We start from the raw sequence: 487,587 nt of genomic DNA on the forward strand, positions 1-487,587 counted from the left end.
GGGACAACCTTCTCCTTGAAGGATGAGGTGGTGGGATGGCATCATTAAAACAATGGACGTGAGTTTGAGCAAGCTCCAGGAGATGGTGAAGGACAGGGAAGCCTGATGTGCTGCAGTTCACTGGGTCACAAAGAGTTGGACGTGACTTAGCTACTGAATAACAACAACAACAGTTATGAAAGACGCAAATTAAAGCCTGATATCAATACTAAAAGAAAAAAAAAAACAAAACAAAACAAAAACTACAAAACTTATGAACAAATTTTTCTTTGCAATTCTGATGACACGTTATTACTTCCTGAATAGCGGAGAAATGTGGCCTGGGAAAATGTTACTATCTCAGTCAAGTCTTTCTTCTATTTTTGAAGAGGGTGGCTTCTATTACTCGTATTCATATTGGCTTGAAAAAGCATTCGTATTTGTTGCTTTCCTTCTATTTTCCATAAGATACTGATCTTTCCAGGAATATTGCCAATATCTATGTTTTTCAGGAATGTAAACTCCGAACTGTTAGGAATTAAACTGATCACATATCTGTCTCAATCACTAGATCATGTTTCTCCAAGGCAGGATCTTTTTTTTTTTTTTTTTTTCATATCCTATTCATCCTTAAATCCACACTGTATTAGAATGCCTGCTGCAAAAATTGCTTAGAAATGTTTTATGAAAAAATGTCAAGCTTTTGAGTGGTTTTACTTTGGTAAAATAATATGGAAACTTTTTCATGTGTTTTGTGTGTGTGTTCATGCAGGTGTGTAAAATGCACAAATGTGAATGAGTTTAAGAGAACTGAACCTGCTGCTTTCAGTTTGACAGTTCTCACTAGAAAGAAGTTAGTTTTATACTCATATTTTTCTGGTGTATAAAAATGAAAGTAAAACTCTTTCCAAATTACTCAGAGCTGAGTTTGAGCCGGGTTGCCTTTATGAGGAGTCAAAAGAAAGCCGTCTTACCAATATCCTGTTTAAAAATTTCAACATCTATCTTAGTACTACTTATGGTTTTTAACTCCTTCTAATGGTGTACTTAAAATCTCATTTTGACTCAATATTTTCAACAGATTATTTGGTTCACAGTCACGACTTTTCTATTCTTTAAAACAAATTTCAAATGAACGTGCATGTGGTTACATCGAACGCTTAGGGAAAACCATTTATCTACACAGATATCTCTCTACAGGCATCCCTGAACACCTCAAGTTATATTCATGATGGTTGTTCAAAGTGGCACATGGCTGCACTTCTTTGAAGGATAGAATTATGTGCAGCTGCCTTCATGCAGTGCAGTCCAAAATAATTACTGTCAACGTCCAACTTCTACCTTTTAAGGCCCAGAGGGTAGCAGAAAATTCATGGAGAAAGTAAATTGTGTAACCTTGTTCAAAGCTCCTCTTACTCTCTTCTTTCTTAAGAACTCATGTAAAACTTCACTAAACAACTAGTGAAGTTGTTTTTTAAAAAAAGCTACAGCATTTTTATCTCAAAATTGCTTCTATAAAATATTTTAAGATTGAAATGTGTTTGAAGACAACATCTATAATTTTCTCAGTAATTCAGAATTATTCGACATTATTTTCTGCCTCTCATACACATATTTGGGATATGTTTTTGTATAATATTTGACAAAAAAAAAAAAACTCTGAACCTTCAAAATACATGATCCAACTCTAATCATATATTTGCCTTCACTGTATGAATATGTAAAGTAGATGATTTGGTGCTGAGGATTTCTACATTGATTGCTCATTTGCAGTTATTTGGCATATGAGAAAAAGCTATGATGATACCATCTGCTAATAGTATTTGAAACTTATCATGTCTTTTTAAAGTGGAAAAGGGAAAAAGTTTTGGAAAGAATTCAAGTTAATCTTGATACTATGATGGCATTATATATCTTTAAAGGACATAAATATAGAAAAACCTTAACTCTGACTGCAAATTTGCCAGTTATTTCTAAATAGCAATCTTGAAAACACACTATTTAAATTAAATTTATTTTGAATAGGGAGAAACTTGATATTACTTCTCTAAAAGAAAGTTTTAAGGATTATTAACGATATATTAAACTCATTATTAGATAATTAGCTTTGATTTTATCAGTTTAGATTTATGATTACAACTAAATCTAGTCTGAAGTTTACTTTTTTATTATGAGGTAAGCAAGATGGGGAGGGAAATAAACTGCTTACCATAAGTAAAACTGCAAAGGAAATCTTTATCTTTTGGGGGGAAAATGTGAACTCCTTTAACTATTTTAGAAATGCTGACTTATGAACAACATAATTGTATGTAAACATGGATAGACTGCACTTTGAAAAGCTGATTGAAATTATTTTTTCATCTTTAATATTACTCATAGGAGACTACATTAGCTTAATTTTGAATGTATTTGGAATACAGAGAAAAGTATTTTGGAAAAGTAATTGTAATCCTATTGAGAAACCTTGTTACAATAAAGACATATTACCTTTTGAGTTTGTGTGTGTGTGTGTGTTTACATTTATTATATATATATACAGAGATAAACATATTTTGCATATTACAAAATTGAATTCATATTGTAACTGAAAGTTGGGTCTGGTTACTCACTGCTTAAAAGCTAATAAAGGGGCCAGATTGGTGGAAAGGAAAGCTTGCTATATGTTGGATGCTGGCAACTGAGGAGGAGGATGAACTCATGTCCAAAGGCTGACTCCTCCTCCCTCTGGACAATCAGTGGACAAGAGCTTTTATAGACAGAGACAGAGGATTACCTGCAGAAATAGACAGTCAGCTCTGACAGTCATCTTGAATTGGTCATGTGGTGGTCTGACCAGCACCATCTTGACTGTTTTAAGTACAATTAATCCTCAGTTCCAGGGTTGGTTTGTTCCCATTTGCTTGAGGCCAATTCTCAGAATTGTGGCAGCTTATGTCAAGGCAACAGTCTGGGCATCATGCTTCAGCTTCTACAAGATCGTTCATAGGATGTGGCTCAGAATATTATCCATAGCCCTAGAGAAGGAACTAAAGGTACTTGACTTTGCTTAATGACAAAACTATTATTATTAGGTTTTGTTTGACTGTTTTTCTTTGTTTTTGCATCTTCTTACTTCTCTGATTAAACTTATTCTTTGGTTAAAGTTTTTCCACAACCAGAAGACAGATTGAAGACATCATGGGCAAGGATCATAGGGTTGTGCTCCATTTTGACACTATTTAATGTAGTTTTTAATGTAAACATCAATGAGTGATTTTAAAAATTATTTTTATTGGTTGCATAATATTCCATGGTATAAATAGTTCATAATATCTATTTTGCAATGTTTAATATTTAATATATGACAGACATTTGCTGTTTTAAAACTATGCTGATATGAATGACTTCATAAATCAATCTTCATCTGCATCTCAGATTATTTTATAAGGAGAGATTCCTAGAAATGGGTATACTGTTTACAGTGTCAATATTTTAAAGCTAATACTATATTATAAACTTCCAGATGCATAAGCTGGATTTAGAAAAGGTAGAGGAACTAAGAATCAAATTTCCAACATCCATTGGATTATAGAAAAAGTAAGAGAATTCCAGAAAAACATCTATTTCTGCTTCATCAACTATGCTAAAGCCTTTGACTGCATGGATCACAACAAACTGTGGAAAATTTTTAAAGAGATGGGACTACTAGACCACTTTACCTTACTCCTGAGAAATCTGTATGTAGGTCAAAGAGCAACAGTTAGAAGTGAACATGAAAAAATGGACTGGTTCAAAACTGGGGAAAGAGTGTGTCAAGGATGTATATTGTCATCCTGCTTATTGAACTTCTATGCTGAGTACATCATGTGAATCCCAGGTTGGATGAAGCTCAAGCTGGAATCAATATTGCCAGGAGAAATATCAATAACTTCAGTTATGCAGATGACACCATCCTAATGGCAGAAAGCAAAGAGGAACTAAAGAGTCTCTTGATAAAGGTAAAAGAGGAGAATGAAAAAGCTGGCTTAAAACTCAACATTAAAAACTCTAAGATCATGACATCTGCTCCCATCACTTCATGGCAAATAGATGGGGAATAAATGGAAATAGTGACAGACTTTATTTTCTTGGGCTCCAAAATGACTGTGGATGATGACTGCAGCCAAAGCAAACTGGGTTTTCACCAACATCCAGACTTAAACAGCTCTGGGAAGTCCTGTGTCACAACTGGGAAAATGTTCCAGGCAGCGAGTCTGCTCCATGGGTGAGATTGCAGTTCAGGGTTCCCACTTATAATCCCAGGATGTAAACAGAAATCATCAGCAATCTGTGACCAAATTGCAGCTCTGGTTTCATGTTAATGGTGCTTGTTTTGTTGTATAAAACTTGGAATGTAGTTAGCCCTGGGGCTTGGCTGGCCAGGCCTCCTCCAGGGACTCAACAATGTCAAGATTTCTCCCCCATCTTATCTATGATGTTGCAAGTCTTGCACTTGCAACAGGCAGTAACTCAAAGTCACTCCCAATCAGGGCAGTGTCCAGATAGGTTAGAAGCAAGGTCAGAGAGCTCTGCTTTGTCTCTGAAGCCTAAAAAAGACTATTTAATTTCCCCAACACCAGGAAATTTAAAGATATTTGCTACTTGAAAGGGAAGCTGTAACAAACCTGTGTGCTCAGTGATGTCCAACTCTTTGCAACCCCATGGACTGTAGCCAGCCAGGCACTTCTGTCCATGGGGATTCTCCAGGCAAGAATACTGGAGTAGGTTTCCAAGCCCCCCTTCAGGGTATCTTCCCAACTCAGGGATCAAACCCAGGTCTCCTGCATTGCAAGCAGATTCTTTACATCTGAGCCACGAGGGAAGCCATAACAAACCTAGACAGCATATTAAAAAGCAGAAACACTACTTTGCCACAAAGATCCGTATAGTCAGAGGTGTGGTTTATCCAGTAGTCATGTACAGATATGAAAGTTAGACCATAAAGAATGCTGAACGCCAAAGAATTGATGCTTTTGAGCTACGGTATTGGAGAAGACACTTGATAGTCCCTTGGATGGGCTTGCCTCATAGCTCAGTCAGTAAAGAATCTGCCTGCAATGCAGGAGACCTGGGTTCGATTCCTGGCTCGGGAAGATCCCCTGCAGAAGGAAATGGCAGCACACTCCATTATGCTTGCCTGGAAAATTCCATGGACAGAAGAGCCTGGCAGGCTACCGCCCATGGGGTCGCAAGAGTCGGACACGACTTAGGAACTAAACCATCACCACCACCACCACCAGTCCCTTGGATAGCAAGCAGATGGAACCAGTCAATCCTAAAGGAAATCAACCTTGAATGCTCATTGGAAGGATTGATGCTGAAGTTCAATCTCCAATACTTTGGCCACCTGATGTAAACAGCCAATTCACTGGAAAAGACCCTGATACTGGGAAAGATTGAAGGCAAAATGAGAAGGCAGTGGCAGAGGATGAGATGGTTAGACAGCATCACCAACTCAATGGACGTGAATTTGAGTAAACTCAGGGAGATAGTGAAGGACAGGGCAGCCTGGCATGCTGCAGTCCATGGGGTTGCAAAGAGCCAGACACAGCTTAGTGACTAAACAACAATAATAAGCAAACACTTTTATTACTGAGCATATGTGTCATATGACAGAAAGATAAGTAAACTGGCAGCCGAAAGAGTGAAACTCTAAGATCAAATCTGTCACCAATGAGTGAGTGGTCTGAGTCAAAGCATTCATTTACCCTGAGTTCACTTTTCTCATGTAAGATGGAACAATGAGCAAGGGATGTCTAAGGGCACATTCTAGTTCTAAACCCTAATATACTGTAAAAGACAGTTGCTTTACTAAACCCTGTGGAATACATAAACATATATAATCAGACATTGGGTGAACTTCATCAAAGTCCTTCAAAGACACTTGTAGTGTTTAGTCACTCAGTTGTTGTCCAACTGTTTGCAACCCCATGGCCCTTCTGTCCATGGGGTTCTCCAGGCAGGAATACTGGAGTCGGTATCCTATCCCTTCTCCAAGGGATCCTCCTGACCCAGGAACCTTGTAAGATAAGGACGAACATAGAAACAATTAAAAACATAAAGGATGCCTTGATCTTGGTTTCTAAACACTTTTCCACACCAAAGAGAGCACAATTTTTTTTGCAGGGGGGCGGAGGCTGATTCCAGGGATTTGGCAAGGAAGATCAAGATGAATCTGGATTGTTATGGTAAGCTACTAAGGAAGTTTAAAAAAAAAAAAAAAAAAACTTATGGAGAAACGTCAAAAGGACATAGTAGTCAGTTTGAAATTGACTAGACAAGGAGTGAGACAAGGAGTGAAGTCACTCAGTCGTGTCCAACTCTTTGCAATCCCGTGGACTGTAGTCTACCAGACTTCTCTGCCCAGGCAAGGGTACTGGAATGGGTTGCCATTTCCTTCTCCAGGGGATCGTCCTGACCCAGGGATCAAACCCAGGTCTCCTGCATTGTGGGTAGATGCTTTACCCTCTGAGCCACCCCACTAGACAAATCTGGTGAAATTTGGACATCAAAATGAACATTTATGGATTACAAGAATCTTTTAATTCATACTAACAGCATGCTTGGGGCTGGTGCATGGGGATGACCCGCAGAGATGTTATGGGGAGGGAGGTGGGAGGGGGGTTCATGTTTGGGAACACATGTAAGAATTAAACATTTTAAAATTAAAAAAAAAATAAAAAACTAAAAAAATAATAATAAAAAAAATAAAGAAATAGAACTCTTCCTTACAGTCGAATGTCAAATATTAATAGTAAGTATAGAATGAATGATAGAATAAGAAAATCTCTGTAGTGGAGAAAACTGCTAATTTTGATTAATTAATCAAAGTTATTATAACTAATTATTGAACAAATTGGCATTATGTGTCTCCTGTAAATGATGCACAAAGAAGTACACAACTCATGTAAGTAATGTTTCTGCCCAAAAACCATACCCAGAATTTTATCCTGAAGAAATAACAGGCAAACTCATATTAAGAAACATTCCACATTCTGACAAGTGCAAAGTGGTACCTCATTGTCATTTTGATTTTCACTTCTCTAATAATTAGTGATGTTGAACATCATCTCATGTGCCTACTAGCCATCTGGGGCTCCTACAATTAGAATTAATTACATCCAGGAATGCCACCAGGTTCTCAGAGTGAAGATCACAGAGAAATCTCCTATGCTTCTGACAGGGAGCAGGGAAAGTAGCCAACATGGAATGAACTCAAAGCATTCTGTTCTGCTTAACAATAGCCCTCCCCAAGGAAAATTATTTTGCAAGAGCCAAATCCACTTGGGTTTTTACCAGAGCCTAACTAACTTGAGGGAAAGAAAATATTCATCTCCAGCCCCCTATAGCCTTCCTATCTTACTTAAGGGGGAAAAATTCTGAGAAGCACTTGTGAAGGTCCCATCCCAAGGGCACAGACTTACTAAAAGATCAAGGCCTAGATACAGGACATCAACAAGATGGCAGAAGGAAGCTCTGGACACTCCTTTCCTCCAGGAACACACCAATTCAACAATTCGCAGACAAATTCCCTTCATGGAAAATCCAGAAACTAGATGAAAGGCTCATGCACACCAGGCAAGCATGAAATCAAATACACTGAAACATTAGGCAAATATAAGACATCTTCTCAATGTAATCCCTATCTCCAGCTCAGCACCATACAGTTGAGAGGAAACCTCCAAGCTCCCAGCATCTCCCTGGGAAGGAAAAGAATTGGTCTACTTATCAAATACCCAAAATTTTCTGGGGACTTCACAAAGGACCTGCTTCTGTCTTGCCTATCTCAGGGTGATGACAAGACTCGGGAAAGTCTAGCCACCTAGGAAGCTAGTAAGAACAGAGACAGATGTTTGGGCTTACAGTTACCATAGTACTTCACCTAAACTCAACACAGGGCAAGCGGTTGAAATATGCCATATTCCATCCTCCCTACAGAGGGAAAGAGTTGGACAGGAAATCCAACGATTCAGCTTTTCAGGGAAGAGCCCAAGGAAATAACTTTATTGTCATTTGTCTCAGAGTACTGGTGAGACCTAGCATACGCAAGACAACTGGGGACTGCTAGTAACAAGGAGTTTGGATTAGCATGAAGGTTTGAGAACAGCCCAGAATCTCTGGCTGGGTGATCGTAGAGGGCCTTCTTTTCTACGAAGTCAGTCTGTGGAGACTGGGAGAGGTAGATGTTTTATTGAACGTGTACACACCAAACAGAGAGCCAAAGAAAATAAAGAAGCAGGAAAATATGCTACATACTCTTATCCTTCTAAAATATAAACTTCCAGAAACTGACTTTAATGGAGTTATATAATTTACCTCACAGAGAATTCAAAATAACCATCATAAAGGCACTCACCAAGGTCAAGAGACCAATGTTTATACAAAGTGAGAATTTAAACAAAAAGATAGAAAATATTTTACAAATACCAAACAAACCATAGAATGATTTAAATAATAAAGTATCTGAACAACAACAACAACAAAAATTCACTAGAGGAGTTCAGCAAGAAGTTAGAGCCAGCATTTTGTTGTTATTGTTCAGTCGTTAAGGTGTGTCCAACTTTTTGTGCCCCCATGGACTGAAACAAGTGAGGCTTCCCTGTCCTCCATTATCTCCCAGCGTTTCCTCAGATTCGTGTGCATTGAGTCGGTGATGCTGTCTAACCTTCATATCCTCTGCTGCTGTAAATAATAAAGGCTTAATGAATGCAAAGACGAATCATTAGAAGCTACTCAGTTAGAAAAGCAAAGGAAAAAAAGAATGAAAAAAAGTAAGGAAAGCTTAAGCAACTTATGAGATGTCATTCAATAGACAGAGATTTACAAGACATCATTCAATGGACATTATGAGAATCCCAGAAGAGAGACGAAAAAAGAGAGAGAGAAACAGAAAGCTTAATCGAAGAAATAATGGCTGAAAACTTCCCAACCCTATTGAAGAAAATGAACAACCAAATCCAGAAAGCCTGAAAAATAACAAAAAAGACAAACCCAAAGACATAAACACTGAGACATATTATAATCAAATTGTCAAAGATCAAAGACAAAGAATGAATCTTGAAAGCAGCAAGAGAAAAAGGATCTGTCACATACTTGTGGCCCTGTAAGAAAATGAGCAGTGTATTCAGTAGAAACCATGAATGGAGGCCATAAGGAAGTAGGATGTTAAATTTAAAAGGGCTAAAAAAAAAAAAAAAATTTAAAAGGGCTAAGAGAAGGATAAGGAAACTTAAAAACAAGAATATGTGACCCTCGTATCACAATACTAAATCTATAACTCAAACATTGACAGACATGATGTGAAAAATATAGAACAATACAGTGATAGTAAAGAACTTGAATGTTTCACTTTTAATAATAGATAGAACAATCAGACAGAAAATCAATGAAGAAATGGAAGACTTGAACAGCTCTATAGTTGAAATGCACCTAGTTGATTTATACAGACAATTCTATGCAACAGAAGTAGAATACACATTCTTCTTAAACACAGAAAAAACTCTCCAGGATAGATCATATGATGGCTAATGGCCCCAAAGCAAGATTTAGCAAGCCTTAAAAGATCAAAATTATATCAAGTATCTTTTAGGACTAAAATGTAATGAAAACTATATATTAAAGGCAGAAAGAAAGCTAGAGTATTTACAAATATGTAGAAATTAAACAATACACTTCTGATCAACCAATGGATCAAAGAAGAAACCAAAGCAGAAGCTGGAAAATATCTTGAGACAAGTGAAAATATAATATATCAAAACATATAGGAATTAGCAGAAGCAGTACTAGCAATAAATGCCCACATTAATAATGAAAAAAAAATCTCAAATAAATAACCTAAACCTTATTTTAGGCTACATAACTAGAACTAGGTTCTAGTCACATAACTAGAACAAGAAGAAAAGATCAAAGTTGAAAGAAGGAAGAAAAGCTTATAGAAGAATAATGAACTAGAGAATGGAAAACAAAAGAAATAAATCAGTAAAATTGGTGGATTTTCTGGGGGAAAAAAATTTACGAATGTTTAACTAGACTAAAAAAAAATGAAGACTCAAATAAATAAAATTATAAATAAAAAGAAGAAACTGATACCACACAAAATATCATGAGAAACTACTTTGACCAATTATACACCAACATATGAACAACTTAGAAGCAATGGATAAGCTCCTAGAACCATAAAACATACCAAGTCTGAGTCCTGAAAAAACACAAAGTCCAAACAAAACTGTTACTGGTAAGAAAATTGAATCAGTAATCAAAACCTCCCAGTTAAAAACAACAATAACAACCTCCCAGTGTATCTCATTCATCTATCAGCAAAAAATTATAAGACATTAGAAATTCAGAAAGAATCTTAAGGCACAAACTAAGCATTGGAACAAGACTCAGATATGACAGAGATTTTGGAATTAACAGACAGGGAATTTTAAATAATTTTGATTAATATTCTAAAGTTTCTAATGGGAAAAGTGGACAACATGCAAGAACAAATGGGCCAAGAGAAAAAAATTCTAAGAAAGTATCCAAAAAAAGTGCAAGAAATCAAAACCACTGTTACAGAAAGAACAATTCCATACAAAAGTTAAAATTTCCAAGTATGTTAATTGAATTGTGATGACATAAGTGTATAGCTTTTTCTTAGAAAATAATTACTAAACATCTAGGAGTAGAGCAGCTACTGTTTGCAACTTAATCTCAAATGGTTCAGAAAGTACAATTGACCCTTGAACAATGCAGGGCTTACCAGCGCCAACCCCTGCACAGTAGAAAAGCTGTGTATAACTTTACAATTGTCCCTATGTATCTGTGATTCCATATGCCCAAATTCAACCAACTATGGATTGTGTATTATGTATTTATTGGAAAAAATGTATATATAAGTGGACTCACACAGTTCAATCCCTTGGTGTTCAACTATAATTATATTAATGCATGTGTATGTAATTGGGGTGGTGGTTCAGTCACTCAGTAGTGTCCAACTCTGCCAACCCATGGACTGTAGCCCACCAGGCTTCTCTGTCCACAGGATTTTCCAGGCAAGAATACTGGAGTGGGTTGCCGTTTCCTTCTCCAGGAGATCTCTTCCACCCAGGGACTAAACCTGGGTCTCCTGCATTGTAGGTGCATTCTTTACCAACTGAGCCACCAGGGAAGCCCATTTACGTGGAGGGAAGGAAACAAATATGGTAGAGTACTCACATTTGGTGATCCTAAGTGAAGAATATATGAGTTCATAGTATTATTATTTTTCTGATGCTTAAAGTCATTTCTAAATTAAAAAGATGTGGATATAGAAAGCAGCATAATGTATATACCAAGTCAGTGGAATAGAGATTCCTTTTGAACTGAGGAGAGTAGGGTGGGCATTATATAGAATACAGAATATAAGAGGAACTGTGAGTTTTGGAAATTTTTCAGGAAATCAATGGAAAACAGAGAACTTAAATATGAGGAAAGTGGCTTTAATGAAAGCAACAGTCAAGAATGTTTATAGTATGTGCAAAAGATGATGTGTACAGTAGTGTGACGAAGGAGATAAATATAGAAAATGAACAAACCTACGTGGCTATGTATGAAAAATAATAATTGAAAAATCACTCTATAGAGTGTCTATCAGAAAAAAATAGTGCCTGGAAATATTCACATTCCCCACATATATGTGTTTACTGACTTCCTTTCAACCAAATGCTAGGGCAATGGTCTTTTTTGCTGCACTGCTTTCTGCTCTGACTTGAACTTGTAAGGCTGGAATTCAGGGTTTCTCTTGCAGAGTTGAGGCTTCCCTGGTGGCTCAGCAGTAAAGAATCTGCCTGGAAAGCAGGAGATGCAGAAGACTCAGGTTCAATCCTTGGGTTGGGAAGATCCCCTGCAGGAGCACATGACAATCCACTCCAGTATTCTTGCCTGGAGAACCCCTTGGACAGAGGAGCCTGGTGGGCTACAGTCCATAGGGTTGCAAAGAGTTGGACACGACAGAAGCAAATTAGCATGCATGCTGAGAAAGTTAAAGTGATATATTCCAGCCAAATTTTACTGAATTTTGATTGCCATGATAAACAATTTGGTCTTTTATGGACATTAAGATGCTATGGTCAAAACTGTGATCAAAGTAATAAACTAAGAAATTTAAATGCAATAACAATAAAACCTGAGTGTAAATCTTAATAAAGGTGCTCATGAGGTCTGTGACCTCTGGCAATTTGCAACATTCCTAGCTTCAACTTTTCTCTTAAAGTGATTAAAATAATGTAGCCTCCCTTCAATATGTATATTTGAAAGTGGACTGGGAAAGAGGTCTGGCATCTAGGAGAAAACTCAGTATCACTATTTGATAGAACCTCTGTAATTCAAAAATTATTCAACAAATCTTTCTCTAAGCCAGGAATAAGTACATTATGATAGTTACATTTGACCTACATCGCCATGACCATAGATATCGAAGAAGAATGAGGAAGAGGAGAAACATTAAAATGCCTGCATACCTAATTTGCTCAATCATTTTCAGGAAAGCTGTGGAATTTTGGATAAAAATTCATTCTGAAACAAAGTGGGGAAATTGCCTGCCTACCTTTAGCCTGCCTTAGCTATCTTCAGAGTCAATATGAATAAGAAAGAAATACCATGACTGTATAATTTTAGGTAAGAAGTCTCAAATTTACCCTTCTCGTGGAAGACATTATCAACCATTACTCCCACTCTGCACATCCTCTCTGCAAATATTCCTAACACTAGGATTCCAAAGGAGAGAAGTGATTAAATATTTCTTCAGGCAAGATCTCTCTGCGTTAAATGAGGTGGAAAGGGAAAAGATGCAGGTATGGGTTTTAATCTATGAGTTAAGAAGCAGTTCTGAAACACATTTTTAGCTCAGAATTGAGATTCTGTCCCAGAAACTTAATTTTTTTCTGGAGAGATCTTCTATAGCTGAATTATCATAAGGTAGGAAAAAAGGTTGAAAAGTTTCCAAATAGAAATTGCTTACAAATACTTGAAATACTGCATGAAATCCCTGTTTAATCTTCCAAACAGATTTTAAGAATCACAGTCTTAGCCATTTTCCACAGCTGTTCAAAAGCGCCACAGCTTACAGTGCTCTGCCAGGCAGAATTGAATTAGCTGTCACTTCCTAAGAGGAGTAGAGGGTTTGGGTGATGTAGGTCAGAAAACAGCTCATGTATCACTTAGTGCTTATTTGCCAGATTCTATGGTTGTTCTTGGGTTACACTTGGTAGATTTGTTTGTTTAATTGATTAGTGAAGGTTTATTTTGAAGAAAAAAAGTGTTGAATTAGTGAACACCTTTATACGAATAGCCTTAGGGCATATTGCTCATTATTTTCAACAAGATGATGATTTCCACACCAAGAGACCTATGAATATTGGAATGCATCTCAAGTAGAGATCAATCATCACTACTCTCACAGTACAGAAGAAACTAATCTTCTGGGGAGTACATTATCATTGAAATGATTCTTATCCTCACCAAAGCTCCTTTCTAAGAACCATCAAGGTCCATTGTTTCCCACTTCTTTCAATTCATTCTCCTACTAAACTAATTTTTAAACTTTTTTTCCCAACATTTTTTAATTCATTCTCCAACTCAACTATTTTTTAAAATTTCCCTGTATATTTTCCTTTCATCTATCAACTTTCTTTATGGGCCCTTCTTATTACAAATCTCCCCTTTTTTGTCAAAAGGAAAGGCTGCTAGTAGCTTCTATATTTGTAAATCATAAATTACTCAACTATTGAACATACTATTTTTAATTGAAGTATAGTTGATGTACAATGTTATATTAGTTTCAGGAATACAACATAGTGATTTAATATTTAAATACATTATGAAATGATCACCATGGTAAGTCTAGTAACCATCTGACCCTATACAAATTTATTACAATATTATTAACCATATCCTTTATGCTGTGTATTACATTCCTGTGATTTATTTTATAAAGAGAAGCTTGTGTATCTTCAAGTGCTTCACCTATTTTACCCCAACTCAGCCATCAGGCAACCACCAGTTTGTTCTCTGTAGCTGAGTCTACCTTCTTTTTCTTTTGTTTGTTCATTTGTTGGTTTGTTTTTTAGATTTCACATATAAGTGAGATCATTGATTGTTTGTCTCATGCTCTCTGACATTTCACTTAACATAATACCTCTGGATCACTCCATTTGTTGTTGCAAATGGCAAGATTTCATTCTTTTTTATGGCTGAGTAATATTCCATTGTGGGTTTCCCAAGTGCCACTAGTGGTAAAGATCCCACCTGCCAATACAGGAGACATGAGACATGGGTTTGATACCTGGATCAGGAAGATCCCCTGGAGGAGGGCATGACAACCCACTCCAGTATTCTTGCCTGGAGAATACCATGGACAGAGGAGTCTGGTGGGCTAAGTCCATAGGGTCACACAGAGTTGGACACAACTGAAGCAACTTAGCACACACACATACATGCAATATTCCATTGTATATATGTACCACGTCTAATTTATCTATTCATCTACCAATGAACACACATTGTTTCTATATCTTGAACTATCATAAATAATACTACAATGAACATAGAGCTCCACATATCTTTTTTAGTTAGTGTTTTTATTTTCTTTGGGTAAATACCCAAAAAAGTAAAATAGCTAGAATATGGTAATTCTATTTTTAACTTTTTGAGGAAACTTCATGCTGTTTTTCATAGTGGAAGTATCAGTTTACATTCCCACTAACAGCACATGAGGGCTCCCTTTTCTCCACATCCTTGCCAACACTTGTTCATGCTGTCATTTTGAAAACAGCTATCCTGACATGTGTGAGGTAATGTCTCATCATGGTTTTACTTTACATTTCCCTGATGAATGGCAATGTTGATCATCTTTTCATGTGTCTATTAGCTGTTTGTATGTCTTTGAAAAAATGTCTATTCAGATCCTCTGCCCATTTTTAAATGGATTGTTTTGGATTTCTTTTTTATATTGTGTGAGTTCTTTTTATATTTTGGATATCAATCTCTTATTAGACATATTATTTGCAAACATCTTCTCCCATTCAATATGTTGCTTTTCATTTTGTTCATGGTTTCCTTTGATGTACTAAAGTTTTTTCATCTGGTATAGCCTCATTTGTTTACTTTTGCATTTGTTTCCCTTGCCTCAGAAGACAGATCTGAAAAAATAATTCTTAAGATCAGTGTCCAAGAGTGTATTGCCTATGTTTTCTTCTAGGAGTTTTATGGTTGCAAATCCGACATTTATGTCTTTAATCCATTTTGAGTTTGTTTTTGTATATGGTGTGAGAAAGTAATCCAGGTTGATTTTTTTTTTTTTTTTTTTTTGGCTACACGAGGTCTTAGTTGAAGAACATAGGATATTTGATCTTCACTGTGGCTTGCAGGATCATTAGTTGCGGCAACTGAACTCTTAGTTGTGACATGTAGGATCTAGTTCCATGATTAGAGATGGAACCCAGGCCCCTGCATTGGGAGTGCAGAGTCTTAGCCACTAGACCACAAGGGAAGAGTCCATTCTGATTCTTTTGCATGGAGCTTTCCAGTTTTGCCAATACCATTTATTGAAGAGGAAGCTTTTTTTGTCCATTGTATATTCTTACCTCTTTTGCTGTAGATTAATTGCCCATGTAAATGTAGGTTCATTTCTGGACTATATTCTGTTCCATTGATCTATGTGTCTGTTTTTATTCTGGCACCATACTGTTCTGATTTCTGTTGTTTTGTGGTGTAGTTTGAGATCAAGAAGCCTGATACTGTAAAGAGGAAAAACAGAACACACACCACACTGAAACTGCCTACCTCATTCTTTGGCCATATTCCATTACTTTCATCTTGCCCATCAAGAGTTAAACATTAGAGAAATGTTGCTGATGCCCAAATAGCTCATTAAGTTTCCTTATGAAAGTCCCCATCCCACAGTCTTGGGTTATAGCTATTACTTGTTGTAGATAAGGTTACTTTCAGCCTAGAAGCCTTGCAAATAAGCAGATATGAGTCTGGTAAAATAAAAGTAAAGCTAACAACTTTCACGCTTTGCAGGAACCTTGTGATCAAGCTTACATGAAAAAGCAGAAGAACAAAGAAATGTTATGCTCTCTTTGAAGGCCAAGTGGCTCTAAGAAGTCTAAAATTTGCCTTTACCATTTAATAATAAACCTTCTGGCTTCACCTTTTTCCTAAACATAAAAGAAGCCAGAATTCTACCCTCAGTAGAGATGGCTCTCTTGGACATTAGTCTGCCATCTCCCTGGTCTGCTGGTTTTCCTGTTTAAGTCACTATTCCTCGCCCCAACACCTTGTCTCCTGACTTACTGGCCTTTCATGTGGCAGGCAGAATCAGCTTGAACTCAGTAATAACACCTCCAGCTTTGTTGTTCTTTCTCAAAACTGTTTTGGTTACTTGAGGTCTTTTGTGGTTCCATACAAATTTTGGTTATTTGTTCTAGTTCTGTGAAAAATGCCATTGGTATTTTGATAGGGACTGTATTGAATCTATAGATTTCCTTAGGTGGTATAAACATCTTAACAATAGTAATCCTTCCAAGCCCTGAGCATGGTGTTTCTTTCCATTTATTTGTGTTATCTTCAATTTCTTTCATCAATGTCTTATCATTTTCAGAGTATAGTTTTGTTTTGTTTTTTTAATTCCTTGGTTACATTTATTTCTCACAGTCTTGTAAAGTAATGCTCAAAATTCTCCAAATTAGGCATCAACGGTACGTGAACAGTATGTGAACTGAGAACTTCCAGATGTTCATTCTGGACTTAGAAAAGGCAGAGGAGAGCGGTGAAGGCCGAAGTAGGTCCTGGGTTAGCCGCAAGATACAAAGCCTGAGAGCCTTTGACTCCCGAGCTGAAGAGACAAAGGCGAGGTAGACCCTCAAGTGTAGTTTACCCTAGAGAATTCCGTGGTGAAATGCAAAAGGAGGGGGATGAGGCATGCTATTCCGGAAATCTTGGAGAACTATTTTGGAAGTGAGGGGAGGTTTCTTTGTATTGTAGCGGTCAAAGTAGCATTTTACCCAAAGGACTCCGGTGAGACTCCAGTTGGGGGGTGGCTCAACTTTTGATATTTACTGAAATTTCAGTTTTTAAATTAAGTTTGAGTATTAACTAATTTTCCAAATTTAATTTAGATATTTGAGTTTTTTTAATTTAAGTTTTGAGAATGTAATTTACCTTTGCAAATAAAAGTTTTAGAAATTTAGTTAGACTTAATTTTTGAAAATTTCACTTGTGACATTTTCACTTAGTTAAAATCTTTTTTACTTTATTAATTTAAAATTTGATTTTGTGAATAAATCATCTAAAATGTTAAAAAAAAAAGAAAGAAAGAAAGAAAAGGCAGAGGAACCAGAGATCAAATTGCCAACATCCATTGGATAATAGAAAAAGCATGAGAACTCCAAAACACATCTACTTCTGCTTCATTGATTATGCTAAAGCCTTTGACTGTTTGGGTCACAACAAACTGTGGAAAATTCTTAAAGAGGTGGGAATACCAGACAATCTTACCTGCCTTCCAAGAAATCTATGCAGGTCAAGAAGCAACAATTAGAACCAGACATGGAACAACAAACTTGTTCCAAATTGGGAAAGAAATGCATAAGGGCTATACATTGTCACCTTGCTTATTAAACTTTATGCAGAGTACATCACGCAAAATGCTGGGCTGGATGAAGCACAAGCTGGAATCAAGATTGCTGGGAGAAATATCAATAACCTCAGATATGCAGATGACACCACCCTTATGGTAGAAATCAAAGAGGAACTAATGAGCCTCTCAATGAAAATGAAAGATGAGAGTGAAAAAGCTAGCTTAAAGCTCAACATTCAAACCATGGAGATCTTGGCATCCAGTCCTATCACTTCATAGATCAGGAAACAACAGAAACAGGCTATTTTTCAGGGCCCCAAAGTCACTACAGATGATTACTCCAGCTATGAAATTAAAAGATGCTTGCTCCTTTGAAGAAAAGCTATGACCAACCTAGGCAGCATATTAAAAAGCAGAGACATTAGTTTACTGGCAAAGGTCTATCTAGTCAAAGCTATGATTTTTCCAGTAGTCATGTATGGATGTGAGAGTTGGACCATAAAGAAGGTAGATCACTGAAGAACTGATGCTTTAAAGTTTTGATCCTGGAGAAGACTCTTGAGAGTCCCTTGGACAGCAATGAGATCAAACCAGTCAATCCTAAAGGAAATCAGTCCTAAATTTTCATTGGAAGGATGGATGCTGAAGCTCCAATACTTTGGCTATCTGATGTGAAGAACTGACTCATATGAAAAGACCCTGATGCTGGGAAGGATTGAAAGCAGGAGGAGAAGGGGACAATAGAGAATGAGATGGTTGGATGGCATCACCAACTCTATGGACATGAGTGTGAGCAAGCTCAGGAGATGGTGATGAACAGGGAAGCCTGGCGTGCTGCAGTCCAGGGGGTCGCAAAGAGTTCAATACACCCGAACGACTGAAATGAACTTAACTGTACTGAGGTGATTTATTATTTTAGATGCTATTAAACATATTTATTAAAATTATTTATGCCTCATTCTATGCAAGATGTTCTTGGGAAACAAAGAGAGGAATAAGACAGTGGTTCTGTGCAAAGAAAATAACTTGGTGGAAGGCACAATATGGTAAGTACTGTTCAGCAGCATGAACATAATTATACCAAAATAACTGCATGATGTCAGAAAAGATTCCTTTTTTCTCCTTTACTCTTTTCTAAATTTCTTTATCATGATATGAAAGACTTTCTAAACATCAGTCAGGGAAAGAAAACTCTTCCAAAATGTGAAAAGATAAAAACAACATTTCAGTATCATGCCATAACTGATACGCATGAATTTACTCCAGAGGGAAAAAAGGAAGTGAAGGGGGAGAGGGAATGAGGAAGAGAAGCACTTTTAAACAATACATGCCCAGGGACCTGCCAAGGGTCACAGTTGTTTCATATTCTGTAAGGACTAGAGTAGCCCTTTACTAAAGGCTGAAACTTCAATTCAGTTCAGTTCAGTCGCTCAGTCGTGTCCGACTCTTTGCGACCCCATGAATCGCAGCACACCAGGCCTCCCTGTCCATCACCAACTCCTGGAGTTCACTCAGACTCACGTCCATTGAGTCAGTGATGCCATCCAGCCATCTCATCCTCTGTCGTCCCCTTTTCCTCCTGCCCCCAATCCCTCCCAACATCAGAGTCTTTTCCAATGAGTCGACTCTTCGCATGAGGTGGCCAAAGTACTGGAGTTTCAGCTTTAGCATCATTCCTTCCAATGAACACCCAGGACTGATCTCCTTTAGAATGGACTGGTTGGATCTCCTTGCAATCCAAAGGACTCTCAAGAGTCTTCTCCAACACCACAGTTCAAAAGCATCAATTCTTCGACGCTCAGCCTTCTTCACAGTCCAACTCTCGTATCCATACATGACCACAGGAAAAACCGTAGCCTTGACTAGATGGACCTCAGTCGGCAAAGTAATGTCTCTGCTTTTGAATATGCTATCTAGGTTGGTCATAACTTTCCTTCCAAGGAGTAAGTGTCTTTTAATTTCATGGCTGCAATCACCATCTGCAGTGATTTTGGAGCCCCCAAAAATAAAGTCTGGCACTGTTTCCACTGTTTCCCCATCTATTTCCCATGAAGTGATAGGACCAGATGCCATGACCTTCGTTTTCTGAATGTTGAGCTTTAAGCCAACTTTTTCACTCTGCTCTTTCACAACTTGCCTGTTGTCAAATGATATCTTCTGCAGAGACTTGTGGAGCATTTTTATATCCTCCCTTTACTCATCTGATGGCCAGAATTATTCAAATACTTTTTCTAATGAACAGAGTTTTCCTGAACATGAGCATGTGGTGAATGCCTGGCACAGAGTCTTTACGTGCTGGAGACAGGCACAAGAGCTTTTTCATCCACTTACTGCTTTCATTTTCTCTATGCACTATCTTTTCACAAATTGGAGACAAGAGTATAAATTTGTGATTCATATTCCACTTTCAAAACTGAGAGGCTGATATTATGGTGGGTGAAAATATCTCCCTCAGGAGTTCAAGCCACAGAGCCATGGCACTTTCCCAGATAATGAGATCTCAAGATAAATACAGCCTCAGACAAAATAAATGCATTGTATGTAGCCTGTCTAGAAGGAATAACTGAGCCCTCAAGTTTTCCTGAAGTCTTTTAGTAAAGTCTTTGAAAGTTAACCTACTGAGATAACTTCTTACGTCTCCTAAAATGTTAAAAAATAGATCACAATACCTTTAATGGAAGCCAGACTAATGAATTGATATGAAATCATGGATCAGTTCAGTTCAGTCACTCAGTCATATGTGGAATAAATATTTATTGAGAAATTCAGTCATTGTATCAAAAAAGTTTACAAGCCTGATATTTTTTCCAGTGGTCTGGAAAATAGAAAATATTTTCTCATGGAAATAACCTGTAGGCTGCTGTATGAAGAGGAAAGTCTGTACAGATGGACTAATAGATCACATTATTTTGCAAAATGTTTGTCTCTCATGTTCACACTGTTGACTTCTGATACAGATGTAGCACAGCTTACAAGGACACATCAAATTTAACAAAGAATTAAAAGTTTTTTTTTAAAAAAAATTAGCCTAGTGTTGGCAAAAGTGTGGGGAAATGGGACATCTCATGCATTTTGAAAAGAAATATAAAATATTCAACATTTCTAGAGGGCTATTTCTACCAATATTAAAAATGTGCATACCATTTGATACTAAAATTCCCTTTTTTATTATTTGAGAAATAAATGTATGAGTATAAAAATATGTTATACAGAGATGTTCATTGAATGCTCTGTAGCAAATGGATAAAATAATCAAAATGTCCAATGATAAGAGATTGAGTGAATAAATAAGGATATATCCAGTATAATAGAATACTACTTAACATTTTTTTTTCAAGATAGACTTTTATATTGACATGGAAAGACATCCACAATATTTTGTTGAGGTTAAAAAAAAACAGGTTAGGTATTAGACTGTGTAGTGTAACTACATTTAAATAAAATATATACATTATACAGTATATAGCATTATAAAGTATACAGTTTATACTTGCATCTTAAGATATAAAGTAAAATTTTTAACAGCAATTACTTTACAGGAGTGTGATGACAGATTGTTTATCATATATTACTTTAAAATAAAGATGTCTTTATTTTCAGAAAATATACAAGACAACTCATTTTAAATTTTATTTAAATCATATTGAAGGAATGTTTCATTACATTGGGAAATGCCCATGATCAGTTTTCAACTGAATCTGTTTCTTAACAAGTATAGGCAGCAAAATTGTGGTCTTCTAAATTTATTCATACATAGAAGCTAAACATGAAATTTTTAAACAAAAATGTTCATAGTGCCATGTTCATGGGGAAAGTTGATCTAAGCTGCAAACTGTGAGACCAGGCTAGAAACACACCTCTTTGCATGGAGCCCTGACAATGAGCACAGGGTTTTTCTTCTCTCTCTTGGACTCCAAGCAGCAGGGACATTACCACCACTGCAAGAGCAGTCAAGAAGAGTAAAGAGTCCCACACACCCTTAGTAGTTTCTAGAAAGGGGGAAACCCTAGGGGACCACATCCAGGTGTTCACAGTAGTGAGGTGAGCCCAAGGTCACACTGACCACAAAAGACACATATATAGAGAGCTTGCTATATACTAGGCAATCTGCTTTACATGTAAATTACTTATTTTATCCTCAAAATAACCTTAAGAATAAAATACTATTATCTCCATTTTTGAGATGAAAATACCAACACTCAAGAAGTTAATGCCAGTAAGTACCTGCTGCTGCTGCTGCTAAGTCGCTTCAGTCGTGTCCGACTCTGTGCGACCCCATAGATGGCAGCCCACTGGGATTCTCCAGGCAAGAACACTGGAGTGGGTTGCCATTTCCTTCTCCAATGCATGAAAGTGAAAAGTGAAAGTGAAGTCGCTCAGTCGTGTCTGACTCTTAGCGACCCCTTGGACTGTAGCCCACCAGGCTTCTCCGTCCATGGGATTTTCCAGGCAAGAGTACTGGAGTGGGGTGCCATTGCCTTCTCCGAGTAAGTACCTAGACCAGAACTCATACCTGCGTGATCCCCAAAACCATATATTTTAGCCATTTTATATGTCAGAGTAAATAATGTGGGCAGTGCCTTTGTACCTTTTTTACTTATTTTCCAGGTCTTAGTCAAATCAGCACAGCCTGCTTCTTTGTCTTGGCTCAGATCAATTTCACCTGGTTGCCATATGGATATCCAAGGCAGGGTGCCAGGCAAAAGAATAAGGTACTACATAAAACTCAAGGCATCTCCCTAAAGCATGCAGTACACTTTTCAACCCAGAAATCGGAGAGAGAAAATGACTGTTCCCAAGATGGCTATTCCGAAAGAGATAATTGCTGTTCGTCTCACTCTGTTCACAGAGTGCTTCGCTGAGCTGACACTTACATCCTTGGAGGTCAGCCCACACCTCACTGACAACCACCAGTTCAGCTGTGTCAATTCCACCTGAATCTACTCGCTTGAAGCATTTCCAGAGCACACAGCTTACCAAGCCATTATTATTTTGTACCTGTGCCCAGAGAGCTCTACCAAGAGTGCATTTTAAAGAGCCTGGAATAGGTAAATAAATAAACAGCTCATAGGTAATATGTAATTTACTAGCAAAAAAGCAACATGACTCGCTGCCCTATGCCTCCAGTGATTACTTGCAGAATACTATGGTACAGAAAAGCTGGATTTCAATTTTTAGCTTATTCTTTAAAATTGCTAGTTGATGGATCTTTCCTAAGCTTTCCTTAAATGTCCTTACTCATCTCCATTCTAAAATTAAATATATTTCACTAAAAAACTTCATCTATGCATAAATAACAATACATTCAGCAACCCTTCTATATAGGGGACATAATCAAGTGTTTAAAGATATCAAAACATCTTTTCCCTTCTTTATGCTCAAAAAATGGAGGAATTTCGAGATCTACTAATTATTCTCCAGCCACACAGTCAACCCATTTTGTAACTTTCAGTTGGGTTTATGTTTTTCTAATTTTGATAAGGTTCCTGGCAAAGTTAGTTGAAATATTTCAGGAGGAAAGAGATATTAAAGCCTAGTTGCTGCTTAATAGCAAAACACTCTGAGCATTTGCCAGCTGGTTTCCATGGATCTTCCTGCTTCAGAATATCTACAAACTCCTTAGATCAAATGTAAAATTTTGTGTTAATGTTCATTTCCTACCACTTATTAGATTTTCAAAGTTTATGCAAACCAAATCAGATTAAGCATCCTTGAGTCTTTCGGTCATACAAGGAAAAGAAACTAAAACGAATGCTTCTTACACCGCTGTTTATCTCAGGAAAAGTCATCCATACTTATTTTAGTATTGTTCATCCACTCTCATCAGGCCAACCTTTGTCCTGTAACACACCTTGCCCATTTCCACTTCTGACTAATTTCGTTGGCCTGGCTCCTTATTGTACGGGTTGCCCTTCTCTCAAAGTAGTTATAAAGTACCTCCTTGGTAAAACTTTAGGGACAGATTTTTCACCCAGATTGATTTCACCTTATTTCTTCTTAGCATACTTAGAGTCTGAAGAAGTCACGTACAGAATTTATGTGTGTGCAAGTATATTTTTCACAGGTGTTTCACATGTAAAAATCTCTCCAGATGTATTATGACATGCACTGTCTTAACCTCATATCTTCATTATTATCTAGAATCCAATAGTTCATAAAAGCGAGGGATGAGTCTTGCTTTCTGTGCGGCTCCCTCTACAACCTAAAACTATGCTTCCTTGCTTAATTGCTACCCTAAGCTATTAGTAACACACAGATATGCTTTTAGTTTTAGCCTTTCTCTCTGTAAGTGAATTTGTCTTCCCTAAAGTTAGAAACTATGGTACAACTTTAGAGGAAATGGGAATTGGGGATGAATATTTAAAAGTATGAAATGTTCCTACCAGTCAAGTTATAAACTCTGTATCTAATTCATACAATGTATCAGTAAATCCTATTACCATTTTCCCCACAATTTGACTTGTTTTCACTCATCCAACACTATCCCCCTCATCTTATTGCCATAACTGCAACAACCTTCTAACCAGCTTCTGTCCCTAGAGCGCCTCTTCACAAAGCATTAAAAGTGACTCTTTTAAAATATGAGTCAGATCATGACACTCTTTTTCAAATTTTTCCTGTGACCTCCCATCTTAGAGTAAAAAAACAAGTCCTTAAAATGGCCCCTAAAATCCTGTATATTCAGCAGCCCAGCTTTCCTCCTGGTCTGTTCCACTGAAGCCAGTTCCAGCTCTAACACCAGATTCCTGTGTGTTCCCTGACCCCATCCAACATACTCCTGTCTCTCAAGGCATCTGTGCTCATTATAGCCTTTGTCTGGTACATTTCTTTTAGACCCCTTCTCACCCAAATCCAGGAGTTCACTCTGATCATACTTCCAAAGACACACACACAGAAGCATACACACACATATGCACAAAATCCCGCCCACCCCCACTCAGATCTATCTTCTCTCCATCGAACATAGTATATATTAGTCCATTATCTTTGAATCCATACTAGAGGACAAGTATTTTTGCCAGTTTTGTTTGTTTTAGTCACATCAGTGGCTAGAACATTCAGTTCAGTTCAGTTCAGTTCAGTCACTCAGTCATGTCCGACTCTTTGCAACCCCATGAATCGCAGCACACCAGGCCTCCCTGTCCATCACCAACTCCCGGAGTTCACTCAGACTCACGTCCATCTAGTCAGTGATGCCATCCAGCCATCTCATCCTCTGTTGTCCCCTTCTCCTCCTGCCCCCAATCCCTCCCAGCATCAGAGCCTTTTCCAATGAGTCAACTCTTCGCATGAGGCGGCCAAAGTACTGGACATTATCATGCATATATAAAGTACTCAATACATTTCTATCGAATGATTGCTTCATATTAGTTGTTTCTTTTGAACAAAGACAACCATTTAAAAATAGTTTAAATAATAAAATTATTAAAAGTTATGTTCATAAAAAAGATTAAACACTAAAAATATGCACAAATGGTCAATAATTCATCATTGCATAGATTTTTTTAATGGGTACAGTAAAGAACAAAAACTGAAAAGGAGGTAAAGAGAAGGAGTGAGTTAAGCAACAGAGTTCAACAGTGAGAGACTATCTGGAAATTTGGAGGCTAAAAATCTACTCTGGAGAATAATGTCCAAAGGCAATGGAAAGTAGTATTATTTATGCTGAACAATATTATCAATAAATATCACTCCCTCTGACAATTAATTATCTGTTTGTCTATTGTCTGAAAAATAGCCTCAGTGATTCCCCCAAATCCTCTTAGTATTCTTTACATTTTTGTGCATATTAGAATGTCCAGCAATGCAGTTTCACTCCCAACAGCCAGGAACCATATCTCTTTGGGTGGACTTCAAAGTCCAGAGTCCAAAGTCCAAAGAAGGATGGACTTCAGAAGACCAGAACCCTTTTCTTGGTCCCACTTGCCTGGAAATTGATTTTCCAGTAGTGACAACCTCGTTCACCATTGGTCCAGAGTTGCAGAGGCACAAACGCTTTAGTTCCGCTGCCTCTCAGTCATGACTGCCCTGAGGCATCTCTGGACCTTCCCTGCAGAAAGGAGTCTAACTTTCTCCTAGCGGTTCTCTGGAACCTCACCATTGACTGTGATACTCTGTCTGGCACCTCACCTTTCCTGGTCTCACCTTCCCACTTTTCTGCCAATCTTCCCTGAGACACTTCTTCATAAGTCAATTTCACAAAAATCCTTATCTCAGGATTTGCTCCTGGAAATGCCAACCTGAGACAGCTGGTATCAAAAATGATCTGACTGAAACTCAAGGTAAGGTTCTGGAGTTGGTTGACCCACTGGCTAGATGGCAATAGGAACCCCACTGTTAGTGACAGATAAAGTGACAAAACAGGGGCTACTGCTAAAACTTCTGGATGTGGCAAATTAGAATGAGATATGAGAGGAAGTGGTTCCCTGGACTGTACAATATCTCTAGCATTTGGGACATATGGTAGGGAGGGTAATTACAAGAACTGTAGGGTTCCTAGTTATTATGAAGTCCCATTAATGGGCCGTAGAAAGAAAATTACACATTTAGATCAGCCAATTACTAGTTCAGAACATAGTGTGAAAGCCACAAGTTCTCCATGATGGCCTTTGAGGAGAACATCATTGTCTGTAGCTGCAGGGAAAACATGCTGAGGACCACAACTAAGACTGGAGAGAGAGCAGCAAAGCTGCAGAGAGGCTGGAGTGCAGCTTGGCAAGCTATTCACACTGAAGGCAGGTTCTGATGGAGAAGCGATAGGATCCTGGGACTTGGGACAGAGATACGTGGATGCACCCAGAATCACTGAACCCCACAACTCCCTTAAAACCCTGAGCCTGAAAAAGTGTTTCCATTCTTCTAACTGGAGAACAGCTGCTTCCTCTGGCTGCAGATGGCAGAAGCCTCGACTGAAACCAATGCTTTGCAAAATTATACTTGCCTGTCAATTGCAGACTGCAGAAGCCTCAACTGAAACCAGTGCTTAGCAAAATTATACTTGCCTGTCAAGATGGGCTCCCTTCCTGACTATCGGACCAGCATGAGCTTATTGGCAAAGTATGCCTCTGCTAAGGGATGAAAGGATTTATTTACTCCAAGAAATACAGAGCCTGACTTAGAGGAGGAACTGAAAGGTGTGCCTGGCAGTGGTCACTGAAGTGTGGTAGACCAGAAGAGTGCATGGGGAGAGTTTGCGCTTGGGAGTATGCTCTTGACCTTAATACCCAAGTAACAGCCAGTCCTGATGTATTTTGCTTGCTTTGTTCCCAGGAACTTTGAAAAAAAAAAAAAAAAAAAACAGCAAATCCCATTAACTGAGGTAGAAATACCAGAATTCCTTTGGTGGAACTTGAGAAAGTAATCACCAGGCTCAAAACAGGGGGCCAAGGTAGTTATGCAACATCTAAGACTCCACCAGGAGGCTATCTACCCTGGGAAGTTCTGGAGGACACCCCTCCACTATGAGTCAAGGAGTGCACATATAAAGTGTCCTCCAGTGAGGAGGCATCCTTGAGAAGCTTATTGGTGATTGTTCTCAGTAGGTTGGGAGTGAAGGTAGGATGCTGTTATAGAACTGATGGCCTTGTTTTAGTAGGAAAGGTAGAAGATGGCAGCACTTAATCACCAGGCAAGGAGAACAGTTACCACAGTAGGCCTCAAAGCTGCAAGTCCCTGTGGTGGTCTCTAATAAGCCATGGTATTTCTAGGACAAGATAGATGAGCAAACAACAAGGGCATTGCCTGATAATATACAATAAAAGATGTTTTAATTTAAAAGTGTTCTTCAAGAAGATGAAGAGCAGATGAACAGATGGCTGGTGTCATCTGTGCTAATGAACAAATTACTGCCCCCTCCCTAATGTACAGACTTGAGTCAGTCCTCAGACATACAGTCCATTGTTTAGAGGGAAAAGCAAGTCCCCCTGAAGGAGGATCCTGCAATCCACAGCAAGGAAATACAATACTGATTCTCTCATTCTTCCCCAAAGAGAACTATGAACATTTACACAAATAACAGCACACTAGGAAACAGGGGGTACCTACATGTGCCTTGGACTTTAAATCCTGTGTCTACACTAAAATTTGGTACCAGGAATTTCCAAACATCACCACAGAACACTTATAAGAGCAGGGGTAGATGGGGGCCAGATGATAATGTGGTGTTTACCCAAGTTATTCTCACACTGTGTCCCTGGCCCCACAGTGGCATTTCAGTGATCCTGAACACAGTCACAGGATAATGTATTTAGCAGCCAGCAATGATTACATTGATTCTTTGACCTATGGAATAAAGGCCATCATATTAGAAAAATCCAAGTATAAGCCCCTGAACTTGTGCCCAAAGACAACAAATCAGAAACAATACCACAGCCACGTGGAATGTAAGAAACTAGTGATTCACTCAAAGATTTAAAATATACAGAGGGGTAATTTCCATCACGTTCCTTTTATTGGACTCATCTGGCCCTTGGGAAAAGCCAGTTCATTGTGACAGATGACTACAACTAAGTTGTAGTTCCTGTTGTGTTAGCTGTACCACTGATAGTACCTTTCTCTAAAGCAAATGCATTATTTTCAACAACTATCAATAAGAAGGATCAGAAAATTTCATTCAAATGAATGGGTAGAATTCTTCCTTTTAACAATGACTCAGAAGGGCTTTTATCAGCTAGATATTCTGCAGAACATCGCACTGGCTCACTGAATCAGTGACCTCATGATAATTGTACCCAATGCACAGTACTAATTTAGCAGTATTCTGGGTTCCTGATAAGCAAAGGTGCTACGTGGGATGGGAGATTAAAACCCACTAAGGTTCAGGGACTTGCCACATCAGTGCTCTTCTTAAGCAGTAGGTGATTTGGAACTAGTGACAGATCCTCTGGAAAATAAAGAACAAGCTATTACACCTTATACCTCTTCCAGCTACCACTAGGATAAAGAACAGAAGGTGGTAGCCCTCTTCAGGTTTTGCACTTAGGAAAATTGTTTCATCTCTTTTACTATCTGATGCTGTCTGCTCAAGAGAGGGGTTTGCATCAGGCTTAGGCTACAGTGTAAGTGACCCTGATGCTTGGGCAGTTCTGTGCAAATGTACACAAAATCTGTGAACTTTTGCTCTGCATGTCGATGTCCACAGGATAGCATCCACTGCAGAGCATGAGATAAATAACCTGTGGGTGGAATGTCTCATGTGAATGTCAGGTAGCCTCTGTCCTTGGCTTTCCCGATACCAGCATGGCAGACCCGGTCACAGCAGATATGAGGCTACCCATGGACCCAATCGCCTGTGCTGCCACTCACTCAAAGCTGGTCTAGTGATGGAGGCTGTTGAAGACCCAACAAGTCAGCCCCAGAGACAGATACTGAACCTTCAGTATGGTGCCCTTCCTCATGAAGACCAAGCAGCCAGTTGGTGGCAAGCTTATTCAGTTAGACCCACTCCACAGTTCTAAGCACCAGTCTGCCTCTCTGGCCCAAAGTGCGTCTGTGTGTGGAATCAGTTCAACATGTGGCGCAATGGGTAGTCTGAAGAGGGCGCTGTTGGAACTCTACTAACTGCCCTCTGATCCCTTCACCTCTTTCAGGCCAACGGGTATTTAGGTGAGCTTTTATTCCTAACATTAAACTCCTGCACCTTTTTGAGCTTTCTGGAACTCACTTGGCCTGCTTGAATGAGAGAACAGGGAGTATCTTGGAATTTACCTTCTTGGAGCATCTTCCTTGCTCCAAGTTCAGGACAATGCTAAACTGACCAATGTCTCCAGGGGCTACTTATGGAATTGACCCAAAGTTAACCCCTAAATGACTTTGGCTAATACTGTAGGGGGCCAGCCCTTTGGAGAAAGCTAAATTTTCCCAGGGCCCCAGTATCTCTCAAGGCTTGCAACATTGCTAACCCTCTCTGGTCTTGTTCTTAGCCTGATTCTTTAAGTTTTCCTTTTTGTGCACTTCAGCTGATCATGTGAATTTGAGTCTAATAGTTGGATGAGCTGTACTAGCTGTATAGATTGTCTCCTTCAAGCAAAACCAAAAGAAAAGGGACTTCCCTGGCGGTCCAGTGGTTAAGACTCTGCACTCCCAGGGCAGGGGCACTTGTTTGGTATCTGGCCAGATAAGTAGGACCCCACATGCCATACAGGAAAATGGCTTCATTGGTCCTCAAAGAGTTGGGGGTTTTTTATCTTATTTTAAAGATTTTAAACAAGATTTAAGAAATTTTCTTTGAAGATTTGGCTAGACCTCCTTTCTCACCATAGAAGTGACCTTTTCACTCCCTTAGAAGTGTTTTTCCAGGAATACTCCCTAACAAATCATGATACGTGAATCCTTGTCTTGAGTGTCTCACTATAACTGTGACCCCAGACTGAGCACCAGGCCTGAAACAAGGGCAGCTCTCAGTAGACGTTTGTTGATAAAGAAATGGCCCTTTGGATTTAGCGTCTGTGCTCAGCAGAACTGTGCATCTCACTTGCAATAAATGATTGCAAAAAATATATATGATTTATGGGCACACGGCAGAGGTATCTGCCGCCCACCCAAAATAAAAATTACTGTGTTACCATCAGTCACAAAGCTTCACTTCTGGAAATTTTCTGCAGGTCAAATAAGATTTTGATGTCTGATGTTTGATGTCTGTTAGAGTAAATAATGAGTAAATATTTTAGCCAGGAATTGCAGCTAGGTAGAGCTAAGATAAATGTGAATGTGATAGAACACATACTTGAAAAAGATACCTACAGACAGAAAGAAACCCCTGAAAGTGAAGTCGGATCAAAGGTAGCTCTGACTGCCTTTAAAATTTATTTAAGAATCCCTCTTGACTTTCAAATGACTTTGTCTTCAACTGGAAATCTCCTCCAGCTTAAAGGATCCTTATATTAGTCAGAGTTCTCCAGGGAAATAGAACCAATAGCATATTGCTTCCCGAGAAGGCAATGGCAACCCACTCCAGTACTCTTGCCTGGAAAATCCCATAGACAGAGGAGCCTGGTAGGCTGCAGTCCATAGGGTCACTAGGAGTCGGACATGACTGAGTGACTTCATTTTCACTTTTCACTTTCGTGCATTGGAGAAGGAAACGGCAACCCACTGTGGTGTTCTTGCCTGGAGGATCCCAGGGACGGGGAAGCCTGGTGGGCTGCCTTCTATGGGGTTGCACAGAGTCAGACACGACTGAAACAACTTAGCAGCAGCAGCAGCAGCATATTGCTTCTCAGGGAGAGAGAGAGATTTATTTTGAGGACTTGGAGCACATAGCTATGGAAGCCGTGAAGCCCCTTAATCTGCCATCTGCAAGCTGGAGATCCAGGAAAGTCCAAGGTATAACTCTAGTCTGAGTCTCAAGGTCTGAGGACCAGGAACCAGTGGAATAAACCTCAGGCCAAGGCAGGGGAATTCTGATGTCCCAGCTCAAGAAGATAGGCAGGAAGGGACCAAGCCCTCCCTCCTACCACTCTGTGTTCTATGCAGGCCCTCCAGAGATTGGATGATGCCCACCCACACTGAGGAGGGCAATTTACTTTACTGAGCCACCAATTTAAATGCTAATCTTTCCAGAAACATCTTCACAGTCACCCCGGAAATAATGTTTCATCTGGCCACCCCATGGCCCAGCCAAGTTGACTGATGAAATTAACCACTATAACTCCCAAAAGATTAGAGAAGACTTTGAATTCTTAAACTGTATTGGAACTAAAGGAAAATGTAGCATGCACAATATCCAACATGGATGCTTTAACCCTACCTGGATCTTGCTTTTGTTAACAAGGGGCTCTTCAGAACAGCTCATGGCTCCTAAATATACCCTGTCAGAGTGGACTCCCCAGAATAGACTGCAGTCATGGAGGAGGGAATTTCAGTTTCTGGATATTTTACACACAGCTCCAGGACCACATTACTGTAAGCGTTGAGTTTAGATTCCTAATTTCTGGCTAAAGGAAGCCCAGGGATATTCTCTCTGCTCAGAGCCCACCCCACACATCTTCATCTTCAAAGGAAAAAAAGTACTGACATGTAATGTCCAAAGTAAAGAACAGCAAATCCTGCCAATCCTACCTTCAAACAAAAATCCCAAAGCTGACCCCTAATCACTTCCTCCAACAAGCCTACTCGGATCAAAGCTGCAATCATTCCTCTCTTAGATTTTTGTAATACTTTCCATCTTCCTGCTTCTGTCCTTGAACATAATCTAGTCTAATCTCAACACAGCAGCCAGTGTATTCTTTTAAAATATGTCCAGTGCTGTCATTCACCAGCTGAACATCCTCCAATCAATGACCAGCTCAGTTGTGTTCAGGTCAGTCACTCAGTCGTGTTCGACTTTCTGTGACCCCATGGACTGCAGCACGCCAGGTTTCCCTGTCCATCCCCAACTCCCAGAGCCTACTCAAACTCTTGTCCATCACATCGGTGATGCCATCCAACCACCTCATTCTCTGTCATCTCCTTCTCATCCCACCTTCAATGTTTCCCAGCATCAGGGTCTTTTCCAGTGAGTCAGTTCTTCACATCAGGTGGCCAAAGTATTGGAGTTTCAACTTCAGCATCAGTCCTTCCAATGAATATTCAGAACTTATTTCCTTTAGGATGTACTGGTTGGATCTCCTTGCAGTCCAAGGGACTCTCAAGAGTCTTCTCCAACCCCACAGTTCAAAGGCATCAATTCTTTGGCGCTCAATTTTCTTTATAGTTCAACTTTCACATCCACACAAGACTACTGGAAAAAACCATAGCTTTGACTAGATGGACCTTTGTTGGCAAAGTAATGTCTCTGCTTTTAAATATGCTGTCTAACTTGGTCATAGCTTTTCTTCCAAGGAGCAAGCTTCTTTTAATTTCACGGCTGCAGTCACCATCTGCCGTGATTTTGGAGCCCCAAAAATAAAGTCTGTCACTGTTTCCACTGTTTGCCCATCTATTTGCCATGAAGTGATGGGACTGGATGCCATGATCTTAGTTTTCAGAATGTTGAGCTTTAAGCCAACTTTTTCAGTCTCCTCTTTCACTTTCATTACAAGGCTCTTTAGTTCTTCACTTTCTGCCATAAGGGTGGTGTCATCTGAGTGTCTGAGGTTACTGATATTTCTCCCAGAAATCTTGATTCCAGCTTGTGTTTCATCCAGCCCAGCATTTCTCATGATGTACTCTGCATATAGGGGGCTTCCCAGGTGGCACAGGTGGTAAAGAACCCACCTGCCAAGGCAGGAGATGTAAGAGACCCGAGTTCAATCCCTAGGTTGGGAAGATCCCCTGGAGGAGGGCATGCAATCACTTTAGTGTACTGGCCTGGAGAATCCCATGGACAGAGAAGTCTGTCAGGCTGTAGTCCACAGGGACCCAAAGAGTTAGACACGACTGAAGTGACTTAGCATGCACACGCACTTGCTCTGCATATAAGTTAAATAAGCAGAGTGACAATATACAGCCTTGATGTACTCCTTTCCCGATTTGGAACCAGTCTGTTTTTCCATGTCTAGTTCTAATGTTGCTTCTTGACAGCTTATTCAGAGTAGAATCCCAAGTCTATACTAGGTATCCAGGCTCTCTGTATGTGCCCTCCACCTCCTTCCTCTCTAACTCCCTCTCCTAAATTCTCCTCCTAGCTCCCCACAACTGGCCTCCTTCCTCTTCCTTGGACACACCAAGTGTTTTCTTGCCACTGATCACTGAACTTGTGGTTCCGATTCTGAATGCTCCATCTGCTCCCTCCCACAGCTGCAAGCTTGGTCCCTTACTTCCATCCAGCCTGACTTGCCCTCCTTAAAGAGTATAGCAACCACCACCTCGCCCGGCACTCACAGCCTGTCACCTACCACTGCCCATCTTCCCACCTCACAGTCTTTTTCTCTGTTCCTTTTATCTGCCCTTACTCATTTACCTGTTCTTATGTTTACAGATTGTCCACAAGCCTCAAAGTTCTGATAACTATGTGCTGAATGAACAGAAAGACTACACAAATGCCATCACAGAGCACCAGGCCAGGATGGCATTTTTCTAGAATCTTTCTATCCATTCAACAAATAGTTATCGGAACTTTTAGGCTTGTGGACAGTCTGTAAATGTATGAACATGTGTAAGTAAATGTACTATATCCTACATACTTTATGCCTTCTGAACTCTAATACAAAATTAAAATCCTGAAAAAAAGGAAAAGAAAAATGCCATTGCCTCCATTTCAGTATTATTTACAATCACCCTCTACTCCCCACTCATACACACTGCTCTATGAGTGAGCCCCACTGCAGCAATCTGTCAAGGTATCTCTGGGCCTTGGGGCATCCTGCTTCATATTTTTTTTTCCTTTGTGACCATCGAATATTAACAACTCACCATGCCCTCGGGGAGCCACCTCTCTCCGCATTTGACTACACAGCCTTGCGCAGAAAAGGAACTCAGTGAGTAGATGTAAAATGACTGAAGCTGGCAGCTTGCCAGTCTATGGTAATGAAACAGGCTTCCTGTTCCTCCCAGGCAGTGTGCACATTTCACTGGGGCCTCCAGGAGTAGCCTTAACACAAAATTGCTGTTGAAGAGGCTGAGATACAGTGGCATGGGTTTAGAACCAGGGCAGGTAGATTGGAGGCAGAACCTAGCAATACTCTGAGATCGTTTATTAATGAAACTGTCTGAATCACTTATCCAACTAAGAATATACCATTAGGCTTTGTATTTGTCATGCTAATGAGATGCTATTTGTAAGAAACAGGAATGAATAAATTCTGCAAATTAGTGTACACCAGAAAACACTGGCCCCCTTGTCCTCACAATGCTTACCCTGACACAAAGAAGTAAGTCCTAGAACAGAGGTATACAATCATTTGCATGGAAAGGAAGCACACAATGTTTGGCTAACTTTCTCAAAAGTGCCTACTTCTGCTTATCATCTGGATGTTGCAAAGGCTATTGAAAAATATAGCTTTTTTATATGCTACAAAAAGGAGGCTCCTGGAGAATTCAGAAATACTCTGAAATACAAACACACTCTATTTACAGACTTGCTGTTCAAGATTATGCCCATAGGTAACACACTATAAAGCTAAGCACTGAAGAATTGATGTTTTTGAACTGCGGTGTTGGAAAAGACTCTTGAGAGTCCTTTGGACTGCAAGGAGATCCAACCAGTCCATCCTAAAGGAAATCAGTCCTGAAAATTCATTGGAAGGATTGATGCTGAATCTGAAGTTCCAATACTTTGGCCACCTGAGGCAAAGAACTGACTTATTTGAAAAGACCCTGATGCTGGGAAAGATCGAAGGTGGGGAGGAGAAGGGGATGACAGAGGATGAGGTGGTTGGATGGCATCACCGACTCAATGGACATGAGTTTGAGTAAACTCTTAGAGTTGGTGATGGACAGGGAGGCCTGGCATGTTGTAGTCCATGGGATCACAAAGAGTCGGACATGAATGAATGACTGAATGACTGAACTGAAATGAACACACTTGTATTGTGGGAGAGGGCGAGGGTGGGATGATTTGGGAGAATGGCATTGAACCATGTATAATATCATATATGAAATGAATCGCCAGCCCAGATTCGATGCATGATATTGGATGCTTGGGGCTGGTGCACTGAGACGACCCAGAGGGATGGTATGGGGAGGGAGGAGGGAGAGGGGTTCAGGATGGGGAACACGTGTATACTTGTGATGGACTCATGTTGATGTATGGCAAAACCAATACAATATTGTAAAGTAATTAACCTCCAATTAAAATAAATAGATTTATATTTTTTAAAAATCTGTAACCAGTTTGAGTACTGATGGGAATGTAAATGGGTACAGCTACTGTGAAGAATAGTATAGAGGTTCCTCAAAAAATTAAAAGCAGAGCTACCGTATAATCCAACAGTCCCACTCCTGGGCATATGTCTGGTGAGAGGGAAAGTCACTCAGTTGTGTCCTACTCTTTGTGACCCCATGGACTATACAATCATGGAATTCTCCAGGCCAGAATACTGGAGTGGGTAACCATCCCTTCTCCAGGGGATCTTCCCAACCCAAGGATCAAACCCAGGTCTCCTGCATTGCAGGTGGATTGTTTACCAGCTGAGCCACAAGGGAAGCCCAAGAATACTGGAGTGGGTATACTATCCCTTCTCCAGCAGATCTTCCCAACCCAGGAGTTAAACTGGGGCCTCCTGCATTTCAGGCAGATTCTATACCAGCAGAGCTATCGAGGAAGCCCCGATATATCTGGAGAAAACTGTAATTTGAAAAGATACATGCACTTCAGTGTTTACTGCACCACTGTTTACAATAGCCAGGACATGGAAGCATCTAGAATGTCCATCAATAGAAGAATGGTTAAAGAAGGCGTGGCACATATAAGCAATGGAATATTACTCAGTCCTTGAAAAGAATGAAGTAATGCCATTTGCAGCAACCTGGAGGGCCTGGAGACTATTATGCTAAGTGAAGTAAGACCGAGAAAGGCAAACATCATAGGATGTTGCTTATGTCCAGAATCTAAAACAAATAAATAATAGGGAATTCCCTGGTGGTCCAGTGGCTTGGAGTTGGCACGAAAACTGAGGGAACTCAGCTTTGATCCCTGGTCAAGGGACTAAGATCCCAAAATGCCTGCTGAGTGGAAAAAAAAAAAAAAGATATACATGAATTTATATACAAATCAGAAATAGACCCACAGACAAAGAAAACAAATTTGTGGTTACCAAAGGGGAACAGGAAGGGGATAAATTAAGAGTTTAGGATTAACATATACACACATATGTATAAAATAGATAACCAACAAGGACCTGCTATATAGCACAGGGAACTAGCCACAGTATTCTGTAATAATCTATAAAAGAAAAGAATCTGAAAAAGAATACATTTATATATGTGTAACTGGATCTCTTTGCTGTATACCTGAAATCAACACAACATTGCAAATCAGCTACACACCAATATAAAATTTTAAAAGCCTCATTAGTTAAAATTTAAAAAATAAAAATCTGTAAAGAGGGTATGTCTAACATTAAATGTTTTTAAAGAATTTCTTTTTAAAGAAACACTATTGTGGGTCCACAGAGATATGTGATTTTGTCAATTACAGCAATTTTGTTGATTAAAAATTCTGTAAAAAATAGTTAAGTGCTTTCATTGTCACCAAAAACAACTTTACCAGGGAAGGAAAAATGGATTCTCAACAAAGTCTTTGTATTGCACTGGGAACTATAAATTCCAGACTGAAAAAGTATCTAATACACAGAAAATAGGAAGAATAGAGCAAGAATGGCAAGTAACTGCTGAAGAGGGATCTTAAAGCTGCTATGACCTGAAAAACATTTCAAAAGGGAAACAAGTGATTTATAAACTGAAGCACAAATGTAAAAATATATTTGGGTCATCTATTTGCTTAGGTCTTTCTGACAACAGTGCCATCTGGAGACCCGGTTTGATCAAGGACATGAGATCTTAAGGAAAGTTTGACACAGATACTAAAAAGTATGCTGATGAAGTCTTTCTGTTTCTCTCAGGGTTCTTTTGCTGCTTGTCACTGCAGCAAAGAGGCAACTGAAAATTCAAAAACTGAAATTTTCCTTGAAAACCTAGATGTGCAAAGCTATAAAAGACAAGATAAATAAACTCTGTAAGATTCCAGTGTGAGGTACAGAGCATGTAACATGTGATTTATTCATTCAGAGGATATTATTTTAGGAGAATTAAGAAAATAATAATAATATATTGCAATCATTCATGATAATGCTAGTATTCATAGCAGTGTTCTTTTTTCATTATGGTAGTTGATTTACAATGTTGTGTTAGTTTCTGCTGTACAGCAAAGTGATTCAGTTGTACATATACATATATTTTTTAAATATTTGTTTCTATTATGATTTATCATAGAATATTGAATATAATTCCTTGTGCTACTCAGTAAGACCTTGTTATTTATCCATTCTGTGTAAAATAATTTGCATCTGCTCATCCCAGACTCACAATCCTTCTATCCCCCAATCCCTTCCATCTTGACAACCACAAATCTGTTCCATGGAAATGTTCTTTAATTTATAACTTTGAAATCGCAAGTAAATAGATGTTTCTAATCTCAGAGCAAGTAGGATCAGAAGACCTGAGAAGTAGAGAGCAAACATAACTCAAGTTTCCATCCTCCCTTTACCCACTCACAGAGACTCTTAGCAGCTTCTGAGCTTTTCTTCCCAAGAGTCCCATGAAATGTGTCCCAACTTTTTGCAGAGACTCTAATGAGCATCCTCAGGTACTAAGACCACATCTTCTTAAGGGCATCTCCTCTGGGCAAGATGCTACCTACCTCAACTGTGAATAGGTCCCAAAGACACCTCTTGCTTAGCCAGTCTGCCCTGCAATTCCCATGCCGTCCACCAGGCACGACTATTATTTTCCAGTAAGCAAGGCTGGGCATCCCCACCACTGACAGCATTACTATTCTCTGTGCTGTGCTCAGTCATGTTTGCCTCTAGGCTTCTCTGTCCATGCCATTTTCCAGGCAAGAATACTGGAGGGGGTTGCCATGCCCTCTTCCAGGGGATCATCCCAACACAGGGACAGAACTTGAGTCTCCTGAATTGCCTGCATTGCAGCATATTCTTTACTGCTGAGCCACCGGGGAAGCCCCCTTTGGCAGCATGGGGCCCTTCCCAATGCAAAACTTGAGTGGCAGTGGGTGGCAAAGAGAAGAGATTTCTCCTCCTTCCTTTTGTGGCTCATTGTCTAAGAGAGACATCAAAGCACAATTGTTTTTGCCCAGCTCTTCCAGAAAAGTCCCTCTTCCAAAAGTTGTCCAGCCTCTCACCCAAACAATGCCCATGTTCTTCAAGCCATCTGTCATCTTTCTCACACAAGAGCTTTGTTAAGTGTTTGGGGTCTGTTCCAGGGGAAAAGTAAGGAACAGATACCACTGACATCAGAGCTGTGAGTTACCAAAAGGCCACCAGAGATTTGAACAAGGCAGAATTCTGCATGGAAGCTAAAAGACTGAATTTCTTGTGCTTTTCTGTGCATTCCTATCTTAACATACATTCCAAAAAGATGCTGATTTATACACCAAAATGTCTTACAGAGATTTCAGTTAAAATAGCTTTTTCTGATGTAATTTCTTTTTCACTTTTATTCAACCCCCTCTCCTTTGGATTACTTCTTGTGGCATGGCCAGAGGATGACTATTACTAAGGGAACCCTAGCTGTTCTCAGCATGGCTTACCCGTATTTTAATCCCCATTCATTCCTCAGTGAGACTGTCTATCAAGACAGCTTCTATACTTTACCCCTCTTCATTCAGTAGCAGAGATTCGTTTCATTTCCAAAATGCTCCTTAATCTCTTACTTGAATATCCTCCTGGCAGTTCCACCCACCAGACCTAACACCCTCAACCCCACAGTGTGCAGCACAAGGGTCAGATTCAAGGAGGAGCCCTCAGTGAAATATGATGCAGAAATCACATAAGCCACAGAATCTGCTAAAACAGAAGAATGCAATTTATCAAATTCAAAGAAATATTTGAAGATTGCTGCCAATGGATACTTTGGGGCTTTCTGAGGATTTTAGCCTTGTTGCTTTAAAATGACCCAGCCAATCTATCAGGAGTTTATCATACCAAATCTGTCTGAATTTTTATAGCCTATCAAAGAGAAAAGAATAGGAAAAGCAAAGGCAAAGGTAGTGGGAAGTTAAAGTTGGACACATATTCTGTTCCCACTGATGCCACCAAGAAGTTCTGAACTTGGACAAGGCTCTTACCTTCCCTGGTCCTCATTTATCACATAATAAGCCTGGACTGGGTGATTGTCAAGGGCCTTTTTAGATCTAACAATTTATTTTGGTAATAATATATGGTTCCCTTTGAAAACCGAGGAAAGGAACCGGTCGTAAATAAAAGACAAAAACAAAGCTGTTCCTCAGTTAGTAAGATGACTGTACCCAGCAGGGGATTTGGGGAAAAGGCAAAGTGGTTTTTTAGAGCTGACAGTAAGAGTAGGGGAGGCTGCCAACCAACAGGAAGGCCAAGGAATGCCATTTCAGTGCAAAATTTATCTTGATAATGTGAAAACTGGCACACTGTCCAAACAATGGTGTTTCGCTCTGTATAATCAATTTAAATCAGATAAAGACACTTTCTCAGAACTCTAAAATACCATGCATATATTAAAATTAGCTTTAGAGATAACCTTACAAGTATATTCTTTGAGATTAAAGTGCAGTTTACAGGGATTCCAGTTAATTTTAAGAGAGAATAAATCTGATTTCATATAGTTTCCTATTTGGTTTCATTTCAGTTGCTCAGTCGTGTCCGACCCCATGAATCGCAGCACGCCAGGCCTCCCTTTCCATCACTAACTCCTGGAGTTCACTCATTCACGTCCATCATGTCCGTGATGCCATCCAACCATCTCATCCCCTGGCGTCCCCTTCTCTTCTTGCCCCCAATCCCTCTCAGCATCAGAGTCTTTTCTAATGAGTCGACTCTTCGCATGAGGTGGCCAAAGTACTGGAGTTTCAGCTTCAGCATCACTCCCTTCAAAGAAATCCCAGGGCTGATCTCCTTCAGAATGGACTTGTTGGATCTCCTTGCAGTCCAAGGGACTCTCAAGTATCTTCTCCAACACCACAGTTCAAAAGCATCAATTCTATTTGGTTTAGAACATCCTTTTTTTAAAATGTCATCTTTTAGGCAATGGATTTTTCACTTAATCCCAGTGAATGCCAACCATATTGACAACTGCCAAAAACAACTCTGCCTAGGCTTATATGTGTGGGAAACCAGCAATTAAAGTGCAGAGAATCAACACTTAGAAAGTGGTAATACTTTGGCTGTTTTAAGGAGGAAAAAGTAAATTCCTTGGGTTTTGTGGACGGAAAAGATACACATATAAGCATGCACACAGCACATTCTCATTCTTCCTGAAAGATATTTTTCTATTCTTCAAGAAATCCAGAGATTTCTAGGACCTAAGCCAGGATGTTTGAAACAGAAGAAAGCAAAGTTAGTCAAAGAGCTAGCACAGCTGATAATTAGCTGCATATAGGCTTGTAAACCTTTAAAATGTACTGTAAGAGATGTGTTTGGATTTATAATAACACATATATAGCCATCAAAATTGAGGAGTCCAGACACAACAGTAATTTATGTGGTTACATTTGTCTTTACTATTCAGAGTTCTTTATAGTCTAGGAATGAAAATTGGGATTCAAATGTGAATTTCATGTTTTGTGGCACCTTATTAAAATTATAATGAAAAATTCTATTCTTCTGCTTGGAACTTCAGCATATAATGAATTGCCTAAAAGGACAGAAAAGTACGGGGGAGAAAAAGTGTTGTTCAGCATGATAAAGTAGAAAGAACATCAGGCTAGGAATCAGGAGACCTGGATTCTATGCCTAGCTCTACTGCTAACTGGCTGACTGATTTGGGGCAAATAATTTCATCTGAGTCTCAGTTTCCCACTGCAAAACGTGAGGACTGGTTTAGATGAATATAAGTCTATGATCACCACTGTCAGATCCTGTAGCATTTTCTCTGCCAAGAGAGCCCCTAAGAAAATTACCAAGTACTCTACATAATAGAAAACAGCATTTCATTCAACGTATCACCCTCATGGGGTCCGAGGTAGACAGAGGAGCCCAAACACTTGCTGTATTATGCATCCAGTCGATCACAATTTATCTGCAGAATATCCCTTTTCTGACATTTAAGAAAGGTCAGAATTCTCAAGAGCTTAATAGGAATGCTAATGTCTTTTACAACTGTACGGCCACTTGGTTATGCTGAATCATTTAAAGTTCTCTGGGACTATGGAAAATGAATGGCAGTGACCTTGAATGTCTGTCTGACTCTTGTCCAGAGAACAGGGGTAAGAGAAAGTCAACAAGACTGTGAATCTTTCAAGGAATTATAGAGTCACTGTTAGTAAAATACATATAGTGCTCTGCTTGCAGCTTCTCTACCTTTAGATGTATGTCCTGATACACAAATTTATTACACTGAAAGATTTATATGCAACATTCCAGCAGTTTTCTACTCAGGTGGTAAGATGTGGTATAATTATGACAAACATTGGCCAACATGACAGCTCCCTGGAACATTAAAAGTGGAAAGACTGAGAGAGACAATTAGATATTTGCCTGCACAAAGTGGGCAGGATTAATGCACATTTTTGCCTTCCGGATTTTTTTTTTAATTTTTATTTTGATAAAAACCATTGTTTAGCCTCTTTACCCAGATCCTCTCCTTTTTGCTCAGCTCTATAATAATCCTCCTTCACTTCAGAAACACAGAGTCTCAGACACCTCACATTCTATGAACTCATAAATAGCAAAATATATTAGGCAAATTTGTTTCAGTTAACGTGTACATCTAGGCTTTGCTTTAACTATTGTTGAATGTTTTATTTGATAACAAAAGAGATTACCATGTCGTTTTAGACTTTCCATATTCTAATTGTGACAGAAGGCCACTGATATTTAGAGAAAATTAAATCCTGCTTTCTCACTCATCCCTTCCATGCCCATTCTCACTTCATAAAACAGGTAACCAACAAGGACCCACTGTATAGCACAGAAACTCTATTGAACACTCTGTAATAACTTATATGGGTAAACAATCTGAAAAAGAATAGATACACCTATATGTATAACTGAATTTCTGTGCTGTACACCTGAAACTAACATAATATTGTAAGTCAACTATACTCTAACAAACTTTCTTTAAAAAAGAATAGGGCTTCCTAGTGGCTCAATGATCAAGAATTTGCCTGCTAGTGCAGGAGACACAGGTTCAATCCCTGGTCCAGGAATATGCCTCAGCGCAACTAAGCTTAGACATGACAACTACTGAGCCTGTGCTCCAAAGCCCGTGATTCACAATGACTGAAAGGACGCACTGCAACCACTGAGACCCCCGCACCCTAGAGCCCACGGTCCACAAGGGAAGCCACCACACTGAGAAGCTCATGCCCTTCAACTACAGAGTAGCCCCTGCTCACCACAACTATATGAAATCCCAAGCAGAAATGAAGCACAGCCAAAAGTCAATAAATCAATAATTATTCAAAAGTATTTCAAAATCAATTGATAGTATATTCCTATCTGGTCTCTGAGAAGAAACCATTGAAGCAGCAAATTAATTACCTGATGTGGATAGATATAATTGAATTTCAACTTTGTTATTATTTAAATGCTAGGAGTTACAGAATTTTAATATTGACTTCTACAAACCTCCGACCAAACATCAAAGAAAGATATTCAACCTATCAAAACATTTTTACAGGGAATAACCTTGAATGAGGTGGGGTACAGTAGACTAAAATAGCAGATTTTCATTTTTCCAAGTTTATTGAGAATTGATAAATATAGCTGCATATAAAATGTACAAGGTGATGACTTGATGTACATAGACATCATGGAACAATGACCAAGATCAAGTTACTTGACCTTAATGGATCAACACATCCATCACCCCCACATAGTTAACTCTTTGTTGTGTGTGATGAGCTTGCAAAACCTACTCTCAGTTACACTCAAACATACAGCACCGTATTATTAGCTATATCACCATGCTGTGCATAAGACCCTCAGAACTTAATTCTTTTTATAACTGAAAGTTTCTGTCCTTTGACCTACATCTCCCCATTTCACCTTAACCCCCAGTCCCTGGCAACCACTTCCATTCTCTGTGAAACAGATGTTTATTCCTATAGATTAAAGTTTTATTACATTCCTGCAGCCTGCGGCCAATTTCTATGGCTCTGAGAATGTCAGGAAAGGTGTATGCATGACCTGCAGGATAACTTGTGACTCAACTGACTGGTGAATCTTCCTGCTGCTATGATATTGAGCTAGGCTTTAGAACTCTGGGAAGGGTAGCCCGAGTTTGCCACTGGCCAAGTCTGTACAATATGAACACCTGGATTAAAAGTGTTAAAAAATGTTTACACCATCAATCTTAAAACCTCCAAGTATATTTTTTAAATGAAAAGTATCAATTATTTTTTCAATTCATCCCAATGTTTACTGCCATGTGATTTTGAGACCACACAACTCAAGTTGGGACTTGAACTCATTATCTCATAATTGAGATCACACACCTGGTCTCAGGACTTCATGAAGCTCAAGTTCTTGATGTCTCAGCACAGAAAGAATTAATGCAAGACAAAGTGATGGCTAAGAAATGCATTTATTTAGAGAGAAACACTCTCCCCAGACAGAGTGTGGGCCTTCCCAGAAGGCGAGGGGCCCTGAAATGTGGCATGGCTAGTTTTTATGGACTGAGTAATTTCATAGGCTAATAAGTAGGAAGATTACTCCAATTATTTTGGAAAAGGAGCCAAGATTTCCAGGAATTGGGCCATCAGTCACTTTTTGGGTTGGCCTGGGAATTGTCATGGTGATTGTGGGTGTGTCATATAGATACTAATGAATTAAAAAGAGCATATAATGAGGCTCGAGGTTTACTGGAAGTTTAATCTTCCGCCATCTTGGACCTAGTCGGTTCTAACCAGTTTTTGTCATGGCTCTGTCATTCTTTTAAAAAACAATTATTCTTTTTTTGTTCGTTTTGTTTTGTTTCCTCTTTGGCTGAATGAGGAACTTCCCCAACCAGGAACTAAACCCATGCCCTCTGTAGCGGAAGGACAGAATCATAACTACTGGACCACCAGGAAGTCCAGCTATATCATTCTCTTAAAGGTTGTGCCCTGCTCCCTTCCTCCTGTTTCAGTTTTATAGTATCAATATCCATATTTATTAAGTGAATGGAAAGCTATACTGATGCATCTCACGGAACATCCTAAGCTCCTAAATGCAAACTACTTAGGCAAGGCATGGATCAGAAAGAATTATTGGCCAAAAGACATATTTCCTTATTATCTGGTGCTCATCTTGATATTCAGCTCAGTTCAGTTCAGTCGCTCAGTTGTGTCCGATTCTTTGTGACCCCTTGGACTGCAGCACACCAGGCCTCCCTGTCCAACATCAACTCCCGGAGCTTGCTCAAAGTCATGTCCATCGAGTCGGTGATGCCATCCAGCCATCTCATCCTCTGTCATCCCCTTCTCCTCCTGCCTTCAGTCTTTCCTAGCATCAGGGTCTTTGCCAAGGAGTCAGTTCTTCACATCAGGTGGCCAAAGTATTGGAGTTTCAACTTCAGCATCAGTCCTTCCAATAAATATTCAGGACTGATTTCCCTTAAGATTGATTGGTTGGATCTCCTCGCAGTCCAAGGGACTCTCAAGAGTCTTCTCCAACACACAGTTCAAAAACATCAATTCTATGATTCTCAGCTTTCTTTATAGTTGAACTCTCACATCCATACATGACTACTGGAAAAACCATAGCTTTGACTAGACAGGTCTTTGTTGGCAAAGGAATATCTCTGCTTTAATATGCTGTCTAGGTTGGTCATAGCTTTTCTTCCAAGGAGCAAGCATCTTTTAATTTCATGGCTGCAGTCACCATTTGCAGTGATTTTGGAGCCCCCCAAAATAAAAGTCTGTCACTGTTTCCCTTGTTTCCCCATCTATTTGCCATGAAGTGGTGGGACTGGATGCCATGGTCTTTGTTTTTTGAATGGTGAATTTTAAGCCAGTTTTTTCACTCTTTCACTTTCATCAAGAGACCCTTTAGCTCTTCTTCGCTATCTGCCATAAGGGTAGTGTCATCTGCACATCTGAGGTTACTGGTATTTCTCCTGGAAATCTTGATTCCAGTTTGTGCTTCATCCAGCACCACATTTTGCATGATGTACTCTGCATATAAGCTAAATAGCTTCTTGATATTAAAAACATTTAACTTTTACATTAAACTCTGAAATTATTTGGCAATAGCCAATCATCTGGTTAGACTATAGATCTGTCCTCAAAAACCATGAATCCTGGACAGAAAGAAGGTATTTCAAGGAAACTGATCCACAATGATGGCATTTGTAATGAAGAAAAAAAAAAAGATTTGAATCAGATACATTTATTTTTTAATATGTGTATATAGATAGATAGATTTGTTTTTCTGTATTTTTACTTTTTCTCCAAACAGGATATTAAACTCAGTTAAAAGGCACAGGGTAATGATTCCCATGTCTCCTGCAAACCTTACTATTACCCAGTTTTATTAAACCACATTCTTTGCTTAAGCCTTTGGGGAAAAGTGATTCAAAAGAGTTCATGAATGACGTTCTGAGTTCAGAACTATTGTGAGAAAACAAGTCCTGCCCCTTATCTCAGAGAGTCTGACCTCTCAATTTTCCAACACAATGCATGCCCCCAGAGGGAGCACTGATGATCCCAGAGTCCCTTCCCATCCCACCAACCAGTGTCAACAGGAAACGTTGACCTTTTCAGCACAGCGTTGTTCAACTTTTTGCACAGCTGTCGACAACCCTGTACTGCAATTCTGACAGCTTTTAAGTAACCTATTTTTCTCACCTTGCCAAATCAAATCATGAGTGAAATTGTATTGAAGTTTGATGTTCTCGTTACTCACATGTCATTTAAACTCTATGTAACTCATATATTGTTCATGAAACTTTAGTGAAAACATCTGGAAGAAGAAACTATTTTCCAATTTTAAGACTTTGGAACTATTTTATTTTTAATGAAACCATGAATTTTAGAAGTGTTTTTCCTCTTTCACAAATTCTTCTAACCTCTCAGAAATAAGAGATAAACAGATAGAAGAAAGTAGTTGCTTGCTTCTGTGAGTCTCCTATCTAAACAAAAATATCTCAGTGGATAAGGCATTCTGATGTTGGTCGAATTTATAAGAAAAATTCTTATAAATCTTCAAGTGTATCTTCAAGTGCAGTTTGCAGCACAGAGTTCTAATGATCTGAAAAAGTTAGTGCAGATGCCTAAAAACTTGTGTTCATACTCTACAAGCTCTAAAGTTACAACATCAACAAGGAGATGCTAACCAACAAAGAGACTACTCAGCAGGGGTGATGATCCTATAAGTAAGTTATATCGTGATGCAGTAAAAGCTCCAAATAAGGTAAATTTAAATATAGCTAGTATTAATTTAACTTAATATCTAGAAGTGCTCTAAGATAAGTGTTTTACATGTATTAACTCATTTAATTTTCAAAACCTAACAAGAAGGTACTATTATAAGCATCATTTTACAGATAAGAACCTGAGATGAAAGATTACATAACTCTCCAAAAATCAGTCAGCAAGGATCAGAGATAGAATTTGAGTTAAGCAATTGGATGCCCGTCTTAACCTTCACTACCATGATAGCTGGTGCTCACTGGTGCTACTGAACAAGTATTGAACTTGCAGAGGTGTGGCTATGGGCTTGTTTTGGCCAATGATAAATGAGCAGTGATGAGTCATTTTCATCATCGACTGTGGGGAACAGGTGATCATCGGTGTATTTACCAAGTAAAGCTTCCATTGCCAGGGTGCCTGAGCAGTTACAATGAGCAGAAAACTCCTGTGAACCAGCACTGTGTGTGTCAAACAGATGAGAATTAAAGACTTATTATGTTAAGCCTATTGAGATTTTGGAACTATTTATTACTATCACCCTGACACAGACATACTGCCTATACAATTATGAGGTTCATTCAGAATCAATTAATCCAGCTTGCAGAAGGGACTTATAATGCATCATTTACCCAGTGAAGGCAGGACATAGGGAGAAAAAAGAGGATAAAACATCCAAAAGCAAAAAAGCATGAAGCTATTAAGAACTTCAAGTAGTTGAGAGGACTAAAGATATTCACATTAAGATAAGGCCATAAAGTGCACAGTCATTCTTATAAATTTTGACTTGTTTAAGGATTGACTTTTTTCTACAATCCATTTTTTAAAGTCATGGTAAATGAAGAATTCTAAATTACTTATTAGTTTCTATACTTAAGGATGTCAAACCATCCTTAATTTCATTAAGTCTAGTGTTGGGGATTTAATTCAGTTTCAGTGTTGTTACAAAATAACAGCAAAATTTTTGAATGACATCTATTCTAAGCAGTCACACAAGCCTATAGTAGCAGAAGGTAAACTTGCAATACTGATTCCCAGTATTTTTGCTTCATTCTCATTCCACTTTTCATTTACTTCAAATTTGTAGATAAGTGGGAATAATTTGGTAGCATATTGTTTTAAGGATAGAGTCGCAAACTGTTAAGCTATTCTCTGATGGTATAAATATTCAATACAAATGAGCTCAATACTCCAACACCTCCACACCAAGAAACTTAGAATTCCAAGCTGTAGAACAGTTCCCATTATTCTACAGGCTTTGACAATTATTTGTCACTTTATGTGACAGGTAATAGCATTATGAAAATTGCACTAATTATTTCTAAGTTTTAGGTACATATTATTCCCTTTGATGAAGGCACTCTGTCTAATTAAAGATGAACATTCACTATTTATTTTTTCATATATGGAGATCAATATTTCTTTCTCAGTTGCTAGAAATCATCTATGAGCTATTTAGAAAACTTTGCCAGGGAAAACTATTTTTTCTAAACAAACATTGCTTTGAAATGGGATCAACCACAGCAAACTGCATTGGGAAGAAGTGATAGACACACGTGTTTACATCAATAGGGCAAATGTCATTTAAGGACAATGAAATTCAGCAAGATCTACTTTTTAGCACTGAACTTAGAGGCAGAAAGTTTTGTTGAAATCTCAACTTGAGTCAGAATCTGAATCTCTCTCTATCTCTCTTGTGTGCAAATCCAGCCTGTAATTGCCTATTCCCTGCTATTGCCTTCCTGGAAAATTGGACAATTGATAGGATATTGACAGTCATTCTACAAGATGGAAAAAAAAGAAAAAAAGAGTCAAAAATATCATGAAAGTTTCTATGAATATAGAAGTTCTTTCGCTGTGGGTTTCCTGTGAGTACCACCCTCCTAGCTAATGAAAATTTAGGTATTGTTACACTTTCTCTGTATGTTGCCTTCAGTATTATTAATCTTCCTTCCCCTTACACACCTCTCCAGAAACATGAACATACATCACTTTTTGCATTTTGCACATCACAGAATTTTTCATTCAATCACATTTTCTTTTTAGAAGCTTCTTCAAACAATCTCTAATTTTACCCATCTGGCCATGCAGTGTGCCTAAAAGCCCATACAATTCATTTTTCATCACTTTGACAGAATCGCTTCAATTTCAGCTTTTTTCTCCTCAGTCAGCATTTCTCCTCACCCATGCATGAGCTGCCCAGAAACAGAAGCTGTGACTACAGCCTGTACAGAGCAGCCTTCAGTTCTTTGTTGGGAGTGGGTTTGATATAAATAAATTTTAAAATGTTCAGGTCTTCTAGCATGTAATGCTAAATGATCCATTTTTGGTCATTTTACTTTCTAATCCAGGTCCTAACATTGCTGTGAGAAAAAGAAAAAACAAAGACAGTTTATAAATAATATGCTTCATTTTCTTGCATCTTAGTGGAGATAAGAAATGATTGAATGAAACTTCTTCAATTCTAAGAAAAGAGTAAGTCATGAATCCATGTCTTTAAATTCTAACATCTGAAATTGTTGAATGAAGAGTTCTCCCTCTTCTGAAATATTTTCTCATAACTCTTTGCCCTTCTCTGCCCTGCTTCTTCCTCAGGAGACTGGCTTATGTGAGCTCACATCACCTGGACAGTTAGTTCTTATCTCTTTATCTATTTTTCCTTACAATGAAGTATAGTTGATCTACAATGTTGTGTTAATTCTAGTGTACAACAAAATGACTCAGAGAGATATACATATAATTGTAGAAATATTATATACATATACACATCTATTCTTTTTCATAATAGAACATGAAAACATAGAACAGACTGGTTCCAAATAAGAAAAGGGGTACGTCAAGGCTGTATATTGTCACCCTGCTTATTTAACTTATATGCAGAGTACCTCATGAGAAATGCTGGGCTGGATGAAGCACAAACTGGCATCAAGATTGCTGGGAGAAATATCAATAACCTCAGATATGCAGATGACACCACCCTTATGGCAGAAAGCAAAGAAGAACTAAAGAGCCTCTTGATGAAAGTAAAAGAGGAGAGTGAAAAAATTGGCTTAAAACTCAACATTCAGAAAACTAATCTGGTCCCATCACTTCATGGCAAATAGATGCGGAAACAGTGGCAGACTTTATTTTTGAAGGGCTCCAAAATCACTGCAGATGGTGACTGCAGCCAGGAAATTAAAAGATGCTTATCCCTTGGAAGAAAATTTATGACCAACCTAGGCACCATATTAAAATGGAGAGACATTGCTTTGCCAACAAAGGTCCATCTAGTCAAAGCTATGGTTTTTTCAGTAGTCATGTATGGATGTGAGAGTTGGACTATAAAGAAAGCTGAGCGCTGAAGAATTAATGCTTTTGAACTGTGGTTCAAAAGACTCTTGAGAGTCCCTTGGACTCCAAGGAGATCCAACCAGTCCATCTTAAAGAAAATCAGTCCTGAATATTTATTGGAAGGATTGATGCTGAAACTGAAACTCCAATACTTTGGCCACCTGATGGGAAGAATTGACTCACTTGAAAAAACCCTGATGCTGGGAAAGACTGAAAGCAAGAGGAGAAGGGGATGAGAGAGGATGAGATGGTTGGATAGCATTACCAACTCAATGGACATGAGTTTGAGTAAGCTCCAGGAGTTGGTGATGGACAGGGAAGCCTGGTGTGCTGCAGTCCATGGGGTCACAAAGAGTCAGACACAACTGAGCAACTAACTGAACTGAACTGATTCTTTTTTCAGACTTTCTTCCTTCATAGGTTATTACAAAGTATCGAGTATAGACCCCTGTGCTATATACAGTAGGTCCTTGTTGTTTACATATTTTAGTATATATATGTTAATCCCAATCTCCGAATTTATCCCTTTCCACTCCATTTCCCTTTGGTAACCACAAGTTTGTTTTCTATGTCTGTAGGCCTCTTTCTGTTTGGTATACAAGTTCATTTGTATCACTTTTTCTGGCTTCATATATAAGTGGCATCATAATATTTGTCTTTCCCGGTCTGACTTACTTCAGTTAGTATGATAATCTCTAGGTTCATCCATGTTGCTGCAATAACATTATTTTATGGCTGAGTAATATTCCGTTCCATGCATACACCACATCTTCTTTATCCATTCATCTGTTAATGGACACTTAGGTTGCTTCCATATCTTGGCCATTGTAAATAATGCTGTTATGAATATAGGAGTGCATGTATATTTTTGAATTATGGTTTTCTCCAGGTATGTGCTGAGGAGTGGGTTTGCAGGATCATATCTATTTTTAGTCTTTCAAGGAAACTCCATATTGCTCTCCATAGAGGCTACCTGACTTCTGATTGGGCTTAACCAATGGGCTTTATTAGCAGGAGGAAAAAGAGGCTGAGGTATTTTGTCCCCCATGTCTACCCACTCTGGGCCACTCTTATTGTGATGGCTACATTCTTTCATGGGCTCAGCTGCTAACTGTGATTCATTTTCTTTAGTCTCATCTCTCATTGAGCTCTGTTGATATTTCCTCTCCTTGCCTGTTCAGGACTAAAAATGCTAACAGCTTCCTGCTATCTAATGTCTTGATATCTCAACACTCCTTATTAATAAATTTTCTTAAGCCCGTACGTCCAAACACACACATCTCTGTAAGTACCCTCTTCATCAAAATATTTTGCATCACTTGAGTTAAATTTTGTTTTCCACTGGGTGCTAGCTGATATAATCAGCATACTTGGTTGCTGCGTAAATTATGTGTCAGTTCAGTGGAAGCCACTGCCAGACAATCATCCTAAAGAGTAAAGCAAAGTGACCCATCTCTCTAAGAGATGCTTGTACGCTGTGTTCACACTAGTGTTATTCACAATAGGTAGAATGTGGAAACAACCCAAGTGTCCATCAACAGATGAATGAATAAGCAAACTGTGGTATATATACACAATGGAATATAATCCAATCTTAAAAAGGGAGGAAGCTCAGGCTGCAACATGGATGAACCTTAAGAACACTATTTCATTATAAACCAATATAATATAAACATTTGATAACCAATCAAAAGAGATAAATACATCATAAGTCCACCAGGGAAGTCAAAATCACAGAAACAGGAAGTACAATGGTGATTTCTAAGGGCTTGTGGGAAGGGGGGATAGGGAGTTATTGTGTAATGTGTGATGAGCTTCAGTTTTGCAAGATGGAAAGAGTTCTGAAGATGGATGGTGGTGAAGGTTGCATAAAAATATGAATGTACTTAACACTGCTGAACTGTACATTTTAAAATGGTTAACATGTACATTTAAAAGTGGTTATTGTAACATAAACATTGCTAGCTGTATTTTACCACAATAAAGAAATAATAATTTTAAAAAAAGATAGCAAAACTTGGTGAAGTACTGCAAGAATCAATCCATGTAAGGCTCTTAGCCCAGTGCCTATGAAATAACACACATTCCTGGTCATGATAGTTCTGCTATTCTTGCTGTATTTCTTTTTTTAGCTTTAACATCCTTGTGATAACAAATGACAGTTTTAATGATGGTGTTATTTCATTTTCATGCAGAGAACACTGTGTGTGGAGCATTTCACTCTTCAGAGATACTGGATCCTTCAAAGATACTATGTCATGTGCCCACTGTTTCAGAGGATGCTGAAGAAAGTGTGGAGGAAGGTGTCTCTGAATAAGGATGCACACAGAGGTTTCCACGAAGGAGGCAATGTTTCAGCTGAATTCTGGTAGACCAGCAGAAGCTGTGGGGCTTTGTTCTGAATTCCATCACTACAGATTTAAAATAAACTAAAAACAACAGTTGTGAAGTATCATTGTAAAGATCAGTACACCTCAAAGGTAAATATGTAAGCAAATGCATTTCTTAAAGCACAAAAGACATTGGTAAGGAACATTTGCCAATCTTGTGATTGACTAGCCCTTCCCCTGTGTGGGAGAATTCTCAGGAGACTCGGCATTCCATTCCAAAAATTTAAGATTTTTAAGTTTTTTACCTCCCTTGGAAATAGGTTAATATAATCTATGATTTGCCAGAGAGACTCAATGTCTTAGACTTTGAACAGGGAACTGATGACACAAGGAATTACGAGATAAAGCAAGAAGCTATGACACTGAAAGCAGTTGGAACAAGGTCAAAATCCTGGACAGAAAAAAGAAGACTATTTAAACACATGATACTTTCCATGAAGAAAGGATGACCATGAGGTGGAATTAAAACCCAGGGAGCACAGGCAAAAGCCATAAAGAATTATTCCATACCTCAAGAATGAATTAATCTTCAAACATTTGCCTAGCTGGATTCCAGAATTTCCATCAAGCAATGACTAATGCATTCTATTTCCCCACTCCCTTTATTAACAGAAATTTTTATAATAAACAGACTGTGTCTATCCCACCTCTGTTCATTGGCTGTGGAGATCAGAAGGGCGGGAAAGGGAGGAGCAGATAATCTGTCTCTTTAGTTGGCTCAGAGGGTAAAGTGTCTGCCTGCAATGCAGGAGACCTGGGTTTGATCTCTGGGTCAGGAAGATCCCCTAGAGAAGGAAATGGCACCCCACTCCAGTACTCTTGCCTGGAAAATCCCATGGACAGAGAAGCCTGGTAGACTACAGTCCATGGGATCACAAAGAGTTGGACACGACTGAGCGACTTCACTTTCTTTCTTTCTTTAGTTTCACGGGTCTACAGATTGAATGGATATATACTTAAGGAGCTATATTTGAGAAACTGTCCTTGATGATGAATCCAATCCACACTTGGATCTAATTTGGTGAGGTTCTGGATTTTAAGCTAATGCTACAGAATGAGATAAAATTTGGGGACTTATTGGGTGGAGTGAATGTATGTGCATGTGAAAAGAACATGAATTATTGGGCTCTAGAGGATGATATAGAAAGGAGTTTCTAAGATGCCTCCCAATAGTTCTTCTGGTATTCAAGCCCTAGTTCCATATGCTCCAGTTGAGTGCTGGCTCCTATAGTACTGACTCCTATAGTAAAAACACAGAGAACTGGGGCTCCCAACTTTTATGTTGTCTTTTGCCTTCTCTTTTGCTCATTCTGAAGTAAATTGGCTACTGTGTTGTGAACTGCCTTGTGGGGATATTCATATGCTAAAGAACAGAGAGAGGTCTCCAGCCAACATCCAGCAATGAAATGACTCCTCAGTCCAACAGTCTGCAAAACTGGATTTTCCCAAGAACCACCTGGATAAATTTAGAATTTTTTCCTCTCTCAGCTGAGCCTTCTGATGATACCACAACCTTAGCCAGTGGCTTGATGGGAACTTCATAAGAGAATTTGACCTAGCACTACCCAGCTAAGTTGCACATGCAGTCCTAACTCAGAGAAACTGTGAGAAAATAAATGATTGTTGCTTCTAAATTTGGAGGTTATTTGCTACACACTACAGTGTAATAAATATGCCACCTTTAAAAGTCTAATCTAATTCATCTAATTATTTCATTACAGAATGTTAAAAATTGAAAATAATCAAGAAATAACATATTTTCTTATTATTTAAAAACATAAGGGGTTCCCAAGTAGCATAGTGGTAAAGAATCCAGCTACCAATGCAGGAGATGCAAGATGCTTGGGTTTGATCCCTGAGTCAGGAAGATGCCTTGGAGAAGGAAATGGCAACCCACTCCAGTATTCTTGCCTGGAAAATTCCATGAACAGAGGAGCCTGGCAGGCTACAGATCCTGGGTTGTGAAGAGTTGGACACAACTGAGAGCCTGAGCACACAGCACAGGTAAAAATGTTGAAAGTGGTTGCCTTTGTATCTCAGGACTAGGGAATAGGAAGGGGTGGGGCGATAACCTCTATTTTTTCATTAAAATCTTTGACTTTCAAAATTTTGCCTCACATTTCTAAAAACCTCTTCCAGGGGCTTCCCTGGTGGCTCAGTGGTGACGGGTCCGCCTGCCAATGTAGGAGACACAGGTTCAATCCCTGGTCCGGGAAGATCCCACATGCTGCGGGGCAACGAAATCCACGCGCCACAACTACTGAGCCTGTGCTCTACAGCAAGAGAAAGCCACCGCAATGAGAAGCCCTCATACCCCAACTAGAGAATAGCCCCTGCTCCCTGAAACTAGAGAAAAGACCCAGCACAGCCAGTAAATAAATAAAATTTTAAAAAAAATAAAAATAAAAAATAAAAACCTCTTCCATAAAAAATCCCTTCTCCAGGGTTTCTTAAGAGCCAAGCCTTCATTTTAAGGTCTCAGAATTGCATAGCATTGTATAGTATCAGCAGCATTTCAAATGCATTACTTCTGTAATTCTCTCATTCTCTTCAATAGAAGGTGAGAATAGAGCCAATTTTTACATTGTCCTGAAAGCAGAAGAAAAGCACCTGCCAAGAGAAACACTCTGCAACTCTTTGGTGGGCAGTAAATTCACAAAAAGTCAAATATTAATTACTGAAACTATTTGAGTGGTCTGACACAATGAATCTGCAAAGACAAAAAAATAGACATGTGAGAAAAACTCAAGAAAAGCACTCATAAACTAAAACAAAAAAATCAATGTCACTTAATGGGTCTTGCTTGATTTAACTTCTTTCATTAATGTCATATGGCTTTCTTTGCTTTTACCTTTTCCTTTTGAACAATAGCTTACATGTATAACCATGTCAAAAATGCAGAAATCAAGAGAAATGGCAAGGCCCAAAGGACCAGGTGAAATGCTAGGATTTGAAGGAATTGGATTTAAGCATCATCCCTGACCTTCTTGAGGTTGCACAAACTCAAGCTAATTAAAAAACCTTCTATGTAGTAAAAATGAAAATAATTATGCACCTCATAAGGCTGTGTTGGAACTAACAAATAAAATGGATCATAAAGCACTTAAGAAAATAGAACCGAAAGGCTTGGAACTACACTATAATAGCAATATTTTGGTGTCATTTAATCCTTCGTAGTGGAAAAACATTGACTACAGACCTAAGAGCATAGAGATGGAAAAAAAATGGCTGACAATTTCCAAAGCAAATCTCTCTCCTCGAAAGAAGTGGCAAAGGTTTACCACCCAAATATAATTAAAATGGAAAGAAAAAAAAAAAGTCTCCCAGATGGAAGCACAGCAAGTAATGAAAACAAAAACTACAATAACCCACCACCTTTGTGATTTATTGAGGGCTTACTGTATGCCAGGCATCGTGCCCAGCACTGTACTTCCATCATTTACTCATCAAAACACACCCACTAGCTAGGTATATTTATACCTATCTTATAAAAAAAGGAACTTAATAATTAAAGATCACACAGTAAGTAGTTGAGCTGATATCCAAATAAGGATCCATCTGAATGTAAAATCCGGTAAGTTTATATGTGGAATCTAAAAACAGTGATGCAAATGAACGTATTTACAAAATAGAAACAGACTCACAGACATGGAAAACACATCTATGGTTACCAAAAGGGGAAGGGCATGGAGGGAAAAATTAGGAGTTTGGGATTAACAGATACACTACTATACATAAAATAGATAAACAGCAAGGCCCCACTGTATAGCATGGGGAATTATAGTCAATATCTTTTAATAACCTATCGTGGAGAAGAATCTGAAAAAGAAGAATGTGTGTATGTATAAATGAATCACTTTGCTCTATACCTTAGACGCTACAAATCAACTATACTTCAATCAAAAAAAATAAAGCACACACACACAAAAAAACCTGGTAGGCAAGAAGCAGAACACTGGGAATATAAATGTCCTGAAGAAAAAAATGTTTGTTGTTTTAATGAAGAGAAAGATTTCAAGTTCCTTGTGAAGAAACACACAAAACACCCTTGACAGTGGCTCCCATCCTAGGCTCCACTGGGGAAACTTAGGCAAACATTTCATGTCTAAAGCTGCCATGCCACCCAAGCCACACAGTAGAACCAAGACCAGCCAAGCATCTTGAAACCAACCATCCACTAGCTGGCATTGTCCAATGGGGAAAGTGAAAGGACCAGTATAAACAGAAAGGGTGGTTATTAGCTGCGTTAATCAGATTCTCTTTCCTTTCAATTGCCAATTGAATTGAAATTCTCTCAAGTCTTTTCATTTTTTAATTGTCAAGTAGATTCAAACCTACAGAAAAGTTGTAAGAATAGTACTTGCAAGCCCTTCATGCAGATTCCCTAATTGTTAAACTTGACCGCATTTGGCCCATCTCTGTCTTCCTTTAGAGAGAGAAAGAAAGGTGCGTTGACTCATTACCCTTAAATACTGCAGTGTATGCTTCTTTTCTCCAAAACAAGGGGTTATATTACTATTACCATACACTCCTCCCAGTCAGGAAATAAGCACTGATACAATGAAGTGAAATGAAGTGAAGTAAAAGTCACTCAGTTGTGTCCCGCTCTTTGTGACCCCATGAACTATACAGGCCATGGAATTCTCCAGCCCACAAGTTGCCCCTCTATCCACGGGGATTCTCCAGGCAAGAATCCTGGAGTAGGTAGCCATTCCCTTCTCCAGGGTATCTTCCCAACCCAGGGATTGAATCCTGGTCTCCTACATTGCAGGCAGATTCTTTGCCAGCTGAGCCACCAGGGAAGTCCAGTTGACACAATCCTACCATCCAATTCAATTCACAGATTTACACTGAAGAAATCTGGCAAATACCAGCTGGTAATTGCAATGAAGGTGCACCTCACCTTGGGACAGGTCAACACTCAGATCATTGTCACTTGCTGGCATCCCTGCTGTGGCTGTGTGGCTTTGTCCTGGTTGAGAAACAGTGGATGAAGTCAGCTTGTAGAAAGGAAGACCTGTGCTCTTAGGCTGTCAAGGAGCAGAGACAGGAAGAATCTAAAGAACCATTCCAGAAAAAAAAGGACACTCAAAAGACATGACAAGTCAAAGCAATACGTGTTTGCAGATGGAATCCTAAACTAGAAAAGTGAAAGAGCCACTGTTTAGACAGATGACTAATTTGATGCCCATAGATGGCCCCATTTGAATGGTGTCTGTGAGATGGAATTTCACCTGCAAACACATATTGCTTCTGCTCATAATGTCTTTTGAGTGTCCTTTGTTCTGGAATGATCTCTTTAGTGTTGACCTGTCCCAAGGTGAGGTGCATGTTGATTGCATGATCCAGCTAGTATGTGCCAGATTACTCCCGCGCAAATCTGTGATTTCCCCCTTTCTATGTGATTACTATTTGGGGGAGAGACACAGATTCTCTCTTCATACCATTTGACCCAGGAGTATGCAAAGAATTTGAGTGGTGGAACCAAACAGAGACAGAGAAGAGCAGATTCAAATAGCAATATAAATTCAAATTTGTGGCAAATCCCTGAAATGAAGATCAAAACCTCTACTTCTGGAACTATGACTCCACATGGTCCAGCTCTACTGTGATTCCTCTGGTTCCTGAATCTGGGGAGTTCAGCTTTGCCTGAGTTTGGGTTTTGTGCACCCTTGAGATCCCCTTGGGCCTGGGTCAGGTTCCTAGGAAACACACCATGCACCAGAAATTAGCATGTACAGTTGCCAATCCTACAAAGAGGTCTGGCGGTGGAATAGCCCTTCAGAGTTGGCCTGACTTGAAGCAAAGAGGCCTGAGTCTTCCTATCCTCTACATGGACCAGTCATTAGGGGAAGGCCTCCCCAGAAATAGGAAGTGCCTGGGATAGACAATTCCCACTGGCAAGGACAATTCCGAGACAGCTCAGCTGGGAACCATCACAGCCAGTACTCCAACCAGGTAGAGAAGGAGCGTCTCCAACTTGGAGGGGACAGCTGCCAGACCCACCACCTTGACGATTAAAGTCCATCCTTTGTACCACTTAGATCTGTTTGTATCATATGGTAATCACACTCTCCTGGGAAGAACTCCTTCAGAGTTTTAACTGGCATTTTTCCAAGGAAACTTGCAAAAGAACACATCATAGCAACCACTGAAGCCAGTCTTAGGACCGTAACTGAATCCATCTTCTTCCTCATCCACTATCTCATGACTCTGTGAGATAGTGGTCTAAATAACGTATCTCAATGCAACCCAAACCTCATCCCTGAGGGATCTGGTCCCCTATACATTAGGCCCTTTTAAGTTTACAATTGCTACACTTGTCTATTTGTCATTAAAACTGTATATCCGGGGGCTTCCCTGGTGGCTCAGTGGAAAAGACTCTGCCTGGCACTGCAGGGGACACAGGTTCCATCTCTGATTTGGGAAGATTCCACATTCTGTGGAGCAACTAAGCCTGTGCACCGCAACTACTGATCCTGTGCTCTAGAGCCTGGGAGCCACAACCACTGAGCCCATGCACCTCCAGCCTGTATTACACAACAAGAGAAGCGCCCACAATAAGAAGGGCATACACTGCCCTTCTACCAACTACCAACTAGGTGGTCGCCCTCACTCTCCACAACCAGAGAAAAGCCTGAGCAACAACAAAGCCCCAGCAGAGCCAAAAATAAATAAATAAAATCAAAATTGAGTATCCAGAGATTCCCCAGCAGATCATCTAAGTGGTATGTGGGTTCTTCCTGCTACCATCTTGTAACAGCCTCTCTCCTGGCTCTCAATGACCAAGGTCAACTTCCCTGCCAATATGATGGCTCCATTCCTTGCCTATTAGTCTCTTAACACAAGACATCCAAAGTGCCCATGTGACCGTCACAGCTGAACATTTAAAGGAGCTCTTCCTATGTCCTCTGATGGAAACGGTCAATACCTAAAATTACAGGAAAAAGAAGCATGGATTTTCCAAGTGAATCACTAAGTCTTGTAGTGATCAGGGTCATTTCTGCCTCTGAGATTAGTGATTGATTTGCTGTACATAACACAGACTGGAGAAAAGGGGCTTACTCTCAGTTTTAGCTGCAAACGAGCACCTGAGTTGAGCCTTCTAAGTTTCATTTCATCACCTCCACTGTGCCAGGATATTCTGAATGGTGTGGTATCTTCATGGTCAATGCAATCCTAGGGTCATGAGCCCATTGTCCATCTCCTTCCTAGATGTGTGGCCTTTGGTCTGAGGTGATGTGATTTGGGTTACCATGTTGGTGGGTTAAGCCTTCAGACAGTGAAGCCCTGCAAGTAAGGAAAGCAAATCCACCCTTAGAATATGTATCATCTCCAGTTGAAACAAATAGCTGTCCCTTTCACAGCAGAAAGAATTCAGTCCCAATCAACCCACCACCAACTGGCTTATTGACCTCCTCAGAGAATCATGCTCTGTTGTGAGGCTCAATGCTGATCTCCGTGGCTGGCACATTGGACATTCAGTAGCAATAGTCACTAGATCAGCTTTTGTGAGTGACAAGTCATGCGTTGGGGGCCATGCATGACCTTTACCCCACCACAATGACCCCTACATCCTTCCAGCAATAGCAATAGATAATGGGGCCTGGCTGACACTGAGGGTCTCTTTGGTGGGTAGCATCCCCTCTGTAGTAGATATTCTCCAGTGGGAAGTAAGAGCTACAAGAGCTAAAGAGTTACAAGAATCTTTATACTGTATGCCCACTTCTACATGGTCAGATCTCCTTGTCCTTGATTTTCAAATCCTTCTTCTTCAGTCTCTGCTTTAATAGTAAGCCATTTGCCACTAGGGCTTCCCTGGTAACTCAGCTGGTAAAGAATCCACCTGCAGTGCAGGAGACCCTGGTTCGATTCCTGGGTCAGGAAGATGCCCTGGAGAAGAAATAGGCTACCCACTCCAGTACTTTGGGTCTTCTCTGGGGGCTCAGATGGTAGAGAAAGAATCTGCCTGCAATGTGGGAGATCTGGGTTAGATCCCTGGATTGTGAGGATCCCTAGGAGGAGTGTGTGGCAACCCACTCCAGTATTCTTGCTTGGAGAATCCCCATGGATAGAGGGGCGCTTGTGGTCTACAGTCCATGGAGTCGCAAAGAGTTGGACACGACTGAGCAACTAAGCACAAGCGCAGCACATTTGCCACTAATCAGCAGTCTGTTGTTATACACAGAGCTCATCTCTCCTGTTACTAAACACTCACAGTGGTGGTAATTCCCACCATTGCTGTCTTTCAGTGGCCCCATCTGTCATGAAGCAACAGTCTGTTTTCAACTTGCATCCATGTACTAAGTTGATTTACCCATAAACCAAGCTATAACTTTTCTGCCTTAATTAGCTGAGTATAAGCAACAGTAAGAACTGGAAATGGAACAACAGACTGGTTCCAAATAGGCAAAGGAGTATGTCAAGGCTGTATATTGTCACCTTGTTTATTTAACTTGTATGCAGAGTACATCATGAGAAACACTGGGCTGGAAGAAGCACAAGCTGGAATCAAGATTGCCAGGAGAAATATCAATAACCTCAGATACGCAGATGACACCACCCTTATGGCAGAAAGTGAAGAGGAACTAAAGAGCCTCTTGATGAGAGTGAAAAAATTGGCTTAATACTCAACATTTAGAAAATGAAGATCATGGCATCTTTTCTCATCACTTCATGGCAAATAGATGGGGAAACAGTAACAGACTTTATTTGGGGGGGGCTCCAAAATTACTGCAGATGGTGATTGCAGCCATGAAATTAAAAGACGCTTACTCCTTGGAAGAAAAGTTATGACCAACCTAGACACCATATTAAAACTCAGAGACATTACTTTGCCAACAAAGGTCCATTTGTCAAAGCTATGTTTTTCCCAGTAGTCATGTATGGATGTGAGAGTTGGATGATAAAGAAAGCTGAGCACCAAAGAATTGATGCTTTTGAACTGTAGTGTTGGAGAAGACTCTTGAGAGTCCCTTGGACTGCAAGGAGATCCAACCAGTACATCCTAAAGGAAATCAGTTCTGAATATTCATTGGAAGGACTGATGCTGAAGCTGAAACTCCAATACTTTGGCCACCTGATGCAAAGAACCAACTCATTTGAAAAGACCCTGATGCTGGGAAAGGCAGGAGGAGAAGGGGATGACAGAGGATGAGATGCTTGGATGGCATCACCAACTCAATGGACATAAGCTTGAGTAAACTCCGGGAGACAGTGATGGACAGGGAGGCCTGGCGTGCTGCAGTCAATGGGGTCACAAAGAGTCAGACACAGCTGAGCAACTGAACTGACTGATAGCTGGTTATAAAACATCCTCCATGAGGCCATGGGAGTGAGCAAAGGGATTTATGCCAAGGCAGGTTTGGTAGTCCGCAGGGGTTTCTACACTTCCTGTGCCTTCTGGCCCTGCTCATGACTGATCATAAATGTATCATTTCCATCTGTTGGTAAATTGTTGCTGATCCTGGGCATCAAGGACTTGGTGGGTCGGACCAAACCTATCTCACAGTGGACAACTAACTCTAACACCAGGCTCAGACACACCATCTCTAGCAAGGCATGATATTTTGTTCCCCATTACAGGTAGCCCTTCAGAATTGTCCCAAATTGAAGCAAAGTAGATAAGCATTCTGACTTCCACATCAATCAGTTAATAAATATAGGCAAGAATGTATTTTATTGGGTTTTTTTAATTTTTAATTGGAAGATAATTGCTTAACAATGTCGTGGTGGTATCTGCCGTACAACATTGAGAATCAGCCATAAGAATACATATATCCCCTCCCTCTTGAGCCTCCCTCCTACTCCGCCATCCCACCCCTCTGGGTTATCACAGAGCACCCCAGGCTGGGATTTCTGTGTTATATAGCAACTTCCCATTAGCTATCAATTTTACGTATGATAATGCATATATTTAAACACTACTCTCAATTCATCCCATCCTCTCCTTCCCCTGCTGTGCCCACAAGTCTGTTCTCTGAGTCTGTGTCTATATCCCTGCCCTGCAAATAGGTTCATCAGTACCATTTTTCTAGATGAGGGGTGCATTCTGAATGATGTAACTCCCTTCTCCTGGGAGTAGTTCCTGGGGAGGGACTCAGCTGTGAGTCATGGGTATCTGGAGCAGCAGGACCCTTGTCTTACAGGAGGCAGCTTTGCAACATACCACAGTATGCACTACAAATAGCTTAAGACTATTTTCTTGCTCTAAAATAGCCTAGCTAAAACCACAAATGTAACATATGAGATCTGAATCGAAAAACAACAGTACTGATTATTCTCGAATAAGAGTTCACAGTTTTGGAAAGAAAATGGGTAAACTATTTTTCCTCTTTTTCTACTTGTTTTTTATCATGGTGAAGTATATGTAACAAAATTTACCATCTTAACCATTTTTTAAAGTGCAGTTCAATGGTATTAAATACATTCATATTGTGAAACCATCACCAGAATCAATATCCATAAATCTTTTTATCTTGCAAAACTAGAATTCTATACACATAACTGCCCATAATACGTAACAGTAACTTCCCATTTCCCCTCACCCACCCAGTCCCTGGGAATCAGTATTTGACTTTCTGTCTCTGTGATTTTGACTAATGTAGACACCTCATAATAGTGGAATCATATAGTATTAGTCTTTTCATGACTAGCTTATTACACTTGGCAAAATGTCCTCAAGGTTCATCTATATTATAGCATGTGTCGGAATTCCCTTCTTCTTTAAGGCTGAATGTTATTCCACTGTATGTTTAGACCACATTTTGTTTACCCATTTATCCATCAATAGACTCTTGTGTTGCTTCCATGTTTCAGCTATTACGAATAATGCTACTATGAACATGAGAGTAAAAATCTCTTTAAAACCCTGCTTTCAACTATTTTGGGTATATTCCCGGATGTGGAATTGCTGGATCATATTGTAATCCTATTTTTAATTTTTTGAGGCACTGCCATATTGTTTTCTATAGTGGTTGCACTATTTACTGCCTCACCAACAGTATACAATGGTATGAATTTCTCTATATAATTGGCAATGATTGTCATTTTCTGTTTTTACAATGTTAGCCATTCTAATGGGTGTTAAGTGTTATCTTGTGCTTTTGATGTGCATTTCCATAATGATTAGTGATGCTGAGCATCTTTTCATGTGCTTCTTGGCCAATTGGATATGTTCTTTGGAAAGTGTCTGTTCAAGTCCCTTGCCCACGCTGAACCAGGCTGTCTGATTTTTGTTGTTGAAAATGGATAGACTTTTAAAATCAGTATTCATCATTGAATTCAAAAAGTTTAATTTCGCCAGCCTAAATAATATACAGAGAATTAAAGTAATGGTAATACGGTAATCCAAATGTGGTACTGCAGGCTTTTGGGGTCAGGGTAGAAACAATTTTTTTTATTAACTCAATGACATTTCTATGTGAAATGCTGGGCTTGATGAATCACAAGTTGGAATCAAGATTTTCAGGAGAAATATCAACAACCTCAGATATGCAGATGATACTACTCTAATGGCAAAAAGTGAAGAGAAACCAAAGAGCCTCTTGATGAGGTTGAAAGAGGAGAATGAAAAATTTGGCTTAAAACTCAACATTCAAAAAACTAAGATCATGGCATCTGGTTCCATCACTTCATAGCAAATAGAAGGGGGGAAAGTGGAGGCAGTGACAAATTTTATTTTCTTGGCCTCCAAAATCACTTCGAACAGTTACTGGAGTCAAGCAGAGGCATCACTTTGCTGACAAAGGTCCCTATAGTCAAAGTTATGGTTTTTCTAGTAGTCATCTACAGATATGAGTTGGACAATAAAGACCATAAAGAAGGCTGAGCACCAAAAATTTCATGCTTTCAAACTGTGGTGCCAGAGAAGATTCTTGAGAATCACTTGGACAGCAAGGAGATCAAACCAGTTCATCCTAAAGAAAATCAACCCTGAATATTCACTGGAAGGACTGTTGCTGAAGCTGAAGCTCCAACACTTTGACCACCTGATGCAAACAGCAGATTCATTAGAAAAGACCCTGATGCTTGGAAAGATTAAAGGCAAAATGAAAAGGAGACAGCAGAGGATGAGATGGTTAGATAGCATCACTGACTCAATAGACATGAATCTGAGCAAACTCTGGGAGATAGTGAAGGACAGGGGGAGCCTGGTGTGCTGCAATCTATGGAGTCACAGAGTCTAACAGAACTTAGCAACTGAACAACAACCACAAAATGACTATGAATTAATATTTAAAATGTTATCACCACTAAAGACAGTTCCAACTTAAATTCTATTTCAAGAAAAGGTTCGTTTTGTAACCAAAAGTGGGGTCCAACTGCTTGCTGCTCAAAAAGCTAATAAAGAGGCCAGGTTAGTAGAAAGGAAAGTTTGCTTTATTTTGGATGCCAGAAACACTGGCAGGGGGAGGAGGGGTGGAGGAGGGAGAACTTTGGTCCAAAAGCCCATTGCCCCCCTCCCCACACTTACCACCAGCGGACAAGAGCTTTTGAGGGCTGAGAAAGAGGGCTACATGCAGAAACAGCTCAGTCAGCTCAGACAGTCATCTTAAAATTGGTCATCAGTGGTCTGACCAGCATCGCCTTGATTGTTTTAAATACAGTTAATCTTCAGTTCCAGGGTTGGTTTGTTTCCATTTCTTTGAGGCCCATTCTCTGAATTGTGGCAATTTATGTCATGGCTACAGCCTGGTCATCATGTAGTTAACTTCTTCCACCCGATGGAGGTTTCAGTATCTGCAAAATAGCTCACAGGATATGGCTCAGAATCTTATCTGTAGCCCTTGAAAAGGAACTGGAGATGCTTGACTTTGCTTAATGACTAAACTTTTTTGTTTGGTCTCCTCTGACTATCTTCCTTTGTTTCTGCATTTTCTCACTTCTCTGATTAAACTTATTCTTTGGCTAAAATTTTTCCACAGACAAAAAGCAGGTGGAGAGCACAGGGAATAAGGACCATATTTGAAACCCAAAAACCAGCCTTCTATTGAAGCAGTGCTATGCCTGGTGGTCACAGCCCTAAGGCTGGTCCACAAAAGCCTAATACAGAAAAAAAAAAAAAGTACAAAAAATAAACTATCATATAAAATGAGATTTCTATAACAAAAGCAGTGTCTTAAAAGAAGTGACATAGTGGCCAAGAAGCAGTTAAAAAAAAAAAAGAAGAAGAAGAAAGGATACCCTTTCTGATAAGTGGTAAGAAAAAAAGGTAGCATGAAGCATCCATAATATTCTCTCTTCTCCATCTTATCCTATTCTGATCATTACAAGCCAGACTATTTTATTTGACTGCATTCAGCATTTCCTTTAGCATTTTCTGTGGCCTTCTATTGTCACTTATATCATTATTTTAATACCTTATTTGTCTGCCATTTTATGCATTCTATACCCAGCATCTTTCTAAAGCACCATATGCATTAAATACATGCTTGATAAAGGACTGACTGAATAAATGAAGATGTCAGTAGCAGGAACTCATTACCCTGGTGGAACTATCCTGGTTTTCTTGTCACCTTTAAAAATGACACCTAGAAACTCAGTGTCATCCAGAGAATGAGAAATTGGAAACTGATGAAGCAAAACATCTTTTCAGAACAACTTACTAACCTAAATTTTCTACAAACCTATTTTACTTCTCCTCTCTGAATTTACATCCAACACAAGTATGGCAGGCTGAGGACTTGTGGGAATCACACGTCTGTTTCTCCTGCAAAGACAGTAACAGTGTTAGGAAAAAAAAAAAAAGGCAGCCCTATAACAAAAATGCACTTATCTATGAAACAAAAACAGACTCACAGTCATAGAGAACAAACACGTGGTTTCCCAGGGGGAGGTGGGGGACGAGTTAGGGTGGATTGAGAGTTTGGGATTAGCAGATGCAAACTATTATACATAGGATGGATAAACAAGGTCCTATTATATAGCCCAGGGAATTATATTCAATAGTGTTAGTCACTCAGTCCATATCCGACTCTTTGTGACCCCGTGGAGTGTGATCTACTAGTCTCCTCTGTCCATGGAATTCTCCAGGCAAGTGTACTGGAGTGGGTGGCTATTCCTTTCCCCAGGGGATCTTCCCCACCCAGGGATTGAACCTCGGTCTCCGCATTGCAGGCAGATTCCTTACCGTCTGAGCCACCAAGGAAGCCTATGATAAACCATAATGGAAAAGAAAATTTTAAAAAGATTCATATATATGTATAACTGAGTTACTTTGTTGTACAGCAGAAATTGGCACAATATTGTAAATCAACTATACTTCAGTAAAAATAATCTCTTTTTTTAATGTATGTAAGGCATTCATACCACAAATCCCCTTCAACTACGGCCACCAACCATAAAAACTACCTGTAAGTTCTTAGCTTCCTCATCACAGATGGACTGTCCTTCTCTTGTCCAGTCCCTAAAAACCTTCAAATTCCTTTTGTTGGTAAAGGCACTTTAGTTCTTTTTCTCATTTTTATGTTTTCCAAGCCATTCCCAGAAGCTTATCTTTTTTTCACAGCTAAACAGCTCATCTACTCCAAAGAGAAATTCTGCCACTTCTATAGGATTAGAAGAGGATACAGTCTGCTAGGAGTTTAAATAACAAATTGTTTTTCATTCACACAAAGACTGGTCCGGTATGCTAGACAATTCTTAAGGGGTTTTCCATCTCAAGAGGCTCCGATCCTCTGTTGCTGCTGCTGCTGCTGCTGCTAAGTCGCTTCAGTTGTGCCCGACTCTGTGCAACCCCATAGATGGCAGCCCACCAGGCTCCCCCATCCCTGGGTTTGTCTAGGCAAGAATACTGGAGTGGGTTGCCATTTCCTTCTCCAATGCATGAAAGTGAAAAGTGAAAGGGAAGTCAAGCAGTCATATCTGACTCTTCGAGACCCCATGGACTGCAGCCTACCAGGCTCCTCCATCCATGGGATTTTCCAGGCAAGAGTACTGGAGTGGGGCGCCATTGCCGATCCTCTGTTAAGGACCCCCATATATGTGGGAATGGTGGATGGGGCCACATCTGTTCTCTATAACTCTTCCCCACTCTCAGCCATGTCTGCAGAGCCTCAGGGGGACCCCTGATGGAAACTGGAGGGCTTGGGACCAGGAATCAAACACGGGGCCTTAAGTCAGAGAGAGCCTTGTGAAAGCCTATGGTGAGGCTGGTCTATTCTTTTGTTTTTTTATATACAATGTAATCTAATAATTGAAAATATACACAGAGAGATTAAAAGTCACACAAGAATCAGGTTTTTAAAAATGCCCCCAAAAAAGGAATTGATATGTAACATCACACTACAGAACTAAACTTAGCTAAAGACATATTATTGATTTTCTTAAACTATAGGTATTTTTAAAAGTATTGATAAATTAACAGTTTATAAAAATAAGGTAAAAATTTCAGGTGGGAGCAGAAAGTTAAAACCATGTTGTACTTTGGCAAAATCTTTTTAAATGTCTTGCCCTTAAAATAATGTCTTATGAGATTGTTCTTAGGCCGAATTATACACAAGATAACTCTCAAGCCATTTCACTTTGTTTTCGTCCTCATACTGACTTCAAAGTTGTCCCTGGGGGACAAAATTAATCTCAGTTAAGAACCATTGTTGGGGCTTCCCAGGTGGTGCTACTGGTTAAGAATCCGCCTATCAAATCAGGAGACATAAGAGATGGGGCTTTGATCCCTGTGTCAGGAAGATATCCTGAAGGGAGGCGTGGCAACCCACTCCAGTATTCTTGCCCGGAGAATCCCATGGACAGAGGAGCTTGGCAGGCTACCATCCAAAGGGTCACAGAGTCAGACACGACTGCAGCATCTTAGCACACATGCACAAGAACCATTGTCACCTACGTGTATGCGTGCTCAGTGGCTAAGTTGTGTCTGACTCTTTGCATCCCTATGGACTGTAGCCCACCAGGCTCCTCTGTTCATAGGATTTTCCAGGCAAGAATGCTGGAGTGGATTGCCTTTTCTTTCTCCAAGGTGGTCTGCTCTTTTTGGATCCAGTGGATACCCCAAAGTTTGCTACTTAAACCAGGTAGTGTTACTTTTTCCTAAAAAAACCTTTGATGAACAAAGCCTTCAGATAACCCCCACACACACACACACACACACACACACACACACACACACACACACACAAATTCTCAGGATAGAAAAATCAGCACTTTTTTTTTTTTTTTTAAGAAACTTCAGGTCAGCCTGTGTCCTCTGGTCAAGGAGGGAGTCAGCCGCTATTGCCAGAAAACGAAATGACCGTGAATTCTCTCATATCCAGTAGAGATGCATTCGTTTTATGGAGCAATTCAAAACATCTTGTTACACATGATATCGAAATTACTGATATGAGAGGCTTCCAGTTACTTCTAGGGATGTCAGTAATTCATCCCAGGTGAAGTGCAGAATTGAAATCGTGATTCTAGGATGGCCAAGCAAAATCTTCTAGGAACAACTACCCGCATCATAACATTACTTAAATGATTTGGGGAGGGTGGGGGTTTCCAAAAGTTGCTATCTTTTTCTAAATTTCCTTGGCTCCCCAGCATCTGTCATTTCCAAGAAGACACTAAGAAAGGCTGCTGTTCAGACTCTGACCTATTACAGAGATGAAACCAGCTGTGCGCACAAGGCTGCTTCCTCTGTTAATCAAGTCACTGGTCCTTCTATGCCCTTGAATTTCAGAGTGAAGCTTACAAATAATCAGATATTAACATTTAAAATATGTACTCTCCTTCTGTCCGCCAGAAGGTAATGAGCAGTCTTAAGTCACTCAGACTGAGTTTCCATTTCCTAATTGCCCCCAAATTAAATAAAAAGCTCCCTACATCCCTTCTGCTGCTCAGTGAAAACAGGATAAAATATGGCCCATCCTAATAAGCCAGCACGCGTGAGCTTTCCTCCCCTCTCCTTTCCTCCTCAACCCCAGATTTCCATTCTGTTCCAAACAGTGCTAACTTTCTCTGCCTCTTTATCTCCATAGAAATCAAATCGCCATAGCTCAAATTCATGTCGCAGAGAGAATTTTCTGCTATTAGAAAAAAAGATTGTCTTCCCTTTTGCTGTGACGAGTTTTTTGTTTTATTTCTTTAATGCAAGATTGTGCGGGTGTGGAGGTGGGAGAGAGATGGGGTGGTTTGAATTGCAGGACTATTTAAGCCATAATATTTAATTTCAGACTTTGTCCTTTACAGCCTATTACCTCAGCTGCCGTCTCTCTCTCCCCTTTCCTCATTTTCTCTTGGAAATTGATCTCATTGTTCTTGTCTGAATAAAAAGGCCCAGGCTCGGGGCATTTCAATTGGCTTTGGTTCAAGAATAAAAGATCCCTTTTAAAGTGAAAATCATGGTTTTTGCCAATTCAAATCGCATTACTCATTCCCCTCCCAGGCCGAGCAGCAAAGCCAGAGGCTGCACCTATTGGGATGCTTGCACACCGCTAAGAGGTCTGGCAAGCCACCGCTTCCCTGACAGTCTCTGCTGAGTGACCTGTGGGTCCATGGGGAGACCCCAGAATGCTCCTCAGAGGGGTCTTCAATGGACAGCAGCAAGCAAAATCCTATGTATCTCTGTGACTTTTGCACTTGACTTTGTTTTCTGCATCACTCTTAACTCCCTAAAGAGAAATGTGTGCTAAGTCTTTTCAGTCGTGTCTGACTCTTTGTGATCCCATGGACCGTAGCCCTCCAGGCTCCCCATCCACAGGATTCTCCAGGCAAGAATACTGGAGTGGGTTTCCATTTCCTTCTCCAGGGGATCTTCCTGACTCAAGGATTAACCCAGCATCTCTTATATGTCTCCTACATTGGCAGGCAGGTTCTTTTACCATTAGCGCCACAGTTGTTACCAATTTATATGGGAAAACGGATACTCAAGCTTATTTAGAAAATAAGGCATCCTGAGTAGGTAAGAAGAAACAGTGTCCCTGGTGCCCTGTTTCTGGAATGCCTGTTGGAGGACTGTGCACACCGGGAACAGAGCTCCTGCTCTGCTGCTGTTTCTTCTCATAATGATCCACCTTTCATCATCTCCCCCAATACTACTACTCTCAACCCCCTAATCCTCCTTTTATTAGCATCCAGAGACCCTTCACATTTAGACTTCTATGCTCTACAGGTAGTGAACTAGCTAGAATTCAGAGAATTACAACATGATCATTTCAGACAGGATTGTGGAAAGCAAGTGTGCTAAAAATCAGCAAGTGGGGAATCTAGTGATAAGTACACAGAAGTTTGTTCTTCTATTCTTACAACTTTTCTCTACATGTGAAATTATTTCAAATTAAAATGTTACCCCCAAATAGCATCATCTTCCGAGCCTATGACAAATTTTGGACTCATCATAATCTGAAGCGATGTTTGCAGAGGTCATTAGAAGTGCCTAGGGACTTCCCTGGTGGCTCAGACAGTAAAGAATCTGCCTGCAATGCAGAAGACTTGGGTTTGATCCCTGGGTCGGAGAGATCCCCTGGAGAAGGGAATGGCTACCCATTCCAGTATTGTTGCCTGGTGAATTCCATGGACAGAGGAGCCTGATGGGCTACAGTCTGTGGTGTTGCAAAGAGTCAGACATGACTGAGCGATTTTCATTACTACTTAGAACCACAGACAGCCCCAGAGAAAGAAAAGTGTTCAAGATTAAGGTTTAAAAAAAAAATCACCCCTGAGTTAAAGATGGACACAGATTAAAGATTTTATTACAGGAATGTATTCCCTGCTTGATTTTATGAGTGTAGTTTCACAGCAGCAGGCATAGGGATAAGTTTTGTTTATGAAACTCCAAGCTTTCCCTCCAAGACCATGAAATATCTCCAAACAAACCACCGAGATGGTCCTTGATCTTTATATCAGCACTGGGCCAACCAATCTAGTGACAAATTAAAATACAGTCTAGAGATAGAGGAAAATGAGCAGAGGACTCACCCACACCCAACAGAGACGGCAAAACTTAATCAATGATGATCTGCTGCCCAGACGCTTCAGTTGTGTCCAACTCTTTACAACCCTCTGGACAGTAGCCCTCCAGGCTCCTCTGTCTATGGGATTCTCCAGGCAAGAATACCTGAGCGGGTTGCCACACCCTGCTCCAGGGGATCTTCCCAACCCAGGGACAGAGCCTTTGTCTCTTGTGTCTCCTGCAATGGCAGGCAGGTTCTTTAACACAAGCACCACCTGGGAAGCCCAATCAATAATGATAATAGTCCCTTATTAACAAAGAATTTTTCATAAGGATAGAGTGGCTGGCAAGGCAGGCAGGGATTGAAAGGAAGTGAAATTCTGTTTCTGGGTGCCATGACATTACAGATGATGAGCCAGGTGAACTAGCAGTATGTTGCCTTTGGGACATAAAGAGATTAGGATGAAAATAGTTAAATTAAATAGCAAACAGGTGCACAGTTTCTATATATCCCACAGTGTGGAGCTGGCATGGATGAAACTTCCTTCAATATCCAAAATCCTTTCAGTTTATCAAGGCTCAGTTCAAATCACCAATCCTTTTTAAACTTTTTCCTGGCTAAATAAATCTACTAAGAACACAGCACAGGTGCAAGAGAGAGAGCCCAACTATTTTTCAAACCGGGATGTAATAGAATTTGCTGTTTCATGGAGCAGCTTTCAGGGCAGAGCCTTTGGGGAAAATGTTACCAAATAGAAAAATATTTGAAGCAGTTTGGGAGTTCATTTGGAGCCTGCCCCTGGGGTAGATATCACCTAAAGCTCAAAAATATGGGCCCAAGATTACATGAACATAGAAAAAAATCAGAAAGTTCCTACAGTTCTTCTCTCAGCTGCATCTGAAAAACAAAATTGGTAAAACAGAGGATAGATTTTGTTATTACAGTCAATTCATCTCACCAATAAAGTAACCAATGTCCACAAAGAAAAATAAATGCTCCCAAAGAGACTAATGACTCATGCTGGATCAAATTCACGGCTTCAATTGAGGGTTGGTGTAACCAGCCAGTAAGGCACAACTCTGGAGCCAGGTGGCTGGGGCCTGAATTTTCCTTCTGCTGCTTAAGGGCTGTGTAAACTTGGACAAGTCACTTAACAGCTCTGAGCCTCAGTTTCCTCATACTAAATAGCAGTAAAATAGTACATGGGCTGTTTGACTATTTTAATATTAATGAGTCTAAATTATGTAAAGCTCTTGGAACTCTGCTGAGTACACACTAAGTGCCATAAGATTATTAGCCATTATTAGTAAAACCTTAAAAGTAAACTTTATAATTTAAATGATTAGGTGATGAGATAAAAACTATTCAAAGGTTTACTTTTTTAGGACTGTGGAGAACTGGATTCAAGTCCTTATTCTAATTATGTCTGTGTGGCTTGAAGTCTCCTCCGTAGACATAAATAATAGACATGAATGATAAGGCCCACCTGTGCTATATGGAGGATGATCTAAGAGATAAGACTGGTAGAGGGGTGTATGATTTAGGAGCCTATCTGAAGAAGGCCCAAAGGAGAGATGGGCATAATTTGAACCAAATTGGCAGTTTAGATGGTGGGAAGTGTTGGAATTCAGATTTGGAGGTGGGTTGAACAGGAACAGAAGGAAAAGAGAGCAAGGTAGTCCTCCAGTGTCTGGCCTAAGCAACCCAATGGATGGTGTTACTTTTAAGAAAGACAGGAGAGAAGCAGCTTTGGGGAAAGAGAAATCAAAAGTTCAGTTCTGGACATGCTCATTTGAAAGTTCCAATTTACAGGGACATAGAGAATAGACTCCCCAAGGGGGAGCGGGTTCGGGGCGGGATGGAGTGGGCGGTTAGGGTTAACAGATGCAAACTATTATATATAGGATGGATAAACAAGAAGGTCTTACGGTATAGGAAATTCAATATCCTATGATAAGCCAGAATGGAAAAGAATATTTTTAAAAAGAATGTTTATATACGCATGACTGAATCAGTTTGCTACGCAGCAGAAATTAATGCAACATTGTACATCAATTGTACTTCAGTTAAAAAATCTTTTTTTTTTTTTTTTTTTTTTTTATACAAAATATACCTTTATTTATTTTGTGGCAACAAGTTCTAATTCAATATCCTAGTAGAGATTCAGGCAGAGAGTTGGATGCATGAAAACAACAATCAAGGCAGAAGTTGAGGGTCACGATATAAATTTAAGAGTTATTAATATCTAATGCCCTCCCAATATTGAATTAAAGAGTGTCCAAAAAGAGAAGAGGGTCAAAGGCCAAGCACTGACTGGATCAACCCAACCTCTAGAGATCCAGTAGGAGCCAATGAAAAGAAACTGATGACTAATAACCAGGAGAGTGTGACGCCGCAGAACCCAGGAAAGACAGTTTCCAGAAGCAGCAACTCTCCAGCTTTGGACCTCAGACCAAAGAGCCCCATTTGAAGACAAGAATACCTGTCTCCATCTTAATTTTATGATATTTTTTAAACATTTATTTATTTAATTAATTGACTGCTCTGGGTCTTTGTTGCAGCACGTGAGATCTAGTTCCCTGACCAGGGAGGGAACCCTGGCCCTTTGCATTGGGAGTGCAGAGTTTTAGCCACTGAACCACCAGGAAAGTCTCCCTCATCCTAATTTTAAAACAGTTACTTATACATCAGACACTTAAGAGAAAACAGTAAACTACATCTTAAAAGTTAACTAAGTGTGTGTGCGCATGTTAGTCATTCAGTCATGCCCGACTCTTTGCCACCCCAGGGCCTATATAGCCTGCCAGCCTCTTCTGTCCATGTATAGTTAAGTTAAAGGTTAACTATACATGTTGCAAATTGAAGCAATAACCATTTGGTTGAAACAGGCTCACCACGTGTGTGTTGAAGATTGATGGATGTACCAGAATCCCACTGGAAGGAGGCATTTTTCACCATCAGCACAGAGCCCCTGTGAGGGTGACGTGAAGAAGAGCCAGCATCTCGGAGCCCAGATTCCCTTGCAGCCGGCATGGCTGTCTCCCTTCCGCTGTGCATTCCTCTGGTTTCCAGCAGCTTCAAAACCACTTAGAATCCCAGGGTAGCCAGCAGCTTCCAATATCACTGCCAGCAGCTGAGCACACAGGAAGATCGGGCAGTCTGAACTGAGCTCAGTCTGAACTGAGCACACAGGAAGATCAGGCAGACATGTCCCCGCCTTTATTCTGCACATCAGTGCAATTTTTCTTATAGAAATGTGCAACTCAACTTGAGAATATAAGCTTTGTTTAGAATGATGAAAGCGAGTAAAGATCTGCACTCTGAGGAAGTGACTTCATAAACAGAAAGGCGCTGAAGCACGGGGAAAGGTGTGAGACAGACTCTGGAGCCTGGACACGACCCTAGTGATGTTTCTACAGCCGCATCTCCTTCCGCTCATCTCCTTGCTTAGAGCCAGACCCCCAACATGACTGCCTTGTGGATTTAGCTGTGTGTCTCCAAGAACGTGCTCTCCTGCGCCCCTGTGTTCATGGCACTCCAGAGAGACTGAGCAGACTGGCTGGGCACACCACCACCACCAGAGGACAGATGCCATACTTGGCATTTTTGTAACACTGATATTCGTGTTTATTGTCCCTTCCTTGCTGGAGCCCTGGGAGTCAGCAAGCACCCCTGATAAGCTCATTGCTGTTCACAGTGTCCTGTGAGATGAACCAACATCCTTGGGATTGTTGAACTGGGGCTCCAGCAATTCATCAGCAGAGGCCAGGGGTCCAGACTCCAAAAGAACTGAAAATCATACCATCTCCCCTCAACATATCTCCTAAAGAGATCCTTCCCACATTGGAAGCTGGAGAAGGAATCCACGTGGTGGTGTCCTCCGAGCCACAGCAGGTGTCTGGGTGGTCATGCTCCTCCTCACCACCTGTCTTTACCCTCATCCCCACTGTGCACACAACAGAGACAAAGCCCCAGACCTGCGCACCTCCCCTCAACACACAAGGGCACGTGCTCACTGTGGCCAATACCCCAGCATATCTCCCGTTTAGAAATTGTTTCTATCACCACATCTTGGGAAACCCTCAACCGTTGGTTTCTTCCCACTTTTACCCCTTCTCCTCTCCACATACGGCATAATGTGCTGTTTGAAGCATGCTTCTCCCTAGGACACTTTCCTTCCCTTAACTCTTGCATAGCATCAATAGACTTTATTACCAGTCAAGTGCATCTTGGATCCATTCAAGTAGGTTTAGAACCAATACGATTTAATAAGAAGACAACCTCAGAAGGCAGCCCAATTTCAATAATGAGAATGTGTGCTCAAGAACTGGAGAGATATGAGTTCAAATCCCTGCATCGGTACTTACTGGCTGTGTGACCAGGATGAATCACTGACCCACTCTGAGCCTCAGGCTTCACTCACGGATGTGAACAATAATAATAACTTGCAGGGTGACCACGAGGAAATAGTAAAATATGGTGGGTAGAAAATTTGACACATATTAGGCACTCAATAAGTGAAAATAATTGCTATTTTAAGCTTTCTTGGGTTCTATAAATTTCATTCTCTTAATAAAACCAAATTCAAGTAAATGGTGAGGACCTAACCCTTATGATTAAACAGTGGAAGTGAGAAATAGATTTAAGGGACTAGATCTGATAGACAGAGTGCCTGAGGAACTATGGAATGAGGTTCGTGACATTGTACAGGAGACAGGGATCAAGACCATCCCCATGGAAAAGAAATGCAAAAAGCAAAATGGCTGTCTGAGGAAGCCTTACAAATAGCTGTGAAAAGAAGAGAAGCAAAAAGCAAAGGAGAAAAGGAAAGATATAAGCTTCTGAATGCAGAGTTCAAAAAATAGCAAGGAGAGATAAGAAAGACTTCCTCAGTGGTCAATGCAAAGAAATAGAGGAAAAGAACAGAATGGGAAAGACTAGAGATCTCTTCAAGAAAATTAGAGATACCAAGGGAACATTTCATGCAAAGATGGGCTCGATAAAGGACAGAAATGGTCTGAACCTAACAGAAGCAGAAGATATTAAGAAGAGGTGGCAAGAATACACAGAAGAACTGTACAAAAAAGATCTTAATGACCAAGATACTCACGATGGTTTGATCACTCACCTACAGCCAGACATTCTGGAATGTGAAGTCAAGTGGGCCTTATAAAGCATCACTACGAACAAAGCTAGTGGAGGTGATGGAATTACAGTGAAGCTGTTTCAAATCCTGAAAGATGATGCTGTGAAAGTTTGGAAAATTCAGCAGTGGCCACAGGACTGGAAAAGGTCAGCTTTCATTCCAATCCCAAAGAAAGGCAATATCAAAGAATGCTCAAACTACCACACAATTGCACTCATCTCACATGCTAGTAAAGTAATGCTCAAAATTCTCCAAGCCAGCCTTCAGCAATATGTGAACCATTAAATTCCAAATGTTCAAGCTGGTTTTCAAAAAGGCAGAGGAGACAGAGATCAAATTGCCAACATCCGCTGGATCATGGAAAAGGAAGAGAGTTCCAGAAAAACATCTATTACTGCTTTATTGACAATGCCGAAGCCTTTGACTGTGTGGATCACAATCAACTGTGGAAAATTCTGAAAGAGATAGGAATAACAGACCACCTGACCTGCCTCTTGAGAAACCTATATGTAGGTCAGGAAGCAACAATTAGAACTGGACATGGAACAACAGACTGGTTCCAAATAGGAAAAGGAGTACGTCAAGGCTGTATATTATCACCCTGCTTATTTAAGTTCTATGCAGAGTACATCATGAGAAATGCTGGGCTGGAAGAAGGACAAGTTGGAATCAAGATTGCCAGGAGAAATATCAATAACCTCAGCTATGCAGATGACACCACCCTTATGGCAGAAAGTAAAGAGAAGCTAAAGAACCTCTTGATGAAGGTGAAAGAGGACAGTGAAAAGGCTGACTTAAAGCTCAACATTCAGAAAACTAAGATCATGGCATCCGGTCCCATCACTTCATGGGAAATAGATGGGGAAACAGTGTCAGACTTTATTTTGGGGGGCTCCAAAATCACTACAGATGGTGATTGCAGCCATGAAATTAAAAGATGCTTACTCCTTGGAAGGAAAGTTATGACCAACCTACATAACATATTAAAAAGCAGAGACATTACTTTACCAACAAAGGTCTGTCTAGTCAGAGCTATGGTTTTTCCAGTGGTCATGTATGGATGTGAGAGTTGGACTGTGAAGAAACCTGAGCACCGAAGAATTGATGCTTTTGAACTGTGGTGTTGGAGAAGACTCTTGAGAGTCCCTTGGACTGCAAGGAGATCCAACCAGTCCATTCTGAAGGAGATCAGCCCTGGGTGTTCATTGGAAGGACTGATGCTGAAGCTGAAACTCCAATACTTTGGCCACCTCTTGCGAAGAGTTGACTCATTGGAAAAGACTCTGATGCTGGGAGGGATTGGGGGCAGGAGGAGAAGGGGACGACCGAGGATGAGATGGCTGGATGGCATCACCAACTTGATGGACATGAGTCTGAGTGAACTCCAGGAGTTGGTGATGGGCAGAGAGGCCTGGTGTGCTGCAATTCATGGGGTCGCAAAGAGTCAAACACAACTGAGAGACTTAACTGAACTGAACTGAAATGAAGTAATATATATCAAGCATACCACGTGATCATAATACATAGTAGATAGGTGGGCAATTATGGTTTTTTGTTTTTGTTTTTGTTTTGTTTTGTTTTTGCCAATGAGGGGTGGATGAGCTCCTCTGTGCCTTCGTAATTTTATTTTACAGCTAGGGAAGCTAAGGCTTATCCTTGATTATCTCAGGTCCAGAGCTGCTGTATCACTTCTGAAGTCAATTTCCTCTCTGGTCCAACTGGCAGTTCATGGCACTTTATGTTTCTTAAAGACGTTGCCTTCCATTGGAAAAGCACAGTAAGGCCCAAGGCTCAGATGTTAAATAGAAAATAAATAATAATAATGGTGCCAGACTCAGGTCCAGCTGCTCATTGGTGGAAAGTCAATGCGTGAGAGGCAAGTGTTGGTAGAAAGGAAAGTTGCTTTTAATCAGAAAAGTCAGCAATCTGGGGAGAAGGTGGATTCAGTGTACCCCCAAAACCATCTTCAACAGCTGGGCCATGAAAGTTTTTAAAGGGAAATAAAGAAGTAATCTCAGCTAATCACTGATATGGGAGGGATCAGATTCATCACCATGCCCCACTGTGTGTAGGATTGTCAACTCCTCATGATCTTTCTTCAGGTATTGTCTTATTCACACAGTTTGTTCAAGAGATAGCTGAAGGGGAAGCTAGGGAAGAGATCCGGTCAGCTGTTAATTACTTATTCTTCATTCCTACCTCTTTGATCTACAGAGAGAACCAACAGGTTAGGCAAAGTATTGTGTGATCAAAAGATGTGAAAGCTGTGCTAGGGCCAGACATGAGCACAGCACGGTGCCTGGCTTAAAAGTTAGTTACAGGGACTTCCTCATGGTTGATAGGCTAAGAATCCTCTGTTGCAATCAGGGAGCATGGGTTCGATCCCTGGTCAGGGAATAAGATCCCACATGCTGCAAAGCAACTAAGCCCAGGCACTGCAATCGCTGAACCTGTGTGCTCTGGAGCTCACATCGATCCACAAGGAAAGATTCCACATGACGCAAGCGAGAGCCCACCTGCCACAACTAAGACCTGGCACGGTCAAATAAACAAATTGGAAATAAAGTAAAAGTTAGTTGCAATGTAGCTTTGCTAAAGTGACAAGAAAAGGAACTTTCCCCTAAGGGTAGATTCCTGCAAAGAGCTACTTACAATAATAATAATAATAGCCAAAATGTAATCAGTGTATATTATATAACAGGCAGTGTTCTAAGGATTCACTTGTATTAACTACTGGAGTTAAAATAAAAGATCCTCTTATGGTTCCAAAACCCAAGGAGAGATGGAGTTGGTCCTGAGCCCTATCCTCACTCTTGCCCACAGTGTTGTTTGGGAGGGGGTGGGGGGAGTCTGGTGCCAGCAAGTCAGAGTCCACTGACGAGGCGACCGTGGCCATCGCTCCAGCAGATGGCTTAGCGTGTGTTCTCCGCTAGCCATGGGGTTTGGGGCCAATGCCCCCATGCAAGTCAGCAGCATGATTCCCCCCAACTCCCCACTCAGCTTAATCACCTCAAGCACCTTTTCCAAACAGCACCACACACTCCCAGGAAACATGGTTTATTTTAGAAGCCAAAGGAAAGTGAGTTTTCCATGTGGGTGCAACTGAGACAGAGTAGGCCTGCCGGAGGCCAGACCAGAGCAGGAAAAGGCTCTGTGTTTGGTTGTGATTTCTTTTCTCTGCTTAAGCGCATTCATCTCAGCCTGCTGCACTTTTGTTCCAACAACCCTCAGGCCCTTTTCAGCCAAAAATCAACCATGCATGCACACTAGTTCCTCTCTCTCTCACACACACACACACACATACACAGAGAGAGATGAAACACAGCTCTGGCTCCTCTTGGCATAGATTTTGGTTCAGCTTCATTAGGCCAGCCATCTGGGTCATTTCAATTCTGTTTCCAGTCCTGAAATAATTGCAGCATCTGAACCAGCCATTCCCCCAATCCTGCCCCAACCCCTTCCTCCCACCAGCTGCCTAAGCATGAAACCTCACAAAGGAAAGATAATGAGTGTTTTGGGAAGATTGGAGAATGTTTTTTTTAAACCACACAGGATCAGACAGTCAGAGTTCCAGAGCTCATGTCCGTGTTGGTCAGAGCAGAGGAAAGCCCGTTTTATCACGGAATAATTACTGGGAGCTGTGTACCTCCCCCAGCCCTGTCTCTGAGCCCTCTGAACTCCGGGATTTGACCAAGCTCATAACTGGGACCGCATCCAGCAAGTAAAATGTGACTCTGTAATTTCATCTGCATCCATCCAAATTGTGTTAAGATGGCTACTCGGGCCTTTGGCCTCTTCTTAACTGCTGGACTTTTTATGCCAAAGGAAATGATTAGAGTTTAGATTAATATAATCCCTTGCAGGCCCTAAGAATCCCCAAGCTTGCAAAGGGTAAGTGCCTAATGTATATAAAAATATAGTTGTTGGAAGACACAGTCTGTGAAGTCCTCCTCTTGCTGAGTTTTTAAAGTGTGTACTTTTTAAAAGTTGTGGAATATAAAGGCAGGAAATCCAAAGGAATTAGCCTGGTTATAACAAATTTACCAGCTGACTACTTTATCTGACCATAGCCAAGTAAAAGTTATCTTTAAAGGTGTAAGAATATCTAAGGTAAAGAATATCAGAAGTAAAAGGGTTTCTTTTGTTGTTTTCCTTTGCTTGACTGATGTCTTAAATATCTCTGCTTCTTCTTGCCTAAATGCTTCATTTATCCAGCCAATACTTAGAAATTACCACCTGCTAAAAGCTAAGGATAAACTGTGACCTGCCAGACACAATCTCTGCCCTGACAGAGCCTAAGGTCAAGAAGAAGGTAAAGAACAGTAAAACATATATAGATAGATATAGCTATAGATACAGATATATAGTGAAGCAACCATGTGAAAGTGAATGCAAGGTGTTATGGAGGCTGTTAGGAAGAGTAACCAACCCAGAGTCAGGAAGTCACATAAACATCTCAAGGAAACAACCTATCAGATAAAACCTGAGGGGTGGAGAGAAGTGGAGCAGACAGGCCTGGTGTCTGTCTGTCTGGCTATCACAGAGTGCCATCGAATGGATGACTTAGATAAGAAGCATTTCCCAAAGCTCTGGAGGCCAGAAGTCCAAGGTCAGCGAACCAGCCTGGTCCAGCAAGGTCCCCCTCCTGCCCATGTCTTCCCTCAGCCAAGGAGGAGAGGGGAGGGAGAGAAAGGAGTAGGAGTTTGGGATTAGAAGATACAAACTGTTATATATAGGATGAATAAGCAACAAAGTCCTACAGTATAGCACAGGGGACTACATTCAATATCCTGTGATAAACTATAATAGAAAAGAATATAATATACATATATCATATGTATATATATGTATAACTGAGTCTCTTTGCTGTACAGCAGAAATTAACACAACATTGTAAATCAACTATGCTTCAATAAAAGTTAAAAAAGACTTGTCTGTCAGTGGGATTAGCTTGAATTTCACAGTCTCTTTTGTGTTTTTTAGAGACTTTCCTGAATTCCAAAGCCTATGAATGTCATGAGTAGCACAATGTTTATCCAATGAAGATGATAAGCTCAACATGGCAGGTGGGGAGCAACCAATGGAACAGAGATTTGTTTTCTTCACTCTCCAGGTCTTTTAGCTCCTGCTCTGCCTTCTGGGGACCCCCACCACCTAACCCAAAGGTCTGACACTGACACTGGGGCCCCCAAGCTGCTTTCCAGCCTGTCCTTCTTGGACAATCCCAGACTCTTCCCTTCTGCTCACACCCATTCAAAGTCAACACTCCCCTCAGCCAGATGCCAGGTGGGAGGGAGAGCTAATGCCACCTCCACAACTTACAGAGCTTTACCTTTCCAACATCAGTCCCTCACTGGCTGATGTTGAAGCTACTTGTATCTGAACCTATGTTTGCTTATCTGAAAAGTAAACTCACTGGAGTAGATCGGAGGTCATATGTTCACATACCTAGGAAGGCTGAGGCTGTGGGCGAGTGATGCATACCGGGTGTCGGGTAGCAGAGGCAGGATGGTTTCCTTGGTGACCTAGCTAGCTTCCCACCTATATCCAGCTTCAATAAACTGTTGTCCTGCAGGCTCAGCGTTGCCAGATCATCCACATTTTTTCAAGAGAATTTGGAAATGCAGATTTTGTACATAATTATCCAATTTCCAAAAATTTGGCAATGCAACTGATTCAAATTTTTTTTATATTTGTGAGCCAGCACTGTGTAGGCCAAACAAAACACATCTGCCAGGCAGATTTAGCCTGTGAAGGATTGGTTGGTGCTCTCTGGACTCAACAATCTCCGAGGCTTTTCTCTGGCTCTTAAACTGTGAGGGAAATCTAAGATGCCTTCATCTTCAGGACATAATTGCTAAATTTATGGAGTTCTAGACCAAAGGGCTGATTAGAGGTAAGCGTTAGTTTGTACCATCAGGTTGCTTTGAGTGCCTTTCAAATTTCAGCAAATAAATACTACATCAATGTATATGATTAACCTCATCTTTGTAAGACTTGAAGCTCTCTGATGTGGTGAAACCTGAAAGTGGTCATTTCTAAGGGCAAATTGTTGCTTTTATCATGACCCAAATTTAAATAGAGTTTAGCTATGTTAAAATTAATATCATTGTACAGATATAGATACATATATATGTATAAGTGAATCACTTTGTTGTACACCTGAGGCTAACACAACATTGTATTAATTATTCAACTATATTTCAATAAAATATGTATAAATAAATAAAATCAATATCATCAGGGTAATGTTATATTACCTTCCCTGGTGGCTCAGAGGTTAAAGCATCTGCCCGCAATATGGGAGACCTGGGTTCGATCCCTGGGTCAGGAAGATCCCCTGGAGAAGGAAATGGCAACCCACTCCAGTATCCTTGCCTGGAAAATCTCTTGGACAGAGGAGCCTGGTGGACTGCAGTCCATGGGGTCGCAAAGAGTCGGGCACGACTGAGCGACTAACACTAATGTTATATTAAAAACTGTGCAAACAAATCTTTTCTGATTACGAAACTTGAGGATAATAACAAAAGGTCTTCTTAAAATTATCAAGCATTTGTCATTCTTCACGTTATGTGTTATTTGTTGTTTTGTTTTAGCAAAGTTTGGTAACATATCTTATCACAGTGAATTTTAAAAGCATCTGATCTTAAAGATCATCTATAAAATGTGGGGCTTCCCTTGTGGCTCAGCTGGTTAAAAATCCACCTGCAATGCAGGATACCTGGGTTCAATCCCTGGATTGGGAAGATCCCCTGGAGAAGGGAAAGGCTACTCACTCCAGTATTCTGGCCTGGAGAATTCCGTGGACTGCATAGTCCATGGGGTCGCAAAGAGTTGGACACGACTGAGCAAATTTCATTTAGAAATGCTAAATATTCTTTATTTGATGCTATACATAAACCATACTAACATGCCTCTCATTGAGTAAAAGGCAATAACTTACATGAATTTTAATTAAGTTGGCCCAATTCAGACCAAAAAAGATAAAGTGGACATTGTCAATGCATGGGCTTCCCTGATAGCTCAGTTGGTAAAGATTCTGCCTGCAATTCAGGAGGAAACCCCGGTTTGATTCCTAGGTCAGAAAGATCCACTGGAGAAGGGATAGGCTACCCACTCCTGTATTCTTGGGCTTCCATTGTGCCTCAGCTGGTAAAGAACCCACCTGCAATGCGGGAGACCTAGGTTTGATCCTGGGTTGGCAAGAACCCCTGGAGAAGGGAAAAGCTACCCACCCCAGTATTCTGGCCTGGAGAATTCCATGGACAGTCCATGGGGTCGCAAAGAGTCAGACACGACTGAGCGACTTTCACTTTCACTTTGTCAGTGTATCTTCAGCCCTTGCCTTCAGAGGTTACCGAACACAGGTGAATCTGGGTCTGTTCTTTGAAACAGTGATCTTGTCAGTACTTAAATATACTTGTTGTCATTTGTTATTTCTCTCCTCTGGAGGAGCTGAGCAGTTCCTCTAATCTGGGCAGTTGAGCTACTCTCTGTGGTCAGCTGGCAGCTGAGGCGGGATGGTCCCAGATGGCCTCACTCTCACACCTCATGTGGACACACACTGTTGGTCTAAGGGGCCTCGGCTGGAGGGCAGCCTCTGCTCCATACACTCTGTTATCCTCCAGGAGGCTGACCCAGGCTCCTTCACAGAGTGGACTCAGGGCTGCAGAAGGAGGAACAGAGGGTCAAGCCAACTGGCTCACCCAGGTTACATATCAGCCCTTGTTAGTATCTGCATTTGTAGCTTTCTGAGCCACCCCATGTTCTTTCTTGGTCTCTGATTATGCCATGTCTGATAATGTCCCATCAGACCTGTCCCCTCTCTACCCCACATACCTGCCCTTCCTCCCTGAGTGCTAACAGCATGGATGGATTCTCTGCACCACCTCAAGAACTGTGCAATTTAATGAGATCATCACCACTTCAGAACACACCTCTTCTTTCCTTCTAAAGCTGCCCATGTGGTATGAGGCACTTGGCAAGGGTGTCTCTTCTCTGGATTTCAGGTGGACACAGATCTCTGAAGCCCCTCTACTTAACTTAGGTTTTAAGCATCTCATTGTTGTTTGAGACCCTAAGAGCTACACACTGGATTCTTTTTGAGATATTCAGGTTCCATCCCTTATATCTTTCTCTTTTGATCTTGTCATGTCAAGAAGGTCCTTTTCCTTACCAGCAGGAAAATGTTCTTAAATCATATTCTTTATCTTCTTCTGCTCTGCAACTTAAGCCCTATAATCACTCCTCCAAGCACTGGCTCAGTATCTTTCAAGTCCTGAAGAAGGTCTAACTCACCTCGGGTCAACATGATGTCTAAAGGTCAGGCTCAGAACTTTGATTTTATGACCATTCAAGAGGTCATACAAGTTGTCAAGAAAGCTCTCTCTCCACCAGAGATTATCTGATAATGGGAAAGAATGAAGTGGTCATTTGCAAAATAAGCTAATCATGGCTTCCATCTTGGTATACATTCAAATGGAGTTTAACCGCATTAAAAATTAATGTCATCTGGGCACAACCAAGTGCAAATAGATTTTGTCCACTTATGAAATTTGAGAATGAAAAGACAACATTAGGCGTTTTTTTGATGCCCATAAAATGGCTCTAATAATTTTGAATTGACATCTTAGGCAACCTTAGTTCAGATTGTTTGCATATAACACTCTAAGAGTCCCTTAGAAAGAAAAAAGAAACATTTACTCAGTCACCACTTTGCATGACATGCTGTTTAATTCTATTTTCCAACTTGTTCAAAATACTCTCTTGGGAAATCTGAGTAGTTTTTCTAAATTATACTTGCGAATTGTGCCTAAGAAGGGAATGGCTTTAGCCTATTATCTTTATAATCTATACAACTAAGGTTGTTTAAATATGAATTTTTATAAAAGCAGAGAGATAACTGGCCAAGAATTTAGTGTTAATTTCCTAAACTTTATTACTTCAAACAAGCCTAGAATGTTCACCATAATTTGTAAAGTACAGTTAGCGCAGATGCTATAAAAGTCAAGGAATGTTTCTGAGGTTGAATCCTGCCATTGAACAGCACTGAGCCTGATATTATGAAGCCATTTTTGCCTTTTGTTATATGCCATTGCTAAGTTATCTTTCATCGTTTTGTTGTGTGGGCTTTTTTATCTGATTATAAGGGCTCAACAACAACAACAAAAAAAAAACATTTCTTGAAAGTAAAGCGAAAATACACAAGAAGCAGGAGAAAACGAGGGTTTCTTAGAAAAGGGGCATCAATAGAAGCATGTATCTAAAAACAGAGATGAAAGAACTGCCATGTGCTGACCTCAGCTCCACTCTGAGGACCACATGTAGGAAGAACGCGGAGCATTAGGGTCATTCAGATGGAGGAAGAATTGAAAATGGTGTGCAGTCAGTCATGTCCAGTTCTTTGCGATCCCATGGACTGTAGCCCACCATGTTCCTCTGACCATGATGTTTTCCAGGCAAGAGTCCTGGAATAGGTTGCCATTTCCTTTTCCAGGGGATCTTCCCAACCCAGGGATAGAACCCACACCTCTTGCATCTCTTGCATTGGCAGGCAGATTCTTTCAACACTGTGCCACGTGGGGGCTTCTGATATCATGTTTTTAAAAAGACCTCTGAGAGATCATAACATTTTTGACAGAGAAGACTCAGGGTGTAATGGTTAGTTTTTCTGGGCTGAGAGATACCCAAATAATTAGTAAAATACTGTTTCTGGTATGTCTGTGACTGTGTCTCCAAAAGAAGCTGGCATTGGAATCGATACCAAGCAGGACCCTGTGGGGCTGCTGGGCACAAAATCCTTTCTGTATCCCCCATATCTTGATTATAGGAAATAGGTCCCATTCAGCCTCCATGACCTTCCCTGAGTTTCAACAGGAAGATTCAAACAGTTGCTAATCAGAGAAGAGCGGGGATGAGGAGACCAGGAAGAAGCAGCCAAGAAACAATAACCCTTTGGGGCAGGGTCCTGGTTCCTCCTCTAGCTCAGTTCAGTTCAGTCGTTCAGTCGTGTCTGACTCTCTGCAACCCTGTGGGCTGCAGCATGCCAGGCTTCCCTGTCCTTCATTATCTCTAGGACTTTGCTCAAATTCATGTCCATTGAGTCAGTGATGCCATCCAGGGATACACATAAAAATGTCTTTGAGCTGTTTTGCAGATTCAGAAATCCCCACCAGGCGGGAGAAGTTAACCGACTGCTGCCCGCAAGCATGTAGACTCTAGACTGGTTGGAACCAGAACTTGATGATGCTGACTCCCGATTACCTCACCATCAGCCAATCAGAAAAATGTCCATGAGCTCATCAAGCTCTCCTCTTTGAACCATTCCTATAAAACTCCTTACTAACCTCTCCAGGTGGAGACACACAGTTTTGAGGGCATGAGGGGCCTGCTGTGGCCCCCTTTGCCTGAGAAAGCAGTCAGGCTATTTTCTCCTTCACTCAAAATCCTGTCTGTCTCCAAGGTTCAGTTCAGTGTCAGGGTACAGAGGTGGATTCAGCTTTGGAATCAGTAGACTGAGGAAAGAATTACATCCTCACCAAGGCGGGTAGACAGCATCTCATGTCTGAATGGAAAACAAAGCTTATAAGAATTGGCTCATGGACAGGGGAGGCTGAGAAGGTCTATGATCTGCCGTCTGCAAGCTTAGAACCAGGAAAGCTGGTGGTGTGGTTCAGCCTGAGTGAAGTCCTGGGATCCTGGGGAGCTGGGGGGTGCTGTGAGTTCCAGGACACATCCAAAGACCCAAGAATCAGGGGCTGACGGTGTAAGTCCTGGAGTCTGAAGGCTGATGTCCAAGGGCAGAGGATGGACAACTCAGAGAGAATGAATCGCCCTTCCTGCCCACTTCTCCACACACATGTATGTGTCTTCTATTGGTTCTGTTTCTCTGCAGAATGCTAACACATGGGAAATTCAGAATAACACCCTTCAAATGTGTGTCAGCGGAAGAGAAACCAATCATCTTTTATTGACCTCCTGGGTGCCAAGGTAGTTTCCAGCCAGCTATAAGGCATCTCTTACAGCCAGAGACGTGCCTGTGGGTCCCCATCACAGTAATTGTAACCACAGCCAGGCCCCCAGCTGACAGAGGTGCCACAAGAGGGAAAGTGATCATCAGACAGGTGGTTGGAACAGTTGAATTTTAAGTTCTGTTATCTCCTCTGGCCTGAGATTTAGCATCAAACAGCATGAGAGCTGAGAACATTCATCCCGCAAACTGGGCCCTGCTTCAGCTCTCGGTGGAGCTGTTCTTCCCATCATCCTTGAAGCCATGTCACATCACAGGGTCCACTGGAGGTAATCAGCTGCACACGGTGAGCACTTAGGGCAGAGCCAAACACAGCACATTCTCAGGAACATTACTGCTCCCTTCACAACTCATCTATCCTCTTGAAGATCCTTTCAGACAATGATTCAGAAATCCAAACACAAAGCATCAGTAAGCACACGCCTTTTTTTACGGCAGACATTGAAGAGAAAGAGAGTACAGAGCAGCTGCAAGAAGAATAAAAGAGTCATTGTTTAAAAAAGAAAAAAAAATAGCCATCTGAACTTTGGAAAAATGTTTTAAAAATGCGTTTTACAAAAACCTTTGAAACACACGGGGTCAGGAGCCGTTTTTAATCCTTTGCACTAGAACATGGCAAAGGCAGCCTGCCTGGAGGCTGGGCTCTCTGTTCTGCGTCTCTGAAGTCGGATCAATAGCATGCAACCCAGCAGAGAACTTCTCCCCTCGGGTCTTTTCCACCCTCTTGGACTCCAGCCCCACCAACTCCACACAGAGCCCCAGAGTTGGCCCCGAGGTTTCTCCCTTTTACATAGCGGAAAACGTCGTTTCTGAGAAGCGCATTTCTGGTTTTCAGTTTTGAGTTAGGATATTGAGTGGGTTTTGTGTGTCCGGGAGGGCATCCTGCTGTATCGCATCCGAACATCTTCGGTTCACCGATTCAGTTGCCCGAATGCACGCGCTTCCTGTTCGTTTGCTGGTTGTCGGGCGACCCCTGCTGGTCACTGGGAGATGTTGCCGCCTTTGCTCATTTTGTTCCGGGTTTAATTCCGTTATTAAACTGTAACCGCCGCTTTCTGAGAGATTCAATTCTCCTTTACTTAAGTTGTGATAGCTTCTATGAATACCTGCCGTGCGTTAAATGTCATTTTCATCGCATTAAACTCAGGGTTTTGAAAACTGCTCCCTGTAGAAAGGAGTTCCTTTGCCGAAATCCACAGCGGAGGAAAATATCTCTGTGCTGTGGAGTCTTAATGATTCAGTGATCTCGTGCTGACAGAGGAGATGACAATTTTTATATTTTCTTAAAAAATACGAGTCGGCAACCAACACGGGGACTGAAACGTTTTGAAGCCCAGCTGGCGGCACAAAACAACATTTGCTTAAGCCTCGGCCGGATGCTCCCACTGATGGAACATCCATAGCTACCCAACCATAACGCAAGGTAATCTATGACTTACACAGCAGAAAGGATTGTAAATAAGGCTGAAACATCCCAGCGCTTCAGAAATCAACTGCGTAGCCTCTCTAAACCTCTCCATCTGTAAAACCATTGGCATTTGTCTATTGAATTTTTTTTTTTCGTTTAATGCACCTACTATGTAAAAGGCTTGAAATAGGGCAGGAGAGAGAATGACTAACAGAAAATAGAACATAGTGGTAGTGTATCTGCAACAGCATCAGGCCTGTATGTTTCGAGCCTCTTACCTGTTCATATATGTTCAATAATTTATTTTAGGATCTCAGTGTCCTCTATTGAGATTCTGTTTTACTCTCTATTGTGAGAGTGAAAAATAACATCTACTTAATTCCCTTCATTAAAGCAACTTCCTTTAATAATTCACAGTAAACAAAGCTAGACCTTTTAAAAATTTGCATTGTATAATCTCAGGGTAAACAATAGCAGCTCACTTTGGGCAGACCTGAGCCTGGTAACCTTCAGGTCAGCCAAGGATGTGGATTTCTTAAATCCCTTTAGAGGAAATGTAAAAAGCATCGTTTTCATTAGTCTTAGAGGTCAACTCAAGAATAAAAGGCAGGAAAAAGGAAAAGAAAAATGGGTATATGGATGTGTGTGTGTACAAATGTTCCACATACACAAACACTGATAAATGTCTGAATCCTAACATGAATGGGAGAATCACACTGATAACTAAGTTTATGGGACTTGAATGAGACCCTGTCTGTTACCCTGCCATTTTCATCTGTTAAGTTTTACGCACATACAACATATCACCTCCCTCTCTTTAGACTTTGCAAACTGAGCTGCTATTTATTCTATGTATTCATGCTTTCTCTTGAAAAGTCTGTCCTCCATAGACCTTCAAATACTTCTGCCGTGTGCTTTTTTTCCTCTGAATTCTCATCTCTGTTTGCCGTCATCCTCCTGGCAGTGAAATGCCTCAAACTGAATACAACATCCCAGGCTTTTTGAAAAGTCTTCATGACTTTCTAGTAGTAAAGCCTGCACCTAGGTTTTGAAAATCAGCCTGTTTAGAAAACAGTAAATTCACTCACAGCCTGACCCATTTAAAGTCTTATCACAACAGTGCTTTTTTATTTACTGGTTTGTCTTTTCCTCTCTCAAAGATCTCTCCACTTTTTGCGGTTCCTAGAACATCTTGCCCCTTCAGGAGATGTTAATTTAACTATTTCTGTTTCTCTGTGTATTTCCTCTGGAAGTTTTCATCTTTTGTTGATGTTCTTTCTTGCAACTCTTCCTTTGTTCCATTTTCCCTTACTTCAGTGACCCTTAGACTTTTGAGGAAATATTTGCAAATATACACTGACTTCTTATTTGTTTATGGCTCTTTCAGCAATGTTCTTTTCTTTGCAAGGAGCTCAAATTCACCAGCAAGAGCTAAGGTCACACTCAAAACACACCTCTGATTTCAACCAAAGAAGAAAGGAGAAATAAAAAATGGAAAAACATTTGGAGACTCCTAAAGATACTCTGACTTTATAAGGTGAACATTATGAAATACACCGTTCTTTTTTGAAGTGAAATGGTGTGGTCTCTGGCTGTCTCTCTTTTTCTACCCAACTTGAGGATTTAAACTTTGTTCAGTTTCACAAGATATGAACTCTCTAAATAGTGTGGAATTTATTGTCATAAAAAGCAACTGTCTCAGTTGCTTCATTTCACAGTTTCCTCCTTGAGGGCATCACCTGAAGCATCACCTGAGCATCAGCGGAAGTCTGCTGGACAATCTGTGTGACTCAGCCTGGATGGTGGCTAAGCATTCCTGCTGTTTTAAATCTTTGGATTTTTTTCCTTCTAAGATGTAGATATTTCCTCATCTTAACTTTAGGCAGACTTTACACAGCCTGGATCATCAAGTTTTCACTCTTGATGGGAAAGAATCTCGTGGTTAATGCCACTTGTCTGTTCCTTTTATCTGGCAGCTGCTTATGTAGATCAGCTCCTAAATCTGAGATCACCTACAGACCACTCCGTGCTTTCAGATACCAGGAGAATGGAGAGGCATTTGAATCATCTCCACTTATTTCCACAGATGATTATTTATTTCCATCGTGTTCTTCATGCCTTAACTACCAGTTCCAAACACTAAGAGAGGGTCACAGGCTTGCATAGCTAGGATGGAGCTTAGATCATCCCCCTTTACTGAAATACCTGCCTCCCAGGTGATGAGCATTAAGTTCAAATACCTTTGTTTACCTCAGAGGAAACATCCTGACCAGGCCCACCTGTGAATGACTGCAGGAAGCAATGGCTAGGAGAAGGCATGGCACCCCACTCCAGTCCTCTTGCCTGGAAAATCCCATGGATGGAGGAGCCTGGTAGGCTGCAGTCCACGGGGTCGCCAAGAGTTGTGCACGACTGAGCAATTTCACTTTCACTTTTCACTTTCATGCTTTGGAGAAGGAAATGGTAACCCACTCCAGTGTTCTTGCCTGGAGAATCCCAGGGGCAGAGGAGCCTGGTGGGCTGCAGTCCATGGGGTCACACAGAGTCGGACACAACTGAAGTGACTTAGCAGTAGCAGCAGCAGCAGCTCCAGTCTGGCTGGAACCAGGAAATGTCTGACTTTGCTCCCTCCCATTTTAGTATAAGAGAAGCCTGAATTCTAACTCAGGCAAGGTGGTTCTTCGGTGCCTGAGTCCACCATTTACTCTGTCAACTAGCTTTCTGTATAAAGTCACTATTCCTTTTTCCAACAAGTCATCTCTCAACTTACTGGCCTGTCGGATGGCGAACAGTATGAGTTTGGGCTCTGGAACAGTCATGTATCCGGCAAGTGGTAGAGGAAGGGTTGAAACCCAGGCAGTCTGGCTCCCAAGCCTGGCCTCTTAATCACTCTCTTTTGCAATTGTCCAAGTCAGTTACATGTTGTCATGTTGTCAGCCTGTTCCAGCTGATGCAAAACTTACCTCAATACCACTAAGCTCTGTGTCATCAATCAACATACCTTGGTTTCCAAAATTACCCTCACCCTGGAAACATAAATAATCTCTTCAATTATTCACCCAAGGAACCAAGGTATGCTTTATCTAGATGTGAACTCCTACAAAGACAAAAATACAAAATCTCACCACCTCGCCCTCGGGAAGACAAACACTGAACCAGAAGGTTACGGCAGACTTTTGAAAATCACTCCCCTCTGTCTGCTCCGCTCACGATATGTTTCTATAAGCTCCCTTCTGTCCTAGTGGGATCGGAGCACTTCTAAGGCTGAGATGCAGAGTAAACACCTTTACACTGAACAGATTTATCCTGTTTCCCCTGTCTGCCTGGAGCTGCCTTTTGCTTTTCAAGATCCTTTGGGATTGAGACATCACTCCAACCACCTGAGGCAAGGCACACAGCAGATGTGAACTGTGGTCCTGTCAACCAGTGCCAGCCCTCCTCCGGGTCTTCTGGAGCCTGCCACACATTGGCTTTGCACAAACCGTGCTCCACGCCCACTGGGATTCCAAGAAGGACCTTATTATCAGCTGGTGTAAACACAAAAGAACTCTAAAACTCAGTGAGTTCATGGTGCCTGGAGAGGGCTAGTAAAAAGTCCTTAGCACCTGGAATTTCAAGACCATCCTCACTCAGGTTTTTATTATGCCAGCAATTACAGCATCAGGAACATTTACTTCCCACAGTGTAACAATAAAAGCTCACGAGAGAAATATGTTTCTGTGACTTACCTGTTGCCTTAATGAATTTTTGCTTGTAAGGTATGAGGGAAAAGGCATTCATATTCTTTCCCTAAGACACAGTCGAACAATTTGACAGCAACAACTATTTATGCTGTGGGAGTGTTTACTGGTCCCGAACAGTCTGCTGTGGTTCGGAGTGATTTTGAAAGGGTTTCGAGAAATAGCAGAGACCCTGAAGGGTAGTAAAGGAAGCAGATGTCAGGTGTGGAGTTATTTGTCTCTGCACGCCCACCCACAGACTCAGAAGAGCTTGCTTGTTTCATCTCCACAGAGCTGCAGATACTTCCATTGTTTTCAACGTGAAGAGGGCATCCCTGAAAAGTTGAAAAACCATCCAGCGCACACGGTGCAGGGCTTAGAGTGCTGGAGAAAACCTGAAACAAGTTAAAAGGAGTTTATGAAATAGTATAAGGGAGTCAGGGAGAAGTAACAGGAGTAACTGTCTTTTTCAGACACGTTTGGTTCTTTGTGTTGTGCTGTGGGTCTCCTGTAAACATGATTCAGGGTTTTATTTTCTTTTCCTTTCAGATAATCACTTATAGTGAAATTGGACATTTTCATCACAGTGCCACCTCCCCCTGGCCCCTGCATGGAAACGACACTCACTCAAGGAAGCTACCCAGGCTCTTAGAAGCAGGACAGGTACAGAATGGACGACTCATTTGTCCCAGCCCACGGGCTCTCTGCCCAGCAGAGGGTGGTAATCAGCAAAGCCTGCAGAGCTGCCTCCCTTCAGGTTGAGGACTAGAAAACCTGTGTGTCTGGCCAGGGGGTCAGAGAGAAGGAAAAGCAAGCCAAGGAAGAGGGCACAGATGTTTGGAATGGCCTTGCTCCCTGGCTTTCCTAATCTTTGCTCCAGTACACGCAGATCCTTAAAATGCTGCTGCTGCTGCTGCTGCTGCTGCTAAGTCATTTCAATCGTGTCCAACTCTGTGCAACCCCGTAGATGGCAGCCCACCAGGCTCCTCTGTCCCTGGGATTCTCCAGGCAAGAATACTGGAGTGGGTTGCCATTTCCTTCTCCATCCTTAAAATGAGCGTTATTATTTTAAATCTAGTTCCATGTCAGCTCCCTGAAAGCAAAGCATCCAGCTGAGCACACTATGAAATTAATCAGTGATGTAGCCATTCACTGGAGCAGCCTCGAGTTTCTGTCCTGACTGCTCTGCCAACATCCCTACTCTATCCTTCCTGTACACATTTCATCTTTCACCACATTCCACTCAAAGACATCACTTTTCTTCCATTTAGCTCCTGTTTATCTATAATATGTTCTCTCTATCTCTCTCTCTCTCACACACATACCTACATACACACACACCCCATCACCGGACCCCTCCACCCCACACGCAATCTCCCTCAGAGAGATACAGAGAGAATCTCTGCCCTCATTTGAAGAAACTGGCCTCTAAACCTAAAAAGAGACAGTAAAAAATCTAGTTAAGCATAACATAATGTAAGGTAAGCTCTCAGGTCATTTCTAAGCATAAATGGAAATTCATGGAAAACTAGACTTTTGTGACCTCCTGTTACTACATAACAAATTACTTCAAAATCCAGTCATTTAAACAACGATAAACATTTGTCTCACAGTCTCCATGGGTCAGCATCTCAAGAGTAACTTATCTGTGTTGTTATGGCTCAGGGTTTCTCCTGGGGTTTTATTCACGTTGTCCCCTGGAGCTGCAGCCATCTGAAGTTCTCTAAGAGCTCGTCTGAAATTGGATCTGAGCCTCACTTATACGGCCAGGAAGTCTGCTAGCTGTTGGCAGGAGGCTCCAGTTCATCACACAAGGACTTCTCAGTAGAGTCTCTCGGGTGTCCTAATTTCACTGTGGCTGGATTCCCCTTACGTGAGTGACTCCAGTGTAAGCAAGGCAGAAATGTTTTTGATGACTTAGCCTTGAAAGCCATTCACCGCAATTCCTGCTATATTTTCTTGTTGAGAAGAAGGTCACTGTCATTCACATTAAAAATAGAAGGGTGGAGGCTTAGATTCTACTGATAGTAAAGAGGACTAAACCTGTCTATTTAGTAATATGCTCTCTTGAGCAAAGATTAAGTAAAGACTTTTAAAACACTAAGTTCCTAGATTTTAAATATCCCCATAAACAATATATGGTTTTCAAATCTTGGCTAATAATTCCTTTCCCCAATTTTCCATAAACTTTCTCCACTCCAAGTTACATAGTGTTGTTGAAAAATAAATCTTCTGAGTAATCTGGGGTTCAGTTATAAAGTATAGCAACTCCTGAACTGACATCCATAAAAATCAATTTTAATTCATTCATATGTGGCTAAGTAAAGCATTTTATGAGGTACTGGATCAAACATCTGTTCCATTTCTTTGACTATTACTTCAGCAATTGAATTCCTTTTGGAAAAGCAATCAAATTAGTTTCTCATAGACTGCTGATTTGTTCATATTTCATGTCCCTTATGACACTTAAGTGAGCAGGTTGTTTTTTATACAAATCACTTGTTCTATTGTTTTAGCAGTGGCAGCTGTGCAGTGCTAGAGCAGCAGTCACCTGGTGCTGGAGTGACTGAGAAAATAACCCAAGTCCAAGGGCAGAGAAGCCCCAGCAAGACAGTAGGCACTGGAGGGGCAGCTGTGCAGTGCTGGGGCAGCTGTGAGGAGATATCCCATGTTCAAGGGCAAAGGAGAAGCCCCAGCAAGATAGTAAGAAGGGCAAAATCACGTTTAGAATCAAACCTCATACCTGCCAGAGACACTCAGAGGGCTCAACCAAAACTTGTGTGCACCAGGACCCAGCAGAAAGGAACAGTGATCCCACAAGAGACTGACCCAGATTTGCCTGTAGTGTCCAGGAGCCTTCGGTGGAGACGTCAGTTGGTGATGGCCTGCTGCAGGGTTGGGGACACTGAGTGTAGCAGTTCATTCATCAGACCTTTAGAAGGAGGTCACCATTATCTTTATTACCTCAACCATAGTTTGGCCTCAGGTAAATAACAGGATGACCATTATATAACTCAGATGACCATTATATCTACTACTGTGGGCAGGAATCCCTAAGAAGAAATGGAGTAGCCATCATGGTCAACAAAAGAGTCCAAAATGCAGTACTTGGATGCAATCTCAAAAATGACAGAATGATCTCTGTTCATTTCCAAGGCAAACCATTCAATATCACAGTAATCCAAGCCTATGCCCCAACCCGTAACGCTGAAGAAGCTGAAGTTGAACGGTTCTATGAAGACCTACAAGACCTGCTAGAGCTAACACCTGAAAAAGATGTCCTTTTCATGATAGGGGACTGGAATGCAAAAGTAGAAAGTCAAGAAACACCTGGAGTAACAGGCAAGTTTGGCCTTGGAGTACAGAATGAAGCACAGCAAAGGCTAATAGAGTTTTGCCAAGAGAACGCACTGGTCATAGTAAACACCCTCTTCCAACAACACAAGAGAAGACTCTACACATGGACATCACCAGATGGTCAACACCAAAATCAGACTGATTATATTCTTTGCAGCCAAAGATGGAGAAGCTCTATACAGTCAGCAAAAACAAGACCGGGAGCTGACTGTGGCTCAGATCATGAACTCCTATTGCCAAATTCAGACTTAAATTGAAGAAAGCAGGGAAAACCACTAGACCATTCAGGTATGACCTAAATCAAATCCCTTATGATTATACAGTGGAAGTGAGAAATAGATTTAAGAGCCTAGATCTGATAGAGTGCCTGAGGAACTATGGATGGAGGTTCATGACATTGTACAGGAGACAGGGATCAAGACCATTCCCAGGAAAATGAAATGCAAAAAGGCAAAATGGCTGTCTGGGAAGACCTTACAAATAGCTGTGAAAAGAAGAGAAGTGAAAATCAAAGGAGAAAAGGAAAGATATAAACAACTGAATGCAGAGTTCCAAAGAATAGCAAGGAGAGATAAGAAAGCTTTCCTCAGCGATCAATGCAAAGAAATGGAGGAAAACAACAGAATGCGAAAGACTAAAGATCTCTTTAAGAAAATTAGAGATACCAAGGGAATGTTTCATGCAAAGATGGGCTCGATAAAGGACAGAAATGGTATGGACCTAACATAAACAGAAGATATTAAGAAGAGGTGGCAAGGATACACAGAAGAAAAGAGATCTTCACAACCCAGATAATCACAATTGTGTGATCACTCACCTAGAGCCAGACATCCTGGAATGCAAAGTCAAGTGGGACATAGGAAGCATCACTACAAACAAAGCTAGTGGAGGTGATGGAATTCCAGTTGAGCTATTTCAAATCCTAAAAAAAAAAAAAAGATACTGTGAAAATACTGCACTCAATATGCCAGCAAATTTGGAAGACTCAGCTGTGACTACAGGACTGGAAAAGTCCATTTTTATTCCAATCCCAAAGAAAGGCAATGCCAAAGAAATTCAAACCACCACACAATTGCCCTCATCTCACACGCTAGCAAAGTAATGCTCATAATTCTCCAAGCCAGGCTTCAATAGTATGTAAACCATGAACTTCCAGATATTGAAGCTGGATTTAGAAAAGGCAGAGGAACCAGAGATCAAATTGCCAACATCCATTGGGTCATCAAAAAAGCAAGAGAGTTCCAGAAAAATATCTACTTCTGCTTTATTGACTATGCCAAAGCCTTTGACTATGTGGATCACCACAAGCTGTGGAAAATCTTAAAGAGATGGGAATGCCAAATCATCTGACCAGCCTCTTAGGAAATCTGTATGCAGGTCAGGAAGCAACAGTTAGAACCAAACATGGAACAATAGATTGGTTCCAAATCAGGAAAGGAGTATGTCAAGGCCGTATATTGTCACCCTGTTTATTTAACTTACATGCAGAGTACATCATGAGAAATGCTGGGCTGGATAAAGCACAAGTTGGAATCAAGATTACCAGGAGAAATATCAGTAACCTCAGATATGCAGATGACACCACCCTTATGGCAGAAAGTGAAGAAGAACTAAAGAGCCTCTTGATGAAAGTGAAAGGGAAGAGTGAAAAAGTTGGCTTAAAACTCAACATTCAGAAAACGAAGATCATGGCACCTGGTCCCATCACTTCATGGCAGATAGATGGGGAAACAGTGGAAATAGTGGCTGACTTTATTTTGGGGGGCTCCAAAATCACCACAGATGATGACTGCAGCCATGAAATTAAAAGACGCTTGCTCCTTGGAAGAAAAGTTATGACCCAACTAGACAGCATCTTAAAAAGCAGAGACATTACTTTACCAACAAAGGTCTGTCTAGTCAAAGATATGGTTTTTCCAGTAGTCATGTATGGATGTGAGAGTTGGACTATAAAGAAGGTTGAGTGCCAAAGAATTGATGCTTTCAAAGTGTGGTGTTGGAGAAGACTCTTGAGAGTCCCTTGGACTGCAAGGAGATCCAACCAGTACATCCTAAAGGAAATCAGTCCTCAATATTCACTGGAAGGACTGATGCTGAAGCTGAAACTCTAATATTTTGGCCATCTGATACAAAGAACTGACTTATTTGAAAAGACCCTGATGCTGGGAAAGACTGAAGGCAGGAGGAGAAGGGTCGACAGAGGATGAGATGGTTGCATGGCATCACCAACTCAATGGACATCAGTTGGAGTAAGCTCTGGGTGTTGGTGATGGATGTGGAGGCCTGGCATGTTGCAGTCCATGGTGTTACAAACAATCAGACACGAATGAGCGACTGAACTGAACTGAAAGCAATTTTACTTACCCAAGTGACTTGCTTCTTAATTGAAATCTTGTTTCTTAAGAACACTGACAAAGAAAGTGTATCTGTTCCAAAACTAAAGATATTCTTCCCTTCTGGCTGATTGATTTTCACTGCTGAGAAACAATGGTAGGTATTCTCAGAAATGTTAATTTAAGTAAGAATCCACCAAACAAACAGCATGGTGATAAACAGAAATCACTACTTCCCTCTCTCCAAGTCCATAATTGGGTTAACAGAATAACAAAAGTCGAAGAGTCGGTGTATCTAATTAAATCAGACAGCCTTCTATTTCAGTGAAAAAGTAATCAGGCCAGATGTTTAGCTCATTTACTCACTCAGCAAACATTTGTTGGGTATTTGCAGTGCACGTATAGCTGGACTGGCTGCAAATACCCTAAATTCTGGAAGGGTTATGATTACGATACTTCTTTCAAAATAAAACTAGTACCCATTTCCAGTACAGCTAAGTCCGTCCTTAATGGACCTAATCTTTCTTCAGATATTAGCTATGAACTGTGAATAAAATAAAATACAATAATGATGTGAAGGCACTGAAGAGTTTAAAAAAAAATAAAAGCAGGGAAATTTTGGAGGAAAGACAACAATTGGAAGAAGATTTGGTCATGCTTACATTTTTTATGGATTTTTAACTAGCAAGCAGGATGAAGATGGCAACAAATTACTGAAACTTTTATATAAAAACTCACGTGTTTCTGGCTGAAAGAAAAAGAAAACAGTTCACTACAGCCTTAGATCCTAGAAAATAAAGGGAATACACCATGTTATGTACATAATTTCTGCCAAAGTCTCTGGCTGCCCCACATTAAAATAGTGTAGCTAAATTAAAAGAATGGAAAACTGATTTGAATCTCCATCAAAAAAAGAGTTTTAAGTTTGAGTCCAAGAAAATAAATCAGATACTTCTCTGGTGGTCCAGCAGATAAGACATCATACTCCCTGTGTAGGAGACCTGGGCTTAATCCCTGGTGGCAGATCCCATAAACCACAACTAAACATGTGAGCTGCAACTACTGACCCCAAGCACTCTAGAGCCTGAGTGTCACAACTAGAGAAGACTCCGCAACTGCAATGAAGACCCAGTGCAGCCACAATTAATAACTGCATAAATACATAAATATTTTTTCCATTTTTAAAAAAGCAAATTGATAAATCTCTCATAGCAGGAAGATAGCAGAATTGACAGTCTCCATAAAGTAATTTTCATGAAGCCTGAGATAAAATCCAAAATTACTCAACATACAAACAGGAACAGATGACACATCTTAAAAGGAACCATTGGTCTAGTATTTTATTGGTTGACTATGTAAGAGAAGCATTGTAAAATATGTAAGATAATTATATATTATAAGATATTTTGGTAAGATATATAATGCATACATGCATCTGTGTGCATGCTCAGTCATGTTCGACTCTTCTGTAACCCCATGGATTGTAGCCCACTAGGCTCCTCTGTCTATGGGACTTCCCAGGCAAGAATACTGCAGTGGGCATTTCCTCCTGCAGAGGCTCTTCCCGACCCAAGGATCAGCCCATGTCTGCTGCACTGGCAGGCAGATTCTTTACCACTGAGCCACCTGGGAAGCATACATGCATCTACCAAGCCACAAAAGATATAAACAATTTGCAGAAATAAAGATCTATTTCTTTAAAAACAAACAAAAAAAGGTAGAAAAAAAGACAACGTCCCAAAATTTCTCAAATTTGATAAAAGACAAATTTTCATATTGAAAAAGCTCAGGAAAACCCAAGCAAGAAGTAAACAAACAAAACTGAAAAAACAAACAAATACATCCGGGCATATCATAAGCAAACTGCTGATACTGGACTTAAAGTCTTCAAAACAGCCTCAGGACAAAGACCTATTACATTCAGGTAAGCAAAGATTCAAAATTTATCACCAGAAACTATGGCAAACAGAGGTTGTGCTTCATTGTCTTTTAATTGCTGGAATAAAAACACTCACAACTAAGAGTTTTATATGCAGTGAAAAAATTCTTTAAATGTAAAGATGAAGGGACATTTTCATATTTTTTTTAATATTAAGAAAATTCATTGCCAGTAAAGCTCCTCTACAAAAAAAGCCTTAAAGTTTTATTCAGGCTGAGAGAAATGATATAGACTAAAATTTTGATCTTCAGAAGGGGCATTAGATCATTAGAGATAATGACTATCTGAGTAGACATAAAAATGTCTGGGTGAGTATACTTGTATATACCTATATAACCCTATCAAGATATCAAGTAATATCATTATCCAAAAAGTTCCATCCTTCCCTTTCTGAGTCGAGTATCAATCCAAGGAGGAAACCAACATCCTGGGATTTTCCCACCTTTCTCTATCTAGAATCCCAATAAATTCAGGGTAAGGTTTTGAAATCCATTTACTACAAAATAGTTGGAAAAAAACCTTTTGATTTGTAAGGCCAAAGCACATCCAGCCTAATTGTATGGTGGCTTCCTTCTTCAGCTATCCCAGTTCAGTTCAGTTCAACTCAGTCCCTCAGTCATATCCGACGCTTTGCGTCCCGATGGACTGCAGCACGCCAGGCTTCCCTGTCCATCAACAACTCCTAGAGCTTGCTCAAACTCATATCCATTAAGTTGGTGATGAGATCCAACCATCTCATCCTCTGTCACCCCCTTCTCCTCCCGCCTTCAATCTTTCCCAGCATCAGGGTCTTTTCCAGTGAGTCAATTCTTCACATCAGGTGGTCAAAGTATTGGAGTTTCAGCTTTAGAATCAGTCCTTCCAATGAATATTCAGGACTGATTTTCTTTAATGAACTGGTTGGATCTCCTTGCAGTCCAAGGGACTCTCAAGAGTCTTCTCCAACACCACAGTTCAAAAGCATCAATTCTTCGGCATTCAACCTTCTTTATAGTCCAACTCTCATATCCATACATGACTACTGGAAAAACCATAGCTTTCAATCTCAACCCCTAAACAGTTCCCCTTGGTGCCCTGAAGAGGCTTTGGCTGTTAGGAAAAGAAATCCACCCTACCTCTGGATTCAAGTCAAAGTGTAAAGAATAAACTCCAGATTTCTGGCAGATAAAGTAGTAAAACACACCTCCATTACTAAGTTTACAGTCTTGAAAGGAAAGAGTCATTCGAGGGGATAAAGCTGAAGCTATAGACAAAAGACAGAATGCTTAGTGTAGCAGGTTCCTGGAGGAGAGAATGGTGTCAAAGGACAGACTGATCTTAAATGTAGAAATGGCATCTTATCTCCTGAGACTGAAAGAAAGAGGGTAAAATTGAAAAGGAAATTAAAATCCTTTAGAGTAGTGGATTCAGGGAACTAAGAAGTACCTAACTTTATTAAATGACAATTAATGCAATCAAAACAGCTGAACCAGGAGATCCAGGGGACCCAGGCATTAATTACACACGGTTTGAAGGTCAAAACAATTAAATCCTGTAAACCAAATAAAGCAAAGTGATGCAAACGCGACAAAGCAAAGGCTGTAAAATAATGCTGGATCCCCATTTCATTATTTTTTACGTTTATTTATTTACTTTTGGCTGCAGTGTGTCTCTGTTGCTGCATACGGGCTTTCTCTAGTTGCAGTACACAGGCTTCTCTTTCCAGTGGCTTCTCTTGTTGCAGAGCATGAGCTCTAGGGCATGCCAGCTCAGTAGCTGTGGCAGACAGGCTTTGTTGCCCTGAGGCATGTGAGATCTTCCCAAACTGAAAGTGAAGTCTCTCAGTTGTGTCCAACTCTTTGCAAACCCATGGACTGTAGCCTATCAGGCTCCTCTGTCTATGGGATTTCCCAGACAAGAGTGCTGGAGTGTATTGCCATTTCCTTCTCCAAATCCAGGGATCAAAGCCGTGTCTCCTGCATTGGTAGGCAAATTCTTAACCTCTGGACCACCAGGGAAGTCCTCCATTTCATTCTTTAAAGCAAAAGTTCAGTTAGATCTAGATTCAAAGAACTATAGAAGTATTAGAATAAAATAATTACTATAATATAGTACAGTCCATTGCCATATTTTTAAGACTAAAACATGTCATGAGAATGCCACACAACATTTTTAAGAAAAACTCCAACACTTTACAGACCCCTTCTTCCTATACACTCACTCTGCCATCTCGGCTGTTTTTACGGGTTACAGTGGACTTCACTGAGTTGGTGGGGACAGTTGCTAAGCTTCAGAGATGAACACCTGACCTGTGAATTGAAACAGCAGATAAATTGCCAAGGTTAACCACATAGCTGCTTATGGAGTGCTCCTCACTGCCCTCACCTCAGTGCACTGTAACTCACTTAAGTACTCCAAAGTTCATTCACCCAGTGGCACTGAGATGCTACTGAGAAAAGAAGCAAAAGAGATAGAAACAAGAGTGGAGGCATTTTTTGCTCTGAAGATGCTCAGTTTCTATGAGCTGCCTTGATCGCCAAGAACCTTCCATCCTGAGACTTTCCACCTATCTTCTCCAGGATGTCTTGGGTCTTCCTCTCCACATTCCTCATCCTGGAAATAATTTAGTGGGGTCAGAATAATATTCAGATGGCCCCTGACCTTTTGTGACCAAACTAAATACTCCTCCAGCCTTTCATTTCTTCCTTCCAATTTATGCCATTATAAACACAGTGAAATCAAAGTTCTGATGGTCAGTGTCTCACGAAACAGTGGGTGCAGCTCTAAACATCTTGTTTTCTTTCTGGAAATCTGTTTTAGAAGCTATTTTTAAATTAAAGGATTAGAAACATCCATACCTCACGTGGACTGCTTCTTACTTCAGAAAAAAATGTAAGTTACGACAAACATGAATGGTGGGTAGGACAACAGGATCAAGATATATGATCTCAGGTGCCCTATGGAATTAACTTTATCACCTTATAAAACCCTATAAGAGATGACTTCTCACCTGTACCTCCTGAAATTTCTAGAGCTCTGCATCTGCCTCACTTAATCACTGAGTCAGCCTTGTACCAGCAGGTTTTGTATTTGCTTTTTCTTTGCTGAACTTCAGGAACCTGTCTGAGAAAGTCCAGGGTCCAGCCTTTCTCTTGAACACTGCCTTTTAAAAATTATCTAAGGAAGAAAATTTTATGTTATTCTGAAAGCTTTATTTTCTTTGGATTAAATAGAGTTGGCTGTATTAGTATACTGTGCATTCAATGCTGTAACTTTTTGAGACAAGAATTCTCCTGAGTCTTTGCTGACTCACAGAGCACGTGGTTTGCTGCCCCTGGACCACAGCTCAAAGGCACATCCAGGTCATGATCAATTCTTCAATCCTGGTCATCCATCCTAGTGAACTCAGTTCAAAAGTGAACTTCAAAACCCCCTTCCAGACTTTAAGCAGATAAGAGTCTGAGTAGATCTTTGTCTTAAATCATTATCTCATCCTGGCTAAGCCTAGAGCCTGTCATACAGAGTGAAATAAGTCAGAAAGAGAAAAACAATTGTCATATAATATCACTTATATGTGGCATCTAGAAAAATGGTACAGATGAACTTATATTCAAAGCAGAAACGCAGACACAGGTGTAGAGAACAAATTAATAGATACCAAGAGGGAAAGAGGGGGTGGGATGAATTGGAAGACTGTGATTGGCACATATACACTATTGATACTATGCATAAAATAAGCAACCAACGAGCCTACTCTGCAGCACAGGGACCTCTACCCGGTGCTCCGTGGTGACCTAAATGGGGAGGAAATCTAAAAACAACAGGAGATATATGTATACATACAGCTGAGTCACTGCTGTAGAGCAGAAACTAACACATTATAAAGCAATTATCTCCAATAAATATTTCTTTTAAAGATTATAGTCTCTTAACTGTCGCTTCCTGAGGAACAGTTTCCAGCTGATGGTGTTAAGTGTGGTCAATAGTTATGATATTATAGATGAATCGTTGTTGTTCAGTTGCTAAGTTGTGTACAACTCCCGGGGTTCTCACAGCTAGAATGCTGGCGTGGTTTTCCATTCCCTCCTCCAGTGGACTGCGTTTTGTGAGAACTCTCCACTATGACCCGCTGGTCTCGGGTGGTCCTGCACAGCATGGCACACAGCGTCACTGAGTTATGCAAGCCCCTTCCCCCATGACAAGGCTGTGATCCATGAAGGGGTGTAGATGAAGATTCTGCCCTGAAGGCCCCTTAAGCTGCACTTTAAGGACAGTGGTTAAAGAAGCTCCTAATGCCCTTCGTTGACCAAGCCAGGAAAGTGAGGTGGAGCAGCAGGAATTTCTGGCTGGAAGTCATGAGCAGATTAGGAAAGGCAAATATACCTGAAGTCTTTGACCCAAGAGCCTGTGTCACACATGGCCACAGGCTTTGATTGTCACCAAGGCTGCCTTACGGGCATACAACCTGCTCAGCCACACAAGGTCCCATCAGAAGTGTCTGGAGCTGGGTCACGCTCTGCTGTCACCACCTGAAAGCCTTAAATATTTTTGAATAAGGGCTCTGCGTTTTCATTTTGCACGGGACCCTGGAAATTATTTAGCCAGATCTTTTGTCAGTTCTTCTTCTATGTCGTGAGGCCAGAATAGAAAAGCAATAATCAGGCAAAGTTAAAGCAGGCAATGATCCATTAGGGCTGTGGGGACCCTAAGATTCTTCTCTCCCTCCCCCGCCCCCTTTACCCAGCCCAAGCCATTCAGTGCATCTTAAAATTATGCCCATTGACTCCTCAATTGCAATCTGCTCTGATTTCAAATAAGAAACTGAGCAATAGTAAAATATAAATTCATGTCTTTTTTTCACGCTCACTAGAAAGATCCAGTTTATGTAAGAGAACTGCAGAGTGGGAATGGGTTGTAGCATGAGGTCCTTGGAAGGAGGCCAGGAAGGAGAGACTCTAAAAGAAAAGGTGGCTTTCCAGAAAGAAATGAAAAGAGATCTTCAACACTTAGGAAGGTGTAAATGCGCAAAGAGGATGACGTTCCTAGAAAGTGACCCAGTTCCCCTCCTGCTGGCAGAATCAGCTCTGTTCCATGATGCAGAATCATGATCAAGGGGTATAAGATGGTCAGGCCCTCATACCAGCTTTCTGAGAAAAGAGGCCATATTGCAGCCTGAACAAATAAGAGTTTTGTCCTGGGTCAGAGGGAGAGGAGATAGCAATTTAGCAAACGTAACTCTGACTTTTCCCAAGGCTCACATGTGCCACATGCAAGCGGAAGAAAAGAAGCTGAAGGGGAGAGCAATTGGTTGGCAGGAGGATTATTCAGGGTGGGTGTTGGATATGTGATGGGGGAAGGCAGGAAAGATGGAAGTCATGTCAGCCAGGAGGATCGAGAAAGTTGGGAGGAAAAGTGCAGAAGCAAGGGGGTGTCACCATTAAAAAGAATGAAATAGTGCCATCTGCAGCCACATGGATGGACCTAGAGAGTGTCATACTGAGTGATGCAAGTCAGACAGAGAAGGAGAAACATCATATTACATCCCTTGCATGTGGAATCTACCATGATACAAATGCGCTTATTTACAAAACGGAAACAGACATAGAGAATGAACTTATGATTGCTCAAAATGAAGGATGTGGGGAAGGGAGAGTTAGGGAGTTTGGAATGGACATGACACACAGATATATTTCAAATGGATAACCAACAAGGACCTACAGTATAGCACAGGGAACTCTGCTCTATGTTATGTGGCAGCCTGGGTGGAAGGGGAGTTTGGAGGAGAATGGATAAATGTGTCTGTGTGGCTGAGTCCCTTCACGGCTCACCTGAAACTATCACAGCATTGTTAATGGGTTAGACCCCAGTACAAAGTGAAAAGTTAGAAAGGAAGAGGAAAAGCAAGCAGGCTTCAATGTCTCAGACAATAGTCTGGGAAAGAATGGCACTGAGGTAACTGCAGGTGTGAACAAGCTCCACGGTCTCAGGTGACCCGGGAACCCTCATGACTCCCATCTGCAGAGTACATGAAAGTTTGATATACGCTACTTAGTTTCTCTTAATTAAACTTTACAGTAGAACTGCTTGATTTTACTCCAGATGACCTCAGGAGTGCTGGAAAAGACAAATGTACCACCAGGAATTATTTCATAAAAGCAATTAGCTGCAGGAATTCATGAAACAGATGTACTGATTCCAATGTTACACATGATATTAGTCACATTCAAAAAATCTTAATACAAACACTTTCATCCTCCAGAGCAGACAGTATCAGCTTTGAAGAAGAAGTCATTTCAATGCTGACATGATAACTATAGATGCTACAAAGAGTGGGAAGACCAGCAGACTGGGAATATTGATTCTGGAAGTAATCCCAAGTTTGCCTCAACCAAACTACAAGACATTGGCCAATCATAACCAGCAATCTCCTCTGAGAAAGAAACATTTAGACCAGTAGTCCTCAAGGTGCGATAATAAACCTAACCACATCAGCATCACTTGGGAACTAATCAGAAATGCAAATTCATCCAAGACCTACTGAGTCAGAAACCCTGGAGGCTAAACCTGAGTTTTCACAAGACTTCCAAGTGATTCTGATACATGCAGAGCACTGCAAACTACTGAATTTGATGAATTTCAACTTTCCTGTCAGTTCAAAAATTCTAAACCTTGTCATCAGTATCATCATCCTCAAGTAGTGTACATCACAAGCTTACCCTGTGACCCTACCCCTGTACAAAGCACTTTATGTAGAATAATTCATTTAATTAGCAAAATATCCTGGCTTGTAATTTTATTAACATCACTACTTGGCAAATGCACTCTGAGAGGTTCAGGTAGCTGCAGTGAAATGTACCACCAAGATCCTTCTTGTTCCTCCAGCAGCAGAAGCCATCCTTCCCAAAAAGACATCCTCTGCAAGGAATCCCATATCAAGTAATGAATCACGGAAAGGTTTAAAGGCCTGACCCCACCATGGGACACCTGTGACAGGGATGTGTATTCCACCCAGAGCTCCCCATGGGGTCGGCCGAGCCTTTCTCAAGCCCGCATCACAGTCTGGCTTCTCTCTCTACCAGTCTTGCACACTTGCAATTCCTTTCACCCGGGTCCATCCCTAAACACTCTGCACCCCAAACTTCTCAGCATCTGCTCCTGGAAAACCTTTCCCAACAGTAACTGAGTAAACATTGGAAGCCAGTGGTTGGTAGAGCCAGAATTCTAATCCAGCCAGAGAGACTCTCAGCCTTGGGCTCTTAACTACCTATTATGCTGCTCTGTAATTTGTCACTCAACTGGCTTATAAATTAGTGGCTCAAGCATTTGAACATGAAACCTTATAAACAATTTAAGGCTACATTGGATTGCCCCAGGTGGCCCCAGATGACCCCTGGCTTGTACTGAGTGAGCCCTCACTTGATCTGAGAATTTCTGACGACCAGTGTTCCATTGTGTCATGTTACCTCCCAACTTAAGGAAATATTCACATATTATAATACCAAAGAGATAAGATCTTTAGGTAAATTACACAGGAAACATTTGGCACAAAGTCTAGAACATTTTACAGTTGATACTATAGAAATACAAAGAGACTGGAGTTATACACCAAAAAAGTGGATAACTTAGGAGAAATGCATAAATTATTAGAAACATACAACCTGGCAACCTTCCTGAGACATGAAGGAACAGAAAACCTGAACAGACCAATAACAAATGAAGAGATTGACTCAGGAATCAAAACCTCCCAACAAAGAAAAGCCAAGGAACGGATGGCAGCACTGGCAACTTCTACTTCACATTTGAAGAGTGACTTTAATCCTTCTCTCAGACTCTTCCAAAACATGGAAGAGGAGGGAACACCGCCAGACTCGTTATATGAGGCCAGTATCACCCTGATATCAAAGCCAGATAAAGACACTACAGGAACAAGAGAACCACAGGCCAATATCCCTGATGGATGCAGACACAAAAACCCCCAACAAAATGCTACAAACCAAACGCAGACGCACACTAACAGGATCACATGCCACAACCAAGTGGGATTCGTCTCTGGGGTGGAAGGATGGTTCAACACATAATTAATGTGATTCACCATATTAACACAATGAAGGGTAAAGAGCACATAATCATCTCAAACAATACCGGGAGAGTAGGTGACGAAATGCAACACCCTTTCATTTAAAAATTCTCAAACTAAGAACAGAAGGAATTTATGTCAACATTAGAAGGCTGTATAAATAACGAATGCACAGAGCTAACAGCACATCACACTCAGTGGTGAAAAACTAAAAACTTTCTGTCTTGGTGACAAAATGAAAAGACACCCTACAGAATGAGAGAACATATTTGCAAACCATAGATCTGATAAGGAGTTAATCTCCAATATACATGGACTCCTACAAAAAGGTAAATAATTGGACTAAAAAAAATGGTAGGATTTGGACATGCAAAGGACACATAAAAGGCCAGATGGAGTAGGGGGGACTAAAAATTCCTGACATAGAGAATTCATGAGGAAGGGAATCATATTTTAGAATAACATGACATGGAATGTGCATGACTAACACAGAATCATTTTCACTTGGCTAGGCTAAGAGCAGAATGTTTAAAGGGGAATAAGAGGAAACTAAAAGAGATAAGTTGTAAGACCAGATGGTGAGGCCAAAGAGTCCGGACATTAGACAATGTCCACATTTTCCAGCAGGAGAAGCACATGCCAGCCTCTGCTTCTAGAAGGTATCATGGGAACAAGGAAAGGCTGACAAGGGAGCCCAAACAGGAGGTCACCACAGAAATAACAAAGACCTAACCCAGGCTCAGGACCTGCGCAAGGGAGCAATTATTTCAGGCAAAGAATAGCTAACCCAGGGCATGGGGGCGGGGGGTGGGGAGTACGGGTGTCGGCAAAGAATATCAGACAGAAGAGAAGAATTAGAACAGGGGCAGCCTGAGAAGGCAAACAGATAAGCATGGCTTCCTTCACCCTTGTCCAGCTCTGGCGTTACTTAAAGATTTTTTTCCAACATGGACTATTTTTAAAGTCTTTATTGAATTTGTTACAATATTGCTTCTGCTTTATGTTTCTGGTTTTTGGCCCTGAGATATGTGGCATCTTAACCCCCCAACCAGGGATCCAACCCACATCCCCTGCGTTGGAAGGCAAAGTGTTAACCACTGGACCACCAGGAAAGTCCCTCCAGCTCTGGCTTTAGATACACCACAGACCTCCCCAGATCTAGAGCCCCTCATTTATTAAAAAACAGAAGTGAGGCAACTGAGAAGCTCAACTGGTCACCTACTTTGCAATCTTCTGATTTAATATAATTGCCCAAGAGAAGCCATTGTATGTTCTTGAGCAGGTAAACAATAAGGTGAGAGGGACGGTTTGAAATGATGAGCCCATCAGCAAATATCTATTGTAGGAATGATTGTATTGCTAACACTCTCAGCACAATGCCTTCACATCATATTTTTGGTCCTTAGAGGAGCCTTTGATATACGCCAACCATGAAGCATTTTTTGCCAACAAAGGTCCATCTAGTCAAAGCTATGGTTTTTCCAGTAGTCATGTACGAATGTGAGAGTTGGAACATAAGGAAGGCTGAGTGCCAAAGAATTGATGCTTTCAAACTGTGGTGTTGGAGAAGACTTTTGAGAGTCCCTTGGACTGCAAGGAGATCAAACCAGTCAATCCTAAAGGAAATCAACTTTGAATATTGGGTTGGAAGGACTGATGCTGAAGTTCCAATACTTTGGCCACCTGATGGGAAGAGCGGACTCATTGGAAAAGACCCTGATGCTGGGAAAGATTGAAGGTAGGAGGGGAAGGGGACAACAGAGGATGAGATGGTTGGATGGCATCACTGATTCAATGGATATGAGTTTGAGCAAGCTCCAGGAGATGGTGAAGACCAAGGAAGCTTGGGGTGTTTCAGTCCATGGGGTCACAAAGAGTCGGATATGACTGAACGACTAAACAGCCACAACAATGAAACATCTATCCATGCTGAAGACAGGCGGAATGTTTCTCTTGTAGAAAGGGTAATGATTTAACTGCAAAATAGATTCACATGAGAATTTCAAAAGTGTCACTTCAGGCAGTGAATTGTAACTAGATTCATGAACCATTCAACAGTCTCACAGATTCGGCCGCTCTTCATTTATTTAATCTATTACTGAGCACAGCTGTAGGTCAGACATAGTGATGTGTGAAGAATCCAGTGTTAAATCTGATGGATGGGGGCTCTTCCATTGTGGAGTTTACAATCTGGGAGAGACAAACAGACATATACAAACTGCCAGTCGCACCATGAAAAAACACCACAATCACAGCAGTGCAGGTATCTGATTTAGGTGGGGAGGTAGAAACTGACAAGTCTTCCATGAGAAAGAGGTGTTTAGGCTGAGACCTGAAGGATGAGGAGTCGGCTGGACCAAATTAGGGAGAAGAGCTGGGAGGGGAGGCGCGTCTCCCCGCTCTTGCTGTCAATCAGCTGAGGGCAGATGCGAGGTGCGTCCTGCAGGAGTTTGCTTCCAGCCAGGATGCATGAGGAAGTGATGTACAGTCCAGCCACCCCTGAAACCCCCCTTGACCCCTGCAGGAGGGCCAGCAGAGGGAATGCCACCCCTAACCCACCAACATGTGGGGTTGCACCCTCGACTCTATCTAGATCTGATGATCGCCACAAAACTCCTTTCCTTTTCCCTCCAAGACTAACCTGAAAGTTACCTGGACCTTGGAATATTGTTTTCATTCATTCCTTTTCTTAAATATCATTTACCTTGAAAATAATTAAAAAGTAAAAAACACCAAAAGTAATAAGAACTACCCTAAGTATTTGTAGACTGTTTAAATGTTATACAAAGTTTAATATTTAATAATTAACATTAAAGTTAAATATTACACAGTGTAAGGCTCCCATTTCCACCCCTTTCCCTGGCATTCAATCTCTTTCCTGTTGACACATTGGGCATTTCCTTCTCAATATTATTCTGTTTACTCAGACTTGATTTTATTTTGCAAGTGATATTTCACATCGCATTTCAAATGTAAAAACTTGTCACTGTACATATTCCCAAGATGTAAATATAATATTACTTATTTTCAGAAAGGGAGACCAGCTACCACAATTCAAGGGGGAAAACAGTTCTGGTATCAGTCCAGTGTTTTCCTCATAAGGGTTTGTGAAATAAAATTCATATTCTATGGCAAAACAAGAAAAATATAAACCTAAAAAATTCCTCTCTCCCTTTTGGATCCTTTCTCCCTGCTGGTGGCTCAGTGGGTAAAGAATCTGCCTGCAATGCAGGAGATGCAGGAGACCCAGGTTCAAACCCTGGGTCAGGAAGATCCCCTGGAGAAGGGCATGGCAACCCACTCCAGTATTCTTGCCTGGAGAATCCCATGGACAGAGGAGCCTGGTGGGCTATGGCTCACAGGGTCAGAGAGTCGGACATGACTGAAGTGACTGAGCACGCTCCTCTCACTCTGCATTTTGCATCTACATTTATGCAACAACCAGACTTCACCCACTGGCAGAAATACATGCTCAACCAAGAAGGGCAATATTCTCACAGCGTCAACAATGCAATTCGTTAAGAGTCATTTCTTCTTGATCTTGTAAGGGGTCACATGACTCACCATGATGACGCTGAGATCTGGATTTTGTAAATTGTCAATAATACATTCAGAGTGAAGTAAGTCGGAAAGAACAAAGTATCAAATATTAAAAGCACGTGTATGGAATCAAGGAAAAGGGTACTGATGAACCTATTTGCATGGCAGAAATAGAGATGCCGATGTAGAAAACAGATCTGTGGACACCGCAGGGGAAGGAGAGGGTGGGATGAATTGAGAAAGTAGCACTGAGACATATACGTTACCAAATATAAAGCACACAGCTAGAGGGAAGTTGCTGTATGACACAGGGAGCTCCGCCTGGGGCTCTGTGACAACCCAGCGGAGTGGGATGGGGGATGGGAGAGGGGTTCAAGAGGGAGGAGACGTAGGGACACTTACGCTGATTCATGCTGTTGCATGAAAGAAACCAACACAACATTGTAAAGCAATTATCGTACAATTAAAAATACATTTTAGAAAATAGTAATAATATGTCATTTAATGTATAGCACTCTGTCTTAGAAAACTTATTTAATTGTGCACTGAATTCTAATGGGAGGAACAGTTATCAGGGCTTTCTGAGATGCTCTTCCTGGCCTTGACCCTCAAATTTGGCTCAAATAGAATTTTCCATTTCATTCTTAGATCAACTAATTTTTTGACAAGTTTTAGAATGAAAAACCTCTCAACAGATTCTGAACTGATGGAAGAAGATCTACTTAGAAACTGACGGCGAGATTACCAGCAAGCAGCAAGGGAGACCAACAACCAGACGTCTGGAGCCAATCAATTTCTTCTGCCATAATCTGTCCTTAACATAGACATCGGAGGAGGCAATGGCACCCCACTCCAGTACTCTCGCCTGAAAAATTCCATGGACGGAGGAGCCTGGTAGGCTGCAGTCCATGGGGTCGCTAAGAGTCGGACACGACTGAGCGACTTCCCTTTCACTTTTCACCTTCATACATTGGAGAAGGAAATGGCAATCCACTCCAGTGTTCTTGCCTGGAGAATTCCAGGGACGGGGGAGCCTAGTGGGCTGCCATCTATGGGGTTGCACAGAGTTGGACACGACTGAAGCGACTTAGCAGCAGCAACAGCAGCAGCAACTTAGACATATAACTCAGACAGTAAAGAATCTGCCTGCATGCAAGAGACACAGGTTCGATCCCTGGGTCAGGAAAATCGTCTGGAGAAGGGAATGGCTACCCACTCCAGTATTCTTGCCTGGAGAATCCCATGGACAGGGGAGCCTGGCGGGCTATGGTCCGTGGGGTCCCAAAGAAACAGACCAGACTTAATGACTAACACTTTCACTTTCATAATATTAATACCACAAATTGTATTCAGAAGAGTCGAGTTTAAGATTTGAAATGCAAGAAGTTATTGTAACAATTTGCTTGGAAAAGAAAGGGAAATTAAATATATTTTAGTATAGTAAATGGTTGAGTTTATAGCCTTTGCTTCATAAAAGAATGTGAACAGACATGGAAAGAATTAAGGCAAGTACAGTGAATGAATGAAATAAGAGCACTGGAAACCGATCCTATGCCCAATATACTCAGTAAGAACTGTTTAGTTCCAAGATGTAAGAAGCAAGAAAAATTTAATAAGAAATATCAGTTTGTGAATGAACAATATACATATAATGGTGGACTTTTGTTATCTGTTATGAGGAAAGAAAAATGAGAAAGAAACATGGGCTCAGTTGTCATTAGGAAAAAATTAGGTTAACAAGCAAAGTAAACTGTCAAGCAAGCTTCAGTGCAGATAAGCACGCAAGTGCACAGTGTTCTACCTGCTCTTTCAAATATTTCTCCAGGTTCCTCTCCTTTTTAATCCTCAGTGTCCAAAATCAAACTAAACTACACCACACCCCAAATCCACATCCCCATTTATAACCAAGCAAAGCCACTTTAATTGTGCAGTTCTCAGGAAGATGGAACTTCTTAAATTTTGAGGGGAGTTATTTATCGTTTTACTTTGAGCATAGCACGTCTTGGAGTTTACACCAGAGCTTTGAGTCTGTTTTCCTCTGCATCAGGAGGAATTAATCTGCCATTGCAGAAAGCTACCACCAGAGGGAGAATGTGAGCCGTAAAAAACGGGCAGAGCCGGCGAAACGCCTCAGTTAAAAGAGCAGGTAGAGACATAACCGGTAGTCTGGAACAAAGCCCCTGGATATTCTTTTCTGTTGTTTTGTATTGTATTGATTTGATTATTATCTTTATTAACTCTCCTATCTCTTTTTTGGAGCTCATGTCAGTGATGAATCTTTATACTTTTAATACCAACGTATGAATCTCTACAAAATATGTTAGTTTTACATGTTTTTAAGCTTGATTTGGTATCATACTAAATATATTTTCAGCATAATGTTTAATATATTTGTTTATTTAACATATTACATACTTAATATATATTTAATATATTTATTCATCTTTGGAGATGTAATGCTAGTTAATTCCTTTAAAATGCATTTATTACCTTCCTTTGTGTTGATACACTACAATCTCTACATCCTTTGCCTGTATCCAAGATGGACTGTTTTTAAAATTTTAAATTTATTTATTTTTAATTGGAGGATAATTGCTTTACAATGTTGTGTGGGTTTCTGACATATATCAACATGATTCTGCCACAGTTAAATATACCTATGTTCCCTCCCTCTTGATTTTCCCTCCCACCTCCCACCACATCCCACCCCTCTCGGTTGTTCCAGAGCACTGGATCTGAGCTCCCTGCATCATACAGCAAGTGTCCACTGACTATCTAATTTTGCATGTGGTAACATAGAAGTTTTAATGCCACTCTTTCAATTCGTCCCACCCTCTCCTTCCTTCACTGTGTCCACAAGTCTGGTCTCTGTGTCTGCATCTCCACTGCTGCCCTGCAGACAGGTTCATCAGTACCATCTTTCTAGACTCCACATACATGTGTTAATATATAATATGCATTTTTCTCTTTCTGACTTACTTCATTCTGTATAATGGCCTCTGATTTCATCCACCTTATTAGAACTGAGTCAAATGTATTCCTTTTTCTGGCTGAGTAATATTCCATTGTATATATGTACCTTTTCATTTTGTTCATGGGTTCTCAATATGCCAGGAAATTGGAAAAATCAGCAGTGGCCACAGGACTAGAAAAGGTCAGTGTTCATTTCACACAAATGGAATACACACACACCAAAGGACAGATCTGTCGTAAACTGTCTCTGAGGGTGACCAGTACAGTGTCCCAAACAAAGGTTTTTTAATAGTAGTCAGATGTCAGAATCAATTGGCAAAAATGCCCAAATATCAATCACTGTTCACAAACAGTCCTCAACATCAGACACACATCAGAACCAATTGGCATAAGGCCGAAATAGCACTTCAAGTCCACTAACAGTTCTCAACATCAAACACATCCCAGAACCAGTTGCAAGAATGCCCAAATAGCACTAGCACTCACAAATGGGAATATTGCCTGTATGCATGCACATCGGCAGACTTACCTGGTCTTGGAGCTCATCAGCTCATCCCAAACACAAGTTTCCATTCCACCAAGGAGAAATATTGGTTGGCAGCCAGTGTTAAGTAGGGGAGAAAAAGGGAGGATCCTCAAAACAAATAGTTTCAGCAGCTGCTAGGAATGTCCCCCAGATCCCCAGCTTGGGGCTAGCTAGCCACAAGCTGCAGGCTGATACACCATCATGGCCACAGGTCTCCCCTGGAAAACCCAGGATAGTCAGGTGCCATGAAAGCATAGCACCCAGCTGTCGCCAGCGGTAGCCAGCAGTAGCCAGCCCCACGTTGGGCTCCAAAATCTGTTACCAAAAGAGTGTGTCGGGGGGGACCAGCTGCTCATCTCTCAAAGTCAATAAACAGGCCAGGTTGGTGGACAGAAAAGTTTGCTTTATTTTAGATGCCAGCAACTGGGGGGTCGGGTTGTGGATGTGTGTCCAAAGGCCAACTCTCCCCAACCAAAAACAACCAGTGGGGTAAGAGCTTTCATAGGCAGAAGGAGGGGTCGCCATGTCAGAGCTCCATGTGAGAGCACAGTCATCTCTGACAGTCATCTTCAGATTGGTCACTGGTGGTCTGACCAGCGTCATCTTGGTTGTTTCAGGTACAGGAAATCTTCAGCTCCAGGGTCGGTTTGTTCCCATTTCTTTGAGGCCAGTTCTTGGAACTGTGGAGTCCCACGTCATGGGTAGAGTCTGGTCATCACGTAGTTAACTTCACTCTGGTGTCTTAGTATCTATAAGACAGCTCGTAGGATGTGGCTCAGAATATTATCTGTTACCCTTGAGAGAGAACTAAATTCTTGACTATTCTTAATGACTACATTACTATTATTTGGTCTCCTTGACTGTTTTCCTTTGTCTCTGCAGTTCTCATTTCTCTGATTTAACTTATTCTTTGACTAACGCTTTCCACAGACAAAAGGCAAGCAGAGGACATGGGGTGGTGCTTGGGGGGGTGGGTATGGACCGTAGGGTCCTGCTCCACTTCAGAAGCTAGTAGCCTCTCTTCCCTCAGTCCTGATGTCCAAGTAGTCCAGGAAGCAGCATCAAAAATAGACTGGATTTTCAGGTTTCTGGTATATGAATTTGATAGACTATCAGAACCATTAAAGTCAGGTACTTAGATACAGGTCTTAGTAGTTTATGATTGTTTTAGTTTATTTTGGCTGTGCTGAGTCTTAGCTGCATCATGCAGGATTTAACTTGCATCACGTGGGATCTCTTGTTATGACGCACAGACTCTAGCTGTGGCACACCGGCTCCAGAGCACGCATGTTCACTAGTTGCGGCTCATGGGCTTTCTTGCTCCAAGGGCTGTTGGATGTTCCCCAACCAAGGGTTGAACCCATGTCCCCTGCATTGCTAGGCAGATTCTTATCCACTGGAACACGAGGGATGTCCTGGGATTTTAATTTTTTGATAAGAACTCGCCTTACATCTTGTGCGTGGTTGTTCTTGCTTATAAGCTGTCTTACTTCAAAAAGTATAATGTTATTTCCTTGTTCCTCTGTCTCTGGATTCCTTAGCTGAATTATGTATATAGTTGTTACTTCAGCTCTGACTACTCCTCTGAGCATCATACTTATTAACCCAATTGCTTGTTAAGCATTCTAATATCAATTTCCCACTAGCAAACCAACATCTTCAAAACCTAGCCTAAATATTGAATGAGAATTATTTTTCAGTTCAGTCAGTTCAGTTCAGTCGCTCAGTCATGTCCGACTCTGCGACCCCATGAATTGCAGCATGCCAGGCCTCCCTGTCCATCACCAACTCCCGGAGTTCACTCAGACTCACGTCCATCGAGTCAGTGATGCCATCCAGCCATCTCATCCTATGTCGTCTCCTTCTCCTCCTGCCCCCAATCCCTCCCAGCATCAGAGTCTTTTCCAATGAGTCAATTCTTCGCATGAGGTGGCCAAAGTACTAGAGTTTCAGCTTTCGCATCATTTCTTCCAAAGATATCCCAGGGCTGATGTCCTTCAGAATGGACTGGTTGGATCTCCTTGCAGTCCAAGGGACTCTCAAGAGTCTTCTCCAACACCACAGTTCAAAAGCATCAATTCTTCGGCGCTCAGCCTTCTTCACAGTCCAACTCTTACATCCATACATGACTACTGGAAAAACCATAGCCTTGACAAGACGGACCTTAGTCAGCAAAATAATATCTCTGCTTTTGAATATGCTGTCTAGGTTGGTCATAACTTTTCTTCCAAGGAGTAAGCATCTTTTAATTTCATGGCTGCAGTCACCATCTGCAGTGATTTTGGAGCCCAAAAAGATAAAGTCTGACACTGTTTCCACTGTTTCCCCATCTATTTCCCATGAATTATTTTTATCATATGCCAAATGGCTTTCTAATATAAACAAGCAAAAAATGCACAAAAACCTATAGATTTTAATTAAAAATCTATAAGTAATTATTTTAATGACTTATTTCCCAGCGTGTTTAAATGTGTGCCTTAGAGTAAAACTCATATAATAGAGGTGAAGACTCTCTATACTTGGGCTGAGTGTTTATCGAACATCTCATTTCAGCAATTGTCACAAGATAAACTTTCAAAAATAGAGGGTGTTATCATAGTAATTCTCACTATCATGCTGTAGGCATTTCTACCATGAAAAGTTTCATTTCTACATTTTTGTAAAATTCACGTTACATCTTCTTTTAATATATCACATTTAACTTTTAAATATGGGCCGTCTAAAATATAGTGGGAATTACCATATTACTGTTAGGAAATGCATTCATGAGCTATTAATAAGAAATGTAGGAGATAACTTTAGTAAAACGTCGCTCATGCTGAATGTATTTACGTTTTGTTTTATGTATTAATACTATTTTGTTATTTTCTGCTCAAAGAAGGGTTGAAAATTTAAAAAAAAAAAAATAGCCCCAACTAGTACTCTAATATCTTCAAAATTTAGCCCGTTATTTTTCTATACCACCAACCTACCCTTCTTGTATGACCTATATCAACTCCCAACCCCAGCTAGCCAAAAAGTACTAGAGTACCAGAGTACTATGCCCTTCCCCTCCCAATCTCCCCGTAACTAACCAGGTTTTGTCAGTCTTCAGTTCAGTTTAGTTCAGTGGCTCAGTCGTGTCTGACTCTTTGCGACCCCATGAATCGCAGCACGCCAGGCCTCCTGTTCATCACCAACTCCCGGAGTTCACTCAGACTCACGTCCATCGAGTCCGTGATGCCATCCAGCCATCTCATCCTCGGTCGTCCCCCTCTCCTCCTGCCCCCAATCCCTCCCAGCATCAGAGTCTTTTCCAGTGAGTCGACTCTTCACATGAGGTGGCCTAAGTATTGGAGTTTCAGCCTCAGCATCATTCCCTCCAAAGAAATCCCAGGGCTGATCTCATTCAGAATGGACTGGTTGGATCTCCTTGCAGTCCAAGGGACTCTCAAGAGTCTTCTCCAACACCACAGTTCAAAAGCATCAATTCTTCGGCGCTCAGCCTTCTTCACAGTCCAACTCTCACATCCATACATGACCACTGGAAAAACCATAGTCTTGACTAGATGGACCTTAGTCGGCAAAGTAATGTCTCTGCTTTTGAATATGCTATCTAGGTTGGTCATAACTTTTCTTCCAAGGAGTAAGCGTCTTTTAATTTCATGGCTGCAATCACCATCTGCAGTGATTTTGGAGCCCCCCAAAATAGTCTGACACTGTTTCCACTGTTTCCTCATCTATTTCCCATGGAGTGATGGGACCAGATACCATGATCTGAGTTTTCTGAATGTTGAGCTTTAAGCCAACTTTTTCGCTCTCCTCTTTCACTTTCATCAAGAGGCTTTTTAGCTCCTCTTCACTTTCTGCCATAAGGGTGGTGTCATCTGCATATCTGAGGTTATCGATATTTCTCCCAGCAATCTTGATTCCAGCTTGTGTTTCTTCCAGTCCAGCGTTTCTCATGATGTACTCTGCATATAAGTTAAATAAGCAGGGTGACAATATACAGCCTTGACACACTCCTTTTCCTATTTGGAACCAGTCTGTTGCTCCATGTCCAGTTCTAACTGTTGCTTCCTGACCTGCATACAGATTTCTCAAGAGGCAGGTTAGGTGGTCTGGTATTCCCATCTCTTTCAGAATTTTCCACAGTTTATTGTGATCCACACAGTCAAAGGCTTTGGCATAGTCGATAAAGCAGACATAGATGTGTTTCTGGAACTCTCTTGCTTTTTCCATGATCCAGCAGATGTTGGCAATTTGATCTCTGGTTCCTCTGCCTTTTCTAAAACCAGCTTGAACATCAGGGAGTTCACGGTTCACGTATTGCTGAAGCCTGGCTTGGAGAATTTTGAGCATTACTTTACTGGCATGTGAGATGAGTGCAATTGTGTGGTAGTTTGAGCATTCTTTTGCATTTCCTTTCTTTGGAATTGGAATGAAAACTGACCTTTTCCAGTCCCGTGGCCACTGCTGAGTTTTCCAAATTTGCTGGCATATTGAGTGCAGCACTTTCACAGCATCAGCTTTCAGGATTTGAAACAGCTCAACTGGAATTCCATCACCTCCACTAGCTTTGTTCATAGTGATGCTTTCTCAGGCCCACTTGATTTCACTTTCCAAGATGTCTGGCTCTAGATTAGTGATCACATCATCATGATTATCCGGGTCGTGAAGATCTTTTTTTGTACAGTTCTTCCGTGTATTCTTGCCACCTCTTCTTAATATCTTCTGCTTCTGTTAGGTCCATACCATTTCTGTCCTTTATCTAGCCCATCTTTGCATGAAATGTTCCCTTGGTATCTCTAATTTTCTTGAAGAGATCTCTAGTCTTTCCCATTCTGTTGTTTTCCTCGATTTCTTTGTCAGTCTTATGTGCTGAAAACTTCTCAGATGTGTTTCTCATATGGTAATTCGGGCCATCGTGTCTCCCCTAAACTGTGCAGGCCAGCCTCCATCCCTCCAGCATTTCCCCTCATCCATTCTTTCCTCTCATGAGTCTCAGAGCATTCTACCTAGAACATAAATGTCCGTGACATTCCCCCAGGTCTTCAGTGACTCTATTGCCTACTAAGGAAAGTCCGTGCTTCTTAATACAGCACTGTTTCATTTGTTTAGCTGCTAAGTTGTGTCCGACTCTTTTGCGACCCCATGGGCTGTCCCGCCAGGCTCCTTTGTCCATGGCATTTTCCAGGCAAGAATACTGGGGTGGGCTTCCATTTCCTTCTGCAGGGGATCTCCCCACGCCAGGGATCGAACCCGAGTCCTGCCAGGTCTCCTGTATTGCAGGCAGATTCTCTGCCACCAGAGCCACTGGGGAAGCCCTGACTGAGTATCAGAGCCTTCGGCGGGGCATCCTCCCCGCTTCTACGACTCCTGCACCCTGCTCTGCGCTTTTGCTCTAGTAATAGAGAAAGGCTTTGGTGATGGACAGGGAGGCCTGGCGTGCTGCGATTCATGGGGTCGCAAAGAGTCGGATACGACTGAGCGACTGAACTGAACTGAACTGAACTGAGAGAAAGGCTTGTGGCTCCCCATGAACCCTTCGCGTTGTTCAGCACTTGCATGTCTGTGTGTATGGTGATATATCTGCCTGGAATTCCCTTCGCACTTTTCTTCACCTGGGTAATACTTCTCCCTTTTTTTATATATATATTTTTTACCGAGGAACCATTGGTTTATAACATTAGGTAAGCTTCATGTGTACAACATTCTATTTCTGTGTTTACCCTACAGCATCAGATTCAGTTTCCACCCATCATCATGCAGTGGGTCCCCTTTAAGCATTTCACCCTCCTCCCCTTCTTCCCTTCCGGCAACCACTACTCTGTATCTACATACCTGTTTTCGTTTGATTTGGTTTTTTCATTGATTTGCTTTGTGTGTGGGTTTTGTTTGTTTGTTTTTGTATTCTATATATGAGTGTAATCACATGATATTTCTCTTTCTCTGACTTGTTTCACTTAGCATCCAATCCACATTGTCACAAATGGCACAATTTCATCTTTTTATGGAGGAGTACTATTCCGTTGTATAATATGTGTGTGTGTTACATCTTCACCCATTCATATGTTGATGGCCACTTAGGCTGTCTCTGTATCGTGGCTGTTTTGAACGGTGTTGCATGAACGTAGAGGTGCATATAATTTTTTATAATGTTATTTATTTTTATTTTTGGCTGTGCTGGTCTTCATTGCTGTGCAGGCTTTTCCCTACTTGCAATGAGTGGGGCTACTCTCTGATTGTGCACACAGGTGTCCCCTGGCTGTGGCTTCTCTTGTTGTAGAGCGCAGGCTCTGGGGTGTGCAGGCTTCAGTAGCTGCTGCACAAGGGCTCAACAGTTGCAGCTCCTCTAGGCTCTAGAGCACAGGCTCAGTAGTCATGGTGCATGGGCTCCGTTGCTCTGCAGCCAGTGGGATCTTCCCAGACCAAGTATTGAATAAGTGTCTCACGCACTGTCAGGTGGATTCTTCACCACCGAGCCCCCACGGAAGCCCATGTACAACTTTTTGAATTAATGTTTTTATATATTTTTCGGATAAATATTCAGAAGTGGGATAGCTGGATCATATAATAGTTCTATTAGGTAATATGGACATTTTAACAATACTAATTCTTCTCATTCATGAGTGTGGAGTACCTTTCCATTTGTTCTTGTCTTCTTCAATTTCTTTCAGCAGTATGTCTAATGGTTTTCAGGTTAACCTTTTCAGTTAAATTTATTCTTATGTATTTTATTCTCTGGGTTGTGATTATAAATGGGGTTGTTTTATTAATTTTTTTTCAGCTGGCTCACTGTTAACATATAGAAGTGCAATAGATTTTTCTATGTTGATTTTTTACACTATAAGCTTACTGTATTTGTATATTATTTCTAACAGTTTTTTGGGGGAGTCTTTAGGGCTTTCTGTATATAAGACCAAGTCATGCACAAACAGCAACAGTTTTGCTTCTTCCTTCCTAATTTGAACATCTTCTATTTCTTTTCCTTGCCTCATTGCTTTGGCTATGTCTTCCAATACTGTGTTGAATAAGAGTAGCCAAAGTGGACATTCTTGTCTTTTTTGTAATTTTACAGGAACAACTTAATTTTTCACCATTGAGTATTTATTGTGTTGAACCATAAACTGGTTTGTCATATATGACTTTTATCATCTGGAAGTACATTTTTTATCCCTATTTTATTGACAGATCTTTATCATAAATGGACATTGAATCTTGTTAAATGCTTTGTCTTCATCTATTGAGATTATCATATGGCCTTTTCCTCTATTTTTGTAAAGTGGTATAACATATTGATTGACCTGAAATCATTAAACCATCCTTGCATTCTTACAATAAATTCCACTTGATGATGGTGTATAATCCTATTGCTATATTTGGTTTGCTAATATTTTGTTGAAGACTTTTTCCATCTATTTTTTTATCAGTGATACTAGCCTATATTTTCTCTTTATGTGTGGTTTTCTTGTCTGGTTTTGTTATCAGAGGGATATTGCCTCTTAAAATGAGTTAAGAAGTCTTCCTTCCTTTTTAATTTTTTGGAATAGTTTGAGAGAATGGATTTTTTTGTCATCAAAGTACCTATAATTATTTTTTATTTTTATACAAGTTTTAAAGTTTACTCCACTTATAATTATTGCAAAATATCAGCTATATTCTCCAAGTTGCACAATGAATCCTTGCAGCCTACCTTACACCTGAGTGTGTAGCTTCTACTGGTAACCACTAGGCTGTTTTCTGTATCTGTGAGTCTGCTTCTTTTTTGGTGTATTCATTAGTTTGCTTTCTTTGTCTTAGATTCCACATGTAAGTGATATAATACAATATTTGTTTTTGTCTTTGACTTACTTCACTTAGCATAGTCCCCTCCAAGTCCATCCACCTTGCTGCAAATAGCAAAACTTTGTTCTTTATTATGGCTGAGTAATATTCTATTGTAGAGAATTATGGTTATTAACTCTCATCTGAATGTTTATAGAATTCACCCATGAAGCCATCTGGTCCTGGACTTTTATTTTCGGGGAAACTTTTCATTACTTTTTCAATCTCTGTAGTAGTGATCAATCTCTGTTTATTTGTGATCCAATCTTAGAAGGCTATATGATTCTAAGAATTTGCTCCTTTCTTCCAGGTTGCCCAATTTGTTGGTAGATAGAAGTGCATAATGTTCTCATATAATCCTTTGTGTTTCTGTGGTATCTGAGTTATTTCTCCTCTTTTGTTTCTGATTTTATTTACCAAAGCTTTTTTCTTAGTGATTCTAGCTAAAAGTTTGCCAATTTTGTGTATCTTTTTAAAGAACTGGCTCTTAGTTTCATTGCTTGTTCCTATTATTTTAGTCTCAATTTCATTTATTTCTACTCTTTATTATTTTCTTTATTCTCCTGACATTGAGCTTCATTTGTTCTTCTTCTTCTAGTTCCTTTAGATGTAAGGTTAGATCATTTACTTGAAATTTTTCTTATTTCTTGAGATAATCCTGTATTTCTATAAACTTTTCTCTCAGTACCACCTTTATTGCATTCTATAGATTTGGGGATATCATATTTTCATTTATCTTCAAGTATTTTTATTTCTCCTTTGATTTCCTTGTTTACCCAGTAGGTATTCATCAGTATATTGTCCAGTCTTCACATATTTATGATTTTCCAGCGTTTTGCTTGTAGTTGATTTCTAGTATCATACTATTTTGTTTAGAAAAGATACTTGATATGATTTCAATCTTCTTAAAGTTATTGACTTGACAGACCTAGACAGCTTATTAAAAAGCAGAGACACCACTTTGCCAACAAAGGTCCATACAGTCAAAGCTATGGTTTTTCCAGTAGTCATGTATGGATGTGAGAGTTGGACCATAAAAAAGGCTGAGCACTGAAGAACTGATGCTTTCAAACTATGGTGCTAGAGAATACTCTTGAGCATCTCTTGGACAGCAAGGAGATCAAACCTGAATTTCAATCCTGAAGGAAATCAACCCTGAATTTCATTGGAAGGACTGATGCTGAAGCTCCAATTCTTTGGCCACCTGATGCAAAGAGCTGACTCATTAGAAAAGACTCTGCTTTGGGGAAAGATTAAAGGCGAGAGGAGAAAGGGCCAACAGAGGATGAGATGTACATGAGTTTGAGCAAACTCTGGGAGATAATGAAGGATAGGGAAGCCTGGAGTGCTGCAGTTCATGGGGTTGCAAAGAACCAGATATGACTTAGTGACTGAACAACAACAACAAAACTTATTGACTTGATTTGTGTTCCAATATATGGGCTACTCTTGAGAGAGTTTCATGCTTACTTGAAAAGAATGTATTGAGTTGGGCAAAAAGTTCACTCAGGCATTTCTGTAAGATGTTCTGAGAGAATGTTTTGGCCAACCCAACATGTTCTGCTACATCTGGGTGGAATGTTCATACAAATCTATCAAATTCACGTGTTCTAATGTTTCATTTAAAGCCACTATTTCCTTGTTGAACTTCTTTCTGGAAGATCTATTAATTGACGTAAGTAGGATATTAAAGTCCCTTACTACTATTAATATTATGTTGTTGTCAATTTCTCCTTCTAGATCTGTTAATAATTGCTTTATATATGTTAGTGCTCCTGTCTTCATATATATTAATAACTGCTATTTCTTCTTAATGAATTGTCCCCTTTAACATTATATACCGTCCATTTTTTCTAGAGGTCTGTTTTGTCTGTTCTAAGTATGGCTACATCTGCTTTCTTTTCACTGGCTTTGTGGACTTGTACGTCTGGTTCCTTCCCCATGCTTGAGAAGTTCTCAGCTATAATTTTATATTCCCTATTTATTTATTTATGTCTTACATTGACTGCTCCCTTCTCCCTGTCTTTTTTTTTCTGGGATATCTGTTACCTTAATGTTGTCCTTCCTAAAAGAGTCATATAGTTCTTGTAGAATTTCCTTACATTTTATGTCTTATTTCTCTTTCCTCCTCTCCACGTATTATTTCTAGGTTTCTTATTTTATGTGGTCTGCTCTATTTCCAGGGCTTTCTAACATATTCTTTGTATCATGTATTGAGTTATTCACTACAAAATTAGTTGGATTCTTTTTTAGAGTCTCAGTCTCTTTGGTAAAGCCTTCTGTTCACTCATTTTATTCCTAAACTCACTGGACTGCCTTTCTGAGTTTTCTGGTAGTTTGTTGAGTTTCATCATGATAGCTATTTCACCAAGAACCAATTCATTCCTCATCGGTTAGAAGGCAATATCCCACACCTTTAAGTTTGGTTTATGGAGGACGGTCATTTTATTTTTGTGGTGCAGTTTTACTGTAGCTCTTCATTATGTCTGATGATTAATCTGCTATGTGAAGTTGGGAGCATCCTTCTGCTTCATGCTAAAGATTCAACCTCCTTCCCTGGTGGCTCAGTGGTAAAAACAATCTGCCTGCAATGCAGGAGACAAAACAGGAGCCACAGGTTTGACCCGGGGTTCGGATAGATTCCCTGGAGAAGGAAATGGCAACCCCCTCCAGTACTCTTGCCTGGGAAATCCCATGGACAGAGGAGCCTGGCATGCTATTGTCCGTGGTGTCACAGAAGAGTCAGACACGACTTAGCGACTAAACAAGGATTCAAGTTTAGAAATTGGAGTCTTTTCTTCTGGTTTCCATTAGGTGGCGCTTTAGCACAAGTTTTGGGATCGTCTTACCTGCGCTGCCTCTGGGTTTGTTTTTGTTGTTGTTTTTTGTTTGTTTGTTTGTTTTTTGACAGCTGGCACTTTCCCCCCTTCGCTGCCTCTGTCTGTGGTGTTGGCCCTGCGCCTGTGTTATTGCTTTTTGTGCCTCTAGATTTGGTGGTGCCTTGCTGTTCCCAGCGTCCCTAGCATCACAATGGTCGCCCGCTGCACAGGGACGGTGGGCTTTTCCTTTATCTCAGAGGTCCGCTGAGTCAGTGGGCCCCACCGCTTTGGAGGGAAGGGGATTGTGGGGGACAGCCAGGATCACACAAGTGCCTCTGCCGTGCCCCATTCACCTGGGTCATTCTTAATTGTCCAGACCTCGCTCAGTCATCATCCCCCTTAGGAAACCTACCTTGAAATTTCTGGTTGGGATAAATGCCTCTTTCTTTCATCTTAAACACCCTTTTCAAATACTTTAAACATACTTGCTTTATATACTTGCTTAACAGTTTCACTGTCTAGTCTCTGCATGTGTCTTAGGCACTCCTGTTCTTCCTTTTGAGCCTCGCTCCTGCTGGCTTGTTTTGCATACATCCTAAGACTCACTAGATTTTATGCTGAGCTCAAATTTGGTTGAACTTTAAATGAAGGAATCCTGAATTACCTGAATTGCTTTGGTTTCTGCCAACTGCTAGAGGGTATTACCAACTAAGATTGCCATTTCAGCTGAATGTCTTGCCTTGGGCTTTCCCAGCCTGGGAATGTGCTAAAATTCTGATCCCAGCTTTATATGAGAGTAACACTGTGTTGCAAAACATTAGGAATTACTATTGAATTTTTTAAAACCCAGTATCAGTGAAGACAGACCAACTTTCTTATTGGTTTACATCGCCAGCAGGCAGATTTTCCTAAATTTCTCTTTTTACCTGAAGACCTGGTTTCATGTGAGGGCTCTCAGGTTCACCTACTTTGTCAGGCTGAAATTCTGCTTGTGGAGAAGGGGAAGTTTTAACCAACAGTGCCCTAGTCTTGACTAGAGACCTGGCTCAGATTAACCTAGGCTAGTCTTCTGACAGTCGCACTGGTTTCAGCTGTTATGTTTCACTCTACTTTTGAACCACCTTGATTTTTGTTGTTAAACGTCTGATTCTTTGTTCATTGAAGACTCCCTTTAACTCGTAAGTTCAGCAATGTCTTTAAAAATATGTTTGCTCTCATTTATCTAATATCTGTGTTTTGACATGGATGTGCATTTCAGAATGTCCATTCTCAACAAAGTGCTGGACATAGAAATGTCAAGAGTTTATTTTTAATTTATGTTCTATATCAGGGGTACTTGCAAATTTTACAAAGAATCCTCTGCCAAACACTTGTGGGTTTTTTCTTGGCTGATTTTTACATTAGTTTTTTTAGCCAAGTGTGTGCACGCAGTACCAAAAGTCATATAGGAAAAACGGACTTGTCTGCTTTCCATGACCTAAACTCCTGTGTCCCAGAGCAACCATTTTAAAATCCTAAAAAAAAAAAAAAGTTAAACTACTGCTTGTATTATTTTAGTTCTTTTTTATAAATATTGTTTTTATCAATATCCCTTGACTCATTCATTTTGCACCTTACGTGTTGACTCCTTACAATAGTAGCTAAGGCTTTTATTCTGCATCTACCCATACAGCTATATGATAATTTTTTATTGAATCAATGTTTATCCACCTTACTGTAACTTTAAATACACTCACTCTTGAATGAAGTAGTATGCTCCAGTTATGTTTACTTTGTGTACAACATTTTTTTTTCTGGAGTCAATTATTTCCTCACTTTTTTTCATTTACTTCATTTTCTAAAAACATTTTCTCTCAGACCTATTTATTCCATGGTCTAAACCATCAGAGTATTATGTGTGTGCTTTTGCCCTGAATACCTCCTCCTAAAATTTTCAGTGTTTTTATTTTTGTATGGATTGGTGTTTCCAGACCTCCTGTCCAGATGTCAGCCACAATTTTTCATTTGTTGCTTTCCTGTAGCGAAACCCCATTTCCTGGGTGTTGTGTGGTCCTTTTTCTTATTTTTTTCCCACAGTTTTGATGGGAACACATTCTCCAGTGGTTTCCTGAGAAAGCGTATACAGGAAGTAAAGTGTTTGCATGTCTGAAAACGCCTGTGCTCCACCCTCACATTCAATGAATAGTTTGCTAGTACGAGGGCTCCTAGGTCCAAAATCATTTTCCAGTTGTCCCAGCATCGTTTGTTGGCAAGACTGTATAGACTTTGCACCCTTGCTAAAAATTTAAGATTTTTTTTAAGGCACCAATACCTTCCTTACACTTGTCTTACTTCAAATTGTTAGCAAGCACCCTGCCACCTGCTTTCGTGTCTTCTGCAAAACGGAGGCAGGAGGCCATGAAATGCCCTGTGATTATTATGAATAGAGTTTTGAGTTTAGACTGCGTGAATTAATTCAAAAGCTGACTTTACTACCTCTCAACTGTGTGACCTTGGACAGGTTATTTAGCTTTACTAGGCCTCAGTTTCTCATTTTTTTAATGGAACCAGTAATAGTATCCACCGCATAAAGTTGTTTGGAGAATCAAAGGAGATAGTGTGTAAATGATTTAGTTCAGTGCCTAGCACGGAGTACACCTCCCACAAACAGCTCCTGGGTAGTGGGGTTGCTGGTAGCTCCACCATTTCCTATACAGAGTCACATGGGAAGATAGCATATTCTGCATATTCCCAGGGGCAGAAACCCTCGCATGTCGATGCCAGAAGGAAGGTTCTTTCCACCATCATCAACTGCCAACTGACTCACCAAACAGAAATGTGATGTAACAGCCTCCACTCACCACCCCACCCACTCCCTGGTGATCCTGTTCCCACCTCCAGGGGGTGTATATTTCACCTCCCACTATTAAGAACTTCCTGTGGGTTGGAGCCTGCACAATGCTCTCTCATGCTTGGGTTCCCAACTCCAGAAGGCACACTACTCCTCTACCGCTCAAGGACAGTCGTGGAAACTTGGTCATGTGGACGTGAGGACCAAGCCACAAACCAGCTTTATTGTAGGCAGTCCAAGTCCTGCTGTGATGTAGTGGGCAAGGCACTTTCTTCTGGTAAGCACTGGAGGGCGGTGTGTGTGTTGGGGATGGGCGTGTACTGTGTATACACCCATACACACACTCCACACACAAGTATAGCAGGACAGCTGGTCGACCTGATGACAAAGTTAGGTGTATTCATCTGAAATCATTCAGGTAGAGAACGTGCAGGCAAAGACAAATCCACGCACAATCGTTGCCAAACACCACATGCACCATCACATACACAGCACACACACCCGCAACATAGATAGATATACCCACCAGCAATGTGCACACAAATTTGGTCATGAACACAGTCACGTGTTCCTAGAAACTCACACGGATGCACCAGCTAACTATTTACAGACGTGAAAGATCCATCCAGATACACACATATAGACCCACGTGGATCCATCTACACACAGTCGCAGATTTGGACAGACACGCTTACAGCCAAGAACTTTCTGGCAGACAGTCTGCCAAAGACACTCCTACACCCACGACCTCACCCAGGGTCAGGATCATCGCTGACATGTTGTAGACAGGAACAGTTGAGAGTGTCCAAGTGCTTTCCCCAGTCACATCGTGACAGAGAGTAGAGTTGAGAGTATGCTCTAAGGAAGTCCTCCAGCAAGGAGAAGCATCATTTCCAAAAGAAGAATCTCTGCTCATGCTGACTTTTGCAGTTACGCCAGTCTTAGTAGGGCCAGTTCAGGTGTTGCTCCTTGAAAGCTGTTGTTTTGAAAGTTCTACCTTCAGATTCACTGGTTATTCAGCCAGTGAATATCATCTTTTACCAACTGAAAATAGCAGCCTGTTCATTTTGTTCTGACCAGGGGTATGGAGAGCAAGCCTGCAGACCATCCTGTCATTGTGGCTGCCTCTCAACACCCAGGATAATGAAGCATCATCACAGGAAAGTCATCACAGGCTTGCTCACCAGGAGAAGCCAAGAAGGAGGAAAATAGTCTCCAATTCAGTTCTGCCTTTCAAGTCTCACACATCTGACTCACATCCAGAATGCTGGCTGCATCGCTATGGAGAAGATGCACATTTCAGGGACTCCCCTGGAAGTCCAGTGATTGAGACTCCATGCTTCCAATGTAGGGGGCTCAGATTCAATCCCTGAATGGGAACCTAAGAAACTGCATGCCTCACATAAAAGTTTTAAATAAATAAAATAACAATAAGTATAATAAAATCATTTTTAAAAACAACAACAAAAAGAAGATGCACATTTCAGTGCCCCACTAGAAGGAGTGTAGAATGACGTTTGGACAGACTGATCCACAGTATCTACCACAGTAACTTGCTTAAGGTTGCACAGCCAGTAAGTGATGGGACCAGTATTCAAATCCACTGTGGATTCTGACCCTTTTCTTTCTAAAGAAACTTCTTTGGCCTCAAACACACAATGGTCTCAAAATACGATGATTAAATTAGTGGTGAGTGTTTTGTTGGGTGGAAATAAGGATGTCTTAGTTGGGTTCTCCAGAAATCAGAGCCTGAGGCAGGAAAGCCCTCATGCACTGTTACTGCTGTATTGGAGAGCGGAAGTGAGGGCAGGGGGCAGGACAAGGATGTGGCTGAGCTGACCACAGCTGAATGCAGCCCACAGCTGCATCTGGGGGGACAAAATGCATCTGAGGTCGGAATCTTGTCTTGTGTGAAAGTGGAAAAGGGATTCTAATCAAAGGTTCACCCCCAGGATGTGAATTCCACTTGCCAGTTGCACAAACCTCTCCAGGAGACGCCAGTGGCTGACAAGCATGGTTAGAGTTTGGTTTCAGCAGCCTCATGGATTTGGGACTTGACTCTGTAAGCACTAGAGAACCCCAGGGATATTTTGAAAAGGAAAGTAGCATAGTCAGAGGGGGCCCATCCTTAGTTGGATGCTTTCCTTATAAAATCTCATTATCTGCCAAACCGAGATATCTGTGGAAATTTCCAGTTCAGCCCTTGACTGTAGTAGCTGTGCAGACCCACATCTCATGAGCGCTGTGCTTTCCTATCCATGACTTCATCTGCCTCTCTGGAGCCTGTGAGACATGGGCGTTTCCATTTTCAGAAGAAGCAGCATCAAGGGGGACCCATGGAAGACAGTGGGGTTGGAGTGTGGAAGCTAACCGTGCCCGATGCATGAGACTGGACTGGAAAAGGTTTTGTTCAAATTGAGATCACTCTCATTTCTCTGGATTGGAGGCAGGCGTAGGCTTTTGCTTCTAGGAAAATACAGGAAGATAACATTTTGGTCTCCCTTGGGGACTTGGGGATTCTATGTTTGGAGGTTCTGCTTTCCCTCCCACCGTCTTACCTGCACAGGTCCCTGGGCCAGGGGTGAGCCTGGCGTTGCTGAGTCAGGCGGCTGAGGCATCTGCTGCCAGCCTCTCCCAGGGGATGAGCAGACCTGCTGGTCTCTTGACAACCTTCAGTGTAGAACAAATTAGCACATTATAAATCAACTATTCTTCAATAAAATATACTGATAGAAGAGTTCTGATATTAAATTAGTGTTGGAATAGAATCTGCTTCTCACAGCCCACTCCGCATTAAGATCTTGATGGGGAGTAACAGGAGTCAATGAGTGCATCCTCAGTTAGAAGAGGGATTCAGAGACGGAGGACTGGTCTATTTGACACAACACTGGTCCTCCAAAGTGGATTCTCAGAGAAAGGTATCTCTTCACCCCCTTGCGTTTCTCTGAAGGACAACCAAAGCTTGTCCACTGGATTCTCCCCTGTACTTGTCCTGTACTCATTTCTGCAGTCTTGCTATTTTCAGAATATGTGAAAAAATAGACAAGGGATAGCAAAAGAAAGCTTACAAAATGGAACTACAAATGGCCTTTAAACTTAAGGGGGACTTCCCTGGTGGTCCAGTGGCTAAGAGCTCCCAGTGCAGGGGGCTTGGGTTTGATCCCTGGTCAGGGAACTAGATCCCACACGATGCAAGAGACAAACAATAAAAATAAATAAATATTCTAAAATAATAATAATAATCAATAAAAATAAACTTAAGCTAAAATTCTTGTGATAGCCGGAATTCTAAAATGACCCTGATCTCCTGCCCTGTGGTGTGCACCGCCTCAGTAATCCCACCCCCTGGGGTGTGCATGGAACTGGGAATTTAACGGGACAGTCACTCCCTTACATAAGTTACTTTACAAGGCAAAGATGGTGGATGGTCACTCATTTGGTGGCAACATGTCCTATAGGACTCTATCCAAGCAGACCAAGGCGAGCCTTTCTCCTGCCAACTTTGAGTCAGTAAGCTGCTGTGCTTTGGGACACACGGCACTGAATGATGGCAATTTCTATGGCCTGAGAGGATCTCCCTGCTGAAAGGCAACAGGAGAATGGTGACCTCAGCCCTACATCTGCAAGGAACTGAATTTTCAACCTATGAGAGCTGGGAGGTCAGCCCTTCCCAGCTGAAACTCCAGATGATAATACAGACAGTAATCACTTCAATTCAGCCTGGTGAGACCCTGAGCAGAGAACCCAGCTAACCTGTGCCCAGTCTCCTGATCCACGGAAACTGAGATCATAGACTTTTGTGTTGTTAGAACCACTAAATCTGTGGTAATTTGTTATACAGCAGCAGTGGAGCCTGATAAATGTTCAGCTTCACTCATAAGAAGTGTGTGTTAGAACTATCAAGATGTCGGTTATTCAGTTGTCAGCTTGGCAAAGAGAAAAAATTTAAAATATGCTATGTGAGCAAGAGGATAGGAAATAGGTATTCCCATAAATTGCTATAGGCAGTTAAATTTGTAAATATAATTTCTGTGGACAGTGACTTAAAAATATCTAGCAAGATTTAAAAACACATCCCTCTTATCCATCAAGTCTGTTTGTAATTTATCACAGAATATATCCATAAATTTGGGTAAAGTTTGAGACACAATCTTCTTTTCTGAAGCACTGCTTGTAACAATGAGAGATTAGATTACCTGTGTATTCCTCAACAGACACTTGGTTAGGTAATTTGGGGTACATCCATGAAATGGGTACTCTGAAACTATTAGAAAGAATGAGAAATTTAAGCGTGGTTCTTGAAGATATTCAAGATGTATTTTGAAAGAGAAAAAAAGTCATGTTTAGTACAGGGTATATAATAATAAGCTACCCTTTTCATGGGAAGAAAAAGGAGAGAATATATTTGCTTGCATATACATAAATATGTTTGGAAGGCTTGCAAGAAACTGATTATCATTGGTTGTCTCCAAGGAAGCAGAGGGGGAAATGATGTCATGGCGGCAGGACAGGAAATAGACTTTTACTCTATACTTTTTTATACACCCTAGATTCTGAACTGTAAGGATGTATTACCCATGAAAATATAAACAAATTTGGAAAGCAATATGCTTTTGTTGACTGGTCCCCTGAAGAAGAAAAACCACACACCCGGAGAGGCCAGACTCAAGAGAACACAGTCCATAAAAAAGTTAACCACACAAAGCCTCTGTTAATGAATCCAATGCATTTTTCTTCTAAACATTAAATACTGAAAAACTGTAAGCAAAGTATGCGTTGAAACGGACAAAGACATAGGCAGCTTTTCGAACATCCGTCACAGTAAATCAAGCTCTCTTTCGGCTTCCCAGGTGGCGCTAGTGGTAAAGAACCCACCTGCCAGGTCAGGAGACGAAAGAGATGCGGATTTGACCCCTGGGTTGGGAAGATCCCCTGGAGGAGGGCATGGCAACCCACTCCAGTATTCTCACCTGGAGAATCCCATAGACAGGAGCCTGACGGGCCACCATCCATAGGGTCTCAAAGAGTAGGACACAACTGAAGTGACTTAGCACACAGGCATGGGGCTTCCCTGGTGGCCCAGCAGTAAAGAATCTTCCTATACAGAAGACATGGGTTCATCTCTGATCCAGGAGGATCCCACATGCTGAGGAGCAACTCAGCCCATGTGCCACAACTACTGAGCCAGCCCCGTAGAGCCCATGAGCGTAACTACTGAGCCCAAGTGTTGCACCTACTGAAGCCCATGTGCCCTGGAACCTATGCTCTGCAACAAGAGAAGCCACTGCGATGAGAAGGCCCAAGCTCTGCAACTGGAGAGTAGCCCCTATTTGCCACACCTAGAGAAACGCCCTGGTGAAGCAATGAAGGCCCAGCACAGCCAAAAATAAATAAATATGATAAAAATAAATAAATAAAGTTTTCTTGGATCTGTTAAAGCAGGTGCGCTCATCCCAGGGCTGATTGGTGCATCATTGGAGGCACAAGTCTCCCCAGCATTTCCCTGACGAACCACATGAACCACAGTCCTGGTAGAGCTTGTTCCTAATCATACAGAGCCAGGGAATTCACAAAGCCTCACTGAATCGGTATTCAGGGAAAGGACAATCCACAGGGCAGCCAAGAGGAAGAGAAACTTATTAGAAATTTAGAAAGAAGTCAAAAGATGCTTCTCAGAAACACCGCCTGAGGCACCAAGGTGTAGGTCAAGATTTCAAAGCAGCATTTTCTGTGGCAGTACCCACCCAAATCAAGGGCATGATTGACAGACTTGGGGGGCTTGCTGTGCGTGTGTGTGCATGGCGGTAAGAGAGATATTTTTAGAAAGACAGATGTTGGCAAACTATAATTCTATACCAACAGAAAGGGGTTAGGATGATCAACTCTTTAAGACTGGAATCATGACACAGCCATATAAGACCCAAAATCCCACATAGCAATATAGCAGTTAATAAGTATTTATATACAAAAGTTATTACTTTAACATAAAAATATGAAAACAGATGACTTTGAAACACTTTTGATTCCATAGTGTTTACTTTGCTGTTACATAAATGTTAGATATAAATCATTGAAAGAAAACAATAGGAAATATCACCAGATACACAGATGATACCACTCTAATGACAGAAAGTGAAGAGGAACTAAAGAACCTCTTGATGAGGGTGGAAGAGCAGAGTGAAAAAGCTGGACTAAAACTCAACATTCGAAAAGCTAATATCATGGTATCAGATCCCATCATTTCAAGGCAAATAGAAAGGAAAAAAGCTGCAATAGATTCTATTTTCTTGGGCTCCAAAATCACGGTGGATGATGAGCACTGCCAGGAAATTAAAGGACACTTGTTCCTTGGAAAAAAAGCTAGGACAAACCTTCACAGTGCATTAAAAATCATAGACATCACTTTGCTGACAAAGGTTTATAAAGTCAAAGCTATGGTTTTTCCAGTAGTCATGTTAGAGATGTGAGAATTGGACCATAAAAAGGCCTGAGCACCGAAAAATTGATGGTTTTGAATTGCAGTGTTGGAGAAGACTCTTGAAAGTCCCTTGGACAACAAGGAAATCAAACCAGTCAATCCTAAAGGAAATCAGTGCTGAAATTTCTCTGGAAAGACTGATGCCAGAGCTGAAGCTCCAATACTCTTGCCACCTGATGTGAAGAGCTGACTCACTGGAAAAGACCCTGATGCTGGGAAAAGTTGAAGGCAGGAGGAGAAGAGCGTGGCAGAGGATAAGATGATTAAATAGCATCGCAGACTCAATGAACATGAATTTGAGCAAACTCTAGGAGACAGTGAAGGACAGAGGAGTCTGGCAGGCTGCAGTCCATGGAGTCTCAAAGAGTCAGACAGGACTTAGTGGTTGAACAAAAACAACAATGACAGTGTGGGATCCTAGTTCCTGACCAGGATCGAACCCATATCCCCTGCACTGGAAGGCGGATTCTTTACCAATGGACCACCGGGGAACTCCCAAGAAATCCCCGTTTAACTTGATTGTCTTCTCCTGGTGACTTCACTTTGATTTTTGAAGCAATATTATTTCCAAAGAAATCAGCTGTTTTTAATTTGTTGTTGTTGTTGTTGTTTTTTCCTGTATGAATTTTGGTTGCAGCCCACACAGCACTGAACAGCCGGGTACAATCAATTCATGTTTATTAAAGACTCTTGTGTCCCTTCAAAGATCATCAAGCAGTTTTAGAAGAACAGCAAATACATTTTAGTTTGTAACCCTCTTTGGTTTTTATCCTCAATGTATTTCCAAATTCGAGGAAGACACGCTTTTGACCCATATTCTAAAAAGTAAAGTGGAAAATCTGCTGATTTGATAGCAGACCAATATTTTTACATCTTTCCTTTGGTTGACAATACTGACACCTGCTTGTGGGCACATGTCTAAGGGACTAGTTTTCCATTTTTTCACAGTCCAAAATCTCATGAATTGCCTCTGTGCATTTTGGGAAATTGAAGAGTGACCAACACTGTCATTATAAAGCTTCAATGTCATAGGAAAGCAAAGCACACCCATCTTATCAGTGTTATATACAAGGTATGTTAGACATTGAACAGGTGAGGTTTTTTCACTTTATTTTGTCAGAAATTTATAGATAAAACAGAATTTGCCAACATTTACATTTGCACAGTGGAATATGCAGATAGATGAGGAAAGTCGATTAATAGTTTGCATAAATCAAATATCAATAAATTTTGTTTGTCTCAATATTATTTGTTGTTGTTGTTCAGTTGCTAAGTCATGTCCGACTCTTTGCAACATGAACTGCAACACACCAGACTTCCCTGTCTTTCATCATCTCCCAGATGTTTGCTCAAATTTATCTCCATTGTATCGGTGATGCCATCCAGCCATCTCATCCTCTGTCACCTCTTCTTCTCCTGCCCTCAATCTTTCTTAGCATCAGGGTCTTTTCCAACGAGTTGGATTGGCTGGTTTGATCTCCTTGCTGTCCAAGGAACTCTCAAGAGTCTTCTCCAGCCCTACAATTTGAAAGCATCAATTCTTCAGCACTCTGCCTTCATTATGGTCCAAGTCTCACATCCATACATGACTACTAGAAAAACCATAGCTTTGATTATATGGACTTTTGTTGGTAAGCTGATGTCTATGCTTTTTAATATGCTGTCTAGGTTTATCATAGCTTTTCTTCCAAGGAGCAAGCATCTTTTAATTCCTGGCTGCAGTCACCATCCATATGGATTTTGGAGCCCAAGAAAATAAAAGCTTTCACTGTTTCCACTTTTTTCCCATCTATTTGCAAAGAAGTGATGGGAACTGATGCCATCATTTTAGTTTTCTGAATGTTGAGTTTTAAACCAGTTTTTTCACTGTCCTCTTCCACTGTCATCAAGAGGCTCTTTAGTTCCTCTTCACTTCCTGCCATTAGAGTGGTATCATCTGCATATCTGAGGTTATTGGTATTTCTCCCGGCAATCTGGATTCTAGCTTGTTCTTCATCCAGCCCAGCATTTCGCATGATGTACTCTGCATATAAGTTAAATAAGCCGAGTTACAATATACAGCCTTGTTGTACCGCTTTCCCAATTTTGAACCAGTTCGTTGTTCTGTATCCCTTTCTGTTGCTTCTTGTCCTAAATACAGGCTCCTCAGGAGCCAGGTGAGGTGGTCTGGGATTCCCATCTCTTTAAGAATTTTCCACAGTTTGTTGTGATCCACACAGTCAAAGGGTTTAGAGTAGTCAATGAAGCAGAAGTAGATGTGTTTTGGAATTCACTTGATTTTTCTATGATCCAACAGATCTTGACAATTTAATCTCTAGTTCCTCTGCCTTTTCTAAATCCAGCTTGTACATCTGAATGATCTCAGTTCAGGTACTGTTGAAGCCTAGCTTGAGGGATTTTGAGCATTGCCTTGCTAGCATGTGAAATAGGGGCAATTTTATGGTGGTTTGAACATTCTTTGGCATTGCCTTTCTTAGGGATTGGAATGAAAACTGACCTTTTTTTAGGGATTGGAATGAAAACTGAGTTTTCCAAAGTTGCTGGCATATTGAGTGCAGCACTTTAACAGCATCATCTTTTAGTATTTTAAATAACTCAGCTGGATTCCATCACCTCCACTAGCTCTGTTCGTACTAAGGCCTCAGAAGGTCTTACTTGACTTCACACTCCAGGATGTCTGGCTCGAGGTGAGTGACCACACTCTGTTGGTTATCTCCATCATTAAGACCTTCTTTGTGCAGTTCTTCTTTGTATTCCTTGCCACCTCTTCTTAAGCTCTTCTGCTTCTGTTAGGTCTTTGCCATTTCTGTCCTTTATTGCTCCCATCTTATCATGACATGTTCCCTTGACATCTTCAATTCTCTTGAAGAGATCTCTAGTCTTTCCCATTCTATTGCTTTCCTCTATTTCTTTTTATTGTTCACCTAAGAAGGCTGTCTTATTTCTCCTCGCTGTTCTCTGGAACTCTGCATTCAGTTGAGTCTATCTGTCCCTTTCTTCTTTGCTTTCACTTCTCTTCTTCTCTCAGCTATGTGTAAGGCCTCCTCAGACAACCACTTTGTCTTCTTGCATTTCTTTTTCTTGGGGATGGTTTTGGTCACTACCTGCTATACAAGGTTAGAAACTTCCATCCATAGTTCTTCAGTCACTCTGTCTACCAGATCTAATCCCTTGAGTCTGCTCATCACCTCCACTGTATAATAAAGGATTTGATTTATGTCAGACCTGAATGGTCTAGTGGGTTCCCCTACTTTCTTCAATTTAAGCCTGAATAAGGAGCTCATTATCTGAGTCACAATCAGCTCCAGGTCTTGGTTCCACCTTCAACTGAGTATAATCAATCTGATTTTGGTATTGACCATCTGGTGATGTCCATGTGTAGAGTCTTCTCTTGTCTTGTTGGAAAAAGGTGTTTGCTATGACAAGTGCATTCTCTTGGCAAAACTATGTTAGCCTTTGCCCTGCTTCATTCTGTACTCCAAGGCCAAATTTGCCTGTTACTCCAGGTATCTCTTGACTTCCTAGTTTTGCATTCCAGTCCCCTATGATGAAAAGGACATCTTTTGGGGCTGTTAGTTCTAGAAGGTCTTGTAGGTCTTCATAGAACTGTTCGGCTTCAGCTTCTTCGGCATTAGTGGTTGGGGCATAGACTTGAATTACTGTGATGTTGAATGGTTTGCCTTGAAAATGAACCAAATCATTCTCTCATTTTAGGGATTCAATATTATAGACATTTTAACATATTTATTTATTTATCTGGCTGTGTCAGGTCTTGTGGCATGCAGGATCTTTGCTGTGTCATGCGGGGTCTTTAAGTGAGGCCATGAACTCTCTCTAGTTGTGGTACGTGGGCTCCAGAGCACTGGGGCTTCAGTACTTGTGGCATTCAGGCTTAGTTGCTCCATGGCACGTGGGCTCTTGGCTCACCAACCAGGGATCAAACCTGCGTCCCCTGCATTGCAAGGCAAGTTCTTAACCACTGGAGCACCAGGGAAGTACTGCTTTTATTCCATATTTTCTGTGGCTTCATTGGCATCTTAAAAGAGATTAAGAAGATTTGAAACTCTTCTTCTTGAATCAAAGTATCTAAGAGCTAGCAAGAACATTGTTTGTTGTCTTGATTCAACACATCACTTGATACACTGTAGAAACCATGATTTCTACAGCGAAACTTGACAGAATCAGGTATACACTGTGAAGGGCCAAAACATCTGAGATCAAAATTTCCCTTTTGTTCATCCACTGGACATTTCAGTTGCAACCTCCACTCGGGAAATGTGGCTCCACTAGGTTTCATAGAACAATCAAGGACCGCTGTAACTGTTCATCCCTGTAGAACGCCAAAGTTCGTTCAATGGCAACTATGTTATTGGCATCTTTGGTGGAATTAATAAAACTTTTTATTGATTTCAAAGTATGCTCATAGTGTATCCCAGACTTGTGAGAATTGAGGTCCATATGTGGTTTGATGAAATAGAATTTATATTTTAAGGCAGGAAAATAAATAATTAAACATAAAATTCTCTCTGTGTGTTTGTTTGGGTTTCTTCCCTCTTTTCCTAATGTGTAGGATGTCTCTGAATTGTGCATTACCCAGAGCTCCTCAAAGATGAGAGTGCCTCCTCCATCTTAAAGATAATTTTTCCCCTTTCTCTGATGATAGCAATGTAACTTATTAAAAGAATAACCTTCTTTCCCAGCTGTGTAAGGGGTCATGGACCTTGTTGCTCACTTTGCAGCTACTTACCTGTGCTACATATCCTTGGTGAACTTTATGTAAAATATCAGTATGTCATTTTGATGTAAGATTCTTAGTCTCAAAAATGTGTATGACTGTGCCTTCAGCTTCTAAAAGTTCTCAGAGCTTCTGAGAATCTGTCTCCAGGGTTATAGTCCTCATTTGATTCAAATAAAGTTTTTTCTTCTTAACCTGATAGTTTATTGAATTGTCATTGACAGTTTTCACATCTCCTTCCTCACCATGCCCAGACCCAAATTCTTTTCCAAATACTGTGTAGTATGCTCAACTCCTTCGTTTGCTTTTACATATCTTTCTGTCGTCAAAATGACATAGCTACTCTTTTTTTAATTTATTAATTTTTAATTGAAGGATAATTGCTTTACAGTACTGTGCTGGTTTCTACCAAACATCAGCATGAATCAGCCATAGGTTTTCCTATGTCCCCTCCCACTTGAACATCTCTCCCACAACCCTCCTCATCCCACCCCTCTAGGTTGTTTGAGCTCCCTGAGTCATACACCAAATTCCCATTGGCTATCTATTTTACATATGGTGATGTACGTTTCCATGTTACTCTCTCCATACATCCCACTCTTTCCCTCCTCCCCCCACCAGCGATGTCTGGGTATGCTGGCATTGGTCTTTGCCATAGCTCCTGTTTTTGTGAACTGAATCCCTGGTAAACACAGACACAATATTCCAATTTAAAACATTAAACTGGCTCCATCTCAGTGCAAAGCACAGTCGATCCAAAATCAAAGATGGACTATTGACACAACTATAACACACTTAAGTTACACACTGTCAAAGAGAAACAGATGCTAGTTAAAAGTCAAGGAGATTTTGTTCAGTAATCCTACAATAGTGTGTGCTAAGTCGCTTGTCATGCCAACTCTGTGCAACGCCATGGACTGCAGCCCTCCAGGATCATCTGTCAATGGGATTCTCCAGGAGACAATACGGAGTGGATTGCCATTCACTCCTCCAGGGGATCTTCCTGAGCCAGGGATCAAATCGGTATCTCTTATGTCTAACCTCCATTGGCAGGCGGGTCCTTTACCACTAGCGCCACCTGGGAATCACTGGCTGTAAAGTTACTGTGGATTTTAAACTCATGGAGGGTAGGCACCCCTAAAGCCCTCAACAGTCAAGGGGCAACTGTATTTGCATATAATCTAAGACTAAGTCATCTCAAGATTATTTTGATAACGTATACAAGATAAATGCTATGCAAATAGTCATCACCACTATGAGAACTCAAGTTTTGCTTTTAGAACTTTTCTGCAATGTTTTTTCTGAATGTTTTCTATCCTCATTTGTGGAACCCACAGATATGGAAGGCCAGTTGTATTGTATAACTGAAATGTTAAGAGTAAAACTTAAATATTCTAAAAACCAATAGAAAAATAAATCTATTAGATGACGGATGTGACAGTTAACTTCACGGGGGGACTCCTTTCACAATGTGTATGTGTTCAGTAATCAGTGAACAGGATCACCACAGTGTTCACTAAATAACTTACAATTTTATATGTGAATTATGACTCAATAAAGCTGAAAAATTTTTTAAGATAAAATATGAATTGTGAAAAAACAGTCTTGCCAAAACAAAAGGCAGCACGCTTTGAAATGCTGCTGCTGCTGCTGCTAAATCGCTTCAGTCGTGTCCGACTCTGTGCGACCCCAGAGATGGCAGCCCACCAGGCTCTTCTGTCCCTGGGACTCTCCAGGCAAGAACACTGGAGTGGGTTGCCATTTCCTTCTCCAATGCGTAAGAGTGAAAAGTGAAAGTGAAGTTGCTCAGTCGTGTCTGACTCTTCGTGATCCATGGGATTTTCCAAGCACGAGTACTGGAGTGGGGTGCCACTGATGAGCTAAAGGAAAAACTCTGAAGGTTTGAAAGGAGAAAGTCTACGTGATTAGCTTATCAAGCTTAGGCTCCTACCCCCAACAAACACTGGGTGGCAGGGGCCCCATCTTGATGATTACATTTCAAAAGGATGACACCTCCCCTCCAGGTTCTTCAGAAAGACCCTTGAGTTTGTAAAAGACACATTGCAAATGTATATTGAAAGGATTTATAATTGCAAGTTTTTTGTATTTTTCTTTTTTTAAGGAAACATCTCTAAGAAAAGGAAGGTCAAGCTCCTATAGGGAAATATTGGCTGGAGCAGACAGTAAATCCTTCTGGTAGGGTTGGGCTTTCACAGGAAGGTTCTTAAGGCAGCTGGAGTCATCTTAGGGATGTGACCTCGAGCTATTAGAAACTAGACTCTTGTTTGTTCAAATCTCTTAATGTGGGGAGCAGATGAAGTCACTGGTGCTGAGACCCTGCAGTTCTCGTGGGCCAAAGTTGAGCACTAGTCAAGAAGAGGGCTCAGAGGAGGCTGATTAAAACTTGATCAAGGAGAGAGTCTTTGTTAGCACCTGGAGTGATGCTATAATGAATGATGTATTGTTTTGCCCCACAAGTCATGTGACAACAATTATAAGAGATGGATCATCTGCTCCCATATCTGCTCAACACTGAAATTACGTTGTTTTCAGTCCTTATTTGGGGATAGAGGGGAGTTGTGCCCCAAAACTCACATCGATTTTGTGTTTTTCTCCCAACATGCCATGCCCTCTGCAGAAAACCAGGACCTTTGCTCCCCAGGGAGGGGATCTAGGGATTGGGAGACAATCCCAAGCAAACTCCTCCTTTCATCACATGCCAAGAGGGATGTAGAAGAAGATTGATGTCATGTAGGATCCTTGGTGATACAGTACACGCCCTGGAAAATACAGAGTAAGGATTAATCAAATAAGGAGTGGCTGCTTTGCATGCCCTACAGAAAGACACTTGGGCAGAGAATTTATTTACCATGAAGCACCTAGTGGGAGCAAAGAGGCATTAGCCAGGAGCCTTGGGAGCTGCTGGTGAGAAATCCTGAGATGAAGCTGAGTAAGGAACAAAGACAAGCTTTGAACTCAGGCCAAAACCAGCACCGGATCAGAATCCAGACCCTTCCTCTCTCCTTGTCTCCTGCCACTTCCCTTCTAGTGGAAATAGAATTTAAGTTTAACTATTAATGCAACTGGGCATTTTAATTACTGACCAACTTTATTCCCTGAGTGTGATGAGAGACATTAAGGGACATGCCTTAAATTTCATTCAGTGGATAAATTACTTCCAGAGTAAATTCTCACTGACAATGAGAAGCAAAAATTAATTTGCTTTCTGACTTGATCTGCTTCTTGAGAGGGATTGCAAAAATTACAGAGAAAAAGTGATTTGCAAAGGTGCAAGAGACGAGTAAGGGGCTATTCCTTTTTAACACTCTTCCAATGTCACATGCATAATTCATTTAACAATTGCATAATAAGCACTGATAATCACTTAACATTCTAACAAGAGCTAGGAGTGTAAAAAGGAAAAAAAAAAAAAAAACATAGCTCTCAAGGGCCTTAAGAGTGGAAAGGGTGACATGTCAAGATCCTATAAATCTTTTCAGCAGTGGTTTTGGGATAGTTAGTTTTTTGTTGTTATTCCACGGGTTTGAAGTTCCTCTTGGCACATGCTTATCCCCGCCCCCAATCCTTGCTTCTCAAGAGGCCAAGGCTGAGTAGAAGTGCAGAAAGATCTCTACTTAACTCTTCAGATAAATGGCCAGAAGATCAAGCCTGGAAAGCATGCCCTTGGGTACCACAATAATTTGTGAGGAGCTAAATGCCAAGACTTGCAAGAACAAGAATGCAAGAGCATACGACCTCACCTTTCAAACCAGCAAAGACAAGCCTGGAAAATTTTCAGTGAAGCATATTTCATACGAAACAAGACCTATGGCTTCAGCAGATCATCCCAAGAGCAATATTTCCTGATCAATTAAAGAGGATGATTCTGGAGCAGACTGTTATATCAATGAAATGGATTCCTTTTGTATTTATTTTTTTTACCTTTTGTATTTTTTATTAATCGTGTTTTTCTTTAAAATAATTTTATTGTGAAGTAATTGACATTAAAGAAAAACTTAAAATGCTATTTTAGTTGTTTTCCCCTAATCTTTTGTTTTCTAATGGAATTTAATCTTGTCAGAGAAAAAATGACCAATTACTCTATTTCTTAGAAACCTAACCTCCAGACCAGCTAAGAGAAGGTATTTACCATATATTTCCAACCACAAAATTCCTTGAATTTTATTGGCAATTATATTTTCATTCTCTTTGGAAAGAGCCCAGACCAAAAATTCTTAAAGCCAGAACTACCTCATTAATTCAAGATAGTAGCTTGAGTGTTTAACTATTGTTTTGTTTTGCCTTTTTTTACAAAATATAAATCATCAGAAACTACTTAACTATATAATGATTTTTTTTTCATTTTAATTTGAGTCAAAATACAGTGAGTCAAATGATGCCCCTAAATTCATGGTACTGTGTAGTTATTGAAATGACAAGTCTGATTAAGGAGATTCTTTATACTCTGACACTGCCCTATATTGCGGCTAAAAATAGTTCAACCATGGACCAAGATAATCCCTCTTGCTACTGACACTTAATACTCCAGACATGGTACTGTACTTTCAAACATCCTCAAACCTCTTTGACTTCAAGACTCTTAAAACTAATTTAACACTTTATTGTGCAAAGAAAAAGATTCTGAAATAATGAAATATCAATGCCCAAGGTATACAGTGTCAAAACCAGCTCAGAGAGGTACATTATATAGGTGTCATGTAAATTATTTACATTGTCATATTATTTGCTCTCAACACGTTTATTGACAGTCTGTTAGACAGAGGATTACATGCAACAGGTTCTAAGAAGAGTGAAATTATGAGAGTGAAATTATGAAGCAGACACAGTCCAAGTTCTTACAATTCAGGGAGACATGCACAGATAACTAGAATATGAAACACCCAGAGTTTGCAACACAGTGGAAAAGCAATGAGATTGGAATCATCTTAGCTATAGCAGTAACCAGTTGTGTAACTGTGAACCTAATTCAGAGATTCTGTGTAACAGAATTCTGTGTAACACTGTTCCCTCTAATACCTACATAAAATGAGGTATTATATAGGTGATCCCAGTGGGCTCCAAATATTTTGGATTGCATGTATGCTGTTTGCTCAGTCATGTCCAACGCTTTGTGACCCCATGGATGCACAGATCCTTTGTCCATGGAATTTTCCAAGCAAGAATACTGGAGTGGGTTGCCATTTCCTACTCCAGGGGATCGTCCCAACCCAGAGATCGAACCCAAGTCTTGCATCTCCTGAATTGGCAGGCAGATTCTTTACCACTGCACCACCTGGAAAGCCCCTTGAATTGCATACATCAGTCACTAAAAATTGTTTATATCATACCTCCAGTATTTACAATGCTGTGCATGTGACACATTAATTAACTTGGGAGGTTTTTTTTTTTTTTTTTAAGGCCAGGATTCCCCACCAAACTAATTATACCATGATATCTGGGAGTGGAGTACACACACACGTATTTTTTAAAGTACCCCAAGGCGAGAAGAAGACAGAGATGAGCAAAAAAGAAAAATAAGTGTAGAGTTTCAAATTTGTCATGAGTGCTATGAAAAAAATTGGTGGAAAAAGCAAAAATAAAATGGTAGTACTTAACATAAGCAATTACTATCTTAAGAAGCTTCCCCAAAAAAGTGACATTTGCAGAACAAGAAGGGGCTACCTACTAGGAGCTGAGCTGTCTGGGCTGTGAGCATGCCAGGCAGGGGATTGGACAAAAAGAATACTCAAAAGAGAGGGAAAAGCATCCAGACAAATATGTAAGTGGGAGAAAAAGACTGAGTGCAGAGAACAAATTAGACACGGGGTCCTATAGTCAGGCACTGCATAGCTGAGTGTGCTGGATGTAAAACCTGTGTAAGATGTATGGCGTGGGACTTCTCTGGCAGTCCAGTGGTTAAGAATCCACCTGCCAATGCAGGGGACATGGGTTGGATCCCCAGTCGGGAAACTACGATTCCACCTGCTAAGGGGCAGCTAAGCTGTGAGCCACAGCTACTGAAGCCCATGCACCTGGAACCTGTGCTCTGAAACAAGAGAAGCCACCAAAATAAGAAGCCGGAGCACTGCAAGGAGGAGGAGTCCCTGCTCACCACAGCTAGAGAAGACCCGTGGGCAGAAAGGAGGACCCAGCCCAGTCAAAAACTAATTAATTAACTAACGTTTTAAAAAAGGATGTATAGAGCCCAATTTGATCATTTTTCTCTTTGAAGAAAATAATTCTGATAATTCAAAAAACTACCTTGTAGCAATGATAGTAAAGATGACCTAAAAGTAGACTTCAATATTATGAAAATAGTGTGTTTTTTAAACAGAGATTGGAATAAAGCCTACTCGAACAATGAAACTAATACATATTCATTTTTAAAGAAAATATTTATCATAAATTATATCCACATTTATTAATAAAATGCAAAATTATTGTTAATGATTGGTGTTCTTCAAATGAGCTTAAAAATGATCTAAGATCTCTAAGAATGGCTATATTAATAGATTGTTGGTTTTTAAAGATCTGAAACATCGGTAGAATGTATTCATCTGCTTAACATGCAGTTTAGGTATTCAGAAGCATGCATGTAGAATTTAAGACTGTGATAAAAATTAAGTATTGATTTTAATGCTAGGTTTGGAAAACCATGTTATTTGTTTTTACTTAAAAAAAAAAACTATAAAAGCAAGCCAGTGAGGGTTTCAAAAGTGAGTCACGTGGTCTGGTGTTAATTTTAAAATATATTCTATATACACTTAGGCAGAATATAGGCAAATCTTACAATCCATCTGTTTCACTCTTAGGTAAATACCTAAGAGAAATATGTGCATATGATCTCAAAAAGGCATGGACTAGAACATCCATAGCATTCAAAATGGACAAAAGCTGGAAACTACCCAAATGTCCACCAATAGTAGAGCAGATACATCGAGTATTCGTATAATGAAACCCTGTACACTTGCAAGATTTGACAACCTACAACCACAAGCAACAACACTGATGTTCTTGCAAAAGAAACCAGGCAAGAAAGAGCAATGCCATATAGTGTCATATAATGTACAAAAATTGGAGAAGGAAATGGCAACCCACTTCCATATTCTTGCCTGGAGAATCCCATAGACGGAGGAGCTTGGTGGCTATAGTCCATACGGTCACCAAAGAGTCAGACACAACTGAGCAACTAAATGACAATGTACAAAAATAACTCTTCACCTGAAAAAAGGATTGGAGGGGTTTGGTGGAGAGATCATTTGAAGCCAAGGTTGAAAATCAGTAGTGTAATATAATGAATACCATAAAGAAACAGAGAATCTCTCAAGGTTGTAATCCTGAGTGTAAAGTATGTTAGTCACTCAGTTGTGTCTGACTCTTTGTGACCCCATGGACTGTAGCCCACCAGACTCCTCTGTTTGTGAGATTCTCCAGGCAAAAGTACTGGAGTAGGTTATCATGCCCTCCTTCAGGGGATCTTCCCAACCAGGGATCAAACCTGGGTCTCCTGCATTGCAGGCAGATTCTTTACCATCTGAGCCACCAGAGAAGCCTCAATACTGAGTATAGCTAAGGCAAAATATTTTTCTGTATGGATATATATAGAGAGGGGAGATCATATATGAATATAAGTCCTATATTGCTTTTTAAGAGAGTGTGATTTAAAAAAAAAAAAAAGATCATGTGCTTTCAAATGATTAACACCTAAGGGTAGAATATTTCTATCCAGAGATTTTAAAACTCCTTTTTAAAAAAGGTTTTGTTCTTGTTTGTTGTTGTTGTTGTCTCATCTCAGAAAGAATTCAGTGAGAGACAAAGTGATGGGTAAGAAGTGGGGATTTATTTAGAGAGAAACACACATCACAGACAGAGTGTGGACCTTCTCAGGAGGTGATATAGGCCTTAAAATACGGCATGCTTAGTTTTTATGGGCTGGGTAATTTCATAGGCCAATAAGTGGGAGGATTATTCCAACTATTTGGGAGAAGGGGTGGAGATTTTCAGAAATTGGGCCACTGCCTAATTCTCAGTCTTGATGGTCAATCTGGGAACTATCACGGTGCTAGTAGGTGTGTCACCTAGTTTATGGTATTACAGTGAGCATATGATGAGGCTTCAGATCCCCTGGAAGCCGAATATTCTGCCATCATGGACCTAGTTGGTTCTAACCAGTTTTCATCATGTCCGATCACCATGTGTGTGCATGTGTGTTAAGTAGCTTCAATCATTCTGACTCTTTGCAAACATATCGGCTGTAGCCGGTAAGGCTCCTCTGTCCATGAGATTCTCCAGGCAAGAATACTGGAGTGGGTAGCCATGCGCTCCTCCAGGGGGTCTTCCCAACACAGGGATCCAACCTGTGTCTCTTGTGTCTCCCCCATTGGGAGCTGGGTTCTTTACCACCAGCACCACCTGGGAAGCCCTATCCTGTCCACTATATCATTCCTTAAAATGCTGTGCCCTGCCCCCTTGCCTCTTGTTTCAGAAGTGCCTGCAACTCAGGACTCAGAGAGAAAAATTATAGAGGCCTATGAGTATTACAGGTCTGTTGGCAAGGCTCTCTGTCCTGTGGAGACGGACTTTTCAGGCTACCTAGAGACCAAACCAGCTGTCTTCTGATGAAAGGGAGGCATCCGTGCACCAGCCCGGCTGTTGTTGTTCAGTTGCTCAGTCATGTCCGACTCTTTGCAACTCCATGCACTACAGCACGCCAGGCTTCCCTGTCCATCACCAACTCCCAGAGATTGCTCAGACTCATGTCCATTGAGTCAGTGATGCCATCCAACCACCTCATCCCCTGTCGTCTCCTTCTCCTCCTGCCTTCAGTCTTTCCTAGCATCACGGTCTTTTCTAATGAGTTGTCTCCTCACAAAGTATTGAAGCTTCAGCATCAGTCCTTCCAATGAATATTCAGGACTGATTTACTTTAGGATTGGCTGGTTTGATCTCCTTGCAGTCCAAGGCACTATCAAGAGTCTTCTCCAACACTACAATTCAAAAAGCATCAGTTCTTCCATGCTCAGTCTTCTTTATGGTTCAACTCTTACATCTACACATTACTACTGGAAAAACCATAGCTTTGATTAGATGGGCCTTTGTCAGCAAAATAATGTCTCTGCTTTTTAATACACTGTTTAGTTTTGTCGTAACTTTTCTTCCAAGGAGAAAGTGTCTTTTAATTTCATGGCTGCAGTCACCATCTACAGTGATTTGTGAGCCCCCCAAAATAAATTCTGCCACTGTTTCCACTGTTTCCCCATCTATTTGCCATGAAATGATGAGACTGGATGCCATGATCTTAGTTTTTTGAAGGTTGAGTATTAAGCCAGCTTTTTCACTTTCTTCTTTCACCCTCACCAAGAGGCTCTCTAGTTCCTCTTTGCTCTCTGCAATAAGGGTGATATCATCTGCATATCTGAGGTTATTGATATTTCTCCTGGCACTCTGGATTCCAGCTTGTCCTTCATCCAGCCCGGCATTTCCCATGATGTATTTGGCATATAAGTTAAATAAGCAGGGTGATAATACACAGCCTTGACACACTCCTTTCCCAATTTGGAGCCAGTCCATTGTTCCATGTTCGGTTCTAACTGTTGCTTCTTGACCTGCATACAGGCTTCACAGGAAGAAGGTAAGGTGGTATAGTATTACCCTCTCTTAAGATTTTTCCGCAGTTTATTGTGATCCACACAATCAAAGGCTTTAACATAGTCAGTGAAGCAGAAGTAGATGTTTTCCTGAAAGTGTCTTGCTTTTTCTATGATCCAGCAGATGTTGGCAATTTGATCTCTGGTTCCTCTGCCTTTTCTAAATCCAGTTTGAACATCTGGAAGTTCTCGGTTCACGTACTACTGAAGCATGGCTTGGAGAATTTTGAGCATTATTTTGCTAGCATGTGAAATAAGCGCAATTATGCAGTAGTCTGAACATTCTTTGGCAATGCCCTTCTTTAGGACTGGAATAAAAACTTACATTTTCCAGTCCTGTGACCACTACTGAGTTTTCCAAATTTGCTAGCTTGTTGAATGCAGCACTTTCACAACATTATCTTTTAGGATTTTAATTAGCTAAGGTGGAATTCCATCACCTCCACTTGCTTTGTTTGTAGTGATGTTTCCTAAGGCCCACTTGACTTTGCACACTAGGATATCTGGCTCCCAGCTGTAGGAGGGAAAACTGGTTGGTCTGACATGAGCACTCCTCCACCCCTCCCAGTGTGTCTGTTATGTTTGTTCAATGGACAATCTAAATTTATACTTTGGCCTTTGTAAACCAAAGAAATAGTAGGATTTTTTTTGCTTAGAAAATGCCATTTTGTGTGCTTACAAATTAAGATTCTTTGTTCACACGGCTAGAGGTAAACCCTGGACAGTGTTGAATTTACCTTGGTGAAGTTATTGTTTCTTCAAATCTGGACACCAAACATTGCAAGAGGCATGCCTTCTCTTTAATAATGCTTTTATTTTGGGAGTGTAGTGAGTCTAGAAGGGTAGCAGGGAAGATAAGAAGCACTACCATGATATGAAGCTTGCCTAGCAAGCATAAGCTATGTTTCAACATCTGAAATACAGAAATATGAAAAAAATGTCCATCTGAGAATCAAGACCATGGATTCCTCACAAGTGCCTTCCTGTTTCTTTGTCTGGTGATGCCCCCCCGCCCCCCACCCCATTGTTTGGGTTTCCTTTCACATGGTGTTGCCCTGCTCTCTCTAACAAGGTCTCTCAACATTTTACAATGATTAAAAGGGACTGCTTCGCTCGGCAGGGACCTTCTGCCACTTGAATGTTTCCTCTGGTGCCCACTCCCTCTGAGAGTCCCTGGCATGGCGCCGTTGCTGCCACTACATCCACTCTAAAGCACTATTTAGGAAAGCTGCCCACAGCCTTACGGAGGAAGGGCGGGGTGGGCTGTCTGTAGTTGGAGGGGGAAAGAAATATAAAGGCTTGCTAACAAATCCTTACTGAGGATATGGCCTCCTGGGAGGAAGGGAAGCAGGCAGACTAACCTGGGTGGAGTCACAAGAAAATGGAGCAGCTATTTTTAGCACAAGTGCCTGGCATTATAAAGGAGCTGCAAACAAAGACTTGAGGGTGGAAAAAAGAAAGGATGGTGGCTAGAACTGTCAGCGTGTAACACAGGGATACAGGAGAAAGTAACTGCTTCCCGCATATGTCACACAGACTTAGCAGGATTGTCAGCCATTGCCCTAGTGAGTCAACAATTTTTAACCGCTGCATTGAGATCATTATCCAACTGTTTAGTGATTAGCCAGAATTGCAACTGGAAGAAATGTCCAATTCCATTTGTCAGTCAGACTGACAAAAAAATTTGGCAGCCCTTGTGAAATCGAGCAGGATCTGTGGGTCCAAATCCTTTCCATGTCCCCTGTTTCTTATTTGTAGGAAATAGGCTTTGTTCAGCCTCGTTGACCTTCCCTGGGTTCCAAAGTGAAGTGACGGTATTAGTTACTCAGTCATGTCTCTTTTCTGCCCCATTGACTGTAACCCACCAGGGTCCTCGTCGTGGAATTCTCCAGACAAACCAGAGTGGGTTGTCATTCTCTTCTCCAGGGGCTCTTCCTGACTAAACCCTGGTCTCCTGCATTGCAGGCAGACTCTTTTCTGTCTGAGCCACCATGTTAACTGGGTTTCAAAAGGCGGGTTTCGACGGTTGCTAATCAAGGAATGCAGAAACGAGGAAGGCGATCCGACTGGTCCATCCTAAAGGAAATGGTCAGGGGAAGCACACTGATTGGAACCGCCCACCCTGGCCAGGCACCACAGTAACAATTTGCATGAGCAGTTTTACAACAGGAGGTCCTGGTAAGGAACACGGAACTAATAAGCCTCCACCAACCGGAAGAACTTGGAAAAGGTCAAAAGGAGACACCGCATGTCCAACCACCTCCCAGAATCCTTCTCTCTGACATCCATATTGGCTGAACAAGGCGTGCACCGCCAGGAAGGACTCTGAGCCAGAATGATGGGCTAAAGACAACCCGGAAACTAATCCCATCACCATAAAACCTGAGACTGCAAGCCATGTGACAAAGCTGTTCTCTTGGGTTCCCTTACCCTTCTGCTCTCCACCTGGGTGCCCGTTCCCAATAAAATCTCTTGCTTTGTCAGCACATGTGTCTCCTCGGACATTTCATTTCTGAGTGTTAGACAAGAGCCCAGTTTCGGGCCCTGGAAGGGGTCCCCTTTCCTGCAACAAAATCAGTCCTGAACATTCATTGGAAGGACTGATGCTGCTGCTGCTGCTGCTACTAACTCGCTTCAGTCAGTCCAACTCTACGACCCCATAGACGGCAGCCCACCAGGCTCCTCTGTCCCTGGGATTCTCCAGGCAAGACTACTGGAGTGGGTTGCCATTTCCTTCTCCAATGCATGCATGCCTGCTAAGCTGCTTCAGCCGTGTCCAACCCTGTGCAACCCTATGGACAGCAGCCCACCAGGCTCCTCTGTCCACAGGATTCTCTAGGCAAGAATACTGGAGTGGGTTGCCATTTCCTTCTCCCAGAGGATTGATGCTAAAGCTGAAACTCCAATCTTTTGGCCACCTGATGCGAAGAACTGACCCATTTGAAAAGACCCTAACGCTGGGAAAGATTGAAGGTGGGAGGAGAAGGGGATAACAGAGATGGTTGGATGGCATCACTGACTTGATGCGCATGAGTCTGAGCAAGCTCCAGGAGTTGGTGATGAACAGGGAAGACTGGGGTGCTGCATTCCATGGGGTCGCAAAGAGTCGGGCATGACTGAATAACTGAACTGAACTGAGAAACAAGGAAGCGGACAAGAAATGAAACAAAAGTACAGGCTTGGGTCTGGTTCCTGGTCCCTCCTCAGGGAATAAACATATCCATACCTTTGAGTTCTTCTGCAGGGACTAAGATCCCTACCCAGGTGGAGGATGTAAATTCAGGCCGAGCACCAGATTCCTGGAGCACCACCCTGTTACCTTACCACCCCAATCAGAAGAGAATCACACACTTTGCAGCCCTCACTTCAAATTTTGCCTATAAAATAACTTCTTCCCTCAGACCGTTAGGGAGATTAGGGTTTTTGAGCATGAGCCACCCATTCTCCCTGTTTGGCCCTGCTTTCTCTGCTCTGAAATTTAGCGTTTTGGTTTGTTTGGCCTCACTGTGTGTCAGGCACATGACTTTTTGTTCAGCAACACTTGCTGGTAGAGCAAGTTTCCAACTACCCTGCCAAGCATGGTGAGCAGATCTCAGGGAACGAGATGTTCAGGCTGTCTTCCAGATAGTACAACCCTATCATAAAACTAAGAGAAAACAAAACAACACCTACCAACACAGTCACTGGAAAATTCATTTATCTCCATGATAGACACCAATCTTACCTTGATGACATCAAATATATTGCCTTTAACATTTTCAAAATATGAAACGTCTTTGACTCTTGACATATATAAAAGAGTTCCCCTAAATACAAGCAAAAATCCCAATTATAGGATTACTAATTTGAATTACAAATTTTACATACCCCAATGATTTGTTGTTATTGTTGTTTGTGATTATCAGGCCCCAAATGGCTAGGTACAAGTATATATCTCATTTGGTGGCACCTGCTGGACACACAGGAGGAAAAGAATAGTACAGAGGAAGTCTCTTGTTAACAATACTTCTAAGAGAAAATAGAGACAAACTACAAAAACATCTAAAGAGCATCCATGTGCCAAGCACTCTGCCCATCACCACAGAGGATATCAAAGAAAACAGTCTCTGACTTTAAGGGCTGAAGAGTGTAATAGGTTTAAAAACATAGATACAAGTGCCAATAAATCAGTTAATGCTTAAATAATTGTTGGTCACTGCATGTCCAAAAGATGCGATTCAGTAGGTTTGGGAGTGTCCCCCTGAAATCTGCATTTTTAAAATGATTTGTGGCAGATTATACTGCACAGACAAACTTGGAGACAACTGGCCAGGTACTTAAAAACACAAACCAAGTGCTTGGCAAGCACCAACAAGGAATGAAATCAGTTAAAACTTCACAGAAGTGATGACATTTGAACTGAGACTTGAAAGCTTTTTAACAGACATGTGGGGAGAAGGCAATTCTAGAATGAAAGGAAATTGTATGTCCTATATTTGTTTGTACTTTTGTCCCTTACAGCCAAGTGTCAATGCCATACAACAAAAACTAAAATGAGATAAAATGAAAAGAGAGGAATGGAGTTAAAAGAAGAAAAGCAAGTATGCCAGCCTAAGTATTCAATATGATTTCTGTGAATGAGCATGTAAGTCTGACTTTACGCAACTTGCCATTATATAAACAGTATCACAAAAGCAGCCACCTAGAAGGGCATATAAGTTAAGTAATACCAAGTAGTTCGAGAGAATGTTGGAAAATAGATATGTAAGGCTATGAAGAACCAGGTTCTTCAGAATCCTTCTGCACTTCTACACGGTACACAATCTTGTAGTTTCTAAAAATACCTATTCCAAACCTTTCTTTTGCATTTTTAAGTCCCTCACCACCCCAATTATCTGATATTTCTTCCAAGGAAAGATGAGATCTGTGCTTCTCTTCCTTGAATATGAACTCACTGATCAATAGAAAATGAGTGAAACAGGATGGAAGGGGGAAGGACACAGCATTTGGAGGAATAGCAGCATGAACTCTCATAAACCAGATCAGAGACTAATCCCATGAGGACACAGCATAAACTGACTAGAACCAAACAGGTCCAAGATGGAAGACAAATCAACTTCCATTAAACCATGAGCCTCAGTATATACTCATTATCACACATCAGCAAGCTAAATGACACACCCACAGGGAAACAGTTACAAGACTGGTCATAAAGTTCAAAAAGTGGTCAGTGACCCAATTTCTGGAAAACCTCACCTCTTCCCCAAATTCACTGGAATATTTTTTCCACTCATTAGGCTATGAAATTGTTAGGTGAAGCACACTCACTGAAACCACCCACCCTGGCCACATACTATAGTAACTATTTGCATGAGCTGTTTAACAACAAGAGGTCCTGGTAAGGATCATGAAACTAATAAGCCACCACCAACTGAAAGAGTTCAGGAAAGGTCAAAAGGAGACACCATGTGTCTGACCACTTCCCAGAATCCTTCTCTTTGGCATCCATCTTGGCTGAGCAATGCGTGCACCACCAGGAAAGACTCTGAGTCACAGTGATTGGTCAGAGACATCCCGAAAGCTAATCCCATCACCATAAAACCCAAGACTGTGAGCCACATGGCAAAGCAGTTCTCCTGGGTTCCTCTACCCTAGTGCTCTCTTCCCTGGCACCCCTTCGCAATAAAATTTCTTGCTTTGTCAGCACATGTGTCTCCTCAGATAATTCATTTCTGAGTTAGACAAGACACCATTTTGCAACAAAATTCAGTTCAGTTCAGTTCAGTCGCTCAGTTGTGTCCGACTCTTTGCGACCCCATGAATCGCAGCACGCCAGGCCTCCCTGTCCATCACCAGCTCCTGGAGTTCACTCAGACTCGCATCCATCGAGTCTGTGATGCCATCCAGCCATCTCATCCTCTGTCGTCTCCTTCTCCTCCTGCCCCCAATCCCTCCCAGCATCAGAGTCTTTTCCAATGAGTCAACTCTTCGCATGAGGTGGCCAAAGTACTGGAGTTTCAGCTTTAGCATCATTCCTTCCAAAGAAATCCCAGGGTTGATCTCCTTCAGAATGGACTGGTTGGATCTCCTTGCAGTCCAGGGGACTCTCAAGAGTCTTCTCCAACATCACACTTCAAAAGCATCAATTCTTCGGCACTCAGCCTTCTTCACAGTCCAACTCTCACATCCATACATGACTACTGGAAAAACCACAGCCTTGATGAGACGGACCTTAGTCAGCAAACTAATGTTTCTGCTTTTGAATATGCTATCTAGGTTGGTCATAACTTTTCTTCCAAGGAGTAAGTGTCTTTTAATTTCATGGCTGCAATCACCATCTGCAGTGATTTTGGAGCCCCCCAAAATAAAGTCTGACACTGTTTCCACTGTTTCTCCATCTATTTCCCATGAAGTGATGGGACCGGATGCCATGATCCTCGTTTTCTGAATGTTGAGCTTTAAACCAACTTTTTCACTCTCCTCTTTTACTTTCATCAAGAGGCTTTTTAGTTCCTCTTCACTTTCTGCCATAAGGGTGGTGTCATCTGCACATCTGAGGTTATTGATATTTCTCCCGGCAATCTTGATTCCAGCTTGTGTTTCTTCCAGTCCAGCATTTCTCATGATGAACTCTGCATATAAGTTAAATAAACAGGGTGACAATATACAGCCTTGACATACTCCTTTTCCTGTCTGGAACCAGTCTGTTGTTCCATGTCCAGGTCCAACTGTTGCTTCCTGACCTGCATACAGATTTCTCAAGAGGCAGGTTAGGTGGTCTGGTATTCCCATCTCTTTCAGAATTTTCCACAGTTTATTGTGATCCACACAGTCAAAGGCTTTGGCATAGTCAATAAAGCAGAAATAGATGTTTTTCTGGAACTCTCTTGCTTTTTCGATGATCCAGCAGATGTTGGCAATTTGATCTCTGGTTCCTCTACCTTTTCTAAAACCAGCGTGAACATCAGGGAGTTCATGGTTCACGTATTGCTGAAGCCTGTCTTGGAGAATTTTGAGCATTACTTTACTAGCATGTGAGATGAGTGCAATTGTGCGGTAGTTTGAGCGTTCTTTGGCATTGCCTTTGTTTGGGATTGGAATGAAAACTGACCTTTTCCAGTCCTGTGGCCAGAGTTTTCCAAATTTGCTGGCATATTGAGTGCAACATTTTCACATCATCATCTTTCAGGATTTGAAATAGCTCTACTGGAATTCCATCACCAAAATTATCCACCCCAATAAAAACTGACAACCCCATACCCTAGTGCCACTCTCATTTATTAAGATGGCCCACACTCTGTGGAGTGTGTTTCTCTCTAAATAAATCAACCATTTACCTATCACTTTGTCTCTCATTAAATTTTTCTGAACTGAGACATGAAGAACCTGAGCTTCATTAAGTCCTAAGACCAGATGTGATCCCACTTAAAAAACCATGGGTTCAAGTCCCCAGGCTGGGTTTCGGCTGGGTTTGAGTCCTCGACTTTGGGTTCAAGTCCCAGTCAGAGATATGCGGTTTCAGGAGGAGGGATGTTTCTGGGGCCAAGCCTTAGAAACTGGCAGCTTCCACTCCCAATCTCTTGGGGCATTCACTGTTAGAACCCAGTCACCATACTGTGAGGAAGGCCAGACCCATGGTGTGGGCACACATGTGTGTCCAGTTTGCAGGCCCAGCTGCGATCTCAGCAAAGCGGCAGGATCAACTACCAGAAGTACAAAGGAAGAATCTTCTAGATGATAACAGCCCCCCAGCCATCAGGTTACCCTCAGTTTTCACATCTTTCTGATGGAAGCCCAGACCTCAGGGAGTAGAGACAAACTATCCCTATGTGTTCTATACAGATTCCTGATCATGGAGTCCATGAACACAAATTATTAAACCACTGCATTAAGAGGTGCTTTGTTATAGGTGGTGGAAAACTGGAAAACTCTGTATTTCTCTAGTCCATTGAATCCTCCCAGTAACACCCACTTCCTTTACACACAGAAGTCATAGAACTGCTTTTCTCACTCTCAGGAAATTGCCTTATTTCCTACTTTCCATAAAAATAAAAGCATCAGATTAGAACCCTCTGTCTGCTTCCACCAAACATACCACATCACCTACAGCTGTAATTCTCCTTCTATCACAGCAAGAAAGCACTTTTCTAAGGTAATTTGAGTTGCCAATGGGTGTAGAGTGGAGGATGAGAATTCAAACTTACTTTATCTTGAATTCAGATATGAATTCTTGAATTATCTTGGATTCAGATATGAATCCTTCCCATTCATATTTAATCAGGTCCAGCTAGTTCTCATTAAAACTAATAAGCAGACTTCCCCAGACCCCACATCTCTCTTCTAGCCTCTCCCCTGCCTCTTCTTCTTCCTAGACCTCAATAACCTAAACAGATGAACCATCTCCCTTTTATCCTCTCACTCACTTTCCCAGCATCTCTAATCTGACTTCACTCCATTAATCTTTTTGAAGGATCTCACTAATGTCACAGGAGACCTCCACTCCACTAAATCCAGTGGATATTCTGAACCTCCTACATGTGACAATGTTGAGCTGCACGTGACAATGTTGACCAGTCTCTCTTAGTCCACTCAGGCTGCTACAACAAAGTCCTGTAGAAAGGGTGGATTAAACCACAAACATCTATTTCTCACAGTTCTGGGGTCTGGAAGTACAAGGTCAAGACACCTACAGAGCCATTGACTGGTGTCGGCCAGCTTCCTGGTTTGAAGGCCAAGAGAGCTCCCTGGAGTATCTCTTATAAGGACACTAATCTTATTCACAAGGGTTCCACCCTCATGACTTCATCACCTCTAAAAGTCCCCACCTCCTGGGCCTATCACGTTGGGGGTTAGGGTCTTAATATATGAATTGGGGGAGGGGGAAACATGCAGAGTCCATATATTCTGTTTATTTCTATTCTATTTGTTTATTTTTGCCTGTGCTGGGTCTTCATTGCTGCACTTGGGCTTTCTCTAGTTGCGTAGAACAAGGGCCACTCTCTAGTTGGGGTGTACAGGCTTCTCGTTGTGGTGGCTTCTCTTCTTGTGAAGCACAGGTTCTAGGACCTGTGGGTTTCAGTAGTTGCAGCTTCCCAGCTGTAGAGCTCAGGCTCAGTAGTTGTGGCACATGGGCTTAGTTGCCCCTTGGCATGTGGATCTTCCCGAGCCAGGGATTGAACCAGTGTCCCCCACACCAGCAGACAGACTCTCAACCCTTGGACCACCAGGGAAGTCTCATAACACCCTGTTTCTTAAAACATTGTTTTCCACTCCTGATTTCACACCTGCTGGTCTGGTCGCCCCTTCTCAGCCATATTTCCAGCTCAGTCTCCTCCCCTGAGCTATAAGTTTTGAAGTCCTCCTCTTTCTTAAAATATACTCTTTTCCTCATAAATTTTATCCACATCCTCCATCTAATTACCATATAAAATCACAAATTCATATTTCCAGTCCAGATCTCTACTGTAAGGCATAAACTCATGTATCAAACTGCCTATTTAACACCTATCTTCCCTCTTCAGCTTGGTCCTCTTCCATTCATGTGTATGTGAATGTACCACTATCTGTTCAATTATCCAAGTCCAGAAACCTAGCAATTATCTATAATACCTCCTTTTCTCCCTATACCACATACTCAGTTTCTTATCAAAACCTAACTATCTTACCCACTAAAGATCCCTTGTAGCCTTAATTTTTTAACCTACCACTGTTTCTCTTCAAACACCTGATCCATTCCCCAGAGCCAGAACAATCCTTTCAGTGAAAACATGATCAAGTCTGTATAAAACATCTCAAACAGCTTTTAATATGTCTCAATATAAAAAGCAAACTTTGACATGGTTTGCAAGTTCTGCATGGTCCTTCCTATGTGTCTGGAACTTAAATTACCCCCTCCTTTCTGCCAGAACCACCCTTTATCTTTCCCTTATATTACAGAGCTTGTACTCAGATTTATCTCTACTTTCTGCCCAGAATCTGCTCCAAATCCAGACCACTCAGTTCACCCCTACTCAATAGAATGTAAGCTTCAATAGACAAGAACCTTATCCATTTTACTTGACATTGTACTCCCAATGCCTAGCACAGTATTTAATAGATGCCTAAAGTATATCTGTCAAATCTATAAACACGTGTGTTTGATTTGGTAAAAAACACCTTTATGCCATAATACTGAACAGTCCAAAATGCAAGATGGGGCCCAAGAGAAAAGTCAGAGCCAGAGAAGTAGGTCTGGGGATCATCCTCATGAAACTGAGATCTGAGGAAGGGAAGATGACCATGACTCCCCAGGGGCAGTGTGGAATGAAAAGAGAATCAAGAACTCACTCTTGAGAAACATTTTCATTCAAGAGTTGAGGAAAGGCCAGCAAGCAGACTGCCAAGTACTCTTGTCACTAGCACGTAACAGAAGTGAAAAATTCCGGGAAGCCAAGGGTATCTAGGAGGGTCAGGTACTGTGAGGAAGCACCGAATATGAGTGCTAAGGTCTTGGCCTATAAAAGAAAAGATTTTGTGTTCACCTGCCCCATTTCCCTACTCCACTCATTCACAAACCCAACATGTAAAGACAGCGCAGAAACAAGATAACCATGAGAAAACTCCCATGTGAGAAAAGGAAAAATAGGAAACACACAAAGGCCACAGTGCATAGGAATGATAGAACCTCAAGTACAAAACCGTAGAACTTCACCAGCCAGGGAAAGAAGTTGTCTGGTCAGCCCAACCTGCCCTCTGGAAATAACTCTCATGTCTTCCATGGACTCAGTTTTACATTACAGGAGGTTCTTTCCTGTCCTTTACCACCAGAGCCAAATCTAAAGTGGGTGTTGGAATTTATGTCCTATGTCAGAACTGGTTTTGAGTTGAATGATAGCAAGCTTTCACAAGCAAAGCTTGTCCTTTCTTTGGCAGTACAATTTCTTCAAAATCTTTATAGGCTTCTGGGTATATTTTTTTATAAATTTTTCCATATGCCATACCCACACCCAACATTCCTTTCCAGCTGTATTTCTAGAAAATGCTTTATGTCTTATCCTCTGAGATCAATCTTGGCTCCTCCTTTTTGTCTTAATGAAGGTTACCTGGAGGCCATGTGAAGTCATTGGCTGGGTAGGAAAGCCACACCCCAACCAAATTTTGCCACAGGCCTGTCTTCCTTTGTTTACAGAAAGATATGAATGGGTCTTTGAGAAAAACTTTGAGGAGTTCAATTGTAGGTAACCCTTCTAACCTCATGAGGCTTCAAATATAAGGACTATTTCCCTTAACCTCTATCATTTCAAACTGGCCAATTCTTTTTTTAAAAAAAATATATTTATTTATTTGGCTGCATTTATTTGAGCAGGATAGTTGCAGCATGCAGGATCTTTCATTGTGGTCTGAGGGCTCAGTAGCTGTGGCACTCAGACGTAGTTGTCCTGTGGCATGTGGGATATTAGATCCCTGATCAGGGATCAACCCTGTGTCCCCTGTATCGGAAGGTGGATTTTTAACTACTGGTATCACCAGGGAAATTCCCCAAACTGGCTAATTCTTGCCTTAGCTCTTTGCTGAAATCCTTGCTAAAAGTTGCCAAGAGAACCCAAAGCATATTCATATTCTGTTCTTTCCAATCATTTCCCTTAGAAAAAGGTAATGTGCTTTCAAGTAGAAGTTATAGCAAGTATTTTGCCATGATGTCAACAAATATACTTTTCCAGCCTGCACTGTGTGGTGTCTGTTGTTTAGTTGCTCAGTTGTGTCCAACTCTTTGCGACCGTACTGACTGTAGCCCACCAGGCTCCTCTCTCCATGGGATTCTCCAGGCAAGAGTACTGGAGTGGGTGCCATTTCCTTCTCCTGTGTGGCATCTCACTGTTGTCAAGCATTTTATAATTAATTAAAGCCTTACCCTTAAACTTAGCCTTAGCCTTAGCCTTAATGAAGGCTAAGTTGCTCTGGCAGAGACCCAAAACTACAGTAGGTTGAAAAATGATGAATTTTGTTTTCCTATCAGGTAATAGCTCCAATTAAGCAGGGGCCCTTCTCTAAATGGCTATTCATGGGGCCAGGACTTTGTCATCACATGCTTGATCAAAGCTGTGTCATAGCCATAATCTGGTTCCATAACCTGATGTGAATGGGAAAAAACAACCCAGTGCCTAAGCCCTATCCTAGCAAGGGTCAAATACCACTTCCCCTCATAAACTACTGACAAACCCTTAGTCTTATTCCAAGAACTTTCTGTCATATGTGGATGGAACAAGAGGTATTGAACAAATGGGAAATTCTCATAAATGGCACATTGCTTTTCCCATTGCTTTCACAGACCAAAACTTTTATCCTCCTAACATAAGGTTTTTCAAACATCTCTGCAGCTGGCTTCTCAGAGAGGAAGCTGGCTGTGTACAAAATTCCATGGACTCCAGCCATGGCCTTGTGTGGAAATCAGTTCACATCAATGACACTCTGGGACCCCTACTGCTCAACCATGGGAGCAGAGAGCAGGGGTCTCTTCAATCGCAGAAGCCAGAATGTAATGCTTTCTGTAATTTAGTTCAGTTAGTTCAATTCAGCTGTAATTCAGTTCAGTTCAGTTCAGTCACTCAGTCAGGTCCAAATCTGTGCAACCCCATGGAATGCAGCACCCCAGTCTTCCCTGTCCATCACCAACTCCCAGAGCTTATTCAAACTCATGTCCATCAAGTCGGTGATGACATCCAACCATCTCATCCTCTGTCATCCCCTTCTCCTCCCACCTTCAATCTTTCCCAGCATCAGAGTCTTTTCCAATCAGTCAGTTCTTTGCATCAGGTGGGCAAAGGATTGGAGTTTCAGCTTCAGCATCAGTCCTTCCAATGAATACTCAGGATTGACTTCCTTTAGGACTGACTGGTTTGATCTCATTGCAGTTCAAGGGACTCTCAAGAGTCTTCTCCAACACCACAGATCAAAAGCATCAATTATTTGCCATTCAGCTTTCTTTATAGTCCAACTCTTATACTCATACATGACTACTGGAAAAACCATAGCTTTGGCTAGATGGACCTTTGTCAGCAAAATAATGTCTCTGCTTTTTAATATGCTGTCTAGGTTAGTCATAGCTTTTCTTCCTAGGAGCAAGCATCTTTTAATTTCATGGCTGCAGTCACCATCTGCAGTGATTTTGGAGCCCAAGAAAATAAAGTCTGTCACTGTTTCCATTGTTTTTCCACCTATTTGCCAAGGAGTGATGGGACCAAATACCATGATCTTCATTTTCTGAATGTTAAGGCAGCTTTTTCACTCTCCTCTTTCACTTTCATCAAGAGGGTCTTTATTTCCTCTTCACTTTCTGCCATAATGGTGTTATCTGCTTATCTGAGATTTTGACATTTCTCCCAACGATCTGGATTCCAGCTTGTTCATCCAGCCTGGCATTTTGCATGATGTACTCTGCATATAAATTGAATAAGCAGGGTGACAATATACAGCCTTGACATACTCCTTTCCAAATTTGGAACCAGTCTGTTGACCATGTCCTTTTCTAACTGGTGCTTCTTGACCTGCATACAGACTTCCCAGGAGGCAGGTCAGATGGTCTGATATTCCCATCTCTTGAAGAATTTTCCATAGTTTGTTGTGATCCACACAGTCAAAGGCTTTGGCATAGTTAACAAAGCGGAAGTAGATATTTTTCTGGAACTCTCTTGCTTCTACTGTGATCCAACAGATGTTGGCAATTTAATCTCTGATTCCTCTGCCTTTTCTAAATGCAGCTTGAACATCTGGAAGTTCTCAGTTGACATACTGTTGAAGCCTGGCTTGAGAATTTTAAGCATTATTTTGCTAGCGTGTGAGATGAGTGCCATTGTGTGGTAGTTTGAAAATTCTTTGGCATTGCCCTTCTTTGGGATTGTAATAAAAGTTGACATTTTGTAGTCCTTGGCCATTGCTGAGTTTTCCAAATTTGCTGGCATATTGAGTGCAACATTTTCACAGCATCATCTTTCAGGATTTGAAATAGCTCAACTGAAATTCCATCACCTCCTCTAGCTTTGTTCACAGTGATGCTTCCTAAGGCCCACTTGACGTCGCATTCCAGGATGTCTGGCTCTAGGTGAGTGATCACACCATCATGGTTATCTGGGTCATGAATATCTTTTTTGTATAGTTCTCCTGTATATTTTCACCACCTCTTTTTAATATTCTGCTTCGGTTAAATCCATATCATTTCTGTCCTTTATTGTGCCCATCTTCTCATAAAACACTCCCTTGGTATCGCTAATTTTCTTAAAGAGATCTCTGTCTTTCCCATTCTATTTTTTTTCCTTCATTCCTTTGCATTGTTCACTTAGGAAGGTTTTCTTATCTCTCCTTGCTATTCTTTGGAACTCTGAATTCAAATGGATATATCTTTCTTTTTCTTCTTTGCCTTTCACTTCTCTTCTTTTCTCAGCTATTTGTAAGGCCTTCTTAGACAAACATTTTGCCTTTTTGCATTTCTTTATCTTGGGGATGGTCTTGATCCCTGCCTCCTGTACAATGTCACAAACCTCCATCCATAGTTCTGCAGACACTCTGTCCATCAGATCTAATCCCTTGAATCTATTTTTCACTTTAACTGTATAATTGCAAGGGATTTTATTTAGGTCATACCTGAATGGTCTAATGGTTTTCCCTACCCTCTTCAATTTAAGCCTGAATTTGCCAATAAAGAGTTCATGATCTGAGCTGCAGTCAACTCCCAATCTTGTTTTTGCTGACTGTATAGAGCTTCTCCATCTTTGGCTGCAAAGAATATAATCAATCTGATTTCGGTGTTGACCATCTGGTGATGTCCATGTGTAGGGTCCTCTCTTGTGTTGCTGGAAGAGGGTGTTTGCTATGACCAGTGTGTTCTCTTAGACAAACTCTGTTAGCCCTTGCCCTGCTTCATGTTGTACTCCATGGCCAAATTTGCCTGTTTCTCCAGGTATCTCTTGACTTCCTACTTTTGCATTCCAGTCCCCTATAATGAAAAGGACATCTTTTTTTTTTGTTAGTTCTAGAAGGTCTTGTAGGTCTTCACAGAACCATTCAATTTCAGCTTCTTCAGCATTACAGGTTGGGGCATAGACTTGGATTACTGGGATATTGAATGGTTTGCCTTGGAAATGAACAGAGATCATTCTGTCCTTTTTGAGATTGCACCCAAGCACTGCATTTTGGACTCTTTTGTTGACTATGAGGGCTACTCCATTTCTTTTAAGGGATTCTTGCCCACAGTAGTAGACGCAATGGTCATCTGAATTAAATTCACCCATTCCAGCCCATGTTAGTTCACTGATTCCGAATATGTCAATGCTCAGCTGTAATTACACATCCTGAACACCTGGCCCTGACCATACCAGGGCAAAGGCCAGTATTTTCCCAGTCCTCAATGCTGAACTCTCAGGATAGGGCTGACCTGGGATTCTCAGTGTCCTGGTCACACGAAGGACAGGCTGGTACTTCCCTGGTCATGCATTTTAACAAGGCTGAGTCCCGATGTTGAGATCTGTCTCTCGTCCCGTGGTGCTGGAACTCTTTGCACTGGGCTAGGATGAGATGGCTAGATGTCATCACTGACTCAATGGACTCGAGTCTGAGTAAATTCCAGCAGTTGGTGATGGACAGGGAGGCTTGGCATGCTGTGATTCATGGGGTCTCAAAGAGTCGGACACGACTGAGTGACTGAACTGAACTGAGTATGCAACAGGCAATGATGGGAATGCATCCCAACTACTGCCTCGAGTCCCCAAGTCTGGCCATGCTGTTCTGCTGGCTGGAGTGGGTATGCTTCCTGGCTGTTTGTCCTCTAACAAACTCAAATGTGGCCTTGTTTTTAAAGGAAACTCAAAATCTTTCTCTTGAAATACTACAGGGAAAGATCATTCACAGAGGCTTGGAGGATGGGAAACATATGGGTAACTGATATTAGGGTTCTAACAAATATCAAGCACCATTGGATGATTTTTTTTCCCCCAGAAGTCTTACGATAAAGAAAAGAAGGCCTTCATAACAAGACACTACATGGAGCAGTTAGAGAAAGTTGAAATCTAAACAAGGTGGTATATCATTACAGTCTTACTATTAAAAGACTAAAAGCAGCAATCTCCTTCAAATAAGCATTATCAATACCCTTCACAAATAGGCTTTTTAAAAAAAATATATGGCTCCACAGCTTTCAGGATTTTAATTTCCTGACCAGGGATTGAATCCAGCATTGGAAACACGTAGTCCTAACTACTGGACTGCCAGATAATTCCTGAAATAGGCCTTTTGAAATCTGCTTAGCAGGCTTATAGTCCACTTTCCCTTGCTGCGTAAGTATCACAAGTTTCTTTTCTAGTCTATCTGGAAATGACAAGGCCCTTTTCCTTCTGTTGGCAATAAGGCGATTCTTAGAATGGGTCTTAGTCCATTCTGAAGGAGATCAGCCCTAGGATTTCTTTGGAAGGAATGATGCTGAAGCTGAAACTCCAGTACTTTGGCCATCTCATGCGAAGAGTTGACTCACTGGAAAAGACTCTGATGCTGGGAGGGAGTGGGGGCGGGAGGAGAAGGGGACGACAGAGGATGAGATGGCTGGATAGCATCACTGACTCGATGGACGTGAATCTGAGTGAACTCTGGGAGTTGGTGATGGAAAGGGAGGCCTGGCGCGCTGCAATTCATGGGGTCACAAAGAGTTGGACACGACTGAGCGACTGAACTGAACTGAACTAGATTGTATCTGTTCCTAAAGGAAAGTCTCTCATTTCTAAACTGACATATAGCTGATTTATAGAATACTATATCAGTTTCAGGTGTTGGTGTTGTTGTTCAGTCACCCAGTTGTGTCTGATCCATGGACTGCAGCACGCCAGGCCTCTCTGGCCTCACCATCTCCTCAAGTTTGCCCAAGTTCACGCCCATTGCATCAGTGATGCCATCCAGCCGTCTCATCCTTTGACAGTTCGTTCTCCTTCTGCCCTCAATCTTTTCCAGCATCAGGGACTTTTCCAATGAGTCAGCTGCTCACATTAGATGACCAAAATACTAGAGTTTCAGGTGTACAGCATAGTGATTTGATATTTTTATAGATTATACTCCATATAAAGTTATAAAATATCGGCTCTATTCCCTATGCTTCACAGTACATCCTTAAATCTTTTTATTTTATACCTAGTTGTTTGTACTTCTTAACCCCCATCCCTATATTGTCCCGCCTTCCCTCTCCCCATTGGTAACCACTAGTTTGTTCTCTCTAACTGTGAGTCTGTTTTTTCTTATATTCGCAGTTTGTTGTATTTTTTAAATTCCACATGTGAGTGATACTAGATCGCATTTATATTTGTTGTCTTTTTGACGGTGGCCACTCTGACAGGTGTAAGGAGATGTCTCATTGTGTTTTTGACTTGCATTTCCCTGATGATTAGCGATGTTGAACATCTTCTTGCCTGTTGGCCACACATATGTCTTCTTTGGGAAAATGCCTATTCTGATCCTCTGCCCATGCGTTAATCAGGTTGTTTGGGTTTTTGATACTCAGTTGTATAAGTTCTTTGTCTCTGTTGGTGACATAGGCCTTGGAAACTTTTTCTTTTTTTCCTTTTGGCTCTATCTCCTTTGGAAAGCCTCTCATTTTGATGTGTGAAGGAACTGGGATGTGATATTTGCCCAGTTACTGACTATTGAGTCATTCTTTCTTTCTTCCCTGCAACGCAGTGCTTAGTAAATGACAAAGTCTTATTTTAAATTCTGAATCCATGTTCTTCATTTCTGCTAAACTAGTGATTGCTAATTATACCCCTTTGAAAGTCTTTCTGGCCATGGAGACATTAGACCCCACAATCTCCTTAAGCATCAAATTCTGTGAACCACCTGGACTACTTTCTCCCAACCATCTGCACAAACCCAGCTCTGAAGACTGAGTAAATGAAAGAAGACTAACGTAGCTTAGAGGATGGGATATGAATATATAGTTGGTACCGCAATTACAAAATTTTGTTGTAAAGAATGAATGAAAAAAAAGTCACCTTAGAAATCCAGAGAATCAGCAGACCAGAAAGTTGGACAAATGGAACAGATGGGGCAAATATATTCATGCTATTTTTGGTTACTAATTTGTACCCTGTGTCATTTTATTTTATTTTTTTATTAAAAAAAATTTCATTGAAGTGTCTTTGATTTACAATGTTGTGTTAGGTTTGGGTGTACAGCAAAGTGACTCAGTTTTATATATTTATATATGTATGTATATATATATATTCTTTTTTCAGATTCTTTTCTGTTATACGTTATTATAAGATATTGAGTATAGTTCCCTGTGCTATACCATAGGTCCTTCTCACCTATATAACTTTTTAAAGATTTTAAATCTTAAGTGAATTTTCTGCAAAAAAAAATTAAACATTATAAGCTTCAGTTTACCTAAGGATAGTAAATGTATGTGTGTGCCCAGTTGTGTCTGACTCTTTGCAACTCTATGGATTGTAGCCCACCAGCCTCCTCTGTCCATGGAATTTTCCAGGCAAGAATACTGGAGTGGGTTGCCATTTCCTCCTCCTGGGAATCTTTTTGACCCAGGGATGGAACTCATGTTCTTGTGTCTTCTGCCTTAGCAGGCAGATTTTTTACCGCTCTGACACCTGGGAAACTCCAAGTTAACATCTTTGTAGGTAAATCATTCTAGAATTAATAAAAACTATTTGTCATATCTATTTGTACATAAATCATTCTACAATCTATACAAATAGTCATATCTATTAAAATGGATCAAGGCTAACCTCTCTACTTAGTAACAGCTAATCAGCAATTAGTTTTAAATACTAGAATTGAATTTTATAATTTAGTTCTGTCATTAAACTACTGTCCTTCAGTTCAGTTCAGTTCAGTCACTCAGTCGTGTCCAACTTTTTGCAGCCCCATGAATCGCAGCATGCCAGGCCTCCCTGTCCATCACCAACTCCCAGAGTTCACTCAGACTCATGTCCATCAAGTCAGTGATGCCAGCCAGCCATCTCATCCTCGGTCGTCCCCTTCTCCTCCTGCCCCCAATTCCTCCCAGCATCAGAGTCTTTTCCAATGAGTCAATTCTTCGCATGAGGTGGCCAAAGTACTGGAGTTTCAGCTTTAGCATCATTCCTTCCAAAGAAATCCCAGGGCTGATCTCCTTCAGAATGGACTGGTTGGATCTCCTTGCAGTCCAAGGGACTCTCAAGAGTCTTCTCCAGCACCACACTTCAAAAGCATCAATTCTTCAGCGCTCAGCCTTCTTCACAGTCCAACTGTCACATCCATACATGACCACAGGAAAAACCATAGCCTTGACTAGATGGACCTTAGTTGGCAAAGTAACGTCTCTGCTTTTGAATATGCTATCTAGGTTGGTCATAACTTCTTCCAAGGAGTAAGCATCTTTTAATTTCATGGCTGCAGTCACCATCTGCAGTGATTTTGGAGCCCCCAAAAATTAAGTCTGACACTGTTTCCACTGTTTCCCCATCTATTTCCCATGAAGTGATGGGACCAGATGCCATGATCTTTGTTTTAAAATCTCAAAGTAATATTTTAAAAATAGATATTTCATAGTAGAAACAAAGTTGTCGTAGGAGCTCAGAGGAAAAATTTGCATACTCTGTTAAATAATAATGAAATATCATGTAAATGACAGTTCAACATACCAGCACCAAGGTGATTAACTTATGGGGAGGTAACTGCCTGATACTTAAGAAAAATATCTTTGTTCCACAAAGTTATACATTTTTATAAATTATATTAATAGCTATACTCCCTGAAACAATGATTCACTAAAGTTATGCTTTTAAAAAATCACCAACAACCATAGACTTCCACTCCATGAAAAATTTCAAGAAGTGGTTAGCAGCTGCTTTCAAATAAGCATTTTATATCCAAGTTTAATAACCAGCTAGATGTCAAGATGGAAAAATATAACTAACATAAAGTCCCTCCTCATGATCTCCAAATGTGTACTATGCTTGGAAAGCTAGTAACAGTGAGAACAAGAACATCTGTCACCTTGGTATCTCTGATTTGGAGTAATATTCTGTAAGCTGCTTGAGAGCGGGAAACTCAGCTTGTCCTCTGAGCCTAGGACCCTGGCACTAGACAGACACGCAGTGAGTATCTGTGGATTTGATGAATAAACCTGCCTTAAGACATCAGCTCTTGAATGTTCAGAGCTTCTACCATCACTTCAAAGCAAGACCAGATCTTTCTAATCAAGCAGCAGAAAACCCAAGTTCTTTTCCTCTGTGGTTTATCAACACAACTTCTCTGTTTGCTCAGTACTCAGATCTGTCATGATCAAAGGGTCCAGATGACTCCCTTCGTTTGTAAACTTGCCTCCCAAGGAGAACAGCAGGACAGTGTGGGCCTGGCAGCATTTGGTAGGAGTCTTTCATAATTCTGCAGTGAACGTTTTCCATTCAGTTGATATTTTTCAGAGCATGCACACTCTAAATATGACTCAGAAGATGAACATTTGTATAATGGAGGCTTTTGAAGCAGAGAAAATCCCCCAAGCTTCCCAGTGGATATTCCCAGAAAGCTTCAGAGCTGATACATAGTTAAAGATCCATCTCTAGGGGCCTGCCTCATGGCTCAGTGCTAAAGAATCCACCTGCCAATGCAGGACACACATGTCGATCCCTGATCCAGGAAGATCACACGTGACACTGAGCACCTAAGCTTGTGTGCCACGACTACTGAATCTGTGCTCTAGGGCCCACAAGCCGCAGCTACTGAAGCCTGCACACACCCTAGAGGTCTGCGCCACAGGAGAAGCCACCACACGGAGAAGTCTTTGCACTGCAGTGAACTGATCACTGGTTTGCACCCCCAGATGGGCCCCGTCTGGCCTTTGGGTGTTGCTGGTGCCGAGGCTGTGTAGACCCCACAGGTGTTCAGGTGGTACGTGTCTCTCATCCACCTTCAGCTCCTAGTTTTCTTCTCAGTGATGCTGGAGAGGGTTGTGTCTCACAGGTAAAATTTAAAAGCTGTTCTACATCTGCTTCAGAGTGAGTCGCAAAGGACGACAACTTAGTGATTTGGGGTCCCAACTGCTTTAAACCAAATATGTATTTGAGGTGGTTTGGGGGAAGTGTGTGTGTGTTTAAGGAAGTTCAAGGGGAAGAAACTGATATTTGTCAAAATAACTTGAATGAATGTTTAGGAAATGATGGCTGAGGTTCTCTGTCACAGTCACAGACAGCAGCAAGCTTACAGAACAACAAGTCAAAGGAGAAAAAGCTGTAAAACAATGAGGGTGGAGGAGAAACAGAGGGAGTACAGGATCTCTACCAGTGGAAGCAAGTTGAGGGAATTCCCTGGTGGTCCAATGGTTAGGACTCAGCACTGTACTGCCAGGGCCCCGGCTTCAATCCTTGGTCAGAGAACTAAAATCCTACAAGCCAGCAGCATGGCCAAGAAAAAAGAAAACAAAACAACAAGTTGAACACAATGATGAAGTTCATTTCTCTAGCCCTTGAAGTGAAATTGAAATTCCAGTACAAAAACATTAGGAACTGTCCATTTCTGATCAACTTAACTTTTTGTTCTTTTTTCTACTTTGTTTTTCAATTACTGTCTCCATTAAACTATCTACAGCTTAAAGTAATGATAGATAGATTTAATGAATTTATATTTTAAATCAATGAAAACAGATTAAAAATTGAGTAATATGCAAACAAGTGTATATGTATATGTGTGTATCTATATACACATATAATATAACACACATAATATACACAAAATCTCACTTTGTTCTTTCTTTGTTAACTAGATAATTTACAGGTCTTCTGAAAAGTCAGTATTTTCCCTCACCTCAGATTTAGCTCTGGGAAATTTAAAAATCTCGCTAGAGGATTGCACAGCAGTGGAAGACAGACAGGATAAAAGCTCTTCAATAAAATATTACAGTATCTGTCTCTGGTTCATCCCCCCTTAAATTAGCACAGCCATAGCCTCTATGTCTTCAAGGAGAACAAAACCAATATGACTCCAGTCATTCATCATTCAGAAAATACCCTGAGCACCCCCTGTGTCCCAGACACATTAGTAACAACAAACTTTCTTCTCAACCTTCCCTACATATGGGGTTCCTCTTAACATCCTTGTGAGGTACAGAGTATTGATATTGTTTCATTTTTAGAATTAGGGTTAGGGTTAGGACATAGGCTCTCAGAGAAGTTAAGTACCTGCCCAAGGTCACATGGCATTTGAAGGGCAGCAGGGCATAGACACTAACAGCAAGCCCATGGCTTTTCCATGATAGGAAGTGGATAATCCAAGGCTCAAAGTGAAAATAAATGAAGAAATTGTCAGAAGGAAAACACTAAGAAGTCTTCTTTGAGCAGTTATGTTCCAGCCACACAACCCTCTCTTACATACTTTTTTGGCAGTTGGCCTGGTAATTATAAGGAATTTGCTTTCAGGGAATCAATTAAATTGTATATTAGAGAAGTTGTTCAAAACTGACTATAGTCTGTTTAGTAAATTAAAAGGGAGATAGGGTGGGGGGTGGCAATTATGAAACTAGGTAACTAGGAAATTATGAAACATCTAACAACGTTTAATTAGCTTTTTAAAAATGTGTTGCTAGGAGGCAAGGGTTGTCTTTAAAATGCTTGAATTAGCTTTACTGTAAAAGTTATTTGAAATAAGGAAAAGTGACTAATTCCTTCTGAAACTTTCATAGATAGCATCTGTTACTAAGAAATTAGTTGTAGGAGAAAAGCTCAGAGCTCCCCTGAATGGGATCATTCTGGTCAAGGAAAAGACGCTAGGTTTTTCCTCAGTGGGAATTATATACTAACAGGAAATAAACAAAGAAGCAAACATTGTTTAAAAATATCATGTAAGGGAGTGATAAGTGCTAAGAAGAAGGAAAAAAGCAGCAGGAGGGGGCAGAGTCATGCAGGGCCCTCTTGTGGATGGGGTGGTAAGGGGCTACCTCTACAGGAGGGGCTGTGCAATAAATACCACAAGAAAAGAAAACAGAGATGAGCATGTCCAGAGAACCTGAAGTGAAGAGAAATAAGAAGGCCAGAGTGGCAGTAGCAGAGTGAGGAAATATGCAGATGCCGTCATGAGAGCCACACAGCCCGCAGGGTGGAGTTTCATTTCATACCAAGCGTGCTTGGAGAAGGAAATGGCAACCCACTCCAGTATTCTTGCCTGGAAAATCCCATGGACAGAGGGGACTGGCAGACTACAGTCCTTGGGAACACAGAGAGAGTCAGATATGACTTAGTGACTAAACAACAAGTGTTCTAGCCATGGTTCTCCAGAGAAACAGAAGCAGTAGGAGATTATATACATAAATTCATGTATCTACATATACATAGAGAGAGAATATAAGGAAAAGGTGCGTGTGATTATGGGGCCAACAAGTCCCCAAATATGCAGTTGTTGAGCTGCAGCCCCAGAAGAGCTGCTGCTACTGTATCCGTACAAATCTGAGGACAACAGAGCTGGTGGTACGGCTCCAGTCTGAAGACCTGAGAGCGTGAGATCCAGAAAGAGCTGATGTTTCAGATCCAGTCCGAAGGAAGGATTAAACCCCACATCCTAGCTTGGAGTCAGGCAGGCAGGAGGAATGTTCTCTTACTTGGAAGAAGTTCAGCTTTTATGTTCTCTTCAGACCTTCATCTGATTAGATGTGGCCCACCAAATCAGGGGAGGGCAATCTGCTGTGATCAGTCTACTGATTCAAATGCTAATCTCTTGCAGAAACACCCTCACACGTGCACCAGAATGCTTGAATAGATATTTGGGTACCCTGTGGCAAATTTATGGTTAATCCATAAAATGAACTTTGTACAAGTCCAACCCTTGTCATGCGGCACCCATACTTATCTCCTTGAACCACACTTAATCTCAAAATAAAGGCACTAACAAGACCTTGTTTCTTCCCCACATGATAAAAGTGTCCTGTGTAAAAACAAAAATGCAGAAGAGGAGGTAAGGTCATTGGGTGATGTTTTCTCTTCTCCTTGAGCTCCTGTAACTTAAATATCATGATGTAAAGTCAATACTTCTTATGTTACATGGTAAGAGAATAAGAGAGCCGGAAGAAAAAAAGATATTTGAGATTATAGACACACACACTTACTTTATAATAAAATAAGAAGGAAATCTTCATGATGATTACAGTCCTCATTTCTATAACTGGCCACATGGCTGTAGCTGGTATTTATAACCACCTTCTTCCACAAACCATTCTGTGTCCCCTCTGGTTCAGCAAGCACATCAGCTGGTTCCTTATCTGGTGGGGGTGACCTGAACCTTCATTCCTGGAGAGTCTTGGGCCATTAATAGTCCCACCTGGATTGCACAGTTGTAGTTTTCCACTGGCCTTAATCACAGAACACGGTAATTAATACTGATAGATGCCTTAAGGGAACTCCTGTATCCCAGACATAGCCTGCCTTGCATACTCTATCATGGGGTAGTTGTCCAATTTCCCCGTGGTGATTAATCACCCCAGCTAGCACAGCAACTCTCTTTTGCCCATTGATTCAGAGGCATGAGGAGCCCAAACTGGCTGGGCTGTAGTTCTAACATCCAGTTCAATGGAATCATTGTTGAATCTCCTGGTGGAAGCATTCTTCCCTTTGGAATTAAGACCTCTAGGCCAGAAGAATATAAGGTCATGGGAACAAGAAGCAAAAATTTGCTAATGAGTCACCAGGGATAAAAAGAGTGGGCTGTGCTGCTCTCCTTTTCACCCTTTGATCCCTAGACCCATGAATCCTAGCCATGGGAGAAATAACACCATATCGTGAACACTGATTCAGAGCATATTTTAGAGCATTGTCCCAGCTATGCAGGTGCTGCCGCCCATCTGGCACTGTCCCTGAGGCTTCAAAAGGCCACCCCACCACTACACCAAGCCAGCTGCTTCAAGACCATGGGGAGCATGGCAAGCATGAGCAAAGACCCAGTGCTGGGCTGCATTTGCTGCATAGCGAGTTCTTTGATCAGAAGCAGTGTTGTGTGAAGCACGGCTTGCCCAAATGTCTGGGCATCTCGTGGCCTAGTCAACTTGATGAGAGGATAAAATTAAACACCATAAGCTAGGCGATCACAGAGTTGTCAGAAGATCATTACACGATCTGATTACATTTCAGAAGGATCCATCTGACAGCTGTGCAGAGAACAGACTAGTGGGGGAGTAAGAATATGACCAAGGAGGTTATTGAAGGAAAGTACTGGGCTTTGGACTACATCGTGGTGGGGAGATGAAGAGGATGTATTTTGAGTCCATCAGATGTGATGATGGGGTGTATGTGAGTCCTGAGAAAAAGAAGGGAATCCATTCCAAGTTTGGGGAATAGTGTAATTAACTGGGGAATGCGGATGCATTTACTAATGTATGGACCACTGCTGGGAGAGGGCGGGGAGATTTGGGAAGGAAAATAAAGAGTTTGGATTTAGATGTGTAATAATCAAGATTCCCACTAGAAATCAAGTATAGATGCAGAATGGGCAGTTTGATTTAGGAGTTTAGAGATTCAGAAAGATTCCCAGGCTGAGAAGCTACCCTTGGATGTCCTGAGCATATGTAGAGGTCTTTTAAACCACAGAACTGTATGCGGTTGACCTGGAGAAAATAAGTGTGGGAAAGAAGGAAGGGTCCAAGGACGGAGTCTGTGGATGCTCCGATATTCAAAGGAGAGGAAAAAGGAGCAGGGGTCAGTAAAGGAGGCTGAGAGGAACACAGGGAGGGAAACAGAAAAGCAGGAAACACAGCCCCAGAGGGAACGAGCCACCAGATCAAAGGTGCTAAACATCCCGGCAGGATGCCAGAGACACAGAAGACGCCACGCGATATTGCTGCTGATGGTGATGCCAGCTCTGCCCCATGTGCCTGGATGTCTGCTGACAGTGGCTCAGGAGAGACTGCACGGCAGAGGAGAGGCCAAGAGTGTGGGCATCTCTTCCCAGGAGATTGGTTTTCACCAGCACAGAAAGTTCAAGAAGCAATTAGAAGGCAACGCGGTAAAGTCAAGAAAGGTTTTTTGTAAATAAGCTTCTTTCTTTCAAAGGAGCGGGACTGCTCCCCAGCCCCCTCAGCCCTTTCCCTCTAAATCACTGTCTACATGATGACCCGCCTGCCTCCTCCATTCACTTCCAAGGCTCCACACAATCACGACGACATCTCCAAAGTTCTCATTTCATTCGAAACTACTTTTCAATATTTAGACGTGGGAAGGTATCCATGAGCTATTCTCAAAGGGAAGGTGAAACCAGGGTCCAGCATCCCTTCTGAGAGGGAGAGGCTAAGAGGGTGAGCAGAGGGAGGGCTGGTCTCACAGGAAACCCCCCTCACCCAGGACACACATCCCCCAGGCAAATCTCCACACGGTGCGAGAGACATCAAAATCCTCAGGGGATATTTCACTGTGATTAAAAAGGACTACCTCATCCAGCAGCATCTTTGCCTGAAGCTGGATCTAGATTTTGTTAAAAGAAAAAAGAAAAAAAAAAAAAGCCTGGGAAAGGGTTTCACCAGTGAGTCTAATTTTAGAAGAGCATTTGACAGTTCAGAGGGAAACAATTAACACTAGCTAAGTTGATTCAAGTTGGTTTGATTGCAAAGAGAATCACATTCTCCAGAAGTCAGACGAGCCCACCTCAGGCAGAGAGGGCTGTTAGGGTCTGTTCTGAGCGTCAGTGCCACTTCCACGCCGCCCTCCACCCCCAGTACTCCAGCTAGCAGGACACCCTCCTCAAGCAATCGGGAGGGGGCTGAGTCACTCGGCGCCTCCACCCTCCAATCAAGGGAGCGCATGCCCATGGATGTGAATGGTCTCAGCCACAGATTCCCTTTGGCTTGGAAGCATCGTTATCTATTCTTTCTTTTTCTTTCTTTCTTTCTTTTTGGCTGTGCTGGGTCTCCACTGTGGCACTCGGGCTCTTCCTCCTGGCACGCAGGCTGCTCTAGTTATAGTCTGTGGGCTTAGTGGCAACTAAAATGTGGGACCTTAGTTAACCCACCAGAGATTGCACCCTGCATTGGAAGGCAGAGTCTCAACCACTGGACCACTAGGGAAGTTCCCTCAGGATCTATTCTTGATTGACCCCGTGAACCCCCTTTTGGTTTTCCTACTGTGACTCTAGACCTAGTTGGCCTGGGTGCCTCCAGCATTCCATCTGTTAAGTGGGAAAATGACAGGACTTTCAACACAGAGATGCCAGGTGGGTTAAAGCTTGTAAAAGACTGCCTCCCCTTGAGAGCAAGCACCCAGGAAAGATCAGCTGTGTTGATGGGGAAATCTTTACATGCCAACTGGAAGCCTCTGTCTACTCCTGGTCTCATCTTTGCAGCTGCTTGTCTTGAATCTAAGTGCATCTTTCAGTTTAATGAGCACATAGAACTTCAAGAGTTTTGCTTCACACACACACTCCTCACACCTACACCTACCACCACCACCAACCCTGGAAGACTCTAAGTCAGAAAGGAGAAGGGAATAAAAGAAAAGAATCCTCCAGTGGCACCAGAAAGTTAAACATCTGAAACCATTATCCATCCCCTCTGATCTTGAATCCATGGACAAGGCTTGTTTACTTGGATTCCCCACTAAGTAATGGCTTGGCCAAAAATTTCACTCAAAAAATGAGTGAACATTTTGGCCAGCCCAATATCTGCTACTGCTTGTCCACAGTGTAGGAGGGTTTAGGAGAGACTTTTACCCCTAGATTTGCCCAAGAGTTACTGTGTTGAGGCCAATCTACGGATCAATTCCAGGCCTTGTCTCCAGAAGAACTTACAGCAGAGAGGAACTGGCACAGAGGTGCTGACGGGCTTCTGTGCTCTGGGGTGGGTTCCTCCTGGATCTCAGATGTCTATGCTCAGGATGGTTCTTTTAAACAAAACAGCATTTCCCCAAGCTAGGACAAAGCATCTGTTACAGTTGAGTGGGAAAGGGAAGTTTTCAGCTGAGGCCTGCTCCTACTGTGCAAAGGTCAGCAGGAATATGGCCTGCATTTGTGGGGACAGGCCTGCATTTGTGGGGACAGGCCTGCCCATGGGCAGCGATGGGCAATACCAGCCTGTGCAGAGCCACATCTGTGACTGTCCTCAGGCCTGATTTCCCCAGAGGCCAGTGTCTACTCACATCCAAGGACATTTCCAGAAGCCAAAGTCAATAAACAAGAGAAACCTTTCTCCATGGCCTCACAAGCAGATTTTTCCAAGTTTTCTCCAGCTATAAAAAGATATGTCAATGGACAGGAAATAGTTTCCTGACTGACACACTGTCTCCTGAGGGGAAGTTTAAAACTTCTTGTCTCTCCTTGTTTCAAGTTAGCTGGAGAATCATCCCCGTGTCCTTGGAAGGCCTCCTAACATGTTTGTCTTGGGTAATTAGGTGTTCAGATCACGAAAAACGTGACATAATCTGAACCTGATAATTCTTTTAAGTCATCCAACCTCTGGGAAATCCCCATCTTTCCCCCTAATTAGAAATATTGTTTTAATTAGCTCAGAGAATAAGGCCCAGGTATATCTGGAGATCGTTGTCCTGCTAATAAGTGCTAGTAGTTCAAGTGGCAAAATACTTGGCCCATTTCAAAAAGATCCACTTACCTTAATGTGTATTAGCTTCCTAGCGCTGCTGTAACAAATTGTCACAAATGCAGTGGCTTGAACAACATGAGTTTATTCTATTATGATTCTAGAGATCAGAAGTCTGAAATTCATCTTACAAGGAAAGCTGATTCCTTCTGGAGGACCCAGGGGAGAATTTGTTCCTTGCCTTTGCCAGAAGCTGCACTGGAATCCTTTGGCTCAGAGTCATATCACCCCGAACTCTGCATCTGTCTTCTCTTCATCTTTATTCCCCCTTGCCTTCTTGTGTCATTCTGATCAGTGCCTTCTGGTTACATTTAGGGCTCATCCAGGTGATATAGTATAATTCCCCCACTTCCAGATCCTTACCTTGTTTACTCTGTAAAGTCCCTTTTGCCAAGTAAAGGAACAGTTTCAGGTCCTGGGAATTAAGAAGCAGATATCATTGGGAGGCTATTATTCAGCCTTCCACGTATGACTTTTATTCTTTTTGAACAATGTGGACCAGCCTGCAATATTTTTTTAAACAATGTCTTGTTTCACACATTACAATATGGATCAATTGATAAAACCAAGTTTTTGCTGTCTGGCAGGCAGCCTCACTATTATAATAGCTAATTTGAAATTCTGTCCTTTACTCTGATTTTCCTCCATTATTTTTCTCTAGGACCGTAAAAACCTCCTAAAAATATTCATTCCTTGCCATGACCAATTATTCCAATTCACAGAAAAGAAGTTGTGTTGATTGAAACTCTTTTGGTGGCCAATGTAACTCAGTTTAAACTGGCTTAAATTAAAATCATAAAACTAAGTATTGGCTCACAAAGCAGTGCAAGGATATGGATGGGATTGGGCCCAGAGCGAAGCAAGTATTTAATCTCATTTTCAGGAATTTCTTACTTGCCCAGTCTTTTTGATTTGCATCCTTCTAGGTTGTTTTTTTCTCAGCAAAGGCTAATGCTTACAAGTATTTGCAAAAAAAAAAAAAAAAAAAAGGCTACCAGAAGTGCCAGGTATCAGGTTGGGCACTCTAACTGAAGAAGAAGACACTGCCTCATTCCTAAAAGTTCCAGTAAGAATTCTAAACTCAGCTGAGGTCAGGAGCACATCCCTGACCCAGTTCATCGTTAATGGGACAGAGTACTCTGATTGGCCAGGCTGAGTCATGTGCTCTCCTTGAAGCCTGGAGTGACCATACACGTGGTCCAGGCCACATAATAGAGAAGAGTTCACTCACTTAAATAAAGGTGCAGTTAATAGAAGAAGGATTCATGGATAATGACCAAACAAAATTAACACGTCCACTACACCTCTGTCAGATTCAAATGGCACCCTTTATGCAGAACATCTAATGATAAATCTAGACTGTCTCTGAAGGTAAAAATAGCCATTGTTTCTGAAATCCAGACCCTTACCTCTGTCCTTGAGCTACAGCGCCAATCAGTCGTTTGTGGAGTCTCAGATAACACTGGAGTCAGGGGAGATGTGGTCTTTTCCCAGGCTGAATCATGAAAGGACTATTTTTTTTTTTTTACTAAAATGACCAAATACTTTAGGATTGCAAAACCACATCACAAAAATCTGAGCCCATAGTCAGATCTATAAAGCCTGGGGAAATTTAAGCAAAAATGAGTCATTCAGTTGTCCAACAGATTAACAACGATGAAAACATTATGTATAGAGCACAATACTCTCATCTTCAGTAAGACAGAGAATGGTAAAAGTAATTGAATCGAAGTTTCTTGATTTGCAAAACTCTCCTGACTAAATGAAGGAAAAAAGAGACCAATAAAGCTTTCCATGTCATGGTCTTCATAAACTTTTAGATTTTCATAAACTAGTCCTTAGATTCTTGAAGTCAAAAATCTATTTCTAGATAGGGTATTCTCTCTTTATCCAAGTGTAGGTATATATTTGTAGTTTGATTTAAACTTTTCTTTTATTTGGAAGAGATGACGTAGAGAAATAGGAAAAATTATTACTTGGATAAAGGAATCTGCAAGATCACAGTTAAAGCATTTTTCATATTGATAAATTTGCTATTTCTATTATGAAATTATAGCCTTGGTTTCTCAGTTTCTTTGTTAAATGATTGTAATGTAGTATAATCAGACACGCGTCTGCTGAATTATAGAATCAGCCTGAAGGGGGAGTTGCTTCCATGATTTTTCTATTTTGAATGACAGAATTTTACTGCACTTTACCCAGTGGGATTAACTATGAAAATAACAAAGTGGGAGTTGTAATGAGGATGTCACATAAACAACTGAAAAGTTAAAAACAGTAAATCTGAATCACGAATTCTCATAAATATATATTGTACTTAACTAGTGCACAAAGGATGCACAATAAGTAATAAATCTTGAGATTTTGACATTCCAGTTCTCAGAAGCTACTTCAACCCATGTACAGTTAAAAATATTTTACTCTTTTCTGATTAACTATCTTTTTCTTGATTTGGGATTCTTCTGTTTCTAATTTTAAGTGAAGTCTACAAAATTTTAACTTACAGTTGCATCAACTTGCAATCTTAAATACAAGGTATCTATTCTGTCTCTGGTGGCTCAGTGGTAAAGAATTGCTTGCCAATGCAAGAGACGCTGGTTTGATCCCTGGATCAGGAAGATCCCCTGGAGAAGGAAATGGCAACCTACTCCAGTATTCTTGCCTGGGAAATCCCATGGACAGAGGAGCCTGGTGGGCTACAGTCCATGGGATTGCAAAAGAGTCAGACACTACTTAGTGACTGAACAATAACAACATAGTTGGTTTTAAATGTTATGTTAGTTTTAGGTGTATAGGACAGTGATTCAGACATATATATATGTACATATTATATATATCAGTTCAGTCCAGTTCAGTCGCTCAGTCGTGCCTGACTCTTTGCGACCCCATGAATTGCAGCACGCCAGGCCTCCCTGTCCATCACCAATTCTCGGAATTCACTCAGACTCACGTATATCGAGTCCATGATGCCATCCAGCCATCTCATCCTCTGTCGTCCCCTTCTTCTCCTGCCCCCAATCCCTCCCAGCATCAGAGTCTTTTCCAATGAGTCAACTCTTTGCATGAGGTGGCCAAAGTACTGGAGCTTCAGCTTCAGCATCAGTCCTTCCAAAGAAATCCCAGGGCTGATCTCCTTCAGAATGGACTGGTTGGCTCTCCTTGCAGTCCAAGGGACTCTCAAGAGTCTTCTCCAACACCACAGTTCAAAAGCATCAATTCTTCGGTGCTCAGCCTTCTTCACAGTCCAACTCTCACATCCATACATGACCACAGGAAAAACCATAGCCTTGACTAGACGGACCTTAGTCGGCAAAGTAATGTCTCTGCTTTTGAATATACTGTCTAGATTGGTCATAACTTTTCTTCCAAGGAGTAAGCGTCTCTTAATTTCATGACTGCAGTCACCATCTGCAGTGATTTTGGAGCCCCAAAAAATAAAGTCTGACACTGTTTCCACTGTTTCCCCATCTATTTCCCATGAAGTGATGGGACCAGATGCCATGATCTTCGTTTTCTGAATGTTGAGCTTTAAGCCAACTTTTTTGCTCTCCTCTTTCACTTTCATCAAGAGGCTTTTTAGCTCCTCCTCACTTTCTGCCATAAGGGTGGTGTCAACTGCATATCTGAGGTTATTGATATTTCTCCCAGCAATCTTGATTCCAGCTTGTGTTTCTTCCAGTCCAGTGTTTCTCATGATGTACTCTGCATAGAAGTTAAATAAGCAGGGTGACAATATACAGCCTTGATGTACTCCTTTTCCTATTTGGAACCAGTCTGTTGTTCCATGTCCAGTTCTAACTGTGGCTTGCTGACCTGCATACAGATTTCTCAAGAGGCAGGTTAGGTGGTCTGTATTCCCATCTCTTTCAGAATTTTCCACAGTTTATTGTGATATATATATATATTCTTTTTCAGGTTCTTTTACCTTACAAGTTACTATAGAGTACTGAGTAGAGTTCCTGTGCTATACAGAAAGTCATTGTTGATTTTCTATTTTATACATTATAATGCATGTATGTTAAGTTTTATCCCTTCAAAACATTCTGTAAAATCCCTGCAATAACCTATCTGCCGCTGGAGTTGTCTTTCTCTATCAAACTATGGGAAACCGTAGTAAAACAAGGGGCTCCTTGTTGCAGCAGGTTTCTGCTCACAGCTGCATTCATAAACACCCAACCACAAAGCAAAAATATTTTGAAAGGGAATCCAATATTTTCTTGCACATATTGAATAACCTTGAAAGAGACTAACACTGGGAAACCCAGAAGCCAAGTTAAAAAAATCCCCAAAAGGCAAGGAATAATAGATTCTTTACACAGAAAATGAAATTTCCTGAAACCAGAGAGAGGTAAATGGGAGAAGTGAACAAGGAATATTACACAGCACTGAGGCTTGTCCATCAAGTTTCCATAGCTTTCAACACTGATGTTTCAGCATTTTCTGCTGCTGCTTCTTGTTCAAGCCTGTGAGACATCAACCAAGAACAGGGTTAGAAGGGATTCCACAGCCATCTGCTTTTTGTAAAGAAAAACTCCAATCTGAATCTGAACTGAAAAGTCTTCCCTATTGCCCAAAAATCATGGGTGCCAAGGAAATTTCAAGGAAAACAATTTGTGTAATATTTTTGGATGTAGCAATTCAAATGTCTACTGTCTAACCATTCACAGAGCAATAATTCAGAACATAGAATCTGGAGTTAAGCTGGCTGTGTTCACATTCTGCTTCTAAGCATCCTAACTGCAGCTTCAATAAGATGCTTACCTTTCTGTGCCTCACCCTCTTCATCTGATAAGTGGTTAGAATAAGACCTTCTGTCTTTCAAGGTTGTGACAGATCAACCTGTCCTTAAATGTGACCTGATTATGCCAGTGCCAAGCACACAGGAAAGGCTCAGGGAACCTTGGCTATTACCATTCACATCCACTCTCATGGAGGCTATGTAGAAACAGTGCTGTAGGACATTAACATATTGTCTAGTTCACGGTGTAAAAAGATTTCTATAGGCTCTAAAACACATATGCTGTGCACTTCTGGGTTCATATAAAGTATTTACCTAGACTAGAAAATCATAGTAATACTCAGAGTTTCCTACAAGGAAGATTACCTCTCCTAAGAGAAAAGCTAATGTACATAGATGTCCATTATACATTAAAGGACAGAAATGGTAAGAACCTAACAAAAGCAGAAGAGTTTAAGAAGTAGTAAGAAAACACAAATGAACTGTACAAAAAAAGTCTTAATGACCCAGATAACCACAATAATGTGGTCATTTACCTAGAGCCAGACAACCTAGTGTGTGAAGTCAAGTAGGCCTTAGGAAGCATTACCAAAAACAAAACTAGTCTTTGGAACAAAGCTAGGTGATGGAATTTCAGCTGAGCTATTTCAAATCCTAAAAGATGATACTGTTAAACTGCTGAACTCAATATGCCAGCAAATTTGGAAAACTCAGCACTGGTCACAGTACTGGAAGAGATCAGTCTTCATTCCAATCCCAAAGAAGGGCAATGCCAAAGAATATTCAAACTACTATACAATTGCACTCATTTTACATGCTAACAAGGTTATACTCAAAATCCCTCAACCAGGCTTTAGCAGTACATGAATCAAGAACTTCTAGATGTGCGTTCTGGGTTTAGAAGAGGCAGAGGAACCAGAGATCAAATTTTCAACATTCATTGGATCATAAAGAAAGTAAGGGAATTTCAGAAAAATTTCTGCCTCATTGACTACACTAAAACCTTTAATGCTATGGATCAAAACAAACTGGAAAATTCTTAAAGAGATGGAAATATCAGACTATCTTACCCTTCTCCTGAGAGACCTGTATGTGGGTCAAGAAGCAACAGTTAGAAATGGACATGGAACAACTAACTGGTTCAAAATTGGGAAAAGAATATGACAAACTGCATAGTGTCACTCTGTGTATTTAACCTATATGCAAAGTACATCATGTGAAATATAGGGCTGGTGAATCACAAGCCCGAATCAAGATTTCCAGGAGAAATATCAACCACCTCAGATATGCAGATGATACTACTCTAACGGCAGAAAGTGAGGAACTAAATAGCCTCTTGATGAGGGTAAAAGAGAAGAGTGAGAATTTCAAGCTGGCTTGAAATTCAACAATAAAACACTAGGACCATCGCATCAGTTCCCATCACTTCATGGCAAATAGAAGGGGAAAAAATGGAAGCAGTGACAGATTTTCTTTCCTTGGGCTCCAAAATCATTGTGAACAGTGACTACAGCCATGATATTAAAAGACACTTGCTCCTTGGAAGAAAGCTATGACAAACCAAGACAGCATATTAAAAAGTAGAGACATCACTTCACCAACAAAGGTCTGTATAGTCAAAGCTATGGTTTTTCCAGTAGTCATGTATGGATATAAGAGTTGGACCATGAAGATGACTGAGCGCCAAAGGTGTTTTCTAAACATGGTGTTGGAGAAGACTCTTTAGAGTCCCTTGGACAGCAAGGAGATCAAACCAGTCAATCCTAAAGGAAATCAACCCTGAATATTGATTAGAAAGACCAATGCTGAATCTAAAACTCCAATACTTTGGCCACCTGATGGGAAGAGCCAACTCATTGGGAAAAAAACCCTGATGCGGGGAAAGATTGAAGGCAAAAGGAAAAGGGAACAGCAGAGGATAAGATGGTTAGATAGCATCACCAACTCAATGGACATGAATTTGAGCAAATTTTGGGCTACAGTGGAGGACAGAGGAGCCTGGCATGCTATAGTCCATGGGATCACAAATAGCTGGACATGACTTAGCAACTGAATAACAAGAGAAAAGCTGATATACATGGATGTTGCTTCCATAAATAAGTCAGAGTGAAACTTTGGTGGAATTTACCATTTGACATACATATAGTTGGCAGGTGTCCTGCTCTTTCCAAATCTGAAGCTGTTGCAGTTCCAGGTTCTGGGAACATGGATTTGGTGCTTACATTCCAATCTGAAATTTCAGTCTTGACCCCAGAGCTGCTTTGGGGTCAAGATTAGGCTCCGTGATCACCTTGTTATAGTCCTGTTGGCCCCGATTTCCTCCTTAGACTACTTGATATTACCTGGCATAGAGCCTCATTTAATGTTGCCACAGACTCAGATTCATTTGGTTAACTCCAATTTGCTCATTCTGAAGGTGGCTGTGTTTTTGGACTTTAATGCTTTTATGGCTCTTGGAAGTATCTTTAATTTCTTCTCTTGTTTTCTGCTCCAAATTTGGACTTACTTTTTATCCTCTGCTCCAAAATCACCATCCCAGATTATATTTATCTCTTCTCTCCAGTAGAAAGCAACAGATAATATGATACTTTGGCATTTTTAATTTCAATGAGAAATGGTTAATGTGAGAGTTCTGTATGAGTTCCACTCCATCACCAATTATGGGTAGGTCAGGCCACATTTTGAAATCTTAGTGTTCTTATCTAAGGTTTTATCCAGAACTGAAAACATGCCTTTAGCCAGGTGAGGGTGTGCCTGTTGGTTTCTCTTTTTCTGAGAGTTTTTATCATGAAAATGTGTTGAATTTTGTCACATGTTTTTCTGCATTAATTGATATCATCATGTGACTTTTGGTTTTGTCTGTTATTATGGCAAAGTTTGCTTATAACTAAAGATATGGTCACTATGGTATATGTTCCATGGATACTTGAGGCTAATGTGCATTTGTTGTTGAATGGACTGCTCTATTAATGCCAGTTAGATTCTGCTGGTTGAGGGTGTTCTTTTATATCCTTGCTAAATCTCAGCTTATTTGTTCTATCAGCTATTTAAACAAGGAGGTTGGTAGTTCCCTAGTGGCCTAGTGGATAGGATTCTGGATTTTCATTGCTGTGACCCAGCTTCAATCCCTTGTTGGGTACTAAGATCCCTCAGAGCCATTCAGTGTGGTCAAAACAAACAAAAAACAAGGATGTGGAAGTTGATATATAGATCAACTATAATTGTAGATATATCTATTTTTCCTTTCAGTTTTATCAGTTTTTGCTTCACGTGTTTTGAAAGTTTGTTGTTTGGCAAATACCCATTAAGGGCTGCTATATCATCTTGGTAGATTGATTCCTTTACCATTATATTATATCTTCTCTGTCTCTGGCAATTGTCTTTGTTCTGAAGTCTGATTATCTATTACTAATATAGCTATTCCTTTTTCCTTTTGATTAATATTTGCATAATATATCTCCTCCTATCCTTTTTCTTTAAACCTGCCTATATTGATATGTTTCAAGTGAATTTTTTTGTGGACAGCTTACAAGTGGTTCAGGTTTTTTAATGCACTCAGCTAATCTTTATTTTTTATGTGATGTATTTAGGCCATTTACATTTAATGTAATTATTGAGGTGTTAGACCTTGCCATTTGTTTTCTGCTTGTTCTGTTTTTCATTTCTTGGTTTTCTCTCCCCTGCCTGCTTGTGTGTCACTTGAATGTATTTTAGTATTGCAGTTTGGTTCATCTAGTGTTTTGGCTTGTTTGTTTTAAATACTGATTTATTTGGCTCCATCTGGTTTTAGTTGCAGCACAGAGGATCTTCTTTGTGCCATGTGGAATCTTTTCTTGTGGTGCATGGATTTCTCGTGGACTTAATTGCTTCAGGGCTTGTGGGATCATAGTTCCCCAACTCAGGACTGAACCCAAGTCCCCTGCATTGCCAAGTAGATTCTCAACCCCTGGACCACCAAGGAAGTCCCCATCTAGTGTTTTTTAATGCACCTTTCTGAGTAGTATTTTAGTGATTGCTAGATATTACATTATATTTTCATAGCTTCATCCCCTGGTGTCATTATTTTACTAGTTTAAGGAGAATATAGAAATATTATCTTTATGTCATTTTACTCTCCCTTGTTAATAGTATAATTCACTTAATTTTTTTCTACACTCATTAAGGACAATATCTAGCAGTGTTATGACTTTTGTTTCAATTCTCAAACATAATTTGGGAAATCTAAAAGGAGGGAAAAATGTTTTATATTTATGACATATTTATACTTTCCGATACTTTTTCTTCCGTTCAAACGTTGGAAATTCCCTTCTATCATTTCTTCTCTGTTTTAAGAACATCTTTTATTCATTCTTTTAGAATTGGTCTATTGGTGAGAAATCATCCTTTTTTCTTCATCTGAGAATGTCTTGATTTCATCTCCTTTCATGAAGGATATCTAGCTGAGTATAGCATTATGGGTTTACAGTTCTCATTTATCACTTCAAAAATGCTGCATCACTTCCTTCTGGCTTCCATGGTTTCTCATGATAAATCTGTTATTCAAATTGTTTTTCCTGCAGAGTTAGGATGTCTTTTCTCTCTCACTTTTCAGCCATTATTTTTCAACCTTAATTTTTTAAGTGCTTGTTCACTTCTGTCTTCTTTCTTTGCTTCTTCTAAGGACTCTGATGACAAAAATGTTAAATGCTTCATTATGGTCCTACAGGTTCCTGAAAGCTTGTCTACATTTTTAAATCTATTTTTCTCTGTTGTTTTAATTGGGTAATTTCTCTTGCCCTGTCTTCAAGCTCATTGATTCTTTCCTCTATGCCCTCTATTCTGTTGTTGAGCTCATTCACTGAGTTTTTAATTTTGGTTACTGTATTTTTCAGTTCTAAATGTGCCATTTCTCTTTTGATAGCTTCTATTTCTTTGGTGATATTTTCTACATTTGCTTGGTTCAATCACATTTGCAATACTTGTTGAAGTATTTTTATAATGAATTCTCTAAGATGCTTATTGGATAGTTTGAACATTTTTGTCATTTTAATGTTGGCATCTATTCATTGCCTTATTTAATTTAGTTTGAGACCTTCCTGGTTTGTAGTATAAGTGATTTTTTTTAAATTGAAATCTGGGCATTATGTAGTGGGATTTGGATTTTATTTAAATCTTCTATTTTAGGTAATTTCTTCCAGAAGGACAAACTGAAGTGGAGGGTGCACTGCCTCATTCTTCCAAATGGGGTGGAATTCTTCCAGATAGGGTGGTCAAGGTTCTCACTTGACCTTTGCTGACACCTAAGGGGAAGGGCTGCTCATTACTGTTGGAGCCTTTTTCCCACACTCAGCCGCCACTGCTTCGTCCCTGTGAGCGAGGTCAAGGGGCCTTGCTACTGCTCCCCTGCGGCCTCCACTGACATCACAGGGGAAGACTGGCCTCATTACTACTGAGTGGAGCTAAAAGTCCCAACTCTCCAGTCAGCCTCCTCTGAAACCACCCCAGCAAAGAGGGACAGGGCATATCATTACTGCTCATACTGCTGGACAGATGTGGAAATCTATGTTGTCCCCAATGACACTTCCTGGGAGGGAGGAAAGCCCCAGCTCCTCCTCGCCTCTCTCTAACACTAGACCAGTAAGGGTTTTAGGGAGGTTGATGGCACTGCCATTACAGCCTGAGGACAGTGGAAGCTAAGCTCCCAACTCTGCCTTTGCCGGATTGGGTAAAGTGGGGCTCCAGTTTTTTCTGCAGTGTTTCGCTGGAGCAGTGCTCTTGTAGCCATGCGTCTGGGAAACAAACTCTCTCAGAAGGACAATGCAGATAGTGGAGTGCAGTTTATTACACTGACGGGCCCAAGGCAGAGTCTCCTCTTAGCCAAGGACCCCGACCAGTTTTTGTGAAAACCTTATATACCCTAAGTGTACTTGCTCAAACCCACCTCCCCAAATTCCTTGAAACTAGTCTGGACAAGGTAAAAGAGAGATACAATCAAAGTTAACCCATGATTCATGTGTCAAAAGACTATATAAACAGTGGACAATGATCAATAGGGCTGTGGTCATATCCCAATAAACATAATGGAATTTACCACTTTGTTCTGTTACAGAGATAATTAGCATATTCTTTTAGGCATCGAAGAGTCCAAGTACAAGTCCTGAGGCGCTTTTATCCAGGGGGTCTGGTTTCCCACTGGTAGGCCGCTTCTATAGACACTGGGCACAAAGTTCAGAGTCCATTGGGAGGGTGACCATGCGTGTAGCCTAATGTTCGCAGCCTGGCCTGAGATGGGGTCCAGCTCTGTGTGTTTCCTCCTTCAATGCAATTACTGCCTAACAGTTTTCTGTCTTGCTAGCTGCCCATTCCTTGGTTCTTTGGCTACAGAGAAGGCTTGTTTTGTTTGATCTGAATTCACTGGCAATTCTGGGTTGCCGGCTCCTTTAGCTCCAAGTCAGGGATATATGAAGCAAAAAGAAAACACAGAGAGCACATTACCTCTGACCCTGAGATCTCAAGCCAGCTTGCCTTCTTCTCGCTACCTCCCAGAGTCATCTTATGTTGGCTTTATATATAATGTGAGAGCTTTTAGTTCTACTTAATCGGGAAAAGTATGCACACATGCTAAATCATTTCAGTCATGTCCGACTCTTTGGGACCCTATGGACTGTAGCCCGCCAGGCTTCTCTGTCCACCGGATTCTCCAGGCAAGAATACTGGAATGGGTTGCCATTCCCTTCTCCAGGGGATCTTCCTGAACCAGGGGTTGAATCCGCGTCTCCGAGGCTCCTGAATTGCAGGCAGATCCTTTACCACTGAGCTACCAGGGAAGCCTGGGAAGAGTAGGAAAAATACATCTATTCCATCCTCCCAGAGGAAGACTTTATTAAAAATGAAACTGCAGTAAGCTACTATAAACACCAGAGGTCTCTTCTAACATAAATTGAAAAAAAGCTAATTTTCAGCATTTTCAGACATAATTCTGAAGGACTAAATCAGTGTATTATTTTTCAATTTTTAAATATCCAACTTTTCTTAAATTTCATCTTTGAAAAAAACAGCTTTATCTAATTATTTTCTCAAGATAACATTATTCAGTGGGAAAGATTATAGGCCCAAGAAAATTGTGGTATTATATTTATTCCCAGATGGCACTAGTGGTAAAGAACCCACTTGGCAATGCAGGACACATGAGAGACACAGGTTCAATTCTTGGATCAGGAAGATCCCCTAGAGGAAGGCATGGCGACCCGCTCTAGTATTCTTGCCTGGAGAATCCCATGAACAGAGAAGCCTGATAGGCTATTTTCCATAGGACCACAAAAAGTCGGACATGACTGAAGTGACTTAGCACACATGCATTATTATTCATCCACAGTAATCAGTTTATTTTTGAAATGTTATAATCATTAAAGTTTTTGAGGGGCATCCCCCATGGCTCAGTGGTAAAATATCCACCTGCAGTGCAGCAGCCACAGGAGACGTGGATTCAATCCCTGGATCTGGAAGATTCCCTGGAGGAGGGCATGGCAATGTACTCAGTTACCAAGTCCAAGCTCACTCTACTCACTGCATGACAAGCCAATGAATCTGAGAGATAAGGAATTGAGGCAGGGCAGAGACTTTACACTGGGAGCCAGCAGACCGAGAAGATGGCAGGCTAATGCCTCAAAATAACCATCTTATTGGGGTCTGGGTTTCAGGTTCTTTTATAGATCAGAAAGAGAAGCAATGTGAAACTAAAGTCAAAATGCAGAATAGAGAGGGAGAGGCAGTGGGGAAGTAAAGTGAAAGGGTCTTCAGTCTTGTAAAGGCATCTCCAAGGAAATGGCCAGCTTTTGGAAGGGGTGTGTTAATCTCTTCCATTCACAGATGGCCAAGGACAAACTATCTCTCCATAAGCTGAACAAAGGCACTTTAGTTTACAGTCAAGAAGAGGGGCAGAGTCCCCAGGCGAGCCATTGAGTATGATTATAATAACAAAAGCAACAAAAAGCAAATCAAAGAAACAGTTTACAACATGGAGTCAGAATTGGCTTCCTCCCTAAAGGAAAGGGAATAGACCTCATAGTCAACAAAAGAGTTCAAAATGTATTACTTGGGTGCAATCTCAAAAATGACAGAATAATCTTTGTTCTCTTCCAAGGCAAACTATTCAATATCACAGTAATCCAAGTTTATGCCCCAACCACAAATGCCAAAGAAGCTGAAGTTGAACGTCTCTTGGAAGACTTACAACACCTTCAAGAACTAACAGCAAAAAAAGATGTCCTTTTCATCATAGGGAACTGGAATGCAAAAGTAGGCAGTCAAGAGATACCCGAATTGACAGGCAAGTTTCACCTTGGAGTACAAAATGAGTAGGGCAAAGGCTAACAGAGTTTTGTCAAGAGAACACACTGGGCATAGCAAACACCCTCTTCCAACAACACAAGAGAAGACTCTACACATGGACATCACCAGATGGCCAATAACAAAGTTAGATTGATTATACTCTTTGTAGCCAAAGATGGAGAAGCTCTATACAGTCAGCAAAACACAAGACCAGCAGCTGACTGTAGTTTAGATCATGAACTCCTTATTGCCAAATTCAGACTTAAATTGAAAAAAGTAGGCAAAACCAATAGGGCATTCAGATATGACCTAAATCAAATCCCTTATGATTATACAGTGGAAGTGAAAATAGAATCAAGGGATTAGATCTGATAGACAGTGCCTGAAGAACTATGGATAGAGGTTCGTGACATTGTACGGGAGGCAGTGATCAAGACCATCCCCAAGGAAAAGAAATGCAAAAAGGCAAAATGGTTGTCTGAGGAAGCCTTACAAATAGCTGAGAAAAGAAGAGAAGCGAGAAAAGAAGAGTAAAGGAGAAAAGGAGTAAAGGAGTAAAGGAGAAAAAGGAAGATATACCCATTTGAGTGCACAGTTCCAAAAGGATAGCAAGGAGAGATAAGAAAGCCTTCCTAAGTGAACAATGCAAAGAAATAGAGGAAAACAAAAGAATGGGAAAGACTAGAGATCTCTTCAAGAAAATTAAGAGATAGCAAGGAAACATTTCATGCAAAGATGGGCACGATAAAGAACAGAAACAATATGGACCTAACAGAAGCAGAAGATACTAAGAAGAGGTGGCAAAAATACACAGAAGAGTTATACAAAAAAGATCTTCGTGACCCAGATAACCACAATGGTGTAATCTCTCACCTACAGCCAGATATCCTAGAATGCGAAGTCAAGTGGGCCTTAGGAAGCATCACTATGAACAAAGCTAGTGGAGGTGGTAGAATTCCAGCTGAGCTATTTCAAATCCTAAAAGATGTTGCTCTGAAAGTGTTGCACCCAATATGCCAACAAATTTGGAAAACTCAGCAGTGGCCACAGAACTGGAAAAGGCCAGTTTCCATTCCAATCCCAAATAAGTGCAATGCCAAAGAACATTCAAACTACCACACAATTGTACTCACTTCACATGCTAGCAAAGTAACGCTCAAAATTCTCCAAGTTAGGCTTTAGCAGTACGTGAACTGAGAAATTCCATATGTTCAAACTGGATTTAGAAAAGGCAGAGGAACCAGAGATCAAATTGCCAACATTATTTGGATCATAGAAAAAGCAAAGAAATTCCAGAAAAACATCTACATCTGCTTCATTGACTACGCTAAAGCCTTTGACTTATGGATCACAACACTGTGGAAAATTCTTAAAGAGATGGGAATACCAGACCACCTTATCTGCCTCTTGAGAAACCTGTATACAGGTCAAGAAGCAACAGTTAGAACAGAACATGGAACAATGGACTGGTTCCAAATTGGGAAAGGAGTATGTCAAGGCTGTATATTATCACCCTGCTTTTTTAACATATATGCAGAGTAAATCATGTGAAATGCTGGGCCAGATGAAGCACAAACTGGAATCAAGATTGCCCGGGAAAAATATCAATAACCTCAGATAGGCAATTGACACCACCCTTATGGTAGAAAACGAAGAGGAACTAAAGAGCCCCTTAATGAAAATGAAAGAGGAGAGAGAAAAAGTTGGCTTAAAAGTCAATATTCAAAAAACTAAGATCATGGCATCCAGTCCCATCACTTCATGGCAAATAGATGGTGAAACGATGGAAACAGTGACAGACTTTATTTTCTTGGACACAAAAATCACTGCAGATAGTGACTTCAGCCATGAAATTAAAACATGTTTGCTTCTGGAAGAAAAGCTATGACAACCCTAAACAGCATATTAAAAAGCAGAGACATTACTTTGCTGACAAAGGTCTGTCTAGTCAAAGCTATGGTCTTTACAGTAGTCATGCATGGATGTGAGATTTGGGCCATAAAGAAAGATGAGTGCTGAAGAATCGATGCTTTTGAACTGTGGTGTTGGAGAAGACTCTTGAGAGTCCCTTGGATTGCAAGGAGATCCAACCAGTCAGTCCTAAAGGAGGTCAATCCTGAATATTCATTGGAGGGAACTGATGCTGAGACTGAAGCTCCAGTACTTTGACCACCTGATGTAAAGACGGAATAATTGGAAAAAGACCTTGATGCTGGGAAAGAGTGACGGCAGGAGGAGAAGGGGATGATGAGAAGTTGGATGGCATCACCAACTCAATGGACATGAGTTTGAATAAGCTCTGGGAGATAGGAAGGATGGGGAAGCCTGGCATGCTGCAGTCCATGGGGTCCCAAAGAGTCAGACATGACTGAGCCACTGAACAGCAACTGCAACAACTCCAGTATTCTTGCCTGGAGAATCCCATGGACAGAGGAGCCTGGCAGGTTATATACAGTCCATAAGGTTGCAAAGAATGGGACATGACTGAAGCAACTTGAAACAAATGCATGCAAAGTCTTTGAAGGAAACATATCACTGCCTGTAGAAACTTTACAATCTGAAACTGTTAGGGGAAGCACACTGACTGAAACTGCCCACCCTGGCCAGGGCCTTCAGTAACCATTCACATGAGTTGTTTTATGACAGGAGATCCTGGTAAGGAATACGGAACTAATAAGCTGCCACCAACTGGAAGAGCCCGGGAAAGGTCAAAAGGAGATACCGCGTGTCTGTCCACTTCCCAGAATCCCTCTTGCTAGCATCCATCTTGGCTGGGCGATCCCTGCGCCACCAGGAAAGACTCTGAATTAGAATGATTGGCCAAAGACAACCCGGAAACTAATCCCATCACCATAAAAGCCGAGACTGTGAACCACGTGGCAGACCAGTTCTCCTGGGTTCCCTTACCCTACTGCTCTCCACCCGGGTGCCCTTTCCCAATAAAATCTCTCGCTTTGTCAGCACGTGTGTCTCCTCAGACAATTCATTTCCGAGCGTTAGACAAGAGCCCAGTTTCCAGCCCTGGAAAGGGGTCCCCCTTCCTGCCACAAAACTACAAAGTCAAACTTAATGTTTCAGGATTTTGAGATTGACTTTATTATTTTATGTATCTTTCATTTAAAATTTCATTAAAAACCTAAATTATTCCCACAACCTGAAGAAAGGCAATTCACACACACACAAACCTTTTCCATTTTAGCAAATCTTGCCAGCTGGAATGAGGCAAAAAATGTCACAATACTTGAATTTCTAAATTTTTGTTTACCCAATGCAGACCAGAACATGAGCTAAATATTGCATCTAGAAAACCTGAGAATTCTTGGGGTTATTCCAGTTGATTGTCAGCCCCCACTGGCAGTGTTGCTGTTGTAACCTCTCATCCACATTCTTTCATTTCCTTTCAGAATACAGTGATCAGTCTTTTCAAGTGTCACCACAGAAATTCCAATGGGAACTCTTAGTGCCTTTGGAAACATAGATTATCATTTGAGTTCAAGTGTAGGTAAAGGTCATAAACTTCTCTAACCCTGCTCTCATCAGCCTTTCAGCCATCCCAAAATTTTAAACCAATTCTTTCCCTTCAAACAGAGCCATTCCCATAACCTCTAACTGGACCAGCAAGATTTTACTGTTAAATCTCTTTTGTATTTAGAAATCAACCATTACCATAACAAAACCAGGATGCCATTTTAAACAAAGCTTCCCTAAACTTTTGACCTGTGTGCTTTTGTGAGTGAAGACAGTGAGGGAAAAACTGACTTTCTTCCAATAGAAAACTTTTCAATTGCCTGTTACTCAGAATTAGTGGTCGGTCTTGACAGCTTGCGGGGGAAACAAAAAGTCTGCATATTGAAAGACATCCCTGCAGTGAGTTGAAAGTGATCCGTGAAAGGAAGGCAGATTTGCTTGGTATTCAGGATGCACTAGAGGGTACCTGCTGGGGTTTTCCAGTACCTTCTTCTAAAACCACCTGCCTACTGCTGCTTCTTACTCATCCACAGAAACCAATGCCTCCCTTACCTGCTTCATGGAGGGTGTGGAGGAACAAATGAGGTAAGGAATGAAAGCACGATATCAAAAAGTCCAAAATAATATTTACGTTTTTTCTGTGAACAAACTTTAGACATTTTACCCTATAAGATAACTATTTTCCAAAGCTGGAAGAGCCATTGCTGGAACTTACAGTTGGCTAGCAGTGTAGGGGAAGGAATCTGGTAAAAATAGAACATATAGGAAAGCACAGTCTTCTTACTTAAAACACTGAAGGAAACACAGGTGGTGTTTGTACAGACAGAGGAAGAGGGGAGATTGAAGAAAGAAACAAAATCCAAATCTCAAGAAGCCTAGCTTATTTCAAAAGGAGTGTTTTCCTTATGCTTCAATGACTAGAAGCCACGAAGTGCTTCTAAACAGAACAGGCAAATGAGTTAATTTACATTTAAGGAAGATCTTGATGTTCTTGGAGGAGCAGCTGACGGGTGAGACTGGAGGTCCCAAGATGCGTTGGAGGCCTGTTGCCAGAGTCCAGGAAGGAAATGGTGGAGTCCTGAGCTAAGGCAATGAAGATGGGAACAGAGATACTGGATCCAGATGTTGAGTAGAGAGAACTTTAGATGCTGCTTCTGTTGGGGGAGAGAAGAGGGAAATGAGAACGCCTCCCAGATTTTCTGACTTAGAAACTGGATGGATGGTTTTAAATGTTGTTGTTTAGTTTTGTCCTCTCATAAATCTCTAAGAATAGATTTCTCCCTAATTTTGATCTCACAATTTTCCTACAACATACAAAACTAAGGCTCTGCTATGCACCTGTACTTTTCCCTGATGTTATCTATAAGATAAATAAAACAGTATTCAAAAATAATTGAAAAATGAGAGCATTTTATGTTGAAATGACATGATGTCTTAACATTTTTTCAAAATATTCTGTCCAGAGACCAGGAGTATAATAGGCCTACATATGAAATAATGTTGGCCATCTGTGAATAACTGATGGAAATGAGCACATGGAGGAGCAGCAGGATACTATCCTCTCTACTTCTGTATATGTTTTAAAATTTACATAATGAATTGTGTTCTGCGTCTCTCAGTCATGTCCGACTCTTTGCAGCCCCGTGAGTCCTAGCCCGCCAGGCTCCTCTGTCCACAGGGTTTCTCCAGGGAAGAATACTGGAGTGGGTTGTCATGCCCTCCTTCAAGGGATCTTCCCAAAATAAAAGACTACTTATTTTTAAACTAATTAAAAACAAATTAGATAGTTACACAAATTTCTTAAAATTTTCTAAGGAAATTTTGTTGCCCAAAAAAAAAAAGGAAGATGTCAACTTTTAAAAAAATGCTCAACTTGAGAGTTGTGAGTTAAGTGTCATTTGGGGGAAAATGATGACTGCAGCCTGGGAGATATCACCTCAGGTAGCTTGGGAAACTGCTCCAAAGAGGCGGGGGAGGGGAAAGGTTAATATAGATGCGATTTTGGTGAAGGGAGAATACATGCAATCAAGCACATATTTTTCCAGATTTCTGCCAGTCTCATGAAGCTTTCTGCTAGCCCTGAAAAACAGTCATCACTATGAATAATTTTAGTGTTTTTCTAGATATGAGGAGATACAAAAATTGGACTCAAAATCAGCTCCTCCTGAAAATATGTATCTGAAGACCTGACCTACCAATTTTCTCCCAAGCACAGAGTACCTCATTTCTGCTCTCCATGCTGAACTCCTTCCAGGGGTATTGAAGGTCAGTAGCTGCAGCAGCACATGATTTAATACTTGTGGAGGTAGATGGCAAGTGCCAATTTGTAGTTGACAAAGAAAATGCCATTCTGAGAATTAGGTAGTAATGGCAGTTCAGCTTTTTAATCTCTCTGAATTTCCCTATAAAACAGAGCAACCAAGAAAGCAAAACCAATGACAGACCTACTAAATTACTGTCACTGATTCCGTGAAAATCATGGTAGACTATTCTGAGAACTGTGGCAGAAATGGGAGGGTGCTTTGCAGGCCTCAAGGTGGGGAAGGTTCCAGCAGGGCTGCAGGAAGATTGCGGATGCTGGATCCATCCAGGAGCTGCTGCCTGTGAATTGCTGATGGTAACAAACCAGACATACTCTCCCTGGCAAAGCCCTGTGCTGAGGAGAAGGTGCTGAGAGCAGAGTTCTCGATAAGTAGGATAGGAACAGTAGTGGTGAAGCAAGGGAAGGTCCAGATACGATCAGAGGAGAGGAGCAGAAGAGAAAAAAAAAAAAATCCCAGGAAGTTCACTTTCTGAAAACAACCAAACAGAAAAGCCTAGAGTCGAAGTTAGAAACACTGTCCTGCCTCATCCATCCCTCTTAAAAAGACAGAAATACTCATCTCACTTAAAAATGAGAAAGACAGTTCAGTTCAGTTCAGTCGCTCAGTCGTGTCCGACTCTTTGTGACCCCATGAATCGCAGCACGCCAGGCCTCCCTGTCCATCACCAACTCCCGGAGTTCACGCAGACTCACGTCCATTGAGTCCATGATGCCATCCAGCCATCTCATCCTCAGTCGTCCCCTTCTCCTCCTGCCCCCACTCCCTCCCACCATCAGAGTCTTTTCCAATGAGTCAAATCTTTGCATGAGGTGGCCAAAGTACTGGAGCTTCAGCTTTAGCATCATACCTTCCAAAGAAATCCCAGGGCTGATCTCCTTCAGAATGGACTGGTTGGATCTCCTTGCAGTCCAAGGGACGCTCAAGAGTCTTCTCCATCAGCACAGTTCAAACGCATCAATTCTTTGGCACTCAGCCTTCTTCACAGTCCAACTCTCACATCCATACGTGACCACAGGAAAAACCATAGCCTTGACTAGATGGACCTTAGTCGGCAAAGTAATGTCTCTGCTTTTGAATATACTATCTAGGTTGGTCATAACTTTTCTTCCAAGGAGTAAGCGTCTTTTAATTTCATGGCTGCAGTCACCATCTGCAGTCATTTTGGAGCCCCCCAAAATAAAGTCTGACACTGTTTCCACTGTTTCCCCATCTATTTGCCATGAAGTGATGGGACCAGATGCCATGATCTTAGTTTTCTGAATGTTGAGCTTTAAGCCAACTTTTTCACTCTCTACTTTCACTTTCATCAAGAGGGTTTTGAGTTCCTCTTCACTTTCTGGCATAAGGATGGTGTCATCTGCATATCTGAGGTTATTGATATTTCTCCCGGCAATCTTGATTCCAGCTTGTGTTTCTTCCAGTCCAGCGTTTCTCATGATGTACTCTGCATATAAGTTAAATAAGCAGGGTGACAATATACAGCCTTGACGTACCCCTTTTCCTATTTGGAACCAGTTTGAAAATGAGAAAGAAAAGGACTTGCTAAATCTCAAACCCAAGTTCTCTGGTGGTACAGCAGATAGGAATCTGCCTGCCAGTGCAGGGGTCATGGATATGATCCCTGGTCTGAGGAGATTCCACACACCGAGGAGCAACTAAAGCCGGTGCACCAGGACTACCTGAGCCTAAGACTGAAGCCCGTGTGCCTGGAGCCCGTGGTCAACAGCAAGAGAAGCCACGATAATGAGAAGCTCACACACAGCAATGAAGAGAGGCCCCATCCAGAGCAACTAGAAGAAAGCTGGAGCGCAGCACCAAAGACCCAGCACACCAGAAATGAGTAAACTGTAAAAATAAATAACTAAACTTAAAATTTTTAAAAACTGAAACCAAGGTGCTATTATTAGGAAAAAAGAGAACTAAGAGTTTACTAAATCAGTACATGCTATGAAATAATGCCAGAAATTCACGCTCACAGAGTAAATGAGAACTGTAAACTTAATATTTCCAAAGACATTAAATAATATAAGGGAAACTACTGTATATTCCAACTAATATAAATGGGTAAAACATAAGAAATCAGAATTTTAAAATTGTATAAATAAGAGTAGAAAAAAACAAATATGCCAAACAAAAAGTGAAAGAACTCAGAAATTACTTAGAAAAAAAATCATTTGAGAAACAAAGATAAACCAAATGAAACACAGTAAGAAACATAACACAAAATGCTTTAAGGAACATAGAAGACAGCAAAGAAGGAAATTTTTAAATATCAAAAGAAAATGAAGAAAGAGATAAAAAGATGGATCGAAAGTGATAGCTATATATATGTATATAAAATAGCAAAATAAGATCTAACCTGTATTATAGGGGACTCTGGGCTCCACTGGTAGCTCAGCTGGTAAAGAATCTGCCTGCAATGCAGGAGACTTGTGTACAATCCCTGGGTCAGGAAGATCCCCTGGAGAAAGGCATAGCTACCCACTCTAGTATTCTTGCCTGGAGGATCACCATGGACAGAGGAGCCTGGCAGGCTACAGTCTGCGAGGTGCAAAAAGTTGGACATGGCTGAGCGACTAACACTTTCACTTTTCACCGCAGAGGAAAACCAAATAACTTGAATAAACAAATGCTGAAATCTAAAATTCAATAGAATTTTCTTTAGGAAGGATATGACACTATTTACTGAATGTGCCCCCTGCCTGTATGAAATAGTAGCCAACCAATCACAGAACAAAACTATAAATTTTCAGGGAGAAAATGTCCTTTAGGCATCAATGCAAGAAGACCACAGTGTAGTCAGCCCTCCATATCGAAGGGTTTCATATTTGCAGATTCAACTAACTTTGGTCCAAAGATATTGGGAAAAAATTCAAGAAAGTTCCAAAGAGCAAAACTTTAATTTGCCATAAACTGGCAAGTATTTACATAGTATTTATATTGTATTTAAAACGATTTACAAATCATTTACATTGTATTGTAAAGTAATTAGCCTCCAATTAAAATAAATACATTTATATTTAAAAAGTAATCTAGAATTATTTTAAAGTATACAGGAAGATGTGTTTATGTTATAAGCAAATACTACACCATTTAATATTAGGAAATTAAACATCTGTGGATTTTGGTACCAATGGATGTGCATGAGTGCATTTGTGTTCAGTTGCTTAGGCCATTTCCGACTCTTTGTGACCCTATGGACTGCAGCCCGCCAGGCTCCTCTGTCCAAGGGATTCTTCAGGCCAAAATGCTGGAGTAGGTTGCTGTGCCCTCCTCCAAGGGATCTTCCCAACACAGGGATCAAACCCAAGTCTCTTATGCACTGCATTGGCAGGTGAGTTCTTTACCACTAGCACCACCTGCGAAGCCCACCAAGGGATAACTGTACTTAAAAGGAAGAGAAATGCAATTTGTCACCAGATTTTGAGTTAGCACTACATTATGCAAGAAAACAATGGCATACTCTTTTTAAGATGCTAAAGACAAGAAAAAAATGTGAGCTACGGAATTTAGATTCAGCCAAACTGAATTTCACATGCCAGGTCTTCCTCTATGAATCTTTCCTAATGAAACTTCTAAACAACTAACTTCAGATAACCAAAATGACCAGAGAAATAGTATCATAGGGATGGTGAAATATACCTAAGATTGTGAGCCTGGCCCGTATCTTTCAGGAAAACCTCTATAATTTTGCACCAGACCATAAACGTCTGGTTTCAAGCAAAGAATTGTTTGCTTTAGTGGATTTGACATTATTAGTTTAGATTCAGACAGCTAGGTCAACTTTTACCAGCTTTCTAAGGAAAAACATTTCTGGGAGATTCAGGGTATGTTTCAAATAATGAAAGTAACCTGTTAGCAAACTGTAGATAATTAATACATATTGCTGCCCAATAAATTACTCCTAAAACATAGTAACTTAAAACAACAAATAATTTCTGTGGTTAAGAAACTGGGAGCAGCCTAGCTGTTTTGTTGCCTCTCAGGCTTTCACGATGTTGCAAGCAAGCTGCCCACCAGGGCACCAAGCGCCTCAAGACTTCAGTGGAGCTGAAACATTCTTCCAAGCTCACTCGCTTGGTTGTTGGCTGTTTTTCACCACATGGCCCTCTGCCTGGGCTGCCTAAGTGGCATCAGGGCATGGCACCTGCTCTCCCCAAGAGCTGTGCTCCAAAAGAAAAGCAAGAACTCAAGACAAACGTCATCTTTTATAACCTAATCTTGGAAGTTATAGTAAGTTCCCAACATACAAATGTTCTGTTCTGAAAGTACATTCATAAGTCCAATTTATTTGTAAGTACAACAAATTTAGTCTGGTACCCAACTAACACAATGATCTATAGAGTACCATATTGTAGTAGGTTATACTTTTCAAACAAATAATACATAAAAACAAACAAAGAAAACATTTTTAATCTTACAGTACTGTACCTTCAAAAGTTCAGTAATACCAGGTACAATGGGGCTTCCAGGTGGCACTAGTGATATATTATCCTTGTCACTAAGTCATATCTGACTCTTTCCTTCTCCAGGGGATCTTCCCAGCCTAGGGATCGAACCCCTGTCTCCTATGTCTCCTGCATTGCAGGCAGATCCTCTACCCACTGAGCCATCAGGGAAGCCCCAGTGATAAAGAACCCACCTGCAAATAAAGGAGGCATAAGATACTCGTTTGGATTCCTGAGTCAGGAAGATCTCCTGGAGGAAGACATGGTAATGCACTCCAGTATTCTTGCCTGGAAAATTTCGTGGACAGAGGAGCCTGGTGGGCTACAGTTCATAGCGTCACAGAGCTGGGCACGACTGAAGCAACTCAGCACAGCACACACCAGCTACAGCACCGCTGCTTTTACTGGACATCCTGGGTGGGCTTGGAATAAAGACATTGTACTATTGTACTGTGCAATAAAGCATGCAAAAGCACCACCACTTGTAGAGTCTGCACACAGGCGACAATGTACACCAGACAAGTGAACTAACTTATTTGATTGGACATGTGAACATACGCTCATATCTTTGAAAATTCACAACATGAAGGTTTGTATGTAGGGGACTTACTGTGCATAACTTCACTTCTGCCATACTCTGTCAGTCAGATGAACCAACATCCATTATGAAAGGGACACAAGGGTATAAAAACCAGGAAACAGATTATAGAGGGCTCTTTTGAAGGGTCAGAGATGTAAATTTCAAATAATTGAAAGTAGGAAGATTCAGGTTTTAAGCCAAGATCTATGTGACTCCAGAAATTATTCCAGTATAATCAAACCAAGATAAAGTGTGGATTGTTAAGGTTATAGGTCTTTCTCTTACAATGAAATGACAAGAAAAATGGGCTAACTTTTATAAGACTATAATGACTAACTTTTATAAGAGTTCCATATCTATATTTTCTACACATAAACAGGTTTTATCTTGTTCTCACATGACCCTAGATATCTACACTCCTTCAAATTTCACCCTCACAGCTCAGCTGCTCATTGCTCTCAAGTAAAAACTCATAATTTTCATGTGTGTAGCTTATGTCTAGTTGGTTTTAGTAAGGAAGGATCAAAATGCTCTGGATAATAGGATCCCAACCTAATTTATGGAAGTGGTTTTCAATCTTTTTTATGTTGACACATTTCAGTATGTCTTAGTTTGGGCTTCTATAACAAATTACAATAGATTGAGTGCTCATAACAACAGGAAGTTATTCTTCAGGGTTCTGGAGCCTGGAAGTCTGAGATCAGGTTGACAGCGTGGATGAATTCTGGAGAGAGCTCTCTACCTGGATGCAGACTGATGAGTTCTCCTAATGTCCTGGTAGGTGGAAGGCAGAAAGAGGCAGCAAGCTCCCTTTTGGTTCTTAGAAGGGCACTAACCCCTTTCAGGAGGGCTCCACCCTCATGACCTCACTTAACCCCGATTATGTCTCATAGGGTCCTCCTCTTAATAACATCACATGGTGGAATAGGGTTTCATCATATGCATTTTTGGTGACACAATGTTCAGTTCATAATATCAAATATCCAAGTCTGAATAATCCAAGCCATCATTCTTTTGAGGGAAAAATAAAACAACTTTATTCCTGAAGTTCCATGAAAAGAAGCAGCCAATTAAGCTTATGTTAAATCAAAAAGTTGCACTTGATTTTTTTAAAGAAAGCCCCACTTTATTGAAATATGACTGACACATAAACAAAAAAAGTGCTTTTTCAATCATTTAAATTTGGTATGTAGCAGAAGTGATTCCATCTCTTCATCCCGAATGTTAAAAAGACAAGTACTCAAGAGACAGAATTTCATGAAAATTTAAACATTTTATGGCCTCATCAAACATTGATGTGTTTTTATTTGTTAGCTTGTTTGTTTTACTGAAAATACATGATTGTGAAAATTCAGTTTGGTGCTGCTACTTTCATTCTTGTTAAGGTACCACCTTTGCTTTTGAATATAAGTAATATCAGTGCAAATGCCAACAAAGATAAAAGAGCAAAAGATGTATTAGTGTTATTTCCATAACAACAAAACTTGTGAATTTTTGACCATGCAGAATTTGAGTGTCTTGAGAATAACTGCTTTCAAATTGGGACAATCGTTAGACTCTGATCATTTAAAACATCTGCTTGACTTTGTAAGGGCTTCTGAGACATTTTCCTAATCCTGCTGCCTGAGCTCTTGCTCTGGGCTCACACTCCCACACCTGCCATGATGGTAGCCCAACCACATCCCATGCCAGGCAGACCATGCCAGCTGGCCCCATGCTCACTCCAAGCATTAGGGAACTGGCAGAAGCGGCTACTATTCTTGTCCACCCTGGACCTTCACAAGAGGTCTGCTCTGTATTGGCCTCAGGTCCTATAGCAGAAGCTGTGGATTCCAGTTGCGCATCTGGCTTTGGGCCATGAGGTGATCTATTGCCTGATAATGAAAACCCATTGTCCTTAGGCATCACTTGTTTATTCACACTGTTGCGTGTATTTGTGTACTTGTAAACCTCCCTCCACATTTCAAGAAAATAGTCTGCAAACAGTAAATGCTGGAGAGGGTATGAAGTAAAGGGAACCCTCTTACTCTATCAGTGGGAACATAAATTGGAATGGCCACTATGGAGAAGAGTATGGAAGCTCCTTATAAAACCAAAATACAGTGGCCATATGATCTAGCAACCCCATGCCTAGGCATATATTCAGTGAAAACTCTAATCTGAAAAAATACATGAACCCCAGTGTTCACTGCAGCACTACTCACAATGGCCAAGACATGGAAGCAATCGAATGTCCATCAACAGAGGAATGGATAAAGATGCGGTACCTACATACAATAGACTACTACTCAGCCGTAAAAAAGGATGAAATAATGCCACTTGCAGCAGCATGGATGGACCTAGAGATGATCATACTAAGTGAATTAAGTCTCATCTGCGGAATCTAAAACATGATACAAATGAACTTATTTACAAAACAGAAACAAACTCACAGACATAGAAAACAAACCTAGGTGATAACATAGGTGAAAGGATGTGAGGGAAGGATAGTTAGGGAGTTTGGGTTTGACATGTACATACTACCATATTTTGAATGGATAACCAATAAGGACCAACTGTATAGCACAGGAAACTCTGCTCATTATTCTGTAACAGCCAATATGGGAAAAGAATTTGGAAAGAATAGATACATGTATATATTTTAAAAGAATTATATATACAAAAAGTATAATAATAAGGACCTACTGTATAGCACAGGGAACTATATTCAGTATCTTGTAATACCCTATAATGGAAAAGAATCTGAAAAAGAATATATATATATATATAACTGCATGACTATGCTATATACTTGAAACTAACACAATATTGTAAATCAACAGTGTTGTTGTTCAATCATCAAGTCATGTCCATTACTTTGCAACCCCATGGACTGAAGCATGCCAGGCCTCCCTGTCCATCTCCTGGAGTTTGCCCAAGTTCAAGTCCATTTAATAGGTGATGCCATCCAACTGTCTCATCCTTTGTTACCCTCTCCTCCTTCTGCCTTCACTCTTTCCCAGCATCAGGGTCTTTTCTAATGAGTTGGCTCTTCACATCAAATAGCCAAAGTAATGGAGCTTCAACATCAGTCTTTCCAATGAATATTCAGGATTGATTTCCTTTAGGATTGACTGGTTTGATCTCCTTGCTGTCTAAGTGACTCTCAGGAGTCTTCTCCAGCACCACAGTTCAAAAGCATCAATCCTTTGGCACTCTGCCTTCTTTATGGTCTAACTGTCACATCTGTACATGACTACTTGAAAGGCCATAGCCTTGACTATATGGACTTTGTCAGCAAAGTGATATCTTTGCTTTTTAATACATTGTCTTTGTTATAAGTTTCCTGCCAAGAAACAATCAGCTTCTGATTTCATGACTGCAATCACCATCCACATTGATTTTAGAGCCCAAAAAGAGGAAATCTGTCACTGCTTTCAAATATTCCCTTATTTGCCATGAAGTGATGGGACCAGATGCCTTGATCTTGGTTTTTTTTAAACTCAGGTTTAAGCCGGCTTTTTCACTCTGCTCTTCATCATATCAAGAGGCTCTTTAGTTTCTCTTCACTTTCGGCCATTAAGGCGGTATCTGCATATCTGAAGTTGCTGATATTTCTCTCAGCAATCTTTGTTCCAGCTTGTTTCTCATCCAGCCTGGCATTTCACATGATGACAATAAACAGTCTTACTCCTTTCTCAGTTTTGAACCAGTCGGTTGTTCTATAAGGTTCTAACTGTTCCTTCTTGACACACATAGAGGTTTCTCAGGAGACAGACAAGAGGATCAGGCATTCCCACCTCTTTAAGGTTTGTTGCATGGTACACAGTTTGTTACAATCCACATAGTCAAAATTTTTAGCACAGTCAATGAAACGGAGGTAGATATTTTTCTGGAATTCTCTTGCTTTCTCTATGATCCAGCGAATGCTGATGATTTGATCTCTGGTCTCTCTGCCTTTTCTAAACTGAACTTGTACATCTGGAAGTTCTCAGTTCACATATTGCTGAAGCCTTGCTTGAAGGATTTTGAGCATAACCTTAGTAGCATGGGAGATGAGTGTGATTGTCCAATAGTTTGAACATTCTTTGGTACTGCCTTTCCTGGGAATTGGGATGAAGACTGACTTTTTCCATTCCTGTGGCTAATGCTGGGTTTTCCAAATTTGCTGACATATTGAGCACAACACTTTAATGCCATCATCTTTTAGGATTTTAAATAGCTCAGCTGGAATTAAATCATTTCCACTAGCTTTATTGATATAGTGCTTCCTAAAGCCCACTTGACTTCACACTCCAGAATGCCTGGCTCTGGGTGAGTGACCCCGCCATCACAGTTATCTGGGTCATTAAGATCTTTTTTGTACTTCTGTGTATTCTTGCCATCTCTTCTTCATCTCTTCTGCTTTTACTTCAATCTTTTTAAAATGCCTCAAAAAGTATGCTGAAATTTGTTTTCCAGGAAGGGCTGTGTGATACTAAAAACCAACTACAAAACTGAGACCCCAACCTCAGCAGAGCATTTCCTAGAAAGACACAAGTACTGGGGGCCATTATAAGGGACCCAAAGGACCGACCACAGGTCAATTTTTAAGGATCTCACCAACCATGAGCAGAGGGAAAGTGTGCCTGGAGCATCATCACTGATGAAGAATGTTTCATGAATGTTCCTTTGAGCTACATAGGGGCTCCTGCCATCACGAACCTGAGAGCTCCCTCTTTACCACCTGGTGGTTCAGTGGCCTCTGCTATGGATTGAATGGTACTCCTAAAATCCTTACATTGAAGCCCCAATCAGTGTGACTATATTTGGAGATGGGGCCTTTAAAGGGGTTGTTAGGGTTACAATGAGGGCATAACAGTAGAGCCCCAACAATAGGAATTGAGGTCTTTAAAAGGAGAACAGAAGAGACACCAGGGATGTGCTCACAGTGAGAAGGCAGCCGCCTGCAGCTCGGGAGGAGGCCTCAGAGAACCACACTTGCCAGCACCTTGACCTTGGACTTTCAACCTCCAGAACTATAAGAAAATACTTTCCGAGGGTATTTTGTTATGGCAGCCCTAGTACACTAATTCAGGGAGCATAAAGGAAAGAGAGCAACCCAGGATAAACCCAGGGGCCTTTGTATTCTAACCCCAGCCCTCTCCCTCTGCCAGCCCCCAAGCCATTATATAAATATAAATATATATATATATACACACACACATAATTATAATGTATGTTATATATAATATACATTAATACAATAATATTATAATATATTATATGTACATATTAATGTGAAAAGAAGTCCCCTGGTGAAGACAAAGCTTGTTCTCAGCTATCAGTTGGGTGCTTTGTGTATCCTCTTGTCCTTTCTCTCTCTAATATATATAAATATGTATTATGTTAATGTATATTATATTGGTGTTTTTCTTTCTGGCTTACTTCACTCTGTATAATCGGCTCCAGTTTCATCCATCTCATCAGAACTGATTCAAATGAATTCTTTTTAACGGCTGAGTAATACTCCATTGTGTATATGTACCACAGCTTTCTTATCCATTCATCTTCTGATGGACATCTAGGTTGTTTCCATGTCCTGGCTATTATAAACAGTGCTGCAATGAACATTGGGGTACATGTGTCTCTTTCCATTCTGGTTTCCTCGGTGTGTATGCCCAGCAGTGGGATTGCTGGGTCATAAGGTAGTTCTATTTGCAATTTTTTAAGGAATCTCCACACTGTTCTCCATAGTGGCTGTACTAGTTTGCATTCCCACCAACAGTGTAGGAGGGTTCCCTTTTCTCCACACCCTCTCCAACAGTATACTAACACATATATATGGAATTTAGGAAGATGGCAATGACGACCCTGTATGCAAGACAGGGAAAGAGACACAGATGTGTATAACGGACTTTTGGACTCAGAGGGAGAGGAGAGGTGGGATGATTTGGGAGAATGACATTCTAACATGTATACTATCATGTGAATTGAATCGCCAGTCTATGTCTGACACAGGATGCAGCATGCTTGGGGCTGGTGCATGGGGATGACCCAGAAAGATGTTATGGGGAGGGAGGTGGGAGGGGGGTTCATGTTTGGGAATGCATGTAAGAATTAAAGATTTAAAAAAAAAAATAAAATAAAATTTTAAAAAAAATGTATATTATATTATATACATATTAAAGTATATTAATAATATGTATATTAATGCATAGTAATATATAGACAGAGAGCAAGCATAAAATCAGTCCACTCTCTTGGAGGAGAGATTGTCTGGAAGCTCATTTATGAGACAGGCTGAGACCTGGGACCTGGAACCCTTTGCTGTAATGGTTGCACCTGGACAGATGTCTCCTCCAGCAACAAAATACAAAGAAACTATTTAGGACTAAAAATAACTGCCTGCATGAGCAGCTGGGGCAAATCATGGATTTCTTGTTGTTTACTCACTAAGCTGTCTGACTCTTTGCGACACCATGTACTGTAGCATGCCAAGCTTTTCTGTCCTCCGCTATCTCTTGGAGTTTGCTCAAATTCGTGCCAATTGAATTGGTGATGCTATCTAACCATCTGCACACAATACCACCAAAGACATGGGCAGACCACCTAAGTCATGCTTCTGGCCTGACCCATGGACACACCTCTACCCTCACCCCATTTAAGGAACCTGCCTCCACCTCAGATAATGAGCAAGGAAACTTGTTACTTGGTTTGGCTTCCTCCTGCTACAGCCAGACCCCAATAAAGCCTTACCTAAATGTCTGTCTGTTATCTGAGCAACTTCTATTGATTAAGTAGGCTAAGCACCTTGGTTGATAACACTGATACACAATTTTATGTACACACACACTACGGGAAGAGTAGATAAAACTGAAAATTTTGAGTCACTCATTATGTTGTATCTGAAACAGTCATCAACAGAGAAATAGTCCCTTTACAGAATGCCCACAAACAACGTACTTAATTTTCCAAGATAAAAGTTTATCATCATTTAGAAAGAAGCCGGGGGAAAAAAAAAAGTCTTAAGGGCTTTAGAATGTTTTCCAAATGCATTGTGGTACCTTGACAAAAAAACATTTTTTGAAGCTATAAAACATGTAAGTGTCTATTGTTTCCTTTTTTTTCCCCTCTTAACCTATGTTTTTACACCCCTCCCCACTATATTTACACCTGTCCTTCCTCACCTGCACTCACATGTAAAAACACACCTCATCTTCTCTCTCACACTTACATTTCATCGAACACACTTCCAGCTCTTCCACACTGCCAGGAGCCTCTCAGAAGACAAATACCAGCCTGATTTAACAAAGTGATAAATATTTAGTGAAATGCTGATGCTCATTTGCTGTGAGTAATATCTTAAAAGGGGGAGGGACAAATGCTTATTTTGTTGTTGGGATGGAAAGAACTTTCTCCAGGCTTCTGTGTGGGGTGATGAGAGGAGGTCTTGAGAAAGAATGGGCAGCCAAGAGCTTCACCTGGGTTGGAAACACTGGTTTCAAAGATCCTTTTGATTTGTCAATAGAGGATTCACACTGAACCTGAGGAATTCATGTGTTTACAGACTTCTGTGATGAGAACCACCTTCAGTAACGTATTGATCAGAGCAGAAGAATCCTTGAAAAGATCTGGGGCAGGATGGGAAGTGGTGAAGGAGGTGGAGAACACAGAGAGAAAGGTGGAGTGGAGAGAAGGGAGAAAGATTTGTTTTATGGTAGAAATAATAGACTATTCAAAAGAGAAATAAGTACCACAATGGTTAATAAGTATTATGCACTTCTATCTCACTTGATTCCAAAAACACATTTAAAATGCTGGCTTGAAAGTCACTTCAGTTCAGTTCAATTCAGTTCAGTTCAGTCGCTCAGTCATATCCGACTCTTTGCAACCCCATGTATCACAGCACACCAGGCCTCCCTGCCCATCACCAACTCCCGGAGTTCACTCAGACTCACGTCCATTGAGTCAGTGATGCCATCCAGCCATCTCATCCTCTGTCGTCCCCTTCTCCTCCTGCCCCCAATCCCTCCTAGCATCAGAGTCTTTTCCAATGAGTCAACTCTTCGCATGAGGTGGCCAAAGTACTGGAGTTTCAGCTTTAGCATCATTCCTTCCAAAGAAATCCCAGGGCTGATCTCCTTCAGAATGGACTGGTTGGATCTCCTTGCAGTCCAAGGGACTCTCAAGAGTCTTCTCCAACACCACAGTTCAAAAGCATCAATTCTTCGGCACTCAGCTTTCTTCACAGTCCAACTCTCACATCCATACATGACCACAGGAAAAACGATAGCCTTGACTAGATGGACCTTAGTTGGCCAAGTAATGTCTCTGCTTTTGAATATGCTATCTAGGTTGGTCATAACTTTCCTTCCAAGGAGTAAGCTTCTTTTAATTTCATGGCTGCAATCACCATCTGCAATGATTTTGGACCCCCCAAAAATAAAGTCTGACACTGTTTCTACTGTTTCCCCATCTATTTCCCATGAAGTGATGGGACCAGATGCCATGATCTTCGTTTTCTGAATGTTGAGCTTTAAGCCAGTTTTTTCACTCTCCACTTTTACTTTCATCAAGTGGCTTTTTAGTTCCTCTTCTCCTTCTGGCATAAGGGTGGTGTCATCTGCATATCTGAGGTTATTGATATTTCTCCCGTCAATCTTGATTCCAGCTTGTGCTTCTTCCAGTCCAGCTTTCTCATAATGTACTCTGCATATAAATTAAATAAGCAGGTGACAATTAGAGCTCACCAAATCCTTCAATGCTTGGTCACCATGGGCTGAGCCCTCCTGTCTGGGTGGATAAAGCGTGATTTAGGGGCACAGCAATGCCTCCCTGGCATTAAAAGCAGGAATTGGTGTCATTCTGTACCACTGTCATGAGAATAATTCCTCCAAGAATCTGCTACTATAACGTGATCTCCAGTGGGGAGTTCTTGATCAATGTGAAGAGGGTAAAGGGGCAGCTTCCAGGAGAGCTGAGCCAGGAGGGAAAATCTCCCTTAGTTAGAGTCATTGGTCAGAGATTAAATCACAAGTTGAAGGCTTTTGGTGTGTGAAGCTGATCAATGCTGGGTCTAGAGAAAACAATTGAAAACATTCATAAACATTTTGTCTCTCAAAGCCACAGATAAATCTCATGCTTCCACCTGAGCTGAGCAGGTCAAGTGAAATGTCAAGTGAAATGGGCCTCTGTAGCCTATTGCACCCTCCCTGTAAAGACCCCATCATTTAGGGGAAACACTGAGGATCTTGAGATCCATGGGAGTAAGAGGAAATGTGGCTATTCAAATCTCTTAGGTACAGTCATACTTGACTGACCTTCAAAGGTAACTTGAAATCAAAGAGGAAGCCACTCTCAATGGAAACTCTGGATTCTGCTGCCATGTGCAAAATTAGGTACTCCAACCCTCAACTAATTCAATACACTGAGAACTGAAAGACACCATTTTTTGCTGTTATCAGATGTATCCAATAGGTAAGCCACATTAACTATTATTAAAGGGTAAATCTCAGTGTCATTACTACAACTTCAAATGAGGAGAGTGCCCTGCTCTCTACCGTGTATGTCAGCATTTTAATTTTGAAAAGGTTTGCCATAAACTCATATCTGAATGGCCATGGTTATTCTTTCAGTGAAGAAAGTGAGTGTAACAGAGTCCCTTACATTTTTTCTATTAAATGCCACAAAATACAACCAAAAGAAAATTCTGTTTCTTTTATTGATTTTTTTCTCTTTATTGTGGTAATAATCATATTATCAATCAAGTGGTAAGATTTTCATGCATTATGATTAATATATGATATTGAATTAATTGGATGAATATGAACCCTTGTGATGTTTTCTTCTGTTTTGAAGATGTTATTAATGTATTTCTACCATATGGTCTTTCATATGGTTGCTTTTTCTTCCCACTCTCCCCTTACCTCCTTCTTTCCCTGGTCCTCCTACTTGCTTTCACCACTATTTATTATTTTTCCTGTTTTTGTCCATGTCTTGTAATATTTGGTTATATTCTTGACATCATGTAACCAATGATAGCACTGTAGAAAGTCTGGATGATGTTGTTTTCCTCTGAAGAGCATTGGATTTTTTTCTTCAAACAGATTACAGACAGATGCTGAGCTATGGGCTTTGTTGTTCAGAGGACATAGCCCTCAGTTTGGGGACATGGTTTTCACTCCTGCTAATGGACCTTTACGTGAAGGCTGTATATTGCCACCCTGCTTATTTAACTTCTATGCAGAGTACATCATGAGAAACGCTGGGCTGGAAGAAGCACAAGCTGGAATCAAGATTGCCAGAAGAAATATCAATAACCTCAGATATGCAGATGACACCACCTTTATGGCAGAAAGTGAAGAGGAACTAAAAAGCCTCCTGATGAAAGCAAAAGAGGAGAGTGAAAAAGTTGGCTTAAAGCTCAACATTCAGAAAACGAAGATCATGGCATCTGGTCCCATCACTTTATGGGAAATAGATGGAGAAACAGTGGAAACAGTGTCAGACTTTATTTTTGGGGGGTCCAAAATCACTGCAGATAGTGATTGCAGCCATGAAATTAAAAGACGCTTACTCCTTGGAAGAAAAGTTATGACCAACCTAGATAGCATATTCAAAAGCAGAGACATTACTTTGCCAACAAAGGTCCGTCTAGTCAAGACTATGGTTTTTCCTGTGGTCATGTATGGATGTAAGAGTTGGACTGTGAAGAAAGCTGAGCGCCAAAGAATTGATGCTTTTGAAGTGTGGTGTTGGAGAAGACTCTTGAGAGTCCCTTGGACTGCAAGGAAATCCAACCAGTCCATTCTGAAGGAGATCAGCCCTGGGATTTCTTTGGAAGGAATGATGCTGAGGTTGAAACTCCAATATTTTGGCCACCTCATGCAAAGAGTTGACTCATTGGAAAAGACTCTGATGGTGGGAGGGAGTGGGGGCAGGAGGAGAAGGGGACGACAGAAGATGAGATGGCTGGATGGCATCATGGACTCGATGGACGTGAGTCTGAGTGAACTCTGGGAGTTGGTGATGGACATGGAGGCCTGGTGTGCTGCGATTCATGGGGTCGCAAAGAGTCAGACACAACTGAGCAACTGAACTGAACTGAACTAAATGGATCTTTGCAGTTTTCACTGGAAGCCCCAGGTGCTCATGAAGTCCCTTTAACTTGATGAAATCCTATCCCCAGCCTTCCATCTTCCTAGGCCCAGACAGCAGCTGGGTGTCTGCTCAACTCCTCAGCCTCCCAGCAGCTGCTTTCTGCTAGATTTCTTAGGCCCTCACTTTGGATGTTCATGGTTCTAGAGTCTGCCAGTGACTGGAAGGGCATTGTTATGCAGACTCAGCACTCTCTCCTCTGTGAGTCTCTCCTCTCATCTTCTGGAGAAGGAAGTCTGACCTTCTTGAGCACAGTGGGACTGACCCCGAGCTTGAACTGTGTCCCAAGTAGGACACAGTGACTGGGAGAGGCCCACAAGGGAAATGCCAGTTCAACGTAGAGGTGATCTCATTTGCTTCCCTTCCTTCAAGGATCGTTGCCTGATCAATCCTGCTTTGAGTTGCTCTCCAGTGTATTCAAACTGTTTTTGTTGTTGTTGTTTTCATATTTTGTCCTGCATTTATAATTGTTATCAGCAAGAGGGATAATCCAATACAAGCTATTCTTCCACTACCAGAATTGGAACGCCTACTTCTAATATTATTAAAGAACAGAATTTGAATTCAATCCTAATTAATGCTATACCCTCAGCTTGATTGGCTAGCTAGTAGATTTTCTGTTTAATTCCTTGCATCACATATATGTAGTATCTTTCTGCTTTGTTAAAGTATCAGTACAATGTATTGGACACAGGATGTAAATAAGCAAAGTGTTTTTGTTATTTTTTTAGATTCAAATGTTCTGATTCACAGTGTCTTTTTCATTAAAATGGGTGCAAAAGCAAACCAAAAAAAAAAAAAAAGATTCACTTTTTATTTAATTTTTTGGCTGCACTGTACAGCATGTGGGATCTTAGTTCCCCCGACCAGGGATGGAACTCATGCCCCTTGCTATGGAAGTGCATCATCTTAACCACTGGACCAGCTGATTTGCTTTCTTAGAGGGAAACATTTCTGGTTTCATATTTTCACTCTCAGAGAAGGAGTCTGTACAACTTTGTTTCTATATCTGAAAGATGGGTGTGAGGGACAAGATGGTTAGAATTATATATATTAACAGATGTCACATTACTGAACACTAATGATACACTAAAAAAAAATTATGGTTGTAACATACACATAGCAGAAAATTTGTCATAAAATTGGACCACTTTTAAGTGCTGTTCAGTGGTTGTGAGTACATTCACTTGTGTTGCCAGCATCCACACCATCCGCAGACATGTTCTCACCTTGCACAACTGAAATTCCAGACTTATTATACCGTCACTCCCCCTCCCCAGCCCCTGGCAATTGCCATTCTACTTTCTGTCTATGAGGGTCATGATTCCATGCACCTCACATGTCCTTTTGTGACTGCCTTATTTCACTTAGCACAATGTCCCCAATGCCATCCATTTTAGTGTGTATCAGGATTTTCTTCCTTTTTAAAGCTGAGCAATATTCCATTGCATAAAAACAGATTTTGTTCATCCATTCATCTGTCAATAGACACTGTTCACTCCCACCTTTTGGTTAATATGAATAATAGTGCTGCAAACATGTGTGTACAAATATCCCTTTGGGTTCCTGTTTTTAGCTCTTTAGGGTATAAATTCAAACATGAAATTGCTCAACCATGTGGTAATTCAGTTTTTAAATTTTTGAGGAACCGCTATATCGCTGTTTTACATAGTGTCTGTACCATTTCATATTCCCACCAACAGTGCACGAGGATTACAGTTTCTCCACATCTTATCACAAACACAAGCTTCTTCCTGTCCTACTGCTCCTTACAGTAACCATCCTTTTTTTTCTTAAATTTTATTGAAGTGTAGTTTCTTTACAATGTTGTAGTAATTTCTTCTGTACAGCAAAGAGACTCAGTTACATTACATATATATCTATGCATTCTTTTTCATATTCTTTTCCATTATGGTTTATTATAGGATACTGAATATAGTTCCCAGTGCTATACAGTAGGACTCCGCTCTTTATCCATTCTGTATATAATAGTGTGTGGCTGCTAATCCCAAACTCCCAATCCTTCCCTCTTCCAATCTTTCCCCTTTGCAACCACAGTCTACTCTCTATATCTGTGAGTCTGTTTTTGCTTTGTAAATATGCTGACTTGTATCATACTTTAGATTTCACATAGAAGTGATATCTTGACAGTAGCCATCCTAATGGGTATGAGGTGATATCTCATTGTGGTTTTAATTTGCATTCCTAAAATGGCAGACATCTTGCTGAATTGCATAAAATTTTATGCTTAACAACACACTTTAATTTCAAATCAATATCTAGGTTATTAATGTGCACATACTATTTAGGAGAATACTTTGTATTATATAAAACCTAACGGCAGCTAACATTTTTCAATGACCTGTGCCACACGCTGCGTGGCGTTTAGCGTGTGATATCTGACTTTCTGTTTGCTTTACCATGGAGACAGATTCTATCATTTCATTCAGTTTACACGTGAGGCAACTGAGGTGTAGAAATTCAGGTTCTTTCCCAGGATCTCATGGGCTAAAAAATCAAAACCAAGCAGTTCAACTTCAGGATTCAAATGCTTGAGCCTAAAAAGAATGGCAACAGGACTGTGAGAGAAAACTTGGCATCTATTCATTGCAAAGCTAATTTTGGGGGGCGGAATTTTTTTTTTTTGGTTTGTTTTCAGGAAGCTGCATCCTGAGACTTGGTCAGGTCCCAGAACTCTTGGGTGAGGGGTAAGGATTTTAGCAAAGGACACCTGCCGTGTTTCCTGGGTGGTAGAGGGCATGGCAGTGGCACGTGAAAGGCCAGATCACCAGTCTCTCCTCCCTGCCCTATACCCACCCCCCTGCTGCCTCCTCGTCAGGAGAGTTCAAGGATGAAGGACCCTCAGAGATTCCGGACTCTCCACTTTCATCCTCCTGGCCCTCTGGGTATGCCCTTTTGAGGTGAATCTTAGAAATTCCACATGGTAAATGTTCCTTTCTGGGCCTCATTTTGCATGCCAGGAAAGAGTTACACTTTAAAAAAAAAAATTATTTTAATTGTGTGGGTCTGTGGCCTAACCCACCCGCACACCTTCCCTGTCTGACTCTTTCTATTCTGTGTATTCACATTCGATTTGGCTATTTTGTCTGGTCTTTTAAAGTGCTATAAAAAAGCCTCCCAGCTCATCCAAGATCACACCAATTCTATCATTGAAGAGTAACCCTGGGGTCCGCAGGGCTGGAAATAGCTTGGTTGGATGTAGAGATTCGAAATGTAGACAGTGACATAAAAGGATGGATTGAACATGTGTTGGCAAAAGCAGTGAATAAGCCATGTAGCCTCACTAGGCTCTGTACCTCTGGAGGGGGATGGGGGTGTGGAGTGGGTTGCCACCGCCCCCCAGGAGATCTCCCTCTTCCGTCTCCTGCATTGGTAGGCAGATCCTTTCATCACTGTGTCACCTGGCACAGCCAAGTTTTATATATAAGTGTATCTGTTCTTTTTCAAATTCTTTTCCCATTTAGGTTATTCGGGAATATTGAATTTTTCCTGTGCTATACAGTGGGTTTTGTTGGTTATATCTATTTTATACGTGTGTGCTAGTTGCTCAGTCATTTATGACTCTTTGTGACCCCATGGACCGTGCCCGCCAGGCTCCTCTGTCCATGGGATTCTCCAGGCAAGACTACTGGAGTGGGTTGCCATTTCCTTCTCCAGGGGATCTTCCCAACCCAGGGATCGAACCCAGGTGTTCTGCATTGCAAGTGGATTCTTTACTGTCTGAGCCCACTTTATACATAATGGTGTGTATATGTGAATCAGAAACTCCTAATTTTCCCCTCCCCCTTCCCCCGTTGGTAACTATAAGTTTGTTTTCTATGTCTGTTTCGTAAATCAGTTCATTTGTATCTTTTTTTTTTTTTAAAGATTCCACATGTAAGTGATATCATATATTTGTCTTTCTCTGTCTGACTTACTTCACTTAGTATGGCAGTCTATTCATGTTCCTGCGAATGGCATTATTTCATTCTTTTTAGCTGAGTGATAAGCCATGGTCCAAAAGGATACACGCACCCCAACATTCACTGCACTGCTGTCTACAATAGCCAACATGCAGAAGCAACCGAAATGTCCACTGACAGATTAATAGATAAAAATCAGTATCATTTTCAGCAATGTTCCCACCTTTGTCAATGTTGCTTCTTTCATCTTAAGCACTCCAAACAGGAATTTTAAGTTTCTTAAAAGTGTTTTCCTGTGTGTGGCAGTGGGAGAGGTGGCTTGATTTTTTTTTTTTCTTTCATTCCTCATATCCTGTTGAACATCAAGTACTACTGATTTTTTTTTCCCTTGAATTGTTTTTGTTCTTCCCTCCTGTCTTGGCCCCAAGCCTCTCAGCCTGGGTGACCCCCACTTCTCCTTTCTCACCCTTGAATCCTGTTCTCCTTCCAAAACAGATCTTCGTTCCAGATGGTTGTCTCATCACAGATCTTTCTTCTGCTCATTTCCTTCCTTCCTTCTTTCTTTTTATGAGCATTGAGCCCCTCAAATAACAAATACAGTATCTAAAACATTTTTGTCCTACATAATCGCACACTCCCTTGCTTGTTCCAAATGATTTCTCAGGGTCTCCTAGTCCTGAAGCCTCAGCTAGTTAGGCGTGTTTCCTCCATGTCCAGGCATCACCCCAGTCCATCCCGTCCTCCTCGATACTGAGGAGGAGCCGAAGACTCTTCTCTGGATGCCTCAGCCTCTGTCCATTTTTCATTCATCTGAACATCTGTAGCCACACAGAACTTAGCTCCTAAACAGCCTCTTAGTCTTTGCTCCCCTTGTTAATCTTAAATCCTTGCTAACCTTGTCAGGAGTCACTTATTTGCCAAATATACTTCCATAAAGAAATTTTTGCTATTTATTTTACTCTAAATATTCACCAGTACTGGCACAGTTATAGACGCCCTTCAATAAATGCATGTTGTAGAATGTACATCACCAAGAGTGACCCTAATGTAAACTGTGGATTTGGGTGATGATGACCTGTCAGGGTTGGGTTATCCTTCGAGACAAATGCACCACTCTGGCGCAGGATGTCAAGAGCAGGGGAGGCTTTGCACATGGGGGACGAGGGGTGTGTGGGACCTCTATACATTCCACTCGAGTTTGCTGTGAACCTAAATGTTTTCAAAAATTTAAGTTTTTAAGGTAATGAATACATAAATGCATGTTGGCTGATTTTGATGGCCCAGTTTATCTATAATTTGGGCATCTGGTCCCATCACTTCATGGGAAATAGATGGGAAACAGTAGAAACAGTGTCAGACTTTATTTTGGGGGGCTCCAAAATCACTGCAGATGGTGATTGCAGCCATGAAATTAAAAGACGCTTACTCCTTGGAAGAAAAGCTATCACCAATCTAGATAGTATATTGAAAAGCAGAGACATTACTTTCCCAACAAAGGTCCGTCTAGTCAAGGCTATGGTTTTTCCTGTGGTCATGTATGGATGTGGGAGTTGGACTGTGAAGAAAGCTGAGTGCCGAAGAATTGATGCTTTTGAACTGTGGTGTTGGAGGACTCTTGAGAGTCCCTTGGACTGCAAGGAGATCCAACCAGTCCATTCTGAAGGAGATCAGCCCTGGATGTTCTTTGGAAGGACTGATGCTGAAGCTGAAACTCCAGTACTTTGGGCACCTCATGCGAAGAATTGACTCATTGGAAAAGACTCTGATGCTGGGAGGGATTGGGGGCAGGAGGAGAAGGGGACGACAGAGGATGAGATGGCTGGATGGCATCACTGACTCGATGGACGTGAGTCTGAGTGAACTCTGGGAGATGGTGATGGACAGGGAGGCCTGGCGTGCCGCGATTCATGGGGCCGCAGAGTCAGACACGACTGAGCGACTGAACTGAACTGAAGATGTTCATTACTAAAACTTCTACACTATCCCAGGCACTGTTCTAGGTGCTGAAGAGATAGGTAACCAAGAGAGAATGCACAAAGAGCAGGAATGACTCTCCATCTGTGTCTCAGGAAGAACAGCTCACAGAGCCCAGCTGCAGGGAATGGTTCGGGGGCCGGACACTCACCAACCAAAGGCAATGACACCCCGGCATTTGGTTGCTCCCCAAGAGACAAGTGTCTGCTGTACTTGGCTTTGAACACCCCTGCCATCAATGCCTCACTTTCCTGACCTTGTAACCCTCTTCTTATTCACGGTTTTTGCACTCTTATCACTTCTCTCGTCTCACAGCTTCTGCATCTTGACCAGATAAAGCATTTGCTTTTTTGCCTTCACACAGAAATTCCCCAAAGAGAAAGTGATGAGTTCAAGTCAGTTTACTTTCCTTACCAGTCACAGTGTCCTTCTAGGAACTTCTTCTAGATGGTTGGCAAGCCAGGCAATTTTGGGGTCAGGCATCTCACATCTTCGATCCAGATGTGATCAAGGCTGATTGATAAGATACTCACTTATGATCCTGAGGTCATGACATTTTCCCCTCTCAGGTCTGAGAGATGGGAGACATTCAGCCAAAAGAAGACTATAATTGGAGGGCACTTTGGTTCACTTTGGTGATATCTGTAAATATCTGGCATCGAGAAAAGTGCCTGAACCATAGGAAATGCACACAAGTAAAATTAGCTCTTTAAACTACTTCTGATAAGTTTGTACATATTTCACCTTCATGTTACATATGACACTGACTTGATCAATTTTTAAATATTTATTATTTTTTTATTATTCATTTGGGCTGTGATGGGTCTTTGTTGCAGCTTGAGGGCTTCTCTAGTGGCAAGTGCCAACTCTAGAGCTCATGGGCTTAGTTGCAGCAGGAGAATCTTAGTTCCCCAACCAGGGATCGAACTGGGGCTCCCTACACTTGGGAGCAAGGAATCTTATCCACTGGACCACCAGGTAAGTCCACCTAAATTAATTTTATAATTTTACTTGAAAAAAAAGGTTTCCAATCTATATAAATTAAGGAAAACTTCAAATACTGGGATATGCCTTTACTGCATTGGTTCCCATCAGACCATACCACATGTCAACTATGGTCAGAGTTAAAACTAAAAGTTCCTACACTGTATTAAGCTAGCTACAGAAAAAGAAAATGAAACTAGCTTTGACTTTTGCAGTGTTGAATACCCCACATGGAAATTACTTCACTAGTTTCTCTCCTCTGTAAAAATTGGTCATTTGATTCTAAATTTACTTCAGATTTTTAAAAAAATTTACTTCAGATTTTTAAAAAAATTTACTTCAGATATTATATTCTATCCTTATTTTTTCCCATAATGAAAATTATTATGATCTTATTGAGTGCCTGTAAAACAAAGCCTTTTCTAAGATTTTTTAGCCTTTCAGGCAATGTTCTGATAGCTTCTATAACTGTTCCTGTTATGTAGCCATGGCATTGTAAAGTCTATGGGCAGAAAACATCATTTCAAAAACAGGCAGGAATTTTACTGCGCTTGCTTTGTCCTTGGCTAAAATGTGAATGTTGAAAAAAGTGCAATTCACAAATTGTTATTTTGTTCCCATCAGTGTTTTTTCTGTCAGCTGGGCAAACCCTTATTGGCTGTAAGATCTTTCTGAAGGGCCCTGCCCCCTTGGCTGCAGTATGCCCTACTCATTTCCATTCCATTACTGCCCACTTCAACCTCCGCTGCCTGACATTCTTTGCGAATATTTGCATGATCATTCGCCTCTCCAATCAACAACTTGACCCTTCCAAGTGCACTTGCTTTATTCTCTGAGTAAGCTATTTTTCAAAGAGAACAGCATCAGGGAATCAAGGACAGAGCTCCTCTTTTTCTTTGCAAGAATAGAAGTGTGGTAATTCCTTGAAAATCCATAAGCACACAGACCTACCAGATGCGCTGATACATGCTTGTTTAGCAGCTTGCATCTTTCAAGACCAGTTTGAGACATTATCAGTGATTTGGAGATCAAATATATTATAGATGAGCATAAACTCTACACCTCCCAGGAGGAGGAAAGGGTTAAAGCTGAGGGAACTATTTGGAGGGCTTTGACCTGCAGGTATGAAAACAGAACAGGTATGTTGAGTCTTTTTGATTAGGGAGGAGAGCTTTCGGCAATATCCCTAGAACATGGCAAAGTTCTGTTATTAATATGACACCAAGGAAGCTAGGTCACTGCCACTGATCACATACTTCTTACAACCCTGGAGTGGAGTGAGTGGAGTCTTTGCTACTTAAAGGTAACCTAAAACATAAACACGTAAGAACAGGCATCGTGGCTGTCATTTTATTTTCAGCAGAATACAAAAAGTGATTAAGAGGTTATTCTTCAAAACATCAGTTCCTTAATATTTTTCTGAACACATTAGAGAAAAGCAAGCTTTTTGAACGACAGAAATTGACAGCATGGGTTGCTGTTGTGATAGGGTATCCCTGAGCAAAGGGCTTTTACAGTGAACAGCTGATGGTGGCAGGCACACGAGAACACAGGTGTCCACACAGGGCACCTGCATTCTGAACAGGTACAGCTGAAGCTACAGAAATGGTCTTAATTCTCCAAATTGTTGTAGTGGCCAGATTTTCAAACTTTACTCACCAAGACTGCACAAATGCCTCAGTCAGACTTTTAAGTTTTGGCCATTTTCCCTTTAGCATCAGGACTGAAGTCCTGCCATCTTTCTAGACGCCCTCACATTTCCTCACGTTTTGCTTAACTGACTCTCACCTTTTTAAATATAAATGCCCTTCTCATAGACTTGAAGTATTATTCAGACCTACCTTACATGAGGACTCACAGAAAGAACACAGATATTAGATATACTCTTTGTGGTTATTGTTTAGTTTCCAAGTTGCGTCCGACTCTCTAGTGATCCCACTGACTGTAGCTCTCCAGGCTCCTCGGCCCATGGGATTTCCCAAGCAAGAATACTAGAGTGGTTGCCATTTCCTTCTCCAGGGGTTCTCCCTGACCCAGGGATCAAACCACATCTCCTGCATTGGCAGGCAGATTCTTTACCACCAAGCCACCAGGGAAGCCCTGATGTACTTGTCAGAACTTCCAAATTACTCGCTAGTTTGTACTAACTTACTGGCCATAATCTTGAATGCCAGTTTAAATTCTCTGAGGTCCTATTTCTTAGTACATATATTGGGAATCCAAATATTGTGTCCTGCAAAGATTTTTCCTGGAAAAGAAATGGGAGGAGATAAATGCTATGTAGATATACAATGATACCATTTTTCACTGAATTTCATTAAACACTATGAATTCTGGACACATGAATGATCTTATTTTCTACTAACATGAATGATATTAATTTCTTCTCTCTTAGGCGATGTCATCTGTACCTCCTCAGTGCCCTGAGGACTTGCTCCTGCAGAGACCCAAGGGCTTTCTCACGCTTCAGTTAGAAAAAGCATGCACAAGTCATTAAGAATATAGACATGGTGTTATGTTATATTTATTTATTTTCCAGCTTGTACAAACTGGATGTAGAAGCATAAACATAGTACATTTCTACCATTTTCAACAAAAATATAACCAATATGTACAATTATTGTATTAAAAATACAAAAGGGATACAGACTCCACCAATGTCTTTCTAAAAGACATACAGGTACAAGTAGTATCAAAAGTATGAGGAAATCACCAGTTAATTGTACATTCTGCACTTGACATCACAGAGCGAACTGAGGTTACAGTCCTATGTTCTACGGTGACTTAATGCTTAGATAACATTTGTGCAACTTGTGTAGAGCGAGAGTTCTGTCTTTCTATATGCACATGAGGTCCATAGCCTAGAGAAGAAAACTGGCAAATAATGCATCTTACATGTAAAATTACAAATGCATCATTGACAATGTAATATATAAGCAAGTAGACAAATGCCATGATACAGGAGAGAATCATTAAATAAAGCACTGACATTGCTTTGATACAGTGAAAAAACACTGCAATTCGACTTTTAAAATTGGAAGCTATTTACGTTTATCTACTGATCAATATGATCAGCTGAATTTAATGGAAAAAAAATCCAAGACCAGCAGTTCCTCACATCTGAGTACTACTCGGATTGGCAGCCTTCACTTTTCCGGAGTCTGTGCAAAAACAACACAAAAATAGAGTGGCGGGTTCAGTCCTTCTGGGGTTAATAGCAGCTGTGAGCAGGTGGTTGCTACACTCAGGCCTTCTCCATCTCAGCGTCCATAAAGCCACTTACGGGCCAGTCTTTGGCCGCCAACCTGCGTTGCAAAGGCTGGCGGATCGCACCAGGTTTTGGACCTTTTTGATCTTTTTCATGTTAAAGGCTCGTGTGTTCCCTCGTGCCGATTGATCGATACAGGGAGGCTGTCTTGAAAGAGCAGTATGAATGGCTGGCGTTAGTGCCAACACCCCAAGCTGCTTTCACTGCAATGCTATCCAGTTATAAACGTTTCTCTTTAAAAACAAACAAGAGAAGCCCTAAAGCTAAATGAACAGAAATCAAAGAAACATAATTTAAAAAACAGGGGGTCTGCCGTCTGTCTCGATGGAGCAGGGCACGCCCAAGGGTGACGCTGCCCTGTGCTCCATAAGGCTCAGACACAGGACGCTAGAGTCCCAGTCCCTCCCCGACCATGTGCAAACAGTTTGTACAGTAGAGCCCCAGCCCCTGAGGAAGGAGGGGCGGGAGCCCTGGGATCTAGGTAATTGGCTAACATCTCATGCTTCCAGGATAGGGCACTTCTGGGGGCGGCCAGGACGCAGGAAGAGGGGCTGTGCCCCGCCTCCTCTCTTCCTGGTGTGGCCACACCCTGTCCGGCATATTTGGTTTTTGAGAAACCCAGGCTGGCAACCCTACTTAAAGGTTCAAAATAATACTGTAATCATTAAATGGATATAACATTTACTCTCTGAACACAATCTTTAAACTCATTAAAAAGGAAAAAAAAAAAAAAGACATTGTAAACAAGCGGATGAGCACTGTACTCAAAGGATTTCGTTTTTGTTTTCCTTGGTGGGTTAAAGGCCCCAAGTAGTTCCGTGGCTGACTTTTCTCACGATTCCAATGAAACCAAGTGCTAGGACTGGATTGAAATCTAAAAGGGAGATTTTTTAAAAATCCTTCCCGGCGTGGATAAGTGCAGCCAGGGTGAATCATCGGTGGCGATGACCTTGGAATCTGGAATGATGCTGTGTTACGTGGCAGGCAGCGACGGGGAGCTCGGAGACGGCTGCGCTGTGCATTCAAGCAACGAAGTCGGAAAAGTGCCAGGGCGGTTTCTTCACAGTATTTCACATGCAAAGGGGACAGGAAGAGGGGTCAGGAGCCCCATGCTGCTTTTAAGGCAGGAAAGGAGGCAAACTGGTCCACCATCCTCAGAGTGTGAGTTCCAAGGCTCCGACGCTAGGGGGCGTCTTCTTGTGCTCTCCTTTGGGCGGTTGACTAGGGTCCAGAGAAGCCCGCACCTCAAACAGCAGATACTTGTTCATCTTCTGCTAAAACAACCATGAAAGAAAGAAATCAATGAGTAAGCAAGTAATTTTCTTGTGCTTAGAATACATTAACCGATATAAAATAAAAACACCATAGCTATTTTGTAAGTCTAGGTCACTATACTGTAGCTATTTTGTAAGTCTAGTCACTTACAATACTCATCTTTTTTTCTCCCTAATGATTCACAATGAAAAGTTTAAAATAAAGTATATTGTATATTTACTGACTGGAAATTCACTGACGGTAAATTCACTGAAGTGAAGTAGCTCAGTTGCGTCCGTCTCTTTGCTACCCAGTGGACTGTAGCCCACCAGGCTCCCCCGTCCATGGGATTCTCCAGGCAAGAGTACTGGAGTAGGTTGCCATTTCCTTCTCCAGGGGATCTTCCCGACCCAGGGATCGAACCCAGGTCTCCCGCATTGCAGGCAGACACTATAAAGCAGCATGTGACCTTTCATAGTATACACTCACACATAAAGTCTAGAAGGATGTATAACAAAATGCTAACGGTGGTTGTCTGTAAATGGCAGGATTGTAAGTAATTTTCATTCATTGTTTTCTTTCTTCTGTAACAATTTTTTGCAGAATAACGTAAAAGCAGAAGAGGGAAGGGGTGGCACAGTCTGCCCCTCTGCATTCTCACCCCGAACGGCCAGCTGGGTTCATACAGAGAAGGCAAACAAAGCTCTAGAGAAGTGGATTTTTCTTCACTAGACTTTCATTTGGAACTTGTTACAAGTTCAAACACTTTCCCAGAAAACTGAGGATTAGGGAAGGAAAAGGAGCCATGCACACGTTATTACAGGGGACCCCGCTGCAATCTTTAGTTATTTCTCAAGTCGCTTAGGAAGAAGCAAAACGCAGCCAGCTGCACACACTAAGTTAGGGGCATGGGGTGTGGAGCCCTAAGTGGGCAGCGTCTGTAGGGAGAGCAGACCAGCCAGGATCGGGGATGCTGGAGATGGGGCGCAGAGGCAGGGCTGGAGGGTTGGGGGTTGGGGGGGAGGCGCATGTACCGTCCTCCTCGGCGGTGAGGCCCGGGGGTGCACAGGGGCCGGCGCGTGGGTCACCATCACCAGGCCGGTGCCACTGCGGCCTGGGGGCAGGCCTGGCGCTGCCTGGGGAGGGTTCGGCCGGCCGGGCCAGCATCCTGGACCGCTGCAGCGCCACAGTGTAGTCCGGCGGTTTCCGGGCCGGGTGCGGGTGGGCCTCGGGGAAGTCGGTGATGGGGATGCCCACGTAGCCTGGTGGAGTAGGCGGCGGCTCCCGGTAGCGGCCCTCCTTTCTGGCTGCTGGGAGAGAAAAGGCGCTGCAGTCAGCATCTAGGGAAGCGCATCCTGGGCCATGAGCACTCATCCGAAAGGATGAGGACCACGATCAACAGTGCGCATGTGGTGCAGCAGCACGTAGGCCTGTGGAGCGGGATGCGGGGGTGGTGCAGTGGGAGGCAGGACGTGTACCAAACTGGCTATCCACCAGTCATCTCTGGTGGCACAAGTGACTAAGCAATCTAAGTACCTGTAACTCTAACCGGGTGACTGCATAGCGTCTCTGCTGGTCACAAAGTAACCAACGCCAGTAGGTTTCCTTTTACTGGAAACACCAGGCAAAGGAACCAGCAAGGCACCCAGGCCCAGGCCAGCAACCCGGGAGAGGGGCCGGCCAGGCGGGCTGTCACCCTGTGCTGGGCACCACCCTCACCAGGCAGAGGATCCATTCCATGTTACTTTCAAGCCTTGGGTCTCACTTCGGAAAACAGGGAGTCAAAATAAAGTTGGAAAAGTGTACCCAAAATGATGCAAATTTCAAAACTTAAAACTGTATGTATGTAAGGTATGTATTTTTTCTTAAAATCCTTTTATAGTAACTTCTTGACGTAAAACATGAATCTGTAAAGGCAGGTGAAGAACAAGTTTTCTTATCTTGAACTTTCTACACTCAACTGTTAGGAACTTAGATCATTCTTTCTTTTGCAGTAAAAATTTTGTGTATGTTTGTTAAAACAAAGTGCTTTTTTATTTGTAATTGTCATGATATGGAAGCATTCCAAGTGTCTATCAACAGATGAATGGATAAAGAAGATGTTATACACACACATACACACACACATAGACACACACTGGGATATTAGTCAATAAAAAGAATGAAATAATGTCATTTGCAGCTACATGGATAGACCCAGAGGTTATTATACTAAGTGAAGTAAGCCAGATAAAGACAAATATGATATCATTTATATGTGGAATCTAAAAAATAATACAAGTGAATCTATATACAAAATAGAAATAGACTCACAGACATAGAAAACAAATTCATGGTTATCCAAGGGGGAAATGGAGAGGAGGAATAAATTAGGAGTTTGGGATTAACATATACATGTGTATAGCACAGGGAACTATATTCAATGTCTTTTAATAGCCTATAACGGAAAATAATATATATATGAATCACTTTGCTGTATACTTGAAACTAACACAGTATTATAAATCAACTATACTTCAGTTTTTTAAAAGTGCTTTAAAAATTGCAACCTAAGACTAGGTATTGTTTTTTCCTTATACATCTTGAAAAGACAAATTATATTCCAGATTTCTCACTCTGTATCCTATAATGCATCCCTACACTTTAATCATACAGATGTTGAGCGTGCCATAAAGAATATATTCTGATAGGGTTAAGGGAAAATAAGAGACCTTACAACAAAAACAGCAGCAGCAAACTGATAGTGACCTTCATGTACTTAGAAATTATTATCTAGGCACTAGTGTTCAAAGTGATTTGCAGATATTTCCTTTAAAACTCACACCAACTGCATGGATAGAAATTATTAAACTCATTTTACAGATGAGGAAACAGGCACCATTCAGTGACTCACCCAGTGTCACAAAACTAGGACAGTGGCAAAGCACCGATTCAGCACGACCCAGCCAGCCTGACTCCCAGGCTCTTATTGATGACATTACCTCTTAGCACCCTCCCCACCATTTTCTATCCTATGCAGAGGAAATTTGTGTAGCACAGAAAACAGCTTACCTACATAAAAAAACATCAATAGGAGATTTTTAAATATGCAATGTGTAAAGTTCTAAATACAATTCAAGGGAACAAAACAGAATCATAAACCATTTAAAACCGGTTCCAATTAAACAAAAGAAACTTCCTCCTCTAGAGAGAATGGCCACCCTTTCTGGTAACTTTTAGCCTAGATCAATACTAGAGCAGAGAATACCCATAATGACAACCTACTGATCCTGACAGCTACAACACATGGAAGGTGTCCTGTGCTGCAGAGTATTTATAAGCACTAGAGTGCAGAACCTGGGCTCTTGTAACCATCACTCACTTCAAAATGCTGAGTGCACTGCTAACTCGGAAGCCCTAAGGGGCAATGGGTGGGAGAGAACGAGGAGAAGACCCACAAACATGTACTTTTACTTGTGAAATAAGTCGGGGTGCAGCCATGACCCACACACGACAGAGCCGGCGGTCAGCTTACCAATGAGCCCCTTGGCGGCACTGGGTGTCACGGCTATGTGGGCAGCCATGGCGGCAGGTTTGGCTTCCTCTGCAGTCACGGCCGTCATGCTGCTGCTGTCAGCATCAAGGGAAACGTCCTTACCCCCCCTTCTCTTGATCGTGCCCGTGTCCCCTTCCGAGTCCTCTCCCCAGTACCCCGTGGACGAGGCCCAGCTGGCCCGGGACTGGGCCTGATCGAGACTCTCTCGGCTCTGACTCTGCCTGCTGTACTTTGCACTGTGGTCAGGAAACATGATTTGGTCCATATGGCTGCTCGAGGCCCACAGCCCTGCAGCGTCCCCTGGGTAATCAAAGTGAGTGTGCCCAAAGGGGAGTGTCTCCCAGCTCCTCTGGTGCTGGATGGTCTGGATGTTATCATGGGAGCCGCTCGAGCACGATGTCCAGCTCCCCCGGCCACTGTCGGCAGCGTCCAGGGAGGCTCGGTCCCCCTGGTCCTGGGAAAGCTCCTCTGTGCTGGGGGAAGAAATCACGGTGGCTGCAGCATACAGGCCCCTGCTCTCGGACAGTGGTGCACAGGACCTAGGCGGCCAACAGGAAAGAAAAAGGAAGAAAGAAGACGAGAAGGGGAGGGGAAGAAAAGAGCAAGATTAACTAATCAATCTACAATAAAACCCCTTTTTCCCTCAAAAGGTGGCTTCCTTTCCCCCCAGAAAGAGGATGAAGGCTCCAACGACAGCAGCCACTCTGTCCTGTTCAGTTTCCTCCCCCTGGCCCTTGGAATGTCAGTACAACATCGACACGGGGGAAAAGAGCAACCAGTTGCTTACAATAAAGGAAGCTTCCCCTTACAGGGCTCACCACAGTCTGATTATTTTGGGAGGGCAGCTCATACAAAAGGACTAAGACACATGCCAGAGTTGCCCCCTGCCCTCAGCACAGAGAAATGGGTCCCGGTGAAGACCAGCCCTAACTCAAAAGCATTCTGCCTGGCAGAGACAGCACAGTGCTTTCAGGAAATGCTGAGCATCAGAACTGGGATGGGAGAGCACCCATCGCCTGGGCATCACGCACAGTAAACAGCAATGCACACGTGGAGGAGAGGAGCCCCTACCCCAGGCTGTACTGGTCAGGCTCCACCGCCGGCCGCCTCTCTAGCCGGCCCGAGGCCAGGCTGGTCTCCACGATGCTGACCGACGGCCTCTGGCGCCGCTCGTCAGGCAGCGAGACGGGCAATGAATCAAAGGAGGAGTTGCTGACGATGCTGGATCTCGAGGAGATTTCGCTGTGGCCAGAGTCTGAGAAGTTATCCACGGTGCCACTCGGAGCCAAAGTGTAGCCTGCGTAGGGACACACCAGTCCTTAAACGCTGTGGGTTCATAGCGTCCACAATGCAGGCTACAGAAGCCGCCACAGAAGTGGGAACTAAACACTCTACTTGTGGACTGAGATATCTCAAGTTTTTACTCAAATGAACTTCACTGTGTTTCATGAAAGTTTAGGGAGGAAAAAAGAAAACGCCATTATATGAGCCAGGAACTAATGCAGAGATTATGGCATGACCCGACTCATCTTAGCTTTCTTAAATATAAATTATACTGCACCCGTCTATACAAATGAAACTATGAAAAATGACTAGGATCATATTTAAAAGTATGTTTTCTTTTCTCAATCTGAAAAGTGAGCAATTTTGCCTTCAATGGCGTTACTATTTTTTAGAACTTTATGGCAGAGAATAACTCCATTAGGAAGATCCACATTGTAAGTGGACATATAGGAATAATAAATAAGACCTGAAGAAGGTATCTTTGGGTTTTTGCCATTTGATTTTTCAACATTAATAATACATTGGATAAATCACATAAAAGCCAATTGTTTTGAAGGATACAATGTACAAAACCTCCACTTTCTCCCTGGACCATCACTATGTCCAAACAAATGTCCATTTTCTGGTATGAAGGACCTTTAACTATCCTTTGTTGCTAAAAATAATTCTGAAAGTCACAAAGGAAGAGAGGCTTGTCTTGACATTTTTAACAACAACAAAAAATCCAAATCTTCCTTCTCAGTACGTTTCTTTTTTTAACATTACTAAGAATCTAATGCTACTTAAAATACTGATTTTACATGATTATACGTGTACAGTGCAAAATTTTCAATGCCACCTACCAAATTTAAAAAAAAATGAAATCCAGAACACCTAAATGTTGCTCATTACTCTCTAAAAGAGTATTTTCTCCTCGTTTCAGTAAATTATGAATTCCTGATTTATTTTTTAAAGGTTGCACAGGTCTTGATATGATTTAATGTGTCCATCTATGAAATGTCTTTTATAAACCACACTATGAGTTCTGACAGACAAGATTTCCTGAACAGTCTGCCCAAAAAACACCCGAGAAAACCATCACTCAGGTGGTGCCTTGGACACGTGGAGGGAGGGACTGTTCATTTTCCTCAGCTAATGAGCTGACTCCAGTCCTTCCCCCTGGCTCTGGGCTCTGTAAACCCCACCCATCCCAAAGGTCCATGGTGCATTGTTATTCTTGTTCCTGTTCTCCCTTCCAAGGGAAGAGGAGGAGCTGGTTAAATCCAACTGCCCAGAGCCAAAAGATCTCAGCTGACTGCTGAGAACGGAGAAGAGTTCAGACACACCCGCTGAACACAGACTACAGACTGATACCACAAAAAATGCACAGGTGTCCAAAAAAGCTAGAAAGTCAAGCAGGAATGGAATTTGTTGTACCAGTGAAATCTCACAATGGATTAATCTCTTTGGCCTTGTCTAGTGAGAATGGTCTGGACTTATTACGGACTTATGCCCATTCAGTGAAAGGGTAGGGGGTGGAAATAATTCTGAGGTTAGGCAGCAGAGAATTACCTAGTATTTTAAGATAAGAAAGCATTAATATTGGAAGGCGAGCCTGAGTGCCTAAAATGTAATCTCCTTAAAAATAAGACAAGATAGTAACAGAAAAGATAATCAAGACCCATGTTAATACAATGAAAAATAAATCAGAAAGATAATAGTTTTTCTTATGTTTATATAGTCCTTTACTCCATAATTAATGCCATATAATCATACTTAGTTAGAACTGTTAGTATAAAAAGAATTATTCCCACACTTTTAATCAGGAAAAAATGAATTATAAAAACTATAACATTACTAAAAATGAATTTTATAGTTATATAAGCTTAACACTATTTATAGTTATAAATATTAAAGAATACCAAAATTCTTCAAAATTTATAAACTGAGGAGAAAAAATCCATTGGGTGTTACACATCAGGTCGCTTTTGTTTTTCTGGTTGCACCTTGTGGGCTTGGAGGAACCTTAGTTCCCTGAACAGGGATGGAACTTGCCTCAGCAGCAAAAGTTTGGCATTCTGACCACTGGATGGTCAGAGAATTTCCAAGGTCATTTAAAATGACTATATTGTCAGCAATGATGGAATCTCTAACCGGAATTTATCATGGCTGAAAGAACAGGTCACCAGGAAGGAGAACATAAGTCACCCAGTCACCTTTCCGTGGGGAGCTCTGTGGGGAGGTGGGCGGAGAGGAGAGTTGGGAAGACGTGTTGGATATTGTGTCTTCTGCTGGCCTCCTATGGCGCTCCAGACCTCCTTCTTCAGACAAAGAAAGAATTTTCTTTAAAGCTTGTGGAGAGTTGATGCCTGTAAGAGAAAGAATTTCAATGTGCAGAATAACCAGAAGAACCCAAACACCTTTCTGTGCTAAGACTTAATATTCTATTCTGTTGCAGGCTGTCTGCAGTCTCAGAGGTCTGTGTGCTCTCCCCAGGTAAACAGAGGTAACCTCACAGGAGGCACCCGGGACTGCAGTGCAGCTTCTGATGCCCACGGGGATGAGAGAGGCTGCTTCCAGTATTCCATGCTAGGTTCTGAATCTTGGCCACGACATTCATTATTCAACAATATGTTGGGCAGCAATGAAGAAAAAAAAGAGACAATTTGGAAATACTTTAAGTTAGGATGAAAGCGGTGCAGCTCAGAATTATCAGAACTCAAGTTTGGGTTGGAAAGAGGTATTTTACTGTTGGAAAAGCTAGTGTGTGGGAAGTGGAAGTGATGGCAGGAAAGGATTGAGCCAAGAGGCAAAAGGAAGTAGCAGGAAAGAGACTGAAGGAGCATTAAGGAATTCCACACTAATATCTGATCAATAAGCAGATGGAACAGCAGCAGGAGGGGACCTTGAGAGTGCCGGGAACCAGAAGTTGAGGGAGAAGGTGTCTGGGGGGAGCCATTGAGCACCGAGTACAGGATCAAGCAGGAGGAAGTCAGGCAGAAGAAAAAGGATCCCATGTGCTACTATCAGGTGGCTTTCCCCTAAAAACTACTATAGATGTGAGGAAGTCACGTGAAGAGATTTTTACTAATGCTGCTAAGTCTGTAGCATTTTTATGAGGCACTCTCAATTACCATATTTTGAACAACAAAGAGACCTAAGGGGAGGCATTTAGAGGCTGAAACTACCTCAATTAATACTAGTTTTGTGGGGGTTTTGGCTGTGCTGGGTCTTCACTGCTGTGCACGGGCTTTCTCGAGCTGAGGTGAGCAGGAACTACTCTCTAGTCACTGCGTGCAAGCTTCTCATTGTGGTAGCTTCTCTTACTGTAGAGCATGAGCTCTAGGACCTGTGGGCTTTAGGTGTTGCAGCACGTGGGCTCAGTAGTTGCAGCTCCCAGGTTCTAGAGCGAAGGCTCAACAGCTGTGGCATCCAGGCTTAACTGCTCCAAGGCATATGGAATCTTCCCAGGTAAGGGATCAAACTTGTGTCCCCTGCATTGGCAGGAGGATTCTTAACCACTGGACCGCCAGGGAAGTCCTTAAATATTTATTTTTGTCAGCTTGGGTCTCAGTTGTGGCACGCAGGCTTAGCTGCCCTGCAGTATACGGGATCTTAGTTCCTTGACCAGGAATCAAATCCTCAGGCCCTGCACTGGAAGGCAGATTCTTTACCACTGGACCACCAGGAAGTCCTTATGTTAGTTTTGATGTTCTCAGACTTACCAAAATCCACTAAAAAAGGAGGAATGAAATTTAACCAAGATTTAATCCTTCATTTCACCTCACGGAAGTGTCTGATACTACTTTTTAATACAATCTTTTAAAAATCATTTTTAAAGCAATCTTTTAATTATGCATACAAATAATAATATACACAGGATACATGAAAAACACCAGTTACACTAAAGCTACATGAATGAATAGCTTTAATTTGGAAAAAAAAATTCCCAGACAGCATCACACACAGAATGAAAACGTACTGCCTTTGAACAATGTAGATGGATGTGAAGATGCTATGCCTTAGAAAACTCTGTTCCACTTTGAAAGTACTTTGATGAGAAAGACATTAAAATAAAAAATGCAGGAAGGGGGACTTCCCTGGCAGTCCAGTGGTTAAGACACAGCCTCCCAATGCAGGGGTTGCAAGTTTGGCCTCTGGTCATGGAGCTAAGATCCTAACTGCCTCATGGCCAGAAGACCAAACATAAAACAAAAGCAATATTGCAACAGATTCACCAAAGACTTTAAAAAACGGTCCACATCAAAAAAAAAATTTCAAAAAAATTGTACGAAGTATTCAGAATAAAACTTGGTTCATGAATGAGGGTGGTGGGTGAACTCAGCAACTCTAAGTTAATATTTTATATTATGTGACTTTAAATGTTTGTTAAACTCTTTTAAGAAGACACATAATTATTTCATCCATATTCCTGAAGTTCATAAATTCAAACAGGCCTAAAAATATTGAAGAGAGAGTCTCCTTGAGAAAGGGGAGGATGACTTTCTATTAGGTGTGCCTCCATGTAGAGTAACAGGCTGTGTCCATAAAAGAAGCAGAAAAGAGGCAATAGAGGTTGACTTGCAGGGGACTTAGAAGCACAAGGATATTCATAACAGGGAAGTGGAGGGACTTCCCTGGAGGTCCAGGGGTTAAGATGCTGCACTTTCACTGCAGGGCGCTTGGGTTCCATCCCTGGTGGGGGAACTAGATCCCATATGCCACATGGGGCAGCCAAAAATTAAATAAAACTATATTTAAAAAAATAACACAGTGGACAAAGGAACATTAATTCAGTTTGTTTGTGATAGAGGCAGCAAAACAAGTATTTCGAAGAAGAAAATGTCCCATAAAGGGGAGATATTTCACTTTTCCCCAGTTCAACACATGGGACACCTACTGATCAGGAGGGAGGAGCCAGTGGCAGAGCACGCGTGAGTGGGAGCACAGAGCATCAGGGCTCCTGCCTGATGCATGGACAGCCTGCAGCCGGCCGGGAGCTATCCCAGTTACCAGCACCCCATTCTATCAAGAGTCAACTCTTTGCTGCCAGTTGTTTTTTAAAATTTCTTTCCTTTTATTAATATTGTTTCCTGTCACACAGACACACACACACACACAGATAGAAAAAAGAACTAGGACATTTTATGAAAAATAATTTTTCTCCATTTACATAAAAGGACTAAACTAGTCCATACTTTACTTTTAATAGGAAAGATGAAGCTCCTTTAACTGGAGCTGACTATTTTCCTCCCAAGTTACAGAGTCGATGATTCAACAAATCAGAGTTACGCCTCCAGACAAATCATTTCACTTAGAAATATTCTGCCTAAATTCCAGCAACTCATTGATCAAAAGGTTAAACTAGATTAAATAAGGTATATGGGCAAAGCAGCTTCTGTACTTGCTAAAAGTTAAATGAGTAAAAGCCCCATGGCCTGCCTCTGCTCCCATCACTATGACAAAGGAGCATGACTGAATGAGATGCTCTATAAAAACAGTTCTTCCCACTTGCAAAAGTAAAGTTTAACTTCATGAACATTAATGTCTTATTAAGAGGGGACAATCAGGGAAAACTCAGGTATATCAGACGAAGTTATCCAAAATAAGCAATGTTCCCTAATCTGAGAAGCAGCTGGTGAATGAACAGCGCCATAAGGGCGTGTGGGTTGTTTGCGTTTTTGTGGTCGAGTTGGATGAGTCGTTTGAATAGTTTGGAAACTAATCTCTTGTCAGTCACATTGTTTGCAATTCTCCCATGCTGTCAGTTGTCTTTTCATTTTGTTTATGGTTTCCTTTGCCACGTGAAAGCTTGTAAGTTTGATTAGGTCCCATTTGTTTATTTTTGGTTTTGTTTCTATTGCCGTGGGACACTGACCTCAGAAAATATTGCTACGATTTATGTCAGAGAGTATTTTTGCTTATGTTCTCTTCTAGGAGTTTTACGATGATAGGTCTTCTGTTGAAGTTTTCAAGCCATTTTGAGTTTATTTTTATTTGTATGATGAGAGGGCATGTTCTAACCTCACTGATTTACATGGGGCTGTCCAGCTTTCCTAGCACCACTTGAACAGACTGTCTTTTTCTTAATGCATATTCTTGACTCTGTTGAAGATTAATTGACCGCAATAATTAACCCAACTTTGTAATTCAACTATACTTCAATAAAAAAATAAATGGGGGAAAAAAAAAAGAGGGTGTGAATGGAGTCACCTACCGAAAGGTGGGAGGTCCTTTACGGGAACTTTCTTCCGTGAAGGGTAAAGGGACACGGCGGGAACCTGCAGTCCCTGGTTGAGTTTGTGTGGCAGCTGCGGTGGCTGCGACTGCGGCTGCGCTTTCGGCTGCAACCCCGCTCTCGGGGCCACTGGGGAGGTCTCCGATTTGACAGGCTTTTTGTCACTGGGATTCTTAGGCACTGGTAATTGTTTGGTTTGAAAATAGAACAAGAAGTTGAAGAGGTTAGTGGCCACATATAAGATAATTATAGAACTGCATGAGCGTTTTCTGCAGTTAGAATACAGAAATGTGTATCTTTTTTCCTATTCCTCATAAAAAGGATAGAAACAAGGGCAGGAGGAGAACTTTTGCTACAGAAAAAAGGCACAACAGGACAAGATTTACTTTATGAAGTTAGCCATCTCAAAGGATGATTACACTATTAAGCACCACATTAAAAAAAAAGTGTGGATAGTTTAATATAAGTATGTCTATAAAAAACCCAAATATATTATAAAATTGTAAGAGGAAAATTGTTAGAAATTATTTTCCTAAAATGGTACCCCAAATTCCATGATATGTTTTAAGTTAATGGATAATATTAGCTACAGTCTTTTTTACTACCAAATTCTCTCTCCTCTGGGTTAGAATTATCTATGTTGCTAACAGCACTTGGTACTGCTTGAGTATTATACTGAGTATATAATTCCATGACAGATAGAAGGCAATCAAATGGTGTATTTAAAGTGTATTAATATTCAAGACAACTCAATGACATATTTGACTTCCTCCATTTTACACATTAAAGGAGCTTAAATAACCTGCCTAAGGTGGCACTGTTAGGACAAGGAACAAACATGATTTTAATTCAGACCAATCTGACTGCAGAGGACAAGCTCTACACCATGCTACATGGTGCTTTTATAGTACTTGGTAAATCTAACATAATAACCGGAATCCTCTCAATTATCCAACATTTAAACTCTGTAGAAGGTATCTTCAAACTTGCCCATTGTTATTTAGTTGCTAAGTTGTGTCTGACTCTTTGTGACCTCAGGGACTGTAGTGCACCAGGATCCTCTGTCCATTGGACTCTCCAGGCAAGATTACTGGAGTGGGTAACCATTTCCTCCACCAGGGGATCTTCCCAACCTAGGGATCGAACCTGTGTCTCCTGCATTGACAGGTGGATTCTTTATCACTGAGCTACCAGGACAGCCCTAAAAGATCCCGAAGTGTCCTAAATGGAAAATGCCTCTGTCTTACAAATACAAATGCCAAGAGAAAGCAAGCAGCCCCCATTTCTCACCAGGCCAGATCTATGCATTAGGCTGAGCTACGGTTCCCTGTGGAGCAGAATTCCTGCCTTACGTGGCAGCTGAATCGACTACTGGGTGCCTTCTGGGCTAAGGGCTAAGGGGCAGCTAGTACACCTCGGTCTGTGCCCCTCCCAGGCTGCCCATCACTTTGCAGGTATCTTTGTAAGAAAACAGGGATGGGAATGGGTGCTGTATCCGCCCATGTGTCCCTTGCCTGCACCCTGGTGGCACTGGGATGAAACCAAATAAGCCAGTCACCCTGAAGTAGTCTATGGTGTCATGGTCTCCACACTAACCCTACTAGACACAAGCCCAGGCCCAGGACTGCGCTGTGTGCTGTAATGACAGGGAAGGCTGGCGTGTCTCAGGATGCCACATGCCCCTGCACGCTGCCCTGCTGTGCTGGCACAGGAAACCTATCTGCATTCCAACTGGACCTGCAGCCACTTTAAGGAGAAACTCACGTGTGTTGGTGGCCGGCTCACACTGCAGGGATAGCGTCTGAAGACTCTCCTCATCCATCTCGAGCTCCAGATTGGACAGGTACTGCTTCACTTTGCGAGCCATCTGGGCATCTTCATATAGCTTTTTGGCATTGAGAAAGGAGCTACGACGCACCCGCTTTTTATGCCCACCTGTCTGAGCAACATCTAGCACGGTTGCGTTTGTACTACCCTGGCTGAGCGACCTGGAAGATGAAAAGGCAGAGATGCAGCTCGCTCCAGCACAGGGTCACCGTACCCACAGGAAACGTGCCAAGACTTCTCTAACAGTCTAGGTCAAGAGGCCACATGCCCCATTCTGGTAAATAAACTGTCACAAAGGAATATAGAATCATATCATATTCATATAGATTAACATATAATATATAGATTTAAATGATTTTTTTCCAAATTAAAAAGAATTCCATATACACTATATGTATACATATATGTTTGGTACTTGCTTTGTTCAAACTAAAAATTCTACTTTTTTGCCTCTAGAAAACATCCAAGGCAGTTCTCTTGTAGAAGCCAGCAATTAATAATTATTATATATAAAAGCTCATGCAAGAATATACAGTTACAATAATTAAGAGTGACATTAAATTTATTTCTCCTAAAGGGGATGTCTTACATAGATTTAAAGAAATTTACCCACAATGTTCACAATTGTTTTCTTATTGCTTGGGTTAAGTGTAGTGAGTTTTTTCAGTAATATGGTCAATTTGTTAATAAAATGGTCATGCAAATGTAAAAACACATGTACAGGAACTAGCATATGAGTTGTTAATTATTTTTGAAAAGGACTGGTTTATAGAATGAAAACAGTAGTTAGTTGAGCTGTAAAAAATTTAGTTTTAACATGTAGGGGCACCTCCTGTATAGATTCACTTCACAAAAATCTGTGCAACAGTATTTAAATTGCACAATTTTCCCTTCTAACATCCTTTCTCCCCTCACCCCAGGTTAGACTTTTCTCATTTCAAAACACACAAATTGTATTAAAATTAAATCTTTTTGTAAGCTCAGGAGTAAGGCCTGGCCTATGGTTCCCCAGAACAGTCATCAATCATTTCACAGCTCTCATGGGTCATGACCTCAAAAGCAAAAGCCCCAGTAGATTAAACTTGAAGTCAGTTTGCCAACTGAAATTCTGCTAGAGCAAGAGGGTTAAGAAAAAAAATGCAAAAATGCAAAGCGTCAGGAAACACAGCGGGTAAGAAAAACACAATGCCACGAGCAGGATGAGAACTGTGTGGGTGTGCAGTGCCCCCACCACTTACCCCAGACTCCTCCACTTCTTCTTCCTGTAAGTGAGAGCCGTGGAGGTTGAAGCATGGGTGTAGAGAGAGACAGAGAGATCACAAGCTCAGAAAGAAAGGACCAGACTTCTGGATAAGCAGTACTAGAAGCCCACAAACCATAAACTGCATAATCGCCTCACACACACACACAACTGGACCAGCAATATCTTTCTGGCTCAAAAGTAAATATTCTGTTGTAACGACTTTTTGTTCTCTCTTTCACTGGATTCATCATTTTTGGCTATACTGACAGCTCAATCCATTGTGTGGATAGTGAGACAATACCACTTGGATCATTTATGTATTTTAGTTCATACTATCAAATTATGCCTTTTAACTCTGCAAATCAGCATTCTGAAAAATAAGAATAGTTGTGTCTCATGGTCAATGAAAAGTGTCTGAGGGACAAACTGTTTTCATTGACAGCCCAAAGTACACCAGATGTGGAATCAGACAGTCATTCTGAATTACAGCTCAACAGAGATTCTGTACACACCCTGATAAATCTTGCCACAGATGGATGTATTCGAAACCTTCTCTCATTGATTAGGAAGCTCTAAGCTCAACCTTCTCTAACCCCAGGAACACTGCTGAGGGAGACACTCACCGAGTCCTGAACATGAGGGCAGGGTCCATGTTCACAGAGGCCATTCGGCCAACGTGACGTATTTCTTTTGCAATCATTCTTAGCTTCTCAAAATTGACCAACCCGTCAACCTTGGAGTCATTCCCTATAATTGGTAAAGAAGGAAAAGGGAATCACATGGCATTCATCCTATATGTCCATCAGTGGAGACAGAAACCTTCCAACTTATATATTTACCTTCGTGAAGGAACGTAAGATCCTTCTTGATCACTGGGAATAGGGGGATGATAGGAGGCTGCAGGTTCTGACTGTTGAGGACATTGCGGTATTTTGCCATGTTTCTGGAAGGATCAAACAGGTCTTGGAGATCTTGAAACAGCTTTTCGTATTTATTGGGAAGTTTCTCCCAGGTAGTTCGCAGTCTTGCCACTGGTGCCAGGTTTAGGCCACTGAGAGGGAACAAAGAAAAGTGGTATAAAATTAAATGACTCGTCCTGTTGAAGGACGGTAGGAATGTATTGCTTATTTATTAACAGAGAACACTTCTGCGTGCGTGCTGTGTATACACAGGAATGTACAGGATTCGAAGGACTATTAATAATTCTGGGTAATGAGAACTGAAGATGGAAGCAGGGACAGGGCCTTGGGATTTTCCTCTTTTTCCATTTATAGCCTCTGGTCTGTTTACTGCAGGCAGAACTACTACAATGTCTGGTGTCATGAGAGCAGGGCTGTGTTTCATTGCTTGTTCTCTGTACATAAAGTACTTGGCACCAAGCAGGCATTTGATAAAGCAGACTAACAAATATCCTGTGACACTGGGTCATTTGTAGAGACATGGATGGACCTAGAGTCTGTCGTACAGAGTGAAGTAAGTCAGAAAGAGAAAAACAAATATCATATAGTATTGCTTATATGTGGAATCTAGAAAAATGGTACAGGTGAACCCAGTTCTAGGGCAGGAATAGAGATGCAGATGTAGAGAACGAATGTATGGATATGAGAAGGAGGGGGATGCATTGGGAGATTGAGATTGATATATATAAATAAACACTATCATGTGTAAAATAGAGAGCTAGTGGGAAGCTGCTGTACAACACAGGAAGCTCACCTCTGTGCTCTGTGATGACCTAGAGGGGTGGGATGGGGAAAGAGGGGAGGGAGGTCCAAGAGGGAGAGGATATATGTATACTTATGACCGACTCACTTTGTTGTACAAAAGTAACTAACACAATGTTTTAAAGCAATTGTACCACAATAAAAATATGTATATATATATCCTATGATAATAATTTTAAAGCTATAAGAACAATAATAGCATGATCAAATTCTTAGAAAAATGACTAATTTAATCATCAGCATCAATTTTGTTCATTGTTTCAATCTGTATTTTCTTCCAGCCTCTAAGAGGTTAGAGGCTGGAAGAAAATTAACATTTAGCAGGCATCCATCTGCCCTGTGCAACTGATGGAACTCTATACACATTATACTATTTAGGTTACTTGGTAACTCTTTGGGTCATTGTTATTTTATACAGAAATAAATTGACATTCAGAGAAATTCAAATAATTTGCCCCAAGTCACAGAGTTAAAAAAAAAAAAAAAAGGCAAATACAGATTTTCTGGGCTTTAAATCAGCATACAAAGTTTTTTTTAAAAAAATTGAAGCACAGCTGATTTACAATGATGTGTTAGTTTCAGGTGTACAGCAGAGTGATTTGTCATATATATCAATACACTCACACACACATACATATATATCTGTTCTTTTTCAGATTCTTTTCTGTTACGGGCTATTACAAAATACTGAGTATAGTTTCCTGTGCTATACAGTAGGCTTGTTGTTTATCTACTTTAAATATGTTAGTTGCTCGGTCGAGTCCAACTCTTTGTGACCCCATGGACTGTACCCTGCCAGGCTCCTCTGTCCATAGGATTCTCCAGGCAAGAATAGTGGAATGGCTTGCCATTTCCTACTCCAGAGGCTCTTCCTGACCCAGGGATCAAATCCAGGTCTCCTGCATTGCAGGCAGATTCTTTATCATTTGAGCCACCAGGGAAGCCCATTTTATATATAATAGTGTATATATCTTAAAGCAAACTCCTAAATCATCCTTCCCACACCTCTCTCCCATCTGCTAACCATTAGTTTATTTCGTATGTTTATCTGTCTACTTCTGTTTTATAAATAAGTTCATTTACATATAGATATATATATTTAGGTTCCACATATAAATGATACCATATGGTATTTGTCTTACTCTGTCTGACTTTACTTAGTATGATAATCTCTAGGTCCATCCATTATAAGAGACTTTAAGTAAAGGGTTACAATTAGGATTCAGAGAAAAAGAATTATTCCATATGACGCAATTAAAAAACTACTACACTCCTACAAATTGTATAGCTCTCCTGGATTGACATATATTTTTTAACCTGCAAACTGAATCGACTCTTACGATGAACATGCTCTCACCTGATGATTGCAAACATGGAGTTAAAATTCTTGCACTCCCTACAGTGCAGAGCTATCTTGATGAAATGCTTAATGATCTTCATCCTCTTCAGCTGGTTTGTCTCCCGCAGAATCTCGGATGCTACCCAAAATGTCTCCTGGTTAATGACTTCCTCGAATGTCTTCAGGTTGGCACAGCTGGTTTTTGATTTGAGCTTGAATAAGTCATCGATGTACTCAGTGGGTTCGATGTTGCGGAAAAGCTCGAAGTTGCGCATGGAGAGCTGCGTGGCCACCTCCACGGTGCTGAGCTGCAGCAGCGAGATCTGGCTCTCTCGCAGCAGCTCCTGTGCATCCTCGTCCGAGCAAAGGGTTTCCGTCTCCATGTTGTTTTTCAAGTAATACCTGTGAGAGACACAGAATCCAAAGCCTGAGCAGCAATCTCAAGACATTCCTGGAAGAATGGCACTGTCTACAGAACAGCAATGAGAACGTGCTGCTGAATGATGCGGGGACTCTGCTTGCACACAGAGGAGGCAGTGGCTCTTCAGACTCCAGATCACAGAACCCCATCCAGAAGCCACTGATAGAAGCAAACACATCACACGGAACTGCATTTGTATCGCCTGCAATCCATTTTCTACTACTCTTCCTTCCTTCTAGATTATTTTATCTTTTTTTTTTTTTTTTTGCTAATAAGGACAGAAAATAGCTGAACTTAGATAATCGGTATAAATAAGGAAATGGGATCCCAGGAAAGAAGTGGGAGTCCAACACAGAGTGACCACTCTGTTCCCGGAGATCCTCTCTGGCTACTGGTCCACCAAGCTCACCTGTTTATTCAAATACCAAAGAAACCTGTGAGCCATTTCCCTCTATTTGATGCTATGAAGAGAACGATCCTAAGACGGGCTTTGACTTTCGAATATCTGATTTTCACAAAAACCCTCCACATAAGTGGGGTGTGTGTTTTCCCTGCTTGTCGGATGAAGAAACAGAGGCTCAGAAAGATGAACACCAGCTGTAGAGAGCACTCAGGGTCAGTGTACCTTTCTCTTTGTCAGCAACTTGTCCAAAGAGAATGCAGACGTTTACTCTGTTAATTTTTTTGTTATGTATTTTATAGAAAGATGCTTTCTTAGGCCAGACTCCATAAAGGAAGAAACAGAATGAGAACTGTGGTCCTGTCAAACTGGCCTTCTGCATATTTCGCCAAAGCTGACGTGACAGAAGACACAGCCCTCGGGGATTGACAGCCATAGATGTTCTCAGCTTTGATTACTCACGAAGCCCATGATGTGAATCCATTTATAATTTTGTTGAGCAATGACTGTGAACCAGGACTCTGCACCTCAGTGGTGATTTGGAGAACTCCCATCATGATCACAGACAGATCAATAATATTTAAATGATAACAAGAAAAATGGACACTACCTACCAAGAGTTGGGGCTGGCAATAAAGTGAAAGTGAAGAAGAGCAAGAAAGTTATAGTTGACAGCAAGCTAACAGAAGTTCTGAATGAATTAAATTAGGTTTAGATGTTTAACACAAAAGGCAAGAATACAATGAAACACTTCATATGACGAGAAAAAAAGAAAAAAAATGTGATTTATGAAAACACTCAATTTTCAGAAAGTGTAAAATCTAGTCATTATACAAAAGGCAAGACATAACTACTTTTCCAACTTTCCCTAATTTGTGATTTGAGAATATCAATGGAAACACCATTTAAGAGACTGACAAAACCATTTGAGAGGCTGACAAAATCCCATACAATGTTTTCCTGCAAATACAAGGCAGCAGAAGACCAAACCCTGAAGCAACTAAGCTTTGGTTCCAGTGTTAAGAAGGATATTTCATTAGTGTCATGAACAATAATAGGCAGCTTTAGCCAACCACACTGTCATAGATATCTCCACCTAAACAAATGAAGCGCCTAGAGAAGTCAGGTAGGCAGAAGCAAATGACACAGGAAGGTGGAAGGTGTGTTGTGAATGTGCATCTCCCAGGAGGTGGCTGTGGCTTTCTGCCAGCCCTGTGTCCTGACGGGAGCACTGGTGAGCAGCAAGGAGTGGTCAGGTCACAGCACCCCTGTTTTGTACAAGTTCCTAAGAGATCCTTGTGAGGGTCAACCGTCTACTGTGTGCATTCCCTTTGATATGGTAATGGTCAGTGAATGAGGATAATCTTTTTAATCTTCAGGGATACTTATTTTAAAAAAAACCCTTCGAAAGTGTTCACCGGCCTCTGGTGTGGGTTTGAGGAGGGGGGTAGAGAAATCCAACAGGATGAATAATGTCTACCTTCCGCTCAGCTGTATTCTGTCAGCAAGTTTGGAAAGCTGATCTGGAAGCCTTCTTTGCTTGATCACTCCCTCTGGTGTGACAGAGACTTCACAGAGCGAGTACTGATCCGGGGTGGCGGTCACGGCAAACTCCCGGATGGCCTGAACGACCACCTCCTTCGCCGTGGTGTCCTTACTGATCATGATGTATCGGCTTTGCTGGTCAGCCTTGAAAACCCTTAGCACTTGATCTGGCAAATCTGGTGGAAAGCAGAGCCATGTGTCAGTAGGAAGGATTTCAGTACATGGTGATAAAATTAAACAGCCATGTGAAAAAAGTTCTCAGAAAAGATGATGCTGAACTTCCACCTCTCCCTTACATCAACAATTCTTCTTCAAAGATCGATTCAGTCAACATACAGGCACACTGAATGAACACATTTGCCCCAGGATAAACAAGTGATCCACAGACAAACAGATCAGATCACAACAGCAGCAGTTAAAGTTGTCAGGTTGGCAGCAAAAAGGAAAAAACTTAAATCTAAAGTTCATCTTTATTATAATGAAAAATCCAGGAAGCTGATCTAAAATATGCCTCTTACTTTTTATTTAATATGACCTGGTAATATCTGCATGGTACTATGTGAACTTCATTTTATGAAAGGGAACATCTGAGAGATCCATTTGCTTGTGGGCATACTAAAATAGTCTGAGTAATAATAATAATAAAAAAAAACAGTTCCAACTGTTTGAAATTTACATTTATCATGACTTTTAGCATTTGACAGAGCCCATGCCAAAGCAAGAGAGATACATATACCATTCCCATTACATTAGGGGGAAAAAAAGATAAAAAAACAAAACTATATGAGAGGTGCTCACCAGGAGTGGCACTGAAGTCTAAAATGCGATGGTGTGACTGCAGTAAGTCAGGATTACTGGACGACAAGGTTCCGCTGACAGGCAGCGCAGTTGGGATGTGCTTAGTCTGCCTTAATCCTACTATGCTGTCATCTTGAGACTGACCAATCCCGATATCACTGAACCAAGAAAAAAAGGTACAAAATAAATGATCAGCAAGTTAAAAAGTTATGACTCACCAATAGATAGTGCACACAGATAGGAAATAAACCGTATTTCAGAACACTAGCAGTTAATGTACAAATATCATTAATAAATTTGACTGTAAATTACAGAAGCAACTACTGCCTGTGTATCCAACTCAAGCGCATGTTTCTCTAAAACCTGTCTTTTTAACTAGATGAATCATAACGAGTATTAGTAGTTTCTGAGTTACAGACATATATTTAAGAAAAGATAAGCCCGAGTTAGTCATGGAAATAGAGTTAAGAAAAAGCACATTTTAAGAAAGGCATTTAGTCACTCAAATGATGACTTCTGCCTCAGAATGATAAGTTGTTTTATAATCTTATCTTTAAAGAACTGAAGAAATTGAGTAAAATGAATGGAGGAAAAAAAGTCCAAACTGTCCCAATTTCATCCTCCAGTGTTTCAGAGAGATAAATGAGATCACAATAGAGTCAAATGTAAAGAAAGCCTGCCACAGACATTATTTCTTAATTATATGGAGCATAAAAAAGTAGTGGTGCAGGGTGACATTTCTTGGCACCAAAGAAGAGGCAGTGGAAATCCAATGACTCACTTTTACTTTTAACTCTCTACTTAAAATTTCTAGTTCTAGATTTAAGCTCCAAGAGTACTGCTTACTATTGATAGCTACAAACTCACTTCCATTTATAAAAGCCTGGGCATAACTTTTGAAACATGATTTAATAATACATAAAAACTATTTCTAGATTTGAAGGGCCAACTATTTCCAAAACAAAATATCAGAATAAAGCAGTAAGCACAAACACAAAATTAACTAGAACACAAGCAAATGGTTATAGTTCTGACCAATTTCTATAAGTATCCTGAAATGAAGAGAAAGAAGATCATACTAAGGTTGAGACATAAATCAAGGTGTCATAAAATTAAGACGCAGCATCATTAAGTTTTTAGACATGACAGCTTCATCATAATACCTACTACCTACCGTTTTTAATGGCTGTGGGAAAAAAAAAAAAAAACAACCTAGCAGCATTCTTCCTTTTTATTTGGGAGAGAAATGGAAATTACAAAGGCAAATAAGTAAGGACAAGACTTGGGATGATGTTAGTATAAATTCTTCAAAACTCATATGTAAACTTGGTCCAGAGATCCCACTCCTGGGCATATATCTGGAGAAAACACCAATCTGAAAAGACATATGCACTCCGTTTACATTTACACTGCAGCACTATTTACAATGGCCAGGACATGGTAGCAACGTATGTGCCCATGAACAGAAGAACGGATAAAGAAGATGAGGTATATACACACAATGGCATATTTCTTAGCTATAAAAAAGGATGAAATAATGCCATTTGTAGCAATATAGGTGGACCTAGAGATGGACATACTAAGGGAAGGAAGTCTGACAGAGAATGACAAATCTATTATATTGCTTCTGTGTGGAATATATTTTAAAAAATGATACAAGTGAACTTATTTACAAATCAGAAATAGGCTCATAGATAGAGAAAACATATGGTTACCAAAGCAGAAGGGAGGGGGAGGGATAAATTAGGAGTTTGGAATTAACATATGCATACTACTATATATAAGACATAACAAGGACCCTCTGTTTATAGCACAAGAAACTATACTCAATCTCTTATAGTAATAATGGAAAAGAACCTAAAAAAGAATGACTACACAAACATATACGTATAAAACTGAATCACTTTGCAGTACACCTGAAACTAAGAAATATTATAAATCAACTATATTTCAATAAAAGTTTTAAAAATTCTTAGCTATATTCATAACAAAACTATATTTCTATTTAAGTGCATAGAGGCGTGTATATATAGACAGAAAGGATTAATGTCCTGTGAAACATTAAAACATTCACATTATAGTGGAATTTTATCTTTCAACCTTATAAAGCAGCCTTTACTGCCCAAAATATGAGATGTTATACAGGACTCGAGACATGTGCTGTGCACTCAGGCCAAAGACAGCGTCAACTGGGCTCCTGCTGGCACAGATGCTGTCAGTACTGGTCAGACACTCTGGGCATCCCCCAAAGGTGGACGTCTTCAGACCCGTTTCCCAGCAACAAGTCACACCCAACATGGTGATCTAACACTCTACTCTCACCTGTGTGTCTGCCATCCACAGACACAAGAGTACTCCTGGATTGAAATTGTGTTAAAGTAAAGATCAGGCTCAGAAAGGGCCACCTCTGAGCACAGCCTCTTCCTGCTGGACCTCTCGAACGCTCATTGTTACTAAGATTTTTTTGACCTTGGTTAACTTTGTATGTAGTCTGTTGGCTTATTCTCTCTTTCCTCTGGGTTCAGCAGTGTTTCTCCACTTACTCAACAACTGGACCTGAGCTCTACTGTCCTACCCACTCTACTCACATCCCTCTACCAGGCCTGTCCTTGCCAGGTGGCCACCGTCTGGCACCTTAGCTTCTGTGATACTGATAATGTTTGAGAGAAAGAGAGAGAGGAAAAAAAACAACCAGTATATCTAGAATATTTATCTGCTTGACTACTTTGATAAGCTTTGTTAGGAAAAAAAAATCTTTGCAAACATATGCTGATTATTAGGAAGGATTTGCAATTTTCAGGCAAGAATACTGGAGTGGGGTGCCATTTTCTACTCCAGGGGATCTTCCCGACCCAGGGATGGAACCTGTGTATCTTGAATCTCCTGTACTGGCAGTCAGAGTCTTTACAACTAGCACTACCTAGGAAGCCCCAAGTAATGACTATATTAAATCAAGTCTATATACCAACATAAAAGATCCTACAGTCTACTGAGCTTCTTTTAAATATAATTATTCTTCTCAATTATATTACATATACAGATGATTTCAAATATTTTTCATAATAAAATGTTCATTTTTACTGAGTTACAACTGCTTTACAATGTTGTGCTGGTTTCTGTTGTACAACAAAGTGAATCAGCCATATGTATACAGATATCCCCTCCCTCAAGGACTTCCCTCCCACCACCCGCCACCCCGCCCTCCCCCATCCCACCCATCTAGTTCATCAAAGAGCAGAGAGACCCAAATTTAAACTACAATGAGGTATCGTAAACTCACACTAGTCAGAATGGCCATTAGCAAAAAACCTACAAACAATAAATGTTGGGGAGGATGTGGAGATAAGGGATCCTCCTGCACTACTGGTAGGAATGTAAACTGATAAAGCCACTATGGAGGTTCCTTATAAAACTAAAAGCAGAGCTACCATATGACCCAGCAATCCCACTACTGAGCATATACCCTGAGAAAACCATGATTCAAAAAGACACATGTGCAGCCTCAACGTTCACTGTAGCAGTATTTACAAGAGCCAGGACATGTCCACTGACAGATGAATGGATAAAGATGTGGTCCATAACGAAATGTTTAAATGAGTCATATATGTTCTTCAGTGCAAATTATTTAAGATGTCTCCTCAGTGCTTCCAAATCAACAATCTATTTATCATCCTTTTTTCTTTTCCCTTTTCCAGATTTTGAGTATCTTTCCAAATACACATAATAATGTTATGCACAGTAGTCTCATCCTGTGTCCTTTGCCAACACCCTGTACTAGGGATGGATTTCATCTCAGCTCTTACATGTCACATTTCTATTAATACTCTCCAGGGTCATGCTGACTTGTGTTAGATTGTTTTAAAGGCTCATATTTAACTCATGGTCAGCTGTAACTCTAAGGTTTTTTTTAGTTATTGCGCTGCTAATAATTCTACATTTAAGTAATTTTCTTATCCACTTAAAAATGTGTTTTTCATTATGAAGGGTGACTTAAAAAATCAATTCCTATTTTCTGTAATGCCAGCAGGCCTAATCCACTGTTTCTTAGAAACTTACAAACACACTCTCAAGTCTATAAATACTGCTGTTGTACACACTGCTTATCCTTAGGATTCTGCGGTAGCAGTCATTTCTAGCTAATATGAAAGAATCAATCATTATAGTTTAATAGGGACACAAGTTTGACATTCAATCAACTAACAGCATATTCTAGAACATAGCTCTCTAATCTTTGTATGAAATGTTTATCAGAAGTGGAATTAGAAAAAAGACTTGATAAAGTCTGAATGGTTATATGTATTGCTCCTTTGTAAGACCTATTAGATCATGAAAGAAGGAAGAAAAATAACCCTTATGTTTTCAAGTTATCTCATATTACTGTAGTTAGAGGAATATATAATAAATAAATTTTGGGCGCCCATGTAATTTAATATTTAAAAAATTTTGACTAATGGTAATTGGGATTTATGGGGCTTTCCAGGTGGCTCAGTGGTAAAGAATCCACCTGCCAAGCAGGAGATGTGGGTTGGATTCCTGGGTTAGGAAGATTCCTCTGAAAGAAATGGCAACCCATTCCAGTCTTCTTGCCTGGGATATCTCATGGACAGAGGAGCCTGGTGGGCTCAAAGAACTGGACACAATTTAGTAATTAAACCACCACCACCAACTGAGGTTTATAAAACATCCACAGACCTAGAAGAAGCTAAAGTGAAGAAAAAAGTGAGCAAACAGGCAAAGTTTTAAAAGTGTGATGCTTGCAACTCTGTCTGGTATGAGCTGTTGGCATAAACGAACAGCCAAGAAGAGATTCAAAAATACACCTGACATGCTGACTGCAGAGCCCAACAGGAGGAAAAAAAGGAGTTCTGTGCTTGGTTGGTGATGTCTTGTCAACAGTTAAGTAACTGAAATCAGGAGACAGAAGCAAAAAGAGAAAGGCAAGGGTAGATAGTAGCAGCTGTGAGCCACAAAGACTCAGTTGGCAAAAGCAGATGCTGATGGTGGAAAAGACACCTAGAAACAAAGAAACATGAGCAGAAACAACCCCATCATGCCACTGGGGAGATAGGAGTAAAGTCACATTCTTGCTTTTTAAAAGTCCAAATAAGAAATAAAATAATTCAAACAAAGAAATGCTAACTATCTATAAGAAGACTGGAGTAGGCAAGCAAGTGGCAAAAATGGGATAAAAACAATTGTCCAGTTGCTTCTAAGATAGCTGTGCCATAAAAGCTAAAACAATTTTTACACTCCTGAGTAAACATTACATCATTACCTTTGCTTATTATTTTAATACAATAACAGAATGCAGAGAAAATTTATATAGACGCTTACTTATATGGTTTCTGTGGCAAGATACTGATCCGAGTCTTGTCAAGTATCTTTTTGAGTTTGTTCCTTCCCCCAACAGTGTTGGCTTTGCTTTTCTTATTTACTTTTTCAAGTCCTATCACTTGTTCTACATCTACAGCGAGATCTGGAATGGAGTAGCGACTGGCCTTTTTGATGTCTCCAATTTTAGGGAGGTGAGGGGCACCATTTCTCTTCTCTTCTGATAATCTTGTTAGAAGTTCTTTAAATACTGAAAAGGAAACAAACACCAAAAAACATCCATTATTGGAAATCTGAATAATTCAAAGACAACTGGAGAACTTGAAAACAGATACTAAATATAGACTGCAGTCGGAGAAGGCAATGGCACCCCACTCCAGTACTTCTGCCTGGAAAATCCCATGGGTGGAGGAGCCTGGTAGGCTGCAGTCCATGGGGTCGCTAAGACTCAAACATGACTGAGCAACTTCACTTTGACTTTTCACTTTCATGCATTGGAGAAGGAAATGGCAACCCACTGTAGTATTCTTGCCTGGAGAATCCCAGGGACGGGGGAGCCTGGTGGACTGCCGTCTATGGGGTCGCACAGAGTCAGACACGACTGAAGCGACTTAGCAACAGCAGCATAGACTGCAGTGATCAAAACTGTAATCCTGTAGAAAAACACTCCTACAAGGAATGAATGACACCAAGAATCTGTTTTGTATGTTTTCTGCTACTTCTACTCAGAATAAGTTATAGGTATTTATTGACAGATTTTTATTCCTAACAGATATTTAATATTTATCAATAAAAACATCAATAAAATTAAATGTTACGGTCCTCAAGTAAGTAGGCTTTTATTTAGATCTAATCATATGCTTACATAATTAATTCTGTATCTATGCATTTTACTATAAATTTTCAATTCTTATGATGCTTGAGTTATAAGCAATGACATTTCATGATTAAGACATAAATGTTTAAATAAAAAACCAAAAGGAGAAAAATGAGACTATGCAAAAAATGCAAAATACTTACCAAATAAATTGGTTTTCACAGTGATAGATAAATGTGTGTTATTTCTAAGAATTTCCATGGCTTTTGACAGCTGAATATTTTCAAAGTTTTGACCATTTACTTCTAGTATCTAAAAATGAAGTTATAAAATTAATTTCAGTTTCCCAAATGACTGAAGGAAAAGAAGACACCAGTGTTTACCATTATGTTTTCAATTAGAAATACCATACCTGATCCCCTCGTTTCAAGCCCGCTTCTGTTGCTTTGCTAGCTGAATCTACACTGTCAACAAAGATTCCAAATCCTTTCTCTGAGCCTCCAAGTAAGATAAAAGGCAAAGGAGCTTCTCGGGATGGTTTTGTTAGCGTCATCAATCTTCTTTTTGCTTTAGCTGCACATGCAATATTTAACAGCCTTAGATGTCCACCCATTTTCTACAAGAGTTCAAAAAAAGTGGTTTCAAGGATGGGCTGAATAAAATGAACTTAAAGCTGTGATTGAAAGAAAAAAATCACAAATATTACCTCTCTTTCCAGATTATTTTCAAATTCTTCTAGAAATCGAGTCATTGCAGGATCTCCTTCAAAGTCATTGAAGTGATTATTCACCCACAATAATACTACCCGTGTAACCTGAAAAATCAATTAATTTTTAATAGGTTTTTTTCTTTCTAGTGCTAAAGACTTGTGGTTAAGGTCATTGCAAAAAAAGATATCCGACAAACAATTTACCTAACAACAATGAACAAGAAAAACAATAACAAAACCTTTAGATTTTATTGATGAGGATAACTTTCTGAAAATATATATTAATACTTTAAATGTGGACTTTATATTGAAGGATGGCAATTAACATATATCTTGCTTACTCTCAAAATATATTTGAAACAAGTCACAACAAAAACTAAAGGAAAAAAAGAATCAAAATAATACACAAGAAGACAGAAACTTTAACATCTATAATTGTGCAGGAAAAATGAGTTGCCTTTTCTTACTCTGCTCACATGTTTTCACTGAGCCCTACATCTTTATACACCACAATACACATACTCAGCTATGGAATATTTGCTTTACACCAGCAAGAACTGTGCAACCTTCATTAGACTGTAAGTTCCATGAAGACAACCTTATCTGTTATGTTCTAAGGGCATCCTTAATACTTATAACAACACCTGGCTCAGAGTGAACTCTCAATAAAATTTTACCAAATGAAAGGAGTATAGCTGCAACTTTAAATTAAAAAGCACTTGTTTTATTTTATATGAGTTTAACTTTCTCAATCTTAAATAATATGATCAAAGAAATTTTCCGTAGCACTGTTTTCAAGCATTAACCTCTTAAAGCGGGAAAATGGAGCATGCTATTTTAGCAGGAAAGAAACAGATGTGACAGTATGCACTTAATCTTTAAACTACAGTTAAAATACTTTTTACAGTTAAATACAGTGGGACAAATTATAGTATATAATCTGAGTAAACACTCAGGAGTCAAGTTGATATTTATATTAATTTTTTGTCATTTATTATCACTACTGACCATTTTTCAAGTTGAAGAAACCAAGATTATTGTCTCCTCTGAAACTATATCCTTAACACCGGACCTTTCCATAAAATTAAAATTTTGTAGCTGAGCAGCCACCTTAAAAGTCTACTAGCCGTATTCCAGGTTAGAAAAACGAGACTTGTAAATCATGAATTGAATATTCCAACTACCGCCACCAATACCTTTAAGATGCAGTAAGAGATCACTGTGAGCCAGACAGTACCAAGTTATTCATCTTCACAACAACCCCCAAAGGACAGAGATTACTATTTTACAAATAGAGATGGGTGGCAGGAGAAAAATGGCAGAGGAAATACTCAAAGCAAGTTTTACAGCAGAAGACCTTAGCTGAGGTCTTCCACGCCTGTGACTCTCAGATGATGACATGAAGAGCATCACTGTCCAACGACTGCTCTCAGGCCAAGGGGTAGTCAGCAGCAGGACCAGCACTGGAGCTGGAAGCCTTTTGCTGTTTGTCCCCAGTTCTGGGTTTCCCACCCTGCCTCTCCCATGTGGGGCCTCATAGAAACAAGGCCGCCATATGGAAGGAGAAATGAGTACAGGCTAGTTAATTCTCAAACCTCACAAGACTAGGAACTTCATCACCCTCTCTGGCCTTGAAAAAGAGCCTGACTCAAGAGCTGGTGAAGAGGATCAGTTTGGAATTATAAGACAGGGCCCTACCCACCCACAGTGGTTGAGAGAAGATGCTGTTCTGGGGCAACTGAAAACCTATAACTTCTATGTGGTGTACACTGGCCAGCTACTGAACCAGAGGATGCACATTCCCAAGGAACCCAGGTGTTTGGGGATTGTGTTTTAATTGAATTTTCAACAGAATTAAACAAATGTTTAGACATTTGTTGAGGGGAAAGGAATTGAGATGGCAGAGGAGAAGGACATGGAGCTCACCTCCTCCCCAGAATACATCTACATATGAAATGATTTGCACAGAAAATCTACTGAAACATTTGTTGCCCAATGTATTGGCCTTTGTGTTAAAAAGGAAAATTCTAGAGCTGAACTTAGAATCTATAACAAGAACTAGTATTTATAGCATCCCTTTTCTTTTGCTCAAAAAGTACATTCTCTTAACCCACCAACATAATTTGAACATAACTGGTATAACAATTATATATATTAAAGTTCTTTAACTTTATATCTGAATGTTTCACATTTGAAAGGAAACTAGAACGTATCTTCCAACCTTATCCCTGAGGCTCGGGTCATTAAACCACTCCAACAACTTTTTGCCCACTTCCATCGGGCTACAGAGAAAAGTCCTATAGGTCAACAGGAAGTCTTCTATGAACGTTGGATCCACCACTGAATGTTCTTCCACCAAATGCATCGTTAACCTTTCTGAGGTGCCCTGTAACAAATCAAATGTGTCATAAGCATCCGGCATGTGTGGCATATACACGTACCTTGATTTCAACTCTTCAACGTAAGATGAACTGGGTAGTAAGACATACAGTAATGAATAAGACTGCTATTCATCACAGAAATTCCAAGATTCTTTACAACTGACACATTTAAGAGAAGTTACACTGAAAAATGAGGAGGGGGCATCCTAAATCATCACAAGCGGTACTACCAAGACCCTCCTCCCTCGGGATGTGGCGTGTTTGTCTCACCTTGATGACAATGTGCCCCTTTCTTGTTCCAGTCCGATCGAGCTCTCGGTGTTCCTTCACCATGACGATCTCTCCTTCCTCTTCAACTTTTTGCATGTTCTTTTCTACTTGGTTGAGGATACGGCAGTAATCTTGCTGGGCTATGCAGACAAACTAAAATAAAATGTAAGTCACATGTTAATGATAAAGTGCTTGCAAGAGACCTAGCAGCGCTAATGATTCAGTGTTTTAAATATTTAAGACTGACATTTTTCCATGTCTTTCCCATACTTTCTAAATGAGCTCGGTAATGAACCTTCACCAGACTTCTCTGCTTTTTAATGTGTTTCTTCCTTGGTCAAGAAAAGTTTCATTTTTAGAATAATTATATGTAATTTATATTAAAAATCCTAACAATTAAAAAAATCAGAAGATAAAATTAGAATATTCCTTCCTCGTGTCCCTTTTTTGATGATTGGAAATCACTGGGGGAGGAGAGTGGACTCTTAGGATAGATACCTAAAAAAAAAAAAAATGATAGGATATATATGTGTGTGTGTATACATATATATCTAGATATATTATACGATGTACTTTGCTGTACACCTGAAACTAACACAACATTGTAAATTAACTATACACCAATAAAAATTAGAAAAAAAAAGGGCACATCCTTACAACTGTGGTCAGTCAGTTCAGTCGCTCAGTCGTGTCTGACTCTGCGACCCCATGGAATGCAGCATGCCTGGCCTCCCTGTCGATGACCAACTACCAGAGTTTACTCAAACTCACGTCCATTGAGTCAGTGATGCCATCCAATCATCTCATCTTCTGTCGTCCCCTTTTCCTCCTGCCCTCAATCTTTCCCAGCATCAGGGTCTTTTTTAATGAGTCAGCTCTTCATATCAGGTGGCCAAATTATTGGAGTTTCAGCTTCAGCATCAGTCCTTCCAGTGAATATTCAGGACTGATTTCCTTTAGGATGGAATGGTTGGATCTCCTTGCGGTCCAAGGGACTCTCAAGAGTCTTCTCCAACACCACAGTTCAAAAGCATCAATTCTTCGGCACTCAGCTTTCTTTTTAGTCCAACTCTCATGCCCACACATGACTACTGGAAAAACCATAGCCTTGACTAGATGGACCTTTGTTGGCAAAGTAATGTCTCTGCTTTTTAATATGTGGTCTAGGTTGGTGGGCAGAGCAGCAAAAAACCTTTGGAGAGAGTCTACAGGTGGTTGTTTAATTATCTGTTAGGCTCATGGTCCTAACAGAACAGAAGAATATGAAAAGAATTCAGAATAGAAGGATGCAATAATGGATTTTAATCCAGTCCATCAGGGCAGCTGCTGGGCGGCGTTTCTGGTTTAAGAATTGTAATGTACCACCTGAATCCAGGGGACTAAGCTAAGGAACCACCACTTTTTTTAGGCTGTGACTTTTTGTTTTACTGTCAGTGGGCAGGTAAAAAACTGGGACTCTCTGGTGCCTAAGAAATCCTAGCCTGTTAATTAAATCATCACAGAATTGCTTTTAAGAAGAAATTCTCTTAACTGCCCCCATCCTGCCTCACTGCGGCTTCTAGGGCCAGGTTAATTGACTCAGACGTGAGCTTTACTACCTCTCACTGTGGAATCCTGAGAAAAGAACCTGGGGGTTCTTTTGCATCTGAAAAGGGGAAATAATCCTAATAGCACCAGCCTCAAAGGGTTGTTGTGGAGGTTTAATGAAATAATCCAGGTAAAGCTCCTCCACTGTGCTAGATACATAATATGTGATAAATATGATAAATTTTATTTATTATTTAAAAATGATGTAAAAACATAATTATCACTTAGTGGGCTTTCAAAATTTGAAAAGATTTTGAGAGCAACAATTTTTTAAAAGATAATTTTAATAAATGATATCGAAATTCAAAGATATCCATGCAGTAGATATTATAAATGTGTGATATTATAAAAGAAATCAGCTTAGAAAGTCTGTTCAAAAGGATCTACAAAGGAAGCCACATACTTTTTAAGCTCAAATCATTATTCCTCATAACTGATATTAAGGTTAATCCTTGCTCTTAAAGAAGTTAACAAAAATGTGCACATCAAGCAATTACTCCTCCATGACCTCAAAGATAAAAAAATTCAGGACTCAGGGGAATCCATTTAATTATATTTCTTAGTAGTTTTAAAGAAAGTGAAGAATGAATTCCAGAAATCACTTATTACACAAAGTAAACAGAAGCCACTGACGAGGCAAGCATAGATTTTTAAATTAAAATTTTTGTCTTCTATGATTTTTGAATAATTTATTCTCATTTTAGAAATCACTTTTAGGGTAAGTCAAACATACTTCAATAAAACATATATATTTAAAATTGCAAAAAAATCGTTTAGGAATGAAGGAAGAATGAACATTTCTTTTCTCTAATGTGAAAAGATTAAAAGAGAGGGAATGGCTAAATTATAGCATATGGCAGATAAAAGATGCTACAGCCATCTAAAATCATGTTTTCAAACAACATCTAAACCTTCAACTCAATATTCTTGATGTTGATCATTTTTAAAAAGTTTTAAACCACATATCGTAACAATGATTTTAATAGTGATTATGACATCACTACTATAACATTGTGGCTGCCTGACAGAACTTTCTCTCTTTATCCTCCCAACCTCCCATGGCATTCATGGGAGGCCATGAAGGTGCTGTTATCCCCACTGCACAGATGAGGAGACAACCATACCAACGTCACGCTAGTCTCCCAATGTCTCATAAGTATGTGCTTGCTAATTTAAAATTATATACATGCATATAAAAATTGTGGAATATAACAAGATCAATTATTATTACTTTTTAAGAATTATTCTTAAATAAAACAAAGATGAATATTTTTAATGATAAAGTGTACCAATCACAAAGGAGAATGATTATTATTTCTGAGCAATGCAAATAACAAGCAATTTTCATTGTCTAATATACTTTTCTATATTTTGCATACATTCTGCATAATCAATAAAGCTTTTTTACAGAAGTAGCAGCAGCATTTCATGTGGAAGAAATAGCATACTACAACATTGCTTCTTCCACTGAGTTGGTTGATATAATCTCACTAATTATTTTATTAGTTTAGAATCAAAAAGTTAAAATTCAAAAAGCACAGGCTTTTGTTGTAAGTAATTATGGATAGCTAAGTAAAAAAAAAATTGTAATGCCGAAAACTACCTTCAAACTCGTATCTTTAACACTGACCACAGGTTTGCATATGTTTGAAATATGTGGTTCTTGCCTGAAAAATATTTTTAGTTTTTTTTTCTTTTTACAGGGCAGCAAGTTGTTCTCAGAGTCTCCAAACAATTTTAGGTGTTCTTTCTTATACTCATTTTTAGAGAACATAATTATATTGTTTATCTCCTAAAAAAAAAATATATCCTTGAGTTAAAACAAGTAGAGAGATAAAAAGAAAATGCATTTTGAAATGTACTAAAATTAATCCTCTTGACTAAGGACTTAAAGAAATTAGAATAAATTTGATTTGAAATTCTTAGTGTCTAGACAGACATTTTTGGCATTTCTTCTGCAGCAAACTGAAATACCATCCAAAAATGAAAAAAAAAAAGGAATCCCAAATTGAATTTCCAATATGGCCACATAGCACCAACATCACAAAAGAAATACACTTTAGATGAAAACATTATTTAATTAGCAAATTTATTTTTGCTCTAAGAAATTTTTAGATATAACATTAAATTCAAAGAAAAAATAGGTATGATAAAGCCAGTTGAAAATTTGTGAGTTGCCAACAAAGATCACTGACTCAATGGACATGAGTTTGAGTAAACTCCAGGAGCTGGTGATGGACAGGGAGGCCTGGCATGCTGCAGTCCATGGAGTCACAAAGAGTCAGACAAGACTGAGCGACTGAACTGAACCAAGGTGCGTCCAGTCAAAGCTATGGTTTTTCCAGTAGTCATGTATGGATGTGAGAGTTGGACTATAAAGAAATCTGAGCACCAAAGAATTGATGCTTTTGAACTGTGGTGTTGGAGAAGACTCTTGAGAGTCCCTTGCACTGCAAGGAGATCCAACCATTCCATCCTAATGGAAATCAGTCCTGAATATTCACTGGAAGGACTGATGCTGAAGCTGAAACTCCAGTATTTTGGCCACCTGATGCGAAGAACTGACTCACTGGAAAAGACCCTGATGCTGGGAAAGACTGAAGGCAAGAGGAGAAGGGGACAACAGAGGATGAGATGGTTGGATGGTATCACCAACTCAATGGACATGAGTTTAAGTAAACTCTGGTAGTTGGTGATGGACAGGGAGGCCTGGCGTGCTGCAGTGCATGGGGTCGCAAAGAGTCAGACATGACTGAGCGACTGAACTGAACACATAATTGTTTTAGAGAGGTTTTATACTTTAAGACGGCTGTTCACCCTGTATGATCTTGCCACTTTGATATGAAATAAAAACTCACCTAAGCTTTCTTTTATAAAAGGGCAAAAACAAGTTATGTCACAGGATAAGTTTCTTTTGGGCACATGACCTCATAGCTTTTATTTAGTAAACATCTTGAAAATGACAAAATGAAGTAAAGTTAAACTTTATCAACAGCTCTCACAGTCTCAGGAAAAGCTGAGTCTCACAGATTTTACCTTAAAAGGTGAGCTCTATTTAAACTGGTACTCTGTGCTTGCAAGGAAGCTATACCTAACTGTTCACATAGGCATTCAAGTGTTCCCTATCTGCTGAAGGGTACAGTGCAGGGTTAAGCCATGCCTGGGTGTTTCTGGCAGGCCCGAGACTTAGGTGGGGGAGAGGGGACGAGGAGACAGAAAGTGGAAGAGCAGGAAAGGAAAAGAGGGACAGGCAGAGGGTGAAAAAAAACAAAGCATGGATGGGGAATGGAAAACCAGAGCCATCACCCGGTACCAAAAGACGTCTGCCTGGTCCCGCCTTTGTCCTACAAACCCAACAGGGGACAAGACTGGGAAAAGAAGCACGCAGAAGGGAGCAGGAGAGAGCACAGTGTTGGGGGCATCACGGGACCCAAACAGGCAGAGATAAACATCATTTGAAGTATGGTTTTAGCGCTCTATGATGGCCTAGGGGGTTGGATTGGGGTGGGGGGAGCCTCATGAGAGAGGGCATATATGTATTATAGCTGATTCATGCTGTTGAACAGCAGAAAAAACACTGTAAAGCAATTACTCTCCAACAACAATAATAATAATAATAATAATTAAAAGAAAGAAGTGTCCAGTTGAATCCACTCACACCATGTCCTCAGACTGATCATGGTCTCCACTTTAACCACACTACCCAAGATGTATTTCTGGAACCCATTGAGAGGCCAGCAAATGAGTGTCAACCTGTTAAGGTTGCTTCCTCTTGGAACGGACACCACCTTTGTTCATTTCATTCAAACAATACTGATTATCTACAGTCATTTTATGGATAAAAATGTGATTCTCACTGTTGACTTTCCCCAACAAGAGGAGGATGTGACATGTGCACTTTCTGACAAATACATGACATTTTAACAGAAATATAGTAAAAATGCTATCCCAAATAAGCATTAAAATATCTATTTTTTTTCTCCAAGCCTATTCTAATAAGGAAGGAGGGAACTTAGGGTCTGAGAGGGATGAGTGGAAGCACAAGGATGACTCTTGAACCTGATTTATTTCACATTCCTTTTACAGCATGCAGAGTGGCCTGCAGATTAAGAAAAGACTTGCTCTAGCAGACACTGCACCCATGACCCGCTCTGTACATCCGGAGTCTCATATTAGGAGCTCCAGGAGCCTAATGTTACCTTAATCAGAGTTTCCCTTCTCATTCAGAGTTTTCTCCTGGCGTCTACTTTACAGACTATCACTCTGGGTTTCCTGTTGATTTCTTATCAAGCAAACAGATGAACTCTCCTCCTAATATCCACCTCCTCTTTTCTTTTCCACAAACTCCCAGATAAACATTCAGTGCTACCTCGTACATCTGACATTAGTTAAATACTCTGTAATATTAACTTGTATAATATTTTTATCAATTATTCTGAAACATTTCTAAGCCTCCTGTATCACTTCAGTTCCATGATTACAAAATTTCTAATAAAAGGGGTTGGCCAATTACGAGGTGATAGCATAATAGCTGAATTCTCAGAAATAACTTTCACTTGCACTTTAAGGACAGAGACTGACTCAGGTGCTGCATGACTTGTAGAAGGGCTTGGGTTGGGTGTGGGGGGCAGGACTGAGGAGGAGAGAAAAATCCTTAATTTTTCTGTTCATTTTGACTCACAGTTTGGCTTTGTTTTTTTGGTGGGGGGAATATAATTCTAAAGTTGAAATGTCATATATGACCCCTCTTAAAAGAAATAATTTGAGATTTTGAGGCCAAATACTTTGAGATTTATCTACCATTTTGTTTTCCTCTAATATGCCAAATAATTGAGAGCTGGCTATATTTAGAATGCTCCTCTGGCATTACATATTCAACACACTGAATTCATAGCCATTTTTTTGTTCTCTATAGTGCTCACTGGAGGAATTATTTAGCAAAATTATTCTCTAGGTAAGACAATTTAATTTATAGCCATGGTCATTTTTCTTTTTAGTAAGTAAACCACTTAAAATTGAAAAATTAAAAGAATACTACGTTACATTTATCAGACAGTATAAAAATTCAATGATGTTCTTTTAGCATAAACTATTTTCAGATGTATTTCAGACTGTAGACTAATAAATACAGTGAGCATATAAGATTAATTAGTTTAAGTCAACTTTTTTGGTTTACTATATTAAAATATTTTATCTTTCAAGGTCAGTTTTTAAGACATGGAATTATAAATATGCAATAATAATAAAAGCATCTTAAATTTATTTTGCACTAATATAGAGGTTACCTGTTAAATTGATCAAATTGTATGTCACATTTGGTCTCAATATACTCTCTAGTCTTTTATTAAATGCTTTTAAATAATGAATATTAACATAATATCAATACTGACATTGTATTTTTCATTGGCAGTCATTTCTTTACTAGCAAGTATTTTTACTGATTCAACTATGATTAATTTTCATGACTTCTAAAATCAATTCCTTATCTTGCATGTATTTAAATAAAAACACCATGTAACTGTATCACAGCAACTTTACTATAATCTCTATATAATTTCTGTTCATGACAGGCGTTTCACTTCAATACTTTCTGTTGACTAGATTATCTATTATTGATGGCAATTTTAAGATATCATATTTATAGAATACCTGTTTTTTAATAGAACACATTTATGGAATGCTTAGTTTTGTGGAGCTCAAATAACTTTACGGGAGATTTATTTTTAATTTCCTGGCGTACGATAATACTAAAAGTCATAGTTGTACTTTAAAATCTTCTTTATAATTCTAAAAGATGATCTATTTATACAGGTTGAAAAAACCTTACCACAACTGCATATGTAAGTGTTCTTTGTTAAGCGTAAGACATACATTTTTAATGACAATTTATACCTGGCAGTCATCCACCTTCGTCCTCATCACGCCTTTCATGTACTCCTTGTCCATGGTGGGAGAGACACCGAAACTATTTCCCATACACAGTATTTCTGCTTTTCCATCTGGATAAGTCACTTCCACAGAACCATTCAGGATCACTGACCACGAGTCCAGCTAGTTCCAAAAAACAAAGACAAAGCAGAAAATAACATCATGATCATGAAGCTGTAGATGCTGGAATGGTCCCTATAAATGATTTAGATCTTTTAAAGAGGGAAAAATACCCCAAGTACAGCTGACCATTCTCCAAGTTCACAGAACAAGCTCAGCCATCGACCCATGGGTTTCCAGATGCCTGCCCGGGGTCCACGGCATTCCACTTTTCTAATGACTGGGTATTACTCTCTAAAATGCCACAAGGGAAAAAAATTTCTGTTCCCCAAAACACATATAAACAAGATAAAATGACCACCATTGACTTGGTAAGTACATCATTTTGTTCTGACAAGAGGCATTATATCATAAACATTTAAACTGCAAAATCTGAAAAGCTAAAACCTCAAAATATTTCTATCAATATCATCTAAATATTGCAAATAATAGAAAATAAAATAGTGGATTTGGAAAAGACTTTGACACAACGCGTGTATCATAATTCCGAGTGATGCAAACTTATTGTTGCCCATTGTTTTTAAAGAAGAAAGAGTTTTTGTTCGTTACTGCATTGAGTGAGCCTCACACAGAGACATTGTTAAGTGGCATAAATATTTCCTAACCTCTTCACCATCGTTTAACACAATGGTCCCAGCTCTTTCCACCACAGCAAACACCATCACAGCACACAGCTCCCGCCTCACCGACATCGTCATGTTGGCAAAAGCAGGCAACTGGTGCATGAATTCCAGAAGTTGTTCTGAAAAACAGAAGGTGTACAAAGAAAATGACAACTAATTTCAAAAACAAGCGTTCAGAAACAAGGCTCTGGGGTCCTTTCTTTTTAAATGCCCTACAATTCTGCCTGTTGAACAATACTATTACTTTAAACATCTTTAGCACACTGAATTTCTTGCAGGTATACAAAGAATTCTGTCACTGTGGAAAGGGTCACATTTCCTTGTTGATTCAGGAGCAACAGGACTCAGTGCGACTCAAATTCCAATGAAGAGATCAATAAACTTCAATGGGGGATTGCTACTGAAAATGAGCTGTGATCTTAAGGTTTATTACAGGATGAAATGATAAGCTGAAATGAAACAGAGCACTGGGAATTCTCCAGAAAGTCAGTAGGTCCATTCTGGTGCCTCTGGGCAACTGGGTGCCCAAAACAGATGGCAGAAACAACCACCCTCACTCTAAAGATACTCCAGGATTTAGAAAGCAGGGAATATTTTCTGTGGATCAGACAAACCCAGAATCAATTAACATAACATTATATGATGAATGCAAATGAAATGAATGTGCTAATTCGGATCTCATAGACTGACAAAGTCTGCTCACTCTTCCCAGTGGCAATGCTGTGGACAAGCAGATTCTTTTTAATAAGAACTCCTTTCTAAGTTCCTTCCTCCTCACCATGGCTCTGTGAGATGCATGGTTTCTTTTTCATTTCACAAGGAGGAAATCGAGGCTCAAAGGCACCTAAGGAGGAGGTGGCAGTGAGATGATTCAGGACTGTCTACCTCCATGCTCAGGCTGGACTTCACAGGTAATGAAGAGCACAGGGCATGTGTTAGACAGCGTGTGGACACTTACTGGCTGAATTACTTCAGGGGAGTTGATTTGTTTCCTTTAGACATGTTTCTCTCACTTGAAAAAGAGTAATATAATACCTACCTTCACTGGACAGTTCTGAGGATCAAATGCAATCCAGATGATAAAGTCCTCAGCAAAGAGTAAATACTCAACAAATGAGAATCACTATTATTGTCATTATTATATATATTATATGATTATATAGTCAATATTATATTCATGGCATTGTTCAAACTTTTGGCTAAATGAAAATTTCACTCCATTTTCCTTGCCCTCACATAATGACATTGTCTCTATGCACATTCCTTCTGTTAGGATTTAATGACAAGTTTTATGTTGCTGGATACAGTTTGCTAATTGCAAAAGCAATGTATAATAACACAAAGATATATTTTATGAAAACATTACATTCCTACAAGGTCAGACGAGGCGGTGTTTTCTGGTCTAGCTTGGTAATGTCTGTTCTGTGGAGACCCTTACGTCATCCCTGCCGGGTAATCAGAAGAATAACAATGGTAAGTGGTACCCAGGGACTCTGTCCAACAAGACAGTGCTCTTCAACCTGACCCAGACTGATGTATCAGGACATCAACTGACTGTTGCAACCAGTACTTTTAAAAAAGAAGGAACAAGAGTATCAAAGCGCATCAATTACAGAAAGAGCTAAGTTTTGTTCAGTGAAACTTTTATTTCTGGAATGAGTAGATGTGTTTGTGTTGTGTTATAAAATATACCTGAGGGAAGTTGCGAGGAAATTTTGAATATCACTGTAAGAGATGACCCACATCTACTACAGGAGGCAGGACTCCTTGCTATACAAATGCGTATGTTTTTGATATGCAACATACAGGCAGATGAAGCAATCGTGGTCCTCTGGCTGACACATCACAGTTAACACTGCTGTTACCACTCTGTTTTCTCTAACTACCATCCCCCACTCCTCACCATAAGGCACACAATACTAGCTAATACTAGTTATTAAAATCATAGTTAAAATACAGCTATTAAAATACTAGCTATAACATACATTTTATTTTTTTCCCCTCTCCTGGTAGGAGCTAAACTTCCTTGGACAAAGATGTATGATGTTAAGAAAAATATGAGACTAGAAATTAATTGTCAGAAATATTTTAAATTTAACATGTTTGGACAAAAATAAAAGTTATATATATGGTAGGTGAATATGAAGCATATGAATGTATAAAGCATACTCACTAATACTTGCAATAATGATTTGAAGTGCTTGCATGGACATTTGTCTTATTTTTTAGCAGTGTCCTACTCCGTTAATGGGTCATGAAATCAGTCCATGATATATGAGTAAGTGAGTAACATTAATAAAATACAATGGGATAGAAAATATCTGTGTATCACATATAATAAGGATAAATAACAAAGAAGACAAAGAAGATATAATAATAGTAAATACCCATTTTTCTCCAAGTTCAATTGAAAAATTAAACACTTAGCCAAACAATATGCAAGGGCTTTTAAAACTCTCAAGGATTCAATAATGGTATCATCAGTTGTGTGATAACTTATTTATTATACCAGAGGATTATAAGAATTTAAAAAATAAAGAATTTATATCACCAATCTTTAAAAAACTATAATAATGTAAAATAGAAGCATTTGATTCAGGAGCTCAACATAAACCCTGATGCCACAGGAAATATACGGAGTTACAGGGGTTATGGCAGCTGAGGATGGAGAGCATGGGACAGGTAAGGAGTTAGCTCCTAGGGTATGGGGAGAAGTTCTGTGGATGGAGAAACAGAATCACCTTATTCTAAACGGCTTGCAAGACTCTGTCTGAATAATACATTAGTGTGACCTACCCTACTTCATCAGGAAAGAAATAATCCTGTTTGTAAAAAATATTAGACGCTCAATAAAACTTTTTTTTCTACTCAATGTAACACAAAGAAAAGCCAAAAATCAACTTATAGACACCAGAAGCTTTAGCCAATTCAGAAAAATCCTTATCTTACTGCTTTGGTTTAATTTTACATAAGAAATAATTAAGGTAAAACTTGTGGCTTTGTGTGTGGGGTACCAAGTGAGAGAAAAAAAAAAAAAGAGTTTCTTGAAAGGGATCAAAGTAGTTTTCTATCTTTATATGTCAAGTCCTCAAAATCTAAAAAAAAAAAAAAAGTATTAAATAATTGAGTACCTATAGAGCTATAAGCTGGAGAGCAAACATGAATAATGTGTCTTTCTTCAGAGTACTGAAACAAAGGCACACCCAAGAATCTATGGGACCCCAAGGGGAAATTTTTCAATTCCTGAAATTTTAAAAACATATTTAAATATAAGCAGCTTGATTTGACTAAACGTAAAACACAAACATACCCCATCCCTTGAGTCAAGGAAGGTGGTTAGGCAGAGAGGCGTTTAGACAAAGCATGAGTTACACAGATGTCTGTAGTTCATAAGAAAGGTGTCTGCTTTAACTAAACACTGGAGAATGAGTTAGATTTACCAAGAGTAATGGCAAACAAACCAAAGTGTTCTCACACGTGGCTGTATTTGGAAGAGATGAAATATAAGATCCTCTAAGCCCTTGTGTAGATCAAACAATGCCATTATGCCTTATCGTTAATGATCAAGATTTACTACTTTAAATAATAAAGAAAAAAAAAATAAACAAATACGAAAAATATATTTGATAGGAGTAAGCATCTGAGTCGTCACCGCTTACAAGTGTATTGGTATTCAACTACAAGTAATTCATCCAGGGATTATATCAACAAGCACCTTAAAATAATTAGCCTGGTATTCATTTGCAGGAATCAGCATAGGTCTTGCTTTCTCCTAGAAAACTTCTCAGATATGAATGAATGCCTTAAATTTCCAGGAATGACATGCTTCCTATATTTTACTAATCATAACTTTCTTCCGTAACTATAGTAAAATGAGTATATTCAAACAAGGATAACCTTCACGTCAATCTGTTCATAAGCAATGTTTAATCTATTTTTTATAAACTCTATGAGCCAGAATTTTTAAGATGGCAAACCAAACACACTACTTCCAACTTCATTCTCTCTTTAAAGCTACAATAAAGAGACATTGAAAATGATGTCGTATCTCAAACTCAAACTTATGGTTACCAAAGGGGAGATGTGGGAGGAAGTGATAAATTAGGAGTTTGGGACTGACATATACACACTACTGATGTATGCATAAGTGGTTCACTTTGCCATAGCCTGAAAGTAACACAACACTGTAAGTTGACTACATGCTAATAAAATTTTAAAAAAAGAGAGAGAGAGAAATCACAAAGACAAAGAGAACAAGAGAGTGAAACACATTTTGGACAGTGGAAATCAGATGAATGTGAGTTATCAGATGCAAGGAAGCTAAACCCTAAGTCTTCAAGGATGACAAAGGACCACTTGACTTCATGCTGCAGAAACCTCAGAAGACTTGTGACTACGAGCGCCTTTAGACCAGAGAGTGGAGCAGGTAGGGGAGGAAGTGGGATAAAGTATGGAGGAACAGGGATGGGCATGTGAGAAGCAGCAACATCCTCCAACAGAAACCCAGTGACCCAGAAAGGGTTACTGCAGAGGCACTTCTGCGCTGGAGGTACAGGCACAGCTGGCTCCTCCTTCCTGTCGTCCAGGTCTGAGCTTCCAAAAGGGTGCCGACAGTCCTTCATTCCCGCAACAGCCTCCTGTTCGGTGCACACCCTGAGATTATGACCCCAACCCCGACTCTATTCTTCAGAGCCAGCAGGATCAGGGCCTCCATGCTTCATTTCCAGTGGGCTGCCAGGACCTAGGAAACTCTCAGTCCATACAAGGTGCAGCCACATTAGCCAGTGACTGAGTGCCCACCCCACATAACAGTCATCTCTAAATAGCTGGCAATTTCTATCAGTGCTTTCAGTGGTATTTTAGAATACTTGGTTTTCCAACTTCAATTCCCTAGCATATGTACAGATCTTAACTGGTACAAGGTTCTCCTCCTACATAACGTTTGGGTCCCTTCAAAACACAAGAAACAAGCCCCTCACATATAACAATGGCCATACTGTCCTGTATCTAATCCCACTAGACTCAGTTCCTTGAATTTCTTTCAAATACATATTGGCCCCAGAAGAGCTGGGGGCGTGGAAGAGCAGATAACTGGGGCTCAGGCAAGGGTGTTATAGACTCCAGACCTGCAGGGCAGAGATGCTCTCAGAGGAAGCTGGTCTCACTCCCAGCATCTAAGGAAGAAGCAGGCTCTGGAAGGCAGAGTCAAACACTAAACAGTCATTACACAATCAACTCTCTTTCTGATGGCCAAGCTGGGTCAAGGGAACCTTGAGGAAGGGGAAAGCGACGCAAAGCCACTTAGACCCATAATCTTAAGGCGCACATGTGCAGCTCACTTGACATTCTGCTCACTTCTTCCTCTAGCCTCTCCTCTCTATGGAACCACAAGAGGAGCACACTTAAACAACAGCTCTACCAACTGCCACCCGACTGATATTCACACAGAGAGAAGCTCGAGCTTACTAGGAACAGTGCTCACAAGAAGATTAACAAATGTGATAATGTTTGGAAGATGACTTTGACTTTTTTATTTATTTTTTTGTCCTAGAGTAAGCTAAGAAACAGCTCATGTTGGAAAGGTTTTATTTGGAAGTTTTTATCAGTTGTGGCCTCTTAAAACTATGGATTAAGTAAAATTAATTTTTTCAAAGATGTTTTCAACAATGCTGAGAGAAATCACCTTTTAAAGCCTAATATTCTTGGGCTCTGTTATACCAAACAGTGTTACTTCTAAACTCTTTAAATTGCCTCAGATTGGTTTTCTCACCCAGACTCACCAATGTCATCGTCTGTCCTGTCAATGGGGTCCTTCTCCAGGCAGTCTCTCACGATGTCTCTGCTCATTAGAGGGTCTGAGGCCCTCTCGATGTCCTCTTCATCGTCATCGTCCTCAGAGTCCACTGCTGTTTCTGGCAACCCACTAAGGTCCATATCACCAGCCTCACTCTCTGTGGCCTTAAAACAGACCAAAAATAAATAGACGGACGGATGGATAGACAAGCTGTTTTTAAGTAAATCTTTTGTATCCAAAAGAAATGTCTTGTTTGAAATATTAAATTTATGATATGAATCTTTCCATAATTAAGCTACATGTAGTCAACATTAACAAATATTCATGCACTGGGCACTATGTAGAATCATGACATCAACAAAATACGAATGATTTTTATCTCATGGAATTTTTAGTTAGAATTAATGGTTTTATCACAATAATTTTGATTTCTTACCTGAGCTGTCACCTGGCATTTGAAACACAGTAGAATAAGAAAAAGACGGTACCAGTTTTCACTCTTATTTTTCAAAGAGGATGGCTTAAACTAAGAGTGTAAGGGTGACGATTCTGAACAATTCCTTCCCCCAAAGAAAAGGTGTAGGTTTATTAATGCCAAGAAGACTGAACCACTTCTCTCTTACTAAGAGTCTTTATGAAAAAGTGAATCCCAAATCAAAGGTAATCTGATAAATATGCAAATAAAACATTAATAATTAGCTGGTTACTCCAGTTTCCACTCTCCAAATATAAAACATCAAAGGTGTGAAAGACTCTACATGTCTATAGACATGACAGTCTTTCTTCCCATTCCTCAACACTGCTGACGGCAGCACCAACCAAATTTCAAGTAATCAAGATCAAGAAAGAATGAAGCAAAAGTAAAATTACTTGCTCGGATATGTCTTAAGGAGCCAGGTATAACAGGAATGAAAAGGAAGAACGTCTAAGTATCCTGATATCTTTAGTCATAGCTGCAAATTGGTAGCTGCTCTCTGAGGCTGAAAAAAGTGTTGTTAAAAAAAAAAAATGCAATGATCCAATCTCTTAAATTTTTTAGAACTATCTTTTTTAATTCTAGAGAGAGACTCCTATCAGGTCTAACACGGTTCTGTGATTAAAAACAAATATTTAGCCTGAATCAAGACTCACAAGTTTCAAAACAGTCTCTTCTGTTGGGCTATCTCAAGGCTACAACCATCATCCTTTGAAGGTTGTTCTATATATTTTTGTGATGCTCATCTCAACAACAGTACATATGTGTCATACTGGCCTTATTTGACATTATATACCCAGATTTCACTAACTGCTTAAGAATAGTAAGAATGAGTACAATTAAATATTAACTGTATCAATCTCAAGCATCATAAACATGGCTTTCCAGAAAAAATATATAAACTCTTAGAAACACTTTATTATAAAACTATTAATGTTTTAGAAAACATAAAGTCTACCAGCTTCAGATAACTCATAGCCCATATGACTTTCAAAGACAATAAGACATTTTATTTTTAAGAATAAGCAAATAGAGATTAAAATATATAAACAAAAGAAGAAAATATAAAATGTGGAACCCAATAAAGAAAAAGCCAACACCAAATCCTGACAATATGCCAGGAACTGTTCCATGTGCTTCACATGTACTCACTCATTTAATCCTTCAAAAAATCCTATGAAGTGCCATCATCGACATTTATTATTCTCCAAACATTCAGGCAAAGAGAAATAATTTTTCCAAGATTGTATTGCTGGTAACTGTGCAATCAAGAACAGAACCAAGAACTCTGGCTCCCGAGCTACAACCACAACCTAATCTGTTTCTTTATAAGAGATACTTAATACACAAATGCAGCTTATAGAAGGATTTATATATATATTTTTCTATCATTTAGCTTAAGTCAACATTTAAAGAATAAATTATATTATTTTCTTATCAACAAAGTTTCCCCTTTCCAAAGTCTTATAGAAATACTATTTAATTCTATATTTTGAAGCAACACAAGCCTGTGTTAATATTTTCTAAACTTTAACAAAAAGAATTTCAATCTTTAGGTACAATTTCCTGAACTAAAATACATACATTAAATGAAAAACATAAGGGGAAAATAATTGAAGACAGAATACCTAATGAAGACAGAATAAATGAAAATGGAAAACACAACCCCTACTAAAGCTCTTTCAGCAGTGGCCTCTGAAACAGCAGTGAATACTGCTGCTCATGTTGGAGCACGTGAGCAGAGATGCTCCTCCAGGTGGAAGAGCGAGAAGGCCTTGCCACCAAGGCTAGAGAATTAACTGTGGAGTGCTCAGCAGTACATCTCTATTTGATGATTTTTTAAAAAATGGAATTCTAGTTGACTTACAACGTTGAGTTAGTTTCAGGTGTACAGCAAAGGGATTCGATTATATGTATGTTACATATTTAACAATATATAATATATATAAGGATTTATATATGTTATATGGATGTCATATATAATTTATTCACATATACACACACACACACACATACACATATACATATTCTTTCTCATGTTCTTTCCAGTGACGGTTTATCACAGGATATTGTACAGTTCCTAGTGCTCCAGAATAGGATCTTGTCATTTATCTATTTTATGTATAGTAATTTGTATCTGCTCATATTTCTGACTTAAATTGTCTCTAGATTCTAGAATGAAACTGAAGCAGGACCGAGTGTGATATAGCATGCCAAGGCTGTGAGCAGAGAAACTAGGCCAATATTGTTGTTATCATCACCTTATTCCTAAAGCCTAGAAATGTGACAATTTGCTAATGCTTGCTATGATCACATTTCATCCTAGCTTCATCTTAACATTGGTGATTATTAGTCATCACCTCATATTTTCAAACATACAGTCCTCTATACCCACATTCTTTAATATCAGCCTGGAGTGAAGAGGTAGTACTGAAGACAGAAATAAGAACAAAATATTTTTAAGTAACATACAACTGAAAGCTCTTTAAAATTTAACATATGGGAGGGGATGAAAGGTATACTGTATACCATCCCAAAGAAGTCACTACTATCATTTAAATGAATTCTATTTAAGTCTTAAATAGAACAGATTTACCAGTGTAAGTTGGATTAATCTCTACAGAACTGAGCCCCCACCCCATCTGTGTAAACAATCATTAGTTGCTTTCTAGTCCTGCTACGTATATTCCATTCCTTAAGAAACTATTCATAAAATAACATTCATGAAACCAGTAACTTAGAAGATTATTTTTATTTAAAATAAATAGCCCTTTCAAACTAAAATATATATCCCTCTTACATTAAAATACTACAAAATTCCTTTTAGCGATACATCTTAAATAGAACTCAAACAGATTTTTAGGAATCTACTAACTTCACGAACAATGAGTCACTTGGAGACTGAGCTGAGTTATACGTTTAGTGAATGCTGACTGGCCAACAAGATGAGAGAGCTAAACTTGAGGGGCCGGAACTGAGTCACTGGATTTATTTCGGCTGAATGAGCAGACAAATCAGAGGTCATTAGTTCAAATCTCAGCTCCAGCATTCATCATGTGACTGTAACACAGTCCCTGAACCTCTACAGACCCAGTTTTGTCATCAGGAAGCTGGAGTTGTATCTCATCATTCATAGGACTGGTCTTGGATCAAACAACAGAAAAGGGAGCCAGTTACAGGCCACATCAAAAGGGACTACCTCAAGGGGACAAGTTTCCACCTCTGTGCCTGCATCCCTTTACCTGGCCCCACCCTAGCGATAAGCCTTGAATAAAATTTGCACTGGCAGTATTTGTCCGAAAAAAGAAAAAAACTTTGCTAAATATTCCAGCCCCTTACATATTGTAAAAATCACTCTCAGGTTAATGGCACCCCTTAAGTGCTGGCTAAATGACTCACACAGTAATTATAAGACCAGTGATCCTATATAGAACGACTATACCACGCATGCAACACCGCATCTGATGCTTTTAGTGCATAATTAATCCTCATGACAATTCAGCAAATCAGGGTTACTGCCACTGTTTTTCAGATGAGAAAACATGAAGGGAAACTAAATAAGCTGTTCAAAACAAAACCTAGTAATTGTGCCATAATCAAAATCAGGTTCAACCAACACAAACTACTACATAAAGTATTAAAATATTTATTTGTATGTAAACGTAAACAAAACATCTGCTATTTTCTATCTTCCTCCAAACTACAATACTACTGAGATTTATGCTAGTCTGTAAACCCTTTCATTCTAAATAAAGATATGATACACTTTATATTTAAAAATATCTGAGTAATTTGGGATTAACATATACACACTACTATGTATAAGGTAGATAAACAGCAAAGACCTACTGCATAGCACAGAGAATGATATTCAGTATTTTGTAATAACCTACAATGGAAAAGACCTGAAAACGATTATACATATATAGGTGAACTGCTTTGCCATACACTTGTAACAGATTTCCCAGGTGGCACCAGTGATAAAGAACCCTCCTGCCAATGCTGGAGACATAAGAGATGTGGGATCAGTCCCTGAGTCGGGAAGATTCCCTGGAGGAGCGCATAGCAACACACTCCAGTATTCTTGCCTAAAGAACCCCACGGACAGAGGAGTCTGGAAGGCTACAGTTCATGGGTTGCAGAGTTGGACACGACTGAAGTGATTAGCACACATGCATACTTCAGTAAAAAATAAATAAAATGTATCTGATTATACTGGTCTCAGGAGCAAGAATAAAGTCACTTAGTCAAATAACTCCTGTCCTAAATTAATTTATCTTCCATAAGTAAAACACAGATTTAGGTGCACATTACAGGGGCTTCCCCTGTGGCTCAGCTGGTAAAGAATCTGCCTGCAATGCAAGAGACCTGGGTTCAATCCCTGGGTTGGGAAGATCCCCTGGAAAAAGGAAAGGCTACCTACTCCAGTATTCTGGCCTGGAGAATTCCAGGGACTGTATAGTCCATGGGGTCGCAAAGAGTCAGGCACAACTGAGCAACTTTCATTACAGTTAAATAGTAACAGTCTCAAAAAATAGTAATATTCTCAGATCAATGTTGAAAACACTTGATTTATTAAATCAAACATATACTTGTTATTATGAATATAGTTCTTAAAACTAGTTTCTTTTGCATTTTTAAGGATATCAAGTAAATGAAAAAACTGAGGAAATATTAAATATCATACAGATCTAGTGAAGAGTTAATTTAAAACCAAAACAATATAACTACTATGTTGTTATCATTGAGTACTTAAAAATCACTTACAAAAAAAGTTTTTGCTTATTAAATATCCAGCATCCACACATATCCTTATGTTTATGAGAGCTGCTTAATAAGTAATTTTGATGAAAATAAATTTTGTGAGAATTTCAAACATACATATTTAACCCAAAGTCAGATTCTGATATAAAGTTATGCTAGAAAGTTATATTGATGCTAAATTTAACTGAGACAACAAAGTAAGTAGGCACTGAAGACAAAACCATATATGTGCAGAAAATATGAAAATGTATTTGGAAATAAGTATAATATTTGCATTAAGTCCAGTTTGTTCATCATAATTTATGCTGTTCCTAATTTTTTACTAGGAATGCTTTTCTATAGGACATACCTAAAAGAGCAATTCTTTAAATCTCTTAATGGAAACTGTTAGGTTTCTTTTCAAGACCTACAATCCTAACAAGTGTAAAAATGCCTATAAATATTTATTATAAGTAAGAAAGTCTGTGCTAATTTGACAGGAAAAATAGCTTCATGTTTAAATCTTTATATACTCAATTACTTATGTCTTAAATATTTATTTAAGGTATGGACATTTGCATGTTCTTGTGCAAATTACTACTCCTGCCTTTGAATACTGTTATAAAGTATTTTTCTTATTAACTTGCATAAGTGAGTTAATAGCCTGATTTTATATCTTTGTCTCAATTGACCTTTTAATTATTAAAATTTCTGATCATTCACTATACCATTAAGAGTTTGCTAATTTTTTTAGTTTATCTGGAATTTAATCTTAATTGTGATATAAAGTAAGGTTATAATGTGGGCCCCCAAGACCATTTTTGAATAATCCATCACTTCATTATTTGTGAGGTTTCCTCCATTACATATCACATCCTTACACATGAATCTCACTTTGCTTGAACTCTCTTTTCCATTGATCTATTTTCATACACTTATTTCCAGCCCCCTTAAGTCACTGTTCTGATAATCACACCATTTAACCAGGACCTTATCATGGCTGGAAACTGTCCTGTCTCATGTTACCAACTTTGGCATCCTGCTTTCTATCACCCATAACCTCCTACTCTTCCACTTGCTTCCATTCCCTCCCGAGGCAGCTATCTGTCCAAACACGTATGATCCTCAGTCTTCCAGACTCTACTCCTTCGTGCTCTCATACTTCACCTTCAATTCCCTAGTCTAATCCCATTCATCCAACACATCTTTCCTGAATGCCTATGGTTTCCTGGTGCTATTCCAGGCTCTAGAGAGAAGGTGGAGACAAGATAGAGATGTTCCTGCCTTCTTCTGGGGGGACAGACATAACAAATTAGAAAGTAATAACTGTTTCTATTAAAGCTTAAAAAAAAAAAAAAAAGACCAGCCAGGAAAGGAATCAAAATGTAGGATCTACTTTTCAGAGGGTAATAAGGAAAGAATTCTCTAAGACGATGGTCCTTAAAAGTGAAGGCTGAAAAGGATCAAGCCAGGAGAAAACACCCTGGACAGAAGGACTGCAAAAACAAAGCCCTGCATTAGAAAGAGCTGGACGTGCAGCTCCATCCGTCTTTCTGCTACACTTATTTAATAAGGCGTCAGTCCCAGGGGAAGCCAAATCTTTGCTTTCTTTGTGCTTGCTGTGAAGAAAGTTATTTATCAGGGCAGAGGGGAATCATTCTGTATTTGAGTTCACCAACTCAACTGAGCTTCCAATGCTCTGATCAATTTGCTCCCCTGCTCTCTGAAACTATTATTTCAAAATGTGTCTTTCCGTGAAACTCTCTTATCTGCCAACCCTCTCACTCTGAACAAGGGAATTCAGGTACAGCAGACACAAACTCCCCACTCCAAATCCACCTTCATAAGCCCCTGTTTAAACAGAGGACATTTCTTTTCTTAAAGCTAGTGACTCCACCTTGCTCTTGAATTTCTCCCCTCCAACCCTCTCGGAAAAATTCTTCTACCCTTTTCTCTCCTGCACACAGAATTTCATTCCAACCTCTTTGTATCCACTTCATGAGCATTAGATCACTCCAACATGACAGCTTTCTCCCAAGTCAGAACTGTACAAAGGTGAAAGGGGTTGTGATGGGAGCTGGTTGTCCATCACTGGAACTGTTCAAGAATCAACTGGATGCTTGATTGACAGAAAAGCAGTAGGGGATTCAAACACAAGACTGGTCACTGAACCAGGTGCATCTGCCAGGTTTCTTCTCACCTTAAGAATTTCTGATTTAAAGTCAACAGAAATGGTCTCCTGGGGATCTCTAGTTAACGTTAGTCTTATATAATCAGTAACCAAATCCTTGGATACATCCATGGATTTTTCCTTATGAAGGATATAAAGTTAACAGGATACATGCCTGTCATCAAGTTTGAAATGAATGGCCTTGAAACGCAACAAAAATAAATCAAAATACACAGGAGTCTTCTTTTCCAACTACATCCCAAACTAAAGTCAAACTGCAAGCTGTCAACACCAACCCCCTCAGAGCAAGGTGGAGTTCTCACCGTGGTCTGGATCTTCAGACATCCTGATTGGGGGCTGGGGGGTGAGAGAGGCAGCAGGTACCATCAGGAATCTCTGCACACCTTTTCCCAACCTACCCAAGGTAATAACACATAAAGCTGAAGTTCCCCTCAGAACATGCCTCCATAAAGGATATAGACAACTCACTTCATTCTTACTATAAATTGACCTTCTAGGTGCTCTGTTCAGGCTGATACTATACCTGAAGAAAACAGGAGCAACTTCTATGATCTCAACCTGTGTTCTTACTACAGATCTTCAAAGTGTACGAGCATCTCAAAGTGTAGAAGGCAAAGGCTCTATCATGATGTTTTGATTAACACAAGCCAAAGCAAGACTTTTACTTACACTGTTCATTGTTCTATTGTAAGGAATACTCTTGACTAAACATTTTTTTAAAAAATCAACTTCTAAAAATAGGTATGGGGGGGGGGGAGTGGGGAATGAAAATGAGATTACTTCTGAAAGATTTAATTACAAGTTAACTTATAATGCATCAAAGTAGAAGTTTGAAAAGTTACTTTAAAGAGACAGATAATTACATTTCTTATTGCAAAAATTTTTTTAAAGTCCATAATCAGCCAAGAATCTGCAAATAACTGCATTTGCGGCTTTCACTTACTAGTCCATGAGCTCTCCACAACACTTCTGAATTATAGAAAAGTGGGTACCTAGTGTGTCCTAAAAAGAAAATTAATTTTTAAAGAGCTACTAAATTTAAGACTTAGAAAGAAATGTTTTGCCCTGACAGTATTCTGTTTAGTTACTTTTAGTTAAGTTTATTTTTTCTTTTAAAGAGAAACTGAGCATCATTTGAATACATCAACTATAATGTTTCCAAGAAAGGTTTTTTTATGGATACCTCATATCAAAACTCCTAAGGAGACAAAAGTTATACTTTGTAAGGTTCTTTTGTCTGAAACCATCCAAAATTTCCTATTAGCTGTATGTACTGAGAGACAACCAAAACAAGGACCTTTTTTTTGTGCCTATTTTAGTCACTTTTCCTAAATTTGCATTTTCTAAGCAAATGAACTCTTCCTTGAAAATTAAAATTGTTTTGCTTTGAAAATGTTTTTGAAATTCCACAGTTCTAGTTTCTTTTCTATCCAGCAGTATCATAAGAATTCATTTTGAACAAATAACCAAATCTACAGTTAATAAAAATAACACAGGAAAAATAATTCAGTGATCCAATCTTAATAATCTCTTCCTTTTGTCATACCCAAGGCTTTATTAAGAAAAACTTAGTTTGGAAGCATAAAAATGATGTTTCCCCCTAAAATTTTAGTCAAGAAAGAGGCATAAACCTAGTACGTCTATAGTCAAATTAGTAAAATATTCACTAATATTTCAGTCAAGGGAAACATTCCCATTGCGACCACTCTATTTAAGATTCTGGTAACAGGTCCTAGCAGAGGCAAATACAATCAGACTGAAATCTGACTTCCTGAAACAAACGTGCAACATACTGCATGTCTGTGTGAAGCATAAACATTACCATTTATTCCACTTGTGCACATATAATATAAACACATGTATCTACCTTACAGATTCTATCAATGAAGAATCACAGAACTCCGCAGGACACATGGAGATGAAGCGAATGATAAGAAAATACCTTCCTACCTGGTAGATATCAGAAAGGCTGCTGCTCCCAGAATCACTAGTGATACTACATCCTGAGTGGCTGGAGGAGACGTGCGTCACCTGTGGGTGGAGACTGTCAGTGAGGTGCAGCTTTGTGAAATCTGCAGGAAGCTGGGGAAGGAGCAGGAGACACCAAGTTACAACTGGAATCAAGAACTCTAAGAAGACATTTAAAAATCGTATTATACTCTATTTCACACCATTTGGCCAAAAGTACTATAAAGTTCCTTCATTTTTTAAGTTCACAATTACTAAACACTGTCCAATTTTACCAAAAATCACAAAATTAAGTTTAAGGGCATTCAATGAGCCTTAAATCATACTCAATTCAATGCTTAAACAGGTAGATTTAGTGCTTAAGATTAACTTGGTCCAATGGGCTACAATTTTTAAATTATACATCAATGAGCAAATCAGTCTACTATTTGTCAGCCAGCACAAATGCAACTTTGTGGCAAGAGACAGCCTAAATAAGAAAACAGATTTGAGGTTCATGTATGCCCCAATGACATTTAAAGGTTAAAAAGATGAGGATCTTAGAACTGAGGAAGTATATGGTTACACAAGTAACTATGCAGGCACTATGGAGAAAACAGAAAAGAATGTTCTCAGAGAACACAGAATCGACTCAGAGAATGCAGAAACGAGAAGGTTATAGACAACATTTATCTATGTCTACACAAACACATAAAAATCAAGATTCTACTTGTTCATGGTTAAACTTCACATACAAACTGCATCTATTGAACAGATTTACTAAGCATTCCTCAAACGTTTCTATCACTCCCCACATAGCAGAGAAAATGCGTTGAAAAAGGAAACATTCACACATTTACCCATTCAACAAGTATTTACTGAGCCCCTTTCCTCTTACTATGTGCAGTAAAATCTTAGACTCCTGTAAGTTATTATTAATTCTTTTGTACTCAAAAAGGGTGCTGTTTATCTATAACATCAAACTACTGACCAATAATAAACCTGATATTTCCAAATATATGTTAACTGACACCATGCACACTGATAACATCTCTCTTTCCTGCTGGCACACTGATCCTATTTGGCTGTTGAATAATAAAGACTAACTGCTACAGTAAAACTCAAGTAAGAGTTCGCCTTGCCAACACTCCCTTCTCTTTCAGGGCCCTCTGCCCTTCTCTCCTTCCAAAACCAAGATGCTATTTCTTCACAGGGGAGGTGATGCAGGTTCAAGGCAAGGATCAATGAGGTTCATACCTGGGGTTCCAAACAAAGAGGTACAGTGTATCTGTACCCACCACCACTCAGACCTGACTTAATAAGCAGATCATGATATATAATAGTACATAACACATGGATGGACTTGGATGGCATTATGCTAAGTGAAATAAGTCAGACAGAGAAGGACAAAAGTGGTATAGTATCGCCTATACGTGGAATCTAAAAAGCGCAACTAACTAGTGAATATAACAAAAAAAAGCAGCAGACTCACAGATATAGAGAAGAAACCAGTAGTTACCAGCGGTGGGGCAGGGGGGTGGTGGGGGACAGGGAACCAGAGGAGTGGAAGAGAGGGAGGCACAAACTACTGGGTATAAGACAGGCTCAAGGGTGTATTGTACAACATGGGGAATATAGTCTATATTTTGTAATAACTGTTAAGTGGAAAGTAACCTTTAAATCATATAAAAAGTTTAAAGATTAAAAAAAAAAACTCTATCTCTTCATAAAAAAACACATTTAGTAGTCTGCATAGAAATTTTGTATTTTTTAACATCATGGGAGACAAAATATACAAAGAAATTTAAACATAAATTTATTAAGGGGCATATAAACAGATGCCAAATAAACAGATAAAAAGACATATGCTGTAGAAGCTCAGAGAAGGGAGATGTTTATACAAATGTGTGAAATTGTTGCAAAAAATGATCTATGTTTCACAATTAATGCTTTTTTACCCGATAATTGAAAATGTGAAATAGATAAAATTGGGAAAATAACAATTTCCCAGCAAAGAATGGATATGCAAAACTTCCTAAATTGAGAATTTATATATTTTATCCACAATGCAGGATAAATCCCCTTCATCACCCTGGCTACACTTCGTTTAATGCAGTCACTCGCCACAAAACGCACCTGAAGAAACGTGACTAAGTGGCTCAGTGACTTTAAAAGGCATTACTCAATACATGCAATTACAGAACAATAAATTGGTTTCTATTGATTGTCTTTTACAGAGATAACTCAGGTTGACATGTGCCACACAGTGTGACTTTTTAAAAATTAACTTGAATATGTCAAATAAAGATGTATCTATCTAACGAACTTTTACTCAGTTATTTACTCAAGTCTCACAGGACACGCTTCTTTTCAGTGTCCACCAACTAGTCATCTCTCCTGACTAAATGCACCATGAGGAGAGCACCAGGAGGCCTGAGCTCTGAAGCTAACAATATAGACACTCCACAATCTATTCATCTATGCTCACTTACAGCCACAAGGAGCAGAATTACGTGGCTTTGTCAGGCTAAGAACCAAAAAGACCATGTAAAGAGGAAAGAAGAAATACTTCCATGCTTAACTCGATTCTATTTTGTAAAGACTTATTGAATACCTGCTATGCCAGACACTCTGTTGGGGACAGGAAATACCAAGGTAAATAAGACACCCCCAATTCCAAAGGTAACTTCTGCTATCCCAAAAGTCACTGCAGTAGGTGTCATGCACAACAGAAAAATAAATCAAACATAGTTTTTAAACATGGCTTTTCCTCTCCCCACCACTACTTTTGTTCTTTGCAGACAATGAAATGATGTTAAACTCATTAATGAATATAAATGAATATAAACTTCAGCATTAACTATTTCTTTACATTAGAATAGATATCATGTTTGAAAAAGTGAAAGTTGCTCAGTTGTGTCCGACTCTTTGTGACCCCATGGAATAGTCCATGGAATTCTCCAGGCCAAAATACTGGAGTGGATAGCCGTTCCCTTCTCCAGGGGATCTTCCCAACTCCGGTCTCCTGCACTGCAGGTGGATCTTTACCTGCTGACCCACCAGGGAAGCCCAAGAATACTGGAATGGATAGCTTATCCCTTATCCAGTGGATCTTTTCAACCCAGGAATCAAACCGGGGTCTCCCGCACTGCAGGTAGATTCTTTACCAGCTAAGCTACCTGGGAAGTCATGTTTGAGAAAGCTTTAAATGTTTTCCCATAGACAGGGATAACAGTCTCACGATTAAATGTTACTGACAGGACACATCAGTCAAGGTTATGGAATGGGAGGAGTGTGGAGGCTGTTCCCATAAGGGAAGAGTCTGAAATGCACAGCCACACAACCAACAGACCAGACGCCCGAGTCCAGGCCTAGGGAAAATGGGTCTTTTAGAGGGAAACAAACCAGATGGGAACTGGGAGGCAGGGGGCAAACATGGGTACAGACACCCACGTTTCAACCTCAGGGCAAAAGAGTGACACCTGAACCTTGGGAGACAGGAACGCCCTGTTTGAGTAAATTATACCAAAAAAAAAAAAAAAAGTATAAGATGCCAAAAATAAAAAATTCACTTATTCCTAGCTTTTCTAGGCTTGATCAAGGGCCTACTTGAATTACTGTCACTATGCTATACAGTCAAATTTCAGATTAAAATGAGGTTGTGAATTATCTTATGACTCTAGTCACCACTTATCACAGAAATCCTGTTCAAAAAATAAGAAAAGTTTTTGAAGCCAGGACTACACACAGTAGTTATCTGAATAAAATTAAATAATAAGTAAATGGGAAATTGATACATTTTACACATTTTGATCTTAATACCAATATATTTAATAGCAATTCATTAAGAACACAGTTCAAAGGAATCTATTTATATATATATTTTAATATTTGATTATATGAATACATTACCACTCAAATTTTTCCTGGATCAAGTAATCTATATTCCTAAAAAATGGTACTTGTGAATCACAATTGTAGTGTCAGGCAAATGACTGAATCATAGTTTAACCATAAACACTATTAATTACATAAGAAATAGGAATGGTAATATGTATTTGAATCAGATTCTTAAATGCATAAAGCAAGCATAAACAATATGAATCACAGTTTTTCAAAATCCAGGTATCAATTATTTAATAACTTGTTTGTTTTCTTTTTTCTGGAGAAACAAGGAGGCGCTAACAATTCGCTTTAAGTAAGAAGTGTTACAGAAGACTTCAGGCTCGTATATGAACAGGCATTTGATAGTCTTTGATTTATTTATTAATGTAAAGATTGGCATTTATAAAATCACAAGCTACTGAATGAACTCTGTTTTGAGATGAAATGAGTGAGTAAGAACTGAACTCTCTGACATCACTGGATAAATACTTTGCTGAATTGGTAAAACGACCCAAAGTTTTGCTAACATAGTAGAGACTAGGGTTTTACCCTTCTTCCCTCTCCTTCCTTCCCAGAGAAAACATCTTATATTCATGATTTCCAGCTCTACAAGCAAGGGCCAGTGTATCCCTGGATATGTAATAGAAACATAATAGAGTTTTACAGGCTGCTGAGAAATCCAACAGTTCAAAATAAAACAAAAAATTCACTGTCACCATCAGTTGAAACTTACTTAACTAAAAATGTCTCCAACCAATCCCAGAATCACTTTATTACAAAAAGTAGTTACAACACAACACACAAGGTTTGGAGTGATTATCAGAACCTATCCAATCCTCCATGGCAGTTCATCTCAAGTAAGGACACCACCTAAGGTAAGTATTATCCTCAGTGACTACAAACTTGTTGTTTAGTCGCTCAGTCGTGTCCAACTCTTTTTCAACCCCATGGACTGTAGCCCGCAGGGCTCCTCTATTCATGGGATTATTCAGGCAAGAATACTGGAGTGGGTTACCATTTCCTTCTCCAGGAGATCTTCCCCACCCAGCACCAAACTCACAGCTCCTGCCACATCCCCTGCATTGTAGGTGGATTCTTTACTGCTGAGCTACAGGAGAGCTTCATGTAAGCTGTATCCATTACTCAAATGATTGGTCGCCCCAGATCATCACTGGAGTTCTGTGAGCGCTGTTCATGCTCATGTTTCCAAGCTGTGTGGGGAGGAGCTGGTATATCCCTGAACACATTTCCCATTTTTTTTCCTGAGGTGTTAGTGAAAATACAGTATCCTATATTTTCCATTCATTCATTCATTTATGGAAAACCTGTGTTGTGAGGATTAAGTGAATGACCAGGTATAAAGCAAACAGAGGAGGGCCTGGCACTCAGAAACTAGCAGGGTGGTAAGTCAGCCATAAACTACCCCATGCAGACTCGGGGAGACACAGGGTTCCCCCCAGTTCCAGATTCCTGTGGCTGGAATCCAGTCCAGATGCCAGCAGGTACTGAGCAGCTCCCAGAAAAGGCTGCAGCAGTCAGTCATCACCCAGCTCCAGACATAGTTCCTCACCCACAGCAGGACTCAAGTTGTGCTTTCAAATCAAGTCATATTGGGATTTCCCTGGCAATTTAGTAGTTAAGACTCCATGTTTCCACAGCAGGGAGCATGGGTTCGATCCCTGGTTGGGGAACGAGATACAGCATATTGCACGGTGCAGCCAAAAATAATAATGATAATAATGATAATAATAATAAAATTTTAAAAGCAAGTTATATTTTCTTTGTATGTGTGTGTATATATATATGTGTGTGTGTATATATATATAGATATAGATATACACACACACACACACACTCACATACAGTTTTTCTTTTGCCGAAACTGATCTAACACTGAGTTCTGACACACTCTGATCTGTTTCTACATACAGCTTGAATAGACAGGAATAATATTTGGTAGCTCAGTTTTAAGACCACTTTATACTATGGTAAACTTTTATTTCTATAATTCACAGTACTTAAGAACACCAGAAAAAGTGAGCATTTGGATGCTGAATATTATTCATCAGAAATCACTTTTACCTCTCATATCCCATTAAGACATGCTCTAGACCCAGGACGCATCCTTGAATAACACATCATCCATCACCAGTATTCCACAAAGCAAAGAGAAAGACTCCTGCACAGTACACAATTTCTTTTGTTTATAAATTAAGGAAAGAAACAGAGCTTTCCCCAAAGGGTCATGAGATAATAATGCAATAAATCTAATAATATTTCTCATTAAAACATAGGTAAGCATTTTAAAACACTGGTATGACTATGCTTTACAGGAACAGTTCTACAAAAATCTGCTTTTATCTAGTAGAGAAACCTGCCAAAAGATTAGCAATCTGTAAGAACTTAATATTCTCCCAGCTTCCTGTCAGGCTCAGAAGACATAAGCTTCATTTTATATAATGAGTCATCTTCTGTTCAACTTCCTCCCAAGTCAAGCAACTATGAGCAAGTTAACGAACCTCTGTGCACCTTACTTTCTTCTGTAAAATGAATACAGTCAATAACGTAGTCCAGTGGCTAAATAAAATAGCCTGTAGACCACACCTAGTGGATTCCCAGGTGGCAACAGTGGTAAAGAATCCACCTGCCAATGCAGGAGACAGAAGAGACGTGGGTTCAATTCCTGGGTCAGGAAGGTCCCTGGAGAAGGGAAATGGCAACCCACTCCAGTATTCTTGCCTGGAGAATTCCAGAGAGAGAGGAGCCTAGTGGGCTACAGTGCATAGGGCTGCAGAGTCAGACATGGCTGAGCGACTAAATAGCAGCAGCAGATTCCGCCTGTAGCTGCCCCTCTCCTTCTCTATTCCCTCTGCCATTTTTCAACCAGCTTAAATCAGATAGTTTTCAAATTCAATGTGGGGGGGGGACTTATTTTTGATATTGTCCTACCTACCATCACCTTTACAGTAATTTACTTATTATATTCCCCCAAAGTTTACATGCCACATTTAAAACAAATCACATATCTATATGGAAGAGCTCACTGTTAGACTACCATATTAAATTCTGCAAAGTAAATAACCTCATCATGATAATGCTTACAGTTCAATTACTCTTTTGTATAAATGTTCAAATATTCATAGCTGAGAATTCTCTCAAAGTGATAACACCTTGGAGAGTTTGTGCTTTTGTGTGAATAAGCCCATTACATTTGACTGTAAAAGCCTCCACATCAGTTGTGTGTTTGGCCAGGACACAAGGTGCGTGGTTCTTGCCATCCATTCACACCACCACTCAAGGACACTTTGAACAAACGTCTCTTGGTGGGAGGGGAGGGAGTGGTGCAAGTGTGGTCATGCCTTATTTCAAAAGTTCCTTGCAATCTCCCTACATTAAAACAATGTTTTGGAGCAAGGTATCACAAATAGGACTTAATAATTAGTTAAAGTTTATATACATTAAAATTTCACTTTTCTGTCCAAACACATACTTCTATATGTGAGAATTAGCTCCTGAATTGCAGTGGTCACCCAGCCCTCTCTCCAGGGCAGAAACACCACCCTCATGTTCTTAAGGGTTCGTAACACATGAATCACAAACTTCACTGGCTAAAGTGGTATGATTACAATCCAAAACTTAATTCCAACATTCATGAAATAAGCACAATCTGAACACAAATAGAACAACTAGGATCCTGTTGAGGAAAATAAATAATTAAAACTAATACTGATTGAAAGGTTGTTAGTCATAAGACTGATATTTTCCAGCAAGTACCTTTAAGAAGCCTTTTCTATTGAATGTTGATAGAAAGCACTGAACAAAAACCTGTGTGAACTTCACTTCAAAACAGAAAAGTGGACTCCTTTATTAGGAGGAGAAAGTCTATGATCTAAGTACCATATATTCCAAACTGTAAGGCTGTGGCCCATTTTATCCAGGAGTAGCCATAAGATCACCTATACACCAGCTTCTGTGTGCCAGGCCCTGTTCTTACAAGAATCTCACGAACTAGGTATTATTATGACTATTTTAAAAACAATAAGATACAGAAAAGTTAAGTCATTTCCATCAAGAATGTAAAGTGAAAAGATGGCAGAGACAGATTCCTGGATGCCTGGACCTGCAATGAATACACTTAAGCATTAAACTTTAATGTATTTATTAATTTATTGGTTGACTTGAAAACTCTCATGGATATTGATGAAATGCTCAAATGGCTGCTTATATCAATTTATGAATGTCGTTTCTTATGCAAATTTCAAAATCAAATAGATCTGAAACAATTGCTCACTCTTACTTTCATGAAACAAATTAAAACTTTACATCTTTATCTCCAATATCAACAACATCACAACACCACTTTCTGAGCCATCCAGTAGAGTTTTCATTCCTTCTAAATTGTTTGAGATCCACCATTTTTTTGAATAGGTATGTGATATACCTTAAAACATAAGTGAGGTTGGTTTTTCATTTGTCCTGCAGATTCTTTACAATCATCATTTACTATTTATAAGCTAATCTTCAAAATGTTGTGGTAATATCCAGTATTTGCAATTTTGAGATCACATATCCAAGAATCAGTATTAAATCTGTGTGAAACAGGAAAATTCTGTAACTCCTCTGTTCCAGCTCCACCAAAGACCCTTACATCACTTCAAGCTGGCACTGTTTGAGGTCATTACTGCTTATGTTCCTCATTGAAGAGTACTTCATTGTTTAAAAAATAAAAGTAAAATGAATTGAGAGAGAACCTCATAATGTAAGATAGCAGTCCCCAACTTTTTTGCCACTAGGGACCAGTTTCACAGATGGGAGAGCAGGGTACAGTCTTGGGATGATTCAAGCACACTACATTTATCGTGCACTTTATTTCTAATCTAATGCCACTGCTGATCTGACAGGAAGTACTGGTCCACAGCCCAGAGGTTGCTTTTAAGAGACAAAAGCAACTTCTTCTTTGGTAGTTAACTCTGGCAGAACAAAATCTCGCCTAATATACAATAATCCTAACATCTGATAATCAGAGAAAAAGTGTGTGCCTGCATACACACACTCCCATGCAGAGTCACTTATAAGCTAGTCAACTAATTTTATCACCTTAAAGAAGGACACCTGGCAGAGTGAGAAGAGTTCTATAATAAATCAGAATCACTGAAAGCTTGTCATCTGAAAGACAGTTGCTTTTTGTTTTTCAAAATGAAAGGCTTATGTGGGACCTAAAATAAACTATATAATCTTCCACAGAAATACTGAAGTAGCTGATTAATTAATCTGTATATCCTGTTGTCTGTTAAGAAACATAGCTCCCGTGTGGCTTTCAAGTTACAGCCACTCCATTCTCACTTGAAACACACACACATAACAATCCCTTTTCTGAAAAGCACACCTTTCTCTGAGAGATTAAAAAAAAAAAATTCTAGATCATTTAGTCTAAGACACTTTCAATAAAATATAGGGCAACTGTCAGCACTGAGTCAGGTAACTGAAAAAGCACTTTCTGGGTAGCATTTCACCTACAGAAATCCAACTCCTTTGTGCATACTCCCCTCATGTTAGGAATAATCACCACTATTATTTGGGGTTCATGTATTACATGGTGAGCAATGTGGTGAATATGTGAAGACTGCTTGTTCTAATATATATAAAAAAGCCCAGATACTACACTTAATTGTTGGAAGAAACAGTGCCAACAAATAGCTCAAGGGGCATGTCCAAAGCTTCCAAGTACAAGGCTCCAAAAACTACACTTTTCACTTTGTATCTTGACTCTAGAAATTTGTCATTTGGGGCCAAATTCTAATTCAGTCTTGACATCCATCTTCTTTCTCCCTTATTTAAACAGAAAACATCCAGAAAAACATTACACTAATATAACCATAGCTTCATTTTCTATTACAAGAACCAATCTAATAGGAGTATTTTTTTAGCAAAATTTGTGATTATCCATATGATAATACTCATCAACAGTTACTAAAACTTGAGTTCTCGTATTTTCCAGGACCAAGTGGGATCGATGCTCTGTGAGGAGTGATCCCCAGAGATGAAGTGGAACCACTGGTGATATCAGAAAGTATCAGAAGACAGGTTCTAGGACCAATTAGACAACAACCATGATGAGCTCCCGAGGGAGTGTGGGCAGTTAACCCAGCTGTGAAAATGCTCATGGGAATGTGGAATTAGGGAAATGAGCGTTTAAAGTCAAAGAAAAAAAGATTCCTGCGGGATCCACGGATGTCTTAAGCTGCCTTCTTTTCAAACAAAAATAATTAATAATTGGATTGGCAAGAGAGCCTCACTCAAAATTAAAGACGTTACCCCACAAGTATTCTTCAGCTCACAACTGAGTTCATGCCTCTGGAGGATGACTATACAGAAGCAATGGACACTGCGTTCACACCCTACTTATTTATGGTTTCTACAGATGTGCCATGATCTTCTCCTCGCATCATGAGAGGCTCTGGCAGAAGACACCGGAGCTTTGCGGGAAGGTAGGACTAGTGAGACATCATGTAGAGGGGCCTGGACCCTGGAACCCTGCTTAGAGGGTAACTGCCCACTAAGTGATCAGACTCTGTGCTGCTGCTGCTAAGTCACTTCAGGCGTGTCCGACTCTATGTGACCCCACAGACGCAGACCACCAGGCTCCCCCGTCCCTGGGATTCTCCAGGCAAGAACACTGGAGTGGGTTGCCACTTCCTTCTCCTCAGATTCTATGCAACAGAGAATAAACTTTCATTGTGCTTGAATCCTTGTGTTTTGTTTGGTTTGGTACAATGGCTCACATTATCTGAATTCATACAAATACAAATATGATGATACTTTTTTGTGATTTATTTATGAAAAATCTTTCATGGTGAAATTCCAAACTCTTTAAGGAGAAGTAGGATAACACTCTAATAACACCCTGACCTCATAGTGTCATGTATCATTCAGATAAAATCTACACTGGAGTTCCTTTTCTTACTCAGTCAAACACATTTACTGAAAACCTACTTTATGCCAAGCACTGTTCCTGGCTTTCTAACATAGCAGCAAGTGTGATAAACTCCCTGCTCTCATGGATCTTACAAATAGTGTATGGAGACAAATAATAAAAGGTTAATGAAGAAAACTGTCAAATAGTGCTAAGTACTGCATTCAGCAAAGATTAAGAGAGACTGATGTGACAGAAGGGCGACTGGATAGCCAGGAAAGATCAAAGATATGACAATGACAGGAGAAGCCTGGTTTTTATGTTCTCAGTTACTTCCTAAAGGGGCCGTTCTCATCATAGTGCTTTACTAGATACATATGTCATTCTACTAGATAGATAAACATACATATACACACAGACAATATACATTTTATATCTTACACATATACATCTAATACACAAATATATCTCATATAAATACATATACACATATATAGACATACATCTGAGCCAGCAGGGAAGCCACACAGATATATACACATACTTTATACATGCAACACATATATTACATCTCATATATTTATAAAGTATATATTTGTGTCTGTGTAAAACAAGAGAAATCTAGTATATCCTTAAGGCAAAAAAATACAATTACTAAACATCTTATGAAAAGTTATTAGGCTCTCTGTGCAACTGCAAAACAAAACCAACTAAGTATGATGGTACCTTATGACCCCAAAAGAGTATAAAATAGATTCAGGTTTGTTCAGCACCCTAGGGCTCAGAGGGCACTAATACATGACCAAATTTCAATATGCAAATATTACATGATGGGAATGTTAGGGTTCCAAAATAATTATCTGTCCTCCAAAAGTACCACTTAACAGCTTTAATGGAAAATTAAGTCTAGAAGCCACGTACTTAGTCAACTGATTTTAAGTAGTCAAAAATTCATTGAACAGACTGATTGCTGAAGGGAAAAAATACTTCTACTGAAAGATAAGCTATATTCTTTGGAAAAATAGGAATCCATGAAACTTAATTTCCCTAGGAAGAAACTTGAATGTAGTCAAAACCCTTGATTCCATAGAATCCTTTATTTCCTAGCATTTGTGTGTGGGTTGTAGGATGGTGGGGGTAGGGAGGGAAGACCATCGAACAGGTAAGAATACATCACAGAGACGTAAGTAAACTGAAAGTGAAAATTAATAAAGTAGGATATGGGATGTAGAGGGTGAGAGGCCTTACTGCTAAGATGTCATCTGAGTAAAGACCACAGTGGAGTGAATGCCTGCACCCTTGCAGACACACATGTGAAAACAGGCGTTTCATCAAGGGCACAAGCCACGGGCACGGTGGCCTTGGTGTGTTTAGGAACAGCTAGGAGTCAGCACCAGCCCCAAGATGATCAGAGGGAATTAGGGCAGGGAGAGATTCCACGGGAAACCATGTGGGGAAGCTGTAGGAATGATGCTGACTTTCCTCCTGAGTGAAATGGAAAGACTGGAAGGTTCTGAGCACTCACCATGCCGCATCATGAATTTAAACATTTTCCTTAAATGGTTAACGTAGACATGTATTATTGCCATTTGGAGAAATATTCAACAGTAATTCCACATAATGTAAATACAAAGAAAATGTTTATTACAACTTATACCAAGAGACCATCAACAAACAAGGGTCTCACAGCTCATCTTAGAGGACGTCCCATGGCAACGACTCAGCTGTGAAGCTGTATCTATTCTAAGTCACGTTTCCGGGTACACTGGCTATATACCTCAATTTACTGAAAAATCCCACCCCATTCCTCTTATATCTATGTTACACACACACGAGAGGAAACTACCTAGATTTCAAATGATATCTCAGATTCTACTGCTCGTGGTTCATTTCTAGATTTCACTCAAACACAACCACAACTGCTGCTTTTCCACTGAGGAGTATTATAACTTAGCCAGACAATAATCTTTAAACCAAAATATAATTAAACATTATCCCTCTTAAGTTATTCACAAAAAATAGTAGGTATGTGTCTAGTATTTATGTGTCTAGTATTATCAGTTTTTCCCTTTCCTTCAACGATAAAGATACTCATTTTAGCATTTATTTCCAAGGACTTCAGTGATAAGACATTTAATAAACATCTATTTTCAAGGGCTTTGTGTGTCAACCCTGGCACACCAGATAATGTCATTGCTTTAGCTCTGTCTGGAGGGCACTGGGGGAGAATTAACTGAATATTTGCAGTGCATTACTCATTGCCTGGGGCCAGCAAAGACACACGCTACCAAAACTGCACAAAGGCTAACAGATTTTTCTTTTCCTCCAGTCTTCCTTTTTCATTTGTTTGTTTGCTTAGACTGGTGAACCTCAGACAGCGTATCACCAGGCAAATAGTATGAGTGACCAGGCAAATAGTATGAGTGACCAGGAAACAGTGGCGCACATGTGACCTCACAAGAAGACTCCTTCCTAACACCCTCACTTCCCTCAGTGCTCCAGCATTTCTCAGTTACTGTACTATACTTAGTAGTTCAGTCCTGTCCGACTCTTTGCAACCACATGGCATGTAGCCCATCAGGCTCCTCTGTCCATGGCGATCCTCCAGGGAAGAATACTAGAGTGGGTTGCCGCTCCGGGGATGGCCGGGGCCCCAGGCGTCGCGGGACCGCCCTCGCGTGCGGGTGGCGGTGGGATCCCGCGCTGGTGTTCCTGGGGGCCCGGCCGCGTGCCCGGTCTTTGTCCTCTGGTCCCCGGGGCGGCGCCCGCGTCCCTGTCCCGCGGCCCCCGCCTTGCGTGCTTGCCGGATCTCCAGGGGATCTTCCAGACCCACGGATCAAACCCAGGTCTCCCGCCTGGCCGTGGATTCCTTACCATCTGAGCCAAGGATCTATTTACAACATCAACTGAGCAACTGTCTTAGAGAGTACACTCTTCCTAAACAAACACCAACATCTAGTACTCTACAAAGCTTTTACTTGCCTTAAACTTCAACTACTTTCTCTGAACTTCTAAGTCCGTATATGTACGTGTATTCATTTATTAATTCCAAGTTTAAACTGGGGAACCAGAATCGTATTAATCAAGAAGATACACTTAGGGAATCTTATTATGAGTTTCATATAATCTGTGGTGTCACTAGTGCATGCACACACACGCACACACAGCATAAACAACCTGGAAGCGTCCTCAGATACACACAGCTTACCTTCCGCAGCCTACAAGTTACAAAGCCTCAATTCACCCTCAGCAGAACCAAGACCTTAGACAACTGGCCAAGCACCCACTGTGCACCAGAGCCTCTGATGGGGATTTGCAGAGATTCTCCCACTTCATCTAACACCACTGGGACACCACCTCCTACATCAATCTCTTATGTCCCTTTTATCTCCGCTCCAAGTTGCAACCAAGCAAGAGTCTAAAAAAGAGCAGAAAAATACGCACCTGATCATGCCAATCCCCAGCTGGTAGCCAGTGAGGGACCCTCTTTACCGCAGGGAGAGGGTCACACCCCTGACCTCCGCACCCACCTCTTCTCCTGGTGATCTTTGCACACTCCTCTCAGCCCCTCATTCTCTGCCCTAGGTGTGGAAGCTCTTTATGGTTATTTAGTAATAAATATCATGCCGAGTTTCTCTCTCCTCAGCCTCTGTTGTTCCTTTCTCCTACCAGGACACCATCAGCCAGGGCAGCCGAATTCCTGAAGCCTTCTCCTGAAGGCGGGTTCTTGTCAGACGCTCCCGTGTCACCCAGAGCTCAACCACCCTTCACAGAAGCCACTACTCCACCCTCCCCAGCCTTCCCTGGGTGAGTCCAAAAGGGCTCATGCGTGCCTTTCCATCATTCTTTCCTGTGCCTCAAAGAGCCTGAAACGCAGACACTGCTGAATAAACACACAAATCACTGAACTATTAACCCTAGTCTAGAGCTGAAGAGTCTGAAGGCCAAGACAAAATGAATCAGGATGCCTCTCCCCACCCAGTTCAACAATCACTCCTGTGTTTCAGCAATTACAGGTAAGACTGCCAGCAAAAAGTGAGAAGACAAGAACAGAAGGAGACAGACGAGATCATACTAAACCCAGGCTAACAGTAAGCATAGTAAAGCAATGTATTTAGTTTGGATTTCCTGAAAGTCAGGACAAAACTTGTGGACTCAAAACTTTTTGAGTTCCTGTCTGTATAGATTCCAAGAGAGGAACCTGGCAGACGAAGAGTGTTTGAACTCAGAACTGTTAAGATTCATCCATCTACTTAATTATTTAACAAGGATTCACTGACTGACTGTGATGAGCCAGGCACAGTTTTAGGAGCTTGTCATTTGGCAATGACTGGCCCTGGTCCCTGGAATTGACACTTCTGGAGGTGGGAGGGCTTCGGGGTGGAAGGCGAAGAAGGGTTAAGTATAATAAACAAATAAAAGAATTATAGATATCATCGGTTCTATAAAGAGAACACTAAAGGGTGGGTGATGCGATAGACCATGATACCTAGGACTAGGGAGACTATTCTAGATGGGGCACCTGGGGAGGCTGCTCTGAGAAAGCGACATTTGAGACAAGAGGTGAATACACACAAAGGATCCAGCCAGACAGGGAACCAGGGGCGAGCTTGACAGATGGAAGGAACACGGAGGGCAGAGGCCCCAAGGTAGGAAGAACTTGGGGATGCTCAGGAAACAACCATGCTCAAGGTGACTGAAGGGCAGAGAAGTGTAAAGAGGTTTGGAGTAGTAGGAATCAGTCCTACTATGAAGGAGGCTTATTGTAAGAGCAATGGGAAGTCACTGGGGTTTTAAACAGGCAACTAACAGGATCCAGTAAGGCTTTCAACATCATTGTGTCTCGGTGAATGCAAAAAGAACATGTGTACCCGTATACAATGGAATAGCAATGGACTACTCAGCCATAAAAAGAATGAAATAATGTCATTTAAAGCAACATGGACGGACCTAGAGCTGATCATACTAAGTGAAGTAACTCAGGCAAAGAAAGACAAATACCATATGATATCACTTATAGGTAGAATCTAAAATATGACACCAGTGAATTTATATATGAAACAGACTCACAGAGAGAAGAGACCTGTGACTGCCCACTGAGAGGGAGTTGGGAGAGAGATGGATTGGGAGCTTGGGATTAGCAGATGCGAACTGTTAGATGCAGGATGGATAAACAAGGCCCTACTGTATAGGACGAGAACTACATTCAATATCCTGTGACAAACCACAGCGGAAAAGAATGTACATGTATAACTCACTTTGCTGTAAAGCAGAAATGAACCCAAGAGTATAAATCAATTATACTTCAATAAAACAAAATTTTTAAAAAGATAGATCATTCTGTTGGGGTGGTAGAGAGGGAGAATGGAAATGGGAGGACTATCAGGATGGAGTGGGGTCTGCCTTCAGGACCACAGCAAACAAACTTAACAACGGACTTTCAAAACCCAACCTAATGCTTACAGGTGCTTCTGGAACCGATTGGCTAACTTTCACAAAAGATAAAATTCCAATTATGTAAACTGCTATCAAGGTGATTACCTATGTGTCACTGACAGCTACACCACTTTTGTAATTAGTTGTAGCCTCATGTAAGAGATGGGAGTGCCTGACGTTTTCCAGGAACAAGGGGTCAGATTATAAAAACACTCAAGTTCCTAACTACAGAGTGGTTAATTTATTAAATATCCTCACAAAATGAGTAATTATTTTGACCAAGCTCCTAACCAGCAATTAGCATTAGGAGGTCATAAATTACAACATGAAATTGTAGAAACAACACGTGGCTCGTTCCAAGTGGTTTATGTGACTCAAGAAATCACTTTAATTCCTTACAGCTCAACCTCCTCACCCATGTGGAGGAGACATAACAAGGTTTGTCCTGCCCACCACACAAGGCAGTTCTGAGAATGTAGGACCAATGTGAATGAACTCTAGTAATATAAAGCATTATGCAAATGCAACTTTTTGTATAAAAGAACCATTATAGACCTAGAAGGGTTTTTAGGGATTTATTTAGCATAATCTTCTCATTTCAAAGTGGGAACTGATGTCAAGAAAAGGAACTAGCTGTGGCACGCTTGACACTAGAATCCAGATCTTACTTTCATATAATAAAATTAATTTGAATATTTTCCAATTTTTCTACAATGTAAATTATAACATTAATGTTTTTAAACAAGTATTCTGAAAAAAAATAGTAAAAGGGAAAAGAAACTTTTCTTTGAAAAAAAGTTTATTTCTATTTATTCACTTATGCAAAGACAAGTATCAACATAGGAAGGAACACACTTTTAAGTTTAAAATTAATTTTCCATTTTGAAAGGTTTAGGATTTTGTCTCTTCTTTCTACTTTACTCTTTTAAATATTTCAGTCCAACAAAAAAGCAGACAAATAAAAGCTTGCTTTTTATTTTCCCTTACTTTTCTTAAGATCATATTAAGATAATTAGATTTGACTCTTCAGAGTTTAGGTATCATTTATAGTAATCTGAAGATTTAATCACAGAATAATACATGTAAGAATGTTATAGCATGTACACAAAACAAAGTACAGAGAATTTTAAAAAGAAAAAATTTCAGGGCACTTTCAAATTCTGAGGCACAAGAAAGCCCTCTTGGGGATGCTTACATTAAAAGACTCTTCCCCTTGGATTCAGAATGAAGATTATTAGGGATTATAAAACAATGGGCACTGATGATATGGCCCATAGAAGTTGCATCAGGACAGGGCGACACAGAGTTCCCATTATGAGCTATTATGCTGTACAGACCAAAATTAAGGTAGGATTAGTTTTAACCTCAACTTCATGATTTATGTATGTGAAGACAAATACTCTTAGAAATGAAGGTAACTTTCATAATCTTAGACAGTCGCGTTCCCACGACATAAAAACACAAGCAAGTATGTTAACCTGTTTCTGGCACTGAATTATTTTAAGACCTTTGGAGACTGATCTTCCATATGATCCATATTAATATTCTTTCCAAATAGACTGGATCTCTACAACTTCATGTTGTCTAAAATTCCTAAACAGCTTATACCAGAAAATTTTTGCTGCTATTTATTTCCATATTTTATTAATTTTAATTAATTATAAAATTTCCATATTTTATATAATATTAAAGAATTGCATGACTTATTATAACAAAATTCTTATAGGTAACAGTGTTAGTCCTAATTGATCATAAGGATTGTTAATGCATTAGAAAACATTCATGGGTTGATGTCTGCTGGGTCCTTACTGCCTTCAGCCTTTAGAGCTTATTCAGTTTCACCTAAGTTCATCTAACCAAAGGGGAAAGAATCTTCTCAAGGTGAAACAATGATCTGCTAGTCCTGATGTTTGCCTATATCTGCATTGTTGTACTTTTTATTACTTCACTGGCCACATACAATAAATACGTATTAAAGGGCTTTTTCATGGTAAAAACATCCTGGACACTCTAGATAAAGTGCTGTATCTCACACTTGAAGTCCCTACACTTGTGAGGCTTTACATTTCAACAGGCACATAATAAATGAGCAGTCAAACCGTAACAGCGAGAACAACACAGTCATAATACATGCCTGACAGATCATGCTTACCCTGTGTGGTAACAGAAATGTATGCATGGCTACCCTGGACTCGCCTGGCAGGAGACCCTCCTGCACCTGGGATCAGAGAGTCTAGGAACCAGAAGGTCCCAAGAGACTGAACTTGGGCAAAAAAGAACAACTAGTGGAAAGACTCCATGGTTTGGTCTGTTCAATGAACAAAAGGAAGGGCAAGGAGCTGGGGGAGTGGATAAGAGAGGAAACTAAGATAAGACCAGTTTGTGCCCCACCTCTGCAGGGAGTACAGATTTCATTCCAACTACTAGAGAGTTTTAAAAGAAATGACATGGTCTGATTCATCTTTTTTAAGATAAGGTGGTTGCTCTGTGAAGAATGGCATGGGGTAGGGTGAGCATAGAAATCAGGGAAATGTAGGAGTCAGTGGGAACAGTCCAAGCAAAAAGATGCTGGTGGCCTGGACCAGGGTGATGACATCGGAGAAGGAACCAAAGTCAGGAGGATGGATAAAACAAGACTTGCAGAAGAGCATGGAGTCTGGAGTAACCCAAAAGACCAAAGGTAACTCATGGGTTTGGGACTTTAATCTCTCAGTAAATGGTAATGTCAATAATGGGAGGGGAGGAAAACTGTACAACTGTAAGCCTTTGCAGCCTGCTTGGTTAGCTGGGTTTGTTTCTTGGGTTGATGACTGAGAAAACACTCAGAAGTTCTATTTTGGTTGTATCAAATTCAAGGTGACACCATCCACATCACATCTCTTGGACAATGAAATATACGGTCTTGAATTTTATTATAATCAACCAGTGGATGTCTGGTTGTGTGTGTGTGTGTGTGGGGGGGGGGGGGACTTTGCATAAGTTTTCACCTTCTCGTTGTGTTTCCAGGTTAATATACACACAAATAATAATAATAATAATAAATGATGATCCAGACAATTATGACAGTGAGGAAGAGGATACACTGTTCTTCTACTGTGATGAGGTAATGATTCTGGAAGTCAACAAACGGAGCAATAAGAGGCAGAAGGTCTCAACTTTTCTGTCCCTTTTGAGCTAAGTCATTAATGTAAACATATTAGATGTTGCTGTTGTTCAGTCACTCAGTTGTGTCTGACTCCTTGCAACCATGGACTGTAGCCTGCCAGGCTCCCCTGTCCATGGGATTTCCCAGGTAAGAATACTGGAATATGTTGTCATTTCCTCCTCCAGGGGATCTTCCTGACCCAGGGATCGAACCAGTGTCTCCTGTGCTAGCAGGCAGATTCTTTACCACTGAGCCATCAGGGAAGCCTCAAACATGTTAGGTACATACTAGCAAAAAGCAGAAGTAAAACGGGAATTCAATTATTTTAATGTAAAGTTAACTTCAACATCTTATTTTGCCTATGTCAGAAGAAGGCAGGGGCCTTTCTTGGTTGATTTGGGGGAAACAGTCCTGGGGAAACAGTCCTGAAAGAGCAATGGTTATTCTCCTGGAGGTGCTACAGGAAGTAAGAAAAGAGACCAATAAAGCCAGAGTCAGGAGCTTTTATGCCACTTTCCAGTAAAGAAACTTTAGCCCAAAGATGGTCACGTCTCTTAAATGAAAATATCAATGGTTTCACTAAGAATCAACCTGATATGAAGTATGTTACACTTAGCATATAAGAATTTCAGCACTCACACCTCTTCTGGCAGCAGTCTCAGTTTTGATGGCATGCAAATTTTGGGGGGAGGGAGAATGAACTCATGGCTCAAGAATCTGGCAACTGCTTGAATTTCACTGTAAAGAAGCATCATTAAGAAGCTAGGAATCTGAGTCACTTAATATCAGGCTTCAGCTAAATTCTTAAATGGTTACATAACGCCACTGATTTTTAAGAACAAGAATGCATTTTTTAAAATGTCAAAGCTTTAGGATTTCCTGTTTTTCATACTATAAAAATGTCCTGTCTGACCCCTCCAGATATGTAGATATTGCTTACTGCTTTTTCCTAAGAATGAAAGCTCTGCATCTTAAGATCCATGTCCATTATTTCCTGACTCTCCAAGATCATGTCTTTCTTTAGGCTAAGTAACTTACCTCTCTATGATAATACTTTATGTCTATAAAGTCAGGCAAAATACAAAGAACCCCATTGCAAAAACTAAAATATCACTAAAATCCCAGCTGGCTCACACATTATCAAGAAACTGAGTTAAAAATGATAAATCAGTGCCTCAAATTCTGGAAGCTTTACCCCACACAGATAACACATTGGAATGAATAACAAAAGTTTTCACTCAAACTTTGACATTTTAGCATGAATTATATAAAAATTTTAAGTTTTGGAAAATGAATAAAGAATATTTCTGAAAATTAATTTTAAAAAACCTTTGGAACTTATGTATGAATAGCTTTCCCAAATTAACAATAGTAAAATCAGAAAAACAAACACATAAGTTCTATGCTTGTCATTAACCAAAGGCATCTTTTTGTGAGAACAAGTGCCACAAACAACTAACATAATTTGCTTAAGCTGCAAGAGCTTCTTTTCCCAGAATTTTAAAAGGTATGAAAGAGGAAAAAAAAAAGAAAACATATCATCACAACTTAATATATAACACTGTGTTTAGAACAACACGAAAGCAAATAACCATATTCTCTTACATGCTCAGCATGAAATTATCTTTCACCAAGCAAAAGGCATTTTTTTGAACCGATAAAGCAATATGTACAGTTAAGAGGTATAGAACTCCCACATCCTTGCCTTTAAAATGTTCTTCTTCTAAGAAAGCAGCATTTATGAGTCCATAATGACTATTTTAAATCCCCTGAACCACCTTGCAATAGAGAAATAATATATAACGGCATATTTAAATGTGACCCAAAATCCCCTGCTTCCATAATCTATATTAAGTTGTGAGCAAATAAAGCCATTTCTATATTGATCATTTCTCTAAGCAAAGGTTAACTAGAAAGGCCAGCCTTAGGAAGAAACAGAATACATACCATGATAGAGTCTCTTTCGTTAGAAACGGCAAGAAGAACAGATTTAAATTAAGACTTGGTGTATAAAAGCTGAAAGCATAGAATTTGTATCCACATAATGAACTGATGTCTCCTCTAAAGACGTCAGATTGCTGTTCAGCTAAACTATCTAAAAATACCTCCTTGCAAACACACACACACACACACACACACACACACACACACACACACACACACACACACACGAAATGACTACAAAGACAGGTCTTACTAAGCAGCTCTGCTTGTACAAAATCACTTAATAAGTGGGGAAATTTTTTAAAGTACTTGTGAAAAATGAAATAGGAATTTTTCTTAGCAACTAAAATCTATTATGAGCTATTTTGAAAACCAGTACCAATCTGAAAAAAGTAGTTAATGATGAACCTGAAAGCAAATCATCACAGCTCTGTGATGTCCAACAGAGAGAATCATGTTCCATGAACTTCAAATTAGATAAGGGAAAATACATGTCTGAATCGCTGTCAACATTCTGTTTAAAAACGAAAGAAGGGAAATTTTCTGGCTGGAAAAGGGAGAGTCCAGTTCATGGATGCCACCATGAGCCAGACCCTGTGCCAGACATGGAACCCTCACAAGCAGTCTATGAAGTGAGCACCATGAAGAGAGCTTTATAGACTAGGAAAAACGGTTCAGGACACTTAATTCACCTGCTTAACGCCTCACAGCCACAAAGAAGAGGCAGGACTCCAACCCACACAGGAATGACTCTGGAGTGCTATCATCTAACATTGATAACTGACACTCACATAGGCTTTACAGTTTGCAAAAAGATTCTGAAAGAATTAACTCTTTTTATATGTTCTTATTTAAACCTCAAGTTTATTACCTGTAAGACTCAGAGAATCTCACTTCACCCCTAATCTCACTTTGATGACTGAAGAAAATACTATTATGTAAAGCACTAAGTAAAATAACGTATTACCATACTCATCCATAATCTTCAAATAATGCTGTGGGGGAAAACCAGGTATTGCAAGCATGATCTCTGTTGTGAATTGAGAAAAGAGAAACTTTCATGACTTGCTTAATAGTTGTACAGCTAGCCAACCTCAGAATAAGGGCTCAAAGCAAGTTCTCAGTATGTATTTTATTGTTCTACTAAACAAAACCCCTCGCTGGAATGGTTCCTTCCTTTCTATTACTATGGAGAAAGGCTCACAGCTGAAATGAAGACGATTTTGCTTTAAATGCCCTTATCAGCACGCTTGACGATGCCAGGCACTGGGGCAGTGGTAATAAGTGAGTTTTGAAGCACATGACACTTCACTGTGCATCCCTTTTGCTGTGCCTCAGGCTAATGCTGCAAAGCCACTCATTAATTTTATTATAAAGCAATTAAAGGCAGTATCTTTTTTCCCAAAGCATCGTTGGATAATACTTGAAGGAGCGAACAAAGGAGAGAGAAGAAATAATATATAGTAATGAATATACCCACGGCTAACAGCGCCAGTACTTCATACCTATGCCTTGAAGGATGTTCTGTAGTCTGGCCAAGGACGAGGCCCCACACACCCTCCTCTTTACTGAGGATGTACACTGAACCCAGGCCCAGGAGCAGAGCCAAGACAAGAAATTTTTTTTTTTTTTAAATATTGGAGTATAGCTGATTTACAATGTTGTGTCTCAGGTGTAGAGCAAAGTGACTCAGTTATACATGCACATATATGTATTCTTTTCCAGATTGTTTTCCCATTTAGGTTATTATAGAATATTGAGCACTGTTCCCTGTGCCATACAACAGGTCCTTGTTGGTCAACCATTTTAAGACATTGTATACATGTCAATCCCAAACAAGTAAATCAAAGATAAATATCATATGATACCACTTATAAGTAAAAGTAAATATATATACATACATATAGATAGATATACTTTTCTTAACACAAGGAAGACTATTATTGGATTTTAGATCGCTTTGTGATGTTCAGTTGAAAGTACAGCTTTCTACAAGTTATAATTATATTCCACAATCCCAAGAGTATGTGTTAACAGTGATGGAGCCTAAAGAAAATGTCAAAATTGTAATAAAGATGGACCTAATTATTATTCACTTATCTGTATGGCTAAGATAATGTTGCTAAATCTGTCTAGATAAGAAAACTCTTTCATCTGGCCATACGCTAAAATAAGCTCCTTATAAATTACTTACCTAACTGGAAACAAGAGAGCAATCATATCATCCAAACAGTAAGTCAAAAAACAGATTCTTTTCTATTTTCAAGTCTAAAAACAGAGTAATGTAAGAGACCTCTGGAGAACCATACAGATGGGAAATCTCAGATAAGCATGGTAACCTTCCTGTAAAAAGCTGCATTAAGAAAACTTCCATGTAAAGAATTAGAGAATTTCTTCAATACAAAATTGTATCCTTGAGATTCTAGTCAACCTCGAAGGAGGATAAAATGCATTCCTTTTATTTCCTTCAAGATCAAAGTACTCTAGATTTTATGGTAAGAATGGTACTTACTACATCACGCATATGCAATCCTTTGAAATTTACACTAAAGGAAATCAACTCAATCTAGGGGAAGGAATAACCTGATCTCAAACTTTCTAATGAGGACCATAATCTGCAGGGCACACAGAGAACAAAGCATTGGTCCAACCTTGCAATAACATAACAGGAGCAAATTTAGGTGCTTCACGGAGTTTCCAAAACCAGATCTGCATGTGCGCACATGCGTGAGCCTGTGTGTCTGCACATACAAGAAAAGACTGCCACTGGCTCCACCATGAATCAGCTGCGCGACTTTGGGAAAGTCACTTTAGCTCTCTATGCCTTCATTTCTTTACATATAAAAAGAGGATTACATTGTTGTGAGGATTAAATGATAATATATGGAAAGTATTTAGAACATTGCCTAAGAACATAGGAAGCCTTCAACTTTAGCTACTGACATTATTGCTATTTTTTTTTTTTACTCTAATATTGAATTGATAAACAGAAGGTAGCTTTCTGAGTATGGAACTGTAGCGAAAATAAAGTAAACCAACTACGGACAGGTCATCTAAGCAAAGGGAAAAACTAACACAGTCTCTGATTCACCTGCACGACAGACTCAATTCTCCTTACTTCCTGGATGCTGTACTATGCTTAGTCGCTCAGTCGTGTCTCACCGTGTGTGACCCCCATGGACTGTAGCCCACCAGGCTCCTGTGTCCATGGGGATTCTCCAGGCAAGAATACTGGAGTGGATTGACAATTTTTTTCCCCAGGGGATCCTCCCAATCCAGGAATCGAACCCAGGTCTCCTGCAATGCAGGCAGATTATTGACCATCTGAGCCACCAGGGAAGCCCACTTCCTGGATATACAATACCTTTAAAAAATGTAAGAATTGTGCTTATGGGCCATGCTTTACTCTAAACATTTTATAGAGTTTACCTCTAATCTTCACATCACCCTTTATCTCCAGTTTATAAATGAAGATTCTATGTAGTAGAAAAGCTAAAGAACCTACCGAGGTTCATACAACTTGTTGTGAAGCCAGAATATACTAGGTTGGCCAAAATTTCATTCAGTTTTAAGTAAAACATTAAAAAAAAAATTTTTTTTTCACCAAGAACTTTATTGAACGTATTCCCTAACTGAATGAACTTTTTGGCCATCTCAATAGATCAGGTTCCTGGCCTCTGGAGCCTTGCTCTGACCACAAGGCTACAGTTTTTACTAACCTTTCTCTTCATGTAACTGTCTTCACAAAGTTTACAACTGGTTAGGCTACAGTTTTCATCTTCCACATTGGTTACGTTTATAAGTGGGTTACTAGGAATACCATCACTTTCTCTGGGATATTTCCTTCCCCCATCCCCTGCTAAGTTCTGGAACCTCCAGTGGATCCCTGGATCGTTATTTCAATGTATTTCAGGATTCAAGTTCCTTCAAGGTAGAAACAACAGCATCTTATAAATGATGAGAATATGGTATTGAAACCAATGTGGGAGCAGGCAACTCCAACCATGTTTCACCTTGGGCTTCTCACTCTCCTATCAGGACAACTCTGATGCACTACTTGAAATCTCCAAAATCTGTCTGCCTGAAACACCCTTAATTCCCACGTCCACACTCACCCACCTGGCGGGCTCCAGCTGCCTGGCACATTCCCTGCCTCCCATCTGTGAGACTTAGAGTAAGTGTCAGCAGGTCTCTTTCCTGCTACTCATCCATGAGTAAGTCTAAGACAGGGGCTAAAAACTGGCTCACAAATATCCAGGATCAAACACAGGACACATTTCCCTAAAACAAGTGTTGTACACTTCGCTTCACAACTTACTGCTCACCACTATTATTGTAATATACAAATACCGCTACATTAAGCATATTGTTATACTAACGGGGCTAAGAGTACATTTCACAGATTCTAAAATGCATAGCTTTTATGTCAATCCTAATCATATATACACTATTGATACTATGTATAAAACAGACAACTAGTGACAACCTACTGTATAGCACAGGGAACTCTACTCAGTGCTCTGTGGTGACTTGAATGGGGAGGAAATCCAAAAAATAGAGATTATATACATAAAAGCTCCTCTCTCTATATATAAATATACACACACACACACATATACACACTACACAGAGCTGGCTCACTTTGCTGTATGGCAGAAATTGCTCCTGCTTCTAAGAGCTTCAGTCATGTCCACCTCTTTGTGACCTCAGCGACTATAGCCCACCAGGCTCCTCTGTCCATGGGATTCTCCAGACATGAATACCGGACTGGGTCACCATACCCTCCTCCAGGGGATCTTCCCAACCCAGGGATCAAACCTGTATCTCTTATGTCTCCTGCTTTGGCAGGTGGGTTCTTACCACTAGCGCCACCTGGGAAGCCTATTAGAAACTAACAACCAATAAAATTTTTTCAAAAAATAAAATTAGTTTCTATACACCAAAAATAAATTAACAAATAAGATGCACAGCTCCTTTCTTATTTTAACATCTTTGAAACCGGGATCCACCTCACAGTCAGAAAAGTCTGAGAAGAAAATACTGGGTCACTGACAATCAGGTGAACCAAGCCACAATGTCATAAGATTGGTCAGTTAGGTGCAGATCAACAGAGACAGCGTGCCTACCAGCTACCCTGAAGGAAGACCTAACACAAAGCCCAGACTTCAGAAACCAAAATCACGGACTCTGGAATCCTGCATCACACTTTTATTTCCTTATATTCTACAGCGAACGGCTTTTTAATTATTACATAAGTCGATGGCATTAGGCCAAAGCTCTCTGACCTGACATTCAAAGGCCTCTCTGGCATCAACCCACATCCCCCAGGTGCCCCTCCACACCTGTCACGCCAGTCCACTCACTCTTCCTTGCTTGAATATGGACACTTAAGCTTCAGTGTTTGAGTATACTGTTTGTCTTGCAAAAAGCTCCCCCTTCCACCACCCGTTTCCTTTTATCTTGTTTCCTACCCCTGTTTGTGACACAGTTAAAGTCTTATTTCCTTCTTTGTCTAGTTGAATCACATGTCCTGCCAGGGCTCTCCTATGTATTTTCTGTCCCAACTGCTCACCCAGCATTTAAATATATGCTACTCCAACCAGATGCATGATTTTCAAACCATATTTTAAAATTATTTTTATAGAAAGCTAGATAAAACCCACAAGAAAACATTCAAAATACATTGCTTCATTATTAATCCTCTTTTTTCAAAAGACAATTAAGTAGGACATATACTTTCAAAACAAACACAATTAAACTTAGATAAACAAAGCACAAGAATAATGTGAGTAACTTTTTATAATTTTTTATTCCCATTACAGTTCATGTTTCACAATGATTTGAGAATGCTGCTGCACTAGTCAAGGGTGTTCTTACATAAGGATGCATTTCTTTTAATCCACATACTTTCGTATCAACACAGACTTCTTACCAGCTACTAATTTAATGAGTGCTCAATTTATTTTGACACTTTATTCCACTAATAGTGAAGACACTTTTATTAAATGAAAACTACAATCTATATTCTCCTCTTCTGTTCTCTTGCTCTGAGAAAAAATTGGGAGACATATAGTTTATCTATGGAGAAAGCAATGGCAACCCACTCCAGTACTCTTGCCTGGAAAATCCCACAGACGGAGGAGCCTGGTAGGCTGCTGTCCATGGGATCGCTAAGAGTCGGACACGACTGAGCGACTTCACTTTGACTTTTCACTTTCATGCATTGGAGAAGGAAATGGCAACCCACTCCAGTGTTCTTGCCTGGAGAATCCCAGGGACGCGGGAGCCTGGTGGGCTGCCATCTATGGGGTCACACAGAGTCGGACACAACTGAAGCGATTTAGCAGCAGCGACATAGTTTATCTATAGCTCTTCTTCTAGAGTAGAATAACCTTTTCATTTAATAGCACTACTATCAACTTTTGTGATGCTTGTTCACCAAAGACATTCTTTAAATCTTAGTTATAAATCAGGGTGTTAATTTTGAGGGGAGGAGAGAGGCAAAATAAAACAGGAGAAGAAGTCTAGAAACACGCCCAACTCAAAGGAACACAGAATTTCAGTGGTAAAAGACACACTCTACAGTGGAATGGGAAGAGGAAAGAAGCAATGTCACAGATGTTTATATTTTCTTTAGTTATTTAAAAGTTTACTTTTTCTTTTGACACTTTTGTATCTTAAAATTTTGCATAAGCTTCAAGAAAAGCACAACAGTATGACTACAGCAGGAGAAGGCAGTGGCACCCCACTCCAGTACTCTTGCCTGGAAAATCCCATGGGCGGAGGAGCCTGGTGGGCTGCAGTCCACGGGGTCGCAAAGAGTCGGATTCGACTGAGCGACTTCACTTTTACTTTCACTTTCATGCACTGGAGAAGGAAATGGCAACCCACTCCAGTGTTCTCGCCTGGAGAATCCTAGGAATGCGGGAGCCTGGTGGACTGCTGTCTATGGGGTAGCGCAGAGTGGGACATGACTGAAGCGACTTAGCAGCAGCAGCAGCATGACTACAGCAAACTTTATTAAAATCACGCTGGATTCTTTTTTTCCCACATTGGAATGGAATTCTAACACTAATTAAAGAAGCTCTTAAGTAAATAACATTTCCCTCTATTTTTAATTTCTATATATTTCATATGCTACATTATCTACAACACATATGCCACATTACATATTAATATATATTATATGGCAAACTTTAAAATTATAAAACAGACAAGGCAGATTATGACAGAAGTTTCATAATAGCTAAAATGTGTCTCTTAAATAAGTTGGATATATATATATACAATATACAATATATATTGTATGCATGTACTATATATATATACACACACACAATGTACATATATATACAATACAAAGATACGTATCAAAATGTTACCAATGATTTTATCTGGGTAGTAAAACGGTGATCCTTTTCCCGTCTTTATCTGTTTTCTATTTCTCTTTAATAAGCATATGTATAGCTATGTATTTTTTAATTATAAATTATGAACAAAACAAATACGAGACAAACCACAGACCAAACTACCACCTAAACAGCCATAACACAAGACAAAACAAGCAGTAAAATTTAGTGTATCTATTCGAAGGGTACCTCTTGTAAATAAAATGGTTTAAAATTATTTTTATATTTGGGTAAATGTTGCTTCCCTGTTGGCTCAGCTGGTAAACAATCCCTCTGCAATGCGGGAGACCTAGGTTTGATCCTTGGGTTGGGAAGATCCACTGGAGAAGGGAATGGCAACCCACTTCAGTACTCTTACCTGGAGAATCCCCGTGGACAGAGGAGCCTGGTGGGCTACAGTCCATGGGGTTGCAAAGATTCAGACACAACTGAGAGACTTTCATTTTCACTTTTGGGTAAAATGTTATCCCTAAAGCTGATCTGGGATATGATCTGGGGACTTCCCTGGCAATCCAGTCATTATAATCCTGTGCTTCAGTGGCAGGAGGTGTGGGTTTGATCCCTGATTGGGTAACTAAGATTCCTTATGCTGCCTGGCATGATCAAAATAAATAAATAAGGTATTATGATTCTGACATTTGATTATTTCCACAAATGGAAGTTTTCAATAAGAAACATGTGTGTGTGTGTGTGTGTGTGTGTGTGTGTGTGTGTGTTAGTTGCCCAGTTGTGTCTGACTCTTTGCAACCCCATGGATGGTAGCTCGCCAAGCTCCTCTGTCCATGGAATTCTCCAGGAAAGAATACTGCAACCCACTTTTCCAGAGGATCTTCCCCACCCAGGGATTGAACCCAGGTTTTCCACAGAGCAGGCAGATTCTTTGCCATCTGAGCCACCAGGGAAGTGATCAATAAGAAATAGGAGGCCTTATATGTTAGTACGAAGGTATTATAAAAAATTCACATTTTTAAATTGCCATTTAAAAATGAAGAAAACAAGTCTAGTTAGCCATAAAGAAAAAATTAATTTAATCCCTGACATTCTCAATTACTGGAAACCTGACATGTAAATTGTACCCATCCCTCAATTTCTGCAAACCTTGCACCCTGCCCTACTAACCCAGCCACTGTAGCCCAGTAACTATAGAATCCTTCTGAATTCTTACTGACATCCCTAGGCAATCTTTTTCACTAATATTAAAGGTACTGTGAACTCCTCAGTTCCAGAAAACTCAGAAATACTACACAGCATAACACTCCCACTTAACTCCAAAGTTTTCTAAATTACTGAGAAAAATGAAACAGAGAGTGACTTCACTTATTAAAAATACTTAAAAGAGTAAAATTGTTAGGTTGAACCCATTCTTTTTATTCTTAGAGAAGAGAGACAATCAAAGATTATAATTATATACCTTTTCTATAGCCATATTCCACTGTCTCTTATCAAAGGCATGATGGTATACACTGGAACTTAAAATCAGAGAAATGTTGACCTACTGGAGATAATCCATAATAAGGGGCTCCCATCTTAATCTGTATTTTTCAGATTTCTAAAATAGAGCTTTCCCAGCTAAGCCACAAGTGAAGCCCAAGAATAATGAAATGGGTAGCCTATCCTTTCTCCAGACCCAGGAATTGAACCAGGGTCTCCTGCAATGCATGCGGATTCTTTACCAACTGAGCTATGAGGAAAGCCCCTGCAATGTGGGGGAGACCTGGGTTCTATCCCTGGGTTGAATCCCTGGGTTGGGAGGATGCCCTGGAGAAAAGAAAGGCTACCGACTCCAGCATTCTGGCCTAGAGAATTCCATGGACTGTAAAGTCCATGGGATCGCAAACAGTCAGACATGACTGAGCAAACTTCACTTCAAAATAGAGCTATAAGAAAATAAAATGGTTATCACAGAAGATCACACACATTTTCAGATATCCCTGAAAATTGTTATTGTTACAGTTGCTAAGTCGTGCCCAACTCTTTAGACCCCATGGACTGCAGCACGCCAGCTTTCCCTGTCCTCTTCTATCTCCTAGAATTTGCTAAAATTCATGTCATTGAATCAGTGATGCTATCTAACCATCTCAGCCTCTGCCAAAAAACTTACAGAATTCTAAGCTTTTTATACATATGTAAATTACATATAAATTTTAGATCAATCATATTTAAATAAACACACATACATGCATGAAATAACATATATGCATATGGGGGTATGCTTTATTTTACAATCAAACCAAGTCAATATTATAAACCAGTAACGTACTTCTCCATAGTTCACTAAGAATATGTACCTTAGTAGTTCAAAAGTGTTTTTCAGATTGGCACTTTATTGATCAAATATTGTAAAGTGAGTCCATGCCCATGATGGCTCTGAGAACAGCCTTTATAATGAATATGTAGTATAGGTGATGAAGAGGGCATGGTATACTGATACAAAATGAGGAGATGTGTAGCATGTGGGGATATTTGCACAGTGACTTAAAGTATAGAAGAAACACTGGAGGTTGGTGGATAAACTGTGCAAATATGACATATCACAAACTGTACAAAAAAATAAAATCCATTGTTATATATGGCTTCCCTGATGGCTCAGTGGTTAAGGATCTGCCTGCAATACAGGAGACACAGGAAACACTAGTTCGATCCCTAGATCAGGAAGATCCTTTAGAGGAGGAAATGGTAACCCACTCCAGAATTCTTGCCTGAAAAATCCCATGGACAGAGGAGGCTGGTGGGCTATAGTCCATGGGGTCACACAGGGTCAGACACAACTGCGTAACTGAGCATATACAAATGCATATCCTTATATTTCATGTATACTCTATTTATAGTATAGATAGACAGATACCGATATGAGACAGAGAGAACACAGAATAATTAACGTAAAAGATCCATACTAGGGACTTTCCTGATGGTCCAGTGGTTAAGAATCTGCCTTCCAGGATAAGGAGAAGGGATAAGTAGGGAGTGTGGGATGGACATGTACACATTGCTATATTTAAAATGGATAACCAACAAGGATCTACTGTAGAGCACAGAGAACTCTGCTTAATGTTATGCGGCAGCCTGGATGGAAGGGGAGTGTGGGAGAGAATGGACACATGTATACATATGGCTGAGTCCCTCCAATGTTTACCTCAAACTGCCACAACATGGTTAATCAGTTATAACTCAACACAAAAAGCTAAAAAAAAAAAAAGAGTCTGCCTTCCAATGCAGGGGACATGTGTTTGATCCCTGGTCAGAGAACTAAGACCCCCCACATGCCACAACTAGAAAGAGGATTGCGTACAGCAATGAAAACTCGATATAGCCAAAAGTAAATAAAAAGACCCATTCCAGAGGTTTGGTCAACAAACTGAAATGGCAGAGGCTGACAACAGGCCCGTTCTATGTGGCCAGGGTGTTTCCAGACCAGCAGGAAAGGGAGGGCCAGGGACCACGGGTCTGAGAGGCCAGTGTGTGCTACCGTCTGCAGAAGGACAGGATACTTTATGGGGGGAGCTCTCTTACATCATTTCTCTACGTGCTTGAGTGTGTAAATGTGCGTTTATGGTCTCTTGTGTGTTTCTGAACAAGCTTCCTATCTATATGTTCCCCAAAATAGACAATTTTATTTAACCCCTTCTGTGTAACACCTAAGGTAGTACTAATAGTCCTGGCATTTTAATACTGTACATGGAAACAATCATTAGCATGTGTCAGGTCTCCAAAAATAAAGACCATGTCTTAATGGTGAAGAAGAATAAGGAGGTCATAGAAAGCAAAGATCTCAGAACAAAGAAATTAACAGAGACCTGGAGGACACTGACTTTCATTTAAATCACACACACACATACGCTTGCACCCCACTTTCTCTCACAGGTATTTCTCTCATCCAGACACTCATTTTTCTTAGTTTTTAAAATCTTATTTTATTAAGTTCAAAACTAAATCATAATCCAAATAAAATACATGGATAATGATAAAGTGGTCATTTGCTTTTAGTAGGAAAAGTTTTGAAAAGACTGCTACATCCATAAGTTACTTCTTTCACTAGGTACATAAAGTAAGGGCTTCCCTGGTGGCTCAGAGGTAAAGAACCCACCTGCAGGGGACGTGGGTTCAATCCTTGGGTTGGGAAGATCCCCAAGGAAGGAAATGATAACCCACTCCAGCATTCTTGCCAGGGAAAATTCCATGGACAGAGAAGGCTGGTGGGCTACAGTCCATGAGGTCACAAAAGAGTCAGAAACGACTTAGTGACTAAACAACAACATAAAGTAAGCACTAAAACATTCTTCATCAAGGATTTAAATTAAATAAAAATAATTTTTAAATGACTATTAAGCACAGGAAAAAGAAAACTTGAGTCATCACTCTTAGAAGGATTCTTAAACAGATTACCTGAATAAAATATTTAAGAGTATGGTCAGGCCTAAAATCAAGGACTAAAGAAATTTCAGGTCATAGTTCAGGGGTAATTATATACGCTGCTGCTGCTGCTAAGTCGTTTCAGTCGTGCCTGACTCTGTGCAACCCCATAGACAGCAACCCACCAGGCTCCTCTGTCCCTGGGATTCTCCAGGCAAGAACACTGGAGTGGATTGCCATTTCCTTCTTTGATGCATGCATGCATGCTAAGTTGCTTCAGTCATGCCCGACTCTGTGTGACCTCACCGACAGCAGCCCACCAGGCTCCTCTGTGCACAGGATTCTGTAGCCAAGAATACTGGAGTGGGTTGCCATTTCCTTCTCCAATTATATCTATAATACCAAATTTACAGAGTATTTACTTTGGCTTAAATATCAACATTTCAAACATATAAAATATGATATTTTAAATGAGAAATTAAAACTATAGTTTTTATTTTATCATGATTAAATAAGTAATTGATATTCTAAAAATATGCATTCTGAGAATTCTCTTTTCTACTAATCTTAATTGGTTTTATTTTTATGTAGTCTGTACTTAAATGGGTCGTTAATAAACAATATTTAAAAGCAAAGGTGGAAAGTATGCTTCTTTTGACCAAAAGTAAGGATTTTCCTTTAACACGTCCTACAATGGGACAGAGTTTTCTTCAATCTTACCCATATAAGCAGTGTATAAAATGCACTGGCAAGTCCCTACAATATATTTCTTTACTTCTAACAGGGTAAAAAGATCTATTATTTGTTGCCAGGGTTTCTTGGCCCAAATCCAAGACAAGATGACCTTGTCCTTGAATAAAACAATAGGATATTGCTTCCTCTCAGGCCTCTGTGAGCTAGCACAGTGGAAAACCTCCCCCAAGAGATAAGTTTATTTCATCTCAGGAAATATATGTGTCATAATAGACAAAATGAAGATCAGATAAAGAAGAGATGGAATCTTAACCCAAAAGAGGCATAGTCTAACAGCTATGATTAATCTCAGCACTATCTTCCACACTGGTAAGGAAAATACATCAGTAAAATTATATTAAAAAGACACTACCCAGTGTTTATAGACAAGGTCAGACTGTCATGGTAGGATAAAAGCAATTTTTTAAAAATCAAGTTTTCTTAGATCTTTTCTAGTTAAAGACAGAGAGTTGGGAGTCAGAAAAGAGGTGGTTGGTTAACTCCTTTGCTGGACCTTCACATTATGGCCATTAATTTGTCAGGTTAACACCTTCGTCTGCCACCTGCATTGCCCTATTCTCCCTGACATAATCCATTCCAACAGTGATGATCTCATTGTTTTTCTCATAACCTCCTAATTCCTCATATCCTTGGAAACCTCACTTGTGACTCTTCCATCCTAGAAAAGCTTCTCTATTCCGTATTCTCAACAGCTGATAAACTGTTTTTCATTCCAACTGTATCCTTCACACCTCGTACCAGGAAGGTGGATAATTCACTCAAGATACAATGTCTCATCTAACTGTAAAGACCAAACCAATTACAAAAATTAATAAAATTAAGAATTACATATTAAGTGCCACTGAATTATCATTCAGAGGAAGCAGAGATGAATAGAAGCAAGGAGCAAATGAAAGTCAAGCACACAGCACTGCAGGCTGAGAAGCGAGCAAAGAAAATGAGCCCTTAGTGTCTGTAACCAGAGCATCTTGTCCTAAATGAAAAAGGTGCAGGTGGGGGGGTGGGGTGGGGAATGTGCTCCTTAGTTAGAGAAGGTAGGTTACAGAGGGTCTTGGTGACCAGTAGGAACTTAGGCTCATAAAATGATGACTTGTGGCTACAGATGAGTCAGGGCCAGTGTGGACTTCAGAGAGATGGTCGTGAGCAGAAATGGGGCTGTGGAACAGCCAGGTCAGGGCTGCTAGGGAGCACAAACAGGTAGCCAGGGGCAGGCCGTCAGGAGTTACAAAGGAAGCAGAAGTTGAGGCATCAAGTTTATAATGAAAGAGTTAAACAGCAATTAAAACTGTTTGGTCCCAACAGGACCAAACACAGAAGAGCAGGAGGAAATGGAATAGGCCAAATGATAACTACTCCTGATCATCCCAACTCCAGCCTCAAGACAACATCGAAAGACACCAAAGCACTATTTTTTTTTAACATTTTAATTTTCTTTTATTATGGTGATATATAGAAAGCATAAAATTAACCATTTTAACCACCTGTAAGTGTACAGTTCTGAGGCATTAAGTACACTCACAATGCTGGGCAACTGTCACCAACATCCACCTCTAGAACTCTCACATTTTCCCAAAGTGAAATTCCATACCCACAAGAAGTAGTCTCCACTTCCCCCTCCTCCAACCTGTAAAATCACCATTCTACTTTTTGTCTCTATGAATCTGACTGGTCTAGAGACCTCCTATAAGTGGGATCATACAGTGTTTGTCCTTCTGTGATGGGTTGACAGAAGTATTATTATCTATCAAATAGTTTTACAAAACTGTTTTTAAAAGTTTGTAAGATAATTTTGATCATAATATATGAACTTGGAATGTCACACATACCAGGAGAAACAGGAGTAGCAGGGGAAAAGCGAGCATTTTTTTAAAGTTGTGTATTCCAATAGTTCACATCAGTTCTGATAAGTACACAATCCACACAACTGATTTAGATTAAACTGGGCCATAGAAAGAGAAGCAAGACAGAGTGGTGGGTAAAGCAGGGCTATGAAATCAGACACACCTGGGCTCCAATGATGTTCCACCACTTACTGGTCCTGAGGAAAAGTATTTTTTTAATCTTTCTAATGCTCATTTTCAGCATATCTAAAAGGGTGATAACAAATCTTTCTTTAGAGGGTTGTTATAAAAATAAAGTCAGGGCATGTGGTATTGTGCCTGTCATATAAGTGCTCAATAAATGATAGCTATCACTGTTTATTCCCTGCATTTAAGAAGGCATTTTCTTATATCAGCCACTTTTTAAAAAGTATCATTTAATCACAACTAAAGTCTCACTTATTGTAAGTACAGAGCATTACACATATCAATAATTCTACTAAGAAGTGCAACTGGAAAACAGAGGATCAGTTCAGTAGTATCAAGCTGACTTATTTTAACTGACTCATTTTAAAAAATGTACAAAGTTTCTAAGTCACTCTATAGGGCACAACTTTCAAAAGCACACTTAAGGAGCCCTCCTCCCGCTAGTTCATCTGAAGTGGGTGAAAAGGCAGGTGGAAGGCAGAACAGCTGGTAAACACAGTAACAACCCCTCACATGTCACCCCTAGGTCTCCCGCAACTTACTAAGCCTGTGAAGCTTTTCTCATATAACATCTATTAACAGCCTGTGCCCCTAGTGTCCCATAGTAGTCTACTGGAAATGAGGTTTTATCATACATTTTAAAATGCTAATAATCTCTTATTGTCAAAATTCCTCAGATCACAAGGCTCCCCTGGAGAGGGAGCACGAGGTGGTGAGAAGAGAGCCCAGATGCAGGCGAGGTCTTGGTGACGCCCAGGTGTTCACCTCAGTATTCACGCCTGGCCAGGTGGAGAGCACCAGTGAGGAGAGGTGGCAACACATAAAATACACTAGTGTAAAGGGTTAAATGAGGCCCCCAAACTCACACACATGAGAAATTCGACAATGTTTAATGTGCACCTGTGAAGTGTCAGCAGCTGAGATGACACACAGAGCAGGACGGGGCAAGAATAAAAAGCCCCTAAGATCCTAAAGATTCTTACAAGATACAAAAATTGAGTTTACTCCTTGGGCTCAGCCACAGCTGTAGCAAAAAATCCCCCAGTGTAACGGTGTTTCCCTTTCAGCATCTCCCTCCCTTCTGAAGTCAAAGAAACAAAGCCACTTAACAGCCACAAACTTTCTGAAGAGGCAAAAAATGGAAGTTACTTTTGACATTACTAAGTTTTACTCATTTAAAATTAGCTCTGACATTATCCTTGTGAAAGCTCTTAAAACCTCACAGGGCAAAGAGAGGCGTCCCACTCACATTTGCTCAACAGCTATTTCCTGAGTCACCTACTATGTGAGAGCTGAAAAGTTATTCCCCTGTTCAACTCCTGCACAAAATTAAAATCTTAAAAGATTCTCCTGTTTCAACTCCTGCAAACATTCAAATCTTAAAAGTCTGCTCATTAACCAGCAGAGCCTAGATAACCAAAGGCCTCATCAACGAGGACCAGGTAGCAAGACCCTGACAACCCCGCCCCAGAGGCTGCTCTGGACAGAGAACTCCAGGACTTCAATCTGTCGCAAAAGTGTCATAGGAGACACCACTGACATGTTTTATAGACAGCACGTGACTCACAGAAACCTTATGGCTAGGGCTACTTTTATCAAAGCACTACCTTGGAACTTAGTAAAACATAAAGCACTTGTCAGGAAATAAAAATGCTTTTGGGAACAGGCCTCTATGCACTGTTTGAGTGGTTGAACATTTTCACAAATGTAGTCATAACTTTTTCCTTGCCCACCAGTAAATGCTTTAACAATTTTTCTCTGCTCATATTATTATTGGGACTTCCCTGATGGTTCAGTGGTAAAGAATCTGCCTTCCATTGCAGGGAAGGTAGGTTCGATCCCTGGTCAGGGAACTAAGATGCTATATGCTGTGGAGCAACTAAGCCCACATGCCAACTAGAGAGCCCGAGCGCCTCCACTACAGAAGACCACACACCTCAGTGAAGACCCAGCACAGACAAAACAAAATAAAATAAAAAATAATTATATTATTATTAATTTCAGTAACCCCATCTCTCCATTCTGAGAAAGGACCAATGAAAAAGGTAAACAAGGAGCCTGTGATTTGAACTTTGCTTCTAAGTTCCTCAGGTGCTGTTTAAGGATCGTGCTTACTGATCCCTGGAAAACTCCAGAGTGCAGAGGAGCTTCACGTCAGAGGCCCTGCTAATAAAATCTAACCAGAGTGGAACTTCTCTATAACAACATTTCTTATTAGTGAAATTAAGTATAAGGCTGGTCTTTTTTTGGATCTGATCTGAAGAGATTTAATTAGCGAGGTACCACAAGGATCTCATTACAGCGGGGCTGGGCTCCAAGCCCTGCATCATAACACGCTTCCAACACGGCCGCAGCCCGGGAACATCCGTGGCTCCCACCCTGGGACTGCACTCGCAGCATCCCAGAAAGCCTCTCAGATTTAGTTAATAATGTTGTTCATGATGGTGAACAAAACCAAATTAGACAAACAAATCCAGGCATCTAAACATTCTAATTCATGGCCTTCTGTCTATACATTTTCAAAGCCTCAGTGATTTATCTCCATTTTCGAAGTTTAACATCTCAACCATTTTAGTATACATAAAAGATAATTCCTCTACCCTAGTAGAATATTCACCAGATGCCAGGATATAAGAATAGATGTTTTAAAAATATTTAGACTAATGACTATATAAGCTGCCTAAATATATGCCTTTTCATTCGGAACAGTTAAATATACATATGTACACACATATGAATCAGTGATGGCAGCAAACTTCCAACATGGTGATATGAAGGCAGCTAAGTGGGAACTTGCATTCCTGGAGCAGGAGGCTGGGACTTGGGATTAACCAGAGAAAAGTGTTTCTCGCAAACAGCAGTAGCTGCCTGTGGGATTTCAGCATGACAAATGCAGGGCTGACTCATGGGATCAATTATAAAGAAGTAACACTCATGGCATTAAAAAGAACCCTGTGTTCTCATCACCTGTTAATACACATTAAGAAGTCAGATGAGTCTCACTGATCGTTTTATCACCAAATCAATAGCCAAAGCTCTCCTCCCTCCCCCAAGCCTACATGTGAATTCCGTACTACAGACGCCTGTTTCCAATAACCTTTTTGTGATCTCTCATGAAATTCAAGTATACAAATATTTTAAGAAACTATTCAAGTATTAAGTTAAAGCTGAATTATCAAGCTTTAGTTTCTGATTATAAAAAGCAGCCATCCAACATCTACCAATGTTCATGATCTTGCTTTAAGTGGACTACTGGTCTTGGCTTAAAAAAAATTTTTTTTAATCACAATAAAATTGGAAGAACAAGCCAGCTGTAACTTACCCTCCCTCCTCCAAGCAGAATGTCATACCCTCTAAAAACCCTGCCCCCCCTTGAAGAGAAGCAGTGATCATCCCCATTTTAAAGCCATTCTCTATGACGTGCGATGGAAGCACAAGCAGCATTTGAGGTACTTACTGAATGTTTCTCCTGCTGGCCCATAACTCCATGGTTAGCTGGGATTGCTAGTGGTTTCATAATGAAGAAACATATGCTGGGCTGAATTTACACATCATGTAACAGTCTCTCATGGACAGCAAGTCACCCTTGACAGCAATGAATTAAAAGAAAAAAGAACAGAAAGCAAGAAGAAAAAAAAAAAAAGAGGAGGAGGAGAGTCAGCTGCAGCCTCAAGTCTCACTACCGGTAAGCTGAAAACCCTCACACTTGCGGACCAGAAAAGGGATCTGCCCGACCCTGCTGGTCTCCATTTTTATAACACAGAAACTCTAACCATCTCAAGCTATGGCGAGACCCAGGAAACCTTATCCAGCTTTCAGTCTTCCCCGAGAGCAAGATCATTTCTGAGGCTGAAGAACAAGAGGCAAAAGAAAAGGAGGAAAGGAAAAAAAAAAAAAAAAAAAAAGCTAAAATGGCTGACTGCACACAGACTCTCCTCCAAAAGGCTTCCTACAGAATGATATTAGGGTGGTGGAGGAACCAGTCTCCAGCATTCAGCCAAGCATTGTTAATACTCTTGTCTCATTTGCAATCACATGTACGGACCCCTCCGACCATGGAAAAAAGAAGAAAGAGGAAGAAAGAAAGAAGCAGGGCAGAGCGTGTGAATCGGGACCTCCTCCCTGGCTGCCAGTGATGCTGACGGAGCAGTGACCAGTGATCTCTGTCCCACTCCACTAACCAAGTTTGCACAATTAATCTCAGCGGCATGACACTGATGGACATTTGATCTAATGATGTCTGTCCCTCACACTCAACACAACCATGACTGCCAGCAAGAGAGTCACTAACAGAAACACAGCACATGCACACACACACACAGTCTCGAGAAGCAGGAGTCTGAATGCAATACACCAATATAATTACATTATTGTGCTTACTTTGGAGGACCATGGCTGCAGGCAGTTGGCATAGCAACGCACAAGGAAAGCCATTTCCTGGGTAGAGAGAAAGCTTCCTTTTCTAAATAAAAAATTCCTCTTAGGAAACAGGCGGCATTGCTGCTTCCTGCAGAAAGCAAGACACTGGAGTCTGTCTCTTAACCTGCAAGGCTCACAGTCAATGCAGTTCTAGTGATGTAAGTGGATTTCTCTCTCGCCCTCCCTCCCCTATATACACTGAAATATTCAGCTCAAACGGTACACACGTTTCTTAAGGCTCGCCCCCTCCTCTCCTTAACCATTTCACTCATTAAGGTAGCGATGGACAATTCAGATAAAGTAACGTGCTCTTGCCTGTGTTGTATCAGCAGCTGTAGGTTAAGCAAGTCTCAGAGGGGTGGAATCCATTGCTTGCTGACTCCAAATAATATCACTGAAGACAGGGTGGGAAGGCAGAGCAAGGACTTACTTGAATAGCTTTGAACTAAAACATGATTTTTTTCACCAAGGTGAAGAAACAAGAATAGACATGACCACTTTCCCCACCCTCAAATATCGCTGTGCTATAGGAAACTACCAAAAATTCACAAAATGCAAGCTCTGTATAAATTTAGAAGATGTGATTTTTCACAAACACCCGTACACATGCGCGCGTGCACACAAACACATACAGTACCTTGCAAATAATATCAAAATAAACCTGCTCAGGATTTTAAAAAAACTTAGAGGCAGAAGGTTGAAATTTAATAAGGTTGTATTATTCTGCCACAGACTCTGAACTCCACCCAGGTAAGTAGGTTATGTGAAAAGAAAGCATTATAGTGGACATCTTAATCTGGAAGCCCAGGTCCATTGCTCACAGTCACCTCTACCCATAGATGGAATATATAACAGAAAATAAATACGGAACATCTAGCCACTGGAACAGTTGACTTTGGAGCTGCTGGTGCCTGCTGATTCCTGCTTTCCTCTCTCCCTACCCAAGCCACACCCACAGCGCTTATCTTCTTTCCTCCCCTCACACGTGAAGGCAGCCGGGCCCCCCACATCTCTATTTTGGATCCCTCTCCCCAAGACATGCCCCGTTCACAGACTTCTTATATTATCCATTACCCCTTCTCTCCCACATATACTCAACCTCTCTCTCACCACTAGAGGTTCTCCACACTGACTTTTGAACCAGTCAGGTCTCTCCCATCTCAAAAGCAAAAGCAAACCTAGAAATCCTGCCGAGATCCTGCATTCTCCTGAGGTTACCAGGCTACTACTGTCTGATGGTTTCCCCACTTCACAACCTGACCTCTCAAGGAATCACCTGCTTTGGTTCCATCATCCCTCATCCCACTGCCCTCCTGACGGAGGACCGCCACGGTCCTGAGACACAACTGAGACATCAGCAAGTCACCCTTAACACCCTCTCCACATCCAATCCACCACGATATCCCAGTAATGACGTTCTCTCTAAAACTCAGATTTCTCTTCCTCTCCATCACTATCATCACACTCCAGTCATTATTTTTTTGCCTGGAAAACTGCAGAAGCCTCCTTAGGAAACTCCCTGGGTTCAGTTCGAACTTAATCCACTCAACCAGTTTAACAAATGACAACTGAGATATTTTAAAGACTAAAATCTGGTCATTTCACCTGAATCCACTGAGCCCCCTTTTTCCACATCAAGAAAACCCATGCCTTCCTACTGCTTCCTTGAAGAGGGAGAGGACCTTTTTGCACCCTATTTCCTCTGCCTTGACCTCTCTATCCGGACTGTCTCCTACTCCACCCCTCACAACACCCGGGTGAAACGCCCTCAAGTTTACCATCGTATTGTGGATCACTTCCCTGCCATGCTGTGACTTTGAGCAGTTAGTATGTGCTTACCCTGCTACATGCCCTTGTCTATGAGGACTGGCATCATGCTTGCCTCTGCGCCCCTGGTATTGCAGCGCGCAGCATGCTACATGGTTTTTGAATGAATGAAATCCTCAGTGACTAGGAATGGACACTGACAAGATCATATTTGATCCTGTAAACCAGTCTCTATCAAAATACCAAATATCTTTCTATAACAGACAAATAAACTACTTAAAAGTAGTCAGTGCTGATATTTGACAAAGGAGAAAAGGCAATGCAATAGACCAAAGATAGTCTCTTCAACAAATGGTGCTGGAACAAATAGACATCCACATGCAAAATAATAATCTACAAACAGGCCTTACACTATCTACAAAAATTAACTCAAAATGGAACACAGACCTAAATGCAAAATGCAAAACTGTAAAACTCCTACAAGACAGGAAGAAATGACCCTGAGTACACTACTGCCTTTTTAGCCACAACGCCAAAGACATGATCCATGAAAGAAATAATAGATAAGCTGGACTTCCCTAAAATTAAAAACTTTGGCTCTTTAAAGAGACAATATTAAGAGAACTAGAAGACAAGCCACAGACTGGGGAAAAATATTTGCAAAAGACATCTGATAAAGGACTTGTCCAAAATGTACAAAGGACTCTTAAAACTCAACAATAACATAAAATTTGATTTTAAAAATGGGCCAAAGACCTTAATAGAAACCTCATCAAGAAGATGTACACATGGCAATAAGGACATGAAAAGATGATCCATATCTTATATCATCAGGGAAATGCAAATCAAAACCACCATGAGATACTGCTACACACCTATTAGGATGGGCAAAATCCAGAACACTGATAACAGCACCTCCGCTGGTGAGGAGATGGAACAGCAGGAACTCTGAATCACTGTCGATAGGAAGGCAAAATGGTATGCCACTTTGGAAGGCAGTGTGGTTTCTAACAAAACTAAACATGCTTCTATCTGACGATCCAGCAACCCAGTCCTTGATATACACCAAAGCAGTGGAAGACATACGTCCACATGGAAACCTGCACACAGATATTTAAGCTATTATTCATAAGTGCCAAAACTTGGAAACCACACCAAGATGTCCTTTAATAGACAAATGTATAAATAAACTGTAGTGTGTCAAGATAATGAAATATTATTCAACCCGAAAAAGCAACCAGCTATGAAGCCATGAAATGACATAGAGAAACATTAAGTGCATATTACTAAGTGAAAGTAGCCAATCTCAAAAGAGTACGTACAGTCCAACGACATTCTGCAAAAGGCAAAACTACAGAGACAGTAAAAGATGAGGGGTTGCAGGTGGGAGTGACGGGGTGCAGCTAGAATGAAGAGGTGGTGCACAGAAGACTTTTAGGACAGAGAAAATACTCTGTATAATATTAAAATGATGGATACATTTCTCGCTATACATTTGTCCTAACCCATCTGCACAACATCAGGATTGAACCCTAAGGTAAGCTAAGGACTTTGCACGAATATGGTAGGCTCATCCTTGGTTTTAAAAAAGGATGTAGCATTCTGGTGAGTAAGAATATGATCCATGGGAGAAGAGATACCTGTGAAATCTCTGTACCTTTTTCTCAATTTTTCTGTAAACCTAAAACTGCTCTAAAAAAATAAAACCTTGAAAGAAAAAAAGTAAAAGCTAGAAGCAAACCAAGTGTGAGTGAATGAATGTATATATAAAGTATGGCATAATTTATACCTATGATGGGATATTCAGTCTTAAAAAGACCAAGATTCTTCACAAGCTACAGCAAGGATAAACCCTGAAGATACTAGGCTAAGCAAATAATTGAGTCACATAAAGACAAACACTGTATGATTCCACTTATATGAAGCACCCAGAATAATTAACTTCATAATCAGAAAGGAGAATGGTTGTTGTGAGGCGCTGGGAGAAGGGAGAAATGAGGAGTTATGTTCAAAGGGTACAGAGTTTCAGTTTGGTAAGAGGAAAGCATTCTAGAAATGGATGATTATGGTTGCATAACAAGATGAATGTACTTAATGCTACTGAACTATACACTTAAAAATGGTTAAAATGATCAATTTAAACATTATGTATATTTTACTACTACTATTACTACCACTACTACTACTACTACTACTACACACACACACACACACACACACACACACACACACACAGAAAGTCAACGGCAACTCAAGAACTAAATGATCAAGTTACACGACGTTCACCATCTAGCCCATGCCCCACAGGTTCAGGTGACAGAAGCCCCTCTCCAAGATTAAGTCAAATAACCACCATGCTGATGGCAGCCGACCTTAGGAAGAAAGTTTCACATTGCTCGTTCTGGCGGAAAAACCTGTCACTTCTCCTAAGGAGGAAACTAATCTCATCGGGGACCCTGGTAGATGAAGTCAGAATCACACATCCTCAGACACTGGATGCCTTTTTGTGCTAAGACTGCTGTGATTTCTCTCCCAAGCTGGCTCCACACCTACAACCTCCACATTTTGAAAAACACACGATGGCAGTGCTGAAATTCTACTATCCATACTACCTTGCACACAGAAATTTAATTACACCAGGTTATGATATGCCAAACAGAAAACATGAAGGTTTAAGAGAACGCAGTATTACAGATTTTACACAAATAAGAAAAAAATCACATGTGGGCTGAATTTAGTTATACTTACCCTATTTCTTAACCATCAAGGTTTAGCAAATAGCACTCAGTGGATTCAGCTACTGAAAAGGGACCACGTAACAACTTTCTGCCTGTGTTGAGAATGTCTGTGTGTGTGCATGCTTAGTCATGTCTGACTCGTTGTGACTCCATGAACTGTGGCCTGCCAAGCTCCTCTGTCCATAGAATTTTCCAGGCAAGAATACTGGAGCGGGTTGCCATTTCCTTCTCCAGGGGCTCTTCCTGACCCAGGATTGAACCCATGAACCCACGTCTCCTATGTCTCTTGTACTGGCAGGCAGATTCTTTACCGCTGAGCCACACCAGTAACAATGACCCGAAAGACAGAGATTACATACACATCAAGAAATCTCTTAATGTACTATCATATTCACTTATACTTTTTTCTACCTAAAGTATTCCCTTTTAATTACTATAAAGTTGAGAAAAATAGTCTGCTCTTCTCAGTAATTATTAACCACATTTAGGATTAATATGCATTTATTTATTTATAATATCTACAGTGCTTATCCATAGATCTCCAAGTGCTTTACAAATATTTAATTAAGCTTGGTCAAAACCCAAGGGAAACAATAAAATAATGTATTCATCTTTCACAGAAAAATAAAGTGTGTAAGATTACACAGTTAGCAGTTTAGAAACTACGTTTCTAATATCATTTATTTTACTTATCCACTATCCTACAGTCATTTTTTTTTCTCTCTTCTCCCTTCCTCAGAGGAAAAACTACAGAGGTTGGAGAAAATCTGTTGGAAAGGAAGGGAGAATTTATTCTTCGACATTGGAAACATAAAATTTTTTAAATATAAATCCTAATGTTTTATTGTTCGTCAAAGAAATGACATTTTAACATGCTATTTTCTATACGACCACACCAAATCCATAAGCACCAAGCCAAAGCAAAACTGTGCTAGGTATGGTCAAAGATTCCCTTCTCTTTTCCTAAACCCAATATATCCCGTTAGTATTATGATTTCTTTCTTAAAAAAAAAAGAAAGAAATATTCATTTCACATAATCTAGTCCACCTTTGGGTAAACTTCAGACAGGTGCCACACACACATCCTCCTCACAGAGGGAATTTGGGCTACAATTTTTTATTTCTTCTACTTTGACCAATAAGAAGGAACTTCAGGTTCTTTGTTTAAAATAATTCATGAAATAAAATGAGAGCTATCGACACTATGACTGACGTAGTAACTGTTGAGTAAATATCTGAGTTTAGTTTAATGCAGGCTTTAGAAATACTTGGAAACATTACTTGACTTAGCACTTATTATCAGCTGCTGCTGCTGCTAAGTCGCTTTAGTCGTGTCTGACTCTGTGCGACCCCATAGATGGCAGCCCACCAGGCTCCCCTGTCCCTGGGATTCTCTAGGCAAGAACACTGCAGTGGGTTGCCATTTCCTTCTCCAATGCATAAAAGTGAAAAGTGAAAGTGAAGTCACTCAGTCGTGTCTGACTCTTCGCGACCCCATGGACTGTAGCCCATCAGGCTCCTCTGTCCATGGGATTTTCCAGGCAAGAGTCCTGGAGTGGGATGCCATCTCCTCTCCTCTTACTATCAGAAAGAACCTAATTATGAGTTCAAAAAAGATACATGCTCAAGCCAGATATACTTTCAAGATATATTCAAAGAAATCTTTAGGCAACGTCTTTCTTTCACAAAAAGGTATCTGACAACAAACTACATATGTTGAATCTGACTCATAATTGAAAAACTAATTAACCAATCTGTAATAAATAAACTATTTACATGGATCATGATAGAAGAGAAAGATTAAAAGATGGCATGAAATGGAAAGTTCCCTGGCAGTCACACGTTTAGGACTCAGCACTTTCACTGCCATGGCAGGGGTTCAATCTCTGGTCAGGGAACCAAGATGCTGCAAGCTGCACAGCATGGCCTAAAAAAAATGGCATGTGGCATGAAATGAAGACATGCAGAAAAATGAAAAAAATAAAGAAGTCTGTAAGCGAGTAAGAAATTCCAACACACAGAATGGGGCTTTTCAAAATGCACTTATTTGAAAAATGAACAGACTTCAACAGCTGATTTCATAAAGCTTACCTCATTTTCTAGAACCTATTTTAAGAAAAGACCAGACTTCATCTCAAATTGCTCAAGTTCAAAGGCAGAATCCTTGTAACTGTAATCATTTCACTGCTTTTTCTAAGGATAAGGCCTCAAAGTGGGCTCCTGACTGCAGTATTTCATAGAACAACACTACTCCAAATATAAATGGCAATTATTATCTTTATTACTAATTTGGCATGTAACCTATTCCATTATGATTAGTATGTTTGCATGAGCACAATACATTGCTAATTATCTATTTCTATTCAACAAAAGGAGAAATACTGACCACAAACTGGAATGTAAATTAGTTGAAGCCAGGGACCACACAGCATTTTATTCGTCTGATATGTTAATGATAAATTATGTTTTATCTCTACTACATAACACATAGTAATTGTTTAAATGAAGAATGGATGCATGATTCCACTTAAACTTTTGCAAAAGTAACCTGTGAAATGTTATTGGATTGACCAAGAAGTTCATTCATGCTGTTCATGGGGTCGCAAAGAGTTGGACACAACTTAGAGACTGAAAACAACAAAGGGTGTTCAGTTTTAAGTAAAAAATAAAAGACATGTTTTCCATTTTCACCAAGAACTGTATTGAACAATGTATTCCTCGAACGAATGAACTTTAGGGGCAACCCAATATTATATCAGCTGTAAAATGAGGAAATATAAGACACAGGATAGTTTTGCAACCAAAAAATATGTCCAACTTGCTAAATGACAAAATAAGGTGTTTTAACTAACTTGACAGGTGAAAAGAGTAGATGAAAACCAGCAAGTCTAAATTCAACAGCTTAAAATGTATACCATCCAAATGTCATTCATACAAGTATTAACATACAATAGGGAAGATCAAGCTAGAGGAACAATTCATGGCAGGGTAGGAGGTGGCAAAGGTTATCTGTAAAAGTGAGCTCCACAATGTCTAGAAACCCTAATATAATCTCAAGTTACATTATCAGACATATAAGGCGCACGGTGGGGACACAGTAAGGTCTGCTGTAGCCAGGATAGGAGAAGATGAGGTTGCACAACTTCATGTAACTGACAGCAACCCATTCTAGACATCAGGAGAGATACTGAGTAACTTATCACATTCGAACAGCAGAAAATCCAGATGCTAAAGGTGTTGGAGAAGTTACAGTAAGTTAGGAATGTTTAACCTAGATGAGAGGCTGAACAAAGCAGGGTGTTCTGAAGCACAGTTACAGGAAAATGGAATATGAATATTTAATTGTGCTGCTTTAAGAGCTATCTAGAACCTTCAAGAAGCCTAAACTAAGATTATAGAGAGGCAGATTTCAGCTAAGCATGAGGAAAATTTCTGAATAATAAGGCTTTTCCTACAATAAACAATAACTGGTATGATTTACAAAACTCTTTGTACCAAGCAGTAGTGTGCAATTTTGACACATTATGTATGGAATCTCACAAATATCAGTGCTAAGTGTAATTATTAATAAAAATATAATAAAAGCAAAGAATGAATATCAGTGATTACATAGGAAAAAAATAAATTGTATTAAGTGGTTTGCTGGCAGATTTCTAAAATCCTTTTAGGTTCTTGGCTGTTCCCAAACATTAGCTAGTAGCAAGATGGGGATGATAAGAAGAGACAGATAATAAGACAGAGAAGACCATCTGAATGAAAATGAATCTATCATGGCATAAGATTTCCTGGTGGCAACTTTCCTTTATTCTGAGATCTTTGTCCTCCTACTTTGGCAGCTGTGAAGGAAACATTAAAATGTCCTTACTTTAAAAAAAAATTATAGTGATAATTGGACAATAGTTTAAAGGTTTTCTTGTTAACATCCCTTAATCTGCAAATTAAATGCTGTCAAACCTAGAAAAACGTAAGTAAAAGGTGTTTCTCTTAATGGTAGCAATAATTTGAATTATTAAAAGCTGTATATAACTAGACGTCAGTTTTATAGAAGGCACAATATTCTTAAATACTACCAAAACACTACCAATATTTTCTCATACACAAGTAATTTTGTGGCAGTGTTTTTATCTCTAAAAGAATCATTATTTTTAGACAGTTGTGAACTGTTTTGGTTCATTAGAAAGTCATACTTTTTACAAAAGATCTTTAAGAAAGATTTGGCTTAAGTGGATCTAACTTTTAAAATACACTAATTAATCACACAGTCATCCTTTGTTATGAAATGGTACTAGTTGCCAGTGAAAACCCATTTCTGTATTAGAATGAAGCTGCTACTGCTGCTGCTAAGTCGCGTCAGTCATGTCCGACTCTGTGCAACCCCATAGACGGCAGCCCACAAGGCTCTGCCGTCCCTGGAATTCTCCAGGCAAGAATGCAGGAGTGGGTTGCCATTTCCTTCTCCAATGCATGAAAGTGAAAAGTGAAAGTGAAGTCGCTCAGTCATGCCCAACTCTTAGTGACCCCATGGACTACAGCCCACCAGACTCCTCCATCCAAGGGATTTTCCAGGCAAGAGTATTGGAGTGGGTTGCCACTGCCTTCTCCGGCTAAATAGCAGGGGGCGGGGTTGGGGGGGGGGGGGGCAGGCCAGAAATGTTTTGCTTTACTAATAAGAGATGCATGGTTCAAAAAGGGAAAACATCTAATTGCAACAACAACAACAAAAACTGATGAATCAACCAGCACTTACAGCAGTGGCTATTTTTGTTGCTGCTCTTCAATCATTTCTGACTCTTTGAGACCCCATGGACTGTAGCATGCCAAGGTCCTCTGTCCTTCACTATCTCCCTGAGTTTGCTCAAAGTCATGAACATTGAGTCACTGATACTATCTAACCATCTCATCCTCTGCTGCCCCTTCTCCTTTTGCCTTCCATCTTTCCCAGCATCAAGGTCTTTTCCAATGAGTCGGCTCTTCGCGTCAGGTGGCCAAAGTATTGGAGCTTCAGCCTCAGCTACAGTGGACTTTCTATGCTCTAGTCTATTTCTTTTAAAGGTACTTAAACTGTAGGCATCTAAGGTGGTTGAAGTATTTGAGGCATATCTTTTAAACCAAATTTAAAATTTAAGTAACATAAAAGCAATATATGTTAAATTCATTTTAAAAAATAAGGAATTTTATGTACCAGGGACAGAAAAGACCTATGTCTTTGTTCAACTCTATCTGTGCGACCATGAACACTGAGCACATTACCTGACGCCTCTGGCCTTAGAATGGTTATCTCCTAACAGTGGAGACACCATCACCAAGCTTTCAAAACAACAGAAAGATTGAGAAAATATGTGAAAAAACACCCAGTCGATGGACTGTGCTGGTGGTAGAGATGATAGACTCCTATCATTGGCGGGCAGTGCAGGGGGCATGGGTTCAATTCCAGGCCCCGGAAAATCCCACATGCCTTGGAGCTACTAAGCCTGTGCACCATGACTACTGAGCCTGTGTTGAGCATTCAAGTCACAACTACTGAAGCCCTCATGCCCCAGAGCTGCACACCACAACAACTGAGCTTCCGTGCTGCAAGGGAGAAAGCCTGTGTACCTAGAGCCTGTGCTGCACAACAGAAGAAGCCACTACAGAGATAAGCTCGCTCACTGCAACTAGAAAGTAGTTCCACTCTATACAACGAGAGAAAGCCTGCACACAGTGCAACCAAAACTTAATTAAGTAATCAGGAAAAAAAACACCCAGCTGACTGGTGTATGTCATAAGTATTCAATAAGGGTCAACTTTATTCCTTCCAAGAAATTCGAAAAATTCATTGGCACTCAAGGTTTGGACAACCCATTAATTAATGTTATACAGATGGCATATATCCTTGTGTAGAACTGTCAATGCAAGTGCACCTATGATGTCTCTCCTAGTAATGTTAACTCATGCTAATTCTGGGAATTTGACCCAAAGACCTCAGTACAAAACCACAATACTGCTGAGGGCCTACTAAACGCATATATGTGGTGCAAAAGGTATACAATAGCATAAGAGATACTATCTGCTTCTGAAGCCTCTGCTGACTCTTCAGGAAATTTAATTTTTAACAAACAATTTCATTTTTTAAAACCTATTTTCAAAGAAATATCAGTATGTATAAGTTTTTATAATGGTTCAATAATCTTCACTCTACAAGAAAATAACAGTATTTCTAGAAGGCAGAATTCATCAATGGACTTCATGACCAGGAATAGAACTGTGACTGCCTGTCTGATGTAATTAAATATATTCCAGACAGGAAATGCTTGCAAGTTAATTTGCCTGGAAAATAATTAAATATAGAAGAGATGGTCTCAATATAGAAGATATTTTAGGTGCCACAGAAATTCTTTAAATGTCCCCTTGAAAAAGAAGCCAGCCTCCCAATATGACCAGGGGAGCCTAAGATGACAATATTCAATTTTCCTTTCCATAAATAAATGAATAAACAAAGCCCAAACCACACATCTACTTTCTTCCTCTCCTTAAAAACTAAAAACACAGAGTACTTTACCTATTCATATTTTAGTTGTACTTTGAAATTTTCAATTACTACCAGGCAGATATCTTTAAAGAAAAATATCATAATATTTAATTGTACATATCAATATCAGGTGACTACAACTGTTAGAACTACTCACAACTGGCCAGATGAATCACATTCATGGACAATTATATCTCTTGATCGTACCACACAGTAGCAGTTCACGGTATTAACACATAAACATAAATCTTATCATGAAACACTAAACAGAGTAAGTAGCATTCACTCATTCATTCTACACTTGACCTCCAAGACAAACTGGGATAGGACAGGAAAAAAGAAATCAGAAAGAAGAAATGACCCTCAGAAATCATCCTGATTAGCAAACAGCGTGGTGGACATAAGCAAAATGTACAGTGTGTCATATGAAATGCTTACTAAAAGACTGCCTTGGAGCAAATGTATAAGAAAACCTATTTTTCTTGATGGCGTGTTATTTTATAGGCAAGGTTTTTTCAAGCAGGTGAAGCAAAAAACAAACAAAAAATCTGCTGGGCCAAAATTTTAAAACACACAATTCAATCCAGTGGACTTTTTAAAGATAAAACCCAGAACTAATAAAATATTAATATTATACATTCAGCTATTAAAAAAAAATGAAATAATGCCATTTGCAGCAGCATGGATGCAACTAGAGATTATCATACTAAGTGAAGTGAGTCAGACAGAGATAGACAATTACCATATGGTATCACTTTTATGTGGAGTCTAAAAATGACACAGTGAATCTATCTATGAAACAGAAACAGAATCAAAACATAGAGAACAGACTTGTGGTTGCCAAGGGGGAGGAGGGACGGACTGGGAGTTTGAGATTAGCAGCTGCAAACTAGTATATACAGTGGCAGTCCTCAGTCTTCTTGGCACCAGAGAGTGGTTTTATGGAAGACAAGTTTTCCATGGACTGATGGGGATGGAGTGGGGTGGCAGGGGGGGATGGTTTCAGGAGGTGGTGAGTGGGGTGGTTTTGGAATGATTCAAGCGCATTACATTTCTTATGCACTTTATTTCTACTATTATTATATTGTAATATATAATGAAATTATACAGTTGTCACTTGCCACTCACTGATAGGGTTTTGATGTAGGTCTGCAAGCAACTGATTTATAACTGTCTCTGTGAGGTCAAATCTCTCTGCTAATGATTATCTGTATTTGCAGCCACTCCCCAGCGCTAGCATCACCACCTCAGCTCCACCTCAGGTCCTCAGACATTAGATTTTCATAAGGAGCACACAACCTAGATCCCTCGCATGCACAGTTCACGTTAGGGTTCATAATCCTATGAGACTCTAATGCTGCCGCTGACCTGACAGAAGGCGGAGCTCAGATGGTAACGTGAGCAACGGGGAGCAGCTGTAAACACAGGTGAAGTGGCACTGGCTCAACTGCCGCTCACCTCCTGCTGTGCAGCTGGGTTCCTAACAGGCCACTGGTAGCAATCTATCAGAGGAGGCAATGGCACCCCACTCCAGTACTCCTGCCTGGAAAATCCCGTGGACGGAGGAGTCTGGTGGGCTGCAGTCCATGGGGTTGCCAAGAGTCAGATACAACTGAGTGACTTCACTTTTACTTTTCACTTTCATGCACTGGAGAAGGAAATGGCAACCCACTCCTGTGTTCTTGCCTAGAGAATCTCAGGGATGGGGGAGCCTGGTGGGCTGCCGTCTATAAGGTCGCACAGAGCGGGACACGACTGAAGCGACTTAGCAGCAGCAGCAATCTATGGCCTGGGGGGTTGGGGACCCCTGATACACGGGATGGATAAACAAAAAGGTCTTACTGTATAACACATGGAACAATATTCAATATCCTGTGATAAATCATAATGGAAAAGAATATGAAAAAGAATGTGTATATATATGTATGTATAACTGAGTCACTTTGCTGTACAACAGAAATTAACACAACATTGTAAATTCAACTATACTTAAATAAAAAATAAACTTAAAAAATATTATACAAACTACTAGAAAGCATGGTATTTACAATAAAGGGAAAAAGGCAATAAGGAAGAAAGTGGGACAGTCAGCTAAAGGGGAAATTTCTCTAAGCGAGAAGCGATGCAGGAATCTACAGTGACCAGTGACCCTATAGGGAATGCACATGTAGAAAGACACTCCAGCTCTTACCAGGGCAAACCCACCATCTCAAAGTCAGGAGCACGGAAAACTTCCAGCCCCTTCCCAAAGACAGTGCTACGCTTTCAGACATCTTGCCGGAGCAGATGACTGCTGAATTGCACTGAATTAGAGCACAACCATGAGACGCAAACCACACGTTGTGAAGACAAAGGAAACTAGCCGCAGGTGTCTTACCCTAAGCAGGATGAGCAGAAAAGAGTGAAGATGGCATACTGATGTAGACCAAAAAAGAAAAAGGAAGCCAGTAAGAAAAGAAAAAACAGAAGAAATACTCAAACTAGAGGATAAAAACAGAATCCTAGAAAACTAGTAAGAAATTTTGAGAAGTTTTAAATACACTGCTAGGTACTGTTTGTTTATTTTGCACTATCAAACTGAAACAATCTGTAATAGATTATCCTGGACATTAAGTATTAATCACCCAAAGGAGGGTGTTGAAACTATTCCTGGTGATTATCTTTTTCTGGGGGTATGGGAACGGTTAGGGACACCAAACACTAGTTTATTGACATTATCATAAGACCAAAAATTCAAGTTTTAAAGGTGATCTAATGACACTACCGTTACAATACCATACTTTCATACCACACAAATGTTTGCATTAAAATTTTAAGTATTTTATAATTTCACATAATGGCTCATAATTATCTTAATAAGGAAGAGGAGTCACAGAACTTTCTGGGGAGACCCCAAAATAAAATTCCTAAGGAGAAAAATGCTCTAAATGAGAAATGCTAAATAAATAAAGTAAAAAACATCTACCTTTAAAGATTACTTTTGGGTTTCCCTGGTGGCTCAGTTGGTAAAGAATCTGCCTGCAATGCAGGAGACCCGGGTTTGATCCCTGGGTCGGGAACATCCCCTGGAGGAGGGCATGGCAACCCACTCCCATATTCTTGCCTGGAAAATCCAGGCAAAACAGAGGAGCATGGTGGGCTACAGTCCATAGGATTGCCAAGAGTCGGACGCGATTGAGTGATTAACACTTTAACTTTTACACGGTAACTACAAAATGGATTGTTGGAAACCATCCACTACAATTAATATATTTAAAACAATTATTTAATGTGAAACATTTTTAAATGCTGATTCCACTCCAAGTTAGCTTGGGACCTTTCCATTTTCTCCTAGAATCTATAAGGGGATTAAGGAAGAAGGAAAAAGAGGTAAGGGGAAGAATTTCACAGGAAATGAGGACAGGCAGCCTTGCAGGTATACAGTCTAAGGGCACTGCTCTCAGAAGGGCCCTGCACTTGGTTTTTCATGAAAACTAACTTTATGTGAAAGAAGATAAAATGGACAAGCTGGGGTTACTCAAAATTGGGTACTTGGCCCATATTTTCTTGTAAGTGAACAAACTGAGCTTGTCACCTTGAGGAAAATGGCTTATAGCACTTTGCCAAGGATAAAATTTTAGCTTTCAAGTAAAAATTAGACGTTGGGAAAACATACCCAATACCATAAGCTTTACAGCTTCCCAATAATTAAAGCCTTTTAAAATAAGACTGGTAGTGATATTAACAAACATGATATTTTTCAAAATATTGTATAAGATGCCAAAATTCAGAAGACCTAAATTTAACGGCCAGTGCGTGATATTATAAAATCACACATGAGTAGAAAGACCTATTCCATGTGTCAGTAAGGACAACGAGTTTTAAAAGTTTATTGACAGGGTGTTATATTCCTCATGGCAATGAACCTTTGAGGAACTACCACTTGTCAAATTTTGATGGAGTGTAACAGTAAAATTATTTGAAGAAGCTGTTAAAACTTTCCTCCCTTTCCATACTTTATATACTTTAACCCAAAGAACACATCACAACGGACTGAAAACAGAAGCAGGTATGAGAATCCAAATGTCTCCCATTAGGCCAGACATTAAACAGATTCACAAAACTATGAAACACCACCACTCTTCTTATGTTTTTTTCTGTTTTGTAAAATATAGTCATCTTTCACTTTAAAAAAAACCCTTAAAATGGGTTTATTATGTTTAGCCAACAAATACATATTTTTAAGTTTTTCAGTTTCAATTTCTAACATGCCAAGAAATGATATAGATAATTCATATAAACAAAAGCTGATGGAGCCCTTAGAAAGTTTTAAGAGTGTAAAGAAAGGAATCCTCGGATGGGGAAGTTTGACAACTGCTGCTCTGAGAGATGAACCAGAAAATAATCAGCCTCTTAGTTCTTTTTTTTTTTAATCCGGTTGTCAGCTGTCCTTACATTCCTTGAAGACAAAATCCAGTAAGATCCTACCTCAGCTGAACTTCTAAACACTCAACCCACTTGCAGGAACACTAGCTGCCCATACTCTCCCAATGGAACTAAAGTTAGTCCCAAAAGTTAGGCAAACTTTTGCACCAAGGAGCAATATAAAGACTGAAGTACTTGTTAAGAATGTCCATTATTCAGCCTGGATAGGAGGGGAGATTGGGGAAGAATAGAGACACATATATTTTTGGCTGAGTTGTTCACCTGAATCTATCACAACAATGCTAATTAGCTATACTCCAACACAAATGTTCAATTAAAAAAAAAAACAACTGTGAACACAGATGCAAAAAATTTAAACAAAATTTGAGAAAGTTAAACTCATGCTGAAAGGATAATGTGTCATAATCAAGTGGCTTTTACCCTAGGAACTCAGGGATGGGTTAACACTTGAAAAACAATATTTTATAGTAAGTATAAATGGAGTATAACCTTTAAAACCAGTGAATCACTACATTGTATACCTGTAATATGTAATACTGTACATGAACTATACATCAATAAAATAAAAATTCATCCTCAGAAAAAAAAAAGAATGCCCATTATTGTCAAGGGCATCAGTATCACCAAGAATATCACTGATGCCCAAGCATTCTCTGCATTAGAGAATTGTGATGTGCATATTTCAGAATTAACAAATGGCAACATGGTCTTTTTCCTAATAACATTTCTGAGTATTCTGAAATTCCTGATAATTCAAACAGGTTTTTGAAGATTCAGTTTAAAATTCTGTATAAAGAAATAGATAGAAAGTAGAAGTAAACAAATCAACTTATTTTAAGATTTTAACCTATCTTCTGACACTCCTAAATGCCTTCTGCTGCTGCTGCTAAGTAGCTTCAGTCGTGTCCAACTCTGTGCGACCCCTGTACCAAAACCACGGGTGACCAATTAACACTATCTTCACAGATATCTGAGTTAAGAGTCAAGACAGCCCGAATACTTTCTTTCTCATCTTCAAATTTTTCCCTTCCAAATTACCCCATCGTTTACTGCAATTACCAATTCATTTTTCAGATCCAGACCACTCTGAGGTCACATCATTTCTCCTCTAGGCTAGCAGTTCTAAACCCCATCTCACACCCAACCACAACCAATATTACACTTGAGAAAGAGAGAGGAAGACACAGGAAAAATAAAGACTACTGGCTCCATATTAAGTCCATAAGGAACTGTTCTAATACAAACAACTGTTCAGTATGGCTTTCTTCCCCAATAAATTCCATAATTATTTTTTTCCAAAATATCTTAAAGTTGTTTTTCGGCCTACATGTAATTTAAACAATCACCAAGGCTGAAAGGTACATCTGTTAATTGGGTATGCTCAAGTCAGTCATTACTACTGATACTCTTAACACCACTGAATTGTATACTTAAAATGGTTAAGGTGGTGCATTTAGTGTTACATATTTTTTATAAAACAAGGAAAAAAAAGTTAAATAGGTGAACTGTGTGGCATACGAATTCTAACTCAATAAAGCTGTAATTTTTTTAAATCAGTAAGTTTGTTCCTAGTTTTTGTAAAAGAAAGGGAAAAAAGTTTCCTACTGAGATATAATCACAAATTTTTTGAGAGGATAAGGAGGAAAATTTATATACATAAAAACATACAAAATCTAGTAGGTGTTTAAAAACTATTTTAATATGAATCATTAATATTTTCATTTCACAAGTAATGTCAACCTAACACCCATACATTGAATCACATGCTAGAGTTTCTCCCAGAGGTCAGTCAACAATACCTTTTAACACAAAGGTATTTCAAGTCAATGATGTTTTAACACAGGATTCAAAATCAAAAAAGAACATTTCTAGTACCCCAATATTGCAAATAGTGAAAACAAACAACTTAGAATGGATAACTTAATCCATTCAGTACTGGTAGGAAAGGTTAATTCAGCACTGGTAGGAAATAGGTCTGAATATCATAGTAGATTTTTCCAAAGAAAAAAGACATTTTTCAAATCAGCATGTAACACTGCAAAATCTCATGACAAAAAATTAAATAAATAAAAAAAGGAAAGAAAATATCACATAAGAGATGAAATGGCTAAAGATGAAAGGACCTTTGCTGTTGAAACTGAAAGTTAAATTTTAGCCAAGTATATTTACAACATGAACAAGCACAGAGAGCCACCAGTGTTCACAATTTGAGGCAGGACAAAGTGGCAGTGATCTTTCTGACAAATAAATTGCTTGAAATATTGCATGACTTGCTACACAACACCCTTATTACTTTCAATTTCCAAGTGCAACCAAAAGATGGGTCCAATTATGACATCAATACAAGCTTTCTTTCAGAATGGAATGAAAGAACAGTAAATCCCAGTGGCCACGGGAGTTCTGCAGCAGCGATGATGTCATATATAAAAATAGACATCCTCTAACAGAAGCTGAAACTTGTGTAAACAGCATGCTGCACACCACTCTCCACCACCTTGCATGCATGAATTTGCAATGCCTGCTGTTAACAGCGCAAGATAAATCATTTCATGTTTTACACCACTTCCTGATTTACATTTCGACTTCTAAACAGACTCAATAGGGTAATTTCTCAATCTGTATAAATTAAATCAGCATAAATACCTGATTATAACTGCAAGAAAGAGAAACGGTCCCCCCAAAGCAAGGAGACTGAGACCACCGCAGCAGCTTTCAGAGGCTGCATTTTGCCAGGAATGCAGTGCATACGGCACAGTGCTGTTATGTCCACTATTGTTCAGAGACCTTTCCACAGGGAGCTTTCTGCAGGGTTTTAAAATGCAACATGATCCAGGTGAGGAGGGGTGAGTAAACCGGCTGAAAATAAGCATGAAAAACAAAGGGTACGCTGGACACTTCTCTTTGAAAAAGTCTTTGAAGTAAATGTAAAATATAAGGCATGCACACAGCAAATAATATCTACCAGAACGTATGGGGGTTTTTTTTGTGGGAGTGTATCTATCACTCCTCTCTAACAGTCTATGCACATCCCCTCTTTTCATTCTTCACTCCCCAATTCTGTTTTCACATTTACTTTTTTGGGGCTTTGGGGGATGAAAGAAGAGTCTCCTTTGAGCCAAGATAGTAAGGCCATTCAAGAAGCCATACCTGATTCCTCAAGAAGCCTGGTTTTTAAGCCTGCACAGTATCTGAATTCCCTTCAATTTTAGCTGCCCATTGATTTATCTGTATTCTGTGTGAGACTGTAAAGTCAATGAGGGCAGACTCTGTCTGTCCTGTACACCTTTATGGCCATGGAGTCCGGCACAACCTTGAAGTAAGGTGAATACTTATTAAATATTCATTAATGAATAAAAATATATAAATGAAAATACTAACTGAGCTTTCCTCTGTATGATACAAGAAATACAACACACAGATTTTCTGAAACTCCATCCTACTGTAATTCAGAGAGGTACTGATGACTAAATTGAAAACAAAGTCTTTAGATTCAATTAAGCAAACAAACACTTGATGAAAGATGCAGAATAAAACTACTCAAATAATTAACAAGTTTTCCTATACTTGAATAATTTCTTTATATGGATATAAACAAATGGTGAATATCATCATATGAACAAATTTGTCAAGTGAGATATGAACTGATTGTTAGAAGTTAAAATCCTAAGGCCTAGATATTCCAGGAAATTTAGTAGATACGCAAGTCACTGGTACTCAACACATGTTCTTACTGGTAAGTAGCATATACTGGCTTAAAGTAGGAAGACCTCAGTAAGAAACTAAATAAGTGACAAAGCAAAGCCACGACATGAGGGAAAATATTGTCTATTTCTAACACAAGAACAACAGCTCCAGTCAAAAAGTCTAGAGTCAAATAAACGTGTACAATCACACGAACACTGTAACTTTTTCATGATTCAATATCTGCTTTTTTATAATTAATCTACCAAGAAGTCCTTAACTGAAGACGAAACCAACTTAAATCTTATCACTTAAAAAAATCTACTTCAGAGATATATAAGATAAATATAACCTAGGAATGATTCTATAACCATTAGACGAAACAGACTTGTCTTATATTATTATGAAGAATAAGCTTATTAAAAATAGGACTCATTTTTATAAGGCTTATTACATTGGTGCTACATGTTAGATATTGTCTTATCTGTGACTATAATAAAAAAATTAATCCCATAATGTTTTATAATATTACATTGTATTCAACTTGGATTATATTAATTTTATGAAGTATTGTTATTACTTTTGTATACTTGCACTAAGAACTTTAAAATAAGCCTAATCCACTGAAAAATTCAATATATAATTATTAAACAGTGCCTTGAAGAATATATTCCCACTGTAGAGAAGGATTACTAACAGAATTTGTGGGAGATACTTCTTTCTATAACTGATGAGTGAAAGTCACTCAGTCATGTCCGACTGTTTTGAGACTCTGTATAGCCTCTGGCACTCTCCAGGTCAGAATACTGGAGTGGGTAGCTGCTCCCTTCTCCAGAGAATCCTCCCATCCCAGGGACAGAAGCCAGGTCTCCTGCATTGCAGGCAGATTCTTTAACCAGCTGAGCCATTGGGGAAGCCCAAGAATACTGGCGTGGGTTGCCTATCCCATTTTCCAGGGGCTCTTCCTGACCCAGGAATCAAACCGGGGTCTCCTGCATTGCATGAGGATTCTTTACCAGCTGAGGTACCAGGAAAGCCTGGAAGCTGTGACCAATGGGTTCTCGTTGTTTCAAAATTTTTCTTTGATCAAGACTTTGTAAGTTTCATGTTATATTGTGTTTGAATCCTAATTCAAATTAGTATGAAGTAAAGCCACATTTGGGAGTTAAGTAGGAGTAGGGGTGGGAAGTCAATAAGAATCTCAAAGTGTGGAGAGCATCTAATTATGCAACCAGCCCAGGAAGGCTGCAAAGGTAGGAACCATCATATGTACCAGTTGGTACATATAAACTCCACACTGTAGACAGGACAAGCTTTCTTTAGTCTTCAGTCTAATATCTCTGTATAATATATATTTGTTTTAATAAAATAAAACATAAGAATGCATTTAAGAGCCTGTGGGCTTCCCTCGTGGTCCAGTGGTTAAGAATCTGCCTGCCAATGTAGGGGACATGGGTTCGATCCCTGGTCCAGAACGACCCTTCATGCCGTGGGGCACTAAGCCCGTGAGTCGCAACTATACCCATGAGCCACAACTACTGAAGCCTGTGGGGCCTAGAGTCCAAGCACCATGACAAACAGTAGCCCCTGCTCCTTGCAACTAGAGAAAGCCCATGCAGTAATGAAGACCTAGCGCAACCATAAATAAATAAATCTTAAAAAATAAAAAGAATCTGTAATATCTATCTATCCATCTATCTAATTCAAAGATCATTATCTTAATATTTTCATACACCAATAACCATGGACTTGCATGACAATGAGATGTCAATGTGGGTGCATCTATTGTCAAAAATATACACTGCATTCAGAGAGACAGCCTATACTAAGTGTAAGAACACGCACATGAGAAGAACCCTGAACCCCATGATCAAACAGACAGATCAACAGTCCCCATCAGCAATATAATATCTCCGTATAAGTTCTGCTCTTTCCAAACTAGGAAGAGGACAGAGCTGTTCTTTTTCCTTTTTTCTGCTTTAAAAAAGTAAGAGGAATCAAAGATGACAAAACAGGCATGTGCCAGCTTCCCAATCCCTGCAGTCAGGTAAAAGTAAGAGGGTCCTTCCACCTTTTAGGGGCTTCCCAGGAAATGGCAACCCACTCCAGTATTCTTGCCTGGAGAATTTCATGGACAGAGGAGTCTGGTGGGCTATAGTCCATAGGGTCACAAAGAGTAGGACACAGCTGAGCATGCACTCATATCTGCCTTTTAAGTCCTTCTTTCCACTTCTCCTCTCCATTTTTATTATGGAACTCAGATTTTCTTACCCACCCAACTTCTAAAATAAATTACCCATGACTGCAGAAAGAGTCTGTAATTAGGGGTAAAATAAACAGGTTTCCCCATCCTATTCTGAACCTGTTGACAAGGTAAACTTGCCCAAAGTTCCAATCAGCCCAGGAATGACCCCAATTTTCCAGCGTCTGCCAAGAATTTTATCCATGACCTGCCCCTCTACCACCTTTACCCATGGGAAGACTGAACATTCATGTCACATCCTATTTTCTGGCATTCTTAAACACAGCTTCAACTCAACTCATCAAAATGTAAGAAAATGCTAATGAAAGCCATCTCCAATCTTGCCTTCTCACTGCATTTTAAAATGCTTATTCTCTGCAAGTCTCATACACTTGCCTCGAAAAAGTGACCTGAAAACACTCTACATGGACTATATGAGTATTCGTGTTACTGAAGAAAATTATTATAATCTGTCAAACTGTTGCAACACATCTAAGTTTAAAAAGTGTACATAAGGTATACATTGTAATTTAGGGCACGTTTTCAATTAAATCTCTAATTCTAAATGAGAATTAGACTAACTGGTAATTTCTCATCAATGAAAAAGAAGAGGATTAATTACATTTAAAAATAGTATCTTTTAAAATAGTAAAGTTACATACTTTTAAGTATATACCAGACAAAAGCTCAAAACACAGGCGCAATAAAAAAAGGTATATAATTTTATCAAAATTTTATCAAATTTAAAAACTGTCATTTTTTAAGGTTTACCACATCACTGAAAAATTAGCAGTGCTTCTAAAACACAGTAGAGCAATCATGTCACCTGTGCCATTTTAATATGCATCTTCTTACACAGAATGTAAAGTAACAGCCTCATTGTAATTTGAAAAGGTACACAAATACTTTATGCTTTTAGGTGAGGTTACTACAGTAGCCAAAGATATTATACTGAGAGTAGCCCTCTTCTAATGTGAATTAAATTATCCATGATCTTTCTCCTGGGCAATAAGAAAACACAACCATAAAAAGTTTTTAGAGAGAAATCAGTTTTTTTTTCCCTGACTCCAAATTCCCTGATAACCCCAAATTTGACAGAAAATTTCAAATGAGTAATACTGAAAATGTAAATTAGTTATGTACTGGCATGAAAGAAATGAGCAAACAAATTACTACAGGACTCAATTAAAACATAGATAGAATGAAATAAAAGCATGAAATCTGGTTAAAAATCAAGCACAAATAAGAAAATACAAGTGGATTTTAAATTCTTATTTCCTTTTTGACTAAGCCTTTATTCTGACTAAAATTTTACCAGTGGTCTCACAAAACGCTCTTACATTGGGATTCCTGAAATTTAAAGCTTTCACCTATAGCCTTTAATATGTAAATACCTAATGGATTTGCCATAAAACTTTCACACAAAAAGCAATGAAACATCCAAGATGTCTATCAGCCTGTCTTTCTTCATTTCTTTAAGCACAAAGCAGGTTAGTTAAGAATAATGCTCCACTCATTCTTAAAACTATGTAGGCTGCAGTTTTATTCTTTCTTCAAACAAAGTGGGCAATTTATCCCTATGTCTGCATAAATAAAGCAGCCTGTGACATCACTTAAACCACTGATAGTTTCAAAGTTGTAAGAGATTTTACTAAATCAGGGCAAAATACAAAAGAACAAGACCAAGCAAAACACGTCAATATTATAAACTTGTTAGTTACAATGCAAACTCACAAATGAACTGAGGTTAGTATTAGGAGACCACACAAATTACAATACCTGAGATTTAGTGCATTCCTTTGAGCCAAAATGAAATGAGTGCCATAGAGGAGGAAAGGAAAAGATGACATTATCAGACATGCTACAGTACATCTGCCAAAATGAAGATCATGTTAAATCAGGTTAAGAATGACCAAACAGCACTGACTACAGGTATGATGCCCTTATGTTCCTTAGCCATGCACCTGAAATGCACCTGCAACCATTAAGATCATTGGAGATGTAGGACCATGCACCTTTTCAAAAAACTTTTCACCCTGGTTCCTACCCTAGTTCTTTCAAAAGGAGTATTTCTGCTCAGAATAAGTAAAGGTGACTTAGGGCTAATGAAGAATAATGATCTTCTTTACTTAATTCTTTATACCCTGAGGTACCAAAAATTCAAAACAAAATGTTGTTGTTGTTGTTGTTCATATGTTAAAATCTTGTACTTAGATAAAATAATAATATACGAATAAAAAACAATTTGCATGAAAAGATGGGATTCAATATTTTCAATTATGACTCTGTTGTTGCCCATCTGAACTCATTTAGGAAAATTAACACATGTCACATATGTTAGTAAACTGGTGCCTGATCCATCATTAAGCAAGTTAAATTTTTCACCATAGTACTAAATTTTCTGGCCTGTTGACCAGATAAAACATTTTTTTAAACCACTAAAAAAAAATAAGTAATCTTGTTAAAAAGTACACATTTTTTTTTTAAAAAAACTCAGATTAAAAAAAGAGAAGTCATGTACGGGAGGTGAGTAAAGAATTCCATAAAGGGGGAAAATGCAGGGATAGGAGAAATAATTATAAAGCGACCCTCCCAAGTTAAGTGAGAGGAATATATAACTATAAAATCATACCAATCAGCCTTAAAACAAAATTTTTAGTAACTCACATTGCCGCTAAATATCTTAGCATAGAATATGATTTGGAAAAATAATTCCAAAGCAGAAAGAGTATCAACAGTATGAGTGGTCTGTACTATTAATGTGCATAACTATTTTTAATCCATATTTCCTTATTCCATGATACTATATCAACACTAAAAATACTACCTTCTTTTATAGACAATAGTAACAAAAAACCTTTCATAGGTTTAAAAAAAAAAAGAAAATACTAAGTCTCTCCAAAAGGCAAACAAAGCTGGCTTTATGATGAGCAAAAGCAACCCTTTCCAAAGGAGCTCAATGAAATGATTCAACTATGAAATTCATGTTAAATTAAAATCGTGCATGGGCAGCAAGAGGAGTAGGCAGATAGCTGGTGGTCAATACTGCTTAAATATTCAAATACAAAGAGCTCTCAGAAACAGAACACATGAAGTGTGGGTATAAAATACATCACTTCAAGTTCCCAGAAAATTAAGTACATAATTTTACATCTATATACATTTTCCCATGTGTTTTACATTTATACTTATTTGCAAAAAAAAAAGAGGCTAGGTTAAAAAAAATGAGAAATTATAAAATAGCTGTGAATTATCTACTTTTATTTTTCATATTTCCATTTTAAAATTAATTTCAAAAATGAGTACTTGTTTAATGGTATTATAAGTATAGATAAGCCATCTTTGACCTAATTACGATGTGTAAGAATTCAAGTTACTTTTTTCCTTGAAAATAGAAATCCTTAAATATATTTGCCACAATTTTGTATGGGCCCCCAGAGGACATGGACGCAGTGCACCCAAGCAGAGAGAGAGGAGTCAGAAACACAGTCTCCCACGCTGACTAAGCTGGGGTCTTGTATAAATCGCTCATTATCTTTGCCTCGGTTTCCTCAAACATAATAAGTAGCTTATTAACCTAACATGTATAAAATAAATGACAACTAAGTGGGTGAAACCACTGAAAAGAACCTCTGAACCTATTAGAAATGCTTCAGATCAACTTTACACTGGAATTTAAAGAAGCAACCTTTCAAATTAAGCTCTCAGGTCACCATATTAAACAATTTAAACAAACAAAAAAATTCTCAGATAATATTCATACAATGGTATGAAAAGCTACGAGAATAAGCAAATTTTAGCTAACTTTTGAATTAAAAAAATAGGTATGATACTAGTCATTGGGAATGGGGAGGGAGATGACAAAATTTTACATTAAGGTAACAAAAAGTATCCCAGTTACAATCGTACATGCTGATCACAAAGCTAATCCTGAGAGCATTTTAAGAAATTAAAAGGCTAAACAACATCTTTTGATAACTTATTTCAAGGTTCCTTTAACTAGTCATATTATGTGTGTTTCCAGAAAAATCTGCACTTTGGACAAGTAATACCACAAAAAGAAATTAATGGTCAAAAATAGAAATTTCACATCTTTTCACAAAACTCCCGGCAAAAAATTATAAAGATAAATACAATTATTATACTTATATAACTTACCGTATGATAGCCTCTAGGCAAAGGTGGTTTGCCCACAGGATAAGGATCCACAGTGTCAATAATAGTTTGTCTTTCCCCTTTCTGGTTGATTTTCCTAAATCTCCTTCGAGACTGTCGATGAGAAGCTTGACGCTGAAAATATTCTTCATTTTCATCCATATAGTCTACCTGAAATAAAATCCCCCAAAATTTCATTTCCTCAAACACCACATTCCATATTAAGATTAGACGCAGAATAAAACTTACGGGTAGTCCACATTCATTCATTGTGCAAAGACATTTGCAGACAAACTATTTCCACAGACTTCAACTGCTTTTGAGCTTCTCTGGAACTAATTGCTTTTGAGTAACTTGTCTTTATAAGAGAGGCATTTTCAGTTCCACTTAGGACAATATGGTTAACTCCTGAATTTCCTGTAGTTTCAAAGGGTAGGATATTTTCAGCAGTCTCGGACCTGATTTATTAGTGAAAGATCTCACAGGATACATCACCAAGTATTATGAAAGCAACAGCTCCATTGTCTTAACTAAAGCACAAAAACTCTGATGGAGTAAATCTAGTTTTTGCCTTTTAAAAAAAAAACCAAAAAAAAACCAAATCCCTAATGACTCAGACACGACTACTAGCAGAATGACTTTGGTAGATTACTTACGGGTTTTTCTTCCTACTTTCATTCTATGGATTCAGTTTCTTCTTTTTATAAATAGCATTATTTTCAAAAAACAATTTCCTCATTTTAAACATTTAGAAAGTGATGAATGGACTAACAGAGAAGAAAAGTCACATTTGGCTAATCCTCATCATGCTTACATAAGGAAAATGGGATTGCTCACAGAAAGAAGTATATTTAGATTCTCATATGGTTCTCACATTGGCAAACTTAGTAGTTGGTATATGGACAAGTACAAAATCCTCAAGGAATTCTACAGATCAAAAATCCTTCAGATAAACACAAAATAGCAGTAACAGAGACCAGATTCTTGAAGAAATATCTAAAATACTTTTTAAGACCCATGGCGGGAAAGTCTAACATATCTGCCTACACTCTTCCAATCCTAAATCTTTTCTCACCACCATGCCACATTTTTACTTAACAGTAAATTTTGTGAAACTTCACCAAAAGTTTCCACTGGCTTTGTGAGGAAGTTCCCATCTCTCTTTGTGATGGAGGAGGAATTCCTCTCTTCCATCATGGGGGAAAAACCTCTCTCTCATATGAAAACAGATGTATTTACCAAATACTTTATTAAATGTGAATAAAAAATTCCCATCATCATATATTTTAGGACATCATTTATTGACAAAGTTTACCCTCCCAGATGGGTGCTGGATGGGAAACATAATGCACTTCAAATCAACTGAAGTCTCTAGTGAGTGCTCTCTCCAATTTTATTTTGTGGCTGATTTTTTAAAGGGGTGCATATTGTCCTATCTTTAAATCATGTTTATATATTAAGACTGTGACAAACTTTTTTTTAAAAAACAGCATCAATAAAAATAATTATGTTGCTAATATCTCTTTTAACATTATCTTTTTTGCCTGTATCTTATCTCAGCATATTTTTTAAAAATCAGTTAAAAAGAGAGATTAAAAATCTCAACAGAATGTTTAACCAGCATAAAATTCCCCCAAATTTCTTTCAATTAGTTAAAGGAAATGAAGTGATTTCCTTATATTAATTGTTGCCTGAATATGTATCACTGTGACTCATTTAAAGTATCTCATTCCAGTCAATATTTGAAGAAAACCCTACACTTTCTCCCCAAGTTTCAATTAAATGGCATTTTCACAGATTTATAAAGTTCAAGCACCAAATACTTAGGTGGTTGCCCTCCTTTAAATTTTCTTTTTCATTTAACTGAATCCCATAAATAATTATAATGATTATATGAACTCAAACTCAAAAGTTATGAAATATATCTAAAGTTATACAATATATAATACACCATTATATACAGTTTGTGAAAATGCTTTTATTTCATAACTTTTTTCAGGGGGAAAAAGTCTTCACAGAAGTTTTCTTACCACAATCATTTCAGAAGGCTCTAACACAATGCATTCACAGCCACGCCTAAAGCTTCCTGCAGAACGCTTGCCAAAACTAGAAAGAAAAAAAAGATTTAAGAAATACAAATTGTGAATTTAGGCTAACCCTTCAGATGAATAAAAATCAGAAATAAAACAACTACAAAAAAAAATGCACATTGAAGAAAGAGAAACTATCTCAAACCATTATTTAAACAGAATGACAAGGAACCATTCAAATTTTTAAATCTCAGACATATTTTTCTGTAAAATTACAAAATAGTCTTTTTGAATTCATAATGTAAGTACTGAAGAATCGCTGTGAATGTGTTTTGTGTTAGTTGTTTTAGTTCACTCCCAGTTAAATGAAGATTTAGAATATCCTAACAGGGGTGGGACTACTGAGGACCTGCTAGTTATCTAGCCATGTAATAACCAAGGAAAAAGACTGGGTGCCAAGGGAATTTTACAAAGTTAAGGATTGTGGCCTCTATTTCCTTATACACAGTTTCTAGCTGTTTATCATTTCAAAGATGAAGCAATGTAGGAAGGCAAGAGTTCCTAAATAATTGGAGTTGAGACCACTTATCAACTATAAAAGTAAGCTTTCCAAATAAAAAGTATAACAATAGCAAATACAGAGAAACAGGAGACATAAGTCATTGCAGCCTACACTAGTATGATTTTTATCAAAAGTAGTTAGAACACATTTCAATTTTATATACTAGAGTTACTAAGAACTTATAAAAAGAACCTTACAAAGTGAATCTCAAATAAAAAGCAGACACACAGAAATAAGCAAAAGGGGCGTGGGGGAACAAACCTGATCTAATTCCAAAAATGGGATCCTAAGGAAAACTACAAGTATGTATATATTTACACAGTCTATGAAACAAGTAGTAGTAACAATTAAATAGAGAAGAACTGGCAACCCAGTCCAGTATCCTGGCTTGGAAAATCTCATGTACTCCACTAGGAGTCTAGTGGGCTCCAGTGCATGGAGTCATGAAAGAGCTGGACACAACTCAGCAACTAAACAACAATAGGCGTGGGAACTGGATCAGTGGCAAACCATAACAACATACAAAGTATAAAATGCATATAATTCTCTCCTATAACTTAACTTGCTTAGGTTAAACATTTCTTTCACTTAAAAATGTATTTTTCTAAATTTTCATATCTACTTATTCTAAAATCAGCTTGCTGCTGCTGCTGCTAAGTCACTTTAGCTGTGTCCGACTCTGTGCGACCCCATAGACGGCAGCCCACCAGGCTCCCCCATCCCTGGGATTCTCCAGGCAAGAACACTGGAGTGGGTTGCCATTTCCTTCTCCAATGCAAGAAAGTGAAAACTGAAAGTGAAGTCGCTCAGTCGTGTCTGACTCTTCGTGACCCTATGGAATGCAGCCTACCAGGCTCACCATCCATGGGATTTTCCAGGCAAGAGTACTAGAGTGGTAAGGAATAGGTATTCAACTCAGGAATTTCAATTACAAAGTGACTTGAGTGGACATGCACTCTTAAAAGCCCTTTTTCTCCTGAAAACTGTACTAGTGACCTCAGACAGGGTAGCTTGCCTTATCTACGGAAATATCTACCTAACACTAGAGCAGATTCATTCTCTCTGACATAGATATATGCCAACTAGAGCCACAAGGAGTTCTAAGTAGTCATGACTTGTTCTGCTAACATACCACCTACCCCTGCCCATTCACTATTTCAAAAATTCTCTCTTCCTTCTAGCCAACAGTTTACTAACTTTAATTCTGGGGGGCAGGGGAGGAGAATGTGCAGTGAGGCATGTGGGATCTTAGCTCCCAATGATGAGGGATCAAACCTGTGCCCCCAGCAGTGGAAGCACAGAATTTTAACCACTGGACTGCCAGGGAAGTCACAGTAACCATGTTTAATAATCTACCTTTGAGAAAAATATGAGAAAATAACTCTACCAAAAAATTATTTTATCGAGCATTTTCCCCCCAGGTAAATTAGGTATTTGAGTGACTCCTATGAAAATTTCCATAGGAAATTCATAACTTTCTGGTGTCGTGGTAGTACAGAATGTTTCACATATTAGAACACAACTTGGGTTAGGGAAAATAGTTATGTTTGGGCTTTCCAGGTGGAGCTAGTGGTAAAGAACAGGCCTGCCAATGCAGGAGACTTACGAGACATGGGTTCGATCCCTGTGTAGGGAAGACCCCCTAGAGGAGGGCATGGCTACCCACTCCAGTATTCCTGCCTGGAGAATCCCATGGACAGAGGAACCTGGCAGGCTACAGTCCACAGGGTTGTGCAGAGTCAGAGACAACTAAAGTGACTAAGCTTGCTTGCTCGCTAGAGGAAGAAAACAGGTAAGTCAACATTCTCACTCTGTCAGCTTGTGACCTCCAGCAAACCAGCTTGACTACCCTCACAGTCTAAACTACACTCATTTCTAACGTTATCAGTCAGACTAGGCCATCACTTAAGTCATTTCCTGCTCCAAAATTCTGTTTCTATGGAAATCAAAGAGTCATACTTAGCGTATCTGAAAAACCCTTTTAAAATATTCACACATACACATTCTCATAAGCATACAAATATTAAAGTGCTTTTTTTAAGCTGAAAAAAATAGGAAAACTATAACTATTTTATCCTGTCATGTTATTTCACATGTAATTAAAATGACCTAAAATCGTAAATATTCTTCTCTTAGTTTAACAATTAAATACCACTAAAATTACAGAAAATCCTCAAAACACACAAAAATTTGCTTCTAGCTTTTGAAACTACTTACTTCCAATTTAATTTTTTTACAATGATGCTTATAATTTAATGATATACTACAAATTAAGAAATAATCTCAATGTGTTAGCAAAATATGTAGCAGGTTTCAAGCCATCATTGCCTGTGGGTAAAAACATATGCTGCATGCTTAAAGTTTATTACTAAATAAAACAACATTAAAATCCAAAGAAATTCATATGACTCTAAGCTTTTTTCCTATTTTATTAAATTATAGAACCAGACAAGCGTCACAAAAGTAATGATAGGGTTTCGCGCAGTCCCCAGGGCCGTGTCCCGGCCCCGTGCCGCGCACAGGCGCGGGCAGGCCTCACAAATTCTACGTAACGGCTGGCGGAGGCTACGTGAAGAGTGGCGCGGCGTGACTGAGCTGCCTGGTCAGGCTGTGTCCTAGAGGCGTCGTGGCAGTGAAGTCGCGTTGACCCTGCAGGCGGTGGCCGGGACCAGAGGCTAGCGGGATAGAGGCGGCGGCCGCAGGAGCAGCGGGCCGGGTTCTAGCCCCCAGTGCAGGTGCAATGAAAGGCTTCCATGCTTTCTGTGTCGTCCTTTTGATATTTGGGAGTGTCTCTGAAGCCAAGTTTGATGATTTTGAGGATGAGGAAGACATCGTAGAGTATGATGATAATGACTTTGCTGAATTTGAGGATGTTGCGGAAGATTCTGCCACTGAATCTCCTCAACGGGTGATCACCACTGAAGATGATGAAGATGAGACCACTGTGGAGTTGGAAGGGCAGGATGAAAGCCAAGAAGGAGACTTTGAAGATGCAGATACCCAGGAGGGAGATACCGAGAGTGAACCATATGATGATGAAGAATTTGAAGGTTATGAAGACAAACCAGATACTTCTTCTAGCAAAAGTAAAGACCCAATAACAATTGTTGATGTTCCTGCACACCTCCAGAACAGCTGGGAGAGTTATTATCTAGAGATTTTGATGGTGACTGGTCTGCTTGCCTACATCATGAATTATATCATCGGGAAGAATAAAAACAGTCGCCTTGCTCAGGCCTGGTTTAACACTCACAGGGAGCTTTTGGAGAGCAACTTTACCTTAGTAGGGGATGATGGAACCAACAAGGAAGCCACCAGCACAGGAAAGCTGAACCAGGAGAATGAGCACATTTACAACCTGTGGTGTTCTGGCCGGGTGTGCTGTGAGGGGATGCTTATCCAGCTGAGGTTCCTCAAGAAGCAGGACTTACTGAATGTCCTGGCCCGGATGATGAGGCCAGTGAGTGATCAAGTGCAAATAAAAGTAACTATGAATGATGAAGACATGGATACCTACGTGTTTGCTGTTGGTACTCGGAAAGCCTTGGTGCGACTACAGAAAGAGATGCAAGATCTGAGTGAGTTTTGTAGTGACAAACCCAAGTCAGGAGCGAAGTATGGACTGCCTGACTCCTTGGCCATCCTGTCAGAGATGGGAGAAGTCACAGATGGAATGATGGACACAAAGATGCTTCACTTTCTTACACACTATGCTGACAAGATTGAATCCATTCATTTTTCAGACCAGTTCTCTGGTCCAAAAATTCTGCAAGAGGAGGGTCAGCCTTTAAAGCTGCCTGATACTAAGAGGACACTATTGTTTACATTTAATGTGCCTGGCTCAGGTAACACTTACCCAAAGGATATGGAGGCTTTACTACCTCTGATGAACATGGTGATTTATTCTACTGATAAAGCCAAAAAGTTCCGACTCAACAGAGAAGGCAAACAAAAAGCAGACAAGAACCGAGCTCGAGTGGAGGAGAACTTCTTGAAGCTGACACACGTGCAGAGGCAGGAAGCAGCCCAGTCCCGGTGGGAGGAGAAGAAAAGGGCCGAGAAGGAGCGAATCATGAATGAGGAGGATCCCGAGAAGCAGCGCAGGCTGGAGGAAGCTGCTTTGAGGTGTGAGCAAAAGAAATTGGAGAAGAAGCAAATGAAGATGAAACAAATCAAAGTGAAAGCCATGTAATAGCCATCCCAGAGAGCTAAGTCCTAATGCCACCTTTAAGTTCAAAATTCACAGGAAACAAAAGCTACCAGTTCATTTCTCATCTTAAAGTTTCCCAGTGACTGAGAGTTTCTTTATTTCATCACCTGTTCTGTTTTGGCTTAGAGTTTTACAGAGGTTATAGATACATTGGAAGGAGTCTGTTTCACTCATTTTCTTCCAGATAATCAAATTATTTTGATTATTTTATAAAAGGAATGATATATGAAATCTGTAGTTTTAAAACATTTTAAAATTACAACATGAATCATCAGTACTTTTAGTGCTTGAGATTTGAAGAAATATCATGAAATTTATAGATATATCATTAGATTGTTGCTTTTTTGTTTAAGCTAGGCAGTTGAAATGGCAATGAAGATTGACTATAAACCACAATTCCACAAATAACAATTGGAATTACACAATAAACATTTCTTGGTGTTAAAAAAAAAAAAAAGTAATGATAGAGTGGTTTTCTTTTTTTTAAATTTCATATAGTAAACTTAGAACTGGGCTTCCCTGGAGGCTTAGTGGTAAAGAATCTGCCTGCCAAAGCAGGATCCCTGATCAGGAAGATCCCACGTGCCATGGAGTATCTCAGTACGCCCATGCGCCACCACTATGGAACCTGTGCTCTAGAGCTCAGGAACCACAGCTGCTGAGCCCATGTGCTGCAGCTACTGAAGCCCGCATGCCCTAGAGCCCACGCTCTGCAACAAGAGAAGCTGCCGCAATGAGAAGCCCGCACACGCACCCACAGAGTGCCCCCACTCTCTGCAACCAGAGAAAGTCTATGCAGCAACAAAGACCCAGTACAGCCAAAAATATAAATTATTTTTTTTTAACTGCTAGAACTGAGTTGCTTATAAATTTTAGCAAAAAAAAGTAGTAACATTCGTATGAATCAACTACATGGTATTTATTTTATGGTATTTCTTACACCTCCAACTCCCTACTTCAGAATTAAGGCTGTTAATCCTCTTACCAATCAGCTACTAGTTCAACAGAACTTTATGGCTGAGGTGACATTCACATATTTAGTTGCACTAACACTATTACTTCGGGGAAGGCGATGGCACTCACTCCAGTACTCTTGCCTGGAAAATCCCATGGGTGGAGTAGCATGGTAGGCTGCAGTCCATGGGGTCACGAAGAGTCGGACACGACTGAGCGACTTCACTTTCAGTTTTCACTTCCATGCTTTGGAGAAGGAAATGGAAACCCACTCCAGTGTTCTTGCCTGGAGAATCCCAGGGACGAGGGAGCCTGGTGGGCTGTCTATGGGGTCGCACAGAGTCAGACACGACTGAAATGACTTAGCAGCAGCAGCAGCACTATTACTTAAGGGATGAAAAGTCTGCATCCCCTAAAACGTGCTACCAAAAAAAAAAACACATTTCTACACCTTTTACAAAGTGAGCTGTGCTAAAACCTAACGAAACTCTTTTGGAGCCACGAAAGACTCAAGTTCTACTGACTGTCACAAAGATGTAAACCATAGGAGAAATAATAGACTCCCGTCAGATTAATTCTTTGACTACATTGAGGGGGAAAAGGCAAATACACAGAGAACACACTCTACCAAGGGAGAATAAATTACATCACTTATCCAAAAATTTATTGTTTCAAACACAGTCAAGAACCCAAAAGGAAAGAGTGGCCTCAAAACAGACAAAGCATAGGGAATTCCCTGGTTGTCCAGTGGTTAAGACTCTGGGCTTTCATTACTGAGGGTGCAGGTTAGGTCCCTGGTTGGAGAGCTACAATCCCACAAGCTGAGTAATGTAGCAAAAAAACAAAACAAAACAAAACAAAACAAAAAAAACAGGGAGAGAGAGAGACAGGTATAGTTCATGAATTCATTCACTGGGCTAATGCAAGGCCTTTTGACTCCACTGCAGAGAAGAGTTACTCTTAGCTTACAATCCCGAAGCTATAAGGTAGGAATGAAATATGTCAGCTACAAACCATTAAGCCACAAAATACTTCTGCTTCTAGTATCTGATTCTTTGACTCAAAAAATATATGAACAGAAGAAAGTAAACACCATTATTTACTAAGTTTTGATCAAGTTTTATACAAAAAAACTTTTAAAAATATGATACTGGAAAACTTGAGTATAGACTTTAAAAAAAGGCGGGGGGGGGGGGGGGGGGGGGGGGTGGGGGAATTCCCTGGTGGTCCAGTGGTTGGGACTCTTGTGTTTTCCAGGCCCTGGTTTGATCCCTGTCAAGGAACTAAGATCCTGCAAGCCACATGGCACAGCCAAAAAAAAACAGAAAAAAGAAAACCAGATAGAGACATATAGGAGACACTAAGATAGATTCATTTAAATATTTAGATGATTTAGTAGAAAGAATTGGATAGAATCTTCAGGTTTACAAATGACACAGACATTTAGATAGTACAGCACAAAAACAAAGCTAGTAAGAATAAAGTGCAAGACATTTTTATAAAGTTTTATGTGCAGCAAGGACCCAATCTGCACAAGGAAATACTCTCTGTGGAAAGTGATCAAATGTATGTAAGACCAAACAACAAAGGGTTCTCAGGTTTCAGTTAGAAGTCAAATGAAAACTAGAAGTCTTTCAAGTCATTAGCACAGCAAACTGCATACATGATATATAACAAATAGTAAACGAAGATACACCTCAAAAGGAAAGACACACTAGGAAAAATAAAACCTGAAAATTACCATACATACCATCATAGAAAACCACATAAATCTACAATAGAGCACCGGGCTATCTAAGGGGAAAACCACAGAGCTGAAAAGTTTCCAGTGAAAAATTTAAGGACAACCAAAGGGATTCCTGTAAAGCCAGAGACATAAATTAAAAGAATATTTCATTCAGTCTTATTAACAGCAGCTGAAAGTTGGTATTATTTAGATTGCTAAAATAATGACTTAAGGAAATTTAGAAATGATACAGATTAAATAAGAATTTGGTTAATTTTAAAAGTTCAGCTATAATCCCTGGCTTCCCTGGTGGCTCAAATGGCAAGAATCATCCTGCAATGTGGGAGACTTGGGTTCAATCCCTGGGTTGGGAGGATCTCCTGGAGAATGGAACGGCTACCAACTCCAGTATTCTTGCCTGGAGAATTCCATGGATAGAGGAGCCTGGTGGGCTACAGTCCATGGGTGCACAGAGTCAGACACAACTGAGTGACTTGCACTTCACTTCACTTCACGATCTCTGAGGGCTTTAAGGAAAGTCAGAAACAGAAAGACTGTTCCAAAGTCATTTGACTAAATTCTCCTCCACATTTTCCTTGGTGTGACTGTCAGAAATGAAGTTACTCCTATCAACTGCAATCTTTTTTGTTTTTAAGTCTTATAATTAAGGCTTTCTTAAATGAACAATGCAAAGAAACAGAGGAAAACAATAGAATGAGAAAGACTAGCAACAGCTTCAAAAAAATTGGAGATACCAAGGGTAACATTTCTTGCAAGGATGGGCTCCATAAAAGGCAAAAATGACCTAACAGAAGAAGAGATTAAAAAGAGGTGGCACGAATACACAAAAGAGCTATACTAAAAAGGTCTAAATGAGCCAGATAACCACAATAATGTGGTCACTCAACTAGAGTCAGACATCCTGGAGTGTGAAGTCAAGTGGGCCTTGGAAGCATTACTATGAACACAGCTAGTGGAGGTGATGAACTTCCAACTGAGCTATTTCAAATCCTAAAAGATGGTGCTGTTATAGTGCTGCACTTAATATGCCAGCAAATTTGGAAAACAGGCATGGCCACAAAGGCCTGAAAAAGGTCAGTTTTCATTCCAATCCCAAAGAAGGGCAATGCCAAAGAATGTTCAAACTACCATACAGTTGCGCTCATTTCACGTTAGCATGGTTAGGCTCAAAATCCTTTGAGTTATACTTCAATAGTACGTGAACCAACAACTTCCAGATGTACAAACTGGGTTTAGAAAAGGCAGAGGAACCAGAGATCAAATTGCCAACATTTGTTGGATAATGGAGAAAGAAAGGGAATTCCAGAAAAAAACATGTACATCTGCTTCACTGACTATACTAAAGCCTTTGACGGTGTGGAAAATTCTTAAAGAGACAGGAGTACCAGACCACCTTACCTGTCTCCTGAGGAACCTGTATGCAGGTCAAGAAGCAACAGCTAAAACCAGACATGGAACAGTGGACCGATTCAAAATTGGTAAACGAATACAACAAGGCTGTATAATGTCACCCAGCTTATTTAACTTACATGAGGAATCCATCATGTGAAATGCCAAGCTGGATGACTCACAAGCTAGAATCAAGATTGCCATGGGAAATATCAACTACCTCAGATATGCAGATGATACCACCCTAGCGACAGAAAGTGAAGAGGAACTAAGACATAGTAAGCCCTTACTGACTTGGAATCAGTTAGCTGTGTGATCTTGGGCAAGTCACTTCATCTCTCCGGGCATCTGGATAAGTATATTAAATAATAATGAAGAGTGAAAAAGCTGCCTTGAAACTCAACATTCAAAACACTAAGAACATGGCATCTGGTACCATCCCTTCACGGGGAACAGAAGGGGGAAAAGTGGGAACAGAGACAGATTTTATTTTCCTGGGCTCCAAAACCACTACAGACAGTGACTGCAGCCATGAAATTAAAAGACACTTGCTCCTTGGAAGCAAAGCTATGACAAACCTAGACAGCACATTAAAAAGCAGAGACATCACTTTGCTGACAAAAGTCTGTATAGTTAAAGCTATGGATTTTCCAGTAGTCTTGTACAGGCGTGAGAGTTGGACCATAAAGAAGGCTGAGCACCGAAGAATTGATGCTTTCAAAATGTGGTACTGGAGAAGACTCTTGAGAGTCCCTTGGACTGCAAGGAGATCAAACCAGTCAATCCTAAAGGAAATCAACCCTGAATATTCATTGGAAGGATTCATGCTGAAGAAGCTCCAATACTTTGGCCATCTGATGCAAAGAGCCAACTCATTAGAAAAGAGACTGATGCTGGGAAAGACTGAAGGCAAAAGATGGAGGCAATGGAGGATGAGATGGTTAGATATCTTTACCAATTCAACGGACATGACTTTGAGAAAACTCTGGGAGATAGTGGAGGACAGAGGAGCCTGGTATGCTGCAGTCTATGGGGTTGCAAAGAGTTGGACATGACTTAGGAACTGAACAATAAAGAGACTACACAAAGTGGCCTACAAATTCAATGGAATCCCCATCAAAATCCTCCCCAAAATATTTTTTTTGCAGAAATGGAAAAAGCAATCTTTACATTCATACAAAAATGCAAGAGGCCCTAATTAGCCAAAACAATCTTGAAAAGCAACAAAGTCAGAGAAAGTATGCTTTTGATTTCAAAACTTACTACAAAGCTGCAAACTACTGGCTTAAGTAGTACACTGAAACAATGAACCTGGACCCCTACAACTCATGACATACAAAATTAAACTAAAAATGGAACACTGACTAAGTAAGAATGCCAAAAATGATAAAACTCTAAGGGGGGAAAAAAAAAGGATGAGTCTTCATTACCTTGGATTTGACAATGGACTCAGATATCATATCAAAAGCATCAGCAGCAAAAGGAAAATTAAATAAATTGAACTTCATCAACATTAAAAACTTTGGTGCAAAGGACATTATCAAGAAATGAATAAGACAATCTACAAAATAGGAGAAGATATTTGTAAAGCATATATCTGAGAAGGGTTTAAGATCCAGAGTACATAATTCCTACAACTCAACAACAAAAAGACAACCCAATTAAAAAATAGGCAAAGGACTTGAATAGACTTTTCTCCAAATGGCTGACAAGCACATGAAAAGTTGCTCAACATCCTTAGTTATTAGAAAAAAGTAAATCAAAAACACAAGGAGCTACTCACAAGTTGTCCACTCTCCCTCCCCAACTGTAGTGTACTACAGCTTAATAAATCTTGGCTATGCTTTCTACAGAAAAATAAATAAAAGCACAAAACAGGCTTCCCTGATGGTCTAGCAGTTAAGAATATACCTGCGAATGCAGGGGACACAGGATCAATCCCTGATCTGGGAAGATTCAACATGCCTCCAGCAACAAAGCTCCTGAAGCCCATGCGCCTAGAGCCCATGCTCAGCAACAGGAGAAATCACTGCAATGAGAAGCCGGACACCCAAACAAAGAGCAGCTCCCACTTGCAGCAACTAGACAAAGCCCCAGCACAGCAACAAAGACTCCGACAGCCAAAACTAAACAAATCTTACACACACACACACACCACACACAAAACAAAAACTCACAATGAGATACCATTTCACATCTGATACTGCATGTGAATGAGATACTAGAATGGCTATAATAGTAATTTTTTAAAAATATAGCAAGTGTCGAAGAGAAACTGGAACCTTTGTGGAAATGTAAAATGGTGCCATAACTGTGAAAAAGAGTTTGGGAGTTCCTCCAAAAGTTACACATAGAATTAACAGAAGACCCAGCAATTCCACTCCTGGATAAACATCCAAAAATATTAAAAATACGGACCCAAACATTTGTACACCAGTTTTCACTGCAGCACTCTTTGCAATAACAAAAGGTGAAAAACGCCACAAATGTCCATCAACAGATGAGTGGATAAACAGATGTGATATATACAGACAATGGAATATTATCCAGCTATAAAAAGGATTAAAGAGCTCATAAGTGTTACAACATGGATAAGACTTGAAAGCATTAGCTAAGTGCCACACCCAGTCACAAAATGACAAATATTGTATAAGAGCCCACCTACATGAAATATCTAGGATAGGCAAATTCATAAAGACAGAAAGTAAAGGAGGTTTCCAGGTGTTAGGGCAATGCCTAACAGTTACAAAGTTTCTGTTTGGAGCTATGGAACATAAGTTTTGGAGACAAGTATCGGTAATTAATTGCACAATACTGTGATTGTAAGTAACACTATTTAAATGATTAAAATGACACATTTTATGTGATACACATGAGCATATCCACAATTTCTTTAAAAATGTATTTTCAGAGAAACTTATCAAGACTTTTGTTTGTTTTAGGGGTTTTGAGTTTTTCAGCAAAATTCAGGACTTCAATAAAAAAAAGTAGTAACTCCACTTTGCCCAAAAAAGAACCCATGTTGGGGGCAAAGGAAGTTAAGTTTGATGACTGAACTACACCACTGATTAACTTGGAATCAATCTCTTTTCTATACTAAGTCTGCAATTAAGTGATAGAGGTATGGGTGAAAGAACTAGGAAGATATGAAGACATGGTAAACAAAGGTTAATAAAATATTTGAAATCTTTTTTAAATTTTTAAATTTTATTTTATTTTTTATTTTACTTCAAATCTTTCCCCCCTCCCACCTCCCTCCCCATCCCATCCCTCTGGGTCATCCCCGTGTACCAGCCCCAAGCACCCTGTCTCAAGCATCGAACCTGGACTGGCAATCCATTTCATATACGATAATATACATGTTTCAATGCCATTCTCCCAAATCATCCCACCCTCTCCCTCTCCCACAGAGTCCAAAAGACTGTTCTATATATCTGGGTCCCTTTTGCTGTCTCACATATAGGGTTATCGTTACCATCTTTCTAATTCCATATATATGCATTAATATACTGTATTGGTGTTTTCCTTCCTAGCTTACTTCACTCTGTATAATAAGCTCCAGTTTCATCTACCTCATTAGAACTGATTCAAATGTATTCTTTTTAATGGCTGAGTAATACTCCATTGTGTATATGTACCACAGCTTTCTTATCCATTCATCTGCTGATGGACATCTAGGTTGCTTCCACGTCCTGGCTATTATAAACAGTGCTGTGATGAACACTGAGGTACACGTGACTCTTTCAATTCTGGTTTCCTTGGTGTGTACGCCCAGCAGTGGGATTGCTGGGTCATATGGCAGTTCTAGTTCAAGTTTTTTAAGGAATCTCCACACTGTTCTCCATAGTGGCTGTACAAGTTTGCATTCCCACCAACAGTATAAGAAGGTTCCCTTTTCTCCATACCCTCTCCAGCATTTATTGTTTGTAGACTTTTGGACTGCAGCCATTCTGACTGGCGTGAGATGGTACCTCATTGTGGTTTTGATTTGCATTTATCTGATAATGAGTGATGTTGAGCATCTTTTCGTGTGTTTGTTAGCCATCTGGATGTCTTCTTTGGAGAAATGCCTGTTTAGTTCTTTGGCCCATTTTTTGATTGGGTCATTTATTTTTCTGGAATTGAGCTGCAGGAGTTGCTTGTATGTTTTTGAGATTAATTATTTGTCTGTTGCTTCATTTGCTATTATTTTCTCTCATTCTGAAGGCTGTCTTTTCACCTTGCTTATAGTTTCCTTGCTTATAGTTTTTATTTTATATTGGAGTGTACTTGATTAACAATATTGTGTTAGTCAGGTGTGCAGCCAAACGTTTCAGTTACACTTACACATTTCCCTACTCTTTTTCAAATTCTTTTCTCATTTAGGTTATTACAAAATACTGACCAGAGTTCCCTGTGCTACACGGTAGGTTCGTCTTGTTTATCCATTTAATATATGTGCTCAGTCATTCAGTCATGTCTGACTCTTTGTGACCCCGTGGACTGTAGCTCACCAGGCTCCTCTGTCCATGGAATTTTCCAGGCAAGAATACTGGAATGGTTGCCACTTCCTACTCCAGGGGATCTTTCCAGCTCAGGGATCAAACTCTTGTCTCTGTGTCTCCTGCATTGCAGGCGGATTCTTTACCACCAGCACCACCCGGGAAGTCCAATTTTACATGTAATAGTGTGTATATATTCAGCCCCAAATTCCCAATTTATCTTCCATCCTTCATCCCTGGTAACCTGAAGTCAGTTCTGAAGAGTCAATTATACCGACATTTTCTTTCACCCAGAATTATTCCATTTTTATTTTACTCCTGGTCATAAATTAGAGGGTATCCCCATTGTGCCAGCCCAGTCTTCATATACATATGGACAAAGTGGGAGAAAGAGAAAGATGCTCACTCAGGTACAATTCTGCCTCCTATCTGTCTTCCAAAAACTTACTGGACACAAACCACATAATCAGTATTGTTCAGCTGCCAAGTCATGTTCAACTCTTTGCAGTCCCATAGACTGCAGCACACCAGGCTTCCCTGTCTTTCACTACCTCGCAGAGTTTGCTCAAACTCATAAACTATGCAATCAACACAGAGGTTACAAGAAACTCACTAAATGTCACCCCTATTCTTAGTTTATAATCTATGGAAGATGAGTACACAAGAGGTTGGTGATAACAGGCAGAACAGCGAACTATGAGTTCTATAAAAAGGTCATATTTGCTGACTACAATGCATCTCAAAACCAAAATGGATTTCTTGAATGTCCAAGTTGAGGAAAAAACTTAGAAAATCAAACACTACAGGGTCTCCTGGCCTTTTTTTCCCCTTCAGTTTCACACATGAAGGTATGCCAGAATCCAATGTGCTCCATCAAAGGCCCTCAAACACTGTGTGACTTAGAAAAAGGCCCCAAGGAGTTTTAATATGTATGACCCACCATCCTACTCTGCTCATGAGAAATGTTCAATTTTCATTCCATAAGTGGAATGAAAGCCAACCTACCTCAGAATAGGTTAAAAGAGATGCCCCAAATCACCATCAGGCTTCATGGCATGGTTCTGTGATCCCACACTGACCTCACCCTTTCCCACACTTTCTTCAACAGCCTTTTTCCACACTCAAAAATATAAAAACTCTGGTCCTTGCTAAGCTTGACATGTATGAGCAATAACTCCCAGACATCCTCAGGAATACTGCTACAGGGCATCACATTTACCTGTAAAGCATAAATGCAACAGCAAGCGGGAAACCAAGCTCTGTGGAAAGGTGGATTCTCAGAGGTTGGCTCACTCACTGGGTCGTTGAGTGAAAAAGACAAATCAGCTTTTGCAATTCAGAAAGCAATTCAAATTCCGCAAAATTACAAATGACATCAAGTGTTTGAGGGTTACCCTGGGAGAGTCAAAAGTTTGAAAGTCAAATCTATAAAAACCAGGCCTCCTCAGGCAGCTGCTGCCAGAAATTCAACTACTAACACATCTGCTTCTTTGAAATGGCACTCATAATATGACGTTCCAAGGTAAACAAAGATATTTTTAAAATTTAAGCTCCTTAATTTTTAAAGTGACATAGCTGTTTTTAAACTCTGAATTTAAATTCTTTAAAAAATTGTCTTCTGGCAACTTCAGCCTTTCTATGTACACATGCATTTGTGTATGAGACACAAATATTTATTTAACCATCTTTCAAAAAGAGAAGTAGGTAACAGTTATCAATAAGACTTGGTCTGAATAGTTAAAAACCTGTTAGCTCTTTCTACACTTGATGCCAGCCTTTCACAAAAGTCCAGAAAGTTAGAAAGAGATAAGGAGAAACAGAGAAGTAGGGCATTTGTGTTGTAAGAACCCCATTAGGCTTCTGAGTCTACATAGTGTGAACATTTAATTACTATAGTCTCTAAATCCTTCTAAATTGTTCTGTCCAAGGGCAGCATATAGCCTGGCTTTCAACTATTAATCTCAATGTAATTTCAGAACGTCCTGATAATCTTAGACTAAACCCCCAAAGATGACAACCAGAAGTGATGCAGACTCACTTTAGGCCAACCTATTGGTTCTCTGTGATATTTCTTTTTTAAGAAGTTAAACTCACAAAAAATGATTAATGAAAAGACTACCTGCAGCATAACGAACACAATACACCTAAATGTTCACAGTCCTCAGCAACACGAATTGAAGAATGGGTGTTCCAAAAACAGTTTCACAATCCAGATTTTCATTCCCATTAAGCTTTCTTTTTCCTTACAGAACCAAAAATTAAAATATACGCAGACAAAAAATTTACTAAATGTAGTCTCCTATATAATGTAAAATAGGAAAAAAAAAGTTAATAGTCATAAACTTTGAAGTCCAAGGTTCACGACAAGAAAGCACCAGTTGTCTGCAGGTATCAAATCTTACCTAGTTGTCATAGATACCAACAAGCCACCGGACAGGGTTCCGCAGGCTCTTTCTGAGGTCAGGCCACCTTGCCCTGCACTTCTGTGACCACATTTTCCCAAGCTGAGTCCTGAGCGCTTCTACCACTGTGTATGTGTCTACAAAAGGCAGTGAGTGGCTGAGCACAGAAGCCTCTTCTGTCAGTGTCCCTAAACTTGCCCTTTGTATACAAGGGCCCCCGCATTCCTGCTGTGCGTCAGAACTGCCCAGTGGAATGCAACTCCTCAGTACTGGAATGTAAACTTTTTCATGTCAGGCTACATCCACACAGCCATCAAACTGAGCCTACACTGGTGCGCAGTCCTAATTTACAGAATGTCTGAATATGTGATTCTCCGATACCAATTCTTCATATATTCGTTTCTAAAAAATGAAGACAGTTGCTAAAATGTTCTTTCCTCCTTAAAAATCTAAGTAAATGACTGGCCTGATGCTCCTAAACCAAAACCAATATCTATGTAGGACTTACCAAAAATACTCACATGAAAAACTGTCTTTAGATAGCAGAACAGCAATAAACAGTTAAGAAAAAGAAAAATCCAACAAGTAACTGCTGATGCAATCAATTCCATTCTCAAAAATCAGTAGACTCTACAGCAATACATTTTAACAGAAGAGCAAAATGGTTTGAAAGGCATCACTTAATCTCTTAAAAAATATTTTGTCCTCACTCGCTAGTTTAACAAACAAGCCCCCCCCCCAAAAAAAAACAAGTAACAGTTATTTATACTAAAAACATACACACACCAAGTACACACTAAAGTTGTGTGTGTCTAAATTACAAATGGTTCTTAAAGTGTAGCCTGGAACAAGCTATTTCAGAAGTAACTGTTTGGGAAAGTGAAACAGGCAGTTTCTTTGGAGGCTCATTTACAAGTATTCTAATAATCATCACCCTGCACAGATGAACAGAGGTTTGCTTCTCTGCAGAACGAATCTCCACATTTAACCTTTGCTTATAAAAATAGAGTGCAAAAAAAAAAAAAAAAAAAAACCTGTTAGGGGAAGGCCTCAGAGCCACGTTTTATGTTTTCCCCCACTCTGTACCCCGTGGTCTATTTAACTATAGAAGAACTAGACATCTGCTACTTACGCTATGAACATTTTGATCCCTTAAAATAAAATCTAACCTGCACTGTCTTCAGTACCTCTGAAGCACCAGCGCTGCCTCCTCCTAGAGGAGCTGGGTCTCTGCGGCCACCAGCTCACCCCATCGCCCCTGTGTTTTCTCTCCCTGGGTGCACCGGGCTGCAGCCTGTGTGGGGAGCCGGCATTCCTCTCGCGGCCAATTTCCTGCTTCAGTGACCCACCCACCCCTCCTGGCTGCGGTTCAGAGTTACGCATGCTGTGCAAGCGGGCACTGTTTCCGCATACCAGCCTCATGACCACAGCAGCTGCCTGACAGGCACTCCTTATCAATTTCTATTAATTCATTATCCACTCTTGTAAGTCAAGAGCAAGTAGGGAAATCTGCAGTGTCTGTTCTCCTCTGAGTCTTCAAGGTCAAATGCTTAGATGTGCCGAGCAGGGTGATTTTGTTGCTGACATTTACCCAACCTGTACTACACACACTACTCTCAACCACCAAAGGGATGCTGAATTGTACACCTGGTTTGAACAATTATCCTGGAAAAGATGAGCATAAATCTACATACAAACAGCATGGGAAAAGTTGAAAGTGGCTGCTTTTGCCCTAATTTTTCCCTTCTAGAGAAAAAAGGTGGCTCTTACCTTGCTGTATGGGGGTGAAGAGAGCAAGCAGCTTTTGTCTCCTGCCACAATGTACCCAGCAAAGGACTGAAGAGTGATGATGACTACACTTTGGTGGGGTCTGTGTCCTCGTGACCAGCTGCTGGAGGACAGCTCAGCTAAACTGATCTGCTGCTATCAGTCTACTCAATGCCATCAGTGGCACGAACGGGTCTCTGCTGATCACAGGGCTTTGCGCACAGATGGCAGCTGATCAGTTTGTATAAAAGTTATGGTCCATACCGCTCTCCCTTCAGCTTCTGGATGCACGCCTTATCCAAAATGCCTTTGTTACAGGGTGCTCCCTGTTTCATTGCACAAAGCTCGCCGTGGAGAAGTTGAAGAGGCAAGGAAGCTCTCAGCTCTGAAGTCTTATTTTTATAAAATTCATTACAAGTAAAATAAATAAGTTAAGAAAAAACTGAGGACTTAGTTGGCATTTCAAGGGTTAAAACTGTTCTTTCACTGCTGGAGGCACAGGTTAAATCCATAGTCAGGAACTAGAACCCCACATGCCACACTGCATGGCCTATTATATAAATAATTTTTTTTTAATTTTAAAAAAGAAATAGCTTAACAGACCTATGTAACTTGCTAATAAGAAAAATGGTAGATGAATTCAAATGAATTCAGATTGATCCTAACCAATAAGAACCTGAATTGATCTCAAGAATCAAACATCTCAAGTAACTGCAACAAAACACCTGATATTCTTTTAAGGCTCATATAAATGGCACCAAAACCCAAGCCCAGCCTCCCCCAAATCTGGCACGTATCATAAAATATGCTGAAATAGCACACGTCTTTGTAAGATTGGACCTCAACAACAATTAGGGTCACCTGAATAGTACTGCATTCATGAAACTCTTGAAAGTTAAAAGAACACTTTTCCAAGAAAGGAAAAGCATATATTGACACATATGAGTAGTTTCTTACAAAGATATCAAGTAACAAAATGTCAATTTCTTGAATTCATATCAATGAAATGTGAGAATTTCTCACAAACCATACTTATCCTGTTTTTCCTTGTTTTATAAATAATTGTTCCTTCTTATTCTACCAACAGTAACCCTGGCAATACTGTTTAACTTATTTCAAATCTGCTCTTATAGAATGAAGTAGTTAAAAACTTATCACTATCATCAAAAAATAAAATACTTAGGAATATATTTAATGAAGGCTGTGCATGACCTGTACACTGAAAACACAAAAGGATACTTAATCCTACAAAGAAAAATAGTAAAAGACCTAAATCAATTCTGAGCTATACCATGTTCATGGTTTGGAAGGCTCAATATTAAGATAGCAAACCCTCCCAAACCGATCCACAGATCCAACACAATTCTAATCAAACCCTAACACTGACAAGCTGATTTTAGAATTTATACGGAAAAGCAAAGACATAGAAGAGTTAAATAATTTTAATACAGAAAAAGGTGAGGGATTTACACTACGTGGTTTTCACTATAAAACCATAGGGTATTGGTATAAGAACTGACATGTAGGTCAACAGAACAAAAGAGAGTTCAGAAATAGACCTGAAACAAATATAGTCTAAGTAGTGTGAAGAGTCCCTCAGTCGTGTCCGATTCTTTGAGACCCCATGGACTACAGAGTCCATGGAATGCTCCAGGTCAGAATACTGGAGTAGGTAGCCTTTCTCTTCTCCAAGGAATCTTCCCAACCCAGGGATCAAACCCAGGTCCCTGGCATTGCACACGGATTCTTTACCAGCTGAGCCACAAGCGAAGCCCAAGAATACTGGAGTGGGTAACCTATCCCTTCTCCAGTGGATCTTCCTGACCCAGGGATCAAACTGGGGTCTCCTGCTTTGCAGGCAGATCCTTTATCAACTGAGCTATGAGGGAAGCCCAAAGATTGTCTACTGATTTTTTAATAAATATGCTAAGGTAACTTAGTGGATAAAAAATATTCTTTTCAAGAAATGGTTCTGGAACAGGCAAATATCAGTATCAAAAAAACATAAACAAAACCTCAATCCTTATCTTATATCATACATAAAATTAAATCAAAATGGATCTCAGGCCTAAATGGAACAGCTGAAACTTTTAAATCTCTACAAGAAAAACATGAGAACACCTTTATGACATCAAGGTAAGAAAAGATTTCTTAAACAGGACACCAAAAGTAGAAACTAAAAAAGAAAATGCTGATATAAATGGACTTCATGAAGGTGAGAAAGTTTTTCCTTCTAAAACATACAGTTAAGAAAAAGCCAAGCTATGGACTGGAAGAAAATTTTTGCAAAACACATCCAAAGGAATTGTACCCAGAATATATAAAGAACATACTCCAAAGTAAGACAGTCAATTCAATTTTTTAGTGTGCAAAATCCAATTTAAAAATATGGTTTCAAACGGGTGAACTAACACTTCAAGGAAGATACATGAATGGCCAATTAACACATTAAAAATTCTCAACACCAGTCTTCAGAGAAACACATAATAAAACCACAGTGTAATTACCACCATATATATGCTGAAGTGGCTAAAATTAGAAAGACAGATAATACCAAGTGTTGCAGAAGATATGCAGTAACCAGAACTCTCAAACTGCTTGTGGGAGGGCTAAATGTTATAGCCAGTATGGAAAACAGTCAGCCAGTACGGAAAACAGTGTGACAGCTTCTTACAAAGTTAAACATACATTTGCTACATAACCCATCCATCCCACTCTCAGGATTTATTCAAGAAGTCATAAAAACACGTCCACACAAACAGATGTTCATGAATGTTGACAGAAGCCAAAAAGTGAGGCAACCCAAACCATCATTTTCAAACTGTGTTTTGTAAAATATGAATACCATCTTGCTTATAAAATTCATAGGATTTATGAAATCTGGCATCCCTTTTATATCAGAATTGGCAATACACTGCACGGCTTGCTTACAATAGTACATGAGATAATTTTACATTGGAATGAATAGTAAGGCAAAGTTATTTGTCAAAGCCTGTCCCTACAGCCTTCTGACCTGATAAGCATCTCTTTTTTTGCCTCTGTATTCTCCCTATTTACCTGCCCCTCCACCATATTCACTTCACCTCTGACATCCACCCATCTCAGTTCAGTTCAATGCAGTTCAGTCGCTCAGTCGAGTCTGACTCTTTGCGACCCCATGGACTGCAGCACACCAGGCCTCCCTGTCCATCACCAATTCCCAAAGTTTATTCAAACTCATGTCCATTGAGTCACTGATGCCATCCAACCATCTCATCCTCGGTCATCTCCTTCTCCTCCTGCCTTCAAATCTTTCCCAGCATCGGGGGTTTTTCCAGTGAGTCAGTTCTTCACATCAGGTGGCCAAAGTATTGGAGTTTCAGCTCCAACATCACTCCTTCCAATGAATATTCAGGGCTGATTTCCTTTAGGATGGACTAGTTGGATCTCCTTGCTGTCCAAGGGACTCTCAAGAGTATTCTCCAACACCACAGCTCAAAAGCATCAATTTTTCAGCACTCAACTTTCTTTACAGTCCAACTCTCACATCCATTCATGACTACTGGAAAAATCATAGCTTTGACTAGACGGACCCTTGTGGGCAAAGCAACGTCTCTGCTCTTTAACATGCTGTCTAGGTTGGTCATAACTCTTCTTCCAAGGAGCAAGTGTCTTTTAATTTCATGGCTACAGTCACCATCTGCAGTGATTTTGGAGCCTCAAAAAGTTAAGTCTTTCACTGTTTCCACTGTTTCCCCATCTATTTGCCATGAAGTAATGGGACCAGATGCCATGATCTTAGTTTTCTGAAACTAAACCACCCACCTCAACCCCTCTAAATTATGCTGTAGCTATCAAAGGCAGCACACTACCCGACATGCAAGTTCAAATTTGTTCCATCCTCTCCCTTCCCTGTAATTCCAGTCACTAAATTCCATCATTAGTCTTCCTAAACTACTCTCACATGCACCTCCTATCAAATTCTATTTCTATGAAAACGCTAGTCAGATCCATAGAGATAGGGTTCCTGTCTCTGGTCCCAGCTTTATAGCATCTTCCAGGATCTCTTCATTCACTGATCATAAAACTGCACTGTTTACTAGTTCCACAGTCATTAGCCCAATTACTCAGTTAAGATCTGGTTGACCACCTGCTTGTGAGCTTTGAAAAGAGAGGTTAAGGTCCAACCCAGATTGTGGGGACTAAAAGTATCCAGGGTTAGGGCCTCAGTATAGTACTCATCCTAAGCCAAGTGAATCTAATAATTGGCCCAATTTGGTCAGTTATCGTTCACATTACTCCTAACCATCTTTATGGCCAAATGCATACTCAGTCGTGTCCGACCCTTTGTGGCCCCATGGACTGTAGCCCACCAGGCTCCTCTGTCCATGGTATTTCCCAGGGAAGAATACTGGAGTGGGTTGCCATTTCCTCCTCCAGGGGATCTTCCTAAACCAGGGATCAAACCCACATCTCCTGCATTGGCAGGCAGATTCTTTACAACCGAGCCACTTGGGAAGCCTCTTATTGCCAAATACAAGGACTCTAATCCAGGATCTTTTTCACTTTTTGTCTCACAAGCACTTTTTCTAAGAAAAGTTGAAACATACTGCTCAGGCTTGGATCATTATAAGGTAGCTCTTCTCCATATATCTGAAGGATCATGTGCATCAGTCGCTCAGTCCTTTCCAACTCTTTGCGACCCCATGGGGTGTAGCCCACCAGGCTCCTCATCCATGGGATTCTCCAGACAAGAATACTGGAATGGGTTGCCATTTCCTTCTCCAGAGGATCTTCCTGACCCAGGGATCAAACCCAGGTCTCCTGCACCTATGCTATACTCTGACACAGATAATAAAACCACTGCTTTAGCCACAATGATGCTTCCATACACAACATTAACTATATATGTGTATATATTGATATAGACACACATTAACTATATATAAAATTAACATACAAAATTTTACTTAATGTGTATTGATATTACCTCAATTTTTTTAAAAGTTCGCTTAAATAGGATAACGATTTAAAAACCCAGAAGAAGCTAATCGCAGATAACACTTCATTCTGTGCTTCCAAAATTATATAAGTTAAACTCCAAGATCATCAGATGACTAAGTGGTAAACTGAAATGGTCTCAAGATTCTGAATAATAATTATTATTTTAGACTATAAAAAGAACCACAGCAGTAAAAAACTTCTGATATATATACACATACACATGTAAACACACATATGCACACACATATCCCATATATGATTTAGACTGAATAAAATATTAAGTTTTATTAATAGTGAAATAAAATATTAATAATTTTCTTACTTGTAAAACTGAATTAAGTATGAATACTTAATGGTGGTTTTCTAAATGCACCCTTTTGAACTAAAAATATAATAATAAAATATAGGAAAATGTTGGACAGATTTTGGGCAATGCCTGAGTTTTTAAAATTACCTAAAAACGCCCAAGAAATAGCAAACTTATCTTAATGAAACTGACACATTAAGCAGCTTATAGCTATAAAATGTAAAATAAGTCATCATAAAGTAAAAATTATCCTTAAATATCAGACTCACTCAAAAAATTTTAGATGAAGGCTAAACTAAGAACATCCAGTTATTTAATGTTTTTGTAGACCTGTAACACATGAATATTCAATACCAGAAATTATATATTTAATTGCAAAAATATCCAAGACCTATTAAGCCATACATGTGTGACAAAAGAAAGAAATATCTAAGAAAAGAAATCTTTATTTTAAACTTTTCAATATTTTAATACATTTCAATATTCTAATCAATAATAAATACTAAGCATATAGTTTTTAAAGCCACATTATACTTAATTAAATTTTAACATAAATAGGCAGTGATATACATGTCTAAGCTATATTTAAATTTATTTTAACTATTTCTTAATTCTTGAAATACTTTTAAACAATTTTTAAAAGTACTGAAAAACAAAATGTGGTACATAGTATAGCATAAAGTCATTCTCTTTAACACTGAAATATACAGCTTTGCTGTCTATTTTATATAGGTACCTATATTTCATATACGCAAGTTTACAGTCATAGTAATTTTATAGTCACAGTAAAATAAAACAGAGGGTCCCAGGACTTTGATTAATTAGAAATTGAATTTTAATAATGACATTCCTATTTTACAAAGTATAATTTGCTTCATCTATCAATTTCTCTCTTAGCGAGAGCCTTACTCTTACCATTTTCTCTCAGTGTTCCCAACACTGAAAGGGTATTTCTTTACACAAAACCAAATTGAGTTGCTCTGTATTTTAAGACACCATGAATTCATACAAGTGGAGCAGTAATTCACACACCCCTCCAAATCAACCATTCCCCAGAACAACTGTGCACACACAAGGGGTGCGAGCTCCTTTGTGGTTAAGCAGTAAACAATTCCGACATTTTACAGAGAAAAACAATGTTGTATTTCATTGACACATATCAAACTTTGAAACCTTTATGAAGTATAATATCTGCTTTTCAAGAGAACCAAACATCACTGCCAACACGGACTTCCAGGGTGAAATCACATGCTTATTTATGCAAAGGTCCTAGATGACAAGCCCCCTGACCGAAGACTTTAAGCATCAGAGGCGCTAGAACATCAACTCTATATACATAAACGTCAGAACGCTTCCCTTGAAGATCACTTACTCTATTAGGACACCACCAATGCTGGTATTCCAAGGACCACAGAAGCCTGACTTTTATGCACAGCTCACCTGTGCACCTGTAGTTATAGCAACCAAATTCCCAACTTGACCCAGCCACGAGCTCCCTCTCCAGAGAACCATACTGCTCTGTGCATCGGGTATCACACTGGAATAGGGTCAAAACAAAGCTAAATCAATGCTAGCTTTTCAGGATGAAGATGCTGTGTCCTACAGCAGAGAGTACAGCCAATACCCAAAGGGGGAATGTTTTAGTATATCCCACTGTAGTTTTTAACATATTTCACTCTACCTTTAATTTAGACATCTACCTTATTTCAAATTTAACAAAGGATATATTTACATCAAGCACAACAAAACTCCGCCTTCAATAGCATTAACTCTAATCTAACCAAGTTCACATTTGTTTCAAGACGTATTTGCTTTATTTGGAATTCTTTCCCAGCTTCCTTTAAAATCTTTAACATATATGTTTACCTTCTGTGTGTGTCCTGGGAATACTTGAACCTGAGTCACTCTCAAGTAGCACAGGCAGGAGTCATAGAGGATGTAAGGGCTAAGGACAGAGGCACAGGGCTGAGGAACAGAGGATCTGATAGAGAAAACTAACAGGGAGAGAGTGAGGGAAACTAAAAGGAGCTGCTGGCTTCCTGCTCTAATCTTTCTCCCCAGGAGGATGAAAAGTGAAAGTGAAAGTCGCTCAGTTGTGTCTGACTCTTTGTGACCCCATGGACTTCTCTGTTCATGGGATTCTCCTGGCAAGAATACTGGACTGGGTTGCCATTCCTTTCTCCATGGGATCTTCCCAACCCAGGGATCAAACATGGGTATCCCCACTACAGACAGATTCTTTACTCTCTGAGCCACCAGGGAAGTCTCTTAGAAGGTTATTTGTATATCATTATTTTCAGGGACACAATGCATCTCAGAATAAGACAGATCTTAGGTTCCTGGGTGACTAGAAGCGGCCATATGACTCCACCTGGACAATGTGATGTGAAAGGAAACTTTGTTTCAAGGACAGAAGTTAACTTTTTGCTCAGCTACCTTTCCCCTGCTTCTGGCTCCCACTGCAGATGTAACGGCTGGAGCTCAGCAGCCAGTCTGTGCCCTGAATGGAAGCTGAGTACAAGAAAGCTATGAGCCAAGAAGATAGATGGGACCTGGGGCCATTCTGGCTGGTGATCTTCAGGGTTCTCTCACAGGAGAGAAAAAAGTATCTCCTACTGCATTTATGTGATTGCTTTATGCAATCTAAATTACCAACTTCACTGCAATTAATACAGAGAGCAAACAATATACACTAAGATGCCACCTGCCCTCTCCCCTCTTTCATATCCCAAAAGGATCGTGTGCTGCCCTCAGCCCAGGCTCCCTAGATGCCTCCTTCCAACACAGTGCAGCCCCTTTCCCTCCTGACTTTTCTATACTAACCTGACTTTCAATAAATTATAGCTGTTACAAGTGATTTCTCAGAGAGATTATGTTCTCATAGTATTGTTAATTAAGCTCTTTTTTAAAGTGATTTTTAAAAGGGCACAATAAAAATAGAATCCTGAACCAATACGATTCAATGAATATTTATCAAATGCATGCTTTCGGCTAGGCCCTGCAGCAGTAAAGACGAATATACACAGCTGAGGCCTTTAAAGACTTTTGCAATTGAGAAAGCCTGTGGTTTTCACAGTGGGTGAGGAGGCATGAGGGGCTGGAGGGGAGGCGGCAACAGTGAGGTGGCCATCCCAGCAGAGAGTAGCAACTCAAGACCATCTCACTTAAGGAGGCTGGGTGTTGCCTGTTTGGCAGCTGAGTGTCATTTAAGCTCATTATGCAAGGGATGAACAAGAAGAGTCTGGACTTTTAAATGACAATATGGTTTCACTATGGAAGAATCTTGAGGGCAAGTAGGGAGCTGCACAGAACAGGTGACAATAAAGGCATTGCTGGTGGGGATGAAGGCAGGGGACCTGGCAAATGTGGTCACTGCTAACTCTAAGGTGTTACTAGCTAAAAGGAAAAAAAAAAAAAAAACTGTCAGAGGAGAAAAGAAAGGTCGGAGCTGAGACTCAAAGAAATTGCTTCAGTAGGTGACATGCTGTTTATAAAGCCATTAATGACAGAAGCAGCATTCCAGATATGGTATCTCCAATCCCAGGGCCTGGACACCCTGCTCCCCTCGGCCCCTCACCGTGTGCAAGAGTAACAACGCCCAGTAGCCCCCACATCCACCTGCCCCATGCCTGCCCTCAAACACTTGCTGGGCTGGGGAGGGACATAAAGGATCACATGACAGTGACCACTGATATCAAGTGGCACTCAACATTCCTTTTGTTTCACAAAGTCTCTCTTGCCCAAACTCCTCAGCACCCACCACTGCGCTTCCCAACCACACCTGGACCTTGACTCTGATCGTGGGCCTATAAAAGGGTAAAGCACTTTCACTCTTTCCAAAGCCAACACCTGCCCCGTCATGGGCTTCACCCACTTCTGCCACAACTCCCCACCCTCTTGTATAAGCCCTCTCCACTGGGTTACTCACATCGACACACAGACACACTCTGGCATCTGCTAAAGAGATACATCCCCTGCGACCCCTCAACTCCAGCCAAAACACCACTTCCTCCCTCCTCCCCACAGTGAAATTTCTGGAAATGATACAATTTCTCTTTCACCAGTGCTTATCTCCACAAGTAGCCCCACTGCTTCACTGAGATGGGCTTACTCAGGGACCCAGGTCACTTGTGACCGTCATGTTGTTAAATCCAAGGTCATTTTCCAGTCTCACCCTAGTGATGCTCCATGAAAAAGCAGACTAACAGACCACCTCCCTTCTCAAAATGCCATTATCCCTTGGCCTTGGTGACACACAGCAAGATCTCCATGTGTCAGCTCCGTGCTCCAGGCAGGCACCAGGAGGCTCAGTTACATTTGGAGGGTGGCTAAGACAGAAGATGCATATGGACAACTGCAGGGGAGCCACTCAGGACAGAGGTCAGCACAGAAGGGCCCACGCATACTAATTGAGCATCAAGTTCTCTCAGAGAGACATAACTAGCAGCCTAGGGTGATGGTTGATTCTGGCACTTAGCTCCAGTCACTATGCTCATCACACTTGAGCACCGTTATGGTCAACAGGTTCACGTATTGCTGAAGCCTGGCTTGAGAATTTTGAGCATTCCTTTACTAGCGTGTGAGATGAGTACAATTGTGCGGTAGTTTGAGCATTCTTTGGCATTGCCTTTCTTTGGGATTGGAATGAAAACTGACCTTTTCCAGTCCTGTGGCCACTGCTGAGGTTTCCAAATTTGCTGGCATATTGATATGTGCAGCACTTTCACAGCATCATCTTTCAGGATTTGAAATAGCTCAACTGGAATTCCATCACCTCCACTACCTTTGTTCATAGTGTTGCTTTCTAAGGCCCACTTGACTTCACATTCCAGGATGTCTGGCTCTAGGTGAGTGATCATACCATTGTGATTATCTTGGTTGTGAAGATCTTTCTTGAACAGTTCTTCTGTATATTATTGCCACCTCTTCTTAATATCTTCTGATTGCCAACATCAGCTGGATCATCAAAAAAGCAAGAGAGTTCCAGAAAAACATCTATTTCTGCTTTATTGACTATGCCAAAGCCTTTGACTGTGTGGATCACAAGAAACTGTGGAAAATTCTGAGAGAGATGGGAATACCAGACCACCTGACCTGCCTATTGAGAAACCTATATGTAGGTCAGGAAGCAACAGTTAGAACTGGACATGGAACAACAGACTGGTTCCAAATAGAAAAAGGAGTATATCAAGGTTGTATATTGTCACCCTGCTTATTTAACTTCTATGCAGAGTACATCATGAGAAACACTGGGCTGGAAAAAGCACAAGCTGGAATCAAGATTGCAGGGAGAAATATCAATAACCTCAGATATGCAGATGACACCACCCTTATGGCAGAAAGTGAAGAGGAACTAAAAGCCTCTTGATGAAAGTGAAAGATGAGAGTGAAAAAGTTGCCTTAAAGCTCAACATTCAGAAAACTAAGAAGGCAGCATCTGGTCCCATCACTTCATGGGAAATAGATGGGGAAACAGTGGAAACAGTGTCAGACTTTATTTTGGGGGACTCCCAAAATAAATGCAGATGGTGACTGCAGCCATGAAATTAAAAGACGCTTACTCCTTGGAAGAAAAGTTATGACCCACCTAGATAGCATATTCAAAAGCAGAGACATTACTTTGCCAACTAAGGTCCATCTAGTCAAGGCTATGGTTTTTCCTGTGGTCATGTATGGATGTGAGAGTTGGACTGTGAAGAAAGCTGAGTGCCGAAGAATTGATGCTTTTGAACTGTGGTGTTGGAGAGGACTCTTGAGAGTCCCTTGGACTGCAAAGAGATCCAACCAGTCCATTCTAAAGGAGATCAGCCCTGCGTGTTCTTTGGAAGGAATGATGCTAAAGCTGAAACTCCAGTACTTTGGCCACCTCATGCGAAGAGTTGACTCATTGGAAAAGACTCTGATGCTGGGAGGGACTTGGGGCAGGAGGAGAAGGGGATGACAGAGGATGAGATGGCTGGATGGCATCAATGACTTGATGGACGTGAGTTTGAGTGAACTCTGGGAGTTAGTGCCGGACAGGGAGGCCTGGAGTGCTGCAGTTCATGGGGTCGCAAAGAGTCGGACATGACTGAGCGACTGAACTGAACTGATGGTCAACACGTATGTCAATTTTTTCACTGCTGCTGGGCTGGATGTGGGGAAAATAATCGTAGAAGATGGAGGGAAAACAGTCAAGTCCCAGAGGACTGGCTGACACTCACACACACACACGTATCACGTCTACACACACACACGCACACCTTTATGCCTATAGGTGTGTACTTTAATCCAATTATATCCAGTTATACATATGTTTACATGTACAGATCACATTTAAGCAAACAGAAGTACATTTCTATGACTCCTGCCTAACCAACTATTTCATTAACTGGCCAAATACAGGTCCCAATCACCTGCTCCTGAAGGTGATAAAAGAGCATGATAGTCGAGTACACAAAACAATGCTTGAAATAGGCGGTTCTTATAACTTAATTAAAAGACGCTTGCTCCTTGGAAGGAAAGCTATGATCAACCTAGACAGCATATTAAAAAGCAGAGACATCACTTCGCCAACAAAGGTTCTCATAGTCAAAACTATGGTTTTTCCAGTAGTCATGTACAGAGAGTTGGGCCATAAAGAAAGCTGAGTGCCAAAGAATTCAGGCTTTTGAATTGTGGTACTATAGAAGACCCTTGAGAGTTCCTTGGAGAACAAGGATATCAAGTCAGCCAATCCTAAAGGAAATCAGTCCTGAATATTCATTGGAAGGACTGATGCTGAAGTTGAAGCTCCAATACTTTGGCCACCTGATGTGAAGAGCCAACTCACTAGAAAAGACCCTGATGCTGGCAAAAGAAGAAGAGGGCAAAGAGGATGAGATGGTTAGATGGTATCACCGACTCCGTGGACACGAGTTTGAACAAACACTGGGGGACAGTGGAGTGTTAGTTAGAATAGACTACACAACAGCAACAACATAACTTATTGGCCCTTCTAACTGTGTTGTCACCTACTCACTTTAGGTCATCTCAAATATCAAAGTCTTATGGTTTCTCTTGGAAGGGAGGGAGCAAAGAAGGGAGAAAGAAGGAAGGGACGATGTCTTCTTTTAAAGAAATACAAGAAACTTCTAAGAGTACTGGCTATAAAGAAAACTTCTGAGAAGCTTAAATCACCTCATTTAATCTTGTTCTACGTTACTGGTATCTCCCCACGTGAGAAGGTATGTAAGATCAGTACATTATTTTTAAAACTCAATGTGGCAGTTTAAGATGACTCATTCTTTTGTTTTTCTATTTTCCCATCCCTCCTTTCACAACCACTCTCTCCCTTCTGGGCTTCATCTGTGCTGCCACTGTTGGGATGTTGCCAATGCTAGGGGTAAACCTCCCCTGTGATGAACAATTTCCAGCACTCTGTCTCTCACTGCCCTTCACAGCTTTCGGATACAGTTCACGCCCAGTAAAGGTGCCCTTCCATGACATAATCCACCAGGAGTTATTTTTTAAATGTCAGCCTCCATCTCCAATATGGCCTCACATGACAAAACAAATGTGTGCCCTTTCTGAAATATGACGTTCTAATCCTATGCAGCCCTTTGCATGGAATAAGGAATATTTAACTGTACCTTAGGTCCCTACTGCACAGACACAGAATCATTCTTCCATTGTTTCACCCCCTTTCACTACTGAAAACCACCAGCAAGTTCTCAAAGCAATCAATTAACTTATCACATACACTGGCAAGCAGAAGGGAGGCCCGCAATTTTTAATCTCCAGAAGTCATTGTTTGTCAGAGGAATCAAAATGAGAATAGTTATTTCAGCCTCTCAGAACTGATTAGTTAAAATGTCTTGTTTCCCCACTTATCCTCATTAGAGCTGCCAGATCTAATTTAAAATGTGATTATTGAAAGCACCCTAGCATAATTTTAATTTTTACATTGTGGATGTATCTGGTGTCAATGGAAGTGAAGGGCTAACGGTACATGGACGCGGCCACCAAGGTGCAAACCAATGCTGCACTTCCCCCTTCAGCCCCTGCCAGTGTCACCTGAGACCTAACCAACCAGCAGCCCTGGCTGCCAGCCAAGGGATGCAGGTTTGTAAACTGGGCTCCCTTCACCGCCACTGTCTCCAGTGCTTGGCAACTCACTGCTCCATGCCTGGAGGTGCACTTCTATCCCAGAAAAATGATCCTGTTCTCATGGCCCTGTTGGACCTACTGCCCAGGCTTGGACTCTCCTCCTTCACTCGTATTCCTGAGCTGTCACTCACGCTCTTTGCTGCATCCAGATCTCCTTTCCAACCACTGCCCAACAGTCTAAACCGTTAACCCAATTCCAAATTCCCGCCCTCAGGATTTCCCTAGTGGTCTAGTGGCTAAGACTCCTAGCTCCCAGTGCAGAGGGCCCAGGGTCAATCCCTGGTTGGGGAACCAGATCCCACGTGCTGGAATTAAGACTAGGGCACAACGAAATAAATAACATTTTATTAAGATAAAATTCACTTCCTCAAGAGCCACACCTAACTACCATCTACATACATTAAAATACTCCTGTCTCTGAGAGGATTTTGCCTTTAGTGTGGCCTTAGCTAAACTGATTCACACTACACCATTTAATGATCCTATACCATTTAATGCAGTCCTTTCATGCTGCACATAGGACTGCCTCATCTCCCCAACCAGGTATTAACTGCCTGTCCACAGGGTGGAGACCACCGTGCTTCCATGTAGATGCCAGAACGTAGAGACCAAATGGTAGGACTTAAGGCAAGTTTCAACTAATATTGGAAATAACACAGAAGTAGGCCTCCAAATTGGAACTCTACCAAACCCACTTCAGAATAAGAGAGAAAAACCCACAAATATGAAAAGCGTCAGTAAACCAATCCTAAATTTTGATGCCATTTCAATGTTTAGCCATTTCCACAGACAGCACTTTGCCAGTTATTGATCTGATTTCTTACGCCACATGTTAGAGCACAGGCGGCTTCACCTACCATGTTTGCCACCAAACAAAATCTGGTCCCTAGACCCTAAGACCCATGCGTGAGAAGCCTTCACCCTTCTGTGTAGCCTCTGTCCCCAACCTTTTTGGCTCCCAGCTTTCATTATGAACTTTCCCTCGTCATCATCCAAGTTCCAAGGCTCACAGCTAGTCTGGGCTTATCTTTTCCTTCAGCCAGACGTCTGGTTCTTCATTGATACAGAAGGGTAGAGACTGCTGACTGACTGCTCTAAATATTAAAAATAGAGTTTTTAACTGTCAGAGCAATAACAATATTATCTGTTTACGATTAAATATGGTATGTAGGATCATTTCTATGGAAAGGCCCTTCCTTGGGGGCCTTTATGATTAAATTTACTCAAAAAATCAGATTCAGTGCTTTATTTGGCTGCATGAGGTTTTAGTAGCAGCATGCAAACTGTTAGTTGCAGCATGTGGGATCTAGTTCCCTGACCAGGGATTGAACCCAGGCCCCCTGCCTTGGGAGCATGGAGTCTTAAGCACAGTACCACCAGAGAAGTCCCTAGATTCAATATTTTAGTAGGAGTGTTTTTTATTTTCTTTTTCCCCCAAGCTTACGATCAACATAAATTCAAGAAGAATCTGTATAACAGTAAAGCTTCATGTCTATAACATCTAGTGTACTGGGTTTTTTCTTTTTTTTTTTTTACCTTTTTAACAAATAGGTGTAAAAATGATTTTTATATTAGTAGAAAAAGAGTCCAATCCTATGAGTTAATACACAACCTAGGTAAGGGAATTTCCTGGTGGTTCAACAGTTGGGACTTCAAGCTCTCAACGCCAAGTGCCAGCATTCAATTCCTGGTCAGGGAGCTGAGATCCTAAGACCCCACAAGTTGTGTAGTGTGGTCAAACAAACAAAACCTAGGTAAACTATGTCCTTCTCTATGAACGATCCAAATCACACTGAAAGTTCAGAAACAGTCTGGGCCTATCTTTAATACCTAAAATTATTAGGTATTAAAATACCTAAGAGCATGGATTTGGAGCATATTAGGGCAATAAACATTATTAATATTGTCCTGCCCATTATGTACAAAAAACCAAACGTTCCTTTAAAACCATTTCTACAACTGCACCTTCAGCTGAGATAACTTTCATCCACTGCTTACCAGCCCCACTGTAACTACAAATGAGGCCTCTGAAAACCTCAGGGGGAAAAACACCTTCCTCAAGACACTTCACTACCCTTTGCCTGTCACTGTCTAAATATACCAACCCACCAACCAAGATGGCAGATGTAAACAGCAGGGCAAAGCCTGGACCACTTAGTGACCACAGCTGCTCTGCTTATAGGCTTGGAAAAATACACACAGTCTATCCCATTTCCATGTTCATCTATGGCAAGTGTCCACTCTGGCCTTCTCCTAAATGCGAGTGAGAGCAATCCCTGCGGTACTCCTGCCTTACTTTGTTCACCCTCCTTCTCATCATACAAAGGCACTAAATTTATTTTAAATAAAAGAAAAACAGCGATATGTTGTACATTGCTTTGAGAACCCAAATTGTACTCCAAGTAAGAGTTTTAGCTTTATATGTAACATTACTAAGTGACATGACAGCCACTGTGCAAATATCCATGTTTCAAAACTTGGTAAATATCTAATAGGTTTACAACAAAACTCATAAAACAACATCTCATTACTGACATGGCTTGCAGTGTGGCAGAGTGGGCATGTTGTCACTGACAGTCACAAAGGAATTCATGAGCTCCACAAATGTTAAACATCTCATCAAGGAACAATACGCATGCTTGAACAACCAAAATAAAGAACAATCCTCATCTGTCTAAAAAGAAAACAAAAATAAAAAATAAACACATAAAATGCTGGCCTAAATGTCAACTGAGGAATCCAATAAAGCTCATAAAATCTGGAAGCCAAACGGCAGATTTTCTTCATGGACACCACCCTTCCCACTGGGCAGTATCAACGCAATTTCAGGAGAATTAGTTAAAAATATGACAATGTTGTTCAAAGTGTTTTGATATAGAACTAGCTGTTTAGGGTGAATCACCTTCAAAATGAGTTCAAACTTTCAAGAGAATGGTCAGATTACTGATAACCAATTTCCAGGCTACTGTGAGAAAAAAACGGTAAACAGAGAGAGTCACCCATGAACTGGACGTTTTATAAAACCAGACTGCTCCTAACACCTAGTCCACAGGATGCTTTGGCCAAACCTCAGTGTTTGCTGGACAGGGAAGCATCTATGACTCACTGTCAACCTTTAAGGCAGGACCAGCAGAGGGCCCTTCAGGACTGTTCCCAAGGCAACATCCCCAGAGGAAACAAACAACTTGGACGCAGCAAAGGTCACCAGGTGCAACATGAAGACATAACCTATAAATAGCTCTGGCTTGTCACTCAGTCGGAAACATAGTCCCTCCTCATCCCAGTACAGCCCTGACTCGCCAGCATCGGACAGCCAAAGAGTAACCTGTGTCATCTCTGAAACTAATCAGAGATGGGAGCCAATGTGCTCATGGAATAGGTCCGAACTGCAAGTCCTCTTTCTTGTAGAACAGCAGTTTCCAGAACATTGGGTTCCCTTTCCACAAGTTACAACAAGCTGTCACTTGAAGCTGACGATGGCCGGCAGTCAAGAAAGACAGCCGTGGGGTTCCTCTGCCATGCTGGGAACTCAAGTCTATAGATTTCAATCATACAACAGACCTAGTATCACAATGATAAAGTTGCTAACCTCGGTTCTCTCTAAGATGCATAAACTTCAAAGCACATTCATTATAGCATTATTTATAATAAAAGGTATCAAAAACTTACCCTTTACAATTATTAACCAAACTGTGGAAAGTTCAAATAACTGAACATTAAACAGACATCAAAATGCATAATGAGTAAGCCTTTATAAAGAGTTTCTGACATTATGAGCCAAGCACATACATATTCTTTAACTGAAATTAGCAAGACATTTAACTGTTTATTAAGTATGTTCTTAAGTATGGAGAACACATACATGTAAGGCTAAGTGGGAAAAGACTAGAATATTAAAGGATCGCTATCTTGGATGAGACTTCAGGAAATATTTTCCTTCTCTTTGATCATTTATATGGTAATTACCACTATTTTTTACATTAAAATTACATTTAATTTTTATCATATAACAATGCTTAAATATTTTTTGCCTCTACTCACTTCCAAGTTCAGAAAGAGAGTCAGAGCCCCCAGAAAGGGAGCAGATAGTAGGTCATATGTTTGAAGGAAAGAGAAGAGTATTCTAGTCAATTCTCTATCTCTTTGGGAAACAGAATCCCAGGGATGACAGGGCTCTCTCACAGGGTCACACCAGGCCTCCCAGGCAGAATTCCAGGATGGATGACCACCCACCAGCCTGCACTACCATTTAAATCAGTTATGAAACACAGGTAACAACCATACCTACCTCAAGGGACAGTTTTGAAGTTAAAATGATTTATATATAAAGCTTTCCAAATGATGCCTGGCAAAAAAAAAGCACTACTGACAAAGCCTTGTTCTCTCATCACTGCAATACCACGACAACTATGACTTCTGTTATGATCAAGGCCCCATCAGCACCCTCAACGTCCCACTGCTAGGATCAGTTACACCGTAAGAACCACAAACAAACAGGCAACGGGACTTCCTTCCCTCGTGGGCCATTCTCTCAGGAGAGAAATGCCGGCCGCCAGGAGGCTGGGGGACGCTGCCATTGGAGGTGGTGCCTCTGGCCCTCCTTTCTGGCATCCCGGCACATCCCCACACCTCTGTGCCTCCCCCGGCCGATAAAAACTTCATCTCCCTATCCTGCACACTCTTTCTTAGAAAAATGTGGAAAATACATCCTTCACATGCCCCCATCCATTCAGAATGATGCATCAAGAATATATCATAATATGTTTATAAGAGAGTTAGGTTATAGAAGGTGGAGCTTGGAGAGGCACCCATTGCTACCCTTTAATAAATTTAGATAAAGTATGTGTTTAGTCATTTTAAATAAAGATACTTAGTTAAGACTTTAAAATCTTTAGACAAAATTAAAATATTTAATTGTAAAAAGTATACAATCGGGGGGGGAAAAATAACTCCTGAAACTCAGTGGTCCCAGGAGGCCTCAGGAACCCACCCACAAGCAGTTTCATTTGTGACTGGGGAGCCCTGACCCTCTCTGGCCACAGCTGATTGGAACCAGGTAACAGCTGTCCCCAGCCCACCCCTCAGATTGTGGCCTGAACATCAGAAGAAAAGACACAGACAAGGCCATCAAATGGTACGGATGTCAGCGACACAGGTCATAAGTCAACAGTCAGCACCTGGGAGCCAAAGTCACAGCGAGAGCCTGGGTGTGGGGAAGGGTCCCAGAGATGAGTCCACACGGGCGTGAGGGCAGCCCTGGCCAGCTGGGTTTCTCGCCCCACATGGGCCCATGTGAACCCCCTCGGCCCCTCGTTAGAGGTGCAGGAGACTCCCTGTTACAGAGGCAGTCTTTAGTCCCTCTGAAAAAACATGACCTCAACTAGCCTGGCAGGTTCACGGAGCATATCACAGATGTGTTCTTCACCCTTGCCCTTCGTTACAGAGTGTGCACAACACAGGAAGAGTCCTTTCTTAAGATTTATATACCAACACCCCAAGCTACTGCCCTACTTTGTGTCAGTAGAATAGGAAATTAAAGCAGAGAGGAATTCTGCAAAAATACTCATTCTGCAAAAGGATTTCAAGCTCTATGGATCACCTACTCCAGAACATCTATACAATACCTGCTTCGTGGAAGAAACATGGATTCCTTGATGAACACGGAACCGGAGAGAAGGATGTACCAGCAGGTCCCAATGTCATCAGGACTGAAAAGAAAAGACAATAACATCAGATGATTATCTCCAACAAATAGAAATAAAAACACACAAAGCACATCGTACCCATGTTAACCTCAGAATCCTGAAGAACAATGAAGTATGATAAACCATGTACCTAAAATACCATTCTTCAACCACTGGAATAACTTTTAAAAATGATTTTTCACAGCCAAATAACCTAACGATATCTATCAGTATATTTAAAGCTACAGCATGTGCCATTTTCATTCCATGTTTTATTTTTTAGTTTAAATTTTTGAGCTGAAAATATTTTATTTTGTTTCATAAAAAGAAACTTACAAAGAGGTAAAGAGTAGAACTGTTTTCCCACCCATCTCCCCTGTCTACCAAGCCCCCACATTTCTCTACCACAGTTGCGGGCATCATTTAGAACTTCCTCATCCACACAAGGATGGACAAACACTCATTCCCTCCGCCCTCTTTCCTTCTTTAGACAGAAAAGAGGGCATATGCTACAGCGTTCCTTCCTATGTGCTGACGCAGAAGTCTTTTATCAGAAGACAGCTCTCTTATTAGACGTGGCTTATCTGACTTAAGCAAGTCCCTGCGTGTGTGCTTGTGTGCTAAGCTGCTTCATTCACGTCTCACTCTGTGGACTCACTCGTGGACTGTAGCCCACCAGGCTCCTCTGTCCATGAGATTCTCCAGGCAAGAATACTGGAGTTGGTTGCCCATACCCTCCTCCAGGGGATCTTCCTGACCCAGGGATCAAACCCACATCTCCTGCATCTCCTGCATTGCAGGGGGATTCCTTACTTATGAGCCACTGGGGAGCCACACAAGCCCCTACTGCCCATCATTTCAGTGGTTTTTAATGTAGGCAATCATTGAAAAATAAAAGGAAAACTGTAATAAGTGATCTTGCACCTACAGGAGTAACTGTGATTAGTAACTAGATGTGTAGCTGCTGAGTCAAAGGGCACAGACAGTATAACTTTGATAAATATTGGGTGGTTATTGAGTAACTCCAGAGAAGGCAATGGCACCCCACTCCAGTACTCTTGCCTGGAAAATCCCATGGACGGAGGAGCCTGGTAGGCTGCAGTCCATGGGGTCGTGAAGAATCGGACATAACTGAGCAACTTCACTTTCACTTTTTAGTTTCACGCACTGGAGAAGGAAATGGCAACCCACTCCAGTGTTCTTGCCTGGAGAATCCCAGGGACGGGGGAGCCTGGTTGGCTGCTGTCTATGGGGTCACGGAGAGTCGGACACGACTGAAGCGACTTAGCAGCAGCAGCAGCACTGAGTAACTCAGGAGCCTACCACCTCCCCAAGGCCGTGCTAGTGGAGTCTATTTATGTAATGAATATTTAACAAATTTTCAATGAGGGCTGTTCTAGGTGCCGAGGGGACTTCAGGAAACAACAGCAACAAAGACCCCGTCCTCCTAGGGCTTATATTCTGGTTGGACAATACACACTAAAATAAACACACTTAACTTCCCTGGCTATTCAGTGCTTAAGAGTCCGCGCTTCCAAGGCAGGGGGCATGGATTTGATCCCTGGTCAGGGAACTATTAATAAGAACCCACATACCATGTGGCATGGCCAGAAAGCTAAAAAATAAATAAAAGAAATAAACAATAAATATAATAAATTAGTAAATTATAAATCCATTATCTGGGGAATAAGCTAGTGTGTAGGGCAAGGAAAATGGGAGTGGGTTGTGATAACTTTAAATGCTCACTGAGCAGAGCACAATGGTCTCATTGAAAACAGAACATCTGAGCAAAGGGGATGAGGGGCCAGTGGCTCCCAGATGGTGAGGCTTCTCAGCCAAGGGCATGGAGGCTGTGTAGAGGCCTCGGGCTGGGCAGCTGGGCAGGGCGGACGGGGTGCAGAGAGGCAAGGGGTGAGGGCATTCCATCCCTGAACCTGGTTGTTTATCACACTTTGGAGGTTTTGCCAATCTGCTCGACAAAAACTGTATCTCAGTTCACTTTTACTTTTCCTCTTATTATTGTAAAAGCACCTTTCTTCTTATGTTCACAAGCCCTACCCATTCCTTTTTCTGTGAAATCATAACTTTTAGCCAATGCTCTACAAGCCGTGGGACTTTTTCTTATCTGGAAGCACTTTATTAAAACTATCATTTTGAAGACATGAGCTGTGACATGACCCCCCAGGTTGCTGCTTCAGCTTTGACTTTTGTTTCGTGTGGTTTTTGCCATGTGCTGAGTTCTTTTTATTTTAAAGAGCCAAGTTTATCAAATTTATTTGTCAGGATAGAGCTCAGCTTACTATGAAAACAGAAAGCCAAACACAGCAGTGGCTGAAGCACGGAGAAAGTTCATTTCTTTCGCATGTACAGTAACAAGCGGTGCTGGAACCAGGTTCTCCCTGCTGTGTGGCTCGGTCACCCCAGCCCGTGGCCCCCGTCTCAGAGTCTAAGGGGCTGCTCCAAACCTCCCCGCCGCATGCACATTCTAACCACTGGAAGGAGGTACGCACCCACCCATCTTTGAGAGGACGGCATGGAACCTGCATCCTGGCAAACCACACTTGAAACAGTCTGCAGCAACCTCTGCCAAATCTTTTCTATTTTGGCAAACAGATTCCGAAAGTTTTTAAAGGACACCAAGACCTCCCAGGTGGCGTTAGTGGTAAAGAACCCGTCTGCCAATGCAGGAGACATAAGAGACGCGGGTTCGATCCCAGGGTCAGGAAGATCCCCTGGAGAAGGGAATGGCAACCCACTTCAGTATCCCTGAACATCCACCAGTTATCCTACAAGTAGGGCTGATGCTTCATACCAGGAGAGCCGCGGCAAGGATTTAAAAAGTGAAGATAAGAAGCTAGTCCTCTAGACCTCTCCCACTTACTATAATGTCATTTGCCTGATGGATGAGCTGCTTCTCTCTCTTTTCCAAAGAATTCAAATCTTAACTCACAAGAGCTGTGTTTGTTGCAGGAGGCATTTGCAGAGAATGACCACTGCAACACTTAACTGGATTCGGTGGGCACGTACTACCTGCCATGCCAAATGTGACAGTCAAAATGCCTTGATTTTTAAAAAACTTTATCAGAGTATATTGATTTACAATAGTTTGTTGGTTTCAGGCGTAAAACAAAGTGAATCTGTTTTATTTGTACATCTGTGAAAGTGAAAGTTGCTCAGTCGTGTGTGACTCTTTGCAACCCCATGGACTATACAGTCTGTGGAATTCTCCAGACCAGAATACTGGAGTGGGTAGCCTTCCCTTTTCCAGAGGATCTTCCCAACTCAGGAATCGAACCAGGATCTCCTACACTGCAGACAGATTCTTTACCAACTAAGCTACGTGTGTGTGTGTGTGTTTAAAACATGAGCAGTTATATGTTTTATACACAGTAGTGTGTATATCTCAGTACCAATCTCCCAATTTATCCCTCCCCTCCATTATCCTCTGGTAACCATAACTTATGTTTCTACATCTGTAACTCTATTTCTGTTTTGAAGATAAATTCATTTGTACCTTTTTTTTTAAACATGTGTGGGTATCAGTGGCAAAAACTTTTATTTTGAAGTTCTTACTCTTTAAAAAAAAAAACTTATTTTATATTGGAGTATGGCTAATGGCATTAGCTTGGCTCAGTGGTAAAGAATCTGCCTGCCAATGTAGGAGACATAGGTTCGATCCCTGGGTCAGGATGATCACCCAGAGAAGGCAACCCACTCCAGTATTCTTGCCTGCAAAATCCCATGGACAGAGGAACCTGGTGGGCTACAGTCCATGGGGTTGCAAAGAGTCGGACATGAATGAGTGACTGAGCACACAAATAGCCGATTAACAGTGTTGTGATAGCTTCAGGTGGACAGCAAAGAGACTCAGCCCTATATATAAATACACACACACACACACACACACACACGTACATCCATCCTCCCCCAAACTCTCCTCCCATCCAGGCTGCCACATAACAGTGAGCAGAGTTCCCTGTGCTATACAGTAGGTCCTTGTTGGTTATCCATTTTAAATACAGCAGTGTTGTATCGTTTTTTAGATTCTACACTTAAGTGATATTATATACTTGTCTTTCTCTTACTTCACGCAATATGACAATCTCTAGGTCCATTCATGTTGCTGATAATGTCTTTATTATCGAGTTGTCTCTTTTAAAGATTCGTATCTTATCAGTCAGTCAGTCAGTTCAGTCGCTCAGTCCTGTCCGACTCCTTGTGACCCATGGACTGCAGCACGCCAGGCCTCCCTGTCCATCACCAATTCCCAAAGTTTACTCAAATTCATGTCCATTGAGTCGGTGATGCCATCCAACTATCTCATCCTCTGTTGTCCCCTTCTCCCCCCAGCCTCAATCCTTCCCAGTGTCAGGCTCTTTTCAAATGAGTCAGTTCTCCGCATCAGGTGACAAAAGTATCTGAATTTCAGCTTCAGCATCACTCCTTCTAATGAATATTCAGGACTGATTTCCTTTAGGATGGATTGGTTGGATCTCCTTGCAGTCCAAGGAACTCTCAAGAATCTTCTCCAATACCACAGTTCAAAAGCATCAATTCTTTGGCACTCAGTCGCATATCTGAGGTATTGATATTTCTCCTGGCAATCTTCATTCCAGATTTTGCTTCATCCAGCCCAGCATTTCTCATGATGTACTCTGCATAGAAGTTAAATAAGCAGGGTGACGATTTATAGCCTTGAGGTACTCCTTTCCGGATTTGGAACCAGTATATTATTATATGTCCAGTTCTAACTGTTGTTTCCTGACCTGCATACAGATTTCTCAGGAGGCAGGTCAAGAGGTCTGGTATTCCCATCTCTTTCAGAATTTTCCACAATTTGTGGTGATCCACACAGTGAAAGGCTTTGGCATAGTCAATAAAGCAGAAGTAGATGTTTTTCTGGAACTCTCTTGCTTTTTCAATGACCCAACAGATGTTGGCAATTTGATCTCTGGTTCCTCTGCCTTTTCTAAATCCAGCTTGAATATCTGGAAGCTCACGGTTCACGTATTCTTGAAGCCTGGTTTGTAGAATTTTGAGCATTACTTTACTAGCATGTGAGATGAGTGCAATTGTGGAGTAGTTTGAGCATTCTTTGGCATTGCCTTTCTTTAGTATTGGAATGAAAACTGACCTGTTCCAGTCCTGTGGATACTGCTGGGTTTTCCAAATTTGCTGTCATATTGAGTGCAGTACTTTCACATCATCATCTTTTAGGATCTGAAACAGCTCAACTGGAATTCCATCACCTCCACTAGCTTTGTTGGTAGTGATGCCTTCTAAGGCCCACTTGACTTCACATTCCAGGATGTCTGGCTCTAGGTGAGTGATCACACCATCGTGATTATCTGGGTAATGAAGATCTTTTTTGTATAGTTCTTCTGTGTATTCTTGCCACCTCTTCTTAATATCTCCTGCTTCTGTTAGGTCCATACCATTTCTGTCCTTTACTGAGCCCATCTTTGCATGAAATGTTCCCTTGGTATCTCTAATTTTCTTGAAGAAATCTCTAGTCTTTCCCATTCTATTGTCTTCTTCTATTTATCTGCACTGATCACTGAGGAGGGCTTTGTTATAAAAATAGAATAGAATACAAAAACAATAAGTCGCTTAAGTTTCTCACAGTGAGATGCCACCAACAAAATCTGTTTTACTCAATTGGCCTGAAAAGTCTCCTGAGTTTGTTAGAAACCACTGTGCTACCCTGCCCTCTCCTGGATTTATAATAATTTTGTATCAGGCAGGCAGTGTTTCAGTGTAGACATAAGCCATTTTCCTTCAACATCTGCAACCACGCCCCTTCCCACGGGGCACCTGTCACTGCGGGACTCTATATTACCAAGTAATGACTACTTTTTAAAAAGAAAGGAAGAGAAAGAAATTACCTAGCAGTAACAGCATCCAACTTGTCTACACTTAGAGGAGAAGCAAAATGAACCTGAGATCTCGCTTGCAGACATATGTGGCGGCACAGCTGGCTAACAGAAGACTCACTAGTAGAATAATAATTACAAGCCTAACAGGAACAAATGGCCAGGGGAAAAAAATGCGACACGCCAGTCACTGTGGATACAACTAATTGTATTCACCAATGTCATCTGTATTTTTCCCAGTTGTTTAATGTTTTAAAATTATGAGCTCAGGAGTCCCATCAAGGATTGCTGAAATGGTAAAAGTGGAATCTCAGAGTAACTGAACATTTGCAAATAACTTTAGCGTTACATCACCAGTAACAGGTAGAAAAGAGACACCTAGAGATTACAGAGGCCCCTCTGATCACCAAAATGAACACTTAGAGAAGACCTAGAAGTTTTAGACAGAGCTAAGAACTGCAAGACAAAGATTTGATTCCAACACCTGCCATCCTACACCCGACAAGATGAAAGCCAAAAAGCCCAGGGTATGATAAGACCCTTAGCAGAGCTTCTGTTTTGATTCTGTCAACAGAGAGAAAATGAATCAAGCCAAACAAAACAAGCAAGCAAAATATAAACAGGACATCATAAAATGACCGATCCGCCATGCCATGCGATCAGACAGAAGGACCCTAAAAAGCCATCACGACTGACCACTCTAGGTGCCCACACTCCTGGGCTAAACCAGAAGCGCAGGTGCAGCCTTGGAATGACAGGAAGAAGCCACTGTAACCTGGTCCCACTCTTCCCACCTCACTTCCCTCTGCTCCTCAGCACAAACCCCCTTCCTAGATGGTATCTCCCTACCTTCTAAGTCAACCTGCGCCCCAAAGGAATGGCTCTAACACTACTTCTTCAATAAGGTCTTCTCACTGATTCCCACACTCCAAAATACTTATCCCATCTCATTTATTCTGTTTTGTGCTTTTCTCTACCCATTTCTCATCCCTGAGCAACCTAGGTGTCTCCCTCCACTCACATGGACGCCCCCTGCAGGCAGAGCCAGGAGCTGCAGCTTGCAGGAACGGGTCAGGATCTTGGCAGTCAGCATCTGCTCAGGGAACTGAGATCAAGACAGGCTTCTGCTTATAACCTGGACAGGAGGAAGCCCAGCCCCGACGACCAGCAACTAAAAGCAGCAGTCTGACGCCCTGCAAAGAGTAAAGGTTTGGAACACACATTCTGTCATACCAGCCATGTGATCCTGGTGACGTCAGGTCCTGGGGCTCTGATTCCTCAACTGTGAAATGGGGATATTAGTCCTCCACAACGTCACTCTGATTTAATGACACAATACATACCAAGCGCCCTGCAGAGCAGGGACACAGCACACTGGTCTCTTCCTCTCTCTCACAACCGCCTCTGAAAGGGTCACCTTCACCTTTCCTCTCTGCTCTCAACCCCAATAAGACCTGGATTCAGACTGCGCAACTCACCAACCTACACCGTTTCCTCCGCCCATGCCTCAGGGCCTTCGAACGAACCTGCTCTTCCAGCTCCTAAAGGGTACCTTCAGCCTAGTAAACTCCTTACTCATCCTTTGAATTCCAGGTTAACGACCACTTCCTCTGAGAAACATTTTAGTACCTTCCAAATAAAGTGAGTCACTCTCTGCTGGGTTCCCAGCCACTATGGACTTGTTCACAAGAAGCAGAGTATCATTATCTCAGAAGTCTTTCCTCTACTCTTCAGTACTTCCACGGACACACTAGACGATGCTCAACTGGCACTCAGATATTTTATCAATAAGTTAATTAATAGTTGAACAGACACTAACTCAGGTGAGGTGTTAGTGTCTGAAAGTCAAAGCCATTGAGTTTCAATTTACTAGGAACTAGAAAAATGAAGTGAGGGTTAAAGAACATCCTTGACAAAAACCTAGATATCCACAGGGTGGCAGTGTCTCCCCACGAAAGGGCTTTGTGAGCAGCTGCGTGGTCCCCAGTTCCCCTTTAGGAAGCAGACTGAATACAGGGACCCAGCGCAAGATGATGGAGGCGGGGGCGTGGGGGAAGGGGGCTGCGGACAATAAGCTAATAACTCAAAGGAAAGCAGCTAAGTCAGAAAGGGGATTATCAGAGGGCAAAAAAGTAATTGGAGAGAAGCCACTTAATTTCGTTGCTAATACAATACGAAAATTTAAGTGAAGCCCAAGTGGCCAAAAGGCTTCAAAAAGGGTAGGAGGGATGGGGTGAGGAAGGGGCTTCAGGCAAAGGCACTCCTGTCCTTGTAGACACAGAGCTTCACACCCACCCCTACCAGCCACAAATTGACATCTGGTCTCTGTGTGTGTGTATTTGGAGAGAGGGGATGTCAACCAACAGAAACTAGAGGAATGGTCCCCAGGCAAAAAACACACCATCGGGATGAGAATTCAGTGCCCAAGGAGTGCATCGGGTCTACAGGAAGGGTCTCCCCCAGGAGCAGGTCAAGGGCAGCGCAGCACAGGCAGGAGGGACCCAAGTGGAGGATGCGCTATGGGGCTGTATGGGGCGACAGCCACTGGGCATCAGGACACACAGATGCACAGAGGCGGCCACCACACGGGAACACAGGCCGGTGGAGAGGGCGCCCACTCAGCAAGGGGTGGGGACACGCAGCCACGGGGACCCACAAGCATCAGGGTTTGGGTCAGTTTAGAAAGGGAGACTGCACTGTATTACGCACACTACCCAGATGCAACCCCACCTTCACACAACAGCCGCCGGCATCTGGGAGCAGTGTTACCTCCCGGGCCTACTGGCTTCGGTCAATGGGAACCAAAATGAAGACCATCCAAATTCCACTAAGTAAGTGGAGCCCACAAGCAAGGAACTCAGAGGGCCTGCCACCAGAGACTACGACTAGGAAAACACTTGTTTCTCCTCCTACAGTTGCTGTCCTGGTAACATCATCCAGCCTAAGGATAAAACAGAAAACAGTCTTCCTGCATTTCTTCCTCTGCACAATCCACCACCACATCCTGTGGGGTCCTCTCCAAAGCCCCTGATGAAGTCTGACATCTTATTCTACCCACCTCCCCGGCCCCCCCACACACACACACGGTCACTAGTCTCTTCTGAGCGGTGCAGATGTGTACTCTCATATATACAATTATACCAACAACCAGAGCAGGACTAACTCTGCCTTCTGACACCAGACGACCCCGTACCTTCTCACGGGAGCCCAGCCGCAAGCTCAGACCAGAGGTTCTCAGTAGGGACATGACCCGCCCCAGGGGACAGAACCTCATCCAGCTCTTCCACCACTAACTGCCACCACGAAGGAATCGAGGAGGATTTCCCATGAATGAAGTGTTCTGTAGCCCTGACAATCGCCACCTTTCAACATGCAGATAGAATAGATATATAAGAATTGTGCTCTTTTTCACAAATGTATTACCGTCACTTCTGCTACTGGATTTACCAAAAAGTTTAATAAAATTTGTTGTTGCTTCCTGATGGGACTCTAAGCCTTATGCTCCAAGACAAAATACATATGATACATTTTTGTGCAGCCAATGGCAGAAAGTAAGCTGACTAGAAAAGTTAAAGGAGCTCGGCAGTGTGCAACCCTGACAACACCAGATCACTGTCCAAAGAAAGCCAAAGTAAAGAGCACACATCAGCCGTACTCAGGCATCAAGTGTAGGACATGTGATAGAAAGAGTCCTCTACCAAGGGTTAACAAGCACATTCCTCTGACGTAAAGAACAGCAATATTGTTCTATAAAATTATATACTTCATAATATTTAATTATATACAAGCACGTAACCAAAAGTTTCCACACTTAGGAAAACACGTATTGCAAGCAGAGGCTGACTTTTTGTTCCATTTCCTTAAAGTTCCAAATCATAAGAAGCTACTTCACTTTTATCACTAACAACTCTGAAGGAAAAACAGCATCATTATAACATTAAGTTTTTCAGAAAATCCTTAATTTCCTCTCAACAAACTATAGTGGCTCAAACCCAACAAATAGGATAAATCAGTAACATCAGTAAGAACTCTGATAACTGATGGAAATATTGAGGCTACTTCAGCTAAATACTTTGAAAATATTTTATTTTGAATATATTAAAGTATTTTGAAAATATTTTTATTTTTAAAAAAATCAGTATTTTGAAAATGGGGGAAATACGTGGACATAATTTTTTCTAACCAGGTTAATTCACTAAATCAGCAAAGGGAATGATATAAACAACTAAAGAACTAGTAAAGCCAAATATTCTATAGACTCAACATATAGTCATTCTTAACTTTATAAAATTCATTTTAAAGACAAAATGAAGGAGTGAGGTCTTAAGTGTCATGAAGTTACTCAATAAACTTTTTTTGAATGAAAGAAAAAACATCGATGCAGATTACAATTTATGAGAATCCATTCATCAGTGATTCAGCTATAGAGGGCAGATGGCTAAACCCAAGGACCTGAGGGACAACTTCTCAAATTTGACACAGCAGCCAAATACTCTTCTGAAACCCACCAGTGGTTCATGAAATTCACACATCTGTGTCTTTCAGTTACACACTACAGTTTCATTTTCAGGGTAAACCTGCTCCTCACCTACAGAAAACTGGCACCAGAAATTCTAAAAAGAACTCGCAGCCGTCCAGAAACAAACCCACACCAAACCTGCCCACCCTACTGCGAAGGTCAGGGCTGACACGTACTGCCAGCTCACAGCGCTGTGGCCGCACCGATCAGAAAGCACAGGGAGGGAACCTCATTTGCTGACTACATGCAACTTTAAACAGCTGAATTTAAGAAGAGTTCAGGTTTTTACTAAGTAGTTTCACAGAAAATCAATACAAAGGACTTAACACCTAACCCTAACCCTAACATGCAGGCTGTTTTACCTGAAAGACCATTAAGAAGGTCTTTCTCAGCTGATCTAGCAAAGGAATAGCTCCTTTCAAGTAAATGCAAAAAAATAACAACTGAGAACAGACAAGATGCAAATGTCTGTGCTGGGCAACACAAGCACAATCTAAGCCAGTGTAGTTTCTGCCCTGCTGGAGTTCACAAACTAAATACATTTTAAAATGTTTTTATTTTACTGCTCTTTGAGTAATCACAAAAATAAAACATTTTCAAAGATTAAAAGTAAATATAAAATATTGTGTTTTTTAAAGTATTGTTGCTGCTGCTAAGTTGCTTCAGTCGTGTCCGACTCTCCGCGACCCCATGGACTGCAGCCTACCAGGCTCCTCCATCCATGGGATTTTCCAGGCAAGAGTACTGGAGTGGGTTGCCATTGCCTTCTCTGAAAACTATTGCTGAGAAACCTTAAACTATCACCATATGTACATAAATCAATCTCAAGTAAGTCTACTTGTGGGTAGACATGTATCCACGAGTATTTGAATTTTCATACTTACACACAGCACATGTGTACATCACAACATACCAAGCTCACAGTTGAGCATCTTTATCCTATAAGTCTGGGCAAGGAACCACAGGTGGGGGCGGTGAGGGAAGCCACCGGGCAAAGCCATAGCTCCTCCTCCAGGGGGAGGAGGGACCAGGGGAGAAGAGCAACACCACAGGGAAGGGGCAGCTCCTCCTCCAGGGGAGGGAGATCTGGGGGGAGAGGAGCAACACCACAGGGAAGGGGCAGCTCCTCCTCCAGGAGGAGGAGGGGACAGAGGTTCAGGCAGAGCTGAGCACAGGGTGGCCACGGAGCAGGAAGGGGATGTGGTGGGGACAGGGAGGGGACATCTGGACACAGGCGACTGTGGAAACCAGAAACCACATCACAGACTGAAAAGACCGCTAGGTCCTGGGAGAGGGGCAGCGGGGCCAAAGTTCTGCAAGACGTGGATTTAGAGGAAACTGCCTTAGAAGATGCCACTGATCTTAACCTAGCTTTTTCTAATAAAGGAACCATTTCCTCTTCTGCAATAAAGGGAGGTAAATCCCATATCTAAGTGCTATGAAAACTCTTTCGGAAACCAAAGCACCCATTCCAACACGTGTGTGGACAGTGGGTGTGCAGTACAGTTACCTGAGTTTACTGAGTGTCTGTGTGTGCTTTAAATTTAAGAAAACAAAACACATTTTGATGGTTCAATTTCTTATCCAAAGGTTTTTTTAGCACTTCAGTAGATACTAAACCAAAATGGTGAGGATGGCTGGCCATTAAAGAAAAAGAGAACGGACACATTCATTTAGCTCCTTTCTTAAATTCCCTCAGGTACGAAATGTATACTGTCCCACTCAGCACTTCCAAGCCAGCAAAACAACCATATGCAGTCAATAACAAAAGAGAGGAAGGGAGAATTTACCTGATGTTTTGTCCACTGTGTAAAGCTCAACTAACGATATCTAACTTTCTAGGATAACAAATACTAGATCCTAAATGGGCAAGTCGACACTTTAAAAATTGCATTTCATCAGAATCACAACTCTCCCCTGAATCGCAGTACAACTTAAAATGCATTCTGCCATACTGCTCATGTTAAAATAATGCCAGGGGAGTTACTGATAGAACACTGTTGTCATTAGTCCTTCCTAAACAAAGCTTAAAGCAGTTAAAACAATGGGAGAGCAAAATCTAAACGATGAGAACAGTGGACGGCGGGAGGACACTGCCCACCGCTGGCATTTCTGACTGCGCATGCCTGCTCTGTGTTCTCCGCACAGGGCCCTGCGTATCAGCCTCACACGGGCACCAAAGTGGGGACCCTGTGATCACTGTTCCTATTTGACAGATGAGAACAGCGAGGCACAGAGGTGGATTAAAAGAGTCCTAGATTTTCCTGGTGAAATTATGATGATTATAGTCTTTGAAGTCACCAGCACACAAACATAATAAGGAAAACAAATACTAATCTCTCGGTTATAAAACCAAATTCTGAAAGTCTCTGATATTTCGACTACACTGCGTTCTCCAAGCTCAAGCAGAGAAGTCACTCCCCCCATGAGGTAAACACAAGAGGTCCCCAGAAAAGCGGTGGTATTACTAAATCATCACAGGAGTTGGACACACCCCAAAACCAGATGTTCTTTCATTTTTAAAACTGCACCTACACCAACTGCTCAGAGCAGAGACAAGCCTGTTCACGGACCATCATCCTTCACACGAGGTCGGCCAAAGCCTGGGGATGTGGCTGGGTGAATCTACATTCAGTCTCTGAACTTCTGGTCTTATGAAATCGGGACCCAGAGACTCTTCCCTGCTTACATTGCCACCTGATTCTAATTCGTCAAAAGGAACAATTAACACGACCAACTTGGGCTGCACATTCCAGCCCAAACGCAGTCAACGTAGGATATTCCAAGTCACGGCTGTGTGTGATCAGCAGGGCTCCTATTCGTGCCCTAAACTGACTCTATTAAAAAAAAGAAAAAAGTATATTTAAAACACTGCACTCTACCTTCCATTTAAATGGATAATAAATAATAACTGTTAGGAAGCCAGGACAATGCAGGCAGAAGGGCTGGTGAGTTGCAGGGGCCGCCCCAGCCCCTTGGCGAGGCGCCCTCCACCCCATGGAGAGATGCGGTCCTCACCCACATGCTCAGGAGGCATGAAAGGGGTGGGGATGCTGCTGCACAGGCGGACAGCTGAGGCTGCAGAGCCACCAGGACTGCAGGGGGTGAGTCCAGACCCCCCAGGTTGAGCCGTGCTCTCAGGGCAGCTTTCTGTTCTCTCCAAGCCTCAGGGCCCTCCCACATAAAACAGCGGTGATGAAAAGATCCACCAGGACGGCTGTAAGGAGGAAGTAAACGAATACACACAAAGCTTGGATTCACGTATGTGGGATGGACAGAGGGCTTGTTACACGTTTGCTGTTATCTCAGCATCAACATGGCCCAGATCATGTTTCAGGGGGAAAGGACAAACTAATAGAAAGCTGACACTGACTGACACTGGACTGCTGCAACAAATTAATAATGCTCATCAGAGACCATCAACCCTAACACACGTACACCCACTCCACAGGTAGCTTTTAATTGCTCCTAAAAGAGAACTAATAGTCTAAGTTATTTACATAACTTGATTCCTTCAAGGATAAATATATTAAGGGCATTTGCCCCCAGTGTGAGTCTTCTCATTACCAATTACATCTGGTTATTTCGTACTCTATTGGATGTAAGTACAGCCTTTGAAGCCTAAGATGGATATAGACAGCCAAGAACCATCCTGCATCAGATCCACCCATGTCTTCTTCTGAAATCCATCCGTGGGACTTCCTTGGTGGGGTCCAGTGGTTAAGAATCTGCCTTCCAATGCAGGGGACTCGGGTTCGAGCTAAGATCCCACATACCTCAGGCAACTAAACCTGTGCATCACAACCTCTGAGCCTGAGCACCACAATGGAGACCCAGTGCAGCCAAAATTAAAAAGAAAAAAATCCACCCCTGACTGTCCCATTTCTGCTGTCTTTGTCCCAGTTCAAGCATCATCATCTCAGATTCTGGCAGTGGCCTCCTGACAGATCTCCCTGCCAGTCCACTCAATCCAACTCTCCCCCTGTGCTCTCAGGCAGACACAGATCCTATCTTTGAGGGAATGAGTGGGGCTGGAAGGCCTCTGGTCACATCATTTTGCTGCTTAAAAACTAGTCACTTAACTGCAGATTAAAAGACACTTAAGAAAGATACCAACCAATAAACAAACTATACCCAAAAAATTTAATTTTCATGATATGAAAGAATTATGTTTTGTGGTCTGATGATAATACTGTGGCTAAGCTTTCTTTTTCCTTCTTGAGTCTATCTTTTAAAGATAAAAACATATCAAAACGACTTTGGGTGAATTCCTTCAAAATAATCTACTGGAGGTGGAGTAAGAGATAAAGCACTGTTGGTGATCAGTGGACAGTGTGGCATAATGAATCTATGGGGGTCTGTTTTATTACCATGTCACTAATACTCTGAACGTCTGTGATTTTCCATAATAAAATGTAATTGAGAAGGAAAAGTACTCATTTCCAGTTGCCTAAAGAAGCAAGGATGACTTTTTTAACAATACGTTCACAAGCAAACGTGACTATGACCTACCTCTTCTCTTGACCCCACAACACCCCAGGCCACTCGCACTTAACTTGCCACACTGTTCAAAATGTGAGGCCAGGCCCCTCCCCTCTCTGAGCCCCTGTATACATGGTGTCTCCTGCCAAGAAAGTCTCTAGAGACACCAGACACACTAGGAGACGCAGTACAAAGGGCCACTTCTCCCAGACCCTCCCCTGCACCCCTTCTGTGCAAACCTATAGTCTCAGTCATTCTGGTTGGTTAGTTTTTGTTGCTGTTTTCCATTTTTGTCTGTTTGTACTTCTACCAAAAGATTAAAGTCTCCGTAAGGGCAGATACTGTATCTTATTTATTTCAATAAAGACTCCTTATAATATGCATGAAAAGTAGTAATTATTTAGTAAGTGCCTTGAAACAGGAAGAAAAGTCAACAGAACAACCATCACTCATGGCAAACGTTATCAGCAGAATTATATGTCTAGTAGATCAGAACTTACACATCCTTAATACACCAATATTTGTCTATTGCTTGCTTATCACATTCTTTAAGAAACTAGTTGCCATTGTTTCAAGGAGTGTGTTACACACCTTAAAAAGAATATCAATACGATTTAAGGAAGAAACTAAGCCCAGGGAGACATGGGCAGTTTATTTTCCTGTTGGTGGTCCAGTGGTTAGAACTCTATGGTTTCACCACTAGGGCCCAGGTTCAATAGCTGGTTGGGGAACTAAGATCCCATATGCCCCAGAGTGCAGTCAAAAAAAAAAAAAAAAGAAAGAAAGAAAAGACAAGCCAAAATATGGCATTTATGCTATCATTACCCCTCATCTGGTGTGATGGTGGGAATATATGCATTTTCTTCCTTTGGAAAGACTCCAGTCCAAACTATTTCTCATTTAATAACAATAAAAGTCAAAATACGCCATAATGTCAAATACCATCTCTGAACTACATGAGAGACGCATAAACGCATATGCAGACTTATCAGCAAAGGGCTGCAAACTTTTACTTTATGGCCGGAAACAGCTGAAATGCTTCCCATTGCTACAGTATGCGATAAAAGTTAATGCAAAATTAAGTAACACTGCCTTGACAAGGTGTCCCTAGTAATTCTCTGACACTCTAAGTGCATCACTTAGCTGCCATATCACCCATGGTGCAAAGAAAAAGGAGACACCTACTAGTACAAAACTTCATTGGCTTCATGTCTTTCGTATCTCACAGTTTCACACATCAACCTGTAAAATAAAAATAGAGAGATGAGTTCATCATTTGTCATTAAAAAACACACTAATAGTTTTAAATTGTAAACGAGACATTATATAGAAAATTAAGATTATTTCTATGAATTATCACGACCATTTATTGGCCTCAAGGTAAATATTTATGGTACCTAGGTTAACAAAATAAAATGAAATCTGGTAAAGAAAAGCTTGAAAAGAAACATTTTGTTAGATGTCAGCTTCACCAGGTTTATTTCATAGAGAACAAAATTATATGTGTTTTATACTTTGTAAAGGACACGTGGACAAATTAATGTTCTCCAAGGTAAACAGAAAATGAAAAGGAAGCTGAAAGCCAGAAAGGAAACCTATTAATTTATAAAGTGATAACGTCATCCACAGTTTAACACTGATGTTACTTAACAGTATGGAATTTCAGACAAAAGTAGGCTTTCATTAAAGTCATTATTTTTATGACTAAAATGACTAAACATATGCTTTATAATTTAAAGATTTGTTATTTCAGCTGATTCATCTCTGAAGGAAAAATTACGGAAACATGAATGTTTAAATATTCAAAATTACCTCAAGAACAGCATCTTCAAAAAAACATCTTATTATATTAAGCCTGAGTAAAATGTCCCAAAAGTACAGAAATGCAAAAGAGAAAATGACTATTTCTCCCTAAGGAGAAACTAAGAAGGAAAAAAAAAGGACTGGCTATAAAAGCAATTATTTCAACAGCATCTGCACTTTGGTCAGTGGGGCTACCAACCTCCAATCTGTGAAACACTGGGATCAACACACACAGACATGTTCCCTGTCTGCAAACTCCAAACAATGCCACTCACTCTTGGGTTTTTTTTTCACTTGAAAACACCTCACCTGAGTTCTCTTTTGCCTTGCTCTTCCTGTGACCACCACCCTAGTTCAGAGTCCCTCGGCCTCTCAACCCCTATCCCGAAACATTCACTGAACTCCGGGAGGCAGCATGGGTCCTTGAACACACATTAAACACAGAGTTTTAAGTGACTGAATCACACGAATTCTTCCCAGGAAAGGATGAGAGACTTAAGTCATGGGTCTAAAAATACCAGGTCTTAAATTATGTAACAGGCTCTGCCCTGCTTCCTGTCGCATCCTCTCCGAGATCTCGGTCTTGCTACAGTGGCTCCTGTGCTCCTGCGCGCTCATCTCCTCCCTCCCCATCACGCGTTTCTCCCTCTTTCCTGAATGGCTTCCTTTGATACATGAACATACCTTACGTCCATCGCCCATACAGAGGGAGGGGACACTCTTGAACCCACAGCCCCTCCAGCTACTATCCACATTCGCTTTTCCCATGATGGAAATTCTCTTTTTAGAGTTGTCTACATTAATAAACGGTCTCCATTCTCTCATCCTCCTCCCACTCCCCAATCACCAGGTCCTTGAAACTCAAAACAAACAAAGAAACACCTCGAAGAACTACCAGCATCCTGTTATCTAAGTCTTTTCTGACCTTGTACCAATTCCACTTCTCAGCAGCATGTGATGACTCTCTTTTCCTTCTAGCATTATCTTCTCTAACTCTCCTGGTTTTCCTCTTATTCAATTCAGTTCAGCAGCTCAGTTGTGTCAGACTCTTTGCGACCCCATGGACTGCAGCACGCCAAGCCTCCCTGTCCATCACCACCTCCCAGTGTTTACTCAAACTCCTGTCCACTGAGTCGGTGATGCCATCCAGCCATCTCATCCTCTGTCGTCCCCTTCTCCTCCCACCCTCAATCCTTCCCAGCATCAGCGTCTTTTCAAATGAGTCAGTTCTTCGCATCAGGTGGCCAAAGTATTGGAGTTTCGGCTTCAGCATCAGTCCTTCCAATGAATATTCAGGACTAATTTCCTTTAGGATGGACTGGTTGGATCTCCTTGCAAACCAAGGGTCTCTCAACAGTCTTCTTCAACACCACAGCTCAAAAGCATCAATTCTTCAGTGCTCAGCTTCCTTTATAGTCCAGCTCTCACATCCATACATGACTACTGGAAAAACCATTGCTTTGACAGATGGACTTTTGTTGGCAAAGTAATGTCTCTGCTTTTTAACATGCTGTCTAGGTTGGTCATAACTTTTCTTCCAAAGAGCAAGCGTCTTTTAATTTCATGGCTGCAGTCACCATCTGCAGTGATTTTGGAGCCCAAAAAAATAAAATCTCTCACTGTTTCCCCATCTATTTGACATGAAATGAAGGGACCAGATGCCATGATCTTAGTTTTCTGAATGTTGAGCTTGAAGCCAACTTTTCCACTCTCCTCTTTCACTTTCATCAAGAGGCTCTTTAGCCCTTCTTTGCTTTCTGCCATAACAGTGTTTATCATTTGCATATCTGAGATTATTGATATTTCCCCAGTAATCTTGATTCCAGGTTGTGATTCATCCAGCCCAGCATTTCTCATGATGTACTCTGCATAGAAGTTAAAAAAGCAGGGTGACAATATACAGCCTTGACGTACTCCTTTCCCAATTTGGGACCAGTCTGTTGTTCCATGTCCAGTTCTAACTGTTGCCTCCTGACCTGCGTACAGATTTATCAAGAGGCAGGTCAGGTGGTCTGGTATTTCTGCCTTTAAGAATTTTCAAGTTTGTTGTGATCCCACAGTTAAAGGCTTTGGCATAGTCAATAAAGCAGAAATAGATGCTTTTCTGACACTTTCTTGCTTTTTCGATGATACAATGGATGTTGGCAATTTGATCTCTGGTTCCTCTGCCTTTTCTAAATCCAGCTTGAATATCTGGAAGTTCACAGTTCGCATACTGTTGAAGCCTCGCTTGGAGAATTTTGAGCATTACTAGCATGTGAGATGAGTGCAACTGTGTGGTAGTTTGAACATTCTTTGGCATTGCCTTTCTTTGGAATTGGAATGAAAACTGACCTTTTCCAGTCCTGTGGCTACTGCTGAGTTTTCCAAATTTGCTGGCATATAGAGTGAAGCACTTTCACAGCATCATCTTTCAGGATTTGAAACAGCTCCACTGGAATTCCATCACCTCCACTAGCTTTGTTCGTAGTGATGCTCCCTAAGGCCCCCTTGACTCCACATTCCAGGACATCTGGCTCTAGGTGAGTGATCACACCATCGTGATTATCCTGGTCATGAAGATTTTTTGTACAGTTTTTCTGTGTATTGTTGCCACCTCTTCTTAATGTCTTCTGATTCTGTTAGGCCCATACCATTTCTGTCCTTTATTGTGCCCATGTTTGCCTGAAATGTTCCCCTGGTATCTCTAATTTTCTTGAAGATATCTCTAGTCTTTCCCATTCTATTGTTTTCCTCTATTTCTTACCAAGCATTTTTTCTGACTCCTTTGGACTCCATGCCAGTTTCCTGACCAGGAACTGAACCCAGACCCTCTGCAATAACAGTGCAGAGTCCTAACCACTTGACCACCAGGGAACTTCCTACTTGACTTCTAACGGACCATCTCCAGGGGCTGTCAGACCTTCTCCTCTGCACCATGTAACCTTATCCAGTCTGATTTTTAACGTCATCCATAAACTGATGGCTTCCAAAGCCATACCCCACACCTAAGCCCTCACTGTGATAACCACTCTTCTAAATGCCAAGTTGGTGTAATAGCCATTTCATCTTCAAAACATTCAAAAAGATCTTAAATTTCTACCCTACAAATCTGCTTTTTCCCAGTCATAACCCAAGTGTTTAGGCCAAAAACTTTGGCATCATCATCCTTGACTCCTCTCTTTTGTTCACAGCCCGTCTCTTTCCACCAGTTCCTGTTTCAAAAAGACATCCTCCCAGGCTGACCACATTCACCACCCACCTGTGAAAACCTGGTATCAGTCATCATGCTCGAATGCACCATCGCTCAGTCCTGCCTGACTCTGTGGCCCCATGGCCTGCCAGGCTCCTATGTCTATGGAATTACCAAGGCTGGTAATTGGAGTGGGCTGCCCTTTACTCCTCCAGGGGATCTTCCCAACCCAGGGACAGGACCCAAGTTGCCTGCAGCTCCAGCACCGGCAGGTGGATTCTTTACTGCTGACTCACCTGGGAAACCCGTCTAAGCCATCATCCCACTATTATCTCCTACGAGGACTACAGAGGTAGCTTCTGCGTCTATTCTGCGCACCTGTTGCCTGTTCACCTGACATGCAGTCACAGAACCTCACACCTGCTCTTAATCTCCACTGCCTTCAGGAGAAAATCCAAGCCCCTGTCCTTGAATACACAGCCCTGTGCTGTTGACTGCACCGAGCATCCCGACCTACACTCACCTTCCCACAGCTCCTGCCCGCTCCCACCCAGAGCATCAGGACCCATTGGCACCGTGGGGATCCCTGAGCAGCTGAGCTGGCACAAATGTTCCCTCTTTTCAACCACAAAGTAAGAGCAGCCCAACATGCTAACATCTGAATGGAACAACAGTGGTCTACACCCCTAAATCCTGTCTGCCCCACTAGGAACATAAGCTTCGTGGCGGCAGGGGTCTGGGCAACTTCACTGAAGCATCTCCACGGCCGACCTGATTTCCAGCACATAGCAGGCATGAGGTGACAACTGATGACTGCATAAGTCAGCCTAACCAGCACCAACAGAAGATCAGGGCAAAATCAACTATATGACAAAGCTGTAAATACATGGGGAAAGTACCAAAAAAATTTTTTTCTTAACTGCTGTTAACAGAATGTTTGATCTTCCCCAAACTCCTAAAGAATATACTAGCCACATTTCAGTTGTCCCTTAATGTCTAAAATTGCCTGTGTAATAATAATTATGCTCATCCATAATGCTGAAGAATGTATACATGGACACACACACACATATACTATATACAACTATATATATATATATATATATATATATATATATATATTTCCCCCGCAGCAAGCTCTTGTTTCCAACACTGAATGGCCACAGTTACTCTGCTTTTTAAAGGTATTTTGGCCTCAACTCCCAACTGGAGCTTCCTCCTCCCCTTTGGCAAACATGCTGCCTCTAATCCATATGGATTAAGGGAGTAAACATTAGAAAATGACGCTGTGTGGGAAAGACATCCAGGTTCTCGGTGAAGCTCTGAACCCTTCAGATTGTGTGGAGTGAGCGACCTCACAGCGACACGGCCAACTGACTGCACATGACAAAGTGCTCGGGATCCATGCACTGATGGCCCCACAGCGCACCACGCGGGGCTCCCAAAGAGGAAAGCCTCCCCACCCGCCGCCCCCCCAAATACCGGTGTCCTGCTGCCCAGCACTGAGGAAACAGACTTGGAAAATCTTATGAGCTGCTTTTTTTTGTTGTCTTCCTAAATTTGGAAAACTGCATTACATGGAAGTCTTAAGTGCTCTGTTTAATCCCACAGGGAAAACTTTTATTTATAAAATTCAAAGGAAGTAACATCTAAATAAGATGTATTTTCCCCAGAAACGGTGGTTACTACAAAGCAGTTTATCCAAGTCATTGAGTTTATCTGTACCTCTTTTCTCACTATTATTCATTTTGGTATTCCAATCTTGTTCTAAAAAAGGACTTAGTTTCAGCTGATGTTTTTCATAAATATGAGAAACAAACTACTTTTCAACATAAGCAGAACAAGATAAACATCCTAAAGGTGTCTCTTTGTAACTTCATGCCAACAGAGTTGAATGGTCTCCAAAATGGACTTCTTAAGGTACAAATACACTAAACTGTACTGTGGAAATAATCAGTTATTTCCAGCCAAAATTTACTTTTGAAACAGCAGGAAATTGATGGTTCTGAAGCAGGTTAAGGGGTGTATGGGGCTTTATTATATTACCTCTACTTTTTTAATCTTGAAAATCTTCATAAGATGTATTAAAATTTTCCCTTTTTATTGCATAGAATTACTATTACCTTAAATAATTTTATGACCACATATACTACAGACACACATTACATAATCAATATAATCTAACTATCGAGACATTACCCATGTGAATTTTTACATGCATCTGGCAAAGTTTGCATTTGTATATTAATCAATTTGCATTTGTGGGTTCACTGCACTCAGTAGAACAGATAATTGGCACTACAGGCTTTTCCTAGGATGCTGCTGCTGCTGCTGCTGCTGCTGCTGCTAAGTCGCTTCAGTTGTGTCCGACTCTGTGCGACCCCATAGAGGGCAGCCCCTCAGGCTCCGCCGTCCCTGGGATTCTCCAGGCAAGAATACTGGAGTGGGTTGCTATTTCCTTCTCCAATGCATGAAACTGAAAAGTGAACATGAAGTCACTCAGTCGTGTCTGACTCTCAGCGACGCCATGGACTGCAGCCTACCAGGCTCCTCCGTCCATGGATTTTCCCCGGCAAGGGCACTGGAGTGGGTTGCCATTGCCTTCTCCTTTCCTAGGATAGCTGCCATCAAAATTCATAAAATGAAAATTTCATTCACACTTTAGAAATTATCCTCACTTTAATTTGAGCCATCTTCTAAATTCCCAATGGTTTGGCCCTTTCTAATAAAACTTGACTGAATTTTTAAACACTTAACCGACAATCTATTTTAAATGATTTTCATTAAAAATTTAATTTTAGAAGTATTCAATCCTCTTGATATGTTTTTCAATTAACAACTAAATATGAAATTGACATGCTCAAAAATTAATTAGTGTTTAAAGAGTAAAAGGGAAATATATAGAAAAAGTATTCCTTTCATAATTAAAAACTGCTGGTATCAAAAGTATCTGGAGATGGAGGAAACAGAATTTTCCCATAACTTCCTTGTTGGTGTTTATATGCAATCCTTCTTCCCAATGTCCTTTCTTTTCTGTTCCAGTTAATCACTAGATTATCCAAGATGTTTTGATCTTTTAGTATAAGCCCAGATAACCATAAATAAGCCTGCTGTGTTACTGTACTAGAGAAGCAATTAGAGTTTTACGAGTGGACTCACATAAAACCAACTACGGTATAAAGTGAGTTTCCCAGAAAAGGGCAGACAACTTAATGCAATAAATACATTCCATACAAAGACCTAAAACATACTAAAACAATGAACTGAGTCCTTCTCTGAACAGTTAAAAACATTCTGGTTTCATATGTATCTGAGTACTAAGAAACTGATTTTTATTTACCAGGATGGCAAACAATGCTCCTTTGGTGTATTCACCAAGTGGGGTTTATTACCTTAGGTGAGAAGATGGACAGGAAGGAGAGAGGTGATCACTCTGGCAGAAATATCAAAAATTACAACGTGGATGTAAAACTTACAAGGCCAAGTACGGAGGCCAGATGAGGCAGAGTGCTCAGAAGTAAGTTATCTTTAATCCTACAATCCTACTTCTACAGGATAATAAATGATCATATCAAATTCTAGCATCCCACTGTTATTCATCTTAAACTGACTTACCTAAGCTGATGCTCTCTCAGGTTGGACAAGGCTTCCATCCCATGTAAATAGGAATACACTATTTCCAGATCCTGTTTGAAAAAAAAAAAGGACAGGAATTATTAGACTTGTCAGGAAAAGAGGCTTCTAAAATAAGTCATTATATTTACAGACCAAATTAAAGATAGCTTTTTTTCAAATACAAGTTTTTTAGACATCAAAAATCACTTTTCATATTAAGAGAAATCCTGGGCCTACACAATGTCATCCATCACAACTGCCTTTGGGACACATACAAAGGCCATAAAAATATAAATGGCACTGGCTCAAAGTTATGAAAATAAATTCCTCATAAGTTGTTACCAATTATTTTCTGGCTTTAACAGTAAAATATCAAAAGTAAGGTTTTAATTGTAAAGTACAAATATTTGCCAGTTCAGTCATTATTTTCTTGATTAATGCATGTTACTTCATGCCTACACTTAAAGATGAGCATGAATCCAATTTTCCTTTCCAATTTTTACCAAGTGACATTTCTTACATACAGAAATATTTAAATATTCTCTTTTTAAAAAAGAGACACTTGCCTTGTTTTAACAGATCATGTTACAATACATAGAAAAAAGAGTCCTAGTAATTCATGGAAGTTTAGAACAGGTAAAGATTCAAAATCCTGTTTATACTGATTTACATGACAAGCCAGCAAGGAACCAGCTCTTTTTTTAATTGTGGTATAGTTGATGTATAATATTATGTAAGTCTTAGGTGTACATGAGTTAGTATTTTAAGACTCCAGTGAATAACAGCTTCTGATCTCAAGAATATGAATAGATGTTTACTCCTCCTCCAAATCTTGGCCAAAATCTAAAACAAACATATTTTAAAATATCTGTAAAATTATCCTCTTCGTTTTTAAAACAAAAGCCCTATTGAGATATTCACATTTTTTTTTCTGGTGGGAGACCACAGGACCAGGTAGGGGGTGCAAAAACCTCCACCCCTACCCCCATACTGAGGCTACACCTCCTTCTAGAGAGTCACTGTAAGCAGGCCCAGAGGTTCTCAGATATATTAGAACTCAAGATTTATCGCTTGTGAATAATTCCATGGTTTGTCTTTGTCAAACACCATCATAATTCCTGGCATTTTACCACCCCAAAACAACCCCATAACCATTAGTACTCTCTCCCCATCCTCCCTTTCCCTAGCTCCTGGCAAGCATTGATCTGTTTTGTGCCTACAGAATTGCCTATTCTGGACATTTCGTATAAATGGAACCTAACAATGGAATACGCGCTCTTTTGTGACTGGCTTCTTTCTCTTGGCCTAATACCTTCAGGGTTCATCTACGCTGCAGCAGGTAATGATACTTTCCTTTGCATTGCAGAATAATATTCCACGGTAGACATGCCACATTGTGTTTATCCATTCATCAGCTGATGGACATTCGGGCTTTCCCTGCTTTATGACTGGCATGAATAATGCTGTTATCAACTCTCATGCATACATTTCTGCTTGCACACCGGTCTTTAGTTCTCATGGGAATGTATATACCTGGAGCAGAACTGCTCATTCATAAGATAACTCTTGTCTTTAGCTTGTTCACCTAAGTGGCTACATCTGAGGACTCTAATTTCTCCACATACATCCTTGCCAACACTAATGTCTGTCTTTTCTATTTTAGCCTTCCTAGGTGTGTTTGAAGGTGCTGACTTGTATTTCCCTAATGACAATTTTTCACGTGCTTACTGGCCATTTATACATCTTTGGGTAAATATCTATTCAATTTTTTGTTCACTTTTTAATTGGGCTATTTGTCTTCATCATTGCATGTTGAGGATTCTTTATGTATTCTGGATAGAAGGCCCTTTCCAGATACATTACTGGGTAACATTCTCTCCCTTTCAGTGGGCTGTCATTTCACTTTCTGGGATAATGCCCTTTGAAGCACAGGGTTTTTAATTCTGATCAAGTTCAACTTATCTACTCTTTTGTTGTGTATGTTTTTATAGTCAGATTTAAGAAACAGTTATCTGACTCAAGGTCACAAAGATGTATTAATATATTTGCTTCTACATAGAGTTTCTTCTTCTATAGTCGTAGCTCTTACGTTTAAGTCTATACTCCATTTTTAATTATTTTACATATACAGTAAGGTAGGCATTCAACTTCATTCTTTTACATGTAGATGTCCAGTTATCCTATCATCCTCTATGGAAACACACTATTGTTTCCCCAGTGAACTGTATCACTACCCTTGCTGAAGATCAATGGCTCACAAGTGTCAGTATTTATTTCTGTACTCTGAGATCTATCCCATTGGTCTACAAGTCCATCCTCGTGCCAGAACCACATAAGGTCTCATTTATGCAGCTTTAGAGCAAGTGTGAAATCAGAAATTGTGAATGTTTCAAGCTTATTCTAGTTTCTTGGGTACATGTGAATTTTAGAATCAGCTTGTAAATCTCTGCAGAAAAGCTAGCTTTAAAAAGGATTGCAATGAAACTAAAGATCAATTCAGGTAGTGTTGCTCCTGTAACAATACTGTCTCCTAATCCATGACATGGGATGTTTTTCCCTTTACTTAGGTCTTCCTTAATTTCTTTCAACAATGTTCTGTACTTTTCATTACACAAATCTTGTACTACGTCTATTAAATTTAATCCTCTGTCTCGGGTAAGAAAAAATTTTTGAAACCTTAAGGGTACCTTTGAGAACAATTCAAACTACGCGTGCAATTATATTTCATACATCAAGGGCAGAGATAACAGACAATGACTGACAGAATAAACTAGGCAAGGAAATTAAAACCTTTCTAAGAGGATTCCAAGAAGATTTTAGAATATTATGATGTGCTGGGGGGTGGGGGTGGAGGGAAGACCTCATTTATGATTCTCAATTGCCCCAATTTAAAACTTATAATACAGAAATTTAAAGTAGCACCTTCTGATGGTAAAGTTTCAGATAAAGTGAAGGACTTTCATTTTATTCATCTGTAGCTTTATTTCCCACAAATCTTACGAAAGCTATTTATAGACTGAAATCTACATGTAGATCTAAAAATTCAATACAAATAAGAAAGCTAAAACAAAACCATCCCCACTATCCAGTCCAAAACCCCTTCTTAGGAAGCAATCCTACCCCAATCATAATATTGTTTGTGCAGGTAGGAAAAGCCAATAAAAATGTCTCAAATAATGAGTTTTCTTTAATTCTCATAATGGAAAGTCCTTCTGAATAATGCTAAGATTCACATTCTATTTTATGTATTATAAATGTGTGCTGCTGTAGTCCTTAAATAGTAACACAGAAACTACCCTCCCATTTCTGAAGAGTTTATAATCTGAGTCTAACACGAAAGTCTGACATTTTTTTCACTGAAATATTGATCAACCTGTTATAATCTGCCCAAGGCCCATAGTACTTCCAACAGGCAAGACTATTTACGTTCATTAACCTTAATCAGGCACATACATTTACACTGAAAAAGTCTATTTAGCAAAGGAGTAGAAAGAAATAGGATTTTTCAAAAGTGCAAATCTCTGGGTCAGGAAGATCCCCTGGAGAAAGGAACGGCTACCCAGTCCAGTATTCTTGCCTGAAGAATTCCATAGACGGAGGAGTCTGGTGGGCTGCAGACCATGGGATCGCAAAGGGTCAGATGGCGTCCAGGGTTTCCTCTATTACTCTTAGAGTGAGTCTAGAGAAAAGAAACTTGGGAGCTTGGAAACTCCAGGACAGACACCATGTTTCCACATGAAGCTGTCACAGGGAAGGCAGTTTCATCTAGCTGGAATTAGATGACTTCCCAGAGAGTCCACCTCAACCTGAGATCTCTTCTCCGTAACTAACAGAGTCAATGTAACGCACTGACGTCTGCAGGCAACAAGTAAGTTGATGTAATGTTTCGCTTGTGACCAGCACAGGTTTGGGTGAGTCAGAAAGCTTAGGAAAGGCATCAGGAAATCTCTGGCCTCAGACTCCCAGGGATGAAAGACAATGCGCAGAGAGGAGCCACAGAGATTCAGACTAAGAAAGGGGAAAGATGCTGGCAGCCAGGCTTCCAGCAACACAGAGCCCGAGACCCAAAGACTAGGTTTCCTAGAGATGAGGGATTGCAGGGGACTTAAAATACACCGAAAGGCAAAAAGGAAGACAAGGTTTTCTTCTCCTCTCCTAGGAGCAAGGTGGGCTGGGTGGTATTTTGCAATAGGCAAGTGTGGTCTTTTCTTTCTTATCAATTTCTTCTACCCTCTCCCCAGGTGTCCAGTGGCCTGAATCACCCCCACCCTCAGTCTAGGCCCCCCACTCTGGTCTACCAGCTAACGAGAGAAGACCTGAAGCAAATGTGAGTGATCAGAGGGGTCTTGTATCTTCCCAGGGGAACTACCGGTCGACGTCTACATTTCCACAGTCCAAATAAATCTCCAGGTGATCGGACGTTTCAGAAACGAAATACACTGGGGCGTGAGGGACAAGACCCAGGGATCTAGGCTCTGCCGGGAGCCACCTCACCCCTCAGCGCCGGCCCCTCACACTTCCGCCACTTTTCACGCAGAGGTTTCAACCCTCATCGGCCCTTCTGTGTTGGCCTTTGCCAAAATAACCTATGAGCTGGTACACGGAACTGCCTTCACCCAGCAAGGAGACAAACAGGCATAAGGGCAGGTGCTGAAGAGACTTACTTCAAACCCATTAGAGACCTGCCGCGTGGATGCATCTCAGAGCAAACTCCCTCATAACAGGAACAAGGAAACACATGCCCTTCCAGGACTTACATGCTTGGATGCTTTTTTTTCCCGTTTCTACACAAAGAAACATTCAGAGTGAAGTTTTCAACAAACTTGCCTATAGGGAAAAAGTTCTGGAGCCTTACATCACCTGAAATGCTCCAACTGTCATTTGTCAAGAAACCATGATTTGCAAACAACCTTCTAACCTCCCGTTACACCTCCCATGACAAACAAAATCCACATAACCACTGCTATTTTAAAAGGCCTTCAAAAATACAAGTGATCCCCCCCTACAAAATTCTCTAGTCTTAGACACAAACAGGAACATGTTGCTTTAACCAGGAAGCAGCATTTTTCCAACAATAGATCTTTTTGAGGAAGGACATCCTTTTTTTCAAAAATAGATGTTATTTGAAAGCAGCGAAAAGTCATAAAACTGCTATAGCCCTGTAGACAGGAACAATGATGGACAGACAGGAATGCAGTATTCCATGAAAAAGACTTTTTTTCGCCCCAAATATAATCCAGTGTTCTTGCCTGGAGAGACGGGGACGGGGGAGCCTGGTGGGCTGCCATCTCTGGGGTCGCACAGAGTCGGACACGACTGAAGTGACTTAGCAGCTTAGCATAAACCATGTTATCAAACTCAAGAGTATTCTTTTAAGTCAGAGGTACTCAACCTTTTGGTCAGTAGGGTCCAGTTTCGTGGAAGACAATTTTTCCACAGACTGGGGCAGGGGGGAGGAATGGTTTGGGGGGTGGCAGTGGATATGGTTCAGCCAGTAATGAGAATGATGGGGAGCAGCAGATGAAGCCTCACACACTTTGCCCACAGCTCACCTCCTGCTGTGCAGCCTGGTTCTTAAAATCTGACCCCGGGGTTGGGGATCCCTGCTGTAGGTCACTGAAAAGAATGACTGCTCACAACCTAAGGAATTCTCTTGCTCAGAGTCTGTAAACACAACCCAGGGCCAACATGAAGAAGTAGGGAAAGCTTTCCACATCGTGGGCGCCTTCTCTGGTACCTCCTAAGAGACTCACACAGGAGGGAATCAGCCTCAGAGCAAACTTAAGATTCACCAGGAATTAGGTTTTAACTCCCCTTGTTTACCAGCATGAGGACTGGCTAAGCAGTAAGGGTGTATTTAACATGACCTTTGAAGAGCTGAGAGAGGAGACATCCCTCACCTTTCCTGTCCGTCTCCTCCACAGATGCTCTGCAAATGGAGTGGGCGGGAGGGGGAGGAGGTTTGCTACACTCTACTAGGAGAAACAACATATCCTTCTCCTTTAAAGTAAGTTCTTATTTCATATATGAAGCTGCATATTTGAATCAGAATCACAAGCCAGGTACAACCTTGCAGTTAGTTATAAGATCAATTTAAGAGGCAAAGTTGATTCCTTTAAAAATACTGCATCTCAATCATCACAGAAACTAAGGCCAAGACCACGCTAGAGCTCAAGGCCCACACGGTGAACCACCCTGCCAGCTTCTCGGGACCGGAGACTGCAGTGCTGACCCACCGCTCTCTGTTGCCAAGACAACAAGGTACTGCATCCTTCCAGCCTTAGACCACTAGCAAGGAATTACAGTTCTGTCCTGCACAATAATGACAAGGAGGTTAAAAGCCAAACTATCCAAGGCTCAAGCTCCCGGTCACAGCCAGGAGGTGGAGGACCGAAGTTGGGGGAACATCTGCTGGCTTTGCTGTGTCTACCCACACCAAGGTAAGCTTAAAAGTTTTACCTAGCAGAAGCCACGGTTCTCTAACTAAAACATTTTAAAACCACCCTTGGGAGGTAATGGAAAGAACACGCACTCTGGCGTCCTCCTCCCCATTGCTGCGAAGGCCTGCAACCCTGGATGTGTTACTGAGACACTATTTGCATACCAGCATATAGATCATCTGGAGGAAGGTATGACAACCACTCCAGTATCCTCGCCTAGAGAATCCCATGGACAGAGGAGCCTAGGAGGCTACAGTCCATGGGGTTGCGAAGAGTCGGACAGGACTGGAGTGACTGGGCCCACACGCATGCATGACTCTTCTTCTTGACTGGGTCATGTGACTAAAAGACACATAGTTTCATAATGACACACGGCACATACAGACCCTTGGGGAGCAGGGCAGCTGGTTTCATGACCTGTGAGATTTGCAGAAAGGCAGGCACACAGTAACATCGAGAATGACAAACTTTTAAATACTACCAAAATTTATATACTTTAGAATTTGTATATATCAATGCATGCTCTTCATATGTTTATCTGGCCAAAAAATAAGTCAAATGAATTTTTTATAAAACATGCAAAGGGCCCCTGGATGACCATCTGCATCAATCCAGCTTTTATACCACGGATGGTACAAAGGGAGCTGACCAGCCTCAGAGCACAGACCTGCCTGCGCTTTTCAGGCCTGTCACCACCTGCTCCCAAAGCCCCTCAGGCTGGCTTCCCAGTAAAGCCTCCACCGATAGTCTTTGCACCCCTCCCATACAGATAGCTGGCAGTGTACGGCCCACCCTGACACAGAGTCCCTTGAACACACTGGTCCTCCCTCACCCCTGGGTAAGTGTCCTACAACTCTACCCACCGGCGGCAGGGACTGCTTCGTGAGCCACCCACATGGGCCCCCAAGTGAGATCTGTGCAGCCACTTTATATTTCACCTTCTCCATCAGAGAAGAAACACCTCAAAGTCACTGTTTTACATGTTGTTCTAATCTTTGCATCTAGCAACAGGCTGTGCTGCAAAGAAGGAATAGGCCCACACTCCTGCAGAGCCGATGGTATCTACAACCTACACACATGGTGAGCTCGACCCGGGGAGTACATAGTGAGCGCGACCCGGGAGTAACCGAGACAAAGGGCAGGGGGAACGCTGTTCTCAGCCCCAGTATCCAGACAAGCTGAGGCAATTCTCCATATGGCCACCAGGGGGCAGAGAGGACTAGCAGTCCTTCAAGGGCTTACACACCGAAGTAGGAGATGGATCTTTACATCATCCCTTAGGGTTGTGCAGAGACCACGACCATCCTTTCTCCTCTGTCCCTAAAGAGAGGGCATGGGGGATGGGAGACAGGTCCACCAGCACTCTTGATAAAATCATTTCATTTCTATCATCCCCAGAAGGAAAAAGTCATATTTTAAACCTCTACTCCACCCCCACCCCTCACAACTTGGTAAAGCACCAGAGCCTTTAAAACAAAAATATTCCATACTGTGATAACTGCTGTCATCACATACTTCAGGGAAATGTTACAGAAAAATCCATGGTGGACTGTTATGATTTTGAGTAAAACTTTTTTTGACTGTGTTATAATCAGTTTTTTGGACTTCCCTGGTGGCTCAGACGGTAAAGCGTCTGCCTGCAATGCGGGAGACCTGGGTTCGATCCCTGGGTCAGGAAGATCCCCTGGAGAAGGAAATGGCAACCCACTCCAGTACTCTTGCCTGGAAAATCCCATGGACGGATGATCCTGGTAGGCTACAGTTCATAGGGTCGCAAAGAGTCGGACACAACTGAGTGACTTCACTTTCACTTAATCAGTTTATTAATTGTGTACAGTATTGTAAAATACTTGTAAAATATCAATAGGAGAAAGTGTGAGAGGATATATGAGAACTCTTTGTACCAGCCTCTCAACTTTTCTGTAAACCTAAAACTGCTCTAAAAATAAAGTACTTTTAATTAATTTTTATTGGAGTATAGTTGATTTATAAGGTTGTGTTAGTTTCTGCTATATGGCAAAGTGATTCAGTAAACTTTGTTCTTAAACAGCAATTTCAACCTAAATCTTATGAAGGCTGTTTCTGAGTTTACTATAACTTACACCCAAAAGGAAGACCATGCCCCAGAGCTGCGATTTCATTCAAATTCACAAGTCAAAAACGCAGGAAAATCTGTGATTATATTCCAGTCATCTACAGCTCAGTCTGGAAGCATTACTTCAGCCCTGGACTCTCGAGCAACTGCATCTTTTTAAGACAGCAGATAAGGAATTCTAGAAGTAAACGATACTGATTTAAGTTATTGTGTTTGTCCAAAACTACCTTAAGGGTTCCTTAGAGCTTTAAAAAAAACAGAGTTTTTGAATAGTTCCTAAACTTCAGACAGAAGTAATTCTAAGGCAATTACCTTTTGAATTAACCATGAAAATTACAAAAGAGACCTCAGAGTTAGGCAGAGCACACCCTTGCCCCATGCCTCCTGCGCTTCCAGGTGGCAGGGAGCCTAAGTGTCACATTCCAGGGGAGATGAACTGAAGAAGGCAGAAAAGTACTTCCTAAATTCTAAGAAGCAGTGGAAGTACCACATCATCCTCAAAGTTTATCTCTTATTGAAGAAAACGTAAGAGTTAAATGATTCAGAAGCAACCGCCACCCTACGGTAGGTTTTATGCTTCTAAAGGAGAAGTGTTAGGTTTAGCAAGTTAGATACCCATCACACGCTGCGTCCATTGCCCTGTCCCAGGGGAAAACAGCCATGGAAGCAAGTATTGTTTCTGAGGATTAAAATTTCTCACTGTGTGTGTGTGTGTGTGTGTGTGTGTGTGTGTGTGTGTGTGTCACTCAGTCGTGTCCAATTCTTTGTGATCATACAGACTGTAGCTCACCAGGCTCCTCTGGCCATGGGATTCTCCAGGCAAGAATACCAGAGTGGGTTGCCATTCCCTTCTCCAGGAAATCTTCCAAACCCAGGGATCAAACCCAGGTCTCCTGAATTGCAGGTGGATTCTTTACCATCTGAGCCACCAGGAAAGCCCAAAATTCCTCATTAGAAAAATCAACAATTGTAACTAAAAACTCATCCTGGGGACAGATAAGAAAAATATCAAGTGGCTAAATCACAGAGTCAGTATGAGCTTCAGAGATGATATCTCCCCTTCAGAACAATGCCCATGACCAAGCCGACAGCTCCCCAGAATTCACATCTCTCAGGCAGCGAGAATAAACATCAAAACAGATCTTTTGAAGTAACTCTCTCATTTTAATCTCTCAGACTGCCAACTACGTAGTCAAATGTTAACTGCCCATGTATAGAGATTAACACACTAGAAAATGATTTGCCATGAACTGAATGCCAGCCTGGCTTTTGTTCTCTGTGAATAGGTGAGCAGGTAGTGAATGAGCACATTTTAAGTTACCATTTCAAATTCTGATTAAGTACAACTGAAAAGGTAAATCAGCTGTACACACACATGCACACAATGCCCCCAACTCATAGAAAATGATTCCTGGACCATCTTCCATTTCTTTTTTTTAAAAAAAGGAGCTACAGATGCCCCCTGGGCCCAGTTCTCCTCTAAGGACACAGTTAAAACCTTGGGCCCGGGATGGCACTCTTTCCCAGGGATGGTCTGGCTCTGATTAAGCCCTGCAGAAGCCGAGCTGGTGTTGGGTGGGGCGAGCTGGTGTTGGGTTGGGGGGGGGGTGGGGGGGGACAGCCCACTGAAAACCTGGCAACAGGGGCCAGAGCTGCAGAACCACCCTCAGGACACCTCCAGGTCCAAAGACAACCTAACTGCAGACGACCAGGCCAATGTCAGCATCCCCACTGCGGCGGGTTCACACAGTCCTGGGAAAACAAAAGCCAAGCGGAACAGGTCACCGAGGACACACAGGCTCTCCGCAGAAAGGAAGCGCTTCCGAATGAAAGCAGGTTTTAAATATAGAAAACCTCATTGCTGCCATTTTTCTAGGACAAAAGACAAAAATAATTGGACATCTGTTTTTCCCATCTTGAATGTTTTACCGAGGAGTCAACCACCAAGAGTATTACTTATTCTCAAACTTCTCTGTTTCTCAAGAGGACAGGACAAGCACATAAAAACATTCTGCGGACACAGTTAAAGCTTTCCAACTCTGTTCATCAGAAATGAACTAAATGCTCAAGGCATGTTAGGTGCCGTTCAAAACTGATCTCTTTCAGATCTGTCCATATGAGATGAAGTGGCTGGGCGAGGGTAAGTTTAACCATCCCATCAGATGAACACTAGGGGCGGGGGGCCGGGGGTGGGGCACAGTTACAAAAAAGGAAGTGCATTACTAGACTGCAGAGAAGACATAAGGACTAGTAAACATACATATAAAATACTGATAATGGAGTGCTCCTTTAGAAAGAACCACAGTCGTAATTTCTGAAGCATCCTGCCTCTCGATGATGTTTCAAACTCTCCTTGGACACTAACGTCTAACATCTTTATCTTACATCTGTCCTACCTCCCACACCTGTACAGGGGGTACCACCCACCCCTGACAGCTTAAATCTGCAGATGTGTCCACTTGATCTGTATGATGGGCTCTATCACATTCAAAATTAAGTAGCATAAATCAAGAGACCTTTGGCCATCACAACAGCAATGCATGCTTGCTCGCTCTTAAACACACACACACACATACACACACACACGGAGCCCTTTGGGCATCATTATCAAGACGCTCCAGAAACCAGAAGGAGGCAAAGAGCCCTTGGTGAATTCAGTTACCACTTAGGAGCCATCACAGCCAGAAGGGGAATGAGAAAGTAGGCAAAAGGGGCCCTCACCCCCACATTTCCTAAACTACGTTCATAACCCAGAATGCCTGGCGCTGAGATCAAAGCAACAAAGGGGAGATGGGTTTGCGGACCAGCTACTTCATCCCAGAACTAGAACATCCCCGTAGAAAGAAGTAAATGGAGGCTGTGAAACTTCCTTTTCCAGGTAAAGGACAAATTGCAAAGAGGCCCAGTGAAGGGGTTCCAAACATAGGTCCACAGCAAAGTTTTCACCAGCATTTGGCAAAGTAAAAGAACAAAGATACTGCGTGAGATTCTTGATGAACCGAAGGAACTTGGCTTACAGAGCTCAGTGGTCTAGTGGTTAAAAACTCACCCTGCAACGCAGGGGATGCAGATTTGATCCCTGGCCGGGGAACTAAGATCCCACATGCTGTGGAGCAACTAAGCCCACATGCCAAAACCAGAATCCATGTGCCACAAGGAAAAGGGCCTGCGTGATACCACGAGGGTCCTGTGTGCCCCAACTAAGACCCGACCAACACAGCCAAGTAAATGAATACAATATAATTTCAAAAAAATAAAGAGCTTGACTTTTGGGGAAGATCATACCTTTTTTTTTTTTTGCTTTTATAATGTCATCCTTTGAAATCATATTGATACAAGATGATATAACTCATTGCTTTGTCTAGTATCACCAGTAAAAGAAATTTTCTATAATTGCCCACATTATGTTGGCACCTCAATTTCTGAGTGGTGGTCAGGAAGATCAAGGGTCTGACTCATGAAATCCAAGAACCTGGGGCACCCACCTAAAAGCCTGCTAAATATGGGGATCAGAAGTGACTACAAAGTCCCCAAATTATTCATTTCTTCCAGCTCTCATTCTCAAAACTTTCCAGAGAAAAAGCACTCCAGGCATTTTGACCCTCCCCCAAAGAGACCCTCTCTCCAACACATTTTTATTAAAGAAATCTCTAACATTATAATCTTCTGGTGGAATACTGGGCCTTCAAACAGAATGGAAAATTTGCAGAAAACATGGCAAGATGCTCTGGGCAGGGCAGGAGGTTGTGGTGAGCCTACGGGCACCTCTCCCCTGGCTTGGCTGAGTGACTGGTCTGAGCCCGCTGCCCAGCCCTGGCCTGGCTCTGCACCCTCAGCAGCCACTCAGCCTCCCTGGCTGTTTGCTCACCTGCAAGGTGGAGATGGTGACAGTAGCTGAATGAAGATTTTCGCAAGGCGCTGAGGGCAGCACCCTGCATAGAACAGGTACCTTTCTGAGCACTGGCTACGATTTCTATTACTCCATTTTGAAGGGCAATGACAGAAATCTTAAGACAGTCCGGTGCCACAGGGTGGAGGAGGCAAGCTGCAGAGATCTCTGAAGGACGTGCTTGGAACAGCTCTGGAGTTTTTCCTTTCTGTTTCCTCTGGGAATTTCTCATTTCAGAGTAAAATACAATGCTGCAAGTTCAATGATACAGAGCTTAAGCAGCAGCGAGTGACTGGACTTGAAAATAAAGAATCCTAAACACAATTTGTATTTTTCCTAACACCAATGATGACTTCTATTTAGTTCCAGGTTTCAACAGAGACTAGGGGGAGAGACGATCCTAAAATCTGGTTTGTTTAGATGTTTCCCCTCCCAGGCTCACAGGCAAGCCAAGGCATGGAAGACCCGCTCTGCACAACCCTGACTGGGTGCCGACCTGGAGATGCGAAGACGGTACCATACAACACTGGTCCTCAAAGACACACTTGTCCATACAGAACAGATGACTGCTGAGGACCTAGTGCACAGCACAGGGAACTCTACTCAACATCCTGTGATAAACCATCACAGAAAAGAACAGGAAAAAGAACGGGTACATGTACATGCATAAACGAAGCACTGTGCCGTATACCTGAAACTCACACCACACTGTAAATCAGCTGTACTCCAATAAAAACTTAAGGAAAAAAAAGGATAATCAACCAAGAATCGCTGTCGTTAAGTTGCTAAGTTGTGTCAGACTCCTCATGACTCCACAGACTGTAGCACCCCAGGCTCCTCTGTCCTCCACTATCTCCCAGAGTTTGCTCACATTTATGTCCATTGAGTTGGTAATGCCATCCATCTCATCCTTTGCCACTCTCTTCTCCTTCTCCAACAAACAGTTAGAAATAAGGGGGGGAAAAAAGTCACTCTGTCTATAAAAGCAGATAAAACTCTCTCACAGACAACTACAACGTGAGACAGAAATTCACTTAAAAGTCACGAGCATCAGAAAACGAGCTTTCTAACTCTCAACTTCAACAAATGCTCCCTGCCAACCCACCATCACTGCCAGCTGTTCATCAGAAGGTTTATCTGAGGACTTCCCTGATGGTCCAGTGGTGGGGGTTCTATTCCTGGTCCAGGAAGATCCCACAGGTAACTAGAGAGTAGTCCCCACTCTCTCCAACTAAAGAAAGCCCACGTTCAGCAATGAGGATCCAGCTCAGCCAAAACTAAATCACTTTTAAAAAATAGTAATGATCAAGTTTATCTGAATCACATCACACACATGCTCCTGGGGGCCCAGAACCCTCACACACGTACGATGTGAGTTAACGACACCAGAAACCCTAAATATCTGTAACCTCACTCTTCACAACCTGCCATCAAGTACCCACCACGCACAGGAAAATGTGATTACACTTTATATTTAGCTTCGAGTCCTTTTACTACTAAAAAAAAAAAAGCAGTTCATTCCAAAAGCACATTTTTATTGAGTTATTCAAATTTATTACACTCCAATAAGTAAAATACACAGCAATGCCCTGGGAACAAAAAGTCAAATAAATTTGCATGCCTCTGGGGATGAGCCCCAGCGGAGCAGACCCACTGGCCATGCTGAGCTCTGGGGCCTGGCCTCTCACTGCCCTGCATCCTGCCTGCTGTCAGCTGAGTGCCAGCGATGCAATGAATTAGGGTCAGAGTCAGACAGAGGAGATGGGCAGGCAGGGGCCTAACCGCGCCCTCTCACACCCCCACCCACGGTCACTTCTAGCAGCTGACCATCCACAGAAGCTGCAAGTGCTTGAAGAGCATCTGTGTGGCCAACAGGCACATGAAAAGATTCCCACTGCCGCTAATCGTTAGAGAAATGCAAGTCAAAATCACAATAAAGTATCGCCTCACACCAGTAGAACAGCCATCATCAAAAAGTGTTTAAATAACAGTAAATTTTTCCCTCAGCCTAAGATGCTTGTCTCCAGGATACAGAATTCTGACAGATGGTCCTTAATACTTTGAAATTATTCCTGTCTTTGACTTCCATTATTAGAGTTAAGCAGTCTTGTGTCATTCTAACCATCATTTCTTTGCAAGTAATTTGTCTTTTTCACTGATTTCTTTTAAACTATTTACTTTGGAGATGCAATTCAAAAACTACAATACCAGTCAGAATGGCTGCCACTAAAAAGTCTACAAATAACAAATGCTGGAGAGGGTGTGGAGAAAAGGGAACCCTCCCACACTGTCAGTGGAAACGTAAATTGGTGATGCTCCTGTGCAAAATGGTATGGAGGTTTCTTAAAAAACTAAAAACAGAGCTACCATATGATCCAGCAATCCTATTCCTGGGCAGATATCCAGAGAAAACCATAACTGGAAAAGATACATGCACCGCAGTGTTCAACAGCCAGGGCACAGAAGCAACCTAAATGTCCATCCACAGCATGCGTGCGTGCTAAATCGCTTCAGTCACGTCTGACTCTATGTGACCCTATGGACTGTCTGTCCACGGAGATTCTCCAGGCAAGAATACTGGGGTGGGTTGCCATGTCCTCCTCCAGAGGATCTTCCTGACTCAGGAATCAAACCCACGTCTCTAATGTTTCCTACACTGGCAGGCAGGTTCCTTACCACTAGGGCCAACTGGGTAACCCATCCACCCACAGAGGAATGGATAAAGATGTGGTACATACACGCCACACAAAAGAACGGAACAAGGCTATCTGCAGCAACACGGATACACCTGCAGACTGTCACACGGCGAAGTCAGTCAGACAGACACAAACAAATACCATACGACATCACTTACACGCGGAATCTAAAACATGACACAAATGAAGTTATCGACAAAACAGAAACAGATTCACAGACACACAACAGACGTGTGTGCCAAGCGGGAGGGGGTTTGGGGGTAGGGAGAAGCAGAGGCTTGGGATTAGCAGATGCAAACTATTGTAAATAGAATGGATAAACAACAAGGTCCTAATGAATAGCACAGGGAACTATGTTCACTATCTCACAATAAACCATAAAGGAAAAGAATATGACAAAGAAAGTACACATGTGTATAACTGAATCACTTTGCTATACAGCAGAAATAAACTCAGCACTGTAAATCAACCATACCTCAATAATTTAAAAAAAAAAGACTATCTGAAAACACATTCTTTTTGCATATTATCACTAGCAGGTTTTGTGAATACCCAACACCCAGAACTAAGCCTAGTGAACAAGTTGGTTCTTTGCTCCAGCGGGGACAAAAATAAAATACAATGATATGAAGTAAAGAGATAACCTAAGACATTCACAAGAAACAGTCTAAAAATATTCTGACCAATAGCACCAGGTTTTCATACAAACTGTATCACTTGGAAATATGACAAATGCTGCTGCTGCTAAGCTACTTCAGTCGTGTCCAACTCTGTGCAACCCCATAGATGGCAGCCTACCAGGCTCCTCTGTCCATGGGATTTTCCAGGCAAGAGTACTGGAGTGGGGTGCCATTGCCTTCTCCAGTGACAAATGCTAGGTATGACATTTAAGTGCATTAATCCCTGCCTTACTTTAAATTTCACTTCATGATAGCCAAGCCTCATTTTTAGTAGAAAATGTTAATAAATCAAAATCAAACATGAGATAATTATGGAATTCAATCTACTACATTAGACTACTTGTCCAATGTGTCATATAAGCCTCCTGAACTCTAAAATATATGGTGGATAAAGACTATCTGTTACATTTCTTATTCTTCTGGACCCAAAGCACAGTTTTATTCCTGAAGGTAATTATTAGAGGTTATTGAAGTGGCCCAAGTGTAACCTTTGAAATCCCTTGCATCATCATGCAGGTGAGATTCTACCAGCTACATACATAGGTCTCACCCAAGGGGGCCAATTACTTTCTGAGTAGAATATTCAGTGCAAAAATCTGAAACGCAGAAAACAGTCTGGTATAGCAGTAAAGTCCTGCTCACACCCCCAAACATTCATGTTGATCCTGCCTCCAGTATGAGTAACCTGAGTGAAAATTAAATGTTTACAAATTTCAAAAGAACAGGAAAAAAAAAAGGTGGGATGAGTACTATTTCTTCTGTACACCTTTTGTTAGTCTTTTCTGAAAGAGTAAGCCATCCAAGCACACACACAAAATCACACACACAACAACCACACCCCCAGGTTTTTCAACTCTCAACACTGCGCTCTCCCCATCACTTCCAATTCTCTTCTTAGAAACACAGGAGCTTCTGGCTGACCATCCTTCACTTGACCTTCAAAGTCCTCACAGCAAAGCTCTGTCTCTCTGCCAGGGTTCTGGAGTGACAGGTATATCCCTTTTCTCTACTATCTGCTTATTAAACAATCTTTTGGAATCTGATCTTTGCCCTTAAGTTTGCAGAAATTCCCCGCTCTGAGATCACCAAGGATCACTTTTCAAAAAATTAGCATTGCCTGTTCCTGGGTGCCAAGCACTGTTCTAGATGCTAGGGGTACGTTCACATACAAACCACACAAAACCCCTGACCTGTTGATAGGCTGGTCCAGTGGGAGGGAAGAGACTGACTAAGCAGTAAGAAGGCAAGACAGCAAAGGGAGGAGAGTACAGAACGGCAGGGAAGGGGCGGCACTGCCCACCCTTCCCCCGGGTCTCCAGGCCCCTCAAGGGGGTGTGAAGGCTGCACAAGTCTCCCTAAGGTCAGTACTGGGCTGGCCTCCTCTTTATCAGGCTCCTTTCACTTAGGAACTGTGCTCACTCTCAGCCCATCTTTACAAGTAACTCCTCAACCCTTATAAAGGACCAGTCACCCCCGATCAGTTACTGGAGCATCACTTCAAACGGCAGCTGAAATGGATACTAAATCCCATCCCCCCACCCCCATCAGCAGGACTAGCTACGTCCTCTAATTCCTCTTCTTCTGCCAAAGTTCAAGTGGCCCAGCCCTTCCAACAAAAACCCAGTAAGTTATCTTTCAAATGTAGTCACTACTTGTAGCAGCTCTTCTCTTGTTTCACACATTTAGTTTTTGCAATCCTGTTAAGTTTCCCATCATTCTTTTTCCATTCTATTTCCAGTGACATGGGCAGTTTCAGGGCTCACTCCCCTATTATGCATCACACAAACAAAATAAGGGGCCTTTACAGCTTTACAGGCTGTTGTCCCTTCCATTAGGGGAACACTTCAGTCCATCACTGATCTCCATCTCATCACACAAGCAGGTGGTGCACCTGAGGCCCCACCCCAGCCTCCTCCCACTTCCTCTGCCCCAGCCTCCACTGGAGGCTCTTCTGCCTCCCGGCCTCCTACCCAGCCCAACCTGATGGGCACCTCAACTCATATCCTCCGAGATGCCTATTCATACCACATTGCTGTGGCCTGACCTTCCTCATCTTTTAAGCATCAGCCATAGGCAACTGACTATTTGTTTGTACCATTGGCATTGTTCAACATATATATGAAATATCTCTGGGAACAAGGCAATATGAGCAATACTAGGTAAGACCATATGCTACCAGGAGGGACTCTATCTCATGCCTCTTTCTACTTGCCATCAACACTCAGAAATGTCTAGAAATTCTGGAATCTGGAACATGAGCAGATGAAAGCTCTGTGGCCGGCAGCCACACCAGCTTCTGTAGTCTGGCTGGTCCTGAGGCTCGGATCACTTCACCAAGGGATGCACTGAGATTCTGATGCAGAAGAAAGATGCACACACGAGTCTGGTCACTATTACATGCAGAACACAAGCAGCTTTCCTCCCAGGACGTGCACCCTACACCTGCCACCCCCACCACCCCAGCCCCACTGCACTCCCCACATGTCTCCTGCCAGAACTGCTAAGGGCTCCAGTTTAAGCCTCTGTTCTTTCCTTACCTCCCTGGTGGACTAACTCACAACTGGCCTGTTCTGATGCCCAATTTCTTATTTATCTTCCTTCAATTCTTTTGGTTTTAACTGATTTCTCTTAATCTCTATGATTTTTTTCTTTCAAATCTTCCACAATATCAACTGCCTAGAGTTTAATGGTACAAAGTCCAACATGCTTTAAAAAAAAAAAAAAAAAAAAACCTGCTTCTTCTATACTCAATCTGACATGAATTCTTCACTAATGATGATCTGAGTCTGAAAATTTTTAGACAAAGAGTTGATACATTTAATTCTATTTGTGTATACATATATACATTCCAGCTGAGCTATTTCAAATCCTAAATGATGATACTGTTCAAGTGCTGCGCTCAATATGCCAGCAAATTTGGAAAACTCGGCAGTGGTCACAGAACTGGAAAAGGTCAGTTTTCATTCCAATCCCAAAGAAAGGCAATGCCAAAGAAATGTTGAAACTACTGCTCAACTGCACTCATTTCACATGCTAGCAAGGTAATGCCCCAAATCCTCCAAGCTAGGCTTCAACAGTACATGAATAGAGAACTTCCAGATGTACCAGCTAGATTTAGAAAAGGCAGAGGAACTAGAGATCAAACTGCCAACATTCGCTGGATCATAGAAAAAGCAAGAGAATTCCAGAAAAACACCTACTTCTGCTTCATTGACTACACTAAAGCCTTTGACTGCGTGGATCACAACAAACTGGAAAATCATTAAATAGATGGGAATACCAGATCACCTTATCTGCCTCCTGAGAAATCTGCATGCAGGTTAAGAAGCAACAGAACTGGACATGGAACAACAGACTGGTTCCAAATAGGGAAAGGAATACGACAAGGCTGTATACTGTCACCCTGCTTATTTAACTGCTAAGCAGAGCACATCATGTGAAATAGTGAGCTGGATGAAGCATAAGCTGGGACCAAGATTGCTGGGAGAAATATCAATAACCTCAGATATGAAGATGATACCACCCTTATGGTAGCAAGCGAAGAGGAATTAGCCTTTTGATAAAGGAGAAAGTGGAAAGTGAAAAAGCTGGCTTAAAATTCAACATTCAAAAAACTAAGATTATGGCATCCAGTCTCATCACTTTACAACAAATAGATAGGGAAACAACAGAAACAGTGACAGACTTTATTTTCTTGGGCTCCAAAATCACTGCAGATGGTGATTGCAGTCATGAAATTAAAAGACGCTTGCTCTTTGGAAGGAAAGCTATGACCAACCTAGATAGTATATTAAAAAGCAGAGACATTACTTTGCCAACAAAGGTTCTTATAGTCTAAGCTATGGTTTTTCCAGTAGTCATGTATGGATGTGAGAGTTGGACTATAAAGAAGGCTGAGCCCCACAGAATTGATGTTTTCGAACTGTGGTACTAGAGAAGACTCTTGAGAGTCCCTTGGACTGCAAGGAGATCAAACCAGTCAAACCTAAACGAAATCAACCCTGAATATTCACTGGAAGGACTGATACTGAAGCTTCAGTACTCTGGCTACCTGATGTGAAGAGCCAACTCATTGGAAAAGCCCGATGCTGGGAAAGATAGAAGGCAGAGGACAAGAAGGTAGGATGGCATCACCAGCTCTGAGCAAGTTCCTGGATATAGTGAAGGACAGGGAAGCGGAAGCCTGGTATGCTACGTAGAATCGGATACAACTGAGCTACTGAACAACAATACATATATAACATAAGAAAATTACTGCTGAAATGTATCTGAGCTGTATGTTTTCCTCTGAGTAAAAATATGCTAACTTTAGAGTAACAGTTACACCAGAAAGAATTAAAACTAAACTTTGCAGCAGGTGGCTCCTTTTCTATGTCCTATTTGGGGCAACATTACTTTAAACAACACTCCTTTACAGTGAGTATTCGTTTAGCTAATATCCAAATACCTTGAGAGCCAATAATAGTTCAACAAACAGCTGGAAATCAAATATCAGATATAATTACTCACAGCTGGCTTTATTCAACTGATGTCATATTAAATAAACTTATCCCACAGACCTTATCCCTTATCCCAAAGGGAAACAAATTCCTTCAAAAAACATAGAAGGCTCTTTGTGTTACTTTTTTTTTTAACTTTACAGAATATATTCTAGTATTAAAGATTTTCAGCAAGAGTACATAAACTGAAGATTTTCAGCAGGGAACACTCTTTTTGTTTTTTAACATTCTGTGTGTTTGCAGTATTTCGGAACCTTGGAGCCTTGTTTTCCTTAAGACTACTACAAAAATAGCAAACCGGACTAAGTCACAAAACACAATGGACATTTGTATTTTTATGATGTGGCATCCAGTTAACTGTTTTGATATTGGACTTTATTATTTTTGTAGTGATGCCATGTCTCCACAGCTTAGTGATACTAATTATGAAGAATACTGGTTTCAAACCTATTGTTTCAAGGCATCAAATCATTTTCCTGTAACCACCCCCCATGTTAAATGAAGGATAATGTTTTATTTATAAACAATAACAACTACCTATTATACGCCAGGCATTGTACTGGATGATCTACATCTATTATCCATGACTTCTGTAACAATTCCCCATGCAGACACTTTATATCTAACAATTCACAAAGGGGAAGAAATCAAAGACACTTTGTAAACTGCTGGCCCCACCCCACACTTACACAGGCAAACATCAGACTCCACAATAAAGGAGTATGCTACAGCAGTTTCCAAATCCCAAATAGATATCCTCATAGTCACTCTTCTCACTCTAATTTATTATCATACTCCCAGAGTCATTCACAGTCTCTCCCCACTCCTTCTTCTTTTCCCTCCCCTTTAAGAAAGAAAAAAAAACAGAAAGAAAACTACCAGCAGTGATACATGGCATGGTAACCTAACGAACAAACTCAAAACTAAAGGAGTATGTACTTCGTGAAACCTTACAATTAGTCCTGGTGTTGCTTCAACTATGATATAATCTTCCGACAATCACCTCTCCAGAAAGCTAAGATTAAGTGCATGCCTGTAGCATTCTGTATTTAGAAATACGAGTCCAATCCTAATATATAACTTCAAAAAAAAAAGTTTGTCATTTTTAAAGTACTATGTATCTTGACATAAACCAAAGTAATTTTAATTATACTCCAAGCAAGTGGCCACTTCCAGAGCCTGAGATTCAAGCTTTGGTCATCTCACACTGCAGCCTCCCTCTCCCTAGACGCCTGCCCTGGCTCCCACGGTTCCAGGTCCACTCCATCCAGATCCTCTCTGTTAGTTCAGCACATCCATCTCTACATCTTTTTATGCAAGACCGCATGACGGAACAGATTAAAACAAACATAGGCTGATAATAAGCCCTCAATTAAAATCTGCTGAGACAATGAATAGAATGTTTCTTCAAGGGTACTGAAAAAGGTAGTTCTCATTTTCATGTCCATCAAATCAGTATTTAAAGAAACTGATTTCAGACTTCCCTGGTGGTCCAGTAGTAAAGAACCCACCTGCCAATGCAGGGGACAAGGGTCTAATCTCTGGTCCAGGAAGATGCCACATGCTGTGGGTAACTAAGCCCGTGCACCATAACGACGAAAGCCCACGCTCTAGAGCCTGCTTCTCTACAAGTCAAGTTACCGTAACGAGAAACCTGCAGACCACAACTAGCAAGTAGCCCCCACTCACCCCAACTAGAGAAATGCCATGCAATAAAGACCCAGTGTAGCCAAAAATGAATAAATCAATAAAATTTTAAAAGAAAAATAGATAAATAAATTTATTTTAACACCAGATTTCCTAGGATTACCTTAGTCCCACTGGACTGATTTAACTCATGGACTTTAAGAAGGGCGAACACCATTTTTTAATCAGATCTTTCATTTTTCAAAGTGAAAGGGCTTCCCTCATAGCTCAGTTGGTAAAGAATCTGCCTGCAATGCAGGAGACCCAATTCAATTCCTGGGTTGGGAAGATCCACTGGAGAAGGAATAGGCTACCCAATCCAGTATTCTTGGGCTTCCCTTGTGGCTCAGCTGGTAAAGAATCCACCTGCAATGCGGGAGACCGAGGTTCGATCCCTGGGTTGGGAAGATCCCTTGGAGAAGGGAAAAGGCTACCCACTCCAGTATTCTGGCCTGGAGAATTCCACAGACTGCGTCCATGGGGTCGCAGAGAGTCAGCCACGATCAGAGTGTAAAAAATATGGACTCGATGCAGCATTATTTACAATAGCCAAAGTAACAATTCAAGCGTCTGTGGTTGAATGAACAGATCAAGAAAATGTGATATATATATATCTACATATATATATGTAGATACGTATATGTCACATTATACACCTCACACTGTATATATCTCGTGTGTGTGTATATATATACACACTAACACAGTTGTGTTAGTCGCTCAGTCATGTCCAACTCTTTGTGACCCCATAGACTGTAGCCCACCATGGCTCCTCTGTCCATGGAGTTCTCCAGGCAAGAATACTGCAGTGGATTGTCATTTACTTCTCCAGGGGATCTACCCGACCCAGGGGTTGAACCCAGCTCTCCTGCACTGCAGGCATATATACACACACATATATACAATTGTGAGGTATTTTATTTATATATGTATAATGGAATAGTATTCAGCCTTTAAAAAAAAAAAAAAAAAGGAAATCCTCTCATTTGCAACAAGATGGATGACCCTGGAGGGCATTAAGCTAAGTGAAATGAGCCAGACAAAGAAAGGTAAATACTGGACGGTGCAGGATCACTGACATGTAGAAACAGAAAAGTGGGTGGGGAAACAGGGAGAGGGCGGCAAAGGGCCAGACTTTCAGTTAGAAGGTAAGTGAGGGCTGAGATCTAACATGTAATGCCGTGACTATGGTTGACAACACGGTGGTGCTTAGTATTCTGTCGGGGTGAGAGGGTGTTCAGAACCCCTGCAGGCACCAAATCTACAGACGCTCAAGTCCTTTCCTTACAGGCAATGGGGAGGCACAGCTGACCCTTAACAACATGGGTTTCAGCCGTGCGGGTTCACGCATACTCGGATTTCTTTCACTAAGCTCCTCCTGCAGGACTACAGGCTCTGCGGCTGGTTAAACCCAAAGAAGTGGAGCCACAGATACGGGTGCTGTGTGCTAAGTCGCTTCAGTCGTGTTCGACTCTGCGTGACCCCATGGACTGTAGCCCTCCAGGCTCCTCTGTCCATGGGAGTCTCCAGGTGTCGCTTCAGTCCTGTTCGACTCTGCGTGACCCCATGGACTGTAGCCCTCCAGGCTCCTCTGTCCATGGGAGTCTCCAGGTGAGAATACTGAAGTGGACTGCCACTCCTTTCTCCAGGGATCTTCCCGACCCAGGGATCAAACCAGCGTCTCCTATGTTTAACCTGCTTTGGCAGGCAGGTTTTTTACCACCCAGCTGTAAAGTCATCATGGATTTTAAACTCGTGGAGGGTAGGCACCCCTAAACTCCTGAACTTTCAAGGGGCAACTGTATTTGCATATAATCTAAGACTAAGTCATCTCAAGATTATTTTAATACCTTATATAAGATAAATGCTATATAAATACTCACCACTACTAGGCAAACCCAAGTTTTGCTCTTTAGAACTTTCTGCAATCTTTTTTCTGAATATTTTCTATCCTCATTCGTGGAACCCAGAGACACAGAGAGCCAGCTGTACTGCATAATTGAAATGTTAAGCGTAGAACTTAAATATTCTAAAAACCAGTTAAAAAATAAATCTATTAGATAACAGATGTGACACTTAACTTCATGGGAGGATTCCTTTCACAATGTGTATGTATATTAAATCACCGCAGTGTTCACTAAATATCTTATAATTTCATGTCGATTATAGTGCAATAAAGCTGAAAAAATTTTAAAGATAAAAAATGAATTGTGAAAAAATAAGGACATATTTTGAATGCTCTTTTGCATTTTTATTGAACTTCTACAATTTTTCTTTTCTGCATTACTCTATCAATATAAACAACCAATTTTACCCTCAAAAAATAAAGAGAGCATCCATCAGTAAGTACAATAAACCCACTATCAAGATAAAGTGCTTATTAAACATTCACTGTTTACATTTCACAGTAAGATAACATTTCCAAGATTACCTCTCATTATATGAAGGACCAGCAGGATGTTATCGGTGTGGGGGTGGGTGGGGGGTGGTGGGAAGCAGTGTGAATTTTACTCCAGTTTTATAAGTCTGTAAAATAGGTACAATAATAGCTTAATTCACAAAATTATTTGGGTAGACGAAACAGTATTGCTATAAATAAAAAATTAGTGAGCCATTTATTTCAGGCACTCATCTTCTAATAGGCATAAATATCTAGTAATTAACCATTTTTTCTGGAATAATATGGTACAAAATTTTTAAATTAAAAAGAAATTACACAGCTGAGCAAGTGGTGCACAAGTCATCAGAAATGCTTCCTGTTTGAGGGGTCCTGGGGAGTAAGAGATGGCAGGAAACACACAGATCAGGGGTCCAGTGCACTGGCTACGTGGACATTGCCCCCTCCCCGAGTCTCGTGATGAGACAAATCTATCACAAGGAGTAACAGGAGTATCTGCAGAAACGTGTCCTTGCAGGCTGACAAATCCATCACGAGGAGTAACAGGAGTATCTGCAGAAGCGTGTCCTTGCAGGCTGGCACAGCAAGCGAGAGATGGCCCTGGTGTCAGGCTGGTTCAAGGCTTTTCCCCCACGCATGGTTTTAAACTGTGGACAAGCTACTTAACCAGAGAATCAGTTCCATTTGAAAAAGTGGTGCTAAAATTAACATATGGGTCTTTCTGAGGATTAAATGAGATGATGTCAGCAAAACCCAAAGGTACTGAGTTGATGGCTTGGGAGCCCAAGATGAAGATGTGGGCAGCGTTTATGCAGGCTTTGGTCCAGTTCATTACACAAACACCCCAAATTTTAAGTGTAAAGATTTTTTTTTTTTTTTAAGTGTAAAGATTTAAAGAGTATGCTTCCCTGGAGGCTGAAAATTATTTTTTAATAGTAATTATGATAGTTATCATAAAGGAATTTTTCCAACATACATAGACCAGATTTTTAATAAACACTTGAGACTGCATAAAAAATGAGCAGAACGAAAGGTTTACAGAAGCCGGCACGCTCTGTTCTGAGGGTGTTCCTCTCCAGAATTTTACAATACTTGCTTTAAAGGATAATGAACAGTTAGAACATATCTGGGAAGTCATCTAAACTACCAAAGCTCTCAAAAAACAAGTTTAACTGCCTCTATTAAGCAACCATTAGATTCCTGAAATAGATCACATTCCCTTATTCATTCATCAAACCTAATCACACACCAGGGATCAAATTTAATATGTAGGAAGATAAGCTATTCTGTAGGGCTATGATTAACAAACTAGGGCTATGATTAACAAGCTACCACAACTGCCATCACAACCTAAACTATTTCTTTCAATCAAGGAACACTTTCACAGAAAGAAAAACGATCAGGACACTATAAATTATGTCTGATGCAAACTTCTGAAAACACAATTTAACAATTTTAGAAGAAAACTACCTTCAAAAACAGCGAAGATCTCTTCTAACCACTTGCTTTCTGAATCCAAAATCACAGAAGAAATTCATTGCAAAATTCTGTTTTACTAATGGAATCTTTAATTTGTGTTAAGTAGTCAATTCCTGAAAATAATTGAAACAAAATCTATCTCAAAATGTTTAAAGTGCTACAAAACAATACATTTTTAAGTTTATATCCAAGATTTTTTAAACCATATACATGAAAGAATGTCCTCAAGTGATTATCCTTTTTTCCTCTTTCCTTCCTCCACCCCATATAATTTACAGATTATCTTTGAAAAAAAAAAAAAAAAAGCATTTATGTAATCCAAACCTATAGTTTTGAAGAACTTTACTTTCCAACTAGCCCTATATATATATGCTCACAAGGAATTAGCAGAAGACTGAAAACACAGCATGGGCTTCCCTGGCGGCTCAGTGGTAAAGGATCTGCCTGCCAAGGTGGGAGACCTGGGTTCGATCCCTGAGTCAAGAAGATCCTCTGGAGAAGGAAACGGCAACCCACTCCAGTATTCTTGCCTGGGAAATGCCATGGAGAGAGGAGGCTGGCGGGGTACAGACCATGTGGTTGCAAAAGAGTCAGACGCAACTCAAGAGACTAAATGGCAACAAAAATATAACCTGGAACAAACTACAGAAGCAACTGTTGCAGCATTTTCCCCTTTTAAAGGCCAACCTGGAAAAGTGAAACTTGAGCATGAATTCCTGTCTTGTGCTCAAAAAGTGGAAAAGTGAAACTTGAGCATGAATTCCTGTCTTGTTCTCAAAAAGTGCCACTGTGAAAGAGAAAGAGACGATTTATAGGGTTCTATAGAGACAGCCTATGTTCCAACTAAACCATCGGCTTCTATCTGAAGGCACTGCTTTAAAGCGCAAAATAGCAGGTGTTCACTCACACAGCTTCTAACATATAGAAACAGGTAAATTGCATACATGTTAAGAATATGCACCTGCCTCTGCGATCCCTGGGCTGGGAAGATCCCCTGGAGAACGGAAAAGCTACCCACTCCAGTATTGTGGCCTGAAGAATTCCATGGGCCATACAGGGGGTCACAAAGAGTCGGACACGACTGAGCGACTTTCACTTCACTCACTCACACTGGTCTAAGCTCTGTGGCCTGCACTGCAGTCAACTGAAGCGGACTGTCTCCATGTGTGTGCTGTTGGAATAAAGGCAACAAATGCCTTCGAGCCACAGCCCCAGCACTACAGGGATCTCCCTCTGTTTTCAGCAGGGCTTTCAAAAATCAGGAAGAGACGGGTTTGAGGCTTGGTTCTACCATTACTGGCCATGTGACCTTGGTAAATTCCTCAACTTCCCTCATCTGTAAAATAAGGATAAAAGGTATGTTCTTCATTCAGTTTGAAACAGGATTAAACCTGCCTAAATACTAGCCACTGTGAACATTTCATATAGATACATGACCATCAGTAATTGATGGGGAATAACAAGGAAGAATCAGTCAGTAAAAGGTACATGGCATAAAATACATAACATTTTAAAATGATAGACAGACATGTCATTTACATATGGTTTACTTGATACACAAAAAAAGACTCTTCAAAGTCGGCCCAACTAGAACATTACCATAATGTTGACAGTTTCTTCATGAAAAAAAATCTTGTTAAACTAAAAATAATGTAAGTGTATAATTATTATGAGTTCAAAGCCACATTTCATACTTGAGGTTTTAGATTTACAAGGGATTCTCCTTCCTTGCAGATTTACAATAATAAGTTGGACTAGAGGAGATCAATACTACCTGTGTTACCCTTGTCTCACATTTTCCCACGAGCGTCCACCTGGAGATCTGAGAACAATGGGATTCCTTCCTCTTAAATTAGGAAAAGGGATGCAGCTGCTTCCATCTGGGCTGGGACTCTGCTACACACTCAGACCACCATTGTTCATGCCGTCAACTAAAGTTACCCCCACATTTCTAATGAAGACTTCCAGTTGTAGAATTGTTATCTTCTGTTAATTTTTTCAAAAGGAACAAAACTGTTAGAACTATGAGAAAGTACCTAACAAAAGAGCAAAATAAACCACAGAAAGCAATGAATGGGTTGATAAACACATGGGTGTTTCCACCTTGGCCCACCCAACGTACAGATCCTTTTTAAACAGCAGACCATTAAAAATTCGAAGGCTGGAAAATCTAATTTGTGAAAACACATCCATGAAGAATCTTGCAGTGGTCAAACTCGATTCTGAAACAACATTTTTAATAGACACTGAGACACTGTGTGGACTTCCCTGGTAGTCCAGCGGTTAATAACCCACCTGCCAGTGCAGAGGTGTCACTCAGTCGTGTCCAACTCTTAGCGACCCCCTGGACTGCAGCCCACCAGACTCCTCTGTCCATGGAATACTCCAGGCAAGAATACTGGAGTGGGTAGCCATTCCCTTCCTCAGGCAATTGTGTCAACCCAGGGATTGAACCTGGGTCTTCTGCATTGCAGGCAGATTCTTTACTGTCTGAGCCACCAGGGACGCCCACCAATGCAGGGGATATGGGTTCGATTCCTGGTCTGGGAAGATCTCACATGCCATGGAGCAAGTAAGCCTGTGCTCCCAGAGCCCATGCACTGCAACAAAGAGCAGCCCCCACACAGCAAGGGAGACCCAGCACAGTCATTAACTAATTAATCCAGAAAAGAACAGCACTGCGCGTTTGCCTTCGAAATCTCGTAAGGCTGAGTCCATTACAAGTCCTAATATCAAAAGAATATTCTCCACACAGATTCAGGCAACACGTTTTCCCCAAGAGAATAATATGATGTCCCGCCACTTAGCCATATAGCGGAATCTGAATTTACGAATTCTTGTTTGTAAAACGGAAGAAGGATGGTGCAGAATGTAAACAGCTGCATGATCCATAAGGAAAGAGACTGAGGGAGACGCTGCAAATGACAGGGGCAGCAGAGGCTAACAATTAAGAGGAAGTACCTTGGCATTAGAACCCAGGTTCCATCTCGACTTTGCTAATTTTTTCTGAGAGATGCTGGGAGACTTCCTTAACAACTCTCAGCAGAAGCTTCACCATATGTGAACTGAAAATACCTACTATACACTGTTGCTATGAAGATCAAATGAGTTACAGAAGGCACTTCCACCTTGCCTATCATATGGCTATTGCCACTGTATCAAATTTAAGGGAAAAAAGGATTAACCAGCCTCTACAATGCCCCAGTAAGACTGAACCCTTCCAGCAAGGTAGGCAATGACAAACTCTGGTTCCTTCAAGATTCCACGTCCAATTTAGCAAATACTGCTAGTAAGATTTCATCCTTTTTAATGAAGTTAAAATCATACAAAATGAGCAAACTGAAGACTAAATTTTGTGTGCTTTTCAAGACACTCTGGATGCTCACTTGAATGACTAGTAATCTGTTTTGTTTTGTTTTTTTTCCTGCAAACTCCAAGGGGTGCCATTCATTGGTACTTACTTACATTTCCCTGTCCACAAAGAAGAGAACATTTGCACAAAACGTCCAATATGGAACTCTGTAAATGACAGGGGTCCTGTACTTAAAACTAGAGATATTTAGGTAGGAGATGGTTGGACACCTCTGATAACCTTTTAAGCACTTTCCATAAAGATGGTTTAGATGGCAATGGAAGAGTGGAGATTCACTAGATGCAAGAAGTCCCTACACAGGAACCTTCAAGTTTCAGGCTTTCAGAGAGGTGACCACGCGTTCACACGTCCAATCGCATCAGTTAGTTCCCGTGTCTGGTGTACACTGCCATGTGCGTGCATCCTCTACAAGTGGCTGTGCTTTTGTGTACCGTACTGTGCACCACTGTATAAAGCAAATAGCACAGTGTCTTTATTTCAAGCTGGATGTGCACGAGGACAACTTCACTGAACTCCATGCTGTGCAACACCAGGAGCTCACTACTAAAGACCTGATGGAATTGGAGGCCCAGAGACAGGACCAAGAGAGACAAGAGGAAGAAGCAATAAGTGAAGAACTGAAGGGATTCGTGATGCAGGAAATGGCAAGGGGATTTTATTTGAGGAGGCACTATGAGATTTTGAGACACAGACATGAACAGACAATGGTGCATGAAGGTTGCAACAGCCGTTCAGAATGCAATCCAGTGCTATGGCATCATCTATGACGAGAAAAAAAAAGAGTTACTATCAGACATCACTGGATCGTTCGTTCAACAGGGTAAACAGAACTGAATCCAGCAAGGAACCAGAACCTGTGCCATCAATGTCAGGCATGAGTGACACTTCAGCTTGCCCTCCGTCTCCTGTTGCTGATGACCCTTCAGCTTTACCATCTCCCACCTCCTCTGCCTCCTCCAGTCAGTAACTCATCTTACCTGCTCACTCAATGCCAGCCCCTGTATTCCAGCAATATTGTATTGTACTACTGTACTAATCAAGGTACGGAACTATACGATTAAAAATGTTTTCTCTATTTTGTGTTTGTCTTTTGTGCATTATTTGTGTGAAAAGTATTATAAACCTATTACAGTACAGTACTATATAGCTGATTGTGGTGTTGGGTACCTAGGCTAACTTTGTTGGACATACAAACTCATTCTAGGAATAGAGCTCATTCGTTATGCAGGGGACCTGCTGTGGTCTTAAAAGCCTTCCAGATTCAAAGCATAAGAAAGAGAGCTAAGGGACAGTTCTATGTCTTTCTTTGCTCTTTGTCCAAATATAGTGTCTGTATCTGTGTCTATATTTACATCTAAGTAACAATGTTTTCCCAGAGGACAATGAGAGAGAAAAGAGCCCTGAATTGCAGCTCCTACAAAGTATTGTTGGGTGGGGAGTGAAGAGAGCCAGGAATAAACAGGAACTTTCCCTCTGCCCACTTCTGGCAAAAACACAACACAGACACTCCTAAGACTAAAAATCATAAAGAGTTTCTAGTTGACACATATCAAGAAAACATTATTCACTTTCAGTATAATTCTGAAATGCTGGATAAACCAATCAGGTGAACAATTACTGAGGAGAATCACCTTTTTAAATGAAATGACCATAGGCTACTTTTACTACAGGATTTCATTATGTCTTGCTGTCACTGCCCCTGCCTTGTTCCACACCCCAGCTTCCCCAAACCTCACCTTCCCACCACTCCCACTGACACACGAAGAAAGGAAAAGGGGGTTGGGATGGTTTCAATCACTTAAGGGATTCTCATAAGAAAGAGGATTCCTTTCTTAGAATGCAACTCTAGAAGTAGATATATATATGAGGTTTTTTAAAAATTCAAAATGGGAAAGTTGACATTTTAACGGGCAGGGAAAGCCATCACAATAGAGAAATTAAAGTGTTTTCTTAAGTTTCCCCTCCATCCTAAAAAATGGACTTAGTGAAGAATTGCTTTTCACAGGTAGATTATACATACCAATGCAACAAAACTGGTAACCTTGTAAAACCTGTTCTACCAAAAAGCCATTCATTCATCTTGGCTAACAGGTACAGTCAAGTCAAAGGCATGACTCTGAAACCCTAGAAACCATTTTAAAGGGTCATGGGCTTATGAGTCCCAAACTGGAAAGTGAAGAATACAATGAACACAAAATTCAGCAATAGAGTTATCAGCAGTCACAGCTGGAAACATGAATGCCCTCTCTCACCACCCTGCACTGGAACACCCTCCAGGCTAGCATTCTTCTTGGTATTACATCCTGACTTCCTTCAAGCTCAACAACAACTGTTGTTGGTGGCGGGGAGGGGGCGGTGCTGACAACAAAGGCAGAGCTGCTGCCCTAACCTCAGTGGAGTCTGCAGAGCTTGAGACATTTAGAGACCGTCCAGTCCCTTGTGATGATGTCTTTCCCTCACCTTGAATGAACACCACAAGAATTCTGATGGGCGAGACACAGCGGACGGCCAATGCACAAAGCTACGTGCCACGTAGGAAAGCTTCTTAAATAACACACATGCCTGAGCCCCTCTCCAGCTGTACCAAATCACGGACCATGGAAGCCTAGGAATCTATATTTTTTACAAGCAGGATCTGTTCCGCAAGTCAGGGAATTCTGGCAATCAGATGAGTTTGGGAAAAACAGAAAAGAGGAAACACTTGAAGGATCACTGCCTTCTTATGAGCAACTTCTTCCTTGTCAAAAGCACCTAATCACTGCTGTCCTCAAGAATCTCATGCTGCTGGATCGCATTTAGAGGCCAGAATTTTCATTTGTTTTCCAGATAAGGTATAAAAATCATGGTTTTTGTTTATGGTGAGTCCGTTTTATAGCTATAATATAGCAACATAAATAACCAAAGATGCCATAAAAGTTAAACAGAAAAAGTTAGGATAAGACATCTTATCTTAATGGTTACAGTGAGCTCCCACTAAATTTCTGGAATAAATGTATATAAGAATTTGTTAGTCCTTTGGGAAAACAGATACACAGCATAGGAAAGCATGGTAACATTAGCCTCACTTGGGAATTTGAAAGCCTCGATTTCAATCTTGGCTTTCCTACAAAGAAGCAAGTTACCGAACTTCTCATTTATAAAAAGGGATAATAATGATTTCACCATTATAATTAAGTAAGAAATAGGTATACCAGGATTTGCCTGGTGGTCCAGTGGTTAAGAATCCACCTTACAATGCAGGGGATGTGGGTTCAATCCCTGGTTAGGGAACTAAGATCTCACATGCCTAGGAGCAACTAAACCCACGTGCCACAGCTACTCAAGTCTGCACTCCCTGGAGCCTGTACGATACAACTACAGAGTTTGTGCACCCCAACGAAAGCTCCCATAGGAAGCAACAAGACTCCACTTGGCGCAACTAAGACCTGATACAGCCAAATAAATATTTTTTAAAAAAATAGGTGTATCACTAATTAAAACAACATACTTGAGCACTCTGTGTATGTGTGTGTGTGCGCACGCGCGCTCAGTCATGTCTGACTCTTTGCAACCCCATGGACTATACAATCCATGGAATTCTCCAGGCCAGAATACTGGAGTGGATAGCCTTTCCCTCCTCCAGGGGATCTTTCAAACCCAGGTCTCCCTCACTGCAGGCAGATTCTTTAGAAGACAGCAATTCTCAGCAGGTTAAGCATGACACCACTGAATCCAGTAACTGAATTTGGGTGCTAACTTCATTTTAGGCTAGAATCCTGGGAAGAGTTGAATAGAACTGCAAGGGGGAAATTATAAACAAAAAAGAAGTCAACTTCATAAGTCAACTTTTGATTGCCTGCAAAATGTGAATGTCTATTTTAATTAAGTTAATCTTTCTCAAAGTTTGTTTCAGAGCAAGGCAGTTAGAAAATGACCATTTTCAAAGTAACTATTTAGCTCATACTTTATAAAAAGATACATGACAAATATCTATTGTTTTTCAAGATCAATTAAGTCAAAGTAACTATTTAGCTCATACTTTATAAAAAGATACATGACAAATAGCTATTGTTTTTCAAGATCAACTAATAATCTTGCTCTTACTTTAAACACAAATCCACCGTGAAGTGCAAGGATGCACTTACCGATCGAGTGACACAGGTGTGTCAAGACACGGAAGAGTGTGCTTTCATTCCGTGAGAAGAGTCAAAAGACATGCTTGAGAACTGTCACATCTGCAATACGGCTCACACTGATTCCAGGAGTTTCACTTGTTCTAAAGAGAGTCAACTGAGCTTGGGAACAATGAAATAAGGCCCAGTTACAGCCCTACTAGAGAAACAGATAACATCACCTGTGCTCCGCTACCTGGAAATATCTCACAAAGAAGTCCACCATCTTTTTCCCATTAAATATTTTTCTTCTCAAGATAAAATTATATTCCTATCTTCGTTCAAAGCCAAAGGGAAGAAAAAATACGTCAACATTTAATTTTCTAATCCTCTTAAATCTTGTCAAAACAAGGAAGAGGAAATAAAAAATGGGCAAGGGGCTGATTGTCAATCAAAGTGGAAAATTAAAACTGCTCAGCTTGAATTCCATATTGGCTTTAATTGCCAAGTTTCTCAACTTTTTTCCTACTCATCTACACTTTTGGAAAACTTAAAAATTGCACTGTCTCCACCATAGTTTAAGATTGTCCTCTATTTCCAAATTAAAAATCACTGTAACCACACCAGCTAAATGCTTTCCTGTGTTAATTTCTATGGTTGTGTTATGGAAATTACAGGACATCTGAATTTCACATAACAATTCTTTTAGTACTGCTGAGTATTTCATCCCTAAAAATTATTGCTTTAAATTAATACGTAGGCTACTGAAAAGTCATATATTTATAACAGATTATACAGTGGTTGGCTCCCTAGGCAAAGAGAATTGTAACTATGGCACATGGGTTATACTCATTTACTACTATCAAAACAAAACATCCATCTCCACCCTCTCAGTCTAACACAGGATTCTTATGAATCAGTGTGGTGACACAGAAAGGAATCTGAATGGGATCCGGAATCAAATCTGAGGTCATGAGCAAGTCTTCAACTCCCTCTGGGTCTCTGATTCCAAAGGCATTTCTTTTTCAAATGGTTAAACCAGGGTCTCTAAATTCTAAAATCTCTTTAGTCAGTCATTATCTCAGTCCCCTATCCATCTCCAGAAAGTTTACTGTTCAGTTCAGTCGCTCAGTCGTGTCCAACTCTAATGCCACATACTATCACCAATGTCTGAGGCCATTTGAACTAGAAACAAAGGAAAAAAGAAAGAAAGAAAGAACCAAACGTACTGTAAGTAGAATGAGCAATTACATAAGAACGTGACTGTAATCTGAGTTCAAGGATACTAGGCATGTGCATTCTCCAAAGCACAAAGACAACTCTGTGAGTGAAAGGATTTCAAAAGATGGGAGTGCAGATAAGAGGGTATCAGTCAGGCAATACTCAGCCGTAAGGAGCACTCAGAATGGTGCAGAGAGAGAACGGACCTCTACTGCTATGCTTGCCTAATCCCACTGTTGCCCTCGCACCAGGGGACTAATTCCACTGGCTTCTCTCAGAATTCTAACTCTTCGAGGACAAACTCTCCTCTGGGCCTTCAGATGAGCTATCATTTGCTTACAATTATACCATCATGCGTTTATGGCTACAGAGTCATAAATTACTAGAATCTGGGACTTTCCTGGTGGTCAAGTGGCTAAGACTCTGCACTCCCGATGGAGCAGACCCAAGTTTGATATCCAGTCAGAGAACTAGATCCCACATGCAAATGAAGATATGGAAATGCTACAAGGAAGACTGAAGATCCTGTGTGCTGCAACCAAGACCTGGTGCAACCAAAAAAATAATAATATTTTTAAAACAAAAGCATTATTAAAAATAAAATACTAGAATCTATCCAACTCCTCCCATTATAAGGAAACTAAAGCCTAAAGAAGTTAATCAACTTACTGAACATAGACTCATTACCTTGCCAGCCAACCAAGACAAAGATCCTTACTGGCTATATTATTAAGGACTTAGAGGCAGAGACATGTTTAAAAATTAAAACACACACATACATACTGAGCATCCACTATACACCATGCCAACCACTGAGACCTGTGTGCTTCCTTCTGATGAAAGGTTAACTAATTTGAAGTCTCATTTAAAACATCCACTACAAATGTGCACAGTACCCTTCCTTTAACAGCTTACAAGAATTACATAAATAACTTTCAAAGAATGGACATTAAAAAAAAAAAAAAAGCAAAGACCCGACATCAATACTTTTTTAAAAAAATGCAAAGGCAGGGAAGGAAATGCTACACATGCCAGAGAAAATCTAGGCACTCCCACACTCATATTCAAAGTTCTCCACTTTAGAAAACCATGGCGAGTTCAGCTGAAAGAAGAAATGAGACTTACTACCTTTAGTTAGCTTCTAAATAATTACAGCCACCGTTGTGGACATCTACTTTAAGACTGATGCTAAATGCGTCCCTGGTGGCTCAGATGATGAAGAATCTGCCTGCAATGCAGAAGACTCGGGTTCAAACCCTGGGTTGGGAAGATCCCCTGAAGAAGGGAATGGCAATCCACTCCAGTATTCTTGCCTGGAGAATCCCAGGGACAGAGAAGCCTGGCGGGCTACAATCCATGGGGTAGCAAAGAGTTGGACATGACTGAGTGACTACACTTTTTTTCACTTTAAATGCACCAATTTCATTCATGATTTGGGATCCTCAAAGTAGAAATGACCTGGTAAGTCTGGGTCTTACTGCACCTTGTTCACAGAAGGAAGAATTGTAATAGTGGTTCTCAAACTTGACTAGCATTAGAATCACCTGGGAAAACTTTCAAAGTTAGGCGCGAAGGCCATACTCCAAATCGATTATATCAGAATCCCTAGGGTGGAACTAGGAATAGCTTTTAAATCTCTCCAGATGTTTGTAACACACAGTCAAAGGAACATTGACGATAGCAAGGGTCATTCTCATTCCAAAATTCTACATCTAAATCAACTCATGTCCACTGGACCAGGTAATTCTAATGTTAATAAAGCCTGGCTGCTGTAACTAAATCTCTGCTAAAAGCTGTAGTAATTCACCAACATAAAAGTGTGAACAATCACAGTGAATGGCATATCACAAGCATTCAAATAGTCCCTGGCCACCTAACCAGAAAAATCTAAAATTAGAAAGTGAAAACAGAAGACAATGTGAGCCAAGAACACATTTCAGATACATAACACTTAAAAAATTTGAGATAATACATGAGATCCAATTGTAATTTCCTAATTTCCCTTTCTCTAATAAAAACTCCTAAGACCTTAAAACGACATACCAAAGAATCTTTCTCTCAATAATCTCCTACCATAGTTGATGCTGAAAATAAAAGTCTTTAAGATGAAATTCTGTACCCATTTTGTAAAAACTTTTTAAAAGCCCTAGTGTTGGGCTTAATTTTTCTCATCTTCTTTATGAGCTTTCATTGTTAATTCACCTCACAGTGTAATTTGTCTACCATATCCACTCCCCAAGAAGGAATAAAAACAGCAACAACAGAAAATTAAAATAATGATCTATAGTTTGTGTTTTATTCTGACTGATCTTTTCTTGAGCACTAGGTCAGAAAAAATATGAAATATGTTCTATCATCATGTTTTCTAATATCCTGCCTTTGCAAAATAAGACAATCATGTTTAGTCACTGAATTATTTTAAAATGACAATGCACACAAACCTTCAGTCCTTGGGCACCTAAAAGCCGATTTCTTCCCAACGTAGAGGGTTGTAGAACACACAAATGTATTTTAATATTGTAAGTAATTCTTACAAAGTCAGTAAGATAAGCATACTAAAACACACACACACACACACACACACATATATATATATGGACAGACTGTTTATTCTCATTACAGCAAACACAGCACTATGTAAACCCCAGATCACTTAATAAACATAAATGATAGATTAATTCACCTTGAGATCAAGCCATCATCAATCCATTCTATTCCATAATTAAAGCTTAATAATCTGCTATGATTCAATATCCCCCAACAATAATAAAATGCGGTTAATCTCTGCTTCCTAACCTGACTCTATAAGATATTCTAATAAATCTTTGGGGACAGAGTCTACATAAGATTTTGAAGCACCACTGCTGCTGCTGCTAAGTCACTTCAGTCGTGTCCAACTCTGTGCGACCCCACAGATGGCAGCCCACCAGGCTCCACCATCCCTGGGATTCTTCAGGCAAGAACACTGGAGTGGGTTGCCATTTCCTTCTCCAATGCAGGAAAGTGAAAAGTCAAAGTGAAGTCGCTCAGTAAGTGCCCAACTCTTCGTGAGCCCATGGACTACAGCCTACCAGGCTCCTCCGTCCATGGGATTTTCCAGGCAAGAGTACTGGAGTGGGTTGCCATTGCCTTCTCCATTTTGAAGCACAGTGCCCAACTATTATCAAATGGTCCCTGGAATTTGTTCCAAAAAAGGGCAAACTTTTAATTAAACAATAAATGAGAAGGGGGTTATCAGGTTCAATGAAATTTAAAATAAGTTCGATGACTGTACTATAACAGTATCAGGAGAACAAACTGGAACCAAAGCCTGGCTATTATCTGCATGGTTTGTGGTTCTGAACCTGCTGTTACGTGTTCTGGGGAATATGGACGGGACGCTCTACTTTCATTGAGCTGACTTTTCTCACCTGAAAACAATGAAATAGAATAATACAACTTCTTAGCTTTTTTTTTAACACACAAAATTTAAGCAATTTAAGTTTGTTAGAAAGTCTGAGCAATTTTATTTAAATGGTTACATGAGAAAGAGGCTAAAAGTGGTCAACATAAGTTAGCACCTGAAATGTTGTACTTCATTGCATTCCACACTTACTATTTCTTGTCACTAAGCTGAAAATGTTTCTATTAAACCCACAGGTACCAGAGACTGTTCTTACTACTTGGGTTTATGACCAATAGTAATTAAAATGAGAAACAGAAAGACTACAATAAACTTGGGATTATTTCCCTATTTTTATTATAAAAACATCATATAAATAATGATACTTATACTAATGGTAATTTATTTAAGGGAAAAAAAAACCCTACAAAGTCCTTTACAGCAGGTTCACACTGAGTTTCTTTGAGGTTTTCCTCATTTATGACAATAAGATAAAGCAATTCTAACAATATAGTAAACAACTTTCAAAACTATTTTTCTGAAAGTTTGTATCAAATACCACTACATTGTCAGGAAACTGCCTTACTCTAAAAATTAAAGTTCTTTATTTTTATTTAGAAAAATACTAACAGAGTATCTCACAGTCCAGAAGTGATGATTAACTGTTCAGTTTAAATATACTCTTCTGAAAAATTATTACTATTGTGAGTGCAAAGGCCAATGTGGAAATCCATGCATGTGAATTCCCTTTTCATAATAAACTAGAGGAAAAAACAATTAACCCAGCTTGTAACTTACTAAACCCCAAAATGACAGTCAAACATCTCTTCATCCGTGAAAAAATAGCTATTCTTTAAGGCAGCAAAAAAAACAAGTGAGCCCAAACTTTTACACCAAAAGAGTCTACAGTAGTAAACATAATATAAACATAATAACTTTATATGTTTATAAGAAAGAGAAGATTTTGGGGGAGACAACTGTCTAACAGTCTCGTCTAACCTACTTACATGATTTACAGACACTCAAAACTGCACCCAGAGAGATGTCATTTTGCCTGAGAAACATAACTTTAATTTCAAAATTTTAAGCTACATAAACAAAAATCTCTTGATACAACACGAAACTATACCTATGTGTATCAGTATGCATGCATACGTATTTACTTCCTAAGCTCTGTCCTGGAACAGGAAATGTGCTCAGTCCCCTCAGTCATGTCCAACACTTTGTGATTTCATGGACAGCAGCCCACCAGGCTCCTCTGTCAATGGGGATTCTCAAGGCAAGAATACTGGAGTGGGCTGCCATGCCCTCCTCCAGAGCATCTTCCCAACTGAGGGATTGAACCCACCTCATCTGTGTCTTATTCATTGCAGGTGGCTTCTTCACCCACTGAGCCACCTAGGAAACCTGGAAGAGAAAATATTCAGTAACAAGAAGCAAATCCAGCACCCAGATCTTAGTTAATCCAATAAAAGGAACCTCAAAGAAACGGGTGATTCTAAGACAGGTCAGGAACACAAGATGAACCTGGAGCATTCAGAAGTACCAGAATGTAAGAAAGTGCTCAAGAGGAAAAAAAGACAGGGACGTGACAAATGAGCACAAGCGCCTCAATGTCGAGCAATAAAATAATGTGCTATTAAATTATAACCCAAGAATAAAATAAATATCCCTGAATCCATACAGGCATAAATAACTGATTGAATACAGATGAGGAAAATAAAATGCATAAAGATGAAAAAATATTCATATTCTAATGTCAAGTGAACAAAGGCAGGATAGAAACCTGTAAAAAAAGAAAAATAAATATAATTGAGGAAGAAGAGGTAATGTTCATCAGAGAAGAATTCCAAACTATTTAAAAAGATGTTTCCTCCACTGGGGTGGGGCGGTTAACAGCAAAGATCACCAGCCCAGCCAGGTAATCAAGTCAGCACCAACTGTGATAGGTCACTCGGACAGGATGTATCCTCGATATCATACGATCAAACAACACGGTCTTCCTCCCAGAACTTCATATCCACACTCTAGTTACGAGAAAAACACCAGACAAATCCAACTGAGAGACATTCTATAAAAACAATTGACCATTAAGCCTGAAGCAATCAAAGTCAGGGGGAGCAAGGAAAGAGTGAGAAACACAAAGTCTGATCTCCTGGTTGCCCCTGAACAGAAGGCACATTTGTGAGAAATTGAGGGTTAACAGCGATGCACCAGAGTTGGTGCCTTAGTTCTCACGGATGAATCACGGTAATAAAAGATATGGCAACGGCAGAAACCCAGTGAGGCACACTCAAGGACTTGCTATAATATCTTTGCAATTCTTCTATAAACTAAAAATATTCCAGGATGAAAGTTAACTTTTGAAAAAACTATATTCATATGGACAGATCTATCCAAAAATCACTTCACGTCACAGCTAAAAAAACTACAACAATGCAAAAGAACTTCACGGGTTCAGGCTGTGGACACCCAACGTCTGAGTCTTTGATTTTGGATTCTGGTTTGGGAATGATTTGCAGAGTAGAAACATTCATCAATTCAAAGACCTAAGAGCTTAAACCACTTACTCTCTCCTTTCATCTTAACCACATCCAGGGATCAAGACCTGGTGATTCTTCACCCTCAACACCACCGCTTCCGTCCCTGAGAGGTTAGAAATTTGTTTCCCACGATAGTCTTTTCCTCCTAGTCAATTTCACACAACTGCTAAACCTCTGAAACACAAAACCTACAGACCTTTGATGACACCCTAGCTTAAATACAGACACCACACACACACATATACACACAGACCCTCTTACTAAAAGTCATAGTACAGAGTAATAACCGATCTTCACCTACCTCTCTCAACTCCTTCCCCAAGCAGCTCGCTCTCTAGTCAAAACAATTTCTTTCCCAAAGCCCACACCACTTTGGGGCTTTTTTTTTTCTCCTGTTATGGGGTTTTGTGGGGGGGTTTGGGTTTTGTTATTTATTTGTCTGTGTTGGGTCTTAGCTGTAGTACAAGTGATTCATTTCAGCATGCAGGACCTTTCACTGCAGTACAGAGACTCTCTAGTTGTGGCACACACTCAGTGGTTGTGGCACTCAGGCTCCGGAGCACATGGGCTTAGCAGACGTGACGCACAGGCTTAGCTGCTCAAGTGGAATCTTAGTTCCGCAACCAGGGATCTAACCTGCATCCCACTCATTTGCAAGGTGAATACTCTCTTAAATTTTTAATAGCTTCTTAACCTGCACTTCTTTAAACTTTTAGAAAATGTTATTTATTTACTTATTTTCAGCTGCACTAGGCCTTTTCTGCTGTGCACAAGCTTTCCCTAGTTGCAGCAAGTGGGGGCTACTCTCCAGCTGCAGAGAGCCTGCTTATTTAGGTGGCTTCTCTTGTTGCAGAGCACGGGATCAAAACCATGTCCTCTTCATTGGCAGGCAGATTCTTAACCACAGGGAAGTTGCTGGGGCTTGTTTTGTTTTGTTTTTTTTCCCAATACTTTTCATCCTGTATTGGATTATGAACCCCTAAAACCCAGGAAATAGCCATTCTTATTTATTCAGATTCATCCTCCACCATCCAACACTAAAGTTTATGCATAACAGGTACCTAAAATGTCCTTTAATTTTCTTGAAAATATTTCCACATTAAATCAATATGAAAATCTCAACCAAAAAAGAAAAAAAAAAATCTCAGTCATCAGTTAACATGTACTGATGTTAAATTCTCAATCATCTGTTCAAAACGATCATTTGACTGCCTTCAAATCATCTTTTCCATTTCACATCAAGTCAAATGACCGGCACTGAACTGAACAAGTTACTGTAGATAAGACAGTATCTTTGACTGCAGCTCTGAGCAACTGCTGGGGCTACCCAGATGGCTCAGTGGGTAAGAATCCGCTTGCAATGCAGGAGACTCAGGTTCGATACCTGGGTTGGAAAGATTCTCTGGAGGAGTGCATGGCAACCCACTCTAGTACTCTTGCCTAGAGATCTCATGGACAGAGGAGCTTGGCAGGCTATAGTCCACAAGGTCACAAAGAGTCAGACACAACTGAAGTGACTGAGCTCACAGGCACGCGTGTGAACAAGTGCAGAGTTAGTCACTCAGTCATTTCCGACTCTCTGCAACCCCTTGGACTGCAGCCAGGCTCCTCTATCCATGGAATTCTCCAGGCAAAAATACTGGATTGGGGAGCCATTCCCTTCTCCAAGGATCTCCCTGACTCTCTGCAGGCAAGAATACTGGAGGGGGAGCCATTCCCCTCTCCAGAGGATCATCCTGACCCAGGGACTGAACCCAGGGCTCCTGCATTGCCAGCAGATTCTTTACTATCTGAGCCACCAGGGAAGCCCAAACAACCACAGGGCCAGAGCCAAACAGCCACATAATAGAACTGAGAGGGCTTTAACGCTTCCATGGGGCAGTTGACCTTTGGAAGCAGCATTTACGACTCCCTCATAAAGTACACTCGCACCCAAAGTAAAGGGAACAGGAAAGCACAGCATAGACCTCTGACTTATCCTCCAGGTGTTGGCCAAATGAGGAGCAAAGCCAAGCCCTGGTTCCAGGCACTGCTCAGGCTTTCTTGCTCCATCACACCCTGTTTTTTCTTGCTTACCAGAGCGGCCGGGATCAACACAAACCTCACACAGAGGCTGGGACAACAGCCTGAAAGGTGGGAAGCAAGGGATGGGCAGCCAGCTGGACAGCAGCCAGGCCGACCTGACCATGAGTTCCAGGTCAGCAAAGGATCCCAAACCAACCCATGCATGCATGACCCTCATTACAGGGGAGTCCGCATGTGTAAAGGTGCCTACTCACTAACTTTATCTGTAACCCCAAATTAGGGACATCCCCGGTGGTCCAGTGGTTAAGATACCACACTTTCAGACTTCCCTGATGGCACAATGGTTAAGAATTCTGCCTGCCAGTGCAAAGCACACCAGTTTGATCCCTTGTCTGGGAAGATCCCACATCCCACGGATCAACTAAGCCCATGCACCACAACTACTGAGCCTGTGCTCCACAAGAGAAGCCACCGCAGTAAGAAGCCCTCTCTGCAATAAGAATAGCCCAAGCTTCCTGCAACTAGAGAAAGCCTGCACAAAGAAAGGAAGAGCCAGCGCTGCCAAAAATAAGCAAATAATTTTTTTTAAGCAAGCCTGAAATAAAAGACCTCATTGGGGAAAAAAAAAACAAACTGCATGCTTCCACTGCAGCCTCCTTGGGTAGGGAACTAAGACCCCCGATGCCACACAGTGTGGCCAAAGAAACCTTAAAATGTAACCCCAAATTGGACACTCAAGGTCCCTTCACAGTCATTCAGGGATGTGTGCAGAGCAGTAAAACTGAGTCACCCTCTGTGCAGGGTCCTAGCTGGGTGGGAAGGGGGCAGTGCTCGCCCACCTTCTTGCTGCAGCTCCCACGCAGTACACAAAGGTCCTTGACAGCATATATTTTGTGTTTACGGTTTTCAATATTTTGTGCCCCTCCCTTTGGTGATTTCATGGCTTACAGGTCCCCAAGCACGATGCTGAAGTGCTGTCTAGTAATCCCAAGTACAAGAAAGCTGTAACATGACCCAGGGAGAAAATACATGTTAGGTGAATTTTGCTCAGGTATAGGATACAGTGCTGCTGCCCCGAAGTTCAACGTCAGTGAAGACACAAATTTATATTGAGTAACGTGTCTTTAAACAGAAACACAGACAAAACAAAATTATACACTGATCAGTTGGTGGAAATGTGACTGGAGGCTTGCAGAAACCTAGCTGAGTATTTGCCAGGAGCAACAGTTTAGTATTGGCTAAGTCAGTGTTCTCTATAACTATACAGAGTATCACTCCCATGAACACAGGATATATTAATACTACTACTAACAGTAACAATATAACTAATGACAACAAATGACAGTAAAAAATTAGTACTACTTGATGAACCTGCTCCTAGGATGTGCAAAATCTAGGGCAAAAACAAAGTATTCTAAGTAAAAGAACCAGGATTACAGAGAGAATTTTCTAGACTCAGCTAACACCTGCCCAACTGCTTTCAGAATAACATTAATGCCACAACATTTTACAGACTTTTAAAATTGTGTTCTAAGGCACATCTCTGTGTGATAACAGTCTCCTATGAATTTCTAATTATTTTAGCTCTCAAACAAACAAGTGGAAAACCTACCTAACCCTAAACAATTCTGTTCTATCAAGTGCTTTCACAAACTGGACAGTCTAACACTTAATATTTAAAGCAATTTTTAAGCACTCATATTATCAATACACGTAGAAATGACCTATTTAGGGGAAAAACATAATTCTCTAGTTATTTTCCATCATTTACATAAAGCAGTCTCATTTTTTAAAAAAGGAGGGATAGATGTAGGGAGAAGGAAGAAAAACTGCAGCTAAAATTTTAAGTAAATTTGCTATTTTTTTTTTAATGTCCACAATATAGCTTTAAGAGCCAACTTTGTTTCTTCCTCAATAGGTAGGTATTCCAGCTCTTTTTCCCTTCTGCTGCTGTCCATATTTGTATTGAAAACACTGCTTCCCAGAGTGTGCTCCACGATGCTGCACAAAGAGGCAGCTAGGCGCCAAAGTTTAGGGAACACACACTCCACCCACTCTCACAGTAGAGAGGCAAAATACAGACTTGAAAACCAGGGGCTTCAAAAATGCTGCAAGGAATAAACTTGTTTAATCCAAGTTGAACTCAAATCCAAAAAAATAATTTGATCACAACACCCTCTTTTGGGGGCTTCCCAGATGGCTCAGCGGTCAAGAATCTGCCTGCAGTGCAGGACTTTCTTATTTTCTTGGGCTCCAGAATCACTGCAGACAGTGACTGCAGCCATGGAATTTAAAGTAGTTTGCTCCTTGGAAGGAAAGTCATGACAAACCTAGACAGCATATTAAAAAGCAGAGATATCACTTTGCTGACAAAGGTCCATGTAGTCAAAGCTCTGGTTTTTCCAATAGTCATGTAGGGATATGAGAGTTGGATCATAAAGAAGGCTGAGCTCTGCTTTTGAACTGTGAGAGTCCCTTGGAGTGCAAGAAGATCAAACCTATCAATCCTAAAGGAAATCAGTCCTGAATATTATTTGGAAGGACTGATGCTGAAGCTGAAGTTCCAACACTTTGGCCACTTAATGTGAAGAGTCAACTCACTGGAAAAGACCCTGATGCAGGGAAAGACTGAAGGCAAAAGGAGAAGGGGGTAGCAGAGGATAAGATGGTTAGAAAGCATCACTGATTCAAAGAACATGAATTTGCGCAAACTCTGAGAAACAGTGGAGGACACAGGAGCCTGGGATACTGCAGTCCATGAGGTCGCAAAGTGAACAACTCAACACATGGAAAGCGAAGAGTTACACAGAAATACAACAGGAGAATACACTAAGCATTCATCACTAAAGAACTGGTTTAATTATGCTACAATGACATTCTAGACACCAACTAAAATAAAAGAACCAGATACACATCAACATGAAGAGACCACAAAAAACATGGCTGAGAAAAAGGCAAGTTGCAGAAAGATATGTGGGGGGAGGGGGAATTATGGCTTGTGGAGATAAGAGTGGGGTAAAAGAAGAAAAATGTGGACTCAAGGACATGTCCCAAGTTCTCAAGAGTGTTTGGACCTCTTCTGAGAGGAAGGAAGGCGAGGCAAGAAGAGGAAAAGGTCTTCCCCTATGCTTTTCCCCTGTTTCTTTGTCACGCACACAGTACGCAAGGGAAAAAAGAATTCTAAGGAAAGGGAGCTGCAAGAGAGACCCATGGGCTTCTGGCTACTGAAGAATAACTTCGTTCAACAGATTCTACACATCAGGACTGCATCTGCTCTCAGAGCTCCCACACACAACCCAAGGGCACATTCTCATCTAGAACTGGAGGCTGAGTTTACAGTGTCTAAAGTTCTCCATGGCAACAACATGATCTGTCAAAAAGAGAGGCGTTTGTTCACAATCAGAGAAAATACTTCTCCCCGAGAGCACCCACCTCCCCAAAAAAGTCAGAAATGCCTTCTCCATATAACTCACTCCCTATAAAATATCACCTTTAAAATAGTCATGTAAAACTTGATGCTCTTATGAATTATATCCCTGCAACTGTGAAAAATGTATAAACTTTGATCCAAGCCCTCAGTCAAAATAAACCACTATTATTATATGGTTCTTACAAACCCTCCTTTGATTAATCAACTAGTCATGGGCTCAATGGAACATTCTGTGCCAGAAAGTACATTCTGCATGAATACACAAGATGGAAAAACAAGACATTCCAAAATATATATTTTTATGTCTCTGTCGCTTAATGGGCTTCCATTTAATGTGGGAATATGTAGGAGACCCCAGTTCAGTCTGTGGGTTGGGAAGATCCTCTGGAGAAGGAAATGACTACCCACTCCAATATTCTTGTCTGGAGCATCCTATGGCCAGGAGTCTGGCAGGATACAGTCCATGGAGTCGCAAAGAGTGAGACACAACTGAGAAACTAGTACTTTTACTTTTCACATAATCTTTGGGCCCAAACAAGGGAAAATTAAGATCTGAACCAAGAGTAGCACAAACACCAATACTTTTGACTAACAACATTAGAAGAAATGGGTATTTATTGCAGAAAGAACAACTTTCTTCTTAACCCTTCAAAGCACTCTAGGAAAATTTTTTAATGTTTTAAAGTAAATAGGTTTTCATTCTAATTTCACAAATTACATATACTCCTCGTGATGACTAACTTGGATACAGCCTAACATGGTGCTTGAGAGTGAAAGTTCTAGAACCAGAGACCCTGGATTCCAACACCAGCCCCGCCACCTATGGTCTACACGGGCCCTGACACGTCACTGCTCTTCCAAACCCTCTTCCCATAAAGTGTCCTTTCTATAATGTAGGCGACATGTTTCACATGGGAAGAATTCAGTAAATGTTTGCTATCGTTAGCTAGAAGACTTTTAAGAAATTAACCACTGTTTTCTGTAATTTAAAACGCTGAGACACTAAAAACCAAAAAGAGGGAGGGAGGGTGGCTCTTTTTAAGACCTCTTACATTTTCCAAAGTGATCTTTTTATTTATTAACATTAGCAACAAACTCGCTTGGTTTACCCTTTTATTGCCAAATGAGTTTCATGCTGTTTTTCTCTTTTTTTTTTTTTTTTTTGTATACACCATGAAGTATTCTGGTAAATCAACCCGTCCTCCACAACAGCTGCTGTGTGAAACTGACTCATAAAATGTAGACACAGAAATGAAGTATTTGATCATCTGGGTCCATCCATTTGCCAATGCACCAACTATATGCATTGGCAAATATATTGGAGCAAAGATTTTTCCATGCTACAATATATTTTCAAATATTGCAAATAAATTGCTGGTGGGTGTTGTTAGAAATCATTCACTACATATGAGAAAAATGTTTCTCATTTTGTAAAAGCTATAAATCCATTAACTTCTGATTATAATAAAAAGGAAAGAGCAAAAGATATTATCCTAAATTTCAATGTCCGGAAGGGCATTAAGGCCATCTCTTTCTGCCTTTCAAAAAGAAAATTATTCAAATTAAGTCATATATTTCAATTGTTCTAGACAACATTTTTTGCTATAAAGAATACAATTGCTAGTCCTATAATCTTAGATGGATATACAATGTAGAAAAATATTTGGTTACACATATTCAGAAGTTTACAGGAAATTCCTTCTGTCTTCCATTCTGCGCATAATGTCCCCAAACAACACTGGTACAGGCATTTCTGTCATGTTGTTATGTTATTAATATGTTACATTGTTATTTTATGTTAGCATTTCTCCTATGTGGCTATGGGCTTTCAGAATCCCACTGTTTGTTGAGCTTGTTTCACTCACAAGGAAGCACTATTGACATATGGATAAAACTGGTTAAAATTCCCATCAGTACTAGCCTGTAAATCTATGAAAAAAAAAGTTCAACTTCATAAAATTAAAGAAATGTTACCTGAACCCTGAAATATAATTTTTCACTTCTCAGACTGGCAAAATTGGAAATGTTTAATGGAAATCCTTTGCTGGCATGGATTTTTATACACTGAAGTGGAAATACAAATTGGTGCAACTTTTTCAAGGAGCAATTTGGCAATATCTATCAAAATGTTAACTAACATATACTTGGACTCAGTAAAGCACTACCAGGAATCCAATCTAATGTATCTTCTCAAAAATGCATCCACACACACATACATACACAGATATAGTGATGCTCACCACAGCCTTATTTATAAGGGGTTATGGGAACTGGCAACACCATGAACGTCCATCCTGGTGGGACTACGGATATAACTGAGGATGCACAGGATACCAGCATGTCCCCTAAGCAGGATGAGGCTGGCCTCAGGGTCATCCACAGAAATGTTATTTAAAAGAGGCAAGAACTATGTGTACAGAATGTTTTCACTTGCTTAATTTTTTTAATCAAAATGTGCTGTGGCATCATATAACTTTTTTCTAAGTACATAAAAAATTATTAGAGACTTTGGGATGGTGATACCTAGGAGGGAAACTTAATTTTACCTACATTGTTTTAGATCAAGATGTTTACATCTTCTTAGTTTAAAAAAAAATACTTAAAAAAAATATAAGGTACAAAACCAATCCAGCAATAGTACTGCTTATAAGATCTTCCATTAGACTTTTTCTTTTTTTAAGAATTATCTTCTTTCTTTTTTCTATTTACTGTTCATTTATTTATTTTGGCTGTGTTAAGTCTTAGTTACAGCCTATGGGATCTAGCTCCCTGACCAGAGATCAAACTCAGGCCCCCTGCATTGTGAGCACAGTCTTACCCATTGAACCACCAGGGAAGTCCCCATTAGAGGTTATACTGCCATCATCCATGTTATATTTTCTCTTCCCAGCTCCCATCTGCTACATACCAGGCTGGCCTTGATTTCATTTTCTCCTCATCTGCTATAGAATCAGCACAGAGAAGGTCCTCACATCACCACCCCAACCCCCTGCAATCAGAAGCGTACCCCACAACACCCCCGGGCCATCCATTTCTGACCCAGCCCACAGCCAATCCTGAAACCCCTGACACTGCTGACTGCACAACATAACATTGTGCAATTACAGGAGAAATACCCCCCAAGTATTTTCAGAACTAGTAGTGTCATTGAAGTTCATATATAGCTTCCAAATAACAAGTGTTTTAAAACAGAAAGGTAAACCCAGGTTTGCGTACTACTTACCTGCTGGGATTTCCTGGAGAAGGGGAGTGCATCTTAAATACTAGCTGGCATTTTCCCAACTTTCTTATATATATATATAAAACATATATATATATATAAAAACATACAGTACACCTAAGTCTACAAAAGTATACTAATCATTCTAAATGATACCAAAACTACCTCCATCTAAAATGAAGAAATATCTCCTTGCAGTATAAAGTGTTGAAAACGTGGCTAAACATCACCACAGATTCATCCGGGAAAATCCAACTGAATTAACTTTCAAACTTCCAATCTGCAACATGCAATCCTAGCAAAGATTATTTATCATCATAGTTGTGAGGAGGCCCCACCAGACACTGTCAAATCTAACATTCTCAAAAATATCCTCATAATCGTGAAACATTCCGTTGAAATTCTCAGAGCATGGATATCCATTTCCCTTTCAAAAAGCTGCCTCTCTGCACGCAATTCCTGTTTACTGGATTTCATTCTTCCTGTTTAATGACTCCTCCACCCTTGGTGTGACAAAATCAAAAACCCGAAGGAATCTATTTTTAGCACAGAGATTCACTTAGGTATTTTCTGTGTAATCAACAGGATACAAAGTTGTTTATGCCTGACCAAAATTTGCCTGCTTTGTTCACTGTCCACTTGCTAACACTGAACAAAGGAAAATCTTTCAACAAATCTCAATTAACAAAAGATAACTTGAAAATAATTTTGAGCTTAATGTTGAGTGTATGCTTACTCATGTCTGATTCTCTGCGACCCCATCCATGGACTGCAGCCTGCCAGGCTCCTCTGTCCATGGAATTCTCCAGGCAAGAATACTGGAGTGGGTTGCCATTTGCTTCCTCCAGGAAGATCTTCCCAATCCAGGGATCAAACCCTCATTTCCCTGCATTAGCAGGCAGATTCTTTACCGCTGCACCACCTGGGAAGCCCAATTGAGCTTAATATCCCTCCAATAATTATAACTGTGGATTTTAAATTACCTAAATAGCCTGTAAGGAAAAAAATGACAAGTGCTCTGTATTATTTTGGGTGTGTATGAATGACAGTACAGGAAACACTGCTCAAAACACCTTAGAATCTTTTGTGTTTGTATGCCCTAAATGTGTGCTCTACATCTGGCAAGATCCTCCTCTCAAAGCCCTAAGTACTACCGAATTATACTCTGAAATGACTTTGAAGTAAATGTAGAAGAGGACACCGTCAATACAATCCTTTCGATAGAAACACCCCTGAGTCTGTGATGGGACACCTGCTAATTAAAGTTCCTTCTCTTTTTTCCCAGGCCCCCTCATCACAGCACCTCCACACAATCACACAAACTCTCCCCTATGGGCACTGCCCTCCCTGGGCCCTGAGCTCCTGCTCACGTCCTGTTCATCTGTGTATCCCGGCGCGCCTGGCAGAACAGTGCCCTGCACACAGATGTGTTCTATGCACATGTGCAGAGTGCCTGAAATGCGCAAGTGCGTGCCTGCCAGAATTTTACAGTTATGACTTATAAAACATTCACCAAAAATGTGGCCCAGCAAGATGCACCAGAACCACGAGCGACTCTATTCCCTGGAAACCGACAGCGTTTCACTGTTGCACCTATTTCAGTTCATGCCTGTCTGCAAATCCCCTTCAGGTAGTAGTAAAGATGGTGTCCTTTCAACATACATGGACTAACTCTAATCTAGAAATAGGTGGCTGGTATCCTGGTCCAGTTATTTTTGATTCAGATGGTCTCAGGGAACAGTAACAAAGAGATGAAAATACGGCTTATGATTATGACACTGGGGGACTTCCCTGTTGGTTCAGCAGTTAAGAATCTGCCTTGCAATGCATGCATGGGTTTGATCAAGAACTAAGATCCCACATGCCTCAGAACAACTAAGCCCACGCATTGCAACTCATAAGTTCATGCACCACTAGAGAGTCCATGCGCCCCAACTAGAGAGTACATGCACCACAACTAGAGAGTCCATGCACCACAACGAGAGTCCATGCGCCGCAACGAGAGAGTCCATGCATCGCAACGAGTGTCCATGTGCAGCAACTAGAGAGTACATGGACCGCAAGGAGAGAGTCCATGCACCAAAACTAGAGTCCATGCGCAGCAACTAGAGAGTCCATGGACCGCAACAAGAGAGTCCATGCACCAAAACTAGAGTCCATGCGCCGCAACTAGAGAGTCCATGCGCCGCAATTAGAGAGTCCATGCGCCGCAACGAGAGTCCATGCACCGCAACGAGAGTCCATGCACCGCAACGAGAGTCCATGCGCCGCGACTAGAGAGTACATGCACCAAAACTAGAGAGTCCATGCGCTGCAACAAAAGAGTCCATGTGCTGCACGTCCATGGGCCACAACTAGAGAGTCCATGCACCGCAACGAGAGAGTCCGTGCGCAGCAATGAGAGAGTCCATGTGCCACAACTAGAGTCCATGCACCACAACTAGAGAGTCCATGCACCATAATGAAAGATAGTGCATGACAGGACAAAGACCCCACACCCCACAACTAAGATCTGACAGAGCCAAATAATTCTTTTAAGAAAAGAAAGATTATTACACTGCTTTTCCCTAAACCTTCATATCAACCAAACTCAAAATATAAATAAATTCCCTTATCTTCATCTTTAAACCAACAACAACAAAGCTGGGAGGAAAAATTCTCCCCAAAAGAAAAATTCGATTCCTTCCTATGCATCTGTTTGTCACATATTAACTAACCACCACAAGGGGAGTGAGTCACTCTACTCTCATTGCCATCCTAGAGTCCTTCCCAGCTCAAGATTTAAACCGAGTGGAATTTTAACAACAAAGGTTGGCCACATCCTAAGGTATCTATATTTCAAAAGCTGATAAGAGATAAAACGTTATTCAATGTAGCAGTAAAAACTGTATCCAGACTACATGTATCACTGTCTTTATAACTTACACTGGATAACATGGAGTCATGAAACCATGAACGTAACACTTCCCATTTTTTATCAAAAAGAAGGGAATACTCTAGCTTTTAGGTGCTCTGTGGTACAGACCCATTCTGTATATGTATGTGAGTATAGATCTTCATCCATCCCTGGTCACTGGTCCTCTCAGCAGTGCCAAGCTGGGATGAAACAGGTACCCAGGTAAAATCTCCACGGAGAAACTTCTCATTCCAGCATCTCCCTTGGAAAGTTTGTGGTTGATGTATTGGGCCACATTATATGGTAAAATTAAATCCTATTCACTCAGGTTCCATTAATTAGTAATTCAGTCTGGGCTAAAGTCGATTATACCATGAAAATGCTAAGCAAGTTAATAATGCAATTAAATCTGTGTGCGGGCACATTTACCCTACTTAAGAATTTAAGAGCCCCAGTACATTAGTTGAACATAAGTTACAAATGAACAATTTCTTAATTCACTAAATCAATTCCAAAAGGATAGAAAACATTTTTTAAAGTATTATTGTTGTTCTTTGTGCTTACAGATAATGAGTTGCATGTACTTAAATACTCTAGGATCCGAGCATTTCAGAAATTTAAAATATCCTTCCCAGTAAACTTGGATCTTTCAATTATTTTTGCATTTGCTTTCCACAAATTCATTCTCCTTCCCTAGAATGACACCTCAGGTATAAATACCTTTAAAGAGTGTAGGTTTTGTTTTTTTCCGCCCCCCCCCCCCCCCACACACACACACAAAGGAAATGCAAAGTAACTCCTAAGTCCAGAACTGAGAGATGCAGCCACGGTGAGTGTTATGAACTGATGTGAGGACGCGCTGACCCCCGGTGTGATGGTATCTGGAGATGGGTCTTCAGGAGGTAATCAGGGTGAGATCAGGTCTTGAGGGTGGAACCGTGGTCCAATGGTACAGGCATCCTTATCAATGAGGGAGCCATACCACAGGTTTCTCTTTCTCTCCCTCTTCCCCTCATCCCTACATTCACACAGAAAAAAGTCCACGTGAGGACAGGTGGCAGCCCTCACCAGAAAGCGAGTCAGCCAGACCCTTGATCTTAAACTTTTAGCCTCCGGAACTATGAGAAAATAATTGCCATTGTCTAAGCCACTCCGTCTATGCTATCTTGGTATGGCAGCCTGGGCTGACTAATATAGTAAGTTTCTTAAATTCAGCAAAGTTAAGCCAAAGTAAATTTCAAAAGCACATGAAATAAAATATTCAAATAGAACAGAGCCAAAACACCGATACTACCAAAACCCTCACTTTTTCCAATTGCAAATGACCTAGGATGCATATACATTTAGCTTCTTCCATAGTCTGAGATTAGAAACCAATGGCCATCAGGGACCAGAAGCTGAAGCTGAGGATGGCACCATGGATGCTGGTCAGGAACCGAGGTTGTGAGGGGCAGCGTGGACACCCTCAGCTCAGCTGCGTGCTCTCCTTTCTAATTAATGCTACTCAGTCCCAGAAACCACTGTGTAGGAAGAGCTGTAAAACCTCCTCACAACTTGACAGAATTACACTGTATTATGCTCATGTTCATTTGAAAGAAAATAATACACACTTTAAATCCCAGAAACTGTTACTACAGTAAAAATGTATCACTAGAGAAAGCAGTATGGAAATTTGCACTTCCAATCTGTTCAACAAATATTTTATTAAGCACACTTCCCCCCAACCCCCACCCTACCCCCAGCATGGGGGGCACTCATGTCAGTCACTAAGAGATGAATTTCTGATGATGAAGAGATGTCAGGTGTCAGTTCAAGAGCACCAGAGCTTCAAATCGCCAGCCTAGTGAACTCCAAACTACTTAATGATTATAAATAACTTTTTTTTTCCAACTTTTTACTTTATATTGGAGTGTAGTAGATTAACAATCTTGTGTTAGTTTCGGGGTACTGCAGAGTGACTCAGTTGTACACATACATACATCTATGCTTTTTCAAATTCTTTTCCCAAGTAGCTTGTTACATAACATTGAGCAACGTTCCCTGTGCTATACAATAAACCCTTGTTGGTTATCCATTTTAAATGCAGCAAGTGTGTACATGACAATTCTTTGGACCACATAAGGGCATTCCAAACTCTCCTCGTTCTAAAACTGAGCTCCCGATCACTATCTTTTTCATCAAACGTGATCTTCCCAAAGTCCTTTTCTTCAATAACTCCATCCTTCCATAAACTCTAAAGTCATGCATGAGTCCCCTTTCTTTCCACTCAAAGGGAACACCCCGTCTGCTCTCTTTCACTGTATACAACAGACATGCGATAATTGCTCTCTCCCACCACTTGCTTCCACAACGAGCTGAGAGCATGAGCCCCAGACTGGCCTCTGTAACTCCATGCTCTCCCCACCACTGACCGTCCTCCACCCATCATTCACGGTGACCTCACCACACCTCTACCCAAAGCCTCCAACAGCCCCCAACACACCCAGAATGAATCCAGACTCCCTATGCAATCAGGGCTTCCCACCAATCTCTGATGTCAACACCTTCCCCAAGTCACTACCTCACTGCTCCTGCCCTGAAGCCTCCACCCTCACCAGCCAAGACCCCCTCTAGGCAGTCTCTCCCCTGGAGGAGGGCACGGCAACCCACTCCAGTATTCTTGCCTGGAGAATCCCATGGACAGAGGAGCCTGGTGGGCCACAGTCCATGAAAGGGAAGCCCAAAGAGTTGGACATGACAGCAACTTTCACCTCACGTGAGGCAGTCTCCGACATTTCCCCTCCCTTCCCCACAAGGCAGGCCCTCTTCAAATACCACTTCATTATCGGTGAAGCCTTCCAAATGTGGCCTTAATCACCTTAAGCTTTTCCTGTGATACTTGTCAACACCTGACTTACTGTATAGCCTGTTTGCATGATTCCCTTCACAAGCACTGTGCACCAAACAGGCAGGGCTCAGCTGCTCACAGCTGCATCCTTAGAGCCTAAGGCAGGGAGTGGCACACAACAGACTTCTGATAAACATGTATTAAATTTAAATATTTACTTATATTATAAGGACTCACAGGAGTAGTGAATGTTTACCAATATCTGTTTTACCAATAACCTAAAAATATTTCTGCAGTGAGGTTCTCTATAAAAGGAAAACACTAAACTTAAAAAAAAAAAAAAAGTCTGCTTCAAAGTACAAAGTCCCTGGGCCAGAACCCCTGACCTTTCTGTGTTGCCACACCCCGGTGCTGCAAAGGGCCTTTCCCCATGTTTGTCAGAAAAGTTATTCACATCACACAGGGAGCATTTAAGCACTATGAAAACATTCTCCTTAGAACATATCTACAGAACTATCTATGGTGGAATCTGGAGGAAATATTATTTCCTCACGATTTCTAGAACATATCCATTTGTAATATAAATGGGGAAACTACAGATCTCTAATATCACATAAATTAAATCAGCATTTAAAAATACACAATTTTGCACTTAGCCAAAACAGTAAAATGAGTAATGATTTCACTACAAATAAAAATTATTTGCAAAAAGATACAAAGTGGCATTCAATCTGATAAAGAATTGTATCCAGAATATAGAAGTCTCACAACTTCAGGAAAAACGTAACTTTTCAAAATGATAAATGCAACATGGTATCTAGGTTGGATCCGGAACAGAAAAAAGACATTAGTGGGAAAATTGGTAAAACGCAAAATAATGTCCATAAGTTTAGTGACCAGTGTTTTTCCAACATTGATTTCTTAGTTTTGTGAAATATACCATGGTTCTGAAAGGTGTAAACAGCAGAATATTAGTAACAGGTATACAGAAATTCTCTACTATTTTGGCACCTTTTATGTAAATCTTAAATTATTTCAAAACAAAAAGTTAAAAGGAGGTGGACAAAATATTTGCAAAGACTTTTACCAAAGAGATGTGGATAGCAAATAAGTATATGAAAAGATTCTCATCATTAGCTGTAAAGGAACTGCACGCTTGTACATGAATGTTTACAGCAGCAATATTCAAGGTAGAAACATCCCATATGTCCAACAACTTATGAACAGATTAGCAAAATGTGGTATGATGAAATAATGTTGCTGTTGTTCAGTCATCCAGGGGTGTCTGAATCTGCTACCCCATGGACTGCAGCATGTCAGGCCTCCCTGTCCCTCACCATCTCCCAAAGTTTGCACAAGTTCATGTCCATTGAGTCTGTGATGCCATCCAGCCATCTCATCCTCTGACACCCTCTTCTCCTACTGCCCTCAATCTTTTCCAGCATCAGGGACTTCTCCAATGAGTAGGCTGTTCACATTAGGTGACCAAAATACTGGAGCTTCAGCTGAATACTCAATGAGTATTCAGGATTGATTTCCCTTAAGACTGACTGGTTTGATCTCCTTGCTCCAAGGGACTTTCAGGAATCTTCTCCAGTACCACAGTTTGAAGGCATCAGTTCTTCCGCGCTCTGTCTTCTTTAAAGTCCAGCTCTTACAATTGTACATGACCCCTGGGAAGACCATAGCCTTGACTATACGGACCATCGTCAGCAGAGTAATGTCTCTGCTTTTCAACACAGTCTTGTCACAGCTTTCCTGCCAAGAAGCAATCGTCTGCTGATTTCATGGCTGCAGTCACCATCTGCAGTGATTTTAGAGCCCAAGAAGAGGAAATCTGTCACTACTTCCACCTTTTCCCCTTCTATATGCCATGAAGTAATGGGGCATGATGCCATGATCTTACTTTTTTTAATATTTAGTTTTAAGCTGGCTCTTTCACTCTCTTCCTTCACTGTCATCAAGAGGCTCTTTATTTCCTCTTTGCTTTCTGCCATTAGAGTGGTAACATCCGCATATCTGAGGTTGTTGATGTTTCTCCCACCTATCTTGATTCCAGCTTGTAACTCATAATATTTCATGATGAAATATTATTTGGCCCCAAAAAGGAATGGAATGCTTTATATATACTACAACATGGATTAACCTTGAAAACATAATGCTAAATCAAACATGCCAGGCACACACAAAAACTGCATATTACATTATTCCATTCATACAAAACGTCCAGAATAGGAAATTCTATAGTGACAGAAAGTAAACTCCTGGTTAGTTAGGACAGGAAGCATAGTGCACAGCAGGTAATAGCTAAAGAGCACAAGGATTTTCTTTCTGAGGTGACAAAAATGTTCTAAAATTGACTGTGATGGTAGCTGCACATTCCTTGTAAATACACTAAAATTCACTGATCATACACTTTAAATGAGTGAATAATACAGTATATGAATTATACTTCAATAAAGCTGTTTGTTAAAAAACACTAAGATATAAATATATGCTTATTAATAAAATGCCTTAAAATATAACCTGACATATCCAAGTGCTGATTAGCATGCAGGACAACTGGAATTTTCATGCACTGCAGATGAAAATACCATATGACACGGCTGCTTTGGAAACAAGATTTGTCCGTTTCTCATGAAGTTAAACAGCATGTAGCCCCAGGAATCCCACACTTAGGTATTTGCCAATAAAAACAAAAATACATGTTCACATAAATTCTTACATGTATGGCTTACAGCAGTTGTATTCATAATTGCCAAAAACTGGAAGCAACTCAAATATGGATTGGGGAAAAACAAATTTTGGTACATCTATATGATGAAATACTACTCAGCAATAAACAGGGAAAAAAACAAACAAAAAAAAACCCCACTACTGATACATGTCACAGCATGGCTCAATCTCAAAAGCCTGATGCTTGATGAAGTGATGCAAGAAGATGGCCCACTATATGATTCCATATATTAATATATGACATTCTGGGAAAGGCAAACCTGTACTAAGAGACATCAGACCAATGGCTGCCACAGTTCAGGGCTAGTCAGAGGAGACTGACTACAGACAGGGGCAGGGAGCTTTCCAGATGATGGAAACATCTCTGACTGTGGTGACTGCTGGTGGTGTGCCTGTACACATGTTAAACCTCACAGAATTTCATACTGGGAAAGGATAACTCTTACTATAGATAAATTACACCTGCAGACTTCCTGCTAAGACTTCATGCTCCCAATCAGGGGACCCAGGTTCTATTCCTGGTCAGGGAACCAGATCCCATTTGCCGCCACTAAGAGTCTGAATGTTGCAACTAAAGATACGTGCCACAACTAAGACCCAGCTCAGCCAATAACTGATATTGTTTTAAAAATTATATCTGACTTTTGTAAAAGTTGCAACCAACTTAATTACAATTTGTGTTTTTAATTCCTAATACAATGTTGACAGTAGTATGCTACTACAATAATTATCGAAATTAGAAATGCAAGAATCCTTTGGCCCAACAGAAATTTATCAGATCACACATGTAAGGGATATTCTTTGTAGCACTGGGAATACACTGTACTGGCTAAACACACATTCACAGACACACCCCACAAGGGAGCTCTTCGTTCACTGTTCCAGAAAAGACTCCCAAATTATATTTTACAGTAAATAAATAAGCAGGGAAACAGATAGATCAGTAGATATAATCTGGGGGTTGGGGAAAACATTTTGTATGGGTCTATGAATGTATCTTCAAAAAAGAATCTTTGGAAGAATAAACAAGCAACTGAGACCACTCACTCTCTTTCGGAGCTGGAGACCAGGCACATGTGGAGCAGAAGAGGAAGGAAGGCTCTCCTTTGTACACCTTTTTATAATGCTTGCTATGTGAACTATGCACACATACACACACACACACAACCCTAATATTATTTAAAACACTAGTTTTTAAATAGACAGTCTAAGTACAAATGATGACCATTTGTGGAACATTGCAAACATTCCACAGACAGCAACACATTATCATGTGCACTTGCAATGCAGGGTGAATTCTGAACAACCCAGTAGGAGGTTGCACTCAACCTTTCTTTCTGATCCCAATGCCCCTCAAAAATAGAAGCCTGAGGAATGGTCAACATAGAATGTTCTGGAAGGAAATGATACGTTTTGTTTTTTAAAGGAGCCATAAATGAAAAAATTCAGAATTAAAAAAAAAAAAGAAAAAAGACCTTGTTACCCCTTTGAAAACCTCCTTTCGGCCCTAGAGTACTGTGTTCTTCCATCCCTAAAGCAAGGGCATTATCTATATCTTGTAATGACAAAGGGGAACAAACTGGACTTGCTACCACAGACACAGTAACACAGGTCTCCTCAACTGAAACGCCTCAAGCACATCACTGAAGCACAGATACATCCCCAGCACCACCAGAACATCTGGATTTCAGCATTTCAGACGCACTTAAGACTCCTTAAGATCTCACATTCCAGAATCTAGCACCTGTCTTTCATTATATAGTTGAGATCAAGAAGTACAATCATAAAATAGTGTCGGATAATGTCAGATAACATAAACAGTACCTCTCTGCAAGATACAGGCTTATGAATTAATTATTAGCATATCTGGATAATTTCTGAACGTTTCTCGATTCTGGTCAGATTTCAGTTCAATTAACCCCTTGCCAAGTAAGGCAGTCAGACAGCAGGATTCACTCATGAGTTAAGGCCTCTTCCCAGCAGTAGTCAGAGATGCAGGAGTGCCAGGAATGTTCCCTCTGCAGCTCGCTAGCTCCGAGCACTACAACCCATTCAAACCTGGTCCCTAGGAGCGAGCCCCTGCGCCTTTCCCCCACCTTCTTCAGTCACCCCTGAAAACCAAGGCTTCCAACTGTTTCCAGACAGAATGGAATTATTAATGTAATTCCATGTGGAAATGTCATAAGCAACAGAAATAGGAGGTATGTCAAGTCTGTGCTTTTCTGACAAACGAGCAGATGCCTGGATATACTACTGCTGAGAAAAACTGGTTAGTTTCCCCTGAACCCCCACCCCAGTACATAACAACTTGAAAGGCATCAAGCTAGCCCAAACCAAAGATCAAAGAATTCTAATTGTAATCATCACTTCCATTCTCTTCAACTGACGAAAATCCTTAATAATGTAGTTGATTATTAAAAATAAAACAAGAAACAAAAACCAGTAACAACTAATCAGAAGAAGATACCAAGACAATATATTTATCATGTTGCTACGTCACTGGATAAAACAAAGTACTGAAAAGGAGGAAAAAGAATAACACATTTACATCCTTAGGGCTTCCCTGGTGGATCAAATGGTAAAGCATCTGCCTGCAATGCAGGAGACCTGGGTTTGATCCCTGGGTCAGGAAGATCCCCTGGAGAAGGAAATGACAACCCTAAGGTAGTATTATCCAGGCAGTATTCTTGCCTAGAGAATTCCATGGACAGGGTAGCCTAGAGGGTTACAGTCCATGGTGTCACAAAGAGTTAAACACGACTGAGCAACCAACACTTTACATCCTTAAAACAGTATCCAGTGACAAAACTGTCAAAAAAATATTAGATGCTACTAAAACCAGCATGTAAAACTCTGTATTTTTTCAGATAAACCTAATGACTAAGACAAGCTACTTAAAAGGCAGAGTTAATATAACAATATCTAACACTTATCAAGACTTATCTATTTGCTAAGTATTTGGACCTAAGTTAAAAATAGACCTTCCAGTCCTACTCTACTAACTCCAATTATTTTAAAAATTAAAATTTTAATAAAGTTATTTATTTGACCACACTGTGTGGCTTGCAGAATCTTAGTTTTCCACCCACGGATCAAACCCAGGCTTCCAGCAGTGGAAGCATGCAGTCTTAACCACTGGACCACCAGGGAAGTCCCAAAATTTCAATAAAATGAGATTTTAGACCTGAAGCTCATCTCTGAAGTACAACCTAGTGAAACCTTTTACATAAAGAGAAATGGGCAAATAAAGAGAAAGACCTTAAGCAAACCGGAACTTCACTTTGTAACAGTCCTTACTACAACAGTCCAGATACTGACACTCAATTTTACTTCAGAAGGCGTCTGGTAGAGTGGAAAAGTGTGGACTTTGAGATCAGACAGTTATGTGTCCTTAGGAAAAGGAGTTAACTTCTCTATCTTAGTTGCTTCTTCACTGGTAAGTTAAGAGCAGCATCTCCTGCTTAATTGGGATGATGTAAAAACTAAAAATGCTTTTGAACTGTGGTGTTGGAGAAGATTCTTGAGAGTCCCTTGGACTGCAAGGAGATCCAACCAGTCCATTCTAAAGGAGATCAGTCCTGGGATTTCTTGGGAGGGAATGATGCTGAAGCTGAAACTCCAGTACTTTGGCCACCTCATGCAAAGAGTTGACTCATTGGAAAAGACTCTGATGCTGCAACGGATTGGGGGCAGGAGGAGAAGGGGACGACAGAGGATGAGATGGCTGGATGGCATCACTGACTCGATGAATGTGAGTTTGAGTGAAACTCCGAGAGTTGGTGATGAACAGGGAGGCCTGGCATGCTGCGATTCATGGGGTCACAAAGAGTTGGACACGACTGAGTGACTGAACTGAACTGAAAAACTAAAAAATGAGGGGGAAAAAACCAGCTGACTTTCTGACACATAATGAAGACTTAATAAATGTCTATTGCTTTTCTATTGCTTTTCCGTATCATCCCTCAGTTCTTCTAAGTTGCGTTCTCCCTAAGTATAAATGAAGAGCAAACAACACAACTCTAAGTATTATGTATTATTATACTAATGGAGACTTGAACTTCCAAAGGTGCAGCACTACAAAAGTAACTCAATAAAAGATAATTAGAAGCATAATATAAAGATTCATTTACTGTTGTAAACGTTTATATTATGAAAGTAATTCCAATTCCTTTTCAAATTCTTCAAAAACAGTCATGAAATTTCTATTCCACATTCTTATACTTATTAACACTCTTCTGCAAGTTTTTGGCTATATCTCTAAGTTCACAGAGGATTCAAATTTAAGTATAGAATGATGACAGATTTCAATAATCAGAAAAGAACAGAAAATCATATCTATTCACAGCACACAAATATAAAGCTTTTATTTCAAAAATATGTATTCTGATAAACACTCTTAGAAGAGAATATATATACATGTTACACATATGGAAAGACTTTGCCACTTCAGTACTTCTGAAAGTGAAAAAATTTTCAGTTCAGCTTTTCTATTCAACATAAAATAATCAAAACTACTCAAGATATATTGGTGTAGATGAGTTCTTACACAATGGTTCTTTGAAGTCTGAAAATGCTTTAACAAAGAAAGCTCTTTAGAAAGCTCAACATGAAGTCTATGCTTCTAAAATGATCCAGATAAGTATTAATCTAGACAACCAAATAAAGAAATAATTTGAAAACATGGTCTTACTGCCTTACACTGAAAAGAGGCATATTTCTATAAATACTACTAGCCAAATAGTATTATTTGTATAGCCAAATAGTCTCTTATCTTTTAAAATGACTCACAATTTCTACTGGCACTAATACTTTCATTGTGTCAGTGACTGTAATGTCTTACATTACTGTAGACTTTTCCCTTTGAGAAGTACTTTCTCATATGTTATGTTCATTTAACCCTTAACAGACACCCTGGAAAACAGTGCACTGTTTTACAGACCAAAAAGCTGAGGTTCAAGGAAAGCTGCCAAAGTCACTCAGAGAATATGGAGTACCACACCAGCCCCTCTCTCTCACCTACTTTTCCTCATTAGATTACAGACCCCAAAATGAGTGACATCATTAAAGCAACATCAATACAAAAGAAGTTAAGGCATTACAAGTTCTGTTTCTCTTAGATCTTTCAAGAGATTAGTTATACAATTTAAAATACTGTCGATCTGACTTACAAAAGCTTAAAGCAGATGTATAAAACAAAAAGTTCAGAATCCAGTAAAAGCAAATGTACACACCCCTCGAAGAAAATCCAAGGCAACAACTGAAGTCCAGGGCTTAGAAATTCATAAGATCATGCCTAGAGTTTCTGGCTTCTATTTCTGACTTACTTATGTGACTGACCAAAGTCATGGTGGCTAAGTAAAATTTGAATATCACCTATCCAAGCAATTCTAAGAGTTAATTGTAGCTGTCTTAAAATAATAACAAGCCTAAATTATGTTATACTCAAATAGTAAAAAAATAATCTCCCAGGAGTTAAATTTTAAAATTATACCAAATTGGGTTGGACCTGTCAGTACTGCTTATTGAATTACATGGAAAATGTTTGATGCACACTTCATATGTTGAAGTATTTATGAAACGCTTAGGTATTATAAAACACCATAGAAACGTAAATGTCTATAAGACAGATTCACTTTCAAGGAATTTTTTGCAGTTTAAAATAAGAGATAAGGTACACTAAAAACTGTAAGATGAAAGAAATTGAACGCACTAATAAAATGAAAACATATTCCACACTCACGGATTGAAAGAATTGATATTGTTAAAATGATCATATTACCCAAAGCAATCCACAAATTCAATGTAATCCCTATCAAAATTCCAATGACATCTTTCATAGAACTAGAACAAATATTAATATGGAACCACAATAGAGCCCAACTAGCCAAAGCTATATTCAGAAAGAATAACAAATGTGGAGGTATCACATTCTCTGATTTCAAACTATATTGCAAAGCTACAGTTATCAAAATAATATGGCCCTGGTATAAAAACAGACACACAGATCAATGAAACAGAATAAGGGCACAAAAATAAAACCATATATACATGGACAATTAACTTACAATAAAGGAGCCAAGAACACACAAGGAAGAAAAGATAGTCTCCTCAAAACGGTGTTGGGAAAGCTGGACAATTACATGCAAAAAAACGAAGAGAGACCAATTATATGCCACCACACAAAAATTAACTAAAAATAGATTAAAGACTGGAATGTAAGACCTAAAAAACATAAATTCCTACAAGGAAACATAGGCGACAACCTTCCTGACATTGGTCTTAGCTATGTTTTTGGATTTGACTCCTAATGCAAGGGAAACAAAAGCGAAAAATTAAACATGAGACTTAGATTTCCCTGGTAGTCCAGTGTTTAAGACTCCATGTTTCCACTGCAGAGGGTGCAGGTTCAATCCCTTGTCCCCCTGCTCAGGGAACTTCCACATCCCACACAATTTGAAAATGAAAGCAGGACTACATCAAACTAAAAACTTCTACCATGAAGGAAATAATCAACAAAGTGAAAAGGAAATCTACTGAAAGAGGAAAGATATTTGCAAATCATAAATCTGACAAGGGGTCAGACCCAAATATTTTGGTAAAATCCAGAGTATACAACTCAAAATATACAAAGAACTCGTACAACTCAACATTTCAAAAAACAAGGTCCAATTAAAAAATAAGCAAAGGACTGAACAGACATTTTTCCAAAAAAGACAAAGAGATGGCCAATAGGTAAATAAAAAGATGCTCAACATGACCAATTATTAGAGAAATGTAAATCAAAACCACGATGAGATATCACCTCCCGTGGGTCAAAATGGCTATTATCAAGAAGATAACAAATAACAGGTCTTATTAATACCAGGTGTGTGGAGAAAAGGGAGCCCTTGTGCACCGTTGATGGGAAGGTAGATTGCTGCAGCCACTGTGGAGAAGAATACAGAGATTAATGTAAAAATTAAGAAGAGATCTACCATATGTTGCAGCTATTCCACTGCTGGGTATTTATCCAGAGGATATGAAAACAGCAATTTGAAAAGATACGTGCACCCCTATGTTCAGTTAGCATTATTTACAACACAATAGCCAAGATGTGAAAACACCCTTAATGTCTACCAAGGGATGAACAGATAGCGTGTATGTGTGCACACACTATATACACTATAGAATATCACTCAGAATATTACCAGACGATAAATGCCTTACTGAGAGGTGCAAGTTAAAAACAATAAAAATTTTCACAAAGAAAAATTCAACGTTTAGCTCAAGTGACCAGAAAAAGCTTCACAGAGGAGGAAACATATAAGTCAGTCCTTTTAAAATGCCCAGGACAGGTCTGAGGGAAGAATGGCAAGGAATGAAGGGACCCTGGATAAAAAGGGTCCCTTTGCTTGTGGCATGCAGACAAAGACCCAAGGATGATGGCAGTAAGAATGAAAGGAAGAATCAGGAAGGAAAATAAATGGATGTTTTCTTTCCCAAACTCCATAGTTAGCTTTTTACTAAATCAGTTCGAACATAGGAGCAGTTTACCCAGAAGATAATGCAAGAGTATTGTTCTTTGTGGTTACAAGTATCATTCTTGAAAATTACCATCTACAGGAATGGCTTCTATTTGTCAAGAAATGAGGTATTGGGAGTTTTCTCTCTGAAATACCACCCTAAATAAACAGGTCCACAGCAGCGTTTCTTTTCTTGTACTGTTGATCTTACAATCAAATGAGAAGAGTGAAAATGAAGGAAAGCGTAAATTACAACCTAGCCTAAAAGCAGAGGGGGTAGGACCAGCATGGGTTCCCATAAACATTTTTAACTTGCTCATTTTCACGATCAGCAATGGGGAATAATATTTGCCTAATAAATTAAGAAAATTCTGAGAAACCCTATAACCTTCTGAAAGAGATGATAGAGATCAGCCACTTTTTTTTTTCCTTGTCTAAACCTTGGACAAGGAGAGTAAATGATATTTTAGCCAAAAAAAAAAAAAGTCACTTAACCTATTTCAAATATAAAGAAAACTGTAAGATATACAAAAGGGGAAGACAGAGGATGAGATGGTTGAATGGCATCACCCACTCAATGAACAAGAGTTTGCACAAACTGCAGGAGATAGTGAAGGACAGGGAAGCCTGGCGTGTTCTGCAACATGGGGTCGCAAAGAGTCAGGCACGACTGAGTGACTGAATAACAACAAATACAAAAGGCTGGACTTTAAGTTATGGGTGAGATCTTTCTTAACTCTAAAAAATTTCATCCAGTTTGATGAGAAGTATGGTTTTCTTTTTTCCAGACTTTCAAAGATTTCCAGGAGATACTAGTTTCTTTCTTCTTTCCCCTGTGCTAGTCTGTATTTTCCTTCAACCAATTTGAAGGTAAATACTGTCTTCCTAAAAATTGGCTCAAAATGTTTAACATTTACTCCCTTAAAAAAAAAAAATCACAAGTAGAAATGTTCAAAATTCTGTACAATATCCCTGAAGTTTTAAATTAAATATGTTTAATCCTTTCCAGAAGACTACATTAATTGTAGTCTTCTGGAAGACTTTTCCTAGACAACTGCGGAGGCAACTGACAGTATGAAAACTGATTATCCTCTAAGGATTATGTAAGGAAGCAGCTTAAATACTAGGAATGTTTCTACTAGGAGAGAGGAGGTCTGAAACTGTATACTTTGTAATAAGATTTCTATTAACATTTTCTACAAAGTTTCACTGAACACTGGCAAGACTGTTGCAATTTTAGAGACCTTAGTGTCTCTCTCCTAAACCATGATGAAAGCATATCTTCTCAAGAAAGTAATTTCATTTCTAACCCCAGAAGCCTCATTGAAATAGCCTCTTTTCTTTACTCACATCAATGTAATTAATTACCATACCTGTACAAGTTATCATCTGTTAACTAATTAAGTTATTTTTGTGATTGCCAAGAAGTAACAGCTACTGAGGACAATTCTGCAGCCACTATGAAAAGGAAAGATCAACTCAAGCAAGTTTCTGTTTGGGTGCAAGACAGAGAAAGGTAAACAATATAATAAAAAGCAAAGAGTTTTATATCTGAATCCAATTTAAAGGTTTAGATAATGTACCTACAGAGCATTTTTCAAAAGCTAACGGTAGTAGTACAATCATTCTTGATTGCAAACACAATGGAAATGAAAGCATCTTTGAGTACAACACAAAGTTATTAAGCAGAGCACCCAGCAGGTGCCAAGAACAGGGGCTGGTTTATCTAATGGGCTTATATAATTCAGTTTTGTTTCATTAATGAAAGCCTAATTCAGAAGAGGATTCTTCTTAAAACTTCTCACCTAACTCTAGATTTCTTGAAAACCGAGAAAAAGACAACACAGTTTCAATAAAGTCAGGATGGAAAACTGATGAATTAACCTATACAAAAATACGTCCTTCCTGGGAGAAAAACTGTATGACACAGAAAAATATATATATATACTGGGTAAACATTAGCAGACGAACAATAATAAATAACACATATTACACCCAGTGCCTTTAAGACATTTTATGAAGTTATGTTAATAATGTTACTATATAATAAAATTTCTTTTCTCCTTTCAGACTGTATTTGTAAAGAACACCAGGAGACACTTTATTAGAATGATTAAAAGTCCCAATACTCTTTTGGCTACATCTCAAAAGAAAAAATAACTGAAATTAACAAAATAGCTTTGTTTTTGCTGCGCTTAAATAACAGTGTATCTAGGCTGGGTTGAGCTGCTTCTACTTCATTCCCCTTTGTATAAAGATGTGTGCATGCTCAATCACCATCAGACTCTTTGTGACCTCATGGACTGCAGCCCGCCAGGCTCCTCTGTCCATGGGATTTCCCAGGGAAGAATACCGGAGTGGATTGCCATGCCCTCCTCCAGGGGGATCTTCCCGACTCAGGGATCGAACCCATGACTCCTGCATTGGCAGGCAGATTCTTTACCACTGAGCCACTTGGAAAGCCCCTTGTATAAACATACCTCTTTGATTACAGATCTGCAACTATAAAAGACATATTAAATCCTTGAGCTCTGAAATCAGTTGGAAGTTCTCAGAAATGAGAGTCTGTAAGGCAAAGGACAAATTTCTGTAGAGCCAGACAGTAAGTATTTTAGCCTCTGCAGGCCATACTCAGCCTCTGAAGCACGAAAGCAGCCACAGACAACAGGAAGAATGAGCCTGGCTGGGTCCCAATACAACTTTATACACAAAACCAGGCTACGGGCTGAATTTGGCCCAAGGGCTATAGTTCACTCAGTCCTGATCTAGGAGATTAAGTTTTCAACAGTGTGCTGGCTCTGTCCCTGTGGCATGGGGAAATTCACCAACTACTCTTGGTGTATATTTTCTCAGGAGCCCCAAACTAGATCAGGGATTTGCAGCATTTTTTAGTGGTAAGTCTCCCTTTTCTAACCGAAGTTAAAGGTGGAGCCGAGGCTAGATTTCCGGGACTCTCCATAGGCCCCTGGAAGCCTCCACGTCTGTGATACAATGGTAGCTGATTCTAAGGTTCCACTCAGCGTCAAGAACCAATATTGACACGTCTGTTTTCCTCTAGGTCCCTTCAGGCGTCATCAGGTAAGGGAAGCAGTCTATGGTTTACATGCCTTTCTCATGCTCCGGAATCACACTATCCCTTCCCATAAAGAAGAGCATTATGGGAATTCCCTGGCAGTTGAGGGGTTAGGACTGTGCGCTTTCACTGCCAAGGACCCAGGTCCGATCCCCAGTTGAGGAACTAAGATCCCACCAGTCAGGCGGTGTGACCAAAAAAGAAAAAAGGTCATTACATCACAAAATAAAAAATTACAGTGTATAGGTAAAAAGTAGAAATCAATGAAGTTAAATTCTACTCCATACATGTATTTAATTAAGATGTCTTTTACTACAAATGTGCAAATATTTTACCCAGAATAAGTCTTAGTACATTTTACTTTTTTCTAAAGTTTTATATATAATCAGTAAGTAAAGATCTAAGCAGAGGGTATTGAATCTATTTCTGAAACTGCTCCTTAAGAAGTTAAATATGTGTGTGCTCAGTCACTCTTTGCAACCTCATGCAAGAGTAGCGTACCAAGATCTTCTGGCCATGGGATTTTCCAGGCAAGAATACTGGAGTGGGTTGTCATTTCTTTTACTCCCTATCTTTCAGACCCAGGAATTGGACGAGCACCTCCTGCATTGGCAGGTGGATTCTTTACCAATGCAACATCTGGGAAGCCCAAGGAGCTAATCTATACATATAGTCATATCTAATAAAATGGATCAAAGCTAAGATCTCTACTTAGTGACACTTAATCAGCAACTTGGTTCTAAATACTAGAACTGAATTGAATTTTATAATTTAAGCCTGTCATTACACTATTGTCCCTGACCATAGTCAAAAATCTCAAAGTAATTTAAAAACAGGTACTGCAAAGTAGAACAAAGATGTCACAGGAGCTCAGAGGAAGAATTTATACTCTGTTAAATAACAATCAAATATAGTGTAAATGACAGTTCAGTATATCAACACCAAAGTGATTAAACTTATGGGGAGGCAACTGCCTGATACTCAAGAAAAAAAACTTTGCTCCACAAAGTTACATGTTTCTATAAAGGAGGGCTTCTGTGTTACAGAAACTGAACTACTGCTCCTATTCAGCTTTTATCCAATTCACTATTAATGTAGAAGTATATAATTACATTTTCCGCTGTATCTCAAATGCTCAGGAAAAAAAAAAAATCAAGTCATTAAACAGCATTTATTAGCTCCAGTTCTGTGCTATGGGGTGTGCCAAGACCTTAGTTTTAAAGACGCATAGCAAATTCCAGCCAAGCAATCTCTCCAGCGAGGCCAACAGACACCTTACACATTAATCCATTTTAAATGAAATCAAAGTCTTAATTTATACTCCAGATTCAGGCATATTTTAGACCTTAGCCCCCCTCCCCAAAACAAATAACTTACAAAAAAACCACAGAATGTTTTAAAATAACAAATACCCCAGACTCTTTCAAGTAACATTTCTAGCCATCAGCTTCTGATAGCGAACGGTTTAACTGACCCCACTACACATAAGAGCAGTTTATCTACATAAATCTTGAATGCTACCATTAAAAGCCCATAACTAAGCACATCTACTCTAAAGCAAGACATACTGCATACTTAAAGTTTTAATATCAAAGTCAGTCTTCTCAGACAGTAAAGAATCTGCCTGCAACACGGGAGACTCGGGTTAAATCGCTGGGTCAGGAAGATCCCCTGGAGAAGGGAATGGCAACCCACTCCGGTATTCTGGCCTGGAGAATTCCATGGACAGAAGAGTCTTGCTTGTTACAGTCCATGGGGTCACAAAGAGTCAGACACAAGTGAGCAACTAACACTTTCACACACTTTCACTAGTCTCATATAACATTCAGTATGAAGTCACTTTTCTCAAAGACATAAGTTTATAAGCATGAATTCAACAAATTACAGAAAACTATTTAAACTGCTATCCTTTACAAGTATTTTATATATGACTGCATATTTATAAAATGATGATGATTCAGCTTGTATGAGGAATGACAAATTGAAAACTTAAAAGTCCCAGAAAAATAACAAAGCACTGCTACACACGGAAATGTCAGAACACAAAACTGAACGTGCACACAAGGAATGAAATAGAATTTTAAAACAGAGTGCAGCTGAGGCAAAAAATGTAGAAAATATAAACCTACGTTTTATTTTAAATCAATACATAAATCAATAGTTTCCACTTAAAAACATACTTAAAAGTCACAGGATTTTATTTATATTTATATATAATGTTAAATTTATATATAATGTTCACACACTGGTATTTTTACCTCTATTTTCAAATAAGAGACTGTGCTTCAGAAAATTAATAGTCATACATCTAATAACTGAACTAAAAAGTTAAATATATCTATGCGACTCCAAAACTGCAATTACAGTAATGCAGCTCTATATGTTACTGTAAGACCTCTGGAAGTAAGACTTTCAAAGTGGTCTCCTGAGAATCACTCTGTAAACTTCTTACAATCATCCGTTTCCTACACAAAGTAAGTTGGACAAATACTATCAGCTCATAGCACTCATTCATTTTAACCTCCTTCTATCCTGTCTTTCTGCAATATACAGGCTTAAGTGCAAAATATTCACATTTCCAGCCTCCTTTGCAACTAGGAGTAGCCATGTGACCCAGCTCTGGTCAATAACAAACACCTGGAGAGGACGTCCCTTCAAAATAACAAACTCTGACCAACAAAAGAGGTAAGAGTTTCAACCTCCTCCCATCTCTCCTGCTTGGGATGCAGCCATCATCTTGGGACTCTGAAACCTAAAATCACTTGCTAAGTAGCATGAGCTAGTTTCCTTGATAAAATCTTTGAGCTTCTCCTTCAGACCTGAACTGGCTAACTTGAGATTTCTTATTTTGTGAGAAAGATAAGCCCATCGCTAAGCCTCCATGCGTGTGGTTTCTGACAACCTGCAGACTAATGCAAGGCCAACACAATCTAAGCCTTGACTCAATTCTACCAATTAGATTTATATGATGATCACTTCAGTGAATTAACTGTAAGATACATGAATGATGAAAAATTATCTAAGGGAAAAATAGACACCAACAAGTGAAAAGTAATAATATGGGAGGGGAGTTTAAGGGAGAACGGATACATGTGTATGAATGACTGAGTCTCTTCGCTGTCCACCTAAAAGTATCACAACATTATTAATAGGCTATACTCCAATATGAAATAAAAAGTTTTAAAATATAACAAATATTAAGCACTCAAGTCAGAGACTGTTAAAAAAAAACTAAAAATACATGAGCATACTTAATCTATACAATCATGTAAGGCTGGTAATATGAGTTGCTCAGTCGGGTCTGACTCTTTGTGAACCCATGGACTATAGACCAGCTCCTCTGCCCACGCAATTTTCCAGGAAAGAATACTGGAATGGGTTACCATTTTCTACTCTAGGGGATCTTCTCAACCTAAGGCTCAAACCCACATCTCTTTTGTCTCCTGCTTGGGCAGGCTGCTTACCACTAGCACCACCTGGGAAGCCCCATACTCATCGGTGGCAAAATTTTAGCAATCCTTGACAAAAACAGAATATGGTGAAACAGAGCCAAATTTATTCTGAGATTATAACCTTTCTGTCTTTATGATATTAGAATGTCCTTTCTTTCATGAAATGAAAGAGGGAGTTTAAATTCACTTTAACAAGCTTACTTCTCAAAATAAATAGGTGACAAATCAATAGCAGAAGCCCAGAGTTTTATGATTTTTAAAAAGTCCTTGAAATCCAAAAGCCTGAGACCCCATGAAGTTAAGTTACCTCCCCAGGACCACAAAGCTGTCTGTGGTCTGGATACCAAAGTTCAGGGTCATAGCCACCAGGATAGATGAAGGGAATATACTCAATAAACTCAAAATAACTATACTGTGAATGCACTTAAAAACACAAATGTGCAGCTACAAAGGAAAGCAGCCATCTCACCAAATGTCAAGTGGGAACAAGGACTTTTAAAGTGAAATGATTTTACCATGCTGACCCCCACAGAGCTTCCTCTAACTGATGTAGATTTAAACCATACCAGAGAAAATGGAATCAAGATAGGAATTCTCACCCATTCCAACTTAAGTCTCAAATGACTTTAGGTTTGGAGATTCACATCTGGGATTGAAGAAGCTGTGGGTCTCCGCATACACTGTCTGCCTCTGAAAGAAGTCTGTGGTTTCCCAATTGAAGGAGCAGGGCTGTGCTTGCTAACGCCAGCCCCGAAAGCTCGACCCTCAGTTTATTCCAGTCCCACAAAAGTAAGGGAATCCAACACAAATGAAGACTAGAAAAAACTGAAATGCAAACAAAGTCTTCTTCACCTCTATTCTTGGCATTTCGATCTTTTTTTTAACTCGTGAGTTTTTTAAACTCAGCTCTAGTTGTTTGGAAATGTATAAATTTGATCAAGCCCCTTCTTAATACAGTAACTAATTTAGCTTAGCCGAACATTTCTAACAATTTGACCAAAAACTTTTCTAAATTGAGTGTGGAGCTTGCAAGACTGCATAATGTTACTTACAGAAGAAATCAGAAACTTTACTGCCTTGAAGACTTCAAATACTTAACTTACATACAGAACAACTGGACAAATGTTAAATAGGGCTAGTTAACATCTATACATTTTCTCTTTTTTTTTTACTTTATTAACGTAAGATTTTAGTTACTTCACAGGCTGGCCAGCTCTTCTTTTTCATTTGTGCCCTCAAAAGCAGTTACTGAAAACATCAAACAGAAAAAAATCCTACTGAAATATAGAAAACAAATGGCTTTATCTTTATAATTGAAAATAGTAAATATCTCCCAGCTTATAGTTTATTTGTAGTTATCTTAAATGTTACCACCTATATTTTTTAATCTAATCTTCCAGCACTAGTTTCAGTTACAGAAAAAAACACATAGTATACAAAAACAGCATGTATTCTCCAATATTTACCACAAGAAAGAAAGGTAGGTGGCTGGCAGAGGAGGGTAGGTTGTAACAGAAATGCAAAGGCATTATATATATAATGCCTTTGTGTTTCGACTTTCCATTTACATATATACATAAAATATATATATATATATGGAAAAAAGACTTGTATTTCTGTCTTGAACTGATTTTAATGAAACGCTGCACACGCAGCTCAGAGGTCTCATCAGCTCCAGCTGGAATAGGGCCTCTGACCTGCCTCTTTAACATCCACTGCCACCCTTCCCCTCCCTTCCACCTCCTCACTCCTACCAAAAGTAACAATTTAAAGACTTTTTAAGTTCACAGGAAAGGAAAGAGAGGGGGATGCTACAAACTTGATTTCACCTCAACTGACTTCCTTAAACTACTACCCCAGCGGCTTTTCTACTTGCTTCATGTGCATGGAATATTTTCTCTCCTGCACATTTTTTTCATATATCTAATATTCTAATTCACTTACATTTGGGATCATGAAACCTTCACAACTGGTAAAATAGACTGCATTTTTATGGGAATATCTACAAAATTTAGGGAAAAAAGGTGAATAAATTTTAACTCTTCTTGTCCATTTATTGCAAGCTTGGATATGTGTGTGTATGTTTAATTCCCTCTAATATATTGATTCAGCCATGTCACTAATGTCTTAATGTACGCAAAATATTTAGCTAAAAGGTACTGAGCTCTTCATTAAGACTAACTCAGGAAAAAAGATTATTTTTTTTAATATCTTAATTTGGTGGCCTCTTGTCAGAGTCACAACAACCCCAAAAGCTGGTTGTTGGTTTTCTTTCACTTTTAATTTTGACATAGCTTTGCACTAAAAGAAGTTATTTTTTTTATAAAAGGTAGTTCAGAGATCCTATACACTCTTCATCCAGCCTGCCACAGTAAAACTATCGATTCAAATGCCACCGGTTGTCCCAGTGTTTACTTTCTGGTCCAAGACCTCACCCAGAATCCCACAGTTCATTTGGTTATAATGCTTCCTTGGTCTCCTTCAATCTGTGGCTCTTCTTCAGCACTTCATCCTGTTGTAACCTGAACACACCTCTGGGTACTGGCCATCTCATGTGTGTAGTTGCTAAGTCGTGTCCGACTCTTTGCGACCCCATGGACTGTATAGCCTGCCAGGCTCCCCTGTCCATCGGATTCTCTAGGCAAGAATACTAGAGTGGGTTGCCATTTCCTCCTCCGGGCTGTCTTGTAGAGCATCCTAAAATTTCCCCACTCCAGTACTCTTGCCTGGAAAATCCCATGGACGGAGGAGCCTGGAAGGCTGCTGTCCATGGGGTCGCTGAAGGTCGGACACGACTGAGCGACCTCACTTTCACTTTTCACTTTCACGCATTGGAGAAGGAAATGGCAACCCACTCCAGTGTTCTTGCCTGGAGAATCCCAGGGATGGGGAGACTAGTGTGCTGCCATCTCTGGGGTCGCACAGAGTTGGACACGACTGAATCGACTTAGCAGCAGCAGCAGCAGCAGCATTTTATGACACTCAAATTGAAGGGCTTTTTAGTAAGAACACCACTTCAGATGTGCCCTTCTTGGTGCATCATGTCGATACATCTTGTGATATAACTTTGATCACCTAGTCAATTTGGTATCTGCTAATTTTCTTCACTTTAAAAGTACTGATTTCCCCTTTGTAATTAATTAATTGATCTTGTGGGGAAGACACTCTGAGACTAAGCAAATATTCTGATATCTCATGTATATATATTTGTCATCACACTCTCACCCACTAGTTCTGGCATCTACTGATTCTTGTTTGCAGCCACTATTACTGTAAGGTTTGCCTACTAGTGATTTTCCACTTCCATCATACCTTCTACTTTTTTTTGGTGGGGGGAGAATCCTACTGTAACAAAGAGCTGTCTCTTCTCCCCTATTTATTTATTTAATAATTTACTTATGTTGGCATGAGTTCACGGATATTTTTTCCCCTAGAGGTATAATTCCATATTTGGTTGTTCAAATTGTCCCCCTGGAACTCCTTTGTATAAAGACATCCATCAAACTTCCTTCTGAATTGTAAAACACCAGTTTGGTTGAGGAAAACCAGGTAATTTCTTTTCATGATGTATCCTAGACGGTAAGACTACCTTTATACTTACATTACATACACAGAAAAAAATGTTTTTATGGGAAAAAAAAACTATATCTATTGAAATATCCCAAATGTGTTGTACTCTCACAACTCTTGCTCATCCAAGGTCTAATGCTCTTCGGTCTTTATTTTATACATATGATTATTAACAATTTCTCACTGTTACTGTTTTAAATCCACCTTACCTTGTGCTGCCCCATCCCCAAATACTTTTGGTACCTCAAGAACACGGCCCAAACCACTCAGAGATGATAGTAACTAAACTCATTTTGGCCAAAAGGTAACAAGCCTTAATTATGCTAATTGAAAAATAGCCAATCCAAAAAGTCAATCTGTGTATGATTCTATTTACATGACAGTCTTGAAATGACAAAATTATAGCAATGGAGAAGAGATTAGTCCTTGCCAGAGGTAGGGCTGGCGTGATCATGCTTATAAAAAGGCAACGAGAGGAATTTTTGTGGTAATGGAACCCCTCTGCACCTAGGCTTTATCAATGTCAGTATCCTTGTTGTGATGTTCCACTACAGTTTTATAAGATATTTGTAATGGCAACTGCATGTGAGTCTACAATTACACTAAAACCAAAAATTATTTTTTAAAAAGAATGAGTTTCAACTCTAGCATGAATACTCAGGAGAGATCAGAATCACCATCGTGCATCCCTTCAGTTCCACTGATTGCTAGCTGGCTTCTAAGAAAGCTACTATCAGCCCTCCCCAGAATAAACCACCAACGGTTAATTCTTCTTCAGGGTCTCTTCCCTGATTAGCTTTTACGTGAACACACACCACAAGCTGGAGAACAGAAAGCTGCCAAGGGCCAGAAAGTATTGGTTGGTCAACTGAACTTCCAGCAGTTAACAGGATCAAAATGTAAGTTCTGATTGCAGTTTATCTAGCACTTATTAAATATTTGAGAAATTCTAAACCTCTAGAAAACTGTTACCGAAAACAGGATGAGGAGAGGGAACAGCTCATATAACACCAATATCATGGAACTATCACTGGGGTCCACACTTCCATATCTCTTTACACAAGTCTAGACCAAAGTTCTCTGAGGGAATTATAATTCCTTTTCATTACCTATAAAACTTACAAAGTAACAAAGCTAAAAACAAAACAACCAATTTCTTCAAAAGAGTCAAGAAGACGGTCTTTCTGTTTTTCAAAAAGGTTACTGTATCTTTATTTCAAATAATTCACTTACATTGGAAGCAAATGCTGCTATTACTTTATATAATATGACTTTATATGACTTGAATTTCAAACATCAAGGGCAGACCTTACTGTGTTTATTTAACTCCCTGCCCCCAAATCTACCTGAATGAAGTTTTCTCAGGCCAACTGAAAATTAAGAGGGGGAAAAACAAAAAAGAATAGACTTATGGTTTCAAAGGGGAATGGATTGGGCATTTGGAGTTAGCAGATGCAAACCATTATATGTGGAATGGATAAACAAGGTCCTGTAGAGCACAGGGAACTATATTCAATATCCTGTGACAAACCATAATGGAAAAGAATGTTTTAAAGAAGATCTTATAGGGACTTCCCTGATGGTCCAGTGGTTAAGAATCCTCCTGCCAAGGACACGGGTTCCATCCCTGGTCCAGGGAGATCCCACAGGCCAAGGAGCAACTAAACCTGTGCACCACAACTACTAAACCTGAGAGCTGCAACTGCTGAAGACCACGCACCTAGAGCGCGTGCTCCACAACAAAAGCAGCCACCACGATGAGAAGCCCAAGCACCGCAACTAGAGAAAGCCTATGCACAAAGACCCAGTGCTGCCAAAAAAAAAGTTATATATATACTGAACTGAATTACTTTGTTGTACAGCAGAAATGACCACTGTAAGGCAACTATACTTCAATTATCAAAAAAAAAAAAAAAAAACCCTTAGTGAGTTTTCATAACGTAAAATTATAGTGCTAAGAGGTTATAGCTGGGTTTGTTTTTTTATTTTACATCCTTTCTTGAGAGATAGAAAACTGCACCAAGTTGGCAACCAGGAAGTCCTCTTCATTTTTTTTTTTTTTTATTTGGGGGGAGGGGGGTGGGGTTGAGTGTCTGTGAAAATCCCAGGGTCTGGGAAGGACTATATTAAACCAGCCTCCACACAGCACTGCAGTTAGATTCATTTTGAATCTCAGCCAAGATATGCAAAGCTAATTATGGAACTGTTAATTACTAAATGTTTAAAAGGTTATTTATTTGAAGGCAACTAAGTTTCCACCAAAAATGCAAAAGAATGTTAATAATTTTTACCACAAACTTAAGTCCTCACTTGTTCAGAGCCACATGCTAATACAGTCTGAAATTAGCTTTTCAGTAATAAATGTGCATTTTCTTAACCTCCAAATTCAAATATCATTGCTATGAGAGCTAAATGCTTGTAGCCAAAAAGGCATTACTTTGTGAAACATGCTTTTCAAAATTGCACCCAGATCATTTAGTTGTGTTTTATGAACAAAAACTACTTGAGACAAATTATTTATTACTAGAGCCCCCAAACGAGCCAAAATATAAAGTATAAGTTGTCAGATGAAAATATAAGACTGCTAATAAACAATGATAAAAAGAAATGGAAATTTTTATGTGTCAATAGACAATTCTTCCACTAGATATGAAAGTTAAACATCCACCAGAGAAACTCTTTTTGTGCAGATTCTCACAATTTAAAGTTCCCTATGCTAAAGTTCCCTTTTTCAACCCTCTCATTAAGACTCAAGAGGTATTCTACCAAGTGACTTTTGCAAAGAATAGTCATGTACTGTGATGACAAATTCATGAATTAGCGACTAAATCAAAAGGTGTAACAGCCACACACTCCCCCCAGAAAGATCAGTGAAGAACCAAGTAATATTAACTAGGAAGAGGCAAGGCAAGGGCTGTTTTTTAAAATACAAACAATTTTAAAACACAAACCATTTCAAAAAGTAACTTTTACAACTAGCTAAAAACACATATTAAATCTTTAAAGCAGAAAAAAACAACTCTGCAATAGATGTTTCACCTGAAAGACTAAAAACAGGCATTTAAACACCCTACCTAAGCAGTCTGAAAGGGTCTGAACTCAGTAAGTTAATAAAATGGTTTAGAAAACTCATTTTATTGTTTAAAGCCTTGGGGGTGAAGCTGGTTGTAATTTATTTACATCTTTTACTTCACTAAATTGCTTAGGTGACCAAGCTTCCCACTTAAGTGATTAAAGACATAAACCCAAATAGTTTAATAAAGCAATTACTTAAGAGTCCTGTTTTTCACCAAGAGGTGCACTGAAAAATCTCAATAGAACGTGAAGTGTTCCTTATTTTCAAGGAGATTTGTTAGTGAGAATACAGTGCCCCATTGACTACAACTTAGCCATTTTCCAGACACACAATACTGGATACATACTGGATTAAAGATAGCTTTTTTTCCTCCTCCCAGAATATCAGGCGAAACAGTGACAGCCCCTTAAATCTGAATGCACAACATCTGGCTAAAAATTCGGGTGACAATTTTGCTTGCTTCTCCTTACCATCCCCCCTCTATTGAAGTGCCTAAATAAATGGGAAAAATGGATTCCATTTCCCAGGTGGCTATGAAAAGCTTCCTAATTTCATTATAATTTTCAAAGTCCCTGTGTCTGCACTGAGGTTCTCCCTGCCCCCAAAACCTCTTTAACTTCTTAGCTAACTTTTTAGGTTATACAAGTGACAGCATGATTACGTCTAGGCAACTGACTGACCTGATACAAAAGTATGTCTTCTCGGGGTTTAGGAGACTGCGTTGGTGGGATTAAAAAATAAAAGGAAATGAATTTAACTATATATATATATATATATATATATATATATATATGTTTTTTTCCTCTATCTTTTTTCTTAAAGCGCCTTTCTTTTGCTTGTCATAAGAATCATACAAACTCCTCATAAATCTATCTGAAAAACAGAAGGAAGAACATCAAAACTTTCCTGATTCACGTGTGTCTGTTCATAGGTTTAATAACTTGGCTTTTATATTACAAAATTCTAACTCTCAAGTAGTCATGAAAAAAGAGAGTGCAGGAAAACTTCCAGTCCTTGCATTCACAAAGCACTCAACAGAAAAGGCACCTGATACCAAAGTTGTTTTTCTTTTTTTTACTTCTGAGTAAATTTCAAACTTTTAGAAGAAGAGTAATTCTTTTTAACAAGCCAGGTAAAGATGGGAAGCATTCACCTTACCAACTACTTTCTCTTTAAAATGATAAACATGGAGGTTTGCATTGAGCTTTAAAATTAATAGGGCGGACACTTATGAAAGTTCAAAATGTTTGCTAAGTTTCTTGAAGGTGACTTGTTCTGTGAAGGTGTGTGTGGAGGGGCTCGGGGGAGGGAGATAGATATGCTGCTTTCAGGCTGTCAGTGAAGCTTCCACACTGTTGGTGTCAGTACCAACTGGCCCACTTCTGACTCAGGCCAAGTTCTACGTTGGTCTGTTTTCACTCTGTTCTCCAGAGCTGGCACAGAAACAGGAAAGTTTAACAGTTCATTTCTTTGGCACAATCCACGCACTGTCACAGTGGACATTCTGCCTCTTTCAGGCTTGTTTGGTGACCGACTACCCCCACCACCACCACCTGATAGTAGGTATTGAGTCATTGCTATTCTAATCAACCAACCGAACACACCACTTCCCCCTCTCTAATTTCCACCCAAGGCCTCTGACATCATTTTCTGACCACCTTACTGAGTTCTAATATTCTCAGCATGTGTGATTTCACTTGGCACCTCAAACACTGAAAGGCATTGAAACACTTCACTGAAATTAGCTTTTCCATCACACTGTGGCTGAGAACCTACAGTTTCAGATGCAGAGGACTGAGTGATTGCCAACCGCAAAACAAACAGTAGGTGGAAAAGGCACAGGAGAGGCAGTGCAACAGGACCTGAGCAGCACAGTCCTTGTTTTTGGTAAAGTAATCCTTTAGAACGGGAACTTTCCGGTGACAGTGTGAACTGAATTTTCCTTGTAAAATTTATCACCCATCTTCCACACGTTTGGTAAATATGCGCACTCTAGCTACACTCCCCAGATGTGACGGCTACATCAGAAAAAAAAAAAAAATGAAAAACGATACCAGGTGCCATTCCTGGGCCTTGCCCAAAAGGCAGCCGGTGGAAGAGTCTATTTTATCCTCTTTTCCCCGCATTAAATAACAACCGTCAACGGCAGAGAAGGAGAGCATTTGGATGTGAACAGATGGCATCCAACACCTAACAAGCGAAGCCACTCTTTCAAGCACTAGATCCTAAATGTCTGATGGTCCCAAGGATCAGGAGGGCTTATTTGTCTTAAGAAGGTTGGCAGCAGGATCCCCTGGAGTCACCATCCCAACGCATGCGTCATTATCCAGTCAGCAACTACAAGCAAAAAAAAATCAAACCACCACACTTTTATACATCTCCCCCTTTCTAGTCCAACTAGAGACGACCAGATCCAACACCATCAGCAATTCCTCCACTTAAAGCCAGAGAAAAATAAGCCTGAAGGTAAACGAAACGTATAAAGGTTAACAAACTTACCTAATTTTGACAAGGTTGTGCAACACCAGAAGAATCCGCAGGGTGCCCTTCCCGGGGGCGGGGGAGGAGGTGGGGATTAGTATTTGAACATGCCTGATCTGCAATTCTGTCTGAGTAACCTAGCTATCCAACTTTCTTCCTCCCTTCCTTGGAAAGCGACATCCTTTCCCCCCCAAAAAAAGCAAAACAGTAAATATACAAACATCTCAACGTTTCACTTTAGAAGGCCACCGCGAATTTGTCTTTCGCAGAGCCCTCTAAGTTTCCTCAACACCTCTGCAAACACCCAAGAACTCTGAAGGCAGAAGGGGCCATAGGCTCGCGGAGGAAGGAAGCACTGAGACCGGTGGGACAAGAAGGACGGCCGAGGGGAGGTCACCCCCGCTGACTCGCAGGCCCAGCGAGCGGCTGGGAAGCCGGGACGCTCGGGAAAGACCTCTCTGCCCCGCCGGACAATCGCGGGAGCAGGACAGTACCGAGAGGGCAGCGAAAACAAGAAGACCCAAGAGAGGGGAAAATAACGCCAGGACGACCCGATGAAGCCACTGGAAGTTGGGGACCTAATGGGAGGCGCGGGTGCGCGGGGCAAACGGCGTCGGGAGGCGTGGGGACTGGGAGGGCGCCGCCGACACGGGTCTCACCTGGGGGGTCCTTTCGGCCGGGTTCTTCATCACCGCCTGGCGGAAGCTGTTATCCACGTAGGACGCCATCTCCCCCCGCGGCCCGGGCCGGGGCCGCTCCGCGCCCTCGGCCGCCTCCTCCCGGCCCAGCGCCGCCGCCGCTGCCGCCGCCTCCGCCCTGCGCGCTCCGCCCGCCCGCCTCCGGCCAACCAGCCAAACCGCGGCGGCGGCCGGGCGGCGGGGCCCCGGGCGCGCGGCGGGGCGGGGGGCGTGAGGCCCGAGGGTCCCCGAGGCGCCCGGCAGCCGGGAGCTCCTGCTTCCTCCGCCTCCTCCGCCTCCTCTGCGCCGCGCGGTCGGGAAGGCTCCCTCCGGGCCCTGGATCGACACGCCTCCCCGGCTCCTCTCGGGGCCGGCGGCGGCTCCTCCCGGCCCTCCCGGGCCTGAGTTATTTTTAGGGAGTTCGAGCCGCGGTGAGGGGGGAGGCCGGGGCGCGCGGGCCTCCCGCTCCTCCGGGCGCAGGGCCGCCCCCTCCTCTCGGGGTCTCCGGAAGGCACTCCGGCTCCGCGGCCGCCGTCTGAGGACTGTCTCAGGTCCGGGCGC

At 40.5% G+C, this 487,587-nt stretch overlaps 2 protein-coding genes across 18 annotated transcripts; one reads left to right on the top strand and one right to left on the bottom strand.

Annotated features, from left to right (window-relative positions):
* Window positions 1-222,430: 222,430 nt before the first annotated feature.
* Window positions 222,431-487,135, bottom strand: RAPGEF2 (Rap guanine nucleotide exchange factor 2). 17 transcript variants are annotated; one of them, XM_060400663.1, is made up of 30 exons: window positions 487,009-487,135; window positions 405,590-405,660; window positions 398,185-398,241; window positions 382,066-382,149; window positions 345,513-345,588; window positions 343,486-343,653; window positions 341,107-341,124; window positions 277,689-277,820; window positions 268,316-268,493; window positions 262,518-262,654; window positions 261,757-261,915; window positions 254,278-254,430; window positions 253,848-254,012; window positions 251,624-251,731; window positions 251,330-251,533; window positions 251,121-251,229; window positions 250,104-250,350; window positions 244,770-244,927; window positions 243,907-244,147; window positions 241,624-242,007; window positions 239,385-239,596; window positions 239,169-239,292; window positions 238,541-238,564; window positions 237,240-237,463; window positions 235,455-235,655; window positions 231,454-231,606; window positions 229,046-229,271; window positions 227,954-228,513; window positions 225,474-225,746; window positions 222,431-224,456 (listed from the first exon to the last, which is right to left on the bottom strand). In XM_060400663.1, the coding sequence occupies exons 1-30, from the start codon at window positions 487,075-487,077 to the stop codon at window positions 224,431-224,433; spliced, it is 4,941 nt and encodes a 1,646-aa protein (XP_060256646.1). In that variant the 5' UTR covers window positions 487,078-487,135; the 3' UTR covers window positions 222,431-224,430. The 17 variants fall into 17 exon arrangements, with proteins under 17 accessions (XP_060256646.1, XP_011952938.3, XP_042090318.1 ...); XM_012097548.5 differs by having other exon boundaries at window positions 222,431-224,459; XM_042234384.2 differs by having other exon boundaries at window positions 225,474-225,749.
* Window positions 348,625-350,741, top strand: LOC105602816 (PAT complex subunit CCDC47-like). The gene has a single exon (XM_042234396.2). The coding sequence runs from the start codon at window positions 348,815-348,817 to the stop codon at window positions 350,264-350,266; it is 1,452 nt and encodes a 483-aa protein (XP_042090330.1). The 5' UTR covers window positions 348,625-348,814; the 3' UTR covers window positions 350,267-350,741.
* Window positions 487,136-487,587: the final 452 nt, after the last annotated feature.

Source organism: Ovis aries, chromosome 17, assembly GCF_016772045.2.
Source record: "Ovis aries strain OAR_USU_Benz2616 breed Rambouillet chromosome 17, ARS-UI_Ramb_v3.0, whole genome shotgun sequence".
Classification (NCBI taxonomy): Eukaryota; Metazoa; Chordata; class Mammalia; order Artiodactyla; family Bovidae; genus Ovis; species Ovis aries.

What these genes read in the sequence shown, in the direction of transcription:
- LOC105602816 (XM_042234396.2), top strand. Translation starts at nt 348,815, where the DNA reads ATGAAAGGCTTCCATGCTTTCTGTGTCGTCCTTTTGATATTTGGGAGT.
- RAPGEF2 (XM_042234383.2), bottom strand. Translation starts at nt 487,077, where the DNA reads ATGGCGTCCTACGTGGATAACAGCTTCCGCCAGGCGGTGATGAAGAAC. An exon ending in AGAATACAGCTGAGCGGAAG is followed by an intron (nt 242,008 to 243,906) that starts GTAGACATTATT and finishes TGTCTCTCACAG; the next exon opens with GTATTACTTGAAAAACAACA. An exon ending in CCTGACCAGTACAGCCTGGG is followed by an intron (nt 228,514 to 229,045) that starts GTAGGGGCTCCT and finishes TTGGCCGCCTAG; the next exon opens with GTCCTGTGCACCACTGTCCG.